Source organism: Podarcis filfolensis (assembly GCF_964270895.1).
Source record: "Podarcis filfolensis genome assembly, chromosome: 12".
In the NCBI taxonomy this organism is placed as follows: domain Eukaryota; kingdom Metazoa; phylum Chordata; class Lepidosauria; order Squamata; family Lacertidae; genus Podarcis; species Podarcis filfolensis.
In genome coordinates this window covers 5,586,172-6,031,530 of record NC_139614.1, presented here as the reverse complement: position 1 = coordinate 6,031,530, position 445,359 = coordinate 5,586,172, and the positions used below count along the sequence as shown (strand labels likewise).

At 43.4% G+C, this 445,359-nt stretch overlaps 6 protein-coding genes and 1 long non-coding RNA gene across 25 annotated transcripts; 3 read left to right on the top strand and 4 right to left on the bottom strand.

The window, feature by feature from the left end:
* Nucleotides 1–9,058: 9,058 nt before the first annotated feature.
* ELMO1 (engulfment and cell motility 1) lies at nt 9,059–295,346 on the bottom strand. Of its 11 annotated transcripts, none has more exons than XM_083577978.1 (22): nt 294,678–295,345; nt 232,544–232,697; nt 225,303–225,343; nt 222,990–223,062; nt 210,282–210,332; nt 201,403–201,572; nt 194,711–194,746; nt 186,544–186,643; nt 183,611–183,762; nt 182,888–182,966; nt 182,267–182,317; nt 180,490–180,612; nt 179,299–179,430; nt 156,851–156,955; nt 143,357–143,465; nt 105,417–105,553; nt 26,612–26,775; nt 24,201–24,313; nt 22,282–22,389; nt 16,998–17,077; nt 14,363–14,440; nt 9,059–10,268 (listed from the first exon to the last, which is right to left on the bottom strand). In XM_083577978.1, exons 2-22 carry the CDS (start codon nt 232,619–232,621, stop codon nt 10,068–10,070), a joined length of 2,181 nt encoding a protein of 726 aa, XP_083434104.1. In that variant the 5' UTR covers nt 232,622–232,697; nt 294,678–295,345; the 3' UTR covers nt 9,059–10,067. The 11 variants fall into 11 exon arrangements, with proteins under 11 accessions (XP_083434104.1, XP_083434107.1, XP_083434109.1 ...); XM_083577981.1 differs by lacking the exon at nt 294,678–295,345 and adding an exon at nt 275,236–275,364; XM_083577983.1 differs by lacking the exon at nt 294,678–295,345 and adding an exon at nt 259,835–259,951.
* Nucleotides 21,189–21,722, top strand: LOC310745565 (small ribosomal subunit protein eS24-like). Its single transcript, XM_083578380.1, has one exon. It carries the CDS (start codon nt 21,205–21,207, stop codon nt 21,574–21,576), a length of 372 nt encoding a protein of 123 aa, XP_083434506.1. The 5' UTR covers nt 21,189–21,204; the 3' UTR covers nt 21,577–21,722.
* Nucleotides 295,347–309,458: 14,112 nt separating the features above from the next.
* Nucleotides 309,459–333,241, bottom strand: LOC310745619. The gene is made up of 2 exons (XR_014540235.1): nt 333,125–333,241; nt 309,459–309,646 (listed from the first exon to the last, which is right to left on the bottom strand). It is a non-coding gene; the product is annotated as an uncharacterized lncRNA (long non-coding RNA).
* Nucleotides 333,242–352,663: 19,422 nt separating this feature from the next.
* LOC310745372 (uncharacterized protein) lies at nt 352,664–377,166 on the bottom strand. 3 transcript variants are annotated; one of them, XM_083577654.1, is made up of 10 exons: nt 377,018–377,166; nt 375,316–375,459; nt 373,780–373,885; nt 371,695–371,877; nt 366,630–366,683; nt 364,658–364,717; nt 362,595–362,659; nt 359,463–362,280; nt 357,176–357,216; nt 352,664–352,795 (listed from the first exon to the last, which is right to left on the bottom strand). In XM_083577654.1, the coding sequence occupies exons 2-10, from the start codon at nt 375,453–375,455 to the stop codon at nt 352,681–352,683; spliced, it is 3,582 nt and encodes a 1,193-aa protein (XP_083433780.1). In that variant the 5' UTR covers nt 375,456–375,459; nt 377,018–377,166; the 3' UTR covers nt 352,664–352,680. The 3 variants fall into 3 exon arrangements, with proteins under 3 accessions (XP_083433780.1, XP_083433779.1, XP_083433781.1); XM_083577653.1 differs by having other exon boundaries at nt 366,630–366,686; nt 377,018–377,165; XM_083577655.1 differs by having other exon boundaries at nt 366,630–366,686; nt 375,316–375,424; nt 377,018–377,148.
* A 3,088-nt stretch (nt 377,167–380,254) lies between these two features.
* On the top strand, nt 380,255–398,547 carry GPR141 (G protein-coupled receptor 141). 3 transcript variants are annotated; one of them, XM_083578230.1, is made up of 3 exons: nt 384,685–384,956; nt 396,254–396,385; nt 397,501–398,547. In XM_083578230.1, exons 2-3 carry the CDS (start codon nt 396,371–396,373, stop codon nt 398,443–398,445), a joined length of 960 nt encoding a protein of 319 aa, XP_083434356.1. In that variant the 5' UTR covers nt 384,685–384,956; nt 396,254–396,370; the 3' UTR covers nt 398,446–398,547. The 3 variants fall into 3 exon arrangements, with proteins under 3 accessions (XP_083434355.1, XP_083434357.1, XP_083434356.1); XM_083578229.1 differs by lacking the exon at nt 384,685–384,956 and adding an exon at nt 380,255–380,955 and having other exon boundaries at nt 396,254–398,547; XM_083578231.1 differs by lacking the exon at nt 396,254–396,385 and having other exon boundaries at nt 384,683–384,956.
* Nucleotides 398,548–405,183: 6,636 nt separating this feature from the next.
* Nucleotides 405,184–430,705, top strand: NME8 (NME/NM23 family member 8). Of its 4 annotated transcripts, XM_083578033.1 has the most exons (17): nt 405,230–405,280; nt 405,846–405,955; nt 407,057–407,097; nt 407,192–407,249; nt 409,262–409,368; nt 411,286–411,357; nt 413,756–413,872; nt 415,738–415,804; nt 417,946–418,022; nt 419,636–419,728; nt 421,327–421,547; nt 423,572–423,750; nt 425,012–425,156; nt 425,956–426,063; nt 426,887–427,038; nt 428,673–428,817; nt 430,390–430,705. In XM_083578033.1, exons 3-17 carry the CDS (start codon nt 407,065–407,067, stop codon nt 430,637–430,639), a joined length of 1,824 nt encoding a protein of 607 aa, XP_083434159.1. In that variant the 5' UTR covers nt 405,230–405,280; nt 405,846–405,955; nt 407,057–407,064; the 3' UTR covers nt 430,640–430,705. The 4 variants fall into 4 exon arrangements, with proteins under 4 accessions (XP_083434160.1, XP_083434158.1, XP_083434161.1 ...); XM_083578034.1 differs by lacking the exon at nt 405,846–405,955 and having other exon boundaries at nt 405,184–405,280; nt 409,265–409,368; XM_083578032.1 differs by lacking the exon at nt 405,846–405,955 and having other exon boundaries at nt 405,184–405,280.
* A 3,682-nt stretch (nt 430,706–434,387) lies between these two features.
* SFRP4 (secreted frizzled related protein 4) lies at nt 434,388–445,152 on the bottom strand (the record flags this gene model as incomplete). Of its 2 annotated transcripts, XR_014540134.1 has the most annotated exons (7): nt 434,388–434,949; nt 435,319–436,545; nt 437,385–437,448; nt 440,776–440,974; nt 443,445–443,510; nt 443,604–443,687; nt 444,702–445,152. XR_014540134.1 is itself a non-coding variant. In XM_083578221.1 (6 exons), 6 exons carry the CDS (start codon nt 445,150–445,152, stop codon nt 436,357–436,359), a joined length of 1,053 nt encoding a protein of 350 aa, XP_083434347.1. In that variant the 3' UTR covers nt 434,388–436,356. The 2 variants fall into 2 exon arrangements, 1 of the variants encoding a protein (XP_083434347.1); XM_083578221.1 differs by having other exon boundaries at nt 434,388–436,545.
* Nucleotides 445,153–445,359: the final 207 nt, after the last annotated feature.

The window sequence follows — 445,359 nt, the reverse complement described above, 5'->3', positions numbered from 1 at the left end:
CAAACTGAGAAACAAGCTTATAAAATTTTTAAAAATATCCCTGAACTCCTCTCTTCCCCGCTGTTTTCAAAGGCTCCCAGGGCTGGGGGCTGGGGCAAGGCAGAAAGTCTCTCTCCCCTCCCAACACTGAAGATTGTAGGAAGCTAAGAAACACCTGGAAGCAAGATAAGCCAAGCAAGCCTTAGTTTAAATAAAAGGTTATTTCCTCGTGTTTGTAAGCAGGAAACATTTGCCATAAATGCACAGACAGAGATATATCATAATAGCACAGGAAAACATTTCGAGCTTACCACTGTGATGAAAAATTCATTATTCATGCACTGACACCAGTCTGTTTCTTTAATCCTAGACACAGCAGTTACTTCTGATGACTGGAGGATATAAATACAAAGTCCCTGGCGATTAAAGAAATCTGTAACTTTTATCCAAAATTCATCATCTCTTGTTTACAGAATACGGCTTTATTTTTGGCTCGAGTGTTCCAAAACACTCCACAATCCATCTCTACTCACAGCACATTTATGAGGCCCAGAACTCTGCCAATGCCTTTCTTCTGTCTAAGGAACCAAACGGATTGCAGATTCCCTGGCCTACGGCTTATCAGTGGGGGACGAAGAGGTTTAATTGCCATGGAAGAACCAAGAGAGAGAGGAAACATTGAATCAGCAGCTATTTTTTAAGACAATATATTCAACACTTTCATCGCAAAAGCCAATTCCCTGACAAAGAGTTAGATGGCTGAGAAAGAGGTTCAGAGAGAAAACTAGATCACCATCACTGGAAGGGACTGGAAGGTCACAGACACCCCTATTCTATATCCAGATCCAGATAGCAAGTCTGGCCACTGGGGATGGCAAAAAGCCAATCAAAGGAAGACTTGTGATTCTTCTGAGCATCTGCAGTGACTTTCTCGGACCACTATAATCATGTGGTAAGAGGAGTAAGGGCACACCCACAACAGACATTTAATGTACATCTAAAGCACACTCTTTGCCCCCAAAGAATCTTGGGAACTGTAGTTTGTTAATGGGGCAAAAAACCTGGCTAGACCCCCTGTAGCTACGGCTCTGCCTTATGATATTTGAAGATGCCTTACGTGTCTCCTCTCAGTCTCCTCTTTTAATAATAATAAATAATAATTTTTTATTTATACCCCACCCTTCCCGGTTCAGAAAACTGGGCTCAGGGCGGCTAACAACAAATTTAAAACACTTAATTGATGCAACAAAAACAGCATGAAATACAGTATAAAACGTGAATGACAATAAATTCAGAATTCAAAAATCAATTTAGGGGGAAATCCATCCAATAAACATTAGATGATCACCAGGGCTAGCTGGCTAAATTAGTCCTATTTGAGCCAGCGAGGAGGTCAGGGGAGAATTAGCTGTGGGATCCCAGAGCGGGTAATCTTCATAAAAAGGGGAGGGGGAGGGAAGGAAGGAAGGGGAATAAAAGATCGGGCTAAGTTCAAATTGAAAGCCAGGCGGAATAGTTCTGTCTTACAGGCCCCACAGAAGGAAGTTAAATCCTTCAGGGCCCTAGTCTCATGGGACAGAGCATTCCACCAGGTCGGAGCCATCACTGAGAAGGCCCTGGCCCTGGTGGAGGATAGTCTGACTTCCTTAGGGCCCAGGACCTCTAAACTATGATTATTCATGGACCTTACAGGCTAAACATCCCCCACTCCCTTGATCCAATCTACTGAGGAAAGCCCACAGGTTTATTTACAATAGGTTTACAACATGCCATACAGATTATGGCCTTCGTGCATCATTATCATTTTGATATACTCTTGCCACAATACAAATAACACAAAACAGACCCATTATTTCAGACAAGGTCCTCAGTTCTTCCTCTCGCCTTCCCAATCAGCATTCACGCAGAGCTACTAAATTAGCAGTTAAATGCATTTTAGATTTCTTTCCTATGTAAGAAGACAAGGATTCTTATCCTTTTTAAGCTGCTTGCAACTTCAGTTTAAAGCGCTTGTGACATACTGCAGAACCACATCTGCACAACATAAATCTTCCCTGCTGAGTTGTTGTTTTTTTAGCGGAGTGCACCATGACACATCTGCTTTGGGGGGAAAGGAATCTGAAGGCACAACTCAGATTCAGAGTGACACGTTCTTATATTAGGAGATAAAAACAGCACAGGATTTTTAATAAAAAAAATTCTTCATGTTATTTAACTCTAATCTAGTTAATAGTTGGTTCTTCCTCCTGGGTTTGGCATTAGAGCATTTAATTAAAAGGACGGGGTGCTCTCCCTCCCCCCCCCTTTGTGGATTTTTACCAGAGTGGAGCTACAACAAGATTGATATAGATGACAGGTGAGCCAACATGTTCGCTGACACGCAAAAACACAAAAGGACTGTAGAGAATCTTGCCCTAGACTTGAACAAGGGAAGGTTCAGCAATGGAGCTTGTATGCTGTAGCTTCCATGTTCAGTCCTTGGCAACGCGGGCACCAAGGATTTCATATAGGAGGGCCAGGCCTTCCGAGGGCTACTCACAGCCCAACAGTCTTCCACAGATTTCTCCAACTTGGTGCCTGCTAGATGCTGGTGAAGGAAACCCAGTTACACAGCATGAGGACAGCGTCCCTCCTGGCCAGCCCAAGAAGACAATTGGTTGAAAGGGAACAAGACGGGCCCCCAAACCCAACCGCTCATCCCGGAAATTATTGGCAGAAATCAGCAGCCTGCCTCTTACATTCTGATCTTCAGTGAACCAAACACAGCTCATCCGTCACCCACATCTTATGCTCCACCCTAAGAAGGGGCTAAAGGGAAAGAGGAGGTGGAGCTGCAGCAGGAATCTTCTGAAGTTGGTTGCTCCAAGCTGGTGGAATATTCCCACACTGGAAGGCAAGGCAAGGCAAGGCAAGGCAAGGCAAGGCAAGGCAAGGCAAGGCAAGGCAAGGCAAGGCAAGGCAAAAAGCCAGGGGCAACAACTGCCAAAGAGATATTCCAGAGAGGGCAGATCTCCAAAAGTTGCAGACCTAACCCAAGGACAGATGTTCGTGGCCCCCAAAGACTCCAGCTGTTGTTTAAAGGATGTTCCACTTGATATTACATTTTCTGTTATGGACAGATAATCATTAACAACAACAAAAACACCTGACTGGTTCCAGACCTTACCTCTTGAATTCACCACAGCCGAGACAGATCGTGTGTAAAAAGTGTGAAATTCAGCCTCAGGGTGTTGTTGTTGTTTTTTAAAAAACTTGGTTTAGAGTCTTACGGTATTGCTGTTCCAATGGACAAATGGAAGCTGCGTGTCTTCCTGCTGCCTTGCTCTGTTATTGTCAAAGGGATAAATGAAGCAATTTGTTACAAGTCGGTTCTGAAAGGTATCACCCCCTGCTGTACAGTGAATCACCAACAGCTACACAGTTTGCTTTCTCTTCAGCACCGTGTGGTGGTGCGGGGGGTTCAGCTGTGCGAAGACTGAAGTTAGTCAAGTCAACAAGTCACAGGCCTCCCTGCACCAAATTACTTTTGCGGACACCGATGCGCACGATGTGCTTGGAAATATGCATCTTGCGCTGAAGAGAAAAGGCTAAGCGGAGGTTGGATGGTCACCTCTCGTGGATGCTTTAGCTGAGATTCCCGGGTTGGACTAGATGACTCTAGGGGTCCCTTCCAACTCCACAATTCTATGATTCAAAATGTAGCCATGAGACTCCACTACATGAGTAGTTTAGAATGGGGGGGGGGGGAAATCCGCTCAGATAACTTACCTCAGGATGAAGCTCCTGAGTACAGTAATTCCCCCTCAAATGTGGAGTCTATTGGGATTGGAGATGAATATTTAGAGTTTATTGCTTCTCCTGCTGCCCTGCACACATTATTTACCACTTCTGTTTCCCCACAAGGTCCCCTCCACAGGCACCGGCCACAGAACGAGCATTTCTTGCAGTGTCCGAAATGAATTGAGGAACGGGGCTTTGTGCCCCGTAAATGTGAGGCTTCATTTCTGGGATGGAGCGAAACAACCTGGGCAGGGATGACTTCAAGGCGTTTCCTGACTCATTCCTTCCAGTGGACTTCAGAAAAGCACAGCGCTTTCCTTTTCTCCAGCAGAAGTAGGTCAGGAAAGAAGCCTTCTCTCTCGCTGCCTTTCAGAGAGCTCAGCGCCTGCCTGGGCAGAACCAGGCAGAGACTCCGAGGGCGACTTAATTGCCTCAGGCGGGAAAAACACTTTGGAGAAAAGCCAGCCGAGCATGAAGGGAGGCCGGCCGGGGGGAGGCCTTGTTCCCGGGGTGCCAGGGGGCCTGGCCAGGTCCCTGCGGGGGGAGAAAAGGCAGGTCAAGGGTGGGGAACAAGAGCCACAAGCTCGGTCAATTTCCTTTTAAATGAATGCTTCATTAGCTGAAGGGGTCCTCTCCCCCCCCCCCCCCCGTTCGCTGCTGCTGTCCTGATTTAAAACATCTTTACTTGCAATTTCCACATACTATCCTTTTCTTTATAAGCCCGTATGGTGGGGTGGGCAGGAGAAGCTGCCTGGCCTCGTTGCCTTTATAAGGGTGTGTCAGAAAGTGAGTTTTACAGATGATATTATTATTATTATTATTATTATTATTATTATTATTATTATTATTATTATTATTATTATTATTATTATAGCGCTGTTCACCTGAGGAGCTCAGGGGGCTCCATAATATGAAAACACAAAAATACACACCCTAGGAACAAACAGAAACAACACACCAGCCCCAGTTTAAAAGGCTATAGCCAAAGGATTTGGCAGTTGTTCTCAATTAGCTAATTACTAAGGACCCCCGCAAGGGACGCGGGTGGCGCTGTGGGTTAAACCACAGAGCCTAGGACTTGCCAATCAGAAGGACAGCAGTTCGAATCCCCACGATGGGGTGAGCTCCCGTTGCTCGGTCCCTGCTCCTGCCAACCTAGCAGTTTGAAAGCACGTCAAAGTGCAAGTAGATAAATAGGTACCACTTCGGCGGGAAGATAAACGGCGTTTCCATGCGCTGCTCTGGTTTGCCAGAAGCGGCTTAGTCATGCTGGCCGGCTTCCTCGGCCAATAAAGCGAGATGAGCGCCACAACCCCAGAGTCGTCCACGACTGGACCTAATGGTCAGGGGTCCCTTTACCTTTTTATGGACCCCCCTCTTTATCATGAACCTCCTACTTCTGAAAATTTGGGTAACTCTCTGGTAGTTACCTTCACAAAGTATTTTTTTTTTAAGTGGGGTAGCCCCTAAGAAGCAAAGGATTTTAGGTACAGTGGTACCTTGGTATCATGCAGAAATGACAAAAAATTAGTTGGAGGGGAGGCAAGGGATGGGGCCGCGGACCCTCAGGGATACCCAGGACCCCTAAATGGGAACCACTGCTTTAAAGGATCCCCTAATTCTTGCACTGATGTACCAACCTGCCTGCACATGAAGATCAGTTGTGGAGGCTTTTCTCACTTGCCCACACCGAGTTTACTTAAATTGGAGAGCATGAAGAAAAGGGCTTTCTCAGTGGTGGCTCCATGAAATCAAAAGTCACTACAAGGTGGGCCTCCATCAAGGTGGTATACTTCACGTCTTCAAAAAAGGTCCTGAAGACTCAGTTAACCCTGAATGAATCCTTTTGTGCTGCTGTTGAGGGAAGGAACGTCGTGAATCCCTAGGGTGCTCTGGAGAAGGGTCAAAGCTCGGCACTGGAGAACCTGCTTTCATCCGGCAGAAAGTGCCAGGAAGCAGGGAATGGTAGGGCAGTGTTGGAGAATAGCACTGTATGGGCTTTGAGCGCTGCCCTATGTCCCGCAGAGGTTTAAAGACTCTCTCAAGGCAAATCTTAAAAAAAAAAAAAGTAGTATAAACACCAACAGCTGGGAAACACTGGCCTGCAAGTGCTCCAAATGGAGAACAAAGGTGTCATGAGTTTTGAAGATGCTCAAATTGAGGATGAAAGGGAGAAACATGCTAAAAGGAAGCCACGCTTGGAAACCCTCACTGTGATCAGCTCCCGCCCGGAATCCTATGTCCCCAACTATGGAAGGACGTGTGGATCCAGAATTGGCCTCCACAGTCACCTACGGACTCACTGTTAAGACCGTGTTCATGGAAGACAATCTTACTCGGCTTCGAGTGATCGCCAAAGAAGAAGATGTCCCAAAGAGAGCTTGCTGTCCACTCACCAGCATTGAAGAAAGAGTCAAGGGCCAGTCTGGTTAGATTAGACATGTGGGATTGTGGGCACCCTCTTTTGCCTCGAGCAGCTAAATGCCCTGGACTGACCCTGGGATTTTTAAATAGATTTTTTACATTGTTAAATTATTCAGCTGAAAATGGTGAAAGAAGAATACTTGTCTGCAATCTCTACACGTCTGGATTTAATGAGAAGAGGGATCTTATGCATTTATTCCACGGGTGAGGGGAAAACACAAGCAGCTTGATTCTTGCACATGTGTGTGCATGCGGGGGGCGGGCGGTGATCTATGATCCCCTCCTATGCTTTGCATAAAGCCCTGATTACATACAAAGAACCTGAAAATTAATTGTGGAACTGCGATATGGGGTTCCAGGTACCATGAAAAAGCATCTGGGTGGCTTCCCTACCAATCCTTTCTCCTTTTTGTCCGGATCCTGACAGCGCTGTGGCTTTCCAGCAACGATGCACATACAGAACTTCTGGCATTTTCAGGGCTTTTTAGCACGTCGTAATCAACATGAAAGGTTTTTCTAGTTTCCCCAACAGCCTGTGCTAACCCAGCCAGGTTGAAGGTCTGTGGGGTGCTAAGCATAGCCTGAAGGAGACTGAATTTCAATTAGAATCATACAGAAGCAGGTAGCTAGACTACTATCTGTCCTGCCTTAGACAGACTCATGTGGTTTGGTTTTCAGTCCAGCCTCTTTCTTACCTGCATCCAGGTATTTGTAGTTTATTGGTCTCTGACTTTATGGCCTTATTAGTACTGCTTCTACGATGGCATGCAGGAATGGAGCCTCGTGACCTTCTCGGTTGTGAGAGTGACTGCTGGGCTTGCTTGTGAAATGTTCCCTTTTTTGCGGAGAGCTTTGGGCATGTGCATGGTGTCACCTACCTGGAATTGTTTACTGCCATGGTCAAGATAAACACATCACAGAGGGTTTAAAGCAGTAGAGTATTCTATTGTTTAGTTCCTGGTATTCCCTAGAGATAACATAACCATGAACAATAAGCTGTAGTGCCAATTCTATATATAAATCTTTGTTCCTAGTGCAATATTACACATAACACAACCTGATTGCTCATCAGGTAAAGTATGGGAACAGAGAAGCCTTCAGTCCCCTCTCAGCAGGCAGGTGACATGCCACAGAAAACATTCAATTTCGTGATGTGGTAGTCACTTAATATCCAGAAATCTGCCATGAATCATTCATTTCCATTCATTGTGCTCTTCCACATCTGTTTGATCATTCTGTAGGGCATACCAATCACCTCCAAGGGAGAGAAAAAATGTATTAGCTGCATTAAAATTTCAGAATGCAATTCTGTATTCGTTTGCTAGAACGATTCCTTTTCATCTCAGCAACTGAATCCGTCCCGTGGGGGGATGTACACAGAGGCTTTTGGAAGCAAAAATGCATCTTAGCTCACCTCCCCCCATGTATGCTAAAAGAAGCCTGTATGTCAAAAGATTAAATCTGGTATAATCTGACACTGTGGCAAAACCAAAGCCCAGCTCTCTGTCCTCTTAAAACACAAGGCAACACACACAGCCTGACCACATGCAAGGCGCACTTGTCAGGACAGGAGAAGAGAATCTCTGCACACTGACATTTGCTAGACAAAGGTTGGTGATAAGTGTTGTCATCCAGCACACATGCTGAACCTGGCACACTAACACCTAAGAACTGCTAAAGCTAGTCCCAGATTACTTACACCAGGCTTTGATGCTCATTTTTATCGGATGTGCCTATTCAAGTATGAATAAAATATAATGCTTTGAAAGTTAAAAATGGACTGTACACCAGGGTTGTGTTACTGCTTTCTAGTTTTCTGAACATACAGGTGCGTGTATTTACGCAGCAATCTATTTCCTTTTTAAAAAAGGTATTGAGGTTCGGGAATGTGTGGATTTTACTCAACAAATTTTCTCCCGTTTTTCTTAAAACACATACACTCTCTCTCTCTCTCTCTCACACACACACGCCTCACAACAGCTTACAATACAATCAGTAGAATAATTGAGCAAACAACAGTACAGAACAAAACTGAGAAAACAAAAGGCAGCAACATAATGTACCCGGCAAGAATACTAAAGTAATACATTGGCTCAAAAAAGGGGAAACCAAAGTAACACAGAACAGACCCAACAGGGAGGTGTTAGATGCCATGGAAATGGAATTATATTCAGCAAAATCCCCTTTAGGATATTCCCAGGCCATTTCTCAACTCACCTTTATGCTTGGGCATAGCTGAATGACTCCTTTTCTCAGGTGACAATGAGAGCCTTTCCCCAAGTCTTATTGCTGTGTTCATCCTCCCTTCCCAGCATGCTGCAGTTTCAATGAAACTCCCTAACCCTCTGCAACAATTGGGCTTTTAAGAAAGCCTCCCACTGGTGACAATGGGAGCTTCCTCCCAAAGTCTAATTGTGCCAATGGGGGAAGACAGAAGGTAGTGGCAGAGACAGAAATGGAGTGACTCAGGGGTCCCCCCCCCCTCGAGAAATCACTATTGAGGGAATACTGCCTTTTCACATTAAAAAAAGGTTCCTCAGCCTTGGTTTACTTTCATATGTTGTCTATAGCTATAGACCTGCTAGCCCCACATGGGGCATCTGGTTTGCTTGGCTGGATTACGTAGGTTCCTCTGTGTGGGGCTGGCAGGTACATGGTCCACTTTTGAGGTCTGGATGTCCTGATGGTCCCTTTCCAGCTCAATTATTCTACAGCTAACAGTCGTGGAGACTATAGCTATTTCTTTCAAGCCAGCTGTAACAGCAGGATGCTTTTCTACCCAACTCACACTTGTCCTGGCTTCCATCCATAAGGAGTAGAATAGTCAGAAATGAGAATGTACAAGAATCTTAGAAGAAAGACAGAAATCCAAGAATCAGCACAAGTCCAATTTTATTCAACAGCAATTCTGATGGGAATGTTGGTGCATATTTCATCTCCAAGGGCAAATGTTCCAGGTACCAAACGGAAATTAACACACAGGTAATTTTTGAAAAAGTACACACAATACTATTTTGTTCTTAATTAAATATATATTTGGCAAAAACAATTGTTCTGATGTTTTGTACAAAACCAAATCCCTTGGAAATCACATGTCTATACGGAAACCTGAATACATTGCACTTTTCGGTATCTATGGCGTCTGCCGCATTTGCACACAAAATAACCACAATCCCGCTCAGGACAAAAGACCCCCACCTTTTTGTGATATATAAGTACACAATAGGGACACAGAACAGCAAGTGGCTTCGTTGAAAGTGTGGAAATCACGTGAGGGAGATATTAGGTTAGAAATGTTTCCAGCAAAGACCTGTAGACTCATCGTCTTAAGAAACAGTTACGTGATGTAGCATAAATGGGGAGGGTGCTGGTGTTAAGGGACATGACAAATGGTGTAGAAGCTGAAAGCAGTGAATCATCTTCATTTTCATTTTTGGTCAGCTCTTTAGCTGACTCCATGAAAAGAGACCTCTTGCCATCCTCCACTTGCAGAAGACCTTCCACTTCTCTGCTTCCAGTTAAAGCACCTACAACGCTGGCTGTAGTCTGGGGGTTGTGCGTTTTGTCCTTTTGTTTGGAATGTGTATCCCAGCATTTCAGAAAACAAGGAAGTTCCTCTGGGTTCGCCTTTCAGGTTGGAATGTTCACCAGATCTTGCCCAGTGGTGAGGAGAAGTTAATGCAAAGCAGTGTTTTTCATTAGCAGCGGGGAGGACGGTGCCAAAGGGAAGGGTAGAAAGCAAGAGGAAATAAATGTTTTGCACCCCCCCCCCAAAAAAATGAAGTCCAATGTGCATATATTGTTCTCTTCTTTAGAAAAACCAAACAACTCTCCAGTTATAGCACTTCCAGTTTAAATTGCAAGTCTCAGCCGTGTGAGTAGCTTTAGTTACAGTCATATACAAAGTCATAGTTGCTGGGTTCCTTTGGAATGGGAGGTGGAGCATCTGGGATCTGTATGTTTTCCAGATCCAGGAGGCGCAGCTTTATCTCCATACTGAGCAGAGTGTCCAAGTCATTACGTGTCAGTTCACTCATCATATCCTTTCCAAGAAGGGCATTTAGGCCATCTGTCCACACACAGTACTAGAAGGGAAGGGGGGAGAAAGGGAAGGAAGAGCTGCGTTATTCTGCCTTGCATAAGTGCATCAGTCTGCAAAAGCATGCCATATTCATTGCAGTCGGAATGGATAAATAAACAGCAGAAGCTCTGTGTTGCAAACATTTCGGCAGTCTGGGCCTATAAGAGAAAGGTTGATGACGATGATGACAATGATAATTATTACTAATTACTTATACCATTGCCATCTGACTGGGTTGCCCCAAGAAGTGAAGTTACAGGAAACCAGGCAGAGGGCCTTCTCAGTAGTAGGGCCTGCCTTGTGGAATACCCTCCCATCAAATGTTAAGGAGGTAAACAACTACACAACTTTCTTTATTATTAATTACTTATACCATTGCCATCTGACTGGGTTGCCCCAGCCACACTGGGTAGCTTCCAACATAATAAAAACACAGAAAAACATAAGAAACTTCCCAATACAAGGCTGCCTTCAGGTGTCTTCAGAAAGTTGTGTAGTTGTTTACCTCCTTGACATATGATGGGAGGGCATTCCACAAGGCAGGCACTACTACTGAGAAGGCCCTCTGCCTGGTTTCCTATAACTTCACTTCTTGCAGTGAGGGAACTGCCAGAAGGCCCTCGGAGCTGGACCTCCATGTCTGAGACATTCAGGTATACAGGGCCACAACCGTTTCGGGTTTTAAAGTTCCTGACCAACGAACTGAATTGTGCTCAGAAACATACTGGGAGCCAATGTAGATCTTTTAGGGCCAGTGTTATAGGGTCCTGGCAGCCACTCCCAGTCATCAGTCTGGCAGCTACATTCTGGATTGGTTGTGGTTTCTGAGTTGCCTTCAAAGGCAGTGCCACATAGAGCGCATTGCAGTAGTCCAAGCATGTCCCACTCTGTCGAAACAGTGCGCAGGCAAGGTCTTGGCTGGGGTACCAGATACAGCTGGAAGACAGCTGCCCTGGACATAGAATTGACCTGTGCCTCCATGGACAGCAGTTTGTCCAAAATGCCTCCCAGGCTGCACACCTGGTCCTTCAGGGGCACAGTTATCTCATTCAGGACCAGGGAGTCCCTCACCACCCCCTGCCCCCCCAAACAGTACTTCTGTCATGTCAGGATTCAGCCTCAATCCATTAGGCACAATCCATCCTCCAACCATCTCCAGACACTAACACAAGGACGTTCACCTCCCTCACTGGGTCCAATTTAAGCAAGAGCTGGGTATCATTGGCATATGGATGAACACCCAGACCAAACCCCCTGATGATCTCTCCCATTGGCTTCAGTTAGATGTAAAAAACCATGGGGGAGAGGACGGAACCCTGAGGCACCCCACAAGTGAGAGCCCAGGGGTCTGAACACTCATCCCCCAACACCACCTAAGATAAAAATACTATCTTAGGTTATTATGCAGCTGCCAAGTTACTTTTCTCAGGGCAGCTTCAGATGTTACACCAAAGTAGGGAAGAAGGTAGAGGTGACTTGTGTTTCTAGGGTAAATGTCTAAGACAGCACCTCACACATTTCAGCTGTGGCATAGATGCATGTGAACTCTATTTCTATCTGGAGCTCATACATCATTCTCAATATGGGGAAAATGTGTCACTTGCCATCAAAGACATGACTGTGGAAGATCCACAACTGGGAAACGTACAAAGTTCTCAATGGATCAGAACGACAGTGAAATAATTATGGGGATGTTAAGTCACCCCCTGAGACTAACTTCTTGTAGGGAAGATGCAAAAAACCCTCTGCATGCAACCTCTGGCAAGGAAGACATGCTGTGGTCTAACCATCCCACGCTGGCCACTTCACTTCCTTTCTTTTGTGGAAAAATTGACTTGACATATATCATCATCATCATCATCATGAGCCTTTTTTCTGATTGCAGAACTAGCTTTAATTTTGGATTCACTCGTTCATCAAAATAAATCTGGGGCAACTAACCTTTGAGGGCTCATCATATTCAAGCAGAAGCCTGATATGCTACTTCATTAAAAAAAAAAAGGTAAAGGACCCCTGCCCGTTAAGTAGAGTCGTGAATGACTCTCGGGTTGCAGCGCTCATCTCTCTTTATTGGCTGAGGGAGCCGGAGTTTGCAGACAGTTTTTCCGGGCCATGTGGCCAGCATGACTAACCCGCTTCTGGAGAAACCAGAGCAGCGTATGGAAACGCCGTTTACCTTCCCACCGGAGCGGTACCTATTTATCTACTTGCACTTTGACGTGCTTTTAAACTGCTAGGTTGGCAGGAGCTCACCCCGTTGCGGGAATTCGAACCGCGACCTTCCGAGAGTGAAAACCGGATCAAAACCGGCGCACTGTTTCTTCATTGGGGTGTGTGTGTGTGTGTATTTATCCATCCATATTATGAAAAATGCTGAACGCAAATGGAAAGTAGATGCAAAACCGTATAATTAGTACTACAGTGGTACCTCGGGTTAAGTACTTAATTCGTTCCGGAGGTCCGTTCTTAACCTGAAACTGTTCTTAACCTGAAGCACCACTTTAGCTAATGGGGCCTCCTGGTGCCGCCGCGCCACCACCACGCGATTTCTGTTCTCATCCTGAAGCAAAGTTCTTAACCCGAGGTCCTATTTCTGAGTTACTGGAGTCTGTAACCTGAAGCGTATGTAACCTGAAAAGTATTTAACCCGAGGTACCACTGTACATGATACCAATATAAAGTCTGTAGATTATGTGATTGGCTCTATTTTGGGAATTGTGAGGTCTTGCATTGCCCTGAGCGTTTTAAGAATCAGAATTACGTCAGTGTCGCTGGACATTTAAAAGCTACACTCTGGATGCTGGCTTCAGCTGTGAATACGAAACAAACGTTTCTCCTCCTTTAAAAATAATAATGGAAAACTGCAGCATCACCCTGAAGCTGACAGTTCCAGATAAACATGGGCTAAACAACTGTTTTAAATCCGCAGCAGTCCTAGGGGATTTCATGAACAACCATCAAATCCTATTCCATCAGCCACTCAAATTTCTTACTAAAAACCGTTTATGCAACTGTGAACAAAAGTGCTTGAATGGAGCTGTCTAAAAATAAAGATTTCAATCACACTGGCCTGTGTCCTAGTTTACAAGTGGAAAATTAAATGAGCCATAGCAGTGTTTTTATCATATAAAGGATTCTCTTAGATTCCATGCCGAAAGATGAATTTTAAATTTAGCTGACCGTGTGTTACAAAATAAGGCTGAGCTTAAAAATAGCTAGAGCTCACTGTGTGCAGCACCAGGCTGTGTGGGGGGTGAAAAAATTGTTATATGAACATGACAAGGGACGAAAGAGGACAAAGCCAAACAGAATGTGCTCTATACACATTATTTTAGAAGAAATCGTCCACACTGTAGTTAAAGAAGAGTTCTTGAAAGTCTTTGGCTGGAATTCACTGTAAATAGCACGGGGGGTGGGGAGTCAAATAAAAAGAGGTGCTTTGGGTGAAGGATTGTGGAATCACCTCAACAAAGAATAGCCCAATAAAGGAGGAAGTCCTCTTTGATTTTGCCTCTGCACTTCCCTGAACGTGGCTTCCACTGTTATATTTATGTTTTCTAAGAAGAGGATCTCAAAAAGTGCTATATCAAACAAAACAGCAGTTCAAACTTGACCAGGTACTACACTGTTTCTTCTCTTTCTTCAAGTCTGGGACCAAACTGAGGAATGGAAGTAATAAATCAGGACATTTGGTGGCAGCCAAGATGGTAAGTGAGGCTGGACAGGAGCAGAGCATGTTGGGGAGAGAAGGTGAGCCCTCAATCTCTTCGCCACCTGCCTTTAGGAAGGTAGACTGTGGCTGGTTTGCGCAAATCACGGTTTAGTGTGAATGCGCAGGCTGCCAGAGAGAAGCTCACAGCTGCTTTGTGGACCTTTCTGAAACAGTTTTGCTTGGAACAAGTTTGTCTTAGCACATACAAGGATTAGCTATAACCAAAGTACCCATGATCAGCTAAAGAGCATATCTGTGGAAAAACTACAACATAGTCTTAGCTGGTTCTTCCGGAATTCTTGAAACTGTTCAGTGCTGACCAAAGTAATTCAACAACAATCCCTCTTTTTCTTTTTAATACACAAATAGAATCACCCACAATTTACCTCATGCTTGTCAGGAGCAATGAAATTTAGCTGTCCATTGGAATCGTACAAGATGGAGAAAGCGAGCTCAAGCACCTCCTGAAAAGAGACAATGAAATATTTACCTGAAAAGGGGCCTAATATGAGTTTAACAAGTTTCCTAGGCTTGGTTCACACACTGTGATAAGTCATAGTGTAACCAGTAATGGTTCTTTTAGGTGGACAGAGCAGCCTGGCTGGACAAGGCTGGGGTGGCACAGGGTGTCAGCAAGGTTCAACGCACCGGCAGAACCCATCAGGTGCTCCCCCCAGTGCACCCATTAACCACTGACCTCACCACCCTCCTTAAGATGCCCTTCCCCAATAAGATGAAGCAACACTGGTGTAAAGGCGTCTGTCTTTGCATGGCAAATTATTGAGCACAGCACCATGAGATTGAGAAGCAGGAAGACTTGGGCTTGGGAGAACCTCACCCCCACCTGGGTGTGAGGAGGCAACTGGATGGACAGGTAACTCACAAATTACGACAGGTAACTGCCGTACCAAGCAGTTGGTCCCTTACCTTTCTCGCCCTGATCTGGCCACAGTGATCCATGCAATGGTTACCTCCAAGCTTGATTACTGTACAGTGGTACCTCTGGATATGAACGGGATCCATTCTGGAGCCCCATTCGCATCCTGAAGTAAACGTATGCGCGTGTCGCGTTTTGCCGCTTCCGTGCATGCGTGTGACGTCATTTTGAGCGTCTGCGCATGTGGCAAAACCGGGAAGTAACGCATTCCGTTACTTTCAGATCGCCACAGAGCACAACCCAAAAATACTTAACTTGAACCTACTTCAACCCGAGGTATGACTGTAATTCGCTCTATGCAGGGCTGCCCTTAAAGCTGACTCAGAAACTCCAGCGGGTGCAGAATGTCGCGGCGAGGCTCCTTACGGGGTCCTCATCACAGGATCACATTAATCCAGTGCTTTACCAGCTGCACTGGCTCCCGGTGGAGTACAGGGTCAGGTTTAAGGTGCTGGTTTTGACATTTAAAGCCCCACCTATGTTTTCAGTTGCAGGATAGAATTATTATTATTATTATTATTATTATTATTATTATTATTATTATTATTTGAACCTGTAGTCAAGATTCCCTTGGACATCTTTGATTTAAAGGCTTATTAAAGCAATACCAGGGTTGCTTATTGTTCTGTGGGTTGTTTCGTTTTGTTTTTTTGCACACAACGTATTCAGATAATACAAGAAAATAAGGAAAATGACATTTACAGTGGGACCACTTAGAATTAAAGCCAATTTCGAAGACCGGCAGACAGAAAAACGAGTGAATTAGATTGTGTCCCATCAAGCTATTCCAGATAGCCTTGACATTGAGTACCCAAACAGCATTGCACTTATTTATTGCTAAGCGATCCCTCTGGAAGGATGGAAGTGTATGCTGGCAAAGGGAGAGATGATGAAACCACCGGTAAGGACATTCTGCCAAATCTATTCTTTGCTTGCGGCAGCAGCATTCTGTCACTTCTGCTCTGCCAATGCATAAACACCAGAGCAGTTGCTATGCATAATGAAGGGCAGAAGGATGAAAATATCCTTTGGAAGTTCTAATCTGCTGTGAAACTTGGGGGAATGTGAACCCAAGTACTTTGCACAAAGAAAGAAGAGCCTGTCGCTCCATCCAGACACCTCTTTCCAGGGCAACCTGAAACTGGAACGGCTCCTCCATTCACACCCGTGGAGGGAACCAGCTCCCCTACATACCCAAGGTGCTTCTAGACATGGGTTTATTGTGCAATCCCAGAAGCTTGCGCACACAGCTTTTATGCAGGGCTCACACTATGTCGTCATCATCAAAATGCCAGCCCTTATTTTTGTTACATCTGGGTTTTCCTTCTCCCCATCACCTAGAAGGGAAACCCTCCCATTTGCCCATTGGGAAAGCTGCTTTTGACAGCGTGCTTCCAGTGTACAGTGGTACCTCTGGTTACGTACTTAATTCGTTCCTGAGGTCCGTTCTTAACCTGAAACTGCTCTTAACCTGAAGCACCACTTTAGCTAATGGAGCCTCCCGCTGCTGCCACGCCGCCGGAGCACAAATTCTGTTCTCATCCTGAAGCAAAGTTCTTAACCTGAGGTACTATTTCTGGGTTAGCGGAGTCTGTAACCCGAAGCGTCTGTAACCTGAGGTACCACTGTATATCTGTGTGGATGCCCAGAATAGGAAAACATGGGGGGGAGAGAGTGTCTCCCAGAGCAGCGTTCTCTTGACAATTCCAGTTTAGCATCCAGGGCACTTAAAACACCGTCTGTCCAGGAACTGTCTCACAGCTATGGAATTGCATTCCTTCTGGGGGCTTGTTAAAAGCTGAGCTTCAGGGACTGCTATATGGCTCTTCCATTTCACTTGGCTTAAATTGGGCATTCATAGAATGGTTTTAATAATACTGTGTTTTCTACTTATGTAAAGATGTTATTCTGTTGGATTCATAAGTATAGCTACCTGCTTCAAACCCCTGTCATGGAACAAGTTAAAAATAAAAACCTCAAAACGAATTTCACAAATTCTCTGAAGTAGAATTAACAAATGTGCTATTCTGTCAAATGCAGAGTTTTCTAACGAAGAAGTCATTGCATTTTATTCAAAATGATACCTTGTTTTGTTTTGCTCCTTTCTCCTTCATGTGGGGGCAGTCCTTCCCTGTCACAACTGCTTTTATGTCTGCCACGGGCACTGTAGCAAAAGAAAAAGAGGGGGTGAGAGAGATATTCCAAGGTGTGAAAAAACTGTGGCATGAAACAAGAGGCAAGACAAAAGCGCTATGTCAGAAGTGACATCCCTTCTACCATCTTCCAGCATCCGATGTGAGAAAGGAGCCAGGAAGATGAGATTGTATTTATTCAATTTATGTATCATTTCACATAAAACAAATCCCGAAGCGGTTTACAAGGATAACATATGACAGACAACTTTTTAAAAAAACACACATTAAAATGAAGTTATTTATGAAGGGCAAGCTTTTTCCAGACAATGAAATGCTGATTTCTGAGGTCAAGTCATGGCTTCTGATGCAACCTGCCCACTTCTACGGACGAGGTCTCCACAGCTGAATAAAGTGCTGGAAGAAGTGTTTGACTCTTGCTGGTAGCTATGTAGAGAAGGAATAATAACTGTGCCCAGTTTCGTTTGTCTCAGTCCACACAAAGTACATCAGGGGAAATCTTTCATGAATGCCCCTTGTATTATTATTATTATTATTATTATTATTATTATTATTATTAGTTATTCGCTTTATCTTGCCCAGGGCTCTTGCTCCCAACTCAGAAAGCTGCTCTTGAAAGATACAATGACTGATGGTATCAAAAGCTGTTGAGAGGTCAAGGAGTGTCAACAGGAGACACTCTCCTCCTGACACAGGCCGCCACACAGGGGAACTAAGGTGCTCTCAGTGCCCAAACCGGACCAAATACCTGCTTGAAATGGATCCAAAAGAATCAGTCTGGGTCCTATTCCCAATAGGAATTCAGTCTAAATGTTACATGTCTACACGCGTGTGTAGTTATGTTGCTTGTCAGAGGTAGTATCCATCTGGTATCTATGAAACGCAACCAACTTGGTCTCTAAGGTGCTACTGGAAGGAATTTTTTTATTTTATTTATTTTAATTTTGTTTCAACCGACCCTCCATCACTGAATCCATTACTGCAGGGAAAAGAGCTGTATTTCCTACTGGAGTAACTTTCAGACCTCACCAGAATCACCCTAGCCAATTCCCACACCCAGAGGCTCCCCCCACTCCCCATCCACATGCAAGATGTTTGTGTGTGGGCTGCATGAGTTCAGAGGATGGTGGTTTAATACACTTTGCAAAGGCTTGCAGTGGCACAACTCCCATGTCTAGGCTTGTACTGAAGCCCTCACACAAGCAGGCAACAAATAAGCGTGCTCAAATGAATTAAGTCAGAGAAACAACATTCATAGCTTCAAATGCAAGCCAATTTTAGGCAAAATATGACAACAACCACCACAACCACAACAACCACCTGCCTATGTGTTTCGCAGACTGATGTGGAAAAGCTGTGGCAAACTCCTTTGCAATCTATAAATTTTATTTGGAAAGGCTTCATATGGCGCAAGGTAAGCATCTATCCCCTCTTCTGTTTGAGCAAGACTCAGCAGAGACATATTTTATTTTGTCAGTTCTCTATCCAGGCAACAAGCTGTTATATCTTGCTTGAAATGACAAAGGTTAAAGGTATTATTAATGGCATTTCTTTGTATAGTAGCCTTCAGCACACAAAACTTATTCATGGGGCCTTAAAGTCAAGACTTGTCTTTTCAAATCTCCCGTCTTCTCTGTTTTCCTTTCTGCAAACTTCCCCCCCTTTCTGCATTCTTTCATGACAGAAGACGCTCTCCTAATAAAGAGTACCCACACCTAAGGCCAGACACGTTGCTGTTTGTCCAGAAAAGTGGCCTGTGAAAACACCAGGGGCACAACTCACTGAACAGCTCCACCATACAGAGCTTCCGGAAGAACAAAGACTAGAGAATTGCCTTCTTAGCTATGGAACGGAGTTCTGTATGCATTAAATAAAGAACAATTCTAATTAAAGGAACAAATCCCTCTTGACCACTAGGGCCAAAGCTGCTTCTGCATGGGACATCTAGCAAACTTAATGCCCTTAAAAATACATAATAATGAACAACCCAGAAAAGATTCTACTACTATGGGCTGGGTCCCTGCTCATCCCACTCACCAACCCTCCTGCCAGCGCCCCCACACCAGCCCCACAGAGCTCCCAACCCCATTTCCAAAGCCATGTCTCTTCTGTTGCTGCTTTATATTTGCTTTCACCATCACCTTGATGTCCAAACCTCACCCCCCTCCTTTTGTGCATCCCCCTGCCCACAAATCACCTATGGGAGCCTCCAGCATCTTCCTCCTCCCCCCCATTGCAACTACCAAGCATCCTTGTCACCTATGAAGCCACCATTCTCTCCTGTTCTGCAGAACCCTTCATGCCCCTGCTTTCATCTTCAACCCCATTCCCATGCCTCCTAATCCTTTCTTTTACGCAATCTCCGTTTTCACCTCCACCGCCTTTCCCCATCCACTTTTTTTCTCCTTGCTTTCTTAAACTTTCCCTTGCGCACAGATCACCTCCATTCCCATGCCTCCTCCTCTGTCCTGTTCTGCAGTCCCCTTTGCACGCACACTTCACACTGAGCTACGTTTACTGTATTTTTAAGATGAAGAGAAGCCGGTCAGTTAGCTTGCTCAGCTAGTGACTGCTAAATTCAGTTGATGTGTGCTGCACATCTATGCTAATCTCTTCTAAATTACAGCACTGAATCTGGAACGTCAGTCACACTGAAGATAATGCAGGATACCGAGAGTGAAACACAAGATTGTAGGAAGGTAACCATGTAAGAAGGTAACCGTGGCGCTGGGGCGCGGGTGGCGCTGTGGGTTAAACCACAGAGCCTAGGACTTGCCGATCAGAAGGTCAGTGGTTCGAATCCCTGTGACGGGGTGAGCTCTCATTGCTCAGCCCCTGCTCCTGCCACCCTAGCAGTTCGAAAGAACGTCAAAGTGCAAGTAGATAAATAGGTACCGCTCCAGCGGGAAGGTAAACGCCGTTTCCGTGTGCTGCTCTGGTTCGCCAGAAGCGGCTTAGTCATGCTGGCCACATCACCTGGAAGCTGTACACTGGCTCCCTCGGCCAATAAAGTGAGATGAGCGCCACAACGCCAGAGTCGGTCACGAGTGGACCTAATGGTCAGGGGTCCCTTTATCTTTACCTTTAACCATGGAATATTTGAGGGCTTTGCATCTTTTATCTCTCTCACACAAGGCAGCTGAGAGGTTTAAAACTGGCAATTGCTTTCCTTTTAGTGTGTTTCCCTTCTCACTGTACTCAAACAATGCCATATATATGTACAACTCCTTCAGTCAAGCTGGTGCCAACTATTATTCTAGCTTTCCCTTGGACCACATCAGTGAGGCCAAGAGGGGGGTCTTGTCGCCTGGGCAGCTCAGGACCTCCATACACACTGCCCAGGCTTGCACCCCAAGGAGGCCACTTTGGTGCTGCTAATGTAGCAGCTTGTCTTCTCCCCCAGAGGCACACTCCACTGTCTCTTGAGACAGACAGGTGCCAACAATAAGAGAGGTGGCTTCCATGGAACCTCACCCTTTATGGGCAGAAGTCCTCTTTTGGATTGACGATAGCTCTACCTAGAAGTGGAATGTCAGTAGCAATCTGGCTAGGCATTTCAAATTTTTTCAGCATGGACCTACATTAGCACAGCATGCTTTCACAGTTAATAGAAGTCTGGGCTGGATGAGTGAGTTCAGCTATCAAAGACACATTTCAAAGTTATTCAAGACTGACTGCCTCATCATCATCTTTCATTCCACTCTAGCATTCGGTATCATTTCTCTGAGCACAAGGAGAAGCAGGCAGCTCCTCTCGGCGCCAGAGCCTTAGTGAAGTGATAAGAAACCTTGTCCTAGATTCTGATGAAGGATTGCAATAAAAAGCCTGGAACAGCCGTGAGGCCAATCTGTGAAGCAATGAAAATAAGCGAGTCTGACTATAAACTGGTGCTGTTAAGACACTCTGCTGAGGTCCTTATCTCTGTATCTTTCAGCCAACTGGTGTGAAGGAAAGCCCAGGCATTTTCCTCAGGGGACAAACACATTTCAAGCTTATTACCTCTGACATTTGTATAGTCACTGGATGTTCTGTTTGAGTGTTTTTTAAATAACCCCTCCCCAACAAGTAGTGCTTAGAACTGCATGCTAGAGTTTAGCTATCAGAGAACAATCAAATTCTGTTTTTAAAAATACTAATTATGGGAGACGCCGCCAAGATGAACGACATGGTCACCATCCGAACAATGAAGTTCATGACCAACAGGCTGCTTCAGCGTAAGCAAATGGTGATAGATGTTCTTCGTCCTGGGAAGGCCACTGTTCCCAGAACTGAAATCCATGAAAAGTTGGCCAATATGTACAAGACGACCCCAGATGTCATTTTCGTCTTTGGCTTAAGGACTCATTTTGGAGGTGGGAAGACAACAGGTTTTGGCATGATCTATGATTCCCTTGACTATGCAAAGAAAAATGAATCAAAGCACAGACTAGCCAGGCATGGTTTGTATGAAAAGAAACAGACTTCTAGGAAACAGCGTAAACAGAATGAAGAAAGTCAGAGGAAAAGCTAAAGCAAACATTGGGGCTGGCAAGAAGTAAGCTAGCAGTGGATTTTAAGAGAAATTAAGTTATCCTGGCAGAAAATATATGGAGATTATACTGTTGTGTTGCATTCCGGTCAAACAAATTCTGTGAAAACTCAAAAAAATAAATAAAATACTAATTATTGGAGAAAAACCCCTGCTTGTGGAAGAGAAAAATATAAAGTACAGCACAACTTTATAATAGCATTTATACGCTGCTTTCAGCGTTCAATACAGGGATTGCAAATAAATTGTTTTGTCTTCATTTTAAAGAGGACTACCCCTAATATTTAACGCAGAAGAACAGGAAGTGTGGCTTTCTTCATCCCTTCCTTGTTTGGTGCTTCCTCCTATTGTTCAAAGCTGCCATGAGACAACTTCTTGGCTAATGAACCTGATGAAACAGGCCCAGCCTGTAGTAAGAGGGCTGAGAGAAGTCCCTAAAGGAAGGATTCTAATTAGAAGCTAGCAGAGGAGAAGGAATTAAGTGCTGCAACATTCAAAAACTGTCGAGCTGAAAAAGGGTTTGGTTTTAGGGGAGAAAGCAAAAAAGATCTAAGGATCCAATCACCTGCCAAACCCTTCTCAGCCCTTTCCTCCTCTCCATTTGCCCATCTTACATCTTCTCATTTTACATCACAAAGCAATGAAAAAGGAAACAAACACAGGAGTTGCAACATTTCAATTACTTACACTTATCCTGCAATGAATCATGTGGAACTTCTCCCTGGGGACTCTCCTCCAAATCTCCATAATGTAGGACTTTGTGGTTTGGTGAAAGGCGACAATACCAAAATTTATCTGATGAAATAAAATGCCGGTAAGGATCGTTAATCTGTATTGCAGCAAACCAGAGAATGTAATCCAGAAATAAAACACACGACTGCAGCATTGCCAACCAATATCTAGAGGGACCTTCTCCACCCCCAACTGTGATTCTTAGGTCTCTGTTTTGCACTGCAAGCTTTTATTAAGATGCCACATGAATTTGCATCTCTTGCCAGCTTCATCTTCTCCCTCTATAATTGTTCTTAAAAGGGTTTGTCAAGAGTTGCTTCCGGTAATAGTATTTGTTGGCAGGTTCAGGCCGCCACAGTCATGAGTTTACGAGGTCAATGCCAGACAATTCCCTCCTAACAGGGCTCTTTACCCAAAGCACCACTATTTAATAAACATATAAATGTTCATTTAATGTTTATGCTTATATAAATGTTTATTATAGAAGTATGTTCCTACATTGCAGGGGGTTGGACTAGATGACCCTTAGGATCCCTTCCAACTCTACAATTCTATGATTCTAAGTGGATTTTTTTTAAGGCAGTTTGCTCCTAGCCAGCTAAAACAAGATCAAACAACAGTGATTCCAACTGCACAGGCTGCCTGATGGTTTGAATAAAGCAAACCTATTCCCCAGAGAAAAAGGTTGGATATTTTTGGGTGTTTCCCTTTGGCTCTGATAACCAGAGCAAAACAAATAAGATATCCAGTAACATAACTTTACCTCTTATTTATCTTAAGAGTATTTTTAGATTGTTTTGGTTCCCACTGCTTGTGGCAACTTGATTTGCTAAGATTTTTTTTACTATGCTGCGTATTTTGTCAAGCATCCATAACACTTGGAATATATGATGCGTGATAAAACCCCCAGAATATGGCTATGTGAAAATGGCCCTCATGTGATTAGCACAAGAAAGAGGAAACACTTATTCATAAGTGGGCAGATGTGCCAGAAATCTAAGGAGGCTTTTATGTCAGGCAGACTGAGTGGCAGTTTCCTTGGTTTCAGAATAAGCAGAAAATGTGCACATGATCTTAATGGATTGTGACACTGAAGGCAGACGGTGAGAAAGGGTGAAATAATTCTAGGCAGAATGACAGAAGGATCTAAACCGGGACTTAATACCTGCCCCAAATTCCTGTAAAGAAACACACCAGACCATCTCAACAGAAATATTTGCTTTAAGTAATCATGCCTTATGTAGTTTTAAGCTAAGACACTTTTAACAGTATGGGCTTGGGCTTTTTTTTAGAATTAATTGTCTGATAGGGAAGCTTGGGGGCGGGATTGGGCACCTCACATTGGTCTTTAGAAACTGAAAATGGATGCTCAGGATCTGAATCCAAGGAAAACTCCCTGGGGTAGCCCATCCTGACCACATCTTTATCTCACACATGACAACTGCTGTGGGGTGTTTGGGAAAGCAGCCTTGTGGGCCGAATTAGAAGCCCTGCCAGGCCTCAGAAAATCCCCACCAATTTAGAGATATTCAAACCTGTCTTATGATTTCATCATATCGCAGGATTTCCTATTCAATCACGCCATCTTACAGGCTGCCACTTGATGAAACAAACAAATATGGCACTGCCGTCTCTAAAAGGCCTCCCTTTGCATCTGGCATAATATCTAGGTCCAGCCTCAGTGTATCAATGGCTCTCCCCCAATTTTATGCTGCGTTGAACACACACAGAAGTGACGTTTTAAAGGCTAAAAGGCACTCTTTCCATCATGTCTGAAAGCTCCCTAACAAAACAATAAAGGTTATTTTTATAGTGGTCAATAAAAACAAAGGAGCAAAGGAGAAAGAGGCAGGAAAAAGAAATCTGGTTAGTACCTTGCCGCCGCCGACTGTTGAGTTTCCTAAAACAGGTTCCCTCAACAAGACGATTAAGACGCTGCTGCTTGATCAACTCTAAAATTTCGGGCTGAATCTTCTCTTTGAGCTCCCTGGGAAGGAGTGGGGGGGGGGGGAGAGAACACAAGCAAACAGACACAGACTTAGTCACATCTAACTAGAAAAACTCACACTACACACAAATACTTCCCATGCAGGTTTTGAGTCTTAACTGGAGTTCTCACTCTGCAATACATTTCCACTTTGGGCAATCCTTTCTCCTGCTCATGCTTTAGCTTAAGCCTCCTCTGCAATGCTACCAGCTGTTTGCAAGATGAGGAGGCTGTTTCAACTCAGCAATCAATTGGCAAACCAGGTACAACATGCACTTCTTTATTCTTTACAGTCAAATGTCCCAAACTACTATGGACCCCTGGTCCTTGAGAAGCTGTATATATTCTGTTTCACTTGTGGCGTTGGAGCTTTGCTCCAAACATAGCATATTTAGGGATGTGTTGTGTCATGTGCCCAGCAATGAGGGGGACTGGGCCTTTGGTGTGAACACTAGGACTTCTTCCAGCAGCACTGCACCAGACAGACAGACAGACAGACACACACACACACACACACACACACACACAAACGCCAATGGAGGTATAACTCCCTGCTCCCCACCCCCAAATCTCCAAGGGGGATGAAGCCGTCTTTTGCCATTTGAGAAACCAGCTCTCTTTACACTCCCGAAACCAGAACCACACAAGCAGTGAAGTTGCTCATTTGTTCTGTTAAGGAAACGGTGGAGAAAACACACCTGCCTAACACTGCAGTTCAATTCATATATTGACTGAAGAAGGTCTATGTTCAAAATGCCTTGGGGAACTTGGATATTATCCTTTCAATAAATCTGCCTCACACCGTTCGTTCTGCCTTCCTTTTGTCTCCTCTCCTGGCATGGATACCAGTGACTTCACCCTCACTTGCATCTCCCTGAGCAGAGAAGGGATTACTGCCTCAAAAGCAAGCAGGGCGGCATGCCTGGAAGTTGGGCTGTCCAGGCTGAGGCCGCCAGGAGTGGCACCTCACTCCTAGAGCTTGTTGCTTTCAATGGGGAGAGTGAAGAAACAGTATTAGCATGAAACGTCTGCTGCTGGTTTGGAACTTCAAGTCCTGGATTCCAAGCAAGGAAGGTTGATTGTTTCCTGGCTTTGCTTTCCCCACAATGGAGACAGATAAGCAGCACATGCATTCTTGGCCACAAGCAGTGCCAGAACTCTGGCAGATGCCTGTTTCTCTGTGCAGGCATCTCAATGGGGATTCTGCACGGACTACGATCTGCCTGCTTTTGAATAAGCTCTGGGGTGCTAGGTTCTACCATAATATCGCACTGAATAACTATTATCTTTGGATCAAACTCATTCAGCCAATAAGCTGGAGTAAGTAATCTTACAGTGCATTGAGAATTCACATTATACATCCTCAAAAACTGTGTCAATGTCTCCCGAGTCTTTAAAAATCAGCTGGGTATGAAGACCTGCAGGCAGAAAATGCAAGCATTTTTCAAGCATTTAAAGCTGATTTTACATTCTGTCACAGGATGCATCGTTGGGATGGCGCGACCGGTTAGTTTACAGTTGTGCTCAGCTCCCCTTAAGAAGGAAAAGGAAGATTAAGTTTCAAAATAAACTTGACTGTTAGTCAAAAAATGCTGTTGCATAATGGATAAGGCCCACCAGCTCCATTTTGTTTTACTGCTAAAAATGGGCTGAGATCTGCCATGATGAAGTGGCAAGTGTGTCGCTCTAGTGAAAATGTGAAATGGGCCCAAGAGAGGCCTAAAAAACAAGTTGACAATCTGCCTCCAGGTCCAAGAGCACAAAGTGATGCAAAAGGAATACCAATTAATATCCATTAACATAGGCATACAGGAGCTCCTTTAGATAACCGCCCCCCCCCAGCACCAGACAGTAAAGAAATTCAGTCTGCTTTTGTGGGGTCCTGGTGACTTTGTGCTTCCGCTCCAGGCTTCATTTTGCCTGGTTCACTGATGGTGACATTTTCTTTTCGGCAAGGAACTGGGCAAGAAAGGAAAATTCATAGAGGAGGGGGAAAGCACACACGCACACAAAGGGTGAAAATGTCAAAGCATCATTTGCTGCAAATAAACTACTCTGAGCCCTACAGGGATTAGAAGAATCCACTTTAGGTGAATGCAAAGAGGCATGTTTTTATTTCTGCAGATGGAAGCAAGCGCATTCCATGCTGATGTGACTGCCCTGCTTTGAAATGCTGCCCCTGAACAGTTTTATTACAGAGCAATTCCTGAAGGGTTCATAAATGTCATTCACATTTGTTAGACCTCCCAAACAGGAGGTGGGGAGGGGGAAGCAAGACTTCTACAGGAGAACACCTACAAAATTGGGCGAGATTGGAAATCTTCTTGGTTCATCCTCTCAGACTGGCGAATTTTCAGTATTTCTGCGTAGCTTAGGTTTTGAAGTTTGCTTTTGAATTGATCCAGAGAACTAGGCTTCGTGGTCAGTGCTCTCATTATTTGCTCCTTCACCACTTGCATTACCTGTGGATGAAAACAAAAGGGTCTCTGTGAGTAGCCTCCTCGGGTATTCGTAGCACTTACCAAAAAGGATCTGTTCCTCAAAACGCTGAAATGCTATAATTCTGCTGTATTAGAAGAGGCCACCCCCAGTCTTACCTCCCCGCAGCAGGAGGTAAAAGACACTGATAATCTACAATATGAGCCAATTACTTTGGTAGGTGCCTTTCCTGTGGTTCATTAGTATGCATTTTTAAACCAGAAAACAGCATGGAGGAAAGAGTTAAATCAAACCTCCTCTCCTGGTCTCATAGTCCTAAGTCAAATGCAGACCTCCCAGCACCACACTGACATGCAAAACACTTGATGGAGATTCTACACATGGAGTTACCACTTTAAATCTGGGTTAGCTCTGAATCCAACAAGGGAAGTGAATCAATGAATTTCAACTTATTTTCTGTCTGGTTCTGAAGATACCAATTTAACTTCCCCTTGTTTTGCTCCCCAAAAAAGGATAAAGCTCCCTTTTTACTGCAGGAAATGAGGAAGAAGCTGCTTTCTAATGTTTTCATACCTCCAGTCTTGGGCAAAACTCTTATTCTCCTCCTTCTAAGGGCTATAGCAGCAGCATAAGCCATTTCCCACCCCAAGCAAATCGGACTTCTCATTTATAGCTCTATCCCACACAGACTGGATTTAAGCACAGTAGACGTTTTCCCATTATTTTGCTCAGCTCTGCTGGTCTTATCAGCAGTCGCCATGGATGAACATATGCCTTCTCTAGCGCCCCCAGCCCCACTGAAATTAAACCGGAAAGCAGCATTCAGTTGCAGTCAACATTTCAACACGTGCTTGGCTGCAGGGTGCCCACAACTGTTTTTTTTTTTAACAGATATTTATTAGAGTTTTACAACACATAAAGAAAACAAACAAATCCACACAAAAAACCAAAAAATACATACTTAATAAAAAAGGGGAAAAAAGGATCCACTTTTAAATTTCAAGGTTCTATAACCCTCTTTCCTGACCTCCTCACATCTCCCTTTTTTGTATTCCTCTTTATTCCGTCAAGTTCAGCAAATTCTAACCCTCTTTCATATCTCATTTATAATTGTATACTCCCACTTGTTATATCTCTAATTTCCCCTCTTTTTTAAATCCTTTTTTTCATACCTCTTTTAACTATATCCCAAATGCCGTGTTACCTTTAAATCCCACATCATTTTAACATTCAAACAATTTACTATATTTCTGTAGATAGTCTTTAAACTTTTTCCAGTCCTCTTCCATCAACTCTTCTCCCAGGTCTCAGGGTGCCCACAACTGTTCCACCACTTTTCAAACATGCCATGGGCCAAAAAGGTAACCCCTAGTCTTACTGATTTAAGCATCACCAAAAAGTTGCTCTTTTTCTCAACTGAGATCTAAGCTGCTTTGCAGGAAAACACATCAAAACATAACATTTCACAGGAAGCGGCAGGATGGATACAAGACAAAGATGGATTGTGGCCAATGCCACGTGCATGCACAATAAATGGGAGGGTATACACAGCCTAAGAGTGCCCTGGCACACCTGACCATTTCAGAAACCCACTCCACCAGGCACTATAAAAATAATTTGTAATAATTTCTTGTTTCTACCTCGCCCATCTGGCTGGGCCTCCCAAGCCACTCTGGGTGGCTTTCAACAGAACATTAAAAGCAGAATAAAACTTCAAGCATTAAAAACTTCCCTAAACAGGGCTGCCTTCAGATATCTATTGATGGCAGGGCAGATACTCCTAATGCAGAGCCATCCCTCGACTCATTGCATAAGATACTTGCAGCATAACCTCCCATGCAACAGGGAACTGGTAATGTTATGGGAAGGGAAAAGGCACGCCTTCGTCTGCCAGTGCGGAGGGCAAGTCCTCACACAGCAGAGATCTAAAGAGCTGTCACGGCTCATTTCATTGCACTTTGCTCACTACACCTCAGGCCCCAGCAGTGCAAGGTGTGCAGGAAATTTGTTAACCAAATGGTGCTTATAGCTGTACCATGAACACTAGCCTTGTCTGTCGTTTAGTCTTTTGCTCCCTTGTGTCAGTGCAAAAGAAAAGGGCAGGAGCAAAGTCAGATGCAGGTTGCTTGGCTTAGCACAGAAAAGGAAAACCTGAAGTTACTCTTCAGTGAGCCCCATTTGGGGCTTCATTCTTCCCTTGTCTTCAGCTGCCCCCCCGCCCAATAGTCTTAATTTGGCTGTGTCCTCTTATGCATGCTGGGGTTAATTCGCCTCTAATCAATCATGGTTTGGGTCTGGAGCTGAACAAAAGCAGGCATGCAAAACCCATTTATTAACTGTTGCATATTTGAAATGTAGAGCTTTCAAAAACAAGAGCAAAATCAAGAGAGATTCTGAAAGAGAACCATGAACAATGCAAATTAGAGAAGTGGAATGACAAACAGCAAAGCAAGAGCCAGGCACCTGCATATTAATTATTTAACCAGAAGAAAACTCCAGAGAGATGCAGCTCATTAACATGAAGGGGGGCAGGGGAGAGAGAGAGTCAAAATCACATTATTTTGGCTTGCTCTCAGGCTTGATGAAATTGCATGCCTCAAAGTATTTATCTGCCTGTAACCTCCAACTACTATGTGAGATAAGAATGTATTTTCAAGCACACAAATTTATCACTAAAAAAATTAAGAAAGAAACACGGATGCTCAAGATCAAAGCTAGCTTTTGCCATGGCAGGCTAAGGAAGGACTAGCGACTTGCTCAGCCCCCAGGGGTATCTCACAAATGAATCAAGAGGACGCAGCTTTAAGCATAATTTTTGGAGATTTTCTTCACAAAGATAACCCAAGCTGTGAGGAGATGGAGGGTGCAAAACAAACGGGCTGCTCTTTTTAGAGGGGCTTGCTTGCGTAGGATTAAATCCCCAGTGAACTGGGTCCATGCTAGGAAGTGTGCAAAGTCAGCCGTGACCAGTGTGGCAATGGAGAACCTCAACAACCCTTCTCTTGGGTGACCACTTGTCTTGAGCCACTCCACAACTCATAAGCCATGAGAAGAAGAAGAAGAGAAGAGTTTGGATTTGATATCCCGCTTTATCACTACCCGAAGGAGTCTCAAAGCGGCTAACATTCTCCTTTCCCTTCCTCCCCCACAACAAACACTCTGTGAGGTGAGTGAGGCTGAGAGACTTCAAGAATTGTGACTAGCCCAAGGTCACCCAGCAGCTGCATGTGGAGGAGCGGGGAAGCGAACCCAGTTCACCAGATTACGAGTCCACCGCTCTTAACCACTACACCACACTGAGACAAACCTAGAAGTGCCAGTCGCAGTTCAGGTCCACCCACGGTGAAGTTTCCATTTATTTATGAGACAGAACCACTTTCCTTACAATCCACTGTTTCTTTACAGTGTGCCAAACAATTCATTCTGCTAATTGAAAATGGGAAACTGCTGGGTGCAAGTGGGGCAGCATTCTGGAACATTTATTTATTGGCGCATTTATATCCTGCCCTTCTAGTGTCGGTGCATCCATTCAAGGCAGGCTCATCGTTTGTCTCCCCCGTGGCTTTTGGCTTGCAGTTTGCCCGGAGCAAGGAAAACTTTGAGCCTAGAGTCAGACATGATGTTACGTGAAAACAAGGGCTTAGCTCCAGATAGAGAGGCAGTGGCGTAGCGTGGGGGGTGCAGGGGGGGCCGGCCGCACCGGGCGCAACATCTGGGGGTTAGGGTTAGGGGGCGCAAATCCACGGGTTAGGGGGCGCAAATTACTTGCCTTGCCCCGGGTGCTGACAACCCACGCTACGCCACTGTAGAGAGGTAGCAGAACAACCAGGAGAAGAGAGAAGCGGCCACATGTTTTCCTGAGAATATTTGTGTGTTCTCAGGCATGGTTTGCCTTAGTGGTGTGCATGAACCAGGCTGACTACAAGCTATTTGTGGTGAGCAGCCAAAGATCCTTATTCGTTTAGAAAATAAGTGAGCTGAGATCCATGCTTCTTATTCCAGATTTCTTATTCTTATTTGTATACTACTACGGTGTCCTCAGTAAAGGGCATACATTACATTATGTGGGGTCATGAATGTCTAGAGCAGGATCTATCCTTTAAAGAAGAGAAACCCTTTAAAACAACCGTAAAGCTATCTGCCTGGCAGAAGACTACATTAAGAGCCCATTTCGAGAATGAATTCTGCAATCCCGATTGCTAATTTAGAAGGAAGAGTGCTTCTTATTAACATCCTTGTCAGAGAACTAAAAGCACTGTGATTTCACTCCTTTTTTGGCATTCCTGTCACACTCTAAATAAAACAAAAATTGCAGCATCATTCCAGCACTAATGGCCGGAAACAATAGCGGACGGAAAGGAGTTGAAAAGTGTCCACTGGATTTATTACTACTTTGGATGCGATACTAAAAACATTTAAAATATAAACCCCCAAAGACTCCTGAGAATCCTGGAATAAAATTGTGTTGCTTATTACTTATTTAGGAGCCAAGGCTAGCCAGACCAGATTTTTTTTAGAACTCTCCAGCTGCCACCTTTTTGTTTCTGCTTTTTGGGGGTGATAAGTCTACAGTATCACTGATGAAAGGGATTCGAGTCAAGCCCCGCTTTTCCAGTTAAGACTGATTTGTTCCCGACAACCACTTGGATTAATCTAAAAATTTTTTTTCCTTCCAGTAGCACCTTAAAGACCAACTAAGTTAGTTCTTGGTATGAGCTTTCGTGTGCATGCACACTTCTTCAGATACACTGAAACAGAAGTTGCCAGATCCTTCTATATAGTGAGAAGGTGGGGAGGGGTATTACTCAGAAGGGTGGTGGGAATGGGTGGTTGGCAGATAGCTGAGATGAGCCTGTTGACGGCTCTTAACGACTGCAATAGGTCTTACAGGAAAAAGCAAGGGGTGAGAAGGTGAAAAATGGCTTTGTCGTGTATAATGAGATAAGAATCCAATGTCTTTGTTCAGACCAGGTCTCTCCATGGTTTTAAGTTTGGTAATGAGTTGCAATTCAGCAGCTTCTCTTTCCAGTCTATTTCTGAAATTCCTTTGTAGTAATACAGCTACTTTGAGATCTTGTATAGAATGTCCTGGGAGATTGAAGTGTTCTCCTACTGGTTTCTCTGTCTTGTGATTCTTGATGTCCGATTTATGTCCGTTTATTCTTTGGCGTAAGGTTTGGCCTGTTTGTCCAATATAGAGAGCTGAGGGACACTGTTGGCATTTGATGGCATAGACAATGTTAGACGATGAGCAATTAAATAGTCCCGAGATGGTATGTGTGATGTTGTTGGGGCCAGTAATGGTGTTGTCCGGGTGTATGTGGCAGCAAAGTTGGCATCTGGGTTTATTGCAGGCTCTGGTGCCAGTGTCCGTGTTACGTCTGGTTGTAGTATTATTGTGGGTTAGGAGTTGTTTAAGATTGGGTGGCTGTCTGTAGGCAATGAAAGGTCTTCCTCCCAGAGCTTGAGAAAGAGAACTGTCATTGTCCAGGAGAGGTTGTAGATCTCTGATGATGCGTTGTACTGTTTTGACTTGGGAGCTGTATGTGATGACTAGAGGTGTTCTGTTATTTTCTTTTTTGGGTCTGTCTTGCAGCAAGTTCTCTCTGGGTATCTGTCTGGCTCTGTATATATATAGAAGGATCTGGCAACTTCTGTTTCAGTGTATCTGAAGAAGTGTGCATGCACACGAAAGCTCATACCAAGAACTAACTTAGTTGGTCTTTAAGGTGCTACTGGAAGGAAAAAAAATTTTTTGACTATGGCAGACCAACACGGCTACCTATCTGTAACTGGATTAATCTAGATGCTGACAACCTCTCATAATTGTGATTCATTTCCACACCTGAGCGGGTGGGGAAATCAATAATTTAAAAAGGACAGTATATAGCTCAGTTGTTGTTTTTACATATGAAGTAGCTCTCAGTCCATTTAACACACCGGATGAAATTGGTTCTTGCCAACGAAAACTCGTGCCACAATAAATTAGCCTTTGAAGTTCCCGAGAAACAGATTAACACATTTAATGGAATGTGCATCCTGCAATTGTGTTCAGGGAAGTGAAAGCAGCTAAGACTATTTGACTCATGCCACAAATACAGCACAGAACTTTACATCAAGAACGTTTGACAAAATGGTTATGCACAGTGCACTGTGGGTCTCTTCCAATCAACAAAATGTGCACATGTGCATGTACATAGCAGAACAAAGATCGCAAATGTGCAGATAAAGTAAGCCGAGGCCAGGTGACTAGGCAGGGGGCTCCTGCCATTTGTCTATCCTAACCTCCAACCAACAGTGTTTTCAAGCCACATGCCTCTATGCCAAATTAACTGTGTATCATTTTAATCGCTTTGACCTCATCTCTGCCTTGTCACCTTTTGAAAACTTCCTCCACCAGCACCCTTTATCTCATCCCATTTCTGTTTTCTCCTCATTCTCACTCTCTTATCTCACCCTGCAAGGATTTACTTCTATGCAAAAATAATGAATGCTGTTTCCTAGAAGGAAGATAAGACTTCTTGATATGCTTCTGGTGTGCCTAGTAGGCAAATTAAGTGACAGTCAAACGAGCCGCTCATGAGAGAAAAGTTTTAGCAGGTGATAGAACTAAAAATGATGCTAGAATAGTATTTCTAGACACTTCACTAATATTTGAGCACTGGACTGATAATCAGAATAATTTATCATTTTACATTGACAATTGGGGCTAATCATATTAACTGCAGAGATTAATTGCAAAGTCCATCCCTACCTGAAGTCCATTCCTACCTGTCTTGATCAACAGACCACACCTTTACCACAAAAGCTTGGGTTGCAGTCAAAGGGGAAGGTTTATGTGCAGTTGAGGGAGTTTTGCCTATGAAATAGTCTTTCTCTGGATTTTTTTCCTGCTGGAACATATGCTACTAATTAGGCTGCTCCATTTTAAACATGTACAATATTTTATACTGCTATTAAAATCACTTTAGCTTCACGGCTCGCCCTCAGAAAGCCCTGGGAATCGCAGTTCTAATCACAAATCACAAGCTAAGGGATCAATCGATATAACCAGTGACTTTGATTCAAAGTAATTAAAAGTTTGAAACACTGAAGTACTCTAAATGTGAGTTTAAATATTGCATTATAAAATAGTATTTTTATATTAAATATTCAAAAGAGGAAGACATGTTTATTTCATGCTAAGTCTTGTATATTGTTCTTTGAACGTGTCTTAGGTAAAGCTGAAAAATTTCATATGCTGGAGAGAAAGTGTGCATACCATTCAACCATGAGGAAAGAGATCTCATTCAAAGAATGCTATTTAACAACCAGGTCTTGAAGGAGGGGATCTTGGGAAGTGGGCTTCCAGCTAAAAGTTAAGATTATGAATGTTGTTTGTTGTTTGCATAAAGCTGCACGCAAATGGTCCCTCATTCTCCAGCCTATTTGTGGGCAGAGAAATTGGGAGAACCATCTCCCTTAATTTCTCCAGAGGGAGGAGAGATTTTTCCAACAGGATGGACACACCATCAGCAGCAACAGTAGTGCAACATCTTCCTTTTCCACCTACAGTGGGGTGTGTTTTCCCTCAGCCACTGCAACTGACAGCTGCAGGACCACAGGACGCTGTATCCTTCTGAGCCAGACCATTGGTCTATCTATCTCAGTACAGCCTACACAGGCTGGCAGTAGCTCTTCGGGGCTTCAGGCTGTTCTCTCCAGCTGTGCACTAGATGCTCTACCACTGAGACCCGACACTTCCACCCTCCTCTGCCCCTGACAAAAAGAGAGAGAAAGGAACTACATCTGGCAGCCTAGCTACCATTCTGCATCATCCACAATGGTCAAGACCTAGCGTCATTCCGAGACAGTGTACATGTAGGTGTGTATCTGAGATAATTGTGCAAAGTGGCCCTTTTCTAACGGGATGAAGGGGAAAAAGAGAAACATCTCAGAAATTTTCTTAGAAGAAATTATTTGTAGAAACCTTTGGCTCGATTCTAGTTCTTAAGGCTAGCAGGGGAGCCATTGTGGTTGTTGGGCAGCTGATAAGTGACCGAGCCCAAAAGGAGTGAAGCTTTCCTCAGCTTTCATGACAGAAGTAGAATGATCCCACGGAGATTCTGAAAACTGTTTTGCCATCACCGATGAGTGCATGTTTTCTGTAAATACTGTTCAGAGGAAATGGATCATTAATTGCTGCAATAAGCACATTAGCTTCTTGAATTACTATAGATCTACAGGCAAGGAAATTGGGTCTTCTGGGAACGGAACATGAACACATGACTCGGTTTAATGGCTCTCAGAGGCAGTAAGAGAAGAACAAACCAGATAGGCGCACGGCAAGCATCACCAGGCATGATACATCTGGTCGACCCTGACACTTAGATTTCTGTAGGCATTTTGTCCTTTGGCTCTTACAGAAATTCTGAGGGTGAAGAGATACAATTCAAAAGGCTCTGATTCCCTGGATACTCTGCAGAAGTATCAAAGAGAAGCAGGTTGTAGATATTAATGGACTGGCACATATCTATCTATCTATCTATCTATCTATCTATCTATCTATCTATCCATCTATCTCCCCGTAGGATTCAGTCACTCTACTGTCTACTGAGTGTGGAAAGAGCACCATGCAGAATACACAGCTTATGCAAGTCACTGTAAGTCATGTAGTGACCACATCAACACCCTACATATTGGGGTAGTGAAATAAATAACAGGATTGTGAGAATTCAGATACACTAAATCTGAGCTGTGTGGATATGCCTCAAATGTCAAGGGATGGTCACATGGGACAAAGAGGGAAGATGAAGAAGCAGAGACCTCATCAGAAAAGGGTGAGAAAGGAGAAGTGGAAAATGTATGAGTTCATAATAACATGAACTCAATAGGTTTTGAAATTTGTATCTGAGATACTGAAGGGCAAATGCATCAGAAAGAAGAGCCTTTTACAAGCACCATAATCAAGTGTATCATGAATAACAAGTTATGTGAATTCTCATCTTATGGTGGAAATAAATGGTGTTTCTGGTACTCATAAGGCTTTAGAAAATAGCTAGGTTTGCTTGCTCACCTGTGTTTGACCTCAATCACAAGATGTGCATTATCTGAGCAGCACCTTACAGTGTAAATTAGGAAGGGGACACACACACACACACAAAACAAATGTCTTTAACAACTATTTCTATGCCATTACATATCCTTGGGGCAGGGTAGGCATGTAATGACTGCAGCATGCAATGGTTTATCTGACCAAGTAAAAGGAGGTGACAGCTGGAAATCGCAGCTTTTGTGAAACTGTTCATTACTTAATTGAAGTCTAGATCAGTTGGTTGGAGACGTTATCCCTTCCCCCACTCCATGTCTGTTCCAACTATGATCAAAATAAGGCATCAGCGATGCCGGCTGGGCGGTGTATTACCCAGGAATCTTTCCAGTAATGTTTCATCTGTCGCCCTGCCTTCCCCCATGGTCAGCACAGCTCAGGGGCAAAATTCTAAAGTAAAAAAGTTGACAGAGCCTTGCAACCACCCCATCCTTGTTGCTTTGATGTCAAGGTAGGCAGGGAAACAAAGGTTTGCTTCTAAGTTTTGCAGACAAAGGAACAGCCACCATGTAAGGGTCTTCACAAGACCGCTGCTACATTTCCTGTTGGCTGGGGGTCAGCTGATAAAAGTAAAATGTTTCATCCAATGACCCAGACTACTCTATTCCACTGTAACATAAGCAAAATGGGCATAATCTTCTGTCTTGACGCTTCTGTTGTTTTGTTCACAAGCAGCTATTCACAGAGTTTAATTGGACTAACAAGCTCGCGGGACTAACTACCTCCGAAAGCTATTCCAGTTTCCTCATCTCAGCCCTGCAATATGGAGAAAGAATGAAGCAAGTATAGCATATCAGGGAACCAGACAGAGGGCCTTCTCGGTAGTGGCGCCCACCCTGTGGAACACCCTCCCTTCAGATGTGAAGGAAATAAGCAGTTATCCTATCTTTAAAAGACATCTGAAGGCAGCCCTGTTTAGGGAAGTTTTTAATATTTAATGCTGTACTGTTTTTAACATTTGATTGGGAGCCGCCCAGAGTGGCGGGGTATAAATAAATAAATAAATAAATAAATAATAATAATAATAATCTCTGCCTAACAACAGGAAGCAAATGCTGAAGGGACATACAAAGTACATCCCCTTCACCAAAGAATAACCATAACCAGGCCGCAAATTAACTAGAACTGGAAATAAGAGGTTCTATGCAGATTTAAGTCTTGGGTCCACTCGTGTTAGGAACTGGTTATTATAATTAACAACACCATGACAGCATTTAAACAGTTTAAATTTAATGTTTTTAGGTAGAAGAGAATAAGGGCTTAAAGGTAATCTATTCGTTCTTGCTATTGCACCTGATGCTTGAATGTGCTTGCAGTATCAGTCTTGCAGCTCCTTTACGAACCCTGGTGTTGGCTGTAACTCTTAATGGGTAAGGATGCTTATGGAGCCACCTTCCCCAAATGAATCCAGCTGCCATTTCATGTTATCTAATGGAACCCTCCTGTGTGTCTCTGCACTTTCTGATATTTGGACTTGTTCTATTATGGCACCCAGAATGCAAAACTCCCTACCTGGCCATGTCCAACTGCCCTTCCAGAAGTTCTAATTTCCAGAAGCTTTTAGCTTAAATGCTGTGTAATAATTTATTTAGCTTCACCTTGATTTTTCTCAATGTTATATTAAACCGAAGCTTTGTGTTTTTTGTACGGATTTTAAAACTTTAAAATTGTCGTTTGCTGTTAATTTTCTAAAGATTTTTCTGAAAGCCAAGTTGTGCACCTCCATTTTAGAAGGTGCAAAAAGCTTGATAAATACTGATACAACCCCCATCACTGTGCAATAAGCTTGCACAATGCATAGGATGCAGCACATGGAATGTGAAACAGATCTTGAGCATCTGGACACATTATCTTTGCACAATCCTGTTCACGATAAGTTATGTGATAACTTAACAAGTCTAGGACTCTCTTCTCATAGCGGCCATCCAGATGCCCACAGGAAACCTGCAAACAGGATCTGAGTTAAACAGCACATCCGCACCTGTGATTTCCAGTAACTGGTCCCCGCAGGCATACTTCCTTCAGCAATGGAGGAAAAGCACAACCCCCATTGGTAACAGGTATTGATAGCTTTAAAAGGTAAAGGGACCCCTGACCATTAGGTCCAGTCATAGCTGACTCTGGGGTTGTGGCGCTCATCTCACTTTATTGGCCGAGGGAGCCGGCGTACAGCTTCCGGGTCATGTGGCCAGCATGACTAAGCTGCTTCTGGTGAACCAGAGCAGCACACGAAACGCCGTTTACCTTCCCGCTGGAGCGGTACCTATTTATCTACTTGCACTTTGACGTGCTTTCGAACTGCTAGATTGGCAGGAGCAGGGACCGAGCAATGGGAGCTCACCCCGTCGCAGGGATTTGAACCGCTGACCTTCTGATTGGCAAGTCCTAGGTTCTGTGGTTTAACCCACAGCGCCACCTGCTTCCCTTATTGATAGCTTTACCTTCCATTAAACTTATTTCGCCTTTAAAGCCATCTAAATTGGTGGCAATCACTACTTCTTGCAGAAATGAATTCCATACCTTAGCAGAGCACTGTGTGAATAAGTCATTTTCTTGTCTGTTTAGAATTTTCTGACTTTCAGTTTCATTGAATGGCCCCAGGTTCTAGGATTATGCAAGTGGGGTGGGGGGTGGGGGAAGCTTCTCTCAATCTACTTTCTCTACCCCATGCCTAATCTTATACACCTCTTGGCATGTCTCCTCTACTCACATTTTACAATCCAATTCAGGGAATATGCTGTTATTAATAAGGACAGCTTGCATCCTGTATGTGGCAGTTCCAAACACGGCCCTTCTGGGTCTAGATTTGTATATTTTATTGGCTGTCTCTGCCACAGTTTTGTAGTGCTGCCTTCCTTTCTCCCCCCCCCCCCCCGAAAATATGAACAGCATATCAAATCTCACAATGCTATAGACAGACTTTAGATTGAATTTCACGAAACAGATAGACAGAAGCAACCCCTTTAAGTGCAGGAATATATTGCCTGGAGTAAAAGAGGATGAATAACCGGCAGCTAGAATCTGTGAATTGGCAGCAAAGTGCAAACGAGACAACCAAGATAGGAGGATTCAAATAAGAACTGACTTCTCCCTTACAGGAGCAAGCCAAGAAGACCGGGCAGAGGAAGGAAAAGAGGAACGCAGATGCCTGAGTGGCAGCAGGAATCTCTAATGGTCACAGCTGCTCTGCTTTGGATAAATTGACTGCAGCCTCTGGTAGCAGCAGAAAATATCGCTCAAGGGCTACAGCCATCAGCACATCAATCACAGGGTCTCGCAAGATTGCCTCCCACAAGTCTATCAACCTTCCAGAAACCCAAGGTGGTTTATCCTTGGAGGACAGGAGAAAACTTAAAATGGGTGCATGTGCCCTGAGTAGAGTAGACTAGAAGGAAGGGATGGAGATTGTTATATAAATAAAATAAAGTAAAAGCTTCAAAGGCTTCAGAACCTTGTAAGAGAAGATGGGTGCTTTAATGTTTTAAGCGTCGAATAAACAGTGCACCACAAAAAAATCCATCCACAGCTGATTCATGGTTTTTCATTTATTAATCCTGCAAGAAGAAGTGACAACATTTCTGTCTCACTCAGCACATTAATCATTCTCTTAAAAAAAAGCCCAGCACAATATCTTAGTCCAGTTGGTGGACTAAGAATGACAATCGAGGGGAGGGGGAAGGAGAGAGATGGATGGGTGGGTGGAGAGTTAAAGTCTGTGAATCCAACCTCATTTCTGTCTTGCATGTCTGCTAAAGTCCCAATATCCTAATCCTGAAAAACTCTGCAAGGGACTTGACTACAGTGGAACCTCGACTTACGTACGGCTGTACTTATGACCTTCAGTAGGTGCTTCGACTTATGAACTTTCCTCTAGATACGAACAGAGGCCTTGCCAGCAGCCTGGAGCTCGCCCGGCCGGCTGTGGGGCAGCACTGGGGCCTCCGCTGCCGGAGCCTCAGATGCTGGGGAGAGGGCCCCCAGCCCACCCCCGAAGCTGTGGAAGAGGTGCCGCCTGCAAGAGGCACAGCAGGGAGCACTGCAGCCCCAAACCCCGCCGAGGAACTAACCTGAGGAAATCCAGAGAAGAACCTGGCCTGGCAAGAAAAAAAAGTGACCCTGGACGAAATGAACCAGCTCTTTACTGACCCTTGCCCCACCCCCAGATTGTAGCCAGGTAAGCCCACCCACCCAAAGTAAACGTTAAGAAAAAAAATGTTATTTTTTTCATCTACAGTACTGTCTTATTTATTTTATAGTACTGTAGAGTACATTGATTATTGTCTTCATTTTATGGATCTATGGTCTCAGACAGTAAAATCTGTGTTAAACTACTGTTTCAGGAGGTGTTTTTCATAGTCTAGAATGGATCAATTCACTTTTCCATTACTTTCTATGGAAAAGTGCGCCTCTACTTATATGTTTCTAGTTACGACTGGACCTTTGGAACGGATTATGGTTGTAAGCAGAGGTTCCACTGTATTTTGTTCCTCTTTTGGGAAAGAGCATTCTGCTTAATTAGGGTAACAGTTCGTCTTCCTCTGGCAAAAAAATCTGTGCTCGAAAAGGATGTTGCTGATGTGAGCACAGATAACCTCAAACATTTTTCACAGGAACCATATGCATATTGTCATGCAATGAAAGCACATCTCTGTGTGGAGAAATAAACACATGTGCACTTGTCACGTGCAATTTATATGTGGGTGCTTTTTCACTCTCACACATAGTGCTGATAGACAAAAGTGCTAGAGAATCATATTAACTCATCAATGCATGAATGTATGCAACAGAATTGTATTGTGGTTCGATGGAACCCAGGATATGAGTGTTCTAGTACTGCCTCTCTGGATAATGCCAGTATTTTCAGAGATGCAATTCCCATAGCATTGGCTGATGGTAACTGTTCTTAGGGGTGGGAATAATCTCTTTATTTCAGAACACTGCAAGTCATAGAAGTGTACAACACGGAGTCCTCAAGGAAACAAACAAACAGAAAAAGGAAGGGAGGAAAGAGCCGAGTTTTTAAATGATTTCTGAAGATGGTGATTGATGGGGTGACACTGATGTCCAGAGGTATGAGAGTGCATTCCTAATGTTAAGGAGCAGCTAAGTAGTATGCATGCAGACTTTCTAAAGGAGAGAGCAGAGGCGACCTGAGAGCCTAGTTGCATGTTCAAGGAAGTACAGGAGCAGAGGTACTGGAGAGTCACCATCTTTCACTAAAAGAGAAACCCCTGATCTGCTTCAGTGGAGGAAGTCTGGCTGCAGCAGAGGTGTCAGTCTCTGCCACTGAGGGGGGGATGGGGGCCTCTGCCATTGGCAGGGAAGCCTTGGAGAGTAGTGTTGGGAATTCCACTCCACCCTCGCTGCAGATATGTGGGATTGTTACATGTCACATGTCTGTTTACATTCCAGCACAGATTGCTGGAGTCCCATGAGCGGAACATCCGCTCTGTATTGCTTTTGTTTTCTCTCTCTGAGGAGAACGACAAGGAGAGAGGCCATGTGTTTCTTTGTCCTGATTTATGTATAATAAATGCATAGTTTAGTATAGTATCCACGCCTCGAGCCTGTTCTGTTGTGTTTAGTCTGCCGAGTAATGTGTGCTCTTGCATGCATAGCGGCATGAGTTGCGGACGCAGGTCGGAGGAGGATGTCTGATGGATCTCTGCAGCGGCAAGGCTGAGAAGGGAGATGCTCCGGCTGGGGCCAAGCCAGCTGGCTTTCCATCCCTCGGTTCCGACAAGCAGCGCCCAAAACTGCCTGCCCAAACTATAGGCAGCAACATCCCTACCAGCAATAGGCAGCAGAAACCCTTGACCTGCGGCACTTCAGGAGGGGTGGGGGTAGCGCAGGTTCTGCTGAATCCTGAGCAAGGATTTTCATGTGATGGAAAAAGGCCTAATTTGGGCCTCTTCACTGTACCAGTCTGGGATCTGGCACAATGAAAGGGCATTTCCCCCCTCCTTCTCACCTTCTGCCCTTGCTAAACACAGGCAGTAAGCTGTGAATGCAGTTTAATGTCAACGGGCTTTCCAGGGGCTAGGATTGCAGCCTAAGAACTACCATGTGAGCTTCTTGGTGTCATGAAACCACCATGGCGATCAGAGCATACATTCCCTTTAAAAGATGGATCTCTTGGGCCTTCTATACTGAATTAACCACATTCAAAACTGACACACTGGGATAATAAAAGGCATTTGTAACCTGCGCCCGTTGCACCAACGCAGATTGTTACTACAATGGACTAATCTCAGCCCATCAAAACGATCTCTAGGACAGCTGCTGAATTTATACCCTTAAATAAATTATCTCAGGTGCAATTACCTTGTCATGGAAAAGGAGTCCCTCAAAAGTAGTAAACTGTTTAAGCTACCATGGCCACAGCAACTGCCAATGCTAAAGACCAGGGGTAGGCAACCGAAGGCCCACGGACGGTCCGGGAATCAGCGTGTTTTTACATGAGTAGAATGTGTGCTTTTATTTAAAATGCATCTCTGGGTTATTTGTGGGGCATAGGAATTCGTTCATTTCCCCCAAAAAAATATAGTCCGGCCCCCCACAAGATCTGAGGGACAATGGACCGGCCCCCTGCTGAAAAAGTTTGCTGACCCCTGCTAAAGATGAACTGGCTCACAAATATTGACACCCCAAGACGTGACAGGAATCGGCTTTCTTACTATACAAGTGGGCTACAATCGGGCAACAAGCTTGGTCTCATGTAAACCTGCCTTTACTTATCAGCACATTTCAAAATTCCTCTAGCAACAGGACTCCTTTTCAATCTCATGATATTTCCTTCAGACATCCTACTGTAGGCTGACGGCAGGTGCTTCACGTGTGAACTGCTTTGGGAATGCCTGTTTTACAAATACTTTTTTTTGCAGTTAATTTCTCATTATTTTGATCCGCCCCTCTCCCTTTCATTGCTATCTCTTTGTGGGTCTGTCTGACTGACACACACACACACACACACACACACACACACACACACACACTATGGGTGAACGAATGAGATAAAAGCATAAATCTGAACAATGTACATGTTTAAGTCCTTCCAACATTGATATGAATTGAGACTCTTTCTATACACAATTATGCACAGGTAGGTGTCAGCTTATCATTTAAGTATAATAGGGAAGAAATGGTTGTTGTTTAGTCATTTAGTCGTGTCCGACTCTTTGTGACCCCATGGACCACAGCACACCAGGCACTCCTGTCTTCCACTGCCTCCCGCAGTTTGGTCTTCTCATGCGGTGGCCAAAGTATTGGAGCCTCAGCTTCACGATCTGTCCTTCCAGTGAGCACTCAGGGCTGATTTCCTTCAGAATGGATAGGTTTGAACTTCTTGCAGTCCATGGGACTCTCAAGAGTTTCCCCCAGCACCACAATTCAAAAGCATCGATTCTTCGGCAACCAGCCTTCTTTATGGTCCAGCTCTCACTTCCATACATCACTACTGGGTAGATTCATATAACTGTAAAGTTGGAAAGGACCACAAGGGTCATCTAGGTGCTTTCTACAATGTCTGAACAAAGACACTGGGGAAAACCTAGTATATCTTTAAGAAGGTCCCGACTTCACCTGAAGAAAGCCTGGAAATGGAGCCCTGCTCAGCTACATCATCCAGGATGAGAGGCAGATGGCACCAGCTGAGCCATATCCCAAGTTGGTATAGACAGAACACGGTTTAGAAAAACTTCTTGCTACTCAGCAATGTTGTGAATGGCAGCCCAGACTTTGAAGGACTCCAAACACAGGATTGCCAGAAAGCACTAGATACATTTCATACAACTACAGAAGCATTTTTGCCACGGGATTATCAGTGATCTAAGGTGACACTGAACACACACAGGGATGTCTGAAGGAATATGCTTCTAAGCATGAATACAAATGCTTCTCCCAATTTCATGGTCCCCTTTGAATGTAAAAAGTGGGGTCCGTTTATTTTGCTTTTCAAGAACATTTTTGGGGGTTCTGATCAGTGGGGATGCCCACTATCATGGATAAATGATGGCCCAAGCAAGGGGGAGATCAGTAGCCCTGGGGTTCCAGGAAGGCAAGGCAAAGCAGGATCAGACCTTGGAAAGAGTCCTAGGTATGTGTTTCAGGGCCACATTTAGCAATCCTGCAGGTGAGGTAGAATATGAAAGGTATCTCAGCAGTTGTCCTGGAGGAACTGGAATATCTATATAGCCTGGACTAAGTATTCACAGGCAAAAGGCTCCACTTCCTGATTGCGGCAACTGACCTTCCTTACAGCTGTTGGTTTTTCTAGGCTCAGGAATTTCAAGAAGTGGGAGTATGTTGACATTCCTGCCAACAAACTTCTCAGGGATTTGAGGGGGATGAGATCCACTTCCTTGGAAATGCATTTGCTATCAGGCAACAGACAGAGCTGGGAAAAACCAATGCTATGAATATGCATCGCCAGGCCATCCTATGTGTGCCTATTACTGCAGAGAAATTGCCTCCTCTAATTTTGTCCCCACAAATGTCTGCAAAGGCTTCCAGGCAGCAGAAACATTTGTTTAATCATAGTCTTTGGAAAATTAAATGCTCTTGTTGCCTCTGATAGATATTATCCTCCCCTCCCCTCCTCCCTTTGCTATTCCAGAATGTCAGGAGTGGCTATTTCTCCTCTTCTCTGCAGCACAGCAGAGAATGGAATACAAATGAACACTTTAGTCCCGACCAATCAATCTTGTTTTAATCATTTTCTCTTCCTACAGAGTTTCCTTCTGCAGCTTCCACTCCTTACCTCCTGCAGTACTGCCTTAGTGCAACTAGATTTCTCTCTCTCTCTCTTCTCAAGCAAAATAAATTAGCATAATTACTATCAAGGCTTGCACAGCTGCTTTATGCAATTACTGGGTACTAATGTGGACATTCTGCTGTAAACACCCGCTTGAATATCAAAGTTTGCTATTCGTTTTATAACATATTACTCTTAATCCATAATAAATATTGTGTGCATGTGTACACACACACACACAATCAAATCAGGGAGACACGATTAAGAAATTAATTTTTTTTTGTACTGGGCAATATTGCACTGAGATATCAACTGGTGACTATCCTAATGAAAACAGCTGCTTTGGTGGTCATACACAAAGATAAATGCCTCCAGGCATGATATGCTAGATTACTGCAAAAGCATTGGATAAATATATGATTTACACCAGGGGTCAGCAAACTTTTCAGCAGGGGGCCAGTTCACTGTCCCTCAGACCTTGTGGGGGGCCAGACTATATTTTGAAAACACACACGAACGAATTCCTATGCCCCACAAATAACCAACCCAGAGATGCATTTTAAATAAAAGCACACATTCTACTCATGTAAAAACATGCTGATTCCCGACTGTCTGTGGGGCTGGATTTAGAAGGTGATTGGGCCGGATCCGGCCCCCGGGCCTTAGTTTGCCTACCCATGATTTACACCATTAATTTTCTTTAAGTCTTGATTCTAGGCTATATGTTGAGTTCGGAGAGGCCTGCACACGTCTCATCAGACATATTTGTTTTCCTCTGGCATGCTAACTCCGTGCAATTGTGGTTCTCTCTCACATTCACCTAGGAAATTGCTGGATAAATCAAACACAGCTTTAAGGGCAGATGCAGAAATTCACACCAGAAGATGGCCAGAAACATCTCCATGGCAAATGAGCGGAATGCATTGAAACACAGAACAGTTGCAAAAGGAGAAGGCAAACTAACCCCCCCATCCCCCAAGACAGGGAGATGAGACCGAGGAAGAACAAAGTCATTATCTGATGAGATGGAAATCTAATCCTGTGGATCATCCCAGCAATCACATTTTCTACTATGCATATAGCTTCTGAGGGTAAAGATGCGGAATACAAGGGATAAAACCAAAAACAATTTAACTTACAAGCAAGCCCTTCGGTTTCATTGCTAAATACGTAGTTTAAAATTCAATTTTTATTCACTGAAATTATCAGTGAGCTTTCCTCCAATTGCCTGAGTAGTATATAAGCATTTTGAAGCTGGCCTTCTCTCCTCTTCTCTTACCTAAAAACAATGAAGAGTCTTGTGACAACTTTCACAGTTTTTTTTTTTATGGCTGCAACAGCTACCACTCTGGAAATTGATTTTACCCAGTTGCTTCAGAGATCTACGCATACAGGGTGGTATACTTACTTACTTATTTACGGTACTTACTAAATAAATAAATAAATAAATGCCGCTAAGGAGAGGCTACCTTTGCAAAACGAAGAACTGCAGTAATTGTGCAGTTAGGACGTTTATATTTGAATATAGCAACGGCTAAAAAGGATGACTTCTTTAGAGGAACATCCAAGACTGATGAGAGAACAAGCTTTGAAAAATACCATATTGGCCTGCATATAAGCCTCACTTTACCCCCAAATTCCGACCGTGAAAAGTTAGCGTGGCTTAAATTCGCGACCTTAGAAAAATTGGCTTTTACAATCTTGCTGCTGAAACAGACATACAGTAAAACGGAACAGGTGTGACTGCCTGCGGAATTTTAAGGGAGTGGCTTATATTTGGGTATTGTCTTTTCTTCTCTCCCCCCCCCCGAATTGTAAAGGTGCTGCTTATATTCAGGTGCGGCTTATATTTGGGCCAACACGGTAGCTGTTCTCAGTGTGCTGGAAAGAGAGACGAACGGAAAATGTCAGAGCAAATATGCCAACAAGCTCCCCTGGACCCATCTATCGAACACTTTTATCTTTAGAAAATATCTTTCTTTTTAAAAAAGTAAAATGTTTTCCATCATATACCTGACTTTTTCAATGAGAACGAAATATTACAATTAGTCAAAGGTATTCTTCCTTTGGACATACCCTACAAGTAGAAAAGACTAGAGAGTGTTTCAGAAACTTGCTTCAACAATGATGGCAGCCTAAGCCAAACTATCTAAACAAGTCTTACTCAACAAACATACTGGTCTACTGGTACATTATGAACATTAGATGTTAGAATTAAGGATAGGAAAAACCTTCACATTGCTATTGGACTGAATGATGAGAACTAATTAGTAAAAACTGCCTTTTGGAAATCTTTATCAATAACTTTTATGTCACTGAATTTACACACACACTGACGTATACTTGGACACCTTTTACTTCTTCTCAATTATCAGCTTTTCATATTAGTGCTATGAGTATCAAACCAATCAGACACAAACACAGCTTTGGATTTGGTGCTGGCTTTGGATTTGGTGCTGTAAATGTGTACCAAACTACAAGTTGGATGAATGAAAGAATCACACAACTGTGGTCCACATGCTGCCTCAATCAGATGAATCCACATGTACAAGATGCCCATTTAGACTGGCAAATTCATCTTAGGAAACTGGAGTTCAGCCTGAAAGAGCAGAGAGTATATTTGAATAGAAGCCCAAATGAGTACGGACCCATTTCTTCCAAAACAATGTGCATCAGAGGAATACACAGTCAAGAACTCCCACTGCGATTAACAATTCATTGAGTCCCTAAAAAATCTCATTGACAAAGTATATGTTCTGCCACTACTTTTACCATGCTGCATTCAGAGGTTACGCTAGCAGATCAGTCCTGTTATTACTACTTCTGTGACATGTTATGTTAAAATCTCAGTCATCTTGAAATCTCAAACTCTGTTCCATTTTAATATTCAAGGTAATTTCTGAATCAAAGCCAAATAAAAGAAAAGGTTGCATTACTTGCCCTGCACCTTATTTTATCCAGACCTTCCCTGTCTTGCCAAATTTCCATAAGGAGCATTTTGAAATCTCATAACGTATCACCATGCTCCCCCTTACTCAACAGATTAAAAAAGGTAAAATTGTTAAGTGATAAAAATATAACTTTCATTTACAAGGTTTTGAAGTATGCCCCCAACAGTCCAAAAGTAATGCCACATACCTCTGTAATTTCCTGTAGCTCAAGATAGCATATTTTCACTCACATATTTTTCCTCCAATACAAATATGAACCTTCCCACTATTTATCCAATATTTCCCTTTCCTCCAGTAAATATGCAACACTTGATAATCTAGACAGTAACTCACCTTGGTTACTATCGCCACTTAATAGGGAGACAGGCTGTGCAGGGCACCTGACAACATGATGAGTTTTAGCATAAGGTAAAGGGACCCCTGACCATTAGGTCCAGTTGTGACCAACTCTGGGGTTGCGTGCTCATCTCGCTCTATAAGCCGAGGGAGCCGGCGTTTGTCCGCAGACAGCTTCCGGGTCATGTGGCCAGCATGACTAAGCCGCTTCTGGTGAACCAGAGCAGTGCACGGAAACGCCATTTACCTTCCCACCAGAGCGGCACCCATTTATCTACTTGCACTTTGACGTGCTTTCGAACTGCTAGGTTGGCAGAAACAGGGACCGAGCAACAGGAGCTCACCCCGTCGTAGGGATTCAAACCGCCAACCTTCTGATCGGCTGTGGTTTAACCCACAGCACCACCCGCGTTTTAGCATACCGCAACACTAAATTAGAAATTTCGGGAAGCAGGACAGCCACAGAATTGTTACCACGTGCTCCCCACACACCTCACCTCTAAACTCAAAGAAACACTGGAATCATTTCCTTGGATTCTCAACTAACCACTGGGAGATATAATTACTTTTGACTATAGTTTATCCAAACAAGCCAGAATTATAAACAATGGTTTGAAGTTAACTTGTGCGGACAAACCATAGTTAAAGCTGACCACAGTTTGTTTCACTGTTGGAGGAGGAAATGGGGAGGAGTGCAGAGTCCATGGAATAGTCACAGAGTACTAAACTAAATGCATGCCTACTACTATGTCCACAGTGGGGACACAGGTTTCTGAGCGGGAGTTGATCACAGTGAGGGTCTGCCAAGCGTGCCTTCCTCTTAGCACGTTTCTCCCTTGCGTTCTGAGTTCGAGTGTCTTCAAAGTCCATGACACCTTTGGTAAAGGCTGTTCTCCAACTGGAGCGCTCTCAGGCCAGTGTTCCCCAGTTGTCGGTGCTTATACTACATTTTTTTTAGACTTGCCTTGAGAGGGACTTTAAACCTCTTTTGTTGACCACCAGCATTACGCTTTCCATTTTTAAGTTTGGAATAGAGTAGTTGCTTTGGAAGACGATAATCAGGCATCTGCACAACATGACCATGAAGATATGCATGCACTTCCCACAGGTGTGGTTTATAAATGGATTGATGAATATGTGAAACAGCACCAGATCTACCATAACAAGACTGCTTGTGCATTAGGTGGGCATGATCCACCTATTATGAAGGTGTAACTAAGGCACAATACTACAAAGTACCCTGAGTAAGTGGCACTATACCACTTGCCAGAAAACCAAGGCCAACACATAATAATAATAATAATAATAATAATAATAATAATAATAATAATAATAATTATTATTATTATTATTATTATTATTATTTATTTGTACCCTGCCCTCCCTGGCCCGATCCAGGCTCAGAGCGGCTAACATCATATAAATAATACAATATGCATAAAAACAAGCAATCAATTGATTAAAATGCACCCCAAAATTAATTCAAATAAATTAAAGTTAAAACTGGACAAGTGACAACCCTCAGGTTAAAATTGAAAGTGGTTAATACTCGCCAGGACCAACTGTTTCCACTGATATTATAAGGACCTGTGAGTGGGCTGGGAAACCTCCTTCGTGCTTGTTCTTCTACAAAGAGAAAATGAGTCAGACCGAACCCTGACCAAAGGCCTGGCGGAACAGCTCTGTCTTGCAGGCCCTGCGGAAGGATGACAAATCTCGCAGGGCCCTGGTCTCTTGTGAGACAGTGTTCCACCAGGCCGGGGCCACGGCCGAAAAGGCCCTGGCTCTGCTCGAGGCCAGTCTAATCTCCCTGGGGCCCAAGTCCAATTGGGACAGCTGCAACAAGAAGCACCATTAAATCTTTGTCAAAACCTAGTGTGTAAAGCAGCCAAAGTAGGAAGAATTTATAGGAGTGTTTTCCCAGTACAATGGTGCAGTGCATAATTTCAGTCAAGATGGCTATAAAAATAAATATACTACACAGGCATATTTCAAGATTGGCGTCAAGTTGGAGGACCTAGCTCTCGGCGCCTACCCATGTGGTTCATGGGTTCAGTGAGCAATTGGTTTCTGTACCTTGTCTAAATGTCTTTAGAGAAGCTGGCAGTAGGTTTTTTCAGTACCACTAGCTGAACCGTGGAAAATGACACTTTTAAGCAGGCCTTCAAAATTTCCTTCCACAGCAGAAGGAAAGGGTGTGTTGTTGTGGGGAGGGAATTATCTTTGCCTGGGGACTTGAACAAGTACTGTTATTTTCCATAGCTGAAAGGCTTCAGGCTCAGCTGAAATGAGGTTGCAATCTGTTAAGTGTTGCTGCATCTGGAGCCTGCCTAAGAATATTGATGTTACAAAATATTTCTATGGCACCTATCACAGGTACAGCAAGGTGCCATTACACAAATATTAAAGAGCATTAAAAAAAATTTAAAAGCACTCTTGTTGAGTTCCTGTTATGATTTAAACCAGAAGTATAAGGATGAATGTGAGGAGATCAGTGATCATCTACAGAGTCCTAAGGTGGTGGAACAGCTGAGGTCAAACATGAAATAGTTTTCATGTTCAAATCCACACTGTGACATCTCAGAAGCACGGCCTCCCTGGCACACCTGGGAGACTACGGTGCTGGGAGCAATCAAGAAGACGTCTGCATGGGACAATAGTTTAGTTTCTGCACTGGCAAACTAGCCCCTTAAGAAAAGCTTTTGCTCAGCGGCAGAATGCACGTCGTGCGTGCAGAAGAGTCCAAGGTCAACCTCCAAAGACCATTAGACAGAACAGGGTTTGTGGGTGTACAGAAATCTGACGGGCAAACACACAGTGGAAGAACATTTGCCACATTTGTTCAGTCTTCTCCATTATCAAGCTGCATTCTTACAGCAGAAATCAACTTTGCATTGTGCTGATTGGCTGAACAGTGATGGTGTCACACTTCAATTTCCTCCCCAAAGCAATTTGACATTTTAAACATTGTATCTGGGTTTTTTTGGGGGGGTGAGGGGGTGAATGGGAGACACACAAATGTATATTCAATAGAATAAGTTTACATGTGGCACATGAAATCTTTTTTTTTTTAAAGTGGACACTGTCAGAGGCTTAGTGCTGTCCAGCTGGCCATAGATAAGACTCCGGGCTCCCAGCCAGTTCCAAACAATTGATTTATTTGACAAAGTTCAAACGTACATCTCCAGCGTTTCCATTAACCTCCTTCCCCTTGTGCGCAGTTGCTCCTTCTAATGTTACTTCCTCCTTTTTTTCACCCAGCATGCAAGTCTGCAAAAACTCCTCCCCTTACTTCCTCTGTGTACAGCATGACTTGTCCCAAGCTCATCCTCCTCCCCCTCTTCGTCAGACTGACTGTCTGACGACACGCTGCTGATAATCTCTTTAGGCTCTCTATAACTGCTGGTTTCTGTCCTTTCATCTTTTCCCGTTTGCCTCTCCCTGACAGACACATTCCTTGAAGCATGAGAGAAGGGGCAAGGCAGTACTAAAACAGCATGTGAGTCACTCACTGGGCAGTAAATCTATCAAACGTATTTGCAAAGATGTGGGAAGCTGGGCTGAAACTCTGAGTACTCATTTGCATGTACACTTGTTTGCACCCACAGACAGAATTATTTTTGTACAGGACACATCCAAGCATATCACGAAATATATAAGAATTTGATGTACAGATAACATGTAAAAAAATAAAATAAAGGCTATGGATGTGAAATCATTACAGTGGTACCTTGTTTTGCGGCTGGGTCACTAGCCGAAAAGGATGCAGGGAAAAAGTGCTGCGTCTGCGCATGCGCAAGGCGCGGTTTGCGCTTCTGTGCATGCGTGAAGTGTGATTTAGCTCTTCTGCACATGCGCGAGTGGCAAACCCGGAAGTAACCCATTCCGGTACTTCCGGGTTTGCTGCAGATGCCCGCCGGAATGGACGCTAGACGAAGCGGATGTTTGCAGAGGTATTACTGTATTCCCTCACATTCTAAAATAAGGCTCCACCATCACCTTCCTTCCGTTTAGTTCAAACAACGACAAGTGGTAGCTTCCATCTCTAATGCAAAGAAGCTAAGCGTCAAATGAAACACCCTGTTTCCCGCCGCTGGCCTAAACATCCCAGCATGCAGTGGCCTGACTATATACAATACAGGGGACCTTGCAAAGCGAATGACTCAAAGGCAGCAATAAGAAATGGGTGCCTAACAAAAATCTAGTTGTGACCCTCACCCATATTGCAGATGTCCAGAATTCCTGTTACCAAAGTGTCCAAAATCCAAGTCTAGAGAAAGTGAGGAGAACCTCACAGGGTGCTTTTACTGACAAGTACTCGCTCAAGTAGAAAACATTTCATGCTGTAGACATGCAATGATTATTGCCTCTGATGAAGAGTTATTTTATGCCCAGAATGTGTCAGGCACAATAAATTTTCTGGAGTCCCTCAATAAATAGGCGCCTTACTACCAACTGAGATTTGCCTCACTTTGAGAGATTTGGAGTTAGTGCTGCTGCATCCTTTTCCTTGGATGCTTCTCACGTGCCGTTGTTCCTAAACGAGATCATTTCCACAGGGCAACAAGGAAACACTGCCATTTGTGAAAACGGCAGAGTGCACATTTTGTGGCAAAGACACACGTTTGACACACGGGAGGCTGCAGTATGTGGATCGCTATAAATGCACCGAGGAGGCAGAAAACACAGATTTTGCTTATCTGACCGCATACAAGGCACAGAATTAATGCTGTGGCAGATCTGGCCATTGCCTCTTGCACCCTAGTGACATGCAGATCTGAGTACTGCAATGCACTCTATGTGGGGCTCCCCTTGAAGAGCATTTAGGAAACCTGGGCAAAATACAGTGACTGGAGTGGTTTTTTATCAGGACAGGTTAATCATAATAATGTCACAGCCATTCTTTTTCATTTACACTTGATTTCCAGTACAATTTCAAAGTGCTAGTTGTTATTTATAATCTCCTAAACAGATTGGGACTACCTTATGTGAAAAAAATGTCTCCTCCTTGCTGGACTGACATTTTAAAAAATGAATAATTTTTTTTGAGGGGAGGAGGCATGAAGCTTGCTTGTAAAATATCAACGGACCTAGGAGTGCTTTAAAAAGAAACAGTATGTGCAGTGCCTATGGAGCCATCATTTTTGGACTAAAGTGATCCTCCCCCGCTTAAATCCATATATTTTACTTCAGAGATGGGAGACCTGTGGCCCTCAATGTGTTGTTAGACTACAACTCCCATCATCCCTGACCGCTGGGCATTGCTATGATGGATGCAAGTCGGAGTCCAACAGCACCGGGAGGAAGACATTTTCCTCATCTCTCCTTTGCATCTTCCAAATCCTCCTCATGTTCTCAATCCACAGCTTCACTTATGCCTTCATCAATCTTGTTAGCTTTTTATGGGACTGAATACTGGTTCTCTGAACCCACACTTCCATTTTATCCAAGTGCAATCAGTCATTATGGGTGCAAGTCCCACATTCGGCAAAAGATCCCTGCCTCATGTTCCCTTCCAATTCTATAAATTCTCATGACCACATTGGACAATTTCTGACGTGCTCTTCCTGCCGAATAACACCTCAGGGCTTCCACGCAGTGTGCTGTTGTGCACTGCTTTTGTGGTTCCACTGGCGTCATTTCCCCCATAGTCAGGAAGAGCAGAGATACAGTGGTGCCTCGCAAAACGAAATTAATTCGTTCCGCAAGTTTTTTCTTCTTGCGAGTTTTTCGTCTTGCGAAGCACGGTTTCCCATAGGAATGCATTGAAAATCAATTAATGCGTTCCTATGGAGACCGCTTGCCAGGCTGGCGGTGCGGAGAAGGGCTTTTCTCCCCACCGCAAGCCTTCAGGACAGGTCCGGGAACAGAGGGGAAGGCGCGCAGTGCTTCTCCTCTGTTCCCGGGGCTTGCGGTGGGAGGAGGGTTTTTCTTCCCCACCGCCAACATTAAGAACAGACCTCCTCCCGCCGCCAGCCTTCTGAGCAGCCTTCCGAAGGCTGGCGGTGGGGCGGAGAGACCTCCTTCCGCCGCCAGCCTTCGGAGCAGCCTTCCGAAGGCTGGCGGTGGGGCGGAGAGACCTCCTTCCGCCGCCAGCCTTCGGAGCAGCCTTCCGAAGGCTGGCGGCGGGAGGAGGTCTCTCCGCCCCACTGCCAGCCTTCGGAGGAGGTCCGAGGACAGTGGGGAAGACGCGCTGCGCTTCCCCGCTGTCCTGGAGATTTCCCTATGGGCTTTCGTCTTGCGAAGGAAGCCCATAGGGAAATTCGTCTTGCGAAGCGCATCGAAAAACGGAAAACCCTTTCGTCTAGCGGGTTTTTCGTCTTGCGAGGCGTTCGTCTTGCGGGGCACCACTGTATTATTTCTGAAGGGGAAAATTGTTATTTTTGCTACCTTGGTCACTGAAGTAAAATCTTGAGGCACTTTCAGAGCCTGCAACTTAGATTTTAAAAGCCATCATTTTTTAAAGGGGATGAATGGTATTATACTATTTTAAAGCAACAGGACTTAAATACAGCACTTGAATTGCATAAATGATTTCTGCTGAATGATTCACTGTCCGTTTTATAAAAGCCTGAGAATGTCTTAACAGAGGTATGTTGGAACAATCACAATTACACAACACAGAAAAACAAGGAAGTCACAAACATCAATTTTTATGACTAGTGAGTGCCAAGGGGGGGAAATGTACTGTTGAACAATGCCTCCTATGGCAGAAAAGCCCAGAGCACTCTATTTTCTCACTAATCTATAACCATTAGGATTAATGGACGTCACATGCATCGCTCTCTCTCATGCTCATCCAGTATTAAACCTTCTCTGGGCATGAGCAATACTTGGGAGAATCTCTTCACTTCTTGCTCCAGGTTTTTGGATTCTTAAATTCATCTTAAAGCCTTTAAGATCTACTTATATAAATAATAGCTAGCAGAACTCCAGCAGAGACCAAGGCAAATTAAACTCATAATGAAACTCAGGGGGTTTGGATGATTCCCCGTCACACACTTAACTCACTCTCAAAGCTGGGGGGGACGGGGGACGAGAAGAATTTGTAGAGGCAGCCGCCACTGTGTTTCTTAGCAATTAATATGCAGATATGGGGAAAACCTTTATATCAGGTATCTTGTTTACAATCGCAAAACATTTTCTAGCTAAGAAGCTGTAATAATATTCCAGGTGTTATGGGTCACTACTTGTATGCTTATAAATAAAACTAAATGACAGAAAGTCAGGTGAATTTGAACTAATAGGGAAACAATTCCAAAGAGTCACACATTACTGTCAGAGCCTAGTACTTGCACTGTAATAATAATAATAATAATAATAATAATAATAATAATAATAATTTATACCCCGTCCATCTGGCTGGGTTTCCCCAGCCACTCTGGGCGGCTTCCAACAAAAACAAAATGCAGTAGTCCATCAAACATTAAAAGCTTCCCTAAACAGGGCTGCCTTCAGATGTCTTCTATAAGTCTGGTAGTTGTTGTTCTCTTAGACATCTAGTGGGAGGGCGTTCCACAGGGCGGGTGCCACTACCGAGAAGGCCCTCTGCCTGGTTCCCTGTAATTTGGCTTCTCGCAGCAAGGGAACCGCCAGAAGGCCCTCGGCGCTGGACCTTTTTCTTTTCCTGCTTCCCCCTCCCAAGAAGCCTTGGTGCAACATGATACAGGTGAAGGTTTAGGGCTGAATGAGCCATGTGCCTGGAGGGAGGCTCTGATAGGGTCCTAGAGTCCTCCCACCTCCTTCCCAAAGCCTAGTTAGCGTTTTCCCAGCTTTGGGAAGGCAGCGTGAGGACTGGGTGGGTGGGTGTGCGCCAAATTTTGGCCTTGAACAGGGCACCGTAGTACCCAAGTCTGCTACTGCCTGAAACCTGCATCACTGCCTTGTTTGAACCTCTGCAACTTCCACACGCCATCTCAAGTCTTACCAGACTTCACCACCAACCAAACTTTTCCACCTCTCCCTTCTTCCCACTTTGTTGTTGTTCGCCATCTAACCTGATGAAAGGGTCTGCAGAACTTAAAAAGCTTGCATGCTATTTGGTGACATTTTGGTAGGCCTAATAAAAGTACGGTAATGCTGTAATCATGATTTGCACTCCCATTCCATTCCAGCCCGCCCCGTTTGATATTTCTAGTTTAACACTTGTACAGTCTGGTCCAGCTACCCGTTTGGACCCGTAAGGGACATTTCCTCCATCCAAGCCCAGATTCTGAAGAGACACAGAGCACAACATTTGAATCGCTTTAAGCGTGAGACGTATGAGCTTCGAATTAACAACTATACTTCTGGGATCAGCTCTAGTTCATGAATATGGACTTAGCCAATCAGTCCCTTAACAGCTTCTAGAGAAAAGAAGCCCAGGAGCAGAGATTCAACAGTCTAACATAGTAGGTAGACTAATGTGCTACTGAGCAATCTACTGCGAAGAGAGAAGAATTAGCCTAATTACATGTAAGAATGTAAGCAGGGAAAAACAATCTTAGGAGAAAATGTGCACGCAGAGAAAAACTAATCGAAAGCAGCTTTGTCCACCAGTTTCTAGCAATATTGAACCTACAATTAATTTCCTAATAGGAATATTAGTAATGGTTGCTGTATTACATAATTATATTTGCAGGAGACAAGATCCTTTGTGCACTTATCAGATTACTTTATTACACACAAAGTGCAAACAGGGAAAAAGGTGTTATGATAGCTCAGTGGGGACTGGAGTCCCATGAACAGCTCAGATGGTGACATGTTGAGAGGCCAATATTGGATACTACTGAGAGGCATAGTGGTTTCTCTTGAATGCTCATGTGATGGGAGGAAGGGATTTACCTTTGCTTGATTCTATCCAGGCTCCTATTATATGGTTTGTCCCCATCCCACTGTGATGCACCTGTGATTCTCTTACCCCTATTCAAGACCTTCCCTACCTCCTGAATTATTATGAGGAGTTCAGGCTCCGATAAGGAAAACATACAGGCAAATAAAACAGCCTCTTCCAGGCCTTTTAACTTCTTTGTAACCAAGAACAAAACATAGGACTGAAAAACTGCTCTGGGTGGTCACACCTACCCCATTTGGATTGTCACCCAGATAGGATTCTGGCAGTCTTCTGAAAATATTTTATCTGAAGGGGGGAAATGGCAACAACAGTAAAGCTAGCCAAGTTAAAACAAATATTACTTTAAATTGAAAGTATTATTTCAACTTGCTAGAAACATCAGTCAACAAGCTCATTAGTATGAAGCTAATATGTCATTTCTCTCTTACACACACACACACACACTTTTCTTGGTCTTTGGAGAGATAGGGTTGCTTGTTAGTTTATCTAGGGAAGATGATAACATGAAAAGTGAGATTTCTAAAGAAAACAGACATTTGATTTCAGGGACAGCTCATCATTATTTGGGTTACAGTACAAATGTGAATGAGAAAGCTTAAGGGTCAAACTGAGAAGCTTGCAGGTTTAGCATAGTGTGCTTGGCCCCAAAATAAAGATGATGTTCCATTTGGGTACACTGCCCTATCTTGGGTGGGTTTTTTTGGGTGGTGGCGGAATGGGAAAGCACCATATAACATACATATCCGGGAAATAAGAACCTGTGGCCTCATTAATCATACTCAATAGAGGAGAATCACCATTGATCCCAAGCATCCTCTCTGTGGAGTCTGGACCTATGAAGCCAGCTGGATGAGGATTGGAGCACAAGCGGTGCAATCTTGCTTTGAGACGACTGAACCCTGGTCAGAACATAATTATGCCTACCATGTGGCAGCGCAGGCTGCGAAAAAGGCTCATTTTGCAGCTTGCATTGCGTCCTCTAGTAGCCGGCTGGCGAAATTGTTTCAGATGGCCTGGAAGTTACTCAGTGTGGAGGGAGAGACCTCTGCAGCACTTGAAGACCTGCTGTTGAGGACACAGTTGCTTGACTTCAGAGTGATCTTGGCTCTGCACTTGTTGCAGAGGGGAGAGAAAGGAAAGACATTTGCCTTCCTAGTTTGAATTTCCTTTGACTGTATTGCTGCTTTGATTATATCCGTAGCTGAAAAGGGTCTCCTTCTGGTGCAACACAGTGATTTGAATTATCTCAGATAGGTTAGTTAATACAGAAAGGGCATGAGCCTGTGGGAGGCTAACAATGTTTCTTATAATTTATCTTTTCTGTTGGCTCATTTTTCTACTATTCCCCATTCAAGGTTTCCTCCTGATTTCCATCAACTTTTCTACTTGCCTGAGAAAAATGGTAAAACATCTTCACAGCTCTCAGCAGGAGCAGCAGTATCCCTCAGAACAAGATCAGCAAAGCTGACAGATGTGCTTTTTAGCACTGAGCACTCTGGCTGAATCAATACCCTGGCAGCCCCGCTGCCATCTGTGGAGTTTCTGGAGCAGACAAGTTATTTATAGAAACTTGTTTCTGCAAAGCCAATATTTACCTGTCGGCTCTGTCAAATTTTGCCATTCATCTTTGTCATTAGCAATCCACTCTCCCCGGCTACTTTTCATACCAAACAGCAGAATTTTCCCAGAGAAAATACCCTGCACACGTTTCTGAAATTCACTCGGTGCTCTGCACCCTTTAAACAACTGGCATTGTTGTCCTACACCACTGCTACCCAGGCTCAGAAGATTCATGGTTTTCTGGTAAACCAATGCAGAGAAATCATGGGAATGTCTGCCCTGGGCCAAATATCTGTCTAGTCCTCTAGCCACCTCACCATAAATACTGGGAGATACCTACACAGAGAGATGCTGGCATGACCTGGCAAGAGCTGTAGCTCAGTGGCACAGCACATGCCTTGCACATGGGTGGTCTTCAACATCTCCAGGTAGGAAGATGACTTCTGTCCGAAACCCTGAACAGGAGCTGCAAGTCGCTGTAGACAAAACTGAGCAAGATGGAAGAACTATGAGGCCATTGGATTATCGAACACTTGATGCCTCACAGCTGAATGTGTGAACTGCCTCCCACTATAATATTTGAACTGTTATGAAACCCCTGTCTGCTCAGTCTGTGGAATTTGGTGGTTTTTCACACATGCAAGTAGAAAACTTGCTGCTGCGGCCCTCAACCAAAAATGTATTTCAAAACGCAGGCTGAGGTTTTGAGTCTTGCCGAAGATTTCTTTGGAACATCTAGCCCATCGAATCATTGCAAACCACCATCCTTTTTCTCCACAGATTTTCATGGTCCCCCAACTTGTTTGCACTCCAGATGGGTACAAACTGTAACAGAAGGTCTGGTGTAGGCTACACTTTCAATATGAGGTACAATGTTTTGCTTGTGGGGGAGCTTTCTCTCAATAGTTTTGTTAAGATCTCTAAAGCACCAAACCGAAAGGCACTGGAAGAAAATCCATACGTTGAGATAGGATAACACAGGGGCCAGCAAACTTTTTCAGCAGGAGGCCGGTCCACTGTCCCTCAGACCTTGTGGGGGGCTGGACTATATTATGGTTTTTTTTTGGGGGGGGGGATGAACGAATACCTATGCCCCACAAATAACCCAGAGATGCATTTTAAATAAAAGGACACATTCTACTCATGTAAAAACACGCTGATTCCTGGACCACCACGGGCCGGATTTAGAAGGTGATTGGGTCGGATCCGGCCCCTGGGCCTCAGTTTGCCTACCCATGGGATAACAAGACTCCATCATAAATAAACAAGCCAATACATCCTATTTATTGCCAGTGCCTGGTGATTTTAGGAGCTGATGTTTTCCAATTCACAGAATTATTGTCTCATAAAATGGATTAAAATATCAACATATCAGAATGTGCTAAATTATGGCAGGGTAGTGGATGGGAAAAGAATAGAATTCTAGAGATGAAGGGAACTTAAATGAGACTCCCTTGCAACAGAAAAAAAATATGAACCTATGTCACCCCACTTAACTGTAATTTAAGTTTTCAAAAAAGACTTTTTGTGTGTGTTGGCATCTGTCTGTCCCAAGAGACAATGGAGTGCGCCTCTGGGGATGAAGTCAAAACACTGGACTATCACAGCACCTGTTGTGGCTGCAGAGATGGGTAACTCGTAACTGCTGCCTCCTGCGTTGTTTTTGCTGTGTTAGTAGCACCGATGTGATCTCTCCAGGGTGCAAGCCTGGGCAGTGTGTATGGAGGTCCTAGGCTGCCCAGATGACAAAACCCCCCTCTTGGCTTCACTGATGTGGTCCAAAGGAAAGTACAGCAATGTGTTTGGCACCTGTTTAGCTGCAGGAGTGGCTGGAAGGAGGCATACAAGACTCCACCCAACAGCCTTAGGGACTCCACTCCAAATTTGTATAAGACTTGCAGTTACAGAAACTGTGCAGTGGTCTTCGTCAATTTGTGCCATGCATATGAATACATAATATTGAAAAACTTCTCTCCAATATGTGGCTGAAATGTTTGTTCATACTAGAACTTGCCCTAATAAGGGGGGAAAGGGAAGCTTTACAGAAGCAAAAAACCAACCCATTGCCTTGAGATGGAAGCAGCAGATACATCTGAAGACCACCCCTATTTATCTTTAGCTCTTCCCATGTAATATATTTCCCTAGTGTTCAGCTGGTTGCCACCAACACACATACTCTCACCAGGCTACATTCTTGTTCAAGCTAAATTTGGTTTAAGTAAACATGGTTTGGGGCAGGATAGCACACGCTGATACACTATTTCCTTAAGAGGGTCTTTGTCAGCAGAGGATGCAGTCCTGTCTCAAGGGGAACAAGAAAGGGGGCAGATTTTGCCTTATCAATGTCCCAAGTACACTCTTAGGTTCACCTGCCAAAGTGAGTAACAGCTGTTCACTTCTTTGGGAAATACTGGAGTACTGAACCAGGGAACACAGTTGAGTCAGGAACCAAAATTTGTCCCTTGCCACTGACACCAGTGACTCCATTGTTTTGTTGAGGTTTTGACCCCACACTAACAGTTGTCCTGACCAATGTCTGATTATATTGTCATTAAAATTGCAGGCGACGCCAAACTGGGTGGATGGTAGCTAATGCAGCTGAAAACGGAATCGGGATTCAGCATGACCTTAACAGACTGGAGAACTGGACCCAAACTAACACAATGCATTTCAACAAGGACAAATGAAAGGGTCAACATTTAGGCAGGAAGAACCAGCTGCACAAATATAAAATGGAGGACACCTGGCTTGCCAGTAGTACATGTGAACAGAATCTAGAGGACTATTCTAGGCTGCATGAACAGAAACATAGGGTTCCAATCAAGGGAAAGATTAGTTCCACTCTATTCTGCCTTAGACCACACCTGAAGTGCTGTGTCCAGTTCTGGACACCACAGTTTAGGAAGGATATTGACAAACTGGAATGTTAGCAGAGGAGAGTGACCAGGATGATCAAGGATCTGGAAACCAAGCCTTATAAGGACCAGTTGAAGGAACTGGGTATGTTTAGCCTGGGAGGTGATATCATAACCATCTTCAAATATTTAAAGGGCTGTCACAGGGAAGATGGAGCAAGCTTGTTGTCTCCCACTCCAATGGCTAGGAACCAAACCAATGGCTTCAAGTTATGAGAAAGGACATTCCAACTAAACATCAGGAAGAACTTTCTAATGGTAAGAGCTGTTCAAGAGTGGAAAGGACTCCCTCGGGAAGTGGTGGACTCTCGTTTTATGCAGAGGTTGGATGGTCATCTGTCATGGATGCTTTAGTTGAGATTCCTGCATTGCAGGGGGATAGACTAGGTGCCCCTTAGGGTCCCTTCCAACTCTACAGTTCTATGATTCTATGTCTATAAATCCTCTCCTAGCCATCTTCTCTGAAATAATAATCTCTCTCCCCCCCACACTTTTAGCCTCCTTACACTATAAACTTCATTTTTTGTTGCTTACACTGGGTAACAATTTTTTACTTTTTGAATGTTGTCTAGATTTCTACAACTGATTTAGGGTATTTTTGCACTGCTGAATCAGGAAATGGCATCCATTTTGCTCCATCAGGTCAGGTTTACACTAAACTGAATGGTGGGCATTGATAAAGGTAAGTACACGTAAATTGCATGTTGCTTCACCATTTTTCAAACTTCAGGGCTTGAACTTCCGTTTCTTGGAACTCCTGGAATGCTCAGTGGCAGGGAGGTCTCTCTTCAGAGTCCAACAGTAGTCAGCCATCATGACTGCGTCCCAGCGACCCTGATACCTGGTCTCCATCTCTTTCATGTCCTGATGGAATCTCTCCCCCTGCTCGTCACTCATTGAACCCAGGTTCTCAGGAAACCGGTCCATATGTGAAAATAGGTAGTGCATCTTGACGCTCATATTGCAGCCCAGGTTTCTGAAAGCAGTCAGCATGTTGTTGACAAGTTCTGCGTAGTTTCTGGCCTTATTGTTGCCAAGAAAGTTCTTCACTACCAGAACAAATGCCTTCCACGCTTACAGTTCCACTTCGTTCATTGACTTTCTGAACTCTGGATCTCTGATGAGCTGACGGATCTGAGGACCGTCAAAGATGCCAGCTTTCAACTTCTCCATGGTCAATCCTGGAAAAGCCTGGCACAAGTAAGTGAAGCAGTCACCATCCTTGTCCAGAGCCTTGGTGAACTGCTTGATTAAGCCAAGCTTGATATGCAGCGGTGGGAAGAGTATTCTGTCTCTGTCCACCAGAGGGTCGTTGATGACGTTCCTTTTTTTGCAAGGCACCAATTCCTCCCACACAGGCCAGTCCTTCTTCGTGTAATGCTGAGCACGGTACCTACTATCCCACATGCAGAGAAAACATGGGTACTTGGTGAAGCCAGACTGTTGTCCCAACAAAAAGTTCACCATCTTCAGGTCAACACAAAGAAACTCGAGTGAGCCAGGGGTATAGAGGCAAACTGGTTGCCGTTGTGTAGCAGAACACATTTCAGTGATCGCTTGCTGCTGTCAATGAACAGTCTCCAATCTTTGGGTTCGTACTGCGGCCCTCCAAGCTTGAGCAGAAGCTGCGCAATATCTGCACACTACACCAAGTCCTTCTCTTCCGAGAAAAAACGGAGGTACTCTTGATGCCTGTTGCAGCAGAAGGTGCTGCGAGCACTGTCAGAGAGGAGGTTTTTTTCCTTCAATCTGGATGCCAACAGTTCGGCAGAGTCCTTTGACAAGTTGAGGTCACGAACTAGATCATTCAACTCCTTTTGGGAAAATGGATGTGGAGCATCATCTTCAAGAACCACTTCTTCTTCTTCATGTCCTTCAACACTGGAGGCATCTTCGTCACTAATGTCAGGAAGTTCTCCGAAGATAGGCACTGGAATTTCATCACAATGAGCTACAGGACGACATGCTGATTGAAGATCAGGATACTTTGGGGTGGCTGCCCCATTAACTTAGTTTTGATCCCCCAACTTTATGCTTTGCCGCACCAATTTATGGACGATTTCGAGGTTTTATGACTTCAAACTGATCTCTTTTCGACATAATCACCCAGAACTATCGGACCTGAATACTTCCTGTCATTAAAATAATCATTTCCAATCAAAACAATTATTCGACATGGCATTTTACCCCCACCAACTTCTTCTAAAATGCTCCACACAAGCATACATGTGAACAAAAACGTAAAAAAATGACATGTTGCCATAGCTCAAAAACTTGACCTGATTGAGCAAGACCAATGTGATTTTTGGATTCAGTGCATCAGATTCATCCTAAATCAACTGAAAAAACGCAGACAACAAATTTGTTGTTGACCAGTGTTATCTGCTTCCTTTTCGGTTTAGTATGCTTAGCAAAGTATAGCCAAAATACTTTTAAGTAAGAGAGATGACTCGGTGCTCAATTAATTTACCTATTCAGGGTTGGGGAAAGTAAAGGAACAAGCAGGGCATTCCACAGGTACTCATACTGGATGCTATTTTTCAGCTATGTTTTTGTTTTCCTTCCATGATAAACTCCATTTGATAAAACGGGTAACAAATGGCCAGTGGAATGTTTTTTCCCCACCATCAATACATGCATTTCCCCTGGTAAGGCACAAGAAAAATCCACTTACGTAACATGGTTTAAAATTGCTTTTGCATTGCTTTTAAGGATGTCAAAGCCACAACAAAGCTATTTCCACACTTAGAAGAGATATATAAATGGCTGCAGTTCAAACATTAGGGACAGCCTCTAGAGACGTTGCTCATTATAAAAAGTGAATAAAGAGTGTTAGGTTCTCTCTTTTCTGAGGAGGGGGAGTGGCCAAGAGGTTGAATTAAAGCATATTTAATAACACAAACAACACTCAAACACTCTAGGGATGTGTGGATCTGCCAATTTCAGGTTCTCTGTTATTTTTCCACTCTTAAATTATGTTTGCCCCAATTCTGCTTCAGTTTACAAATGTCTGTTTAAAAGTCTGCACGAAAACTCATTTGCATTTTTGTGTACATTTCTCGTGATATATACATTCCTGTGCCATTTCCCCTAATATAGTGCATTTAATGTGTCACTTTCACCGATATATGAATCATTGTGTGTATGCTTCCATAATGCATTTTTGTATACATTATTTGGTTGGGGAAGCGAATCACAAACTTGGGAGAAGTGTTGATTTCAAAGGATATCTGTATTTCAGTTTGAGAAGTGTGAATTAGGTAAGTATGCCTCAGGAGCAAGCTTCAGTGGCTGAACCATGAATTCTTTAAAGGGAAAAAAACCCTAGACATTGATCTTCTATTAGTGTAAACCAAATTACTATTACCAAATTACTAGGTGCTATTTTTGTAACAAGCAATTCTTGTAAAAACGTAAGAACCCAATTTATGACTCGATTCCACTAAACAAACAACACCTTTAAATCAATCCAATTTTGACAATAGGTTAGGAAAAGAGGGATCAGCCTTGGACAAGCAGTTTGTAATCTGCTGGCCTCTAAACCTAGAAACTGCCGCAGGAAAAGAATAATCATAGCCTTCTGTCACTGTATAAAACCAAAGTACCGTATTTTTTCGTCTACAAGACGCCCCGATGTATGAGATATCCCCTATTTTTGTGGACTCAGATTTAAGAAAATGGGGGGGGGAGAATGTATCTGTGTATAAGACGCCCCCCTAATTTTTGACATTATTTTTTTAGGGGGGAAATCTAGTCTTATACACAGAAAAATACAGTAATGCAGGAACAGTCTCATGCAACAGTGGATGAATAATAGGTGAATTAAATTTGCTTATTCCCCACAGTATTTCTCAAAGACCACAGATGCTTTAAATGCTTCCATATTGCAAATACTGTAAGTGTACTCCATAGTGGCGGTGCTTTAATAAATGCTGGCTGAGCATCAACGTTACCCTAGTGTAACCCTCCAGTGGGATGTGCCCTACTTCTGTCGCGAGGACTCAATGTTGACTCGTCTTTAGAGAAATTTCCTCCTTCCCTTCGGTCCTCAGCATTACATGCACACCAGCCCAAATCATGGCTCAGAAACCCCACTGAAAAACATGGTTTCATTCTGGCTTTGACAAAACGTTTCCCAAACTTATCTCACTAATCCTTTTAATGTCATAACAACAAACCAGGGAGGCCAGAATTATTTCTTCCCCTACTCCGTAGAGGGAGAGAGGTGTCACTGTTGCTAAAAGCTGCAAGCAAACCTTATTTGAAGGCCCCCAGTCTGCTTTTGGCCAATCCTAAAAATGTATTCCAGATGAAAATGCTAAGCATTTTAATGAACCTCCCTTCATGCTATACAGTTACATGTGCTGACTGCCAATGTCCATTGCTCTGTATTTATGTTTCAGAAAGATATAGCTGCCGTAGTCTAAATGCAACGGACTCGGCACACAGAATCCTATTGTTACTGTGAGATTTTTTTTTGGGGGGGGAGGAGATGAAGGGATGAGGTTATGCACAAAATAAGTGCTGGAAGAAGAAACTACATTTTAAAAATATATAAAATCTCCATTCCCCCTACAGTACTTTTCGTTAATAAAGCACAGTTCAAAATTGAAAAAAGGAAAACATAGGAAAACACATCTAAATACACAAGGTGACTGCAAAAAAGAAAAGAAAAGATGAAGCAATCTGAGCTGAAGGGTCCAACATTCATAAATGGGAATTTGTTGTTTGTGAGAAAAAGTAACTGCTAAGAAAAAAATTAAGGAGTAAATATTTTCCATATTCATTTTCTAAAACACTGTGCTAATGGAAATCATCCTTGTGTATTTAAATTGACTTAAAATGGAGTTGCTGGTGATTTTAATGAAAGCAGAATTTAGCTCAAATTACCTTGGCATATCTTTCTAACCCAGAGAGAAAAAAAGTGTATAACACAATCTTATTTTTATTTTATTTTTTAAAAAAGGAAGCAATACCCAGCCAAAAGAGGTAGGCCCCTGAGAGCAGGAATGCTCTGGGGTAGCTTTATAGGCTCCTGAAACAAACTGCAAAACATGCATGCATGCCTTGTGTTGTTTTTCAAAACTACTGATATCTAGGAGGTACAGACAAAGGCAATGCTAGTCCCCAAATGCTATTGCTTCCAAAGTAGCAGAACTCAGGGTTCAGCTCCAAAATATGAGAACTACTTATTCAAGTCAAATAATACTGCTTTCGTTCTAGGTCTCACCACCACTTGCCACAATCTGACCTGTCAATCCAGTTGTCCCAACCTGCATGCGACCATAAGTTTGCTGTTCAAATAACTGAGGTGATCTATTGTCTCGAGTTTTCCATTAATCAGCAATTATTATTAACAGCTAAGCCACGTCAAAGCTAAAAGATAATCGTCGATGAAGTGACAACATGGCCCAGCGTGTGTTTTTTCTGGCAGTATTCAAGAGTGCAGTCATACCTCATGTTACGTTTGCTCCATTATACGTTTTTTCAGGCTGCGTCCCGCGGCGACCCAGAAGTACTGGAAAGGGTTACTTCCGGGTTTCGCCTCTCACGCATGCACAGATGCGCAAAATGATGTCATGAGCATGCACAGAAGTGGCGAATTGCAACCTGCGCGTGCGCAAACGCACCGTTGCGGGTTGCATTCTATTCATGTTGCGAACGGGCCTCCGGAACATCATCATCATCATCATCATGATAATTTATTATTTATACCCCGCCCATCTGGGTATAACGGATCCCATTCGCAACCAGTGGTACCACTGTACACAGTGCTGGCACCATTTTCTTCCAGCTCTTGCAGTAAGGTAAATGGAAGGCTGGCAGAGCAAGCAAGCAAGTATGGCTCAAGGGGAAGCTGCGAAAAGCAGGAGGCTAAGGTGGCAGCGGCGAGGAAATGGAGGCCCTGGCTGAGGGTCTCAGTCAACAGGCTGCGCTGTTCCCCCTTGGTAATGCACTCTCCCTCCTGGGGGTGCTGCAATTCCGCTGCCTTGAGCATGAGTGCTGCTTTCCTTTTGTTTCTGCGCACTCTTTCCATGTCTGCGGGGTGGGGAAGGAGAGAGTGGGGGGAGCGAGTACGGGAGAGGCAGCAACCTCTGCGGCAGAGGAAGCCACTCGGGCGCCTGGGGCAGTGCGGCCAGGGGAGGGAGAGGGGCAAGCCGCCCATAGGGGCAGGGCGCACCGCAGGGCCTCTGGAGTCTGCCTGCCTGCTCCCACTCAGCTGCCCTACACTGGGGGGGGGGGGAGGCAGTGGGCAGGCCGTTTGGGCAGCGGGGAGCCTGCATGCGCCCAAGCCACCACGACTCTCCCAGGAGAGACGCGTGGCTCGGGCGCGCTGCAGGCCCCGCGGTGAGTGCCACCCAGCATTTTGTCATCCCCCTCAGTGGTGACACCCGGGGCGCATTGCACCCCCCTTCCTCCGCCCCGGCCGTCCTCCATTCTGTGGCTGGCGGAAGCTGCAGAGGCAAGTGCGGAGAGTGCGGCTGGGAGGAGGGGAAGGGAGAAGGCGAAGGGGAGGGCAGGGCAGGATGCTGGGGGTGGGTGTGAAGAGCAGATGGGGCAAGGTGGGGGGGGAGGTTGAAGAAGGGGGAGGGGCACTCAAAGTTGGGCTTTAATGGGGGGGGCAGGAGAGATCATGTGTGAGAGAAAGAGGGGAGGATCATGTTGAGTACTAGCTTCTTTTTTGCTAGCGAAAAAGCCCTGGCATGGCCTACAGCAATTTCACAGAGCTTTGGGCACATTAATAAGGTAAAGGGACCCCTGACCATTAGGTCCAGTCGTGACCGACTCTGGGGTTGCGGCGCTCATCTCGCTTTACTGGCTGAGGGAGCCGGCGTACAGCTTCCAGGTCTTGTGGCCAGCATGACTAAGCTGCTTCTGGCGAACCAGAGCAGCACACAGAAACGCCGTTTACCTTCCCGCCGGAGTGGTACCTATTTATCTACTTGCACTTTGACGTGCTTTTGAACTGCTAGGTTGGCAGGAGCAGGGACCGAGCAACGGGAGCTCACCCCGTCGCGGGGATTCAAACCGCCGACCTTCTGATCAGAAAGTCCTAGGCTCTGTGGTTTAACCCAGAGCGCCACCCGCGTCCCTTGGGCACGTTGCTCAACATCAAAAGAGCAAAGATCCCTTGATTCCCCCCAGTCTGCCAAGTGGGTTAGAAGAGGGATCCGCACAGAGTGGACCAGTGACCATGATGCAAACAAGGGATGCATTGCTGAGTCAGGGCCGAACTACACATTACTTTAAATGTATTGCTTGAAGAGATGTATCAGGTGGTGGTGGTTGTTATGATTTTACAAAACGAAGTGCAGATGATGGTCTGGATCAGGACCACAGCACATGTATGGAGACTAAAAAAAAGTGACCTGCAAAAGCATCTGCATGAAATTAGCATGTGCTGATTTATACGTCTAGATGCAAATCCGGAAACATTTACTACGGAAATACAGCACATCTCACCATAGTATGGAAGAGTACAAGCAGGTGAGGGAGGTTTAACCGTTCCTTCCCTTGGCAATCCTGAAAAACACCACTTCCCCGGAGTGGCAAATAGCAACAGTAAGAAAACAAACAACAACACACCATGGTACTAATGGGAGCCTTTTTATTATTGCTATAGGCTGCTTTGGAGGCTCTGGTTTCCTTTTAGAAGGAGGGAAGGGTTAAAAACCCCACCTTGCCATATTGTGGTCCCAATCTGGATTGAAGCCCTAGGTTTCATTTTAATTCTTAAAAAACCAACCAACCTGAAAGCTCTTCAACCAGCACAATTAAAGCAGTGTGCTGTTAATGCCTTCAGAAACATGGCAAAACCAGTCTTCAGGCATGCTCTAAGGTGAGTAGCTAAGGGAAGCTGTTGTGGTTTAGTGTTGGACTAGGTCTCTGGTACAAAATCATTGGGTAAGAGCAGATTGGATAATCTTTCGCTCAAGTACTTGAGTGCTGCCGTCAGACATGCTTTAATCACCATCTCATGCATCAAACAACAGCGCTTTCCCATTCCTTTTTTAAATGCCACATTGGCTTAAATAAAAATCCCTAGGACTCGATGGCACTTTTAAAACAGAAACTAAAGCAGATCGGCTTCTAACTGTTCTACTCCTCTACGCCTTTCAGCATTCTGTATTGAGTCCTTCAAATTAGATATTTTAAAAACAGCTTCTTAAAAAGCCACGAAATATTATCCTTGTTAACTGGGGTACAAAGAGAGCTGGAAGGAAAAAGTGAGATCTAGATCTGTGCATTTTGAAAGAAGTCTTGCACTTCCCCCATGATAATGGCTCACATTAGTAAACAGGTTTCCTGCGCTGCGGGACATAATAAAAAATCTGCAGAGTTAATGGATTAGTAATAGCATTTACTTTACCTTTAATTAAAGCTCCTCTGCTTCTCAACTACATTTGCGTGCCAAATATTCTGATTCCCCCCCTTTTTTTGGATAGGGGGGAATCTTCTACCCCATGGCCCAAATTCAATGAGCTATTTTTGTCACAACAAAGGACTTGAATATGTGCAGTAGAGCTTTCCTCCTTCCCCTTTTTATTTTTAAAAATTAAGAAATTCAACACAACACCAACTGTATAAACAAGCATCGCAGGATATAAGAGTAATTATTACTTTGTGAAGGGACATGGGCGGCGCTGTGGGTTAAACCACAGAGCCTAGGACTTGCCGATCAGAAGGTCAGCGGTTTGAATCCCCGCAACGGAGTGAGCTCCCGTTGCTTGGTCCCTACTCCTGCCCACCTAGCAGTTCGAAAGCACATCAAAATGCAAGTAGATAAATAGGTACCACTCTGGCGGGAAGGTAAACGGTGTTTCCGTGCGCTGCTCTGGTTCGCCAGAAGCGGCTTAGTCATGCTGGCCACATGACCCGGAAGCTGGACGCCAGCTCCCTCGGCCAATAAAGCGAGAGGAGCACCGCAACCCCAGAGTCAGCCACAACTGGACCTAATGGTCAGGGGTCCCTTTACCTTTACCTATTACTTTGTGAGTTTCCATTTACCATTCAGGGATAACCAAGGAAGAGTTCACTTCACCCAAATGTATCCCTGCAGTGGGCACAATCCACTGGCTGGATGATTGACATGTACAAGAAATGGGGACCAAGTATACAAAATGTGTTTCTCCTCAAAGCACATGAAATACTGGTATATTTCTCCCCTCCATGTCAAAAGACATTTGCTATGTGGGGACACCTGAGAAGCACAAGCCCAAATCTCCTCTGGATCAATGGAACTGCATGTGTGGTTCTGAGAATCCATGGCTGTAACTTAACAGATCAATAATTCTATTCCACTGGACCGGAAACAGAAGCTCTATTAAAATATACACAATTGCAATCTCTTCCTCCTTGAATACCCTTTGTATTCATGAGGGCAAAGTTTGGAGAGAGCTTTGTCCTGTGTGTGGTTTTAGTTGAGGACAGATCCCTTTGAAACCAATTCTGACATTCACTCTCCATGCAAAAGTTTGTAATTGTGCTGTGTCCCACCAGCACAGAAATATGCACGCAAAATACGCAAACCCGTAAATTCCTGTCATTTCCATATAGCATACTTTGAATAGCATCCCCAATAGCATACTTTGAAAGGATAGTCGCAGAACTGTCTGAAAACCAAACAGCTGATTCCTGCACCTGTAGAAATGCACGTTCATGGGAGGAGAAGCAAATATATGAAGATGGCCTGAGAGCTGGATTAATGTTGCTAAAAAATACATGAAAGATAGATGCTTTTGCTTTTGTCCACACAATAATAATTTGGCATATGCAGTTTAAAGCGCAGGCTTTAAAGGCATTCAGAGTGTCAGGAATAACATAATAATAATAATAATGATGATGATGATGATGATGATGATGATGATGGCTCCAAAAGGAGAGAAGAATGAATCCTGATGATCAGAGGAACTGTGTGCTGTGATAATCTCTTGATAGTCGCAGCCTGTATCAAACAGTAGCAGAAACCTTTGGGAGTTTTGGTTCAATGAATCTTTTAAATCATGTCTCAACCAAGCATATGAAACATGTAGTTCGTTTTAATAAGCTATATTTAAAACTGATGCTGTGCTCTCTTTGGGGCTTTGAATCTATTATGAGCTGCTTCTCGTTATCTCCCTTAATGTTTCAGAAAAAGGCAATTTGGTCAACTTACGAAAGTGAGAGATTAAATTAATAAGTGGCTTAATATGCAGTGACCAAAATGGTTTGTTCAGTTTATTATACACAAAGGTCGAAGTAATATCTATTGTTACACTAAATTGTATAATCCACCCCAGATAATAGTTGTTATGTAATATACATTTCTTTCCCGAATAATTATGAAAGAAAGCAAAGGCACGGGTTCTGCACCAGTGTAAAGCCTGGTTTGGAAAACTTCCTATGCTAGGCTAGAATTTTGTGGGGGGTCTTGCCCCAACTCTGCTCCTTCAGTTTCAAGGCCAAAGGAGCAGTGGATTCTCTAGGGAGCCAGCAACTAGTGACACAGAAGGCAGTCCCTGGATAGCGGGATCTGCCAAGGGAATGCAGGCCCTGCAAAGAGGAACTGTCTTTCCCTGACGATGGTATCTGGAACGGAGCATCGTCCATCAGAAAAGCTGATGGTGGAGCATGCTGCTAACAGATCGTCAAAGACTTTCGTATCTCTGGATGGGCTTGCTCAGCAGCTGGAAGAACCTTCTTCCCCTAAAGAAGCACTTGCCACCGTGATTCTTCCATGCCTGCCCAGTAGAGGCTTAGCAGTACTGACAAACGTCCACTCTATGGGAAAGAATACGGACATCCATATGGGGAGAAATCAATCGCTGCAAGAGAGATCCTTGCAATAGCTCAAACAGGTGGGAAAGAAAAGCCACAGTCAAGAGGGTGACCACTGAAAATGAAGACGGTCCACGAAGAATAAAAATTTAAAACCAAGGAACAGAAGTAGTTTGTAATAAGAACTCACTACAAAACAAACTGCCTGGAAGCTACCAGTGGGGCAGTCAAAAGAGAAATGAGCGGAAAGGGATGATTCCAGCTTGAGAAGTTTCCCGAATAAGGCTTTGTGCAGCTACAGAGCCCACGTGGCTGTACAGAAACCTTGACGAACACAGAAACTGATACTGTTTTGGCTTCGCCTTTAACCAGATTATTTTATGGAAATGGAGTGGCAATTTAATTAGCAGCAAAATTCTGTTACAGATTTGAAACTAATCGTATCTCATTATTTGTGCATGTGTGTATATGTGTTTGAGTGCAGAAAGATGGGGTCCTGCAAACCTAACGTGTGCATTTGGGAAGGCGGCCTTAAAAAAAAATAAAAATACACAAGTAGGATAGGGAGACAGATGTTGATAGATGTCCTCTAGGCTCTTGGCTCAGAAATCTTCTGTCTGCTGAATGTTTGCTGTTCTGTGACCTGTCTAATCAAAGGCCCAGGAAAGTGTTGCAGGAGCTATTATGGACATCCAAAGGCATTAAGACTAGTGGTCAATGCCCTGGCCACCCACATGCCAAAGGTTCCATCCTCTATAGGCGACACGTTTCTAACAGCTCCCCAAAGGCCCCTGTCACCAGCTCCCAAGGCCCAGAGGCCCAAGCCACATCCCTCAACCTATTAGCATAACCAAAAGTGACTCACAGAAGGATCGCAGAAGCACTGCAGTCCCTGCGCGAGCTCCATTGCTGAAGGGCAATTGTTGAGAGATGGCAGTTTTGTGTCCATGGCTTCCACACTTGCATCTCGGTGTGGAAAACAGAGAGGTAGCTGCCCATCTTACTGTTTTTGCTCCTCCACGGACTCAGCTAGATTGGTAAAGAAAAAGTGATTTATATGTGTTGTATATGCGATATAACACTGTGCCACCAGATGGCGCTGTGGAGCCCCGTGTTTCCCTACTGGATTTCTCTGTTTAAGTTTACCATGCGTGTAGCTGAAACGGTTCTTTGATGTGTCTAGATCCAGCCCATGTTCAACCACATCGGGCCACTATTCTTTCAGCCTCCATGCTCCCCTCACCCCTCTGTATTTGCAATGCAGTATGGGGAAAACAATACAGCTTACTTTATGGAATTTATCTGTGTTCCTGCATCGCAGGGTGTTGGAATACATGACTTTTGGTGGTACCTTCCAACTCTATGATTACAGAGAGAATTACTTTGACTATTCCAATGCAACATATATCTTATTGTTTTAGGTAGGCAAATCTCAGCATGTGATCACCTTAAGCCTTTGATTCTTGGTCAATAGCACTGGCTGAAAAACTAACTTGTCAGTTCAGAGCAGCAAAGGGCAAGCATGAGCCCTATTCATTTTATAATGTATGGCAAAGGTTTATTGAATATATAAATCGTTCAGACTGTGGAAGGAGCCTGCCCAACACTCGTGGGAAAATGCGGTGTGATCTTAAGAGTAACCAAATGAAATTTTGCTATATAGCATGACAAATGTTTGCGATTTTATTAGGGCAAGTTATTCCCGTAAGAACTGCTTAGAGGTTTTGACAATAAAGGAGTATACAAATGTTAAAAACAGATTTTTAAAAAATAAGATTGACATGCATTGTAAGAGGCAATTTCCCTTTTAAAAATAATGTATATTTTGAGCTTATGATATTATGTATAGCTGAGTTATATTTTTAAGACCAACTTGTTTTTGTCTCCTGACTTTTACTGAAAATCTTGGGGTGTATTTTATTTATTTGGCATTTATTTGTGTGTTATTAAATGCACCAATCTGCTCATTTGTTTTAAGAATAGTGACAATTATTGGTTTATATGTGCTATTTTCTATCATGAATTGCTCTTTTAGATAAGTTATGCTTCCCCTGCTCTGAGACTAACTGGTATGCAGCGGGTCACAAGTATTTTAATAAATTAATAAAACACAAACACGATTGCTGTTGGTGCCATGTTGCCTGTTTTTCAACAGTCTAAATCCCAGTGGCATGTTCCAGCAAAAACAGTGGTGGCAATGAAACCTTTGGTCCTTGAACATTGTGAACCTCTTAAAGATGAGTAGGAATGTGCTAGGATCATCCACAAAAGAGGAAATTGCACTCTGGGCACACTCCAAGGCTCTCTTTCACTACTTTACACGTTGAAAGCCAATGCCCAGAATCAGAAATTGATTATTTGGCTGAGCCCTAGTTCAAATTAATCTTAGTTGTCTGCAATAGATTGCTGTGAATATAAACATGCATTTGTCAGCTACAATCCAGCAGGTTTGGGGGGTCACTGAAGCAGCCTTGCTATCACTTCATAGGCTATTGGAATGGATTCTCCTACTTTGCAAAATATAGTGAGTTAGTCTGTGCATTGGAAAGACAGCTTTAATGGAACTTACTAGAAAGGTAACGTGTTATTCTCTCAAATATCTACAAGTGCATCTGGTTTCTTCTATGAAACTAAAGGATAGTGTTCCAATCAAGGGAAGTAATAGTACCACTCTATTCTGCCTTGATCAGATCACGCCTGAAGTACTGTGTCCCGTTCTGGGTACCACAATTTAAGTAGGATACTGACAAGCTGGAATGTGTACAGATGATGGAGACCAAGCCATATGAGGAACGGTTGAGGGAGTTGGATATCTTTAGCCTAGTAAAGAGGTGAATGAGGGGCGTTATGATACCCATCTTCAAATATCTAAAGGGCTGCCCCAAGGTGGTTTGGGACCCAAACCAATAGCTTCAAGTTACAAGGAAAGAATAAAGTAAGAGCAGCTTGACAGTGGAACAGACTCTTGTGAGAGGTGATGGACTCTTATTCCTTGGAGGTTTTTAAGCAGAGGTTGGATGGTCATCTGTCATTGATGCTGTAGTAGAGATTCCTGCATAATAGGTTATCAGACTAGATGACCCCTGAGGTCCCTTTCAATTCCATGATTCCATGATTCTATACTCCTATTGACATCACAGTCCCTTATCACCATACACAAAAGTTCCGCTTTATAAACATTCAGTATGCAAAAATTCACTTCTCCACCCACAAGGAACTGGTACCCAACCCTCGCTATACACACCGCAGATTCAGATGTCCAAAAAGAGAGCATTGTTTATTTTATTTTGTTTGCCTTTTTCTGGTTTGCTGAGGAATGGAGGGAAGGAGGGTGGGCGATCAGACAAATCAGAGAGAATTTTTTTCTGGGTTTATGTGGGGTTTTCCTGGCTGGGGGGGGGGTGTCAAAATTTAGGGGGTCAGGAAATGCATCTGAAATTTCCCCAGAGGAATCAATGAAAATTGTTGATTCATTATGCGGATACTCGGCTAATGAATGATTTCCAAAAGAACACATTGTTTTAAAGGGGTGCTGTTTTTATTTTTAATTCTGTTCAACGATTTTAGTAAGACTAGTGGAAAATTAAATCCAAAAATTCAAACCCACCCAACCGATTTGCAGCAATAAGGGCTTGCTGCCCGAAGCAAAGGCCGTTTATTTTTAGTCTCTATGTGTGCCTCTCCATAGAAAAACTGATCCAATTTCTCACCATCTTACTTGCTTTTACCACCCATTCTTTTAGAAATCTGCCTGAATAAGTTGCCTGTGCTAAAACATAGGCTTTGTTTTACTTTTATCTTGAGTAAAAGAAAATCCAAGCAGCACTTTCTCGGAAACGTAGATCCAAACTGGGTTTCAAAGCCTAGGATGGGAGGTTACCAATATTTTAAAGCTTGTTAAAGAAATGTTCTGTGAAGCATCTAATGGGCCCCTGAATGTGAGACTAAATGGAAACCTGCAAAGCAACTTTTGCTAAATAATAACACATGGTATAAAGAGATGGTGCACATATGCACACATGTAACATGATGAAGGATTTTTTTGTGGGGGGGGGGAATATATAATTCTGCATTTGTAGCAACAGAGAGGTAGTTACCAATTCTTCATCTCAATGGATGTTGTTTTATCTATTTCTTTCATGCAGTGTTTCAAAATTATTATTATTATTGTAATGTAAAATTAAATTAGCTCAAAAGAATTTAATTAATACCCAAACTTCAGTGGCACTGATGCCTTTTGCTGCATGAAGGTCGGTTAAGCTTTCTTGTATATAAATAGAACATTTTGCATTAATATACATAATAAACACTTAGGAGTGGTTAAAACTTATGCAGCTTGCACTAGACTATATTCAAGAGAAAAGATAAAACCAAGATATTTGAAATGTTCCATCTAGGACTACTCTTGTTTCTGCAATAGACACTGCCCACACTTTTGAGTCACAAATGTCTGAGACAAAAATAGGCTTTAAAAAGGAAACAAATACCTATATATTGTCACGAATTATTGGGCCACTTTATATATACAATTATATCAGGTGCTATGTTAGAACCTGGAGGTGATTGTGGGCTGGGTACAGATAAAAAAACAACAAACTGAATCTAGACAAGATGAAGGTGTCGCATGTTCTGGGTTCTTGGGTCTGCTCCAGAGGGAAGTGATCTCGCCAGGAAGCAGCAAGTATGTAGCATAGAGCATTCCTGGATCCAAGATCATCACTGGAAGCTCAGGTAGTTTAGTAGCTAGGAGTGCTTGTTTCCAAATGTAGCTGGCAATGGATGCTTTTGAACAGAGATGACTTGGCCACTGTATTCCATGCAGTGCTAACCTCCAGATTAGACTATTATAATATGATCTGCATGGGGCTGCCCTTGAAAACATTTTTGCGTGTAGAACCTGTAATGTGAACCTACTCCCTAAGCAGGCTCTACACACCGTGAGTGGCCGAACAAGGACTATTTGCAAACATTTACACAAGTTCAACATTATAGATTCTACACTACATGCAGCGGGGAAAGATTCGCAAGCTCAAAGTTCCCTCTTGTATTGCCCTGCATGTATTTTCTACACAGTAGGGTTTATTTCAGTAAAACAATTACTGGATTCGTATTAAGGCCACACTGCAAACTCTGCAGTGGGATTAAGTTATAATAATAATAATAATAATAATAATAATAATAATAATAATAATAATTTATTATTTATACCCCGCCCATCTGGCTGAGTTTCCCCAGCCACTCTGGGCGGCTCCCAATCAAGTTAAAAACAGTACAGCGTTAAATATTAAAAACTTCCCTGAACAGGGCTTCCTTCAGATGTCTTCTGAATGTCAGGTAGTTGTTTATCACTTTGACATCTGGTGGGAGGGTGTTCCACAGGGTGGGCGCCACTACTGAGAAGGCCCTCTGCCTGGTTCCTTGTAGCCTCACTTCTTGCAATGAGGGAACCGCCAGAAGGCCCTCGGAGCTGGACCTCAGTGTCCGGGCTGAACGATGGGGGTGGAGATGCTCCTTCAGGTATACAGAACCGAGGCCGTTTAGGGCTTTAAAGGTCAGCACCAACACTTTGAATTGTGCTCGGAAACGTACTGGGAGCCAATGCAGATCTCTCAGAACCGGTGTTATGTGGTTCCGGCGGCCACTCCCAGTCAGCAGTCTAGCTGCCACATTCTGGATTAATTGCAGTTTCCGGGTCACCTTCAAAGGTAGCCCCACATAGAGTGTGTTGCAGTAGTCCAAGCGAGAGATAACCAGAGCATGCACCACTCTGGCAAGACAGTCTGGGGGCAGGTAGGGTCTCAGCCTGCGTACCAGATGGAGCTGATAAACAGCTGCCTGGACACAGAATTAACCTGCGCCTCCATGGACAGCTGTGAGTCCAAAATGACTCCCAGGCTGCACACCTGGTCCTTCAGGGGCACAGTTACCCCATTCAGGACCAGGGAATCCCCCACACCTGCCCGCCCCCTGTCCCCCCAAAACAGTACTTCTATCTTGTCAGGATTCAACCTCAATCTGTTGTGCAAATTTCTATACTGTTGCTGTGCTAGCTGTGCTCATGAAGTCAGAATGCAAGATCTATGCAGGAAGACTGGGGTTTTGACCAATCTTGGGGGAAAAGGAGGACAGAAAAGTTTTGCAATCACCTTCCACCATGATTTGCTTTCACAACCCAGCAAATCACTTTCAATAACCCTCAAGTGATAATCCTGTCTTGAGAAAGATTAAGCAGGTGTTAAAAACCAATTTAGTCACTCGCACAAGCTGTTGTCATGAAAGGGGTGCCAACATCTTCTCTCTCTCATTTCTTCCCCCTTGTAGCAAACTTGGGAAATGCATCTAAACTGTGAATGCATCCAGCCCTTCTCATGTCGGATCTGGGATGATGGCCACACTTCAGAGAAGGCGATCTTCTGCTGATGCTCTTTTATGTTAAGCAGCCACCAGAAATGGGTAGAATCGAGAGCATTAAAGGCAAAAATCCTGATAATGTCCCAGTTACAATGTGCTCCTGGAGTCTGCATTCTACCTGTGACAACAGCACAGAGGTAATAGTGACTCTTTGTGACTAGACTATTCCTGAGCAGCTGCCAAAAGAAATTTCTACTTTGCATGCTACATAGAATGCCAAGACAATGCAAGAACAATTGTGGGGCTGTGAAAACTGTCACAGCTGACAGTTCTTATTGTTCATGAAACTTCAGCGGAGTGTAGAAAGTTTTCATATTAACACTCGGGGGGGGGGGGGGAGAATCACAGAACAAAAGTAAGTGCTGGCATAATCAGAGTACTTCCATGGTCCCATCTACCTTGCTCTCCCCTATTTCATCTTAATTTAGTGTTATCAGTTTCTACCCACATGTATTGCAGAAGAAGGAAATGGAAAGAATAGATGGGAGGGAAGAGGAGTCTGTGGCTACATTTCAATTTAAAAAACAACAACACTGGACATAAAAGGGATCTTCTATTTCCCAGTAAAATCTACCTTACATACACTAACTGTAAATTAATGTTTGGCTTAATAAAAATGAACACGGCAAAGTGGTTTCTGTTATCCACATTCAACGCCCAACACTAACAGGTAAGCAGAATGCCAAGTTTTGTAAACCTGGGAAACGAAGTAATGCTTATGAGGCTGTATTTATCACTTGGGTGACTTAAGGCGTGATCTGAAAATACACCTGAATTCATTGAGGCTACACCTGGAAATGCCACAGTAAGAATGTTCCTGCCACTGAAAGGGCCATACTCCTTTGGAGACACACTCTCTTCCTTTTTTCTAAGTGGAAGCAGCGGGTTGAAAGATTTCTTCCTTATGCCAAGCAAGCATTTATTACATTTAGATCCTTCTGTCATGTAACTCAAGTCAGTGTAACACAGGATTCTCACATGGTCTCCCATCTACGCACTGAGCAGACAGAGACCTGCTTGATGTCAGTAAAGTTACTGCAACAATTGCCTTCATGACCTGGGACCCATCCATTTACCTTCCTCTAAAACATGAGGGTGGACCTAGACTTAAATCAAAAACACATCACTGCTAATTAAAATCAAGATCCCAGTACAGTAACATTGTTTTTTTAAAAAACAAAAAACTAAACCATTGTGTGATGTCAGTCAGTTGCAGGGGAAAAAATCAGTATTATTGCACCTTAAAGACTAATTAAAATGGCAGAGAGCTTTTGTGGACTGTAGTCTATCACTCAACTTTATTGGCTACTGCTTGGGGGGCATGAAAACTCAGAACATAATGATGCGATGTCATGCATTGTGCTTTACTAGGTGTTATCCAGAGAAGGCAACTTGGGACTGCTATTTTCAGCGGAAGGTGCATGCTTCATAAAGCAAGCAAAGGATTGCAATGCCTGGAGACAGACAGGTTATGTATCCACAGGAGTGACCAGAGGAGGAAGAACTGCTCAGAGGAGCGGAAAGAGAAGGAATACACATGGACGCCTTCATCTGCCTCACCTGGAACAAAACATGTCTCTCCCACATTGGTCTCTACAGCCATAGCAGGCGCTGTAACTCTCCAATGGTTTGACTTCACCCCTGCAGGTGAACTCTTCCATTGTCTCCAGAGACAGATGGATACCTACAGCAGGAGCAGCTGCCAGAAAGAACATTTTGCCCCAACTGCCATTTGCCCTGGGACTTCAGAACTGAAGGGATTCCCACTATAACCCCATCCATTGGCCAGGGGACTCTATGTATTCATGTTCTGTGCCACTGCAAGCTGATGCTAGCCGCCTTGAAAACTATTTGATTAAAAGACAAGGTATAACTCTTGAGAATGAACATACAAATTTTCAACAGTTGTGAGATGGAATGAAATACTGGGTGGTCCTTGGTTGTGTTCAGAAGCTGGTGAAATTTTGGAGATCCTTTGGAGGCACATTTCATATTCAATAAATAAAATTCAGGATTTGCTGTGTTTGCGGGCTGGTCAAACCACTAGCAATCTCTGGGGACAAGTAGCTTCTCTCACTTCTTTAGGGAACTTGTTATACAGTGCAAGGCAACTATTTCAGTCATGCTCTATACTTGTGGCATTCTATAACTGAAGAACACTTGTGTTGACCTTTGTGGTGGGCATGTGCCTTAACTGCAGATGTTACTGCCCTGGGCAAATAAACTTTGAATTGCATAATCTTGAGACCCATCCATCTAAGACCCCAGTAAGAAAATGGAAGGGGGAAAACAACGCAACTAGCAACATGTAGTTATGTAGTTATGTAAAAGTCTAGAGTGGCAGATGATATAATTATTTCCTCCCCAAAATGTAAGAGTGAATCTATCATAAGTAATCTAAAGCCTATCAGTCAATGTGAACTTTCAGTGATGAATGTGGCAGCTAAGTATCTTTCATTAATGAACATTATCATGTGTGCATGGGGTTTACACCCTTCAGCCAATTATATTACTCAGTTTGTCAGCTGAATACATATCCCAGCTTCTCACAGAGAAGTTATATGGCAGAATTTATCAAGGTCAGTGAGATTTTCTTACTTCACAGTAGTACATCAACCATTTGGTTCATAGCATAACATCATAATGTCCTGAGAATCAGATCATGTTATCACTGTAGTAGAAAAAGATTGATTCCTAGGAGAAAATTGGGCACAACAAAATTAATCTTGTCCTTCCCCCAAATCCATCTAATCTCATGTATGTAAACCCAACTGAAAAACCCATTTCTGTTTATCTAAATATTAAAAGTTAAAGAAGCAGCCAGACTCTCAGAAATTGGTATGGTGAAAGGTGAAAGCATGAGCCAGGAAGAGAGGCTTACACACAATAAATATAAGAAGACTTAGACCATGCATGAATAGAAGCTACCTGCACTCTCAGAATGATACCTTACCACACAACTTTAAGAGAACAACAATGGTATGCAAGGAGTGTAGGATACTAACCAGGCATACAGACTTTGTGCCATTGACCAGCAATCACACTTTTAAAAGCAGGGGTACAGAAATACATTTCACAGACAAATTGCTTGAATGACATTCAGAGCATTGCCCCGCACCTATAAGCCTTTCTTGCTAAGGTAATGAACGTTTTAGAATTTTATGTATGCAAATGAGTCTTTACAGGAACTGGTCAAAACAGAGAAGAGATAAATAAATGGCTTAAGGAAAGAAACGTACAGAGGTTGCAGCCGGCTGAGTCAAGACAACAGTTGGAAGACATCTACTGTGTACTACCTTCTACGCTGTACTGTGTGTGCCTTTACTGACCATGCTGATTTTGCTTCAGGGAAGATAAAACTAACACTCCTTGCTATGGGGGTTTCTGAAGTAAAACTAGAATCCATATGAATCTCTGTTTGAATTTGGTCTTAAATTTTGAAGGGGTTAGTCCATCAAGTAAATTGAATTCCACAACAATGCAGGCCAATGAAAGACACTTTGAAATTGCGTGCGCTCGTGCGCGCGCACACACACACACACAAACACAAACACAAGGACTATAGTGTATCCCAATTGCTTTTCCCAAGCTTTCACAGTTGCAGGAGTCGATCGGCTTGCTCAAAGGCTTGTAGTTGGTGAAGCTGAAGTCTAATACACAACAGTCCTGTGCTGGCAGCAAATAAAGCATTCAGCCCCAAACCCTAATTTATAGGTGGCTTAAACTGCAGCGCTGATTCTTCTAACTCTGCCATTGCCATGGCTGAAAACCAGCAAGACAGTCAGAATCCCCCATCCAAAGCTTAGCAGTTAAAAGCCTGCCCCCTCAATCTCTTTGCTGTTCAGCTGTTAATGCAGAGAGAGGGAGAAGTAAACAAATCCCTTCAAACAAGGTTATGTGAGATGCTCGGATTCTAGCAGTCAAACAGTATTTAGTCATCAATAGTAATTGAAGCTGACAGATTTATATTCTGTTTGAATTACATCCCCAAAGTGTTAGCAAGAACTGAAAGGATGTTTTTGCACTATGAAATAGATTTCTTTCAAGGATGAATGGCAAGAGGTAGAAAGTCAATGTTTGAGAGCAGCACTTTATTTTGCAGTTCTGAAGGCAGTGTTCCTTACTATCCAAACATAATGTAGCAGTGACAAATGCCACTCAAAGGCTTCCTTATACATCTCGCCACTAGGAGTCCGAAGTTGTGTTGTGACTCTACTCAAAAATACTCTTTGTAATAGAATATTCAGTGGAAAGGGTCCTGATAAATAAATGTATTGAACAAACAACATCTCAGTTCAAGGCTAGAATTTCCATCATTTCCATCAGAGTTGGATCATCTTGATTTTCCCAATAACCACAAAATGACTTGGTCCCATTAAATTACAATACATCGCCTAACAGCTGGATAAAACCTGAATGAAAAACACCTGGAATTTACTAGCAAATTTAATAAATATTGGTCAACGGCATAACAAACACTACCAATCTCTTTAAAAATTCACCGGGGGACATCCATGAACACGTTAATGTGCACCATCTCTATTACAGCTCTTATTTCACTTTCGTATACAGAGAACCTCAGTGGAGTAAAAGACTTCATGTAAATATTCAACAGCTCATCAGTGATCAGATTCCATTCAAACAGCTCATATATCTACATGGAAAATATAAGGTCCAAAAGTGCATTAAGAACAATGGTGGGAAAACCAACCCCAAGTGAAGGACTTAAAAGATGCAGAGTATGGCAACTTATATATTAATATGGCAACTTATATATTAATATATAAAATTACTTATATATGCGTAATTTTAGAGCCAAAAGCTCAACACATCCCAACACTAAGAATCCAATATCTAGAAACTACATGGTTCACAAAGATTTCTGTATCTGATGTCTTCACTGAGGATCCCAAAGTCTCTATCTTGATGGAGTCTGAAAAGTGAAACATAAACTTTTCCTGACTCATACAATTTCTCAGTTTCGTGCTCTTCCTGACTCTGTGGTGTTTGAAAGGTTAAAAAGAGACCAAGAACATTGTTTTGGCTGAATGCAAACAGATTCGTTCCTGGGTGGAACTCAACAGATTTTCACACACACACACACACACACACACACACACACACACTTGTCATATGGGGCTTCTGAGAGTATCTGCTTTAGGAGGCTAAGCTGACAAGGCAAGGAGAGTTATAATCCAGTATCCAACCCAAAGAAGTCAAAAACAAAAAAATTATCTGAATTTCCACTGTGCTGACCTGTCCAGTGTAGAAACATGTAATATATCTATTAGGGCTAGAATTACTATTTTTAATCCTAATTCTGAATTCCAATTTTTTAAAAAGTAGTTAGAAAGAGAATGGAATCATGGTGCTGAGAACAGAGATCAGCAAATATAGTTACCTGAATGAACTTTAAAAGCAAGCAACCAAAAACCAGCCATAGTAAAACCTGCATGCCTTAATGATGCAAACATTAGAAATCAGACTGTGGCAGCTCCTTCCCTACCCCCATCTTAATTTCATGTAATTTGGAATGAAATATTAACTTGTGTGCATTTGTAAAATCTTTGGAACTGATGGAATTTTAAAAAGTAAACCATACATATCACTAATCATGAGCAAATCAAGGCAGTGGTAACAGCTACATTTATTGTATGCTTGCATATTTGGAGCCATTAAACAAAGTGCAATCATGTTCCATTTAAAAATAAAATCCTCAATAAAGGTTGCCAGCTCCTGGTACTAATCCTCACTGCTCCTCAAGCTGAAGTAGCAGGTTAAATAATTCAAAGATGCTCACTTACAGAAATCCAGTGGCTCCATCATGCACGACAACCAATTTCCCTTTGGTGCTACAGCAAGGGAATGACTTAAGGCTTTTTCTGCGGAAGGAACAATATTCTCGAACAGCAGATGGCCTCTGATGAAGCTGTTTAATGAGATCCGTTTTCAGCTCGCCATAGGAAAACAGAGCCCCTTTCTGCACACCTTGGCTTGGCGCACAGCTCAAGTCAAAAAGAATAAGCATGTAGCTTTGCTTATGTTTAGAGGGCTGAAGCCCAGTTGTGCTCTGATTGGCAAGCACCTAGCAAACGGCAGCCAATCAGGGCGCCTGCTTTTTTTCAGGGAAACTCCTGCCCATTTATTTAGCATCTTCAGAGGACATATTTCCTAGGAGGATAGACTTGCTTCCAGCATCTTTAGCGGGGAAAATAACAGTGCCTTTTCTCTCCGTATATCCCTCGCCCCATTAGCCCTTCCTGCTATATTTTTAGGGCTGAGGAATTGTCTAGGGAGGGTTCAGATTCATTCCCAGCTCCCACCTTACAGGCGAAAGAGGAGGGAGAGAGCCTGAGCTCAACAATTACGGATTCCATCACCATGGAAACTGACTGGATGCAGCGAGCTGGATTTGTGTAGAACATCTGCTGCCAGGCTCATAATCAAATGCAATCTCATCTTCCACCCCACCAACCCGACTGCTTATCTGATCGGGAGTTTACTTTATATGCATGCTATGGGAGCTAAAACATGAAAATGTGTGTGTGTGTGTGTGTGTGTGTGTGTGAGAGAGAGAGAGAGAGAGAGAGAGAGAGAGAGAGAGAGAAAGAGAAATAGGCACATACATCTGCAGCTAAGGGCACGCTCGTACATCCTGCTAAATACTCATGCACATGGAGGAAGCGGTAAACAACAGATGGGTAACAACTGTACATTTATAATAAACGCTAGGAAAGCCCTTAAAATAGAGGCACGGGGAGCTCACTTTATGGTTGCCACGGTGAATGGCAAAGCTTTAGTATTACATATGAATAATTTCTAATGTCAGCTGATTTGGGCTATTGCATTATATCACACTCACATTTATCATTCGCTCTGACAGCAAACTCAGGTAGCAGATGCCAACAGGGCTGTAGCCCAAACGGGGTCACTGAGAAACAAGAGGACAATATCAGCATGCTCCGGTGAATCATGAGATACGGAGAAGTACAAAACATTATGGAAAACCACAGGAGTAAAAACAGCCCAGAAAGGACTGAGCATGCTCAGTAGGCACAGATTTTTGAATTTCATTTAGAAGAGGAAAATGGGAGGAACAAAACAGAGGATCCTAGAAAATGGCATGGGTGGTTGAGTGGCTGATCACGCCTGTTAGAAGGTGAGGGTATACTGCAACATTTTGTTGCAGGTCCCACCTGTAACTGTAGATCTATTGAAGAAGATTGGAAATGCACAATCAGAACAGTATCAGGGTGAAGCTTTTATTTACCATTTTTTATCAGAAGAAGAAAAAATCATATGGTTAAATGCTCCTGCATATGACATATTAAATTCTTCATTTGAAAGGACACGGGAGCCTCTAAAAAAACAAGTCATCACAAGTTCATGTAAATGGGAGCAATATTCACTTAAGTTTAGGGCACAAAGAAATCGGGTGGTGTATACAATATATATATTATTTTCTTCCCCACACTATTCCAGGACTACCTGACAATATATGAACATTAAAGGTAAAGGTACCCCTGTCCGTATGGGCCAGTCGTGACTGACTCTAGGGTTGTGCGCCCATCTCACTTAAGAGGCCAGCGCTGTCCGGAGACACTTCCGGGTCACGTGGCCAGCGTGACGAAGCTGCTCTGGCAAGCCAGTACCAGCGCAGCACACGGAAACGCCGTTTACCTTCCCGCTATAACGCGGTACCTATTTATCTACTTGCATTTAGGGGTGCTTTTGAACTGCTAGGTGGGCAGGAGCTGGGACTAAAAGACGGGAGCTCACCCCGCAGCGGGGATTCAAACTGCCGACCATGCGAACGGCAAGCCCTAGGCACTGAGGTTTTACCCACAGCGCCACCCGCATCCTCCCATATGAACATTAAAGTGTGGTAAAATGCACCCCCAAGGTAATCTGGGTAAATGTACTTAATGTAGCTGATATATTCTTGTTTTTGCACTCTGTTTATGCTCAAGGACAAGCCTCTCGGTGTTATATCCAATTAGATGTCATTATTTCAACCAGGACAGAGAAGACACACATACGACATGCAAAGAGCTAGCATATGGTCCGAATGCACATGAGGACATCAACTTGCTGAAGCTATGAAGGTCTGGTCGTCTGTCTGAAGCCATAGGCATGTGAGGCATAAGCTGCAACCACTCTCTTAGCAAGCAAAAAGGCATGGCTGTAGGCGCAGTGGAGGCCTCTTTTAAGTGCTTAGCTCCAGCTGTGATAGTTTTGACAGAGTCTGGCAGATCTGCTCACCTGGTGTCAAGGTACCGCCAGGAAGAGAGGGGGAAGAGAGACTAAGTCTAGAAATACTTGAAATACCGTATTTTTCGCCCTATAGGACGCACTTTCCCCCCTCCAAATATGAAGGGGAAATGTGTGTGCGTCCTATGGGGCAAATGCAGGCTTTCGCTGAAGCCTCTCCAGGCTTCAGGAAACTCTGCGCAAGCCGCGGGAGCCCTCCCCCGGCTTGCGCAGAGCCACCTCTTATCCCGAAGCCCCGGCACGCTGGGCAGTCGCGTGGGGCTTCGGGTAGCTCTGCGCAAGCCACGGGAGGGCTCCCACGGCTTGCGCAGAGCAGCCTGTTCTGGGGGCTGGGTTCGGGGGAAGCTCGGGCTTCCCCTGACCCAGCCCCGCACCTTGGGGGGGGGGGGGAAATAATTTTTTTTCTTTATTTCCCCCCCAAAAAACTAGGTGCGCCTTATGGGCCGATGCGTCCTATGGGGCGCAAAATACGGTAGTTATTTGATAATTAGAACCCCTCTCCAAACTGTCCTGCCTTATTTGTTGGGAAGCACAGAGCCTAGGACTTGCTGATCAGAAGGTTGGCGGTTCGAATCCCCGCGACAGGGTGAGCTCCCGTTTCTCGGTCCCAGCTCCTGCCAACCTAGCAGTTCGAAAGCATGTCAAAGTGCAAGTAGATAAATAGGTAACGCTCCGTCGGGAAGGTAAACGGCGTTTCTGTGTGCTGCTCTGGTTTGCCAGAAGCTGCTTAGTCCTGCTGGCCACATGACCTGGAAAAACTGTCTGCGGACAAACGCCGGCTCCCTCGGCCAGTAAAGCGAGATGAGCGCAGCAACCCCAGAGTCGTCAGTGACTGGACCTAATGGTCAGGGGTCCCTTTACCTTTAGTGTCAAATTGTCTAGCGTGGCAATATGGACTGCCCAGTGTTTCTTCTTCGGCTCTCTGGAGTCCAAAGAAACAGGAGGGCCTTCCTCTAACTAGTAAGGCATTTTATGCAGTAGCAATACCTGCCATGTTCCTTTCTCCCACCCCAAAGGCCCCTTTTCTGCAGTTCTGTACTGTCAGGTCTCCGGATTTGGATCTACATAGACTGCCATAGCTCTCCTTTCTGTAACCTCTCTAGTCTTGCTGTGTCCCTGTGGGTATACAGGGGTTTTTGGTACACTGTAACCGAAACACTACAACACAGATCACTTGGATATCTAATAGTACACTCCAATAGGTAGTGACAGAAAACATCACATGCTTGTTCCTTGAAATTCCAGAAAAGCCTGGTTTTAAAAAAACTTGTTGCTGTACAGTGTTACCTCGGGTTACAGACGCTTTAGGTTACAGACTCCGCTAACCTAGAAATAGTACCTTGGGTTAAGAATTTTGCTTCAGGATGAGAACAGAAATCATGCTCCGGCGGCACAGTGGCAGTGGGAGGCCCCATTAGCTAAAGTGGTACCTCAGGTTAAGAACAGTTTCAGGTTAAGAACAGACCTCCAGAATGAATTAAGTTCTTAACCTGAGGTACCACTGTATCTTACTGGCAGCACAGCTGGAGGATAGGAATGGAAATGAGGGTCTACAGGGTTTTTTTGCACCCAGAGTCTACTCAGGTACAGACTGCTTCAGGTTTGATATAAAAACTAAAAATGGCAGATTTCGTGTATGGAATTTTAAAGGGCTGAGAAGTGCAGCCAAAAAATTTTCACCTGAAGCACTCTCCACATATCAAGCTGCTGGGAGTTGCTTGTGCGCCTGTTGCAGTGTTGTGTTTTGTGTTCAAGTTTAGTTGTGTCTCCTGAGCACTATCCTCTATAAATCGGGATGATTTACCTACCGTAACAGGTGTAGCAGGCTGTAGAGTACAACTTTGTACATCAATAAAGCAGAGCTCACATAAAAAAGAAGGCAATCCAATTCAAGGAGGGGACCGCACAACCACTTCCCTCCTCTGTTTCTCTCCATCCCAACTTTATACAAACCTCTGCTGTTGTTTAAAAGCACCATCTTCCTTCGTGTTCCTGCATTCCTGCTCTGTTAAAATCTCGGCTGTTCAAAACTGCCATTTGACTCTCTCCATCTCTGCTTTATTCAACCTTCTATTCTGCCTTGGACAGACCACACAGGAAATATTGTGTCCAAATATCTAAATGGCTGTCACATGGAAGATGGAGCAAGCAAGCTTTCTCCTGCTCCAGAGAGTAAGACTCGAACCCATGGATTCAAGTAACAAGAAAGATGATTCCGACTAAACATCAGGAAAAACTTTTTGACAGTGAGAGCTGCTCAACAGTGGAACGGACTCCCTCTGAAGGTGATGGACTCTCCCTCCTTGGAGGTTTTTAAGCAGAGGTCGCATGGCCATCTGTCATGTATGATCTGGTTGAGATTCCTGCATAGTATGGGATTGGACAAGACGGCCCTTGAGGGTCCAATCAGTTATCATACTCCAGGTGAGCAATTTCATCCCTTCCAACTCTACTGTTCTATAATGCTATGCCCCAGGTATTCCAGTAGGTCTGTTGTCACTTTCAGATTTAAATGTGTTGTGTTCTGGCTCCCCAGGATGAACTCATATGGGGAGCATATTATATGACAAAGAATGTCCAGGGTTACAGGTGAAGCTTTCCATCAATACTTTCCACAACAGCAGATCTCTAGAACGGCTGCCGTTTCGTCTTCAACATTCTGGGTCCTGTTACATATTGTCACACGAGAGTTATCCCTGGCGCAGCACATGGAAAATAGTTCTGAGACTCCACTGGCCTTTATATGTGTATCTTTGTGCTGGATCTCTGTGCAGCATCAATGAATTGCAGGAGGCAGCCTTCTGAGTGAAGAACCTTCTGGCACTAGAATGACTTTATCTAGGCTGGCTGTTGACTGTTCCTGGGCAGGAAAGACTCTAAGGGCTTCATGTGTCATCTAAGTCTTGCTTGAGTACGGAGGCCTTCACTGACGTGTGCTGTGCTCCTGTCCTCTGATTCACGCCCTGATCCTGCCTCCTAGCTTGTCGTTCAATCCTGACACTCTGGCTTGCTCTTCAGCCCTTTAGCAAGGTGTTTTTATTTAAAGATCCATTTATATCTCACTTATCCGCTAATAAAATCTAGCATTCAAGATGGCTTCATTAGTAATAGCCAAGCATGAAGCAATCAAATAGCAACCGCAACCACCTATTATCCCCAATAATTTGAAACATACCCCCCCATGGCCCTGAAACATATAATAAACTTAGCAAATAGAAAATGGTATGGGGTAAAGGAGCTATAAAGGTAAAGGTAAAGGGACCCCTGACCATTAGGTCCAGTCGTGACCGACTCTGGGGCTGCGGCGCTCATCTCGCTTTATTGGCCGAGGGAGCCGACGTACAGCTTCCGGGTCACGTGGCCAGCATGACTAAGCCGCTTCTGGCGAACCAGAGCAGTGCACGGAAACGCTGTTTACCATCCCGCTGGAGCGGTACCTATTTATCTACTTGCACTTTGACGTGCTTTCAAACTGCTAGGTTGGCAGGAGCTGGGACTGAGCAACGGGAGCCCACCCTGTTGCAGGGATTCGAACTGCTGACCTTCTGATCGGCAAGTCCTAGGCTCTGTGGTTTAACCCACAGCATGTCCCCCGCGTCCCTTCAAGGAGCTATAGGTGGAAGCAATTAAACAATCTGTGACCTTTTAAAGTGTAAGTGTGTGGTATTGTTTTTACTTGTTACTGTGTTGTGTATTTTTGTGTTTTTATATTGCAAACCATACTGTGATCCTCAAGTGAAGGGCAGTACAGAAAGTAACAACAACAAGCAATAACAACAATCGCCCCCACTAACAAAAGTATTCTGCCTAATCCTTACTTGACACCAGGTATGGTGTCCTGGGAGCATGAGCTCAACACCCCACAGGTAAAAGACCTTGAGAAACAGACTGATTCACTGTGCTCAAGCTTAGTTTGTATGGATTGGGCTGCATCTGCAACTCTGTGCTTGCTGGTGAGGACTTTGGTGGAAGCTTGTATCTTCTGTAACTGGGACCCAAAGTCACCCCCTGGAGCGTAACACTAAGTAAACAAGTGATGTGGTAACATGTAGATGCCACCAGCTGTCTTTTTTGCCCACCCCCCCCCCCTATTTATTTTATTGTCAACTTTTCTCTGTATAATGTTCAAAAAATTACAAGTGACGGTTGATTCTGTTCTTTCTAGCAGGGAAGACCGGCTGTTGAAAAGCACTCTCTGAACCTCCTTCTCCAACAAACCTTTTCAGATTCAGCCCACACACCAGGTCTGATTCTGTCTTCTTTCTCACTCTTGATTCCTAAGGCTTTTGCATCTGTTCAGCGCTTCCTCTCATTTAATAATTCTCCCATGAATTTCTCTCCTGACTGCTGCCTATGTCTCTCATAGCCATCTCCATGCCACAGGTACCATGTACTCTGTAGCTGTTGCTATCACCAACATCTCAGTAATGATCCATCATGGAATTTTGTTCTCCTTAGCTTCCATTTCCCTCAAAACCTCGGTAAAAGGATTGTTGAGTGAAATGTACAAGAACCACCCCTTTGAATGTCAGCTATGTAACATTTCAGTCTACTTGCTCCATGGAACATTTTTGGGAAGAATCTTTGTCAAGACTTCTGAAATTCAGTACAATCCAAAAGGAGGCTGATAAAATCATTACCTTTTTGTTACCAGCAAATTTGGAAACCAATGCAAAAAAATGTAAAAACTGTTTTCTATTTCACAGAGATGTGGGTAATAAATAAACTGCTGGCTTCAATATTATGATGTTTCCTGCTCTGTTACATTGCTATGCTCAGTTACTCTTATTACCAGGGCTTTTTTCAGATGGAACTTGCCGGAACTCAGTTCCAACACCTCTCAGGTGAGTGCCTTTGCCATTCCAAGAGAACGAGGGTGAGTTCTGGCACCCTTTTTCCCTAGAAAAACAGCACTGCTTATTACTGACCTTGTTGCTTCAAGCCAGGCCTCCCTCTGAACTTTGCCACCACGTCACAATAACAATGGCCCCACACATTATTTGATTTCCATCTTTCTGTGAACTATTTTCCCTTTCCAAATAGTTGCGTAAAAGGCAAATTAGGTCTTGGGGGGACAAAGCCATTGTTAGGTGTGCAATGAGAATGGTTGTGCAATTAAACCCTCCTCTCCTAGCAGAAAATGAGAGAGGATGAAAGGTTCCATGCACAAGAGTTACAACCATTGCTTGGGCAGCATAAATATTTGGGGTTTGGGTGGTGGATTGTTTTGCCCTTGGGCGTGAAGTTGAATTCTGTGGACACTTGGTCCCTTTACAGCTCTATGATTCCATAAGAACTGCATTTCCGCAGGAGTTAATTACATCTGTTGAAGGTGAGAGAAAGAGAGGGGGGCAAGTTTCATAGGACAGAGAACTCTGCATAAAAACAAGACATTATCTAAAGGACTCCCTCTACACTCGCAGAAGCTGCCACGCTATAAGATTATACTAACTTAAAAGTGAAACAGCAGCGGTGGCACTGGATGCCATAATAGTTCTTTGGTTAAGAGGAGCTATAAAAATCTCATTGTCAACAGCATCATTCACTGTGATAACCGTATTTCAACTGAAACAAAACCTCTGGAACATTATACCCCAGTCTATTCATCTATAATGAGGTCTGTAGTCTAGGGAGCTTTCAGGCTGAATTCTATGCATTGTGACTCGCAAAATGAAACCCTGGTATTACATGCTTACTGACATTTACATCAGCAGGGATTCATGCAGCAAAAAACCATATGCCATGCATTGCTAATTTAGCTAAAATATGAAACAAAACACACTATGAAGATATTATCTCCATCAACACTTTAAGCAGGCAATGACCGACCCTTTCAGTGCAATAAATTATGCAAGTTGCAATGACAGCTCGAGTTAGAAGCTATCACTTCACTTGCTGATAAACCAACCCTGCTTCAACCTATTTTTGTATTTGTGCCTGGTTGAACAGCTAAAACCTAATATTTTCTTCTACCGACTTTCAGCTAGCTTGTTATCCATGGGAGATGACACATATGGCCAATGTTTGGGGTCATTTTGCTACCACTTTTTTTTATTATCAGCCCAGATTAAATGTGGATTGTAGTGAGGCAGTAATCTGAATCCCAATTTAGCACTGCTAAATATCTCTTGAAATAGTGATATGGACTTTGATATGATCCCTACAGAAGCAGCTTAGTCATGCTGGCCACATGACCCAGAAGCTGTACGCCGGCTCCTTCGGCCAATAAAGTGAGATGAGCGCCGCAACCCCAGAGTCGGCCACGACTGGACCTAATGGTCAGGGGTCCCTATACCTTTACCTATGATCCCTACTAACAGAAAACTCAGGTGATCAGTATCTGTTCGTTAGGAAGTGAGTCACCCCGCAAGAAAGTACCGTATTTTTCGCCCTATAGGATGCACTTTCCCCCCTCCAAAAATGAAGGGGAAATGTGTGTGCATCCTATGGGGCGAATGCAGGCTTTCGCTGAAGCTTCTCCAGGCTTCAGGAAGCTATCCGCAAGCCTTGGGAATCCGCGGGAGTTCCCGCCGGGCTCCCACGGCTTGCGCAGAGCTGCCTGCACCCCGAAGCCCAGCCGCACTGAGCAGTCGCGCCCGGGCTTCGGGTAACTCCCACGGCTTGCGGAGAGCAGCCTGTTCTGGGGGCTGGGGAAGCTCTAGCTTCCCCCGCCCCAGCCCCGCGCCTGGGCGGGAAAATAATTTTTTTTCCTTTATTTCCCCCCCAAAAAACTAGGTGCGCCCTATGGGCTGGTAATGGTTCTTCACAGTGCTATTTTTATGGAAAATGAGGTGCAGGAATTCACCCTGAATGCCTCCCCTGTTCTCTTATAATGGCAATGGCGTGCAGCATGGCGTCCACCAGGTGCCGAAACTGAGTTCTGGTGAGTTCTGGCTGAAAAAAGCCCTGATTCTACAAACCCATGGTATTCCTTAGTTATGAATAAATATAACTGTTTGTAAGTTAAAAGAGATTTTTATTTTTTTAAAAGCAAACCCAATGGCCTGGCAAGTGCCTGTCTTTTTACAAGATATATGGAATGTTGAGGTGTCTTTTTAGAGGTGTGAAAGAAACAAGGGGGTGAGGGAAGAAGGTGGGAATAGGGTTGAGGGGATCTGTGTCAGGAGATTGAGCCCCACTATACAGTTGTACCTTGGTTTTTGAACGCCTTGGGAGTCGAACATTTTGGCTCCTGAACGACTGAAAACCGGAAGTGACTGTTCCAGTTTTTTAATGTTCTTTGGAACCCAAACGTCCAATGCGACTTCCATGGCTTTTGATTGGCTGCAGGAAGCCGCACCTTGGTTTACGAATGTTTTGGAAGTCAAATGGACTTCCGGAACGGATTTTGTTCAGCTTCCAAGGTACCACTGTACAGAGATGTTTCTGGAGGAGGAAAAGAGGAGCCCTTTCTATTGTGTAGTGTGCACTGAATGCTTACTTGAATTCTTGTCCAGGAATAGCTGAACAAGGCCAGATAGAAATAAATAATAATAAAAGAATGCTTTGGAAAGTCATAACTGCAGAAGCTTAAATTGTATGTATGTACAAATATTGACATCTGGGGCTCTGAACGTGTTCTTAGTACACTGGAAAGATCATAATGCAAATCCCATATATAATGAACTAACCCATGGGTAGGCAAACTAAGACCCGGGGGACTTAAATTTAAGCAGCTATATCATGAGTAGGCAAATTAAGGCTCAGGGGCTGTATCCAGCCCAATCGCCTTCTAAATCCGGCCCGCAGACAGTCCGGGAATCAGCGTGTTTTTACATGAGTAGAATGTGTGCTTTTATTTAAAATGCTTCTCTGAGTTATTTCTGGGGCATAGGAATTCATTCATTCCCCCCCCCCCAAAAAATATAGTCCAGCCCCCATAAGGTCTGAGGGACAGTGGACTGGCCCCCTGCTGAAAAGGTTTGCTGGCCCCTGAGTTACTAACCTCTCTAACAAGATGTTCAACCACTTCTACAGTGCAGCTACTAAAATCTTGCACCATGAAAACCTAGTAGTAGACGAAAAGCTGTAGATGAAGTTCAATAAAGATCACAACACAAACATTAGCAAACGGAAGATACTGATTAGATCATGATTAGACCCGTGTCGTTGCTGCAACGTGACATCAGCAAGAAAGATCCACCAGAGATGCCTAGAGTCTCTCAACATTTGCATTTATTAGGCAGTTGTGTTTTTTAAATCACAACACCAATGAACAAAATCAAAGACAGAGACTAATAACTCTCACATCAAAGGCAGAGCCTACATATTTGCTCTAGATTTTCAGTGACTTATTGCAAACAATTTACTTATTGACTCATGGCACCGTCATCTTTTTGCTCTAGGGGATCCATCTCTTCTTTGGCTGTGCCCATTATGCTTTCATGCAAAATTAATGTTTCACTGGGGTACGGCTTATTTTTCTTACAGAATAATGCACCATTAATTCCACACTACAAACGCTTTGTGTCTACCCCCCAACACACTGTGCCAACTTTCTGTTTTATGCTCATCTCTTGAAATCAAGACACCTGATTTCTGTTCAGGCTCAGTTGATGGAGCTCTCTGGCCTCAGTGGGGGAGCAGTAGCCCACTGAAGATATGAGAATGGAGTCAGGGCAGGGATTTTTTTACTGACTTCAAGAGCAGAGCCCATCTGAGCAGGTGCATGTAGAGCCCAGCGCATACATGCAGGCCAGGTATGGGGAACCTACAGCCCCCCAGATGCTGCTGTACTATAATTCCCTAGTAGCCCCAAAGAACATGACCAATGTTTAGGGATGGTGGAGGCTGAGTCCAACAACTTCTAGAGGGCCATGGTTCCCCATCCCTGACATGTGTGATGCAGCCTTTTTTTATTTTTAATGTCATTTCCCCTTGTTTTTCTAGTACAGTGGTACCTCTGGTTAAGTACTTAATTCGTTCCTGAGATCTGTCCTTAACCTGAAACTGTTCTTAACCTGAAGCACCACTTTAGCTAATGGGGCCTCCTGCTGCTGCCATGCCGCCGGAGCACAATTTCTGTTCTCATCCTGAAGCAAAGTTCTTAACCTGAAGCTCTATTTCTGGGTTAGCAGAGTCTGTAACCTGAAGCGTCTGTAACCTGAAGCGTCTGTATCCCGAGGTACCACTGTAACTGGAAACTGAGTGAACAACAAAAAACATTTCTCATGATTCCTCCGACCGCTTTTCATGAAGTTGTTGTCTGCCTGAGTCCTAAAGCACTGCTTTCAGACCAAGGTAAAAAGGGAAAGGCAAAGGACCCCTGACAGTTAAGTCCAGTTGCAGACGACTCTGGGGTTGCGGTGCTCATCTCACTTTACAGGCTAAGGGAGCCGGCGTTTGTCTGCAGACAGTTTTTCCGGGTCATGTGGCCAGCATGACTAAGCTGCTTCTGGCGCAACGGAAAACCGAAACCAGAGCAGCGCACGGAAACACCGCTTACCCTTCCGCTGGAGTGGTACCTATTTATCTACTTGCACTTTTTGGCATGCTTTCGAACGGCTAGGTTGGCAGGAGCTGGGACCAAGCAATGGGAGCTCACCCTGCCATGGGGATTTGAACCGCCGACCTTCTGATTGGCAAGTCCAAGAGGCTCAGTGTTTTAGACCACAGCACCACCTGCGCTGTGTACTAAGGTACTTGGCTGTAATATAAATTGTCTGGCAACTGTAGTAAATGACTATTTAATTTAAATGTTCTGTTGAAGATGCAGCATGTTAGAGACAGCGTTATCTGACCCCCATACATCACCCTCCCTACACAGGGCTTCCAGTATCTATGTAAGAAAAATTACTTTGTGTGTGGGTTAAGGTTGTCAATTCATCATTGACTTGAGCCTTGGCAGATCTGGATAGCTTTACTAAATCTTCATGCCAACACCTTCCTCCTATTGGGCAACAGGTATTTTGACAAGTGCCAGATGTCACCAAATGTGTGGTTATTTGCAATATAAAGATGTTTTTTCTTAAGCTAAAGTTTCATTAGTGGTAAAGGTCCCCTATTGGCTGTGGCTGACTGCTGCTTTTTAATATTGTTCTTACCTTCAGAAAAAATCTGACCTGATGGGTAGGTTTTCCAAAGCAGCAAGATATATCTATTAATTCAAAGAGCCTATTCACTCATTACTTTCTGTCAAGAAATGAATCTCACACTGAAGTGAATCTCACACTAACTAAATGGGATTTAGCTTTGAGTAGACAAATTTAGGATTGCACTCTTGGGCATATGAATACCCTCTCCTATCACAGGGACAAGTAATCAGCTGAACCAGGTTGCACTGTATTCAGTTGAATGCAGTTGACACACAGGCCAAATTCTACCCAATAAAGCACGTAGCAGTTAGGGAAATACTGACTGTTCAAATAAAGGTGACACAAGCCACTTCATTTGTTGCTTACATCCTCCCCACCCCAGTGAGTCAAATGCACATACAGAAACCTGTGACTTGTTCTAGGTTGAATTTTCTTCCTGGGAAGTAACAACTGAACATGTCAGCTGCATGACAGGGGGTTGGACTAGATGATCTACTGGGTCCCTTCCAACTCTACAGTTCTATGATTGTTGGATTCTAGGTCCAAAGCTATGAAAGCAGACTAGCCAAACGTAAGGAAGATTATATATAGAGAGAGAGAGAAACTGCAACAACCCACTTGCTACATTTCCAACAAGCTAAAAAAAATGGTATTTATATAAAAGATTAAATACGAGATGTTTCTTAAATTAATACAATCCCTGCCAAAGATGCCAAACAGCATTAAGTTCCAAAGTCCCTTCAAATAAATGGATTCTAATGAAGTAGAGCCGATAACCCTCAGTGCACCCAATTATTGTCTCCTAACAGGTTTTCACTATAACTCAATGAGATATTTTTTTTTCAATTAGAAACCACTCTCATTTTACAAAAAAATGTGCAGCAGGGAAACAAGTTAGAACGACAAATGAAAATGTTTTAGTTATGTGCCCAGAATGCCTAATGGATAGGATGTATTTATAGGAATCATCTGTTGGCAAAACTATGTCATAAAGGGCTAATGACCTCAGCAGCAATATGTGGAATTTAATATGCACTAATCCCAAGAGCTGGAAAGGTAAGATTTATTCTAAAATTACTTTTTTTTGTATTACCTCTCAGTTTGCTAAACCTGTCTTCGTCAAAGGAAATTCCAGTTCCATGGCTTCACCCCACCAGCCACTCCTGGTGGAAACTGTGGTCTGCAGGTTCCCCTTCCCTGGTGTACACGGGATCACTGATGAAGCACTTCTCACACATTTGATTTTACCCCTTACAATTGTCACTGTTTACTTTGCAGACAAACTTTCAGGCAGATTCTTTATTAATATTAAATTTCTATCCCACTCTTCCTCGTAAAGGCTCTAATTTTCCTATCTTCAGAGGGGCAGCAGACATCAGTAACAGCTACCGTCACCTGCTTCAACCTCAAACATATCTGGCTCTGCCAGCCAACAGGGAGGTTTGAACGGTTCTATGTGCATACAAGCAGTTGCAGAGCTTTTCAGCCAAGCTCAACTCCGCTGGATCGCTCACGGGTCACTGTGTCTGCAAATATTTAAATATTTACCTATGCATATCAAACATCAATCCCGCTGCTGTTTAAATTGTCACTTAGAGGTACACACCCTGATTTATTTCTTTTTTCTATTTCAGCTGTTGATTTGCCCCAATTAATGTGTAAACCAACTTGCTACTGAAGAACATTGAGTTAACCCAGGATATCCAGCCGGGTAAACAAGCCTTGCTCCCCTCTCTGAATTTTGAGGGTTGGGAATGTATTCTGCAAGGAGCACTAAATAATTTTGTCCTCCTTACATTTGGGTTCACCATTTAAGCTAGAGCAGCTGCCTTCGGAAATCCTTGTTAGCTCATGTTATGCAGACACCAGATAGGATTTTTCAAGTTAGAGACCTTACATATTCCCAAGCAATAGCCAGGTCAAGTAAGTCATTCTTGGCACTGCTACGGCTGGCAGCAGACTTGGTTTCTCCTGAACATCTATATCTTACAGCCCAATTTTCAACTAGCATATGATATACAACAGCCTCAGATGCTCTGTTTTTATCACAGTTGTTGATATACAATTGGAAATTGTTCTACAGAGGAAATAGCATAAGGCACTGTTGCTGTTTAGTCGTGTCCAACTCTTCGTGACCCCATGGACCAGAGTACGTCAGCTGCTTAAACTTCCTGTACATAGCCTTGGCTAAGGATTTACGTAACAGGAGAAATATTTTTCAAAGCCATGAAGTTGCAGTTATAGTTAAAGTGAATAACTGGATACATTGGACAAAGACTAAAAAACCGAAATGAAAAAAACACAGATACCAACATTATGCAATCAGTATCTTGCTTAAAGAGAAACTAAAGTGATTTCTTGTCATTTGCTGGCTATTTATTTCATATATCAATGAAACCGGACTTAAGGACAAACTGCCAAAATCATCCTTGCAGATTTGGATATTATAACCTTCTGAATATAGACACTTGATGCCTTATGTGGTTGAAATCGTGCATATAACCCGTTCCCTATGGGTTCAACTGGCCTTCTGAACATTAAACTCTCTCTCTCTCCATAAACACAACCCTTTATCCTGTATGGAGAACAATTATGAGAATTACAGGCTGATACCACTAGAGCGGTGAGGGGATGACAACTTGGGGGGGGGGCGTGTCCTGCTGTAGTCTCTGTGTTTTTCTTATGTGTATTATATCAATGAAAACAAAATAAAAATAAAAATATTGATGGATTCTTACTGTTAATGAGAGGTGGCAATGAAAAAGAAAAAGCTTGCTGTTGCCCTACCATTCTAATTTTAAAATATTTTGAAAAAAGATACCCTGAAAACCTTTTAATTTTAATTTTAGCTACACTAATTCAGTCCCTGAGGTCAAACAGGTAAAATGTTCTCCCACTTTATACAGCTGAACAATTCTGCACTATTTCTTCATCAGGTGGTTCGGGACAGATGCAACCTATGAGCATATCAAGGGTGTAAAGCACAACAAAGATAATTACAAAATTGTATTATTTGCGGATGATATCCTTTTATTTATTACAAATCCAGAAGATACAATTCCAAAAATTATGGAGAAAATAAAAACCTTTGGCAGAATATCGGGATATTCTATAAATTGGACAAAATCAGAGATTTTACCAATTGGGCCAAGGGCTACATTGTATAGAAACCATCAATTTCAGATGTACAAAGACTTTAATAAATACTTGGGTATAATGATTTCATCAGATAGAGACCAAATTGTAAAATTAAATTTGAATCAAATTAGAAATGAGATTTCTTTTGATATTGAAAGGTGGGGACCTCTAAACCTTTCCCTTTGGGGAAAGGTTAATGCCCTCAAAATGAATGTTGTTCCAAAGCTTTTATACATTCTTAGAGGATTTCCAATGCATATTCCCAAATTTTACTTCCAAAAAATAAATCAACTATTTAGATCGTGCCTATGGGGTACAAAGCCACCAAAAATATCACTACATAAAATGCAACTTCCAACTAAGGAAGGTGGCTTTGGTCTCCCAAATCTGGAACTATATCACCAGGCCTACCTGCTGAGTAAGACTAACAATTGGAAAGCTAGCAGGAATCCCAATTGGGCTACTCTCAAATATAGTTTCTTTGAACTCTTGTAGGGTGGACTAAACTCGGCTCCAATTTTATGAAATATCCTATTATCCTGGAAACTATTAAAGCACCTATACAAATTTGGATGAATATAAATAAAAATAATAAGGATGTCCCCTATCAGCACGAGAAATTAACAATATGGGCCAACCCAAAATTAAAAATTGGAAATCAATAATTTGGCAAAATTGGATGAAAAAAGGTATTTTGACATTGAATCAATTAAGTGATGAAAATTACAAATTTGTGGAACGTAAGACTTTGCAAGTAAAGTATGGATCAACCAGTGAAACACAATGGCAATACATCCAATTGAAACATATGTTGGAAAGGCAGTTTGGCCCTGAAGCTATAGCAGCATCGGAAACACCCATGCTGCTACAAGATTTAATTTCTGCAACAAAAACAAAGAACTCTACACTTGCACTATATAAAACCCTACTCAACGGAAAGAAATATGATTTAGAATATGATAGACAAAAATGGAGTGAAGAGTTAGGGGTACAGATAACAAATGATATATGGGAGTCAAGTATAAAATCAACAGAAATAGCCTCTATGGATCTAAGACTAAGACTTACTCAGCAGAAAATAATATTCAGAGTCCACTGAACTCCAGCAAAACTATACCAGAGGAAAATAACAAGTGCAGACGACTGCTGGAGATGTGGCGAACTTGGTACATATGATGATTAATTGCCTGATAAGATCACTTTGGTTCAAGGTGAGGACATTTATAGCAAGAGTAATAAAAAGAAATTGTTATTTAGGCGAATTGAATTTAATTCTAAATTTTATTCTGGAAACGTGGGAGATTACAAGGGGTAAAAAAAATATGGATGTACCGTGCCATATTAGAAGCAAAAAACCTTGTTTTGATGAATTGGAAGAGCCGCAAAAAGATTCCATTGAGCACATGGATTGATAATATGGACAGACTAGCTACGTACGAACAAATTGCATGTTGACGCAAATTAAGAATAGATAAATATGAAGAAATCTGGAAGGAATATTTAAGTGATAAGGCGGACAGTGGTGGGAAGTAGGGAGAGGAGAGGTGGGGGAAATTGTTAAAAAGGTGTAGTCATAGGTATATCAGTATTCAAATCTGAATTGTCAAATTGTGTTATTAGTGTTACTATGGTTTTTGTTGTGTCTTTTGCGGTTGTTGCTTGTATTGAAAAAATGATTAATTTTTTATTTTTTTTAAAAAAAGGACAGATGCAACCTCCTAGCCAAAATTATGAAAGAAAAATGTCCACACACGCCAACTGCAAACTTCAGTGACTGAAAATACTGTGTTTATGAAATCCATAGACTTACCACCTTCTGTAAAACTGGGATAGTAAAATAGTCTCTTAGGGCACCTTCAATATGCATGGAAAATCTTTTACAACTTTCTTTACAGAAAAAAAAAGTTTAATGGTTGCAGACAACCAGCTGCATTTTTGTTCTCCTATAATACTCAAATGGTATGAATAATTCATGCATCCAGGTACGCCAAAATAAAACGGAACTAGTGAAAAGAACTAAATTAGGGTTACATAGCAAAAGCATAGGTTAAGCAAGAACACTATCTTACCTCCAAGGGCCCTTCCAGACTGGGGTTTTATTTCTAACATGCCAAAGGTGCAATAATAGTGCAATAGTGGTGTATTTATGTCAGACCGTCCACAAATTAGATGTTCGGTGATAGTTTCCCAGTGTTACCATATTATTGCTCTCTGGAGGGACACTTTGTAGAACATTTGTGGCATGGAAGAGTTAGGAGGAAACTACAGGCATGTATGTATTGCAAATAATTCAGTACGTGCACCTCAAAGCATTTGCAGGTGCCAATGGTCTCGAAAGTGTGATCATGTATAATCGCCTCCAGGGCTTTTTTCAGGGGGAGCTCACAGGAACTCAGTTCCAGCACCTCTCTAGTGGGGGCCATTTCCATTCTAAGAGAACGAGGGAGGTGTTCATGGTGAGTTCTGGCACCTCTTTTTCTAGAAAAATGGCACTGATCACCTCAATAACATCATGAGCATACTGAATGCTCAGTAAAAAGGAGAGATCCTAATAGGGAGCGAAGTTATGTGCCTCTGTCTAGTTCATATTACTGTAATAGCACCAACCTGGATAAAGAAAATAAACTTTGTGAAGGGGGGTTTAAAAATTCTATTTTAAAGGTAGAAAATTTAATGAACCTCTCTACAATATTCCTTATTACACATAAAGTGGTTCAGACTGTACAATTTATTTAGAAAAATTCAACTAAGATTTCTTCCATTTATTACAGCATTGGGAATAAAAAAAAAAGGTGACCTAGTGGAGAAGTTGACAGTCAAACTATCGAAGAACTAAATTGTCCTCCAGCAGAGAAAGCCCTCGATGTGTTCAGCAGCTCCAGCCAGCTGAAAAACTCCTGCTACCTCTAGATTAGAATATACAATTTACTTTCATTAATGAAAAATTAAATGAAAGAGCTCTTCCTTCTTCTGTTATGATTAAAGACGAAAGCTGGCTGAGTAGCTTTCGGGAAGATATTTGGGTCCCAAGAGCTAAAATTCAATACACTGTAATTGCTATACAATCTCACATCGGATTAACATTCTCTCTCTCTCACTCACACACACACACGCACATCACGCAGGGATAAGAAAATATATGGAAATGGCAATTAAATATATACAGTAAGCTTGCTGAAATGAAAAACCGATCTTAAGGATGAGAAGAATTGAAACAAGAAACCAATGCTAACAATTGTCTAATATATACATTATGGTAAGATGCAATTAATGGCTTGCAATGAATGAGTAGCCATGAAGCATTGCTTGTTGTTCGATCCGAACCCTAGATCGTGTCTTCCACTCCTCCCAAACAAGGCACAATCATGAAAGTCAAGCCATCCAGAACAGACCGACTTGAAAGATTATACCTCTTTGTGAAGTAGCTGCATAGACATTTTATTCAATTCAATGTAAGTTAGCTGTTCTAGCCAAAGACCCGACAAACCCGCAGCAACAGGACCAATAAAACAATATGGATCATGCCTCCATCATATGACCCAACTTCCATGATATCAGAAAGAGATACCAGAATCCACTAACCCAGCCAGTGTACCAGTTATGGCATTAGAAATTTCCTTTTCCAATGCATCCATTCTGCTAAAGATTCCCTCTGCTGCTTGCTTTGAAAAGAGACACTGGTCGCATAAAAGCTCCCTTTTTTAAAAGAATAAGGTGGGAAATACAAGCTCCTGGCCCTGTCGCCTTGTGGGCTCCTCCTGTGCCTGCCCGGCAATTGGGGCAGAATCCAGTTGCCCCCACACTTTTCCCTTCCCTAGACAACCGGGAAAGGGGGACATGAAGAGAATGAAGTAGAAATGAAGAAGCTGGGGGGTGGGGGTGGTAGCCAACAGGAAAACACAGTGAAAAAACTCACTCAGAAAGATGATCCAGCAAACAGGGTGAAGGAGAGGACTAGACAAAGGGAAAATCCACAGAAAACAAGCACTCAAGCAAGTGTTTTGCTCCACCCACAGAGAGAGACATGAAGACCCAACCATCCCTTGCAGCAGGCAGGGTCAGTCCAGAGAGAGATGGGATGATTCTGCCCTACTGGAGAGAACACTGCAAGTTGAAGACCCTGCCTGTCTCCAGTAGAGGAGTTATCCCTATCCCTGGTCAAATCTCTTCTGAGGTGTTAACTTATAATGCTAAAACTATGTAATGCATTACTGAACATTTCAGCTGCTGAGCTCATCCATATGCTTAACTGAAGCATAATTCTGTCAATGTTTCAACACATCAGAATAAAATGCCACATAAAAGACTATTGTCACACTTTGGGTTTAGTCGGGTCCGACTCTTTGTGATGCCATGGACCAGAGCACGCCAGGCACTCCTGTCTTCCACTGCTTCCCGCAGTTTGGTCAAAATCATGTTGGTAGCTTTGAGAACACTATCCAACCATCTCGTCCCCTGCCGTCCCCTTCTTCTTGTGCCCTCCATCTTTCCCAACATCAGGGTCTTTTCCAGGGAGTCTTCTCTTCTCATGAGGCGGCCAAAGTATTGGAGCCTCAGCTATTTCCCCGCAATTATTTAGAATTTTAAAGGTGGAAACAGTGCTAGCAATTTTGAAATCTTGTTTTCCCTCACAAATGTTTTATCACACTTTCTCCAAACTCTGGGGTTAAATTAGGCCTTATTCTTATTTTTTAGATGAATTTGGTCTATGGGTACTAAAAGCTGATTCAAAACTCTGGTTTCTCTTCAGATCGTATAAACAAGTACATATAAATATAGACAACCAAAATTACAAAGGAAAATTCCTTAATAGTAGTGAAAAAACCTACAAAAAATGTCGAAGTGCATGACACAGAACATAAGCAACTATGGGAAAGATAAAAGAAAAGAAAAGAGAAAAAAATAAGAAAAAAAAGAAAAAAGAAAAAGGAAGATGAGCCAAAGCAGGAAAGCTCATCTATTATACACTTCTGTCAAGCTTGCAACAGATCATTATTCTTATCAATTCTCTCTATCTGCATTCCAAAGGAATCCCTCATCCCTTGGTATCAGGGAGCATTTCTCTATGCGGTATCATTCTAAACATAACCAGGTCTTTCTTGTTGAGCCCTTGTCCCCTAAATAATTATTTAAACATTCCCATTCTTCTTTCACCAATTTTTTAGATTTATCTCTTATTGCATCTGTCAGCTTTGCGAGCTCCAAGTACTCGCACAATTTGACTACCCATTCCTCTTTAGTGGGTGTATTTTTATCTTTCCAGTGTTTTGCCACTATAACCCTTGCTGCTGACGTTGCATACATAAATAGCCTAGTTTTATTTTTGGGAATATGATCTGAAACCATTCCTAGTAAAAATTCTTCCGGTTTCTTGCTAAATGTAGTTTTTATCAATCTCTTTATCTCTTCATAAATCATATTCCAAAATCTTTGTATCTCTAGACAGGACCACCACATATGGTAGTATGTTCCTATTTACCACATATGGTAGTATGTTCCCTTTTACATTTCGATCACCTTCAAAACTAGTCCAGAGACACATATGAAATCATATTAGGTGGAAACCAAGAAAACAAAGGAGCTTTGCTTCCAAATGCTACCCTTCCCAAAATCTTGCCTTGTTGAAGTCTTCAGAAGTTGCTCTCATCTCTTTCCATGTCTTATTCAGCAGCTGGATACAAATGCAGAAGAACTCTTCAAATGACCGGTCGTGCGTGAAGAACATTGGGTGGAAATCATTGCAGGTCTCACTTGCTAAATATGAATAAATTAAAACAAAAAAGTATTAATATGTGATTGACGAGGAGCTCCTCCTAGAATAATATACAGCAACAATATAATTAACTGGCTTGAGGTAATAAGCAGTGAGTGAACAGGTCAGAGCAATTTGAGAATTACTAAACAAATGGCACCACCTCTTCTGGGGAAAAAAAGTGCTGGTTGTTTTAATTTAATAACCCATTCTTCGCCCTAAATTCCTAGGGCAGGTTATAACAATATAAAATACAACATTAAAAGGGTGTTTTTTTAAAAAACAAAACTTAGAATTACAAAAACAGCAAAAAATAGGGTGAGCTCTAAAAATATACACCCTTTAAAGTGTAATTTCTTAAACTACAACTGTATAAATATAAAAAAAATTGTCCAGTAGCACCTTAGAGACCAATTAAGTTTGTTCTTGGTATAAGCTTTTGTGTGCATGCACACTTCTTCAGATACCTGAATCTACAACTGTACATTTCACCTTATCACAAGTTAATTCCTTTTTTGAGGCTCCTCAAAATTTATGGAATTTATGGAACCAGATACAAGTCCAAAGATCCAACAGCAAAGCAGACCTTTGGAGCAGCTCACCCTCTTGGTGGGCTCTACTACATGTTGAAGGGTCACCTCATAGTTCTTCCATCTACCTAAACGAGGGCAGAGATGGCCAACGTGCCTCCTGAACCAGGGCCTAATTCTCACAAGCAGTGATGGTGCAATGGCCATCTGCTTCTAGGTTATGTACCTCTTCAGACCACAGGTGGGAGCTCACGTGATTGAATACTCTCAGTTCATATGATAAAATCCCTGTACACACAAAACCAGATGTTAGAGAGGAGAGACCAACCCTAGTCTTCTCTTTGACATTCTACTATTCTTTGTTCAGGGATTTTTAAAGAGTATTCTTCATGCATGTGTACCCCCAACTCACATTCCAAAAAGGTACAGATTAGAAACTAGATTTATTGCCCATCTGTTTTTGGGGATGACAAGATCTACACAAATTATTTTGGAGGGGCGCTTGGCATAGTGATGGTCAGCTGGATTGGTCAGTGGTGCAACTGGACTTGGAAATGGCATGATCTTTGAGATATAGTTGCTATTCTTGCTTATGGTTGGTGTTTGAACCTTTCCTCTCCCACGGTTGTTACTAAACCATTTTACAATCTGTGACTTTAATCACCAGGATGCCCTCACGGAACAGAGGCCCAAAACCTTTCTAACGGTGCCATGTTCCAATTACAAAGTTAAATTATAAATGCAAGTTTTAATGATCATGTCAGATGGATTGAAATCCAATCAATTTCTCCTAGAGATGTGGTTAGGGTGCAAGTTAATTTAATAGTCTGGGCCCAATAACATTTCATTATTTTTCATGGCTGGACTCTCAGGGGGAGTTATGAAAGTCATTGTATTCAAATCTACAAGTTAGGCCTGAGTCATTAAAATAAATGAGTGGTGTCAGGGGCCTCGTTTTCAGGGGTTCGTGGCACCTTCAATTTCCATTCATCCTCACTGCAGCTGTGACTGAACAGCATTTCTGATAATCAGACCTTCCGTCTGTAATTGAACACAACAGTAGCAAAGCCCAAGGGACCTGTGTAGTTGTCATCAACACTATTAAGAACGAGCAGAAATAAAGGCACTGCCGCAAACATGGGAATGAAACCAGGCAATGGCCTTGGGATATCAAGGTCTTTTTAAAATTAAATTTCTCACATCCTCAGCAGCTCAGTTTTGCATCTTACAAATGCAAATGAAAACAAATGAAAACAAAAAGTGAGGGAAGTATAGATCAGAGATACAGGAAAGGAATAATAATCATAATAATCTTCCAAAGTGTTATGGCTCAAATGAGTCTTCCTCCGTGGCTTATTTCACCTGTTTGCTTATAAGATGCTCAAAGACCATCCATTTTAAGGGACCTTACAGGGCACAGCTTTGAGCAGCTTGTAAAGGAGGGAGCAGGATAAGCCCCTCAGGAAGGCTCAGTTGAGCTGAAATGCATATGGCTTACATAATAAACATTCACCCTCAGAAAGCAAATACTGTATTTTTTGCACCATAACACTCACTTTTTTCCTCCTAAAAAGTAAGGGGAAATGTCTGTGCGTGTTATGGAGGGAATGCCTACGGGTGGCATGCCTACGGATTTTCCTCCTCTAAAAACTACATGCGTGTTATGGTCGGGTGCGTGTTATAGAGCGAAAAATATGGTAGTTTATAGACCAGCTCAAAAAAACGAAATTTCAGATTCCAGTACCAACACTAAATTGGGGAGGACATATTTTGCTAATGAATCCTTAGGTGATCAGCTCAAGATACCTTTGCTCAGAAATTGATTCTTATTTAAGCCGTAGAACTGACAATTGGAAAAGTGGGATTGAGGTACCTTAAAAGAATGTCTCGCCATGTTCAGAAATGGTAGACATTTGATACAGCGGCTGGACTGGAGGTTGGGAAAGGGAGAGGAACAAACAGATGCTCTTGTCTGCCACGTGTGACTAACTTTATATAAATGCAGGCAGAAATTGTAGAACATCTTCACACAGCATGCTAGCCAAAGCCTAAGTCCAATTCAACATCAACATCAATTTTCAGACAGCATCATTTCAGATTTCAGCTGTGTGTTGGGTGGCCGTGGGGTGATAGTGATGGGAGATTGCATTGTGGAGTGCTCACCAGTTTGCCATTTAAAAATGCTCTTTGCGTGTAGAAAACTAGATGTTAGGGAGAAGAGCATTCAAATATGGAATTTAGCATCTAATACTATGAAATGGTACAAGCTAGGATAATTGTACCAGATGACCTTCTGTATGTCCACACTAAATCTCAGACTGAACATATTCTGAAGAATTTTGACATAGTACTTGTACTTAGTGGGCATTTTGTTTCATTGAATTTACTTTGAAAAACAACAACTGTTGCCTTCCGCCCCACTCTCTTGGCATGAGAAAAGCTAGAAATCTTTAAAAAAAAAAAAAAAGTAAGCAAAACTGCTAAATTGCATATTTTCAAATTAGTTTTTCATCCCAGCACCCCTCGGTGTAACCTGAAACCTGCATAGCAGCCAGGAGTGACTAGTCTATCAAACCTCTTCCCATACTCCATCTTGGAACTGAAACCAAGGCAGAAAGTATGGCTTTAACATGAAGCCATATTTTTCTTTTTTCTTCCTCCTCCTTGCTTTCCCAAAACCTTGCTCACCATGTTGTGATGTTTTGGTTGGACTTATAAAAGTAGACCTTGTGATGAGATTTCTGAGTTTTCTTACGAGCCAACCTGACTACCTTTGCTTTTTATTTTCTTGTTGTTGTTTTTTTCATGCTTTGCCTTAAACCACTTCATAGCTGGGGGGACGACCCTAATTAGGATGCTCTGTGGCATATCCAAAATAGTCAGCTATCGTTTCCTATCAAATCAGCTTGTTCTCTGAGCGGTTATTCATACAGTATTTCAAAGCATGTATTTCTTTTGGTTCCCGAGTTAGAGAAGTCTATAGCCTTCAGCCAGGGGCAGGGTGGTGGGCTGTATTCAGTATGGTAGATCCTAAGGCTGTGCAGAAATCGAGGGAAACTATTTCAATGCGGTTGAGGCATACAAGAAGCCTTCTGATGTCGCAGCGCATCATTATAATTGCTACCAAAGTGTAAAAACTGCTATTGTCTCACATTTCACTGATGTCATAAGGATTCTATAAAGTCTTGGGCTTCAGCTGAAATAATATGCAAAGCAAATCTTGGTAGGATAAAAATATAACAAAAGGTACCCTGAGGAATTTTAAGCATTAACAGGAGGAGGTCTGAAGCAATGGCAAGGAAAGTGAGAGTGGCATGAACACTATGAAAATTCTTACTACTATAACTGATTTTATGCAGCTTTTAGACATGTCTCTATATTAAAATCTTGCTGAATTTAGTGGTAGTGGATGATATTAGCAATCTACAAAGACAGTTCCATATAGCAGTAATTCTGAAGCAAGATTTCCCCACATACTTCAAAATGACATTGTTTGAAGCCAGAAACGGTCACTGAGGCATTGCTATGACCTGAGTTTTTAATGTGGTCATTTTTATTACACTAGAACAAAAAGTTAACTTAAAATAAAAGTCAATAACTCTTTTAACTTTGATAAGAACACGTGAGCTAGAAACATACTGACCAAATTTTATTCATGAAAAGCTTCGTTTTTGTTAGCTGTAAATCAAGAATAAGTAATATTTTGAGCATTTTATGAAGGAAAAAGAAGAGGACCTGGCTGGTACCAGCAAAAGTATTTTGGGGTTTCCTCCAGCACCTGCTCCATCCCAACTTTACTTATTAAAACTATTTATAGACTGCTTCCCAAACAAGGGTCCTGAAGTGGTTTAGAGAATATAATTACAACACTAAAATGTTATAAACATGAAAAATCACGTATTAAAATATATATAAAATCAAAATGAACTGCAAACAAAAATTCAGCGATATACACAATACCTAAAATAGGCCAACAAGCTACTTGGGTAAAATCTGAGCTAACAATATTTGTTCTTAACAGTCTTTAGAAGCACCCTACTGCGGTTGCTTCCCGTATAAAGCAGGAGAGAGTCAACTCTTCACACGTGGGGCTTGTTTCCTAGGTACCTTGATCTCTTTAAGGAAAAAAAACACCATCTAGTTTCAAGACTAAGCAAAGAACAAAAGCCTCTCTCTCATACCATATAGAGAGAGGTATCAGAGAAGTGACAATTGCCAGCAAGGTCTCAATGAAATTTGAAAAGGTGCAAAGTAGCCTAAAACATTATCCAGAGTGGTTCACAGAAACTACAATTCCGGTCTACACACATAGCCTTAACCTGTCCTGCTACTGTCTGATCCACTCATACTGTCTTTGGAGATCAACCTCTTTTACATGACACTGCTGACCTTCATATTGACCCAACTGCCTAGCAAGCCAGCAACGGGCGTTGTCATGGTTTCACTCAACTCACAGTAATGATTGTGACAGTAGCCAAAGCCCAACCAATGCCTGCCAGCTCATCTGCATGCTTGGTTTAGTAAAGACAGAAGGAGACATGCAGAAAAAGGACACTGGTTAAAATGACCAGGTTGTTGTGCCCAATCTGTACAAGTTACAGATAGGTAGCCGTGTTGGTCTGCCATAGTCAAAACAAAGAATTTTTTTTTCCCTTCCAGTAGCACCTTAAAGACCAACTAAATTAGTTCTTGGTATGAGCTTTCGTGTGCATGCACACTTCTTCAGATACACATGTGTATCTGAAGAAGTGTGCATGCACACGAAAGCTCATACCAAGAACTAACTTAGTTGGTCTTTAAGGTGCTACTGGAAGGAAAAAAAATTTTCTTTGTTTCAATCTGTACAAGTTATACTTTGCCATTATTACCCATATGGCAAATACTGGCTGGCCTAGACCAAGTCAGACTAATGGTCCATCTCACATAGCGCTGCTGCCCACCCTGATCTGGCAGGAGCTCTCAGGTGTATCAGGCAGGTGTCTTTCCCAGCCTAACACCTGGTGATGCCAGAAATTGAACCTATGATTCTTGCATGCAAACAGCTGCTCTACCCGGGAGCCCTTAGCCCCTCTACATGTATTGTGCACGCATAGTTAGTCATGGGGAATGGCCATCTGGATTCAGGCATGGCACAGTATCCACAACTCAAATCCACAGCAAATCTTGAACTGGCAACCTAAGAACTGTGAGGCAAATATTCTCCTTGTGGATCACCACACACAACACCCCCCAAAAAAGAAAAGTTTGGAGATGAATTAGTCTATAGGTCCAGACTGAGGCTATCCACTTCCCGTGTCCAAGGTATTTGTAGCATATTTTGTCAAAACATACGCGGGTGGCGCTGTGGTCTAAACCACTGAGCCTCTTGGGCTTGCCGATCAGAAGGTCGGCGGTTTGAATCCCCACGACGGGGTGAGCTCCCGTTGCTCGGTCCCTGCTCCTGCCAACCTGGCAGTTCAAAAGCATGCCAAAAAGTGCAAGTAGATAAATAGGTACTGCTCCGGCGGGAAGGTAAACAGCGTTTCCGTGCGCTAGTCTGGTTTTGGTGTTCCGTTGCACCAGATGCGGCTTAGTCCTGCTGGCCACATGACCTGGAAAAACTGTGGACAAACACTGGCTCCCTCGGCCAGTAAAGCGAGATGAGCGCAGCAACCCCAGAGTCGTATGCGACTGGACTTAACTGTCAGGGGTCCTTTACCTGTACTTTTTTTTTTTTTTTGGTCAAAACATAGTCTTCAATCATACACCCCTTTGAAGGAGATTGCCAAAATAATAGTACAGTGGTACCTCAGGTTACATAGGCTTCAGGTTACATACGCCTCAGGTTACAGACTCCGCTAACCCAGAAATAGTACCTCGGGTTAAGAACTTTGCTTCAGGATGAGAACAGAAATCGTGCTCTGGCAGCAGGAGGCCCCGTTAGCTAAAGTGGTGCTTCAGGTTAAGAACAGTTTCAGGTTTCGGACCTCTGGAACGAATTAAGTACTTAACCCGAGGTACCACTGTAATATGAAAAAGCAAGGTCAAAGTCTGCAAAGGCTCGTAGTGATGAGGCTCAGCCTCTCTTTCCACCTGAATTAATCCCTGGTAGGGGAGGAGGAAAATGGTGGGGGAGGGAAAAACCTCTGAAATCCTTCTGTTTCCACACAATGTAGGGTGCAAGCAAATCTAGAGCAGGCCTGCAGAGAGCCAGTGTGGTGTAGTGGTTAAGAGCAGTGGACTCATAATCTGGTAAACTGGGTTCGCATCTCTGCTCCTCCACATGCAGCTCCTGAGTGACCTTGGGCCAGTCATACTTCTCTGAAGTCTCTCAGCCCCACTCACCTCAGAGTGTTTGTTGTGGGCGAGGAAGGGAAAGGAGATTGTTAGCCGCTTTGAGACTCCTTAAGGGGAGTGAAAGGCGGGATATCAAATCCAAACTCTTCTTCTTCTTCTTCTTCTTCTTCTTCTGCAACTGCTTGTGACCTCCCCAAGCCAAATGCTTGGAAGCAAATGGTCAAATGCTGTTCGGTTCTGTTATCTCATTTCCATATTGTTACTGGCAGGAAACTGAGTTTGCCTACCGCACTCTGAACACTTGAGGCCCATGGCTGGTTCTGTACAAAGCCACAGGGAAGCAATTCAGGTGCGATCTACATTAGTTTGCCCTCAGGTGATAAAATGCTAATAGTCCCCACAAAAATCTGATACTAGTGGCATCTCTATCTAAAAGTGTCATCCAAGTCAAAATATAGATTAAGATTGCAAGGGTACAGAAATGGTAGGCTGGCCCTATATAACACAATCCCTCCTCATTTCTTGCCTTCTTTATTCATCCCCTTTAAGTCTTCACATAAGATGCACGTTAAAAAATTATTGTCGAGAACAGCCAAGACCATTCTTTCAAATACCCAGCAGAACTACAACAGTAATTGACAAGAAAGAATGATTTTGCAAGTGAGCAGTAGCGAGAAGACTGAAAGCAGGAAAAACAAAGGAGCAGATGGAGGAGGTGGCAAACCAAGCCAAGGAGGAGACAGTTCTAAGGCGCATATGCTGCCTTGAATTATTCAAGGTTATGATCTAAAAGGGAATTTATTACAAACGAGTATTGCCAGGTGCCAAAAATTCATCTTAAGTTAGCTGGGATCTTATTACCCTGCAGTATTTAACTGACATCGCTTACTGCAAACCTCATTCATGGAGATGGAATGGGTATGAGGCAAAGAACAGGAGATGATTTTGCCATGTAAAATTGTCCTGCTGGCAGCTCCATGCGCTATTTGTTATTGTCACAGATCTTATGCCTGGTGTCTTAAAAGCCTCTTTTGAGTTGCTATGTGCATGCCAATTTTACATCAGCTTCAGTCCTGAAAGAGCAATTGGGTGTCTTCCCAAATGCTTGAGGAATATCTGAAGAGTGAAACTTGCTTGAAGACCAACATTTTGCTACTCAAGAGAGATACTTGCTTAGACATCAGTAAACAGGATGTAAAGCTCATGTCAAGAAAAAGTTACGTATCAGGCCTCAGATTAGGCCTGCACAATTCTTTATCTGCTAAACAAAAAATGAAGTCTATCAACCCAATGCCACCAGCTTGTTAGGGCCTTGATAAATCAGCTGTTTTTGCTAATGCCTGTGATGACCCAAACAGAAGGGTTGTTAAGAACCTAGCAGGCAACATTATATGAGTATTGGGCTATGTGTGGCTTAGAAGGTCAAAAGCCTTTGCATGGGGACCTATGCATATTGAGCCTAATTGGCTAAGTCCGAACTTTGAACACTTTGATTTTGTGGGACAGACTACCTGGAGGCTTGTATGAAAATTTGACCATCTCACAAGCAAACAGTGGAGGGACTCAGGTGTGGGCTAGACTTGTACAATCTTGTTCTTTAACTACATATTTACCTGAGCAAAGTACTATGTGAAACGATGTTGAAAAGTCAGAGATGGTCCAAAAACAAGTCTACAGTTTGTTTAGGCACCAAGTCATTATTGTGCTGGAACATCTGCAGTAATTCTGCAGCCCAGCTCATCAGCTGGTCCACATAGCTTCCAAAATAGATGCCTGAGGAAAGGGTTGCCCAAGATTGTCCAGGGGACTCATTAAATCAATATGTCCTTAAGGCACTCGGCTATCAACCGGAGCCTAGCTGTTACTATAAACCTGTTCTTGCCTAGGAGACTCCTAAGAGAGGGTTAGCTGTACAAAATCTCTTGCCCAAGGGCAAATTCCTTGAGAACGCAACTGAACTTCATTTTCGATGATATATCCACACTGCACATGAACTGGCAGAATTGACTGAACTACCTCTGGATATAATCTAAACAATTATTTCCTTGACAAGAAAATGAGAAGTGTGTGCATGTGTAGGCATAATTAAAAGCCCACATGGCAAATGATACTGAGTTTGGCTTGGGGAAATCCACCACACGTTTAATTCTAAAAATCTGACAACCTAGTTATGTTATTAAGGATGACTCTCCAAGCTGCATTCATGAGGAAACTGTGAATCACAATGCAGAAAATTCCTCTGATATTGTGAGATGTTTCAGAAGTACATATAGGTCTATCACATATATTATATTATCAGTACAATGGCAGGAAGCTGGTTCTAGCTAGATTCCAAGTGTTCTTGCCATCCTCTTTTGCTAAATTGTAAAAAGGTTCTTAATGTTGTATATATTCTGCTTCACATTATTGTCAACTGGAAAAAAAGATTAAATGCAGAATAGGCTGAGCACTGCAGGTTTCATAACACGCTGAGAGCCTGACAACTGCCCTTGAGCAGAAACATGAAAATTCTGATATATTCATTCTGTACAAATTGTGTTATCTAAAATAAGCTTCCCGTTTTGCTAATATAAGGATTACTTTATGTTGGTCATATTGCATAAGATCTACAGGTGTAATGCTAGAAAAGAATTGGCCTGGATTCCATTTGCTGCTTCTTTGTCTCTTGATGCCTTTGTGTCACTGGAGATATTTTGCTTCCTCCAGTACTATTGTGACTGAACCAATATCATAAGTCCCAAAAATGGACATGGGGCACAATGATGGACCCTACAGACCTTATGAATATCCCAGTGCTTTTGTTTCCACTCCACCATACCGTGTTTTCTGCCATCCCATAATGTCTAGGAACATGGCATCTTCAAAATTAGAGTTGAGATTCTCAAGGTTAACTAAATTCCACAGGAGAGACCAGATTCCATGCTTTTAAGGAAAGCCTAACAGCAGACAAAATATACACCTATTAATATATACGTTTATTAAATAGTTCCTTATAAATTCAATCAACTAAAAAGCACAGGAGAAAACTGCTCTTTGAAAATTACTATTGTTTCCTACAAAGAGTATTTAATCTGCCATTAACAGTAATCACAAAGAAGAACAGTTGGGAAATACAAATATGATCAAATGACTTATAACCTAATCCTCCATACTGTTTGCCTGCAATCCTGTGATCTTCCCGATCACAGAGTGGGAAACTTGATGATCTTCAGATGTTGCTGGACTACAACTCCCATCCTCCTTGACGACTGGTCATGCTGGCTGCGGACGATGGGAGTTGGAGTCCAGGTTTCCTCACCTCTGCTCTAGACCAACATAGAATTTAGAATGCTTAGCACACTAAAGTTTACACCTTCAACAAAGTCTGCAAACAATTAGTTAAGCATTGGAGAATAAATTATTTTAACTCATCACATCAAATTAACCAAACAGGCAAAGGCTGAAGTGCCAAAGCAGCTTTTAAATTACAGATTCCTTAAGGGCATTCTCAGTGCGTGAACATCTTCGCCGATGCCTTTGTTGAGCTTCACACATTTAGAGTTGTATACCTCTTTCTGCCACTAATTAGTACAATTCAGATGAAATCAATGTCACACTTACAAAAGAATCGTATTAGCTAGATTGCCATATTGCTTTTACTTGCTAACTCAGAATACCACAGTAACAAACCTCCCTACCCCTCAAATATCCTAATCAAAGAATCTGAGCCTTTGAATTAACACATGCTACATGCAATTCAGTTCAGGGTCCTTCAATGCTACAAGGGAGCTTTGTAGATTAGGAGGATAATCCTTCGGGTTTTGGATTTTGGTGAAGACAATACCTTTTCTGAAAGTTTCAGCTTTGTTTGAAACTTCAAAGCATATATAAAAACTTGCTCCCAGATCATGGTTTCTATTGTTTTAGAGACATGGGTTGCACTTCCAAACGATCAGCAAAACAGAGTTTTGTGCTACATGTCTGCTTCTGCTTTTTGACTTTTCAGCACTCACAGGCAGAGAGTCTAGCAATGGTCATACAAACACAGATATCATCTGCATTAAACAACAGCTAGTACAAATCATAGTTGGCAAATCTATTTCAAACCATGTTTTCTGATTCTGGTTTGTTGACCAATTTCAAACTATAGCTGGTCAATTTGAACAGTTTGCCAAACCTTCATAATATGAACATATGCAACCATTAACTTTAAATACTACTAGAGCTGAGCTGAAAGAGGGAGGTAGTTTTCACTAACATTTTCAGACACTGAAAATGTGCAGGTGCGGCTAATTTCTCAGTCAGGAGGCAAACAATAAGAAAGAACTATCTGTGCTGACTTTATCACAGTGATGGAGACTTACTACACCATAAGAGCTGGAGTGTGCTCCACTGTAATAGTATTGTTCCCTGCACTAAGGATATCTTAAGTCAAAACTGTATTCCTTGAAGGATCCTATTGCCGTTCCTGTTCTGAATGTTTAATGTAGTGGGAATCGACAACAATTTTAAAACAACATAGATGGAACCAGTTGTGCTAGCTCAGTGCTCAAGTGAAGCAGCAGCTGAAAGTTACATCTTCAATCACTGATAAAAGAAAATAGAATTAACAGTCTTCAAAAAGTATCTGATCTTTATTTTCCTAATAGATGACACAACTCAGGATAGCTAATCTGGAAAAAATTAATAATGAATCAATGCAACTGGCCGTAACTACATATTTTTCACTACCCTGGTATTTAAGAAAGGTTCCTTTTCAAGATACGTGTGTAGCAGGTAATGATACTGTCTGTTGTTTCACTTAATAAATGGCACCGTTCAATGGTTTTGGTGAATGACCAAAGAACTTCAGCCTACTGCAAATGTGACTGTGATATATGTTTCACAGTGAATGCAGTGTCCTTTTGGCACAGAAACATTGCCACAAGACAAATTGTGGAAAATTATTGGTTTGGTGACAAAAATCAACTGTTATCAGAGCTATTCATTTGTTTCCTCTCCAACTTCACTTTGCTCTCCATACAGTAATCTAGGAAATTGTACATAGTTTAAAGATTTAAATATATTGGAAGGCTATACAGTGCTTTTTAAGACGAAGCGTCCCAGCTGAACATTGCAAAGGCCTCATCAGTATTCCAAGAAACTCGCAACTGCCCTGCAATGCAACTACTGTACAATGTGACAGAAAGCACTACCTTTTAAATGCCCTCATTCATCATTCATGAATGAAGAAGGATGGGTCATACTAGAAGGGCAAATAACTGGAATTCAGAACAGCTGAGTTCTGTTGCTGCCTAAAACAAAACAAAAAATATTACAGATATCCTGTGTTGTTAACTTTTACAACACCCCCCTCTTTTTTTTGGCCAATATGCCATTTTTCTCGATTGCATAAAGATGGTTATTTCTGCTTCAGAAGACTTTACAGTGAAACAGAAATATTTGTGATGGGAAAACAAATCCCTTTACATGTTTCCCGTATTTACCTGCCATGCCGAACTGGCATTGGTCAAGAGTTTGTCTTTGCAAGAAGGAAACACCTCTCTGGATTCAACAGGTTTCAACCTCACTGATGTGCATTATACCCAGACACTTGCACACATGTAAAGAAGCACACATGGTGTATGCAGTTATCCTTTATTATGAGAACTCCCCCTCTTCTTTCTGTGTCTGCCTTGGGTTCCCTCTCTTGATGATATATTTTCCGTTATGAGACTTGTTCAACAGTTTGTCATGGGACTTGGCCTATCTTCAAGCAGAGTGAAGCCCCGCCTCAGACTGCCCATGCTGCTGGTTGGGCACAACACTGAGGTTTCAAAGACACAGCTGTGGGTGCCATGCGGCCTGCCCAGTGTTGCCTAAGGGAGCCTACTGTCCTTGAGATGTATTATCCCATTGCCTGGATTGAAGAAAGATGCAAGTGCCTGTGAAAGATTGGGAGGACCACCCAGTCCTTCATCTCACACAACAAAACATCTTGGGCTGGCTCTGATTAGCAGAAGCAGTATCATAGACTAGAATTATTATTAGTTCAGACCTGCCAAAAAAGTTGAAGAACATCTTCATGTATGCGACAACGGCCGCAAGAGTTCTGGTAGCACAAGGATGGAAGACTGAAGAAACCCCAACTAAAGAATCATGGCAAGAAAAATTGATGGACTATACAGAACTGGCAAAACTGACATATAAGCTACGGGACAAGGATAACTGTGACTTTAAGGATGAATGGGAACCCTTTACAAAGTATCTGAAGACGCAACAAAGCGAACTGGACTCCTTGGGAGGTTTTAAATAAACATTCACAAACTTTTTATTGATAATAATCAGCTAAATAGTTTGAGGATCTATATAACTTTGTAACATGCAGAAAACAGCATTCTTAGAGAAACCAAAGACTGGAACTGAGGGAAATCGGGGGGTGGGGGTGGGTGGGTTTTGTGTGGGAGGGGGGAGGGAGGAAAAATGGGGGGGGGGGAACAAGAATGATATGTTTTTGGATAATATGTCTTGTTATAATTTTAAATAATTTTTTTAAAAAAAAATAGTATTAGTTCAAGTGGGTTTTCACTTTATATGAAACACCCTTCTTTTCAGGAAGTTTGGCAAATTTCATTCATTCATGTCAAATATTTGGATGGTGACACCTTACATTCAAGAACCTGGTGGCCTCAACATTGTGCATCATTATCTAAATGATGTCAGATTCAAAGGCGGGGAAACCTCCCAAACGTATCAAAGCCAATAACTAACTAACCCATAATTACAGAGTTACTTGATTTTATTTTTGCATTAGGAGAACAGCTGCTGAAGACAAATATTTGCATAGCAAAATAATTATGGAGAACAAACGAATTTTAACTATTCCCGTGACTTGAGAGCAACAGCAATGTACACCAATATATTTTTGGAGACTAATCTTTTTGCTTTATTGTGGAAAGATTCGCGTATAATGGGAATATGTAAGCTACAGTCAAAGTGATGGATCGCCATCGTTTGTACCAAGAGGATTCTAGCCTTTAAAAAGCCTATTAACTGATCCCTGCTTCGTATGAGTCACCATAGAACATTCCATTAGGATGTATTTTTCTGGGCATGATTTTTGTGTTGCTGATGAATCATTCATCAGTGAGTCAGTCTTCACTACAGAAAAGAAAGGTGTGTGCTTTCTTCTCTAACAGAAGATCACACCCAAACTAAGGATGAGGGAGGCTATTCTGCTCTCCCATATGTTTAAACACAGACCTACACCAACTACACAAGCAGGAGTCTGGTTTTAAGAGCAAAAGGGATGTGTGGCAGTGGAGTACAAAACTCTATCTCCAGCTGCCTACCAAACCCCTAGGCACTCCTGGGTATGTGGCTGCTTCTTCCCTTCTTCCCAGTACAACTTGCTCTAAAGACTTTCTTTTCCTGTCCCTCAAACACCCCCTCATCACCATGGCACCCTCTGTCTGCCCAGGCCCAAGATTCCTCTTAGATGGGCCGTCAACACATTTTATCACGTTCATGCCTCTATTATTAAGCTTGGAAGGAAGCTTGGCCTATACTTTTCCACTTGGCCTCCAACCTTCCATTCAATGCTTCAAATAATCAAAACCCTACCACTTATTAATTTCTAGGGGAACCCCCAAATCTGTAACAGTATGTCCTTTTGTCTGTCCTCAGTTTCCCAACATTCATATTGATTAGGTAACCCTGTCTTCTACTATTATATGTAAGGAAGGAAAACTTCTCCTTAGCCACTTGCTGCACAACATGCATAATTTTATACACCTTGCGTGCATTCCAACTCCCCATTTTTCTAAAACCAAAAAGCGCCCAATTTTGTAACTTTTCCCCATAGGCCAGTTGTTTCAGGCAGTTGTTTCATCTCCCTGATCATTTTGGATGCCCTTTTCTGAACCTTTTCCAGCTCTGCAATATTCTTTCTTGTGTGCAGCAACCAGAACTGTGTGCACAGTATTAAAAGTGTATCCACACCACAGATTCCTATAAAGACATTAAGATGATGGGTGTTTCAATTCCTTTCCATAACAAGGATACTGGGGTTTTTTTTCTACACAAGCTGCATGCACACTGGCTCAACATTTGCACTGAGCAAACCACCATAGCCCCAAAATCTCTGTCCTGGTCAGTCACTGCCGCTGCTTTTGTACAAATTGCGTCCTATTTCTTTTTGCTTCTTCCACTTTTTATTGCATGCACAAAATCCTCAAAGGAAAGGAAAAGAGGTTGCAAAGACAACATAATCTGCTTCCCAAAAGGCAACTATTCCAGTACTGCGATACCCCTCATTTAAACTTTTCCTTTGAAACGAAATTATTTGCTCAGGAGCCAGAATTAGCTCAGCTACAAAGGGTTTGTATTACCTTTCAATTATTTAGCCTTATAAACAAGAGCTCTGGACTACACTTTGTCAGGACAGACATAAGAATATTGCCAGGAAACCATTTCATAGAATGAAAACACCCTGTGCACAATTTTAATGGCACTCAATTGTGCCTTAGTTTCTCTAGTTAGTTTCCAGGTAGGCATCAGAGGGACAGGTGAGACACTGAATCCATCTCTAGTGGCCTGGATGGCACAAATGGCCACTTGGCTTTTTCCCTACGATAGCTGCCTTACGGCTCACCCACACACATCTTCATCTGCACTTTTCAGTCACAGGTGTGTGCTTTCCTGGTCCGTGTCTGGGTGCTTTTCGAGGAAGAAGAAGAAGAAGAAGAAGAAGAAGAAGAAGAAGAAGAAGAAGAAGAAGAAGAAGAAGCAGCAGCAGCTCTTAAATGGTCTCAGCAATCCATGGAAAACCCTAATTGCCATTTGTTCCGATTCAGCACTAAAGAGCGGCTTTTCCTGGGGAAAGTGGTGAAGAAAAAATCTAAGGGCTCAGACATGGACTGGGAAAGTGTGGACCTGTGCCTAGAAAACGTGGGGTAAAATATAAGTGTGGATGAGCCCTTAATCGTGGCCATTCCCAGCAGGTCATAATACACCTTATACCTGTATTTGCTTGCTTTCCTCTCCCCTTTCCCTTCTTCTTTTATGGATGTATCTATTAATTTGTAATGTCATTCTGGCACAGATCCATCTGCTTCATTGCTTCTACTTATTAATAAATCAATGTACTCAGGTACACTGAAGTTTTTGGCACAGTGGCAGCGAGGCCCATATCGTGCCACACACTGCGCTTCTTGCAAATGCAAGCAAATCCTTTCATCCATGAACTGCTCCCAACTATTCAAGCAGTCTTAAAAAGAGGTCAGCAAGCCAACAGAAACCAGGAACCTAAATAAAGCTTGTAGATCAACACTGTCACCCTGAATGAGGCCAAGTTCAGAGCAGGGAACTGGTTAAACAAATCCAGGAGCACTTCCAGCAAAAAGCAGTAACTGCTTCCTGAAACTTGATTTAAATGCTACTGTCTCTATGTTTTGGTGCCTGAAAACTGCTTTAGCAACTGGGTGTTTGCAGTGCATAAGGACTGTCCCAGTTACATGCAGCACTCAAAGTACGGTGAAAGCCCTAAGAGGATATAAAGTGCTGACACACACCACTAGGATCAATACGGGGATTTCAAACATCACATCTGGCACCATGCAAAAAATGTTCTGGGGTGGATTCCTCATAGGTCCTGCACTATTTACATCAATCCCAATTCTCTCACCTGCATGTCACCAACAGGCTGTTCACAATTTTGAAGTCAACACTTTCTCTGCATAACACAAACAAGCACAAGGAAACCACTTAAAGGTAATTTACATGCACATATGTAAACTTGGATTATCATCATCATTGTTATTAATTATCACCATCGCCATTTGGTTAAGGTGCAGGAGTTTGGGGTCAAAAGGAAGCGAGTGAACAAAACGCAGAAAGAAGATCTGGGAAAAGTTCTGCGACCTTGATTGCGCTTATACAAGGTCTTGAGAAAGAAAAAATACAAGCGCTAATGGGGGTAATTTGTCAATACGTAGCCATCAGCTTGAGGTTCGTGGAGACCTCATTTATCAAGAGGAAAACTTTGCCAAGAGGATTGCAGGGGGGAAAATGTATTCTACATTAAAACACCATTACACCCAGGTGATTTCAGCCTTCAGATGTGTATGTCAAGTTAATCTTTTTAGACATTTTCCTGAAAGGAGGATTTCCTCTTTTGGAGAATGGAAAATGCTTGCCCTCTTGTCCATCATATATGATCAGAAGTTGTGGAATCTGGGTGAGACATTTCCTTCCTTCAGACCACAACCAGGCAGCATTCTGCCCTAAGGGCTATGTAAAGATTGGAATCCAGAGACTGGGGTGTTCTTGGCTTTTGGGTTCTCCTTTCTTTCCATGCCACCCAAAAATCTGCTCCAGGGGGGTTAGGAGACCCATCTGGAATAGTGTGGGCGGTGACATGGCAAACATCAACATCACTTCCATTTGCAAAAACCTCCATGGGATCATCAAAGTCCCTCCTCTGGAAGAAGAGCTCCTCTTATTCACAGGACACATTTGGCTCCAAATCTGATGGACTCTTACTATTTCCCAGTAAATGCATAGCTTAATACAAATACAAATACAAATACAAATAATATAAATATAAATATCGCAAAATGAAAACCATCAGTTAGTATTTCACTACGGTTAAACTATTCGGCCACAAATACTGAAAAGAAAGAAAAAGAAAGACTCTGCCACCAATGTTATGGCTCACAAAACTTGTTTAAGGCAGGAGCGGCTAACCTTTTTGGTCCTCAGGCTACATTTGCTAATGGCCATCTGTCAAAGGCAGGCATAGGAACTCGGCCCTCCAGATGTTTTGGGACTACAACTCCCATCATCCCTAGCTAACAGGGCCAGTGGTCAGGGATGATGGGAATTGTAGTCTCAAAACCTCTGGAGGGCTGAGTTTGCCTATGCCTGGTCAAAGGGCTATATGCCAGCATTGGTCATGACCAAAATATAAGTGGCTGCGGATGCTGCTACATCTTTACTCTCTTACATGGCATACAACCTTTCAGTGTGTGTGTGTGTGTGTGTGTGTGTGTGTGTGTGTGTGTGTGTGTGTCTCCTGGCTGTGCTACCTGGGCTCCCCCTTACAAATGGCCCCCACAATTCTGCCTTTTCCATTCACTTATTGCTTCATAACTGCAAGCAATGGTTAAAAATATTCTCCTTGAATACTGCAAGTGCCTCCCCAACCGTTCCCACACGGGCTTTACATTCATCAGCTCTTATAATATCTAGCCTGGCACTCAGTGCAGGTGTTGTGAGCGAAGTGGAAGGGAAACTGAGATCACGCAAAGTTTAGGAATAAACAGTGCTGCATGCTGTTAGGGGGCTGAATTTCACATATTGATTAGAAGCAACCTGCCAAATCTTTGACTACAAACCTCTGGTGCATTTTCTGTTCTCAGAGCAAGCATTGTTATATAATTGTACAGCTTCTAGTCTGGAGCAGACAATTATGTAAACCAAGTAGCATGGGTATTACATCCTTTTTACTTTCATCCCTTCTGCTTTTTTCTTAAATGTCATTCCCGCAATTTAACACCAAGCAGCATGTTGCAATTTAAGATAAAAATTGTCAAGACTAAACTGGTTAAATATGTATTCCACTGAAAATACAGTAAAGGTTCTGCATATTTCAGGTCTGTCCTGATTTAGTAACTCCAGGCATGCTTTTAATAGATCAGCAAGAGACTCCCTGCATGCCTGTTGTTCCTTCAGACATAATAAGATGCATCCAGCAAATTTAAGAGCAAGCAGTGAGCTGGTAATCCCAGAAGAAATAATTGGGGGAAATAACGTGCAAAACCAAACAGGAAGAAATATATTTAGCACTATGAAACTCTGATCTCTGCTTTTGTATAATTCAGAGGCTTCAACTGCATTAACATAGAGATATTACTTAACAACGGGCAAGATTTCTTTCTGCCACTTCAGTGAGTTATTAAAATAATACCCAGCGATGGATTCTGGAGGTTTTGTAACATTCAAACCTAAATTAGAATGTTCTCAAGGTCCTGGCATATTAACTGACAAAGCCAAAGTTCCCTGGTTCAGAGACAGGAGGGATTTGACTTAATACTAGCCAGAAACTAAGCTCCGAAGATACGAGCGTGCCTGGCCCCCAAGGAGACTTCACAATTGATGAAGCCAGCAGCACTTGCTCCTCGTCTCAACCCTGACACCTCTTTGGGGCTTAATTTCTGGTTTGCACTAAGTCACAGTTCCCCGCCTTGTCTCAAATGGGAAACTCCGGCCTAATGTCAGATAATAAAATGAACTGGGTTTATATAAGAAAGAGAGAGAACAAACAAAAATAGCCAACATGGGAGTCTCCCAGTAATGGTTGAGGTGCATCATATGGAAGGTTGAGGTGCATCATATGGAAGGAACAAGGTGGTGGCTTTCCAAATCATATTTGCCATGCACTGCAGTCGGTAATGCTGATGTCCCATATTCTACTATGCTGCCTTTAAATGTAACCAGGAGCAGCTATGCCAGAGAAACACGTGACTCAGCTATACAGCTGCAACTAAAACGTTTTATGTTAGTTGTAAAGCGCAATATACAGATGTGACATTAGATGGCGAGAGTGAGCTACGGCAAATTCAATATATTTTTCAAAACTTTTTTTAAAAAGCATTTTCATAGCATGTTTTTTTAATATGTGTATAGATTCAACCACTGTCCTCCATGCTAGAAGTCAACTCAAAGAGCTGGTCGGTTTTGAGATTGCTTGTTTACAACTGGCCTTTTTTTTCCTAACACTGGGAGGCTGGAGGTTTCTGCCTCAGTGCTCTTCCCCCTCCTGCGTAACTTTAGACTGTGCGCTCCTTGAAAACAGATATCTGCAACTAACTTTAACCTGCGAAATGCTATACATATAAATAATTTCAAGAATTTCTCAGTAGCATTAGGTCTTTCAGACCTGTCACTCCTAAGTTGGCAAATCTGACAGTCACTAAGGAAGAACTAGAGATAACAGTGAGACAAAGTGTATGGTCAAAACCTGACATTACAGGAGCGGCCTGGCTTTTGCTCTGCATCTCTTCCTGACATTGCAAAATATAAAAGTGTAAAATACATGACATTGTTCACTGTGTTGTGAGTTTCCTTGGTTTACCTCACTGGCAGCCATTTGTAGGGGTGAGGAAACTTTCGATGTAATGGTTATGGGAAACTGCAGTCAAATATAACTAGTAAACTTAGGGCTAGTTTGTGTATGAAGGGGTTAAGACCACAGAAACTGTATACCTGGACTCAGCTAAGTCACACCCCTCACCTTAAGTTAAGTTTCCTCCTTTGCTCGCAGGCAAGCTCAGGCCACATGCTAAGAGCTATTTCACTATATTTTGTATCACAAGATTTCTGCCTGTGTTTACTTCCTGCTGCACAGAATAACGCATGAATGCAACCTTTGGAGCTAGTAAGTAAAGCATTTAAAATACGTGTGGTCTGGTCATTGCAAAGGATGTAGAGAGGAGAAGCTGTAAGTGGACTAAAATGTGATATTTTAAAGGTCTAACAGCCTATTATTCCCATGTTGCATTGTGCTGCATGATTTTCTGATTTTAAACTCTGCTGGGGTTCTCTCTTGCTAGAATGTTTAGCCCTGTGTTTTGGGTCTAGGATCTTAGCCCCGTGCTTCAGATCTTTTATTAATTACCCACATGGGAGACCTATATCTATTTTCTGCGGCTATTCCACTCTAAACAATGATAATAACAATTCCAAAATCTTAAGCAGCACAGATTCTCCTTTTCCTACAGGGTGATATAGCCACATATATTTTTTACAGATGCAGTTTACTAGATGAGGGGGGCTATTTAATACTTTCCCCCTTGAAAGAGGAAGTATCCTGGGTTAGGAGAGCTATTTAGTCTTCTCTGGTATAGGTGATATACGGAGTTACTACCTCATTAATAGGACGGAATTCATAGCTCAAGCTGGGAGGGATAAAAACAGATTTGTCCTATAAACTTGCTTTACTCTGAAAGAATCTGGCATCAGGAAAATAACAGTTCATTTGGGGGAGTAGCAGGGATTGTTCTTCTAGTTCCCTGTTGCAGAGTATGTGATTTAGCATTCTAGCTCTGACTTTTTCACATGACTGATTTCTGTAACAGCACAGGTTAATCAAATTTGTACTTCTCCTATCAAAAGCCTCTTCCCCTTTCCTTTCCATCAATCTGGAATACCTTCTCAAATCCACTTTGATTCCTCGCAAAGCTATGATGGTGTGCAGAAATCAACGCCCCAAGCCAACAGCCTAGCCGCGATTTCAAAACAAAATAGGCTTGCAAGCCTCTTTGTAAGTCATTTTGCAGAAAAGCTGGGAGAGAGAAAACACAGCTGAGGAAAGGGCATCAGTATTTTTCTATGAAAAATCAATAGAGCTTTCAGCATAGGATTAAGCTTCTCATCTTTCTCTAAATTTCCTTCATCAATGATAAAGCATGTGGAATGTTACTCTTCAAATGACTGAAGCTGCTTGAAACATTTCCACATATTTTAGAAGCAGCTTTCCTGAATGACAGGATTACTGAACATTTCACCTGTCAAGATGAAATGATATATTTATAGGTTCGTTCTGTCACAAAAGTGATGCCTTAGCTCTAGAATTTCAATTTGGTACAACTCAGCTACTTTTACTCCAAAAGAATCAACTCCATCAGTTTTTAATAAACTCCTCTCTTAAGAATTCTTCCTAAAGATCTAGAAACCTGTATGTCTTAAAGCTGAGATGTATAAACGCTGCAGCCGCAATAATCCCCTCTGCTGCTGCTGGCCTTCTGTTGTCCTTCATGTTGTCCTTCTGGCACTTTCCCCACAGAACAATGGGGGAACTCTGACCAACTTTTTTGAGCCCCCTCAAAGCACTGATGATGTTCTACAACTGCAGGCTACTCTTAACATCCCCCCTGTCAATTATATGCTTTCTTTAGTCATTTGACAACTGGTAAATCTGATTTATAAAAGGGAAAAGACGGAATGAATGAATAACACATGAGAGTTGTTACTGAGTGTCTTCCAGACAAGAAACAAATTAGGTGGTTAACAAATGGTTCCAAAAATAAGAATAGTATCAAACTTCTGGAACTGCGTTGAAGAACTATGCCTTTTGGAAAGAACACATGAAATAATTAATAATAATAATAATAATAATAATAATAATAATAATAATGATGATGATGTCCATCTGACTGGGTTGCCCCAGCCACTCTGGGTGGCTTCCAACAAATGAAAACATTGAACACAGTAAAACAGTGAACATTAAAAACTTCCCTAAAGAGGGCTGACTTTAGATGTCTTCTAAAAGTCAGAAAGTTATTTCCTTGACATCTGATTGGAAGGGCGTTCCACAGCTTGGGAGCCACTACTAAGAAGGCCCTCTGCCTGGTTCCCTGTAACCTCACTTATCACAGTGAGGGAACCACCAGAAGGCCCTCAGAGGTGGACTTCAGTGTCTGGGCTGAACAATGGGGGTGAAGATGCTCCTTCAGGTAGACAGGGCTGAGGCCATTTAGGGCTTTAAAGGTCAGCACCAAACCTTCAAATTGTGCTTGGAACCGTACTGGGAGCCAGTGTACATCCTTTAAGACTGGCATGAAATGGTCATGCCAACCACTCCCAGTCACCAGTCTAGCTGCCACATTAGTTGTCGTTTCCAAGTCACCTTCAAAGGTAGCCCCACATACAGCACATCACAGTAGTCCAGGCAGGAGACAACCAGAGCATGCACCACTCTGACAAGACAGGGCGCAGGCAGGTAGGGTCTCAGCCAGCGTACCAGGTGGAGCTGGTAGACATCGGCCCTGGACACAGAATTGACCTGCGCATCCACTGACAGCTGCAAGTCCAAAATGACTCCCAGGCTATGCACCTGGTCCATTATGGGCCAGTAAATTCTATTCTACTGTGTATAAATGGCATTCCTATCTCAGTGAAATCTGACAAGTCACACTGACAGCCAAGAACTCTCAACTGGGGTTGGTGGGTGATGAAATGCAGTGTCAGAAACACCATCATAGCAAGACATTATTCCTGGGTCTAAAGAAGCTGAAGACTATTTTTTTAAAAAAAATATTTTATTAAGGGTTTTCTTGTTTTACACAGTGTAAGTGTAATGCCTCGTATTTTTTTTCCCTTCCATGTAACATTTTTACAAATCTGTTTCATTTGATGAGGCATTAGGGAGAGAAGAAAAAAAAAAGAAAAAAAAAGAAAGGGGGTGGAGGGAGGGGAGATGGATGGGGGTGGGGTCGGGTAGCGGTGTTTCTGTTATGCTTAATGTATGTAGAGTTTGGTGTCAGCGTGCTTGTGTTGTTCACTTGTGTTCCTAACCCCACTCAATGGACCAGAATGTGGTCTAAACCCCCCTTTAAATCCATATCAACGAAAAGAAAAGAACTCACACTGAAACTCACCTACAGGTGGTACCTAACACCAAGGAAACCAGCGCTAATACACCCAGGAACCTCACCAAAATGCTGGAGAGGGTGCACCTCCACAGGCACATACCTCCACATGTGGTGGGAGTGTCCCAAAATCCAACTATTCTGGACAACAGCCATACAAGAAATATGTAAAATAACTAAACAAGTATTAGACGTCACCCCAGAATTGGCCCTACTAAACATCTTCCAAGACAACAATGCCCATTTACACCACAAAGAACTCATAACCCACCTACTTTCAGCAGCCAGAAACACCATAACCAGACACTGGAGAGACCTGTCAGGAGTAAGCATGGACCAATGGTACCAAATAGTATGGGAAACAGCCCTACTAGAAAAATTAACTAATAACCTGAAACTGACACGGGGACAAACAGAAGAAGACACCTTCACCCCGGTATGGCTCCCCTTTATCACATACACAGCCCAACAGGACAACGACAATAATCCACCAACAGCATACAAATCAATATGGCTAACCTGATCCAAAACACCCACCCACCTCACTCACACACGAAAACAAAGATCACCACAGCCAATCACAAACAAACAATCACACCCTAGGCCAACCCCAACCTCTCTCACCACCAAAGGAAGCTGAAGACTATTGATCTAAAGTATCTGACAGCTATAAAGGCCAGGATCCAGAGCGACTTTTCCCATTTTATTTATTTTCTCACATTTATATCCTGACATTCTTCCATCATAGAACCCAAGGTAGCCTCTCTGTGTCTTTTGGGAGGTCACCATTCTAGGCAGTGACCACACCCAGACCTGCTTAGCTGTAGCAAGATGGTGGTCTTATAAAGCTTTCAGACCATACCATGATGCTATCTGAAGCTTAGGCATGCCCAGAATGATTTCTTAAAGAGTATCTTCATTGAACATCAGCATCCCAGAGTGCTTTTGGAAGTCCTTTTTTAAGGAAAGACACACCCAAAGTCAGCTTGGTTCTGGATAAGCAGCTGCAAAGCATTTTGGATCCCACTCCCAAAAATTTAACTTTTGATTTTCTAGCAGTTCTCCAAAAAGTAGATTACGTGTTGTACAACAGAGACTAAAGAAAAAACAGGGAAAATCAGGCTTAACTGACACATCTTCTCGGCTTGACCTTACAAATGCTAATTTTGGCACTGACAAAGCAAAGAGGCTATAATTAAAAAGATACCACATCATTCTGAATGATAAGCAGGATGTTTCCTACATCAATATTTAAATTTATTGGCACACAGAATTGATTCTCTCGTATCTGAAATAGGCTGGCACTTTCTGTTCATGCATCATCTCAAAATTAAATACATAGTCCTTAAACCACATCGCCCAGAATGTAAACAGCAATAAATCTGCCCAGAGTAGATCGAGCTTGTGAGAAGTCAGAGGAGACTCTAATAAAAATCCATTACTGAGCTGGAAGCACAGTAAAAGGTGGTAAAAGGAGAGGGTTCTGCTACCTTGTTACTGGAAATCCATAAAGCATAGGCCAAATCAGCTCTATGAGATTTCATAGCAATACAGTACGAATGAAACTCTTACAATGCTTGATTTATATGTGTGGTCAGATATAGGAATGGAAGGCAAGGGACTGGGGCGGCGGCAATCTATTTTGTCCCTCAGTATTACAAGGAAGCATTTTTTCCTACAACTGAACAAAGCACAGCAACTATTGTATATGGAATGTCACTGAACTCCAATTTTCTTGGTAACAGATGTCCCATTGCAATCCCCAGCACAAATTTACTAATATCTGAGAGTACTGTATGACTTGATCCAAAAGAAGAAGGCGGAAAACCAACTATTTCAGTCAACAACAACAATAAATGTTCATGCTTGCATCTCACTTATGTTCAGAGCACTGTTAGGAACATAGCTGTCAAGCGTCCCTTAATTGGCGGGACAGTCCCTTATCCCAGCGCCATGTCCCGCTGCTGTCCCTTATTGATGATGTCCCTTAAATAAGCTACTGAAGGTAATGGGGTCCTTTCTATGTCCAGCTGTGCTTTGTCAACAACAAATTGTTCCTTTTTTGTGTTGAATATATGCTATATGGTAATATATGGACCTAATAGGTATCTAAAGCCATTTGCTCGCAACAAAATATGTATTTTATCAAAGTAATTGTTGATCCCTTATTTTGGCTGCTGATCCCTTATTTTCGAGGCTGCTAGTCCCTTATTTTCAAATCTGTAAATTGACAGCTATGGTTAGGAAGGCCTAGTGCAGTCTTTCCTAACTTTGGGTCCCCAGATGGTTGCTGAACTTCATTCTGCATCATCCATGACTATTGGGGACTGCTGACTGAGGATGGTGGGGTTTGTAAATACAGCAGCATCTGGGGAGTCAAGGTTGGGAAAGGCTGGTGCATAACTAGAGCAACGGAACAGAGTTACGAAGCAGACAACACGGCAGTCCTGGAAGTAACCAAACCATGACTTAGGCAATGTCAACACCTGTGCTGACAAGGAGCCACGCACGTCTTGCTAGTGTCTCTATACCTCTAGGGGCAGAGTTTAGCTCTGCAAGCTAAATCATAGTTTCACTGTAAATTTGGTGTCTTCAAACCAGGGTTAAAGCAACAAACCATGGCTAGGGTTTCACTTTAGTCCAGTTCTAGGGTCTGCCCTCTGGAGAAGGCATGCACAATTTTACAGAGGTGGCAGTTTCAGGAGATAGTGCCCCAAATCATTTCGCCTGCTTAGGAGGGGTGGGGTGGGGGGAAGACACTTAAGAGAGAAGCATAATAAAATGTATTTAATGCCAGAGGTCAATCTTTATGTGTTTTAGCTTATCAATCATTTAGGGGGAAAGGCATTCCTGTTTCAAACTTCACCCATCGTATGCTTTCCTCAAGATTGCAATTAATTGTTATAGTGGAAGAAACAACACAGGACACAGGTTTGAAAAATCTAAAAGCCTCGATTTTTCTAACCTAAATATTGGATAAAGTTTTGAAATGAATGGGGGCCAAATAGAGAAGTCTTATCCTAATAGCAGAAAATATTGCTGCCTGGCATCTTACTATTTAAAATACTGAAGCAACCCCACTTTTAACACATACATATACCTCTAAAGCATTTAATTCACTACATTGCTCTAAAATTAAATCATTCTGTCAGCTGTAACAGAACAACCTATATAAATGCAGAAGGCTTCATACCTAACTTTATGTGAAATATTAAACACCAGTGATGGTTTTTCTCCCTAGATTATATACCTTGGCATAATTACCCCTAAAGGCAATTTGATTTTATAATATATTCACTGTAAAAAATCACATAATGTTTTTCAATTGCCTATTAATATGCAAATATTAGACTGGAAGCAGACCTGAAGCGAACCCTAAAAATCCCTGGAGAAAACAAAGTTAGGGCAGCAGACTTAACAACCATCCAGAAACACAAACAAATTAGCATTCTGTTGTATGCGCCCTTGTGTTTTGCAATGCGTATTTGAAGGAAGAGAATGAGTCAGGATAGAAAAAAAATAGAAGTGGATGAGGTTGCGTTTCTCTGCATACCTGGGATGCTATCACTGCTGGAATCAGTACTATTCATATATCTATTTGAAGAACAGCTTCTTCCTACGGAACTATGCATTTTACTCCAATCAAATACGCCACCTTGACTTCAAAGAGCTCAATGTGATGATATACATTATTCTCCCATCTTCCCCTCACAATGCGGTGACATTTGCTAGGCGCCACAGCACAATGGGGATGGGAAACTTAAGTCTCCCCAACCCTGGCCTGACACTAACCACAACCCCACAACGGTATAAATGTTTGCATCTTGTTTTGACCCTGACTGCTTTATCCCAAGGGCTCAAGGCAGGTTACATGCCAAGCTTGTGAACCACGTATCTGAATGAGTAGGGAAGTCCTGGCATCCCCGAAACAAATCCCATGACTGTCTCCTCTACTGCACGGTGATCACCTGTGTACTGAAAGCAGATGCACATATATTTATTTAGCACAATTATATCCTGCTTTTATTTCAAATAAGCTGAAGCTTTCACTCAGGAAGCTTTCTAGAACAGTCCTGCTTAGTTTCAACACCGGAACCTCACCATATTTTCTGGACAAAGACACGATTTCAACAGACAATTTACATTTTCCTAGAATGTGTGACTGGGAAGATGGTGTCAAAACTAGGCTGGAGTCCTTTTGTCCATTTTTGGGTCCACCTTTTCTACGATTACTCAAGCTCTCCTGGAACACATTCAGGCACATTTTGAACAAATGAATAACTGCTCTGGAGACGGATAATAAGGTCTCAGAAAGTTGTTACAATCCCCCAAACCTCATACTACAATCCATTGCCTACCCCGCTGCCTGATCTGTAGAGAAATGGGCTTTTGTGTCCATTTTCATCTCGGCCCTGCTCTGTTGCTGCTTCCATTGCCTTCATACAAGAGATAAACGACTATTCCCTCCCTTCCAATTTCAATTTAATTCTTCTTATTGCCACCCCAAGGCAACTTTTTTCTGAAAGTTGAGAGAGAAAAAGGGAGAGAGAACTATTTCATCTAGCTTTCGAAAAACTGAAAATGGTGTGTTTTTTTTAAGGGAGAAGATTGTCCTGCTAATAAAACTCCCATGTTATTATTCAGTCTTCCTCCACTGCTACCGAATGAGAAAAGAATTTCCACTAGATTCATGGCTGGTAGCAGACCTCCATTTTCAAGAAAACTCTAATTAAGCTTGAGTGTAAAAATATTTTTATATTAGAAATATTTTCATCTTTGACTTCGGTCATTAAACATAACTCCTCCTCTACGAATATAAAGGCTGGCTGAATAATGTTTAGGCAATAGCATGGAGCGAAGGAGCATTTTGTTTTAGCACTCAGTGTGGAAAGCCCTTTACTGCCTTACCAGTTTAATAGCAGAGCATTCCCCCTCCCCTTCAGCCAGAAGCTGGGAATGTGAAATAAATCCTCGGTCTGTAGTGATGTTGCAAACATGTAGGCACTAAACCAAATTTTGGAAGCTGCCTCCTACGAATCAGAAGGACTAGCCTTCCTCTGTTTTTAGATTAAAGCTGACAAGTGGTAGACAACTGATGGGTAAGCATTTTAGACGTGCACAGAAGCACACATTTCTGCAAGCAATTTCCACACGATTAAAGAAACAAAAAAAACCCCCCAATTTATGGTCTTAGCAAATATATAACCGTATTTTTCCGTGTATAGGACGAAAGTTTTTTCTTAGAAATAATAGGCAAAAATTGCAGATAGCACGGGGGGGACAGGCGATTGGTGGCAGCAGCCAGCAGGAGATTGTCAGAGGCGATTGGGCGTGTGATTGGTTGGTGCGGCAAGGCCTGCTGACGATTGGCTGCGGTTGTGGCAATTGGACGTTGACTTATGGCAGCCTTGAGGAGTGCGTGCAATCAGCTGTGGTTGCGTCAAGTGGTCAGTTGGGCTTTTGGTGGAGCGTGCAGACGATTTGTGGCCATGTCAATGCGTGTAATTTGCTGTGGTGGGCAGGTTGTATAGCGATTGGTGGCGATGACCCCTGCAACAACAACTTTGGGCAACCCCCCCCCATTTTTATTTTTATTTTAATTATACATGGGGGCGTGTTATACACGGCAAAAAACGGTATATGGAAAATATGGGACTAGTGCCATTCTAGTGCCAATATTGGGGAGCCTGAGCTCAAATTAAATCTCTTCTATTAATTTCGTTACAGTAGCCGGTTTGTGTCATTCTAAGTGGGTTGATCAGTTATGTTCCCATAAAGGTGACCTGTCGGATAAGTAGAGTATGTCCCCTGGTTGCCCTTTCCACAATCTGTTCCTTCCTCCATGCCAGGTGGTAGCTGCCTCGACAGATGACATTGTTGCCAGGCTAACCATGGGGCTTTTGTTCTCCCAGAACATACCTGCTCATACCTTAATGCCTCTGGGGGCCTTTGCATGGAGAAAGAGCATGCTGATACCTTCCTCTTGCCCACAAACATCAAACAATGCATGAACCAGGGATTCCACGGCTCATTGCTCCATCTCATGAAAGTCACTGCCTGGAGCATATGAACCAAGGTGTAGTTTGCCTGGCACATCCTGTTTTCAACTGAACGCTACTATTTGGGTGGTGACCAATGCCTGGCCTATCAGGCATAGCTCTCAAAAAATGCAGGGGTAGCACAACTCTCCTGATTTGTTTCTTGGTCTTGCCACTAAAACAGTAACTTCCGAGGGAGAATAGGAAGTGAGGGCTTTGTGTTACTGTTTGTTCCCTCCCTCTCTCATCTCAGCAGTCCAGGATATATTACAGAGGTGTCGGCTGTCTGGGCAAGAGATTAGGAAGAAAAGTGAAAGATGGGGACTAGAGTTGCTCAAGCTTAGTACGGTGGCTAGTTGCTTGAGTTCCACCAAGATGGGTACTTGATTGGGGAAGAAGGGTGCTTTGACAGATGGAACCATCTAATACTATGAGTATTGCGATAGAATCTTTCCACTAAAGGGACCAAAAGGCCACCGATTATCCAGACCACAGAACATCACAATCAGATAGCGGGTACGCTGCACAAAACCTGAAGGTAGAACAAATAGCTTTAGATGACTCAAAGAATGCCAAATCACATAGCATGCAACCTGGGTGGGGTTGAGGGTGATGAAACAGGATTACTCGACAATGAGAGCTCGGCTAGAATACTTTCTCCACACAAATATCATGATTGGTCTGGATCTATGCAGGCACCAAAAGAATATTTTCCAACTCCCAGAGTGAAATCACAGAATCATAAAATTGTTATAGAGTTGGAAGGGACCATGACAGGCATGTAGTGTGGTGTAGTGAGAGCCAGTGTGGTGTAGTGGTTAAGAGCGGTAGACTCGTAATCTGGGGAACCGGGTTCGCGTCTCCGCTCCTCCACATGCAGCTGCTGGGTGACCTTGGGCTAGTCACACTTCTTTGAAGTCTCTCAGCCCCACTCACCTCACAGAGTGTTTGTTGTGGGGGAGGAAGGGAAAGGAGAATGATAGCCGCTTTGAGACTCCTGAAGGGGAGTGAAAGGCGGGATATCAAATCCAAACTCTTCTTCTTCTTCTTCTAGTCCAGCCCCCTGAAATGCAGGAATCTTTTGCCCAATGTGGGGCTTAGACCCGTGGCCCTGAGATTAAGAGTCTTGTGTTCTACCGAGTTTCTCTGTCAAACTACTTGAACTTGTGTATGACCCTTAAGACCTAGATCAAGGCAAAACCCAGTGGTTTGTGGAATGGAGTGGGTGAATAAAATTGGGAAGGCACACAGGGTTAGTTACACTTGGGTTCCATTGAAATCAATGTGAAACATTAGTCCTGACTAAGTGCAATCTAAAGGCAATTACTGTATTTTTCGCTCCGTAAGGCGCACCTGACAAAAAGACGCACCTAGTTTTTAGAGGAGGAAAACAAGAAAAAAAATATTCTGAACAAAATAGTGGATGTATAATTTTTGTGGTTCATGCTGTGGCCACAGACATGTGATCTGACGGTGAGTTTGGGGTAGCCCAATGCAAAAATCCTGAGGATCCATGTGGATCCGTGCTTTGTAACCACGTTTTTGCGCCATTGCGACCCCAGGCAACAGTGGGTGCATGATTTTTTTGGTGCAGGCTGTAGCCATGGACATGCTATGTGATCTGATGGTGAATTTGGGGTGACCCAGTGCAAAAATCCTGAGGATCCATGTGGATCCATGCTTTGTAACCACGTTTTAAGTGGGGAGGGAAGGGAAAGCACTCAAGGGACAAGGAGCACACGTGGGGTGTGTGGAGAAGGATGCTGCTAACAACACAGGAGAGGGGTTTAAGGGGAGAAGGAGCACATGTGCAGTGTGTGGAGAAGGAGGGTGCTAACAACGCAGGAAAGGGGTTTAAGCCACTCGTATAAACAACTCCTCTCCTCTCCCACTTTGCTCCTTTAAAGCAAGCGGGCTCTCTTTCTCTCCCCCCTCCCCGGCTTAGCGAGCTGAAAAGCTTTGCTGCTATTTAGCGAGCTGAATGGGGAGGAGAGAGGGACAGAGAGCACGCTCGCTTTAAAGCAGAGAACCGGACAGGAGCCACTTACACGGGTGTAAGCGGCTCCTCTCCCGCTTTGCTGTTTCAAAGTGAGCCACAGAGGAGGGAAGGAAGGGGAACCATGGATCCTCCGCTCGCGACTGCAGCAGATCCCCCCGCCATCCGTAGGCATTCGCTCCATAAGATGCACAGACATTTCCCCTTACTTTTTAGGAGGAAAAAAGTATGTGTTATGGAGCGAAAAATACGGTATCTTGTTCTCTTTCTAGCCTTGGATCTTCACGTTACCTTTGCAAAACAAAAAAAATATCTAAGTGCATATATTGAATGCTGGGCATGATACTACATGCCTACATATTCCTTCCTAACCTTCATGCAATTCGCATTTTATGTTCTGTAAGGACTGCCCATGATCAGATATGCATCTGTAAGCCCCATTCAGATGTCATGCTGAGCATGAAGACACAGAGCAGGGTGGCTGATGGAGCAGGACCCTACAACCCCGTAATGTGTTTAATATCTGCAGTTTTCCAAATGCGTTCAAAGGCCAAAGGCCACTAAGCACTGAATCTTTTCAGCTGTGTGTGCAATTTATTGCTCTCAAAAAATAATCATTTCCAGTTTTGCAGTTCCTGCAATACCTGCAACAATCCTCCTACCTGTGCAGGGAATACAGCATACGACTTAAATACCAAAAATAGATGGCCCTCCAGGTCTCTTCCCATTATAATTAGAGCCAAACCATAATACAGTTCCAAAATGCCACACTGACCTCTGTTTTACTGAGCCAGCAGGACTGAAAGTTCAGCTGACTTCTTTAAAAGCCTGCAAAAGCCTGGGGGCTTGTAGCTTTTCCTGGTCATGGTTTATACTGATCTACGGATCTCTGAGAAGGGCAAGCAAAGTTTAATTGTCAGAAGCTAATTTTCTTAAGCCTTTCATTAGCAAGAATGTTTAAGGCAGAGAAAAAGTGATAGATGAAACTTCAAAGTGGACTAGAATACCAGTGGCCCACAGTTAAGTATCCTGCCCTAATTGCAGAGCTGGTTTCACTGTGCAGTTCTAGCTCCTCCAGTTACTCATTTACATTATTTTTATGGGCAAAGGGATCTGTTGGCAAAGAAATATAGCTATATATGCTCTGTTAATTTCCTGATACGTCAAAGCTAAGCACTGTTGCCAAATGGACTACTGATAAATGCAAGGAAGGAAAATGGCAAGTTTTCTTGAAGATTCTTTAAAAGACTTCATCTGCTCTCCTATATAGCACTGTTGCTTGTATAACTATTTCAGCTATTTTGCTGTACAATGGTACCTTGGGTTAAGAACTTAATTCATTCTGGAGGTCTGTTCTTAACTTGAAACTGTTCTTAACCTGAAGCACCACTTTAGCTAATGGGGCCTCCCACTGCCACTGCGCCGCTGCTGCACGATTTCTGTTCTCATCCTGAAGCAAAGTTCTTAACCCGAGGTACTATTTCTGGGTTAGCGGAGCCTGTAACCGGACGCATCTGTAACCCAAGGTACCACTGTAATAATAATGATTTATTATTTATACCCCGCCCATCTGGCTGGGCTTCCCCAGCCACTCTGGGTGGCTTCCAACAAAATATTAAAATACAATAGTCTCTTAAACATTAAAAGCTTCCCTAAACAATTATTATTATTATTATTATTATTATTATTATTATTATTATTATTATGTATACCCTGCCCATTTGGCTGGGTTTCCCCAGCCACTCTGGGCGGCTTACATACAGAATGTTAAAACACGATAAAACATCAAACATTAAAAACTCCCCTAAACAGGGCTGCCTTCAGATGTCTTCTAAAAGTCAGATAGTTGTTTATTTCCTTGACATCTGACGGGAGGGCGTTCCACAGGGCGGGTGCCACTACCGAGAAGGCCCTCTGCCTGGTTCCTTGTAACTTTGCTTCTTGCAGGGAGGGAACCGCCAGAAGGCCTGTGGAGCTGGACCTCAGTGTCTGGGTTTAACTGTGTTTTTAAGTTGGGTTCCACAGAACAGCGCAACTTGTTTGGTGTGTCCGAGGAAACTTTCAACTTTATAACAAACCACTTTTGAAACTGAGCATTGGTGATGACAAAATCACTAAAGCAACAAGGGGGCAAACTCCCTGCATTTGCTCAAGTCTTTGGCCACACCTGAAGGACCTCCTTGAGTACTTCCAAAAGAATCAATACCAGTTGTACTAAGAAACATCTGCCTACAATTTGAATTAAAAATTCAAAAAGAAACATGGTAAGAGATAGGATTGTGTTTTCCACATGAATACAAAGCAGCCGCAATGTGGGATTTTCACTTCTGCTTTAGATTAACCAGAGTTTGTTGTGTTCTCTGGACTCAGAACTGTGGTTAATTGTTATTAACTATGTTTAGTATAAACAAGTCTGCTTGAGTTACAATGGTTTGACATTAGCTGGCTTGATATTAACCATAAGTAATACTAACCACAGTTTTCTGGGCTCAAATGACCTGGCTTTCTGTGGTTAATCTAAAATAAACACAAATGGTCCCACATTTCCTTCTTGGATATCACAATATTCTTGCCTGTAAAAGCTGCTTTGTCAATAAACAGAGCTGAAATGCTTAACAGGGCTACCCATGAATGCCTATCAGAATGTAATCCCTCCACATTAGAAGAAAAAGCAAATGCTAAAATATGTTTGCTCACACACAAAAAAGGCCTCCTTAAAGATTATGAACAACATGAGTCACATAACCCTGCATGGCTCGTAATAAAAGTTAAATACAGATCTTTTTAAAGGGGTAAATGCTACCAATGGGGGAATCTTTCAGAGCTGAACATCTGTCTTATTTCAACATACTCAAAAACTATGCTGGCATGCCCTTAGCTACAAAGCAGCTCCTGTCACTCGAATGTTAAGGCTGTGCTAGGGAAAGCAGCTATCACAATCATTATTCCACAGTTCAAGGGACCTCCAGCTGCCAATCTTGACTTACCCTTGGTGGTTTCGCAGATTAGGCTGCAAACACCAGGCCGCAGATATCATAGAACCACAGGCAGAGAAACTTTAACTCACATAAAATGATTAACAGCAATAGCAAAGAGCCAATGACTGAGTGACGAGAGTCAAGATGGAAGCCCAAACACAGACGGCAAATTCAAAGGGCTTTTTTGACCAAGAGTGAGTGTGGCACAGCAGCTCTGCCACTTCCGGTTTAAGTAAGGTAAAAGGTAAGGGGACCCCTGACCATTAGGTCCAGTCGTGCCCGACTCTGGGGTTGCGGTGCTCATCTTGCTTTATGGGCCGAGGGAGCCGGCATACAGCTTCCGGGTCATGTGGCTGGCATGACTGAGCCGCTTCTGGCGAACCAGAGCAGCGCACGGAAATGCCGTCTACCTTCCCGCCGGAGTGGTACCTATTTATCTACTTGCACTGATGTGCCTTCGAACTGCTAGGTTGGCAGGAGCAGAGACCAAGCAACGGGAGCTCACCCCCTCGCGGGGATTCGAACCACCGACCTTTTGATTGGCAAGCCCTAGGGCTCTGTGGTTTAGACCACAGCACCACCCGCTGCTCCGCCACTTATGGTTTAAGTATTCCATTGCAAATGCTGCAGGGTAATTGTCTGTCAGGGCCAAACTACGTATTACCTTAAACACCAAGCTTAAATTACCTTAAATCACCAACCCAGGTCTCCTTGTTTCTCAGGTCCCACTTAACTGGCTGCAGGTGAGCAAGAAAATGCTGAGCATTATGATGTCATGTTACATGTCTGATGTAACTAAAGGTTGCCAAGAGATGAGAGGAGAAAATAGTGGCAACCATGCATTTAACATACAGTTAGGCCTTTAAATTCGGATGTAGGCCTGTGGCTACACACTAAGATCAGTATGTCACAAATTCGCTCAGAAGTTTGGTATATCCGTTCAATTCATAGCAAGCCATATTATAAAACCACAAGAGTTTCATTCACATAAAGTACTGATCTGACCAGCAGCACAACCAACCACCATCTTCAGTGTCTAACCCCTTCCCCCGAAACTATTGACACCACCTGGGCTGCCTGCAAAAACCATCTAGGAAGCTGCTAACCGGGTCTTGAACCCACAACATTTAGTAAGGTGCTTGAGTGCCACTATCCATGGTACCTGCCGCTGATCTTACAGTATATATGAAGTGGAATTTGTAGAGTGTAGGAAAAATGCTGAATGGTCTAGGTACCTTTCAAATAATGTAATGAAGTATTGCAACAAGCATTGCACTTTTAAACACATATTGGTATGGACAGTAGAAAAACCTGATATGGCTCGGTGTCTTACGGCATTTAAATACAATTCTAACAGTTTTAATAATGTTTTTATGGCAAGTGCTAGATTGCATATTATTTTTTGAAGGCTGAATCACCAACTTTGCACTTTAACAAAGTTTTGATCATTACCTATTCTACAAGACAGAAGGAACTCATAGTGTCTTTTAAATTATGTATTTCAGAAGTTATTTTAAAAGTGCATTCCTGTGCAACACCAGCAAGCTATGAATTTCTACAGGAGGAGCAACTGTGGCATAAATACATATTTTGAAATATTAAGCGTCTAAACTGTCAGATATACCTTTGTCCTAGACTGTGACAGATTACTTCAGGATTGCAGATTTTATTGAGCAATACAGCCTTTATTGTCAATAGAAGGAATCATTCTGTAAGCTCTCCTAAAAGTGACAGTTCTCACAGCTCAGCGTAACAAATCAGATGTATGTGTTTGCGGAACACAGAGCCTGATACATCAAAACTACATATTTTCTTTGGAAGGAATATAGTTTGCTTGTAAATAATTCTATGTTGTGGTTATTCTATGCAATACACTCCCTGCTAATGCCAAACAAAGATCTAAACAGAAAAACTAGATCGTAAAGTATTGTGCATTAAAGATGTCAATGTTATCCCCTAAGTTGCTTGAATTGGGCCATAAATGAAATAGTTCGAATGTGTGGCATTTACTGCAGTTCTGGAAAATGCTCTGGAATAGAATTCATCAAATCTCCAAATGGTTTCCAAATTCTTAGAGCACTAACAAAAAACAAAACAAAAACCTTTTATGGGCCTACAGAAAGTTGACCATTCTGCCCAGCAAGTCAAAGGAGGAATAGCAAGAGAAAGCCTTGGGCTTATGAATTCCTTTGTCTTGTCCTTTTACTCACACCAACATGCATAGCATTCCTAAAACTACAGGAAAATTTGACACGGTATCTTAGCACCTTTAATATGATATTAAGTGAGCAGATAAAATGACCACATTAAACCAGAGGACTGAGCAGATACTGTGACCCGGTTCCCACGCCATGGTTGCTTGTTAAAACAAACTATGGTTTAATGCAGGGCTAGGGAACTGCAGGCCTGGGGAACATTTGGCCCTCTCTATTTGACCCCCAGGACCTCCCGTGAGCCCTACTCTGACCCTCCAGCAGTGCTTTTGCTGTGTCTTTGAACAGAGGCAACGCCCTGTGTTTGCCCGGATGTGGCTATGGCTGGAATGTGGCAGATTGCACAGAAACAAGGACCACGCCTATCATTCTCCCCATTTCTATTTCTGGCCCAAGCCACTTTTGCCACTGGCATATAACTCCGGCAAGATTTCTCATGAGCAGCTGCAACCCTTGGGCTGAAGAAGGTACCCTCCCACCCACACACTCTGGCTGATAGTGAACATGCTGGCTCCCACTACTGAAAGGTTCTCACCCTCCTTCTCTCCTGTTGTTTGCCAGTCTGGTTTGCTGTGACATCCTAGCCTGTGAGTGGTAACCAAGGTTTATTTGGGACTTGGTGTTTTGGGGGAAACAAACCACGAGCCTGGGTTCAGAGGTCACAGCAAGCCAAACCCTGGCTTGTTTCCCAGCATGGTGGCAGCAGTAGAAGCAGCAGCAGGGTGAAGTATAGAGAGAGCCCCACTGGATTAATACTTAGAGAAACTGGAAGCTGCAAAACCCACCGTTTATTGCTGGCTACTGATGTCCACCACTGTAGAATACTTTTTGGAGCCGCTTCATTGTCATTAATTGTTTCTGATTGTTTTAACTGTATTTTTAATTGTATTTTATGATGTGCTGTATGTTGCTTTGAGATGCCCGCATGACAGATGGTAATTAAGTAGTTTAATAAGTTTTTAAAAAGCAAAAACTGAAAAGAACACCCAAAGCTATGATATTTGGTGATGCACAAGTTGAGTATGTATGGCACTGCAGCATGGGGGGGGGTCATTAAAATTCATTGAAATTCCAGTCCTTGGAGGGGGGGCTGTTTTTGAAACACTCTACCCTTTATTGTTCAACTCCTTAATATATTGTCTATTGTTACTTTGAGGCTTCAAAGCACATACATTTCAGTAATCCTTGAGGCACAAAAAATGCCACCCAGACTTTTTGAGGTGCTTGCAGAAGGAAAATCTTTAGGTGCAAAATGTGCCTGGCGCCCTGCTAATTTTGAACCCAGGGTCAGTGGGTGGAGTCTGTAGGAAATGTTGTGATGCAGTTCACCAGACTACTCTCTGTACACTACAAAATGCTTGCTTACAATGCACAGGTGATACTTACGTAACTCTCCCACTTTCAGGATATCACACAGCATCTTTGTTAATTCGATACTACTTCGACCAAAAGGACACTCATGCTTGTCTTCACGGCTGCTGTTTTCTAATACAATCTGAAACAGGAAGAAAGAACTGAAAGTTTGTAACAGGAACAGCCTTGTCTTCTCAGTAAGCATCATAAACAGAGTTCAACTTATTTAAATATTATATACTACCTTTCAAGGCAAAGAACCCTCTCAAGGAAGTTCACAAAGAGAGAACAAAATCTCCCTTAGTACCCAAACAGTGGCCAACTGATGAATAAGGTATACATAAATAAAATAAGCAGGAGGGTCAATGTCAGACAAGCTTCAAACAGGATAAATTATTTTTGTTCCCCTTCTAACAATGGTTAAATTCATATGGGTTAACTTTGAAGGGGGGAAGCGATGTTCCTAGCTTGCTTCAGGCAAAGCAACACTCTGAACAGATCTATGGTGAGAGCAACCTCTGCGTCTGCTTCTGGCACACGGATGAGGAGTGGGTTCGCATGTAATGCCAAGCCATGGTTAACCAACAACAAACAATGGCTTAAAGTCATTTGTTAGCAGCCAATAAACTATGGTAAAGATCGTCAGACTAAACCATGGCTTTGTACTAAGTGGAAATCAGGCCACTATAACATGTTAATACAGTGGTACCTCGGGTTACATACGCTTCAGGTTACAGACTCTGCTAACCCAGAAATAGTACCTCAGGTTAAGAACTTTGCTTCAGGATGAGAACAGAAATCATGCTCCGGCGGTGCGGCGGCAGCAGGAGGCCCCATTAGCTAAAGTGGTGCTTCAGGTTAAGAACAGTTTCAGGTTAAGAACGGACCTCTGGAACGAATTAAGTACTTAACCCGAGGTACCACTGTACTTTTATTCCATTACTGCAGTGGTTTTCCAACTTATATCCTTTAGTTCAGGCAACCATTTGCATACTAGTTTGTTTGCCGATGAAGCCTTGTACATTTTTAGCAAAAAACAAACAAACTCCATACTCATAACAGAGAAACCCGGGACATTAGACATTCTCAATTTATGCCCACTACCACCCAGGTATGTTGGGCACCATCAAATTTGCTTGGAAGATCTGTGCCCTAGAAGGTACACAACCCTTCTCTGCAGCTGTGCATTGCCAGAGAAAATAGTACAGTCTTTCAGGGAATTCCCTGATAATCTTCCAAGGAACCCAGGGTTGCCTAAGAACAGGCTTTGAAAACCACCATACTAAAGAGTATAAATATGCACAAAAGAGTATAAATAGCATGAAGTGATACACACTAAACGTTATAGTCATTATGCAATCTTTAGATATTATAAATACAAAAATTAACTACACTCCTGCACTAAATCCCACCTTAGTTTCCAAATTAGCATTTTTAGAAACTAAAGTGATATGTAGGCTTTGTGAGAGCTATCTGCAGATCAATTAAAAGGATTGTCTAGAGCATTGGAGATAGAAAGTTTGGTTTATGCACCAAGCAGTACTTTCAACATAGCTGAGGAGTGAAAACGTTTTCACCTGATATAGCTCTGACTACAGCTGAGCATAAAATGACTTTTGTCTTTTTAAGCCTTGGCCCAAAACCATAGGGGAAATTGGGATGGTTGCAATTGCACTATAAAACACAAAAATGCCGCTGCTAACATCACATCTAACTGGATGGTGGGTTTGAGTTGGATCCTGAGAACCTCACCTTTTATTAAAAAGCAAAACCACAAGTTTCTAGCCTTTGATAATTGTTGGGAAACAACCCAATCAAAGAAAGAAAAGAAAATAAAAGAAAGGAAGAAAATATCCAGATTACAGTGGTACCTCGGGTAAAGAACTTAATTCGTTCTGGAGGTCCGTTCTTAACCTGAAACTGTTCTTAACCTGAAGCACCACTTTAGCTAATAGGGCCTCCCGCTGCTGGACCACGATTTCTGTTCTCATCCTGAAGCAAAGTTCTTAACCCGAGGTACTATTTCTGGGTTAGCGGAGTCTGTAACCTGAAGCGTCTGTAACCCGAGGTACCACTGTACAATTTCAATGGTCAGGCTTCCCCACCCCCCAAATTTACTTACATAAATGAGGTATTCCCTATGACATCCTCTTTCCACCCCACAGTTCTCTGTCCTCATATAATTTCTGCCCTCTCCTGAACAAGTTCCCTCTGCAATAACATGTATTTATGCAACTATGCAACATGGTGTAATGTCATGTACCGTATTTCTCCACCCCACTCCTCTCCAGCAAGAGTAAATAATGTGGATGAAGGGCAGAGAAGTATGACTGTTGTCTTTAGAGATGGAGGGTTTCACATACGACTGTCCTGCACTTGGCTTGCAGATTGGAACACAATTTCCAGCCGGACTGCGTGCTGCTTTGGATTGCTAATAGCAACTCCTTGAACTTGGTCTTGGTAGCAAGTTGTCAACCAGTGCAAATCTCTGAGCATATATGTCGACATCAGCCGACTGCGGAAACTGACCCCACACCTCTGGCGTTGGGTACTTCATCTAGAACTGCAACAACTGCAGAGTCAAGGTCACTCAAGGCAAGTGACTTCTTCCTCCAAAGTGTGCAGCCATTTCGACAGTGGGTCTCTGAATGTTAAGGAGAAGCGCTTCTGATCATTGCCAGGGTGATGTGACTTGTAGTCCAAAACATCTGAAGGACACCAGGATGAAGAAGGCTTCCATAGCTTAAAGAGGGCAGACAAGTCCTCCATGTTTGCTTGCTGGGGCAGGGGTTATACTTGAGCAATACCATGCTCACTGGGGTTATGACTTGCTTAGATCACGGTGTCAGGCTTCAATATGAAAAACCATGGGTCAAACCCATGCTCTGCTATGATCTTGGTTGTCTTGGAAAAGCCACTCATAGCCTAACCTACATCTCATGGCTGTGAGAGGCTCTGAAAGCTGCTATGAGGTTCTTCAAGGAAGAGCAGATGTGAATGACATAAATAAAAATAGTTTCTGAAGAACCCACCCCCTTAAAATCCACTCCTTTCCCATATAATAGCATCTTAATATGGGGACATTGTGCAGGGGGTGAAGTAAAGCCTCTGTGCTGATAACATTCTACTACCAGCATCCAGACACCCAAGCTCTCATCTCTTAAATGTGCCAAACATCAATCGCTAGAATTTCAGCACAGGACAAACTGGCGACTAAACAGAAACACTGGTAGACTTGCCAAATATCTCTGGCTCCTAGTCTTTGATGATGGAGAAAGTGGTAGAAACTCAGCAGCCCATGCGAATACTTGGTGGCTGAGAAATCAACACCCTTGCTGTCTCAAAGCATTATTTTCTCCCTGCTGCAAAAATAAAGGTTTAAACTACACCTAGTTGCGAAATGCTACGGGTAAAGAACTGCAGGTAACCTAAGAAACGCTTCTGCAATTTCTGCTTTTACACTTGTGCAGATTCCCTTCAGGAACATAGTACATATTGAATGACTCACTCCTTCTGCTTTAGAGTCTTTCACAGCGGAAAACTCACAGTTCTCAAGTATGGCAGAGATGATAAAAAGGCTGAGCCAAAAAAACGCAGGCATGGTATCTATCAGATCCCTCCATCCTCATGCCTGCTACTCTCTCGTAACAAAAACTAAACCCTACATAACAGAAGGTGCTATTTGGTTGGCAATTTAGATATAGATAATAGAAATGGGTAATAAAAATAAATGACGAGACAAAGTAAAATGAAAGGACAGAGAAGAAGGCAACAGACTCCGTAATGTCTTGGTTCTCACAATTCCATTTGCTAGTTCTCACATTAGACCAGCATATTAACTTTTCATGAGTGGATAAAATATTTAATGGTGGCAGTGAGTCTGCATGTCTCATAAGGCAGGGTTACAGCAATCCATTAAGACGATCTGAGAACCAGTTGAGAAACTTTGTTGTAATTTACATGGCAAATAAAACGGCACTCTGAGTAATCGATATGCAAAACAGTTTTCAACATCTGTCCATATTTACAGCACTAAGGAAAGGCTCCTCACTCTGAGGAGCGCAGCTAGCAATTCTGATGTAATGGCAAAAAGGTACATCCCCGCTTTTATTATAATGTCATGGGAAGCTGGCAGTATGAATAACCAGAAAAAATATATATCAAGAAATATATTTTCTTATATATATATATATAAGAAATATATTTTCTTATATTTTCTTATATATTTTCTTATATTTTCAAATATATCAAAAAAAAAATATCACCAAGTTTAGCAATAGATATTTAAAGCAATGGCCATATTGGTAATCTGCCATTATATTGAAATGTTTTTCATGCTCTATTGCAACAAATGATTGATGATGCCAGCAAATATATAGCTTCGAAACACCAGAGTTGAGTGACACCATCAGCAGAAGCTTATGGCTCAGCTCTTGCTGGACTTCACCTGAGGAACCCTGGATACCTTTGCCTTGGTTTTAAAAAACCTAAACACAGAAAACTAGAATATGGAAAAGACTAGATTTCAATCAAGATTATTTGCTGCCGTCAAGTCCACATCCCCTGTGTTAAAATGGTTTAAGTGAGTTGTTCCTTTGTAGCTGTGCCTGAATATATTTCATCCCTTCATTAAGGCTCACAATTCTGAGCTAGTCCGAGACCTTTCATTCACAGATGTCAGTGTCTGCAAAACTGCCTTTTGTTTTCCGCTCCATTTTGAAAACGCAACTAAAAGCAGGGGGACCAAGGTGATGCCCTCTAGAAGTTGTTCAACTTCCTTCAGCGCCGGCCAACATGACCAATTGCCAGGAAGATGGAAATTGCACTGAAACAACATGTAGAGGGCACCATGTTGGCTACCATTGATTAAAACAAATATTCTAGGTAGCTGTGTATCTGCACGCACCGTCAGTGGATGTGCCATTCCAAATGATCTACTCCCCTGTTTAATGTCTGCAAGGTGAGGAAAGAAAGAAAGAAAGAAAGAAAGACTGGCTTTAAATACTGTAGAACTGGTGGATTTAAATAGTGTAATTTTGTGTTTAACCAAAAATGATAGGGAGATCAGTGGTATAAGAACAGTGGTACTGCTAACTGCTCCCACCAAATCTATTTTTATTTTTGCTATCAGAATCCAGACTATGCTAAGGAACATTAGGAAATAAGCCATTGTACTAGATTTTGCACTTACAGGAGAGTGTTATGACAACGCAGAAAATGCAATATGCCCAGCACAACAGCTCAAGGGAAAACTGAAAAATCCCTGCATGATCAGTTAAAGGGTCTCAGAAAGGAGGATTGTTGAAGACCTCCTCTTGGCACCCTGCATAGCAACTTAGGCCACATTGGGCCAGATCTGCATATGAGCAAATGAAGGTGCCTTGTCCTGTATGGATGGCATTGCTTGGTCTGGCACACCGGAGCTCCTAGAAGTAAAAGCTGCAACAATGATCAGAAGCACGCCAAACAGATATTTCCTATGTTGCCCTCTGTCAAAATGTGAGCTGGACTACAGTGTGGCTAAATCATTACATTTACTCGTATTCAAAACAAAAGACCAAAAAAAAAAAGGCACACTCACACCTGTGTGAGTTAACTTGCTGAAAAATTATCAGATTAGATGTGCATGATCTACTCTAGGTGAAGCCGTACATCATATTTTCCATTTTCTTTTTTTTTTCCCAAGTGAATTTTTATTGTTTTCCTTACATATTCTTTTCCAACAAATTGTAATAGCACCATACATTCCCTTTGACTCTGCCGAGTCGCGACCCCCCTCCCTCCACACAACTGGTATATTTATCCTCTTTCCATCACGCACATCATTCTCATATTAGTACTATTATACATTGGAGGTATTATGTCAATCCTGCTAGTGTCAGAAAATGGAAAATAATAGCAGGACACATATTTTCCATTTTCTTACAAACTTTTAATTGTTCTTCGTTATCATTTTTTATATAAAAAGTTATTAAAGGAGCATGGAAATGAATATTCAGCCACATAAAGAAAAATTCATTTATGTTTCTGGTAGTTTCACAGTCTCCACCAGCGAGCTCCCACAGCTTTGTTAATTAAGGCACCTCATGTTACCAAACATGATTGCTTCCAGTGTGGCTCTGCTGTTTGAATATTCCTCCATACTAGTTAAGAAACATCACAGAAGACTGTGAGGGAACCACATAAATTGGGTGAGACCGGAGAGTGCGCTGGTAGAGAAATATTAAGCAGAGCAAAACAGGCTAAGCTAGGGAAAACAGTAGGGTTTAGGCACAATTTCCTTTCCACTACTGAAACTAAATATGCTTATATAACAGTATCAATGCTCTATAGGCAGACTTCAGGCTTGTGGGTCCTACTTTGTTTTTCTCCTAGGAGCCTAAAATCTGGTGGCCTGGTGCAAAAGAAGCAACTTTCAGATTAAATAATTATGACTCCAGGGATTTGTTTTAAGTAACAGAACTGAATAGAGCACATAGTCCTTCCACACAAAAATCCACTCCTGTTAAAATCTCCAGGCTTTCTTCATTTCAGCCGTATAACTGAGACAGGGCCCCATTTCATTGCTGCCACTGGTAAACAAATGGGAATCAGAAATCCTTGCCAATCTACTGCAAATCACACAGACGCAGTTCACATGCAACCATGGCTACGCAAAAACGCATGAGTGCGCGGGCATTCAGAGGAAAAATCACTGCTGCTCCTCTCCTCTCGTGGTCTTCCTACTGCTGCACTTCAAGGAACTAAGCCATGGACTAGTCATTGCATCTGAGCTAAGGCTCATGGTTTGCCTTACAATAGACAAACCATGAGCCGTAGGCAAAGTTCATCATTTACCACTGACTTGCACCTGCCCAGTTTTTTCAACACAGCATAATTTTTTTAACTTGTTGATTTATTGATTTTTTTCAATATAGATCTTGCCTTTCCCCCATATGGCAGTCCGTTAATACATGGGCAATGCGGCCCTATTATCCCTTTTTATAATCATTATTTTGTTTTATGTATTTATATATAGCACTTTTCAACCTCCCAAAGCAGTTCACAGATTTTATTTTGAATGCAATGTGCCATTAATAAGAATGAATACACTGAAAGAAGAAAATAGCAGAAGAGCCAAATTAATCAATCTGACAAACGAAACCTAGGCAAAAGCTTAAATGGATTACAAATGACCACATTTGGATCAAAATTACATGTGGAGCTTTTAAGTTTAGAAAAAAGTCAAGTTCAGTGACATGGCAGACATACAGTGGTCCCTTGGTTTACAACCGTAATCTGTTACGGACAGCCGTTTATAAACCAAAGCAGGTTGTATGTAACCCAAGGCGTGCTTTCGCCAATGGGGCCTCCCAAAAAAATTTGTTCGTAATAATTAAAAAAAGGGTTGTAATCGAAAAAAGGTTGCAAACCAGGACACGCACTTCCGGGTTTGACGTGTTTATAACCTCCCCCCTAAATAAATTCACACATGATTCAAATTTTGGTTTTGGCTTTTGGCAGAATTTAGGCCACAACTTTACTGATTACAGAAAGTGACTGGTTGCATAGGCTCTGGTTCCACTAGCTCCCTGCCATGCAGGTAGCGCTGACCCAGGGCACCAGCATAGGTCAGCCAAGGGTGAACACCTGGATAAGCGGAAAGCCGGGAACGGGCTAACTCCACCACCCAAATGTCCCCCTGAACTCAGGCACGGGCATAACCCCCACTCAGGGGTTGACCAAACCCTCAAGTCCCTGGATTCCTTTAACAGAATACCCTTCACATAGGGATGGCGAGAGCATTCCCCCATCCCTATCTCCTGAACCAGAGCCTATGCGCAACCTTACAAGTTGTGACAATTTGCTATGTGGCAGGCAAAGCCCAAATGGAAACAGCCAATCAGCCAAGTGGGGAAAATTCCGGCCGTGCCCCTGTCCCAACGACAGACGACACACAATGGTATAGCAAGGTCAAGCGCAAAGCCCTAAAAGTAGGGAGAGGTGGGTGGGTGTTCCGAATGCACGAGTCAAAAGAGGAAGCTGCGGGTCACGTGCATAGGTATATATAGGTCCCTCGACCGTTTGGACTGTGTCCCATTGGCTAGATTGCACCCAGCTTCGAGGGACCTACCAATCGGGTGTTGTGGCTGTCCAAATCTACCCACCCACAACATAGGGTGTCGGTTTTCCAGGTCTCATCGCAATACGTGCCCTCTTTAAGGGAGGACCTGATATATATAATTACAGAGTGTGGAGTCAGTGGACAGAGAGGTTCCCCCCCCCCCAGCACTAGAAGCTGTGGTCATGTGATGAAGCTGAAGCGGAAAACTGCGAAGTATTTCTGCACACAGTACATGGTTAAACTAAGGACGTTGCTGTCACAAGATTTCATCGTTCCCAATGACAAGCATTCAGACACATACAGTGCTGCTGCCTCTGACTGCTTTGTGGGGAGAAGTGCTTGTGGAATTGCCTGCCCTGGATGACAACGGGGATGGGTGCTAGACATCTTGGTTGGGGAGGGGGTACCATTTGCTGCTATGCCTCAGGGTCAAAAGATCATTAGCCAGTTCTGCTCTTAAAAAATCAGCATGAAAAACAAGGAAGGGGAAATATCTCTGGACTCTAGAGGCTATAAAACCAGGGCTTTTTTCCTGGGGGGACGCAGGGGGACGCATCCCCCTAAACATTTTGTGAATCTAAGTTTGGCCTCCTTGAGGGGCAGCATTTCAATGTGAGTAGGAAAATGAGAGTACCCCTAAACATTTTTATTAAGAAAAAAAGCACTGTATTAAACAAATGGCAACAAATACAAAAAGGGACTTCACAGGAGAAGGACGAGAGAAAGAACAGATGAAGAGGAGCCAGAGAGAAAATACAAAGTGGAGATGCAATCGCACAACAGATTGGGAACATAACAGCCTCTTAAGCAATGTTCTGAATGTGATGCATTAGGAGGAGTAACTTAATAGAAAGTAATTAGAAAAGAGTAATTTTCTTTTCTACTTTTGTGGGAAGTAAAAGAATCACAGCCTTAGCCTTTCCCCAAAGGTAACCGTGTTCCTACCCGCATATTTCTGAATAAGCATCATGTTAAAATTTTACTTCAGAAACGATCACACAAAATATCTAACAACTCATTTTTGAAGAAGATAACGAGTGGGCAGAAGGCTTTTTCTGGAGCCTCCGGAAGGATGTGTAGGCTGCCTTCTATACAACAAATGCACAGGTTATGAAATAGGCAGCGCCCAAGCTGACTGACTCAACCTAATTACATCTTGAATGGTTGCATTTGTCTGCACTTTTGCGGCTTCTGAAACAAACCTCCTCCTCCATCAAGATTTCTGATGTCTTGAAAAGGCAAGTAGTAACTGATTTAAACTGCCTGTCAAAAAGTGAGAATCCAAATTGTGCAAATGCTTCATCACTCGGTGGCTACAAGTGATCAAGGCCGGGATTGGGTTTTTTGTTTTTTTAAGAATTTGATCTTTCTAATGGTCTTCAGAAACGTGGTGAATGTGTTTCAAAGGCTATAGAACATACTGCAAAGTTGTGCACACATAGTAAATGTTTGTGATTCTCTCTTTCAAATAATGCATTTCCAAAAGCCAACATCTATGAATGATTGGTCAACCCACCAAGACCATGTGCAAAAGCCAACAGGGACTTCCAAAGTCCAAGGCACGCCACTCAGGCTTGCTAGAATCTCTTCAGAGGTTGCAAGGAGAGCCATTTTGAAAGAACAGCTTTCTCAACACAAAACACCAGCAAGTTTGCCAGATTCTGGCCGAATCCACACCGATCATTTTGTCTGGAATTGACACTGTTCATCCATCCAATTATTAGAAATAATCCTGTGAATCTCCTTCCAGTTCCTCTATGTCCCCTCTCATCTCCACTTGAACACAGGGCTGAATTTGATCAGTATGTAAAAGAGAAAAAGAGAACAGAACACGCTGGAACAGGGGTGGGGAATCCTGAACCCACAAACCAGTTCTCGCTCACAGCAAGACTGCATCTGGCCCTTTCAGTCCCCTCCTACAGCTGTACAGCACAGAGAGAAAATGGTAATGATGCTCTGTAAAACGTGTGGTTGCAGCTCCTGCCTCTGCAAGAAGACCAAAGCAGGGGGGAAATTAACAGCAGGCTTGTGTTTCCTGCAAATACTGTGCTACCTCGGGTTACATATGCTTCAGGTTACATATGCTTCAGGTTTCAGGCTCCACTAACCCAGAAACAGTATCTCGGGTTAAGAACTTTGCTTCAGGATGAGAACAAAAATCGCGTGGCAGCGGCATGGCAGCAGTGGGAGGCCCCATTGGCTAAAGTGGTGCTTCAGGTTAAGAACAGTTTCAGGTTAAGAATGGAAATCCGGAACGAATTAAGTACTTAACCCGAGGTACCACTGTATGCAAAAAGAAGTCCATGTATTTGCAGCTGCATGCATGCAGTATTTCTGATGTAACTGCATAAAGTTTGAGTCTCTAAATAGCTGCAAATGGTGCTTGCAGTTCAGCTGTGCATTGACCTTATTTGCATTCTGCTGGGAATGCCAAGTTCTTTTCGCCATTTGCACAGTTAAGATAAGGAGTCTGTACACTTTTTTTTTAACTTTGTGAAAAAAAGAAAATGAAGAGTGCTCTTGAGAGACGGATAGTACACATATGTCTGTTTCCATGGAAAATAGTTCTTTCTTTGTATGTTTTTAAAGGGTGTGTGGTTGTGTGTGGGTTCCATCCAGTACAAAAATGCACTGCCCCTTCCCCCACAGCAGCTTTCCACACCGCTATTGGAGCCCTCAGCCCCCAAAAAGGTTCCTTACCATTACCCTAGAACAGGGGTTGGCAAAATTCTTCAGCCGCAGGCCGGTCCAATATCCCTTGCTAGAATTCCTGCTCCATTATTGCAGTCATGGGATTTTTGTCTTTCACATGATGGTATATGTTTTGACTCCACAGAGTGGGAAGTGACGGAGACAGGATGTATGTGTTACTGTGTTCCGTGAAGTGGGACTATTGTCTTTTGTCCTTTTTCTCTTTGCTGTCTGATGCTAGAGAAAGAGAGGGAGCCATGTTGCAGTGCTCCGTGTGTGTTTATATGTAAATAAAGTTGATTAGCCAAAATGCTGAGTTGCTGAGGTCTGTCATACACGAGGTGCAAACATTGCGGATCCCTAAGTGTGCCGGTGTCAGTTGGCATCGGTCGCTGTGATGTTCGGGCAGAAGAAAGCTTTTGAGGCTCCCGAACAAATGACCAGGAGGGAGGGAACATGCCAGTCGGGCATGTGTCTCTACCAGGGTCCTACTCGAGAACTCCTGACATCCCTCAGATCTTGTGGCAAGCTGGAGAAGCAGCACCGTGGAGGGGCGGAGCTGGAAGAAGAGGCGAGGGGGGCAAGTAGTCCTCCTCCCCACCCCCCAGCCCCAGCCCTTAGCTTCCCTGGGGATGCTGCCGCCATCACCACCGCTGCTGCTTCTCGTGGGTAGGCAAAGCAAGCTCGTCCGCTCCGCTCTCTGGCCCACAGGAGCAGCAGGGCAGCGGTGGCGGTGGGAAGATGAGCGGTGTGAAAGGGCTGGCTCCGGAGCGGGGCTGCTCAGCCAGCTCAGCCCAGTCCCCTTCCTCCTCTAGGCAGGGCAGGGAGAAGCCAGGAGGAGGGAGGGAGGAGGAGGCACTGCGGTGTGTGTGTGGGGGGGAATGGAATGGTGCGGGGGGGGAATGGCGCAGCCCAAACAATCAGAATCCCCATGCCGATGCACGGACAGTCCGCGGGCCAGATCCTGAAGGCAACTGGGTCTGATCCAGCCCGCGGGCCTTAGTTTGCTGACCCCTGCCGTAGAACAATGAAAGCAGAACTGTAACTTCATAAATTCCAATTTTGCTGGCACTCACACAACTGGAAATAAAACAATCTTTGTTTTCGGGGGGGAAACAGTGAGGGAAACAGCTCATCCATTTGCTTTCAGACTCAAAGCAATACACATGAAATGATAAACGATAGAAGAACTATTTTTAAAAAGTATTTATCTCCTTTAAAACAGCCTATGGGATTTATATAACAACTATGAATCTTTCAGCTGCCATCAGCTAGAGCATTAAGTGCCAATTACTTCCTATATCTTTCACTGTAAATAACTGGGACAATTTTAGCAATAACAACCTCCAAGAAGGCAAAGTTAATGGGAGATAAAAATCCATAGGTGATGGTGGCTATAAACTGGACAAAGAAATCAAATAATAAATAGCAGTTTTACGTGAGCTAATGAAAGAAGTGCCTACAACATGTGGCTGGTAATTATGCTCTTTTCATATAATTAGAAAATGGTAAGACAATGCGAAGAAAAACCCATTAGTCCAGTAAAGAACGGAACAATTGAAACAGCCTTTATGAGCTGCTCAATATATAATTAACTGTTATTGAGTACATTCATTTTAAAGAACAACAGAGGAGACTATGGTTCTTTTGGGGATATATATATATATATATATATTCATTGTTGTAGCTATCTTTAAAATGACTTTCTAATGTATAAACTCCTATATATACTTATCAGGAAGTAAGCCTCATTGAATTCAATGGAACTGATTTCTGAGTAGACATACATAGGATTGCACTGTCCAGACCTTATTTTATGATGGATTCAATCTTCACTATGCTCCATTCAACCATTGTCTGCTTTAATGGCCATGGTAAATTGGGGGTGAGAAGTCTTCAAAAGACCAAATCTAAAAAGCCACTGTCCCTGACTGTCTTTTAACCTGGTGACATTTTATTAAGGAGCCTCTGTATTAGATGTCTGTAAAGTGCCCTTTACAGAACTCTGAGGCTTTGGTTTTATGCCTGTTTGAATAAAAGTTGTAGATTAACTGATGTAATTTAAAGTTCGTTTTTTAACCACAACATTTTATACTTGTAATTTTTATATATACTTAAAATTGTTTTTTAGTTTTTCTAATGCCTAAGGCTGTTTCTCAATTTCCAGTGACTTAAGATAGCCAAGATTTTGGAATGCTGTATGCACTCTGCCATTCAGAACTTCCCCACTCCTCTGCTTCCATGTAGGTTAGGAAAGTTTATGAAACTTACTCAGGCACACACTTCTAAAATGTCAAAAAGAAAATGCAAAAGAAACAAAATATAATTCACTGCTACCTTTCAAATAAGTTGTGTGGGCAAGAAGTGGGAAGGAAAAGAGAGAAGTAAAGTAGGAGAATGAATCAGCCTTCCTTTATCCCACATGTCTAAGTGAAATCAATCATAACAGATTCCTTCCTCTTGGGAGTCAAAACATGCAAAAGAGGTTTTTAGGTCTTCAAGTCATCTATCAAGGATGGCATTTATATCAGTTTGAAAATAAATTTGGGGGTCACTGCTCAGCATTTGTCAGAGCTTACACAGAAAAATCATAGCTTGCTTTGCCCTCTTGGCAAATTCATTTGAGCAATTAATTGCTATTTGCAATGTCATGAGCCCATCTGCTTTCCTAGAATGATGGACAAAAAAAGAAAGGAAGATAAAAATACCCTGCAACAAAAACGAGCTCTTACCCGGATATAAGCATCCTGTTGATGTTTGGCAAAGTACAGCATGTTGTCGAGAGCCAGCATTCCTGGAGGAGTCTGCGTAAAATCCATTGCCGGGTTCACATGATTCTGTGAAAAGGCAGCAAGTGTTAGCATTAGATATGCAATCACATGAATAATTGGACTAACTGCCTTGCAGGTCAAACGAAACACAAGCAAGCAATACAAAATACAAAAACTTTCCTGAAGTTGCTTGAGTTTAGCTCCCAACATTCTCCTCTCTGAAAGACTGCCTTCTCCAATATTATCTTGATGATGCTTTGAGATTACCTGGAGACAGGGGTGTTCAGATATGCAAGTACCCCTGCCTGAATGGCTGTGAGCAAAATCGAGGCATGTACAGCCCACCATCAGAAGGCCACTGGCCTCAGCTGTGCTCACCCACCTGCTGCTATTTTAATAATAATAATAATAATAATAATAATAATAATAATAATAATAATAATAATTTATTATCCCCGCCATCTGGCTGGGTTTCCCCAGCGACTCTGGGCAGCTTCCAACAAAATATTAAAATACAATAGTCTATTAAACATTAAAAGCGTCCCTAAACAGGGCTGCCTTCAGATGTCTTCTAAAAGTCTGGTAGTTGTTCTTTGAGAGCCAGTGTGGTGGTGTGGTTAAGAGCGGTGGACTCGTAATCTGGGGAACCGGGTTCGCATCTCCGCTCCTCCACCTGCAGCTGCTGGGTGACCTTGGGCCAGTCACACTTCTTTGAAGTCTCTCAGCCCCACTCACCTCACAGAGTGTTTGTTGTGGGGGAGGAAGGGAAAGGAGGTTGTTAGCCGCTTTGAGACTCCTAGGGGAGTGAAAGGCGGGATATCAAATCCAAACTCTTCTTCTTCTTCTCTTTGACATCTGGTGGGAGTGCGTTCCACAGGGCGGGTGCCACTACCGAGAAGGCCCTCTGCCTGGTTCCCTGCAACTTGGCTTCTCACAGCGAGGGAACCGCCAGAAGGCCCTCGGCGCTGGACCTCAGTGTCCAGGTAGAACGATGGGGGTGGAGACGCTCCTTTAGGTATACTGGGCCAAGGCTGTTTAGGGCTTTAAAGGTCAGCACCAACACTTTGAATTGTGCTCGGAAACGTACTGCGAGCCAGTGTAGGTCTTTCTGCCTTTCTGCCTGCTCTCTTTCCCCCAAGGATGAAATAGACTCACCTTGGGGAAGGGAGAATGGATAGCAGAGAGGATGGATCCAGTACTGGCAGGGGAGGCCCATGGGACAAGATGCTTGGAGGCAACAGGTCTTATAATAAAGCTCTACACCCCCTCTGGGAGAGGACACACTCAGAACATCATTTCCTACCAGCCAGGAGGGCCGTTCATACTCTCTCCTCCCCAACTGGAGTATTATTTTGTCCTAGGGAGTAGCAGGACGAAGCGGACTGGCGCTGCACCCTTCAAGCATCAAGCTGAACATGCAAACAACCCCTCATTGTTTTTTCAAGGATTCAGCTTCAATGCTCAAAGGAGACCATGTACTTTGGGGTCGAGCACAAGGCTTCTTGCAAATTTGAGAAGTTGGCTTTTCCAGGGGACATGAGGAATTCCTGGCAAATTAATGGTGCTATTTCAGGATGGCAAAGAGCAGATTTGCCCCCTGCACTTCAGACAACGGATGATTCTTTATCATGAGCACTTCTATCTGTGTCCCACACACTGAGACAATATTATTATAAAACAATATCATGGTCCTAGGCATTATGCATGCATGTTAAAGGCTCGAACTCTTCACTTTTAAAGGGTAAGGATGCTCCCATGAAGTTGCTCTGAATGGGTTTGTTGTGCGTAATGTGTGACATGCAACCAGGGTTTTTTTTCTAGCAGGAACTCGCCAGAACTCAGTTCCAGCACCTCTCAGGTGGGTGCCATTGCCATTCTAAGAGAATGAGGGAGGTGTTCACGGTGACCTCTTTTTCTAGAAAAATACCACTGCATGCAACTACAACAAATGCTTAGTACACACAGTTGATCTTGCAATTGCTTATTCTTCTATACAGTATCCAGAAATGGGCTTTTGAACATTGCTGTGATCTTCCTCCACCCTAAGCCCAAATAGTTCTCCCAGATCCTCTGAAATCCCACTGGCTACATGAATCTATAACATCAGAACACACTTCCAGCACGGTAAGTACTCCGCACAATTGAGATCGGAAAGTGGATGGTTTTGGTGAAATGGGTTAAAATTTGAAATATTAATCCAAGTGGATCTCAACGAAAACGTTCACTCACAATCAGTATATGGTTTCCTAGTTTGTGTGTGTTAAAATGGTGCATCATTCAAAGCAGCAGCTTTCAATGGCTGTTATAAATAGCACAGTTCCTGCTACTAGAGTTGAGACCCTGGGGTACTGATCCATCTGAACCTCTTATCTTTCCTGACGCATGCTCCTGTCAAGGGCTGGTTTGGGGCTTCTTTGTCTCCGCTTCTGCATTCTAATGTGCAGAGATTTCCTTCGCTTTTTGATTTCATTGCATAAGGCCCAGATGGGAGAGAGTGTTCCAAGAAAAACCTTTGTAAGGAGTGAAGTGACTCTGCAACAATGGCAGAGCTTTCTTATGCTACCTATTCATTCCCTGGCAAGTCTGGTCCACTTTATTCCTACTGGGGAAATTTGTAAAGGGCATTTTAAAGAGCACCTGTCCAAGTTCCAAGGCTAATAGAGCAGTAAGATGCTAATTTAATTCAGTGCTATGAAATCTCTTGTCAGTAAGTGAATGACAGCTATATTTAAATCTGTCAACAGTGTGCATTTGGATCAGAGTACAAATCTTGTTAAGTTATAAAATATAAAAATGAAGTGCTTCACAGATGGAACAAGCATCAGTTGGTTTCCTCTTCTTACACAAGGACAGTTGACCCCCAACACATATTGGCTTTTAACACCAATGAATCTTTCCAAGCTCATTACGCCATGTGTGTTTGTGTCAGTCAGAAGGAGGGAACTATGGGACTTTCTCCAGATGAGGTGGGGTTCCAGAAGCCTCAAACTAATGTGCAGTACCTCCAGCCTACCAATTTCTATGCCCCCAAACCTTTGGGGTGAAATTATCAGTAGGCAAATCACATTTGGGTAGATAACCAAGAGCTCCCCTTTACAATTCAAAACTATTCCAAGAGCTAAAAAGTAGGACGCTTATTCAACATAAGGGGAAAGCAGGGGTGGGGCAGAGAAAGATGAAAGATGAGCAATAAACAAATACAGTTATTTTATTTAATGGAACTTGATTGTAAAAACCTCTAAGAGGGCTACATAAAAATAGAGAGAGATGACTAATAACCAGAAATTATCGAGTCCATTAGAATATCTACTGAACTATAATATTTGGACTCCAGCTGACAGTAGGTTGGTAAATCAAAGGGCAGAATTACATCTTACATGAAATGTGCAGCAGCTACAGCCACCAGCACCTGGGTGTAACTGTCTAGAGCAGGGATGTCCAACAGGTCGATCGCGATCTACTGGTCGATCCCTGCGAGGTTTTGGTCGATCACAGTCGATCGCTGGCCCCCTTCTGGCCCCGGCCCCTCGCCCCTCTCTCCATTGTTGGAGAATGGAAGACGGAGTTTACAAACCGAGGTTGTTTTCCCCGCAGCGATCCTTCAAGTAGATCGGCGAGTAGATCACAGTCTCTTGGAAGTTGGCCACCCCTGGTCTAGAGCAATTAACCTGTGTCCTAACATCACAACATAATGAAATTCCCAGCTCCCTTGGCTAGCAGCAGTTAGGTATATTTGGTGGGAGCAGAGAAATGTCCTATACCACAATGTCTGAACATAGACACGTCGACCTAGCTGCCTCATGCGAGAGAGGAAAAGCATCAGAGCAAATATTCTGTATCACTTTACTCAAACATCCGCAGCTGTTTGAAACTGCTACTTCCTCCCCAATGTCCCTCCACCTCTGCTTTATTCAAACTGTCATTGATTAAAATGGCCATATTTTACGCTCAGTAGTCATCCATACCTACTTTACTCAAACCTCTCCCATTGTTTTACACCACCATTCTGCCGCCCCCCGGCTCAGTCGCTCTCCCTTCTCTCCCCCATGCCAGGGTTACTGTTGTTGTGCAACCTGCCTTCTCTTTTGCTCCTCCTGCCCTGACTTCATGCAAATCCAGGATTGTGATGCAGCACTATAAATCTTCCAATGCAGGCAGCATGACGACAACCTTACATTTTTATGTATAGAGGAATAGAAGTTATTTGTATACGACTGTATCATGCAATATCAGGGTGGTTTACCATGTTACAACATAGAATAAAAATAAGATAAACATTAAGGTAACCAGCGAATCAAAACAAAAATTAAACAGCTGCCTATCATCATAAACGGGTTCTTGACTTCAAGAACCGCCTTGAAGACTGACCTCAGCTAGAAGTTGGGTATTTAGTATTTCCAGTCCCAAGCTTCTGTTTAATTTCAGCTGGGAGATGGTGTAATATATTTACCATCTAGAAAACAACTGAGATTTCTAGTTTTAATAGGTTTGATGGATTTTATATGATATAATAAGCCATCTGAAGGTTACTCTCTGAAAGGCAGCCTATAAATATTGAGATGAATAAATAGTTGTGTTGAAATCCTGCACCTAGTTACGTTAATTAATTCCCTCTGAAATCAACAGGAGTCTAGTGAGCATGTAGATGGGCACACAACTGTGGATCTTGATTTCTATGTCTAAATAAGCCAAGATCTATTTACGCATTTCATAGTCAACTATATTTCACTGCCATCCTTCTGTATTTGAAAAATGCATAGCAACTGGAGCTACATGAAGATTGAAAAAACCTCTGTGAACTTTGGACAGCTTAAATGAACACTGTGCTGCCTAAGATGCCATCACTTTGATGAAATGTAAATCCAAAACTGTGATTACTTGTGGTCATTAAGCAGCTCATGGCATGTTTTTGGCAGATTAGAGCGTCCCTGGACAGATTCCAGTTTGGGAAATTACATTCCACCTACCTAATATTCTCTTGTAGTCACAGCTGGAGAAAGCAGCCTTCATTTCCTCTCCTAAGCTACTTTATATCATTACCATCTGCTTTGCAAAGGCACCAAAGAAGTTGCTGTTTCTCATTGGCAACACACAATAGTGCAATACTCAGACTGTTTTCCAACTATGTACAGCTACTATGAAACACTGTTGTGTGCCAATCATGTGCTAGGTACTGTACTTCATTCAAAAGGAGCCAGGGAAAATATCAGAGTAAGAAACTCTGGGAAAATATCAGAGTAAGAAACTCTGCTCCTTGGGAGAAAGGCGATGGCAAACCTAGACAACATATTAAAAAGCAGACACATCACCTTGCCAACAAAGGTCCGTATAGTTAAAGCCATGGTTTTCCCAGTAGTGATGTATGGAAGTGAGAGCTGGACCATAAAGAAGGCTGATCGCCGAAGAATTGATGCTTTTGAATTATGGTGCTGGAGGAGACTCTTGAGAGTCCCATGGACTGCAAGAAGATCAAACGCATCCATTCTTAAGGAAATCAGCCCTGAGGGCTCACTGGAAGGACAGATCGTGAAGCTGAGGCTCCAATACTTTGGCCACCTCATGAGAAGAGAAGACTCTCTGGAAAAGACCCTGATGTTGGGAAAGATGGAGGACACAAGGAGAAGGGGGCGACAGAGGACGAGATGGTTGGATAGTGTCTTCGAAGCCACAAACATGAGTCTGACCAAACTGCGGGAGGCAGTGGAAGACAGGAGTGCCTGGCGTGCTCTGGTCCATGGGGTCACGAAGAGTCGGACACGACTAAACGACTAAACAACAACAAAGAAACTTGTACAGCATTAGACAAATCTCTGTTGTATGCTGTACTATGCCGTAAAGTTATCTGTGTTCCAATATACTTGATGTGTAGATCCTAATTCTCATTAAAAGAAACCCCTAAAAACTAAAGCATGACATGAAATATACATAAGACATTGGACTTTGATTTCCTAGCCAATTTTTAATTATGTTTTTGAATGCCTTTTGGACAGTTGTTCAGCTGTCGTCGGACTGCAACGCCCATCACTACGGATCATTGGCCACGCTTGCTGGAACAGATGGGAGTTGGAGATCAACAATATCTGGACAGCAACACTTTGATTAGTGCAACAAATTAAGGCTTCTAGCAGGAAGGTAAACGGTGTTTCCATGCGCTCTGGCTTCCGTCACAGTTTTCCGTTGCGCCAGAAGCGGTTTAGTCATGCTGGCTAAATGACCCAGAAAGCTGTCTGTGGACAAACGCCGGCTCCCTTGGCCTGAAAAGTGAGATGAGTGCTGCACCTCATAGTCTCCTTTGACTGGACTTAACCGCCCTGGAGTACTTTACCTATACCTTTTTCATCTAGTTCAGGGGTAGTCAACCTTTTTATACCTACTGCCCACTAATGCATCTTTCCTGATGGTAAAATTTCCTTACCGCCCACCAGTGCTCAATGGAAGGAGAATTCAGCTTGTGCCATAGAACCTCCCTACCGCCCACCTAGAATCCTGAAATGCCCACTAGTGGGCAGGAGGGACCAGGTTGACAACCCCTGATCTAGTTAGTGGTCCAAATTTTGTTACAAAGAGAAGTAAAGATTTTGCAGGAAAGGGAACGCATTGGATATTTTCATTCATGCTGATTATGATTTTTGGAATGGGAGCACTTTCTGACCTTTTTCCTTTTGTATTCATGCAGTTGCTACTTAAGGACTAAATTCCAAAGATCAGCAAAGTCTCAGAAAAAAAGATATAAGGTTCAGCACTGCAGTTACATGTGATGCACTGAGCCTCACAACTGAACACAAAATGTGATAGTGACATCCCAAAAAGGGCACTTTTTCTCCACTGCCGTTTGCCTCCCTACCCATTGCTCACACTGGGGGGCCCTTCCCAAATTGCTGCTGGTGCTTTGAATATGACAAATGTTTGGTGGCTTTTTAATACAGCATTGGTTGAATGGGTTGAATTTTGCAATACCTTTAATAGGAACTAAGACCTCATCAAGCACTGGCTTCAAATCAAATGTCGTTCTGATGGGCAAAGCTAACTGGGATGCAAGAACACTTTGAATCAGTAATGAGCCACAAATGTGCCAGGATTCAAGGACCTGGTCATGGATACACCCCCTATCCAGCCTTGTATACAAGTGCCAAAAGTCAGCAGGCCTGTCCAGGATGTGGGTCCTGGACCTGATAGAAATAGGCAGTACTGGGTCAGATAAAATTACACTTAAAACTCATGACACTGGTGAATGTGGTAAGAACCTACAAAGTATGTGTATGTGTGCTTTTGTATTACAGGGGTACCTCGAGTTAAGAACTTATTTCGTTTTGGAGGTCTGTTCTTAAGCTGAAACTGTTCTTAACCTGAGGTACCACTTTAGCAAATGGGGCCTCCCACTGCTGCCGCAGCACCGGTGCACGATTTCTGTTCTCATCCTGAAGCAAAGTTCTTAACCCGAGGTACTATTTCTGGGTTAGCGGAGTCTGTAACCTGAAGTGTCTGTAACCCGAGGTACCACTGTATAAAGTTTTACCTGATTGCTACTTTCTTTAACTACAATTTTACCTAGAGGACTCCTAAACACACACACAAATGGCATGCTGAAAATCAGGCATCTGCATACACCAATTTCCAATTTAAGAAATGTCCACAAATCTAAAGTTTTATTTTAAAAGTAGATCTATGAACTCCTATGATCATTTAGCTAAAGTAATTAAAATGAGAGGATCTGAAACATTACTTCCTCTTCAGTGCTTCAACATTTCAACTATAAGCTAACGCTGCATAAGATAAATTGGTTTTAAATGTAGAACCACAATACTACAGCTATTTCAGCACTGCTGACATGAAATTCTATGTAACTACAAAGACAGTATTAAAATGGCATTACTTCCGGACCGTTGCTTACAAAATATCCAAATTCTTCCTGTTATTTTGTGACACTAAAATATTAATATAGTCATGAACCATTCTGCAAGCCTAAACGCTCTCTTCCTTTCCCTTTCCCTTCAAGCTTTCAAAGAGTCTCTCTCTTGCCCATGATGAAAATTCCGTTCAAAGGCCAGCTACACACAGCAAATCATTCACAAATATGTGGGACATTCTATGGATATATTTTACTAGTACCAATCACTATGAACTAGGGATGTGGGTGGCGCTGTGGGTTAAACCACAGAGCCTAGGACTTGCCGATCAGAAGGTCGGCGGTTCGAATCCCCATGGCGGGGTGAGCTCCCGTTCATCGGTGCCAGCTCCTGCCCACCTAGCAGTTCGAAAGCATGTCAAAGTGCAAGTAGATAAATAGGTACCGCTCCGGCGGGAAGGTAAACGGCATTTCCGTGCGCTGCTCTGTTTCACCAGAAGCGGCTTAGTTATGCTGGCCACATGACCCAGAAGCTGTACGCCGGCTCCCTCAGCCAATAAAGTGAGATGAGCGCCGCAACCCCAGAGTCAGCCACGACTGGACCTAATGGTCAGGGGTCCCTTTACCTTTACCTATCACTATGAACGGCTGTAGGGGTTGGATGCCATTGAAGGTTGAAGATTTGCACAGTAAGGATGAAGAAAGAATATGGACCTTTGTTTGGCAATGCATCACTGTAGGCATGAAGAGAGATGGAGGATAATTTATGTCAGGTTTGGTAGTAGTAGTAGTAGTAGTAGTAGTAGTAGTAGTAGTAGTAATTTATTATTTGTACCCCGCCCATCTGGCTGGGCCTCCCCAGCCACTCTGGGCAGCTTCCATAGAAACCAAAAATACACTAAAATATCACACATTAAAAACTTCCCTGAACAGGGCTGCCTTAAGACGTCTTCTGAATGTCAGGTAGTTATTTATCGCTGTGACATCTGATGGGAGGGCGTTCCACAGGGCGGGTGCCACTACCGAGAAGGCCCTCTGCCTGGTTCCCTGTAGCTTTGCTTCTTGTAATGAGGGAAGCCCAGAAGGCCCTCGGTGCTGGACCTCAGCGTCCGGGCAGAATGATGGGGGTGGAGACGCTCCTTCAGGTATACTGGACCAAGGCCGTTTAGGGCTTTAAAGGTATTATGTGGTCTCGGCGGCCGCCCCCAGTCACCAGTCTAGCTGCCGCATTCTGGATTAGTTGTAGTTTCCGAGTCACCTTCAAAGGTAGCCCCACGTAGAGCGCATTGCAGTAGTCCAAGCAAGAGATAACTAGAGCATGCACCACTCTGGCGAGGCAGTCCGCGGGCAGGTAGGGTCGAAGCCTGCGTACCAGGTGGAGTTCGTAGACAGCTGCCCTGGATACAGAATTGACCTGCGCCTCCATGGACAGCTGTGAGTCCAAAATGACTCCCAGGCTGCGCACCTGGTCCTTCAGGGGCACAGTTACCCCATTCAGAACCAGGGAATCCCCCACACCCGCCCGCCCCCTGTCCCCCAAAAACAGTACTTCTTTCTTGTCAGGATTCAACTTCAATCCATTAGCCGCCATCCATCCTCCAACTGCCTCCAGGCACTCACACAGGACCTTCACCACCTTCACTGGTTCTGATTTGAAAGAGAGGTAGAGCTGGGTATCATCTGCATATTAATGGACACCCAGTCCAAACCCCCTGATGATCTCTCCCAGTGGCTTCATATAGATGTTAAAAAGCATGGGGGAGAGGACGGAACCCTGAGGCACCCCACAAGTGAGGGCCCAGGGGTCTGAGCACTCATCCCCCACCACCACTTTCTGAACACGGCCCAGGAGGAAGGAGCGGAACCACTGTATGACAGTGCCCCCAGCTCCCAGCCCCTCTAGATGGTCCAGAAGGATGTTATGGTCGATTGTATCAAAGGCCGCTGAGAGATCCAGCAGAACTAGGAAACAGCTCTCACCTTTGTCCCTAGCCCGCCGGAGATCATCAACCAGTGCGACCAAGGCAGTTTCAGTCCCATGATGAGGCCTGAATCCCGATTGGAAGAGATCAAATCCATGGCAAGCATTAGTAGTAATGCTTATACCCCACTCATCTCATTGAGTTGCCCCGGCCACTCTGGGCAGCCTCCAACAGAATATAAAAAATGTGGTGCTCCAACTACAACTCCCATCATCCCTAACCATTAGCCAATCCAGTTCAATAGCACCTGGATAGCCACAGGCTCCCAACCCCTGGTTTGGGTTCCTCTCTCCTTTGAATTTTTCAGCATCTAGTACCTTTCACACCTGGCTTATGTACACATAAGTAAGCAGGGCCAGACAGCCTGGACTAAGCTGCTTTGGCATGGCCAGTTCTTTTAAACAAAGCTATTTCTGGGGAGCCAAACCAGGTGAACAGAGGAAACTGGGATCCTACTTTGGTTAGCAGAGAACTGTATCTTTGCCATACAGGGATTCCAACCCACAAGCGTAACCCCTAGAAGATACCGGAAGCTCGACGTAACCAAGCTCACGGACAGTGCCCTGATGTCTTGAAAGAAACACAAGGTATGTTTTCATATATCTCAAGTTATCGTAGCTGAATAGGCCTGGCTTCCAAAGGCAGAATAACTGGCACAAATCCATGGCAGCTATTCCTGATCGAGAAACCAGATCCCAAAATGACTAGTAGATCTCCTGATCTATGCAGAAGAGTTTGAAGTCCAGGGTTTAAGTGGCATTTCTGAAAATGTCTCTGTCCAAGCGAGCCCATGGTGCATTGCTTTGTGCATAGAAGAACAAGTCAAATTGTGTCACGGTCAAACAAAAATCCAGAGAGAGAAGTCAGCCTCTCAAAACAAATCAGCCATTTGAATGTTACCAGCTGCCTAGGAGACACAGGCAGCAGCTGTTAAGATTTTGACACCAAGCAACCAAGTTTAAATGCTATGCACGAACAGAAACTATGTCCCAAGGGTAGAGCAGCACGGCTGTTGGTACAGTAGGTCCCATTTTCCAGCTAGTTGTATTAACCTGCAAGGGTTAGGCTTCGGTAGCAAAGACTCAAAGTTCACAACACCTTCTCTCTCCATGAGTTTGCCCTAAGCACGTCTGGAAACTCACTCTATGTGCAAACACTTTGTGTTCGGTGCTCGTAACACAGATCTCTCCCCTACACAAAGGGAGGGTTTTATTATGACGATCTATATAAAACATTCCTCCACTAAAGTGGGGGGGGGGAGGGAGGGAGGGAGAGGGAGAGAGAGAGAGAGAGAGAAGATAGGAAAATGGCATGATCTGCATGGCCACATGCTGCACAACATATTAAAAGAACTCTGCATTGCACATTTCCAGTGGCTCAATCCTACAACGTCCCATCCATCTCAGTTGTTCAAACCTACCTGACTAGCTCACAAAAGACTCGGGTTACAAACACCTTGGGTTACAAACAATTCGGGTTACAGACTCCGCTAACCTGGAAGTAGTACCTTGGGTTAAGAACTTTACCTCAGGAGAACAGAAATTGCGCAGCGGTGGCACAGTGGCAGCAGGAGGCCCCATTAACTAAAGTGGTACTTCAGGTTAAGAACAGTTTCAGGTTAAGAACGGACCTCGGAACGAATTAAGTTTGTAACCAGAGGTACCACTGTAAATGAAATAGAATCAAATCATTGAAGTGGAAAGCACCAGGAGAGTAGTCCAGTACAACCCCCTGCAATGCAAACATCTTTTGCCGAACCCATGGCTGTGTTAAGTGTCTACCAACCGAGCTGAATAAAGTGTTTGGGAGCACACAAGAGGCAGGACTCCAACCTTTGGGGAACTGGGCTGCATTTACTTATTTAGCCCCCAAACGTAGCTCCACAGGGGAACCAAGGTAGGATCTAACTAATGCCAGCCCGCTTCCCCTGTACCCCTTGCCTTCAGCACCATGCTCTCAGGTGAGCAAGGAGGCCAGCCTGCTCCACCCCATCCTGCAACTCCAGGCAGGTGCCATAGGTTGGCCACAAAGGTGAACAAATGCTTGTGAGTCCCACAGCCCTGAAGGCAAGCCTCAGGACTGAACCCTTCGCCTTTAAAGATGCGTAAGGGTGCTCGCCGAAACTTAACTTAGCTACCTCATGACTTCTGCACTTACCTGCTAATGTGGCTGACTAATGTATTTAAGCTTCCCCCTGTCATTCCATCATACCCAGCACATTGGGGCAGAATAGGTGGGAAATCCCACCAGCAAAGCCATTCAGCTGATGATCCAGAGAAATGACAATAGTGCCTGTGGGAAGGTGGGTGGACTACAGAACGAGGAGGCCAAAGGATGGGTGGGTGGGTGTGCTGAAATAGCTCTTACACCAGCCCCGCCGTCCTGCCATCCTTGGTCTTGTGTGAAATAGCTTGCCTAGGCCCCTGTATTCCTTAAGCGGTCAACATGGCCGTTTTGGGAGTCACAGGGGTATCTTTTGAAAGTGTTCAATTTACCAATGTTATGTACTGAGTTGAATAGGATCCAAAAGGCAGCCGTCTGATTGGTCCTAGAACAACAGGATTCAGAATGCAGCAGTCTGATTGGTCCTAGAACAATAGGATTCAGAATGCAGCAGTCTGATTGGTCCTAGAACAATAGGATTCAGAATGCAGCAGTCTGATTGGTTCTAGAACAATAGGATTCAGAATGCAGCAGTCCGATTGGTCCATAGGAGCCACCCAATCCAGCTCCAGGTGGAAGTGAATCCGCAACCTGATTGGCCTACAGGAGAATCCTGGAATTAGCCAATCACATGGGGCCCATTGTGTAAATAATGTATATAAAGCAGACATTCTGGGGGAACTTCCATTCCTCCTCACCACTATGAGCTGAATAAAGAGAATGAAATCCACTCTCGACTCCGAGTATATTTCAACCAAGTTCAACATATATCTGGGATGAGAAAATGGCAGCTGAAGGAAAACTACTGCTTTCTGCCCTGCCAACTTTAAGGCAAGCGTTATGCACAGGAACACACAGCTCTATCGCTGGAATCTACCCCCAGCCTAATTTGGAAAGCAAGAAACATGCAGCTCTTCGTAATAACCTTCCTTTAAAACTAGTCACTGACCAGGGCCAACCACTTGCATTGTGGTTTCATTGTTTAATTTGTATAGCATCATCTTCAGATGATATTTTGCTTTCCTACATTGCCTGTTCTGCTATATACAATTATTTCATCCGTAACCAAGAGCATCTGTCCCATGAACAAGGAGTGCCCATTCTACAAACCCCCAGCTGATATAGAATGAAAAGTTGCCTGCTTTCCTTCACTGCCTATCCATTACTTTTAAACTTTTGGTGGTAGCCTCTATGGAACCTTGAGCAGAGTTTTAGATTTCAACCTGAAAAACCTGGATTGAGATTCAAGTCCAGCCACAAAGCTTCCCTGTTAGCCTTAAGAAAATCACTGCATGTAAGAAGAGATCAGCAGACCTTACAGTTAAAGATATTTACACATACTCAAGTATGGTTAGTTACATGAAAATGGCACCCTACTTCAGATAAAATGTTGTTCCAAATTAATTTTATCGATTCTAGCTATCAGTCAGCAGTGGGGAACATATGCTCTTCCAGATTTTGCTGGACTTCAACATCAAAATGGCCTCTAAATAGTCAAGCAGTTGGTAAATGAGAGCATGGCATGCAATTTCAGGTTAGGTGTGTGCTTAATTCTCCCACTACAATGCTATACACATACACCTGGAAGTCACTTGCACTGAATTCAGTGGGGCTGACTTGGGCAGACCTGCATCGAATTGCGCTTCAAGAGTTCTTTAACTCTAGCTGGACCATGCTAAAAAAAAATCTAGTTTTAAAAATAAACTAATCAGATCCAGCTCTTCACCGCCCCATAAAAAGAAGAACTACTGCTCTGAGTTATTGTTCCAAATGCAATCAAGACTTCGATAGTGCAACAGGTTGACAGCATCTCCAAATCCAATGCCATCAGTTCATGGAGGGACGGAGCGTATCTTCCCAGCCAAAGGGAAATTACAGGGAGGCTGTAAAATGAAGCAATCCATTCCCCTTTGCCAGGTTCAAATCTAGCAAGGAAATAACTGGCGAGCTAAAAGGGGGGTTTGTTTATTTTAACAATTTGCGTCGCACACTGTTATTTGTTCAGTGTCGTCTGCCAAGCAAATTTGGCAGGCTCCACAATGCTGCTCGGAAGAGGCAGAGAGCAGTGGTTTTGACATAAGCTGCTGAATGTGATTACTGGATACGGCCAACAGGGCTGTTTGAGCGGCAAACCACTCTTCCCACGATGACGGGGCTCAAAAATGAACTCTGCAAAACTTGATGCAGTACCAGTAAATCATATTGAAGGGCCGTCATTACCCGCAAGACGGATTCAGAATTGCAGACAGCAGACTGGTAAAAGTGGCTCCACAGAAATAATTCCCTGACAACTTTCAGAAGAGATAAGAAAACTCAGAGTGGACTACGCCCCTCAAAACAAACCTCTTTTTTAATGTTTCAAAAAGGTTCTTATCACTAAACTTTGGCCTGTGTGTATCCTGCTATTTTTCATTAATTTCTTGTTGGACGCAGAATATAAAAATATGAGCAAGTTTCTAGCCATTAAGACTATGGAGATTGGCAAGAAAATGTGATGAAAATGATGTATAGATGGTACATTACACCAGTAAAGTTAGCAAAAATGTATAAAGTAAGTAACAAATGTTGGAAATGTAAGGAAAAAGAGGGAACATTTTATCACATGTCGTGGGAGTGTAAAAAGGTGAAATGCTTCTGGGAGATGATATATAATGAATTGAAAAAAATGCTGAAATATACATTATAAAGAAACCAGAAGCATTTCTCTTGGGTATTGTTGAAAATGATATAAACAAAAAGGAATGTAAGCTTTTTTTATATGCAGTAACAGCAGCAAGAATATTATTAGCCCAAAAATGGAAGCAAGAAGAATTACCAACGATGGAAGAATGGAGGATGAAATTAATGGATTACGCGGAACTTGATATACTAACGGGAAGGATCTGAAACCGGCAGGACCAGAAGTTTACCGAGGACTGGAGTAAATTTACGGATTATTTGAAAAGTATTTGTGATGACCAGACAACGTTTGTAGGTTTGCAAGAAACTCTGTGAGGAATAATATTAGAAATATTGCAAAAATGAAGAAGTAGTTGGGATATGTTAAAAACATAAAGGCAATATTAAGTTAGGAAATGCGTAAGAAGTGAATAAGATGGAGGAATATCAGAGGTGCTGATGGAAGTCCAATAAGAATGTATTTGTGATAAATTGTGTGGTAGGTTTTATAATTTTGTATTTTAAACCCAATAAATATATCTATATCTATATAGATATAAAGACTATGGAGATTTGCATGAAAGCAAAGCATGTGTGCAATATCTGGCTGATTCCATTGATGGATGCGGGGTAAATAAATAAATAAAAAACTTCTTGCCTCTGTCACACACACCAATTTGCTTAGTTTAGGCAGGTTTCATCATTTCTTGGGAAAGAACTTGGGCAGTAGTTCATGTCCCAGCCTAGAAAACACACAACTCAGCAACCACCTGTCGACAATGAAGGTGGCCGTTCTGTCTCCATCACTCATGTGTCAGCAGCCCTTCTATTAATGCTTAAGTGCAATGACCTGGCAACATTTCACATAATTCTTAGACCTTTAAATGTCACATCTTGAACAGCAGAGCATTAAGCTCATTACTGCTAACATATATCTGGGAGATTAAACTGATAATATGGTGCAAAGGTTAGACTGATGGAGTGAGACCACAAAGACCCAAGCTTAAATGTCTCAGGAGCAAAACTCACTAAGTGCTATTGGGCCGGTGATACCCTCTCAGCATTACCAACACTCACAAGGTTGCTGCAATTGTAAAATGTGGAGGATGGCAAGATACAGTAAGGCTTAAAATAAGGTAAAGGTAACGGGACCCCTGACCACTAGATCCAGTCATGGCCGACTCTGGGGTTGCAGCGCTCATCTCGCTTTATTGGCCGAGGGAGCTGGCGTACTGCTTCCGGGTCATGTGGCCAGCATGACCAAGCCACTTCTGGCGAACCAGAGCAGCGCACGGAAATGCTGTTTACCTTCCCGCCAGAGTGGTACCTATTTATCTACTTGCACTTTGATGTGCTTTCAAACTGCTAGGTTGGCAGGAGCAGGGACCGAGCAACAGGAGCTCACCCCGTTGCGGGGATTCGAACCGCTGACCTTCTGATAGGCAAGTCCTAGGCTCTGTGGTTTAACCCACATCGCCACCCGTGTCCCTTTAAAATAAGGTATAAAGATGTAAATATTGTGCAAGGCAATAATCACCTCTTGTGGTGACCAATGCGTGAATCACTAGGGCCAAGCTATCACCGCCCAAGAAAGACCATCACTAGCACATCTGTTACAGCCAGTGCTTGCTGAGGCTACCTGAGTTTCCAGTGAGAAAAAAGGACCCATCTCCCAATATGACCCTGCAGATAAGCTGCTTCTCTCCTTGCTTCCCCTCTCATCAGGTATGTTTCTCTAGCCAAGCTCAGTTTATCAAATGTGATGCCAACACAGACTGTACCTCGGGGGTCACAATTCAGTGAAGAACACACAGCAAATGCATTTGTCAGGTGGAAAAGGCACCTTGATGGAAGATGCTGGTGACAGGAGATTGATTTAGTACTTTTAACTAAAATGCCTCACAAGGGAGAAAAAAGAATCAGGCAAGAGAGAGACTAAGAGGCGTCCGAAATTCCACCATGCTGTTTTGGGCTTCCTATGCAGAACACAGGAAGACCGTCATTAGATGCCATTTCATTGTATATAAAGGTATTTTGCACATCAGACAACTACCACAGTGAGACTCTGTGGCATTCTATGCAGGAGCGGCTATTTGCAGTGAACAACAGGCTTGACCACCAGGGGTTATTTGCAGTCTTATCAACTGCTATGTCGCCAACAGTATGCAGACCCCCTTAAGCTCTGCTGGGGAGATGCTGACCTCTAGAGGCACATACTAAGAATAAACCAAATGCTTAGTTTTCACGCAAGTCAGTCAAAATGTTTCGGCTAAATTAATTCAGCCATTTCTGGAGGGGAGGGAGGAAATGTTGCCCAAAATTGGGATGGGGTAGGTGAAATTTTAAGATTCTTGGTGAGGGAGTTGGCCTTACAGATGGAGTAGTTTGTTTGTTTTTAAAAAAAAACCTTAAAATAATTTTCACTAGGTAAAGGTAAAGGGACCCCTGACCATTAGGTCCAGTCGTGACCGACTCTGGGGTTGCGGTGCTCATCTCGCTTTATTGGCCGAGGGAGCCGACGTACAGCTTCCAGGTCATGTGACCAGCATGATGAAGCCGCTTCTGGCAAACCAGAGCAGCGCACAGAAAAGCCTCCCTATCTTTGCAGCCATTTGATTTAGTTCTGGCTACATTGCTCTTCCTGCGCCAGATCACCATGGCAGTGATCCAGCACAGAAGGAACAGCAACGCAACCAGGAGCAGATCAGAGGACTGCAGAGAGATATTTTACTGGCTACTGTCGGAAATCTCCTCCCCGGCCCTTGCAAACCAAGGATTATGTCATGTGAAATGTCAAAACCCCCGAGCATAGGTGCTGTGTCCTGTTTTCAGACTTCCCCACCTGCCACCGAAAACTTTGCCCCTTTTATTTATTTCCTTTATACCCTGCTCTGCCTCTGAGGAATTCAGAGCAGCTCATATGTCAGCCTTCCCCAACCCGGTGCTCTCAAGAATTCTTGGACTACAGCTCCCTTCAACTCATGCCAGCTGGGAAATGGAGTCCGAAACCTCTGGAGGGGAAGGCAATTATATACGGTCACAGAGTGGGCAGTTCTCCAAATAGTTCTGTACCCTGCTACATTTGAGTTTGTTGCCATGGAGACTAGCTAAAATTTATTCTAATTTACTTTGAAGTTGACCATAGGAAACCAGCCAGCTCAGAAGAGATCGCGCAGTCAAGCTCAGCATTCTGACATAAGTTTCATGTTTTAAATGCACTGAGCAAGGGATCTCCACCACAACAAGTTCTACGAAATTCTTACATCATCTCTGCTCTTTTTATTTATTATATATATCCTACTCTATACAAGCACAGCATTCCTGGGAGTCCTCCAAAGGCTGAGTAAAGAGAAAAGTCTTAACTGCCTTCCTAAACAGAGGCAGTGAGAGAGCCATGCATTGCCAGATGTCTGGAGAATCAGATCCTCCTCAATTTATTAAACACCATTTTGAAACTCATAAACTTAAACACACCACTCAGTTAACAAAAGAACATGCACCTTTCTTCCTACTGCTTTCTTTTAAATGCCATGATCTCATGTCTTTAGGATCATAAGTGAGTGTGTATGTATTTTCAAGCACTGAAATAACATTTTTCAGCATGGATCCAATACTGAAAAATAAAGACTATTGTACTAAGCCATTCAACAAAACACAGAGGTTGGGTGGCCATCTGTCATGGATGCTTTAGCTGAGATTCCTGCATTGCAGGGGGTTGAACTAGATGATCCCGGGGTCTCTTCCAACTCTATAATTCTAAGATTTTATGATTCTATGAAACATAGCGTCAGGCAATTAAAACAAAAATGAAAACCCACCAGCAGCTAGCTATGCTGTAATGTAATATCTGCTTTCAGCTGGCTACGTGTATTTACAATGTCGAAACAGGAACATTCAAATCTTCTCTGTGATAAGATATGCACATCTCATCTTAGGGGAAGGGTCTGAAATACCCCCTCTGGTGAAGACCCCAATTGCAGGAGGAACCAATTTCCAACCACTGGCTTAGCTCTATAATGCACCTACTCTGAAGGTGCACACAATCATCACATGTCAGCTGGCTGGCAGAAATGGGAGAGCAAGTCAAAAGTTCCTACTAGCCAGATCTGTAATATGAAGCAGCAAGGTGCAGCCCTCGGCAAATTCACTAGTACTGAATTACTACTTTGTTTGACTTTTTAAACCCTCACATTCCTATTCTCATAATCTGATATTCAAATTATCAAAGGTCATAATCTTTTGTAGACTATTAACTGATCAATAATGAAGAGCTGATTTGCCCATATTCATAAACCACTAGTTTATTTCTACTGTTCTGGCCAGGAAATCTCAACATTTTTCAATGAACACCTGTTATTAGTCACACCAGATGTCCAAAATAGAGGGCCTGAGGGGCTGTAGAAACCTTGTTTAAATTAATGATTTTAGACAGGGGATACAGAATACAGCTCCTGATTAAAGACTCCTGCCAGACACAGTGACTGCCCCACATATCTTGCTGAAATTCTCCTCTTTAAAGCCTGTCCCCAATTTACTGCTTAATTAACTGCAACTAATCTGCTCCATACAAATAGTCTGGCTTCCTTACAAATCACTTTGAATCTTTTCCATGAGGTTTCCTATTACTGTAGATACAGTTGAACAGCGATGGCTAAATGTTCATTGTAAAAGAAGCAGAACTGCCACATTTCAGTGCATTAAAAGAGAATAACATTCTTTCAGTGAAAATAGACAACATTTTGACTCTGTTGGTGTTTTATTAATTTTGACACTGGATATTGCAAAGAGCCTCCTAAGCATTTTGACTGCAAGTGGAAGCTGTTTTCAAATCTGAAAGACAGCCCTCATCATTGCAAACCTAAATGAAATGCAACGCTTTAGCAATCTAGGATATTTCTGGTGGAACAAGTTGGTTCATTGCTACAGCAGCCATCTGACTGCTACAGTGGAGAGGGAGAGCTGGTTACAGACAAGTAGGTGAGGCTGCCCACCACCTGATATAATTACCGTATTTTTCGCTCTATAGGACACACTTTTTCCCTTCTAAAAAGAAAGGGAAGATTTGTGTGCGTCCTATGAAGCGAATGCAGGCTGCGTGGCTAAGCCCAAAGCCAGAACAGGGAGACGGAGCGCTGCGCAGCGCTCTGTCTCACTGTTCTAGCTTGGGGATGGCTGCGCAGCCTCCGCAGGGCAGCGGGGTGAAGGCGGAGGCTTCAAAGGCTGTCCCCGAAGCCAGAACAGCAAGAGGCTATCCCAGAAGCCAGATCCCTCTTGCTGTTCTGGCTTCTGGGGTTCATAATTTTTTTCTTCTTGTTTCCTCCCCCACAAACTAGGTGTGTCTTATTGTCCGGTGCGTCCTATAGAGAGAAAAATACGGTATGACATGAGCAGATAATTTGAAAGGTGCTTGCCTCTGAAATCTATTTCAAAGTGATTAGTCTTTCCAACAAGTGACTCCTGTCCAGGTTCGTTAACTGTCTTTGGCATGACCAGTTCTTTTAAACAAAGCTATTTCTGGGGAGCCAAACCAGGTGAACAGAGGAAACTGGGATCCTACTTTGGTTAGCAAAGAACTGTATCTTTGCCACACAGGGATTCCAGCACATTCAATGCCGGAGATCGCCGGTGGTGGCAGAGCCCTGAAAAAGCAATCCACCCGGATTAACAACGCTACTCCTCCCCCCCGACCCACAGTCCGTGATTGATGGAGGACAGAGAAACCTGGAGGTGTTATCACATGTAGGGAGATTACTTTGCCTTCCCGTACTCAGGTCTCTTTCACGCAAGCCAGGTCAATCCCCTGCAAGACAAAAAATTCATGCATGGTGGCAGTTTTATTGCCTATGGACCTGGCATTGCACAACACCAATGACGGAGGTGGGTAATCCCTGCTTGCCCTACCCTTGTCCCTTGGGACGGGGCATAGATTGGAAGGGGTTCGAGCATCACTGCATCTCAAAACCCTTTGCCGATAGTGATATTTAGCTCCACCACCATTCTCCCCTAGCCCTTCAATAGTGGGAATCCTAGACCCCATACTAGTCTCCCCAATAGAGGGGTAGGATCTCCTCAATAACAAGTCATCTCTGGGCCAGGACTCTTGGGTCAGAATGGTATGGGGAAGACGTGAAAGTTTGATAGGGTAATTATCCCTAGAAGATAAAACCCAACCAAAGAAGATGTTCAGTTCCTCTGCCAATGAGGCATCAGTCTTAACCATGTTCCTTGTAGTTGGTTAGGTGCTGCAGTCGTTGCCACACTTGTTTTATGATGTTATCGGCTAAATAATTTTCCACCTTAAGCTTATACTGTTGTTTTGCTGCCTTAATGCCTTTTTTGAGATTTATTCTCGCCTCTGTGTATATGTCTATATTCCCTGTCAAAGGCAGAATCCCAGATTTTCAGGAGTGTTCTTACTTCAGCAGTCATCCATGGTTTACAGTTCCCATAGAGTCTAATGCATCTCTGCGATGTTACATTATCAATGCACACTTTAATATAGGGGAGTATAGCATCTGTGTATCTATGCAGCTCTTGATGTTCAAACACGCTCCAATCAGTGCTCTCAAAACAATCCTGGAGCTGACTAAGAGCACCCTCTGGCCAAATTCTAACTGTTTTTAGAACTGACTGAATTCTTCTCCTGAGAGGGATGTACTTCGGACATAGAAAAACTGAAGAATGGTCGGATGAGCCTAAGTGGGGGAAGGGGATTGCCCTGTATGCCTGTTTCAAATTGGAATACGCGAGATCTGGAATATTCTGTCCTCTAGTGGGAAATTTCACAAACTGTTCAAACTTAGGAAAAACCGTCTTTAGGCAGGCTTGATTAAAGTCCCCTGCCACAACAAGGACGCCGTCTGGGTGGATTTGCTGCTGCTTGGAGATGATGTCATATAGCTTAGAAAGTGCCGCACTGACATTAGCATCAGACAGAATATGAACAGCTATAATAATTATGACAGTTACTTCTCTAGGCAAATAAAATGGCCGACATGTAACTGCCATCAATTCTAGATCTGGGCAGCAATACGTGTAAGCTACTTTGCTGTTAACGCACCAACCATGGTGTATGTAAATACAGACTCCTCCGCCCCTAGCTTTACCAGAATCACTGTTTCTATCAGAGCGATAAATTATTCTATTTATCAGCTCAACTGCCGCATCCGGTACTGCTGAATGTAGCCAGGATTCTGTAATAATTACCACACAGCTCTCAAAAAGAAGCTTGTTTGCTGCCATCAGCAACTGCAGTTCGTCAATTTTGTGGACGAGAGATCTGGTGTTGGTCAGGAAGACGCTTGGCAGTGCTGGTCTGGTGGGTCTTTTTCGAAGCCGGGTTAACAGACCAGCCTGCAACCACGTTTTTGCTTTCGCTCTTTTCTCTTTCGCTTCTTTCGGCACTTCCCTCTCCCGTCGACAATCCAGAGAGATCCTGGAGGTCTTACTATGTAGTTTGGTATACAGTGGGACCTTTGAAACTCTCTAGTTATCTCTATTTTTCTTGTGAGCCCGATGTTTACCAGTTTTGTGCGTGAGTAGGTGAGGTATTGGGAGCTCAGAGCCGCAGCGTATGAACGCGCCGCCATCTTGGAACCAACAGCTAGGCATGTGTTGGTAAGCCTGAACAATCCAGGACCAGGGCCAGTCAGGCTGTTGTGGCTGATCTGAACCAGGCCCTGAATCAGTCTGAGGTGAAGGTGGGTTGCACGGCTCTAATGCAAACTAGACCACTGTAAGAATCAAGGGAGAATACTCACAATAAACCCAAGTTTTTTGTAATCCCGTGTGTACATAGATTTGCGTTTCTCAACATTGCCACCACTGTTGTTCGGTTCAGACTCTGCATCGAAAGCAATTCTTCGGAGTTCAAATATGATATCCCTTTGGGCCTGATGGGGTTGTAAAAAATACATTGCCATTTTTTTAAAAAGGAAAAACATACACACAACACTGAATATTAAAAGTAACGCCAGAACATGTCCATATCACATTTTCATTCTCCCAAGTTTTTTGGCCTTAAAATTTCTATTTTAAATTGTAGTACGATGTACTGTTGTTCCCCCAACTACTAGTTTTAAACCTGGAGTTTAAAACTTGTTGGTTTCACTCTGTATTAGATGTTATGCTTTGGTTTTATCATTTTCGAAAATACTTTGTTGTTGCTGTAGTGTAAATCACTCAGGTAACTTTTGTTATTAGGAACTATAGTAATTCTATAACTAAACAGTAAAAAAAGGTAGCTGAAATATGCTAAATGTAGAACTTTGCCTTGGATAAAAAATATTAAACTGGATCCACAGACTCTGCTGGTATACCCCCAGGTATTCTCTCCAATGTCAGAGTTGCAGTGCTGGAAAAAACACCAGTTTTGGACCTTTCTATAGCTTCAGGTAGGTGGTGATGAGGGCAGATCTCTCTCTCTTTGCAGAGGGAGATCTGAAAGATCTAGTGGTTCAAGGGAACATAGAGTTGCACCCTTTGTGAAGAAATGAGAATGGTGTGACATGACATATTTACTAATTCTCTCGCCTGTCCTCTGGTGTTTAAAATGTCATTCAAATGACTGCTTCAAGCTTTTTTTAAAAAAAATACCCCAAGCATATTTGTGCATACTTAAGAAGTAGGGCTACTAACTGCCTTAATTTTTTGTTGTAATTTAGTTCTACTTATCCTGGTCTGTCTGCAAGATTCCTCTCTTGTGCTTTATATCCCCATATGGTCCCTGCCTTAGATTCTGCAGCTGAACTAGGTGCCTTCAGAACACAATAAATGGTGCCTGACTTTCTTGAGAGGTATACAGGAACTGCATGTTATTTTTTCCTTTGTGGCCTCTAAAATAAAGCACACTGCTCATCATTTATGCATAACAAAGCTTTTCCTTTTCACTGAAGTGGTTTCCCTATCTCTACAGAGTAACTGTAGCAGTTCAACAATATTGCTTTGCTTACCTGATCTTGGGGGTCCATTTTGGTCATCATCCTGTCTTCCAGTAAGTTAAAGGTGAGCACTTGCAGAACGTAAAGCTGATGTGCCATTTCATTATTGATGGCTCTCTGAGCTCTGATAACATACTGAAAATAGTAGCAAGAGCAAAATCACCCAGCAACCTTACATAAAGTTACATCAAGTTTAGGCAGGCAAGGGGGGGGGGGCGTTCCAGAAATAAGCTTCACCATTGGCTATATAATTATATTTAACATAATTGTTTTGCTCTTCTCTTCATCCCCTTCCATCCTCTTCATTGTCTAGGACAGGGCTACCAACCAAACGAAGCTATTTATTTTGTAGATGCCCACAAGATCAGTAAACAGCCTCTTTTTGCTGCCAGCCTGAGACAGCAAAAACAAAGAAGTCTGTCAAGCACCTGGCTGGTCAAAGCACACAATTAGTAATATGAGTTTAGTTCAAGAAGTCACAAACTGCATAGGCACAAACTAGCCCAAACCCCTGCTAACAATGCAATCAATACATTCACAGTTCCTTTAAAATATGTGAGTAGAGGAATGTGATTCAGTTTTTTAACTGTGTTATGGAAATTACAGGGAGGGGCCACATCTTTAAAGTTGTTAAATGTTACAAAGATTATGCCTGAATGTATCCTTTCGACTTGACAGCTCAGGGAAGATACCTACCTTTACAAGTCATATAAAATCAACTCCTTTGCCAGTTTCCTCCATTTCGATGCTATCTGGCCTTTGGAAAAACGACTCTTTCCCCTGCCACCTCACAAGCGTGAGGACATGTATACACACCTCCTACCCCAGGAAGTGCCCAGAGGTGACAATTGCTGAGCTGATTGTTGGCCAAGGAAAGCCAAATCCCACCACCAGACTTGCTGAGGGGTCCAGACATGCAAAGGGAATTCTATCGTACTTTGGGTGGTGGGACTTCAGAGCTGTTTGCCTATGCTAATCTTATACCTGGGTCTTGCCCTGACATGTCCACAAATGCTAATCTGGTACCAGGGACATGTTTGCCAAAGCTGAACTAGTGTAACCCCTGTCTAAAGGTAAAGGGACCCCTGACCGTTAGGTCCAGTCACTGACGACTCTGGGGTTGCGCGCTCATCTCGCTTTATTGGCTGAGGGAGCTGGCGTACAGCTTCCGGGTCATGTGGCCAGCATGACTAAGCCGCTTCTGGCGAACCAGAGCAGCGCACGGAAACACCGTTTACCTTCCCGCCGGAGCGGTACCTATTTATCTACTTGCACTTTGGCGTGCTTTCAAACTGCTAGGTTGGCAGGAGCAGGGACCGAACAACGGGAGCTCACCCTGTTGTGGGGATTCGAACCGCCGACCTTCTGATCGGCAAGTCCTAGGCTCTGTGGTTTAACCCACAGCGCCACCTGCGTCCCTCTCTGCCCGTCTACCCCTCCCCTTTTGTGACATGTCAATGATGCAGCAATGTTGTATCAATGATGCTGTACAAACTGTATTCTGGGTTATGGTGAGAAAGTTTTAAAAGTCAATGTCACCCATGCCCGGGGTTCTTACTGCTGTTTGAACCTGTTGCGCAACAATAAAGGGTCTAAGTCGACTGACTGCTGTTTTGCTCCAAATTACTTGGCTGGAATTTCCTTCTTTTACTGACCGCATGGACCCACGGGGGACTTGTACCCTGACAAACTGGGCTGTTGAATAGTCTCTCAACCCAGAATTTTCTTTAACAACTGTTACTTTATCAAAAATGAGCACAGAAACATGAACTGAAGACACAGCACTCACTTGTAAGATGATTGCCCGAAGTTGCTTCTGTGCTAAAATATTTGCCATTTCCTAATTTTGAAAAAAAGAAAGAGAAGAAGCAGTAACAATTCAGTTTGAAAAAAGTATACAGCTCATTATGGCAGCATCAGAATAATGCCTTGTTTGGTTATTAGGGGAAATCTATAATCTATTCCTCAGAACAAGGAAACTACCTTCCTGTTGCTCACTCGCATGATAAAACATGGAGGAAAACTGACTACACTAAATATATTTCTGTGAATTGGTAAGAAAACCACTCATAAGCATCTCTGGATGGGACACAACCTCCAACTTCATTTAACAATACAGCTACCGATCAACTGCATTTAAAGGGGCAAGCTCAGTATCTGAACAGAGTGACAAAATTAACCAGGACTCCCTATTGCATGTATCTTGCCAGAAAAAAAAGTTTACTTCTTAGAGAAGGGTAGCACATCTCAACTCTGCCATCACTAGCTTTCAAGCTATAAGTTCAAGCTATAATTGTCCAACAAGTATAACTAAGAATTGTGTTTATAGCACAGTTTTGGCCAAAGCAGCTGTGTTTTCAACAGGTACCACCACAAAGTGACCCATGTAATATTTTAACACCCAACTCACCTGTCTCCTGTCATCAGGTGCTTTGAGGAAAAGCGCATTTATTACGGCAATGGTGTAGGTTTGTATTTCTTGATCTGCCCTGTATCAGAGTATAAAGCAGGTATACAAAAGTCAGGCTTTAGATAATGATTTTTGTTGTTGCTGCTGTTTATAGAATAGAACAATAAAGTACAGGTACAAGCTGCTAGAGTGTGGGAGAGGAACCCTACAAGCCTTCAAAATGATTATATTCTAAATTAATGCACAGCTTCTTAATTGCAGTAAGTCGTCAGCTCAAACTGTGTTAAATCTATATATTTGTATCTCACTCGTCTTTCAAGGTCATGACGAGCATACATAAGCCTGGTTTTTATCTGTGGAATAGTTTAAAACGGCAGGCAAGAGACTTGCTAGAAGCTGCAGCAAGCTTCATTGGCTGAACATATGCAGCAGGAGAAGAGCGTCTCTGAACTGAATGCAGCCAGAGAGCCATGAAGAACTGGAGAGGTGAGCCACTCCAGGATGGGGAAGGTGACATTAGCTAGGATAGCCTATCTTCTTCTTCCCTTCCTTGCAGTCAGTTCTCACTCCACCCATATGGAAACGCAGGATCATGACCAGACTTGGGTAAAGCTGATGCTCCAAATACTTAATCAGATCTTGTCAATTTTAAGGCTGCTTTCAAGGTCATCAGCTGTAACTTTAAACGTTATTCCCAGGCAAAAGTAATGCAAAGCTACTCACCCTTGAAGGTGTGGGATTAACTGGCCAATTGTAATCTCCTGTGCCACCTTCTGGTACAGATCATGGCTGTTCAACACCATTGACTCTAGGATGGCTAGGGATCGTTGAAGTATAGCAATGTCGGAAGGAAACTTGCTCACATAACTTGCTATCTATAAATAAATCAGGTTTCTTGTAAGAGGCCATGGGTTGGATAGAAGGAAATGTTCCAGCAAAATCAACAGCATTTGGCCAAAGCAATAAACCCTGTGTGTCAAATCCTGGGATAATAGCACGCTCTGGTTTGTCTTAATCATGGTTAATGCCAATGCACATGCCACACATGGGTGGTTTAGGGTGCCAGGGTCAATCTCTGCGGAACCAAGGGGGTTTCTTGACCAGGTGCTTATTGAGCTTCCATTTCCTGAGTCATTCACCCAGACACATGCATATGGCAGTCATACATTGCCAGCATTGAGTTCTTGTCTCACACTTCCCAGTGGAATTTTCCATAATTTTTCTTGTCGGCTTTTTGCAGTCAGAAAAACGAATTGATAATTGCACTAGAAATTGTGGGGTACCAACCAAATCTTGTGCAAATCAGCAGCCTGTATGGAAGCACAAAACACTTCACTTCACTTCTGAAACCACTGTTAAGGGTCACTGAATATTGCTCCTGTCCCTGCCATACGTACCACACAAAATATTCAGAGATATAAAGAGAGGCTTTCTATTTACATGCCTGCATGTGGTTAACAGCTATTCACCCAACAATTCTCTTTGGCAGACTATGCTATGGACTTCCTTTTTCTCTTGCAAACCCAGGACAAACATGTTTATAATTAACATATGAGTTCCTCTTGGGAAATGTTTCCTTAACATGCTTACATAATGATATTATAAGGTAATGTGAATTCCGTTCTCTCTGCTGTGCCTTCTCTGGCCTCTTTCCAGAATCTACTCGTTCCAAAATAGGTCAACCGCATACGAAAAAGTCTCAGTGCAGGGCTGCTGCAACATCATTCATAATTTGCCTTACAAATATTGTTCATCCTATGCCATTATAGCACTAACTTACAGGTAAGTTAATAAAATTACAGAAATTCTCTCAAATATGAACATCATCGGCACAACCTAGGAAGAAGTGAGCTGTGACTAAATTCTGTTAACTTAGCAGCAATTAAACCCCATTCCCTTGGCTTTTGCTGTTGTTGCACTCTTGTTCAGCAATGAAATTGTAGCATATCCATTAAAATGCTTGGCGGTTTGTCACGCCCTTCCTCTAAGATCAGTGTGGCTTATGAGTTCTCGTTTTATCCTCACAACAAACCGATGAAGACAGGCTGAGATGCAGTGATTTTCACAGCGTCCTGCATAAAATATCCAGCAAGCATATCAGACCATGAATGTTACTAGAACTTAGACCAGGCACCCCCAACCTTTGGCCCTCCAGATGTTTTGGACTACAATTCCCATCAACCCTGACCACTGGTCCTGCTAGCTAGGGATCATGAGAGTTGTAGGCCAAAACATCTGGAGGGCCGCAAGCTGGGGATGCCTGACTTAGACCCTCCCAGACCTTCCTAGAAAACACCACCAAACTGGTTCTTGAGTATACTTCAGAGCAGGGGTCAGCAACCTTTTTCAGCCGTGGGCCGGTCCACTGTCCCGTAGACCATGTGGTGGGCCAAACTATATTTTTGGGGGGGAAATATGAACAAATTCCTATGCCCCACAAATAACCCAGAGATGCATTTTAAATAAAAGGACACATTCTACTCATGTAAAAACATGCTGATTCCCGGACCGTCCACAAGCCTTAGGTTGCCTATACCTGCTTCAGAGTATACTTCATAACCATAACCCTGAGACAGCTAGAAATTGCCTCTCTGCGATGATTTGTCCTCACTGCAGTCATATTATGTAGCACCTCTCCATATTATGGATCCCATGCCCTTTTAAAATGTGGTTTTTCTTTTGGGGTGGGGGGTTACTGGGTTGTTGTTTTAATTTTGATTATACATTTTGTGGTTTTATATTTTGATTTTGTTCTGTGAACCTCCCTGAGACCTCCCGGTATAGTCGTTATTATTATTATTATTATTATTATTATTATTATTATTATTACTATTATTATTAATACCCTGTCCATCTGACTGGGTCTCCCCAGCCACTCTGGGCGGCTTCCAACGAAATATCAAAAACAATACAGCGTCAAACATTAAAAACTTCCCTAAACAGGGCCGCCTTCAGGTGTCTTTTAGAAGTAAAATAGTTGTTTATTGCCTTGACATCTGCTGGTAGGGCGTTCCACAGGGCGGGCGCCACTACCGAGAAGGCCCTCTGCCTGGTTCCCTGTAACCTCACTTCTCGCAGCAAGCGAACCGCCAGAAGGCCCTCGACCTCAGTGTCTGGGCTGAATGATGGGGATGGAGATGCTCCTTCAGGTATACAGGACCAAGGCCATTCAGCACCAACACTTTGAATTGTGCTCGGAAACGTACTGGGAGCCAATGAAGATCTTTCAGGACCAGTGTTATATGGTCTCGGCGGCCACTCCCAGTCACCAGTCTAGCTGCCACATTCTGGATTAATTGCAGTTTCCGAGTCACCTTCAAAGGTAGCCCCACGTAGAGCACATTGCAGTAGTCCAAGCGGGAGATAACTAGAGCATGCACCACTCTGTCAAGAGTGGTATATATATAAATATATATATAAAGTATAGGTTGGTATATAAATTCAATTAAGAAGAAGTAGAAGTAGAAGAAGTCGTCGTCATTCTGGTGCCTGACACACAGTGTTTCCAGGCAACTTCCAAGAATAGGCTGATACTGGCATGGAAATCTCCCAAGCAGGCCTCACCACCCCCCTTCCATTTTGTAAATGAACAGAACAGATGTGTGTTGAAAATACATCTACTCTGACCCTTAATGTCAAGCATAAACATACTGTACCTTTTTAATGAAAGCCACCGAGAATGTGTCCCAGGATACAATTCCATGATCCATCAGTTCAACGAAAGCCGTCAGAGTGAAGGATAACATGTCTCCAAAGCTGGAAGAGACAGGAGCCATAGCAGAAGTGGGGTGGGAGAAGAACCATGTAAAAAGCAGTGGGAAACCTTTGGGCAAAAGGGGGAAAACAAAGCAAAGATGCGCAAGAAGGGGCAGGAGCAGAATAAAATGAAGGCCGTGCAGCAAAGAAGCATGAAGTGATTTCCACATGGATCCCAAAGCAGCGTCAACTGGAAGGAAGTGTTTGAGGACGTTTTTGCATTCTGCGTGGGAAAAGGCTGTCCAATGCCCAAGAACAATAATCTTGTGCAGGTGTCAGTCCGCTCACTCCAAGACAAGGCACCTACGAAAGACTTGCTTCTCTTCCCAATAATAGATCAATTGTTGTTTAAACAGTTCCCCACTTTTGGACAACCAGCCAACACAAGAACAGGCCACGGGATCATGTTCTTCCCTCCTTCTCTACCAGATTAAAGCTTTCATCAGCACCTTTGCTATTCATCAGAGTTTGGAAATGAGCTTTAAATTCAGATTTCCAAAGCATAGCAAACAAAACGCTCTGTTTATTGCCAGTGCTAACACAGAATAATAGAATTAGAGAGTTGGAAGCGACCCTGAGGGTCATTTAGTCGAACCCCTTGAAATGCAGGAATTTCAACACGCAGTCCCCCATCCAATTTGATGCCATACTGGACCCTGCTTAGCTTTGAAAATATGCTAGCGATTTTATTTTTGCTATTTATTGTTATTATTTATGGCCAGCCGGGGTTGGTGTGTTCGGATTCAGGATGGAAGAGGAGGGCACATGTGAGCTCTGAACTATAGTTAAGGAATGAGGTACACATCTACAGAACCTCAGCCTGACAAATTCACAACCACCCCAATGTGAAAACCATTCTATAAAACCCTACGGGAACAGCCTCCAGGTTTTTTTGGGGGTGGGGCGGAATACACTATGAATATGCGTAGGGTTTTTTGATTATCATTTTTAAAAAGAACAGTGTTCTAGTTAGCAGGTCAGATATAAATCAGGACATATTCTTATGCAAATGGAACTCTGCTGCAAAACTATCTTCTCCCTAATTGTTCCACACCATTAAAAAAAAACTAGCTAGATACCTTTAGGCTTTTCTTTAATACATAGCTCGTGATAATTCAACCCAGGAAGACTACCTAGAAAGCAAGAAGCCCTTAAGCTAAGTCAGGGGGAAACATACAGAGACAGAGACTTACACTCTTAACTCTGGAGTCTAGCACTCTGAACTGGAAGCTACAGCATCACTGGCTAAGGAGCCAAACTGGGGTCCTGACTCCAAGCCTGATGTTGGTGATCAGAGGATCATGGAACCCAAAGCCGTTGGATAGGAGCCTGAGACATTCACAAACACCTTCCCCCATGCCAGAAGAAACAAATGCCTTTCACACCACCTTGATGGCACAGACAATGAAGCGCAGGAGAGCTGCCCATCTCCAGGTCAGAGGGCGGGTGCTTTAAGAGAATCTAGTTCTCCCCGGAGGGACAGAGCTTAGGTCAGGTGACCTGGAGAAAGAGGCTCGAAAGGCCTCATTTCACTTCCAACACTTGCCAGAGCAAGTTGCCCACTTTCCTTGGGCTGCACCACAGGACCAGTACAGAACAGTTGCCTCCATGGCAACCTTGATTATGTCATCATATTGGCTGGAATTTCCAGTGATGAGCAAATTCCAGTTTCTTAGCAACCAAATAAATTTAGTGGTGAACTTTATAGTGTCAGTTTGCACAGAATCAAACCTAGAACAAACCTTATCTGGTTTTTAAACGCCAGAGGGCGGGTTAATCAGTCCCTTATAATAAGAATGTATGGAGAGCCTGCTGTATCAGACCAATGGCCCATTGAGTGCAGCATCCTGGTCTCACAGCGGCCAACCAGATGTGCTTGTGGGAAATCTGTGAGCAGGACCTGAGCACAAGAGCATTATCCTACCCTGTGGTTTTTAGCAACTGGTCTTCAGTAGCACACTGAGTCTGACCATGGTGTCAGAGAACAGCCAGCTCATGCAACTGCCTGTTGTACAATGACACCTAGTGGAAGAAATGAAGGCATACTGCAATACTGAGAGCTGCTAAACATACTGCATTTACAATGCACATGCAATGGACTCACATTACACCAGAAAAATATATGAGGGAGTTAGGGTTGCATGCAGCTCACCACCAGGTATATATATATATATGCAGTAATGAGTGCATTTGCTCTTCCTCTCATTCAGCAGCAACTATGACACCTTCCAAAATTTTCTTCTGAAGTCCCGCTGCAAAGAGTTAGGTCATGTAATATTTCCTGGTGCACATGCTTCTCTCTCCCACCCCCACCCCCCAGTATGCTCCAATTCCCTTCCTGGATTGGGACCACATCTGAACTTAGCATTCTGTGGTTTGCCATGAACAAAGGAAGTGATGCGGGGAGAGGTGCCAAATCTGAGAGAAGCTTTGCACAGGAAATACCATGAAGGGCTGCTTGGGTCATCTAGCATCTCTGCACACCCAGAGGAGTCCTATGTAAGGGATGGAACCAGGTGAAAAAAAAGGAATGAGAAAGAGGAGGAAACTACTGCTTCATGCAACACTTAATAAATGAAATTTCTGACCACAATATATGGTGATGACCATGGGCTTGTAAAGGTAAAGGGACCCCTGACCATTAGGTCCAATCGTGGCCGACTCTGGCGTTGCAGCACTCTTCTCACTTTATTGGCCGAGGGAGCCGGCGTACAGCTTCCGGATCACGTGGCCAGCATGACTAAGCCGCTTCTAGGTGGGTAGGCACTGGGACTGAGCAACGGGAGCTCACCCCATCGCAGGGATTCGAACCGCCAACCTTCTGATTGGCAAGTCCTAGGCTCTGTGGTTTAACTCACAACGCCATTTACCTTCCCACCGGAGCGGTATCTATTTATCTACTTGCACTTTGACGTGCTATCGAACTGCTAGGTTGGCAGGAGCAGGGACCGAGGAATGGGAGCTCACCCTGTCGTGGGGATTCGAACCGCCAACCTTCTGATTGGCAAGTCCTAGGCTCTGTGGTTTAACTCACAGCGCCACCTGTGTCCGACCATGGGCTTAAATGGCTTAAAAACGGGTTTGGACGGGTTTAATGGCTATTAGCAATGACAACTCAATGAAAGCTGTTCTAGCATTGCACTTCATCTTAACTGGATCAGGGTGTATTTTTTAACCATACACAAAGGAGGGGGGGACTGGCTGCTTATATCCACTGAGGGGCACAATGAGTGGAACCTTTAAAAAAGAGCACCAAAGTACATGGGATGTGAGGGACAGGCAACCAGATCCCCTAACACATTTTTGAATAGATCCCCCAACAAGGGTATGTTTTGGATCAGGGCAGTGTGCATTGGTGAGGTCTGTGTGAAAACCTTTCCCCTACGGTTTCTTTGTCTGAACTGAAAATTGCCCTCTCTGATATTACCAAATCTGGTATTAGTTGTGTGTCAAAGAGAGATAACCATTATCACGTCTAGCTTCACTCGCAGTTTCTACATGTTCCATTATAAAATTAAATGCTTTCCCCACAAGGTGTCATCACAGTACCAGAAAAATCTTCCCAGGAAGGAAAGTGCAGAAAAAACACTCTAAATGCCGAAGAGACAGAATTATTCCAGGCCAAAGTTAAGACTTCAGAAGGGAAGATTCAAGTATTGATGCTGCAATCTTGTGCAAATTGACCTGGGAATAAGCTCAATTTTACGCAGTGGGACTTCCATCTAAGTGAATACATATATACTGCACAATCCAATTTATATGGCATAGTTGGAGCATATATTCAAATCCAACTTAAATAAATGGGCACGTAATAAAAAAAAAAACCCAGTATCTTATGAACTGCACCCTGTTCTTGTAAACAGGCAGGCAAATGCTGCAAACTTAGCTCATTATTAAATATGAATCCAAATGGCAGTTCAGCACAATGAGACATTTGTGGGGCCAGGAAAGAAAGGCTGCTTTCCTCTCCCTCTTTCTGCCGACAGAGTGAGGGATTCATGGAGGCTCCTTGCTGCAGCCGCATCTGTGCGCTTGGGGACTGCAGCTGGAATGAACTTCGCCTGCACACTGCGGCCCAGAGCCGCCTCGAGTCAGTGACATTCCTTTGGCATCTGCTTTGTACAAACAAGGGCCCAAAGTGGAAATGTTAAGTTAAGGCAACAGTTGTGAGGTTAATACTGCAGGGGAAGGCCGCGGGGGAACAAGCCGGAAGCAGAGAGAAAACTAGCTACTGTTGGCACAGCAGAAGCAGTCTCTAGGCTCAGCTTATTCCCGCTTAACGGTGCTTGTCACCACAGACCAAAGAGAGATGCAGGGTAGCTTCACAAATGGCTTTTGAAAATGCCAAGTTGGGTTAAAGTTATCAGAAATATAAGCAATTAAATGTGCACCTTTCAACCTTACAAAACATTTTTTGGTAGCCACAGGTGAGAACGGCTTTGACCATGAATTAGTCTTCCTCAGAGATCTAACGTGCAAAGGACTTATTGAAATCTATTGTGCTTTTGGCATACACCAACTTGGAAGTGGTGTATATATGTTTGTGCTTTGTGAGCTTGATTCTCTTTCATTTGCTTCACATTATCTGTTCCTATTTATTAAAAAATATTTATAGCCTACCCTTCGGCAGGGCACAACAGTTTAAATAAATAAAATTATAGAATACACAACAATAAAATCATTAAAATATCTCAGCAAGCAACAGAAACAACTAAAACCACAGTACAACCTGGATAGTATTTCCTACACAGAGCCTTATGGCTAGCCAGCTGCCTTATACCAGGTTAGACTATTTCCCATTTTGTTCAGGAAATGTATATACATGCCAAACACACTATGCCTCCACTGCAGGCATGTTTCCCAGGCATGCACTGCACATATCTAGCTGCCTGCTCAGAGGCTCAGAGCAGCTTATATATAGTTCTCAGGCAGTCTGAAATCCAGGCAGCTTACAAAGCCAAACCTGCTTAGCGTCAACAGCAGAATGGTGCGACGTGCCTTCTTCAGGCGATTCTCCAAGCATGAGCATACAGGAAGACAGGCAGGTCTGAATTAGTCACATGTGGTGGAATACCTGCAATTTCCTACCTGGACGTATTGTGTGTGTTGCAATTGCTACATCATATGTGAGCACGGAAAAACTAGAGCACAAAAATGTTATCTGAAAAGCTGTGGCACAAGGGCAGCTCACCAGATCAGAATGGAAAGCTAAAATAATTTCTATTACTATGTCCATCTTACTACCAAGTTCATCTAAAATTGTTCAAATCAGTTTCAGAGATTGCTGCGTGATAATGCCAACCAAACAGCTCTGCGGGACTCAGCGTTCATGTGACTTCTTGTTCTTTGCTTCAGTGAGAGGTAATTTCTTGGAATTTCCCAAACATGCTGTCCACGTGTAGAAGAATTAGAAACTGAAGTCTGGTTCCAATTGCACTGTGCAATCAACACAGAGCTTACAATCCACTGTCACATGAAGTTCACCTTTTAGTAGTCAGATGTACTTCAGTGCAAGTGTTGATGCTTTAAAGGTAAAGGTAAAGGTAAAGGTAAAGGACCCCTGACAGTTAAGTCCAGTCACGAACGACTCTGGGGTTGCGGTGCTCATCTCACTTTACTGGCCAAGGGAGCCGGCATTTGTCTGCACACAGTTTTTCCGGGCCATGTGGCCAGCATGACTAAGCCGCTTCTGGCGAAACCAGAGCAGTGCACGGAAACGCCGTTTACCTTCCCGCCGGAGCAGTACCTATTTATCTACTTGCACTTTGACGTACTTTCGAACTGCTAGGTGGGCAGCGGCAGGGACCGAGCAACGGGAGCTCACCCCATTGCAAGGATTCGAACCGCCAACCTTCTGATCGGCAAGCCCTAGGCTCTGTGGTTTAGACCACAGCACCACCTGCGTCCCCGCTGATGCTTTAGGGCCCATTAATTTAATTCACTATGTGTTAAGTGCTCTTCCTTGAGCAGTTGAGAGGACTCCACCCATTTACATGGGTCCATTTCCCACGATTCCTGACTTGCTGTTATGTACGAACCAGGGATTGTGCTTTAAAACAAATTCTGATTCACTAAACAAAACAGCATTAGAGCCCACGGGTTTGAAGCTGCCTTGTTTTGAGACTGAACAGTTAGTTTTAAACTATATTCTTTGGTTCATATGCAAGGACAAACCAAGAATTCTACGAAATGAAATAAGCGCCAGCATAGTCTTTCTTCCCAGTTGCATGGGGAAAGGGAGGGGGAGCTTATGAGCCCAATGCTTTGGAGTGCACACTATTTCAAAGCAACATGTGATTATCCTTTGCACTGCACTACATGGCCACAAGCACCCATTCTCTCTGGCCGTTCTGTCTAGAAGCACATCCTTTCCACAGGACTTCTCCTCTTAACCATTCACTCTTCCAACCCTCCTAGCATAAGCCTCTTCCTTCCCTTGGACTGCTACCTATTTGACTTCCTGTCTCCACTTTTCCTGGATATTTAATTTGTTTCCGATTATTTCCTGTGTCCCTTTACCTTCTCATCAGAGCAGTTAATCAGATGAAGGAGAAAGAGTAGCTTAGACAATGGCAGCCTGAGTGCCTTCTGAACCCACCCCTCAGCCCAAGATTACCTCCAGGCTAACCTTGCTACAAAGCCCATTAGCGCATGACAACACTGTATTTTTAAAGAACAATTTCTAGCTTTGTTTGTAACAGCATTACATCCTGATCTTACACATTTGAGCTAGTGTGTCTAATGGCAGCAGCAGCAGCCAACAGAGCTCCACGCTGAATTTAATGGTGCAAATAGCAAGTTCTAGAATCACATCTGGGAGTTATTCTAGTGTAACTTCAAGCAGATACCAATTTCTTCCACTTAGGAGAGGCATTTGCAGAAATCTGCTCATATGAAAAGAGTTAACATGCAGGAATCCCCTGAATATACACTTCTTGTTTTTTAGTCATTTAGTCGTGTCTGACTCTTTGTGACCCCATGGACCAGAGCACGCCAGGAACTCCTGTTTTCCACTGCCTCCCGCAGGTTTGTCAAACTCATGCTGGTAGCTTCGAGAACATACACTTACTCAGTATGAAAGTCCCACTTTAGCAGAACACAGAAGTCTTTCCTTTTATTCTGAGAAATAGCACTTTCATAGAATTACTCTAAATTTAGGAAACCCGGTGTAGTCATTGGTGATGCATTGACACTGCATGTACAAACTTAGAAACAAGAAATGTTATGCCAAAACTTCTTCAGGCATACTGTAGACCAGTCTTGAAAAGAGAGAATAAGACACAGGAAACTCAACTGCAGCCACCAGCAACTCAGTAGCTTTCATGCTCACAAAACTGAGAAATGTCAAGAACCAGCATGAATAAGAATTATGCATCAGCAGGGGCTAGGACAAATTATGTCCCTTGAGATTCAAATGCTTTTATCTAGTCCTTATTTTCCCCAGAAACTAAGCTATTATCATTACTACCTCAGCATTCAGAGATAAGTTAGCTGGTTGAAAGTGAAACCTTCTTTCATTTAACTTGAACTGAACTCCTGTACTATCAGTAGGTTTAAGATTAATTTGAGTCAGCATACCACTAATCAAAAGCACGCTTATTCAGAAAATATATGACACTGCAATTTCTCCATTGTTCGAAAACCATTTTACCTGGTGCTTGAAATTAAAATGACTGTGACTCTCAAGTTTATTACTAACCCATCAGCTTCCCAGATGCACCAGGTGGGAACACATGATATTCATGTAAGAGGGTTGGTAGCTCAAAGCAAAAAAAGAAAAAAAGAAAAGCTAAAAGGAGACAGCACCAGCAAATAGCTACAGGAGGTATAGGAAAACAAAGCATACATTCCACAAGCATTGCAAAAATAAATAAAAATAAAAATAAATAACTGAAAGCTCCGTAATAAATCTGTGGCATGTGGCATTAAAGAGCAGGAAAGAGAAGCAGATTTGCTTGATCAAAATATGCACAGGTATTCAAATAAATAAAATCAGCAGGGAGGCCTGGAATTTAATCATGCAAAGAGGAGGAAGTTTGCAGGGTCATGAGCCAATCAGATTCTTACCAGGGCTTCATTATCTTCTGCAATTTCTGATATCGTCTGCAAAAATTTAAAAACTTTCAGATAAGGAGAAACATTGTTAAGACATTTTCCTGCTAATCCGCATTTGAGTTTTACAAGGCCATTTGAACACCACCAGAGGAACTATAGTTGGAAATAATTCAACTGAAGCAGACTTGAAATGGTAATAACACGCTTTAATGCTCTTCGGAAGAAAATAATGTAAAGCAATCCAATATACCTTTTAATTCAACAACAAAATCTCACAGAAGGGGGGGGGAGAGATTGCTTATTATTCTAAGGAACGCTTAAGAACATTGCCTGCATATCAGAACCTCACCACCATGGGGGACAATAGTATGACATCGCCTATTAGACAAAGGCCAGAAGTTTCTGGGGACATACAATCCTTTTTAGCTGTCTCTCAAACTTGTCGCAGAAGCAAGCAGAAGGGTCATCTGGGCCCAGACATCAGCCATAAGAAACTACCGTATTTTCCGCTCTATAAGACGCACCAGACCACAAGACGCACCTAGTTTTTGGAGGAGGAAAACAAGAAAAAAAATATTCTGAATCTCAGAAGCCAGAACAGCAAGAGGGATTGCTGCACAGTGAAAGCAGCAATCCCTCTTGCTGTTCTGGCTTCTGAGATAGCTGCGCAGCCTGCATTCGCTCCATAAGACGCACACACATTTCCCCTTACTTTTTAGGAGAGAAAAAGTGAGTCTTATAGAGCAAAAAATACGGTAAATAGCTGCTGGGATCATGGACCCCTGAGCTCCACCCTCCAGCCAGGTACCAGACCTGGGAGTTTGCTGGCTCAAGTAGCAGTCAACTCCATCACAACCGCCAAGGAGTCTATCAGCAGCTTCCAAGGGACAATTTGGTTATTTGGAGAAACACCAATGGAATGCTTAGGGGCGGAGTCCCTAGAAATTAATTAATTAACAAAACAAGAACTGATACCAATGCTACTGGGGGCACAGGATGGCCAAAATGAAGGCTATTTCGGGCAATTCTTGTGATAACCATCCTGGCAGCTAGCAAAAATTACACAGTATATCAGTCACAAGAGCATGGAAATATTTAGAGGGATTTATGGTACAGTCGAATCCGGGCCATAGCTATTGCTGAAAAATGAATTCAAAAACTGTGGTATACTACTAGATGACAACGGAAAAAGACGGGTTTTCATCTACTATGAAATAAGTTACTATTTGTAATTTTTAGTAACTTTTAAGGGAGAATTATCATAAAACCTTGAGGACTGTATCATGATATTTACAAATAAAACAAATCTTTTAAAAAAAATGTTCCCCCCACACCAATAACAGATTTTTTTTTCCACAATAATGTGAATGAAATGACCCACATTTATACTTTTGTGTGTGAATTTGTTTAATTTAAACTGTTCTGTTTTCCTTTACTTCTTTATTCTTGTGTGCTAGTAAAGTGTATACTGTTCAGATAAATAAAAACTTTATTTTTAACTGTAGAAAGTTCTATTTTCCCCCTTCTCTCTTTATAGGATATAAAAGGATAAATGTTTGTGTGAGCAGCTCAAAGCCTTACGGAAAAGGTGCGGTATAATCCTACAACTGGTCACTCCCCCCCCCCCAAAAAAAAATCAGAATCAGAATCATAATATGATGGACTCAGCTACACAGGTCAATTTATAACATTTAAAATGTGTTATAAAATGTGACACCAGATGGTGCTGTAGAGCAGAATCCACAGTCAATGGCAGATTGCCTTGGGAGTTCTTTATCCCCTATAGCTTTTCTTTATAGCGTTTTTTTTTATATCTGTGTAGATACAGCTCTCAAGTCCCTCACAAACACATGCTCTATGAGCATTTAAAACTCTACAATTCACTACCCTCCAGTTAGCACACTATAGGTCCAGCTCAGGGCCGGATTTAGGTTTGATGAGGCCCTAAACTGCTGAAGGTAATGGGGCCCTTTATATGTCCAGCTGTCCTTTGTCAACAACAAATTGCCGCTAGTTTTTGTGTTGAATATATGCTATATGGAAATTTGCAACCAGTCCATGCAGAATGTAGGTACCCTATATATAGAAATGAGCAAACCAGTGATATTTTAGGAAGCAGGCTAGCAGGTGAGGCCCATTACTTACACCATGGGAGCTGTAATGGTTCTAGGGGTTGCTCGTGCGTAAATCGCCGCCACACCTGGCTGGGTTAACTGGGTGAACTCTTTCTGTCCGGACAGCCGCTGTCTCAATCGCTGGCAGAATCCGTCAGTGGGCATTTCTTGAACTTCTTCCAGCAAAGAAGCTCTTTGACGCCTAGTCGCCGCCTACTCTCCCTGCGCGGAAGTCTTCTGTGCAGGGAGGGTGTGGGCAGCGGAGGACCCGTGCTCTCCCCACTGGTCTCCGGCGAGGAGTCATGGAGCCACCTCGCCGCTTCCCCCATCTGCCCCCCTTCTCCACTGGTGCTACGCTGATTTCCTTCCCCAGAAGATGGGCTGCTTCTCTCCCTCCCGGGACACTCTCCGGAACCCCTCTGGAGCCCTCCCTCTCCCTCTGGCTCTGATGGCAGTTCCCTGACAGGAGGAGCCTACACAACACTGTTGCTGTATGTAGGTTTTATTTTATTTGTATTTTATCTTATATTTTGGAAATGTACATCGTTTTCTTTTCTTTTTCTTTTTTTTTGGGGGGGGGGCGCAAGAGAGTGGAGCCCTAAGCATAGCTGTCAACTTTCAGATTTGAAAATAAGGGATCAGCAGCCTCACCTGTCCCGGGGACAGTCTATGGGATATCTAACAATCCGGGATAGCAGCGGGAAGCAGCGGGAAACGGCACTGGAATAAGGGAATTTCCCGCAAAAAAGGGAAGGTTGACAGCTATGGCCCTAAGATATAGCTTGTTTAGCTTATACGTAAATCTGGCACTGGCCAGCTCTTGCCACTCCTAAGAACTCTGCTTGTGGCAGCAAAGAATTGCTTTCCATGCCCACCTGACTTCTTGTGCTTCACAATATTTGCACCAAATCCCACGGCAATGTGTAACCACTACAAATCACTATAACAAAATGTGACAGTGTACAAGTGTGTGAATAAGGTGAATGCTTGCATGGTACAATTTTGATAAAACAGCTTTGTGTTTAAGCACTAGCCTGGTAACCACAGGAACAGGAAACACTAGTAAAACCTTCAGGCAAGGAACTTTCGTGAGCTTATTTACAGAACTTGAGCACTAGTTATGAAGGTTCGTCATACCAACCACCGAAATAAGCAGGCTGTACAGAACAGACACACAATTTGTATAAGCAATAACGTTGAGTGTACAACTGTTTTGCTTAATTCAAGCCATATATGAATACAGTAGGGGGTTTTAAAATGCCCATCCCCTCAAGATGGAATCTAGGGACACAATCCTCTACTAACACCTTCAGGCTAGGCCCTATGGCAACTAATGGGAATTGTCCAATATACTGGTTGTGAAGGACAAGTTTTTAGCCAGCTATATCCTGAATCAGAGCACCTGAGGTGTAAATTTCAAACACAACATAAAGCGCTGAGTCAAAAGCATCACATATGTGAACAGGAGTTTGTTTGTTTTACTTGAAGGGAGGTGGCCCTTTTCATCATCTGCAAAAAAAATACATCATCTGCAAAAAAATATACAGTATAATAATCCTTGGCATTTGAGGCACAACCTTTTGCAGGTAATGGTGCCCCTTTCAACCTTACTTATATGTGGCAGAAATTACAGGATTGTGCAATGAAAACAATTCAACCCTTGGTTGCCCTTCAAATTTTCGCTCTAGCTAAAATACAGGTATCCAAATCTGTGATTTTAATACATTTCTCCTGTTACATCAAGTCGGAAGGGGAAGGAATCAGTGCTCTAATTTGATGGTTCTCCCTGGAACTTCCTAAACATAACTTATAGGGAAACAAAGGGAATTCAAATGATCTTGCTTGTCAGCAAAGTTGCTGTGAGGTTAACCAGACTGGGCATGACTTGATTCTGCATGATGTTATTTCTGAAAGCTGAAGTCACAATATTTGCCTTTTGGGGGTTATATGAACAATAATGCACTGAACAATGATGCTCTAAAATTAGTGTGCCAGAAGGATCCCAATAATTCAGAGTGGTCTGTGAGAAAATGGAATGCCTTTTAAAAGACTCTGTAACTCAAGAGCCACAGACTTTTGTTCATATTAATTTTAACAGAAGAAGAAAATCTGAAACAGAATGGCAATATAATGTTATAGAATAATGGTGAAAGGATACTTGCTTAGACATTTGCCTACCACAATATGCTCACTGTTTGTCCTCGAAGGGACTCTGGATTACATTGCTGGCTCTCTACCAAAAGGACAGCAGCTCCTTTTGGAATTCCTCAAGCCACAAAGGCTTCATACTTGCTGAATGTGCACCCTTCCTATCTGCCAGGAGCCACTTCCAGCTGAGACAAATTTTGCCAGCTCTGACGAGACCAACTCCTTTGTGGCTTATTTGGCAAAGCCTCTGGTTATAGATCAAGAAGGCCCCTTGCTTTCAAGTTCAGTTAGAATGTCTTAGGGGGAACAGAGAATGATTGTCTGTGGCTCAGGGCTCGGCTGGACCTGTTTTGTAAGGAAGAACCTAAATCTGCCCCCAGGGAAACTCCCAGCTAAATCTGCAGAAACAGAGAACACCGTGACAATATCCAGTGGCTGCAAGATTGCCATTTCCCAAAACTTGGAATATTCTGGCAAGTTTTGAATTGGAAGAGGGCCGCAGGGGGTCAGGCAGTGGCAGACAGGGAGAGGGGGGGTGCAGAAACGGGGGCCTGCATGAAAGGAAAGGGTACCACATAAAACACAATAATGATGGCTCCATATACAGTACACACAGAGAGAGAAAGACTCCTGTTATTTAGCCTTACAACCACTGCAGCAATGTCCTTAGCAGAATTAAAACATGATGCAGGGAAAGGAATTATTTATCTGCAAAGCTCTTGGTGCAAGTCATTCCATTCAAGTTCATGAACAATTTCCTTCAAACATATGATGCACACGCATCTCCAAATTAAAGGTGCAGCGCACTTCTTCTTTGTCTGCTACCAAGGCTGTTGCGACCTACATAAGTGGGGAGGGGAATTCTCGTAATAGCAGGAGGAAGGTAGGTCTGTAACTCCACACTTATGAAAGAGATGCTGAGAACCTGTAGCCCCACCACCACATTGGACCACAACTCCCATCACCCCTGACCATACTGGCTGGGACTGATGAATGTTGGGGTCCAACATCTGGGGGACCACAGTTTCCCATCCCTAAAGGTAGGAAGCTGCAAATCAGCTAGTCCCTGTGAATATCTCCAGATCTGTGCTGGCCCTCCTAGGATGGAGTCTCCATGGGATTCCAACACAATTGGGATGGGTCTCACATGCACATTTATTACAGCAACTAAATCAACCCTTAACGGCTGCTCAGCAACACATTCTTTGTGTATGTTAAGACATGTGCGTGCGCAAACGCACACAAACACACATCCCCATGAATGACTGCTATTGGCATGGGTCTTGCCATTTGCACTGGGCACATGGAAACCACAGTGAGACTTTCACATCAAATCTGATGGAGCATAAAGGAGATAGCAGGTGCATATAATGACTCTGGAAGAGAAACTCTCCTTCCTTCCTTCCCCTTACAACAAGCGACTGAAGCTGACAGTACTCAGTTGAAATCAATGTCAAAAATGCATTTTTAAACCTGTATTTTCAACAATGATGAACCACACATTCAGATTTTGTTAAGACACTCTGGAATGCTATGCTATTTATATAGCCACAACTTTTGAATTTGATGCAATATTAAATATGGTCTTTCATTCTCACAACATTCTCATTCTTTCATCCCTCCCACAAAAAATAAAATAAAAATCTGGCTCATCAAAAAGACTGAGGTTTAACAATATGTACACAAAGGAGTCTACACATTTCCTCTCTAAGTGATATGGTGCTCTGACCTTCCTTGCTTCCAGTCAGACTCTTCCAGGGGCAGGTAATTCTGCTGAGATACTGAACTGATCCAAAGAAAGTGGAATTATCTGCTTTAAGTAGAGGTTCCTCACTGAACCGCTGCCTAGCTCACAACACTGTGTTTGCCTTGTTCAGTCAAGATTCACATTATGATGCGTAAATCATGCAAGCAAGCACACACACAGGGCTGGAGCTTACCAAAAGGCACATCATCCCTAGTCTTACATCTTGTAAAAGCAAAACTTTTGGGTGCAAGACTGCATTGTGGCTCCAACTGTAATTCAGGCAAGAAGCATGGTTTAGCTACTGGAAGTTTGTAGAAACACAGAATTGTGCCTGCATATTTCCCCACCCCCGCCACCCAACCATACATTTTTACTATAAAGCTTGCAGGATTTCCAAGAGTTTTCTAACATTCCCCAAATTGTCTATACTTTTAAAACATCATGTGGTAACTATTTAAGAACGATTATCAGGCGATGAATAGATCTCAGGACTTCTAGTGGCAGATAACACATACAAACATTCCTCCATCTTCTTCTCTTTAACTCGCCTCTCATGAAATACTCATTCCTTTCCAAGGAACAAAAGCAGAAATGGTGGCTTTTAACATGTCTTACTTTTAAATGAACAACAAATGCAATTTTGCTAGTTTATCCAAGCAACAAATAAGAAAATGTGCATGTGTTAAAATACTCACTCAGTGCCACTTTCCACCATCTGCGTCAGGAGCGAAATGCCGTCTAGATTGATAAATTCTTGGGCAAACGTTATATCGCGTGAATAACTAGCTAGGTCTTTCAGTGCTTCCAACTTGGCATCCATGCTAGAAGACTGGATCCTCTCATGGAGCTGAAGGGCAGTTTGGGCCTCACCAAAGACAGAACATTGAATAAATGGAGGGAGGGGAGAGAGGGGGGGGAAGACAGACCTTAATTTCAAGTGTTACTAATAAATGAAGACACCTGAAGAAAAAATACTAGTTAAGTTTAACTATTATCACATTTTCACCTCCACTCCTTTTTCCTTTCCACCCTCTTTACTTTTTTCAACTCTCTCTTGCACGCAGATCACTCCCATTTCCAGGCTTCATCCTGTTTCCTATTTGGTGGTCGGCTGATGAAAATTTATGTTCTCAATTGCTACACTGAATCTGAAGACGACGTAGTACCAAGAGTGAAATACATTGTGTGAAGGTACTATGGGAAATTTGGGGGCTCAGCATCCTTTATCTTTTTCAAATAGGGCTGCTAAGGAATGGAAAAGGGAGAGGTTTGAGTACAGCGAGAAGGGAGGAACGCTGGAAGGAAAAAGAAGGGGCTATTTTAAACAACAGCAGAGTAATGTAGGGGTGGAGAAACACTGATGGTTTTTCTTTTAAAAAATAGTTTTAACAAAGGAGAAATAAGAGAGATGGGTACACACAAAAACTAACACCAAAAAGCTAACACAACGTAGCCTTTCCAAACTCCCTTCTCCCTGTATTCAAACCTTATTAAAAATTGCTACTCTCCCCCACTCAGTGTCACTCCCTACTTACTCTACTGAAGTCATTACCATTGTTTAAAATCATCACTTTCCCCCGCAGTGTATCCAGATTCTTGCTTTATTCAAATCTCTGCTGTTGTTTAAAACGACCACTTTTTCCCTCTAAGTATCTGTCCATCCCTGCTTCACTCAAACTTCTGCCTTTGTTTTAAACTTTCCCCTCTTGGTTTCACTCCCTTGTCTGCAGCCTCATTCACTCTTCCTTCCCTACCCTGCCCTGACTTCATGCAAATAAAGGATGAGGCACCACAAATCCTCCAATGAGGACCATGTGGTGACATTCTTACATTTTATTATATAGAGAGAAGTACACAAAGGTACAGGCAGGAGAGTTGGGGATGTTATGACAAACTGAGACCAGAAAGGCCATCAACGCAAGGGAGAGGTGTGGCACATTACTGTGCTGAGTTCAACGTAAACAAGGTCCACTGAAAAGGATGTACAATTCAATCGGAGTGGGTGTGATTGCTATGAACTGGCAAAGCAAAAATAGCAATGTGCACGAACACTTAACAATGGAAAATTATTTTCTAGCTGAGCTCTTCCTCCCAACCTGTACTGAGCAGAAGTCAGATAGTGCCGGATCTGTAAATGAATTCCAGCTCAGCAACTTCACAGTGGCATCTCTTTTTAAGCCTTTTTGTTATAAACTAGTGAGCTGCCTAAGTCTACACAGTGGAGAATAAGAGAGGGAAGGTAACAATCTGTTTCCTATTTCTCCAAGAAGAAAGCAATGCTTTTGGGGGAAAAAAATTCTATGTGGGCACAGAAGCCTTTTTTTACAGCAGTTATTATTAACATTAATTTAAATGCCACTACGCATTAAAAACAACAGCCCTGTTTTCCTGCATGGTCACTTCTTGATAAAAATGCTTCTTTTTTTGCCTCATTAACTACCTTAAAGCTATTACTGTGGAATGAATGGCTTGGATTCTAACTAAGCTTCCACTGCGGCGATGTTCACTGAACAGAGTTCTGCTCATGGGGAAAGTACCTTTTGCCAATTCTTCCCTCCCCCCCCCCAAACCTCTGTGCCCCCCGGAACTGTCAAGGGGAGTGCAGGGGAAGGAAGCGATCTGCAATAATTGGCTCTCCCTCCCACCCGCCAGAAGGAGCCTGCACTGGATCTCAGATCCAGCTATCACCTACCTTACAATGCAGTTGTAAGGGATGCTGAGACAATGTGGGCAAAGCACTCTGAGCACTTGGTAAAAAGCACCAAATGAATAGTAACTAAACTTCCAACTTATGCTTTCGTATCATGCTACTATGATTCCCAGAGTATTCCTTGATTTGGAAACGCTTCAGGATGCTGAAGTTCCTACCATCACTGTCTTATATGCCAACTGTGAACTATTTGGAAGGAAGATAGCAGACTTTTCATCAGTTATTTCATGCTTCAGTCACCTGCAGATTAGAATACTCTAATGAGCTCCATGCGCCTGGGCTGCCCTTGAGAAGAGTTTGGAAGCTCTTTCTAATGCAGCTGCAAGACTTCTGGCCAGAGTTCCATTGATTGGATCAAATTTGAAAGATCTTGTACCAGCTGCACTACTTGCCAAATCATTTCTGGTACAAATTCAAGGTGCTGCTTTTGATCTTTAAAGCCATAAAGATACCTGGGGCCAAAATACCTTAAGAATCACCTCCCTCTATATAAGCCTTCCTGGAGCAGTTTCACTCATCATGATGTACAGTCCTGATTCGGCTCTCCACACCATCAGAAATATGGCATGTAGCTTCCAGAAACAGGGCTTTTCATTCGTGGCAACCTCTGATATAGAACACCTTCAAAGGAAAATCCACCTGCCTCCTTCACTGCTGGGCTTTATATGGTTGGCGGAGAGTGCATTATTTCAGCCACTTTTTGTAGACTATGGTCTTTAAAAGGTTTTATGCTGGAACTGCCTCTCATTTTTAATCATAGTATTTTAAGATGGTTGCATTTGCACTGGGCTTTTATTACTGTGTTTTAATTTATTTACTGTACGCCACCTTGAGTACTTTTATAAAAACATGGGATATACATGTAAACAACAAACAAACAAACAAACTGTTTTGAATTTTGAAACACTCCACAGATATCTGCAGGCAGTGGGATCTCATTCACCCCTAACTTTAGTGTAGCAAGCCTCAATAAAGACAGAGCAGATTTATCGTGATCACAGATTAAACAAATAGTTTCTTTTCACAAAAATACTGTTAGTTGTCTCACATGGCAACTAGCCGAGGTGACACTGCCTGCTATCACGACTGATGGATGGGGGAAAAGGCTTCACTCAGTGTGGCGCCTTCACTGGTCTTGGCTCCTGTTGCCATAGTGCTTTATATGCACTCTTATGGAATACAGTGCCTCTGCTCCAATTCTCCCTCCCTCTCTCTCATTGTGTCATTAGAAATGACACCTACAGGACATGTGCTATGAGCAGTTTCCAAAGAACTCTCTGCAATTTCTGGTCGATAAATGCCAGGACAGCAGGGAGTACAGCTCATTAGGCCATGATAATTCTGGTTACCAAGAAGCCAGCCCTACTTAAAAAAAAAAAAAAACCTACAAGAAAATATTCATCTTATGGAAACACTTCTTTGTTGTGAGATAAGTGCAAAGGGGGGCTGATGTTTGGAATGAATTATACTATCTTGGTCAGACAGGGAGGAGGAAATGGGTAAAACATCTCTTCTCAAAAGGCCTCTAAAGGTAAAGGTCCAGTCGTAGCCGACTCTGGGATTGCAGCGCTCATCTCGCTTTATTGGCCGAGGGAGCCGGCGTACAGCTTCCGGGTCATGTGGCCAGCATGACTAAGCCGCTTCTGGCGAACCAGAGCAGCGCACGGAAACGCTGTTTACCTTCCCACCAGAGTGGTACCTATTTATCTACTTGCACTTTGACGTGCTTTTGAACTGCTAGGTTGGCAGGAGCAGGGACTGAGCAACGGGAGCTCACCCTGTCACTGGGATTCGAACCGCTGACCTACTGATCAGCAAGCCCTAGGCTCTGTGGTTTAACCCACAGCTCCACCCGCGTCCCTTCAAAAGGCCTCTATGATGCCTTAAATGTGTCTCTGATTTGGCTGGATTTTGCTGCCCTTTCTGCTGGAAGGCAGATGGACAAGTTTGTTAGCTTAAACAGGACAGTGAGCGAGCTTTCAGGGCCAAAGCAGCATGAATCTTAGCATAGAAATATTTAGACGGAGAAGTCAATTACGTACAGGATACGGCTCTGCTTGTGCATTACTCTCACACAGGGCACCCAGTCTCAAGATGGAGCAGGGCACTGCTTCTCGGGCCACCCACCCTGATTCCACATCATAGTGCAAACTCAGCCTGCTGTTGCACACAGCTATCTGCAAAAGAAGAGCTACCCACAAGCCGATGCACCAAACAACTGGGTGTCCCAGTTAGGTGAGACCCCTGAGCACGTGCAGTTTATTCATGCATACGGGTTCCCTTCAAGACAACTGTATGAAGGCCGGAGTAAGAGCAGCGACACAGTGTTGGGAGGCAGAGTGAGCCGAGGGACCCCATTCCGGTTTGAAACCGTGAATGGCCTCCTGGAATGTTGCTCACATAAATTATTATTCTGTGTTGCATTTGTCAAGTTGTTTTAAACAGTAAGCGATGTCGTAAATGAAAATGCACAAGATAAAATCAACCAAAAGCCGAATTAAAAAGGAAGCGCAATTTTTAAATGTTCCTAAAATGCTCACCCTGGAATACAGTAGGGAGGACAAGTGGGAAGGCTCCACTAACAGGTTTCACAGGCTGGAAGCCACCACTAAAAAGGCCCTTTCTCATGTAGCTGCTCTCCTCGCCTTCCTCAGATGCAGCTCATGGATATGGGCTTGATGAAAACCTCAGAATTCAGCTGGGTTCACAGAGGGAGAGGTGGTGCTCAACATACTTGCGTCGCAAGGAGCATAAAGCTTTATAGGTCAAAATCAGCACTTTGAATTGAGCCAGGAAAATTGAGCAGCAGCAGTGCAGGAATTGGTGCAATATGCTCAGAACATCTGATCCAAATTAGAAATCTGCCCACTGAATTTTACACTAGCTGCCGTTTCTGAGCTGTCTTCAGGGGCAGCCCCACATGTAATGCACTGCAGTAATCTAATCCAGAAGTCACCAGAGCATAGGCACCTGAAGGTACGTTATTCCTAGGTTATTCCTACTGAGAACTGCTCAATGGTAGAACAAATGCTACACATGCCGAAAGTCATTCCCTGACATCTCTGGTTAAAAGAATCTCTGGTAAGATCTCTGCACCACCTCGCCCATGCGGGTAGCAGAGGTTTCTAAACACATCCTCTCAGCCACACTGGATGAAGGTATGAGCCTGCAATGAAAATATGCTAATTCATGTCTTGTTGAACCATGGTTTATTGTTACATCTCAGTGTGGCCAGTGACAGCTACTTCAAACAAAGCCAAAGTTTTATTATTAGATTTGTGAGGTCCATGCCTTTACACAAAATACCATAAAACATTATTAAAAGATGAACAATAAAATTATAAAAATAAGCTAAAATTCATGCCATGCTGTCCCAGCAAGGAAACTACCCAAAAAACCTCGCCATTCAGGAAAGAAGATACAGCAACAGGTTAGGAGAGCAATGGGAGGAACCTCACCATTTCCTCCAGGAACCATACCCTAGGACAGCTACTTCATGGCGTAGCATCAGATGACTCACAAAAAGTTCAAGAAACAAAATAAATGACTGAGGTAGAATTCAAATGGAATTGTGTGGCGTACTGATTTGCTAGTTAGGAGGTTTGGACTTTTAATTCATTTAATGTTTGTTTGTTTGTTTGTTTGTTTGTTTACACCCCACCTTCTACTCTGACGGGACTCAATGCGGCTTAGAGATAAAATAAGAACAGCTAAAAATGGAGAAAAACAAACTATCAAAAAAACCTAAATACTGATAAAATTAAAACTACATATATAAAATCTATTAAAACCATGCCAATAATTACAATAAAAACAACATGGCACTAGCCCTTTTCGTTAAAACCTGTCGGAATAAGGTGGTCTTCTCCTGCCGATGGAAGGACATGGGAAGGAGTTATAAAATCTGGAAGAGGCCACCAACTAAGGCTGCTCTATGTGCTTTGTTGTAGTGTTTCTCCAGTTCCCAAATGTTCCTGCAGGCCCCAAAATGTTGGCGACCCTTGCCCTAATATATCATTTAAACAAAAACTGACAAAAAATTGGGGAGAGAGTTAACATATCCATTTAAAAGGGAAAATGGTACTGCTCTGACACCGCTACAGCGTGCCTCCAACATGGTCTTGTGACAGAGGCTAATGAAATACAACAGTGTTATCTCCTGTCATGTTATGCAGATAAATTAGTCACATCCTTGCTATTTATATGGGCTGCCGCCGCATGGCTGATCTCCTGTAGCCAAAAAGGCAAGCAACAATGAACAGCCTAATTCATCACACTTTACACTTAACGAACCAATGAAAAGTAATCTGCTTCACGCTGTCATTTTGTCCAAAACAACTCCATTTCACTCGCTGAGAAGCTTAAACTTTCTTAAAGCACTGGATTACTGGAAACAAGTAAGTACATTATGTGTTGAAATGTACTTAAGTTTTTGGCCTTTCTGCTCAGGCATTAGCAAAATTGGTTAGGGCTTATATAATAAACCTCTGCAATTAGGTTTTGCATGTCCAAAGCACTGAACAAATATAGTCACTGAAACCTCAGTGGTAAATGTTTCCAAATAATTATTGAAAAGGAATTAACTGAAGGACAGAGTAACAGATTTGTCCAAGGTCATAAAGTAGGTTAAAATAGTATTTTTAGTGGGTCAACATCTGCTGCAGCTTTTATTTCTAAACTTCCTTTTCATACAGTTAGAGCCAAATACCAAATGGTTGGTTTGTTAGCATAAAATATGTGGCAATTCACCAAACAAGTGGATTTGACATCTTTTAGCATGCAGTTATCCTACAACTAAAAAGAACCAGCTAATTTGCACCAGTACTTGTACGTAAGACAAGTAACAATGTGAGGGATTCTTTCTGTGAGTTAAATGTGATAATTGAACATCATAACATCTATCAAACGTCTCAGACGTTTGATAGCCTTCTGTCACTGCCCTCAATTGCGTGCACATCTTGTCTGTCATGGGGCAAGTTTTGAAAAAACTTGGTTTTTACTGTAGGTTTTTCAAGTTCAGCCAGGAAAAAACCAGCCGGAAAGAGCAGCCAGTGGCTAGGACCTGTGAGCCATCGACAAATCCTCTATGCCCCTCGTAGTTTTGCAACTGTTTTAAAACTGCAAATTTCTTTTTTAAAAAAGAGAGAGGGAAAACAAAAGTCAGACAGCCTGGATGCTACATGTCAGGAGGAACAAGATGATATATGGCATTTAGAAACAATACACATGTCTAATGCTGGATGGGCATGTGGCAATGTTTGTGATGCTTCCTTTCTCAACACCCTTTGTAGGATGAGAGTGGGGGGAAAGTAATCCAAATATGGTGGGGTTTCTGTAATACCAAATTCAAGGTAAAGGGTAAAGGGACCCCTGACCATTAGGTCCAGTCGTGACCGACTCTGGGGTTGCGGCGCTCATCTCGCTTTATTGGCCGAGGGAGCCGGCATACAGCTTCCGGGTCATGTAGCCAGCATGACTAAGCCGCTTCTGGCGAACCAGAGCAGCGCACAGAAACACCGTTTACCTTCCTGCCAGAGCGGTACCTATTTATCTACTTGCACTTTGACGTGCTTTCGAACTGCTAGGTTGGCAGGAGCAGGGAACGAGCAATGGGAGCTCACCCCATCGCAGGGATTCAAACCGCTGACCTTCCGGTCAGCAAGTCCTAGGCTCTGTGGTTTAACCCACAGCGCCACCCGCATCCCTGTAGTGACCATTTTAGGCGCGTCCAATTCACATACGATCGCAGACACACGGCTCCTTTTGGACCCAGATGAGAGCAGAACAGCGGTGGGGCATAATAGGGTCCACATAGGAACGTTCTGCAGAAACGTGCGAGAGTCAGAAACGGAAGCCCCGGGCAAATAAAGGCAGCTGCCTGTACAGGGGCATCACTGGGGTATAGGGCTGAAATGTAGAGATATGAAACAGCCTGTTAAAATAAAATCTTATAAATTTATATGGGGGATGGAGGAAGATAGCTTTTGAGGTATTAAAGAGGAATGAATCAGAGGAAGAACAGAAAGAGTAAAGAAAATGAGAAAATTCAGCCAGTACTTGCTGTAACCTAGGAAACTGAGTTTGCCTGCAGGTTTCTGAAAGGGGGGGGACTAGTATAATAAATAATTACATGAAATTTACAAATAGAGCAAATGAACCAAATGAACAAGTTGCATGTGTAATGGTGCAGACTCGCAAAACTGCAATTCTGCCAACCGTTTAAAAAGCAAGCGATAATTTTGTAATGATGTTGTCTTAAGACGTATTAGAATGAAGGCAGGGAAAAGCTCGATAGTATTATGTCAGTCAATCCCACTTATGAACATCTTTTGAGGCTGCAATCTTACACACACTTACCTAGAAGTGAGACCCACCAAACTAAGTAGGACCTAGCTCTGACTGATGTATATGACTGCAATGGGAATCTTATGCTGGTGTGATATTTCAATGAACAAGGGAACATGGTGGCTATGCTATGAACCTCACTGCCTTGCTGAGATGAGCACATAAATGAAAGAGAATGAAGAGGAATGTCATCATGCCCTAAGCATTGCTTCCAAGAGAGCTGACTGAGAATCAGAAACTCTCCACATTGCCTGATTGACATAAAAAAAATCCACTTTCTACACATAAAATTTAATAATAATAATAATAATAATAATAATAATAATAATAATAATATACTGTGAGATACTTTTTAAAATATGTGTAATTCCCCTCTTCTGAATTAATGGAAGTATAGGATCACCAGCCTATAGGTAACGGCCCCTTTCTATGAACATAATGTAAAATCAAATCAAAGGAATCATACAGTATTGGGGAAAACAAGAAAATCAAAAGAATGTGAACGCATCAGTAACTTACTGGTGATGTAGTTAATCGAAGTATTGCTCCATTTTTAATTTCATTACGGTTCTGGAAAAGAAAATTCCAAATGTCAGACATCCATAATTGAGGCTCTTTGACGTGTATAAATCATGAAAGAAAAAACTGAATTTACAGCAATCGCCAGGTGCTTCCTACTGTACATGAAAATTTACGTGTACAGTGCTGTTGTGTGAAGTTACCAGCAGTGGGTTGGATCCAAAGTAAGCTGATTGCACTTGGCTCCTACGGAAATCAATGAGTAATCCATTGTTTCGATGGACTAATTTCAAAATTAGATTTCTAAATCAGTAGCTACAAGAAAGTATACTCTCAATAAAAGACTTGTTTTACCTACCGTATTTTTCGCCCTATAGGACGCACTTTTCCCCCTCCAAAAATGAAGGGGAAATGTGTGTGCGTCCTATGGGGCGAATGCAGGCTTTCGCTGAAGCCTGGAGAGCGAGAGGGGTTGGTGCGCACCGACTGCTCTCGCTCTCCAGGCTTCAGGAAGCTCTCCGCAAGCCTTGGGAGTCCGCGGGAGTTCCCATCGGGCTCCCTAGGCTTGCGGATAGCAGCCTGCATCTCGAAGCCTGGGGCTCGCTGCACAGCGCACCCCGGGCTTCAGTTCCCCGACCTAGTCTCCCCGCCGCCAGCCCCACAAGCTCGGGGGACAGTGGGGAGGCGGAGCGCTGCCACCCCGCTGTTCCCCGACCTGGTTTGGGCTTCAGGCAGATATCCGCAAGGCGTGGGAGCCCGGCGGGAAGTCGCACCAGTCTCCCAAGGCTTGCGGAGAGCTGCCTGTTCTGGGGGCTGGGGTCGGGGGAAATAATTTTTTTCCTTTATTTCCCCCCCCCCAAAAAAAAACCCTAGGTGCGTCCTATGGACCAGTGCACCCTATGGGGCGAAAAATACGGTAAGTGTATTGGTATACCTTCCCTATGACTCTACATTTAGAGCGGAACCCCTTGATCAATGGGAGCTCTTAAAGTCAAGGCCATTCCAAAAATGTTTCCAAGCTCCACTGAAGGTTCAAGACTCCATGGACATGACTAACTCATACATAAAGTCTCTCCCTGTGAATCTTGTTTAGTCAACTCTGCCACAGTGGCTTCCCAACAATTGTTTGGGTTTCTAATCTGCACATGCATCAAATGGACCAGAAGACATGGCTATCTGCCAAGAGGCAATTTAAGTCCACCATCTTATAAAGAAGAAAACTGATTGATTTTCGGGGCTTAGGAACCCTTTTTCTGTTAATGTACTGCTTTTCTTCTGGCAGGTTAAACAACAACATTTATACAACAAAAGAAACCTTCTCCTCTTAGTAACTGTGGTGCAGCACAGAATAAAGTCGTGCTATGCAGCCCACCAAAGAGAAAAGGCCAGATTATCCAACACAATGAAGGGAAAATAGCACAACATCAGGAATCAAACTAGCCAAAAGATTTTATATGCTGTACAAAGTCCCTTGTTCTCTGTCTTGTTCATGTGTGCGCATTTTCACTTGAAGAACACAGATTTTTACAATGCCACTAATCTGTGCTCAAGACAGACAGGGACTGTATATTTGTGCTGCAAGGACGATTTTTATTCTGCTTATAGGTTGTACCATTCTGCCATGAACTTGGTCTGAGGCTTTTTCTTTTTTCCCCTTGCCATTTGCAGGGCTGGGGACATTTTTAAGCCCCATGAGCTGCATCCCCTTCTATGCAATTTTCCAGGGTCCGGATGCCAACGTTGGGCAGGGCCAGAAGCAAAGTGGGTCATGCAGTGAACATCAATACAGTGGTACCTCGGGTTAAGTACTTAATTCGTTCTGGAGGTCTGTACTTAACCTGAAACAGTTCTTAACCTGAAGCACCACTTTAGCTAATGGGGCCTCCTGCTGCTGCCGCGCCGCCGGAGCACGATTTCTGTTCTCATCCTGAAGCAAAGTTCTTAACCTGAAGCAATATTTCTGGGTTAGTGGAGTCTGTAACCTGAAGCATATGTAACCTGAAGCGTATGTAACCCGAGGTACCACTGTATTATCTTTCTACAGTTGCCTATTTCCCATGAACACTCATACACTCCTCTCTATCCTGCCTCCAGGTAGGCAAGAGTTCCAGCCAGGCAAAAACTCTTAAGGGCCAGGTAAGAGAGGTTTGGAGGGCCACATGCTCACATCCAGCCTCCCGAGCCTGAAGTTCCTCACCCCTGCAGTAGTTGAATAGTCAGTAGTCCAGTTAGATGAACCAATGGTTGAACTCAGTATACAGCAGCTTCCAATAGGCTTAGAGAGGAACAGGGCTCCTGGTTGATGTTCTATATACAAAAGCAGTTTGACTCCAGATTAAAAGGCTACAGCCTCTCCTTTGCAGATGTAATTGCACATAAAGGCTGCAATTTGTAGAATGGAATTGTTGTTTGCTGCGAGTGGACCTTTTCACAGTGCCCATGGGATGTTCTTTTACTCCAAAGCAAAACGGGAGATGCTCTCTGTGTATATGAGCTTACCAGAGCAAAGAGGGAAACTTAAGAAATAACTTTCCCCTCCATGTGCTGGGAAGATAGAGACTACTGTGACTATATGTGCCCTGAGTGTATATACCGTTTATACCCTGATGGATTCTGGGTTTGCACTGATTCTGCTTGGAAACTAGGACCAAGGGTGTTTCATTCGTTCGTTCTCTACCCGCAAGTGTACAAATAGAATTTACCAAAGACATCAGTGCTCACGCCCTTAAAAGAAAAAAGGCATGGGGAAAGGGTGTTCTGATATTCCTCTGCTTCCTGAAAAGGAAGCAAAACAAGAGGAACTTAATTTCTACCCAGTAACATGAGTTCATGTATTGCATCTCCCAGTTTTGTGGCCACTGCCAGCTACCAAGGAGCAGTCTGAGGTCCTTGTTTTCTGTAAAAGCCTAAATAAATGGCACTATGAAATGTGAAACCAAACTGATGTCATATAATCAAGGAGCTTGTTGGTCAGTTGAAACCCATCATTAAACATCTGCAGCACTGCAATGTTATTCCTCCAGTGCTCTGCTTTCCATAACTGCAATGTGCAATCTTAAAACCACTGGAACGAGCCACAGAGATCTGACACCACTGCTTTACATTCCCTCTCAGACACAAAGCACTAATGCCAATATATATACATGAAAATATGTGGACATTGAAGAGCTTTTGCTTCTTAAAACAGCCAAGAATGTTATCTCACACGGAGAGTAGGAGGGAAAGCATTTTCTTTTTTTGCAAAACTCATACAAGGTAATTGCATCAAAATGCAGGCCCCTTTAAGACACGGGACAATTCTCTCCTCTGACTCAGCCAAATCTAGTCACAAAAATTTGTAGTTAGCAGTCGCCTGGTTACTAGTACCAATCACAATTATTTTATACTTCATTACAGAGCATTCAAAATATGTTGCATCTGTTATCTCATTATGTTGCATCTCACATTATTTTGCATCCTTGCATCAACCCTGTAAAATAGATCTGTAATATTAGATGCAATATTGCAGATGGGAGACTGTGGTTGGGAGATAATTGCTTGCCTACGGTCACCAAACAGGCTTAAGCTGTAAAATATGAATTGTGATTTCCTGATTCATGGCCCTATGAGTCCTATGCAACACTACTTATTATTAATTTAGTAGTTAAAAGAATTGTAAACCACTCTTTATCAACTGGGTATCCTAGCATTTGTGTACTAGCAATTGCCCTGGTCACCTAAACAGGCAGACCTGGAAATGTAACAGCATTTTGTCTACTTTATGAGAAGCAAAGAGCTTTACATGAAACAGACAAGACAATTGCTAGAATTCAGATCTTCCACAGGAGGGAGATATTAGAATGTTTGAGGAAACCCCAAAGTTTGCAGAAGTACAGATTGGGTGGGGGGGTTGTCCCAAAAGGGTGGGTGACCCAAAACAGGTTAATGAAGACTGAGTTGTCACAGAACGCAGGGGAAGAGAACAACAGAAACCCGGGGCATGGGAATATGAAGAGGAACGGAATGGGCCTCATTGAGTGGCTGGAATCTTGAACAGAAACACTCCATAGCGCAAGATTTTGTTGCATTACAGTATTGCCCAATTGTTTGCTTGAATATATCTCGTTTTGAGTGCCTATGTAAGGACTATTCTCATAGCCAGTGGTAAAAACGGCCACGAGGCAAATTACAACCAGTAACATAACATTGGTGTAGTCAATTTTCTGCAGCTTTGTTCTGCATTTACAAGGGTAACAATAAAAATGTACTGTGTCTGAGGTTCACAGCTACTCAGCTGCCAATTCTGGACCACAGAATACTTTGGGACACTCCTGTGTTTTATTGACTAGGGAGAGAAAGTCTCACTGTCACAAAATTTGGAAAGCCTTTGACCTACCTACACTACATAATAATTCGTTCCTGGGGGAAACAGAATCAGTGTCAGATATCGTCTCCATGCCTTTGAGAAGTAACCAAACAGCACGTCTGCTCCAAGCATCTTAGGATATTCCACTTGCATCCTGACACGTGTTCCCAATTGGGCAAGGCTAACAAGCCCAAAGAAACAGTCATTTTGTAGCTTAACTTATTAAGCTTTACAATTGCGGAGAATGAAAGGAAAGGAGGGTGAAAGGTGAGGAGAATGAAAGGGACTTACTTTTTACTTACGTTCTGGATTCTTTTAAAGATAAACAATTATACCAAGCAGATAAAAATTACAATAGCAATTCAACCAAATAAAATGTTGAAACACTTCCCTCAGAGGAAGAAAACCATATGACCTCCTATTCAACCCCAAACAACTAACTATAAAGCAGTGTATAAATTCACTGCACTGCGTGAATCGATAAACTCTATTATAATTCACTTGAACCAACTTGTGATATTTGTATTATGAAATTATTGTGGATTGTGTCTTAATACAGGAGCTAACAAGAGGAGCCAAGACAGACTGAAGTATGTTGTTAAGTAAAAAAGAAATGTTGAAATGAACTGCAGCAAACACCGAAGGTGACTATTTATTCCTATGCTCCATCCCATTCATCAACCTGAACCTTGATTTGACCAAAGTCTCCAGCGCTTGTAATCGTCATTTATCTTTAAGAAAAAGAGACCTTTTTAAACGGAGCTTTGGTGGACAGTAGCAGCTAACAGGAAACGAGATGTGAACGGGGAAGGACTTGATTTAGGCCTCACCTCTGTCACAAACCCCATTAGGTGACCATAGATAATCCACTCTCAGCTTCTCTCAAATTACCTCTGGCCCAGCATGCACATTAACACTAAACCATGATTTTAAGCTTGCACATTCTCCCATTCCAGCACAACTATGAAGAGATGAGAAGGTCCAACTTCTGTTTTAGTTTAACCACTTTTTAGTGTTACAATCCAGCCCTAGGCTATGAAAACAAGCCAGTTTCATAATCCATAGTTTGGAGTTGCCTTGTTTCCACTAAGCATGGGTAAGACCAACTGTCGTATGTCTATGTTCAGGTGTCACAAGAAAGTGTGGTTAGTCTGAAACGGAAATGATGGAGTAGGGGAGAGAAGGTGTACATGAGGCATGCAGGACTGAAGATCGCTGTGGCTCATTCTCATCATGCTAAACCATGGTTGAGCATTACATGTGAATTCAGCCAGGGTAATATGGTTTGAACACACTAAAGCAGGGGTAACCAATATGGTGCTTTCCAGAAGTTGCTGAAGTAGAAGTTAGGGACCGCCTGAACCCTTATATCCTAGCTTGATCGCTGAGATCAACTGTAGGAGAATTGCTGGTTGTCCCCAAAGCTGGTGAGGCTCATTTGACATCAACACAAATCCAAGCCATTAGAGCCACTGAGCCCTGTGGAATGCTCTTCCAATAGGGATTTAGTAGGCATCTTCTTTAAACATTTAAAAGTTTGCTGATTTCCCCCCCTCCCCCCACTGCTGCTAGGCTTATGAAGATAATTATGATAAACGTTTTCTGTAATACCATATTTTTCGCTCCATAGGGTGCACCGGACCAGAGGGCGCACCTAGTTTTTAGGGGAGGAAATAAAGGGGGGGAAATTATCCCCCCCCCCCGCCCCAAAGAGCAAAGAAGTCAAGTCTTAGCTTCCTCTTTAGCCACGCACAACCTCTCCAGCGGGGAGAGGCTGTGTGCGGCTTCGTTTTTAGCCGCAGGGCTGGGGTGGGGGAAGCCCGAGCTTCCCCCGACCCCAGAACAGGTCCGGGAGCGGAGGCAAGGTTGTGCAGCCTTGCAGCCGCTCCCGGAGCTTGCGGGCTGGGGGAGCACTCCAAAGGTTTGCGGATAGCTGCCTGAAGCCCAGAGTTGCCACTGCGCTCCCCGGGCTTCAGGCTGCAGGCTGCTATCCGCAAGCCTTCGGAGCCCGGCGGGAACCCCCGCCGGGCTCCGAAGGCCTGCGGATAGCTTCCTGAAGCCTGGAGGGCAAGAGGGGTCGGTGCGCACTGACCCCTCTCGCTCTCCAGGCTTCAGTGAAAGCCTGCATTCGCTCCATAGGACACACACACATTTCCCCTTCATTTTTTGAGGGGAAAAAGTGCGTCCTATAGAGCGAAAAATACGGTAGTTTGTGGTCTGGGGTGTGTGTGTGTGTGTGTGTGTGTGTGTGTGTGTGTAAGTAAAACTGTTGTAAACCACTTTGACATTTTATTATAAAATTGCAGAATGCAAGTACCGTATTTTTCGCTCTATAACACGCACCCGACCATAACACGCACGTAGTTTTTAGAGGAGGAAAATCCGTAGGCATGCCACCCGTAGGCATTTCCTCCATAACACGCACAGACATTTCCCCTTACTTTCTAGAAGGAAAAAAGTGAGTGTTATGGTGCAAAAAATACGGTATTTTGGGAAAACAAACATACAAGCCCCATCACCCCTTGACCATTGGGCCAGGCTGGCTGGGGCTGATGGGACCTAGCACCCAACAATCAGCTAGAGGGCACCATGGTGACTACCTCTGCTCAAAAGAGCTGCAAAAATGCTAAGTACTATTACTACCACCACCCCAGGGGTACCAGGCGTCAGCCTGCAATGGCATAGAGTTTGTGGTTCGCCTCTAACCAGAGCCATCACAAGGAAAAGTCTGAAGATGTCACGGGTAGACAGGAGTTTATGAAGTACTTCTTATGTATCCCACTGGAATGCATCCACAAGCATCGGCTTTGTAATGCAGCAGGCCAGACAAAACCTAAGCGGAAATATCTGCTTGCCAATTAAAAATCCAATTTTGTTTCTCCATTCCCAAACAATTACTTAAGCGCCTGCAAGAAAACAGTGCACAATTAAAGCAAAGGGATATTCTACATTAACCTGAACGAAACCGTGCTCAGCATGTCAGCTAATTTCAGGGGATACACAGAGCTGTTCTGTGACTACTTAATACCAGTGATAACAAGAACGTTTGGTTAAGTTGTGGACTGTATAAATAACTCTGCTTCAGACTGACCACAGTATTCAAAAATATTCTAATCAACAAGTTTACTTTTCATTTTCAAAGCTTTAAAACATCTTTGGATTGATAGGTTAGATTCCTGGCATCTTGGTATGTAAGATTCACCATGTTTGCAATTGTTATGTTCAACCCTGGTTGAAAAAAGCCAACAGCCAAAATGCTAAATTTAAATATATCAATCAATAAATTGTTCGCTCTCCTTCTCCTCCAGCACCCCACATAGATGACCCTTGTGAACTTACTTACATTAATTTATCTTGAAATTCAAGTTGTAGTTTATTTTGCTGCTGTGTCTTTTGTATATATGACAGAGTATATAGTTTTTCCTGTATGCAGAAATGACCCTCATTCTATTAGCATATACTGAAAAGGCAGATCAGGTATAAACTTAGAGCACCTCTTAGAATATTTGCTGACTGAAGTGAAGAATAGAAGCAACAGAAATACTAGTTCCTTGTTTTTTATTTATTTGTGCAACCTCCCTCACACTTAGCCTGCTTTTATAAAGCAAGAGTTTCCCTAGCATATGCAATTACAGGATTTATTCACAAGAAACCGTAACTTTTTGCACAGAACAATTTAACTACTGTAGCCAGGGCTCAAAAACAAGATAAGGAATCTACAAAAAGAAAAAGGAGGTTCATCAAGACCGAATCTGAAGGAAAAACCAGGTGGTCACAGTTTCATTTATCCACACAAGAACGGAGAAGAGAATACAAACCAACAGAAGACAAGACTCGTTGTTCTCCAGTGACATAATAGGTATAGATGCAGATTGAAACAAAGGGGAATGAAGAAGAAAATACATTGGGGCTGGGAGGATGGTGACATAATCAAAATGGTGCTCTTGTTCTTACTGTTGAGCGTTTCAGCTAGACAATACAAAAGCGCTTGAATCTTGGCTCAGGAGTTCAAACATTGATTTAGTATATGCAGCAATGGCTGCAACCAAATAGGGCTAAAGAGGAAAGCAGACTTTGGCTTCTGCCATCAGCCAGGAAGAACATAATGGCAGGATAACTGCACTCTAGCAGATAAGCAGCAATTCTTCCAAAGCTTGTTTTAGTCTTCTCTCATTCCTTTTTGCATTTGTGCTGGTCCCGGGGGGAAGGTTACCGTTGGCGTAGTCAAAGTCCGGTCCTGGGTCACTAGCCTGGAAACAGTTCACAAGGAGCGGGGCGAGGTCCAAAGCAGGAAGCCGGGCGGGGACAGGAACACTGGAGGGTCAGGTCTGGGTCCGGGCAGGAACAGGTACTCAACAACGACGTTGCTCCTGCAACCTGGGACCGGGCTGACTGGCCTTTATCTTCTCTGAGGCCAGGGGCGGTCCCGGCCCACAGGTGACCCGCCTCTCCTGGCCTTAAGGCGAGCACTCCTCCTGGGAGAAACCAGTTCCCTTCGCCTCTCTGCCCTGAGCCTCTGCAGTTCAGGAGAAGCTGAAGGGTTACTGGGCCCAGGGGGAGACTCACCTGTAGGCACTGAGTCCTCAACCACCTCTGGAGCCAGAGTGGATTCACCTGGTGCCTGCTCCTGAGGATCTGGCACAGGTGCAGGCGCTTCAGAATCAAGGCCCTGCCCCAGTTCAGCCGGCCCTGGAGGCGGGGACTCCTATGCAGGCTGGGATTCCTCCGGTTCAGCCTCTGAATCGGATTCCCAGGCCATCACACCATTTCTATTGTGTCCATTAGATCAGCCTTTCTCAACTTTGGGTCCTCAGCTGTTGTTGGTCTACAAATCCCATCATCTCTGACCACTGGTCCTGCTAGCTACAAATGATGGGAGTTGTAGTCCAACAACACCTGGAGACCTGAGGTTGAGAAAGGCTGCATTCAATTGTGATCCTGTGGACTGGAGATAATGATAATAATGATGATGATAATAATTTTATTATATACCAACCACTTTATATTTTAATGAAAAAATCTCAACATGGTTTACAACTCATTAAAACAATACGGAACATATTCAAGCTTCAAGCAAAATATTTCAGATCCTTCTCTGACGTTTTGCGTTCCCCATACTTATTTAAGTAGCAGAAGTATCTTTAGAATTCGGAATAAATAGTCTATTTCTGGTTTAAGGAAAATTGTTGTGACTAAAATGATAGTACTAGCAACAAATTATCACACAGGCACCAAAAAATACTTCCAATCAGCACGCATGTGTTCGTACTCGCAGAGACTTATAAGCAAGGGCCCACAGGTTAAAGTGGTTAAAAAGCACTGAAACATTCCTTTCTGCTACTCTGAGAAAATGCTAGGCTTGCCTCTCCTCAGAGGCCTGGGAAAGGCAGTCCAAATCCTGGCATGTGAAAGGTCAAAATGCCCACTTGTTGAAGCCATCTATTCACAAGTCTGCAAAGTCCATGAAACAGTCATCATGACCTTTGGTATTTCTCCCTCACTCAACCGGTAAACAGTAAAAACTGTAGCAGTAGTCACGGGCATCTGAGTAATACCAATGGCATTTCATTCTCGCCCATATTTACTTTCTATCTGACTCAAGACAGCCTATAAGCAGAATAAAAACCCTCCTTGCAGCACAAATATACAGTCCCTGTCTGTCTTGAGCACAGATTAATGGCATTATAAAAATCTGTGTTCTTCTAGTGAAAATGCACACATATACCCAACAGTAGCAGCAACAGAAAGCAGATTCTCCCAGAAGGTCTCATTTCCTCCAGGAAGAACACCTGGGGTAGGGTTGGGAGGAAGGAGGCAGCTGGGGCAAAATTTTACTATTTACAACTTTTGGGGGGCCTTGTGCTTCCTATTCCAGCCCCCGACGACTCAAAAATGTCATGTGTAAAGCAACTCTAAGGAGAGTTCACAGACGTACCGTATGTTCATACATCATTCTTGGTTACTAAAACTTCAAGTAACAATGAGATTACATTTTTGTATCAGCTCATGCGTGTGGATCTTTGGCAGAAGCAGTTCACGTGCCAAACTGCAAGTCATCAAGTGTTATCACATGCACCATGCATAATTCAGCCAGCAAAATGCGTAAATTCTGACAATGTGCCAAATAACTTTTCATCTAGAGTGGCCATGAAATACTTCACAACCAAAATGCAGCATTTAACACAGGGCTGCCCCAGTGGAAGAGGTTAAATCTTGTGAAAAGGAATCACGTTGAGCGTATTATGTTGCCTCAGCACTATCAGTTACATCTTACATTGTTTCATTCACATTTCATTTCTGCATATTTTGGCACTAACTAAATTACCACTTTGGCTCCTGAAACGTGAAATGTTTAATATTAAAATTTGCTAGAATAAGCTCTCTTACACAGCCAAGCCCAAATGCAGCACCCAGCTTACCACGAAGAACTGCAAATACTCGAGGTTATTTGCAGTTTACTTCTTAGGCACTTCCAACTAATATGACGTATTTCAAAGGGTGAACTTCAGTTTAGCTTGTGCTTCAGAATTTGAGTGGTTGAAAACTGTCAGCTGGAACAATTGATTTATTTCACAAGCTTTGTGCTGAGAGAAATCGGGGTGCAAAACACTTTTGCAATATGCATCAGGATGACTTGCCTGCTTGGCTTTTTTAATAAAACAAAAACTGCAATGGACTGCTAGTAGCCCACAGCCCAAGAGCAGCATCCAGACTGTGGGCTTGGCCAAATCTCATGCACCGCTCAGCAAACCTCCTCCTAGCACAAAATGAGTAAACACTCCAAGCACAAATTAATCCAGTGTTTTTGTTTTGTTTTGTTTGGAAAGAAAAAGCGAGATGCTACTTCTCCTATCTTGATAAAAGTGCCATGGTTGCAGTGGCGTAGCGTGGGGGGTGCAGGGGGGGCCGACCGCACCGGGCGCAACATCTGGGGGTTAGGGTTAGGGGGCGCAAATCTACGGGCTAGGGGGCGCAAATCCACGGGCTAGGGGGCGCAAATTACTTGCCTTGCCCCGGGTGCTGACAACCCACGCTACGCCACTGCATGGTTGCCAGCACAGAAAAAAGCACTGCTTTAATCCAGTATAAATGCACACCAAGGCAACAATTAGGGCACCTCTCTCACGGAGATGGCAAGTGTTATGCAACTCTTGAATCTAATTTCTATTAAGATACCATTTAGGGGAGAAAAACGGGAAGTGGCGGCAACAATACTTTGTTTACCTAACAACCAGCTCTGGGTATGTCTCATTTAGGTTTCCTGTCTGCTACTTTTCGACAGTACTCCGATTATGAATAAGTGCCTGCTCAACTGTACTTTCTAAAGAGGTTTGGACACAACAGTCCACAGAGCTAGCAAAGTGGTTTGGTAGAAAAGGATTTAATTTTGCCCTCCTCTGCCCACAGCCTTACAACACAACTGAGCATCACGCAAGAAAACTGCTTGCTTGCATCACTTGAGGGTACAGAGAGGATGTTGCTATGTGCTTGAATGCTCTGCCATGTATAGTTTTATTTCAGGAGAAAAGGATTCTTCCCTTTGCATGCTAATTTTCTGTGTGTGAGACTTTATTTTTGGTGGGCAAGTCTTTCAACCGGTCACCACACTCACCTGCTCTCTTCAGTGGCACAGTTCAAAAACTGCTGTTTGCACAGATAAATCCTTAAGAAAAGTATTAACATGTCCACAAAAACCTGAGCGTCAACTTTATGGAGCCTTCCTCACCATTTCGGAACCAAAGAGTTGAATTCTTGAAAGCAGACAATGCCATCCTCCACTTGAAATCATTGGGGATGGGAGAATAACTAAACATGCATTTCAGGAGAGCAGTTTCAAAGTAAGTGTTGGCAATATGAAGGATATTCTTCTAGGCAGGCGGTATAAAAAAACAAAACAGCCCCTACAATTCATTCATTAATATTTATTCCAAATCAAGTGTTCTAAGTTCAAGATCCTTCTCTAGACCCAGTGACATACCAGCAGCACTGGAAGAACTGGCACAAAAAACCTTCCACAGTTAATTCTGATACAAGTTGCTTTATTAAGAAGCAATTACTGTCAGCATGCAGATAATGCTTATCCAATTAAAATCTTGTCTAGAAAGCCCTCCAATACACCAATTATATTTCTACCCACAAAAACTGAACTGCTACATTACCAGGAGACAGAGTTCAGACCAATAGGATGAAGCACACTGAGCCCATTATAACCGACTTGGGTCTAAGTTATGTAAAAACCAAGGTAATAATGCAATTTTCCTCAACATTCGCTCTGAAACTGAATTGTCAGCATGAAGAGCATTTTTTAAACAAAAAGAAAGAAAAGAAAAGCGCACAAGAGATGTCCAGAGGTATTTTCTTACCTTTTCGGTGATGTAGAAATTGGTACTATCAGCATGTTGCAGTGCATAATACTCGTGATTTGTAAGAGACCACCTTAAAAGGTACAAACAATTTTATTAGGAAAATGCACTTGGATGACAGAAGCCAAGAACAATTTTTAGCTTTTCGCTTTTTAGTTACATGTCTGAGCACAGAACACTTAGGTAAATTTAGAACCAGAGTAGGGAATCTCCAGTCTATGGGTCTAATCAGGAGCTGTTTGGGCCAAGGCACACCTACCTGCCCTATATCTGACATCATACCTGTATCACATCAGGTGTGATCTTTACAGCAGGTAAAGATGCAGCTGGGTCCAAAAAACATGTTGGTGGGCGGCACCTCAAAAGCCCTTCAGCAAAATTCTTTGCAAACCCTGACAACCAGCTAATTGTCAGGCCTTGAAAAGCGCAGTACCTTTGCCTGCATGGCTAGATTACAAACCACATATGCAAAAATGGGTTGCCTGACGCCACATGGGCAAAGAATATATGTGATGTCAGGTGATTGACAGGTGGGCATGCCCACCCACTGTCAAACTTGGCCTATGGAGAATGGGAGAGAAAGGAACTGGTTTGCCAGCTGGATCCGGTTCCTTACTCCTAATCTAGAGAAGGGTTTAAGGAGCCTATTTAAAGATAATGTATATTTCTTTTAGGGACGCGGGTGGCGCTGTGGGTTAAACCACAGAGCCTAGGACTTGCCGATCAGTAGGTCGGCGGTTTGATTCCCCGCGACGGGGTGTACTCCCGTTGCTCGGTCCCTGCTCCTGCCAACCTAGCAGTTCGAAAGCACGTCAAAGTGCAAGTAGATAAATAGGCACCGCTCTGGCGGGAAGGTAAACAGCGTTTCCATGCGCTGCTCTGGTTCGCCAGAAGCGGCTTAGTCATGCTGGCCACATGACCTGGAAGCTGTACGCCGGCTCCCTCGGCCAGTAAAGCGAGATGAGCGCCACAATCCCCGAGTCGGTCACGACTGGACCTAATGGTCAGGGGTCCCTTTACCTTTACCTATATTTCTTTTATCCATGCTGGAATAATTTCAGTCAAGTCCCTAAGCAGTTATGATTTCCCCTGGACTAGCGAAGTACTGGAAGACGCAAGAACTACCCACACTGGAAGAATGGCAGATGAAGGTGATAGACTATATGGGCTTGGCAGAAATGACGAGCAGAATCCGAAACCAGGGAAGAGAAGCAGTGCAAGAAGAATGGAAAAAATTCAAGGACTATTTAAAGAAATACTACAAAGTTAATGAAAGTTAGAATGATGTTGGACTGGAAAGTAAATGGTTACTATTAGTAATGGTTAAGACAAGGAGAATAAGGAAGAATAATCTAAATTTAAATTAAAATAAGGGAAGATTTGCTGAACAATCAATAAGAATTTGGAATACAGAAAGGGGAAGCATGAGGAAGTCGGGGAAGATGGGATATGAAATTAGGATATGAAATGATACATGTTTTTTGTTTTGTTTTCTGTTTGTTTTGTATGTCTATGTTCGTTGTATTGTGTTTAAATGGAAAATAAAAATATTATATATAAAAAAAAAATAAACGGCACCTTAAACCTAGGTTATGGGCACCGAAAAAAAAAAAAAATGATTTCCCCTGGACTAAAAAAGACAAATGCAAGATTTATTTTTTAATTTATTTTTTAATTATCTCTCCACTCCCACATCTGTAGTTCTCCAAGAGGATCCTCACAGGATTGAATGGAATAGTCTGCCAGTGTACAGGAAGGCAGCTTAAATGCCACTTTGGGATGAGGCAACAGGCCTCTCGTTTGCAGGTAATTTCCTTGGGGAACTGAACATCTCCTGCCTGTGCAGAACTCCATGCAAACACCAAAGTTTGCCTAAGCACACTAGAGAGAGTCACGTGTTCTGTCGGAGTTAAAATGTCCAATTACAACTGGGGAGAGTTTGAGTGACCTTGGGATAAGTCACTCTCAGCCTAACCCACCTCACAAGGTTGTGTTTAAAGTCGGGGCAACACCAATTAAGTCACACTGAACCTCCTGGAACAAATATATATAGTTGTCCATTATATATTTGTGTAATGTACACATTTGTACATATAAATGTAATAAATAAAATTGCATTTCCCTTTGTTCTATCTTCAAAATGGATGAAAGAAAATTGAAGCCCACACCTTAGAAACCAGTACAGTGTGTGTGTGTGTGTGTGTGTGTGTGTAGGCTCCTGGGAGGTATTTGAATTAACTCGCAAGAGGGAGAAAATATATCTGAGAACTGTTTATTTTGAGAGTTGAAAGCACAGCAACAAATAAAACTCACCCATCACAGGCTTCCTTTATGATTGCTGACAATGGCTTTTTCTGAGGACAAAAAAGGAAAATGCATTGTGTGAGAACATCATAGCATAGCCTTCAGTAGATATTTGCAATACCAAAAGAAAAATTGGGCCGATTTCTGTTTAGTGTGCAAATGTTTGTTGAAAATTGATATATAAGCTATGTAAAACAACCAAAATGGTCTGAAAAATTATTATAAACTCATTAGGTAGCCCCAAAGCAGGGACAGAGAAACTGTGGTTCTTTGGGTAGAGGGTGGTATATAAATTCAACAATAATAATAACAATAATAATAATAATAATAAGTTGCTGGTTACAATTCTCAACATCCTTGACCATTAAGCATGCTGGCTAGGGCTGATGGGAATTGGAGTCCAACAACATCTGTAGGGGTCCAGGTTCCCCATCCCTGCCCTACAGCAAAACATTATTTCTCAGCAGCCTACCAGCAAAATGAGGAAGAACCGTGATCTGAATTACTGAGAACACTCCTAGTACTTATTTCCATTTCTGATTAACGACAAACTGCTATTTTATCTGTGGTTAATTTTAACTAGTATTGCTCTGAAATATGGCAACTTTAAAATCATGGGTTATCAAGCTGGCTTCCTTCAATAAACCATAGGCAAGATGAGTCCCAGCACAGAGTTCAAACACAACATTATACAATGGTTAATCAAAATAACAACCATGGCTTGAAGTTGGCTCGCTTTAACAAACCACTGTAAAAATGAACAAGAATTTCTGGAGTTTGAAAGAAACAATGAGGTCAAATAAAAAAATGGAGGTAAAATCTGAGGAATTTTAACATTAATATTGAGGCTACTGATTCAGAGCTGGCTCGGGACATCATGGCTTCCAAAAGAACCATGGAATGGTACCATCACAGCATTGCCACAATGCATTTGGCTGGTGATGCCCTGAATCTGGCTTTCTCAGTAGGGCAAGAAGAGAGTGATCTGAAGGTAGGAGATCTTGCCACCTTTCCCTTGTCATGGTTAGATCGCCTCCTGTTAAGATTTAGACTGCAGTGGCTGCTCCTCTGCAAAGGTTTGGAGGGGCTATTAGAATGGTCCACTTGAGTCTGAAGATTTCCGTTCCAGATGACTCCAGGGTCTTTTCTGTCTGACAGCCCTGTTGAAGCTCTGGGTTAATTCTGTGGTACATAGCAATGAGCCGAGCAGCTCACACCATCATCCTTCTTCACCCTCTTGAACTTGGATAAGCCCTAGTGGCACTGTGGCATCCCTCACGAGCTATGGGCATTGCAGCTTATTGGAAGACTGCTAGAACACAAGAGGAGGACGACTCTGAAGGTAAGCAATTGAACAAAAGAGTGCGCTTATTGTCAAGCATACTTTGTGGAAGTGAAGGCAGCGAAGAGGAGATACTTCTTGACCTCCACTGAGTCCTCCGTTGCTCAACACACCTTCCTCTGAAGTCCCTGTGGAGGTGCACTTTGAATGCAAACAATGCAGGCAAGCTAAACACATCAGTTGGGTTCCCTGATCAGTGGCTACAATGAGCCCCCTTTCTCAGCACCAATAACTTACAGCCAGCTCCATCAACTACGTTGGGGAGAAAAACACCAGGGATGAGGACAGTGCACATTTCCCTTTTGCTTTAAAGATTAAGCCCACCCCACTCCACTTACTATGCAAGTGAGGTGGGGGTAGGCTTAAAATAGTCTGAGCTGCTGCTATAATTTGCTATAATTTGGTCTTCAAATAATTTGGTCTTCAAACAACAGAGCTATGGAGCAAATCTGTTAAAATTACCAAAGGTGGGTGGGCAGGGACTAATCTGACATATTTGAGATTTCCCCTAATTCTCTGGTCACTGAACCCTGTTTTTGGAGAGGCAGAAGTGTCTGACTACTAGTGATGATCATTAATGTTAAATGTAATTAGGTCCTGGGTATTAAAGGGCTTGGCATTATTTCCTATACTCACTAGCATCTCCTAGACAGAAAAAAAGACTTCAGATCTCACAGCAAACATTGTTCTAATTGATACATAGAGCAATTCACAAACAACTTTTTAAAAAAGTTGCCTTCCTTACATCTAGGTGAACAAATAAGTGTCACAACTAAAGTGTATTTCATAGAATCATAGAAGTATAGAGTTGTAAGCAACCCTTAGGATCATCTAGTCCAAACCGCTGCAATATAGGAATACAGTGGTACCTCAGGTTAAGTACTTAATTCGTTCCGGAGGTCCGTACTTAACCTGAAACTGTTCTTAACCTGAAGCACCACTTTAGCTAATGGGGCCTCCTGCTGCTGCCGCGCCGCCGGAGCACGATTTCTCATCCTGAAGCAAAGTTCTTAACCTGAAGTACTATTTCTGGGTTAGCGGAGTCTGTAACCTGAAGCGTCTGTAACCCGAGGTACCACTGTATGCAGTTGCCCCATATGGGAATCAAACCTGCAACCTTTTTGCAATACTGAGTTTGGCAAAGCTAGCTCTACATTATACAGAACTGCTTTTTCCTGATTCACTATAGTGAATTCAATAAATGCAATAAACACCCATTAAACAAGATAACACTAAATAATCTGCTAAAATTATCCACTAAACCAGCAGTATGAATTCCAGTATAGCTCTCTCTGCTGTGCTGCGCCGTCTGGCTAAAGTTACTTTAGTTTCAAGGTCCCCAAAATAGAAAGAACACTGTCTGGTCTGGAGATGTCACAATATTCTGAACACTGCTGCAAACATAAACACTTGTACGCCTAGGAAGAAAAACCAAAGCAAAAAAGCAAGAGCCATTTGGATGAATAAGTGATTGTCACAAAGATGACGTAGATTGATTAAAGCAGTCACCAGGAAATAAACACATCTAGTCAGTTTTGTTTTGCAAAGAGTGGCCTAGTTTACATGCAACACTAAGCCAACGCATGGCTTAGTGCGAACGAACAAATGTGTGGCTTCTCATAGAGAAGAACATGGCCGCTTTGCAACTGCTCTGGTCCTGCTGCTGCTACTGTGAGCTAAGCCGTGGTTTGGTTTAGCATTGTCTCCAAACCTGGGCTCATGGTTTACCACATTTGCCACATTTCCTTAAACCTCTGAGTCAGCAAGTTGGAGTGTGGCTGCTTCCAGAATCTGGAATGACAGTTCTTACAAATGCAGAACGGGTATTATGTGGCACCTATAACAGCGCCAGTTCCACCCACAAAGTGGCCAAGTGGGCGCATGTGGGATTAGGCTGTCTCGTAGGTGAGCAGATCCCAAGTTGTTAGGGGCTTTATATACTAATAGTAACACCGGTAGCAGATCGCTGAGCACAGGTGTTATATGCTGACAAGGCCTCACTCCTCTCAGCAATCGCGCTGCAGCATTCTGCATTAACTGCAAGCGCAATTATGTGTTCACCTCGGCTTTGCTCTGAGCAACAAAAGAAATTCAAGCTCGCTATAATAGTTTAAGCTAAGTATCGTCTATCAAGGAAAGCCCTCGTGGTTCCTGCGAAATATCCTCTCCATAGTAGTGACTATTCTGGGAATTTCTGCACAATAATAGATGTGTATAATGAGCCTCTGAATAACTTAAGTACAAAAGCCTAATTAAGTCCCGGAACCTTTCCCATATCTAATGCAAATAGACACCTTTAATCAGTTATTAATTTACCCTAGGAAAGTAACAAATGCATACTGTAGCAAGCATCTTCAACCAGTAATTGGGTTAATCCCAAACATACATTCTCTGGAAATGTATCTCCATCTTTCCCTACAAAGTACAATTCATTCACCTGGTTGCAAGCTCTGCTTGCCCAGGGACCCCCTCACGACCATCCCGTTACCCTGCAGCAAGGTAAACCTGTGTCCTTTGTCAGTTAATGAGATCCTCCTTTGTGCTAGAGTTTATACTTGTCATGAAGCTTCCTTCCTCTAAGTGAGCATCTTGATTTACAGCTGGTGTGTGGAACCTCTGGCCCTCCAGATGTTGCTGATTGACAGCTCTATTCACCACTGGCCATTGGCCATGCTTGATTAGGTTGATGGGAGTTAGAGTTCTGCAACATCTGAAGGATTCCCCACGCCTAGGTTTCAGCTTCAAGAGCCAATCCTATTACTTAGTCAGGCACTTCATTCCACAACAGTGCTCCCCAGAGCAACAAACCCAGCTCCTGGCTTTCCAAGTCAGCTGCCTCGTAACAAGCTGCCCAGAACTTCAGGGAGACAGACTTGACGTCTTTCCGCAGGGCCTGCAAGACAGAGCTGTTCCGCCTGGCCTTTGGTTTGGACTCAGTCTGACCCTTATGTTTCCCTCCCCTTATGGTCTTGATCTATGGGCTACTTTTAAAACGAGGCTGCATTTTATATTGCATTTTAACCTGTATTTTAATTTGGTTTCTTTTTTTCCCCCTATTATGTTTTTTACTGTAATTTTACTGGTGTTAGCCACCCTGAGCCCAGCTCTGGGAGGGGAGGGCGGGGTATAAATAAATAAATTATTATTATTATTATTATTATTATTATTATTATTATTATTATTATTATTATTATTATTATTATTACAGCGCCTACAGTAGTAGCCAGATTTGTAAAGGCAAATGTCTGTACACACCAAACCATTAAGAAGAGAATTGCTTGGACAGCAAGCTGCATGACTCTCCAGGACTCTCCACATTCAAAGCAAATTGATACAAGCAAGTGCAGGTCTTTTGAACTAGTGACTAGGCTCAGGAAGCCAAAGCTTAAGGAAGGGCTTCGCAAAAAGTCCTACACGGGGCCCTGTAATGCACAGTTTGTCTCAAAGGGGTGGTAAGAAAACTACCATTGCCCTTCCTGAAGGCTTCTGGTAACAGCAGCAGCTTCTGAAGGGGAGATTAATAAGTACATGCCTTTTATTCAGATTTTTAATTGTATTAATATAAATGTAAATTAGTTCTGAGATGCACCAGTACGAGTAATAACAGCACGAACAAGAGCATTAAGAGGAATTTTGTGAGTGCAGCAACACAATGCTAAAAAATGGGGGTGGGGGACAGCTGCTGCCATACAATAACCTTAAGGACATCATTGCATCCATTTCCATTGACATTAATGACCTGGTGTGGCGAAAGGAGCTCAAAAGAACTCCAACATCCTTATTTGGGCTGCAGTGAATAGTGTTGTCTAGGCAACTCCATCAAATTCTATGGCGAGTTTATGCTCCAAGGCCACAAAAGAATTCCATTTGTATAATTCCATAGTTTCACCCAGATGTATGTTTTCCAGACTTTCGATAACTAGGACATGGGTTGGGGGAGGGGACAGAGGAGGCCGGATTAAAACAGAAGGCACACTTTGTGGTTTCTTACAAAACGTACATATATTTATCATGTTCTTAATCAACTTCCATAAGAATGTGTAGGTGTCTATCTAATATGTGAAGATAATGACATTAACTTTTGGCATCCTCTCCTCCCCTTTGCTCGCTGGTCAATGCTCATTAAGGGAATCACACTTTCTGGGCAATGGAAACGCTTCTAAGATTCATGATATACTGCAGGCTGTATCAGAAATCCCAACGAATCCTTTTTCCCTCCTGTGTGTAAATATCATTATCCATATATTGGCAGGCAAAAGGGGAAACTGATGCTACAAATACCCTCCCTGCTGCATGGGACAAAGTGTGGCAGATGTTTGCAGCGTGCTGGGTTAATTTTCAAAGCACATTTCAGCTCCTCTTGGGATATACTAGGGGGCCGGGATACGTGTTCTGGGAATCAGTGGCTAAGATAGCAACTTTAACCAACCATATACGTTCCAAGCATTGAAGAGGCTACTTCTGATTTTGTTCAGAAAACTGGAAAACTGTAGGCTACAGTCCAATTCCACATGCCTACTTTATTCTCAAGCCTAGAATGCATCCTGTGCACAGTTCATGATTTGTCATAAGCAAAAACGACAGTAAAAAATGCCACTGCAAAGCTTCCTAAAGTGAGTTGAATTGCACTACAAAAAAAACTGCACGCAACAAACAGTTCAAATGATCTGCTAGAGGCAAGCCAGGGGTGGAGGGAGGGAGGACAAACAAATCCAGGCTCCTGTGGAGTGGCTGCATGAACAGCTTCCCTGTCTTACCTATACTAGAACAGCAAGGTGTGGGGAGATTGGAGAAAAGATGAGATAAAGTGCTCCGACTTTTTGTTGGTGTGAAATTTCACCGATTTCAGGAATTGGACTGTTTGTTCTTGCTGTGCCTAAAGTGAAGGGCCTTGGATTCTGGCTTTGCAAAGAGACCTGGATCATTTTAGTAGTGTCACCACACTCATTCTAAGGTTATTTCCCTAGTCCAGAAAGGAGCTGCAGTGGGGGATTTCTACTTGCATGAAACAGCAAGTAGAACAGAGCTATCTCCACCACACATATGTAGCTGCCAAGGGCTACAACTACAGCAAAAGTGAGGTTGCACAACTACAATGAAGCACTGTTTTGAACTGGACAGATTTCTCTGCATCTAGCAGTCATATCAAGGCTGAGCCATAGACTGCACTCCAAGTTTAGCCAGGTAGTCAGAGCTGAGGAAAACACAGAAGCACAAATGCATTAGAAAGCCTTCTGTAGACCCTTCTGTCCAGAAGAACCCAAGAACCGGCTTGGAAGGGCAAGCCTAGTCCAGCCCCTCGGAGTACTTCACTTTAACAGTTAAAAGGCATTCTGAAATTTGTTACGCTAAGTGCCAACTAGATGTCTTAAGTCACACAGCCAACAAGGAAAGCAATACTTTTAACTCCAACATATTATCCATAGTTCTAGTTACAAGTAGGTAGCTGTGTTGGTCTGCCGTAGTCGAAACGAAATAAAAAATTCCTTCCAGTAGCACCTTAGAGGCCAACTAAGGTTGTTATTGCTATGAGATTTCGTGTGCGTGCACACTTCTTCAGATACCTGAGGAAGTGTGCACACACACGAAAGCTCATAGCAATAGCAACCTTAGTTGGTCTCTAAGGTGCTACTGGAAGGAATTTTTTTATATTATCCATACAAATTCTAATCCACCCTTCCTTTATGAAGAATTCATGAAATTGTATAAATCATCAATCTATAGAAAATTACAACTTAGTTCAACCAATGGCTGAAGAAGACACCCCAAATGCAGCAAATGTTCAGTTTAGGCAAAAAGTAGTTCCATAATCTTATATACATGGTTGTCTGGAAGGCAAAATGAATATTAAAAACTGCCTATGTAAAATTTTGCTGATATGTAGAAATACACAGAATCAGCCACTTACTTGATCAATTTCCGTCAACTTGGGGAAGGCACCAGGCCATTCTATAGCCACTTTCACGATATCTGCGGGAGGCGGCATTTTTAGTTGTCACTGTTCTTCAAAGCTAGTGAAACTGAGCACTAAATGCTGCAGAGTGTCTCTGTTTCATTCACAGCTGGAGGAAGAGAAAGAAGAGAGAGTACTGTTTAAAACAGATTCAAACACAAATACATCTACTTGCATCATTTGGCAGGTACACAAAAGGTGTGTATGTTTCTGAAAGATTACACATATTCACACACTAAAAGTTTGAAATTATTCAGTACTATATTGCACAGCATGCAACTAGACAATCTGCTCAAAAGATGGCTGAAGCACTAAAATGTACTGTGAACAGCAGCCATGCACTAGTTTTTTAAAAAAAAAATATAGAAATTATCTGAACTATATTGCTAGAGAAAGGCTGGAAAAAAGATTGAGCATTGCATTCCAGAGTTTTGGAGAACCAAAATAACCTGTTAGATATTCTAGTCCATCACCGTTCAAGAAGCATTACCCATGAAGTTATGACCAGAAAACATTTTCCCTTTAATTATGGCAATGATCCTTTGTATGTTCACAAATAGATCATTGCACTATAGCAACCAGGATGTCAGGAGGAAGGCAAAATAGAACAGCACTAGACAATGCAGCAACATCACATGGAGAGAGAAACACATTCAACTCATTATATATATAAAGCACTTCTGATTTGGAATATATGGAACTCATCCTTTAACGACCTATGCCTTCATGATCTAAAATAGCTTCATATAGTTACACTGCCATGCAAACCAACTGATACTGTGGGCAGGATTTTTAAGGGCCAGTACCATAGTCAAAACTGGACAACATACAAGCTCCACTTAGAACTGGAGCAATATTCCATTAAAAACAAGTTTCTAGTCATAAAGATGGAAGCTTGAAAGAAAAGAATAGTGAGTGTGAAAAATAGATATTTAGATGTCCCTGCTGTAAGACTTGTAATTTAAAAGTATGAATCATGAACTTCAGTTCAGATATCAATTTATGAGATGCTAGGACTTTCTCACTGTAATGGCATAAAGGAGTAACTGAAATATAGCTTGGGAAATAATGAACCAAGCACAACTACCAGAGGCTACAGACTTTGAAGACTGTGGGGCACAAAGGGAGGAGCACCAATAAAATCATACATAGAATCATTTTTCCAAAGCCTTAGTCTTGGTCATACAAGCCAGACCTGATAGGTCGACCACTACCTGCCTGACTCCATCAAGGGCTTTGTAATCCACCATGTTCATATAACACAATATATGTGATTGGTCACACATGAACTCATGAACTCCAAAGGAGGAGTGTCATGATTCGAGAGTCCAGCAATGACCACCAGGGCAGTGAATCAGAGGTGGTAGTGTTACCATCTAAGGAACCAGACTACAAGTCCTATCTCCAAGCCTGATGCAAGAGAGTGGGAGCCCACTGAACCAGAGCTCACAGCACCAGGGTCTGCAGAATCGGAGCCAGGACACTCAAAGGCACCTTCTCCTGAACCTGAGGATCCAAACACCTTTCACACTGCCTCTCCAGTCCAACAGTGTAAAGTGCATTAGGTCAGATGCGATGGAGCACAAGGCTATAGGATGGCTCTTTAAGAGACACCAATTCTCCACATTTTTTGTGGGGGCGAGGGAGAGGTGGACTGGAGGTTGGGATCTTAGTTCACATCCTACTCTTGTTGGACAAAGTGACTCATTGGGTGCTCTCCATGGTGCTGAGATGACCAGCCTCTCTGGCGCCTTGGATCAGTGGGACCACAACGAGACTAAGGCAGCTACTCTCCCTAACAAGTAACTCACTCTCCCTGCCCACTCCTTTCCTCCTCCTTGTCCCCACTGCCATTGCTCAAAGGAAAAGCACTCTTCACATGCAAGTTGTTACCAAATCATAAACTGGAAGTGAAAATAAGGCTGCAGTCACTTGCAAGTTAAAGCTGTCAAAATCAACAGAACTTACTTCAGAGAAAATATGTTTAGGATGGGGGCAATGATGTGAAAAACACCATTATTTCACTTTCAAGTCTAAAATGTGGGACAAAGCTTCTGTCTGCTCTGACCCCCCCCTCCATTTTTTGTTTTGTTTTTTGATGCTGCCACTGGTTGGGGGGGGAAAACACTCCTCCTCTGCATTTAGGATGGCATATAAACTAGAACTGAGTCTTTTCTCAGACCTTAAATCAACTTGTCTGAGTTCTAATATTCACACAACAGTCATCTTTTCTTCCTTCCTTTCCACCATAAAGAATCCATACCATCAGGAGTGTGGAGGGGTAGGGATGATATAAAGAGTTGCCATCCACATCCCCGTCTCTCACTCTCCTCCGCATTTCTCTTATGAATACAGACGAGAATAGAATTGTGTTCACACCCTGCTGGCTTCCTCTGCGGGAATCAGAGTAAAAAAAAGGAGGCATGTGTGTGAGCAACATACACTCCTCCTCAGTTAGGCATAAGACAATTACATCAGCATGGGGGTCTTTACAGAGCTAGGAATTTAGTGTCTTCCCCCCCCCTTTTGGTAAACATGCTCTCATTCTCAAATGCAATAGCCACAGTTCTGCTTAGTTTAAATTTTAAAAGATTGGAGAAAGTAGAAAGTCTGACATATTAAGCATGTGTCATTCTGACAGCTAACCAAGATATGCAGCATTTGTGATTTTGGATGAGGCTTAGGCAACTGCAGAAGAATGCATTACACATCATCCCAAAGTTTGGCAAAAACTAGAAATTTAGATGCCAGGAGCAGTTTTTAAAACCAAAATAAATTACACCATTAAAGTACAAGCTCTGGGACTTAATGATAGTCAGTACATTTTGTATTCCTTCAGAAAAGTACGGTAATATCAAGCACACTGCAGCTTTTTGTGAGGGCTGGGATATCCTGCTGCGCTGCAGTAATTAACTCATAAGCTGAAAGGGTTGGGAACATCCCTGGTGCAAGTCATTAATAGGAAATGCATTAGTTCTCAATTTGCCTACTAGGCTCTGGGAGATTTAATTCAATACCTGAACTGTTATAGGCAAGCGTTGTAAACATATAATTTTTTAGAGTGTCAGGTTTTGAGCTGGAGGGGCAGTATACCTGTATACTTCCCCGAATTTTGCTTTCGTTATAATATTCTTCTGTCTGTAAATAAAAGTTTACAGTGTGCATGCAGGGAGTGTGTAGTTTGCCTCTGAGTGGATGTGTTGCCAAGGATACACATGACCCAAGGCTATTTTGAGATATTTCCTCTGTTAGCTGCCCATATGTTAGTATGCAAGGACTGGGATCAGGGTTCCATCAAAAACATCTTTAACTATAAATCCCAAGACCACCTGTAGTAGACAAGCTGTCAGATTTGTCTGAATAGGCACCCACAGCTGAGTTAAAATGTGACCAATTACTTGATTACAGCCAGACCTAACAGTACTATCACCATGCAAGACATATGGTAACGGGGGGAAACACTAAGAAGTGGATACCAAAACACATGCTTGGACAAAAGTACTGTTCGAAATTAGCCAGGCACCAGGCGCATTTTGCACCTGGCTTTTGACCACTTGCAACCAAGTGGCTCCTGACATCATCATCTGGGCATCGTTGGATCAGGACTGTTTTCACACACTAATATCCCATCCTGGAGAATCCTATCAGTTATATTTTATCTGCACAATCAGAATGAATTTCTGGAATCAAATTGCTTTTTCTGTGCAGCCTGAGCAGGAGCAGTCACCATTAAGAAAACGAGGTCAGAATAGGCCAATATATACCTGTATGTGGATTGTCCCTGGATCAAGTGACTTTTCTTCTTTAAGTTCTCAAATCTCTTAACTCAAATCGAGGTTGTCATGTGAACTAACCAGATGTTTAATTGAGAATCACAGTCAGTCCAAGGTTTGAAAAATAAGACTTTAGAGAAGTCTTGCCCAAAATGGCAACTAGGCATTCCGCTTTGGAGACTAGAACCTTGGTTTAAGGAGCCATTTAGTGCCTAGTTTATATATCTGTTTCTAACACTGGACAAAAGTGGGTTCTGGGTCTGAAACACTTAGAGACAACTGCCTTTAAAGAAGGTAAGAGCAGCCCTGGTGGATCAGGGAAGCGTTCAGCTCTTACAGTGGGCAAACAGATACCTATGGGAAGCTCACAAGCAGGGCATTACAATACACCCCCTGGCAATACTCTGAGGGATGTTGCCTCTCATCCTGGAAGATGTACGCAGCAATCATGACTAGCAGTCACACTGACTTTTAGCACACTGGGTTTTTAACAAGTGGGCCTAGTCTTGTGAAATGGTCTGCCACTTCCTCCATATCCCCCTTTCACTTTGAGTCTTTATTTACATTTATAGCTCGCTCCATCTCAAAGGGTGAATAACAACTGCAAAATCCAACAGGGATATTAAAACACCCTTCTCTGAGGGCACAGAGACTGGAAAAATTGAAATGCTTGCTGCTCAAGAAAGGGGATGCAAAGCAGGAAAATTGCTTAAAAGTAAAAGGTAAAGGTACCCCTGACTGTTATGGCCCATCATGGACAACTCTGGGGTTGCAGTGTTCATCTCGTTTTACTGGCCAAAGGAGCCGGCGTTTGTCCGCAGACAGCTTCCGGGTCATGTGACCAGCATGACTAAGCTGCTTCTGGCGAACCACAGCAATGCACAGAAACGCCGTTTACCTTCCCGCCAGAGCAGTACCTATTTATCTACTTGCACTTTGATGTGCTTTCGAACTGCTAGGTTGGCAGGAGCAGGGATCGAGCAACGGGAGCTCACCCCGTCGTGGGGATTCGAACTGCCAACCTTCTGATCGGCAAGTCCTAGGCTCTGTGGACCACAGCGCCAGCCACATCCCTCTGCTTAAAAGTAGTAAGTGTTAATAAAAAGAATTATCTTCTAACCCAGCTTTTTAAAAAAGGTGCATGTATGTGAATCTAATAAACCTATTTGTGCATAAACATCTGGGGGAATGTTTCAAAACTTGGGACACTTCCTGACTTTCAGTCCAGCATGTGGGTCACAAAACCAGTTTTATTCACGAGATTCATTAGGCTTTAGAAACAATTACAGCTTAATCCTATGTATGTTTACTCAGCAATAAGTCTCACTTTGTTCACTTAATTCCAAGTAAGTGCAGATAGTAACAGCAGCCTCACTGCTCTTTTGCTACTACAGACACAAGTTACTTTTGGAACAAGAAAACCAGAGGCTTGAAATTCTTGTTTCATGTTTCATGAAACACTAAATGGATGTTTCACCATTTCTTGTAGTTAAACTATTTAAGAACATCAGTGATCTCTAACGATCAGTTGCAACAGACTCTTAATACACCCCATGCGAAGATTCACTTATGAAGCATAAGAAAAAAACAAATTCAACTTCCAGTATTAGAAAAAAAACATTACTTCCTACAAAGTGAGCACAAAGGGGACATTATAAAGGGTGGTGGGGTGGTGTTGCATAGCCACATGTTGCTAAGCACAATTGTTACACACACACACACACACACACACACACACCGCTTGTATTCAAGTCTAATGGCCTAGGCTTACAAAACCTGAAGCAGCAAATTTAACAGAAAGGGCCTTCTGAGAGCAAGTCTGATTAACAATTTTAGAAAGATAATACATACTAAATTAATTCCCCCAAGAGAGTTATTTTTGCGTTTAAATAGCATGGATGAGCAGCCAACTCTAAAGGAGTTGTAAATTCTGTCTGCTGGATAATACATTAAAGCCAGCACAGTGAATTCACACTGCAGATATGCAGAGAAGCTTCCTTGCGGCATTCTTTAATCTGGCAAATGTTCAGCTGTTATCACCTCAGATTTGAGCACAATGAGCCCAACCTTAAACCAACTGAGAGTGAAACCATCTGCTGCAACAGGGTGGGCGAGCTATAGCCCTCCCACCAGCCGAAGGCAGCATGGCCCAGGGTGAGAGGCAAGGGGTCACCACCCAGCAACATCAGGAGTTCTCCATGACTGTTGCAACATCTTATTTCACCCTTATCTGGTTTAACTACATCATAATACATAACACAAGAGAAAATAGCAGTCGGTACCTGGTATAAGCTTCCAAGCTATTGCCATAGTAACATCCTCAGCATCGACGTGCCCCTATGATTTGCAATCTCCTTTGGCTCTAATATCTAGGTATAATTCAGACTGCGGAATCAGGTCTGTAAGGTCCTGCCTATTCAGAACCTAGTTACGTTGCCATTCCAGAGCTCTCCATCAGAATTGCGGTTTTGTTCATAATTTAATGGCACTACAGCCCACGGAATGTTTTCTGCACACATGTGCATAGCCTTTGAGCAATGGTTGCAGTATAAAATCCTAGTAACAGAAAGCTACGGAATACAACAAGCTACCCACACAATACCCGCTCCACATTTGTAAGGACATGGGTCACGTAGTGAGGCAGCACATACAGTTGGAACTCCCTGCCTTTTGAGATCAAGCAGGTGCCTTCACTCTGCCAGCTAAAAAACATTCCTCTCAAGACCACTCTACCCAGATGCTTAGAAAGTTGAGGAAATTTCAATCCGTTTTAATATTTTAGCTTATGTATGCTTTAAAGTAGGGTTGTGAATTTTTCTTGATTGTACTGTTTTATCTTTTGTAATCTGTTATTGTAAATCAAGCAATATATAAAGTTTATTAAATACCGTATTTTTCGCTCTATAAGACGCACCAGACCACAAGACGCACCTAGTTTTTGGAGGAGGAAAACAAGAAAAAAAATACTCTGAATCTCAGAAGCCAGAACAGCAAGAGGGATCACTGCGCAGTGAAAGCAGCAATCCCTCTTGCTCTTCTGGCTTCTGGGATAGCTGTGCAGCCTGCATTAGCTCCATAAGACGCACACACATTTCTCCTTACTTTTTAGGAGGGAAAAAGTGAGTCTTATAGAGCAAAAAATACGGTAAATAAATTTGCAAGGATGCTGCCATGACCATTATGATGCTCTCCTAATGCAAATGTAACTCTGCCAGATCATCTGGCACGGCACTTCACATGCTGGCTCAGATTAAAAATATTTGGATATTGTTGAAAAATGCTGATTTATTAGACCTGGAATGTCATAATAGATTTGGGTGGCATGCGTATTTATGGTATGATAAAGTAAAAGCACATAAAGGATTCCTGAATCACATAAGAAAGTCAATAGACGAGATATGGAATACATATAAAAAATTATTGGAATGAAAAACACCTTGGTGGCTCTCACCCTTGGAAGCGATATCAGTGAAAAAGTTAAATATGAAAGGGAATTGGGCCACCTATAGGGATTTGTTAATTGAGGCAGAAGACCAGTTAATTGAAAAAAAATGAAGAAGATGTACAAGAATTTATGACGAATTGGTTACAATACCACCAGGTAAATGATATTTTTAAGATAGATAAAAGAAATGGTTTTGATACAATAAGATCAAGGTTTAAATAGACCTGTTGGACAAAAGTGTGAGAGTATTATTGAAAATGTATAAATTGCTGTTAGGATGGCATACAAAGGATGAAGAAGTTAAAGCTGTAATGATACATTGGGCTAGGGATTTTGGGTATAATATTCAAATGAAATCTTGGGAGAAGTTATGGAGAGAAGAAATGAAATTTACTGCATGTTGTTTGCTGAAAGAAAATTATATGAAAATGATGTATTGTCGGTACCTTACACCGAGTAAAATTGCAAAGATGCATAAAGTAAGTTCAAAACTATGTTGGAAGTGAAAGGAGAAAGAACGTACTTTTTACCATATGCGGTGGTCTTACAATAAAGTAAAGGCTTTCTGGGAGATGATTTATAATGAATTAAATAAAATGTTTAGAAATACATTTGTACTAAAACCAGAGGCCTTTCTGTTAGGTATAGTAGGTGAATAGAATCTAGAGAAGATAAACGACTATTTATGTATGCAACAACAGCAGCGAGAGTATTGCTAGCCCAGAATTGGAAACAAGAAGTACCATCAAAAGACGAATAGTAGACGAAACTGATGGACTATGCGGAGTTGGTGAAATTGACAGGGAAGATCTTAAACCAGAAGATCAGGTATTTGAAAAAGACTGGAATAAATTTTTACATTACTTAAAGGACCACTGTAAATATCTAAAATCACTGGCAGGAATGTGAAGATGCTTGAAATGTGAAATTCTTATCATATGCGTTTTTTAAAATGAAAAAAAATATTAACTGGATAATTTAAAAGGATGCAGATAACTTTGCATTATAGAAGGGACCCAGGGAGGGAGGGAGGGAAGTCCGATGGTTCTAAGGAACGTTTTATTTTTTTGGATGTGTGAAATGGTTAATGTAATAAAGATATACAAAAATGTGAAAACTATATATCCGCCTGGCCTTGCATTCTGGTTTCAAAACAGGCCACTCAGACATCTCTGGAAAATTCACTATCAGGTTATGAAGATGACAGCCATTTACTGGGCACCAACCTGGAGTTTCATTAACTATCCTAGTTAACCGCTTCCGGAAGACCTAGATATTTCATAAATCTGCATCATCCTTTTAAAAGCCACCCCCACAACCCACCCCTGGCAAGAATAATCACTTCCATTTTTCTGTCTTCAACTTACTACCAATGAAGTTTGTTCAATAACTGTGAGTTCTAATAATATGAATTGGGGGAGGGGGGTTTCTTTCCATTAATTCTTAGTAACACCCACCATAATCCCATGCACTTTATTATGTTCACCCTTAATGTTTTTCCTAAACAGGCACGTTGCAATTGCATTTACGCTTGCTTTTAAGAAAGATGCTCTAATCCCAGTATTGGGGGAAGGCCTTTCTGTGCCACGTGTTCCCATCTGCACAGTTCCCCTTTCCAAAACATCAGCCCTCAGATCCTAAAAACATGGCGATGCTCATTACTGGTTCCTATCCAGGAAAAAGACAACGGTGCATGCACGTTCTATGGTTATACCCCATGCACCAAGAAAGAAAAGCATCACCAATAATTAAGCTTTGTAAGTTTATCACATCACAGTCAATATGTAAAAAATCAACATAGACGGTAACCACAATTAGAACCTACTTTTGACATTCCTAAACTGTATTCACACATGGAATACAATCGATCAAAACTTAAGGGGAGCCTAGTCAACTCAGCTGCTTTGCATACAGATTTAGTATTCTGTTTCAAACGGAATTCCACCTTCAGAAGACATTTCAACATAGCCAAAGCATTAATCTTTTTGGTAAAGCGTGTTCTCCTTCATGGAGAGCACGTGTTGTGGTGGGGGCCGCCAGGACACTCCAAAGTTGGGAGGCGGGCTAATTGATCGTTGGCCACTGATGCGATCGGGGCTTCCCTTGTTGTTGGGAAGAAGTTAATGTTGCCATTTGTTGATTGACAGCCAGAAATGCTAAAACTCCTTGCACGAGGCTAGGGCTTCCTCTTTTCGCCCGTGCATCAGATTGCCCGTCCCCCCCCCCTACAATTAGGGTTGTTCGCTTTGACCTTGCTATGCCTGTCATGGGGTCGTCTGCTCTTGGGGCAGGGGCCCGGTAGGAATTTTGTCCATCTGGCTGATTGGCTGGGGCCATTTGGTTTTTGCCTACTGTGTAGCAAATCGTCACAACTTGTAAGGTTCGCGGTTAGGCATTGGTTTATGGTTTGGTTGGTTGAGGGGCATGGATTGGCTGTGCCTGCCCCTCTAATGCTGCTGCTGCAAGGGATTCCGTTAAAGGAATTGGGGGCTAACTATTGCTTGTCCACTCTGTCAAGGGGGCTCGGGCCATAGCAATGAGCTCCTGGTTGCATTTGGGGTGAGGGCAGGTTCCCTGCTCCGTTGTTACCCCCAAGTGTATTCTCCTATTCTGACTTTCGCATTGTGCGGAATGTCAGTCTGTCCCCCATGGGGGGGGAGCAGATAGTCGCAACCAATGCCTACGCAACCACTCACAACTTTGTATTTTAATAAAGTTGTGGCCAAAATTATGCCAAAAATCTTAAACAAAAAATTCTGTGTGATGTGCGAGTTATTGGGGTGGCCCTGGGGACCTCGACACGCAACTATAAATGAGGGTCTTACAGAGGATTCTCCCCATCCGCCACCCAGTACATACATGACACAGTGGTTGTTGGAGGAAATCTAATGGAATGAGTTAAGGCGAATGACCAGCATCCTGAAAGGCAGCACACTCTTTTGGAAAACTCTTAAGAGCCTCTTAATCACCCTTGTTTTCGTTTTTTAAGCTTTCTCCGCAAACAACTGTGTTTTGCTGCTGTGCTCAGGAGAAATCACTGTTTGCTGAATGCAGCTCCACAAAGGCTCTCGCAGCACGAAACATTTCAAAATAAAGTTTTCAACTGAAGTAGGCAATTCAGAGCTTCCTAGGGGGTTTGACGCCTTTCTGGGAAAAAAACCTTCAAGTGCTATAATTTTGCAGGAAAATTTGTCGCGCTGTGAGGGCAAAGGTGATCAATTTTGAAGTTCATCCCTCACATTTCAAAACTGATTTTTACACCGGAAGAGCTCAACTGCTTCGAACAAGGAATGTGTTGTTTAGCTTTCAGCCAATGTAGTTATAAGCAGGGTGGTAACCAATTGGTAGGGACACGGGTGGCGCTGTGTTCTAAACCACTGAGCCTAGGACTTGCTGATCAGAAAGTCGGCGGTTCCAATCCCTGCGATGGGGTGAGCTCCCGTTGTTCGGTCCCTGCTCCTGCCAACCTAGCATGTCAAAGTGCAAGTCGATAAATAGGTACCACTCTGGCGGGAAGGTAAACGGTGTTTCCGTGCACTGCTCTGGTTCACCAGAAGCGGCTCAGTCATGCTGGCCACATGACCCGGAAGCTATACGCCGGCTCCCTCGGCCAATAAAGCGAGATGAGCACCGCGACCCCAGAATCGGCCATGACTGGACCTAATGGTCAGGGGTCCTTTTACCTTTACCTTTAACCAATTGGTCTTGATCCTAACGCCATCCTAGAGTTACCACTTCCCACAGAGGAAGGATGGGTGCATTAACTGGCTATCACTTTTGTGGGGGTATTATTTAAATAAAATGTATCCAGGATAATAAGTACACAGCTCCAGGTATTCAAAATGAACTGGCGCCCCCAAATAGGTCTATCAAGTAGAATTTGCAGTTCCACAAAGTTTAGGAATGCTCCAACCTATCTGGAGCCTAAGTTTAGAATAATATTTGCACACCCACAAATGAAACCTACCAATAATCTAAATAGTTAAAAGTTACACTCCTTAGTTATCTGGGTGTTGTTATTTTGTTCTTGATCATTATTTTAGGATTTATTTCATGCACAATATTGGTTTAATAATCGGTTTTTATGTTAATTTCATGTCATGCTTTTCAGTTATTGTAATCTGTTCATCCAGATTTCTAGTAACTCACTGGAAGATTTCTATTGGCTTTTTGTGACTCAGATTACTCCAGAAAAGAGAGATAAACTCAGAATTTAGAATGAGAATCCATGTTGCCAAGCAAACATCAGTGGGGGATGTGCTATCAGACACAAAGCTCACTTCACCGTCCACCTCTGGGACTATGTCCCATGGTTTCTTCCCAACCAGGTAAAGCACCTATAGCTAAACATTATCTGGATGTCCTGCTCTAACACGCCATTCTTTCCCCAAGGACAGTCAACTGCAATTTATTGAACGCTACCAACACACAGCCAACTGCAACTTCTTGCAAGGAAAGTCATGAAAAAGATGCAAACACAGATCCTATACATGTCTACTCAGGAGCAAGTCCCACTGAATTCAACGAGAGTTGCTCTCAGACTAGGTGTATATAGGATTGCTGCCTTAATGACTTTTTGCTTTCAACTCTCTGTTCACCGACCACCAGAAATCCCCAAAGATCTAAGATATTTTCCTTTCAATAAATATTCCTTGCTACTGAACACAAACATGTGATAGAACAGATCATGAAGAAAGTCCCACTGATCCTTCATTTTTTGAGAATTGCCTACTAATCCTAATGTACTGTCTATTGCTCAACAGTTCCCTGCCACTATACTGGACAAAAAAAAATGCCCATTTTCAATAATCCTTTGGGGGAACAGGGGAATTCTTGGATGTTCTCATTGGGACAGAGTATGTGTCTATGTCAACTTGACCCGGATTTTTTAATAGATTAAAAACTACTGCCAGTCACCAAAATCATGCAACGCAAATACTTTAAAAAGGTCTAAAAATACCCCCCATATAATAATAAAAAAATTTATTTATACTCCGCCCTCCCCAGCCGAAGCCAGGCTCAGAGCAGCTAACATCATACAAATAACACAGTATACATAAAAACAGGCATCAATTAATTAAAATACATCTTAAAATTAATTCAGATAAATGAAAAATCTGGACAAATGGCAGTTATGAGGTTAAGACTGAGAGCGGTTAATACTTGCAGGACCAACTGTTTTCACTGATCATATAAGAACAGGCTGGGAGGCCTCCATGCTTGTTCTTATACAAAGGAAAATAGGTCAGACTGGCCCCTGGCCAAAGGCCAGGCAGAACAGCTCCCTCTTGAAGGCCCTGCAGAAAGATGTCAAATCCCGCAGGGCCCTAGTCTCTTGTGGGAGAGCGTTCCACCAGGCCGGGGCCACAGCCGAAAAGGCCCCGGCTTTGGTCAGGGCCAGTCTAATTTCCCCGGGGCCCGGGATCTTCAGAGTGTTGTTGTTTGCAGACCGTAAGGTATGCATGTTCCTGGCAGAACCAAACATTTCACAGTTTTATGTTGTACATTAAGGTTACCAGACGTCCCCGTTTCCCGGAGGAGTCCCGGATTTACAAATCAGTCCCCTGACAAAATCATATCATTCCTACTGAAGTTGAAAAGTGTCCCCGGATTCATTGAAAAAAATATGGTAACCTTACTGTACATGACTACACATATCCAACTGGAAATGCTTAAGCACTACCAATAAATGGAGTGATTCACACACCCCAGAGAACAAGTGGTGAACCAAAACAGCTCAGTAAAATTCAGATTTCATCGCTTATTAAAATAAAGCCACATGCCTGATTTCCAGCAACACCTTGATTTATTTGTGTTTTTATTTTTTGAGACTACGACCCTTAAAGTGAGCAGGGGGGCTTCAGTGAAAAACAGTTTGTCATCCAGTCCCTGAGTCTTACATAGCCAAGCAACAATGTTCATCACTACTGGCCAAAAAAAGAGAACACTTTGGAATATTCAAAATATGTATTCCATTTTTTTTAAACAACTGATTTCTTAGCACATTGTGGAGCATCACCTTTAAAAAACAGCCCCTGCTGCTGCATATAGATTGAGAGGGCTGAATGTTGCTCAATTACAATGGCAATTGAGCTATGAAGCTGTTTGGAAAAATAGCAGGTAGCTTTCCTTTTTAAAAGGTCAGAAGTTCAAGGCTCAAGCGCTCAATTTTGAATAAAAAACATTCTTAATTCAAGGGCCAACTGTGCTCTTTAAAATGTATGCTTTTATTTTCTAAATGGCTTTCCCAGCTGAGCCCCTTTCTCTCTGCAATTCAAATCAGGGTCAAGATGCAGAATGTCTGAACAACAAGTTTATAGCCATGCAGGTGGTAGAGGGCAATGCCCCCTGCCCTCAAGGGCCCCAGGTCTACTCGGCCCCCCAACTGCTTTTCCTCTCACCTACTTGGATGAGGAGGGAAAGTCTGGAGGGTGTTTTTATCTGCATTTGGAGAAACAGTCAGTTCATACATCGACAGCAGAAACCATAGGAGGAATGGCCACTGGGAAGAGAGGAAATGCCGTGGTACATCTGCGGCAACCCAACCAGATGCCTTCACTTCCCCAGCTGCAACAAAACATGTCTCTCCCGTATCGGTCTCCATAGCCACAGCAGGCACTGTTGACTTCACCTTCAAATGTGCACACCTCCATTGTCTCCCGAGACAAACAGATGCCAACAGCTTGAACACCAGCAGAACAGTCCACACAATTAGGATGAAACCTGGGGTGTCGGGGGGCAATAATGGGATGCATGGCCCCAGGTGTCTTACCTGGCAGATGAGTTCCTGCTCAGACATCAAAACTCTTTAAAACTCCCCACACAGAGGCAAGCATGTGTTGCACGTCAGAACAGTCTGCCTCAGTTTCCATCCTCAGACATCTTTTGCAACTTGAATACAGTGGTACCTCGGGTTATAAACACCTAGGGTTACAAACACTTTAAGTTGCAGACTCCGCTAACCCGGAAGTAGTACCTCAGGTTAAGAACGGTTTCAGGTTACAAATGGACTTCTGGAACTAATTAAGATCATAACCAGAGGTGCCACTGTATTGGAAATGGTGTATCCCAAGATTAAAAAGTAGAGTTTGAAACAGAAGTAGTTCTGAACTGCCCAGCTTCGAATGCAGATTTTATTTACCGAGGTACCACCATTCTATACAGAACTTCAAGCACAAGGATCTGCACTAGGTTTCTGTGATGTCTACCCAACAGGAATTCGGGAAATCTATCAGCAAGCACAGTCTCGTTCTACCACCACACTGTACAAACACAAAATAACAAGAGCCATGGTTAACTATAACTATAAACCTCAAACCATAGTTTACAAAGCTGGTTAGTCTCAGTCAACCATGGCTTTTTTGCTTCTGCTTTTTTTGCTTCTTAAAGCCTTTTTTATTATGCATAACTTACTGGATACAGCTAAAATTATGGAGATATAGGCATTCAGTAGAAAAGAGAAGTCAAGCATGGAATTATTTCATGGCCGTTTAAATACACACAAATGCATCACCCTTTGGCCTCACTTTAACTGTTGCTAACTCCTGCCTAAGTGACTAGTGTGCTGACTTTTTTTTAATGTATTTTTATTAAAGATTTTCTTGGTTTACAAAAGCATGTGCAATGTCTCTCCCCCCCCCCCCAAGTTACATGTTTTACAGATCAGTTTCATTTGTTGAGACATTAGGAAGAAAAGGGGGGAATAGGTGGGGGGGAGGTGAGTGGAGGTGGGGTCGGGTGGCGATGTTTCTATTATACTTAATATATGTGGGGTTTTGTGTCAGCGTCGCTTGTACATGTTCTTTGCTATTCACTTGTATTCCTTTGGTGGTGAGAGAGGTTGGGGTTGGTCCAGGGTGTGGTTGTTCATTTGTGATTGGCTGTGGCGATCTTTGTTTTCATGTGTGAGTGGAGTGGGTGGGTGTTTTGGGTCAGGTTAGCCCTTCGTCAACCATGTTAAGATGAGCAAGGGTTTAGGGCATCAACAACATGCAGATGCACTAAAGCTCACGATTCCTCTTTGTATTAGTTTCCCCAGGCTGCACAGCACAGCAGGGCACATTTTTTAACCTGTCTGCTCAACCTAGTCATTGGTCACATTTATATGCAATGGCTTTATTGTGGTGAGCTAAGACTTTTACCGTAGCAAAATAGAAAAGAAAAGCGTTAACATATGGCGATAAACAGCGTTGTGAAAATGAAGATTAACAATCTGACTGAACGAACAACAGCTGCCCCAATGTTCTGAAGGAGCTTCTAGCATTATTTAAGATTTGGGATGATTTCAAGATCTGTGTAGTTCTATTAATAGCTGCTGATAAAGAATTGAGGGTAGAAATGGGCTTGGTATATTATATAGATGACTGTTAATTAATTTGCATTCAGCATATGACTTTATCTATAATAAGGGACTGAACAAAATGGACATACCTATATGGGAAGTTTTGATGAATTTTCCTTGAGGGTGGGGAAATTTTCAGGGACTTTTATGGTGCAATAATTTTGCAATTCTTACAGTAGTAATTTTCCTACTAACTCTGGTATTTGCATGTCAGAGTTTTCTCTTTCTTGGCTGTGCTCATTGGAAGAAGGAAATGTATGAAAACTTGCATGTCACAGCGCAAGTGTTGTCAAATTGCCATCCGTGTCCCACCAAGGGCCACGTGAGTTTCATTCACATCTGTGGAAGATGAAGAGACGGAACGGCACATCCATCGCATTAAATATTTTTATCATTTTTAATTGTATTTTTATTCCTTCTTTTATCTCTCACGTTGCATTTTGTTGTATTGCAGTTTGAATTCCACGAGACTAAAATTGCAATGCAATGTGTATGAGATCAAAAAGCAGTAACAATACAATGAAAAATCATGGAATGTCTATCACAGCGCATTACAATTGCTGCAACAGGAAGAAAAATCACGGAGGAGTCCGCCAAGACACTTGGAAATTTCCAGATGGTCCATGAGGAAAAAGTGCTTCGGAACCACAGTCTAAATGAACTACTACTACACTTGTAGTCTTCTAGCTTCTCAAAGGCTTTTGAGAAATAAGGTGGGAGGGGGTAGCAGACTTTGGCTGTCAAGGAAGCTTTTTAGCAGCAGCTGAGTAATTCAGTCCTGAGTAAAAACACACAAAAAAATTTTTTTCCTTCCAGTAGCACCTTAAAGACCAACTAAGTTAGTTCTTGGTATGAGCTTTCGTGTGCATGCACACTTCTTCAGATACCATGCACACGAAAGCTCATACCAAGAACTAACTTAGTTGGTCTTTAAGGTGCTACTGGAAGGAAAAAATTTTTTTTTTTGTTTTGACTATGGCAGACCAACACGGCTACCTATCTGTAATTCAGTCCTGAGTAGTTCAGTATAACGTTTACTCAGAAATAAGTTTATTTGTGTTTAATGGGACTTACTCTCAGGTAGGATGGCAGCCTAGGCTTTGGTTTAAGATTGGCACTGGGGAAAAGCATAGTTTCAGGCAGAAATTCAACAGGCTAAGATATTTAGTTTGTTTTGTCCTCTTCGGTAAGTGGGTCAGAGGGCCCAATCAAGTCTGTAGGAAACCTGGTGCGAACAGGTGACTAAGTCATGACTTAACTGCCACATTGCAATGCCGATTCAGTGCAACTAAATCAGGCCAACTCAAAATTATCCACCAACATCTGCAGCCTGAACGGGACAGGGAGAGAGGGATTTCCAAATCCCTGGAAAATGGGTAGCAAGAATGTGAAAAGCTAGAAGTTTCGATAGATTATAAACAAGCCTTAAATTAAACCTAGAATAGAAAGTCTCCGGAAAGTCCTGCTTCTTAGCAAACAGCTAGATAATGGTATAGCCACGAGTGACTCATTTTCCTTCCACGTCATTAACAGAAACAGGATTAGTGACCAGTTTCTTGCTTTAAAGCAGCTATAATCGAAACAGACAGGATACAGATCTCCTATTCCCAAACATTAACAGAAAGTCTATTTGACAGGCTTAATTAAGTAATGTGATGAGGCAACGATGAATATACATATATGAAATGTACAGTTTGGACTGTTATGGTAGAAGTATTCAAGCTTTCAAGTTACACAGACTTCTTCAGCAAATCAGAAAGTTTCATCAGACTACTGAAAACAGGGCCATTTTGTACATGTCCCAGGTAATCACGTTCTTTCCTACCATATGTATGAATGGACTGAGAAGCAGGGTCTATATATGTATGTAGGCTATAACTCCTGTTACTTGGGACGCGGGTGGCGCTGTGGGTTAACCACAGAGCCTAGGACTTGCTGATCAGAAGGTTGGCGGTTCGAATCCCTGCGGCGGGGTGCGCTCCCGTTGCTCGGTCCCTGCTCCTGCCAACCTAGCAGTTCGAAAGCACCCCCGGGTGCAAGTAGATAAATAGGGACCACTTACCAGCGGAAAGGTAAACGGCGTTCCGTGTGCTGCGCTGGCTCACCAGATGCAGCTTGTCACGCTGGCCACGTGACCTGGAAGTGTCTGCGGACAGCGCTGGCTCCCGGCCTATAGAGTGAGATGAGCGCACAACCCTAGAGTCTGGCAAGACTGGCCCGTACGGGCAGGGGTACCTTTACCTTTAAATAGGTACCGCTCCAGCAGGAAGGGAAGGCATTTCTGTGTGCTGCTCTGGTTCGCCAGAAGCGGCTTAGTCATGCTGGCCACAGGAGCCGGAAGCTGTCTGCGGACAAATGCCGGCTCCCTCGGCCAATAAAGCGAGATGAGCACCGCAACCCCAGAGTTGGTCACGACTGGACCTAATGGTCAGGGGTCCCTTTACCTTTACCTTTTTAACTCCTGTTACAACTCACACAAACCTAAGGGTGATATTCATATGCTTCAAAGCTTTGCATATAGATAACCAATGCATGCCATTGCTGAATGTGTTTGTTTCGCTCAACTGAGCTACTGTACATAAATATCCGCTTTATTCTCCATTCAGAAAGTTGCCCCAACAGAAAATGTAGCCTTTTAACGAGCACAACACACACAGACATAAAAATGCCTATACTTTTCTTTTAAAAAACAAACCAAAGTTACTCTCCCCATCAAATGTGCTCAGCATAATATATTTTGTGGCGTTTCTACCCTTTGCTCTATTTTAATATAAACACTGCCATCGTGGAGTAGCACTTACACTGCAGAACCAAGAAATACTTTCACAGCAGATAATTAAAGCAGCCTAATTTGCAACCACAACTGTGCCCTGTTATCTGTGCTTTGTAGAATTACAGAGTTCTGTGCTCTGCAGAATTACAGTGACAAACTTTTACAAGCCAGAACAGCAATTAAGTGTTCCTTTGACATGGCATATAGCATGTTTTTAGAAAAATCTAAGAGCAGGAATACTAAAATTAAAACGAAAAGTAGCCACACCCAAAGTTTTGTGCCATTTTTAAGCAGGAGAAACTATCCCATTTTGGTGGGAGAGTGCAGCAGACTAGGGCTCACCAAATCTTATGTGACACTAACAAAGTTAGTGATTCTAAGTGATTAGGATTTTAAAAGCACCATCTCACAAAGTTCTGCAGACATTGGGAAAACAGGCATTCCTCCTACCAGAATGATCTGCAATGAGCCTTCCGTGCACACTCTCCAAAGTCACCTCTTTTGCTCTCAGGAGGAATAGAGCAAAAGCTTCTGATTTTGATTTTAAACTAACCACAGTTCCCTATGACATCCAAATTCAGGAAAATGTGGCATGCTTAAAATTACTGCTAGTAAAACATTCATACCTGGCTTCAGATCCTCAATGTTCACTAACCATAGTTTAAACTAAGCATATTTATCCATGTTCAGATATCGAAGGGAATTCATTCATTCCTTCATTCATCATTTTACTTGTATGCCGCTTTTGCACAAAAGAATCATGCTTCCAAACTAATTTACTATATAAAATAGTTAAACACAAAAGCCACAGATATGATTAAAACAAGACTAAAACCCTAACAAATGGACACTCAAGGTAAAGACCCTTTTATCCAGCTGGCAAAGCCTCTTGGAACAAAAGCATCTTCAACTGTTTCCACAAAGACAGGAATACTATTCCACAGAACAGGGGCAGCTACACTAAAAGCCCTGCTCCGAGTTACTGCAAAGCGAGCTTCTGAGATCTTTGGAATTTGCAGGACACACTTTCCTGCAGAATGCAATGATCTACTGGGTATATAAGGGATCACCTGCAGCAATCTCCAGATCAACCCCAAGGGTACCCCCCCCAGGGCATTACAGTAATCCAACGGTGAGTGTTTAAGCGCACCATTTATAAGTTACACTAACTGTGTGGGGAAATAGCTTTAGATTGAATAATATGCGTTGATTCAAATAGCACACTTAACTTTCAAATTATTAAACACAGAATTGAAACAGTTGCATTAAAAAAGAATTAAGCGGCACTAAAAGCTCCAGAAATAGTTATTTAGTGGAAGAGTTGAACATTCAAAAATTAGCTAAATTCAAAAGAAAGAGAGTATACATCTTAGCCTTCAGACTGAAACGGAAAGCTTTAATAACCTGAATTTACCCTTGAGAAGAGTTATGGGGTTTCTTTTTGCTGGATTTGGTCAAGAGATTCTGATTCATGTTAGGCAAGAACAGAATGCTCAGCTACATTGCTAGCCAAGCTTCACACGCAATATTGTGCCTAGATTTGTGTACATTATCACAATGTATGGTAATTACACATTTTATTCTTAGATATGTATGTATATCTAATGGGAAATGGCATTCAACTGCACCCTCTCATCACACAATACAACAGATGCTACAAAGAAGAACACTACGTACTGTACATTTTTTACTTCAAAGACAAAATATTTGTCTGACATTATTTCAACCAAAGCAGCTGCTGGGATACAATGACTTTTTAACACCACCACCACACTCCCTTTTCAAGATGTTACTTGCCATCACATTCACAAAAACGATTCCTCAGCTCATATATGTATGTGAAGTTGCCCTTTTGTCCATTGTTTATTTCAGGGACACGCAGGCACGCAAATAACCATGGATTTTGGTTTATATTGCTCAAAACAGTACATAGGAGAATCCACAACATAAAAAGCCTCCCACAGGAAATAAAACTAGCACATGGGTGTTTGAGATTCCAGCATTGCATAGGGTTGGGCTAGATGACCCTCATGGGTCCCTTCCAACTCTACAATTCTATGATTCTCTGATAAGAGAGGAAAGACTTAGCAAAACTCCAGTCTGAAACTATATTCTGGTATTACATGCAGAACAGCTGTTATGTGAGTATTTATTTAACAATCTGCGGAGTGGGGGGTCTCAATTTACACTTAGAAATTTTAATAAATCACATTTCAGATAATGGCTCCATTTCCCTAACAATGTAAGGAATACAGATTGTTCCCTCAGCTCTACATGAGTTTCCTTTCCTGTTGCTCTTATTAAAACATTTTAATAAGCTGATCAATCAAACAAATGCCTCCCCAAACCTGAACATAAGAAGCGGGGGGCAGAATCATATGGCATGGATTCCATTTATTCGGGATGGTGAGTGTCTTGTTCTCTCATTATTAATGGAAGGTGGGGGTGGAGCAACATCTTTCATGTTTTGTTGAATATTTGCAGAAGTACTTTTCTTCAAGACGGCATACCTTTAATCTCAAGACATTTTTCCATGAGCTCCTAAGTAGGTCACCAACTCAACCTTCACTGTTAAATTCTTCCTGCCTAAAGTTAATGCTTTTTCAATGCCTTACTGTTACAGAACGTTGGTTTATTCATAAATCCAATTCCTTTGCCTTCTCAAACGAAACTGTTTAGACGTGAAAATGCTTTGTATGGTTTTGGGGGGGAGGGGTTGGCCAATATTGCAAACCCCACACATCCCTTTTAACTTATTTCTCATGTGCCATTTTCTGCAAAACCACCCTTGAAAGCTAGCTCTGTCTCAGAAGGCTAAATGTGCTTGCTGAGCCGAGCTAATTAGTGATCCCTTTTTTCCCTAAAGGACACGTTCGTAATGGTCTTTTCTTGAATTATGATCGTAGTGCTTTGTTTCAAACTATAATGAGAAGGCATGCGCTTTTAATAGACAAGTGAAGCATCATGCCGAAGGCCAATGAAAATGTGTGTTTTGTGACCAGGGATCCAAACCCCTGTAAATTCAAGTGCAAACATAACCCTGACAATTATGACAATTCAAAAGAGAATCAGATTTGGTTCTGAAGGCTAGCTTCTACTTTATTTTGCAGTTACTATTTGTACTCCTCCCTACGCAAAGATAATATACAGCCTTGTCGTGCTCCTTTCCCAATTTTGAACCAATCAGTTGTTCCATACCCAGTTCTAACTGTTGCTTTTTGTCTCATATAGAGATTTCTCACGAGACAGATAAGGTGGCATGTTATCTCCCTGCTTATTCAACTTATATGCAGAATACATCATGCAAAAGGCTGGACTGGATGAATCCCAAGCCGGTACAGTGGTACCTCGGGTTACATACGCTTCAGGTTACATACGCTTCAGGTTACAGACTCCGCTAACCCAGAAATAGTGCTTCAGGTTAAGAACTTTGCTTCAGGATGAGAACAGAAATCGTGCAGCAGTGGCGTGGGAGGCCCCATTAGCTAAAGTGGTGCTTCAGGTTAAGAACAGTTTCAGGTTAAGTATGAACCTCCGGAACGAATTAAGTACTTAACCTGAGGTACCACTGTATTAAGATTGCCGGAAGAAATATCAACAACCTCAGATATGCAGATGACACAACCTTGATGACAGAAAGTGAGGAGGAATTAAAGAACCTTTTAACGAGGGTGAGAGAGGAGAGCACAAAATATGGTCTGAAGCTCAACATCAAAAAAACTAAAATCGTGGCCACTGGTCGCATCACCTCCTGGCAAATAGAAGGGGAAGAAATGGAGGCAGTGAGAGATTTTACTTTCTTGGGCTCCATGATCACTGCAGATGGTGACAGCCGTCACGAAATTAAAAGACGCCTGCTTCTTGGGAGAAAAGCAATGGTAAACCTAGACAGCATCTCAAAAAGCAGAGATATTACCTTGTCGACAAAGATCCATATAGTTAAAGCTATGGTTTTCCCAGTAGTGATGTATGGAAGTGAGAGCTGGACCATAAAGAAGGCTGATCGCCGAAGAATTGATGCTTTTGAATTCTGGTGCTGGAGGAGACTCTTGAGAGTCCCATGGACTGCAAGAAGATCAAACCTCTCCATTCTGAAGGAAATCAGCCCTGAGTGCTCACTGGAAGGACAGATCCTGAAGCTGAGGCTCCAATACTTTGGCCATCTCATGAGAAGAGAAGACTCCCTGGAAAAGACCCTGATGTTGGGAAAGATGGAGGGCACAAGGAGAAGGGGACGACAGAGGACGAGATGGTTGGACAGTGTTATAGAAGTGACCAACATAAATTTGACGGAACTGCGGGAGGCAGTGGAAGACAGGAGTGCCTGGCGTGCTCTGGTCCAGGGGGTCATGAAGAGTCAGACACAACTAATCGACTAAACAACAACAACAAATAGAAAATGATCTTTAGGAAGATTTTTCCTCCAAAAGCATTTTATTTTAAAAATCCAATTTATTTATTTTTTTAAAATCCAATTTAAATTTTAAAAATCTGATTATTTTTTTAAAAAATCATTGATTTTTTTTTATCCACCCTGGTTCTGTGTGGCTCAAATTCTTGCATCGTCACTTGGTGACCTGTGGTCATTCAGGACTCCCTGGTCCTGAAGGGGGTCACTGTGCTCCTGAAGGACCAGGTGTGCAGCCTGGGAGGCATTTTGGACTCATAGCTGTCCATGTAAAGAAGCACAAGGAGAAACCTTTTGAGGAAGTAGGAACAAAAGTAGGGCTTATTTCTATAAAGCAGATTAATGGGGGGTGGGGAAAATATATTTTGCTGAAGATCACAACAGGATGTAAAAATTAGGGGCCTCAAACCCCTTCAGGAAAGAAAGCCTTAGGGAGTTTCAAGAAGAACCTCAGTCTCACTAGCTGCTTTATTTGGGTCTAAAAATGATTAGGATACTTCCACTTTGCTTAGAAAGCTGAAATTTCTTCATACAGACCAAATCCAACACACCCAGATGATCAGAAACATATGGAATTGTGACAGGAAATTCAAAGGGAACCCTGAAATAGTTGAGGCGTTTCCATACCACCAAGAGATAACATCTGCTACACGTGTAGACCATGACACCCTGATAGCGACTAAGTCCTAGCAGGGACATTTATGTAGAAATGGGGGGAATGAAGCACTCCCCCAATGTCTGAAGTGTTTCTAGACCACCTAGAAAGGCAAGATTTGATACACATATTTCACAAGCCACACAAGCCCCCTTCATAGGTTACCGTATTTTTCGCTCTATAACACGCACCTGACCATAACACGCACGTAGTTTTTAGAGGAGGAAAACAAGGAAAAAATATTCTAAATGAAACAGTGGATGTATGATTTTTGTGGTTCATGCTGTGGCCAGACATGTGATCTGACGGTGAGTTTGGGGTAGCCCAATGCAAAAATCCTGAGGATCCATGTGGATCCATGCTTTGTAACCACGTTTTTGCGCCATTGCAGCCCCATGAAACAGTGGGTGCGTGTGTTTTTTGGTGCAGGCTGTAGCCATGGATATGCTATGTGATCTGATGGTGAATTTGGGGTGACCTAGTGCAAAAATCCTGAGGATCCATGTGGATCCGTGCTTTGTAACCACGTTTTAAGTGGGGAGGGAAGGAAAAGAACTCAAGGGACAAGGAGCACGCGTGGGGTGTGTGGAGAAGGATGCTGCTAATAATGCAGGAGAGGCTCCTCTCTGGCTTTGCTCCTTTAGAACAAGCAGGCTCTGCGTCTCTCCCTCCTCCCCGGCAAGGAAACCATGATAGTAACCACTCTGAGACAAATCAAGAAAAATTGCGACCAACACTCTCCCCCAACAAGCGCAGTGAGGTCAAAACACACACACACGCAGAGAGAGAACTGGCCCTAAAGTCACAGGGGTGCTGGGGGAGTGAACGGGAAGCAAGAAAAGGAGAAGGAGCCCTCACACACACAGAGACACACAGAGTGTCGATTCTAAAGTCGCAGGGGCGCAGGGAGAGTGAACGGAAGCAAGAGAAGGAGAAGGAGCCCTCACACAGACACAGACACACAGAGTGTCAATTCTAAAGTCGCAGGGGCGCAGGGAGAGCGCAGGGGCGCAGGGAGAGTGAACGGGAAGCAAGAGAAGGAGAAGGAGCCCTCTCTCACACACACAGAGTGTCAATTCTAAAGACGGAGGGAGAGCGCAGGGGCGCAGGGAGAGTGAACGGGAAGCAAGAGAAGGAGAAGGAGCCCTCTCTCACACACAGACACACACAGTGTCAATTCTAAAGTCGCAGGGGCGCAGGGAGAGTGAACGGAAGCAAGAGAAGGAGAAGGAGCCCTCACACAGACACAGACACACAGAGTGTCAATTCTAAAGTCGGAGGGAGAGCGCAGGGGCGCAGGGAGAGTGAACGGGAAGCAGGAGGAGAACGATAGCTCAAGCACACACACACACAGCCCCTACAGTGGCTAATCCAAAATCGGACAGCAAAAAACTGCAGGCAGGGACAGAGAGCATGGGGTTGTTTTAAAGCAGCCAACCCCGCTCTGCTTCTCTCCCTCCTCCCGGCTAGGCTGGCTGAAAAGCTTTGCTGCTACTTAGCAGCTCAGTGGGGAGGAGAGAGGAACATAGAGGACGGGGTTGTTTTAAAGCAGCCAACCCCGCTCTGCTTCTCTCCCTCCTCCCCGGCTCCGCTAGCTGACAGGAGCCGCTTACTGTTTCAAAGCGAGCCACGGACTGCTCACAACTGCAGCAGATTCCCCCGCCATCTGTAGGCATTCGCTCCATAACACGCACAGACATTTCCCCCTACTTTCTAGGAGGAAAAATCTGCGTGTTATGGAGCGAAAAATACGGTAATTGTACGAAGAGATGGCATCTCAGTTCCACCCCTGATGTCCGTACATTGGGTGGTACTCAACTAAGCCTCTGTGGCAAGGAAGCCTATGAGAATAAGCTTCCCCACTGCAGACATCAGTGCCCAACCTGTGACAACACTGGGCACAGCACCAGCAACACAGCCTTGGTGCCATAGAGCCCTTCACAGGAACTACATATGAATGGAAATGGCTGAAAATGGAACACATTTAAGACTTTTGCGATTTAAAGGTACCTCGGAATTCCAGCTCCATGCAAGCCTCTGCGCACACTAGAATTATGAGATTTGGAGGAGACACTTCCACAGGTGGCGCTGTGGGTAAAACCTCAGTGCCTAGGACTTGCCGATCGTATGGTCGGCGGTTTGAATCCCCGCGGCGGGGTTAGCTCCCGTCTTTCGGTCCCAGCTCCTGCCCACCTAGCAGTTCGAAAGCACCCCTAAGTGCAAGTAGATAAATAGGAACCGCTTTATAGCAGGAAGGTAAACGGCGTTTCCGTGTGCTGCGCTGGTGCTGGCTCGCCAGAGCAGCTTCGTCACGCTGGCCACGTGACCCGGAAGTGTCTGCGGACAGCGCTGGCTCCCGGCCTCTTAAGTGAGATGGGCGCACAACCCTAGAGTCGGACACGACTGGCCCGTACGGGCAGGGGTACCTTTACCTTTACCTTTACCTTCCACTAGCAGACAGGAATTTGGAAAGGTCTCACAAAATGCAAATTTCATTCCAGCAGCAGGATAAAATTTATAGTTCACGTTCAACCCCAAGCCTGGGCCCATTAATCTCCTTTCACAAGGGACAGGAAACGTGTACTATACACTGCATTGATATCCTCCTGAAATACCAAGTGAATCACAGTGAAACTGGTTGTACATGGTTATAGTACAATTCTTGGTTTAAAGCTTGAACATCAGCTCAATCCAGTAGCAGCCAGGCGTCATTTACTAATCACACTTCTGGCCTGACTCACTGACAGAAATTGCTAGCATCCTTCTCCCTTGAGCAAGAACCCTGGATTTTGGTGTGCATGTATCACAATGATACTCAAGCACATGATCTACACAGACCTGATCTATCAGGGCTCTGGTTACGCTTTTATGGGTTACCACAACTGTGTGGTGCCTCAGCCATGTGGAAGCTATTTTTATTAGCCTCTTTTTCATTTTCCTCTATGTTCATTTACTCCAATGTAAACGTCTGAATCTAACATCTTTTGTCATTCCAAAAGGCAACAACCCAGTAAAATTTGAGGGCTTTCCCTCTTGTTTTGTTTACACGCAAATAACTTTTTCCCCTCATAAGAATAAACAAATTCTAATTCTACCCATTCCAGACAACATGCCATTATGCTGCAAGTCACCAGCTATATGCAAATATCATAAGGCGAATCATTTAAATGCATGCTTGGCATATTTCTTGAAGCTCAGCATGTTTAGATTTTTAAAAGATGAAGGTGGGAGTAGCTAAGATTGCATTTATTACCGAAGGCATAACACATCGTTCTTTGGTTGTTCACATCACACCACCCAACTGCCTACTAGGTAAATTTTCATCGGAAACCATAAATCAGAAAGTCTACAAAATGAAGAAACCCTTTCTTATTATTTTTTTATCCATAGTGATAAATAATAATAATTCTGAACTGCTTCCCTTTTTATGCTAGCAACAGTTGCCATGTTTTATTTCTACAAATGGTCTCTGCCACTCTCTCAGCTGCAGAACTGGATTCAAATGGTCAATACAGCATAACAGGGTAAGGCCTAGCAGCTATTATCAGATTAGCAGAGGTTAGCAGGTTAACAGAAGCTTCCAGAGCAGAGCTTTGACGTCTAACGTTGTTAAGAGCAGCTTCGCTTTCCATGTGTAATAGAAGATGTGGTTATATCGAGATTTTATGCAGGAAAGGACGGTAGTGTAGGAAACAGTAGCATGTAGTGCATGGTATTTTGCAAACAAGTCCTGAAAAGTTATTAGATCATAAAAATGTTTACACAACTATATACCCACATATTTCTATGGTATTTATTAGAGGCTAAAAGGGGGGGGGGAGTGTTCTTTTTGGATTTGCATAGCTTCTTACTTGACAAAGGCTCCAGATCTGCAGAGGATTTCAGTAACACATTTCATCCACCCTTTCATCCCTCCGAAGTTTGCTTTCAGCAGACAGGGAAGACCTTCCTGCAAACAACATGGAGGAAGCAGCTGCAAAGTGGGAAAGCAGAAAACATTTACGTGCGTTCAAGGCACACACACGCATCGCCGTGAACCCGGAAGTGGCAGCCAACAGGGCAAAAACGGCCCTGAAAGAGTGTGAAAACAGTGAAAATAGTGTCTAGCAATCTCATGAGCCTTTGCAAGTGCAATCCCAGAAGCCTTTGCACCGACCTTTGAGGTCTGTGGAGAGTTGGAGTTTCAGCAAGGAAGTTTGGCGGGAGCAATTATGGTGGAGTTTGGTGGAGTTTTGGTTTTTAAAGCGTTTCAAGAGGTTCAGATGGTACTTGCAGACTTTTTCAATGGTGTTCCCAATATTCGATTTAACTTAAATGTGTGGTGCCTCGGAACATAACACCCCCCCCCCCACGTAAATGGGGAGTTGTCTGTATTAAATGTGGCATGTAGATTTTAATCCATTCATGCTAAACTATCGATCAAAGATTAACCCAGGCTTCATGATTTTCTTATCTCACTGCAAATTGATCTTCAACCACAACTCCACCAGGGATGAAAGGCTTTTCTTTTCAGAAATTCAAGCGTCAAGCTCTAGAAAGCTGCAAACGAGACAGAAAGAAAGCTGGTGCTGTCAATATTGAGTCCTGCATATTATTGCAGCCTCAGGAGCCTCTCTTAGGAAACGGAGGTCAGGCCTTAGAGAGCAGAGATGAGGAACTTGTGGCCCTCCAGATGTTGTTGCACTGTAACTCCCATCACCGTTGACCATTTCGCTATGTTGGCTGGGGTTGATAAGAGTTGGTGTCAAACACCATCTAGAGGCCACAAGTTGTCCACCCTTACCTTAAGAGGGCCTGCTTCCTCTCTAGGAGGCAATGTTCGAAAATAGCCAGGAGCCAGGTACATTTTGCACCTGGCTATTGGCCACTTGCGACCAAGTGAAGATTCCTGGGCGCCAGGATGGCACCTGACGTCTTCACCATCTGGATGCCTGAGGATCATTGAATCTTAACTGTTTTCACACACTAATACCACATCCTGTAGAATTCAATCAGTTATAGTTCATCTGCACAATCAGAATGATTCTGTGACTCTATTAATTTCAGGAACCAAAATGCTTTTTCCGCGCAGCCTGAGAATGAGCAGTGAACAATGTTATAGCTAATTGTTGTAGCTCCCACCCCACTGCCCTGCTCACAGTTGTGAAGAATATTCTCACATTATGAATGGTCCATGACTCCACTGGTGCTGGAGGAGACTCTTGAGAGTCCCATGGACTGCAAAAAGATCAGACCTATCCATTCTGAAGGAAATCAGCCCTGAGTGCTCACTGGAAGGACAGATCCTGAAGCTGAGGCTCCAATACTTTGGCCACCTCATGAGAAGAGAAGACTCCCTGGAAAAAACCCTGATGTTGGGTAAGATTGAGGGTACAAGGAGAAGGGGACGACAGAGGACGAGAGGGTTGGACAGTGTTCTCGAAGCTACCAGCATGAGTTTGACCAAACTGTGGGAGGCAGTGGAAGACAGGAGTGCCTGGTGTGCTCTGGTCCATGGGGTCACGAAGAGTCGGACACAACTAAACGACTAAACAACAACAATGTCACCATTAAGAAACAGAGGTAGGAATATACATAGACTGTTTCTGGATAAAGTTCTCAAACTAGCTCAAGCTTGTGAATCTGAACTAGACAGATGTTTCACTGATCATCAATCACAGTCAGTCCATCATTTGAGAAGGAAGAGTCGTCTTGCCCAAAAATGGCAACCAGACATTATGTTTTGGAGACTACAACGTCGGTTTAAGGAGCCATTTGGCACCTAGCTTATACATCTGATTTTCTAACACTGCTAGCAGGTACATGTCTGCATCCTCACAGATCGACAAGAGAGGGAATGAGATAGAGACATGCCCCCCCATGTACCTGTGGGACCTCTGGAGCACTTCAGAGAAGGAAGCAGGGAGAAAACCACTTGCACATTTGTAACAGAGAAGAGAGGAAGTAGGACTTGTTTTTGTTTTCCCTCAGGGTCATGTGGGAAAGCAGACATACATCAACAATAATCCTGAAAGAAGACCCATAAATTCATTCATTCAATCAATCAATCAATCAATCAATCAGTGCGCCAAAGAACGGATTAGTCTCTATTACGAAAGCAAACAAAGCTGTGTGGCAGGAGTGACGTTAAAAAGAAGCACCAATAGATACATATATATAGTTCCAGATTATCAATTTAGATTGCTTATTTGTATTATCCCGTTGGAAACCTTCTCTATGAGAAAAGCACAAATCTTTGAAACAAATACGCAACGTATTAAAGGAAAACAAGCGTCCACGTGCCCTGTCTCTGGGTCAAAAGGCTGCAGCCTTGACTGGAGGCTGGAAGATGCTTCCAGGCAGAGACTAGCCCTCATACAACAAGCTCAGGAATGAAAGGTCACCTTCTATCCAAAACAAACACTTTAAACATTGTGCTTGGCATGAAAGCCTCTCCTCCTAAGAGTCAACAATAGCCCTTGCGCAGAACCTTAATCCAGTCTTTTAACAGTCTGCCTGATGCTGACTAGCTTCGTGGCCAAGGCGCTATTTTTAATCTACCTCCCGAACCGTCTTGGAAGAGGCCGTGGGCCGGCAAGGCCAGATTCGGAAGCCTCCTACTCTGTAAGCCAGAAAAAGATTACGTTATTAGAGAGGCAAAAATAAATGAGTTATCCTCACATCCCCTTAGCTAGTAGTACTGCACGGAAGGCAGTTGCATTCCACAAAGGGATTTTAAATGCCATACATGCAACGACACTGGAGCAGCAAAATGTTACAGAAGCTGATGAATTTCGTGAAAGGGCATCCATTTACTTCATTTACACTTGCAATAAGATCAGGTTATAGAAAATACTGTATTTTGCAGCTCTGAAAACCCCTCCCCCCCCAACCCTTACCCTGCAGTTTTTGTTATTTTTGACCACATTTATATCTTCTACCATGGAACCCAAAGCAGCTCCCAAGAAGTCTCCCAACCCAACTCACAGCTGCTTCTTCAAGGCAAGAGTATTATACGGTCTGCCCTCAGGCCCTATATCTTAAAAAAAGCAGGAACCCAAGTCTGCCGCCAACCCATTTAGGCACTAGCAAGTCAAGACAAAATGCAGGGGAATCCGACCATGCAAATCAAGCAATATTTGATCAGATCTACAGACCCTGATTTGCGGTGGGGATTCACCTAGGCCTGGCATTTTATTTTATTATTTTATTTTTGAATATGCTTTTTATTGATTTTCTTACATGGTAAAGATAATACATTCCAAATAAAATACAAAAGAAACAACAAATTACCAAATAAACAAATATGTATAAATCCTTAAATTCCAAAAGAAGACTTGTATTCTTTAATTCACAATTTCTTAATTTCTCCATATGACTTCCAATCTCCTCATTGAGGGTTCATCCTCCCCCCTTTTTATTATCACTGCTTCCATATTCCTTATCTCCATTTCTTTCTTTTATTTTATCTCGTATATTCTTTATTGAACTTACAGATTGCAGAGTTCATTCAACGCATGTCCAGGTTTTCACTTGTGGACAATGTTTAACTGAATATTCTTTGTAAATTCCCCATTCTTTTTTTTTTATACCTTTGGGTTGGCTGTCTCCTAATTGTCCCAGTAATTTTTGCTAATTCAAGATATTCAAACAGTTTTATTTTATTTTTAAATGCCCCACTGCACTCTCAGAAATAATAACATTCAGAAGCACATGATGTGGTGATGGCCACTAGCTTAGGGCAATTTTTCCAAAAGGATTCTTTCTTTTAACTTTAAAATATTTGCAGTTTTCTGACTGACAGCAGGTCAGGCTTCAAGAAGATTGGGACACAACAGACACAATATTCTGCTGGGTTTTTTCCGGCCCTTTCCTAGTGTTATGTACCGAGTTGAATAGGATCCAAACTGCAGCAGTCTGATTGGTCCTAGAACAATAGGATCCAAAAGGCAGCAGTCTGATTGGTCCTAGAACAATAGGATCCAGAATGCAGCAGTCTGATTGGTCCTAGAACAATAGAATCCAGAATGCAGCAGTCTGATTGGTCCGCAGGAGCCACCCAATCCAACTCCAGGTGGAAGTGAATCTGCAACCTGATTGGCCTACAGGAGAATCCTGGAACTAGCCAATCACGTGGGGCCCATTGTGTAAATAATGTATATAAAGCAGACATTTCGGGGAAACTTCCATTCCTCACTACTATAAGCTGAATAAAGAGCATGAAATCCACACTCGACTCCGAATATATTTCACCTAGGCTTCCCTCAGAAGCCCAGAAGCCTCCCAAGCGCTGTAGGCCCAAAAAAGTGGCCTAGAAAAAATGAGATCCAAGAAAAAGGGAGGGAACAAAAACCTGGTGTGGATGGCGGAAGGGAGCTGAAAGGGGATCCAGGAAACAAACACAAAGGGGAGGGATGAAAATGGAGCCGGGGGGTTGTCTCTTCCCTGAAGTATCCCTCAAAAGTTGCCCCTTGGTGTATTCTTCTAAATATTAACTGCCTGCCAGTGGTGAGACGGGCAGAGACAAACCCACATCGGGGATCCCAATTCTCCCCACAGGAGAATCTTAAATAAATAATAATCATTTATTTTTAAAATATTTACAGCCCACTTTTCTGACTGACAGCAGGTCAGGTTTCAAGGCAGCTACTCATAAAAGACTGGGGTGCCACAAACACTACATACATACATACATACATACATACATACATACATACATACGGCAGCTGTGACTGATGAAAAAGTATCAAGGGAACAATGATGTAAAGGGCTCTCTCCCCCCAGCTTTTAGGATATTCTGCTGAAATTAGGATTCAGCAAGTGATAGGAGCCTGTTGCCTTCGTATCATGCTTGAGATTCCATTTCTCAGGGACGTCTAGATAAAGCGTTGGTCTGAACTAGGAATCCTCCTATTTTTCTAATATCCCAAATATGCAGCAACTGCCTCCATGGATGCACCAGGTCAGATGCTACTTCCTCCACTGGACTGCATTCCCTGGGCTCACTTTGGAGTGATTTACTGTGCCTGACCCAGCCCTGTGTTGCATTTGAACAAACACCTGGCAATTACATTAACCACACAGAAAGGCGGCTGTACAGTTTTACCAAGGCTAAAGGCTAATCTCTCTAGTAGTTTGACCTGCTAGCAGGACCATTAGGCAAAGGAGCCTGCAAAGAAACACGTTTCAAATATATGAAAATGTAGTGTGGAGATCTAATGGGAACACAACTGAGGGTGCGTTAAAAGGAAAAACTATGAATGGACGAAACTGTGCTTTGAATTCACCAAAGACATCAGTTCAAAGTCTCAAGATAAACCAAACGGGAACGAAAAGAGACATTAAAAGCTAAATTGGAGCAAGTTCATAAAAAACACTAGAAAAACCTTTCATTCCCGCTTATACTCAATGAGGGACCAAGAAACATAGTTGTTATACCATTTTTTTTACCTCTGCAGTCTTAGATGGGAAATCCCTGCAGGAACAGGCATGCATGCTGCCCTCCAAAACACACAGAGAGGCCTCATACCAATAATCTCCCCCATCTTCGAAGACAGAGGTCCTCTGGCTGGGACGGAGCGATATGGGATTGAGGGGGCAACTCCCATCTCTTGCGGGGGTGCAATTAGTGCCAGCATCGTCCGTTAAGAGTTTGGGTGTAATCTTCGATACCTCCCTCTCTATGGAGGCGCAGATTACAGCTATAACAAAGGCAGCATTTTTTCATCTCCGCCAAGCTAAGCAGTTGGCTCCTTATCTCTCTCGCCCTGACCTAGCCACTGTGATCCACGCGACGGTCACCTCCAGACTGGATTATTGTAACTCGCTCTACGTGGGGCTGCCCTTGAGACTGACCCAGAAACTCCAGCGGGTGCAGAATGCCGCGGCGAGACTCCTTACGGGGTCTTCGCTGCGAGATCATATTCATCCGGTACTATACCAGCTGCACTGGCTCCCGGTGGAGTACAGGATCAGGTTTAAGGTGCTGGTTTTAACCTTCAAAGCCCTATACGGCCTAGGACCCTCGTACCTACGGGACCGCCTCTCCTGGTATGCCCCACGGAGGACCTTACGGTCTTCAAATAAAAACATGTTGGAGATCCCTGGCCACAGGGAGGTTAGGCTGGCCTCCACCAGAGCCAGGGCTTTTTCGGCCGTGGCCCCGATCTGGTGGAACGCTCTGTCACAAGAGACTAGGGCCCTGCGGGACTTGACATCTTTCTGCAGGGCCTGCAAGACAGAGCTGTTCCACCAGGCCTTTGGTCAGGGCGCAGCCTGACCCCCTCCTCTGGCAATCTGCACAGAATTTTGCTTAATGGTTGCCATCAATTTGATTTTAATTTGATTTTAATTAATTTTATAATGAATGTTTTTAGAATGTTGGATTATTTTGATTGTTGTTAGCCGCCCTGAGTCCAGCTTCGGCTGGGGAGGGCGGGATATAAATAAAATTTATTATTATTATTATTATCTTTGAGAGGTGACAGTCACACAAGTCGGGCTTCCAGGCAGAGTGCCACAATCTCATTATGTGCCTGGTGGAAGGTCCATCACCCCAGAAAATGAATAGCTGGACTGGGCACTTATGTGAACAGGACTTTAAATTCCTCCTTTTTCAAACACCGCTAGGACCATTTCCACCGAAACGATAATGCCCTGCCCACTGCTAATATATTCTGTGCTAAAGCACCCCAGTCCATTAATTCAAGATGGGTTCAGGAGCTACATTTCTACACAGGGGTTTTTGCTTCTAGGACTGGAAAGAACAACGGGATTCCTCTGCAGAGGCTCTCTTTGAGACAAAGGCACAGTGTCCCTATAAAATTTTTGGCAAATCGCTAAAGCCAAATCAGCAGCAAATAACTCAACGTCAGTTTTCCTCGTTTTATAGCAGTGGGCTGTCAAATCCCTATGTTTATACATCTGTCTTCCTCCACAGCTGCTGGCTGACTCCTCGGCAAGTTACCCATTACGGGATGTGATGTAGCACTCACTAGGGCTTCACCATGAGGAACATGCTATCTGCCAGCTCATCCCCGAAATCCGGCCTCAGCCTGCCTAGAGTCTCCTCGCTTGCTCACCTGCTCTCCCTAGTTGTGCCATTGCCTTTTGACTGAACTGCACCAGAAACTCCCAAAAAGCTGAATAAAGGAAGCAGAGAAGTCCAAGAGGTGGGGGAGGTATTGGAAGGAGATCTGAAAGACATGAAAGCTATAGTTCTCAAAGTGTGTGGCATGCCACACTAGTGTGGGCAGAGAGGGTGGCAAGTGAGACAGGAAGATTCAAGGACCATCAAAGGAACATTTAAACATCTCATTAGGGTAGAAGGTCAAGAATTATGGAAGTTGTAGTCCTGTAACATCAGGAGAACCACAAGTTAGTCACCTTTGATTTAGAGCAGGCATAGGCAAATTCCACCCTCCAGGTGTTTTGGGACTACAACTCCCATCATCCATAACAGGACCAGTGGTGAGGGATGATGGGAATTGTAGTCCAAAACATCTAGAGGGTCAAGTTTGCCTATGCCTGATTTAGAGTCTCTGGATCAGCAAACTCTGCCTAAATGGAGGGGCTGAGGTAGAATACCTCCAGAGACAACGTCTGCACATAGCTTGAGGAAAACTGATATACCAAACATGGCGTGTTACTGGCATCACCATTCTGTAGTTGGCTTCAACCCTGCAACCTCATTCTGTGGTGGGCCTCAGTAATATTCAGCCTTTCTAATGAGGCCCGGAGGGTAGAATATTTGAGAAACCTTGGTCTAAGAGACGTCAGGTGACACCAGAGAGGAAAGGTAGCTTTAGTAGGAATTATGGTTTTGTGCCACCCCTAGCAGCATGTCTCCCAAAGCCTTCCCACCGAACGAGAAGATGCATCTGAGTTAGTATGCTGACCTTGTCTCATCCACATCAAATGCACACACCTGATACTGGGGGAAAGAAGAAGCAGGAGTTGGCACCAAACTGCAGGGCACCAAACTGTGAAGAAGCTGCAGTGCACCAAACTGTTTTGTTCTTTCCAAACGGATATTCAAAGAGGGAATGAGGCCATGCAGTGAGACTATCCCCAAACTCTGAGAAATTAAAAGGGTAATTTGCCTAGCCCTAGGCAATGGGTGTCTTCACTGACTCCGACTCCAGACAAGACTTTGCAGCTTCAATTCCCACCTACTGCAATGGAAAAACTAAGGGGGAAGGGGATGCTTAATTCTTCCCTTTGCCCCCCTGAATTTCCCACAGGGTTACAGAACAGTGTTGAGAAGTAAGCACAGGTTTCCAACAGTGGCAGCGGAGACAGGGCTGCTCTATAGCGTGCACTTGGCCCTCAAATACCGAAGAACAACATTCCACTTTTGCCAAGTACCTCAGAGAAGTTTGGACACGGTAGCTCTGTGAGAAGAGCGAACTAAATTAAATTAGAAAGTTGCGCTTATTTCTCTGGGGAGGCGGGGAAAATGGGTAGAGATTTGACCCAACACAACTTTTTACTGTTGACTTTTGCACCCTTCAATAACCCTAACATTCAGCAAAACCAAAACACATTTGCCCATAAAACTAAAATCAGGCAGTTGCCACGCTGGCATGTTTAAATGCAAAGCTAGCACAGATGGAATTAATAGACACAACATTTTTATAAAAAAAAACACACACACACCCTGAAGTTAAGCTGTTGTTTGCACCAACCTCGCACAAATGTGTTTCTTTTTTTCTTTCTCTCTCTCTTTCTTCATTCATTATTGTTTTAAATGTAAAGAACAGAAAGCATTTGTTTTCCTCCCCCATCCCAACCGTCTTATGATTGGCAGCATTCAAAGGGAAAGGAACAAAGGACGCCCCACACACCACAAGAAACAAAGCCTTTCTTACACAACAATTCAGCATGACCGCTTCCTATAAGCAGTCTCAGAAGTACCGCCCTCTCTTTTTGAAAACGACAGAGGAGTGTAGAATTACATCCGGGCATACAATTAATAAGGAGTTCCTGTACTTTTGAAGAGATTATTGTCCACACAGAACTAAACAGCAAGAGTCCCTTCTGTCTATATAGGTTCAACCTGCCCCAATGACCAAGCATGGCTCTTCAGTGCAGAGGGTTTTTGAGCACGCCAAAGTGGGCAAGGGCATCAGCACCTGGTGAATCAGCACCTTCCTCTTCTCATTCATGTGCAAAAGCCTCTGTGTGACCCCACATGAAACTGAAAACTACCAGTAAAGCTGAAAATGAAATCTCACTACTCTGGGTTTATGGTAACTCCAACAGGGATGCATAAAAAAGAGAAATGATCAGATTTCATGATAGGTCACAGCAATGAACTCATCTGATGATGAAAGCCACTTGTGAACAGGAGTCTTTTAGGCCCAAAATCTCACCTTCTTAACTTTGGGAGCTTTGAAAAGAGATGCAAGGAAAACCTTCGGGAAGGAAATCTCTATTATACGATCCTTAATTCAAGAAGATATGCCTCAAGATACACAGGTTCTTGGCCACTCTTGGCCACAAGGACATCTTGAACTTGAGGAAATTGAACAGTCTGGTTTCTTTCTGGACTGAAATCCAGAATCAGATTAGTGTATAGCTGCTATAGGTAGATACTGCCGCTCAGGAATGATAACTCCAATGAACAGGCCTGCCCACCTTCACCAAACAAGAGCATTTAATCCCACAGTTTTGCATTTGCAGCGCATTCCTGAGAAAAGACGTATTTTAAAATTGTTGGATATAATGGCCATGTTCACACATCACACTTCAACCAAACTATTGATTTAGCAGGAACATTTTGGCTGGTGAGGAGGAAATCGCAGCCACTTTGCTCCTTCCTGGGCTGTTTGGTGTGGCCTGGCAGCTCAGCCAAGGTTTGGTTTTGCACGGGGCAGGAAAACCAGATGTCGCTGGACTCCCAACTCCCATCAGCCCCAGCCAGCCACTTCAGGGATGGGAGTTGTGATGCAGCAACATCTGGGGAGGCAAAGACTCCTCGGACTTGGCTAAGCACGTCATCCAAACTCAGGAGCGTGTAGGGCAACCAAAGTCCCTCCTCAAATCTGGATGATGGGGAACATAAGCAATGGCAAGGGCCAAATACAGCTCCGCTCTGCCACCCCACATGACTCTACATAGTTCCATCCTTATTTCAGACATTGGGATACACCGGTATATCGTGATTATCACAATGCTGAAAACCAGGTATCGCCCATCCCTCCCACACACCTTCTGCATCCCTCATCCAGGCAAACGAGAGACATTATCATGGTTCAAAGAGACATTCCAGGTAGGCAAAAGCACTTGAGGGTGGCATGAAGCTGTGCCAGGTGAAAAGTGTGGCCCGGGCAGAAGGGAAATGGCCTGGGGAAGGAGCTGGGCCTGGGGAAGAGGTTCACGGGCTGGACAGAGAGGCTTGGGGGGCTGAGGTTGCACACCCTTGTTTTACCCCTAATAACTTCCCTCAATTTCTGAAGTAGCAAACACTCATTACTCTTATGTGAGGACATATAGGGTTGCAGGCTATGCAAAGATGCACACCCACAACAACAACAAAAAAAGGAATAGATAGAAGACTGGTGAAAATGCCTCTATTATGATGGTAGTTATTCCTGCTTTCCCACTAACAATGTTCTATTTACCATGACCAAACAGCAGCCGTTTAGTTTCTTCATTATTCTTAAAGGAGGGCTGGAACCCTTATTTTTTGTAGAGAAGGTGGAAATGCTAGACCAGGCTTGTCTTCCCCCTTATTCTTTTCATTTCGCACTCTGAGTTGAACAGCAAGGTTTGGAAGCCAACCTTTTCTTGAAAATCCTGCACCAGCACAAAAGCAGACAAAATAGTCGTACTGGGAGCGCAGTTACAACTCGGAGGAGATTGACAGCTGGTCCTGTTCAGGACGGTTAACACAGCAGGGGCTTCTTATGTCAGGCAACAGAAGCCGCCTCTCTAGACAACACGCAGCAAAAGAATTCTCAATTATGCTAGAGTACTTTCAGCTTGCGGCTTCTGTAGTTTCAAGAGACGCTGCTGCTGATTTTGCCTGTAATACTAGACAACAATTTCCTCTGATTCACCAACATAAAGGGGCAGAGAGGTTCTAGCAAGATGTGCTACCCACAGCCCAGAACTCTGCACACATGTTTTTGGAAGGTTAGTTGTAGTTAAAAGATACTGAAGTTAGTGATCACTCCAACTCTGTTTAAATCAAAACAGGGAAAATTTGCTATTGGCTTCAGTTATTCTAGGAGCCCATCATTCATTAAAGTCATTAAAACTAAAATAATATATCTAACGATTATCCCATGGTGTGGATACACATCTTGTTTTCTACTTGGGAAGAACAGAACTAGGGTATTAACTTGGTAGAACAAACTTGCTACAGGAAACACCAATATTTTTAAAAGCACCCAATTTTACCTGCAACAGAACCTTCTCCCTTTGTGTGGTCAACAGTTATAGAAATAAAGGTAAAGGGACCCCTGACCATTAGGTCCAGTCGTGGCCGACTCTGGGGTTGCGGCGCTCATCTTGCTTTATTGGCCGAGGGAGCCGGCGTACAGCTTCTGGGTCATGTGGCCAGCATGACTAAGCCGCTTCTGGCAAACCAGAGCAGCACACGGAAACGCTGTTTACCTTCCCGCTGGAGCGGTACCTATTTATCTACTTGCACTTTGACGTGCTTTCAAACTGCTAGGTTGGCAGGAAGTTTTAGAAACACTCTGATCTAAAATTGATAGTTACACTCCACTTCTAGTTTACAGAAATATATGAGGCGGTCAAACTGTTCCGGGGCTGGGCCACTTCAGACAGAAGGTGGACACTGTGTAATTGAATGCTATCCTGTTAAAATAAAGAAAAACCCTACACAGAGAAAATAAAATCCAAGGGAGAAAAAATCTAGCTAGAATTCTGATAGAATGCAGGAAGTTTTTCAGATGTGCCCAGGAGCAAATTTTTAGCACCTCACCTGCTGCTTGTGTGAAAAAAAGGCCAGAGGAAGAAGGGAAGTCAACCATCTAGCGCTTTCCAAATGGGTAGAAGCAAAGAGCACAGGGACCACACCATTTAAAAGCACCAATATGCAGACATTTGAAAGTATAGTTGCATGTATGGTTGTATTGTTTAAAAACTAAACTGGTTTGGTCTGATCTTTGGATTCAGTTGTTGTTCACGTATTTAAATAATATACAGTAAATATGTTACTGATACCTGTTCTTCTACATACACCTACAATAATAAAAATACAATTAATAACAATAATTCAAAAAGCCTTATGCAATTAAGGCTAAAACTAGTGGAGAATTAATGGAGGAATTACTCAAACAATCATTAAAAGCTTGTTGAAGCTTTCCAAGACGCATGCATTCCCATGTTTCTTGAAAGGAGAGGTTAATAGGCCTGACAGTTAAGATTGAAGAGTTTTTCAGAGCTGCGTTGCCACAACTGAAAAGACCCTGCCTCTCATGCGCACTCGCCAACCTCAAAGACTGCTCAAGAGATCCTTAATGAAACCTGGTTCCAGATTAACACCAGAACTTCAAACTTGGCATGGAAAAAAACCAGGTGACCAAACAAGCTGACAGGCAAGCACCAGATAAAAGCCTCATCATTGCATTTTGTATCAACTAAAATGTCTGGGCTTTTTTGAAAAGCAGCTCCATGAAGACAACATTGCAAGAATTTAGTCTGGAGGTAACTACAGCATGGATATCTGAAAATATGTTCCCAAAGTTATTATACTTTGAGATGAGCATAAGAGAGCTGGGATGTAAAAGAGCTAAATTGCAAGTTTTTGTTGAATTTTATTCACTGCAGTCCAATATGTTGGCAATTAATTTAATGTTTTAATGAGCTAGAATGGCTTCAGCAGGTGTTTAATAGAGATGCTTAGTCAGTTATTATTAAGTTCCTGATATTTTATAGACCGTGATGCTGGGAAAACGGCAGACTGCATACAGAAATTTCCATTATCTCAATTTATCAGCAATCTCTGTAATTATTTTTCAAGTAAAGCAATATGAAATGAAGTGCCAAAAAGCTTATTAATCCAATTTCTTTCTCATGGGCATAAAAGGGTGTTTATAGCCTCTCCTCCTGCACACCCCATTATTTAAAATGGATGGTGCACAGTTTAAAAGACAGAAATTCACCTTTGCCCTTTGTACGCACAATTCATTAAAGACTTCCATAACGCTTAGCATTTGTATATTGCTTTAGTGTTCAAACTGTTTCAGATTCATTCACTCAGTAACCCTTTCAACCACCCAATAAGACAGGTCACTCTTATCCACATATTACAGACGGATGGCTAAGCAATAGCAACTTGCCCGAAGCTGCCTGCAGCCTTCATTAGGGCTGGTTTCCAACATTATGATATGTCACCAGCTAAACATTGTGATATACTGATATAGCACTGTGTCTGAATTAAGGATGGAGCTATGTAGAGGCATTGGTCGGCTTCACGGTTTTCCCCACATTGTGATTTTTGCATAGCACACACATGATTCACAATATATTGCCAGGTCAAAAATTATGAAACCAATATCATGATACGGACTTCAAATCAGTTTTGGAAGATATATTGATGTATTGCCTTTGCGGCCAAGGCGATGCTTGATACACTGATACACTTGATACAAGGTGATGCTATAATACACTGGATCTCTGTTGTTTCGTTGGCTCAGAGCGTTATAGGGATATGACAAGTCATGTACAGTGGTACCTTGGTTCTCGAACGTAATCCATTCCGGAAGTCCGCTCGACTTCCAAAACGTTCGAAAACCAAGGTGCGGCTTCCAATTGGTGCAGACACCCAGGATACAATAGTCAACAGCTGCATTCGACGTTCGGCTTCTGAAAAACGTTCAAAAACCGGAACACTTACTTCCGGGTTTTCGGCATTCGGGAGCCGATTTGTTTGTCAACTAAGCCGTTTAAGAACCAAGGTTTCACTGTAGTTCAATCTCATACCCCTTCAAAACCTGAATGTATTTCTTGTAAGCAGATCCAGCAATTCTGCGCACTCCACTGCCATTTGCCCTGCACCACTACATGCATCTAGCAGCTCTAAAAACGGACTATGTGCTGCATTCTATTTTGTTACTGCGCTTTTACATAAAACCATCTGTGCGCTAACGTTCACTATAAGGCCACTCTCACGCACAAGCAACACTGGCTTGCTTTGGAGAAGTTGGGAGGTGGGGGAGCAAAACAATGATAAAACTGGGGTTACCGTACTTTTCCGTCTGTAAGGCGCTGCCTTGTATAAGACACCCCCTCCCTCATTTTGGGGGACTAAATTTTAAGAAAATTAGGGGAGATGGCCCAAAGTTGTTGAGCCTCTCCCCCCACACAGCTGCGGGCAAGAAACACACCCTGGATCGTTTCCCATGCGCAGCGACAGCAGGTGAATTTGCGCTCCCTGCAGCCATCCGGTTTGCAGGAGCGCAACCTCCTCTGATGCCGCCACACAGGCGAAAAGATCCAGGGAGTGCTTCCCGCACGCAGCGGCATCGGGTGACCCCAGTTTTTTGACGTGATTTTTGAGTCAAAAAATCTCATCCAATACACAGAAAAATACGGTAATTTATATTAAGAAGAGTGGTATTATACCAACAAAAACAGAGTGGCTTGCCAAATTATTGGAGTATTACAATATATCCAAAACAATGGGAGAAATTGGAAGGATCTCAAAAGCGAAGATAGACAGGGACTGGAAGGTGTTTAAAGGATACTTGCAAAACCATATTGAAAAATCAGAAGTCCTATTAGAATAAACAAGTTCCGTTTTAAATACTGAAATACTAAATAAGATGGCTAACAATGTGTAATAGAAAAAGAAGCATGACATTAGGTTAAAGGTGTGTGAAAGAAAGCAGTAGAAGTGGAAAGAAATTGCAATTGAGTAGATTGGAAGTCTAACACAAAGGTGGGGTGAGGGGTGCTGGATGGTGATGGGAAAAGGAATTATCTGTGGGATTGAGTGTAGGTATGTTTGAACATTTTTAAGGATTGTATGAAATGTATGCTTGTATGCTTGTATATTCACAATATGTGTGTATTAATGCTGAATTATTGTAATAATAAAAACTTTTAAAAATCAAAAAAGAAGAGTCCAGTTGGATCAGTCCAATCTAGTTATAGAATCATAGACCTTGAGCCAGTCACAGTCTCTTAACCTACCTCACAGGGTTGTTGTGCGGATTAACGGGGGGAGGGTAACTATGTACTCATTGGGGGTGGGAAAGAAAGCATATAAATGCAATAAATATGCTCTTCTGCTTACCCGCTTAAGGAAGCTGGAGGTGCCAGCCAGATGGCGATGTCAGTCACCAGCCCAGCACCCAGAGATCTCCATGTGGTCGCAGCTGGAGTCTAATCAAATGCCCCAGGACCCTGTTGTGCAGTCCGTGTGCTAAGCTTGCAGTTGCATAGTTCTACTCTGACAACGCAGACCTTCAGGTACCTAAACAGAGCCCCTGTTGTGAAGAGCCATTGTGATGCCTGAAAGGCAGCCTGGCTCTGGAATCCTCGACAAAGTCCGCATGACTCAGCTCAAAGCGGAGGAAACGTTACGGAGCACGTTAGTAAGAATGATCTAGAGAAGCCGCTTCAGTGTTTCCCAGGCAGATGGAGAATCTAACCAATTTCACCCGCCCCACCTTCCGCTAGCTGCTACCACAAGCCTACACAAGGAGGAACCCACTAACTGAAAACAGCTTTCCAGGGGTTCAGTAAGCCTCCGGTTTCTCCTGCCTGTGGCTACAAAAGCCAGATTGGTCAATCACCTGAAAAGTCACAACACTTGGTTCTCCAGCCGGCTGCCTTCGGCTTAGTGGGTCCCCCGTCCTTCTTTCTGGTTTCCTTTTGGCTTCTTCCACCAAGAACGAACTACTGTTCCGCTTAATCTGCTTCACAGCCTGAAAAACCTTTAACCAAAATGATGGGTTTTCGTGTTGGAAACATCGGAAGCTGACTTCTCAAACTCAAAATTGCGGCAGCAACATTCATGTCGGGACTTTAGTGGCCATTGATACCTGCTGCTTCCCCGGTACATTGAAGTCCGCTGGTGTGCAACTTTCAGAGCTACAGCATTTCTCCTGTAACTATCACTCATTAAACAATACTTCGGGCCAATACTTAGAGCTGCTCATGTTTCATTCACAGCATAATCCTGTATGCCTTCAGATAGTAATACAACAAAAGCCACTGTCAGCAGCAAAGAGATAATGAGTGTTTTTGTCAAGACTACTGAAAAGCATCTTGTATTATGCAAACATTTCAGTAATAAGAAAAGAAGCCTGCATATCCCTACATAATATTGTTACTTCAGTAGCAAATGGTTCAAAATCTGCTTGCCGAACAGTATTAATTTCTCTTGAACATAATATTAAGCAGACTAATGCAGCTACTGTTCAATGGCAGCCTGGGCAAATACTTAAAGAGCCAAGATAATGCTTTATCAGCAATTTGGCTAACAAAATCTCTTAGCAGTGGTTAACAATTGAGGAACAGGCTTCCCCACCAGAGCCGAATTCCTTCCCTCAATGCAGAGTTAAGTGCTTCATCAACACGTACAATATTATTGATATTTATTTGTAAAGAGTAAGATGAGAGATCCCCGCCCCTAGGGGCTTACAATCCAGAAATCAAAATAAGGGATAAAAAGGGAGAATAAGGTTAAAACACTTAGCTGCTTAACCAGCATCAGAGACAACAGCTTGCAATAGGAAATAGAACTAATTATGACCCAGCTACACAGCTTTATCTCTTCACTGAACTACAATTCTCACATTTTTCTTCACTTTCCACTGCCAGTTAATTGTCCCTTACCCCTTCCTCATTTCTCTAGTCAAGCTCTCTTCTCTGCCTCCTCAACTGCCCATTTAGCTGCAAGGTGCATAAGAAATATTCATCTGTGAAAAGTATTACACTGGAATTCAAAACCCATGTCAAGTTATGCCCTTAGATTATAAACCGCATTCCATTTTTATATTCAGCACAAGTTACCACAAGTGTTGCCGGGTAGCACACACACTCTGAAATGGTAGCAAGAGGAATATAAATTTTTAGATGCCTAAGAAAAAGGTTATCTTGACTTAAAGCAAGACGAAGGGCAAATTTTCTGCTGAATTGGACAGAGACTACAATAAGTAATGAGTTAAGTTACAGGGGAGTCAAAGGAAGAAATTTCTGCTTCTGGAAACATCAAGCAATGGACAGAATTAAAGTTAAGAAAACACAAGAGTCAGGAGGAGCTTGTCCCGGATTTGAGGACCGACCTAGTTCTATTTATCATGTTCTTATTCTGCCTTTCCTCCAAAGTGCTCAGGGCAGCCTATTCATTTTCCCCCCATTTTTATCTTCACAGGCACCCTGTGGGGCAGGTCAGATGGAGTGACTGTGACTGTTTGAAATACGTTTTTCTGTTATTCCAGCTGCGGTACTTCAGGGGTGGGGAATCTTGCACCCAGGGGCCAAATGTTGACCCATCGCTGTCATGCAGGCCCCTCCCTTGAAATTCCCAGTGTGAGAATGTGGCTCTCAGAAACCAGAGGCCTTTCTCCTGGGCATGGCCAGCCAATTGGTGCCAAAGAAGGATAGAACTTTCTTCATGCATGCAACAACAGCAGCAAGAATACTTATTGCAAAGTACTGGAAGACGCAAGATTTACCCACCCGGGAAGAATGGCAGACGAAGGTGATGGACTACATGGAACTGGCGGAAATGACTGGCAGAATCCGAGACCAGGGAGAAGAGTCGGTGGAAGAAGATTGGAAGAAATTTAAAGTTTATTTACAGAAACATTGTAAAATTAAGGAATGTTAGAAGGATGTTGGAATGAAGATATGTGGCTTTAGCAGAAATGTTATAAAGGATTAAGTAAAAATAGACTGTTAATTGGTGAAAAGAGGGAAAGTAAAGTTACATTATATTAAGATAAATTATAGGACAAAAACTGGGAAAGATGGAAAGGATTTGCTGAAATAGCTAACTGAACTAGAATACAAAAAAGGGAGGTGTGAGGAGGTCAAGGAAACAAGCAAATGAAAGATAAGTTATGGGAAGGTTCGTTGTGTTTTTTAATTGTTTTTATTTTTCTGTTTCTTTTTTCATTTTCGTTTTTTTTTCTTATTGTGATGTATTGTATTGTTTTTGTTTAATTTGGTGTTTTTTTCTTTTTTCTTCTTGTAACCTTTAAAATTTTAATAAATATTACTTTAAAAAAAAAGAGAGAGAGAGAGAATGTGGCTCTCAGGACCAAAAATCCTGCCTCCCACCCCCTGCTCTGACATAATATTTATTGCATTCAGACCCAATTCTGGGGGGACTTTTTGCACGCAAAAAGCAGAGCCTCTCTTACGCCTCAATCCTATGCGCATGTACCTGGAAGCAAGACACAGCGGGCCTTGCATCTGAGTAAACGCACACAGGGATGCACTGCTCACAATTGGCACCACGACTTTCCCACATTATGTACCTGCGGACCCAAAAATCTCGCTGGTGCATAAGGCAACTCTCAGACTCACTAACAAATGGTCCTCGCTGCGATGGGGAAGGCTTGAAAACCAGACAAGATCCAGAGTTCCAAAGAGTTCCTGCTAGCTGAAAGCAAATGCGAAGGCTACGTACACATGACAGTGATGGCTAATAATAGTAATAATAATAATTTATTATTTATACCCTGCCCATCTGGCTGGGTTTCCCCAGCCACTCTGGGCAGCTTCCAACAAAACAGTAAAGTACAATAACCTATTAAACATTAAATGCTTCCCTGAACAGGGCTGCCTTCAGATGTCTTCTAAAAGTTTGGTAGTTGTTTTTCTCTTTGACATCTGGTGGGAGGGCGTTCCACAGGGCGGGTGCCGCTACTGAGAAGGCCCTCTGCCTGGTTCCCTGTAACTTGGCTTCTCGCAGCAAACTTCTCGCAGCAAACTTGGCCCTCCAGCTGTTTTAGGACTACAACTCCCATCATCCCTAGCTAACAGGACCAGTGGTCAGGGATGATGGGAATTGTAGTCCCAAAACAGCTGGCGGGCTGAATTTGGCCATCAGTGCAATTAGCAGCTTTAAAAATGTAGCAAGTTCACCCCACCCCACGCATGTTTCATCACTTTTTTACATTGTGATACTACTTCTTCTTCTTTGGCGATCACTCGTAGCCAAGTAAGATTGTCTTCCATAAACACGGTTTTAACAATGAGTCCGTAAGTTGACTGTGGAGGCCAATTCTGGACCCATACATCCTTCCACAGTGGGGACATTGGTTCCCGGGCCGGAGTTGATCACAGTGTGGATTTGCCAAGCGTGCCTTCCTCTTAGCACGTTTCCCCCTTGCATTCTGAGTTCGACACCAGTGGTGACATCTTCACCAGATGGCATTGCTCAATTTGCTTCCCCGTGCTAAACTCCTATTCAATGAAGCAGTCGTCTGTGCATGAGGAAAAATGCACCAAGCAGCAGTATTTCTCAGGAAGCTGCAGGATACGTATAAATTTTGACAAGCCTCATGTGTACTTTGCTTCAAAAACCAGCAGCAGGAGTGCGTCGGATCTGGAGCAAATGGCAACACAAACAAAGCCGAAAGCTTCTAAACTCCTCCTCCCATCACACAGGCGAAGAAGAGGGCAGAGGAGAAGGTATCACCGGATCAGGCTTTCCCAAACTTGGGTCTCCAGCTTTTTTTGGACTGCAACTCCCACCATCCCTAGCTAGCAGGACCAGTGGTCAGGGATGATGGGAGTTGTAGTCCAAAAACAGCTGGAGACCCAAGTTTGGAGAACCAGGTGCCAGACCAGGTTTTTGCCTGGCTTGCAAATAGGACTGAGTAGGACTGTACAAAAGCAGGATAGAAAAACTTTCAACAGTAAGAAGAACAAAAAAGAGTGGTCAGTATCAGCCAGGGTCAACAAGACAGAAACAAAGTTTGCCGTTATTTCTTTAATTATTATAAGCAATATTTTATATGGTCACTTAAGTGAATAAAACACATTTCAAGTTGTATACTCAGAGTGCTGTTTTGGGGGGGTTTTTTCAGGATTAAAAAGGTACCGGTACTCACTATGAAGTGCCGCACTTTTAACATTTGGAGAGAGAAAAGGCCCAGTACTGCATACTGTTGAGTAACCACAGAAAAAAGCCCTATATATTCAGATCTTCAAAGCAACTTGGTGATATGGGTCACTAATACTGCCCAGCGATTATTTTTTCAAAAAAGAATATCATATAAAGCATTTCAGAAGAACTAGAGCATGGGTAGGCAAACTAAGGCCCGGGGGCCGGATCCAGCCCAATCGCCTTCTAAATCTGGCCCGTGGACGGTTCGGGAATCAGCGTGTTTTTACATGAGTGGAATGTGTCCTTTTATTTAAAATGCATATCTGGGTTGTTTATGGGGCATAGGAATTCGTTCATTTTTTTTTCTTTCCAAAATATAGTCCACCCCCCACAAGGTCTGAGGGACAGTGGACCGGCCCCCTGCTAGAAAAGTTTGCTGACCCCTGGACTAGAGGAAACAGTTCTCATTTCACAGGGAATTCATTATTTTAACATGTTCCTTGCTGTCCCTGTATATCAGAGCTTTCCAAACTCTGTGTCGTGACACATTCGTGTGTTGGCTGCAGTGTGTAGTGGCATCGCACAAATGCTCCGCGCATTCCCAGGGTTTGGAAAGGTGTTAGTTTAACCTCCGGTTTGCTAGTAAAACTGAATAACTGTGTTGCGAAATGATGCAGAACTGAGTTACCATGTCGCGAAATGATGCATGTCTAAAAAGTTTGTCAACAAGGGGAAAAGTTTGGAAAGCTCTTCTGCAGATGAATAGAATTGAAAATGTTTCCAAAGCCCTCACACAGAACATCATTCCTTCAAGAGGGCAATTTGCAATTACAGTGGTACCTCGGGTTACATACGCTTCAGGTTACAGACTCCACTAACCCAGAAATAGCACCTCGGGTTAAGAACTTTGCTTCAGGATGAGAACAGAAATTGTGCTCCGGCGGCACGGCAGCAGCAGGAGGCCCCATTAGCTAAAGTGGTGCTTCAGGTTAAGAACAGTTTCAGGTTAAGAACGGACCTCCGGAACGAATTAAGTATTTAACCCGAGGTACCACTGTATTTCAAAAACAGCTTTGTCTCCACCCCTCCTTTTTCTTGCTCACTAGCTCTCTCAAATGAAGGCTTCCATTGTGGATCCAACACAAAATTACCTAGGAGTAAATCCCTTCAGACCCAATAGGGCTTACTTCTGAGTAGACATGCACCAATCAGCAGCATCGGCCAAACAAGCTGCATTCACCAAACGAAGCAGAAGAGCACAGGAGATGTTCAGTTTTCACAATGCCTACATTTTGACTTCACCCCCAAAGCTGCACTCCTCCCTTGTCTCCCAAGACAGACGGATGCCAGCAAAATATTGCAGACCGATATCATAATTAACCTTGCAGGGGTGGGAAGATGAGAGGTTCCTAATTATCATTTGTGCTATTTGGTATTTAAAGATTTGAAACAAATGTGAGCTTGGATTTGATGGCGTAAGCGTTTCGCAAATTTGGCTTTTCGTACCCAGGGACAAGGAAATGCAGTGTTAGAAACCTGAAATGGCATTTCTGCCTGTTGTTTCTTCCCTGTTTGTATCCTGAAAACCCATCTTATATCAAGGGTCAGAGCAAATGCCAGAACCTCACACATCGTGTAGCAACTTGCTCCATGCTTTTGCTAATGTGTCGCTACTCTTCCTACTATCAGCCCTTGCAAATTTGTTTTTGACTTTCCCTTCCATGCCCTGTAGCCCCTTCATCCTGCAACCGGCCAGCCCTGTTGCACTCCAGACTCCCACCCCCCAATTCTAACTTTATCTGCCTTGACTTCCCTCTTCTGCTCCATCCATCAGCTCAAGTCGTTAAAGTTGGCCACAATTCGAAGCGAATGAAAGCTGAACTCTATGTAACAGGAAGCATTGAGCAACTGTTTACTGTAGGTGTATAGGTTTGCTGGCAGATCTGTGGCTGATCACCAAAGAGTTCTTACTCCCAATGGTGTAGCAACAACAGCAACTGCCCCCCCCAACCCAACAACTAGAAAAGTTGAGAGGACCCATAAATGCATTTTACTGCATCGATGCAAAGAATTGTAGAGTTGGAAGGGATCCAGAGGGTTACTTAGTCCAACCCCTTGCAATGCAGGAATTCTGCCCACAGCTGTCCCCGGATGAGCTTGAACCACCAACCTTCTGGTTAACTGCCAGATGCACTGTCCCACTGCGCCACAGAGGACTGATACTGGGAACAAATTCCTGGGCAGAGATCACTCAGAGGCGCCATACTCCTTAAACTGTAACTTTAACCCACACCAAGCCACTATTTTGCACTTGGAGCAAGGGCTAAACCTCAGGATTCTACCAGGGGGGGGGGCACTGATCCCACAAGTATGCCCACCCATTCTTCTACGTGATTTTTTGCAAATCGTACATGGTTATGGCTGAGGAATACTCAGAATCAGAACAAGCCAAGATGAAGGGAGGGACAAGAGGAATCATGACAGATTTATGAGTAAACAGAGGGCAGAACTGGGGGGTTGGGGGGTTGGGGGGGAGGAATGCCATTTCCTATTAGTTTAAGTTCTAGGTGACCCAACAAAGTTAAGTGCACCAAGACTGAGGGACTTCGTGCTTAATTCTGACTGCTGCCCACATTATGTAACCGTAAGGGATTGCTTCAATTAGGCCTTTTGCATTTTAATCTTTGTTAATGCTTTGGGCACATTTGTTACAAGTGGCCTTTGCGCATTAGATCAAAAATCAAAACTGGAAAACAATGCTCCCATATGCAAGCACCAATCAGGGATAGCAGAGATCCAAGATCTATTAGACTTCACTCTGCTGTCTAAAGGAGAGTCCAGCTGGGTACAAGATGGAGTCAAGACATTGCAAGCCTTCAATGATTTACAGGAGAGTGTGCTTAAACATGCAATTAGTGGATTTACTGTATTTTTCGCCCTATAGGACGCACTTTTTCCCCTCCAAAAATGAAGGGGAAATGTGTGTGTGTCCTATGGGGCGAATGCAGGCTTTCGCTGAAGCCTGGAGAGCGAGAGGGGTCGGTGCGCACCGACCCCTCTCGCTCTCCAGGCTTCAGGAAGCTATCCGCAAGCCTTGGGAGCCCGGCGGGAGTTCCTGCTGGGCTCCCAAGGCTTGCGGAGAGCAGCCTGTTCTGGGGGCTGGGGAAGCTCAGGCTTCCCCCGCCCCAGCCCCACGCCTGGGGGGGGGGGGAAATAATTTTTTTTATTTATTTCCCCCTCCCCCCCAAAAAACTAGGTGCGCCCTATGGGCCAGTGCGCCCTATAGGGCGAAAAATATGGTAATTACCTGCCTCATACATAGGATAAAGGCAGTATGGGCTTTCTCTTGCAGCAAGAAAACTTAGGAATAAATGCCACTGTGTGGTAGTGAGATATGTAAAACCAAGTGAGTTATGTATTCATTTATTTAATAATGTTTATATACCGCTTAACTCCAAACAAAACGGAACAAAATACCCTCTGTGTGGTTTATGTACTAACAGGGGATGAGGATCGCGTTGCCTTATCCCAGGCCCAACTCACACACTGGCTATCTGGGTCTATGCTAAATCCCATCTTTAGAATAATGAGGCTAAACGGTTTTATATTTGGGGCTGCGAGCTCGTTAAAAAAAATAGGAGGCCTTTTGGGATGAACTGTTTCAGCAGTTAAGCTTTTATTAGGCTTCAGTTGCCATCTGAAATCATGGCTGTTGCTATGAAAAGGGACGCACAAGTCGTCCGTTCTTGGTAACAAGAGTAAAAGGACGCCATGAGAATGCGACGCATGTATGCGACACTGCTCAGAGCGACGCACCTTTCAGCTCATGCTGCCTCCATCCACTCAAGGGAGAAGCAGGTACATAAAATCAACATTTCTAACGCAGGCTGCTCTAAAGGCAGCAGCTTATTTCAGAATATATTAGACACCTGTGCATTAACTAAACAACTGTTATGCGTTTGAGGAGTGGGTGAGCTGTATGCCTGAGCCCCCCTTTCTAATTCCTGGATCCCGCATGGATTCAATTGCTGGGATAGCCAGGCCGGCCTGGTAATGGCCCACTAAGTAAGGGTCGCCAAGGGAACAAAGGAAGTGGCTCTGTGCCAGAGAGCAAATGGGTGGGCTTTTCTCCCTCAACTGTCTGGTAGACAGAAAGACAAAAAGGCAGAGTTGAGAGCGATGTGTGCTATACGCTGGATGCAAAATCTCTGAAACACAGAGAGAGGAAGCCAGCCTTGATTTCGGCTGGAATCCGAGGCTGTGGCTGTGGGAGAAGCAGGACCTCCTGGTAGGCTCAGGTGGTATAGATGTCTAAATAAACAATATATCCTAAAGCCACCTGTGTCTCCTTTCCAAAAGGAAAAAACGAACTCTGGGTAAGTGCCTGGAATCCCTGGGATCTCGCACAGCTCACTTATAGTCAAGAACTATATAACCTTTTTTCCCAGTAGTGATGTATGGAAGTGAGAGCTGGACCATAAAGAAGGCTGATTGCCAAAGAATTGATGCTTTTGAATTATGGTGCTGGAAGAGACTCTTGAGAGTCCCATGGACTGCAAGAAGATCAAACCTCTCCATTCTGAAGGAAATCAGCCCTGAGTGCTCACTGGAAGGACAGATCCTGAAGCTGAGGCTCCAATACTTTGGCCACCTCATGAGAAGAGAAGACTCACTGGAAAAGACCCTGATGTTGGGAAAGATGGAGGGCACAAGGAGAAGGGGACGAGAGAGGATGAGATGGTTGGACGGTGTTCTTGAAGCTACTAGCATGAGTTTGACCAAACTGCGGGAGGCAGTGGAAGACAGGAGTGCCTGGCGTGCTCTGGTCCATGGGGTCACGAAGAGTCGGACACGACTAAACGACTAAACAACAACAATATAACCTCTGCTACTTTTCTAGGAAAAGAGGTGTTGGACCTCACCATGAACTTCTCCCTTGTTCTCCACCTGAAAGGAGCTGAGGTCCAGTGAGTTCTGGATGGGGAAAAAAGAAGTCCTGTGTATAACTGTCTATTTAACATTCCTTCACAATTTATCATTTTTTGGTGTGTTTTTCTCAGATGCAAAGTTTATTTTCACTTCCCAAAAAAATATTTCTGTTAAAATATTTATATCCTATCTTATCTTTTTTTAAAAAAAATGCCTTAAAGGTGATTTCCAACATGTTTCATATAGGGTGAATGTTTTATTTAATTTCCATACATCTTTTTTCTGTCCTCCTTCCATTTCCGTGTTATTTTGACGGTATTTAGATGGCAAGGCTTTCGGACGGGGGGCTTTGTCATATTTTAAGGGCTGTGCAGTTAACTCCACACAATAATTGTATTTTAAAATCCCTGTCTTATTTGCGAGTACACAAGGGGAACTCCTACGCATTGCAACCGAGAGACAAAATATAGTCGAGCAATGATGCAACAGCTAGAACACAGCATCCTACACATTCATGCCAAAATGAACTACTTGCATTAAATTAGTTAAGTGCCCACCAGGCTTTTTTCTTTCTTTTTTTCATATTTCCAGTAAAGAAGCTGGAATTAGTTATAAGTGCCTGGTACACATGCCGGGTTTGCCTCCCTGACTGCGCAGCCCAGAGCTTTTTTCCTACAGAGGTCAGCTTCTGTTGGAGAACAGGAGCTCACTGTGTGAGGGACAACAGGTGAAATTATTATTATTATTATTATTATTATTATTATTATTATTATTATTATTAATATCACTACTACTACTACCACCAACTGTGTGGCAGAGGGAGAGTGTAAGCAGGAAGGGGGGGAGGCAATTGATCTGTGTGAAGTACTGTCTCCCCACGCCTCTTTTAAAAAGAATCATAAAATCCTAGAACTGGAAGGGAACACGAGGGTCATCTAGTCCAACCCCCTGCAATGAAGTAATATTTTGCCCAATGTGGGATTCGAACCCACAACCCTGAGATTAAGAGTCTCATGCTCCACTGACTGAGCTACCCCAGCAGCAGTATTAATAATAATTTTAAAGTGTTTTATAAGCTTTGACTGTAAGCTCTGCAGCTGAACTGGGATTCAAAACTAGCTTCTATTTACTGAATACCATGGATCCCAGAGTGATATAAAAATTATAGAGCAAATCATTGTAAAGTAGTACTCACTGGCTGGGACTGTAGACCAAGTTATCTGGAGGGTGTCCAGACTAGTGAAGGCTGAATTAATTAAAGGAATGCACTAAACCAAGGATAGGGAACCTATAGCCCTCCAGCTGCCATTGGAAATATACTCCCAGGCAGTGTTAGAAATTAGCCAGGCGCCAAGTGCATTTTGCAACTGGCGCAGGTCCAACAGCGACCAAGTGGAGATCTCTGGATGCCAGGAAAGCAAAATGTCACTTAGAGAAGGATCTGAAATATTGTCATTTGTTTTATTTCATGTTTTAATGCATTGCAAACTACTTTAAGATTAGTTCTTTAACATCTAAAGAGATATAGAAATGAAATTAATAAATATAATAATACAGTATTAATAATAACAGAACTCCATCACAAAAGAGCACCTTTTTGTGGTGACCGTAACCTGAGTTTAAGGTGCCATTTGGTGATGAAATTCTATGGCTGAGTTTCTAATGCTGTCCATCATCCGTAGCCATTGGCTTGTCTGGCTGAGGACAACAGAAGATGGAGACCAGACTCTCCACAGCCTTTCCCAACCTGTGGGTCCCCAGATGTTGTTGAACTACAACTCCTATCACCCCTAGCTAGCAAGGCCAGAGCTCAGGGATGATGGGAGTTGTAGTCCAACAACATCTGGGGACCCACAGGTTGAGAACCGCTGCTCCAGAACATGGGTAGGCAACCTAAGGCTCGGGGGCCAGATGCGGCCCAATCGCCTTCTAAATCCGGCCCGTGGATGGTCTGGGAATCAGCGTGTTTTTACATGAGTAGAATGTGTGCTTTTATTTAAAATGCATCTCTGGGTTATTTGTGGGGCATAGGAATTCGTTCATATTTTTTGTCAAAATATAGTCCAGCCCACCACATGGTCTGAGGGACGGTGGACCAGCCCACAGATGAAAAAGGTTGCTGACCCCTGCTCCAGAATATCTGGAGTCACAGGTTCACCACCCCTGACTGAAACAAAAAAAATTCTCTTTTTACAGGTATGAATATCTACTCAGAAGTAACACATTGAGTTCACATTTGAAAGAATGTGGTAGGAGACATGAAGGCATCTCAAATAGAAGTTAAAGATCCAGTTCTGGATTGTGGTGAACTTTTAAAAGGAAGGTTTTTCACAAAGCTACATTAAATTTTTACACCACCCTTTATTCATTGATCCCAGGGAGGTTTACAGCATAAAAATGAAAAAAGGAGTAGAAATTGTGTCTCAAACTAGCAAACAGGCACAAAATAAAATTTATTAATAGAAACCAGAACAAAATATTTGGAAACTGCTTCCGCAGTACATTTCTTTTCCTGTTTCACTTCCTATTCAAAAGTACAGTGGTTCAACTTTAAAGATGCCAGCATATCAATAAATCACACTTTTAACGCTTTCAAAATGGACTTTACAAATATAGCGGCACCCTGGTAGCAAGCTACCACAGAGAACTAAATAGAGGATAAAGTTACAGCCTTTGCAGTAAATTTGCTTGCCTTTTAAACCCAGGGTTGTGATATGAACAGAGCTGGTATCCTCAAGCGGTGCAATACATAGTATTATATTGCATTTGATTTCTACCAATATTCCAGGTCTTAAAAGTTTATTGCTCAGCTGACTTAAAATGGGCAGGAAGGCGGGGGGCGGGCGGGCAACTTCCAGAAGCAGAAAGTAAAGGGGAAACTAAACAGAAATCTTTAGTACTTTAATAGTGCACACATAACATTTCCCTTTTTGCCACAAATTCGTCTTCTTTTTTAAAAGCATATTCAGTACAGGGAATGTTCTTATAGCTACACAAATCTAAATCTATTGTAATGGAAGTGCTGCATTTTTGCTCTTAAAAGGTCAGGCACAACATTAATCAATCAGCTCTCATCAAAAAAGTAACACAAACAGGCTGAAAGATGCAAAATGTCTTGTCCTCTAGGCATGGTTCCCGATTCATACTGAACTTTTTCTTCCTTCGCTGAACATTATACAAGTGAACTGGTGAATGGCCTCCTAAGGTGGAAGTGAGATTTCCTGTAACCTGCTGTCAGACAATCAGGATTTAGGAAAATACTATCTCATAATTGACATACTTTTTTCTACTCAAAAGGACACAAACCTATCGATTTTCTTCAACCATGCCAGTTTACAGCAACAAGGAGCAACTTGCTCCTCAACAACCAACGTCAAACAATAATAGGGTCACAGAAGGGAAGGAATGAAGAGGTTCCAGGACCAAATAAAAGAAACATGGAATTGCTTGTTTTGAGAGCAAAGGACAGAAACGTTCAAAGAAAGCAGCAACTTGCAACAATCTGGTAAGAGGCTTTGGGAGAAAGTGGGCCGCCATTAGCGAATCTGCTCCAAACACTCTCAACTGAAGGCAACAGACAATGATGGGAGCTGGTTTATGTAAATAACATCCTCATTATTCCTGAACTGAACCACTCAATGCTGAAGTAAGGGGTTGTATGTCTGAATGCTCACCCATTACATGGAGACAGAAAACCCTCAGAGGATGCAGAAAACTGTGTCAGAAAAGGGCTTTGCATAGCCCCTTCTAAAGCATGCTGTTTTTATTCAAGAAGTTTGTTGTGGGAAATCAACTCAGGGATTCACAGATTTTGACTGGTCACCATAGATAAGACCTGGTTCTCCCTGCAGACTGGGGCCTTGTCTCCAATGTCACGGAAAGCTTCAGAGTGTCTTCAAAGCATGGTGCAACATGGCCCAGACCAAATTACCCTCATAGGAAATGGTCACATACCTGCATACGGCTATTTTTTCCCCCCAACCAAGCCCAACAGGCATTCTCCAGGGTCTTGGGAAGAGGTCTTTCAAATTATCTGATTCTTTAACTGGAAAAGACAGGAATTGGTTTTCTGCATGCAAAACACGTGCTGTACCCATGAGCTGTCTACCTCCTCTCCAGCTCCAAGCTGGGGCTCCTCAGCCTTGTGTGCCCATCTCCCTTCCAGGCACAGACCAACTCCAGACCCGCTTAGCTGTGTTATGGCTGCTCCTTTATGTGACTTTAGGCTCTGCTGATTCCATGAACTGGTCCTAATAAACGGGTTATGGCCATAATAAACGGGTCAGGTAGGAAAGAAAAGAAAAAAGACAACCGGAGAAGCATAAAAGTGTTTTACAGTTTTTAAGAAACTAAAATGGAAGGTAATGCCAAAAAGGCAATAACAGTTTAATGATTGTTACTTCAGTTTTATGCAAAGCTGTTGAAAACAAAACCTTTCACGGCATGCAACAATTATAAGACCAGATAATTCTTTTAAAAAGACTTTGTAGCAAAATAGAGCCTTTAGCTCAGTGCACAGAGTTCCTACGTTAAACCTCGGCATTTGCAATTGAAAGATATCGGCTAACAGGGCCAGGAAAGACCACTACAGTACTTGTGACGCAAGATCTTGAAAAGGCCACTGGTCTCCAAGTGGTGGGTTGGATCTCAAACTTGAGTCTCTGGCCGTTGTTGGGCTACAACTCACATCACCCCTAGCTAGCAGGACAAGTGGTCAGGGATGATGGGAGTTGTAGTCGAACAACGGCCAGAGATCCAAGTTTGAGAATTACTGCGATTAATGGTTCACCACCTGACCTATCTCAACCTACGGTGAGTTGCAGCAACAATACAATCGCCATACAAAGATATGGTAACAAACAAAAAGGTCAGCCGCCAAATGTGCTCTTCAGCTAAAGGCTGGCCTGGGGTCCAAAAATGTTGAGATATTTCCAATGCAGACAATACTTGGGACAAGACTTGGGGCAACGGTCCTTTCCTGGTGCAAGGAAGGAGCCTTATTATGTTCCAACCTGCAAGGTGACATTCGCAAAGCACAACGATGCATCTCTGCAGCAAAGCACATGGTTCTCCCCAAGATGTTCAATAACTTTCATTCATCTATAATGGCCTTTATAGACAGCAAGTATTTTGAGGACCGCAAACTATCCATCATGTTTGTTCCACATGCTGTTATTTACCTCAAACTCTTTGGCATAAGCAAGTTCAGGAATACATTTACTTCGAAACGCAAACCAGCTTTGAGATTAGCTGGGCAGGCTGCTCCGAAAAGTTTTATCAAAGGAATAGCAACATGTACAGCCTATTAGCGAAGGGATATTTTAGAAGGTCTTGGTGGAATGGTCTTAATTACCCAAAGCTGGGAGGCAGCAGGGCCTCCAGATGTTCCTTTATTTTAGCAGTCTTTCTCATTCAGTAACTTCAAAGGCCCACCAAACACAAAGGACATCCTGGTTTTCAAAGCAGTGCCGGAACACCATGTCCCTCTGCGATGCAATCCTACACCCAGCTCCCCTGAAAGAAGTCCCACCCAGTTCAATGGGACCTACTCTCAGGTAAGTGTGCAGCGGCCTACAAGGGCCTTCGCTCTTCAAATGCAGACCTAACGTTGCTCATGGATTCCTTTGAGAATGCCAGGGCAAAGGGAGGGGGGGCAGTGGATCACTTGATTGCCGGCATGGAAAGCATGAGATCACATCCTAAAAGCAAAAGAAAATAGCCGAAGCCCTCACGGCAAGAGCTCAAACTGCACAATCCAAGAGATTTCAGCAAACAAAAGGCGGAAGGAAGGGTGGAGCGGCGCCACACAAGCACACAGAAGTTTGCCACAGAAAGAGCCCTGTGAGGAAGTGCTGCTACATGCACCGTTGTCTCAAGAAGAAACCAACCGTCTAGTTAGTTTCCTTCTCCCACTAGACACCCAGGGGAAAATGTGCACCCTGATAACCTGAGGAGGAGGCCAGAAATGCCTCCTTTACGATGAGAGAGGCACATTACATGCGCCACCAGAAGGTATGGATGCATCACAGGCGAGAGAGTGCGCAAGCCCCTTGCTCCAGGGCAGTTTTATTGACTGGAACAGAAATCCCTGGGAATAAAGAGGCTGTAGATGGTCGACATCTATGGCAGTAAAATGAAACAAAGCTGTCTACGATATCTGCTTTCTGTATGTCGTTCTGTGAATTTTACAGAATTGAAAAGAGACTCTGAGCACATTTTTCCTGCTTAGCATGATATCGTGGAAGTGGAAGGGGCAGAAATCTGCCTGTGACAAACCTCACTCTTCATTCTGCTTGATGCTGACAGCACGGGGCCCGGCTGCTCCTGGAAGGTTCAAAGATCTCGCTCCCCTAATTAGTTGCCATGAAATAATTTATGAGTAGCAACTTAAAGTCAGACAGAGTTATCCTATGGAAGGAGAATCTCTTAATACATGTAAGAAACAGCAAATTATTAGTATGGATTCGCCCTAGGTGATAAAGCAACGTGTGCACATATGGCATGTCGAAATAGAAAAATACTGACAGATACCAGGAGACGAAAAACCAAATTATTCCTCCATACATTTACAGAGCCCACCCATGCAACTGCTGACTTGGTCCATTCAATATTTAAAAATGCACAAATCAGTCTAAAAGGTCCTTTTAAATTTTAGTTGAACAGGCCATTCCCCAACAATATGGCCTAGTCAGAACTTGCCAATTACAAAAAAACACATAAATGGAAGAAGAGAAATTCAAATGGTTTCAGTAGACAGCACTAGAAAATACAAGTGATGTTTTGGGACTCTCCCCCCCCCCCCCCCGCAGTGGAAAAGAAATAAAGAAAAATAATTACAATTGTGGGTGAAGTTCTGATATACTCACAGGACAATATCCAGCCAAAGAGTAATTGAGTTCAGTGTATGAGTTTAGCATATCCTTTAATCTCTCCCACTAAAAAATGGGGGGGGGGGTGAAGTGTTTCACTTTACCCAGACTATACTTTTAAATTGCATACTTCAGATGTTTTAAATACACACCAAAAAAACATACAAGTTCAAAAGCAACTTCAGTAAAAATATATAGCACAAAACCCTGTAACTGATAAAAACTGTGGTTATCAAAACTCTCTTTGGAGGGAGTCACGCCCTGGAATGAAAGTTTAGCTTTATAGTCAGAAATATCGTAAGTAATTGCTGGTACTGCAAACTCAACTAGATGAATGCAACTGATTTTTGGTTTTCAATGCCAGCTCCTGCATGAAGTCCTGCTGGTACCTTTCACCTGCCTCTCTCTGCCCAGTCACTCAATCCTATACAGAGCCCAGCTGCAGCAGAATAAAACTGTATTATTATTTGCAAATTTTTGTTGTGATTGAGTAAGTGACATTTCTCTTTATTCGCTGAAAGATGGGTGTCACATGCAGTTCATGAACTTATTGAACTTTCCATCATAATCAAGATAGTATATATATATATATATATATATATATATATATATATAGTAAACTGGAGTTTTTTTATATGGTGTGCAGAGTACACTTTAGAGCGTACCAAAGGGCAGGGCCTTGGGCCAAGCAGCCAGCAGTGAAATTCAAATAATACCTGGGGGCAGGGGAGAATGGATGGGCACAGGAAAGGAGGGCCTTGAAGAAAACAGAAGTTGGCACCAAGCAAGTGTTTTGGAAGGCTATTGAAAGCAGACAAAGCAGCAAGGGGGAAAAGGCAGCCTCTTCTGAAGGAGCAGGAGATTTTCAGAAGATGGAGCGGGAAGCTTTTAACTAATGATACAGAGGAATCAACGCATGGTGCTTGCTCCCACTGAGGGCTGCACTGTAAATTCCACTGAGTTCAATGGGGTTTGCTTTACTGTTTATTTTAAACCTGGGCGTTTTAAACTTTTTGCTGAAATTGTTTTGTGCGTTAATTTTGGGTTTTATAACTGATGTCATGCTTGCAAGCCACTTGGAAGCCATTCTGGCCTGTAAGCGGCATAAAAATCAAGCACCACCAACATTTATACACAGGGCTGGGCTTACCTGTAAGGAGGCAAGGGCAAAACTCAGTTGACAAGAAATAAGGTAAGGGGGGTCAAGTGCTCAGCTCCTTATCCACCCGCTTGCAAATCTCCCTTAGGCATCAAAATGCCTTCGGCTACCTTTCTCTTACATAAAGTGTCTGCTTTATAATATATCCCTCCTTTGTGGGGGCAGGTGAGGTGCCAGCATCAGGTTTAAGGCAGTGCAGGTAGTCCACACACACACACCCCCCCAGGGCATAGCTGTCAACTTTCCCCCTTTTTAAAGGAAAATTCCCTTATTCCAAATACGATTCCTCGCAAGAAAAGGGAAAAGTTGACAGCTATGCCCCAGGGTGCCAAGCCAAGGGGGTGCAAAATAAAATAAAATATTTAATGCAGGAACCTACTGAGAAGATCAACTCAAAAAGCAACTGTACCAAAAGGAATGTATGTCAATATAAAAAAAAATATTTAGTGGGGGGCCGCAGGAATTTTGTCCTCGCTTAAGGTGCCATATTACAAGAGTCTGTCCCTGAGCAATTTTCTAACCCCATAACTTAGCGGCATTTCCCTCTCCCGTTTCTAGCTAGCCTGGTAGTGCGGTTTTTGTCTTGACCCGCATCAGGCTCGGGTCGTTTCACACGTGCGGGCCGGGGAAGTCAGGTGCAGAGGCGCGCAAAAGGGGAAAGCCCCTGGAGGGACTGGCTGGCGAAAGGGTCGAGAGGAGGAAGAAGGGGGAAGAGGGGCGAGAGAGCAGCCCCGAAGCCGCTTATCTAGGGCAACGCCGCCCCCCGGAGGCGCGCCCGCCCGCCCACCCCCGACCCCGGCAAGCGCCCCACGCGCGGGCAGCGGCTGCCGAGCGAGCACGCGGGGGGGGGGGGAGACGCGCTTCCTCCCCAACTGCAGCAACGTCCTCCTTCCTCCCCCCCCCCTTCCTCGCCCTCGGGCGCCTGTCTCCAGGCGCTGCCCGGGTCTCTCGCCCAGGCGGAACAGATTCCCCCCCCCCGAAACAGCACGCACCTTCCCCCCCCCCCCGTTTGGCTGCTGCGCGGACGCCTCCATCGCCCTCCCCGGGGACAAACGGCAGCTCCGGAGCAGCCGCCCGCCCGCCCCCGCCCAAGGCGCGCCAGAAACGAGGAAGGGGAGGCCACCTGCGGCCACCCATCCCGGGGAGAGGAGCCCCCACCGCACCCCGCGCAACTCTGCAGCTCTCCGGACGCCCCCTTCCTCTCCTCTTTAAGTCTTCCCTGCGGGCGGCCCCCCACCCCGCACTCGCCCCGCGCACTTCTTTGCAGGATCAGCTCCCCTGCGCTCTCCCCCCCCCCCCTGTAAAGGGGCCGCATTTCCCACGCGCGCCTTCCCCGGCCCCTGCAGCGCAGGTAGAGCGCGTCAGGTCCCCACGGCGGGGAGAAGCGTCCACCCCCGCCACCCCCCACCCCAGCCAACTCCGCGGGACTTGCTCCCGAGCGCACGGCAGCCTCCGCGCAAAAGAACCCCGCAGCTGCACCTCCCCGTCCAGGGCTGCGCCCCCGGGCAAGCTCCCGTCCCCGGAGGAGCGCGTGCAATCTTGCCAGCCCGCCTCCCCCTCCTGCCCGCAATCCTAGCCGAGCAGGCAGCCCGGGGATCCCGGAGCGGAGGAGGAAGTTGGCTGCGCTGCCGCAGAGGCTGGAGGGCGCCGCGCTCGGAGGGGGCTCCGCCGGCCGGGCAGCGCCTCCTGCGCCGGGGAAGTTGGCCTCTTACCGCGGCTTGTTTGGGTGCTTCTCTTCGCGACTCTCTCTTTCTCTTTCTATCCCATCATCAGACTCCAACGCGCGCAGCACACCCCGCGCAGAAGCCTCGCCGCCGCCGCCGCTCGCACTTCCTCTTCCTTCCTCCTGCTGGCCGGAGACGCGATTTGCATCTGCAAAGAAGCCTCCCCCAAGATGATCTCTTAAAAACTCATCGTTTCTTTGGAGACGGAGAGTTGCTGCTGCTCTTGCTGCTGCTGCTTTTCGCCGTGCATCCGCCTTCGGTCTTCACGGATTTAAATCGCTGATCCGCCGCGATCCTAAAGGCACGTTCCTTCGATGTGCCGAGGGGCTTGCGGGCTTTGCGCAACGACGCGCTTCTCGGGGATGGGGACCTTTCCAACTTGCCAGGCCTTGGCGAAAAGAGAGCGGCGCGTAACGGTTCGGCTTGGCGCTCTGTCTCGGAAGGCACCTTAAAAAATAAAAACCAAGCAAGGAGCCCTTTGGAGTGTCTTTTGCTGAAAAATGCTTCTGCAAGCCGGAAGAGTGTCGCGCAGGCAGGAGCAGCTTCCCATCAGACTTTGGAGGGTGGCCGGGGGGGGATTTGCGGGCAGCGACTGCCCAAAACACTCGCTGCGCTTACGTGGGATTGACCCAAGATAACACTTGCTTTTTGGAGGAGCGTGCAAGCGCAGCTCAGCAGCAGCGCGGATCCTTAGCAAGCGAGGGCGGCAGTGAGCACATTATGTCGCATATATAGAATTATTGTGGACTTGGAAGGGACCCCGAGGGGATATGTATTTATATACCTCCAATTTCAAATTTGTTTGCAAGCAGCCATCCCTGTAGTTGAGCCTTGCAAGGCGTGCTTTGCCCCTCTTAGCAAGTGATGGGTGTTTATCTCCATGCTGTGAAAAGCTTCAGCTGCTGTTTTACTACATGTTAAGCTGTTCGTGAAAGGCGCAGGCGGAACTCTGGCCATTTCTTTTTGAGGCAGCTCCAGTTCAGTTTTCAGGAACTCCATAGTTCACACGTACATGAGACAGTGTGTGAAAGGCGAGAGTAAGCAACTGCGTAGATGCAGTAGAGATTGCTCAGTGAAATAAATGAATAAAATTAAGTCAGATGAACGCACATACCTCCCAAAACACATACAGTGGTACCTCGGGTTACATACGCTTCAGGTTACAGACTCCGCTTACCCAGAAATAGTGCCTCGGGTTAAGAACTTTGCTTCAGGATAAGAACAGAAATCGTGACACAGCGGCAGCGGGAGGTACCTCAGGTTAAGAACGGACCTCCAGAACAAATTAAGTTCTTAACCTGAGGTACCACTGTGCTAAGGAAGCTTATTCTCCAGGTGTCAATTGTTTTGTGACCCAAAGACCACCATCCACACACCAGAGACATTAGCAAGATTGCGGGGAACCTGATCTTTGCAGGAAAGAGCCCTAAGGACAGAACTCTGAATCCGCACACTCCATTGCTGTGGAATGGAATGGAATACTGTAAATCCTGAAAAGAAGGCATGGCTGAGTGGAAGGTCTCTCGTCCAGGCACTGAGCAGACCTAGACCTCACCAAGACCTGGCTGGCTGGTGCCCACTGGGGTTGGCAGAGCAGAAGGCAGGGAGGCCAACAATGGCAGGCAGAATCAGATCATCCTAGTCTTGGTCCCATTCTCCCTGCTGAGTCCTGCAATGAAGAAGAAGAAGAGTTTGGATTTGATATCCCGCCTTTCACTCCCCTTCAGGAGTCTCAAAGCGGCTAACATTCTCCTTTCCCTTCCTCGCCCACAACAAACACTCTGTGAGGTGAGTGGGGCTGAGAGACTTCAAAGAAGTGTGACTGGCCCAAGGTCACTCAGCAGCTGCATGTGGAGGAGCAGAGACGCGAACCTGGTTCACCAGATTACGAGTCCACCGCTCTTAACCACTACACCACACTGGCTCTCAATGAGACTAGGGTACTCACAAGTAGACCAGAAATACTGTGCTGTTAGTGAATGGGCTATAAAGTAGTCAGGTTCTGGAATCAAGTGATTTTAAAATTGTGTTGAACATTTGCCTACTCTTCGGTCCCTTTTTAAGTCCGTGGGATCTGTGTTTTGAGCATTAATCCTGGCTCGCATGCATGCACAAAGGTTGCATGGCGGTTTTACGACGCCCGCTCTCTTGTGCATTTGTTCTCATTTGTTTCCGGGGAGGTTATACAACAGTGAACATTCATCCAGATTTGTTTGCACAGAGATTCTACATTATCCTGTCCATACATCCTGGAGGTCCTCTGACAGGGTCTGAAAGACAGTGACTTACTAGTAAAAAAAGACTTGTTCCCATTTGTGTTTCCCCTCTGGCACAAGACACAGATGGAGGAGGTTGCTCCTTCTCACACTTGTCCCCTGCTGCCCTGCTCAGAGAGGGCGACAGCAACAAGGGGGACTTTGAGGGCCCAGTGATCAGCCCCCTGTTTGGGTGTAGACCTTGGCAGGGGCCCAGTGATGCCAGTCCCTGATGCCAGCCCACGGCGGTCACCCTGCAAAATGGGTTGGCAATAGTTGCAGGAGACCCAAACCAAAGTACTTATTCACTCATTCTATCATTAATTTATAACATTCACTGCCACAAAAGTGCTGTGCTGGCTGATGTCTTTAAAAGGGAGGGTGCATCCATCTATCCATCGGCTGCTATTAGGTCTGATGGCTGAATAGACCATCCCTGTTGAGAGAGAATGTGCCCCTGCAGACCAACTGCGGAGGCCTTGCTTGCCTGCACCGTGGCAGCATCTGGTGGCCAGCGATGGGAAAACGATGCTGGACTAAATGGACCCAGCAGGAATCTTCTTAAGTTCTTATGGGTCATGAATTATTAGTTTAAAGACATCATTTCGGTCTTGATCACTGCTAGTGCAGAAAGTATAGCAGACAAGCGACTGACTGGGAAGGTTTTGTCGGGCATGTGACAGCCAATCTGTTCTCAGGCACTAGTCAAAGCACGAGTTACCACATTTAAAGCCCTAAAACAGTTTGGGATCAGAATAGTTAAAGGACCAAAATCCCACAGTTAAAATTATATGAAGAGGCCTATCAACTCAGGCACCTATTTTCTTACATTAATAAAACACAGGGTACAAATAAGACTTTTATTGTATTGGTGTATTTAAAACAACAACAGAGAAGTAGCCTGTAAAACCAAAACACTACCTGATTAAAAATCTGGAAATTCAGAAAATAAATGCTGGTGCCCAGTATATTCCCATTGATTCCTCTTGAGGGTCATCCAGAATTTTATCTGAAAGACAAGGAAATAGACATTAGTCCTAAAAACCAATAAACTTACAAGACTAAAAGATTCTCACCAAAAAAATACCAACATTTTCATCCTATTATTATTATTATCATTATTATTTGTATACCACCCTTCATCCAAGGGTCACAAGGCAGTTCACAAAATAAAAATACAAAATTAGAACACAAAATACATAATAAAATGAAAACAGACCAATAATTCCCCGTCGCCCAAACCCCTCACCATAAACACATTTAAAAGGCCATAGAAAGAGAAATGTTTTCACCTGGTGGCTAAAGATATATAATGCGGGCACTAGGTGAGCCTGCCTGGGGAGAGCATTGCACGAGAGGGGAGTCACCACAGAAAAGTCCCGTTCTCGTGTTGCCAGCCTCCAACGTCTTGTGGAAGAGGCACACAAAGAAGGGCCTTAGAAGATGATCACAGAGACCAGGTTGGTCTCAGTCCTTGAGATATTGTGATCCTGAGCCTTTTGGGGCTTTATAGGTCAAAACCAGCACTTTGAATGGGGCCCGGAAACTAAATGTTAGCCTGTGCAGTTGGTTCATGCAGAAATTGTATTTTACTCGAGTCAGAATATAAACACACAAACAAATCTCCTTTACATTAGAGGGGATCTGGGGTAGCGGTCTTTCTTCTGCATACATGTTGTGGGAATGTATTAAAGTTTCTGACTTTCTGGGACTATATCGTTAATGAGATCTCTAAACTGGTGTGGGCACAAGCAACAGAAACACCAGTGTGTTGAATCTTTTCATTAGGGGGGAAAGACCTGCAATGTAAGACTCTCATCGGTTTTCTGTTGACAGCAGCTCCACTTTGATAACCAGGTTTTAGAAAACTCTATGCAGCATAAACTTCCAAAAATGGTTTAATAAGGTGTAGGAAATTGCACTCAAAAATTGACTCAACTCAACTGCTAGAGGTCAAAGAAAGAAATAAACATTTTCAGCTGACTGTTGGGTGTTTCTAATGTAGACAAATATCCCTACAAATGAACAATCACTCCTGCAGCATTCTGGAATATATGGCTACAATAAGACATATATTTGGAAAGATGTGTGTTGCTGTCAAATTAACAGGATTCTGTTACAACCAACAACTTATCCTTTATGTTAGGGCTATCCAACTTTGCTATAAGAGTTCTATATTTGTAAAACTATTTACTTTTTCTTTTCTACGTTTGAGGCACTGAAATTGGGAGTGATAGTCTATTTTCTGCTTTAAGAAAAAATAAACGAAGAACTATTTAAAAAATGGGGGGGGGGAGAGAATAGTTAAAGGACCATTTGCTGCCATATGTTCCTACTAAGGGCCTTATGGGGAAAGGACCTCTTCCATGTCTCAGCTAAGGTGTGATTGGCACAAACATGCGAAAAGACTTTTCCATTTGTGACACCCACCTTGCCTCAGCGCATCCATATGCCACCTCCTGAAAATTTATTTGGGAAGGTTTCTGACCTGCATCCTCTTGGTTAACTTTGCTTTCTAAGTGGAGGTCTTTATCCTAACTTGTATTTGTATTGGATCTGAACGCATTTTTTATATGTTCTGTTGTTCTGTCTTGTTTTTATATATGGAGTTGTTTGACAGTTTTTATACAGACCTGTCTTCCTATAGACATAGAAATATAAGGCTGTCGTCACGCAGCCTTCATCAGAGGATTTATAGTGCCTCATCACAATCCCAGATTTGCCGCCAAACTGAGATATCTATTAAATGATGATGACCCCCTAAGATCACTCATGGTTGCCAGATTCTTGATCAGCGTCCTATCCCTAAAGAAGAGAAACGGACTCCTGTGCGGCTCGGATAATCCCTTTAAACTATGATCTATATTTTAGGTTGTAATTAGGTGATATTGATGTCTTCTACTAATTTATGAGCAGAGGGCGATGTTTATGTTACAGACTTATTGTAATGTATGATGTTGGTTTTTTTGTTTTTGTTTTGCCTTGGTTTTTGTCTGTTGTTTGTAAGTTTTGGCGGTTTTAAATTTGGAGGTTTAAGTACATTATGTTGGTATGGGAAACTGTCGTGTGATGGGCCAATGGCCGTAATAAAGATCAATACAATAAAAAATCCCAGATTTGCCTTAAATTGGGGTTGGGTAGGGGAACAAAAGAGAAGGCGGGCTGCACAACACCAGTGGCTAAGGCATGGGAGTGAGAGGGGAGGGACAGTCAGAAAAATGGCACTTTTAAACAACAGAAGGGATTTGAATAAAGAAGGGTGGGGAGACACAGAGGAAAATGGCAGATTTAAACAGCAGAGGATGTTCTCTAATTGAATAAGCCAACTGACAGGCTTGCTCTTAGTGATTCTATTCATCTCAAAGATATGGTAGCATATATCAGCATGGGGTTTGTGTGCAAAGGGGGCTGCAGAACAGGAGAGGGGAGAAGGCATGGAGAGGGGTGACCTGTGTGCAAGAAAGAGTTGAAAAAGTAAGGAGAGTGGCTGGGGAAAAGGGAGAGGAAGTGGAAATGGGTTACATAATGGAGCAGGAAGGCCTGAATAAGGGATGCAGAGCCGGGCTGGAGGAGAGGGAAGTGGCCTCAGAAATGGGCTTGGGTGGGGTGTGTGAAAAGAGCTTTGTAGCTGCATGGTTTGGGAAGAGGAAACTTGGGGGGAGAGTGTCAGGGGGGTTGATGAGCAGGGTGAGCAAGAGCAAAGCCCCTAACTTCATATATGTTTCCCCTATATTATAAATCACTTTGGGATACATCATGGGGAGTGATTCATAAATGAAATTATTATTATTATCCTCATTATTATCATTAATAATAATAATAATAATAATTTTATGCATCCCCCATTGGTTAACTTTGATTTATGATTCTAGCTTTGCATTTCTGATGAACGCTAGCTGCCTTGAGTGGTTCAGTTTTGAATGAGAAAGGCAAGTTATAAATATTCCTAATAAATAAATCAATTGCTCTTAGCTCCATGTGGCAGAGCGGCAGTCTCTTGGAGTCAGAGTCAGATTGTTTGTTTGCAGCACAGATATGTACTCAGTTCCCAAAAGCAAGCGCCTGCCCTTGCAGATGCCAGGTTTCCTTTCTGCCAAGCGGCTAAACTCCCTGCTCCAAGAAGCCTTCCCGTTCCTCCTTGGAACACAGCTAGGAACCCTTGTCCTTGACACTTTCAGTGCAACTCTGCGCACGAATACTCAGAAGTAAGTCCTCTTGAATTAAATGGAGCAAATCCAGGAAAGTGGGTTTGATTGCAAGTTGGTTTCTATGTTGTTACCCCCCCACCCCACCTTTTAGGTATGAACACTCCATTATGAGAGCCTCTTGTGGTCTGAAGTGAGACAAAGGATGCTTATCACTTCAGTGAGGCCCCAGATGTTGCTCTATTTATACCAGTACATACTTGTCCTTCCCTTCCTTCTGCCGTAGCATATTTTTATAAGATGGCGTGTCCCCCCGTGCAACATTTTGTCTTCCGGTCATGTTGTATTTTGCATATTTCGTAGGGGAAGATTATGTTTGTGGCTGGAAAATACCGCCCTCGCCGAAGAAGTGTTCAAGGCTGGGAAACTGGCTGGAGTGCAATCTCTGTGCCAAAATTTAGTTGCTCACGCATCTTTCAAAGAGAGTTTAGAAGCATAGACAATGTGGTCACAGATCATAAGCCAAGGTTTAATCTGAGCAGCACTAGTGCTTTTTTCTGGGGGTACGCACACCCCTAAACATTTCTTGAATCTTTGTACTTTTATCCATTTACTGTATTTATTTTCCCCAATTCAAAGTATAAAATGGTGATTTTGAGAGTACCCCTAAACATTTTTTAGTAAAAAAAGCACTGAGCAGCACCCTATCGTCCCCTCCCCCTTTCCAAGGGTACTTGTTGAAGAAGAAGGGTTTGGATTTGATATCCCGCTTTATCACTACCCGAAGAAGCTCAAAGCAGCCAACAATCTCCTTTCCCTTCCTCCCCCACAACAAACACTCTGTGAGGTGAGTGGGGCTGAGAGACTTCAAAGAAGTGTGACTGGCCCAAGGTCACCCAGCAGCTGCATGTGGAGGAGCGGGGAAGTGAACCCGGTTCCCCAGATTACAAGTCTACCGCTCTTAACCACTACACCACACTGGCTGCGTTTTCTCTGCAGGTTGTGGTCCAAACTGGCTTCCTGGCACTCTGGCATTTCTAACCCGAAAGTAAGCAGGTTGAATCTTCCCTGCCACCACCACTTGGTGTCAACACTCCAGGAGAAGATTCACCTGCTTACATTTTGTGTCTTAAAGGCAAGGGAGCAATGCCAGTTATAAATGGCAACGAGGATGTCAGCTAGCATCTGGATTCCCTCTTTAACAGGTGTAAATGTCTCTTCAAGTTGATGTCTCAGTGCAATCTACTGTAGTCGACTTGCGTAACTCTGGACCACCAGCCACCCCAAAATAGCTCACCAGCTATGTGTGGCATCCCATCAAGGCTTCAAAAAACTATCCTGTTTTTATGGTCTGCCTAAGGCTGTGAAAATGTGGTTATCAAGCACTCAGTAGTTTGCAGCACAGAGATGATGGGCAGGCCAGCCCTCCTGTAAATGGTCATCATTATCTTCCCTGCATCTACTCTCCTTGCCTGATGAAATGCATCTTTTGTTTGGACTTAAATATACATGCTTTGCCGTTGCCTGCCTGCAGCATATGTCATGGCAACGTGAATAGTCAATAACTGATAGCTTTAGAATATGTCTGTGAAAGCTGCCAGAGGCTTTAGTAAAAGCATCGTGTAATGACCAATGATTTATATGTCCGACACTGCGCTCTCATGTTGAAAGGAATTCCTGAGCATAAAATCAGTTTTGTGAATTGGGTCAAACTGAGGATTTTGGCAGTGTGGCTCATGACACAGAGGTGAGAAAAGCTGGACTTGCCAAAATTCCTTATTTGGGACACTTTAAAAGCCTTGGGTGTGGGGGCTGCCTGCCTTGGCACCTGGTCATTTTAAATAAAAAAAGGGATATCCTTTTGAAAATCTCATTCCACAATAAGGACTTTGTTAGCCTAAAAGAGTACGTACTGTTTTCTGACTTGAAGAACAGGTATTTCAGAGGAAATGATGAGACCAAATTAAATAGAGTTTTCCCAAATGGGAATTCATGAAAGATTTGTGTTTCCTACTGAAAGGTTTTTAGTTAAAAACCAGATAATACTCCTAGTCTAGTTTTCTGAAGAAAGAAAAATAAATTGTCCCAAAGATGAAGTGATTATTCCCCTCAGTGCTTTAATCAAAAGAAGTCCTAATGAACATGTATTATTATGTGTTTATGAGGAAGAACTCTCACCAAACCATTCCATGGCAGATGACAAAATGGCTACTGACCAGTTACCTCATTTTAGTTTGTTTAGTATCTGGCTGAAAATAAATGTACTGTAGTTCCCTGCAGCCCCAGTTTTGTCCTCTTTGAGGCAATGGCTGTCATCAATGACACACTTTATTTTTGTTTTAATTGGATAACATAAAAATTATAAACGAGGGATTGCCAACATGGTGGGACATGGGTGGCGCTGTGGTCTAAACCTCTGAGCCTCTTGGGCTTGCTGATCAGAAGGATGGCTGTTCGCATCCCAGCGACGGGGTGAGCTCCCGTTGCTCGGTCCCTGCTCCTGCCCACCTAGCAGTTCGAAAGCACGTCAAAGTGCAAGTAGATAAATAGGTACCGCTCCGGTGGGAAGGTAAATGGCGTTTCCGTGCGCTGCTCTGGTTTCACCAGAAGCGGCTTAGTCATGCTGGCCACATGGCCTGGAAAAACTGTCTGTGGACAAACACCAGCTCCCTCAGCGAGTAAAGCGATATGAGCGCCGCAACCCCAGATTCGTTCGCAACTGGACTTAACTGTCAGGGGTCCTTTACCTTTACCTTTTTATGATTCCCATCATCCCTCAGCATTGGCCATCTAGGCCAGGGCTGATAGGAGCTGTAGTTCAAAACAACTGGTGGTCAAGGGATTATGTTGGCTACCCTTGACCGACACTGACCCAGCATGAAGGCTCCTAATTTTAAGTAGACAGAAGTAGCAAACATGAAGCAAGACAGTGACTTCAATCCGTGTGAACGTCACCCGTTACAACCTTTTCCTACCCTAGTATTTTCAGTCTGTATTCTGAAATGCCATGTGCTAACTGATGTTATGCCTCAAGAGTATTTCGCTGTGGCAGCTGGTTAGTCCACTTTGGCAAAGCATGCTTTTCTTCTGATAAACAGTGGGCAACTATTGTGCAAAATCAAGAGGTGGCCATTCATAAATAACCAGATACCTGCCCCCCTCACTATTATGGGAAGACTGGTTTTCCACAGAACAAATTAGTTCAAGGAAACCTTTGTTTTGGAAACACCTCGGGACAGCTTTTCTGAAATGGTCCACTCATTCTGAAGACTCCCATTGACTTATTCATCTAATATATATTCTTGCCCTGTGTCCTCACGTGAGCATCGTGTTCCATTGTGTTGAACACTGCATGGTGCTATTTGGCTATGGCAACAAGTGTATTCCCTCACAGATGGGATTTCAGCCAATCAGTCTGGCTGCCACTTGGACTTCGGAGACAATTCAAGCACTTTGGCAGAGGAACATGCACAATATTTAGTCCATTCAACATGTTAACATTTTTATTTTATTTTGTTGGATTGTGAATGATGGAGGAAATAAAGATAATTTGTTCTCTGGGGCAGATAAAGCATCTCCACAAACCTGGTGTATCATTAGGGAGGTATTTTGCAATGCCACCTTGCATGAGATTCAGAATTATCCTATATGTATGCAATAGTGTTAGATTATTAAACCTAGACAGCATCTTAAAAAGCAGAGACATCACCTTGCCAAAAAAGGTCCGTATAGTAAAAGCTCTGGTTTTCCCAGTAGTGATGTATGGAAGTGAGAGCTGGACCATAAAGAAGGCTGATCGCCAAAGAATTGATGCTTTTGAATTATGGTGCTGGAAGAGACTCTTGAGAGTCCCATGGACTGCAAGAAGATCAAACCTATCCATTCTGAAGGAAATCAGCCCTGAGTGCTCACTGGAAGGACAGATCCTGAAGCTGAGGCTCCAATACTTTGGCCACCTCATGAGAAGAGAAGACTCCCTAGAAAAGACCCTGATGTTGGGAAAGATGGAGGGCACAAGAAGAAGGGGACGACAGAGGACGAGATGGTGGGACAGTGTTCTCGAAGCTACCAACATGAGTTTGACCAAACTGCGGGGGGCAGTGGAAGACAGGAGTGCCTGGCGTGCTCTGGTCCAGGGGGTCACAAAGAGTCGGACATGACTAAACGACTAAACAACAACAAAGTGTTAGATTGGTGGAGAAGGACTGGGGAGACCCAGGGTCAAATCCCAACTCAGGAAGGAAGCCTATGGGGTGACGCTGGGCTAGTCATCCTCTCAGTCTTACCTACCTTATAAGGTTGTCATGAGGTTAAAGTAGTGATGGGAGGTAGAGAACGATGTATGCCACCTTTAATTGCATGGAAGAAGAAATGTTGGAAATCAGTGTTGTAAATAGATGAAATATGTAGTGCTGAAAATGTCTGTCAGTCATCAGGCTATTAACATAAATTCAGTAGTGTCTGTGTACTCTGATAGTTTTGCCATTTTAAAGTTGCCTGTAGTTGCAGCATCAGACCATAATCATGCAGGTGCATGTCTATTTAGCCAAAGATTTATAGTCATACAAACTCAACCAACAGGGTTTGCCCCAAGTGGGGCCAGAAAACAGGGCGTATAACCCTATGAGAAAGATTTGTGTGTTTACTTCCCAGCTCTGTGAGCCTATAAGGAGGACAGTTCAGTGCAGAGTTAAATGAATTCAAAACAAGCCATTTTGGAGCTGTCAGAGAAAGAAAGTTGTGAGCCAAGCTGAGAAAGCAGAAATTTGCGATAGCTTTTAAAAAAAGAAACAGATATGTCTGATGCATATAACGAAATCTGAAAAAAGATGGAACCCCAACTGTGCGTGAATAAACACGAGATTTTACAGATGGCAGGAAGAAACTGTTTCTAGTCATTCCTGCTAAGTGGTTTGAAGCACCACATTCTACAGATTGCCTTTGAACCTGAAAGATGCCAGCTGTGTTGTAATTAACATGGAGTGAGTGGTACAGAAAATATGGCTGTTGTTTGTTGCCTTTAGTCCCTCCAGAGATGGAAGGGGCCAGCAGAAACTAGACAGTCAAATTTTCAACATTTCACAATTAGGGTTTTTTGGCAAGAAGATTCAAGGGTGATTTAAACTTCTCTTCTTTCTGCTTTTCTTCTAGAAAAAGAATGTTCTTGTACTCACCATGAAGTTGTTAGAGCAAGTGCCACATTTTTAACCAGTGCTTTTCTTCTATAAAAAACAGCATTGGGTGAAAACAAACACTGATTCCTGATGTGTCTGATGCCAATGACTTTGCAAATAATTGGATGCATCCTTGAAGTTTGGTAAGCCATGTTTTTTTAACTGCATCTATTTTTATTTAAATAGGAGCATGCTCATGGCATCACTAAGAGGTAAAATGATGTGGAAAAGCCATACCAGAAAATGCAAATATATAAGGAAAACATTTGCAGGTGATTACAAAACAACCTTCTTCCAAACCAGTATCTTTTGACTAAATAAAACAGCTTCAGCTTTCTCTCTGGTTGTTCCTCAGCATGAAAAGAATGATAGAGATCGCTATGTAACCCAAAGTACAATCTGTGGCTGAGACGATCTCTCTTTTGCAGCTGTTTATTATAAATGCATTTTCAGAATGCCAGTATTCTAATGGTGCCCACACAGCCGTATCCACAAAATGACTGCCAATTTCCCCTCTTTACCAAATACCTCTCAAGAGCATTTTTGTGCATTTTTGCAAAGTGGCCATAATTTAGGACGGATTCCTTTTGAGGCGTTTCTCTTAAAGCTGTACATCCACGTACAGGCTGCATGAAATAATGCAAACACGACCGTATATTCATAGACTATTGATGGTGCTTCCAGACAGGGGCTTACAATCACAAACAGCCCGTTTGGATATTACAAACTGGCAATCCACAACATTCCTGGGCTCTTAAGGGACTTCTAGACCAGGGCCATAATATTGCAAATGGGACAATCAGACACTGCGAAACAGGTAATTCCCAATAGCTTAAAAAACCCCAAAAAACCTTAATGATTTCCCACAAAAAGGGTAAATCTGAATATGGACTGGAATTTTGATGCGTATGGTGTGTTGTGGTTGCTGCACAGTATTTGCATGTCCTGATCCCAAAATAAACACCCCCCTGGGAGCAGCCTTAGAGAGAAGGATCCGTCTTGTGATGGGAAGAAGGAAAGAACTTTTAAAAGGCAGAACTAGCATTATAGGCTATGACAGGCATAGGCAAACTTGGCCCTCCAGATGTTTTGGGACTACAACTCCCATCACCCCTAGCTAACAGGACCAGTGGTCAGGGATGATGGGAACTGTAGTCTCAAAACATCTGGAGGGCTGAGTTTGCCCATGCCTTTGCTTGGATAAAGAGTAGGAAAAGGCAGCCAAAGGACAGGTATACCTGTGTGCTTGCTCAGTGTCCAGTGTGATGTAGGAAAAGTTACCTCCCTTTTTAAGATAGCTTGTTGTTTTAGGTGTTTATAGATAGGAGTGCACTTTCAAGGCTACTGGTGGTCATTTTGCTTGCCCCACACCTGACATCACATGGTATCAAGTGTGGAAGAAAAATGATATCACAGGCCAAATTAGGACTCCTCTCAGGCCTACTCTGGCCTGCAGACTGCAAGGTCCTCATGGCCACTGTGAAGTGTGAATGTGATTGTGACCCATGTACTCGCAGACATGAGTGTGCTCATCCGGGAGGCTGGGTGAACTATGGTTCCTTGTTGAATATACACTTGTTGTCAAGCCCAGGTAATATGGGCATGTTACTAAATATGGGCAGGTGGTTCTTCAATGAATAGTTAGACAGTGTACAGAATAGCACTTCAGAACAGCTTTGCCCAGCAGTGTCTACCATTTGAGGACTGCAACATGAACCGTGGATGCATGTGGGTTAATCAACCAGCACAGAACCAATGCCACAAGGAAAGCTTCCATAACCTTTCACTGCCTCAAAACTTTCCAGTCAAAAGTAGTTCACATTCTCTGATGTAAACCACCAAACTGCCATGGTCTTATTCATAAGAATCAATCTTCATATTCCATCCTGGTATTACCAGGAACATTAGAGCTGGTTTGTGCATGTAAAAAACAACAACAGTTTGTTTTGCTGCTGAATAGAGGAATAAGCTAAATGCTAAATGGAGGAATAAGCTAATTTGGGGCTGTGTGATTCAGTCCATAAGGGGGTGGTTGAGGGCTTCAGTAGTGAGGAATTATATCTCATGGTCATATACATACATACACACACACACACACACACACACTGCCTGTGAAAAATATGTGACTTTACCCAGCTTTTAAAATGGCAGCCCAAGACTCCATCCATTGGGCTAACAGTGGCAATTAACATTCTTATTTCTGCTATACCACAACAGCACATACCCGGGAGAAATTTCATGAATGCTTGGTTAAGGGCATGGAATGTGAATACTCTGATAAGGAAACAGTGTGGCAGACTATGTACCTTGATGCTTTTTGTTTTCCGATTTTTTATGCCTCGGTGGAACAAGGCACTCTGTCCCTGCTCAACCTTTGTTGTCAGACACTCTCCCTACAAACCTCAGACTGTAATAAATCTGTTACAACAATTGGCTGTTGAGCAGAAGGCCTGTACTCTGAATGATAAGTGAGGCTTCTGCTCTGTGTGAGCTTGCAAATATTGGCCGAAAGACAACGCTGTGTTTCAATACTATACATGAACAAACTGGAGGAGGGGGAGACCTCACATAGTGGTTATATGAAGTCTGCAATCCTAAACCTGCGAACCTGGTGCCATTGAACCCAAGTGCAATTTAATTCACACGCATAGGATTGTGCTGCCTGGCTGTGGTGCTATGCATGCCTGCTTGGGGCTAAGTCCTGCTGAACTAATGGAATATATTGCCAAATAAACATGTGTGAGTCACACGGCACACTAGGAAAACAGGACAAGATCCAGTGTGCTGCATCATTGCTAAGTGCCATACGGAGCAACTGGCACCAGTGAAGTTACATAAAATGTAATTTTCACAATACAAGGGAAGATTCACAGCTGCTTTTGGATCACATGGTCTCCCTGGGCACATTTCCATAAATAACTGCAACTCATCCCTGGGCTTGTGCCTCCGGATGTGTGGTGTTAAAGGAGAGGAGGGAACTTTGGTTCATAAAGTAAACATGCGAATTAACCCTCGGTGACAGATGACCACAAGAAGCCTCCTTGACCCCTCGGGAGGAGTCATATGCTAAACTACTTTAGGGACTGTCAAATATTACTCCGTGTACACTCAGAGAAAGCTGCGCCTAAGTGAGATTCTGACTTGGTAAATAAATTTCCCTTCCTCTGAATGTATGTTTCAAGCAAACATCATGCCTGAGGTTTAAATGCATTATGCAGCTGTTTTAATATGATGTCACGATTGCCTTCACGAAGTTCAGCGGGAGCAGAAATAGCAGGGCGAGTGCACCAAAATAACTGGCTTCTAATCTTCTGCCTTGTGGGTGTGGGAGGGGAAGGAATCCGAGGGCCTGAAAGTAGAGTTAACTTTCACAGTAGCATAATCTAGGGAAAAACCACAGGTGAAATAAGAATCATCACCAGCAAATGTCTGAAGATCAATATGCTGTTAAAGCACAGAAAGGGGCAGGCTTTTTCCTGCCCCTTGCTTTTCATATCAGTCTCTGTAGATCTTCATGGCCTAATCCTTTGCAAGTGAAACATGAAACATCATCCATAAAGGCTGCAATCCTGTACATGTCTACTTGAGTGTGGCACTTAATTCCAGTAGAATTTATTTTATTTTATTTGTTCAATTTCTATACAGTGCACGCTTGGGTTGTGAACGTGATCCGTGCAGGATGCATGTTCGCAACCCGCAGCGGCGCGTCTGCACATGCGCGGGTTGCGATTCGGCACTTATGCGCAAAGCGCGATTTAGCGCTCCTGCGCATGCACGACTGCTAAAACCTGGAAGTAACCCGTTCCGATACTTCTGGGTTTTGGCGAGTCTGTAACCTGAAAAAACGCAACCTGAAACGTCTGTAACCCAAGGTATGACTGTACTGACTTTCATCCGAGATGGTTTACAATATGAAAACACAAAAATACATATCATAATAACAAACACAAACAGTACCCTCCCCACCCAACACAGTTTTAAAAGGCAAAAATTGGTTAATTAGCCAAAGGCCTGGGAGAAGAGAAATATTTTTGCCTGACACGTAAAGATATGTAACGAAGGTGCCAAGCAAGCCTCCCTGGGGAGAGCATCCCACAAGTAGGGAGCCACCACAGAAAAGGCCCGTTCTCATGTTGCCACCATCTGAACCTCATGCAGGGGCCACACAGAGAAGGACCTTGGATGATGATTGCAGGGTCTGGGTCAGTTTATATGGGGATAGGCAGTCCTTGAGGTATTGCGGTCCTGAGCCTTTTATGTAAACCTAGATGACCCTCAGGGTCCCTTCCGACTCTACACTTCTCCGATTCTATATAGACAGGGCCAGCCCAACAATGAGGCAAGATGAGGTGGCTGCCTTAGGTGGCAGGATCTACGGGGGCAGCAGATCCCAATGTTGACCTTTCTTCCTCCCTTGTTCCTGATGTAGCTGTTCCCTCACCCTTTCTTTCCTGGTGGGAAGCAGGACGCCATTTTGGGGTCTGTCCCAGGTGCCCAATTGTATAGACCTGCACTGTATATAGACAGCGATGATAAAATAATACAGGCAGCTGCCTAACACCAAGTCAGCCTATTATCAGGCACATCACTGTGGACAGTGAGGGGCAGTTTCAGACGGGGACGTTCTCACCCCTACTTAGGAGGTGCCAGGACCTGAACCTGGGGTCTCCTCATGCAAATGAGATGCTCTACCAAGGAGCTACCTTCTTCCCCTGAGACAGTTCAGTGGCAACACAGGCTGCTGCAGAAAAAGTAACGAAAGGAACAGAACAGCGAAAGCCTTATTGTAAAGATCAAAAGCATCTGATGTGCTAATAGAATGCTGAGGTGCTAAATCCTGATGACAAAGAGGATGGTCAGAGAGCAGCACAGGCTAAAGCCTGATTCAAACAGGATGTACGGCAGGTATACATTTGCCACCCATGGGCAGGCCTAACGTTCCCCCAGGTGTGCACTTGCATGGATAATGTCACTTTTGATCAAAGCAATTGTGAATATATATATACCCAGCTGGATCACAGCATGCAGGAAAGGCGCTGCTCCATCACGCTGAATTGCTCCTAGCAATTTTTCACATGCCTAAGGAAAAAACGCTTGGGATGGCTCCATGCAGGCAAAGTGGTTTGTGTGTGCTGATCCCAGGAGACTGAACTAAGCATCCCCAACTAAGGATTTTTTTTTATTTTTATTTTTTTGAGATTTTCCCTTGATGCACATCCAACCCTCTCTCATCGGCTGCATATTAGTCAGTCTACCTCTATGTCACGTTTGCAACCTGACCTTTTGCCAAGTCGTTCAATAGTAACTAGTTCCCCAATTTCACCTGTGCATCATCTCTTGGAGGTAAATTCAAGGCTTGGAGATGGGGCCTGGTGCATATTCCTGGTGGTCTAGTGGTTAGGATTCGGCACTCTCACCATCACAGCTCAGGTTCGATTCCTGGTCAGGGAATTCTTTGGGAATGCGGGTGGCGCAGTGGTCTAAACCACTGAGCCTTTTGGGCTTGCTGATCGGAAGGTCAGCAGTTTGAATCCTCGCAATGGAGTGAGCTCCCATTGCTCTGTCCCAGCTTCTGCCAACCTAGCAGTTCAAAAGCACGTCAAAGTGCAAGTAGATAAATAGGTACCACAGTGGCAGGAAGGCAAACGGTGTTTCCATGAGCTCTGGTTTCCATCACATTATTTCAATTGCACCAGAAGCAGTTTAGTTCTGCTTGCCACATGACCCGGAAAGCTGCCTGTGGACAAACACTGGCTCCCTCGGTCTTAAAGTGAGATGAGCGGCGTAACCCCATAGTCGCCTTTGACTGGACTTAACCGTCCAGGGGTCCTTTACCTTTACCTGGGAATGTAGCGAACGTCATCATTCAGCTGGTACTGAACCCAGGACTTCTCCTCTCAAGCTCAAAACTCTGCCCACCACAATATTCTAGCCTGCCTCTTGTTTACATTTTGGCATGATGAGAACCATCCACACTGAGACAGGAATGATCTCGGTACAGCATCTCCATACACTGTTCCTTCTTTAAACATACAATCATTAGTTGTTCCGGTTTTTATTTATCGCTTTAGCACCGTCCATGTGCATGGTGCTTCACAAAGAATGGGAGAACACCTTCATGCCCATGTGGAACTTACAATACAAGGGAGGCAACAGATGAAGAGGTGGGGAACAGACAGAGGCAAGACAGTACTAAATGCTGAAGCTGGAATGATACATTTGCACAAGACCCATGCAGCAGTATTTGTCTCCTTTCATATTTATTGGTTTTAATTTTGAATTTTTAAAATTTGTGTTCCCTATAGAGCCAAATGCAATTTAGATTATCTCCAAAATCAAACAGAGAACCAGGGGAGAGGTATCAGGATTGGCTATTGAAGTGAGATCTGGAATTAAACTTTTCAGAAATGAATCCTAGGCTTCGCCCCACTCCCCTCTTCCTGGTTGTGCCTTACTAATTCCAGATAAATAAAGGCAGTATCATGATCTTGATATAGCCAATGCAAATTTGTAGGGTTGTTTCTCAATACAACCTTGCCTGAACCAGATAATATCTCTGCATGTCAGGTTCTGTAAACAAGCTGTGTGTCGGTTTTCATCTGAAAACACAGGCACTCTGGAGTGTTTAATTAAAATTAAGATGCCCTTTGCAACAAAGTCACCCTTCACCATTGCCAAACAACAGTGAAGAATGAAGAACTAACCAGCATGAAAACACAAGCAAGCTCTCCTACACTTACAATTTCTCACCTGTGGCTGGTTTGCTCCAAGTCCTACCCAGACATCAGGGATGGGAAACATCTGGCTCTCCAGATGTTGTTAGACTTCAGCTGCCATCAGCCACCTGCCAGGGCTGGGCAGGGCTAGAGACAAGACTGCACAGAGCAACAGGGAAGACTCTTACCTTTCGATGGCAAATTATATCCCAGCAATGTAAAAGTCAGAGACTTGTACCTACATACATTTCCATCCGGGAAAGCAAGAGGCACTATTGTTGTTCAAAAAGACACCAGGCAAAAACTTGTCTGTAGGCTGCCTTGAGTCCTTGTCAGGGCAAAAAGGAGGTATAAATAAATAAATATCTTTACCTTGCCTTGCAGGATATCTTTGGGAAAAGAAAAGGCTAAGGAGTAAACCCTACCCAAATCCGGAATGGAGTCCCTAAGGCGGTTGGATGGTGCCTTGTATGCCTCCTTCCGCCAATTCCTGCAGCCAAGCTGGTGTCAGACGTCTTGCTCTGCTTTTCTTTGGACCAGCGAGGCCGAGAGGGGAGTGTCTCCCGGTGTGCCCCGTGGAAGACCTTAAGGTCCATTAATAGCAACACCCTAGAGGTCCCGGGCCCTAAGGAAGTTAGATTAGCCTCAACCAGGGCCAGGGCCTTTTCAACTCTGGCTCCGGCCTGGTGGAACGCTCATGACACCAGGGTCCTGCAAAATCTGATTTCTTTCCGCAGGGCCTGCAAGACAGAGTTGTTCCGCCTGGCCTTCGGCTTGGAATCAACTTGATCCCCTCCCCCTCTTTCCTTTTTCCTTTCTCCTTCTGTGATGGAACTCCTATTTGGGGACTTCCCTGGCTTTTTTCTGGCACACATAGGACCAGTCTGGATAGTTGGCCTTGGTGAAGATTTGAAATGAGGCTGCATTTTTATGTTGTATTTTAATCTTGTTTTTAAGTTGTATCTTAATCAATTGTTTTAATATCTGGCGTTAGCTGCCCTGAGCCTGGTCTTAGCTGGGGAGGGCGGGGTATAAATAAAATTTGTTGTTGTTGTTGTTGTCTGGGCAGTCCAGGACCTCCACACACTCTGCTGAAGCTTGCGGCAGTTGGACTTCATCTCCGGAGGCCCACTCCATCGTCTCTCAAGGCAGACGGATGCCAGCAACAACAATGGGAAGGTGTGGGGCAGGTCTAGTGAGGAGCCTAAGGACCAAACAGGGAGGCCTGGAGATACGCATTCAGCTGCTAGGCATGAGGTTTCCCACCGATCTTAAAGGACAGTTTCAGTAATATCATTCTCCCACTTCTTCTGCATTGAAAGGGCATAAACACGTTTTGTGCAGCATGTTTTAAAAATAAAGAATGATACTACATATTTGTGAAGCTGGAGTGAAATGAAGACCAAACGGATGTGTATTAAAGAACTTGCTGCTCTCATTCCAGGGAGCAATAAAACAATAAATATTCAGTGCTCCTAGGCTTCAAAAAATGTCACACTGGATCCAGAGGGTATCAATAAATACCACGTCCAACAAAATCTGTGCCTGTCCTTATGAACACGAAATATGTTCTGATGTGCACTTGCTAGAAGTAGAGCCCTAATGAAACAGACAGCAGTTCCTTCTGAGTAAGCATATATAGGACCGGACAGTAAGGATGCAATCCTGTGCACACATACTTCACAGTAAGCCCTATTGAACTCAGTGAGGTACTGGTATGTTTTTGAGTTAACATAAAAGAGAATAGGCACAGGAATCTGAGCTGTCAGCATGCGACAACAGCCACAGCCCAGGAATGGCTTTGACTGCAGGTTAAGCCAGGAGAGGGTAGCCATTGGGTCTCAAACCCTCAGTGAGTTAGGGCCATCTCTGCATGTGAAGACAGGGGTTTTTCTGACCTATTAGCCGTCCGCTTTCAGTGTCACCAGTGGCACTCCTGGACACTTCTAGCATTGTGGAGTTCTTTGGAGCCGGTCTTCCTATGAGGTACTCTAGGCAAGGCTGTATATACGCTATACATTTAAAAAACATTTAAAGCATGTGATTTTCCCCAGGAAACTGCCTCACAGTACTACAGTTCCCAGCACCCCGAAGAAACTGCAGTTCCATGTGCTTTAAACGTGGTATAGTGCATTCACAGGTTAATTATGCAAATTCCGTAATGTTTTTTTTCCGGACAAACAACAGCAATGGGGAAAGGAGCTGTTTCGGCTCTGCTTAAATACTTAATGCGCTGTAGGACAGAAGAGGAGAAAGGGCTAATAAACTCAAAGGTATGCATTTTTTGTAAGTCTATTTCCACAGTGAGCATAATGCGTTCTTTCAAATTACTTTCCAAGGAGCTAAGGGAACAGATTATGGTTTGGGCATCAGGCCTAAGAGTCCATAAAGTTGGCTCCCGAATATTTTCTAGCTCACTACTGCTCTCTGCTGATGGATCTTACATACTGAATAGGCCTATTTTCACCACCCTACCTGCTGAAAATCCATGAAGATAATGATTGCAATGAGATCCTTCTTTTTAACTTCTTTAGGGGAATATCATTCCCAGTTTGATGCGGCATTTTCTAAAGTTTGCCAACGAGACCTCTCCCAGAACTAAGTGCTCCACCTCACACCGTTTATGCACCAAAAGTGGCCCAGCCATAGAAAAGCCTAACTCCTTTTAGGGGTGTGTGAAGAGTTCACATTAATACCACCTACAGTACAACAGCAGCCAAGAAGCTCAATACAAGCTTTCCACAAAAGGGAACCCTGGGATAACAGAATCTCCTCCAAAGTCTATGGATGGTGTGGATGTCAGTTTGCATTTCTTGGTACAGAAAGTGTTGATCTGATGTGTAGAGATCTTTCCTATTCTAATTAATTCAAGAGGGTTCTCAAAGCTGCTCTGTGCGAAAGAAACAAGCAGAAGGTTCATGATGTTTGGGTTATTCCTCCAGAGAAGTTGAGTACAGCTGGCTTAAACTGGTTCTGTTATCTTTTTCTGTCAAGGTCATGCTGACCATAATTATAAGGCCAGAAGGAGACTGGGTTTCACTTTTTTCTGTCTCTCTTTCCAACTGTGTGATGTTCTGTATATAATATGCTTAGTCTTAGACGATGCGTGGACCATAGAAGCCTATGATGGAATGTGATTCCCAGGTAGTTGAATTCGAATACCTGCTGGAGGTTTGCTTGTTAATGAGCTATCACTTCCAAATTACTATGTTGAATATGGAACTTCACGTTGAAGACAACACATTGAACTAGTAATGAAATACATTGTGTGAAAGTACTATGGGTCATTTGAGGGCTCTGCATCCTTCATCTCTTTTACATGAGGCTGCTGAGGAATGAAAGAGGGAGACATTTAAGTACAGTGAGAAGTGAGAGACTCTGAAAGAGGGAAAGTGGCTGATCTAGACAGCAGCAGAAGTTTGAGTAAAGCGGAGATGGAGAGACACTGAGGGGCTTTTGATTTTTTTTGTTTTTTAAATGAACCAGTTTTTACAAGGAGAAATAGCAGAGATGGGTACAGCACTCAAGCTTATACCAAAAAGCAAACACAACACACCCTTTCCAAACTGCCTTCTTGCTGTGCTCACAGCTTGTTTTAAACTGCCAAGTACTTTCAAGTATCATCTAAACTGGACTTTTAACTGCTTTGTAACAAGAGCAGGTGTAGTAGAGTCCGTGCTCCTCTCTCGTTTGTATAGGAAATCAATCTGGCACCAGGTCTTTATATATATCTTTTGCTTCTCTGAAGTAAAGGGCGTTGCAGATACAGATCTCTGGAGCGATGTAGGTTAATTGAAGTACATGTAATAATGTCACCTGGGTGCTGGCTTTGTACCACATGGTATACAAAGCATTTGGTATCTTATAAACTCGCTGATAGATCACATCCTAGTGATGAAAAACCCAGGAAGAACAAGAGGGGGGACCAAAATAAATACAGGTAAATAATGCAGAGGTTTGGGAAGCAGGCATTTCTGCTGGAAAACAAAAAGCATTCTGTCCCTTTAAAACAAGGTGTTTCAGATGCACCAGAAGGTAAAGGTACTGAGGGAAAAAGCTGGCAAGAGAAGCAGATGTGGGCGAGGATAGCGACCATATGAATTATCTAAGTCAGAGCCACACACACATAATTCCCGAGACACTTATTTCCAGACAGATTATGAATGCAGCTAAAGTGGCCTGTGAGGGAAACAGAAGGCGGCTGAGCCAGAAGCCGATTCTTTATTTCCTACAGTTTAACTTGGTGACCTTTGCAGCTCCGTCGTATACAATTGGAATGGCAGATTTGAGAGGGCAAATTCCCCCATCCCAGCAGCAACCAACGAGCAAGCATTGGTCAGAAAAAGAAATTCCAGTTCCATCCCACACAAGCCTAACAAACAGCTGGAATACTGAGCAGCCGCAGAAGCGGCCTTTCCCCCCAGCTGCTGAAAGGAGGGCAGCCAGACCAGATCCAGAGGAGGTTCCTGGACCCTTAAGGAGGGAAACATTCCTCCAAATGCAAAAGCTCTTCCTGCACACGTCTCAGAGGTCTGAGTCTGAATCTGGCAACCTCAGCTGGCAGCACATGCTCTGGCCATTCTGACCCCAGCCTTGACCCAGCAAGTGATCTTTAAACGTCCGGCAGCAAATAATACACACTGTTAGGCAAAGCAGGGCAGCCTCTTGCTCGACCTTTGCTCACAAATATACACTTCCTTAACTATAAGGGAGTCATAGCTGTCAACTTTTCCCTTTTCTTGCGAGGAATCCTATTTGGAATAAGGGAATTTCCCTTTAAAAAAGGGAAAAGTTGACAGCTATGAAGGGAGTTCAATTACATTTCCCCCCTAATTTTCATACAGAGTCCTGTAAGCACACCTCTCTTCTGTGCTATTTGCGTGCATGTGCAAATGTTATTAACGTAGAGTGGAATCTGAGTCATTTTTATTTTTGAATGTTGCTTCTAGCCAATGCAGGTTTTGTACCTGAGCCACAGATCTGTGAAATGAACATAACGTGATGTGTTTGTGGGCGCCAGACCCCTCTAATCCCTGGATCCAGCAAGTGTTAAAATTTAAACAAGCCGGGCCAGATTCCTAAACCTCTGGCTCTAGCAAGTGTTAAAATATAATCCTGGCTAGCTTCTCGATGAGGTAATCGCCTGGGTCTCGGGCTATTAAGAGAACAAAGGAAAGGGGGCTCTGTGCGAGATGACAAATGGGTAGGGCCCCTCCCTCATCTTGCAGATTGTGAGAAAGACAAAAGCCAGAGTTTGGGGACTGTGATATAAATTACAAGTAAAGCAGCAAGCTGAGAGAGAGTCACAGGGAAATTTTTTATCTCTGTTTGACTCCAAGTCTGCGACTATGGGAGAAACAAGACCATTTTGGGGTGTTAATGTTGTGAACCCCTCAATCACATGCTCAGGTTGCATATGTGTATGTAGCATAAAAATACCACAGTCTCCGCTTTACCTCATTTCCAAAAGAAAACACAGACCCTGGGTAAATGCCTGAAGCCCCTGGAATCTTGCAATGCCCAGAGATTGGGGTGCCTTTAACCTCTCCAACAATATTTCTCTTGCAGGTTTTGCACGTGTTCCCAAAGTGCTCCAGGGATTGCCATAGTACAGTCATACCTCAGGATGAATACGCTTCAGCTTAAATATTTTCGGGTTGGGCTCCGCGGCGACCCGGAAGTAACGGAACAGGTTGCTTCTGGGTTTCACCACTCGCGCATGTGCAGATGCTCAAAATGACATCACGCGCATGTGCGGAAGCGGCGAAACGCGACCTGTGCACATGCAGACGCACAGTCATGTCTTACATTCGCTTCAGGATGCGAACGGGGCTACGGAACGGGTCCCGTTCGCATCCAGAGGTACCACTATACTTGAAAGAAAAGCGGTTAACACTGTAGGCCAATACAGGCTCGCAGGGTAGTTGGCATGGTGGAGCAAACTTTCCTTCAGAAGCAGAGGAAGCCACCTTCTACGAAAGACCCATCCACACTTTCGTTCACCCTGTGATTTCTAGTCCCAGGTCTGAGAGGTTTTTGTTTTGTCTTGTCTTGCCACTTTCCCCCAGGAAAACTGGTTGATCTTGGTCAGTGTTGTGTACAACAGCAGTTCTCCAGGATTTAATGAGATATTCCAAGCCTTACCTGGAGATCCCTGGATTGAATCTGGGACATTCTGCATGCAAAGCAGGTGATCTTCCATCGAACTATGGCCTCCCCTATTCTGGAGGATTTATCATTTGAGATAATATACTCCTGCAGTAACTCACACAGTATCTGGGATCAAAGAACCAACAAGAATCCTTATAGGGCTGCCATACATACAGAATATCTTGGACATATCTGGGATTCGTCCGGGTGGAATTTCTGAAAATCAGTGAAAATCCAGGTGTATGGCAAGTGTTGATTTTTTTGCCAAATTTCTAAAAAAAAAAAATATAGCTCAAATACTTCAATTTTTTAAGGAGATTTTGTGTCTGGATTTTCACTTTTTGAAATATGGCAACCCTATCTTAGCAACGCAGAGATGGCATAAGCAGACTCAAGTCCCTTAGTTGAGAATAGCTCTCAAGAATCCCGATTCCTAGTTTTCATAAATATATATCACTGGAAATTGCAAAGCCAGTATTTTTGGACAATAACATTGTACCATTAATAGATTTTGTTAAAGGATATTTTCTCCATTTAAATGACCCCAGAGCATGGTGCAGCATAAAAACACATAATTAAGACACAATGCTGGTTAGCAGGTCTTTCCCTCATTGTTGTGCTCAGCTGTTGTTGTTTTTAAATGGTTTGTGAGTATATGAGGGAATGAAAAATAAACTATTAAGCATGACCTCTTTCGTCTCACAATTGGTGTCTTGTGTATTAAAGTTAGCCCTGTTTAGGGAAGCTTTTAATATCTGAAGGGCTATTGTATTTTAATATTTTGTTGGAAGCCACCCAGAATGGCTGGGGAAATCCAGCCAGATGGGCGGGGTATAAATAAATTTATTATTATTATTATTATTATTATTATTATTATTATTATTATGTCACATACTTAAAAAAAATCGAAACTTGGATGCAACGCAAGTGTAGTTACAATTACATCTGTTAATTATTTACATGGCAGCTAATTACTCATTTTAATTATTTAATTAGTTTACTAGCACTAGTTCAGTCATTCTGCTACTGCCTCTCAGCTCTTCCTAGGACTTGCTAGCGTCTATTTTCCTTCCTTCCTTTGCTGCTTCTTCTGAATTATTCTCTCTGCCCCAGATTGTTTTCATAGCTTTTCCATTTTGGTGAGGAATGCAAGAGATCCCGGTTGCTGTGCCAGCCGCCTCAGGAAGTTTATTGAGAGATGCTGTTGGCAACCTTGCCTCCTTCAAAGCTGAGGTCATTTGTGAAGGGAACCCGGGGTGACTTTGGGAGGATGGAATTTGCTTTGCCATTCACCGAGCCAGCCGGAGTCTCCAAGTGGTGTTTCGCTCTATAAAACAGTTCCAGCCAATTCTTCAAAATTTGTTTTCCAGATTAACAAATGCCTTTCTACCACCACACGGAGATTTACACAGAACCAGCCACAACTGCACAGTCACAAGAGACCTCTCAAAGCCAGAGGCAAATGTTCGGCCAAAAATGTCCAGAAAGAAGGACCGAAATCAACATCTTACTTATTTAATAAATATGAACGAATCTTTATTGCTAAAAGCTATGAGCCGTCAAAATTGGTCACAAGACGTAGAATACAAATAATTGATTTAAAACAGCAACAGCAAAGCAAACATACAAAAATGTAAAAAATCACTCTTGCCTAAGTTAAGCACTCCACATCTCACACTCCCCCTTATGGTACTTGTCTTGGAGCCTAGCTGTCAACTTAACTTGCAGCCAAGGCAAATTTTTGCAACCAGTGCAGTAATAAATACATTACTGCGGGCCAGCAAAATAGAGTTTTTAATAAACATATATATAGGAAGAAAAAAAAAGGTATCATACATTATATCTCCCCAACCCAACGCAACCCAACCCAACCAATGTTTAGAAAGTAGTTTAAGATATTTTTTCAGGCTTTACAGCCACAGAAAATAGTAATAAACAGTGATAAAAAATGAGGTGCCATTACTTGTACAATACTTACTCATTACTTATGTGAGCTTTGGGTTCCACCACAAAATGGCTGCCATGGGCAGCTAAAAAGGTGCCAGTACATCATACCAGTAACTATTATCACAAAAACCCCTGCTTATAAAGTATTGTGTTGGGTTTGATTTTTTTTCATTCCAGAAACTTAGAAACCATGTTCATCTTTCAATAAAATTGTGTTTTTGAGGGTTTATTCCAGCTGGCATTTGTTAACTTAATGCAAATAACACGGCCATTCCCCCATATTTTCCTGAAACATTCTGAAATAGATGCTGGCTGAAAGACTGGCTACTTCTTGAGAACACAGACATTTTGGATTTAGAAGGTTTTAACAATGTTTTTGGGTGGCATGCATATTTGTGGTACGACAAGGTTAAAGCACATAAAGCATTTAAGAACCATATTGTCAGGAAAGCTTTGTTCAATGTTTGGATAAGATATAAGGATTTATTGGAAAATAAAACACCAAGGTGGCTGTCACCAATGGAAGCAAAAGCTCAGAAAAAACTCAATATGGAGGCCAAATGGCCGAAATATTGGGAAATCTTGGAACAAGAGGGAGATAGACTAAAATTGCAGAGTTTTGAGAAACTAAAAAGTGTGAGATTGGCTTCATTACTATCAGATAATGGAGGCATATAATTTGGACAAGAAAATTGGCTTCCAGGTGGAAAAATCAAAATTAGAAAAAGAACCGTTAGAAGCCAAAACTAAGATTTTGTCAAGGATGTATAACTTGCTGTTGAAATGGAACACTCAGGATGAAATGGTGAAATCTGCTATGATTAAATGGGCACAAGATGTTGGACATAACATTATGTTTGCGGACTGGGAACAGTTGTGGACCACCGGTATGAAATTTACGGCATGTAATGCCTTAAGACAGAATATTATGAAAATGATATATAGGTGGTACATGACCCCAGTCAAGCTTGCAAAAATATATCACCTGCCCGATAATAAATGTTGGAAATGTAAAGAAACTGAAGGTACATTCTTTCACCTTTGGTGGACGTGCCCAAGGATTAAGGCTTTCTGGGAAATGATTTATAATGAAATGAAAAAGGTATTTAAATATACCTTTCTGAAGAAACCAGAGGCCTTTCTTCTGGGCATTGTCGGCCAATTGGTGCCAAAGAAGGACAGAACTTTTTTAATGTACGCTACAGCAGCAGCAATAATACTTATAGCAAAGTATTGGAAGACACAAGATTTACCCACTTTGGAAGAATGGCAGATGAAGATGATGGACTATATGGGACTGGCAGAAATGACTGGCAGAATCTGGGACCAGGGAGAAGAGGCGGTGGAAGAAGATTGGAAGAAATTTAAAGACTATTTACAGAAATATTGCAAAATTAATGAATGTTAGAATGATGTTGGATAGAAATTAAGTGGTTTCCAGCTGTAATGCTTTAAGAATATGGAAGAAGGGTAGTAAAAAAAAAAAATAACTAAAATGGTGCTGGATTGGAAATAAGTGGTATGGGCAACAAAGTTAATAAGAATATGCAAAAATGAATTGATAATGGATGAAAATACTGAGTTATAAAATGTTAAGTTCTAGAGATAAGATAAATGAAAGAGGGTAAGGATTTGCTGATTTGATTATTTAAATGGGAATACAAGAAGGGGAGTTGTGAGGAAGTCAAAGAAACAAGCAAACGAGTTTTATGTTATGAAAAACAATTGTTCTTAATTTTTCTTGTTTCTGTATGTTTTATTTATCTTTTTATTTTTTATTTTTTCTCTTTTGTTATTATGTGTTTTTGTATGTTTGTTTTTGTGAAATCTTAATAAATATTTCTTTAAAAAAAAAATGAAATAGGAAATAGTTTTTCCATTGGCGACCAAGGCATAGCCTTGCGCATATTAGAAGGCATATTAGGTAAATAAATGTATGTCCACTTTTTCTACTTCTGTGTGGATTACTTGCAAAAAAAAAAAAAAAGTTTTGGGATTTCTTTTGTGTTTTGCAACACATTGCTCCAGAAATGTTTTATCCTGACACAAAACCTGAAAATGTGTACCAAGTCCACTTTAATTGCTTCGCATCTCCAGCATCTTATCTTAGTTTTCTAAATTACACCTGCAAGGTGTTAAATGCCACTGATACATGTATTTGAAAAATGTTTTCCTCTTTGCACACTAGTTATTGAAATAATTTATACTCTGCCCTTCCACAAAAGGTCTGTTCTTCTAAGGATCTAATTTCATATTTACCAGAAGATTATAAAAAGTAACTGTGCAGTCCTGGGACAATTAGTGCAAATGTTTAAAGCAGTTGGCAACTGGACTTCACCCTGTTGATTCACAGGACTTTTGCCTGCAGGGCAAGGCCTGGTTCACAGATGTCAGGGTTAAGCAAACGTCTCGTAGACTTTTATTGCCACCAATTTAACCTCACGTCTTCAGAGGCAAAGTTGGATTTGGAACATATTTGATATAGCCTTTGAAGTCAGAAATGGTACAGATGTTCCACATATGATAAGCACCTTCAGATCCTTAGGAATTCTGTTTTTTACGCGTGAAAATGGGTAAAGAGACTAGAACTCCTTTTGTTTTTTATTCAATCAAGAGTGGTTGCCATGTGTCCTCTTTTCCCAGGACATGTCCTCATTTTGAGGCTTAAAATTTGAGACAAATTGCATTTATGTGCTTTGAATGGCCGTCATAGCATCATAGCGTCCTCTTTTTTGCTCTTCAAAATATGGCATCCCTATGACTTTCTTTCAAACATGTTATCCTTATGAAAATTCTTCAGCATTTTAGTTTGATTTCCCCCCTAACGTGTTCATTTTGCGTATTCAGCTTTAGCTAATGTAAACACTTTTGCAAGCATTTTTTCTAATACCATGCAATTTTGTATGTTATTTTCTCTCTCAGATTTTTTTTTTTGCATATTTCCCTCAATTTTTGCATTTTTCTAATATAAGCATTGTTTGGTTGGACAACTGCATCACAAAATTCAGGTGGATGGCTGTGTTTCAGGTCCCATTTTTTTTCAGAAAGTGCAAATTTGACAATTTTGCTTTAATTGCGTATTGAATTGAATTTGACCTGCATCCCTAGACTTCACTGACTTATTTTGGGAGTCAACCCACTCTGGCTTGGGTCCCCCCCCCCAATGTTTTGTACTTCTTCAGACCTTGGGGTTCTCCCAACATTGTTGACACCTCCCTCTTTTGTGTGGGTGGTACCATTTTGGCTACATAAGCAATGACACACACTTCTCAGCATCAGGAATACGGAGAATGATTCATGGGGACTGGGGCCAAAACAGTGTGAGTAAGAGGATTATCAAAACATGTTGCCCATACACTAATTCCAAATTATCATATTGTAATACACTTCTTCCGCAGTCCCCAGCTATAAACATATACACAATTCCAGACTGTTTTTCAGATGCAGAAATATTTTGTTGCGTATTCATAAGGAACTTATACAGCTTTTAAAAGCTAAAGTTTCCCTACTCTTGTTTAAGGCCTAGTATTTGCAATCTTTGCAGCACAGCTGTGGAAATATATGTTATGCCTTTGTGAGGCTTGGTGTTCTCTTCAGAATTCTATGCAAAGCCCTGGAAGAAACATGCTATTGTCTTCACTGTAGATCTGTTCAAAAATGATATTTAGAGAAGAACAGAAATTCTGTGCCTTGCAGCATTATCTCATGCATGTTTTCTCATAAGCAAGACATGTAGAGTTCAATGGGACTGTTATGTATTCAGTGGTCTGTGTTTGCCTGAGCTTGAGTCTGGACTAATGATTCTGAGCCCCTGTGTTCTGATTCAGTATGTGATAGGAGGATTTGGGCTACTGCCATTGGCCCATAAACTCTGAGTTATGATTCGCAGCTTGGGCATTTAGATAGCCAATCACATTGAGAGTGGGAGTGGCCCAGACCTTCAGAAATCTTTATAAGCAGTTGCTTTGCCCCTGTTGCTCAGTTCTGTTAGTTCAATAAAGGCTCTTGCTGTTATTGCTGTGTCTTGCTTCGTGGGAAGCAAGGGACTCTTCAGGGACCATTTCCAAATGAAACATATATTGGATGCAAGATTCAGGTAGGTAGCCGTACTGGTCTGATGCAGTCAAAATAAAAAATAATAAAAAAACTTGTCCAGTAGCACGTTAGAGACCAACTAAGTTTGTTCTTGGTATAAGCTTTCGAGTGCATGCACACTTCTTCAGATACACTGAAACAGAAGTCACCAGACCCTTATATATAGTGGGAGGGTGGGGTGGGGTTTTTCTCAGGAGGGTAGCAGGAGATGGGTGATTGACTCAATGAGTATGGTAAACCTGTTGACGACAGGAATGCACACGAAAGCTTATACCCAGAACAAACTTAGTTGGTGCTACTGGACAGCTTTTTTACTTTTTAAATTTATATTGGATGTTAGTTTGCAGCCCTATCCTATGTAGAGTTGAATGAGCCCACACTGAAATCAATGATCTGACATGTTCACGTAACTGCAACTTTACACTTTGGTGCAATGCATGCTTCTTTGAAAGTAAGTTTCATTGAAATCTGAATCTGCCAAGTAAACATTATTGAGATTGGGCTGCCTGGCTGCACTCACAAGCAGACTTAGAAATGGCAGTGATTGGTGCAGTGTGGGGTAGGCATTTACCTAACCTCCCAGCAAATCAGTTGCTGCTATCTACCAGAAGGTGAGGTGGCCGTGTGGGTGGCATGATGCAAATGGACCAGCAAGAAAGCCTATTTAAAACCAATGGTATGTTTACACCACACACCCCTCCCTGCTGCCTCACTCCTTCCCCTCTTAGTACAGTAGCACCTCGGGTTACATACGCTTCAGGTTACATACGCTTCAGGTTACAGACTCCACTAACCCAGAAATAGTACCTCGGGTTAAGAACTTTGCTTCAGGATCAGAACAGAAATCGTGCTCTGGCGGTGCGGCAGCAGCAGGAGGCCCCATTAGCTAAAGTGGTGCTTCAGGTTAAGAACAGTTTCAGGTTAAGAACGGACCTCCGGAACGAATTAAGTACTTAACCCGAGGTATCACTGTAAGTGGTAGTGACTCACATGCTGTGAGGTCAGGTAAGTGTCTCCACCCCCATTCACTCCTTCCACTGAAATCAATGGGACTTCTTTCCAAATAATTGACATCACAATCAGACAGTTAAGTTATATGCAGCCCAATCCTATGCATTTTTACTAAGAATTCTTGTTGAGTTCAGAGAGGCTTGCTCCCAAGGAAGCATCTTCAAGACTGCAGTCTTCGTTTCAAAAAGAAAAGTTACTTTTGAAAAGAATGGGGTGGGCATCTGCACATCTAAAAATACAATTGACTGTATTATTTATGTGGAACAGTGCAGCTCTGTGGATTTCCCCCATCTGTTCAGCTGCAGAAAACTAAATTGAAGTTAAATGGGCTTTTAGAAAAATCATTATGGCTTAAATTGAACATGATTCATTGGGAAAATAAAGCCATATGTGTTGCATTAGTTTTTCATCTTTGCTCTGTCCCAGTTTTGCTTGATTGGATTCATGTCGTATTTGGTATTTTAGATGTGACACAGCAATTTAGAGCTGAAGAAGACCACTCTGCATTTCAAAGTAGTGTTTACAGTTCCATTACATAACTTACTAACTAAAAAAACCAATAGAAGTTGGAGTCATAAGATTCTACAAGCTTCTCTGGACTGAACTGCTCTAACACCATGCCTACATTGCATTGTTGATGTGCATACCACAGTAATTCATGCCTTCATCACATCCCGACTGGATTCCTATAACATGAAAAGCATTTGGATGTTTCACTTGGTGCAGAATACATCCCACCAAGCAGCTGACCAGAGTTGGCTGCGGGAACTTATTGCACCAATTTTACAAGAACTGCCCTGGCTCTTGCTTGGCTTCCAGGTCCAGTTAAAAGTGATAGTATTGACTCTATAGGCTCTATAGTCATGGTTGCTCATACTGTTGAAGCAGACCCTGCGAGTGTTCCTATTTTCCAGGGACAGTCCCAGATTTACGGAAGCCGTCCCAGTTTCTGATTTGATCCTGGAATCTCCTGCTTTTCCTTAGGATGTCCCTATTTTCATTGGAGAAATGTTGGAGGTTATGGAGATATGGGACTCCCGAGCCACCCAGGGGCGAAGGAAGGCTCACCGGCACCCGGTGCGGCGTGTGGGGCAAACCGCTCGGAGGCGTATGCGCGTGCAACGTACGTATGGCGCATGCACAGCGCTGCTACGTGCCACACATGCGCCGATGGGTGAATCATAGAATCATAGAGTTGGAAGAGACCACAAGGGCCATCGAGTCCAACCCCCTGCCAAGCAGGAAACACCATCAGAGCACTCCTGACATATGGTTGTCAAGCCTCTGCTTAAAGACCTCCAAAGAAGGAGACTCCACCACACTCCTTGGCAGCAAATTCCACTGTCGAACAGCTCTTACTGTCAGGAAGTTCTTCCTAATGTTTAGGTGGAATCTTCTTTCTTGTAGTTTGGATCCATTGCTCCGTGTCCGCTTCTCTGGAGCAGCAGAAAACAACCTTTCTCCCTCCTCTATGTGACATCCTTTTATATATTTGAACATGGCTACCATATCACCCCTTAACCTCCTCTTCTCCAGGCTAAACATGCCCAGCTCCCTTAGCCGTTCCTCATAAGGCATCGTTTCCAGGCCTTTGACCATTTTGGTTGCCCTCCTCTGGACACGTTCCAGTTTGTCAGTGTCCTTCTTGAACTGTGGTGGCCAGAACTGGACACTGGACAGAACTGGGTGGTTTGCCGACGCGGCGCCGTATGGATGCTGGTGGGATCCTCTACTCGTGGCTGCAGCTCTGAGAGAGCTGGAGCTGTAAAGCCGCACACAGCCAATAGCTAGCAGGTACGCTTGCCTTGCGTGCCGCTTTGCAGCCCTGGCTCGCTGTAGGCTTGGGAGTTGCTGGGGGGGAATGTCACCCCCGTCAGGATGGCACCCAGAGCACGGTGCACCTGCCTTGCTCCGCCTCTGAAGCTACCTGAAGGCAGCCCTGTATAGGGAAGTCCCCCCGCCCCCCGCCCTGTTTATATATATATGTTGGAAGCTGTCCAGAGTGGCTGGGGCAACCCAGTCAGATGGGTGGGGTATGAATAGTACAATTATTATCATTATTATTATTGAATAGGACATCCCTATTTTCACCAGAGAAATGTTGGAGGGTGAGCCTACCTGCAAATTAAAGTAATCCTCACAGACCTTGCTCACTCTTTCTGAAATACAGTGGCTGACCAAGTAGAATATGCCCTTTTAAAACTATGGTACTACCAACATTGCAGAATTTCCTGCCTAGAATGTTTGCCTTCCTCCTTTCCTTCCTGCTGTTTTTTGGAAGACTAGATCTGACATGTTTCTGGCCTGTATGGGTTACTATGAACTGAGGCAGTTAATTTTACTTGTTGTTTACATTCCATTGGTTCATGTGGTTGCTTCATTTTAGAGTTTTGCAGACTTCCTTTTAATAAAGTGGAAAGGCGAGAGACACAATAGGGGAATTGCTAGCTTGTCATTGGGAAGCTGGGCGTTCTTCATTCTGCTAGCTGATATTTGATGTACCAGATGTCTGGACTTCCTTTGGGGGTGAGAGTGGCTCCTCCTCTCTTTTATTGTTTTTAAATTGACATTTTACTTAAATAGATTTTCAAACTACTGCCAAAATAGTTTTATTCCATGAGAATAACACCTCATTAACAAAACTAGTGCATTTTTGATCATTCTTCTCGTCCTTGGGTCCAGTAGCATTCCAAAATGAGATAAGATAAAAAGGTCACTGTTGTTCAAGCAGGGACTTATGTTTGGTTTGTCTCTTTGCATAAATGTTCATAAAAGGTCAATTTACTCATCAGCATGGCTCATCAAACCCTACACAACTATCCCCTTGTAGACAATACATTTCCCCCAAATATATTGCCAGAAGCATTGAGATGATGTCAGCAAATTATCACCAGAGCTTTATGGGTTTTCAGAATATTTGGCTTTAAGTAAACCCAGAAGGATTATTAAGGGTCTTAGTGTTATAAGGTACCTGGTTATAACCTTAATCTTTCTAGCAGGCTTCCTCAAACTCAGCCCTCCAGATGTTTTGAGACTACAGTTCCCATCATCCCTGACCACTGGTCCCACTAGCTAGGGATCATAGGAGTTGTAGGCCAAAAACATCTGGAGGCCCGAGGTTCCCAGTATAAACTCACTTCGTAGACAATGCTTCTTTACTGCTGGTGGATTATTATTTTTTATTATTTATTTGGTTTTTCAAATCACATTTTTACAATCACATATCCAACCTAAAACATGAATGAACGAATCTTTATTTGCCTCAGCCATCAGCCATAGAAATAAAACAACAATACGATATACAAAGAATAGAAATAAAATGTCAATTATATAAAATTCATTTTAGGGCTTTGAATCAGTAGTCAAATAGTGGATCTTATTCTAATTGCCCCAGCTAAAAACCTTGCAAGCTTTGCTGTCAACCTGCTCATCTTGATCTGCAAAGAGAAGGGACATTGTGGCAGTGGCTGGGCTGCCCGGAATGGGCAATAAAAGAGGGGTAATAACCTCATTCCTCAAGTCTTTATAAAGAGTGCAACCGAGAAGGGCATGTGCTGAATCGGTACTGCCATCTCAACAGGGACATAAGGGTTTTTTGTGTGGAATCTGTTGGAATCGTCCCTCAAGTACAGCTGAGGGCAAATCCATGCCATCTTGCGAGAGTAAAAGCGCGTCTATATTTTAGAATTGCTAGGTTATGCAGATAGGGTGCCAGAGAGTCAAAATGGGTAGGTGGGAAATTGCCATACCATGGGCAGAATTTCCTTATTGTGGCCAAGTTGTTCTGATGCTCGATATGATTTTGGCACTGACAAATTAGACTGTTTGCTTTACTAAAACCCAAAGTGAGTAGCTGTTGTGGTGATAAACCGCAAGAGTGAAGTTTTTGATAGACAATTTTAGTCCAGGCGCTCTTGTGACAACCTTGCAGCACTAGGGATATTGGACTAGGGAAATTTGAGTTTAGGCAAAACCAATAGTTAAGTGTCCAGATCCGCAGTTCTACCGAGGGAAGATTAGCCTCTAGGCACAATGATGCGTTTGGGGCACAGGGTGGTACAGAGAAAATTTACCTTAAGAACTTTGATTGGACAGCTTCTGTAGATCCCAGGTAAGTGCCTGTCCAGATCTGAGCCCCATATAATAACTTTGCTAGGGGTTTAGCTTGGAACACTTCCAGGACTGATGGTGTACGTTTACCACCTTTTGTGTAGAAAAAGTGTCTCAGAATTTTGGCGCTTTGGGATGCTTTTTCTTTTGCACATTTCTGGTGTTTTCCCCATTTTCCATAGACTGGAAAATAAGGCCAAGATATTTGAAAACTTTGACCTGTTCAGTTAGCTGGTTGTCCATGTGCCATCTATGGGTCCTATAGTTTCTTGGGGAAACTAACAGTATCCCCAGAAAATTTACTAGCCTGGCCTCCAGTAACTACAACTGAGGTCAAAAACCTCATTATGGAGCTAAAAAACAACAAAGCACCAGGCATCAATCACTTGCCTCTGGAACTCTTGAAATCTAACATCGATTGGTGGGCACCCCTCCTTGCGGTAATATTCTCACTTACTGATTCATCTGGTTTACTCCCCAACGCTTGGGCCACAGCAGTAAGGTAAAGGTAAAGGTAAAGGGACCCTTGACCATTAGGTCCAGTCGTGACCGACTCTGGGGTTGCGGCGCTCATCTCGCTTTATTGGCCAAGGAAGCCGGTGTACAGCTTCCGGGTCATGTGGCCAGCATGACTAAGCCGCTTCTGGCGAACCAGAGCAGTGCACGGAAAAGCCGTTTACCTTCCCGCCGGAGCGGTACCTATTTATCTACTTGCACTTTGACGTGCTTTCAAACTGCTAGGTTGGCAGGAGCAGGGAACGAGCAACGGGAGCTCACCCCGTCGCGGGGATTCAAACCACCAACCTTCTGATTGGCAAGTCCTAGGCTCTGTGGTTTAACCACAACAATAGTCATCCCTATATTCAAAAAGGGCCTCACTTCTGATCCGGCTAGCTACAGACCCATCGGTTTGTTACCTATAACTAGTAAACTATAGGCAAAGCACCTCTATAACAAACTAGCCAACTGGATTGATGATGAGGCTATTCTCGCCGAAAAGCAAGCAGGATTTAGGCAAGGTAGATCCACCCTAGATCATTGCTTTGTTCTAGCACATCTCATTGACAAGTATGCTAAGAAACCACGTGGTGTGCTTTTTTCATCGATTTGAAAGCTGCATTTGACTAAGTTCCGTGAGAAAGACTGTGGGATCAGCTGAACTCTTCAAGTATAGGCAAAAGACTACTGTACTTGGTCAAATGCTTATATAAAGATACTGTGTTGAAAGTGCGCTGCTCCACAAATGGACAACTTACAGGACCTGTACCAGCCACAAAAGGAGTCGAGCCCCAGCACTGTTCAACTTATATATAAATGGTATTGTCCAGTGTCTAACATCTCCAGAATATCATGCCCCTAAACTGGCCACAAAACCCATCTCAATACTATTATATGCAGATGATACAGTTCTTCTATCCCAAATAAAAGTAGGCCTAAAAAGACTGATGAGGGCATTTTCAGGATATTGCCAGAGAGAACAGCTGGCCGTGAATTACAAGAAACCAACATACAACATAAAGACAAGATTCCAGAGAATCTCCTGGACTTCCCTCCTCCCCTTTGTGGATCCGACTGTTAATCATTTCCTCCTGCAACTTTTATAACAATCCAAATCTTTTACATCTCCATTATATCTAAAATTCACCATAAAACTACAAGTGATTCAAATCCTACTAACAATTTTAACTGTTTACAATGGTTTTTAAGATAAATTATAATCTCCCCCCCCCATTCTTTATTAATATTTTGGTCTTCCTGGTTTCTGATTCTTCTGGTCAGTTTTGCCATTTTGGCATAATCCATCAACTTAATCTCTTTTTCTTCTCTGGTTGGGACTTTATCTTCTTTCCATCTCTGGGCCAGTAACATCTGGGGGATTATTTTAAGTTGGTCATGCGTCCTGCTTCATTTCATCTAACCTCCTTAGCAACAAGATTGACAGATTTTTACTTTTTTTAAAAAATATCAGCCTTCTCTGCCACCACCTGATTGAGTCTTGGTGAGACTAAAAGGTTAGTTCTCTTCCAGCTTTTAGACATCCCCACCTGGGATCACCTTAAAGGTAAAGGTAAAGGGATCCCTGACCATTAGGTCCAGTTGTGAACAACTCTGGGGTTGTGGCGCTCATCTCGCTTTACTGGCCGAGGGAGCCGACATTTGTCCGAAGACAGTTTTACCAGGGCATGTGGCCAGCATGACTAAGCTGCTTCTGGCGAACCAGAGCAGCGCACGGAAACACTGTTTACCTTCCCACTGGAGTGGTACCTATTTATCTACTTGCGCTTCGTGCTTTTGAACTGCTAGGTTGGCAGGAGCAGGGACTGGGCGACAGGAGCTCACCCCGTCGCAGGGATTCAAACTTCTGACATTCTGATCGGCAAGCCCTAGGCTCTGTGGTTTAACCCACAGCACCACCCGCCACCTTAACATCCAGCTATCTCACTGGCAGAATTGTCTGTGCTGAGGGACCTGGTTGAAAGAGATGCTGGAACTGATAGAGACTTTGCTTGATTCAGCAGGGCTCCTTATCTTATAAGGTTATGGCAAGCCTTAGAATCCTTATGGGAGGGAATCTTTCATGGCCATACTGATATAATTTAGAAGACTCCTAGGGGCTCCGCTGTAAAACTCAGTCCTTTAATGATTCCCGCAATGACTAAGCTCTGATCAATTTTGGAGTAAAACCAGGCCTCCCTCCCCCCAAATGTAGTGACTTTTATATACTCAAGGGACTCCCTGCACATGAAGCATAAAGTTTGAAAATTAAATTACCACTATGGTCTGCCGCAACTGTCACTGAATCCTTCTCCCACTCTGCTTCAGTTTGCTTACCTTGCTTATTTTTGCGACGAGAGCTCTCTCTTTAAGTTCATTCCAGTCTTGGTGTCATCCATCTGCAATTACACTGCTCTTGCAAGCGAGTCAAGCTATGTCACACCTTTTGGCTGCCATTGGCCTTAGCTACTCCAGTGTCACAATCTGTGATGTCATAGAGACTTGGACCACACAACTGTCTGCTTTGGAACAATATGGGGGGGGGGGGAGAAACTTATTCTGTGTTCTGAGGAGGCTCAGCTGCATTCTGGGTAAGTTTACACTAAGCAAAAGGGTACAAGAAGAGTTTTTGAATAACACCTTGCTAATGCCCATTGGTCGAGCAGTTTCAGATCCTAATTCTGGAAAGAGATAGACCTCTGTAGCAACTTAACATTGTAGGGGATGAATGCTTAGAGAGAGAGAGAGAGAGAGAGAGAGAGAGAGAGAGAGAGAGAGAGAGAATATTTACTTTGTGCAAACCCTTTGAGGTGCCATGTTTAAAAAAATGATATGTATAGACCAGGGGTCGGCAACGTGCGGCCCATGGGCCGGAGGCGGCCTGCGAAGACCATTTTACCGGCCCATGAGCTGCCCCTGAACCCAGCCTCCCGCTTGGCGAGTCCCCCCCGTGCTGTGCTAAACTGGCGCAGTGGAGGGACTTGCCAAGCGGCGCCAGAAATCACGTCTGCGCATACACAGATACCGGAAATTGCATCTGCGCGTGTCCAGATGTCGGAAATCGCTTCTGCGCAAGCGCGATTTTCAGCGTCTGGGCATGCACAGAAGCGATTTCCAGTGTCGCACTGTGCCAGTCCGGCCCACAGATGATCTCCGTGGGAGTGATCCAGCCCATGGCCAGTAAACCTTGCCGACCCCGGTATAGACTCATGTGATGTGCGTTAGTTCTACATTATTGTTAGCCGAAGGACCATGAATGGTGTAGATGCATATTTTCTGGAATGGCCTGGTGGACACCCAGAACATTGGGATAAACTAGAGATATGGCTATGGTGTGTTATGACTGTGTTTCTCAGCCAGATGGGTGGGGTATAAATAATAAAATTATTGGTTTTATTATTATTATTAATAATAATTGAATTAATATACAGCCCTATACTTGGAGGTCTCAGGGTGGTTCACAGAATAAAATCAAAATATAAAACCACAAAATACATACTCAAAAGCATTCAACAGACGGGGAGCCACTGCAGAGAAGGCCCGTTCTCGTGTTTCCTCCCTCCAGATCTCTCAAGGAGGAGGCACAAGAAGAAGGGCCTCAGAAGATGATCTCAGGGTCTGGGTAGGTTCATATGGAAAGAGGCGGTACTTGAAGTATTGCGGCCAATCAAGGCTTTATAGGTCAAAACCAGCACTCTGAATTGAGCCCGGAAACTAATTGGTAGCCAGTGCAGTTGTACCAGGATCGGTGTAATATGCTCAGAGCATCTTGCTCCGGTGAGCAACCTGGCCGCTAAATTCTGCACTAGCTGAAGTTTCTAAACCGTCTTCAGAAGCAGCCCTACGTATAATGCATTGCAATAATTTAACCTTGAAGTTACCAGAGCATAGATGACAGTAGTTAGGCTATCCAGATAGGCTGGGCATAGCTGAGCCACCAGTCGAAGCTGATGGAAGGCACTTGGGGCCACTGAGGCCACCTGAGCCTCGAGCGACAGCAAAGGATCCAGGAGTACCTCCAAGCTACGAACCTGCTCCTTCAGAGGAAGTGTAACCCCATCAAGAGCAGGTGATCTCCCACCCGTCCGGTCTAGGGAACCACCCACTAATAGTGCTTCAGTCATATCTGGATTGAGTTTCAGTTTGTTGGCTCTCATCCAGTCCATTACCGAGGCAAGACACTTTGTTGTTCTTCTTGTTGGTTGTTTAGTTTGACTCTAATTGTTCTGCTGCAACTACAGAAAAGTATTGCAGAAAGCAGATGGGCAGCTCACAGAAATGAAGACCGAGGCAGGGTGGGGGGCAGAGACAGTGGCGGAGCTTCATACTCCGGCACCGGGGGGCGGAGAGCAGGCAGGGCTGGGTGGCATGGCACACGTCCTGGGGGCATGGCGCCCAGCGAGGGTGGGGGGCAGCCACGATGGCACCCCACCGGGATTGCGCTGCGGGGGGCGGTGCGCTCCCGCCGCCCCCTCTTCCTCCGCCAGTGGGCAGAGATAAGTAAGCCAACATCTTTCCTTACTACTCTGCCACTTTTGCTTTGAAAGATCTCCCTGCTGTTAATAGGTACATTCTCCCTCAAGGTTTAAGCTTTCCAGCTCATGGGAAAACAGCACCGGAGCCCTTCAACAAAGGGAAAAGGCGATGGAAGCTCTCCTTGTGAAGGCAGCTGAATGCCTGCCTATGACCGGAGCACAAAGGCTGGAATTAGAATTTCAAAGCCAACATTATTATCCCTTTCTTGTTTTCTTAGCTGGAAATGCACTCACGTTGTGTGTGTGGACTTGCTTTCAGTTCTGCGCCGCCAACATTTAAGATGAAATTTAAACATGACTTAGGCATTTGGAAAAGGTGCAGCCTCTCTGCATGCCATTGAATCTAGCGGGAACCCAGGATCCTGTGCTTTTACTTGCAATTCTGCTTGAAGTCTCTTTAATGGAAAGCCTTTGAAGAACACAAAGGAAGACGAGGCTGAAGAAGAGTAGGGCACTGAGCGATACAGCCCCGCTAAAACCAGAAGAATAGGAGCCAAAGGTCAGAAAGACTTTACACATGCCAGACCATACTACAGTGGCGACTAACCTGTGGCTCTGCAGGTGATGTTGGATTCCAGGACTGATCAGCCATGGCCCGACAACACCTTGAGGGTCACAGGTCAGCCACCCCATCTTAAAGACTCACTCACAGACTCCACACTCTGGGGAATATTGTAGGGCAGTGGTAAGGAACCTCCCGCCCACAGGCTGATTAAAGCTGGCAGGAGGGGTCCTAATTTATTCCAAGAAGCTGCTTCCCCAGGTGTGGGGTAGGTAAGGGCGAGGCTGTGTGAGAACAATCTCGGACCTTGTTCCTCGGCAAGTGGGGTTTGTGGTTGCCTTTTAAACTGTGGCAATCACTCCCCCCAGAAGACACGGCTGGTCCTCAACTTAGATGGCTTTTAAAAAAGTGTTAGACACATTCATGGAGGAGAAGGCTATCAAGTACTCTTTTGATCATGTTCTGTTCGCTGGTTTCCCACTGGCATCTTGTCAGCCACTGTGAAAACAGGATGCTGGGCTAGAATTCTGTAGTGGAGCCAGTCCCACTCTTGGGACTCTTGAAAACAGCACCAACCAGCCATGACCTCACGTTCCACTGGGATTGGCAACACTCCAGAGTGTCAGGAATTCTGGAGTTCTAAGTCACCACTGATCAGCTTGACTTCAAGGCTTCTTTGATCAGCTGGGATCTTCCTTTGCAATGAGGCTTGAAACCATGCTGATGGGCAGTGATTTAAGCTCCAGAGCAATTCTCAGGAAATGAAAAACGTTCCTTCGCAGCATGGCTCGATTTCAAGCCCTGCTGCAAAGGAAAAACGGGTCACTTGTATAGGATTGCACCATCACTGTTGCATTTTCAATTGCCATCGGCGAGTCTACATTCTCACAGGGCTCTTGTCAGTGTTCCCCCCTGCTGGGGTGCAGCTCGCCATCAGATGCCTCATCATGCCAACTCCTGATGAAACCAGGAGTTGGCAGCAAAGCGGGGCAGGGTTGTGCCACCACCCGCTTTATAGCAGTGTCTCTGCCACTTATCTGCTGTTGTCTGCACAGTCCCAGCCTCACCCCTGCCCTGCCCCACATTTTCCCAGTAAGTGGCCGCGGTGCTGCTGTTGGGAGGGAGGAGGGACAGTATCCCTTGCCAAGCTCGCCACTCTTGGTCGACCAAATTTAAGATAATTAGAGGCAAATCATTCCCAGCAGTAATGATATTACTGATCTGCTGCCTCTTCTGTCATTGTTTTATTCTCTCTCTCTCTCTCTCTCTCTCTCTCTCTCTCTCTGTGTGTGTGTGTGTGTCTTTTAATGGAGCTGTTTGGTTTAACAGATTTATAAATCTTTCAAAAAAAGAAAAGAAATAAATTCAATAATAATAATATATTATTTATACCCCGCCCATCTGGCTGGGCCTCCCCAGCCACTCTGGACGGCTTCCATAAAAAAAAATTAAAATGCTGTGATACATCAAACATTAAAAGGTTCCCTAAACAGGGCTGCCTTCAGATGTCTTCTAAAAGTCTGGTAGTTGTTTTTCTTTTTGACATCTGGTGGGAGGGCGTTCCACAGGGAGGGCGCCACTACCGAGAAGGCCCTCTGCGTGGTTCCCTGTAACTTGGCTTCTCGCAGGGAGGGAACCGCCAGAAGGCCCTCGGCACTGGACCTCAGTGTCCGGGTAGAATGAGGAAATTTGCATCAGGAACCCAGAAACTGAATTGGGGTAACCCCAGATTTACCACAGTCCTGTTTCATCCCTGATGGCGCAGATTTCACCATTGAAACACATACAAGTGCACACCAGTATAGTGCATCGTGCCCATGACAATGCTGTGTGTGGTTAACACAATCACATAGCAATGAACCCAGGCAAGAGTCAGACCTCCAAAAAACTTCAAGTAACACTGAAATTAAATTAAATGTAACTAGGACCAGAATAGGAATGGGGTGGGTGGAAGAGAACTATCTTACCTAATACCTTACAGCACAGTTTAGATTCAAGACAGACCCAAACAAAAGGAAGTGTAAATTTAAAAAAAGGATGGATTGGAATAATGGAGGAAGAGAAGACAGCAAAGTACCAAGCATATAACCAATATCCAGTTCTACACACTTTTCGCTGCTCCTAAGAGACTGAACTGGCAGTGGATACATTTAAAACAGCTTCTGAGATGTTCCTTCTATGTCCTTCCTCAAAATCACTGTGATTGGAGGTATACAAGGAGTGCTCTGGTTTGTTGTTGGAAACTACAGCTATCCGCCACCAAATTATGCCCCCTCCTCTGCCTCCTCACTCCTCTCTGCTGGTGTCTTTCCATTTTATGGAGGCTCAAAATGGCCAAAAGTAAAAAAAACCATTTTGAATTTTTGAGGAAGTTCTGAAGCCTAGGGACCAGCCCACTTCACTTTGCACCCAATGCACTATGGATTCCCAAGTGGTCCAGATACCTCTGAAGTTCGTCTATTTGCTTTGGAGTCATTCTGAAGCTTTTATGAGTCTCTAATGTCCAGGTCTAGCACAATAACCAAAGTGAAGATTTTTAGTTGCTTGTGAAATGCAAGAGCCCATGAAATTCGTCTCTGACAGCAAATGGTCAATTATAGTTTGGAAGGCTTTTTTTTCCAGTAGTGAACATCTGGTCCACTACTTTCACCCAAGGACATTTTCCCTCACGAAAGCCTTGTTTCTGCATGTATTTCCTTGTTTATATTTGGAGTGTTCAGAAAGCTCACATCTTCTTTCCGCACTGTTGGCCTTGTCTGCTTGAGTGAACCTACAGAATCCAAAGATTGTATTTCCAATCACTCTTGAACCATGTTGATCCAGGAGAAGTGGCTCTCCTAAGATGAGAGCAACATGAGTTGTCATCTCTCTGAAGAGCTAAAAATATAGGGTAAAAATAACATATGAAAGGTCAGGAGGACACTGTCAGAGTGCTTTTCCTCTGACGAGAAACATAATTGTTCACAACAGTATAAAGTGTCATGTCTGCTTCTGATGGGTAACATCTATTTTCATTTCCAGCACAGACTCTCGTTGTTATCCCCAATGTTATCCCCAATTACTGCTGCTGCGAATAGACTCTTAATTGAATTGTCAGGGACTGTACTTTTTTGCGTTTTGTTGTCATCTGACCCCACAGTTTACTCTTTTTCTCGACACCTGCCTATGCCATAGTAATTGTGTTGGTCCAGTGGTTCTCAAACTTTCCCCTCCACCCTCTGGGCCGCACTTTCAGAATAAAAATTTGCTCAAGCCAACAAGTCCATACAAGTCCTAGCAGTGCTTTTTGGCTTCTAGGAGGAAGGTGAAACGGGAGGCGTACGCTTCCCAGTCTCCAGATGCTGGGTTGAACGGCGAGAAGCTGCTGTCGGTTGCCATTCTGAGTTCCTTTTGTCCCGGAGCTGAAGCCTGGATACACGGTGCGAGGCAGCGGTGCGGCAGGTGGCGGTGCTGCGGTGCTGTGTGTGGCAGTCAGCTCAGCGGGATCCCATCCTTGTCGCCAGTGAAATATACTCAGAGTCGCAAAGTGATTTCATGCTCTTTATTCAGCTCATAGTGGTGAGGAGGAATGAATTAAAGTCCCCGCAAAGTATCTGCTTTATATACATTATTTACACAATGGGCTGCACATGATTGGCTAATTCCGGAATTCTACTGTAAGCCAATCAGGTTGTGGATTCACTTCTATCTGGAGCATGATTGGGTGGTTCCTGCCAACCAATCATACTGCTGCATTGTTCTAGGACCAATCAGACTGCTGCCTTTTGGATCCTATTGTTCTAGGACCAATCAGACTGCTGCAGTTTGGATCCTATTCAACTCAGTACATAACAATATAGAACACAACTACTTCGTAATATGATTATGGGACATCCAGGAACTATAAAACAATGCAGCTACATAAGCACATGAAACACTCCCAAAATGTAATTATCATTGAGCCTCTTACATATGTACCTTAAGTATCTAGACAAACCCAATAAGCGGTGTGAGCTTGCTTTTGCTGGGCAGTCTTGTATATATTAGGTCCAATTTGAGACAAACTAACTCTCATTTCCTCATCAGCACAAGGAAGTCTTTCCCTTTTCTGATCTCTCGTATTTGTCAGAATCGAAAATCCCTGTTCTCAACAACATGTCACGGAGAACCGTAGAAGAATAAACAATGCTCTTGAAGAGATGCATGGCTACAGTTCCTGGTTGTATATCCAAAAAAACCTATACTGTACTGTACTATACTATACTATACTATACTATACTATACTATACTATACTATACTGTGGTACCTCTGGATGCGAACAGGATCCGTTCCAGAGCCCCGTTTGCATCCTGAAGCGAATGCAACCCGTGTCCGCGCACCGCAGGTCGCGATGCGTTGCTTCTGCGCGTGCACATGACGTCATTTTGAGCGTCTGCGCATGCACGGGTGGAGAAACCCAGAAGTAACGCACTCCATTACTTCTGGGTCGCCACAGAGCGCAACCTGAAAATGCTTAACCTGAAGCTACATCAACCCGAGGTATGACTAGACTAGACTAGACTGAAATGTCTAAGTGGTTAAACATTTAAATATTTCTTTGCTTGTCCTTGAATCTTCCTGCCACAGTAAGCATCCTCTTCTGCCTCACAGGTGTAGCCTGCCACTTCATGAGTCTTTTGGGTGTTATAAGGGTCTGTTGTTTTTCTTGCAACAGCTAGCCCTCCAGAAGCACATATTTCCGTTTCAAATACTGAAATATCAAAAAAGATGGATAACAATGTGTAATAGAAAAAGAAGTATGAAATTAGGCTAAAGGTGTGTGAAAGAAAGTAATAGAAGTGGAAAGAAATTGTAATTGAGTAGATTGGAAGTCAAACCCAAAGGTGGGGTGAGGGGTGCTGGATAGTGATGGGGAAAGGAATTATCTGTGGGATTGAGTGTAAGTATGTTTGAACACTTTTAAGGATTGTATGAAATGTATGTTTGTATGCTTGTATATGTGTATTAATGATGAAATATTTTAACAATAAAAACTTATTTAAAAAAAGAAGCACATATTTTACAATTTTGTATCATACCAGAAATGACATAAGAACATACGAACCATTACTGTCTCCAACCAATGTCACATGGGAAACTCACCCCCCCCCCCCAGTGTAAACAGTCCTTGAATCAGGACTATGCCTAACTTGCAGCAGGTAAAGCCAAACATTTAGACCTAAGTGTAGTCCTTGGTTGTTATTCTTGCCCAGAGGAACAGACAAGGGACAGGAGGTTATGAGGAAAGGAAAGGCTGAGCTATTGCTGGTCATATGGCTGCTCTGCTTTTAATGGCAAATTCCAGACAGGCTGGGGTTATAATTTTCTCACCTCCATCTCCCTCTTTCTGTACACATTTAAATAAAAAACTATAACCAGAATGTGCACATCTCTCTTTGTGTCTTTGTGGTGCTATCATTTTGATTTCTTTCTCTTTTTAAAAAAGGTCCAATATGCAACTTAACAATTAAATTAATTAAACTTAATAATTAAATTTAACAGTACAGAACATCATAGAGATAAAAAAATACAACACATACCTGTATATAATATCTAATTTCCTCTACAATATTTATTTATATTGCATTAAAAGATTACCAGATTGTTTACACTATTCATAATTATTAATATTTTGACTTGGGGGGAAATCACAGCAAGTGCAAAAATATCCAAGAGCTGAATCACCCTTTACTTAGCAGAAGCATTTGTCACCATGTACAATACTGCATTTTGCAGCATCGCTGTAAAATATGAAAGGGAAGCCTGCCCCTTTGGACATACAGAAGGCATGTGTCAGGGGGCTTGAGATCAGTTGTGGTTTTCCATTCTGCGTTTATCACTTGCCCCCCTGTGTGATTACTGGCACGGGTTTTTCCTCTCCACACTTCACAGTGATCACCAGATGTCCGTGCACTGCACACGGGTTAAACAGCAACCTCTGCTGCACAATATAGGAGTCAAAGCTCAGACACAACCACAGAGGAGTCAGAACTGCAGTAGGGCAAGCTGCCAGCTCAGGATAGCTACAGGGGAAGCGTCTTTTGGGATTATGGGAAGTAGGCGAAGGCTCAGGAGATGGAAGTCCATCAGCTGCTGTCAATCAGGTTGAAATAAATACTTCACATATTTCCATACAGGACAGAAATCAAGTGCAGGAACACCACTAATGAGGTAACCTCCTAGGGCACAAATTCTGAGATTATTGGATTTAACCTAGACAGCATCTTAAAAAGCAGAGATATCACCTTGCCAACAATGGACCGTATAGTTAAAGCTAGTGATGTATGGAAGTGAGAGCTGGACCATCAAGAAGGCTGATTGCCGAAGAATTGATGCTTTTGAATTATGGTGCTGGAGGAGACTCTTGAGAGCTCCATGGACTGCAAGAAGATCAAACGCATCCATTCTTAAGGAAATCAGCCCTGAGTGCTCATTGGAAGGACAGATCCTGAAGCTGAGGCTCCAATACTTTGGCCACCTCATGAGAAGAGAAGACTCCCTGGAAAAGACCCTGGTGTTGGGAAAGATGGAGGGCACAAGGAGAAGGGGACGACGGAGGATGAGATGGTTGGATAGTGTTCTCGAAGCTACAAACATGAGTTTGACCAAGCTGCGGGAGGCAGTGGAAGACAGGAGTGCCTGGCGTGCTCTGGTCCATGGGGTCACAAAGCGTCGGACACGACTAAACGACTAAACAACAACAAATGTTTTTTATTGGTAACCATCTGTCTCGAGAGATGATGGGGGGGGGAACCTCCCCAAAGTTCTGCCCTCCACATCCAAGGCATGACTTAAAGACTTGCCCATTCTGGTGCCAACAAATGCCAACACAAGGATATCACGTCCCACGTTTTGTATCTTCTTTCAAGCCAACAAAATAACAAGTGGCTGTGCAGAACTGTAATGAGGTCTACACTTTATTTCCCACCCTGGGCTTCTTTGGGAGGAAAGGCATTCTAAAGTAAATATATCTACTATATTTATAATAAATTTAATAATTGAAATAATAAATAAAACAAAGTTTCATGAATAGGCGCAAGAAAACATAAGACGGATGTGTTGAAGCTAAACTCACATTTCCTAACTTCCATTTTTGGATCTTAACTCCGAAGAGCTCCTTGTCTTCCTTAGTTTAATTGTTATTTACATAGGATATTTCCCCTCATTCAGCTTCTCAGAAGGTCATACAATACTGCATTCTGGTAGATATTAAGTTTTAATAACACCTGTGATATTACTGCCTGTGCAGTGCACGCAGTTCTCTATAAATAAGAACCCATAATTGTCTTGGTGTTCTTAACGCATCTCCCTTTCTCATATTCGAGATGCAAGTCAACACGACTCTTGCCACCTCACGAGTTAGTAGTGGGGATTGCTAAATTTCCACTAGATTCCATTCGGTTTCCAGAAATTGCTTTTACATTGTGTGAAAGATCACATAAAACACAGAAATTACCGGGTAAGGAAGCACTGGGGAAACAGAATAAAGTCTTTCCTGAATGCAGCCTATAATTTTGCTATAAGATTTGGTTAGCTCTCCTGTTTGCTGATTTTGTTTTTCTTACTCACAGCCCCCCTCTCCTCTCCCATTTAATAGTCCTCTCCAAACATATCCCAACTTGCAAGAAAACCTGCATAGGAGCTGTGGCATTGTTGAGGAAGGAAGTGGCAAATGGAATTGGCAAACGGGCTGAATTTTAACAAGGCTAAATGAAACACGCTCTCTTGGCGAAATGACAACCAATCAAGCTGATTACAGTATCCCAGTAATTGGCCACGGAGCGTATTAAAGGGGCTTTTTGGAAAGAGTGATTGGAGGCGAGTCATAATGAACTATCTGGCTGGCAGGATGGAGAATGTGCCCACCTTTGATTTCACACTGCACACAGCTGAAACATGAAGGCACATGTTTTCTGAAGACAAGGGAGATGAAGCCCCCAAAATGGAAGGGGGGGAATGCTTTAAGCTAGGAGCAGTGCTTCTTAATAATAATATTTTTTTTATTTATACCCCACCCATCTGGCTGGGTTTCCCCAGCTACTCTGGGCAGCTTCCAACAAAATATTAAAATACAAGAGTCTGTTAAACATTAAAAGCTTCCCTAAACAGGGCTGCCTTCAGATGTTTTCTAAAAGTCTGGTAGTTGTTTTTCTCTTTGAGATCTAGTGGGAAGGGGTTCCACAGGGCAGGTGCCACTACCGAGAAGGCCCTCTGCCTGGTTCCCTGTAACTTGGCTTCTCGCAGGGAGGGAACCGCCAGAAGGCCCTCAGAGCTGGACCTCAGTGTCCGGGTAGAACGATGGGGATGGAGACACTCCTTCAGGTATACAGGACCGAGGCCATTTAGGGCTTTAAAGGTCAGCACCAACACTTTGAATTGTGCCTGGAAACGTACTGGGAGCCAATGTAGGTCTTTCAGGACCGGTGTTATGTGGTTTCGGCAATCGCTCCCAGTCTAGCTGTTGCATTCTCAACACCCCAAACAAACTACAGTTCCCAGGAGGCTTCGATGGGAGCTGTGGTTCTTTAAAGTAGCACGATATTGTTTTAACAGTATGGTGCACATGGGGCGTTATACCATACCCTTGGGGGTGAGGGAACTTCATAAACAATACTGCCCTCAATAAGATAATATTTTAAGGTTGGCCAATGTTTCTCTCCCCTTATTACCAATGGGGTGAAAGAGGCCTGAGACTGAGATGCGGGGCTTGCCTGACTCAGGTCACCTAGAGAATCCACAGTGAAGCAGACATTTGAAGAAGTGACTTCGTGATTCACCGCTGTCCTTCTTGTCCACTTTCCAGCACTAGCTTTTAGCAAATCACAGTGTCTTTTCTGGCTGTTTAAAGCTGATTTGGGCGGTGGATGTTGCACATTGAAAGGGATCGAGGGAAGCTCATAGCATAGTGACCCGAAGATTATTCTTTCGGACCAATTTATTTCACTGCGCGTGGCAATGTATTATCCCAACAGAGCAGGATCAGCATTTCTGTCTTTCTGGCCAGATGAAATTCAGAATGGCTTAGAATCTAAATCGAAAGCATTTGGGAAGACATAAGTGGTGATGTGCATTCATTCAGCATTAAGGGGGGAAAAGCCAATGCAGTTAGGGACTTGGAGACAGAGGACACTTGCGATCTGCTGTCATTGACCATATGCTTAAAGAGATTGGATGGGCAAAGGCCAGATGGTATTATTTAGCCTTCAAAGTGTGCTTTGTGGAGGTTTGCTAGACTGATTATATTATCCTAAAACAGAGAGCTTAAAAAAGGCTTGCCGCAGTTATTGTGAAATGTTGCTTTATTGAAATGGTCAAATTCCCTGGCTCCTTGCCACCCCTGACCTTTCCAGGTTTGTTCCAATGCAGACTGTTTTCGAAAATCTGTTTTTAGGGTTCATTCAGGAGCTATCGCCCTGGTTTAACAATGACCAACACTTGATTAAAGGTACTTAAACTGTTACTCTGTCTGATCTCTACAACTCCAATAACAAAGATTCTGCTGGATGTCGCCTGAGTATTTAATCTTGAGACCCTTTGAAATGTAAATCACTTGCATTAACTCCTGCAGTCTTATGTCTCTCTGGATAATTCGGATTATGTGGAAATTCTCAGACTTTTATCATACGTCGACTCTCTATAATCACTTTAGATGTTCAAGAACAGATTTTCCCATCTCCTTAATTCTGCATCAAGGCAGCTCATGATTTTACGTATGGGCTGATTAGTAAGCTTTTTGTATTCCTCCAGGGGAAGTAAAAAAATACATTGCAAAAGAAGTGGTACTAGTAAGCTGTTATCATTCTGGCCTTGAAATAATCGGACTAATTTTCATTCAATGTTTTCCATAGTCCTCCAGGGAATGAATACTTTCCAAAGGTATATTGATTTTTAATGCAATGGTCTACTTGAGATCCTCTAACAGTCCAAAACAGCAGTAGACTGGAACTCTGCACAACAGCCTCATAGATTAGATCAAGAGAACATTAAAAAAAAACCAACCCTATTGTTCTAATATAATGAATCTGACTCCAGTCCATGAAAGCTTAAGCTGTAATAAATTTGTTAGTCTCTAAGATGTCACAACTTGATTCTTTATCATTTTAGTTTCCCAAAAAGTAACCTAGAAGGGGTTTCTCCTTCAAATATAGGTACGTCAGAGTAGTTCTTCTTCTTTCTTTGGCGATCACTTGTAGCCAAGTAAGATTGTCTTCCATAAACATGGTTTTAACAGTGAGTCCGTAAGTGACTGTGGAGGCCAATTCTGGATCCACACGTCCTTCCACAGTGGGGACATTGGTTTCCGGGTGGGAGTTGATCACAGTGTGGATTTGTCAAGTGTGCTTTCCTCTTAGCACATTTCTCCCTTGCATCCTGAGTTCAAGTGCCTTCAAAGCCCATGACACCTTTGGTAAAGGCTGTTCTCCAACTGGAGCTCTGGCAGGCCAGTGTTTTCCAGCTGTCAGTGTTTACACTACATTTTTTAAGATTTGCCTTGAGACAGACTTTAAACCTCTTTTGTTGACCACCAGCATTACGCTTTCCATTTTTAAGTTCAGAATAGAGTAGTTGCTTTGGAAGATGATCATCAGGCATCCAAACAAAATGACCAGTCCAGCGAAGTTGATGTTGAAGAATCATTGCTTCAACATCTTTGCTTCTTCCAGTACACTGATATTAGTTCGCCTGTCTTCCCAAGTGATGTGTAAAAAATTTTGGAGACACCGTTGATAGAATCTTTCAAGGAGTTGGAGATGGTGATTATAAGTTGTCCATGTTTCACAAGCATATAGAAAGGTTGCCAGTACAATAGCTTTGTAAACAAGCATTTTGGTTTCCCTGCGAATGTCCCTGTCCTTAAACACTCTGCACTTCAATCGGGAGAAAGCCTCAGAGTAATACTACAAAAGAAATACTATTCTTTCAGAACTGTGAGGATACAGTGATGTGTGTGAATTTAAAAACAAGAGACAAGTTGACGATAACAGAATTAATTTTTGCAGAAAAGTTCTCTGCTTATATTGAATGACAATCAATATTTTGTGGGAGATTGCTCTCAAAAATAACTGTACTGTACATGAGTGCTAGTTAGTGCATGAAGGGGTTAAGACAATAGAGCTGGATTCCTAGACTCAGCTAGGTCACGCCCCACCTTCTCCAATAAAAGAGGAAGCAAAGCCTTCTCTTCCTGCTCTCTGTCTCTCCACACTAAGGAAGACTTGTCTAAGCAAGCTGCAAGCTTAGAGCACGTGCTTGAACTTATCTTTCTGTATTTTCTACCCAAGAGTATTCTGCGAGTGTTCTTCTTGCTACTGGTGCACCTGATCTTTGGGATGTTTTGTACAGTAAGTAAAGTACTTTAACCTTACTTCACAGGGTGCGGTTTGCTCATTGCAAGAGGGGTAGAAAGAGAGGAGTGTCATTTGCAAGCAGACATAACAGGATAAAAGGGTCTAACACCTATATTCCCAGGTTGCTGCTGCTTGACTTTTGTGAGTTTTTAAACTCTGCCACTCTCCTGTTAGAAAGTGAGTTCAGTCCCGTATTTCGAATCTAGGCTCCCAGCCGATTCTTGTATTAGTCACCCCACATATGTGGGTCATATTTTCCCTCCCACCTATGTTCAATATTTTCAGAGTAAATAAGGAAAGAGGAAATGGCATTGCAATTCACAACATGCAATTAGACAAAGAACAAGGACCAGACAGGTATATCCAGTTGAATGGTAAAACTCCAACCACTTGGTATGTGGGCAGTTAAGAACACATAGCAAAGCACTGAAAGCAAGAATGGTGCTAATTCAATGCATGAATTCTGGTTTAAATATGATAAAGCCCCAGCAGTCTGTATCATTTATAGTCTTGTTCCTTACTGTGGATCCAAAACCCTGCCTACAATACTGGCAGACCATTTAAAACAGATTATTTTGGAATCGGTTGGGGAGAGCAGGTGGAGTTGCATTTTGGGTCTGACCAAATCTGGATCTTAGTCGATGCTTCATCAGTTTGCTTGCAGCAGCATAAACCAAGAAGTGAATTAGCACTAGATGCTGATAAGACATTTGATTGCACAGATTTAAAATATTTCTTGGTCTGCAGCCATTTGATTTTCTTCCTTTATATATGAAATGGATCAACCGCCCTAAATCATGCTTTATAATTAATGGCATGTTATCTGATACTCTGGATTTACAAAGCAGGAATTATGCAGTTTTGTTCTCTCCTTTATTAACCTTTAATTAACCACATGCAAATATGGTAAGATCAGACACACAAATTGAAGGAATTAAAATTGGTAGAGAGAAATATAAATTGCAGTTATATGCCCTGGATGCTAATGCTGACAGATTCTTTTCATAGCTGAAGTACTCGAACCGCTGAGATAATTTCCCTTATATACAGAAGCCGGTATAAGTTGCAGCTTCAGCTGAATTCGGGGGAACCACTTGAAGCATCTGGTGTGTTGAGCTATTTCGATTCCTTTTGTTTGATTTGCTCATTGCAAACAGTTGAAAGTCTGTAAATTTTGATAATAAGCCTGATTTGCAATGGGGGATGAATAATTTTGATTGCAACTGTAAATAAAACAACAACCAACCCTCCCCCCATAACTAACTAAACAAGATGATGCCAACTGAATATTTCCTAATAGAAATGGATGGAAATTTCATGGATGGAAAGACATTATTCTGATGCAACACGAGCTTCTTCATTTTCCTTTTGTGGATTTTAATCTCGGCTGATGGCAGAGCTGGTTTCTGCAGTCAATGTGAGAATGAGCCTCGTCTAGCTCTCCTGGTGGTTGCTAGGGAATGGCAACTTAACCTGAAGAAAGCTTTTAAAGAGGAGGCATTCGAGTTATTTATTTATTTTTGCACATACATAGATGTTCTTATGACAACAGGGCTGCAGGGTTATTGAAAGAAAAAACAACGACTTTAACTTTCACCTTTAATACCAGGAAATACAGTACATAGTTGAGTTTGTAGGAAGCACAGCTTGCCTTACATGGAGCAAACCCAGGAATATAAACAGTGGGGTTTTAAAAATTCTGCACAAGTGTAGCTGAAATGAAAAAGACATTGGCCATAATATAGAGATGAGTCAATGGGAACACCTATGGAAAGTTAACTGGAAATTTATAGCATGTGTTACGTTAAAGGAGAACCTCCAAAAGATGCTATACCGATGGTATTTAACTGCCAGTAAACTCTCCAAAATGTATAAAAGTGTTCCTAATATATGCTGGAGATGTGGTGAACCAGATGGAACTCTTTTCTATATATGGTAGGTATGTAAGAAGATTAAAACCTTTTGGAATGGTATCTAGAGAGAGCTTAAAACAATGTTAAATGCAACTTTTTTGAAAAAACCAGAATCATTTTTATTGGGTATTACAAGTCCAGATGAAAGGGACACCAGTGGCGCTGTGGTCTAAACCACAGAGCCTAGGGCTTGCCAATCGGAAGGTCAGCGGTTCGAATCCCCGCGACAGGGTGAGCTCCCGTTGCTTGGTCCCTGCTCCTGACAACCTAGCAGTTCGAAAGCACATCAAAGTGCAAGTAGATAAATACGTACCGCTCTGGCGGGAAGGTAAATGGCGTTTCCGTGCGCTGCTCTGGTTCGCCAGAAGCGGCTTAGTCATGCTGGCCACATGACCCGGAAGCTGTACACCGGCTCCCTCGGCCAATAAAGCGAGATGAGCGCCGCAACCCCAGAGTCGGCCACGACTGGACCTAAAGGTCAGGGGTCCCTTTACCTTTACCTTTACAGATCCAGATATTGTTAGGAAGATAAGAAAAAAAAATTGTACACTACCACTGCCACAAGGGTACTCATAGCACAGCATTGGAAGAGCGACAAAGTTCCCACGAGATCAGAATGGTTATTAAAACTGGTAGAATACGCAGAATTAGACAGTCTCTCGGAAAGGATTAAATATAAGTCAAAGCAGGAGTTCATTTCAAACTGGGAAGCTTTAAGGAATTACCTAAAGAACAATTGTTGCAACTTGAATACGGTAGTAGCCTTTGAGTAATCTCTGTGAATAATCTAAATTAAAAGAGGAAAATAGGAATATATAAATATGAATGTTAATATTTTATTAGCAATATATAGTTAAGTTGAAGCAATAGGTTTATTAGAGTGAAAAACAAATTGGGAAAGGATGGGAAATTAAGTATCTGTATCAAATGTATAGTAGGAAGACCTATATTCTTTTGTTGGATTGTGTTTTGAAAAAAATTATGTAAAATAAGGAAGATATGTATTTGATGTACGGATGCAAGTATGGAAAATAAAGCATTTAATAATAATAATTAAAAAGAAATGAAAAAGACAACAACAATAACAATACTTAACATTTATCTAGTGTTCAAACCGCTTTACACACACATTCATTTGACATCCTTACAACAACTTTGTAAGGTAGGACAGTATTATTATCCCCATGTAGGTTTGGAGTGAGCATAGCTTGCTTGAGCGCACCAGCTGTGTTTGTGTCAACAGGTGAGATTCAAACCAGAGAGATCCTGTTTCATAAGTCAGTGCTTGCAGTTCATAGGATACGTTCCCACTGGATTGTATCCCCTTGTAATATATATATTTATGAAAGAAGCTACCAGAGTCAGTTTTTAACTTGGTAAGATCACGAAAAAGTGGTGTGTATCTAGCAAAAAGAATAAATAGAAAACTAATTTCTGGACAAAACAACAAAGGGTTTTGTGGCACCTTAATGTGCCACAAAACTCTTTGCAGCTTTTGCAGCAGCCGACAAACAGATCTGGAGATTTCTGGGTAGTGCTCCTTGATCTGATTCATCTTGTCAGCTAATGCTCAGATCAGCAAACACACTTCAGCCACAGAGAGTTGGCTGGGAGCGCTCCTAACCTTGCACATGGCTCTGTAGTTTCCCGGTAGGGTCAATTTCAATACCTACTGCTCTCTTCCTAGAGATGCTGCACAGACCACTGGGCCACTGCTGGGACATGGTGGATGATGGAGAAAAAGCTGAGCCCAGATGCTGGCAAGATGGTGGCCATGAAATTACTCACCTGCCAAACCTGGACGGAGTACCACTCCCCTTGAAGGAGTAAGTTTGCAGTTTAGGGCTGCTTCTGGATCCAGCTCTGACACTGGAGGCTCAGTGCCTTTTGCAAACTGGCTGGTTCGACAGCTACAGCCATCTCTGGACCAGGAGAGCCTGACCACAGCAGTTCATGCCTGGTTACCTCAGGACTGGATAACTGCAAAGCGCTCTGTGTGTGGCTTCCCTCACGCTTGGTCCAGAAGCTGCAGTTGGGGCAGAATGCTGCAGCATGATTGCTGACAGGAGTGAGGCCTTGTCAGCATAGCACACCTGTGCTCAGAGGTCTGAGCTTCTTGCCAGTTGGTTACCGAGCCAAGTTCAAGGTGTTACTATTGGCATAAGGTAATGGACCCCTGACCATTAGGTCCAGTCGCGGATGACTCTGGGGTTGCGGCGCTCATCTCGCTTTATTGGCCAAGGGAGCCGGTGTACAGCTTCCGGGTCATGTGGCCAGCATGACTAAGCCGCTTCTGGTGAACCAGAGCAGCGCACGGAAACACTGTTTACCTTCCCGCCAGAGCGGTACCTATTTATCTATTTGCACTTTGATGTGCTTTCGAACTGCTAGGTTGGCAGGAGCAGGGACCGAACAATGGGAGCTCACCCCGTCGTGGGGATTCGAACTGCTGTCCTTCTGATCGGCAAGTCCTAGGCTCTGTGGTTTAACCCACAGCGCCACCCGTGTCCCTTATTTGCTGACTATTGGCATATAAAGCCCTTAATAAACTGGGAATAGTTTACTTACAAGACTGCTGCGATTGGCAGAACTGGCCTTACTACAGTTGCCACACAATACCTATTACATATTTGTAAGAACCCAGCTGCTTAGTGCGGCAGAACTTGCACGTTGGAACTCCCCGCCTCTTGAGAGCAAGCAAGTGCCTTCACTGCACACTGCACTGCCTGCTAAAATCATCCTTGCTTTGACAAGCCTACCCAGATATTTAAAAGTTGAGGCAATTTTAATCTCTTTTAGCATTTTAACCTCTGCATGTTTGAAAGTACGGTTGTGCATTTTCCTTGATTTTATTCTTTCACCTTTTTTGTAAACTGCTTTGAGGTTTCTTACCATCAAGCAGTATAATTTTTTTACAAAATAAAGAAATAGTCATATGCAAAGCATATATTCAGCAATATCACTGACAGTCCACATGGAAGAGCCATCCTCAAACCAAAAGAGCATGTACCGTATTTTTTGCTCTATAAGACTCACTTTTTCCCTCCTAAAAAGTAAGCTATCCCAGAAGCCAGAACAGCAAGAGGGATCGCTGCTTTCACTGCAGCGATCCCTCTTGCTGTTCTGGCTTCTGAGATTCAAAATATTTTTTCTTGTTTTCCTCCTCCAAAAACTAGGTGCGTCTTGTGGTCTGGTGCATCTTATAGAGCGAAAAATACGGCAATTAAAAAATCCCTTAGCAGGAGGAATCAGCTTCCGTAGGTATCTCCTGGTGCACTTGCTTGGTTGCCCATTTGCTGATACTGTAGTCCAACATCTGGAAGCATCTTCAGCAGAGGTCAGCTCCAAGCCAGTGCCTGGAGATCCTATCCAGCTGCTGACCGAGGCAAACGGTCTTGAATTCTGACAAAATCGGGGGAGGTCATTGGTGAAACATCACCACCTAACTGCCACCTATGAGAAACTGGTTAGGGATATTGTTTATTTCCCACTATTGCCTTTGCAGATTAAAATATAGTAACAAAAATCTACCTGCATTCTCATAATGCAGCCCAGAGCCTTACTATACTGGTAAACTTAGACAGGTTTAATGTTGGTTATTACACAGTAATATTTGAAGTGTATATAGAGAAAGATAATAAATGCCATGATGGTGCCAGGGATGATCTTGGACAATATTCCCGGGTGTTCTCTAGAAAGAAAGAAGGAAAAATACAACCAGTTAGGAAATACATTGCCTTTTCTTTAGCTCATCTACAAAATGTTTCTTTAGGACTTTTTAGTATGAGGAATGCGTAGTTGTTCATACCCATTTGGTCAGGGATGTAGACTAAATTCCCTCCGGGAAGCTCATCTAATATTTTGCTTCTGGTAAACCACATTGTTGAATTAATACTATTATAAATTAATATGTATGGGGTGTTAGGAGAGGGGTAATACCTTTGGTGGGGGACAAATATGCTCCTTTGGGGGGTACGGTAATTTGTCCAGCTTTGGTCTCCACCCTGAACTCAGCTCTCACCTGTGGCTCCTAGAGGGTGGCAACATGCGACAGTGGCCACACCCTAGAAAAACAGCTTTGACTGGCTGGCTAAACCAGGGGAGGGTCACCAATGGATCTCAAACCCTCAGGGAATTAGGGACTTCCCTTGCATGTGAAGACAGGCTCTTGAGTGGATGAGACCAATAGTGGGTCCAGCAGTCAAGATGGTGGTTTCTGCACATGCTGTAGAGCAGTGGTTCTCAACCTGTGGGTCCCCAAATGTTGTTGGACTACGACTCCCATCATCCCTGAGCTCTGGCCTTGCTAGCTAGGGAAGATAGGAATTATAGTCCAACAACATCTAGGGACCCACAGGTTGAGAAAGGCGGCTGTAGAGGGAAGTGAGGGGCAGGTGGGGCTTGTCAACCTGGGAAGGTAGCCTGTCTCAGAGAAGGAAAACTCTGATCCTAACCTCTGCTGCCTTGCAGGACATCTTTCGGAGAAGAAAAGGCTGAGGAGTAAACCCTACACAGATCCGGAGTGGAGTCCCAAAGATGGTTTGATGGCACCTGTATACCTCCTTCCATCAATTCCTGCAGCCAAGCTGGTACCAAATGTATTGCTCTGCTTTCCTTTGGACCAGCGAGGCAGAGGGAGGAGTCTTGTCATCTGGGCAGCCCGGGACCTCCAGACACACTGCTCAGGCTTGTGCCCCGGGAGGTCACTTCAGTGCTGCTAAAGCAATGGTTTGCCTTCACCCCCAGAGGCGCACTCCATTGTCTCTCGAGACAGATGGATGCCAACAAATGAATATTACAGTAAATGACAACAAATTGGTGGGTGGGTGTGGATCATGGTGGTGCCAGAAGAAAAAGTCTCTCTCCTGATCCCATTACCGACATTGTCAGTTGGAAAACATTGCCATTTCAGTTGCCCTCTCTCCTTATTCTTCCTTGTTCTCCCCAAAAATGTTTAAAAGGTGACTTGCTTAATTCTGCAGCAGTGCATTGGCACCGTGTACATTGGTGACGTGGTTAATTCTCTGCCTGCTGCAGAACATTGTTGCTTGGTAGGAATTGAATTAACAATGTTTTGGCTGTAAACCAGTTGGCATGTTAAGGTAAGGCTACAATCCTTTACACGCACATGCGGGAGTAAGTCTCATTGAACTCAGTTGGACTTACTTTTGAGTAGACATGCATAGCATTGCACTGTACAATTTTGGCTGTAACTGCAGCTGTTTACTCTGCAACCAATACATCAACTGTTGGTTTGGGAAGTGATATACACACAGAGTTATCTAAAATCCATGCATATCCTGTATTTATCCTGTCCTTTCTTAGGAAATACTGCATTTTGATGCCTCCTCCAGCCTCAATCCAAACTGAACAAAAGAACCACCTAGCTGCTTTTTAAGCCAGCAACGTATACATATAGCCTATGTTTGCTGGACAGGAAGAATTACATTCTGAGTGAGCAAGCTTGCAGTGGTAGGGGAAGAAGAAAACCGAGGCAGTTTGCCATAGGGAAATAAATGGGGAATGGAAAACTGCAAGGGGACTCACTTGTTATATGACTGATCTAAGGCATACAGGATTCAAATAGAATGGTTTAAGAGGAAGCTTAGGGCTCTTACAGATTCACACATGCTCCAAAAAGCATGCAAGTGTATGTTAAGGCTCCCACCTTAACTTGCATGGCATGAAAGCAGTTAAGTCTTTGTAGCATCTAACATATTGCAGCATCTCACATCTCACATATTGTGTTCACCCATGCTTTCGGCTTTCTCTGCAACACTGACGCTGAGGGGAGCATGAGGGTGTATATCGGAGCTGGCCCAAGACATTTTGCCACTTGAGGCAAAACAGAAAATGGGTGTGTGTGTTCCCCCTTCTGCCGCCCTCTATCACTGCTGCCTCTTTTTCCACCTCCTGAGGCAACTGGAGGCAGTGAGGGAGAAAAAAGGAGGTTGGAGAGGAACAGGCATTGCCAGCATCAGCGGAGGTTCTCCTTAGGGGCCTTCAAAGATGTTTAGAGATGCAGAAACGTTATGGACTGTCCGGATGCAGAGAAATGGTGGGAAACCCGGAAGGGAAGAAGGCTCAGAAGCAGGGATTGGTGGAGTGGCGAAGGTGAGTGGTCAGAGGGAGGAGGGGGAGCAGATTGGGAAGAGAAGGTGTCAGAAGCTGAGTAGGTAACATTGTTTGGTGAGCAGGAAGAGGCTGTGGCAGAGAGCAGTTCAGAAGCAGAGGCTGGTGAGGAGGGGAGGCAAGAGGCAGAGTTGAGGCAGGCTGCTGAAGAAGCCAGGGAGTCTCCCCCTCCTACTGCGACCAGCTCCCCTCCCCGCATTTCTCTCAGAACCCACAGAGGTATGAAGAGGGCAGAGCAGAGACAGACGAGGCATTGGAGTATCAGATTGCTTGAGAAGGCCTCAGGGGAGGAAGAGACTTAGGGAGCTGGGGGAAGGGGGGACCTTCAGTCCTCACTATTGCCTCATTGGGGCAAGATCTACTGGGAAGAGTTGCTGTGATCTGAGCTGTTTGGTTTCTTGAATAAAGAGTTCAGTGACACCTTGTGAGTTCTTGTTGATCTGCTCCTGGCATCTACCCTGACAAGAAATGATTCTTGGTGAGCAGGCAGTAGAGGGACCTTCCCCCTCACGGGGTGACTGCAATGGTGGCTGCTCCTATCCATAGATAGAGGAGGAGTGGCAAAGGCACATGAGACTCCCATCTCTGTATCTGCCACCCCTCGCAGATGTCCCCAGCCTGCCACCCGAGGTGACTATCTCAGTAGGTCTAATGGGTGGGCCAGCCCTGGCTTATATGGTTCTCAATTTAAGGGGGAAGTTTTAGGGTACAGTTGTGATGCTTTTTGGAGCACGAGTGAATCAATAAGGGCCCCCTTTTCTGGGGGGAAAATTACTCGGCTGGAAATCTACCTCCTTTAAGTGAACAAATGTAATGTTTTGTTGGGTCTCTGGACCATAATAAAGATTGATGATGATAAGTGAACAAACAGAAAGATGCAGTGACAAATTTGCATCAGTGGACTTGACCCCTGATCGGTTATAACTTGCATTTTGTGTGTTTGTTTGAAAAATAAAGAAATCATTACGACTTTAACTCATATGTTACATCGATAAGCGTCATTACACAACAGATGAAACATGTACAAACGGTTTTTCAAAAGCTTGTTCTCTTCTTTCTTTATGCTTTCACCCCCCTTATTTTTATTCAATGCCCCCCAATTGCACCTGAGGCTACTACTGCCCTCCCGATTATTCCAGTGCCCCCCAGGAGTGGGAAACACTGATATAACCCCATCTCCATACCTCCTTAAGCACAAATAATCATAATGAATGCACAATAAAAAGGATATCTAGGATGGGCCCAAAGGGTTCCCTTTCCTCATTTCTTCCCTGTTTTCAAAAAGAAGCTTCACCGTTTTTTAAAAAATGCACACAGAAAGTTAGCATCATTTCTAGAAACACAAACCCCGCTGAACAGAATCTTACTGATCATACAGTAAGGCGGTGTGGCGAAGTTCTCCTCCCCCATCTTAATCTTTCTTTAATCTTTTAATTCATGCCTTGATTTTATTTTACTTTCATTTTTTCCCCCAAATTTTTTTATTGGTTTTACAATATTAACGACAAACAAAAACACAAAACAAATAAAATATAACAAACATAAATCATAACCTTATTGAAAATAACAGTTATTAACTTTGTAAAATGACTTCCTCGTTTCCCCTTAGTTGAATTTCATTGCATATCCTTATAACGGTTTTCCAAATCCCAATTTTTATACCCTTTAAATTAAACATTAACATCTTTAAATCTTCTCCTTATTGTATTAAACATATTATTTTATCAGTTAACATAAATACAATCCTAAGCCCATTAAATATCTGGAAGCTATTTCCAGTTAGTTTAGCTTAACAAATTTCAATTTATTTTACTTTCAACCAGTATGGGCTCCTTTTGACATTGTACACTTTGTGGTGAAGCATTAGGAAGCTCCTACACAACCTGACCTGAAATCAATGCTCGCCACAATACGGCTATCTCAGAAAGACTTAACGTACCTGTACCAGCAGATGATGTTGCACAGCAGGGTCATTAAAAACTACAAGTAAATGAGAAAGGGTAAGAAAAGAGGAGGGTGTTAATACCCCAAAAGGCTGTGGAGCGACGTTTAGCAGCTATTACAATAAATTACCTGATTTCAGCAAGTAGGTTAATTTAACAATGGTTAATTCTTTGATATCACCATGCAACCTCTTCCCCAAACACACAGCCTTGGGGTTTTTCTTTTTCTCTCTCTTCATAAAATGGCATTTCTTTTACAGAAACGCAGATAGGCTTCCTGTATCCACATGCACAAACTGTGAAAATGTAGCACTGATGCACGGATGGTTATGAGTTCCAAAAGTAGTAGGCTTAGGGTCTCACAGGTCTACTTGCAAGTAAAATTCCAAACTCATTCGGCATTGTATAGATGCAGCTTCTACAAACCCCAAGCAGATTCTGTGTCTCTTACTTGGATCCCTTCTGCTTCCACCCTAAGTGCCAAATGCGATACAGAAGTAGACACACCACTCTTAGTTGCCTTGTGCCTCTTTCTCTTTTTTACTCTAAGTAGCCATTGTGGAGTTGTTGTGGGACTCTGCCCCTCCTCAAGAGCTGAAGCTCCAATCCTCATTGGGCCCCCAAAGCAGCCGCTATTTAGACTAAAAAATTAAGAAGGACACATTTAGTCCAAGAGAAGAACGAAGAAAGCCACTGTACATCAAGTCAGACCATTGGTCAAGCTAGTTCAGTCTCCCTTGACTGGCAAAAGCTCTCCAGGATTTCAAATGAGGTCTTCCTCAGTCCTACTTGCAAGTGCCAGAAACTTAACTTGAGACCTTTTGCATACAAAAGATGTTCACTGAAGTTCGGCCCTTTCCCCTTCCTAATCTCCCCAATTTCTTCCATTATAGCTGAAACTCTGATTTCATCCTCTGTAACTTTTCATTTTGCTTGTTGCAATCCCTCCTTTTGGGCTTTAATCTCTCAGGCATCATCCTGTCAATTTTTCATAAAATACTTGGTTTAATTGTTTTTTTAAGTGGTTCTTATTTTTATCTGTGAGCTACATTGAGTCCCACCAGAGGAAAAGGTGTATACATAAATCTATAGAGTCATAGAATTGTAGAGTTGGAGCGCACCACGGGGGTCATCTCAGTATCTGGGGAGGTGCACATGGGAGAAAGGAGTTCCCAGTGCCAGATTTAGGGCAATGTGGGTGGTTCCCCCACAGAGGGCACCAAGCCAAGGGGTTGCAAAATCAAGAAGATCCATAATTAAGAAGATCCAAATTTTAGCCTCACACAGGGTACCATACACTGAAAGATTACTCATGTTTGCCCCTGGAATCCTTGAGGTTAAGTTGGCCCCAAGCTGTTCAGGGCTCCCAAATTACAGGAGTCGTTGGCTCCTTTGATGTAGGTTTTAGAAGTGAAACATGGGGGGCACAATTTGAAAGGAACAACTGTAGCTTAGTGGTAAACCACGTTTTGCATGTTAACAGTCCCAGAATCAATCTCTAGCAGGGGTCAGCAAACTTTTTCAGCAGGGGGCCGGTCCACTGTCCCTCAGATCTTGTGGGGGGCCAGACTATTTTGGGGGGGGGGGGAATGAACGAATTCCTATGCCCTACAAATAACCCAGAGATGCATTTTAAATAAAAGGACATATTCTACTCATGTAAAAACATGCTGATTCCCGGACCGTCCGCGGGCCGGATTTAGAAGATGATTGGGCTGGATCTGGCACCCAGGCCTTAGTTTGCCTACACATGATCTAGGGCAGGTGTCAGCAACCTTTTTCAGCTATGGGCCGATACGCCATCCCTCAGACCATGTGGTACGCCAGACTATACTTTGAAGAAAAAAAATGAACGAATTCCTATGCCCCAGAAATAACCCAGAGATGCATTTTTAAATAAAAGCACACATTCTACTCATGTAAAAACATGCTGATTCCTGGACTGTTCACAGGCCAGATTGAGAAGGCGACTGGGCCGCATCCGGCCCCCGGGCCTTAGGTTGCCTACCCATGATCTAAGGCCGCCTAACACCAATCTGAATCCCTTGAGAGCTGCAGTCCAGGCTTCACTCAGCAAGAGGGCCTCCAGGCCCAGGCTGCTTCCCTGCCACCGCCTCCTCTGATGCACCACTGGCCAGCTGTTGGCTGCCCACCAGTAGCAGCCAGTCTGGGAAGACCAGACTGGGAAACTGGTCTCAAATTTCAGCAGTGCTCCCATTCTACATAATAGTTGTGGAATTCACTAATCTCTGTGTTTGCTTTGACTCTTTTCATATACAGTACCTGTTTTCCTCGCGAAATAATTCCTTCAGGCACTTCTGGGTATTCATCCTCAAAGCTTGTTTCTTCCTCCTCAAAGCTTGTTTCTTCTTCCTCAAAGCTTGTTTCTCCGTCCCTTATTTTCTCACTCTCCAAGTTTCTTCCTCCCTCCCAGATTTTCTCTCTCTCCAAGTTTCTTCCTCCCTTCCAACTTGTTCTGTCCTCGTCGAAGGTCGATTTGCTTCCTTCGCTTTCCTCAACTATTTGACCTAGCACTGATCTGGTTGGCAGAAGAGGCATCGAATACATTTTCATTCTGGATACATTGCGTTTTATTTTCGGTACAGAATTCTTGGTGTTTGGAGTATATCTGGTTATGCCAGTCCAGTCCCTGTTGCTTGCTCTAGATGCTGCAATACTTTCCTGTTTGAGGTTTGACATTGATGATCTTATGAATCCCTGCAGGTTCCCTTTGAATGCTTCGGGTCCTACCTCCTGGTAACTGTCTGTGACTTCTCTAAGCCATTTCTCCACATCCACTCTAGCTTCTTCAGCACATACCTCATTGAGGTGTGTTTTGGATTCTTCAAGCCATTGCTTAATATTTTGCCGGGATGCTTCCGGGTCTTCTTTGAGGTACGCTAGGGATTCTGCAAGCCATTCTTGAGTATTCAGATTGGAGGCTTCCTCTTTGAGACTCTGTATCGCCGATTCAGCCCACCCCTCCACATTTACTATACTTTCTTCAGAAGTTCCCTCTTTAAAATTCTGTGCAGATTCTGCAAGCCATTCGTACACATTCACCTTAGATGCTTCAGGACCTTGCTCTTGAACATTCATCATGGCTGCCTCAAGCCATCCTTTCACATCATGTCTTGATGCTTCAGGACATGTTTCACCCAGGTTTCCTATAGCCGTTTCAAACCATTGCTGTAGGTCCTGTTTGGACATATCAGGTCCTTCCTCTTCCATGGTTTTCAGGTTTTGTTCAAGCCACTTTTGAACCCCTAGTCTGGAGGCTCCCCTTTGGACATTTGCTATCGATTCATCAAGCCACTGCTGCACACTTTTGGCAGTTGCTGGAGGAATGTCCTCTTTGAGGTTCAGAATGGATGCTTTTAGGAATTCGTTCAGGTCCTGATTGGATGCTTCAGGACCTCCTTCTTGGAGCCCTTTTCTGGTTTCCTCAAGCCACTCTGCCACATCCTGTCTGGATGCTTCAGGCAACTCATCTTCAACGTTTCTTAAGGATTCTTCAATCCAGTCCTGCACATTCTCTATGGATGTTTCGGAACTTTCTTGTATGCGGCTTATTAAGTTTGACTGAAGCCACTTCCCCACATTCAGCATGGATTTCTGTTGGTTTTCTGTGAATGGTTTCTGTACCCTCTTACTGGATGCCTCAGGACCTTTCTTCCGGATGCTTTCCGTGTCTGCTTCAGGACTTTTCTTCTGGATACCCTTCATGGGCGCTTCAGGAATTTCTTGGATGTTTTTCATGGATGCTTCAAGCCATTCTTGTATATCTAGACGGGACATTTCAGGCCCTAGATCTTGCAAGTTTCTTATGGATGCTTTAAACCACTCCTTCATATCCTCTCTTGATTCTTCAGGATATAGCTCGTCGAATTTTTTCATGGATGATTCAAGCCATTCCTGCAAACCCTCACTGGAATCTTCAGGACCCCTTTCCATGAAGTCCTTAATGGATTCTTGAAGCCATTTTTGCATATTTTCTCTAGATGCTTCATTGCCTTCCTGTACGACGCTTCTCATGGATTCTTTGACCTTTTGCTTCATTTTCTCTTTTGCTTCTTCGTTTTTCAGACCTTTCGGCCATTCCGGAACAATGAGCTGGGTTGTTTCAGGACCTTCCTGTCTGGATGCTTCTGGAGGCTTCTCCATGGCCGCTTGAAGCCATTCTGGCACTGCAAGCGCCTCCTGCTGAGCATTTGGTTTTGTTGCTTTGCAACTTTGCCCTTGGATTTCCTGGATGGCTTTACTGGGTGCTTCAGCCCACTCCGGCATACTTAGGCGGTCTGTTTCAGGCCCTGCCTCTTGGAGGTTACAGGTGGGGGCTTTTATCCATTCGCTCTCATCCTTTCTAGATGCTTCAGGACATTGCTTTTCAATGTCCTCCATAGTTTGCTTGGGTGCCTCAGGACTCTTCTCTCTGAGGTTTTCCATAGGTTCCTGAAGCGTTCCTAATACATTCTCTTCCTTTGTGGATTCTTCAAGCCGTTTCTTCTTTAGGTTCCCCCTGAGCAACTTAGGCTTTGCTTCAGACTCTTGAAGGCCCTGGAGGCTCTTAATGGATTCTTCATGCCATTCTTGAACACCTAGGTGGGATGTCTCGGGACCTTCCTCTTGGAGGTTACTTATGGATATGTCAAGCCATTCTTTCACATCCTGTCTGGCTTCTTCAGGACATTGCTCTTCAACGTTTTTACGGGATTCTTTGAGCCATTCTTCAATAGATGGTTTGGGTGCTTCCTTTGGAAGGCTTTCCATGGATGCCTGAAGCCACCTTACTACTTTCTTCTTGGATGTCTTGGGATCTGCTTTCCCTTGGAGTCTCTCTATGGATTCTTCAAGCCATTTCTTGTTTAGGTTATATCTGGGCGATTGAGGAACTGCAGGAGCCGGGCTCTCGCTTTTCTGTGTCATCTTTTCAGGCTCTTGCTTTTCTGTGTCATCTTCAGGTCTTTCAGCATGTGTGCTTGTTTGCCATATATAAACACAGCTTCTTTTTCCTGCTCCACTCATTTGTGCTTCTAAACGTTCCATGCCTACTTCATACAAACATGGTTCATAATGGTCTTTACTCAGCTCCTCTGCCTGTCTATAAAAATAAGAAATTTATTAGAGACGGCTTGAACAAAATAATCTAAATTAACATTAACTTCCTTAAGGCACTAAGTTAGTGGCTTCTTAATCCAAAAGCAAATTTAATTAAATGAAATGGGTCGCACATTACATTTGAAAATTTACTGCTAGGAGCAACATGTCTATATCTTATCAGAGGAGCTAAAAAAATTCTCTCCAGTTTTGGAATATTTTTACAGAATTTCGGAAAATGCAACTATGACAAAACCCACCTATGTTGTTCCAAAGCATCCCTCAACCCAAATATTTTCATTGGCTGCAAACACTTACAATGTAGCCTGTAGCTCAGAGTCCTTGAGTTCCTTCTGCAGGCAATTTATTTTCATCTGAAGACTCTTAAAAATCAAAACACACATATGTTTACAGGTGAATAACAAAATACACTTATCTCTGAATCACACTCACTTTGTCTCTGTCTCTCTCTCACACACACACATTTTGGGATTCTGCAGATCTTGTTATTATGAAAAGAAACATCTTTCAGAAGGGGAAAACTTGTGGTCTAACAATGCAGGGAGCACTTTCACAAGACCATTTCTCTGTGGTGCAAACAGTGAAGGAGGCGTCCCCTCAGCAACTTCAAAAATGTTAATGGGGATGGCTGGCTCTTTTCTTCATTGTGTACCCCAGATTCATAATGGCCCACAACCCTCATGCAAAATAATCACTGATCCTCTGAATGTGTGCGTTTGTTGGGGTTGATAGTTCGCACACACACACACACACACACACACACAACTCCCGCCCAACAGACCACTATGGAAATAATCAGGACTTTGGATCCTGTCTGGATAGTACCCTTAGATCCTGAGCTGTGGTAATGGCAGCATCACTGTGCCCCAGGGTCTGAAGGCCACGGTCTCTGCTGTGATGGTTAGACCAAAAATACACTCTCCCCAGTGGTGACTTGGGGGCTGGGCTAATCCCCAAATGTTCCCCTGGTGCCTCCTCCCCAAAGCCCGGGAAGCTTCTGCCCAGCTTAGGGAGAGAGGGGTTATGGTCACGTGTGCAACATCAGCACATCAAGACGTCACACGTGTGATGTCACCCCCACCCCTCAATTGCCCTCACAAGCTGGTGCCTCTGGCCCTGGCTGTTCCCCTATGAAAAGTTAACCATTAGGTGTTCCCACTGCCCGCTTCATATGAGGTGGGAGGTGGAAGAAGGAAAGAGTTGTCCAGAAGAGCTCTGGTTTGGGCCATGAAGCTGCTGCAAGGGTGAAGACCTGGACACTGGCGTCCATAAATAGTGTGTTTGGGAAGCTGAGCAGCACAGGAGCCCAAAGGCATACCCTCCAACATTTCTCCTGATGAAAATAGGAACATCCCATTCCTTAATGATAATTTTACTATTTATATCTCACAGAACTTACTGGGTTGACCATTTTCCAACATTAGAAACCACGCATCTCATAAAAAGTCCATGCGGGTGGCACTGTCGGTTAAACCACAGAGCCTAGGGCTTGCCGATCAGAAGGTCGGCGGTTTGAATCCCTGCGACGGGGTGAGCTCCCGTTGCTCGGTCCCTGCTCCTGCCAACCTAGCAGTTTGAAAGCACATCAAAGTGCAAGTAGATAAATAGGTACCGCTCCGGCGGGACGGTAAACGACGTTTCCGTGCGCTGCTCTGGTTTGCCAGAAGCAGCTTAGTCATGCTGGCCACATGACCCGGAAGCTGTACGCCGGCTCCCTCGGCCAGTAAAGCGAAATGAGCACCACAACCCCAGAGTCAGTCACGACTGGACCTGATGGTCAGGGGTCCCTTTACCTTTACCTTTAAGGGAAAGTGGGACATTTGAGGATCAAATCAGAAACCAGGATACCTTCTCTAAATCAGGGACGTCCCTGGAAAATAGGGACACTTGGAGCAAAGGGCTTTTTCCATATCCATGTTTAACTGTTTCCAATCTAGTAGGCTACTTAAGAGGTACCAGGGGAAGGAGATTCTCCAAACTGGATTAGGATCTGGGTTAAAATGCTCTGCCAGTGTGTGTGTGTGTGTGTTTATGGGTACACAGGTCAAAATGGTTTCTCACATTTGCAGAGCATGATTATGGGAGGAAAGAATGATCCTTGCTTTTATTTTAAAAAAAACATTAGAAACCACGCATCTCATAAAAAGTCCATCTGATCTCCTCTCCACCCGGCATATATATTTAGGCCTGGACATTTTAAATAAGTAGTATTTCCATTTTAAACTGTCATGGCTGAACACCCTTTTGATTTGCTAATGAGGTTATGTCACAGTCAATTGCAATGCTATCTAATCAGAAATAGTCATACTGACTTCAAGGGGAAAGAACTATATTACTGAATACAAATATACTTGATGTACCTCAATATGCTTTCCTTGTTCAATCAAAGCTGCTCTTGTTTCAACCATAAGTACTTGTTCCTGTAGTGCAAATGAAATGCAACAGTTTAAAGAAAGAACGAAACCCATAATTTCCATTACACAAATGTAACGGTTTCATATTTTGTTATCAAAATACTTCTTATATAATTAATGTGTGATTATTTTTGATCTGTATGTACATATGTGTTATATATATATATATATATATATATATATATATATATATATATTACACTGCCTTTTTGCCCCTTTTATACAAAGGCAGTTTGGACTTGTACTATCTACCTATCTACCTATCTACCTATCTACCTACCTACCTATCTACCTATCTACCTATCTACCTATCTACCTATCTACCTATCTACCTATCTACCTATCTATCTATGTCAATAAATATAAAGCAAGAAAACAACAAGACTTGAATGAAAACAACAGCAAAAAAAACCCCTTTACCCTGCCACCCTACGCATGTTTAACATGGAGTAACCCCGCTGAACATAGTTCAATTGCAAAAACTCACAGCCTGTCCAAAGCCTGGTAGAATAGAATGGTCTTTAACTGAAACACCAACAAAGCAGGTCCCTGGGAGTTGGGGTTTTGCAATGGAGAAAGCTGTGTCCTTGGCAACCACCCATCTGAGGGTGAGGGCACCCATAGCACAGTCTCTGCAGGCCAGGGAAGAGGAAACTGTGGCCCTCTCCAGGTTCTGTTGGACTCCTAGACAGCCTTGGCAATGGTCAGGGATGCTGGGAGCTGTGGTAGAACGACATCTAGAAGCCCATGTGGAATGAATCAGTCTCCTGTAACCAACATGCTTAAGTCTAATTAATGCATGAAGGGGGTTAAGACCATAGAGTAAGCTGTCCTGCCAGGCTTAGCTAGGTCACTCCTCCTCACCTTGGGAGGAAGGGTTACCAAACTCTTTGTCCTCTCACTTCCACCATGTGAACCCTACCAGCAAAAAGGTCTAAGCTGAACACTCCAAACTTAGACTGCATGGCTTAAGGGAACCATCTTTGTGTTTCTATACAAATAATTCACAAACCTTTACCATATTGAAACCTAAGTTATACCACCTGCCTTTTCTTGCCGCTGTATGGAAAAGCACATGATTCAGACCTTGGAAGGGTTTGTAAGTAAACCATTTTTAACTAGCCAAATGTGTGGTCTCATTCTATGCTAAGGGAAGTGGGGAATTTTAGAAACAGCTTAGAAGGGGGATATTTTAAAGGTCTAACTGGCTTTATTTCCACAATTTGCTTTGCTACATATCTCATTATTTAAAATCGCTGCCGGGGTCCTCTCACCAAAGAGTACTTGCCCCAGAGCTGGATCCAGATGTCCAGAGAATTATTCTTCTATTTTTCTTTTCTTTTAACCAAACCAAAACCCAACACTCCAAAGGTTCTCCATTCCTGGACAGGCTGTGGAGAAGCAGGCAGTCCCAGATTCTCCGGCTTAAAACTAGCACACAGAACTGCCTTAAAAAATAAACTAGGAGTCCAGGAGTCAATGAAGCTTTTTAAACACCTGCAAAATGTGGTCAGTCCTATAGGATCCTGCTGTTGAGCTGGTTGCCATATCCTTGAACCACTCACACATTGAAGAGATCCACTATAAAAACATCTGTGTCAGGTTATGTGTGCTCTACTGGTTTCCGTGTTCACTTCAATGACAAGAGAGTAGGAGCTGAATGCACATAAGTCTCCAGATCAGAGCGGCTATGTTTATATTCTGGTTTTATCTAAACAGATTTCAAAATGCTGTTACAGGATCATACTGTGGTGAGATACTGCTAGCATAGCAGGGATTTTAACACTTTTGAATCTATTTAGAGAAAAATAAATTCATTTTGCCATCAGCTTAACTGCAAATTAAACCTGATTTCTTATTCTATGGAGGAGCGGGGTGAATATTCCATTATAGCTACTGCATATATATTTTCCAGTACCTTGAAAAGATCTCCCTTTTTTTCTTCCATCTTCTTTTCCCAACATTGCAGTGTCTTCTTCCAAAAGAACATTTATCATTGACGGAAGAGAGAGAGAGAGAACAGATTATATAAGTCTTACATCCTTTTGGGGAAGCTATATTCCATACTTAACAATTGCAGCATCCACAAAAAGTGCCTTCACAAGCAGAGCTCTCCTGTTAGCCACAAATGCAACACTTTTCAATGGAGTCAACTAAAAGTCATCATGTCTTGAATAATCAAGTGATTATGTACAAACAACGTACAGGATCTCCCTACACCTGTTCTTTGTGTGTTTTCCCCAATGATCTGCCCAGAGACCAAATTTTACAACAGCAGCAAAATACAACTAAAAATGATAACAAAACAAAGATAAAATACTAATCTTCAACACAATATAACAACTAAGCAACACAAACGACATTTAAAATGGATGTGTGACACCCTCCCCCTTCTCGCTGAAGGTACTGTGGAATGGGAAAATTCTACTTGCTTCCTACAGGTGGTTAAAGAGCTAGATGCATTTATGGACATCCAGAGGGGGTGAAAACCTCATGTCTGCTTAAAACAGGGAAGTACTGGTGGCATCTTTTACTATGGCAGGAGCTTTTGTGCTTTAGATCATAGTCCAGATGAAGTGGACCCATGAAAGTTGATATCATAATAAATTTGTTCATCTTTAAGGGGCCACAGCAATTCGCAGAAAAACCAAATTGCCATTTGCTCCGATAGAGTGCTAAAGAACGGTTTTCCCCAGAGGGAAACAGAGGGACGAGACGAAGTGTGGAGAAGCCCACTGTCAACTATCCCTCTGGAAGTTATTCCTGGGATGCGTTATTGGAATATTTGGGAAAACGAGGGACTTTTCTGCAGCTCAAGCTGCCTAGTGACTGGAGAAGGGTGGTTGGGAGAAGGGTTGGTTGGCCTTTTGCATTTGTTGGCTTTCTTACTCGGATGCTTCTGGCACAGAGCTGATGGGGTAGGTCCAGCCTGTACACAGAGCTGATGGGGTAGGTCCAGCCTGTACACAGTTCTGGTTAGTGCCCCTTGGGACGGGTAGGGGGAAAGGCAGAAAGACCAATAGTAGGGAGAGCCAATGACTGGCAGAGCCAACCCATGACTGCTTGTAGGTAAGAAGGCAGGCAGGTGGCAGTGCCCCATGCGCTCTAATGGACCAGCTTCCACTGACTGTGCATGCCCAGGTGCAGTCCTGAAATCTCCACCCCTCCTGGCCTGGATGAGGCCTTCTCCTCCTTCCCCACAGCTGACAACATGAACCCTGACCCATTTGTAAACTGATCTGATTTTAAAAACAGATTGGTTTCAGACATGCAGTGGATGCCCTCGAAATTAATGTTTTCAGACAATCAGTTCTAAAGCTTCCATCCATCTCTAGGTTGAATATGAGGTCAGCAAACAGCCCGGCAGCCGCATGAACTTGGAGGGTGGACTATAAGTGAGATGGTTTATAAATACTGAATGCTGACAAATGTGGCAAGAGGAGAAGCAGAGCGGCAATGCTTTGCGGTGAGCGAGAAAAGACCGTTGAATTAGCACATTTTTGTAATGGAAATGATCAAAGTGGTTCGGCGGGAGGGAGGACGGATTGAAGTAACATCTAATTATTCATGATGGCACCAGTGACCACAAAATCACTGTTTACTGCCACCCAGGATAGGATATTAATAGGGGGGATGTTTGTTTCTAAATGTCAAGAAAACGGATAACGCTCTTCCATTTTGTTGAGAGTAAATGTTGCTGCAAAATTATAGGCCCCTTTTCCCCAAGACAGGGAAACACAAGCCAAGCTGACTGATATAACACACTGCTTCTATCACAAGCTAATGTATACTGCTAGTCAGCCAGAGAACTAGGAATACAAATTTGATTTAGCACTGTCTTCATTCCCTTGCACTGAGGATGCTTCACAGCCAGGGTATCATATTGAATCCTGTCTTCTGTAGGCTGTGTTTAGTCCTCCTACCTTTACAGCACATTTGAAGCACATTTTCCCTCTCAGAGAATTCTGGGAAGTATAGTTATATATATATATATATATAGAGAGAGAGAGAGAGAGAGAGAGAGAGAGAGAGAGAGGTTGCTGGGGAATTGTAACTCTGTGAGGGTTAAACGACAGTGCCCAGAATTCTTTGAGAGAAATAATGTATTTTGAACGTGCTTTAAAGGGGCAGTGTGTGCACGGCTAGTTTAAATCTGCTCAGTATATTTTGATAATTATCATATTGTTGCAGGCATGCTCTTTGCATAGCTGTCAACTTTCAGATTTGAAAATAAGGGAACAGCAGCCTCGAAAATAAGGGATCAGCAGCCTCACCTGTCCCGGGGACAGTCTATGGGATATCTAACAATCCAGGATAGCAGCGGGAAGCGGTGGGAAACGGCGCTGGAATAAGAGAATTTCCCACCAAAAAAGGGAAGGTTGACAGCTATGGCTCTTTGGTTGTGCAATATCTTTTGTTTGGGCTTTTGCGTAACTTGACAGCTGAAGGTTGTGGCTTAATAACATTTGATGACTGGGGGTTACTCTAAGCCAGGCTTCCTCAACCTCGGCCCTCCAGATGTTTTTGGCCTACAACTCCCATGATCCCTAGATGGCAGGACCAGTGGTCAGGGATGGTGGGAATTGTAGTCTCAAAACATCTGGAGGGGCGAGGTTGAGGAAGCCTGCTCAAGAATTTGTGTGCCAAGGCTGCACGACCCTGTTGCTCCCTAAGAGGTGACTAACCAGACAAGGCAGCAACATATAGGTAGGGTTCAAATAGGCCACAACTTTATTGATTTCAGGTGTGAATAGTTTGGTATACGCATTGGGTAAAGCCATTTATTCCATTCCAGCCTGTCTGCTGGGAGTGCATCTAAACATAAACCACATCTTTGAAAGGGGGTGGGGCTAAGACCTACATCAAATAGGGTTACCCCTTGAGGGGTCCCCGTTGGAAGAGTGCTATGACCGATGCTTTTTTCTGTGGGGAGGCAGGGGGACGCATACCCCTAAACAGTTTGTGAATCTAAGTTTGGCCTCATTGAGGGGCAGTATTTCAATATGAGTAGGAAAATGAGAGTACCCCTAAACATTTTTTAAAGAAAAAAAGCACTGGCTATGACCCTAGCTCCCACCTGGGCCTCTGGACAGAAGCAACGCCTCATGGATCCCTTTAACAGGATACACTTAACCAGGGCTTTTTTCCCAGCCAGAACTCATCGGAACTCAGTCCCAGTGCCTCTCAAGTGGGCACCCTTGCCATTATAAGAGAACAAGTTCTTTTTGTGCGGTTCCAGCACCTCTTTTTCTAGATAAATGGCACTGCCCTTAACCAAAGAGGGGCAGGCAGTCGCTACAACTTTCCCTTCAACCAAGATTAAGGCTTAAAGGTAAAGGTAAAGGGACCCCTGACCATTAGGTCCAGTTGTGACCGACTCTGGGGTTGCGCACTCATCTCGCTCTATAGGCCGAGGGAGCCGGTGTTTGTCCGCAGACAGCTTCCGGGTCATGTGGCCAGCATGACTAAGACGCTTCTGGTGAACCAGAGCAGCACACGGAAATGCCGTTTACCTTCCTGTCAGAGCGGTACCTATTTATCTACTTGCACTTTGACATGCTTTTGAACTGCTAGGTTGGCAGGAGCAGGAACTGAGCAACGGGAGCTCACCCCGTCACGGGGATTCGAACCGCCGACCTTCTGATCGGCAACTCCTAGGCTCTGTGGTTTAACCCACAGCGCCACCTGCGTCCCAGACTAAGGCTTACTCAATGTCTAACGTCACAAAGTTGTGGTGATTGCTATGAAATGGACAAAAACCAAAGTATGAAAGCAAAACGTATGGAAAAGGGAGGGAGGATGGGAGATCCAACAAGGAGGCTGGGGAGGAGGGCTGGACAGGCCCCAATTATTCCCACCCGGAGGGCAGCCAAGTTACACCTATTGGCTGGTTGGGCCTGTCCCCTGGGGATTTCTCCCACCTAAGCATTTGGCCCATGCACAGGCAGGCTGCAATCTTCCCTGGCCGGCTGCCAGATCACAGACGTGGCCGTGACCAGGTTACAGCACTGCCTGACCATTAAAGATAAGCAGACTTGAGTCACACCCTACCTGGTTTGTGTTTGGGCTGAAGAGGTAAAAGAAGCCTGACTGTAAAAGTAGCTTTTGGGGGTTGAAGTATGACATACAGGTGTTTGGATGAGCCTGGTACTGCTCTCAAGACTAGTATTGCCAACCTGCCCACTTGCAACCACCCCCAAATTGTCTATCTGCACATAAATGGATATTGCAAAAATGCCATAAGATTCTAGCGCTCTCTCTCTCTCCTCATGAGGAAATTGCCCTATAATTTCCCGCCGCTTTGGGAAGTGGAGATTCTGTAACAATATTTCCTTTTGGTCCCTTAGGTGGTTTTATTTCATTGACTACGTTGGAAATGTAAAATTGCATCCCAAACTGTGTAATGGAGCGTTGACTCGCTGAGGTGCTAAACGACAGTGGCACCTCTATGAATATGGAATTGCTTTGCTCAGAGTTTGAAGAGTATAGGCTCACAATGCATCATTAAAGAAAATTAGATATGGGTGCTACTGAGTTCTTTCAACAATATGACTATGCATAAAACTCAGTACTGTCAATAAAGGACTCTTGAGATTGCCAGACAAATAATATCTGTATACTAGCTTGGATCACATTTTGTTGCTCTTTATAGATTTGATTTTTGGAAAGAAAATGTTGGTCTGAACAGCAAACTTGGTGCAGAATCCTGCCAGCAGTTACAGCCTAATTGAGTTCAAAGGGAATTATACATGGGTTTAGCACTGCAGCCTTTGTTTCTCTCCCCGCGCTCAATTAATAAAACATTACTATTCATTTATATAGTATTTTAACAGGGCAGAGGGCTTTACTATGGACTCCTTCGCACATAACACTAACCAAACCAAGGTTTAGCAAGAACAAGAAAGTGTGCAAGTGTTGTGCAGGAGAACTTCCCCAAAGTTGGTGCCCTGCAAAAAGAATTCATCTGGTGAAAACTGGTATACCTTTGCATTCCTTGTTAGTTCATGCTCCAAGGGTTGCCATGCTTCCACATTGCTTAGAAGATGGTGACGCCTGACAGAATCAGAGATGAGAGAAGAATCACAGCTGGCCATTCCATGGTGAGCCATACTTGTCCTTAGGTGTTCTTGATGCCTGGCAAGCTGACAGTCACACAATCTAGACCACTTAAAGCAAAAATAATTATACATCTATATTTTTAAACAACATACTGAAAATATACTGAAGCAGAATGTGTACACTTCTGTCAAAGAAACGGTTCTTCTTTCTCTGTTCACTATATGTTCAGGGTCACACCAGGCAAATGCTACCACTTTCCTAGAAGGAAACATGGCTGGCCAACAGGGCCACTTGATGCAGGACTGAGACTGAATCAATTAAATGTCCCGAACATCTTCTGCTTTGGGTAGCTTAGCACCACAGTTTACCATGAAGATGACAGAGTTGGGAGCTATGAATGGCAAATTTTGTGGAGGAGGGAGAGGGAGATGAGGTGGCAAAGGGCAAGAGGGAGACATTTGTCCACAGTCTGGCTCTGGCTATGCCCAATGTTAACTCTGGCTCCCAGATTACTCTTCCCATTAGTCATCAGCCCATCGTAAAAAAAAGATTCCCCATCCTTCTTTAAAGGAGCTCAGAGTGATTCAGATGACACCTGCTCCCTCATGATCATTTGGCTGCTACTTAGCTTCACAGATAGAACTGCATCAAGCACCTTCAGATAATTCTTGGACCCCATATCTGCCCCATTCATTCCCACTATCCCAGTATGGCAGGAAGCAGAAGAATGGACTGGACATATTTCGTGCCCGGGAGCAACCTTGCTCCAACCTCCTGGATTGCAGGGTTGTTGTAGCAAATACACAACAATGTGGAGAAGATTTGGCCCACTGACATGTGCATGGCTGACTCTGTTGCTTTACACCTGTGCAGAAATGCCTCTATGTAAATATTATTCGTTTTAAATTGTTTGTTAAGTTTTGTGCAGGTGGTTGAGAAAATATTACTGTTCTGGTGGCTTTATAAAATGTACACCAGTACAATGGCCCCTCCCACACATGGTGTATAGCATACCCTCCAAATGTCCCGATTTTCTAGGGACAGTCCTGGAATTATGAACGCCACCCCAGTTTCTCAAATGATCCCGGAATGTCCCTATTTCCCCCTCTAGTGCCACCACCGAGCTTGGAAAGGTAGATGAGCTGGCGCTTGTTCTGAATGGTGGTGGCAGCAGTAGTGGCAGCTGTGAGGGAGCTTCTCCTCGCCTCTCCATGGCTGCCGCTGCTGGCCTCCTCCCTTGGGCAGCTTGTAGCAGCTGCTGGAGGGCAGGTGAGGAGGAAGAGAAGCTGCCGTTGCCAAGACCCAGCCCCATGTAACACGCCGGCTCTGAGGGGCAGGCAGAGGGCAGGACTGCCCTGGGTGGAAAGAAAAGGGGAGCACAACAGAATACAGGGAGTCTTGATTTGGGGGGGATAAATGCTTAGTCTAATCTTGCTTAGTCTAATCATGCTTAGTCTAATCATCCAAGTCTAATCTTGCCCCTTTCTAAAATTTATTTATTGGTGTGTGTTTTTATTTTGTAAAAATAGAATAGAATAGGATAGGATAGGATAGGATAGGATAGGGATTAAGGAGTTTCTCAGGACAGCGGAGGGTGTCTATGCTTTGTTCCATTAGTGTAGCACTGGTGGAAATGCTGTGTGAGTGGGGGTCAAAAATGGGGGAGGCGTCAAGGAGGGTCAGTTTCAGGGAGTGAGAAACGTCCCTCTTTTCATCTGAGGAATGTTGGAGGGTATGCTATAGCCCCACACGTTTTGGGTGCTGAACACCTGTAGGGGATCTCCTTGAGTAAGCTCTCATCTAAATTGCACGAGACGCTGACTCAAGTAGAGCATCGTTGCCACAGCTGCCATTCAGCCGCCAACATGGAGGGGCAGCATGAACATTGAGGGCAGGACACTTCACTTTCCCCCTCAGGAGAGGGGAATCATATAGGGGGGCAGGAATGACTGAACAGGGGGCAACGGCATTCTGCCTAGTCTTCAAACAATCAGATTTCTCTTTCCAACCTCTTCCTGCTGGTGCTTTATAGCCTTCGGCTTCTTGATCTTGATTCCGTCTTCCACCTCTATCTCCTCCCAGGTTCTTTTTATGTAACGCTGTGGATACTGCAGGCTGCAAGACATAATAACAGGCTGGAACACGGCAGGCTGGGGAAAATGAGCGCTGAAAGGGTTTTTTAAAAGCGCCCCGGGGTTTAAAACGAATGTGGGGAGACTTCTTCTCACTCTTTCTGCGATCATTTGCAACTGTCATTGTACTCATCAGAAATATTGGTAATTAGATATCTCTGTGAACTGCAAAAGCATTTAGAGAATATCGTGGTGGTGCACAACAACAAAATAAAAGCAGATAGAACAAATCAAATACGGTTCTCATGGCAATGTCAGCAATTACCCTTCCAAATATTTGTAATACAAATATTCTTAATAATAATTTACTTTAAATATGGATTTGTATAGTGAGATCACTGGTGTTTTTTCTTTATCACTTAAAGTTTCTGAGAGGTGGAATTTGCACTGGGCATGTGACCCTGCCAAAAGGGGGTTCAATCCTTTGCCTTTGCTATTTCCCACCAGAAGTGGGAAGTGCCTTTGCTACTTCAATTCCCACCAGAATTACTAGATGCATTGCCATCTTCAGAGCTAATAGTAGCTTCAGGGGTTATTTTATTTCAAGACAGCACAGCACAGGCAGTAAGGGTCAGTCCCTTCCCACAATACCATGGCACCAAGCTAAATTACCTCCACTAGGCAATAACTTTTAATCAAGGGAAAAGATACTGGCAGATCCAATAACAGATTTCCTATGTCACACATGTTGTTTGGCCGTGAGCTCCCGTTGTCTGGATATTTGTCAGTTTTAGTAGCTATCTGCAGCCCAAGGATCCCGTCACAGAAGAACTTCCTATGCTATAAGTGGAGAAAATACTAAATATGGGTCACTTCTGCTTCCTCCATTAATTGTATGGCGGGAGTCTTGAAGGTGGGGGTTTTCAGAGAGCAGCACCTGGCCTGACTCAGAGGCTTCAAGGTGCGGGTGGAAAGGGAGGAGAGGAGGCACAAGCTTTCGCCAATCCCAGAGAAGGCAACAGGATTGGACCTAGAAGGCTTCATAATGCATCTCCTATAAAGGTAAAGGTAAAGGGACCCCTGACCATTAGGTCCAGTCGTGACCGACTCTGGGGTTGCGGCGCTCATCTCGCTTTATTGGCCGAGGGAGCCGGCGTACAGCTGCCGGGTCATGTGGCCAGCATGACTAAGCCGCTTCTGGCGAACCAGAGCAGCGCACGGAAACACCGTTTACCTTCCCGCCGGAGCGGTACCTATTAATCTACTTGCACTTTGACGTGCTTTCAAACTGCTAGGTTGTCAGGAGCAGGGACTGAGCAACGGGAGCTCACCCCGTCGTGGGGATTCGAACCACCGACCTTCTGATTGGCAAGTCCTAGGCTCTGTGGTTTAACCCACAGCGCCACCCACGTCCTGCATCTCCTATAGAGGGAGCCAAACAGATGAAAAAATAGCACTGGAAATATCTCTTACCTCCTCATCTCTTGTCTAAAATGCTTGTTTTCTTTCAAGAGCTGCTGGTTCTCCCCAACGAGCTTGATAATCATGTTGCTAAGGAATCTCTTCTCGCTTTTGAGCCTTTCTGTGGCCAGAAGCAGATCCGCAAACATCATCTTTCTATACAACATCAGGACCAGAACAAGATCAACCCCAACAGATGTGATTTTTAAACAAAGCTTCAAAATACCATCGCCACGTGTTATTATAATTTACAATCAAAATTTACACAGCACAAACCGTGTGGTTTCCTGCGTATATCTAATCCATTTTTATTAATCCAATTTGATAAGCTACTATCATTTCTTTTTGGACAGATGGGGGGGGTGTTTCTTAAGCCAAGACTCAATGTTCAGCATCTCTTGATGTGATCTGAACGAAGTTCAGCACTGCATCTAATGGTCAACCCCACCTCTGCTTACAAGAGACTCTTCGTAATGCTAGAACCCACCCCTAACATTAATAGTGTTAAGGAATGACGTAGTGACATGGGTGTAGCCAGGATTTGGGGGGCAGGCCTTTTGTTGGAGGGGGCAGAACCTCAGTTTTCTATGATTTTTTGTTTTATTTTATTGATTGAGGGGAGCAGCTCCCCCCCCCGCCTCCCCTGGCTACGTCCATCAACACTGATGTGATGTATGGGATCATTGACCTACATTAAACTGCCCATGTTTAGACCACTATACTGTTAAGTGGTGGTTTGTTTCTTTTTTTGACAAAGTAATAATAATAAAGAAACAAGAATAAAAACGTGCACCCCACCCCCAAGACCATTCCATTGTAACTATCCAACCTTCCAAAATTTCCATACCTCTTGTGATGGTTTGACCCTTTTCTGTTTTAACAGTACAAATTCTACAAACACCTTCCATAGCTCCTCAAAATCATTTCTCCTGCATATTCCCTGTCTTACCTTAATAGCCCGTGTTAATTTATCATTAATAGCTATTATTAAACACAGTTAAGTGTTTGACAAAGTGTCATTTGACAAATAAATGCTTTGGAATCCCCCACTTATTAATATCAGGCAGAACAGGAGTCCTCAGCTTACTGTTTTAGATGCCTGCTAACAGGGCCGGCCCACCCATGAGGCAAGATGGGGCGTCACCTCGGGCGTCAGGATCCACAGAGGCAGCAGATCTGGCCTCCAAGGAATGCCTCGCCTGCTGCTTCTTGGAAGCTCGAGCTGCCTTCTCCTCAGCAGATCCCTTCCATGCTGCCAGCCTCTTGGCCCTGGCAGGGAGGTGCCATTTTGTGCTTTGCCTCAGGTGCCAAAATGTCTTGGGCCCGCCCTGCCTGCTAAACACTTGTTTCAGCAAACAGCAAACCACACACCAACAGCATATCCATCTTAACAACATGACTGTTGTTGTTAACAAGGAAAGTGAGAAGACTAATCAGGGACAGTTCAGTCGGTAGAGCATGAGTGTCTTAATTTCAGGGTTGTGGGTTCAAGTTCCATGTTGGTCAAAATATTCCTGCATTGTACAGGGTTGGGCTAGATGACCCTCATGGTCCCTTCCAACTATACCATTCTATGAAATGATGTATAAATAAGAGAATATGGGTGTTTCAAAGGATGATTTGCATTCAAAATTGCCTTTACTTTTTGGCAAAAGCTGAATACTATAAAGAGCTGCTTTATCTCATCTAGGCATATTCTAAAAGGTACACTAACCCAGAATAATTTCCAGAAGCAAAATATACTCTGGGATTGCGGAAGGAAGAACAAGGCCCTCACTTAGCTCCCAGCTCCCAGGTGTAGAGTCAAACTGTTATCAGCCCCAACAAGCTGCCCTCTAACCAGCCCTGGCAGTTGCCTTGTTTGTGAGGTGGCGTGAGATCACAACTGTGTAAATAATATTAGCAAACATCAAGTGAGATTTCATCCCTCCCCCCAGCATTTCAACACTGAGCATTTAAACCACTAGGACCTGTTATTTCCATGACTTCGGTGGAATAGCATAAGGTTCCTAAGCTTCCTTTCAGATGGGACCACAAACCTTCTCCTTGCCCTTGACCTGGCAGAAGTCGACAGCCTTCCCCAAACCTCATGGACCTTTTATTTTGAAAGATTTGTCTTTGATACATTTGGGGAGGCTCTTTTATCTCCTTGGGGAGGTTATTTTGTTAAACTAAAGAGCCCTGGATGTTTGTGCAGTGCCACAATGTACTCATCTTTGTGAATTAAGATACCTAGAACCATTTATTTTTAAAAATCTGATACTAGTTACCTACTAGCTACCTTTGGGACGTGAGTGGCACTGTGGTCTAAACCACTGAGCCTAGGGCTTGCCGATTGGAAGGTCAGCGGTTCGAATGCCTGCGACGGGGTGAGATCCCGTTGCTCTGTCCCAGCTCCTGCCAACCTAGCAGTCCAAAAACACATCAAAGTAGATAAATAGGTACCACTCCGGCGGGAAGGTAAACAGCATTTCCATGTGCTGCTCTGGTTTCGCCAGAAGCGGCTTAGTCATGCTGGCCACATGACCCAGAAAAACTGTCTGCGGACAAATGTCGGCTCCCTCGGCCAGTAAAGCGAGATGAACGCCGCAACCCCAGAGTCGTTCGCAACTGGACTTAACTGTCAAGGGTCCCATTACCTTTACTAGCTACCTTTATGGTGGTTTGTGTGTGCAGGAACGACTTGGGTTATGTACACAATAACCTGCACAAAAATGCTGTTTCTCTCAACCTGGAATCATTTGTGCTCATCCTCAAGACGCTGCTTTCAATCTAGATTGATTCTAGATCCTGCCATCCACAAGGGCGGGGGGGGGGGCTAATTGATACACATTTGAAAAGCCTCCTTGATTAGATTATCCACATTTTTTCTTCCCTGCACATTCCCCAGGCGAATGAAGAAGGAAGTGGTGGTTGCAATTTTGATATACGCTTACCCACAATGCCCTTGGCCAAGGGTGGATATGCCCTCCCCCCATTGCCGGGACCCCCTACAACTGTTTTAATCTGTTTTCAAATGGGTAATGCAGAATCAATATTCAATAAGCATTTATTTTTGGAGAGAAACTGGTTCCCCCCCCTCAAGAAGTGCTTTTCAGGGCAACAAAATTTGCAAAAGATTAGATTGTGCGTGGGCTATGTGGGGGAAAAACCAGTACTCTGTCTCCACTGATTCTTGAATAAAATGCTGGGTGTATGCAGCCTTTGTTTAATATTTTACTTATTTGCAATTCATGTGAGCAGAAGACAGGAGGCTCTCTAGTGTTGTGGGTTGGGTTGAGGTTGTCTGTTACAGTATTTTGCTTTCTTATCACTTACACACACACACACACACACACACACACACACACACACATACACAACAGATGCTCATGGACTTAAGGTCACTGATACCTTCATTCTTTATCACTTTCTCCTTTAACTCAGGTACCCTACAATGAAAGGGGCTGCAATGGCAACTTACAGAATGGCACACAGTCGAGAACTTTGTGGCTTCGACTGTTCTTCTTCTCCATTCTCTCTTAGCCCTGCCTGGGTGGAGGAGTGTTTGTGATATAATCTGCCTCTAGAATATTGTTCGCAAGGCCCACTACCCTGATGTTTTGAGTACATTATAACTAAAAACTCTTCTATTCCATTGTGTAGTTCAGGGTCATTATTTGAATTCTTTTAAACGTTCTTTTCTGTGTGCTAGGCTCAGAAACCATGACAACCGCTTACCAGGCTCCGAGCAGTATTAAAAATACCCCTTTTCTGTCAGGCATTGATTATCTCTTTTATCACAACTGAAAAATTTGAGGACATTGGTTATTTGCTCAGGGCTAAATCCTGCTAGGCCCATAATTTCATACTGAACAGCTGGCCTTCATATTATGACCTGAGGGGAGGTGGAAAGAGAGAAAGCAAATGGGAATAGTGTGGAATAGTCTGCATTTTCACCTTCCTTCTGATTAACTGACCTCAGCCCACATCCACCCACCTAGGCTAGGCACTAGTAGGACAAGACTAACCTGAAAAGTAAAACAAAAACAAAAGCCACCTGCAAAATACCCGTAGTCTTGAGCCTGGCAACATTAGGTGTCTGCACTAATAATTGCCATTTTCTGCAAAAGCCTGGTGCTAACCCACAGAGAAATGAGGCCACCCACAGATGGGGGAAAAGCTTCTGCTTATGCAAGGAACCCTCCGGGATGTGGAAAATATTAACAATAAGCATCTGAGATATCCCACCCATGAGGCAAGTTGAGGCGGCTGCCTCAGGCGGCGACATCCACATGAGCGTCAGATCCTGATACAGATTTTTATTCCCCCGCCTTTGTTCCTGATCTAGATCTCCACTCACCCTGTTTTCCCTGGTGGGGAGGCGAGCACCATTTTGTGGCTCACCTCAGGTGCCACAATCCCTCGGGGCATCCCTGTTAAGCATTCACATTTATTTTTAGTTAATATTAATCTGAAGACTGAAGGCTATAGGCATTGCCTGCACACTGCCATGGCCTCCAGTAGCGTGAGGGCAGGGGGCATGTGCTATACCCCTCTGTGGGCTCAGTGGCTCTTAAATTGAAGGGAATAACCATAACCCGTTGGCCTAGCGCCCAATCCTTGTGTTCATTGACCCCGACTCATGCTGGTAAAGGAAGGCTTGAGGCAACTAGCTGAGAACATAAGCACAGTGTGGGAGCAGAGGGCAGAGGAAAAGGTCGCAGGAAGGCCGGCAAGAAAAAATATTGGCTTGGATGGTGTGTTTGCACTGAGTCCCTACTGCTTCTCCTTCCTGCTAAACTCAGAAGCAGTGACTCAGAAGTTGACCAGCAACCAGCTGCAAAGGTGCACATGCCGTGTCCTCATTCAAACCTGGCCTCCTTACTGTCAGTAGCTTTCTAGGAGCCTATGATTGCCATTTCAACCTGCCTGGTTGTCTTTACCAGTGAAAAGCCAGCCATTCACTTAGCTATTCTGTTAGGGGGCAGCTGACGAACATGTCCCGTTGCTGCCTTGCTTGTGGCAGCAGAACCCACTGGTGGGAGCAACGCTGTGCATGTTGTTGTTTAGTCATTTAGTCGTGTCCGACTCTTCGTGACCCCCTGGACCAGAGCACACCAGGCACTCCTGTCTTCCACTGCCTCCCGCAGGTTGGTCAAACTCATGCTGGTAGCTTCGAGAACACTGTCCAACCCTCTCGTCCTCTGTCGTCCCCTTCTCCTTGTGCCCTCCATCTTTCCCAACATCGGGGTCTTTTCCAGGGAGTCTTCTCTTCTCATGAGGTGGCCAAAGTACTGGAGTCTCAGCTTCAGGATCTGTCCTTCCAGTGAGCACTCAGGGCTGATTTCCTTCAGAATGGAGAGGTTTGATCTTCTTGCAGTCCATGGGACTCTCAAGAGTCTCCTCCAGCACCATAATTCAAAAGCATCAATTCTTCGGCAATCAGCCTTCTTTATGGTCCAGCTCTCACTTCCATACATCACTACTGGGAAAACCATAGCTTTAACTATACGGACCTTTGTTGGCAAGGTGATGTCTCTAGTGGCAGAACTTGCACAGTGCAGAGGGGCATACTGGTCTAGGATCACAGTGAGTGAGGCGGGAAGGAACATGCCCCATTGAGAGCACCTTGTGGCCTCGTAGGAAGAGGAAACGAAGCACCACCATAAGGTATTTATTGTTGTTGATCTACGTGTTTTGCAGACCAAAACTCCTCCTTTAGGGTTGAGTCCAGTCTAAGTTAGTTGCACGTAGAAACCATTGGAACTGATGTGGAAAGTTCATAATGAGTTGAGGCCTGTTGATATCAACACTCCCATTGACTCAGCATCTATGGCACTTGCTTCTTACAATATTATGTGCTTTTGATCTGCTTTTCCCCAAACTATCTTTGAACCAAATTGAGGAAAAGAACAACCTAGCAGCAGCTTAAGCCAGTCATGTGCACACAGCCCCCCACCTGCTAAATCTGCTTGTCCTTGTGAATTGCTATCTGATGCAACTATTTTGTTTCTTTTAAAGTGAATCCTGGCCAGTTATCACAGTGCATAAGCAACTTGGCTTACAAGCCACACTTTAACTTGGGCTAGATCTACACTGATCTGCTATCAAAGACTATTAAAAAAAGTTATATATAGCAATTATACACCAATTTTGCAGCGCCCTTTGGTGTCACATTTTTATAACACATTTTTAATGTCATAACTGACCAGTGTAGATTCACCCTTGGTTTTTAGTTAGTTTTGCTGCACTTAGATACTCCTCTGAAGCAGGGCCCAATCCCTCCAAAACTGTCCCTGGTTATATCTTTTTCAGTAAGGATGCTATAAGTAATAAAGAAATAACATTACAGTGGTACCTCTAGTTACATACTTAATTCGTTCCGGAGGTCCGTTCTTAACCTGAAACTGTTCTTATCCTGAAGCACCACTTTAGCTAATGGGGCCTCCCGCTGCTGCTGCGCCGCCAGAGTACGATTTCTGTTCTCATCCTGAAGCAAAGTTCTTAACCTGAGGTACTATTTCTGGGTTAGCGGAGTCTGTAACCTTAAGCGTATGTAACCCGAGGTACCACTGTATAGTTCTAGATTTTATTGGGAATTAAACACTGTTGTCTTCTGTTTGGATCAAACATAGGCAGGCAAGACAGTAATCTGAAGCCGCAGAGTCAGCTTCTTTCTGCCCCAAAAGTCCCCCTTAGGTCATCGCTCTGTGGACATCGATTGCGATACTCTCCTTGGGACATCTATGGGGACATTTCTTCACAGACAGGCTCTTCCTCAGATATCAGGGTCACTGGCTCATGAAATACTTCTCCTTCCTCACTGAGGAACCTGTTTCTGCAACACTCTCTACAGAACTAGAAACTGGGCTGTTTGGAGGCATGTACTCAGAGAGTGCACAGATTCTCTCAGGGTTAGCGTCGGGCTCTTTCCACTTCTGTTTGCCCCATGATTTCTTGGCACAGGTCTGAGAGGTTTTTCTTTTGTCCTGCTGTTTTCCCTGGGAAAATCCGTTGTTTACTGCTGAATTAGAACAAAGGTCATTTTGGGTTTCTGCACGGATGACTAACATCATAATAATAATAATAATAATAATAATAATAATAATAATAATAATAATTATTTTTGTTTATACCCCGCCCTCCCCAGCTAAGGCCGGGCTCAGGGCAGCTAACAAGCAATAATAAAAACAAGCTGAATGAATACAACTTAAAAACAAGATTAAAACACAACATTAAAATATTGAAACATTAAAATATTAAAATGCAGCCTCATCAGAGGAGGAGAAAGGAAAAAGAAAAAAAGAAAAAAGAAAGAGGGGGAGGTAATCAAATTGGCTCCAAGCCAAAGGCCAGGTGGAACAACTCTGTCTTACAGGCCCTGCGGAAAGAGATCAGATCCTGCAGGGCCCTGGTCTCATGAGGCAGAGCATTCCACCAGGCTGGAGCCAGAGTTGAAAAGGCCCTGGCTCTGGTTGAAGCCAATCTAACTTCCTTAGGGCCCGGGACCACTAGGGTGTTGCTATTTATGGACCTTGAGGCTCTCCATGGGGCAGACCGGGAGAGGTGGTCCCATAGGTACGAGGGTCCTAAGCCTCTCAACATCATTGGGTAGAAGAACCTGGATCTGTCAGAAGAAATACGGCACATACACCGAAATAGATTTCTTGTAGGTCTTCAGCAGGTCTCTTCTGATGCTGGAGGAACTAGAGCACCATGTGGAGGAACAGTATCCAAAACCTGCAGAGGCTTAGAGTCAGTACTCGCAACCAGAGGTACCACTGTACAGGATACCATAGTCAACAGTTGAAGACAAGTGACCATGGATGCTCTCATGTGCCCTGGCTCAGAGCAGAATGCCCATTTTCCAATAAGTGCATTGAGTTGGTGGGTGGGGGGAAGACCCCTCCATATTTGCTCCTATTGGTCAAGGTGTCCCTCATGCCTTTGGGGGAGGGTGGTGGGCCATCCACGTTCCTTATTTCTACTGGCAGAGCACTTCAATGTGCCCGGGTGCAGTGGAGAATTTCAAACACTAGGCTACATCTGAAGCAGGGTCTCCATACACCCAAGGGGTGAGATGTAAAGGGAACAATGTTTAGGATTTGTACCCACACCATGGGCTGGAAGAACTAGAAACTTATGCCCTCAGATTGAGAGCAATGAGTCAGTCACATAGATATGTGAAACAATACCCTAAAACAAACTCTATCTATCTTGATATAAAATTTATATGGAAGGGTAGGACTTCTGATAAAAGGGGTGCTACTTGGAGTAAAAAGTGGGTGGGGTATCTGACCCTTTTTGTGCGTGATAGAGATTGGTCCCTTTGAGTCTTCTGCCAGGCCTGCAAATAATTTCCATGGAGAGGCTGTGGAATGGTGACATCACCAACATTTTCTGTAGGTTGATGTATAAAGGTAAAGGGACCCCTGACCATTAGGTCCAGTCATGGCCGACTCTGAGGTTGCGGCGCTCATCTCGCTTTATTGGCCGAGGGATCCGGCTTACAGCTTCCGGGTCATGTGGCCACCATGACTAAGCTGCTTCTGGCGAACCAGAGCAGCGCACAGAAACGCCGTTTACCTTCCCATCGGAGCGGTACCTATTTATCTATTTGCACTTTGACGTGCTTTCGAACTGCTAGGTTGGCAGGAGCTGGGACAGAGCAACAAGAGCTCATCCTGTGGCGGGGATTCGAACTGCCGACCTTCTGATTGGCAAGTCCTAGGCTCTAGCCACCCGCGTCCAAGGTTGATGTATGGAAGGAAGTATTTCCTGGGAACACCAACAGAGAACTGAAATGTAGAGAAGCAGTCTATGGGCTTGTCCACGCTGGAGCAAAATGTGGATTTGCCCTGGCTTGCGTCCTCACCAATGAATGGGTGTCAATAGGATATCCTCCCCAACCCAGTGTTGGCCTGCAGCTTTCCCCCCTTTAAATATGAGATTTTTTTGATCTTTGGAAAGTGAAACAGTCAGGAACCTTTTTAATTTAAAAAATGCATTTAAAGGGGGAAGGTCCTGGATAATACTGGGATGAGGGTCCAGATTTTGCTCTGGAGCAGACAAGCCCTTGATGTAATATTGTAATATTATTCAGCCAGTGGGTATAACTGGGTGAGTGTGAGACGAGGGCCTGGGCAAGCAGGGTGCAAAACCCCACTCAGCCAGGAAGCTCACGGGGTTTCCCTGTGCCAATCATTGCCTCTTAGCCTATCCTACCTCACAGGGTTGTTGCAGGGATTACATGAGGAGGGGGAGAATCGTACACCTTTCGCTCCTTGAAGAAAAGGTGGGTATAAATACAAAATAACTAAAAAATAATGCATAATAAGATAATATTTGCTGAACGTCCCTGCTTACTAGCCTTATAAGACTATAGGCACCTGGTGGTCTCCGAATGCACAGTGTTTGTCCCGGTCACCTGGGTTTTGGTGGTGTCTTGGAGTGTTTTTGCAAATAGGAAACATTCAAGTGGACATTTTTATCAACAGACTATGAGATCAGACCCACACTGTGGGCGTAAGCTCTTTGTGGTTTTGTGGTTCTTGTCGCAGTTTAGGTACAGCAGCAACAAGAGCACTTGGTCACAGCACTTGAGCTTTCAGTTGCCGGATTAATTTTTGATTCCTTAACAAAGCTGGATTTTTCAGAATTATGAGAACCAGGTAAGCACTTGCAAATATGTTGAACAAGGGCAGTGTAGCTTGCTTTCTCAGATATAAAAAAACAACTTGGGGCGGGGGGGGTAGTATGTTTGTTTCAGCATAAAATGTGCAACAAGTGCTCAGAAACTCGGGAGGAAGTGATCATGTTCTCCTGGGTTTCAAAATACAGAGGCAAGGGGAAACTGAGTGTAGCTGGACATGAATTCTGGACTTTAAGAAGGCCAATTTCAAAAAGCTGAAGGAGCTACTGGGTGCATTCCCATGGTCAGAAATACTCAATGAGAAGGGAGTCCAAGAAGGATGGGAGTTTCTAAAAGGAGAAATATTGAAGGCCTGAATGCAGACAATACAACAAGAAAGAAAAGCAGGAGGCATCTAAGGAAACCGGTGTGGCTGCATAAGGAGCTTACAGATGAGCTGAGAGTTAAGAAGGGCATGTATAAGAAAGGGGAAATCACAAAGGAGGATTATACACAAGTAGCCAACAGTTGCAGGGGGAAAGTCAGGCTGGCTAAAGCTCAGAATGAGCTCAGGCTTGCAAGAGAGGTTAAAAATAATAATAAAGGTTTCTTCAACTATGTCCGAAGTAAGAGAAAAACAAGCAAGTGGTATGTCCTCTGCGTGGGGAATACAGAGAAATGCTATTGGGTGATGGAGAAAAGGCAGAACTCCTCAACACCTATTTTGCCTCTGTCTTCACCCAAAAGGAAAGCGACGCCCAACCTGGTGATAACAGAATAAATGATGCAAGGAGGGAGCTGAACCCAAGATAGGAAAAGAGGTAGTAATGGAACACCAAGCTACTTTAAATGAATCTCCAGAGCCTGATTAGCTGCACCCGAGGGTACTAAAGGAGCTTGCGGATGTAATTTCAGAGCCTTTGTCTATTATCTTTGAGAATCTTGGAGAACAGCTGAGGTCCCTGCAGACTGGAGGCGAGCAAGTGTTGTCTTCCCCATCTTCAAAAGGGGGAAAAGGAAGACCAACCAGTGAGCTTGACATTGATACCAGGGAAGTTCCTAGAACAGGTAATTCAACAGTCGGTCTGTGAGCATTTAGAAAAGGATGTTGTGATTACTAAGACCCACCATGGGTTTCTCAAAAATAAGTCATGCTAGACCAATCTGATTTTTTAAAAATGGAATTACAAACTTGTGGATCAGGGAAATGCTGTGGACATAGTGTATCTTGATTTCAGTAAGGCTTTTGACAAAGTCCCCCATGATATACTCGCAAGGTAGCTGGTAAAATGTGGGTTGAACAAGGTAACTGTTAGGTGGATTTGTAGCTGGTTGGCCGAACCCAAAGAGTACTCATTATGGTTCCTCATCATCCTGGAAAAAAGTGGGGTGCTGCAGGGTTTTATCCTGGGCCCATTGTTGTTTAACATCTTTATAAATGACTTGGATGAAGGAATTGAGGGGATGCTCATCAAATTTGCAGATGACACCAAACTGGGAGGGGTAGCTAATGCTGCAGAAGACAGAATCGGGATTCAAAATGGCCTTAACAGATTGGAGAACTGGGTGCAAGCTAACAAAATGAATTTCAATAGGGATAAATGAAAGGTTCTGCACTTAGGCAGGAAGAACCAGATGCACAAATATAGGATGGGGGACACCTGGCTTACTGGCAGCACATATGAAAAGGATCTATCAGCCTCGGCACAGTATACCTGAAGGAACATCTCCACCCCCATCGTTCTGCCCGGACGCTGAGGTCCAGTGCTGAGGGCCTTCTGGCGGTTCCCTCATTGCGAAAAGCAAAGCTACAGGGAACCAGGCAGAGGGCCTTCTCGGTAGTGGCGCCCACCCTGTGGAACGCCCTTCCAGCAGATGTCAAAGCGATAAACAACTACCTGACATTCAGAAGACATCTTAAGGCAGCCCTGTTCAGGGAAGTTTTTAATGTGTGACATTTTAGTGTATTTTTGGTCTCTGTGGAAGCCACCCAGAGTGGCTGGGGAAACCCAGCCAGATGGGTAGGGTACAAATAATAAATTATTATTATTATATTATTATTGGTGGACCACAAGCTTAACATGAGTCAACAGTGATGCAGCAGCAAAAAAAAGCTTATGCTCTTCTAGGCTGCATCAACAGAAGTATAGTGTCCAGAGCAAGGGACGTAATAGTACCACTCTATTCTGCCTTAGACCACACTGTGTCCAATTCTGGGCACCACAGTTTAGGAAGAATACTGACAAGCTGGAATGTGTGCACAGGAGGGCAATCAAGATGATCAAGGTTCTAGAAACCAAGCCTGATGAGGAGCACTTGAATGAGCTGGGTATGTTTAGCCTGGAAAGAGGAAACTGAGAGGAGATATAATAGCCATCTTCAAACATCTTAAGGGCTGTCACATGGAGGAGGCAGCATGCTTGTTTTCTCCTGCTCTGGAGGGTAGGACTCGAACCAATGGCTTCAAGTTGCAAGAAAGGAGATTCCGATGAAACATTCAGAAAAACTTTCTGACACTAAGAGCCGTTCAGCAGTGGGACAGACTCCCACGAGAGGTGGTGGACTCTCCTTCCTTGGAGGTTTTTAAACAGATGTTGGATGGCCAGCTGTCATGGATGCTTTAGCTTAGATTCCTGCATTGTGGGGGTTGGACTAGATGACCCTCGGGGGCCCTTCCAACTTTAAGATTCTATGATTCTATGAACTGAACCGTTGAAAGACTGTTCTTTTTGTAAAGGAAGGGTAGCTCCTATTTGCCTTAGGCTGCAGTGCTGCACCAACTTACACTGGAGTAAGCTCCATTGAATTCAGTGGGAGTTACTTTTGAGGAAACATTGAGCATTTTCAAGTAGCTACTGGAATAACTAGTAAGTGACCTTAAACTGAACATGTTGAAGTGACTCATCTGTGCATATTCCTGTTTAAGTAAGTCTGAGAGCTCGTTGTTTGGTTACCTAGAGTACTGTAATATTTCTATGACCATCAGTACTAGAGATCAAAACTAATTTAGAGTTTTGGATTTGAAACCACAGTTCTTTGTGCTGCAGCACACTCTTCACCATGGCAAGACAAATAGCGACACAATCATAAGAGGTTACAGTGGTACCTTGGGTTACAGACGCTTCAGGTTACAGACTCCACTAACCCAGAAATAGTACCTCGGGTTAAGAACTTTGCTTCAGGATGAGAACAGAAATCATGTGGCGGCAGCAGCAGCAGGAGGCCCCATTAGCTAAAGTGGTACCTCAGGTTAAGAGTTTCAGGTTAAAAATGGACCTCTAGAACGAATTAAGTTCTTAACCTGAGGTACCATTGTATTGACCAAAAGGAAATAACAAGCAAGTTTGACTGCATTTTTTTAATATATATAAAAAACTTTGTAAGTGGCCAGTTTATTCTAAGGAAATAAAATAGAGTGGGGGGGGAGCCATTAATCAATAGTGATAACATTGTGGATGTTTTATTCTGCAGTGAAGTCTGGCACACACTGAGAAGTACATGGCAAATGAACAAAACAGGATGGTCTATTTAAAAAAAGAAACATGTTATAATCATAGGTATTTGGTGGTTTGTTACTCCTTAAAAGATACTGATGATGTATGAGATCATTATCAAGGAAGACTTAAGAGGACATTTGTGGTTTTAAACAACGACAGGTTTGATGAGTTAAAGGAAAATGAGGGCTCATCCACACTTAACTTTCACTCCCTGCTCTCCCCCTCCGTATCTTGGAGATTTTTGGGTTTTCTTGTGGAGTGTTCAAGAGTGGCAAAACAGCAGGGGAAACAGACCAGAAAAGTTCAGACCTGCGTTTTAGAAAGCACAGAGGAAAATTAGTTGAGATGAGCCCTGAGAGGGGAAGGAAGGAAGGAACCAGTTTTAAGAAGAAAAATGGCAGATAGGTCTAACACAAAAACTAAGAGCAAAAAGCTAACACAACAGAGCCTTTCCCAGCTTCATTCCCACTGAACTCAAACCTTGTTTTAACATGCCATTCCTCACTCCGTGATATCCTACTGCTTACTCTACTCAAAACTATGCCATTGTTCAAAATTGCTTTTTTTACTTGCAGTTTCCTTCCATCCCTACTAAATTCAAACCTCTGCCGTTGTTTAAAACTGCCATTTTCTCTCTGCCATTCTCTTAACATTTAGCTCTAGTATTATTCAGAAAGGCCTCTCTTATCTTTTTTGCTATGAGCTACCCTGTAGCTGATGAACTTATCTACATTAGTTGACAGCCTTTTTATCTTAAAATCAGCGGGTTGGCCTTCTACAAAGCTCTGAAACGGAAGAATAAACTTAACCCTTGGTGGACTATATGAAGGGCAATATAGAATATAGCTGACCACATCTTCAATTAGAGCTGTTCTGCATATGCAAAAATGTTTCTTTACCGCCTGTTAGAAAATCTACTAGCCATCTACTCAGTAGTTTTCCTCCTCCCTGCTTTTTTTAAACCTCTACTGTTATTTCCTCATGTTCTTCCACCTGTGCTTTGCTCAAACTTCTGCTGTTGTTTAAAACAGCCACTTGTTTCCTTTCATAGTCTCTCCCTTGTCACTCTGCTCAAGTCTCTCCCTCTTCCATTTCTCACCTGCCTTAGGCAATAGATCAGGGGTCAGCAGAGGAGGCCAGTCCACTGTCCCTCAGACCTTGTGGGGGGCTGGACTATATTTCGAAGGGGGGAAAATGAATTCCTATGCCCCACAAATAACCCAGAGATGCATTTTAAATAAAAGGACACATTCTACTCATGTAAAAACACGCTGATTCCAGGACCGTCCGCGGGCCGGATTGAGAAGGCGATTGGGCCAGATCCGGCTCCCGGGCCTTAGTTTGCTTACCCATACAATAGATAAAGGATGCAGAGCTCTCAAATATTCCAAAGTAATTTAAGGTACTCAAACCTCTGCCATTTGCCTCTCAATTCTCTCCATCCAAGCTTTACTTAAACTTCTGCCATTGTTTTAAACAAGGCTTTCTCAACCTCATCCCTCCAGATGTTGTGAGACTACAATTCCCATCGTCCCTGACCACTGGTCCTGCTAGCTGGGGATCATGGGAGTTGTAGGCCAAAAACATCTGGAGGGCCGAGTTTGAGGAAGCCTGTTTTAAACCATCACTTTCCCCCTCTTGTGATTCTCCTTTCTCACTCCAGTGCCATGACCACTGCTGTTGTGGAGTCTGCCTTCATTTTTGCTCAACTCTCCTGCCTTGACTCCATACAAATCCAAGATTGTGATGAGGCACTATCTATCCTTCAGTGGGGGCTGTGATCTAACTTACAAGTAAACTTACAAGTCAACCTTTTTGAGTGCACGGCTCCCTTGACCAACTACATTCTTTCTGTGGCACCCTGTGGGGCTCAGGAGCCCAGTAATGTCACCTCTTGGCTGCAGAGCTGACAGCCTCTCACCCCTTTTCAAACACCTTCCCTTGTGGAGGGTTCCCTCATCCTCCTCTCCTCTCCTTGGGAGTCCTCCGGGCAGCTACTGCTGCCACCCCTGGTCTCTGAGCTGCCCCCACTGCCCCAAAGAGAGGTGCCTCCTCACACTGCCCCACAGGGGCCTGGGGCTTGTCTGTCCATTCCCAACAGCAAGGACTGGTGGACTGTCTGGCTGGGCTCCCTCACCCACTTGCCTGCTTGCTCCAAGGCCACCTCAGCTCCTGGCAACCAGCACCCCCTGGCCAGCCCCAGAGGCACCATTCGCCAGGGCTGCTGCAACAAACAGCTGTGCAAGCCTTTGGGAGGCAGAGATGTGAGAGGACACCAGAGGAGAGAGGGAAGGGGAAAGGGACAGTGTTGCCCGTAGCACCCCTGACCATCATTCAAGGCACCCCAGGGTGCCAAGGCACACTGCTTGAAAACTACTGCATTATATTAAAAAGGAAAAATGAACATATTAAAAGAATGTAGGAAGATATAGAATCAGGACTGGCCCTACATCAACATCTCCCATACAGTTTAAAAATAAAACAAAAGAAGCAAATAATATTCAAATAAAACATAGAGCCCTACCAGCTTAAATATCCATATTTAACAATTTAAAATATTTGGGCCTGAAAAATATTTGCTATAAAATAATATGCATGGCATCCCGTTAACTTTTATAAACCTTTTTTTTTGCTTCCAGTTTTGCCACCCTTGTAATAGCAGGCAGGTGGTTGTGTGAAGGATACAAACCTGCTGTGTTGATTACGTAGGGTAATCTAACGGATAAATGGTATTTTCCTTTATTTCACCTGACCCACAAACACAGACTTTTATCTAGCATAATAGGACTTAAACCTCCCTTCCAGTTCAGCAGACAGCATGCACTGAAATCAGAGGGCTGTGAATGCTTTACTTAAAAGGGGAACTGAGAGTGATACTGAGTCCCATCCATACACACCCTTTTTGACAAAATCAGCTTCAGAATGCAGGAAATACTTGAGCTTAGCCATAAACATCCTATTGTCTCAAGATTCAGAAGTCAGTGAAGTGGAGCGATCTTTAAAGTGCTTGTTCAGTGCTGTGCTCTTTCTCTTCTTCTTCAGAATTAGATAATACCTTTGCTGTTAAGTTGTGAGTGAACATATCAGACGACACAGCGATTCTTCAGACAGCTCTTATTTATTCACAGGCCAGAACAAAACTGAACTGAAGGGTTCAGCCAACCTGCTTATATAGAGCTCAACTACAAAGCAACAGTAACAACTTTCTGTAACTATCCAATCACTGAACGTCACTTTCAATTCCTTATTTGCATATGCGGACCTGAGTGAAAACTATCTACAGTATCCCCCTGCTGGCCCAGGGTGAGAACTTCAGTACATAACATTTGCCCCCACCCCCATCGTTCTGCCCGGATGCTGAGGTCCAGCGCCGAGGGCCTTCTGGCGGTTCCTTCATTGCGAGAAGCAAAGCTACAGGGAACCAGGCAGAGGGCCTTATCGGTAGTGGCGCCTGCCCTGTGGAACGCCCTCCCATCGGATGTCAAAGCGATAAATAACTACCTGACATTCAGAAGACATCTTAAGGCAGCCCTGTTCAGGGAAGTTTTTAATCTGTGATATTTTAGTGTATTTTTGGTTTTCTATGGAAGCCGCCCAGAGTGGCTGGGGAAACCCAGCCAGAGGGGCGGGGTACAAATAATAAATTATTATTATTATTATTATTATTATTATTATTATTATTGCCCATAAAAAGAAAGAAAGAATGCAACTGCTGTTCTGTAATCCCCTTACATTTTACGATCCTCCTTCTAATAGCGAACTCAGGTGGTGATTCGCTAGCAGGATTGTGGCTAAAACAGGGCCACTGACAACAAGGGAGAGGTATTAGCATTGTCCGGGGAGCCCTAAGAGCTGCAGAAGTACAAAAAACACTAAGTTAGTCACACTTTAGATACCATGGGAACAAACCCTCCAACATTTCTCTGATGAAAATAAAGACTTCTCTAGTCTTTGCTAAATTAGTATATTGAAACTGAAATTTATTTATGAGTTGTAGCAACAAAATGAACCTGTTCAGCAGTGTAAGATTGCACTAAGAATTTTTCAACCATTTCTGTATGATATTTCACTCTCAGTTCAGAAGAATAAGAGTGTCCAGTATACTGAACAGAATAAGAAATGAGAACATTTTGCATTTGACTATGAAGTAAAATTGAAACGGGAACAAGCTCCCGTTGCTCGGACCCAGCTCCTGCCAACCTAGCAGTTCGAAAGGACGTCAAAGTGCAAGTAGATAAATAGGTACTGCTCCGGCGGGAAGGTAAACGGCGTTTCCGTGCGCTGCTCTGGTTTCGCCAGAAGCGGCTTAGTCATGGTGGCCACATGACCCGGAAGCTGTACGCTGGCTCCCTCAGCCTATAGAGCAAGATGAGCACACAACCCCAGAGTCGTCCACCACTGGACCTAACGGTCAGGGATACCTTTACCTTTTATGAAATATAATTGAAACAGTAATATTAAGATGCAGGTTACATCATGGCTTACCAGTGTCATGCCCAGTGCTTTTTTCCCTGAAAAAATGTTTAGGGGTACTCTCATTTTCGTACTCATATTGAAATACTGCCCCTCAATGAGGCCAAACTTAGATTCACAAAATGTTTAGGGCTATGCGTACCCCCAGGAAAAATGCACTGGGGACATCCCATTCCATAATGATAATTTTACCATTTGTACCCCACACTGGGTGGTTTCCAACATATATAAAAACATAATAAAACATTAAACATTTAAAAAAGCTTCCCTATACAGGATTGCCTTCAGGCGGCTCAGGGGTTGGATCAGTGGCGTAGCGTGGGTTGTCAGCACCCGGGGCAAGGCAAGTAATTTCCCCCCCCTAACCCGTGGATTTGCGCCCCCTAACCCTAACCCCCAGATGTTGCGCCCAGTGCGGCTGGCCCCCCCTGCACCCCCCACGCTACGCCACTGGGTCGGATAACGCCATACCCTCCAACGCTTCTCCGATGAAAATAGGGACATCCTAAGGAAAAGTGGGACATTCCGAGATCATATCAGAAACCAGGATGCATACTCTAAATCAGGCACGTCCCTGGAAAATTGGGTCACTTGGAGGGTCTGTGGGAATAAATGTAGAATGCGTAAAGTCCCATTTATTTAAATTTGAACTCATTTCAACAAACGTGGACTGGATTCACTCCAACGGAAGGATAGTTCTACAGTCTCTCTGGCTGTTCAGATGCTTCCTTTGACTCTGCATTCAGTGTGCTCCCACCATTGATTTGAGAAGCAGTGCACACAAGGCATTGCCACAATTCATATTTATCCTTTTGGTTCTTATAAAATATTGTGTTTTGATGCATCCCCCAAAAAACTCCCCGACTTTCATCCAAACTGAGATAAATAGCCATAAACTGCATTTAATTAAACTAGTCATGTGTACGCAGCAACCCCCCCTCTTTTACACACACACACACACACACACACACACACACACACACACACACCACCCACTGCAAATGCTTTATAGTCAAGGAAGAGCAAGCAAAGTCAGACTTGCTTATTTCCCCGCAAGTGTTCTAATGGTATCCTTAGCAACAGCAAATTTTTATACCTGCCATTCACTCTTTCCTGAATGATTGTGTCATTATGATTAGATCAGAATCTGGGCTTTTAAAAAAAAATTATTTAAGAGCATGATAACACCAACTGCTGTATCAGATGCTTGATGAAAAGCATTGTCTGGTGAGAATCTAATAATATTTGATAGATATGAGCCAGCAAAAATCAGAAGAGATAATATTAGGCTCGTGACAGCTGGTTAGAAATGTGCAGCTGTTAAAAATAAACTTCCCTTCTGAAATTATCACCACCCAGATCATGTGAGCTGGCACTGAGTGCAGATGATTCAGTCTGCCCAGGGTCTCCGCGGTCAAGGCTCAGAGTCAATTCAGAATGCCAGTTTATACGAAAGGGCAGGATGGTGACTGGCCTTCAAAATGCATGTGTGCTCACACTGCCAAGAGTCTTGTTAACTTCCTTTGTAGGAGAAAAAAAAGCACACTGTTCATTTCAATCACTTTCACCTTAGTCACTTTCAAGGAATTGTTGGGCAAGATCTGGCCTCTCTGATTCAATTAAAGTCCTGAAAATCTGTGCTTTCATTTTAAAGAAATGTTGGGAGCTGGTGATTAAAGAGGAAACCTGAATGCAGGCACAGTTAAAGTACCGGTATATGCTGCCAGCTGAGATTTCACTGCTTACATCTGAAAAAGTAGGCTTTATTCTTGATAAATACATCGGCAGGCTTTAAGGCACCGCTTAACTCTTCTACCCCCATTAAGGTAGTCCAGTTTATGTAGCCCCAAAGCTATTAATAAACCAACTATAAGTACAATTGAGCACCTTCTACCCGCCTGTGACTATTTCAGTGTTATGCAGAGATGCTGAATACAAAAAGTACATCTCTTGCTGCTTAGATAGTTACTGATGCGCTGCCAAAGAGCACTGATCTGCACTGGCATCTGGTGTGGGCAATTTCTGCCCTGTGGAGTTCTGATTATTATTTAACAAAGGCGGGGAGCATCCTAGTCTGGAACGATATCGTTGTACACGACCCCAATCTCTGAGGGGTGCAAGATTCCATGGGTTCTAGGTGCTCACGCAGGGTCTGTATTTCCTTTTGGAAATGAGACACAGCAGAGACTGTGGTGTCTTTAGGATAAAAGCTTTATTTACACACATATATATACAACCTGAGCCTACGGCCTCTGATTCAAAGAGAAATCCACCTTTGCTCCGTCCCTTTGCTTTCTGCTTTCTTGCCCGGTGCAGTTACTACTTCCAGCTCATATAACTCCCAACCTCCCTACTCTAAACTCTGGCTTTGTCTGTTTATTTGATGCTTTGGTATTGACCCATCACCCCAGGACTTAGCACCTCAAGAGGAAACTAGTCTGGCTTAGTTAGCTTTTAACACTTGCTAAATTGAGTGATTAAAGTAGTCTGTCGCACAGCTTAATACCCCAAGGCTTGATTAAATTCTAACACTTACTAAATCCAGGGATTATAGGAGCCTAGCACCCACAGACTCATAACATTCTTTATACAAATGTGGATGAGAGCTTCTCTGGGCAATAAGTGGCATTGCTGCCAGTTCCCTTTTTGTGGGCAATGAAACTGCTGGGCTGAGGGTGCATCTCTTTCTCTCACAGTTTCCTCTTTTCTTTGTTCCGCTGAGCTCCTTATGGAATAGATAGGCAGCCTATAGATCTTGGAGTTATCCCTGCCATCTGTACACCTGTAACCTCAGCAAAATGCTTACGCACGTCCCTAGTTGCACACTGAATCTTGTGGTTTGATTTTCATTTTACTTCTTTTTAGCTGGTCTGCTGTCCCAATCCCTTTTTAAACATATCAAATTGTGGTCCATGCTTGTAAAAGCCACATGAAATAAGAGGATGTGAATAGCATAAGGTGGTGCGCTGAGGAAATTATTGCACACTTCCTTTCAAAGTCAACATTCTTCATGGTACGCAGACTTAGAAAGAGGCCATTTCCTGAAGGCAAAACACATTTATACAGTATTGCAGACCAACAGACTTCTGGGGATTAGATACATACATAGCATTAAACACCCGTATTGATTGATTGTCCCCGAGCCCTCAAGTCCAAATGCAGCAGCACACCTCAACAAAATACAAGAACATGCAAACATACTTACCTAAAACTGCATCACATATTGTGTACTGGAAACAAAAGAGGTGCACAGTTTGAAAACATGGACGTCTTCAGGTGTTGAGTATCTGAAACCAAAAAGCACTCCTAGCTGTTTGTTATGCAGTTAGCAGCATTGCTTCTCAGCTCTGACCATTTCTGTTCACAGTGCGATCTAGGCACACCTGGGCATCCTGTTCCTCGTCTTGGTCCTGCTAACTATCAAACTCCTCCAACTTGGGCCATTCAGTTTGACCAGTAATGGACTGAGCCAGCACAGCAAGAAATGCTTTCATCCCTGGTTAGTACTTCCTATCTCTTTGTGCATGGTTAGGCTTCGGCCTCCAAACAGTTGCCGTCTACAATGGAGCCTTCATTATCTCTTAGATTTAAGAACATAAGAAGAGCCTGCTGGGTCAGACCAATGGCATCTATCTAATCTGGCATTCTGCTCTCCTAGTGGTCAACCAGATGTTCGTGGGATCTGCATAGAAGGCATGTATAGAGAGCATAGGACCCACAACCTACATGTTCCTGCATGTTGTGGCCCTGTAGACTCCACCCCCAGCTTTCTTGCATTTTGCTGGAAGGTCTGAAAGAGGTTTCTAAACACGAACACGCTTACAAATCTCCCCACAACTGGGAACCTTCCAGTATCAGGGGCCCTGATCACAAAGAGGATCCTATGTGCTCTCAGCCAAATAAGACTAATAGTTCCTTCCTGCTCAGCCCCAGAAGGTTTTGGCTGGCATGCACAACCATGTAAAGTGCTCTATCACATCATGTGCTCTTTGAATGCCGGCAGAGCACGGAAGCAGTTTGAGACTTTTAAAACATAAGACTTCCCCCAAAGGGTCAGTTATGAGGGGAAATAACATTTGCCAAATATACCTTAAGCAGCATGTGGAGGACTCCAAATATGTTTTAGTAGAAGCAAACAAAGAAAATACTTTCTGTGTTTAGGGTGAAACTTTCAAAATTCTAGAGGAAGCAGAGTGTGTAATGGGGTGAGCTCTATTGCATAAAATAATAATTGCTCATTTTGACAACTTCATGTATTCATTGATGCCCATGATGAGGTCTTTTTATTTTATTGAATCAGTGTCATGCAAAAAATTCACCTCAGAGAGAGATGTTCTTTCCATGAGGAAGCATGCATAGAGATAAATTTCTTCATGACTTATCTCACGTAAGCCTGCATTTAAACAGAAGAAAGTGATTATTCTTTTTTTCATGTGTGTCAAAACATAACAGTTTGTGTTCTGGATGCTTTCATGTTCAACCATACCTCAGGTAGCCATAAAGAGTTATCTCTAGTACTTTGTCCAAAAGATTCTACTTCCACCATGTGCCTTGGAAACTTTAATGAAATTGGTTTCTTTCTTTCTTTCTTTCTGTTTCCCCACTCTCAAACAGGCTGTGATAAAAGAAGATTCTAGAAGCATGGATAGACGGAAAGAGTTACTTCCTAGCTCAACGTCAGAGCCTCAACTGAACTTCAACTCAATAGATTCCGCTCATATCGCCTTGATCACAATATACACGGCGGTGTTTATCGGAGGTGTGTGTGGAGTCATCAAAATGTCCTTTTTGCTACTGAAAATGAATGCTTTATCGGTGACCACAACTGCCATCATAAACTTAGTGGTAGTCCACAGCCTCTTCCTTGTGACTGTGCCGTTTCGCGTGTATTACTACGCCACCAAAAAATGGATCTTTGGAACAATCTTTTGCAAAGTTGTGAGCGGAATGCTACACTTCCACATGTACCTCACTTTCCTGTTCTATATGATTTTCTTGGTAATCAGGTGCCTCATCTTTTTTCAGTGGAAGGACAAAGTGGAATTCTATAGGAATTTGCATGCTGTGGCAACCAGCATAGCTGTGTGGATTCTGGCTATTGTTATTGTGGTGCCAGTACTATTTTGCTGGTATGGGAAAACTGGGATTTATGCAAATGTGACGTGTTTTGAATTCCAGCAGGAGTTCAGCAGTGCCCCAGTGAAAGCAGTCAACTACATTGTAATTGCTGTAATGGTTGCAATAATTTGCACCCTCTTGGGCTTACAAGTGTTCATGATTCGAAAGGTGGTGAAAACCCTTTCAGGATCCCTTTGGTCATATCAAGAGTTTCAGGCGCAGCTGAAAAGCTTGTTCTTTATAGGGATCTTAATGTTTTGCTTCCTCCCTAGTCACTTTTTCCGGATTTATTTCATTCAGCATGCGGATGACAAGCGACTGAATTCTGTCAATGAAATCTGCTTGAGCATAACTGCCATCAGCTGCCTTGATTTGTTTTTGTTTGTGATAACTGGAAGTAAAACCCTGAGGCAAAAAATCAGTGGACTTTCATGCTGCTGAAACTTTGCATTCTTTTGTAAGAAAGTCTTGGCGACCAGGTCAGCTGGGTAGGTGAAAGATATATGACTTAAAGATTCTCAGAATAAAAATTTATAAATTATGGGTTGCGTCTGACGGCTATGTAAGCAAAGGCAGATTGTAAACCCAGTCTACCCTGCCAACCACTGGCCAGGCTCCCTAACGCTCCCTGTATTCCTGTGAAGTCTCTTCAGAGAGCCACAGAGTCCTTTAACAGTGTCACACAGGACTCATGCAGAATTGAGGAATGGAGCCTTGCATGGTGTATTGATGAAAAGTCTCTTTCTCTCGGTCCACTGCAGTTTTGTGTGGGAGTCCACTCTGCTCAGGATTAGGGAAGGAAGGATCTGTCCGTTTTGGTTCTCTCTGTTTTTCATTTTACTAGTCCTTAATTCAGTTCTTCACATTTTGAAGCGGCTTGCATTTGGTCTTTTTAGATTCTCATGAAATTTCACAAGCGTTTTACTGTAGATTCCCCCAAACATATATTTAGGTGAGGTTTTGACTAATGCACACATCGTTGCAACTAATTTCCCCGAATGTGGTGCTTATAAAAATGCTGTTTTCACTAATAGCTACATTTCAATGCAAACCTCCCCCTAATATATGCATTTTTGTAAAGACTGGTTGCAGAACTGTATCACAAAATTCTGATAAGTATGAATTTCAAAGGAGAGCTATGTTTCAGTTTGTATATTGTTTCGGGAAGTGTTTTTTAAATACATGCTGAATCAAATTTCTCCTCCAACCCTATTCAAGACCCCTTCCCAACACTCTGGAGGCGCTTTTGGGGGGGCAGAACGTGGAAGGAATTATTAGTTGCACAAGCTACCTTCCAATTGTGCCATCAGATAGAAAGGCAGGGGTCAGCAACCTTTTTCAGCCATGGGCCGGTCCACCGTCCCTCAGACCATGTGGTGGGCTGGACTATATTTTGAAGGGGAAAAAAATGAATGAATTCCTATGCCCAGGCAGGCCCCACAAATAACCCAGAGATGCATTTTAAATAAAAGGACACATTCTACTTATCTAAAAACACGCTGATTCCTGGACCGTCTGTGGGCCAGATTTAGAAGGCGATTGAGCCGGATACAGCCCCTGGGGTCTTAGTTTGCCTACCCCTGTACAAAGCTATGAAGTCTATGTAGGAGAAACTGTGAAGAACTCTAAATGTGCATCTGCCTACATTAAATGGATCTTGCACAACAGTTATGGCAACTGTATTACAGCAAGAGATTTTCGTGCCATTCTATATTTAAGACAAACAAAACCTTATTGCAAATAAAATTGTATCTGTGAAGGAAAAATAACAACATGAAAACATTTAAAGTCTCTAATCTGCCTATATTCCTGTTGATTACAAACATCTCTGGCAAACATCTCTTATGGGCAAAGGCCGGGGCTTAGCTTAGTGAGCTACGCAGGATTGTGGCTGCCCTGGTGTCAGGTCTTCTTTAAGCAAAGAAGGAATTAGCACTGTGCAAAATCAGCGCCTGAAACTGTCCAACAAGTTGAAGTTTCTAAGTCAGCCTCACCGAACCTGATGTCTTCCCGAAGTTTGGGACCAAAACTCCCACCCAGCATGCTCTTGTGGTCGAGGGTACCAGGGTGGCGAACGCTGCTCTAGGCCAGGGAGGGGACACCCATGGTTCTCCAGATGTTTCTAGACTATTACTCCTATCATGTCTGGCCATTGACCATGTTCACTGGGGCTAATGGGAGTTGGAGCAACATCTGGAGGGCAACACATTCCCTGTCCTTCAACTAGACAAGCACCTGGCCACCTGTCCTCCCCTAGTCAACAGAGCGGTATTGTTTTGCCTGCCTGGTACCCTACAGTTTGCAGCTTAAGTGTCCCCTACCAGCAAAAGCATCTGATTGGCCACTATGAGAGAAGGATGCTAGGCTAGATAGGCCGCTGGTCTGATCCAGCGGATTCTTGTGTTCTTAAATGTTTCACCAAAAATTAGAGGGGTTGAATTTTTAGGGGCTTGAGCACTGAAAGGTAGAGTCTTCACTCTTCTGTGTGGACTCATCATCTTTGATATTATGGGGTGGGGTTTGGGGGACAATGACAAATGTTTCACGAATCATGCCCATTTCATCAGATCATAGAATTGTAAGTTGGAAGGGACCAAGTGTAATTAAACTTTTAATTAAAGTTAGCTGCACGAACATTCTCCTTGTGATGCTGTTGTTTAATTCTGTAAAAGTCAGACCCATCCTACTTTTGTGATTGTAATTTGTTTTCAGCTGCTTTTAATGTTATATTCTAAATGGCTGTAACCCTTAGGGTGAGGGGCAGGTAATAAATTAAATTAAAAACAATAATTAGCTCCTTGAACACAGTGCTTTTGGGGCCTCTGGTAGTCTGGATCATTTCAGCTTATTAGTTCGTTCACGTGATCAGGCAGAAGAACCCTACTTTGCACATTCCAAAAAACATAGCATCAAGATTGGGTCAGAATGAAAAATAAATAAGTGGGAGGAAGTCACCTAAAAAATGCTGGCACTTCACTTGGCAAGCTGATCCCCAGTGGGTGGGGAACAGGCATGGGTGCTGCTGCCCGTGGCCCTGACTTGGCATGGTCCTGACAGGGAGAGCTGTGCCAGGTTGATAAACATTTCATCCTGTAACTTTTAAGACCACTTTCACAAGTGATACTATTTGAATTTCTGGCTCCTGCACAATGGCATTCCCTCCATTTGCATTAAGATTCTCCAAACATTTCCCTGCATGTAGAAATATCACACCTATGGTTTATAATGTAGGGGACACAGGGGTCGGCCTAAGACATTTGGCTCACTGAGACAAGATGGTCCATGTTCAGGAGTTGGGTTGACTGGACTGGCTGTTGAATCCTATTTCAGCTTTTGTGACAAGACTACGTCATCCGCCATAGCCAAGGAAGCAGGCTAGCTTGAGGGTTTCTATGGCAAGGCAGGTGAGGCAGGTGACCCACTCTGCTTCATGGAAGGGCTACCATGCTGTCACCTGGTTGGACACCATCTTGTGGTTCTCCACTCATATTCTTCCTGGCTTGCACAGTTGCCACAAGAACAAGTAGAAGAATGAACATTTTCATTTTTCAACGTTTTTGGCTGGGTCTGTACAACCGTTGTTGTTCATGATGGGGCACGGTGCCATCATTTGAAACTCAGGCAGATCTGTGGGCCAGAAGATATGAATCAGGACAGAAGCAACACTTGCCAATCCAAAGAGAATGTGATATGTTTATCCTGCCACAGAGGTAAGTGAATGGTCACTGGAGGTTCAATTCAGCCTTCGAGGCTGAAGGGTCCCATCAGACCTCCTCTATTACCCAGAAACAAAACAACATGGTGACCTCGAGATGGTGTTTGACTCCAGCTCCCATCAACTCCAGCCAGCATGGCCAATGCTCAGGGGTGATGGGCACTGGTGTCCAACAACATGGGAAAGATCACAAATTTCTACTCCCTGGCAGAGTCCGTGATCTCAAGGACTGTCCTGCCCCAATATGAGCCAATTTCTCGTACTTAAGTTGAAATATAGGCTAAAGTCCTATTAATCCTCACCTCCCCTACATGAAACAGCAACAAGTCCTGTCAGAACTCTCCTTCCTTTGACACTCCTGGCTTACAAAACTAGGTTTCTACTTCTCTAAAACCCAGCTACTTCTTGTAAATAAGAGAGAACTTGTGACAGCTTTACTTCCGTCTGAGACATTTTGCCCGGAAGAGCTTTGGCAGGCATGTGTGCGAGGGAGCCAAGAGGTGACTGGAGAGGAGCCTGTCTTCCAGCAGATGATCTTCTGGCCAAGGTGCCACAGGGAGCTCCAGAAAGGAGGATGAGCAACATTCCCCCACATTCTCAAAGGCAGTTGCACAAGGTCCGTTTCCTATCAGTGGTTGGAATTGAACCTGCCCTGGTTCTGCAGAAAGGAGCAAGGCTGGCCAGCCCATGAGGTGGACTGGGCCAACCACCTCAAATGGTGGAATCCTGCAAGCAAGACCCCTGTGGACAATCCACCTACCCTTTCCACTACTGCCAGAAAAGCCATGGCGGCAACTTCTGACAAGATCTCATGAGAGCTCCACAAGGTCTTGTGAGATCTTTCCAGAAGCTGTTGCCGCAGCGCAACTCCAGTAAGTGAGGGTTTGGTGGAGGAGCAATGGCGGGGCAGCACCTTCCCGTTTCGCCTCAGGCGGTGAAACGGGACGGGCCCCTCCTGGAAAAGAGGAACGGGAGGGCTGAATGCCAGACCTCATGGGCTCCAAGTCATGCACATTTACTCTGAAGTAAAGAGCCACTGGGTTCAGAGGGGGCTTGCTCCCGCATCAGTGAGGTCACCATAACAGCTCACAAGCCCATCCAGCCACTTGCAAAGAAGTAAGCCCCATTGAGGTCGGCAGCTCTTTACTTTTGAGGAAAAGGGCTTGCAGACTGCTATCCTGCATGCACTTACAGGATGCCCCCACGTAAGTGAGGGCAAGGAAGAGGCAAGGCAGAAAGCTAACAAAACAACCACAAGAAGAGTGGTCAAGAAGCCAAAACAGAGAAAAAGGCCTGCGCTGCTTTGTCCTTCTAACTATCTATGTGTTGAGGGAGGGACCTCACCCATTTGACATCTCGCACAGAGCCCCTTTCCTTTGTTTCATTTAATGGCCCATCACCCAGGCGATCATCTCAAAACAGAAGCCTATCCTAGCTTTTATTTTATCACTTGCTGGATCCAGGGGTTAGAAGGTCTCTCATGCTGCCTACTTCCTCCCCCACAAACTCATAACATTACCTTAGGATGAGGCTTTTAAAGGTCTTCCCATGAAAAGTTAAACCATTATTCTGTAGACAGATTTATTGCTGCAGGAAAAGGCCTGAACTATCTTCTCTGTGATGCAGAAATTGTCTCCACTAATTCCATAATGCCAAGGGAATATAGCTAAATGTGATAGTTCAGAAGAAAAGCCACTCTTTTATATCCTTGAATCACACATTTGTGTAGTTTCTCCTAACAGAAAAGTCATTAAGTTTAGCCCAGCAAATCATTTGATTTAGATTACTCTCCAGGCTATTATTCAAACAGCAGTTGTGTTCTTTCTTAAGGTCACCGTATAGTCACCAAGGCAACAACATTTTCCCCGTTTCTGTTATGCTGGGTGCATTTTTATGGGCATAACTTCCCCATAACAAAGTTCACTCCATAAAAAGGCCCCCCAAAAAAGGAGAAATAAAGATTGACTGGGAGTGGCCAACTTTTGAAATGTGCGGTAAGCAATTTAGATCGCCTTGGAAGGAAGTAATGGGGAAATAGCCCTGAGGTTGGCCAAGAACACACCCACACCCACACCCTGTGAAGCAACATATGTGAAGAGACAGTGGGGGTGTTTTTTCTTCCTTCATCCTAGCCTTTAAAGAGAAAGTAAGTGGAGCCCATTGATCTCAAGCCCTTCAAATGGCTCCTCCGGGTGACCTATTTACTGAATATTTCCTTCCAAAGCGCAGTTCATTAGAGCTGCTTTTTCTCTCCTTCCTTAAGTGGCCAAATTAAAGCCATCAAGAATCTTTCCTTGAGCAGCAGGGCTGGCCCACCCATGAGGCAATGGGAGGATTCAATGGGGGGGGATCCACTGCCAGGATCCACTGGGGAGGGATCCAGCAACACATCAAGCACTGCTGTTTCTGTGGCCCCAACCACAGCTGGATCTGTTGCATCCAGTGCCGGATTTACGTATAAGCTAAACAAACTATAGCTTAGGGCCCCACTCTCTTGCCCCCCCCCAATTCACTATTAATATACTTCTTCTTAATTGTATTTCAGTTCAACAATTACAGTGGTACCGCGGGTTTCATAAGCTTCAGGTTACAGACTCCGCTAACCCAGAAATATTACCTCAGGTTAAGAACTTTGCTTCAGGATGAGAACAGAAATCGAGCGGCGCAGCGCAGCGGCAGCAGGAGGCCCCATTAGCTAAAGTGGTGCTTCAGGTTAAGAACAGTTTCGGGTTAAGTATGGACCTCCGGAACGAATTAAGTACTTAACCCGAGGTACCACTGTACTTTGATAAAATAGATACTTTGTTATGTGCAAATGGCTTTAGATACCTATTAGGTCCATAAATTACCATATAGCATATATTCAACACAAAAATAACAGTGACAATTTGTTGACAAAGGACAGCTGGACATATAAAGGGCCCCATTGCCTTCAGTAGCTCATCAAACCTAAATCTGGCCCTGGTTGCATCCTCGGCAGCCCCCCCCCCCCATGCTGTCTCCACAGCGGTCTCTCGATGAATAGGGGCCACTGCTGATCTCCTTCCAACCCCCAGGGAGGAAATGATGGGAGGGTGCCCTCTGGGATCTCCTGGGGTCTTCACTCACCCAGCATGATTCGGAGTGGGCCTGATTCCCCCGTGACAGCCTTTGATTCCCAGTTCAACCATTGGGTAAGGTTGATTTGATTCCCTCCCTTGTTCCTAAAGTAGATCTTCACTCTGCCCATCTTCCCTGGGGGTGGGGGGCATTTTGTGGTTTGCCTCAGGTGCCAAAAGGTCTTGGGCCAGCCCAGCAGCTCTCTCGTGGCTCCTTGGTTTGGCGAGAGCCTTCATAGTCACCTCTCAGGTACTAGGTCCATCCGAGGTGCTGCATGTCCACCAGCCAACTGAGCCCAGGCTGAGTGCAGGTCCTCCCCAACTCATTCCTGACCATTGGCTTCTACCTGAATGTTCTTTGGTGACCATAGCAACAGCCGTAACTGCCTGCACCTCCATCTCCCATCCTTCCTGAAGGTTCATTTCGCTCTATGGAAGTGGTTTCCCTGGACCAGTTAACACAGTGTGTATAAAGACATGGCATGCTCATGGCGTCTGTGTGTATGGAAGTGAGATTTATGTTAATGCAGTGGACACCGTGTGTGTGTGGTTGCAATTACATTTATTGCTATTTTGCGTGGCCTGGATGACCTTGCTGTGGTGTTGGGCCTTCTCAGCCTAAAGGACAAAGAGAGACACAGTCACAGGACAAGGTTATAGGAGACAGTCTGTTCCAACCATTAGCCACCTTGTCCCAAGAAGATGCTTCAGAGGTGCACAGGATGACAGGGAAGTTTCATCCTAAAATTAATCCTGGGGAGTTGAGGTGAAGAAGTGGGATGCTTCATCCCTAAAATAAACATGGCAAAGAAGTTCAGATGAGCTTTAGCCCTTGCTATCCTTATCCAGATCTGACCTGCTTGACACTCAAAAACACTTCACTGAGGCCCAACAAAAATTTTTCAACCCTCCAGAACTGGAATGAATAAACTGTAACTGATGGGCATTGCTAAAGATGTGTATTATGTACTCATATTATTATATCTAGGATGAACACATGTTGGCTTTTGTCTGTCTGTGTGTATCAGAATTAGTAATGTTGTTCCGAGGGCACTGAATGCATTGTGTTCTGCAAGCCAGTTGCAGAAGTGGAAAGCCACACAATGTTCTGTCAACATCATTTCCCCAAGAAAATAATGTGAGCATAATAATGGGATTAATTTATATTGTTGGTTTGAATCAAGTCTTTAAAAATGACAAGGTATATGTGAGATGACTTCAGGTTTTTAAAATCAGTAATATGTGGAAATATACTAGCAAATCCTTGTTATACTGTTGATCTCAAATTTCATTGTAGGAATTCCTACAGTTATTTTCATGCTATCTAACCCACTCTACTAGTGTAGAAAAGATCGATTCCAGCAGAATAGATGCTTTGAAATAAATATATTGAGAACTTTGGTGCCCACCTAATGTTTTGGAAGTTTAGAGTTGTTGCTAACTCTGTGGAGGTTGAGCTAATGGCGAATAATCTGTTACAGGCAGTAGAATAACCAGTCTTAACACGAAGAATGTCATAACTTAATTTCCTGCTTCACATATCTAATGAAGATGACTGTGGTCCATTAAATCTTTTGCCACAATAAATTTCTTTAAGGTGCTACAAGGTTCTTCTTTCTTTTTTGCTTTCCCCCTCAATGTTTTAATGAAAGACAAGGGTTGGAGACAGATGACTGATTAAGGGAGTTGCAGGTGAAGACATCATTTCCCTTGCTATGAACACCCAGGGTGGTACTCAACCAGTTTTTACTTGGAGTATATTAATGACTCTTGGTCATGTTCATTAATTTCAACAGGTCTGCTCTGAGAAAAACTTAGGTGAATACCGCCCTCATGTTTATTTTATTTTTGTCAATTCGAAAAATCTGAAAATTTTATTTTTCAAGATCTGGATGGGGGCATACCCTATGGACAATAATGAAAACGCCCTAAAATATGAAATGCACTAAGGGATGAACTGCTGTGTTTTCACTAACCGAGGAAACTGGGGGAATTGATATTTAATGGCCAAATGATCACATTGTCTGGGTTTGCTGCTGCATAGAGCTGTAAATAAAAAATCCAGCCACATTAAAACGAGCTGAAATTTATATTGACTTTTTTTGCGAGTGTGTTAACGGGTTGCAATGGACATGAATAACTGAGGCTCAATAATTTCAGTGGGACTACTCTGAGTGGGATTTAGTTATAATCCAATATCTTTCTCAGTCGTCTGTTTGTTACATTTCCACAATTATAGGGAATAAGATGGCAAGCAAGAAGAAGGAAGTTCAGCTACAGGTATAGATTTTGTCTTTTATCTTAATTATTCAGCTGCTTGCTGGAACACCCAGCACTTTAAAGCTGACAAAACTCTATGTTTGCTTTATTTTAGGCAGTAATACTTACTCAAGAACAATGGGAAGAAATGTTGCTGAAGAAAGGTCTAACAGGTACAATTCCCCCCTTTCCTCTTATATACTAAAGTGTGTGTGTGCAAGCATGTACGCACCAGTGTTTAATTGCGTGCACCCACTGCAGTGCATTTACAAGTGCATGTACTTTGTAACCCCTTTACTGTCCTTACAAAAATAAATTCCTGTATGATTTTAACTTTTAAGAACTTATATATTGTAAGTAGTCCAAAAATATGCAGTGAAATAAAGTGTGGAAATATAGGCTGTTAGATCTTTAAAATATGCCCTGTCAAGTCAGTTCCAAAATTTCCCTCTTCCCCCAGAATAAGAAAAGATCACACGTTTGGTAAGTTAAAACTTGGTTTACTTACTAACTCTCCAAAGGTCGTGTTCATATGCTTTCCCATACATCAGTCAGAAAAGTGGCAGAGGCAGTAAAACTTAGTTATAAAGTGGAAAAAGTTTCTGTACAATTGGTGTAGGAACTTAAGAGTGGCTAGTGAGAGCCATGCGGTTGAGCTGGAGCAATCGCCTCAAACCTTTTCACATACTGAGCTGCTCAGGTAGACTGGGGGTGAACAATAGGCTTTATTACCTATTTCCTGGTTATCCCACAAACATTCCCAGTGGTTCTAGGTGCATTTTTTTAAAATGGGCAACTTAAATGCAAAGAAGTTACACTTACTGTCACATCTAGTCTGACTACCAGGCTTAGTAGCACAGAAAGCCAATGTCTGATTTGCAGGCTGCATAGCTCTTGGTTTGAACCCTAGTGGCACCTGACATCTGTGTACTGTAAAATCAGACTGCAAAGGCATACATTTTTTGAGTTTTCTTATTTTCATTAAATATGTTTAATAATAATGATGATGATAATAATAATAATAATAATAATAATAATAATAATAATAATACCTCGCCCATCTGGCTGGGTTTCCCCAGCCACTCTTGTCGGCTCCCAACAGAAGACTAAAAGGTTCCCTAAACAGGGCTGCCTTCAGACGTCTTCTAAAAGTCAGATAGTTGTTTATTTCCTTCACATCTGACGGGAGGGCGTGCCACAGGGCGGGTGCCACTACCGAGAAGGCCCTCTGCCTGGTTCCCTATAACTTTGCTTCTCGCAGTGATGGAACCACCAGAAGGCCCTTGGCGCTGGACCTCAGTGCAGTGGCGGAGGAAGAGGAGTGCGGGGAGAGCGCAACATCCCTGGCAGTGCACCACGCCCCCAGGATGCCCGCCACGCTCCCAGGACGCGCGCCAGCCCCGCCCCTGCCTGCTCTCCGCTCCCCCTCCGCCCCCCGGTGCCGGAGCATGAAGCTCCACCACTGCCTCAGTGTCTGGGCTGAATGATGGGAGTGGAGACGCTCCTTCAGGTATACTGGGCTGAGGCCGTTTAGGGCTTTAAAGGTCAGCACCAACACTTTAAATTGTGCCTGGAAACGTACTGGGAGCCAATGCAGGTCTTTCAGGACCGGTATAATATGGTCTCTGCGGCCACCTGGCAGTCACTGTGTTCACCTGTGCTGGGCCTGCATCTACCACATATGGCAGGCTACACATCTGAAAACAAGTATTGGCATTCTGCCAGTTCTTGAAGACATGCCTAGACGTGGCCTTCTGGTCTTATTTTTAATTATTTTAAACTGTTTAAATTGTTATGCCTTTTAACTGGCTTGTGTATATTTTAATTAAAGGGGTTTTAATGTTTTGATAAGACTGTTCCATTGTGTATTTTAATTACGCATGGATTTTATAATTGATTTTATGCTTGTAAACTTAGATGCCATTTTGGTATACAAGTGGTGTATAAATAAATTTATAGTAGTAACAGATGTAGTGAAACTTAAAACATGTGTTAATTCCTGGAATACGATTGCTTACTATTATTGATACATCATGCCTATTATTAAATTGTGATCTTTCCCATAAAACCTGGTAAAAACATGGTTTCAATAGAGGGGCATGTCGCTGCCCCCAGATCAGAAAAAACAATATCCCCCATTTGAAGTTACACATTTTATTTAGGCACCTTGTTGTGTGTTTTCCAGTAGTAGATGTATATCAGGCTTGGTGCGGACCTTGCAAAGCTGTCTTGAGCTTATTCAGAAAACTAAAAAATGAATATGGTGAAGATGATCTTCTGCATTTTGCGGTGGTAAGGATCCAGATATGAAGCCTTCCAATACCAAACATTTTGGGGGAAGTATACTTTTGTGCCCTGTGATTAATGTCCTTGTTGCAGTTTCAGCAAAACACTGAAGAATATATTCCAAATGCACTGTCATTATTTTATTGCTAGGTCGACTGATTTCAGCTGCTGGAGAAATCCTGTTGTCACATATCAGGGTTGCCATACGTTCGGAATTTCCTGGACATATCCAGAATACTGCAGTTGGAAGCAGTGTCTGGGTGGAAATTGCCCCCTCCCCTGCAAAAAAATGTCCAGGAAAATTCAGACATATGGCAACCCATGTCGGTAGTGTCGTTTTTGGCAATTATCCTTAAAAATAGCCCCAAAACTACTACCTTTTTTTTCCAGATTTGCCCAAAAAAGCTCAACAACAACTACTTTTCTGCACGGATTTTCACTGTTTGAAATATTGGAACCCTATCACATATGAAAAGCTACTGCATAGTTAGAAAAGAGGGGAGGAGTAACAGAATTATAATATATGAACCCTAGCGGTGGCGCTGTGGTCTAAACCACAGAGCCTAGGGCTTGCTGATCAGAAGGTCGGCAGTTCGAATCCCCGTGACGGGGTGAGCTCCCGTTGCTCGGTCCCAGCTCCTGCCCACCTAGCAGTTCAAAAGCACATCAAAGTGCGAGTAGATAAATAGGTACTGCTCTGGTGGAAAGGTAAATGGCATTTCTGTGTGCTGCTCTGGTTCGCCAGAGTCATACCGGCCACATGACCTGGAAGCTGTCTGCGGACAAATGTCGGCTCCCTCGGCCCATAGAGTGAGATGAGCGCACAACCCCAGAGTCATCCCCGATTCGACCTAATGGTCAGGGGTACCTTTACCTTTACCTTTTAGCCACCTTCAAGCTAAATATACAAGAATTAGTACAGATGTAGTTCATCTACAAATAGTATTGCAAAAAATAAAAATCAAGCCTTGGGAATACGTAACTTTCAGAAGGAGAGGGTATTCTGCCCTCAAATTTTAGAACACAAAATATTGTTTAACAGATCTTCACTGTTCATTTCAGAGAGTGTTCCACATCCCTAAAGACCAATGTTAAAGATTCTGGATTTTCCAAAATGTTGAAATACTGCTCCCACTGCTGGTTTGGGAAGTGCTGTACACCACATTCCACATCTATCATGCCGTTTCTTATTAAATACCAGGTTTTGATGTTTTTACCTGAAACCCACTTTGATCTGAATTGGGGAAAAGAACGACCAAGCTGTCTTTTAACCTGGTAATGTGTGCAGAGCTTTACACATTTTAATGTCCCATTGATTTCAGTGAAATATTAAGCAAGCATGTGCTTAACTCTTGCTTTCCCTTTAAAACTAATGGGATTTCAGAGTACTTACCTTTGGCTAGAAGAATGCTATTTATTTCCTTACATTTGCATTTTTCAGTAGCACCATCTATGGTCGCATTAACGGTGAACGGTGAAGTCTTGCAAATATTTATTGTGAATGGGATCTAAACTGGAAACAAGGCAGGAAGCTATCAGCAGACTGCAAATCAAAATTCTCAGTGAGCCAGCCAGTAGTACTCTACAGAGAATCTACAGTGGTACCTCTGGTTAAGAACTTAATTCATTCTGGAGGTCCGTTCTTAACCCAAAACCGTTCTTAACCTGAGGTACCACTTTAGCTAATGGGGCCTCCTGCTGTCGCCACGCCGCCGGCACACAATTTCTGGTCTCATCCTGGGGCAAAGTTCTCAACCTGAGGTACTACTTTTGGGTTAGTGGAGTCTGTAACCTGAAGTGTTTGTAACCCGAGGTGTCTGTAGCCCGAGGTACCACTGTATATGGGAATTGCTATAGTATAGCTTGGCTTGCAGGTGTTTTGAAAAATAATAATGTAGGTTATATATCTGTCCTTCATTTTAGGCAGAGGCTAACAGCATTCCAAGTCTGCTCCCCTTTAAAGATAAATGTGAACCCGCTTTTATCTTCTGTGTGGTAAGTACACGGTGAATGACTTTAGTTTTTGTTTTGCTGGTGACTAATTCTCAGTTAATTCTTCAGATTGAAAAGAGGCGCATCATTGAAGTATGGATTTATATGAAATAGTTGACTATGGAGTTGGAACAACTGACAACAAACTAGTGATAGATGTCAAAATTAAAAAATTAAAAAATTGTCCAGTAGCACCTTAGAGACCAACTAAGTTTGTTCTGGGTATAAGCTTTCATGTGCATGCATACTTCTTCAGATACACTGAAACAGAAGTCACCAGACCCTTATACAGTGGTACCTCGGGTTAAGTACTTAATTCGTTCCGGAGGTCCGTTCTTAATCTGAAACTGTTCTTAACCTGAAGCACCACTTTAGCTAATGGGGCCTCCCGCTGCCGCCGCGCCGCCGGAGCACGATTTCTGTTCTTATCCTGAAGCAAAGTTCTTAACCTGAAGCACTATTTCTGAGTTAGCGGAGTCTGTAACCTGAAGCGTATGTAACCTGAAGCGTATGTAACCTGAGGTACCACTGTATATAGTGGGAGGGTGGGGTGGGGTTTTTGTCAGAAGGGTAGTTGGAGATGGGTGATAGATGTGCCACACATAGAGATCAGCGTATCAGCACATCTTTCTGCTAGGTCACAAAACATCAAGGGATTCAGAATACCCCAGGTCACACATATGCAGAGTATTCTATATGCCAATATGCTCAGGCCAGGGGCGGATTTAGGGGAGTACGGCCGGTTTGGTGGCACTGGGGACAGATCCATGGGTCAACACAGGGGGCATCACAACTATGATGTAGAATGGCTTATTATTTGAACCATTGCCATTGAGAATCTCAAGCTTAGTCTGTAGACATCAGTGTTATCTCCAACATCCTCTGAACAGTCCTAAACAAAGCAGTTGTCAGATAAGAAACCAGTAAAGGTTCAGTGGTGCAGAAATTTAATTGATCACATAAATCAAACGAAATATTTTGATCATTTGAACCAAGTGCCTCCAATTGTTTGGAGTAGCAGATTTTTAAACAAACAAACAAACAAACAAACAAACAAACAAACAAACATTTTAATACAAAAATAATACAAGAACTTAAGAAACAACTGAAACTAACAGGAATGCATGAATCCTCTTGGTATACCAGCAGGTGCCACAAGAAGCATTTACCTCTGTGATAGGAGAAAGGGGGATGCCTCATCGAAGGCTGAACCACACTTACCTTTCCTCCATTCTTTAAAGTTCCACATCAAACTGCCTCCCCCCCTTTTTTTTTGCCCTGGAGTTTTCACCGCAAAAACCCACTCCTTTAAGCTCAATCGGAGGAAACTCCAGTCCATGGAAAACCTGAATTAACGTTTGCACCGACTGAGCACTAAAGACTGGATTTTTGCAGGGAAAGCTCCAAAAGGGGGGGGGGTTAAAATGCTCGGACACAGAGCGTTTAATCATGAACCTGTGCCTGAAAAGAGTGGGGCAAAGAGTGTGGATAAGCCCTGACATAGTCCCTGCCATCTTTTGGAAGTGTGTGGTGATGCAGAGCTGGGAATTTGTGTCACAATGTTGTGATCATGAGGGATCAGGGACTTCTAAATTTTCTTCCATCACCTTCCACAGCTAAGTCTCCCAGTGTTCCCACACCACTGACCCCCCCTCCAGTTTGTTTATGCAAATGGAATAAACAATTAATTATAATGTATAGGTAGATTCATGCTATGCTAGTTGAGCTGAGTTCCCATGGAAATCATAATGGCAAATCATGGTTAACTTTTTACATTGATTCCAATAGGCTCAGCAGGAGCTTAACTAACCTTTGGTGCAATCCTATGCATTTTTACTCAGAAGTAGTCACACTGAGGTCATTGGGACTTACTTCAAAGTAGGTGAACATAGGACTGCGGTCTTACAGTGCCATCTTGTGCAGGTCTCCTCAGAAATAAGTTCAATGAGACTCACTCACAGGCAAGTGAGTATAACACGCATTTGAAAGATAATGATCAATGCTGCTGATTTTTGTTAATTTTAATTATTTTAGATCATTGCGTTTATGGTGTTTTTGTGATATTTTGAGCAGACTTGGGTGGCTATTCCCAAAAAGATAGGATATAAAATATAATTTTTAAGCAAAGATAAATACGTTTAGGGTGATAACCAGAGTTAGTCATACTCAGAATAGACCCACTGAAATAACTGGACTTAAGTTATTTAGGTTTGAGTGTGACTCGCCTTGGATACCACTGATAGGATTGCAGCCATAGGCTTTCAGGTTGCTGGACGCGAATAAAGCACATAAAACGAAAGGTTTGCATCTGGAAAATATTTGTTGTTAGAAACCAATTAAAACATACAAAACTATGAGATGTTGCTGAACACTGTTTTATTTGGGCAAATATTATTTGCAGGATGGCAAGATGGTAGATATTGTGAGAGGCGCGAATGGACCTCTTTTGTGTAGAAAAGTCATAGAGATAGTAGAACGAGAGAGAAGAATCATAGCAGGAGAAGCAGAAAGACCAGAGGTAACTCGGCCTTGACTGAGTATTGGCATATTTTATTAAGAAGTACGGTTGCCTGCTCTTTCTAATGCTCTGTGTTCTGCTTAATTGCTGATATGATTTTTATTCTTTGTACACATTCCTGTTTTCATTGGTTTGAAAGTGCTACCCTGAGTATATGTTCACCCTACATACTTATTGATTTCTTTCCCCCGTCAGACCATTTCTCTATTGCAAACTGCTTTGGAAATGATGCAGAGAGTTTTGAAAATTAACTCCAATCCTAAGGGTGCAATTCGCTAGGAGTGCCCATTCATGGTGTCTAGGGCTGCCCCACACCATTAAAGCACATTTGAAACACATTCCCCGCACCCTCAAAGAATTCTGGGCACTGCAGTTTCTTAAGGCTAACTGGGAAGTGTAACACTTGTGAGGGGTAAACTAGGTGGGTGATGATCTACAATGGCTTATGATCGATGGCACTTGCACACGACAATATCGGGTGGAAGCTGAAGTTAATCAGAACAATTCTAGGAAACGTAAATGGACACAGGCACCATTGGATACTATGAATGTGCAGTTGTGGGTGGCACTGTGGTCTAAACCACTGAGCCTAGGACTTGCCAATCAGAAGGTCGGCGGTTCGAATCCCCATGACGGGGTGAGCTCCCGTTGCTCAGTCCCAGCTCCTGCCCACCTAGCAGTTCGAAATCCCGTCAAAGCACAAGTAGATAAATAGGTACCACTCTGGCGGGAAGGTAAACAGCATTTCCGTGTGCTGCTCCGGTTCGCCAGAAGCGGCTTAGTCATGCTGGCCACATGACCCGGAAGCTGTCTGTGGACAAACGCCGGCTCCTTTGGCCTATAGAGCAAGATGAGCACCGCAACCCCAGAGTCATCCGTGACTGGATCTAACAGTCAGGGGCACTTTTACCTTTATTTCCATGGGTCTTGTTGTGTGGGGCAGGGTTGCAGCAAATTTGGGGTTGCACAGATGCACTGGCAGCGCCGGTCCAGCACTCCCACTGGTGCGTTACAAACAGCCTGGACCTCCCACCCAGGTAAGCTGCAGCAATGCCCGTGTCAAGAGGGTGCCTTTGCAGCTCTGCGACACCCACCCTTTGCAACCTACCATGTTCAATGGAACATAATCTCAGAAACGTGTGCACCAGCTTGCCATTTTAAGCACAGAAGTTCCTATTGGTGCCGAGCGGTGCAGTCATAAACTAATCTACTCCGAATCACAGCTCACCAAATTCAGTGGGAGGGAGCCCAATGACAGGGAAGCAGACGGCACCAGAGCCAATGACAGGCAGAGCCAATTTATTCTAGTTTTGTCGCCATCTTCCCTCTCCTGAGTTCTACAAGGCGGACCCTGAGACCGAGGAGCCGGAAGGCAGGGCCACACCCTGGAAAGTTGTAAGAAAGAAAGCAGGCAAGGTAACAGCTGCCATGGGAGGCCCTGAATTCTGTCAGGATGGCAGCTGGGGTGTAGGGAGTGTGGGAGAGTAGCCTTTTCAGCCCCTCCAGAAGACACCCCCTAAAACTACTAATAGTGGGGTGGGGGTGGTATATTGAAGAAACACCACAGCAGGGGAGATTATCCCCTTCCCTCCAAACTGCAGTCCTGAACCAGTGCTCTCCTCCCCATCCCTGGCTTTTATCCAATCAAAGCTGTCTTACCTTGCAGCTGATGGTATCTATCCATTGATGCTTTCTTGGTGCTATCTTTCCATCCATCCATCTGCCTATGGAGAATCTATATTGGTGATGTTTCATTTCTATACTGTTTGGAAACTTTCGAAAGAACTGTCTCACGATTGCGTCCTTACCAAATATTATTTTGAAAAGTTGGTATGACCGTAATGTAACAGTGAAAACATTTTCAGTTGCCAGAACTTCTGTTTGTGGAGGAGAAAGAATCTGATGAAGAACTTGTAGAAGAAGAAGCTGTCGGCAAGTTTTCCTGATAGATTTTTTTAATTTTTAGATAGGTAGCAAATCAGTGGTGTGATCGTTGTTGTCGCCCATTAGCCGTTTGTTGGTAGGAATGTCTTAACAGGAGACAGATGCCCCCGCAGCTCCAATGGGGAGGAGTTAAGCATGCTCTTACACCAGTGTGGTGTAGTGGTTAAGAGCGGTAGACTTGTAATCTGGGGAACCGGGTTCGCGTCTCCGCTCCTCCACATGCAGCTGCTGGGTGACCTTGGGCCAGTCACACTTCTCTGAAGTATCTCAGCCCCACTCACCTCACAGAGTGTTTGTTGTGGGGGAGGAAGGGAAAGGAGAATGTTAGCCGCTTTGAGACTCCTTCGGGTAGTGATAAAGCGGGATATCAAATCCAAACTCTTCTTCTCTTCTTCTTCTTTCCCACCATCCTGCCTCGGGGTCCATAGAACTGTGACTCGCTCAACCTCTGGTCAGCCATGCTGCTTACCAGGTGCTAGAGGTGGAGGGGAAAGGCAGCGGTGAGGTTGGCACAGTGCAAACACTCAGGTGGGTAGTGTGCCAGCCTCTTCACTGCCACCCCCTCCCTGTCTTCCTCCTTATAAGCAGCAATGCAACCAGCCAGAGGGTCAGGGGAGTGCCACTGCCCAGCCACACTGTCGGCTGTGGACTGCAAGGCCAGCACCACATTATGGCCATTGCAGGCCTGCCATACAACAGGGTAGAGCAGGGGTCAGCAAACTTACTGCGCCTAGGAGTATCTCCAGTGCCGATCGTGCGGTGGGTCGGAGGGCGGGGGAGCGCATGCCCATATGCATGTGCATACGCTATTTCCGGCACCCTTCTGGGTTGGAGGAACATTGGAAATAGCTTGTGCGCATGTGCACAGGCCTCCTCCGACCCGGATGTGCACTGGAAATAATGCTTGAGCATGCACAAATAACTCTTGTGCATGCACACAAGCTATTTCCGGTGCTCCTCTGACCCGGAAGTGGGCAGTCCCGCAGCGACGGTAAGAGTGGGTGGCGGCAGGGGTCACCACAGGCCGGATAAATGAGTCCCTCGGGCCTTGTCCGGCCCACGGGCCTTAGTTTGGAAACCCCTGGGGTAGAGTGACCTGCTTCAGGCTGCCCTGTGAAGTGGGCAAGACATGAAGGCAGGAATTGATATCTGAATGAGGCAGCAAGACTTTTGAAAGGAAAATGTCTGCACCTACAGCCACTCAAAGCAAATTCAAGGAAGAGTTTCCCATTCTAGTGGTTCTTTCTGATGCCCAGAGTATTAAAAAATGCCAATCTGTCAGCATTTCAGACCAAATTTTCTGATATCTGAAAAAAGAACCCCCATTTGTCATTTTCTTTTTACTCATCTTGGGTAAGGATGCAGACAAAAGAGGCAAATGTTTCACGCCGCTGGGGGTACAAACAGGCATGGGTTTTATCGGGACCAATTTTTAGTCTTCTGTTCTACTAACTAGACAAACTTAGAGGGAGGTTTTTTGTTGCTAGAAAAATACAAATTGGATAAGGTGGACTTACTGGAACTGATTTTCAGTCAGCTATACTACCAGTGTCTTTTAAACATAGTTTTGTTTGTCCTGATCACGTTTTTCATACTTAGCTACCTGTATGATAATGTCATTTGGAATCTCCTTCCTGAAGACACAGATATGAAATTGTGATGTGGTGCTGTTTTTGATGGTCAGATGTGGTCAGATGCCTGTAAGGATTTGCATTTAAATGCAGTGGCACCTCGATTTTCGGATGTCTCCATTGCCAAACGTTTCAGTTTTCAAACCCCAAAAACCCTGAACTAAATGCTTCTGTTTTTTAACATGCCTTGGAAGTCAAACGGCTTCTGCTTGCGTGTACATGTTGTTTTTTACAGTTTTCTCGGTTGAATTGGCAGACTGCCCTTTGTGCCTCAGTTTTCAAACTTTTTGGAAGTTGAACGGTCTTCTGGAATGGATTACATTTGAAAACCGAGGTACCACTGTAAATGGATCCCACACGGGGGAGGCATAGATGTTAGTGCTTGTTAAAGCATCACAGGCATGTATCTATAAAAGAACATTTGACATAGGAAGTTACTTAGTACGTAGTCTTGTTCTTATATGGTGAATGTTATATACACTCCTGCTTCTCTTTTAGAGGAGGAAAAATACACTGTTGTGATCATAAAACCTGATGCGGTTGAAGCAGGAAAAGTTGAAGAAATTAAACAAACGGTAAAGAAAACTTTTTTTACCGAAAAATATGAAACAATACTGATTCATTTGAAAACTAAGATGGCAGGAATTTGCTAAGCCAGATGCGCAAAACTTCCATATGAAAACAGACCAAGAGCCATGTGTTTGACAAATTATCCTGGTTTTTTTTCCAGCTTCAGGAAGGCCATAAAGGAGCTTAGTAAGCTGTCTTACATGGCAAGGGGGCTGAAACTATTTTGGTGGGCTGTAAATACTTGCACAGTGATGTATTAAATGCTGTGCTAATCTGTATTTCTTTGTAATCTGTAGCATGGATACTGCTCCTTTGAAAAGCCAGAGAGCTTTTGTTTGGCCGCTTACACTCTCCATATTTGCTCTGCATCCAGTATGGTCCCATCCCTGGTTTGGAAAGCAGTTAACCATAAGCCATATACATAAGCCATATATATCCTGTACCTGTTGTAGCATTTCTTATGAAATCCTGCATTTTGATGTGCTGTCCCACAAAACAGCTTAGATCTGAATTGAGAAAAGCAACTGCATTTTAGACCAGTAATGTGCACACAGTCATTGTGCCAGTAACCCTGATATACCACTTCATCAAGCACTATGATAAAACCACTATCTACTTTTGCATTATATGCTTATTTTCCCTCCTATCGGTTGCTAAGCAACAGTGGCTGTAGCAACTGATAACTTTTTTAACAGGCTCAAAACTTAAAGGCAGTATGCCCTGCGTTTTCCACTACATGTTAATTTCATGGTGAAGAGATTTACAAACCTTGCTTGCATGAATTTAGAACATCGTACTTGCAACGAGTCACTGCTTTAAATATAATATTTCAGGATTGGTTAAATACTTTTGTGCAAAATCAAATTACTGGATACAAGCTTTTCAGCACAATCCTATCTGTACATTTAACCAATAGCTCAGCCCTAATCTTCTAACAAAAGGGCCGCGGGTGGTGCTGTGGGTTAAACCACAGAGCCTAGGACTTGCTGATCAGAAGGTCGGCGGTTCGAATCCCCGTGACAGGGTGAGCTCCCATTGCTCAGTCCCTGCTCCTGCCAACCTAGCAGTTTGAAAGCACGTCAAAGTGCAAGTAGATAAATAGGTACCGCTCCAGCGGGAAGGTAAACGGCATTTCTGTGCGCTGCTCTGGTTCTCCAGAAGCAGCTTAGTCATGCTGGCCACATGACCTGGAAAAACTGTCTGCAGACAAACGCCGGCTCCCTCGGCCAATAAAGCGAGATGAGCGCCGCAACCCCAGAGTCGGTCGCGACTGGACCTAATGGTCAGGGGTCCCTTTTAATCTTCTAACAATGCTTAGATGATCAGGCAATTTTGTGGGCATGCTGGTCTGCTGTAACAGAGAATGAAAAAGGGGTATCAAAGATGGCTTTCCATCCTAAAAATGATTGGTCACATTAAATTGTATGTTGCACCGCCCTGTTTGTTTAAAGTTTTTACATCAAGATTATGGCGATACATGAATTTATTTAATTTTCATTTGTTCCTTTGTTCAGATCAGATAACTGATCAGTTAAAAGTTATTTGATTCGTTGCACTGCTTAAACACAGCCTAATAACCCAACCTTTTTTCTTCTGAAATGTGCTCCGATAACTGAAGATTACAGAAGCAGGCTTTAACATTCTTGCAGAAGCCCTGCGGACATTAACGGATGAGCAAGTTAGGGATTTTTATCAAGACAAATCAGAAGAGGTAAGAAGAACAGATAAATGTGGGAGAACATAGCCATTCATGTAGATAATCAAAATGATTGATTACATGAATTGCATGTTAGCATAGCTGTGGGGAAATAATCTAGTTACTATTTTAACTCACCGAAAACCAATGCTGGCCTTGCTGTGCCTCATCCCCCTTTCCACCGTTTCAGGTCCCCATACACGTCAACAGCAATGGAATTCCCACCAGTTAGCTTCCAGTTGGTCACATCACTCCTGTTTACTGGGAGGCAGAGGCGCAATGCAGCACCAAGGTCCACATGGTGCAAATGCACTAGCAGGAGGCTTTTGGGAAATGATTTATAATGAAATGAAAAAAAGAGTAACCTTTGTTAAAAAACCAGAAGCCTTTTTATTGGGTATCCTAGGAGCGGTGATTTCAAAAGAACAGAGAAAATGGTTTATGTATGCTACGATGGCCGCCCAGATGCTGTTAGCTCAAAGGTGGAGAGAAAGCAGTCCTGGCCAAAGCAGACTGGCAAACCAAGTTAATAGACTATGCTGAAATGGCAAAACTAACTGGAAAGCTCAGAAATGAAGATGACAAGAAATTTAAAAAAGAATGGGAAATGTTTATCATGTACTTCAAAAAGTATCGTCAACAGGTTAATACATTGGCAGGATTTTAAGAACGCTTGTAATTTTAGAAATAGAGTAGGAAATTTGAGATAAAATAATAATAATTTGGAATAGAAATGATATGCAGTTGAAAAAGAAATTTAAGGAACCGGGGGAGGGAAGTCACGGGATTTGCAGAATCCCATTTTATGGATTTGATATGGCTTTTACGTATATTTTTCTTTGTTTGCGTTTGTTGTTGTTTGTTTTGTTGAAAAATTAATAAAAATATTTTTTAAAAAACGAAAGACAAATGCACTAGCAGGAATACTGGATTGGCTCTGCCAGTGCATTTGCCAAGCATCATTCTCGACGTTGCCTGGTCCCTGCCCTCTGCCTTCCGGTGAGCAGCCCCAATGCAGCCAGCCAGAGGTCAGCCCACCATGGGGCTGCTACTGGATAGAACGTAAACTTCTATATTTGAAATATTTTAGGATCTCAGTAGCATTGCTAGATTAAAGGTAAAGGGACCCCTGACCATTAGCTCCAGTCATGACCGACTCTGGGGTTGTGGCACTCATCTCGCTTTACTGTCTGAGGGAGCCGGCGTACAGCTTCCGGGTCATGTGGGCAGCATGACTAAGCCGCTTCTGGTGAACCAGAGCAGCGCACGGAAACACCGTTTACCTTCCCACCGGAGCAGTACCTATTGATCTACTTGCACTTTGACGTGCTTTCGAACTGCTAGGTTGGCAGGATCAGGGACCGAGCAATGGGAGCTCACCCTGTCGCGGGGATTCGAACTGCAACCTTCTGATCGGCAAGTCCTAGGCTCTGTGGTTTAACCCACAGCGCCACCCGCGTCCCTATTCCTAGATTACCTAATGAATATAACAATATGTTGTTACAGGCACCTTGTATCTCGGTAATAACAGGGAGAAATGTAGTGCTAAATTAATTGATGGTGAGTCTTCTTTCCTGGCCCTTAATGACAAAAATACTTTCCCACCCCCCCAGCTTGACTTTGAAGAGTTTGTTTCATTTATGCTGTCTGGACCATGCCATGTGCTGATCGTTTCTGAAGGAAAGCAAACACACGAGGTTATGCCTTATTTACAAGAATTGGCTCCTGGAGAACTGAAGGAGGGAGAGGAGGAGGAAGAAGAAGAAGAGGAGGAGGAGGAGGAGGAGGAGGAGGAAGAAGGGTATCGGAAACCTCCAAGTGAAGCGCCAGCCAGGTAGATTCCAACATGGAGTGTGTGAGTATATGGGTGTGCAGGTGGATGTGATTCCTCCCACCCAATACGTGATTGACAGTAATATTGCTTGCGCATTGGATACCATGTGCAGGATTTTTCAAATCTACCCTGGTATTTCAAGTGTGTCTTCATGCTAGGCAATATCAGATTTACTTCACTCAACAATTTATTTTTTATTAATTTCATTTCTATACCGCTTTATATTTTAACAGCATATTAAAACACCGATAAAACAATCCAGAATCAAACATTTCTGAAGAAAGTCAAATATAGAGTATACAGTCGAAGCAACATAATTAACAGAAAACTAAAATATTATCTTTGAAAATTCAAAAATAAAACGTAATAAAGGAGGTCAACTACAGAATACATATTGCCGTGTTCAGACCCAGAAACCTCCACCCTAAATAAATTCACACTTGACTCATAATTTTGGTTTGGTTTTTGGCAGAATTTAGGCCACAACTTTATTGATTACAACAAGTGAGTGGTTGCATAGGCTCTGGTTTGACTAGCTCCCTGCACCGTGGCAGGTAGCACTGACCCAGGGCACCAGCATAGGTCAGCCTAGGGTGAACACCTGGAACAGCGGAAAGCCGGGAACAGGCTAGCTCTGCCACCCAAATGTCCCCCTGGACTCAGGCACGGGCATAACCCCCTCTAAGGGGTTGACCAAACCATCGAGTCCCTGAATTCCCTGAATACCCTTCACATAGGGATGGCGAGAGCGAGGCAATATCAGATTTACTTCACTCAACAATTTATTTTTTATTAATTTCATTTCTATACCGCTTTATATTTTAACAGCGTATTAAAACATCAATAAAACAATCCAGAATCAAACATTTCTGAAGAAAGTCAAATATAGAGTATACAGTCAAAGCAACCTAATTAACAGAAAACTAAAATATTATCTTTAAAAATTCAAAAATAAAACGTAACTAAGGAGGTCAACTACAGAATACATATTTAACACAAACAAAGTTAACAAAAAAATCTTAAACATTTTTTAAAAAATTGGTAAGTGAAGTCAAACATAAAATGCACATTTAAAACAGCATAATTAACAAGAGAATAAAATATTATCGTAAGCATGACAAGGCTGGTTGGAAATTTTCTCTGCATCTACAGTAATTTCCTTCTAACCTTACAGTTTGCAATCTCCTCCCATACACCTCTAACTCAGGATAGGACATCATGCATCAGATGGAAGTAGACTATAGTCCATGAAAGGTTAGGACTTAATAAAGGGGCTGGGGCTGCAAAATAATTGCACAACTGCCCCTCTGGAAAGCCACTGTTATTTTATTCTTCGGGGTGGGGAGGGGTTCACTCTGACATGCCTTCAACTCTGACCTTTCGGCTTAACTTGAAGACGAGCTGGAATTAATTTCTGAATGGGCATGTGCAGAACCGCAGGTTTCTCTCCCAGATTTCCTTTTCCTTATAGGTTACTCACGATTTCTTCTGGAGTTTTGGTTTAACCCATTTTAATATGCAATGGTGTACACCGGTAGGGGCAGTGGCACAGGCACCAACTCCTAGGGGGTCCTTTCAGCCCCCCAATAAAATATTTGAGGGGGTTGGGGCCCCCCAAAGTTCATGAGCATTGCCATTCAAATGGGGTGTGTGGACTGCGCCTTGTGATCAATTATGTGAGGCAGTCTGGGCAGTTACAAAGCACAGGGCACCAAGCTGTGGGGGCGCAAAACTGAGATGATCCAAAGTTGAGAAGTTCCATTTGGGGGCACCAAATTTTGGCCTCACCCAGGGCGCCATATTACAAAAGTTTACCAAAGTCTGCCCTTGTACACACCAGCCCCTCTCTCTCTTGCCTCTGAAATTATGTTTTGAATTATGTCTGTCTATTGCAGCAAGATTAGTGTTTCACAGCCAAATCTATAAATTTCACCTCAAAGCTATTGTGATGCATTAAGTGCTCATTTTGTACTTTGCAAAATGTTTAACAGTGGTTACATTTATATTATTTTACCCTTTATTAGCTTGAAAGGGTTCTTGGAAGGCCAGGCTATGTCAGATTTATGTGACGTTCATGACAGAGTGGAAGAAGCAAGCCGCGAATTGGCCTTCTTCTTCCCTGATTTTTCCAAGCCGAAGAAAGGCCCAGCTCTTGAAAAAACAGTGGCCTTGATTAGACCTTCTCTCTTGAGGGAAAGGAGAGGTTAGTGAACGTCAATACACAATTCTCTCCGTATTCTTGACATGTTGCTGGGTCCAGAAATGTAGCCGCAGAAGCCATTCTTGCATTGACTCTGTACCAGGGACTGCTATGCGCAGGGCAGTATCTTACAATACCCAACACAATAATAATAATAATAATAATACCTTTATTGTCAATGTACAACCTGTGCACAATGAAATTAACCGAGCTCCCCCCCCCCAAACACTCAGTCTCATTGCACGGTGTGTGCTTGTTGCACAACACACCAACCCTGAAAGTCAGTTGCACTGTATTATTTTCCGTTCAACAGCCCATGGAGAGAAACTGTTTTTTAGCCTGTTGGTACGACTGATTATACTTCTGTATCTCCTGCCCGAGGGTAGAAGATTAAAGAAATGCTGGCCGGGGTGTGAATCTTCCTTGAGAATTTTTCTCGCTCTCCTAAGGCAACGATCCCTTGCGACGTCATCTAGCGGGCTCAGGGGACAGCCCATGATATCATGTGCTGTATTCACCATCCTCTGTAGAGACTTTCTGTCCGTGGCTGTCAAGCCAACGTACCACATTGTGATACCATATGAGAGGACACTTTCTATTGTGGACCGGTAGAAGGAGGTCATCAATTGTTGTTTAACGTTCTTTTGCAAGACGCTGAGGAAATGGAGTCTCTGTTGGGCCTTCCTAACCACCTGGGTTATATTGTTTTTCCAAGTGAGGTCTTCACTAAGGTAAACTCCCAGAAATTTGAAGGAAGAGACTCTCTCCACACACACACCCCTGATATACAAGGGTGCTAGTTCCTCCGAAAGTCCAACACCAGCTCCTTTGTCTTGCTAATATTTAGGTGCAAGTTATTCTGTAAGCACCATGTAGGTACTTTTTGAACCTCTCCCCTGTACGCTGATTCATCTCCACCTGTAATAAGACCCATTATGGTAGTATCACCTGCAAACTTAATAATTACAGTGGATGGATCAGATGAAATATACGAGTATAGGTAAGGACTCAGCACACATCAAAACACAATGGGTTTTGATGTTAAAAGTTGCATAGCACAATATGGCTGCCACAAGGGGCGTGGCCTAACAAAAAACTTAAGAGGCAGCCATTTCCAATGGATGTGATGGCAGTGGCCTGGCTGGGTGGGCGAGAACGCCCCCACTTTTTGAAAGCAGCCGCCTCCCCAGTCTTGCTGTATTCACAGAGTACCGTGGGGTGGGGTGCCTACATGTGTTAACTGTTAATCATCTTTTGCATGCAGATTCTATTCTGAAACGGATTGAGGAAGATGGCTTTCAGATAGCAATGCAAAGAGAAATCGTCTTAACAGAAGAGCAAGCTCGTGAGTTTTACAAAGAGCATGAAGGTCAAGATTATTTCCCAGCTCTCCTGGAACAAATGACCAGGTGCGCCGCTTGCGAAGCAAGAGCTTTAAACGCAGGGAGATAAATTTATTTTACACACCGCAACTCTGAAACTTGGTGGAAGGGTGAGAATCAAATATTAATCAGGGATGTATAAAATGAGCACAAAATCACAGGTACAGAATGTATTACATACACAGCCTCTGGTTCAAGCTGCCCTCATGGGATCCCAAACTGAGCAGTGAATCATATTATTGTCTCCTGTTCAACTTCATGGGGCCTCTGTCATTTAATTTAGCCCTTCCCAGTGATGGGATTGGCACCACCACTAGAGTTCCAGGTTTTCTGGTAAAATGGACAATCAGATGATCAGTTTTGGGGAGAATGTTGGGCAAAGTTGAGATTACTTCCAGACAAGGAGGGAATGCTATCTATTTGGTCCTATATTAAGATAAAGTTATGTGTACGGGTCCCATAAGTAAAACAGACCAGCAGAAAACACACAAAAATAACCTAGGCTCCTGCGTATCCACTTTTTTATGAGTAAATTTATTTAAAATGCTATGAATATTGTGCATAACATATTTCTCAAACTAGTGGGGATGCTGCATTTAACCAAGTATTTTCCCCTTTTTTCTGTCTAGTTTGTTTAATAAATTCCTTACTTTATTGGCAACCCTGACTGAGCTATTTCAGTTAATAGCAGAGCACTTAGAATCGCTTTGGTACGAGTGATTCACATGGAATTTGTTAATGGTTTTATAAATGCAAAAAAGAGAGCTAATCATGAGTTTGTAACAGGTCTTTTTAAAAACCTTCTGCTTTTATTTGCACCGGACAGCGGACCAACTCTGGCACTTGCTTTGGTACGAGAAAATGCGATACAGAAATGGAGAGCTTTACTGGGCCCAAAGATAGTAGAGGAAGCAAAGGAACAATGCCCAACAAGGTATTTAAACACACACACACACACACATACAAATACACTGCATTCTGATAGAGACGCCTGTGCTAGTAGCCTAGGGCATAAGTACAGTAAAGTTAAAGCCATGTTGTAATTTGTTTGACAATAGTGCCATCCTCTGGACAGTGTTGCATGCTTCCTTCTGCTACATTCCCCCCCCCCCCCCCCGTGCCATTGAACCCATATTTTAGTGGTTAGCGTATTATAAAAATGATTGCATTGTTTTGTCAATGCCGTGATTTGACAAAGGTGAAAAAGTTGCATCTCTGAATAATGCAGATTCGCAGATCCCTGTGCCCTAACCTGTCAGTAACGTGGGGGAGGGGGGACTGTTTCCCCAGGCTGAACCCCAACTACATCCTTTTGTAGGGGGATAACTTGGAAACGGGACGCAGGTGGTGCTGTGTTCTAAACCACTGAGCCTCTTGGGCTTGCCAATCAGAAGGTCGGCGGTTCAAATCCCCGTGACGGGGTGAGCTCCCGTTGCTCTGTCCCTGCTCCTGCCAACCTAGCAGTTCAAAAGCATGTCAAAGTGCAAGTAGATAAATAGGTAAGTAGCTCTGGTGGGAAGGTAAACAGCATTTCCGTGCGCTTCTCTGGTTTCGCCAGAAGCGGCTTAGTCATGCTGGCCACATGACACAGAAAAACTTGTCTGCGGACAAACATCGGCCGGGAAAGTGAGATGAGCGCCGCAACCCCAGAGTCGTTCGCGACTGGACTTAACTGACAGGGGTCCTTTACCTTTTTTAACTTGGAAACATAAAGGTTCTGTGTCCTATATCTAATTTCCCAATTTCGTGGTCTCTAGTTTACGTGCTGAGTTCGCGATTGACAACACACCCATCAATCAGCTGCATGGAAGCACAACCTCTGAACAAGCTGCAAAGGAACTGGAATTCTTCTTTCCTGTGCAAAACACTTTTGCTGTCATTAAACCCACTGCTTTTGAGGAGCACAAAGGTAAACAGCCGGAGAATAGTACACACACCCACTCTTAGATATTCCTTAGGCCAGAGGTCAGCAGACTTTTTCAGCAGGGGGCCGGTCCACTGTCCCTCAGATCTGGGGGGGGACTATATTTTTTTGGGGGGGAATGAAGGAATTCCTGTGCCCCACAAATAACGCAGAGATGCATTTTAAATAAAAGCACACATTCTACTCATGTACAAATCCGCAGACAGTTGGGCCGGATCTGGCTCCTCGGGCCTTAGTTTGCCTACCTATGCCTTAGGCATTTCAGGAAGGAGCAGGATAGTACCTTCAACCCTCCCCCCCCCCCATGATGCTGATGTCTCTCCCAGTCATTTCAAACACTGTGATCATGTGTACAGTGTTGATGAGACATGGACTGATCATGTTGTTCGGATGCCTAATTATCGTCTTCCAAAGCAACTACTCTATTCTGAACTTAAAAATGGTAAGCATAATGCTGGTGGTCAACAAAAGAGGTTCAAAGACTCTCTCAACTAAAAATATGTAGTGTAAACTGGGAAACACTGGCCTGTGAGCTCTCCAGTTGGAGAACAGCCTTGACCAAAGGTTTCATGGACTTTGAAGACACTCAAACTCAGGACAAAAGGGAGAAACGCACTAAGAGGAAGGCATGCTTGGCAAATCCACACCGTGATCAACTCCCACCCAGAAACCTATGTCCCCACTGTGGAAGGACGTGTGGATCCAGAATTGGCCTCCACAATCCCTTACGGACTGACTTTTAAAACCGTGTTTATGGAAGACAATTTTACTCGGCTATGAGTGATTGCCTAAGAAGTATCTGGACAAGGATAGCCTAATTTCCACTGTCAATGCTCTGCTAACCTCTAGGGTAGATTACAGCAACACATTTTATGTAGGGCTGCATCTGAAGACTGTCCGGAAACTTCAGTTGGTGCAAAATTTGGTGGCCAGGTTGCTCAATGGGGCAAGACGGTTTGGGCATATTACACTGATCCTGGTCCGACTGCACTGGCTGCCGATTAGCTTCTGGGCCCAATTCAAAGTGCTGGTTTTGACTATAAAACCTTAAATGGCTCAGGACCGCAGTACTTTAAGGACCGCCTCTCTCCACATGAACTGACCCGGATCCTGTCATCATAATCTAATCTTCTTTGTGCACCTCCTTGAGAGGTCTGGAGGGAGGCAACACGAGAACAGGCCTTCTCTGCAGTGGCTCCCCACTTGTAGAATGCTCTCCCCAAAGAGACTCACCTGGCACCTTCATTTTACACCTTTCAGCACCCGGCAGAAACCTTCCTTTTCAACCAGGCCTTTGGCTGATAAATATTCTATGCCCTTTTAAATGTGTTTGTGGCAGGTGGTGGAGGGAGGGGAGTTTATTGGTTTGTGGTTTTTTCTTCTTGTTTTTATTATGCATTTTGTGTTTTTTGTTGTGAACTGCCCCGAAATCTACAGATTAAAGGCAGTATACACATTTAAAAAATAAAATTTAACAAATAAAAAGGGGGAGAAAAAAGTTGGTTTCCAAGCTAGTATCATTAAAATAATAAACAAAGGTAAGAATATAATTTACTAGTCTTTAAAAGTTTAAGCACTTTTGAAGTTCTCAGTTCTAAACACACTTTTTTCCCTTTTAGATGAAATTCTACAAGAAGTAAAACAGGCTGGATTCATCATATCTGAAATGAAAGAAACAAACATCTCTTCCGAGTTGGCAGCGCAGTTTTATAAAAACCAAGAAGGAAAACCCTTTTATGATCAGCTTATAAATTATATGTCTGAGTAAGTGCCTGTTTTTTGTTTTAATTAAATCCACAGGAAGTATAGCAGGCCTAACTTGGAAGTCAACAGGCAGGCAGACAGCTTCTGGTACTGTCATGGATGTTTTAGGTATTTTTGGCACCTAGGGAGGAGACTCTTTCTGGACCATTCAGGAATGGAGGGTGGGACCTCAGCAGCTCCAAAATGGTGTTCTGGAACTTCATGGCTGGGTTTGCTAAGGTGGCGGCAATGAATATGGCAAACAAAGCAGCATAAGGAATAGAAAGGAAGGAGCTTGCTGCTAAGACTTCCTGGCTAAAGGAAAATGACTTGCTTTGAATTCCTATATAAAATGGTTTGGGAATCACTGCATTTAGTATCCAAAAAACCATCCAGTCATCATAACACTAATTTTATGCTCCAGTCACCGTTTACAAAATATATCAAACATGGATGAACAAATATTGCAGATTCATAGATGTCAATGTCATATACTGTATTTAACAGTCAATCCTGCATTGTTGTTTTTGTGTGTGTTTTAAATCCTTAACTTCCTGCTATGAATACTTCCTGTATTTCATGATGAAATACATGCACATCTTCTGGATTTTCTATGATCCAGATCTCCAAGTTTAACTGGAAACTCCCTTCCTGGTATCAAATGGCACCTTGTCAATTTTTCCTTTGTAGTCTTATCCAAGTTAAAATCCAGCCATCCAGATTTTGTAAAGCTAATTTTATATGCAGAAATAGCGCTGAATTATTATTTAAACTGGTTTGAAAGTTATTCAAAGATATTTACAGGATGCTGTACAAAGTCTGATTTCAACTGAGCCTGAACTGGCAAAAAGACTCAACAAAACTCCTTTGGGAGTTATAGTTCAGGAGCATCTGGAGGGCCAAACGTTCCCCACCCTTGTCTTAGGATAAAAAAAAAAATCTGTTAAAAATTCATTAAGAACCCTGAACTATCAGTTCCTTGCAGGATTAAAAAGAAAGTTCCTTGCAGAATTAAAACTAAAGTGGCAGAAGTACATAATGTGACTGATGAAACTTCATCGAGTTTGCAAAACAATTTTTCACACATGCAAATAGTAATTTGGTGAAATTGAAACATCCTGTTTTAAAAAAGGTTTTTCATCCAGAGCCTTTCGGCTGCTGCATGTAGAAAAAGAGTGCTCAGAATGTGCACTGTGCAACATCCTGATGTTCTGTGGCGCAACCATGTTGCAAAATGGCCTGTTTTATTTTTGTTAGAGCAGAGAAGGTTGTTAATCTACCTTCAGCATCAGTAGTAGTGTAATAATCTCATGTAAAGCTTTTAGACAAATGGGAAATGGGTAGATCACTGGTACATAACTGCAAAAATGAGTGAAAACTGCCCCACCTATATCCCATGCGTAATTTGGCTACCATGGACTGTGCTGCTTTAGGATAAACATATACCTCTGATATATTATCATAGGCAGCATTCTGATATGAGCTTGCCTTGTTCATCTTGTGCAGAATGTCCTGCTAGTTATGTCAACACCAGCAGCTACAGAATCAGATTGTTAGCGTAACATAAATCTTTGAATGCTTTGGTTTTTCCAGTGGCCCCTCAATGGTGATGATTCTAACCAAAGAAAATGCTGTGGAGGAATGGCGGCAATTAATGGGACCGACAGACCCAGAACAAGCAAAAGAAACTCATCCCACCTCATTACGGGCTAAATTTGCAAAAGATATTTTGTGCAACGCTGTTCACGGATCCTCTAATGCAGAACATGCTGTGCAGAGCATTAATTTTGCCTTTGGAGATATTGATCTAGAGGACCTAAAACACAAATATGTCTATGTCTAGTAGAATGGTCAGTGTGATTTTTTATTTGCAATATATGCCATAACTAATAAATGAGTTAGACTTGTCTTTTTCTGATTAGCATTGTGTTACTAGTCAATTTTGCAACGTGCAACTGTTCCACACTGATAGCAGTGGAAATCTTGCCTTTGGCTTCAAGGAGGAAATTGCATCCTCTGATGGGGGGGGCTACATTACATCCTAGCAGAGTGATGTTCTATGGTGAGGCTTAACTACAAGAATTTCATCATCATCAAACATTGTTTGTATAATACAAACACGTGACTGAACATTGTGCTTGTAGTTCTTTCTGTGGTTAATATTGCAAAGTAATTGCATAATATGCTACTAACAGCTTTTAGACCTGTTGATGATTACATGTTTCAGGAAGCTATTACTTCTGAGAGTTTGTATATGGCTGCGTTGGTGGGAAACTCTGGCACTTTCTACCCCACAACTTAGTTCAGTAATAGAAAATTAAGCAAAAGTGACATTTGATTCTTTTAAAAAAAACCTCTATCTCTCAAGGGCAGAACTAGTTGCTTATAGCAGACACAAGGTTGCTACCAAAAAACCAGTCATTGGACAACTCCTCATTCCTCAATAACATACAGTGGTACCTCGGGTTACAGACGCTTCAGGTTACAGACTCCGCTAACCCAGAAATAGTGCCTCAGTTTAAGAACTTTGCTTCAGGATGAGAACAGAAATTGTGCTCCGGCGGCGCGGCAGCAGCGGGAGGCCCCATTAGCTAAAGTGGTGCTTCAGGTTAAGAACAGATTCAGGTTAAGTATGGACCTCCAGAACGAATTAAGTACTTAACCCAAGGTACCACTGTATAGGGATGCTCTGTCCATGGCATGATGCCGTTATGCTGCTGCTGTCCCGACCCTGCTCCTCTTCATTGATTCCCATTTTCAGGCTCAGGCTCACATTTATGGGCCAACATCAGCTCCCTTTGCCTTGTGCAGAAAGGTGGAATGTGTGTGCCTTGAGCACTCCTACAAAATGAGTGTTGGCTCATAAGGAAAATTCCAAAATCCACACTAAAGCAACCAGCCCATCCCTAGACAAGGGGGCATCACTCCAGAGACTTGGATTCCAGTACCTGCTCTGCCAAGGAGCTATTGTGATCCATCTATTTTTCATGGTGGATGTGAGCATGAAATAATAATAATTGTTGTTGTTTGTTTGTTTGTTTGTTTGTTTGTTTGTTTATACCCTGCCCATCTGGCTGGGTTTCCTCAGTCACTCTGGGCAGCTCCCAACAGAATACTAAAAACATGATAAATACATCAAACATTAAAAACTTCCCTAAACAGGGCTACCTTCAGATGTCTTCTGAAAGTCAGATAGTTGTTTATTTCCTTGACATCTTGACACAGGGTAGGTGTCACCACCGAGAAGGCCCTCTGCCTGATTCCCTGTAACCTCACATCTCACAGGGAGGGAACCACCAAAAGGCCCTCAGAAATGGGATGATTCCTGTGTAGCTCCTTGAAGGAAAAGCTGGATACAAATGTAAGACAAAAATAACAGATGCTCAGTTAGGTTTTGTTTATAAATATATTGTTATGAGTTTGGGGAGGGCACATGGGCGTAGCCAGGATTTATGTTGGGGGGCAGAACTGAGTTACCTGGGATGTGATTGGTCAGTTAGTTATGTATTTCTTTTGTTTACTTGATTTAGAGGGGCAGCTGCCCCCTGCACCTGCTGGCTATGCCCATAGGGTGCAGAAACCCCGTAATCTCTACATTCAGTGAAGGGTTAGAATTTGATCCAATTCATAAATTCATAAATTTAGCCAGGGCTGGAAATAACATCGTCTAGTTTCCTCTTGAGGTCAGCCTGGTGATGGCTCGCTGGGGGTGGGTCACGGAAGAAACAAGAGGCTGATAATGGCCTGGATTGTTGGATAATGGTAAGCCACCTGCAAAACATCAGACCCTCTACCCTTGGCCTGATGTAAGCAACGGGGGCCTTTTGCAATTGGCTCAAGAAACAGAGGTTGCCAGGGTGATGGTGTGGCGTTCCTACGGAGCCCCCGGTCATCTCACGGACTATTGACCTGTACACCACTAATCCGCTGCCACCAACCAGGTCCTCCCTGGTCAATCACTTGGTCTCAGTCAGGTTCTTAAGTTAACAATGAAGATTGTAGTTTATTGCAAACACAAATAAACTTCAAATGCATTCGAAATGCTGTTTTTATAAACAGGTAGGCTCCGCCTCTGGCTTTTCTATTGGTCTACCCATTAACACTTTCTCTCCCCCTGTACAGACATTTTCAAAAGAATGGGCAAACGCCACAGATGGATTGGGGGCTGCTGGAAGCAGAAGGGGAGGGCTTGTTTCCTGAAAATGATTCTGGGAAAGAAAAGGAGGAAGTAGACAGAACTTCCATGTGGGATGGAAGGGCAGCTAACCACGCAGGCTGGCTGGAGGAGCAATGCAGAGAGACACGAGGGTGGCGCTTAAGTAAAGGTAAAGGACCCCTGGACAGATTAAGTCCAGTCAAAGGCAACTATGGGGTTGCAGTGCTCATCTTGCTTCCAGGCCAAGGGAGCCAGCATTTGTCCACAGACAGCTTTCTGGGTCATGTGGCCAACAGGACTAAACTGCTTCTGGCGCGACGGGACACCATGACGGAAACCAGAGCGCATGGAAACACTGTTCACCTTCCCTCCACAGTGGTGCCTATTTATCTACTTGCACTGGTGTGCTTTCAAACTGCTAGGTTGGCAGAAGCTGGGACAGAGCAATGGGGGCTCACCCTGTTGCGGGGATTCGAACCGTCAAACTTCTGAACACCAAGCCCAAGAGGCTTAGTGGTTTAGACCACAGTGCCACCCGCATCCCTACGAAGATGGTGCTTAGCATGCCTCTGAATCTAATGCTGCACTGATGGGGAAGACAAGCTTTAAAGAATTAAGCTTTTTTTGCAGAGTAACATTTCAAAACTTAAATAAAAATACAGTAGTCAAATGTATTTGACTATTAACACATTTATTGACTCATACAGCGGAATGTCATTCATGGTCACTTACATTAGAAAGAAAAGGTGCAAATTCTATGCTGGCAATTATTTTACATCCCCCCGCCCTTTAATTTTTTTTAAAAAAGAAAAGAAAATAAGAGTTTTATTTCACAGAAATGAAATAGCAGAAAACTAGCAGTGTTGCAAATCATTGCAGAAGTTTCAGGCAACCCATTTGGTTTATTAAGAAGAAGTATCAGAGCTATGGTAGTTCTTAAAATAGTGTACACTGAAACACTTAAAAAACAGATGCTGCTACACTTAACAAGTGCCGTCAAAAACTTACTCTGTCTCCAGGATGACGGTGGGTTTGGAGCAGAGGCAGCTTGCAGGAGACTGGCTTTCAGCTGCAGAACCTGCCCAGAGCACTTTTACAAATGGATTTTGCTTTAAGAAACAGCAACAGGGTGACAAACAAATGGATAAACACATGAAAGTTCATGTGGCACCTTTGTGGGTGTAAAAAACATCCCAATCCATCCATGAAATGCAAACTAATCTAGGACAGGGGAAGGAGGCAAGATCACAGCTAACAGCCAATCAAAGTTGTGCACGGCCAGCTGTGAGCCAATCAGCATTTTGGGCAACCTATATAAAAGCTTGCAGAATCTGACAAAGCAAAAGGAAATCAGTATTTCCTTACTAATAGAAAACAAAAAAAGGAAATAAAAAATATGGTGAGGTATGTACCTCTTACAGATGAATGTGTTTAAAATTAAGGTGCAAGAGATTTAAAATATTCTCCCTGTAAAAAGATTGCTTTGACTAAAGACTTACAGACACTAAACACATTGGCCCAACTCCACAAGATCCTAACGTACCAGCATGCACAGCCAGCTATTTTGTTTGCACTCCAAAAACTCCCATTAATGAAAACGCAAATTACCTTTTTCAAACTGCCCAGTGTTAAAAACATGGGTAGCCTATTGGCAATTACACTGGAGTGCAACTATGAGCAAAAATGAACAGTGGGTGACCTTTTGTCCCTGGGTTATATACATAATGTAGAACCAGTGGAACTCACTTAAATATGGTGGGGCCACAATCCAGAAAACCGCATGCACAACTGAATCCCACTGTCAGGTACAGGCTGTGATGGCTGCCAACTTGGATGATGCTAAAAGAGGATTAGACAAATTCATGGATTCCTGGCTACTAGCCATGGCGGCTATCCTCTGCCTCCACGATCAGACAGTATGCTTCAGTGCTGAAAACCACAGGAGGGGAGGGTGCTCTTGGACTTTAGGGTCCAACTTGTGGGTTTCCCACAGGCATCTGGTTGGGCACTGTGAAAACCGGATATTGGACTACATGGGCCATTGTCTTAGGTACTTAGACAAAAGGCAAAGAAACTCAAACCAAGCCTGACTCTGTTTCTCAGTAAAGCTATTGAATCTCGATCACCAGGCATGAACAGCGCCTTCGGTACCTGCTGCAAGAAATTGGATGAGATGGAGGTTCAGTTGCAGCTTCTCGTACAGTGCAATGGGTACAAGAATAGTGAGGGTGGCAGCAAACTCCTGTTTTAGAAACGAGAAAATCCTGTAGTTGCCAATCTTTCTGCAGGTAATAGCACTGACCTAGGGATAATTTATGGGCACAGGAGATCTGGTGCATCAAAAGATTTCCCTTCTTTCCACAAACTTCCTGTCTGTTTCAGCTACCTTCCCCCTCATCCATGCACACAATGGCAGGTGCTTGCTAACTGGCCATTTAAATGAAGGAGGCGTTTCAAAAGTGAAAGAGATCCACATGCACCTCTAAATGGAGGGTGGTTTCCCGATTAGGGCAGATATGTTTCAGATCAAGTTGCTAGTAACATTTAAAACCTTCTTAGTTCTCTAATTTTTAAAAACAATATTTCAGAACCCCACAATGGAATTGTTGCTCACGCTGTTTTAGGAATCTCTGTTCATAATAAAATGACATATCGTAAATATGTAGATATCGGGTGATTTCCAACTAAGTCTTGTCCAGATTAGAGCCATTGAAATTCATGAACCTAAGTGAGTCAAGTCCTTTAACGTCAGTGGGTCTACTCTGAGTAGGACTAGTATTAAATACCACCAATTATTCCTAAACTTTCCACACACACCCCCAAAAGGTACTGGTTTTTAAGTACTGCAAAATTAAATGTTACAACAAAAGCTGGTCTAAAGGAGAAGTCTGATTTAGTATGTTACAAAATCTGATGACAAAGAAGGCTAGCCAAGAGCAGTGGTGGTTCAGAAAAGCCTTTGTATGCTCTCACACACTTCTGCAGAACACCAGAGAAAGAGGAATATTTTGCTAGAATTCTTTTGCTAGAATTCTTATTAGGAATCAGGATGACCGAGTGATATTCCCCTGGTGGGGCTCAACTATGGAAATGTGAATAATAGTGGCTGCCCCAATGTAAAATGTGCAAAGCCAGCCTTAATAGCACGTAGACAAATTTCCACTACACACATTTAAATCACAGGATGCTCTCCAGATGCAAACTGGTAAACTACGACTGGTTGTGCTAAGCATACCCCAAATCACTTGCTTTTCAACCCACCAAATGTTAATGCAAAGCTATATCTGCAGCTTTAAAAAATCCTGTAAAAGTAAATTGTTCAAAGGATGTCTGTTTGAAATACAACACTGAACATTTACGTCGATGAGTTCAGGAAACACACCCAAGTCAGGTTCTGGGAAAATTCATATGTTTTTGGGGCTGATTTCTTTCTGATCGCTTCTGAGCTTGTTGATTTTCTTGGGACTAGTGAGCGCTGGGTTGGTGTTCTTCAGGTTTTGCTTTGGCATCCCGCTGCGCCCGGAGTTTCTAGCATTCTGGTTTTTATTTGGACCTGCGCGTTGCTTCTGTTCTTGGAGTCGCTGTTCCCATCTCTAGGAAAATGTAAATTAAGAAAGCGGGTTAGGGGGAGTCGGAGTCACATACGTATATCCTAATTTAGAGGTAGAACTGAAAATTCAGGCTCACTTTCAGAAATAAAGCCATCCTGAAAACACTGTAAATTTTTTGTATTAAGGCTGAAGATCTGGGACCCGGTCCTGATGATGCCCCTGTCTCCATCTAGCATGAGGAGGAAAGAGCCATGAAATGCAGTACGTACTTATTTCTAAAAGCTTATCTCTCCACCAGAAGCCAACTTGGCTTTTTTCTCATGTTTTGTGAAGTGCGAGGAAAGAAGCCTCAGAGGGAATTTCCAGCAAGGCAAACAGTGGAAGACCAAAATTCCCTGGAACAGTTTGGAAAAGGGTTTTGACAAGCCTGCCAAGGAAGTGGTCATTGCAATACAATAATATCCTCCTGAAATCTTGCGGTGCAGAAGGGAAACTGCAGGGTTGGGTTCATACCATAGCAACTTGTTTATATACAGACAGGGTTTATGTTAATATGCTTCTTGATGCAGCTTCTTGTATATATGTTCTTAATTGTACCATCCACAACAATAGCTGCATCCAGTGATGAAAATGGGCGCATGGTTTTTTCCCTAAAATCCCCATGTTTTTATTTTATTTTTGATACTCTGCTCACTGAGGAAGATGGACAAAATGTTTTATTGAGACTGTATACCCCCGCATTACATATACCTCTCCATACCATCCCACTTTCCTAATGACCGTTGGCTACGATTTTTAGAGTATAGCTGTTGAAGAGTGCGGTGAGGCAATGCATTCTATTTTTTGAAGATAAAATATTGAGAAGCCTCAGGTGGTCTTACCTTAAATCGTTTACTCAGCGGATCCTTCCATTTTTCAACTGAGCATCCATCAAGAAGCATTAACCTAAAACGTTAATTGTAGAATCAAGAAGGGCACAAAAGTAATATCATTTCCTGAATATAAAATAAAACATTTTAAAAATGCTCATTTCAGTCAAAATCAAGCACTTCTAAGTTCCGTTTATTTCGGTGGGGAAGATGTGCCTAAGGCTGAAATCCTACACCCTCCTACCTGGGAGGAAGCCTGACTGAATTCAGTGGGTTCAGTTTCTTCACAGAAATCAATGGAGGGATTTCAACTGATTTTTACTCACAGTAAACCTATTGAATTTAATGGACCAAATGTAGTTGTTTCCATGGGCCTGCTCTGAGTAAAACATAGCTGGCTCCCGCCCAGAAGAATTCATAGTGCAATTCCTCGTCTATCTACTAAAAAGTAAGTCCCTTTGAGTTCAGTGGGGACTTATTCACATCTAAGCATGTCTAGGTCTCCAGTCATATGCATTCTTAACTTTTCTGGACTTTGCCCACAATATTTGATTTAGTTGCCTTTTATCAATATTCTCATTAGCAAATACAATGCAGATGAAAAGGTGGGGTTAAATAAAAATACTGATGGTTGTCTAAATTAACTGCTAGAAGATAACAAGTCTCTTTATTTTCTTATTGATTCCAGAAGAATCTTACTGATTAACTGATATCATCGTATTTATAGTAACATATAAAATAATTTAAAATACATTGCTTTGCTGTAAGGATAGGCAGCTTCCTCCAGAAATCTATTCCAGAAATAGTCTGAAGGAAGTTTATTTATTTTAAGATTAAGGCCACATTGAGCTCTAGATAGGGCCCAGTCTGGTGCAATGACTTCGGAGATTCATTTTGGACTGGACTCTACAAAGAGTAGAAGAGTCAAACTTGAAATGAATCTCAAGAATCTAGCCAAAGCATCCAGGTTTCCTGGAGAATGATTATGGATGACTTCTCCTTCTATGCAGTAAAAGAGAGTCAGTGCCAATTTTTTTGTGTGGTGTTAAAACAGCGGGCACAATCCACAGGAAGTAATCTTACGACACAAGATCAATCTGGGCTTGCAGAGCGGCTGTTTAAAAGATGCAAGATATGACTTGCACAGCCTTTGTGCTGTCATATGTGGGTGCTTGTTGTGTCAGTTCATTGTTAGATAAAATGTTTTGTTTTAGAATTATTATTATTTTCTGCTCTGCAACACATGTGGTAGACACCCTTTCACCCTGTACCGTATCAGTCTGAGCATTTGTGATGACTTTGCTGTTGTGACCCCAGTTGAATGTGAGACTTCTGCGTCTTTGAATCCAAGGCTGAGGCCTGAAATACTGTATAATCAGAAAAGGGGGAAACTGCTAGAAACAAGAATGTGGTATTTCCTTCAGCACTTTTCCAAGCAAGAGACTGTTACTTCTAACATTTTTAAGAAGCCACTGTAACTCAAACCCTGTTTACATATGGCTAAGTTCAAATGAGAAACACAATATTTTGTTTTTGCTTTCTTTTTCAGATCCTTTAACAAAGCATATAAAATTAAAACCTCAATGACCTTTAAAAACATCGCTGGCAAACTTGTTCCATGAAAAACAGAATTCTTTCTAATCTTTTCCCATTCCTCAGCTTAATTTTGAAAGCCTTCACACTGATGGGTTGGCATTCTCAAATAACTCAAGATTAGTAAAGAGCAGGGCTTTTCTTCCCCTAGAAAAAGAGGTGTCAGGACTCAGCATGCAGTTGTTACAGTAACTGCCACACCTTTTTACAACAACAAAGAGAGGTGCCGGTACTATGTACCCTTAAGCACCCCCTGGAAAAAAGCACTGGTCATTCCCACCACCATCTCCAGAATCAAAACATAGGAAGTCTACCTTTGCTTAAGTGTTTTCTATCCATCTTCTCTGGCTTCCTATCCCAGTGTTTTGCAAATCTAAGCAGGGCCCAGTACGGTTTCAAACTGGATGGGGGCTGCACTAGATGACCCTCGGGGTCCCTTACAAATCTATAATTCTATGAAATCCTTGATACAATCCCTCTTATGTATATAAGAGCTCAGATTTGGAATCAAAGAATCACAGAGCTGGAAGGGACCCGAGGGTCATCTAGTCCAACCCCCTGCAATACAGAAATATTTTTGCCCAATGCAGGGCTTGAACCCACAGCCCTGAGGTTAAGAGTCTCATGCTCCACCGACTGAGCTATCCCTCCATATTATTACTAATTCTATTTCTACCCCACCCTTCCCTTGAAGGGGAGGAAGGGAAAGGAGAATGTTAGCCGCTTTGAGACTCCTTCGGGTAGTGATAAAGTGGGATATCAAATCCAAACTCCTCCTCCTCCTCCTCCTCCTCCTCCTCCTCCTCCTCCTCCTCCTCCTCCTCCTCCTCTTCTTCTTCTTCTTCTTCTTCTTCTTCTTCTTCTTCTTCTTCTTCTTCTTCTTCAGGAGTTCAGTGCATCATGCAACCCTACTCACTGGTAGGATAAAGTGGATTTTAGTCATCGGCTCAAGTAAAGGTAAAGGACCCCTGGCAGTTAAGTCCAGTCGCAGATGACTCTGGGGTTGCGGCGCTCATCTCGCTTTACAGGCCAAGGGAGCTGGCGTTTGTCCGCAGACAGTTTTTCTGGGTCATGTGGCTGGCATGATTAAGCCGCTTCTGGCAAAACCAGAGTAGCGCACGGAAACGCCGTTTACCTTCCCACCGGAGCGGTACCTATTTATCTACTTGCACTTTGATGCGCTTTTGAACTGCTGGGTTGGCAGGAGCTAGGACTGAGCAATGGAAGCTCACCCCGTCGCGGGGATTCGAACCGCCGACCTTCCGATCAGCAAGCCCTAGGCTCTGTGGTTTAGACCACAGCTTCGCCCGTGTCCCTCCAAGGCCAGCCCTACCATGAGGCAAAATGAGGCAGCTGCCTCAGGCAGCACATGCTGGAGGGTGACAGTACCAACCCCCTACGCCAGGACCAGTGGTCAGGGATGATGGGAATTGTAGTCCCAAAACAGCTGGAGGGCCAAGTTTGGCCACCACTGCCCTAGGCATTCTTTGGTAGTGTTGCATGGCAGCATCACTGCTGCTTACCTGACAAAGGTGGTGGTGGTGGCAGATGTTGATGTGGCCGGGTTGAGCATTTCGCTGGCAGGATCACCACCAAACCATGTCCACCACTTCAGCCATGGCACCCAAAGGCCCTCGGGTGCATCTGTGGAGCTGCCCTGCCCTCAGGGGGCATTCTTACGTTTTTCAAGAGATGGGGCAGTTCCATGCATGTCAAAGGGTGCTGTTTGTTGGGTTTGCCAAAAATGTAAATAAAACATGTTAAAGCAGGCATCTTGGCAGCGGTTTCTTGCCCCCTGATCCTTGCTTACCTTGAGCGCCACTCATAACACATAATGAGGACATCTTGGTTTGGTAGAAGAGGGGGACATTGGCAGGAGGAATTTGTATGCAGAGGCATGAGAGAATGGGGAACAGGAGTTGAAGATTTCAAGACGTCTTTCACGTCAACCATTGTGGTGATTTCATTGCAGCCTCCTCTCTCTAAGCTCTTGACTTTAGCACGAATAACTGCAACACATAAAGCAAAGGTAAACCATAATGCCACGTAGCTAACAGCCGATACTATATATGGTTACTCAGAATCCAGTCTCGCTAAGTTCCACTGCTAGCGGCACATTTGCTGCAGAGTAAGTCCCACTGAATTGTGATACTTGTTCCTGCTTCAACAGACTTCGGATCTCTCGCTGCAAGCCTGCAAGTACCATCTCTGAAATCATAAAACCTTTTAAAAACATCTCTAAAATATGGTACAGGAAGGAGTATTTTTTGCTTTAGGCAAAAGTTGATGGAAGTTGAGATGACACTTTATTTAGGCACATAAACACACACACATAAATGTATGTAAAGATGCATTTATTTTTATTTTCTTGCTTGCTTCTGCCCACAGCTCATTCTACTGATTTCAAATGATTACACCAGTGAGAAAGAATAGGAGACTGGTGTGCAAATGACTGGTTTTCAGTTCCTAAATGCCCTGTGCCTAGGATATTTGAGGGCTGCCTGCCTGAGGAGTATTCCTACCTCCCCTGAGAGCTGAGATCAAGTGTTGAAGCCCTATTGTGAATCCCATTACCTAGGGAGACAAGGTTATCGTTAACCAGGAACAGGGCTTTCTTGGTGGTGGCTTCTCCTTTGTGGAATTGCCTTTGAAAAGAAGCCTACCACATCCATTCTCACAGATCTTTTAGAAGGTCAGCTTAAACAATGAACTTTTATCTGGCCTTCTGTGCTCCATCCTGTCTCATGTTTGCCATGCATTTATGGGTGACATTGTACCAGAATGTGGAGGTCCATGTTCCTTCAAATGAACAGCAGTATCTGCCTTTGAGACATACATTATGATGCATGTTTGGATAAACATCAGACCTATGGCTCCCATTCCTGGACCAATAAGTGAGACATGTGAGGAAGCCTGCTTACTCTTTGGAATCATCAAATCATAACATTGTAGATTTGGAATGGACCATGCTTTAGTATTTTATTCAGAATAGCTGATAACCACTTTGGGGACCAACAGTGCAATCCTATACAGACCTTCCCAGTAGTAGATCTCATTGAATTCAGCGGGCTTATTTTGAGTAGGCATGCATAGGGTTGCTCATAATTGTCAAAAAGTGCCACAGGTATAGGAAGAACAAATGATACAATTTTGATCCCGGTCTTGTTAATCCTGTCTTTGCAACATCTCCTTTCTCATCCCATTCCTGTCCCTTCTCCTGCGCTTCCACAAAGAGTGTAAACACATAAGCAGGCAATCTTCTATTTCCCCACAGAGCCTTGTACTCTGGATATTGTCAAAAACAACAATGGCTTTAAAATCTGGATATTAGCACTAATTTTGCATTGAAACACATTCCATTTGTCAGTACAAACACATTTCACATGATCAATTTATAATAGATTTCTAGTGAAACTTAAGATTTATCCAGTGTATTTGTCCTGTGTAATGATTCATTTATTTTTACCCTCCCTAAAATAATGCCCTGCTAACTTAATCATCTGAATTTATAAAGCTGGTATTTGGCATTTTAACACAGGGGGTGTTTTTATCCTGCTGTTGATTTCAGCAGAACTCAGCTGAGTTTTCATCTCTGCAAGATCATATCTGGACATAAGATATATGATTATATTTGCGGGGGGGGGGAGGAGGTGGTTTCTGCAGTCCTATACAACTTACTTGACAGTAAGCTCCAATGAATACTTTTTGCCCACAATTCTATGCATATTTTTTTAGAAAGCTAATGCTTACTAAACATAGTTATGGTTGAGTTTTTATTCCCTTCAAGGCGATGGGACTTACACCTTGAATCTGTGCATGTTTACTCAGAAGTAAATACCGTTGAGTTCAAAGGGGCATACTCACAACCACTGAGTTTTCCAATATTAAACATGGAGCTGTAAAATGCTTAGATTTCACTGGCATCTAGCTTATTCAGGAATGCACCCAAATATACTTTCTCTTAGGTATTAAATCAGAAGTATTCCTATTATTCGAGAAACACAGTGCCTTATCCCGTTGTTGTTTTTTAAGCAACACTTTTGTGCCTTGTCCAACTGAGACCCCCAAAGTCTGTTTCGTCGAAATCCCAAGAGATTTGGATCTAAGAAATAAGTTCTTTCCTTCTCTCTCCTTTCTTTCCCTTTAAGAAGAAATAACATGCATTTCAGTAAATCTCAGTGTCTTCAAAAACCACTGAAGTCTGGTTCTGATGTGGGAGAAAACCCAAAGTTCTGGGGGAAAGAAGCAACGATAAAATCGCTGCCACGATTCGTTTTGAATCGTGTCTTTTATATGTATATTTTCTCTGGACTCGGATAATTAAAGGGATCAGATTTCCCGAAAAACCGAAGTCCGCTGAACGAAAAGGGCCAAAAAGGGAGATCCCGATGATACGAAACCAGTCACGAAATGGGAGAGAGGATAACGCAGCAACGTTTCACTTTTTAAATAGAAATAAAGTGTTGCGGACTGACTCACCGTAAGAGTAGTTTTTGGTCAGATACGTCGCCAGGGTGGGCTTGACCTTCTTGCACTTGCAGCGCTCTGCATTGAAAGCAAAACAGAAATATATATATATAATGGAAATAGACATATTCGGCGAGCTGATCGTGTCCGGTCTTAGAAAGAGGCGCTCACCGTGGCTTGAGGTCTTGCACTCGGGAAACAGAGGCTTTTCGTGGACCATCACGTCGTCAGATAAATCGATCCACTTCACGTCTTCTTCAGGAGGGAACACACAAAATGAAAATGGAAAAGAAAGGAAAAAAACAGGAAAAACCCGGTAGCAATTAGAAATTTGATGGGGGAAAGGAGAGGGATTTTCCTTTAATTTTGAGAAAATATATCCTCATCGGGGAAAGATGGTCTGACAACTTCTCAAACCCCGGGAAAGCGCGCACGTCCTGGAGCCCCGTTGGCAAGCTGAACCCCAGCGCAAGTTACGCCCAAGTCAGCCCCTTCCCTTTCCATGGGATTTACCCTCCGAGCAAATGTGCTCAGTCTCCGGGTCGTACTGCGCAGAGCCAGCTCGCTTTTCCTTGGGAAAAGTTCCTCTGAAACTGTAATTACTTGTACGTTTTTAATAGATCCTTTATATACACATATAGTTTTAATTCTGTTAGTTTAATTGTTTGTTTTTAGCTGCACTTTTTAGCCATTCTTATTTAATCTGCAAGCCGCCTTGCGTCTCTGTCGGGGGAAAAGACGGGGCATAAATAAATATTATTAATAATAACGGCGCGCACCTGCTGCCCTTGTTTCCGAGGTAGGCTGAACTTGCGTCCAGGTGGGACCCCTTTGGCAAGGCGTCCCAACCTCGAGGGAAGATCTGACCTGCCTCATTTCCTCCTCTGCGGGGAGACTTGCTTCCGAGGAAGCTGCCCGGGATCAGGCAAGTCCCACCGAAATCGCGGGGGCATCTTGCTCCGGCAACGAGGTTGGGGTGCGCCAGCCTCATTTGGGAGGCTTGCCTGGGGCTCTCACAGACCTAAGTGCCATCGAACTTACTCCCAGGTAAAGATTTATATGATCATAGACTGGTAGAGCGGGATGGGACCCCCAGGCTCATCTAGTCCACCTCTCGCCCTGCAGAAATCTCGACTGAAGCATCCCTGACAGACGGCCGTCCAGCCTCTGCCTCCAAACCTCCCATGGACTCGTCCTTGTCCGGGGCGCAGACAAGTCCGTGCCCTCCTGCCCGCCCCGCCCCGTGTAGCTCTCCTCTCCAATCCTCACCTTCCGGCAGATCCGTGACGATGGCCTCGGGGGCGATGCAGACCCCTCGGTCGTAGACGGGCAGGTCCTGGCAGGCCAGGGCTTCGGGCCAGCTGTGGTTGTACCTCTTCATGAGGGGCTCGCAGCCGTCTCGGGCGCGCTGGCACAGCGCCTTGCAGGGCTTGATGGGGTCGTGCAGGAACTCGACGGCGCAGATGGGCGCGTACATGGCGCACAGGAAGAAGCTGAGCACCGGGCTGCAGCCGGCGGCCACCAGCTCCTGGTACTGCTCGATGGCCAGCACGGCGTTCTCCTGGGTGCTGTGGTGCAGGTGGTTGGGCATGCGGGTCATGTTCCAGGGCATGTGGCGGCACATGGGGATGCGCACCGGCTCGCAGGGAGAGCCGGGCAGCCCCGACGTGGCGCGCCCCAGCCACAGCCACAGCCACGCCAGGAGGGCCACCGTCGCCATGGCCGGAGAGCTTCGCGGAGGGCGCGCCGTCGGTTTTCCCTTGGAGAGGCGGCGAGGGAGCCGAGTGCCAGCCCTGCCTTTGCTCTGCGCGCAGCTCGGAGCCAGGAGGTTGCAGGCAGAAGCGGGCTTGGCCGGACCCTCTTTATAAGCGGTGCCGCCGATGACGCGCGAACGGGGTCGCTCGCTCGGGGCCGTCCGTCGGGCCGG

Coding starts and splice junctions, on each gene's coding strand:
- GPR141 (XM_083578229.1), top strand. CDS start 397,450: ATGAAATTGGTTTCTTTCTTTCTTTCTTTCTGTTTCCCCACTCTCAAA.
- LOC310745565 (XM_083578380.1), top strand. CDS start 21,205: ATGGGAGACGCCGCCAAGATGAACGACATGGTCACCATCCGAACAATG.
- LOC310745372 (XM_083577653.1), bottom strand. CDS start 375,455: ATGATGTTTGCGGATCTGCTTCTGGCCACAGAAAGGCTCAAAAGCGAG. Junction 364,718..366,629: donor AAAAGGGAGATCTTTTCAAG/GTACTGGAAAAT, acceptor TTTGCACTACAG/GAACAAGTACTTATGGTTGA. Junction 362,281..362,594: donor TCTGAGCTACAGGCTACATT/GTAAGTGTTTGC, acceptor TTATTTTTATAG/ACAGGCAGAGGAGCTGAGTA.
- ELMO1 (XM_083577978.1), bottom strand. CDS start 232,621: ATGCCGCCTCCCGCAGATATCGTGAAAGTGGCTATAGAATGGCCTGGT. Junction 194,747..201,402: donor ATGGTGGAAAGTGGCACTGA/GTGAGTATTTTA, acceptor AAATTTTTGCAG/ACGATATCAGAAATTGCAGA. Junction 10,269..14,362: donor TTGCTCCTGACAAGCATGAG/GTAAATTGTGGG, acceptor CTTCCCTTCTAG/TACTGTGTGTGGACAGATGG.
- NME8 (XM_083578032.1), top strand. CDS start 407,065: ATGGCAAGCAAGAAGAAGGAAGTTCAGCTACAG. Junction 407,250..409,261: donor GCTGAAGAAAGGTCTAACAG/GTACAATTCCCC, acceptor TGTGTTTTCCAG/TAGTAGATGTATATCAGGCT. Junction 415,805..417,945: donor TGTAGAAGAAGAAGCTGTCG/GCAAGTTTTCCT, acceptor CTTCTCTTTTAG/AGGAGGAAAAATACACTGTT.